The 576,716-nt window shown below is 46.0% G+C and overlaps 1 protein-coding gene across 2 annotated transcripts; it reads left to right on the top strand.

Annotated features, from left to right (window-relative positions):
* Positions 1-165,075: 165,075 nt before the first annotated feature.
* On the top strand, positions 165,076-432,005 carry MAP2K7 (mitogen-activated protein kinase kinase 7). Of its 2 annotated transcripts, XM_078681283.1 has the most exons (12): positions 165,076-165,232; positions 241,030-241,077; positions 272,496-272,640; positions 273,900-273,966; positions 299,150-299,263; positions 300,083-300,202; positions 301,975-302,082; positions 304,908-305,087; positions 325,723-325,803; positions 397,343-397,485; positions 427,196-427,241; positions 427,802-432,005. In XM_078681283.1, the coding sequence occupies exons 1-12, from the start codon at positions 165,076-165,078 to the stop codon at positions 427,937-427,939; spliced, it is 1,347 nt and encodes a 448-aa protein (XP_078537409.1). In that variant the 3' UTR covers positions 427,940-432,005. The 2 variants fall into 2 exon arrangements, with proteins under 2 accessions (XP_078537409.1, XP_078537418.1); XM_078681292.1 differs by lacking the exon at positions 241,030-241,077 and having other exon boundaries at positions 165,082-165,232.
* The last annotated feature ends 144,711 nt before the right edge of the window (positions 432,006-576,716 follow it).

Here is a 576,716-nt window from a genome sequence, read left to right as displayed (position 1 = left end):
TCACGACTAAGGGAGTGTGATGGGTTTCCATATTACTGAGGAGGAGTGGGTGCTTCTTTTTGAAGGCATGTTTCAGTGTCCCCCTGATTTAAACTGCCCCACTGGTTGCGAGGCAGGTACCTCTGAATTAGTTTTTAATATAGAAGAGGTTAGGGATGACATTGTCTGGTTGCCAAATAATAAAGCCCAGGCCCTGATGGCATTCCGTTGGATCTTTATAAATCAGACCTGACTTTTTGGGCACCGATCCTTCCAGCAGTTATGAATGCGGCAACAAAATCTGGATGTCCTGAGTCATGGGCTACTTCCACCATAGTACCTGTTTTTAAAAAGGGCAATCAAGACAGCAGTCACTGCTATAGACCGATGTCACTGCTGGACTCTGGTTAAGGTGATAGGTTGAGCGCTATTAGAAAGGTTGACTAGCCGGGCAGAGGAACACGCTATCTAACGGACATCCAGTACAGGTTTCGTCCCGGGCAGTCCAACTTAACCTACCTATGATTCTTAATAAATACACAGTTGCCCTCCCCAGCACTATCTACCTGGCCTTCATGGATCTGTCAACAGCGTTTGACCACTTAAATAGGGCTAAACTGTGGCAGATCATGTTGGCTATCGGGGTAGATGGCAATATTGTTAACTTTCTGGAAGACCACCTAGCAACTAAGGTGCAGGTCAGATTCTCTCAAGACTTAAGGGTTTCCCCTAATTTCGAAATATAAAGAGGAGTACACCAAGGGTGTATTTTAGCCCCCTTCTTGTTTAATTTAAATATTAATAATTTGTACAAAGTTTTACCGAAGACAAGGGTAGATTATCCGCAGGTAGGTCGAAGTGGTCTGCCCGTTCTATTATACGCAGATGACGCGGTCCTTATATCCAGGACCGCCAGGGGGTTACAAACATCGGTAACTCTTTCTCCTCCTTTATGGTGGATCTGGACTTGTCAATAAATGATTCCAAATCTTATGTGATGCGCACTGCCGTCTTCTTGTATTTGGGAGACCTAATGGATGAGCAAGTGAAATGGGGCCCACAAAAACAGAGAAAGAGGGGAGACCTAGTGCCCGCAAATACGCAGTTTTAAATTAGGCATGAGGCCAATTGTGGCACTTTTAAAGATATTTAAATAGTGCTTCCAATAACTCGTGGTTGCATCCCCCTATGGGCACTCTCCATATGACCTCCAATGGGGTTATTTAAGTAAATTATCACAGCAAATTAGGTTGTTTTTCTGCTTCATTTGTTTTATTGATTTTTTTTCATTTTAATTCATTTCAATTTTCCCTTTTCTGCATTATAAATCATTTCACATATTCATGATACTCCAATGCATTTCGAGCCAGATCGCTCTTCATCAGGGAGCAGTTCTATAATAGATTCATTACACACTGTTTGTATACACAATCATATTTGTCAATAAAGTTATTCACATATTGATTAATGCTATGAGCCTGCATTAATTCGTGCTGTTTATATTTGTACACTCTATGAGTATAAAGAACCCTTGTGATTAACCCTATATTTCGGCCAGGTGATGTGCTTTGTGTGACTATGTTTAACACGACGTGGGTTGGTTTGTGTGTAAACGGGTTAAACCTTTGACATTTTACTCATAAGTCTGACGGCCTCTACTCTTTTAAAAAAAAAATTATTTAATATTTTATTGAAACAAAAGCAAAGTCATCATCCAGGTGGCAATCCATACATTATAGAATATGCATAATGGGCATTACGTAAAGAACAGTACATCAAGAATCATGACAACGTAGAGGTCCGGCCCTTGCCAGGGCCATATCAGCTGTGGGGGAGCTACAGAGTTCACCCCATATACATTCCAATGTCCCCATTTCTTGTCCCATTTCTTAGGACACCCCCTGACCTTATATACAGTTTTCTCAGCCAACATGCATTCGTCCATTGCAGCCACCCAACCCACCAAAAGAGGTCTCCGTGGGGCGCCCCATTGCATTGCTATTGCGCGTTTCACCAGCAGAAAGCAGAGGGCCACCCACTGAAGTTCCATCTCCATGAGGTCCGTGGCGTCCCAGATGTTAAGGAGCCCTCCCTTAGGTGACAGAGGGACAGGTTTTCCCAGTGCATCCGTCATTTTTCGGGCCGCCCTCTCCCACAGGTGTTGGATTACGGGGCAGTCCCACAGGATATGATAAAAGGAGCCCGTGAGGCCGCAACCTCGGAGACATATATCATCCGTGCGCCTACCTATCCTAGCCAGGAAGGGAGCGGACATATAGGTTCTATGTAAGACTTTCAGCTGGATCAGTCTGAAACGGTGGTTGATCGCCGTTTCCCTGGGGGACATCAGTGCCGACCGCCACTCGTCGTCCTCTAGGTGTCCCACGTCACCATTTGTCTCTCAAGGTCTGGAAGGACTCAGGCATATTATTGCATAGTTTGCAATAGGTGCATGATATCGCCTTTGTCTGGAGGGGCTCTGAGAGCAGACTATCCTCAAGAGGTGAGGTCTGCCGAAGGGAGGAGACATCGGGTACATTAGTAAGGATGGCATGCTTAATTTGAAGGTAGCAGAAGGCCTCGCCCTGGGTAAGAGCGTACTTCTATTGGAGGTCAGTGAAAGTCAGTAATTTACCTTTATGGATCATGTTCCCCAGAGTGGAGATGCCGATCATGTCCCACTTATCAAAACCCTGATGATGACAAAGGGAGCCGAGTTTTTGTGAAGCCCAAAACGGTGTGGCCTTTGTGAAGATGTCGGACCATCCTAAACTTTTATTGGAGCCGTGCCAAATCGCTATCGTTTGTGTCATGGGCCCCACATACCGACTGGGGGGAAGCTTACTATATAGGGCTCCTAGGTAACCCTCCCGTCCCGTTTGATACCGCGCTAGGAGAAAAGCTGGGTTAGTAGGTGGGCCATGGAGCCAAGAATTAGTGGCCACCAATTGTGAGGCCCAGTAGTAGAGGCGTATATTCAGCAAGGCAATGCCTCCATCGTACCACCCTTGCGTAAGTTTATGAAGAGCAAAGCGGGGAGCCTTACCGTCCCACAAGAGGAGACGTAGGTCTCGCTCTAGCGTGCGAAGGTAAGAATCGGCAATAGGAAACAGGCAATTCTGTAGGACATATAAAAATCGTGGGAGTGCCAGCATTTTAAAGAGAGCCGACCTGCCCGGGAGGGACAGAGGCAACGAACGCCAGTAAGATATATCATTATGGAGTCTTTGCAATGGGCCCTTTAGGTTTCGATCATAGAATAACTTGGGATCCGGAGTTACCAAGATGCCGATGTATTTAAACCCGTCATGGGCCACTGCGATCGAATACCCTCTTCGGGAGGGCAGGTGGTGGGCCACGCAGCCCATAAAGCACCGATTTGGACCAGTTTATAGAAAAAACAGAATATTTACCAAAGTTGGTGATGACGTGTAGTAGACTGTTGATGGAGGATCTAGGGGAGGAAAAGTAAATAAGTATATCGTCAGCATATAATGAAATTTTGTCAACCGTGTCATCATTCCACCGGAGACCCCTAATGGAGGCATAGGCTCTGAAGCCTCGACTCTTTCAAACGCTGACAAAATACTGAAAATATAACCAGGAAAGGCTAATATTTAACAGCCGCAATTCGATTTGCGTTGGTTAAGAAAGCATGTTCTTAAATTCTATCACCCGCCCTTGTGAGCACTTGGAAACACTTACTTAAGTTTTAATCTTCAGTGCTTAAGGGTGAGTTTGGTCAGGCAGCGTCACGGTGTGGCTTTGATTATCACGGTGTGTGTCTATGGCACGTATACGGCTTAATACATAACTGTTGCTTCGAGTGGTGTTACTAGAAGAGGGACTACGACTGTGTAGTACACGGCGGCCATATTGTGTGTGGATAATCGCTTCGATTTAATACCGGCATATAATCAACCTAATGTACTATTACTCATTGTGCAGTTTGAGAATGTAAGTGGATAGAAACTTGCAAACAACATATATGACAAATGTAAAACCATAACAATATAATGATATGATATTACAATATGATACTTTTCTGCAACTATACAGTTCCTTGGAACAGAACAGTCCCATTGTTGCTCATAGGTAACATGCATATTCCAAGCATTCATTAAGACCACTGAGTCTGCATGTCTGCATTCTCATCATCCAGTAGTTTTCTCTTCTTAGAAGATATTTGTTATTGTCTCTTCCTTCAATCTTTTTGATTACCTCTAGTATTTGAAATCTTAGCTGGGATATGTTGTGTTTTGCCTCCACGAAGTGGGTTGCAACAGTGGCCTTTGCATTCTTGGTTCTGATATTGGATTTGTGTTTGTTGATTCTTATTTTAAATTTTCTTTCAGTTTTTCACACATATACTTTGGCGCAGGGGCACTTTAATAGATAAATTACATTTTCTGTGTCACATGTGGCTGTCACATAAAGCTTAATGTTGTTTCCTTTCATTGGATGATTTATTTTGGTCCCTTCCATAATACCATTGCAATTATTACAGTTCATGCACGGTATTGTGCCTTTAGGATTTTTTGTTTCTCTAGGTTTCTGTTTGAGTATTTCACCTATGTTTTTGTTTCTGGTATATGCGAAAATCGGTGGCTGTACAAATGAGTTCTTGAAATCAGGTTCCATGGTTAACATGGGCCAATGTTTAATAATGATCTTTTTGACGGTTTTACTAGCTGTTAAATATCTTGAAATTATCCCATTCTGGTGTTTTCCGTTTTTTCTCCGCTTATCAAAAGTTCATCCCGAGTCATTGATTCGCATCTCTTATTGGCATTCTCTAAGATTGTCGGAGGGTACCCTCTTTGTTTGAAATTTTCTTCCATTTCAATAATTCTCTGTGTGGATTTCATCGGGTTTGATACAATCCTTTTTTACTCTCATCATCTGAGATGGCGGTAAATGAGTTTTCAATTATGTTTGGTGATGGCTACTGTAATGCAGTGTGTTATTTCCATCTGTTTTTTTGCTGTAGATATCCGTTTCTAATCTGTTGTCAGGTCTAGTGCCTAATACATTCAGAAAGGTTATGTGGGTCTCAGATATTTTGCGTGTAAATTGTATTAGTCCATCTATCATATTCAATTTAGATAAAGCCGTTTCTGCCTCTTCATGAGTGCCTTTCCACACCATGAATATGTCATCAATGTATCAAAAGTAAGCTTTTATGTGGGTTTTCCATTGAGGGTTCGATAAAATGTGTTCTTCAAATCTCTGCATTACTAGATTAGCGCACGCCGGCGCTGTACAATTGCCCATGGATGTACCCGTGAGCTGAAGGTACCATTAATCTTGCAACTGAAAGTAACTTTGATATAAGGTGAAGTGTATTAACTCCATAAGGAAGACTTACATAGGTGTTTCTAGCTCAGTTCATGTCAATGCATGTTCCATCGCTTCTAATCCCATAGAATGTGGGATCGACGTATATAGTGATTTTACATCTGCTGTGCATAGTAATACTTCCTCATGTTTGTTTAATGTTATATTTTGTAGCTTGAGTACAAAATCTGTGGTGTCCTTTATATAGGAACTCATTTTTTTAACACTGGGTTGAGGATATTTGTCAAAGAATTGACCTACTGGCTCATGTATACTACCGCAGGTAGATAGTATTGGTCTAAATGTTGGATCTTTTTCGTCCTTATGGATTTTTGGGACCATGTATAATACGGGACTCTTCGGGTGTTGTTTAATCAAAAAGTTCCTTGTCTTTTCTTTTATCACTCCTGACTCGTGTGCTTTGGTTACTAGTTCTTTCAATAGATGCGCGAATTCTCTTGTCGGATTCCTCTCCAATTTCATATATGTGGTATTATCGGAACTGTGTTCTTTCACACATGTCTCATAATGCGTCCTATTGATGATTACTAAAGCACCCACTTTATCAGCTTTCTGACAAACAATTTTAGAGTTGTTGGCTAGTTTCTTCAACATGTCTAAATCTTTTTGTGTAATGTTTTTCGTTGTTTTTTTGTTACAGTTTATTTGTGATAACTCCTGTTTTATGAGATTTTTAAAAAGATCCAATGTTTTGTGGCTAGTGGGGGCCATAAAAGTGCTTTTGGTTTTTAAGCCACGTAATTCGTCCGATTCTTTAAATCAATAAAACAAATGAAGCAGAAAAACAACCAAATTTGATGTGATCATTTACTTAACCCCTCCCATGCTCATGACGAGCTGAGCTCGTCATGAGAAATGAAATGAAATGAAATGAAATGATTCGTACTTGTAAAGCACACTTATACTCATGAGTGTCTTGGCTCTATACGCATACCACTGTGGAACCCTTCCTGGCTTTTCCCTGTGAAATGCCCACTCCTGGGCACCCCCAAGGTGAAGCCAGGCATCCCAGCGTTGTTGGGGCCGTTGTGGAGATTAAGCAAGCTATTGCCCAGAGTCGCAGCGTGGGACCCATGGTTAGAATAGGCACCGAGGCGAGAATTATCAGGTCCGAGGAAATTGAGCCCGAGACCCGCCGAGGCGGGAATTGAACCCTGGTCCCGGGCCAGACCTCTGCATCAGGGTCTCCCACTCTAACCATTGAGCCACACTTCTCCACAGAGCCACAGTGGCCGTGTGCTCATGACGAGCTGAACTTGTCATAACGGTCAGAACGCTCACACGTGGGGCTAATTCCCCTGCTGTGCTGAACGTTCTCAAGAAACGGGTGTGGACGTGACTCGCACAGCTCGTCATGAGCACACGGCCACCGTGGCTCATGACGAGCAGAGCTCGTCATGAGCACCGGGGCGCTGTGCGCGCCCCTCAGCACAGCGGGGGAATTAGCCCTGCAGGCAAGGGCTTAAATTAACCCATTAGAGGTCATATGGAGAGTGCCCATAGGGGGATGCAACAAAGAGTTATTGGAAGCACTATTTAAATAGTTACATTAGACGTGTCCATCACCACTGGAGCACCCTGAAAAGTTATAATACATTACTCAAAAAGGATCTAAAATAAATAAGGTTGTGCACAAGCTATAATTGAGACTTTTAAAGATATATCAGGCTAAGTGTATTGTTAAAGCCTCTTACTGTAGCGAAATATGGGGTCACGTTACAATGGACGAGTTACAAGTGGCTAAGAATACATTCTTGAAGCTTTTGTTAGGTGTGCCCCGAAAAACGTCTAATATGGTGGTACATGAAGAACTGGCGGTGCCCTATCTTTGTGACTTACTGGCTCTTCGCTCCTTAACATTTTGGCTGATAATCAGGCTGAATGAAGGGTCGACTCTGAGTTGATTGATCCTGAAGGAGTGTATGACCCTTGACTATGCCCATCACATTCCCTGGCTTAGATATATTAAGAGCAGTTTCGAAAGATTGGGACGAGTTTAACTATTTACAAACCCAGAATCAGTGGCAGAAAAGGACCTGTGGTGGGACAGGGAGTCTTTTTGCAGTTTAAAAAAACTAGAGAGGGAAGAGCTGGAACTGAGGAAACCCAGTGTTTGTAATTTTTTTATTCTGAAAACAACATAAATGACTTAGCCATATCTCCTGGGTCCATGTAGCACCTATGAACGCTTTTTACTGCCCAGGTTCTGTTTGGATCTGTTTCACCTCCTGTTGACTTCGCCATGGAGAAGAAGTAGAGGTCAGATTCTAGAATCCTGTGGCTCTGAGTCTCCACAGGACATGCTTCATTTTTTTAATAGTTTGTAAGCGTTATGCGACCCCTCGGAAAGCCTTTATTACCCCTATTTTAATGAGGTTGGCATTTAAGCAGGTGCGTCCAGACCTCATCTATTTACAACTGTTGCACAGAGATTCTATTTTATTTGTTCTTAACCCCTTCGCTGCCAGGCCTTTTCCTCCTCCTGTGCTACGCCTTTTTTTTTGGCTATTTGGGGTAGTGTGCACTGAGGCCCCTGTAACTTTTTGACCACATAAGGTATCCACGCCAAATTTACATCCTTTTCTTCCAACATCGTGGGGATTCTAAAGGTACTCAGGGTTTGTGAATTCCCCTATAGGGGTCACAGAAATGAGCCAAAATACAGCAACATTTTGTTTTTTGGTGAAAAATGGGAAAAATGGGTTACAAATGAAACCGTCTGGGTTTTTCCCTGCAAATGTTATCAAAAAAGGGTTTGTGGGGCTTAAATCACCATTTCACCAGCTTTTAGGAAATGACAGTCTTTTGTCAGAAAACCAACATTTTTTACACAGTTTTGGCATTTTTGGGACATAGCCTATTTTTGCTATTTTTAGTGCTTTTAACCTCCTTCCAGTTAATGGTAAAAATGAGTATGAAAGCAATAATGGATCCTGGAAAGCTATACATTTTAGAAAAGTAGACAACATTCTAATTTCAGAAAGGGGTAATTCTTGTAGATCCATTAAGGTTTCGTTATAGAAACTAACAGTTAAATATTGGAAACATTGAAAATTAGTTGAAAAAAAACAGCCTTTTGTGTCAACGTTTTCACCTGTAGCAATATACCGTTACATCCGCTGGACCTTCCTAGTTGTGAGGATATATAGGACTTGTAGGTTCACCAAGAACCAGACGAACCCAGAGTCAAAAACTGAGTAGCAATTTGCAATGGCTTTTTATTATGTCCTGGGTATATAGCAATTATTGTGTGAAAATATATACATGGAAAAATCGGAATGAAAGACACCTATGTATTTCTGAAATGGGTGCAAATTATAGAGTTTAGAAACAGTAAATATTTGCTCATTTTCAAAATTGGGAATACTCATACTAGCAAGAGAATTATTGGTCATTTTTCAAAATGACTTCTTTTTTACACAATGTCTATCATTTGGAAGGCAGAAATGCATCAAAACTCAATAGGTAATAACAGTTGTTTTACAAATCAATCTGAATTACCCTAAGTCTCCCAATAAAAATGGTACCTCACTTGTGTGGGTAGGCATAGTGTCCCCGACCGGAAAGGACTCAAAACCCAACGTGAACACACCACATTTTCACAATGAAAATTTACCCTTTTTTTGCGAAGTGCGTAGCTGTAGTTTTTTAACCCTATCTCTGCCCGCACCAAGGAAAACCTAGTAAACGTATACATTTAGACACCCAGGGAAATCCAGGTTGGGGTGACTTGACTGCCTGCCAACAGGTTCTGTTACCCAGAATCCCTTCCAAACCAAATAAATTGTCAAAAAAGCCACATTTTCCCCATATTTCTGTGGTGGAAAGTGTTGGACTCTGCATGGGTCCACAGATTTCTACCCTCCCTGCGTTCCCCAAAGTCTTACAAGAAAAACAGTACCTCACTTGTGTGGGTCGGCCAAGTGCCCGCGACAGGAAACGGCGCAAAACGCATTGTGGTCTCACCCCAATTTCGCAGTGAAAAATGACCCTTTTTTTGCAAAGTGCCTAGCTGTAGTTTTTGAACCCTAGCTCTACCGGCACCTAGGTAACCCTAGCAAACCTATACATTTTTTAAAACTAGACACCCAGGGGAATCCAGGATGTGGTAACTTGACTGCCTCCCACCAGGTTCTGTTACCTAGAAACCCTTGCAAACCTAAAGAATTGTCCAAATAAACACATTTCCCCCACATTTCTGTGGTGGAAAGTTCTGGAATCTGCATGTATCCCCAAATTTCCTTCCACCCCGCGTTCCCCAAAGTCTTCCATGAAAAATGGTACCTCACTTGTGTGGGTCGGCCTAGTGCCTGCGACAGGAAACAGCGCAAAACGCAACGTTGGTCACACCTCAATTTCGCAGTGAAAAATGACCTTTTTTTTGCAAAGTGCCTAGCTGTAGCTTTTTAACCCTAGCTCTGCCGGCACCTAGGGAAACCTAGCAAACTATACATTTTTGAAAAATAGACAACCAGGAAAATCTAGTATGGGGTAACTTGACTGCCTCCCACCAGTTTCTGTTACCCAGAAACCCATGCAAACCTAAACAATTGTCCCCAAAAAAACATTTTCCCCACATTTCTGTGGTAGAAAGTTCTGGAATCTGCGAGGATCCACGAATTTCCACCCACCCTGCGTTTTCCAAAGTCTTCCAAGAAAAATGGTACCTCACTTGTGTGGGTCGGCCTAGTGCCTGTGACATGAAACGGCGCAAAACACAACGTGGTCACACCTCAATTTCGCAGTGAAAAATGACCCTTTTTTTGCAAAGTGCCTAGCTGTAGTTTTTAAACCCTAGCTCTGCCGGCACCTAGGGAAACCTAGCAAACCATACATTTTTGAAAACTAGACACCCAGGGAAATCCAGGATGGGGTGACTTGACTCCCTCCCACCAGGTTCTGTTACCCAGAAACCCTTGCAAACCTAAAACATTGTAAAAAAAACACATTTCCCCCACATTTCTGTGGTGGAAAGTTCTGGAATTTGCGTGCATCCACAAATTTCCTTCCACCCCGCGTTCCCCAAAATCTTCTGAGAAAAATAGTACCTCACATGTGTGGGTCGGCCTAGTGCCTGCAACAGGAAACGGCACAAAACGCAACGTGATCACACCTGCATTTCGCAGTGAAAAAGAGCCTTTTTTTGCAAAGTGCCTAGCTGTAGTTTTTTAAACCTAGCTCTGCCGGCACCTAAGGAAACCTACCAAAACCACACATTTCTGGAAAGTAGACATCCCGGTGTTTCCTTTTCTTTCTTTCTTTCTTTTTTTTTTATATTTGCAGAATATACAGTGTTTAACATCGTTGTGTCCCACTCCCTCCCCCCACCCCTTCTTATGCACAAAACAAATTTACAAAATTAGTCAGGGACATCAAGTTTACACAGAGGAACACCTATGAGAGAAAAGGGAGAGAGAAAAAACAAATTAGAAGAAAGAGAAAAAACAGAAACAAAGAGAGAAAAAAAGAAAGAGAGAGAGAGAGGAGTTAGAGAGAAGAGAAGAGTTAATCAGACTGTTCTAGCCAAGTGGTGAGAGGTCCCCAAATGTCCAAACCCTTTTTCCTCCCTTTGCGGCCTTTTTTGGCATATAAATCTTTTTCGAGATGATACGTTGCCATTAGCCTGGCTAACCACTGGGAGAATGGTGGTGGGTCAGCCCCTATCCATACTGAGGCTATGCAGATCCTCCATACTGTCATAGCTACAAATACCAGTGCCCCTCCTCTGGTCCTGCTAAGTGTTTCACAGGTCCCTAGCATGATTGTTGAGGGGGTTAGTACATAATCCTGAGACATGACTTTTCCCAGGAATTCCTGTATTCTAGAAAGAATAGGGGATAGTTTTTGACAGGTGGCAAACATGTGGATAGAGTCGGCACCAAACCGTGGACAGGTAGTCCCCTTGCCTGTTCCCCACTTGGAGATTCTACTAGGAGTTATGTATGGGAAGAAGATGGTCTTGAAGTGTTGCACCTGTAATTTAGCTAATAGCAAGTCGCTCTGAGAGAGTTCAAGTGATTTAAAAAACAAACTGTGTGTCGCTTCTAGTTTCGACTGCCACTTGTCAGCTATTCTAGGGAGATCGTCTGGGGTGTTGGTGTTTAAAGCTGCTTATATAGATCCTATTCGTGGCGCTACTGGGGTTTGTAGCATGTTGATAAATTTAACCTCCGAAAACCCAGCAAGTCCCCCAACCTTCCGTGAGAGAAAGTTATAAATCGCTAGGTGTTTAAAGGCATCTTGCTGTTTTAAGCCATATTTATTTTGTAAATCGGCAAAGGTGTTTACTCTCTCGTTCGAGATTAAGTCCCCTAGTTTTGAAATACCAGCTTTGTACCAATCTGCTAAGTAGCTTCCTTAAAGGAATTCACCAGTGTCTTAAACCGGACCCGCTTGTAATATCCGTAGATACCTGTCTAAAGAGACAGCCGCAAGCCTCTTCCCCCAGCAGTAGCCAAAATGGTGAGGGCAAACCGGTTGCAGGAGTATGAGGGTGTTCCGTAATTAGATCAGTACTGTACTGCAAAACTGATGCCCAGTAATAGAGTACTATATTTGGCAGTGCCCATCCCCCCCGCTCTTTAGGGAGCGACAATTGTCTTAAAGCCCGTCTAGGCTGCGCATAAGCCCAAATGAACTGTGCAAAAATTTGCTGAAATTTTTGTAACTGTGTCCTGCTAAATTCTAGTGGAATGGAGCGAAAGTAATAAAGCAGTTTTGGAAAATACGTCATCTTAATCACATTACATCTTCCCACAAGTGTCAAGTGTAAGCTGTCAATTATCTTAAGGGATTTTTCAGTTTCAGAGGCCAATGAGACTAAGTTCTCTGTTACAATATTATCCAAGTTTGCAGTTATTGTCACCTCCAGGTATTTAGCCCTTGCAACTACCCGGCTGTTATTCCAATGAACTTCCCTGTTAATTACTATCTGTGTTTTGTAGCTATTTAGTGTGTAGCCCGAAATTGTTCCAAACGCCTGTGCTTCTAACTCTAATGCTAGTATAGCGTTTTCAGGATCGGGGGTAGTAATGGCCAGGTCATCTGCGTATGCCAAGATCTTGGTGTTTAGTCCCTGTGTTCTTATAGCAAGAATTGTCGTTTTTTTTTTCAATTTTCTTAATTAAGGGATCTATATAGAGAGCAAAAAGTATAGGAGAGCAAGGGCATCCTTGCCTTGTACCCCGTGATATGCTAAAGTTCTCGAGAGCCTCCCGTTTATTACTACACAGGCCGTCGGGCGGTGATACAGAGCTTGAACTGCCTGCGTGAATCTTAGACCAAAGCCCATCCTCTTCACGACACTCCACAGGAACCGCCAGGAAACCCAATCAAATGCCTTTTCGGCGTCTAAGAAAATCAAGGACATCGGATCTCCTGTGCAGCAGCAAATAGAGTGATAGCCCTCCGTCTATGCTCGGTAGTACCCTTTTTTGGAATAAATCCGTGTTGCCATTCTGATACCAGGGATTCTATTACGTAGATATTCTAATTGCCAGCATTTTGGAATAAACCTTGGAAACACAGTTTATTAGTGTGATAGGCCTATATGAGCCCATTTCTAAGGGCGATTTATCTTTTTGGGAAATATGAAAATGTTTGCGTTGGACCAAGACGCGGGGGTGAACCTCCATTGAATATAGCGGTAACTATGTCAAGAAAGATAGGTTTTATTTGGGGTGCAAAAGTCTTGTAGAATTCCACAGGGATACCGTCTATACCTGCGGCTTTGCCGTCAGGCAGGCTGGCTAGGGCCACTAAAATATCTTCCCAAGTTGAAGGAATCTCCAACTGTTTACAGTTACCTGGATTGAGCTGCCTGAGTTCTATGTCTTGCATGTAACTAGTGATTTCGAGTTCGTCCAGGTCAGCTGACCGATTATTTCCTTCCGAATATAGTGTTGCGTAAAAGTCTTGAAAGCCCTCTTGGATCTTACTGGGATCACTGGTTTCTATCCCTGTGGGTAATCGGATTGTACATATTTCACTGTTCACTACGGTACTTGGGCCTCCCACACGAGTGAGGCACCACTTTTTATTGGGAGACCTGGGGGAACGCTGGGTGGTAGGAAATTTGTGTGAACCCAGTGATGCCACAACTTTCCCACACCAAAATGTGTGAAAAAAGTTATTTTTTCAGCTAAGTTTGAGGTTTGCAGGGGATTCTGGGTAAGAAAACGTTGGGGGGTCCACGCAAGCATACCTCCCTGGATCCCCCGGGTGTCTAGTTTTCAGAAATGTGTGAGTCTGGTAGGTTTCCCTAGATGGCCACTGAGCACAGGGCCAAAAACCCAGGTGACCCCCCTTGCAAAACCAGGTGGTTTTGAGATAAGCAATTTTGATGTTGCCTCACTAAGTTAGGGGCCTTTGCCTATCGCAGGTACTTGGGCCTCCCACATAAGTGAGGCACCATTTTTATCGGGAGACCTGGGGAAACCCTGGGTGGTGGAAATTTGTGTGAGCCCGGTGATGCCACAACTTACCCACACTAAAATGTGTGAAAAAAGTGATTTTTTTTAATGCTAAAATTGAGGTTTGCAGGGGATTTTGGGTAAGGAAACGTTGGGGGATCCACGCAAGCCATACTTACCCAGAAGCCCCCGGATGTCTAGTTTTCATAAATGTGTGGGTTTGGTAAGGTTCCCTAGATGGCCGCTGAGCACGGGGCCAAAAATCCAGGTGACCCCCCTTGCAAAACCAGGTGGTTTTGAGATAGGCAATTTTGATGTCGCCTCACTACGTTTTGGGCCCATGCCTGTCGCAGCTACTTGGGCCTCCCACACGGGTGAGGCACCATTTTTATCGGGAGACCTGGGGAAACGCTGGGTGGTGGGAAATTCGCGTGAGCCCAGTGATGCCACAACTTTCCCACACCAAAAAGTGTGAAAAAAGTGATTTTTTCAGCTACATTTGAGGTTTGCAGGGGATCCTGGATAAGGAAACGTTGGGGGTTCCACACAAGCCATACCTCCCTGGAAGCCCCCGGGTGTCTAGTTTTCAGAAATGTGTGGGTTTGGTAGGTTTCCCTAGATGGCCGCTGAGCACGGGGCCAAAAACCCAGGTGACCCCCCTTGCAAAACCAGGTGGTTTTGTGATAGGCAATTTTGATGTCGCCTCACTACGTTTTGGGCCCTTGTATGTCGCGACTACTTAGGCATCGCACACAGGTGAGGCACTATTTTTATCAGGAGACCTGGGGAAATGCTGGGTGGTGGGAAATTTGTGTGAGCCCGGTGATGCCACAACTTACCCACACCAAAATGTGTGAAAAAAGTGATTTTTTATGCTAAATTTGAGGTTTGCAGGGGATTCTGGGTAAGGAAACGTTGGGGGGTCCACGCAAGCCAAACCTCCCTGGAAGCCCCCGGGTGTCTAGTTTTCAGAAATGTGTGAGTTTGGTAGGTTTCCCTAGATGGCCGCTGAGCACGGGGCCAAAAACCCAGGGGACCCCCCTTGCAAAACCAGGTAGTTTTGAGATAAGCAATTTTGATGTTGCCTCACTAAGTTTTGGGCCCTTGCCTGTCGCGGGTACTTGGGCCTCCCACACAAGTGAGGCACCATTTTTATCGGGAGACATGGGGGAACGCTGGGTGGTGGAAAATTTGTGTGAGCCGGACTTACCCACACCAAAATGTGTGAAAAAAGTGTTTTTTTATGCTAAAATTGAGGTTTGCAGGCGATTCTGGGTAAGGAAACGTTTGGGGATCCACGCAAGCCATACCTCCCTGGAAGCCCCCGGGTATCTAGTTTTCATAAATGTGTGGGTTTGGTAGGTTTCCCTAGATGCCAGCTGAGCACGAGGCCAAAAACCCAGGTGACCCCCCTTGCAAAACCAGGTGGTTTTGTGATAGGCAATTTTGATGTCGCCTCACTACGTTTTGGGCCCTTGTGTGTCGCGGCTACTTAGGCCTCCCACACGGGTGAGGCACTATTTTTATCGGGAGACCTAGGGAAACGCTGGGTGGTGGAAATTTGTGTGAGCCCGGTGATGCCACAACTTACCCACACTAAAATGTGTGAAAAAAGTGATTTTTGTAATGCTAAAATTGAGGTTTGCAGGGGATTCTGGGTAAGGAAACGTTTGGGGGTCCACGCAAGCATACCTCCCTGGAAGCCCCCGGGTGTCTAGTTTTCAGAAATGTGTGAGTCTGGTAGGTTTCCCTAGATGGCCACTGAGCACAGGGCCAAAACCCCAGGTGACCCCCCTTGCAAAACCAGGTGGTTTTGAGATAGGCAATTTTGATGTCGCCTCACTACGTTTTGGGCCCATGCCTGTCGCAGCTACTTGGGCCTCCCACACGGGTGAGGCACCATTTTTATCGGGAGACCTGGGGAAACGCTGGGTGGTGGGAAATTCGCGTGAGCCCAGTGATGCCACAACTTTCCCACACCAAAAAGTGTGAAAAAAGTGATTTTTTCAGCTACATTTGAGGTTTGCAGGGGATCCTGGATAAGGAAACGTTGGGGGTTCCACACAAGCCATACCTCCCTGGAAGCCCCCGGGTGTCTAGTTTTCAGAAATGTGTGGGTTTGGTAGGTTTCCCTAGATGGCCGCTGAGCACGGGACCAAAAACCCAGGTGACCCCCCTTGCAAAACCAGGTGGTTTTGTGATAGGCAATTTTGATGTCGCCTCACTACGTTTTGGGCCCTTGTATGTCGCGACTACTTAGGCATCGCACACAGGTGAGGCACTATTTTTATCAGGAGACCTGGGGAAATGCTGGGTGGTGGGAAATTTGTGTGAGCCCGGTGATGCCACAACTTACCCACACCAAAATGTGTGAAAAAAGTGATTTTTTATGCTAAATTTGAGGTTTGCAGGGGATTCTGGGTAAGGAAACGTTGGGGGGTCCACGCAAGCCAAACCTCCCTGGAAGCCCCCGGGTGTCTAGTTTTCAGAAATGTGTGAGTTTGGTAGGTTTCCCTAGATGGCCGCTGAGCACGGGGCCAAAAACCCAGGGGACCCCCCTTGCAAAACCAGGTAGTTTTGAGATAAGCAATTTTGATGTTGCCTCACTAAGTTTTGGGCCCTTGCCTGTCGCGGGTACTTGGGCCTCCCACACAAGTGAGGCACCATTTTTATCGGGAGACATGGGGGAACGCTGGGTGGTGGAAAATTTGTGTGAGCCGGACTTACCCACACCAAAATGTGTGAAAAAAGTGTTTTTTTATGCTAAAATTGAGGTTTGCAGGCGATTCTGGGTAAGGAAACGTTTGGGGATCCACGCAAGCCATACCTCCCTGGAAGCCCCCGGGTATCTAGTTTTCATAAATGTGTGGGTTTGGTAGGTTTCCCTAGATGCCAGCTGAGCACGAGGCCAAAAACCCAGGTGACCCCCCTTGCAAAACCAGGTGGTTTTGTGATAGGCAATTTTGATGTCGCCTCACTACGTTTTGGGCCCTTGTGTGTCGCGGCTACTTAGGCCTCCCACACGGGTGAGGCACTATTTTTATCGGGAGACCTAGGGAAACGCTGGGTGGTGGAAATTTGTGTGAGCCCGGTGATGCCACAACTTACCCACACTAAAATGTGTGAAAAAAGTGATTTTTGTAATGCTAAAATTGAGGTTTGCAGGGGATTCTGGGTAAGGAAACGTTTGGGGGTCCACGCAAGCATACCTCCCTGGAAGCCCCCGGGTGTCTAGTTTTCAGAAATGTGTGAGTCTGGTAGGTTTCCCTAGATGGCCACTGAGCACAGGGCCAAAACCCCAGGTGACCCCCCTTGCAAAACCAGGTGGTTTTGAGATAAGCAATTTTGATGTTGCCTTACTAAGTTAGGGGCCCTTGCCTATCGCAGGTACTTGGGCCTCCCACATAAGTGAGGCACCATTTTTATCGGGAGACCTGGGGAAACACTGGGTGGTGGAAATTTGTGTGAGCCCGGTGATGCCACAACTTACCCACACTAAAATGTGTGAAAAAAGTGATTTTTGTAATGCTAAAATTGAGGTTTGCAGGGGATTCTGGGTAAGGAAACGTTGGGGGATCCACGCAAGCCATACTTACCCAGAAGCCCCCGGATGTCTAGTTTTCATAAATGTGTGGGTTTAGTAAGGTTCCCTAGATGGCCGCTGAGCACGGGGCCAAAAATCCAGGTGACCCCCCTTGCAAAACCAGGTGCTTTTGAGATAGGCAATTTTGATGTCGCCTCACTACGTTTTGGGCCCATGCCTGTCGCAGCTACTTGGGCCTCCCACACGGGTGAGGCACCATTTTTATCGGGAGACCTGGGGAAACGCTGGGTGGTGGGAAATTAGCGTGAGCCCAGTGATGCCACAACTTTCCCACACCAAAAAGTGTGAAAAAAGTGATTTTTTCAGCTACATTTGAGGTTTGCAGGGGATCCTGGATAAGGAAACGTTGGGGGTTCCACACAAGCCATACCTCCCTGGAAGCCCCCGGGTGTCTAGTTTTCAGAAATGTGTGGGTTTGGTAGGTTTCCCTAGATGGCCGCTGAGCACGGGGCCAAAAACCCAGGTGACCCCCCTTGCAAACCCAGGTGGTTTTGTGATAGGCAATTTTGATGTCGCCTCACTACGTTTTGGGCCCTTGTATGTCACGACTACTTAGGCCTCGCACACGGGTGAGGCACTATTTTTATCAGGAGACCTGGGGAAATGCTGGGTGGTGGGAAATTTGTGTGAGCCCAGTGATGCCACAACTTACCCACACCAAAATGTGTGAAAAAAGTGATTTTTTATGCTAAATTTGAGGTTTGCAGGGGATTCTGGGTAAGGAAACGTTGGGGGGTCTACACAAGCCAAACCTCTTTGGAAGCCCCCGGGTGTCTAGTTTTCAGAAATGTGTGAGTTTGGTAGGTTTCCCTAGATGGCCGCTGAGCACGGGGCCAAAAACCCAGGTGACCCCCCTTGCAAAACCAGGTAGTTTTGAGATAAGAAATTTTGATGTTGCCTCACTATGTTTTGGGCCCTTGCCTGTCGCGGGTACTTGGGCCTTCCACACAAGTGAGGCACCATTTTTATCGAGAGACATGGGGGAACGCTGGGTGGTGGGAAATTTGTGTGAGCCCGGTGATGCCACAACTTACCCACACCAAAATGTGTGAAAAAAGTGTTTTTTTATGCTAAAATTGAGGTTTGCAGGCAATTCTGGGTAAGGAAACGTTTGGGGATCCATGCAAGCCATACCTCCCTGGAAGCCCCCGGATGTCTAGTTTTCATAAATGTGTGGGTTTGGTAGGGTTCCCTAGATGGCCGCTGAGCACGGGGCCAAAAACCCAGGTGACCCCCCTTGCAAAACCAGGTGGTTTTGAGATAGGCAATTTTGATGTCGCCTCATAACGTTTTAGCTCCTTGCCTGTCGCAGCTACTTGGGCCTCCCACACGGGTGAGGCACCATTTTTATCGGGGTCCTGGGGAAACGCTGGGTGGTGGAAATTTGTGTGAGCCCGTTGATGCCACAACTTACCCACACTAAAATGTGTGAAAAAAGTGATTTTTGTAATGCTAAAATTGAGGTTTGCAGGGGATTCTGGGTAAGGAAACGTTTGGGGGTCCACGCAAGCATACCTCCCTGGAAGCCCCCGGGTGTCTAGTTTTCAGAAATGTGTGAGTCTGGTAGGTTTCCCTAGATGGCCACTGAGCACAGGGCCAAAACCCCAGGTGACCCCCCTTGCAAAACCAGGTGGTTTTGAGATAAGCAATTTTGATGTTGCCTTACTAAGTTAGGGGCCCTTGCCTATCGCAGGTACTTGGGCCTCCCACATAAGTGAGGCACCATTTTTATCGGGAGACCTGGGGAAACACTGGGTGGTGGAAATTTGTGTGAGCCCGGTGATGCCACAACTTACCCACACTAAAATGTGTGAAAAAAGTGATTTTTGTAATGCTAAAATTGAGGTTTGCAGGGGATTCTGGGTAAGGAAACGTTGGGGGATCCACGCAAGCCATACTTACCCAGAAGCCCCCGGATGTCTAGTTTTCATAAATGTGTGGGTTTAGTAAGGTTCCCTAGATGGCCGCTGAGCACGGGGCCAAAAATCCAGGTGACCCCGCTTGCAAAACCAGGTGGTTTTGAGATAGGCAATTTTGATGTCGCCTCACTACGTTTTGGGCCCATGCCTGTCGCAGCTACTTGGGCCTCCCACACGGGTGAGGCACCATTTTTATCGGGAGACCTGGGGAAACGCTGGGTGGTGGGAAATTAGCGTGAGCCCAGTGATGCCACAACTTTCCCACACCAAAAAGTGTGAAAAAAGTGATTTTTTCAGCTACATTTGAGGTTTGCAGGGGATCCTGGATAAGGAAACGTTGGGGGTTCCACACAAGCCATACCTCCCTGGAAGCCCCCGGGTGTCTAGTTTTCAGAAATGTGTGGGTTTGGTAGGTTTCCCTAGATGGCCGCTGAGCACGGGGCCAAAAACCCAGGTGACCCCCCTTGCAAACCCAGGTGGTTTTGTGATAGGCAATTTTGATGTCGCCTCACTACGTTTTGGGCCCTTGTATGTCACGACTACTTAGGCCTCGCACACGGGTGAGGCACTATTTTTATCAGGAGACCTGGGGAAATGCTGGGTGGTGGGAAATTTGTGTGAGCACAGTGATGCCACAACTTACCCACACCAAAATGTGTGAAAAAAGTGATTTTTTATGCTAAATTTGAGGTTTGCAGGGGATTCTGGGTAAGGAAACGTTGGGGGGTCTACACAAGCCAAACCTCCTTGGAAGCCCCCGGGTGTCTAGTTTTCAGAAATGTGTGAGTTTGGTAGGTTTCCCTAGATGGCCGTTGAGCACGGGGCCAAAAACCCAGGTGACCCCCCTTGCAAAACCAGGTAGTTTTGAGATAAGCAATTTTGATGTTGCCTCACTATGTTTTGGGCCCTTGCCTGTCGCGGGTACTTGGGCCTTCCACACAAGTGAGGCACCATTTTTATCGAGAGACATGGGGGAACGCTGGGTGGTGGGAAATTTGTGTGAGCCCGGTGATGCCACAACTTACCCACACCAAAATGTGTGAAAAAAGTGTTTTTTTATTCTAAAATTGAGGTTTGCAGGCAATTCTGGGTAAGGAAACGTTTGGGGATCCATGCAAGCCATACCTCCCTGGAAGCCCCCGGATGTCTAGTTTTCATAAATGTGTGGGTTTGGTAGGGTTCCCTAGATGGCCGCTGAGCACGGGGCCAAAAACCCAGGTGACCCCCCTTGCAAAACCAGGTGGTTTTGAGATAGGCAATTTTGATGTCGCCTCATAACGTTTTAGCTCCTTGCCTGTCGCAGCTACTTGGGCTTCCCACACGGGTGAGGCACCATTTTTATCGGGGTCCTGGGGAAACGCTGGGTGGTGGGAAATTTGTGTGAGCCCGGTGATGCCTCAACTTTCCCACACCAACATGTAAGAAAAAAGTGATTTTTTTTCCAGCTAAATCTGAGGTTTGCAGGGGGTTCTGGGTAAGGAAACATTGGGGGATCCACGCAAGCCATACCTCCTTGGAAGCCTCCAGGTGTCTAGCTTTTAGAAATGTATGGGTTTCGTAGGGTTTCCTAGATGCCCGCAGAGCACAGGACCAAAAAACCAGGTGTCCCCCCTTGCAAAACCAAATTGTTTTGACATAATTAGTTGTTTATTTCTGCAGCGTGAGAATTTTGGCACAATATTACAAGGAAAATGAGACAGACATTTTTAAGTTTGCAGGACATTGTGGATAAGATAACTTGCTGGAATTCACAAGAAATACATCACCATGTACTCTCATGGGTTAACAACAATATCTGCAGTTGGTAGGTTATTCTCAGATGGAATGTACACCTTGGCAGAGAGACTAAAATGACAAAGATTCCTGCACAGCCATCTATTCCTCAAATACACACACATACTGGTTGGATTTGGCACCAGGGCGAGTGATGGTTCAGTATATACAATTGTATTAGCAAGTGATTTCACAAAAATGAAATGCACTGTTAATAATTAAATGGACAAAAAACTGAACCAGTGACTCGCAGCTCGTGAGCTGTAAAGCCACGGCAAGGCACCAACCGGTTTACAGGCCATTCACACACCTTTCATACGTGATACACACAAGACCGTTGACACCACCAGGCACAAAATCATCACATCACAATATTCACAAAAAGGGACAAGGTACACTCTGCTTCAGAAAGACAAAAAAGACAAATATTACTGCACAGCCATATAATCCTAAAGCACACACATACTGTTTGGATTTGGCACGAGGGTGAGTAATGGTTCAGTATATATAACTGTATTAGCAAGTGATTTCACAAAAATTAAATGCACTGCTAATAATTGAAAGGACGAGAATCTGAACCATTGACTCACAGCTCGTGAGCTGTAAAGCCACGACAATACACCAACCTCTTTACAGGCCATTCATACACCTTTCATACTTGTGACACATACAAAACATTCACGCCGCCAGCTGCGGGCCCATCACAGTACAACACTCACACCAGCAGACAGCGCCATTCAAGGACCCATCACTTCCACACGTCCACATTCCTGACCCAGCAACTACACAAACTGATGGATTGCGTGGAGTGGCGCTCAGCTAGCACTGTGTGTAGTGACCAGCAGCAAGTCACTACTCACACACCGCCAGCCGACCGCTAGTCCACGCACACTGCCAGCCAAGCACCAGTCCACGCACACTGCCAGCCAAGCGCCCGTCCACACACACTGCCAGCCAAGCACCAGTCCACACACACTGCCAGCCAAGCGCCAGTCCACGCACACTGCCAGCTAAGCACCAGTCCACGCACACTGCCAGCCAAGTGCCTTTCCACGCACACCTCTAGCCAAGCGCCAGTCCACGCACACTGCCAGCTAAGCGCCAGTCCACGCACACCGCCAACCAAGCGCCACTCCACACACACCTCCAGCCAAGCGCCAGTCCACGCACACCTCCAGCCAAGCGCCAGTCCATGCACATCTCCAGCAAAGCGCCAGTCCACGCACACTGCCAGCTAAGCACCAGTCCACGCACACTGCCAGCCAAGTGCCTTTCCACGCACACCTCTAGCCAAGCGCCAGTCCACGCACACTGCCAGCTAAGCGCCAGTCCACGCACACCGCCAACCAAGCGCCACTCCACACACACCTCCAGCCAAGCGCCAGTCCACGCACACCTCCAGCCAAGCGCCAGTCCATGCACATCTCCAGCAAAGCGCCAGTCCACGCACACCTCCAGCCAAGCACCAGTCCACGCACACTGCCAGCCAAGCACCAGTCCACGCACACTGCCAGCTAAGCACCAGTCCACGCACACTGCCAGCCAAGTGCCTTTCCACGCACACCTCTAGCCAAGCGCCAGTCCACGCACACTGCCAGCTAAGCGCCAGTCCACGCACACCGCCAACCAAGCGCCACTCCACACACACCTCCAGCCAAGCGCCAGTCCACGCACACCTCCAGCCAAGCGCCAGTCCATGCACATCTCCAGCAAAGCGCCAGTCCACGCACACCTCCAGCCAAGCACCAGTCCACGCACACTGCCAGCCAAGCACCAGTCCACGCACACCGCCAACCAAGCGCCACTCCACGCACACCTCCAGCCAAGCGCCACTCCACGCACACCGCCAGCCAAGCGCCAGTCATCGCACACCGCCAGCCAAGCACCAGTCCACGCACACCGCCAGCCAAGCGCCAGTCTACACACACCGCCATCACATTTACGATTTTATATAGAAAACAAATTGCAAATAGATACAAATCTACTAAAACAAAATCTGATACTAAATACATTGCACTAATGCCAACCTTGAAACAGAATAATTTTTTTAAACAATACAGACTAGGCAGTTCACTTTACCACTCATGGATGCTCCCAAAATTTCTTTTGCGTGTGGTACACTCTAAAACAAGCAGGTACACACAGCCCAGGGTTAGAAGGACACCCGGGGGAGAAAAGGTGAGACTCCTTCCACACACCTCTTTGCCAACAGACTCTACATCTCCTAGTGGGAAAGTCTTTTGAAGATGTGGGAGGAATGTAATCAGGAAAGTGGCGATCTTTCAATCGAGCCACATCCTCCACCACTCCAAATCTAAGAACACTTGCCTGTTCCACAAGAACAAGGCTAGCTATCACAGAGTGCTGAAACTGAAGAAATGTCAACTTTGACGCAGGAGAACACTCCTTGAACACAATAAAAGCATTGAAACTTGCTAATTCAAAGACATGGATAGCCAACTTCTTATACCAAACAAAAGCCTTCCGAATTGCAGTGTAAGGTTCCAACCTTTGATCTACTCTGTCAACACCACCCATGTGCTTATTGTAGTCTAGAATGCACACAGGTTTGTGCACTTCAGAAACCTGACCCCAAACAGCCACAGGTGAAGTGCTCTCATCATGGATGGTAGTCAGCATGTACACATCCCTCCTGTCTACAAATTTCACAGCTAGTAGTTCATCACTACGCAAAGAACTGCACTGTCCCCTCTGAATTTTTTTGCAAACAAGCTCTTTCAGATAACCTTTACGGTTAGAGCGGATTGTGCCACATGCAAAAGTGTTCATTTCAAACAATTCCTTAAATAATTGCACAGCAGTGTAGAAGTTATCAAGGTACACATGGTGGCGTCTGTTAAACAGTCTTCTAGCAAGATCCCACACAAGTTTCTTTGAAACTCCAAAAGTGGACGGACAACCTGGGGGGTCAATAGTAGAATCTCTACCAGTGTACACAAGAACATTAAAAACATATCCTGACCTACTCTCAGACAACATATAAAGCTTAATTCCATAGCGTGCCCTCTTGCTAGGGATGTACTGCCTAAAAAATAAACGGCCCTTGAACAAGACTAAAGACTCATCAATAGATATTTCTTTCCCAGGAGTATAGATCTTAGAAAATCGATCTATAAAGTGATCAAGAACTGGCCGAATCTTAAAAAGACAGTCACAGTCAGGGTGATCTCACGGCAACGCCATAGAATTATCAACAAAATGCAGCATATGTAAAAAGTAAATACAGATTACGAGTCATAACTGCAGGAAATATGGCTGTTGCAAACAAGGGGCTAGTAGACCAATATGAAGCCAGGTTCGGCTTCCTTACCACACCCATCAATAAAGTAAAACCCAAAAACTTCTTAATCTCTTCCAGATTTGTGGGAGTCCACAGGGTAGCTCTAGACTGGGGCCTAAGTTTGTCACTGTTGTCCCTCAAAAACTGTTCAGCATACAAATTAGTCTGGTCAACAATCTCACCCAAAAATACATCATCCATAAACAACTGAAAAAACTGAAGAGGCAAAAAATGTTCACAATCCACTCTACACCCTGCATCACCACTAAAGTCAGGCAACACTGGCTGCACCATGTTTAGATCAACCCAGAGGCCAGCACTTCCGGTATGAAGCCTAGCAGCCTCAGGCTGCAATCCAGATGCCTCTTGCACCATCGGCACAGCAGTTTCCTCCTCTAAAACAGGCACTTCATCTGCACTGAGAAAACCTTCATCATCCGATGATTCCATGTGGAGAGAAAACTCACTGCCAGAATCTTCCCCTGCCTCCTCTCCCTCAGACGCACTGTCAGTCTCATAATCATGCTCAGAGGAAGATTCAAGAAGCATACCAACCACCTGCTGAGCAGTCATTCCACGGCTAGCCATAATGCTTACAAATAAAGGTAACTTGTCAAAGAAGACAACAACAACAAACACTTTGAAAAATAAGTAATAAACAAAAAGCACCTTTATCAAAAACATATATATACTCAAAAATGATACCACTCACTTGCCAGAGGCACCTAAACTCACTGCCACCTATTCTGCACAGATACAGTATGGAACAACAATATCCCCCAAAAAAAGAAAGAGAAAAGAAATACACATAAGTCCATGCACAACACATCGCAAAGAATTTCTTGCTCAAACACTAACTAAATATGCTGCCATTATGACACCACTTACAAAAAAATTCATTCATACATTACAATATTACTCATTTGGAGTAAATACAACAAAAATGTTTTTCTTACCAAAAGAATGCAACCACGCAAAACTGCAGAACAACCACTGTCGAAACCGCAAACAGGAAGCAAAAGCTTTACACTAGAATAAAAAGGAGAAAAAAACATTACAATCACATATGCATATAATGCACCAGTTCACACACAATCCAGTAGCCAAGCTATGAGGTAGGTGGGCCTAAGGGTATAAATTAAATATTCACCCCGTGAAAGGGGAGCAACCCTTGCCCTTGAGGCCACTCCCCAACACAAACATTTAAAAAAACCTTGGTGTCTACTGGAGTTTGCTCCCCTTGGGGCAGATGGGCCTAAACACATACTGCTATTCTGCCAAACAAAGAGAGCAGAAATGGCCACAATCATACTCCCACAAAGGGGAGCGACCCATGCCCAAGGAGCCGCTCCCAAACATTAAAAAAACCTGGTGGCCTAGTGGCACTACAAATTAATTAATGCTCCCCAAAGGGGAGAGACCCTTGCCCAAGGGTCCACACCCCGCAAACAAATCCCTGGTGGTCTAGTGGGCCTAATTTTCTTTTTTTAAACATGGCGATCTGGCCCCCTGGGGGCCAGAGACAGCCATAAATCGTGAGCCCAAAGGACAACGACCCTTGCCCAAGGGGTCACTCTCCACACTGGAGGCCTAGTGGGCCCTAGATTAAAAAATTGCGAAATCTGCCCCCCCCCATGAGGGCAGACAGTAAAAAAAATAGTCCACAAAGGATAGTGACCCCTGCCCAAGGGGCCACTCCCCAACAAACACTCCCTGGTGGTCCAGTGGGCATTTTTTTATAAAATATATAAGAAATCTGCCCCCCCCCAGGGGGGCAGACAAATCCCCAAAAATTATTCCCATAAGGGGGTTGACCCTTGCCCAAGGGGCCGCTCCCCCAAACACAATAAACACCCCCAAAAAAATCCCTGGTGCTAGTGGGGCATTCCTGCTGCACAATCGCATAGCAGGAATGCACAAAAGAGGCATCGGGGGAAAAGGAAAAACCTTTCCTTTTCCTCGATGCCTCTTTTAGTGAAACCCCCCCCCCAGCCCCAAACTTACCTTTTTCTTCTCCGACGCGCAGGAAGCAAATGGCGTCGGAGAAGAAAGGGAAACCTCCAATGACGTCAGCGTGGCTTGCGCGCTGACGTTATTGCTGATGCGGAGGTGGGGGCGGGAGGAGGTCTTCCCCTGCCTTCCCCAGTAAAAATACCCGGATCGACCACCTACGGGGGGAGCGCCAGCGCTTCCTCCGTGGGTGGGTGTCATGACGAGCTGGACTCGTCATGGTCACACGGTCACTGTGCTCCATGACGAGTCCAGCTCGTCATAGGCACAGAAGGGGTTACTTTCCTAAACTCTGCAGTGAAGCTTGGAGTTTGCCTTGATTAAATGACAGTAGCTATAAGGGCATGTTTTTACTCTAGTTACTTGATGACGCATATAGTTTAGATGAGGTCCTTGGACTCATCCTTCTAAATGCTTCTTACTTTTTATGATCTAGGGTATATGCACTTTATAACATATTTTATGTTTTGTAAAGTATGAGATTTTTTGGTTTGTTTTGTCTTACATGTGACGTTTGTATAAATATTTTATCAATTTTTTTTAATACCATGTGTGTTTTTTTTTTTTTAGAGTATTATGGTTTTACACATGAAAACCAATAAAGTTTGTTTGATTTATTGATCTAGGAGGATGAAAAATTGAAGTAATATCTCTATGTGCACCACACGATGGAGCTGAACTGTCCATAGCAAGGGCACGGAACGTGTAATGAAAAACAGAGCATCAACATGTGAAAATGAAATGAAGTAAACATTTTTGTTTTTCAGCATGACTGATTAACAAGTAAACTGTTGCAAGTCTGTTGAACCTCACCTTCTTCGAGTGCTGTTGCATACGCCACTTCACCTGTTCTCTTCACACCTGATGTTGCAGGATTGAAATGCAAGTGTATAGAGGGCACGATCAGTGCGTGTGAAAAATGGGCAGGCCAAACTGTGTACACCAATTCAGTGAAACGACTCACCCCATACAGTACTGCAAACTAGTCCTTGCTATGTGCCAATAAATGTCTCTGTTAAATCTCTGTTACAGGATATGTCCAGTACAACAGTGGTCCAGAGTGAACTGTAACTCGTAAGGAGAACCAAGGATACTTGAACCACTCTTTCACAACGTCTGCAAAGTGGTGTCTTCTCAACATCTGGGATGCCAGAGATATGAATTGTATGGAACAAACCTGGGTGACCCTAGGAATAATAATCGCTAAACAAAATATAGCCTATCAATGGGGGGGCAAAAACTGCACAGTCCCTCAAAAACTGGAAGAGAGACATGGACTGGTGCATGATTGCAGAGAGGGTGGTGTATGAAAGTAGCGGCTGCACTAAAAAGTGGGAAAACATTTTGGGGAAAATAGAATGTTTATAGGGGTAGTCCGGGTGCTGCCCTCTTGGGACTGTCCTACAGGTATGGAAATATTGTTAATATGACGTCTGACCTCCACCAGACTAGGAGTGTGTTTTAGTACAAGCAGAGCACCACTTCTCAATTGCAGAGTACTGTTTACACTTGTTGTATCTATACATGCCTATTATGGTATACAATCCAGTTTTGCTTTCTTGAGTGCCAAATAAAAAGATATTAAAAAAAAAGAATACTTGGATCATAAGATTATAGGAAGCTATAACATTCCATGCCATGTTGTAAACCTATACCACAAGTCCTGGCAAGTCTCAAGCTTGGCCAAAAGCCAAAACGTCTGGGAGCTGGATATGACAGAGGCCTGCTGGCCTGTGTGTGAGATACATGTGGTAATGTACCACCACTGTGTACATCATAAGGATATTGCAAGTCACTGAGGAGTTCCATGACCTTATAGAGGAGCGAATCCAAAGGCCAAGTTCCTTAATGAGATAATGGAACTCCGAGGTGATTTGCAATATCCTTGTCGGTACGGCAGTGGATACATTATTCCTAATAATACATGGTCACATCATCACCCTTTTCCACAAACCGCTTATATCCTTGGCTCATAGCTCTTTCATATGAAACTAGAGAGCATGTTTGCAAATATGAAGAATAAGAAAAGAATCTCTAGTGCAAAATTAAACACACCAAAAATCTGTTAAATAATTGTTGCAGAAAGATAATAGATTCAGTTTAATACAAGTCGTTTTTTTGTAAAAAGAAAAAAGAAGCAGTAGCTCAAAGGTGTAGAAATACGCAGAAAGAATCTACCTTTTCTATGAATTACTTACAGAGTACATAAAATAAACATGGCACCATAAATATATCCTTGCCGCTTGTCATTGTAAGCTAGAAAAACAAAGCAAAAGAAAGAAAATCAACTTTTGTTTTCTTTCAACAGCTGCTTTTCTTATGCTCCATGATCTTACCTGCCTACCCCACCTCCACCCCTTTCCTAGTCTCCCCCCCCCCCAGCTTCTGGCCCTGGTAGCAGGCATTGTGATGTCAGAACTCAATTGTAATAGCTATTACACTTGAGTTCTGGCATCATATCATTATATCAATGAATGGGTGCATCACAAGTCGCCAATTAAGAACAAATTAAAAAGAAAGGCTTTTATACATGGATTGCAGAATTCCATTTATTATATGATTATTATCATCCCCATGACAGATTTTTGGCAAAAGAAGACAGAGTCTATGTTGCAGAGTCTACCTCCATGTACATATTCACTCCTTGGCTGGCTGGGGCAGGGGCAGTGGCGGCTCCTCTGCTATGGTGGAGGCGTGTTGTCCCACTGCTTTCAAGCAGTGCAAGCAGAGGACACATAAAATGATAATAACTTCCAATTATTATCATTTTATGTTTCCTTTGCGGGTGGGTAGAGCTGCTCTGCCTCCGGAGCAGGACAGGGGAGTAGTGGTTTGCCCACTCCTAAGTGCGCAATAATTGTTTCGTTGGCCCTCTCTGGCCACCCAAAACAGTCATACACAATTTCCCCATTCTCCATGCAGGCTGCATTACAGCCTGGATGGAGAGCATGCCCAGGCCCCCATTACCTGGTTGAGCGTCAAACCAGAATGCTCAAAACCAATCAAAACGCTGCATTGCAGCATTGTGATTGGTCAGGGGAGTCTGGGTGCTTGTGAATCCAAACGATGCATTGCAGCTTTGTGATTAGTCAGTGGGACCTGGCTGTGCTTCCTGATTCTTGAGGAAAGCAGGAGCAGAGACGCGTGATCTGGGTGGAATGTTAAAATAGTTTTAAAATAATTGTTATGTTTTGTGCATCCTCACGCGACCATCCCCCCCCCCCCCCCCCACCCCGCCCAGCCTGCCCCTGCCCTGCCACCCGCGAGCCATGCCTGCCACCACTGGGCAGGGGCCAAAGATTTCTGGGATCTAACATATCTGGTGGCTTACCATGGAATGAATGGACGGGGCAAACACATCCACAACTCTCCCACACCGCATGCCCACAGACACAACCACAATCAGCAGGCCATAACTTGATGTTATTTTTTTAGCTTAAGTTGTCTAGGAGGTTGAAGTCACCCAGGAGGATGTTTTGATGTGTAAGATGGATGAAGTGAAAGGAGGTCCGAGAATTCAGTAGTTAATTCCATGTTATATCTGGTACGCATATAGAATAGGTGGAAGGTGGCAAACTGAGTTGTGGAGAGTAGTAAGTAGCATGTGAGGAGGTTTGTGGAGCTGCGTGTTGTTTTTCTTGAGTACGCGAAATGAAGGACTTTGAGATGACAGTGAGGCCTCGTCCTTTCTTAATTTTACAATTCATATTCCGGATACTGTAGCCTGTGGGAACAAGGGCATCAAGGATGTGTGACGAAATGAGGGTAAGCCATGTTGCTGAGATGAAGACTGCATCAAGTCTGCACTAGGTAATGAAGTCTGCAGTGTCTAGAGTAAGGAGTACTGCAGAGCGTACATTAATGAGCTTGAGTTAGAATGTGTGTTTGATAGTCGGAAGGTGTGTGGTGGTTAATGATTTATGTATGACATTTGTCCTGTGTTTTGTGAACACGTGGTCTGAGTGTGTATCATCTAGGCAAGGTCTAATTGTGGGGATGCCTCATGTTGATTGCTGAAGTAGGCACTTGATTACATTTTACCATTTAGGTGTTTGTTCTAAGGTTCTACCTGGCCTTAACAGGCCAAAACAAGAAACGCTTTTATCTGAGTGCACCCTTCTCATTGCTGCTTGCTGATCTGCATAGGTTCTACATTTTTACTTCTACTTTGCTTCTCCACCATTACTTTTTCCTTCCTTTTTTCCCTGCCCACCTATCAACAACACTGAAAATATGTTTACTTTGCCCTATACATGTTGTCCTAGATTCACCTCATACCCTATCTTCACTGCTGAACTGCACAATAATGCTATTTGTTTCCTGAATCTTCTTTTTGTTTTCATTTAATTATATTAATTTTCATTAGCACTAGCCCTAATTTGAATTGAGTTGCCTTTTTTTAAGTTTACTAAAACATGGTGTCTTACACTATCCCCAAATTAAATGTATTTGATATTATAATAAATAATATTAGCTGTAGCCCTCTTTTATAATCTATTCAATTAAATGTAAACAATTAATACTCTTGGTGTAACCTAAGTCTTGTTCTAATTATTTAATTTCAAATCATGTGTTCTAATTTACATGCATTGTACAATACTAAAACAGTCACCTGCATATTAAACATCATGGAAATTAGCATAGAACCTTATTATAGCTCAAATGCTAGCCATAAACTTAAATAATTATTTGTTAATAAGTTATTTTGCATTACATTTTATTAATGTATGTTAATACTAATTCGAGCTATATTTGTTATTTTAAATGTAATATAATTAACTAATATGTAATGGTATTCTTACACTAATCAATTTTAATTCAATTTTGTTTCAATTAAATACTTTAATTCCATGTTATATCTGGTACGCATATAGAATAGGTGGAAGGTGGCAGACTGAGTTGTGGAGAGTAGTAAGTAGAATGTGAGGAGGTTTGTGGAGCTGAGTGTTGTTATTTATTTAACCTAAGTTCAAGAAACGTATGTTATCATAAATGATTTACCAATAAGTTTGTAATTTGTTTAACCCTGCCATTAAATTATATACTTACCATAGAAATAGTTTTCCTGAAGCTCTGGGCAAAATGATAGTGTAACTTGGGAAATGCAGACAAGGTAATGCTGCAGTCAAATTAATTTCAAGAAAAGTAATGGAAGATATAGTAAAAGGAGTGAAATAAAGGTCTGAAACTATCAGCCGTGGGCACAATAGCCTTGCTGGCCTTTTTTGACTATTTCCATGGAGGGGATTTATCTTATCTGAAGAGCCTGAAAATGCTGACAAACAATACACTGAAAAGAATTCGGAGTACAGAATAAACTTGGAGAGAAAGAACCCTCCTTAGGAGTCACACATATATCAGTGGTAGTAAGAAAGAATCCTGGGCAAAGCTGGATCCAGCTTAGGGCCTTACGCTCATCTTCTACTGTTCCAAGTTTTCAGTTTGGGCACCACGTCTTGTGATTTACTGGCTTGGTCATGCCAGATCGCTAAAAGGCAGATACAACAGAGAATGATTCCTTTTGAGTATCTGCATGGAATTTACTCTTTTTACATGATTGCACTCAAAGTTTTAGACTGATGCTGCTGGGTTTCAACTCTGAAAGTGCACTGAGGCCTGCCAATCAGACCTCAGTGCCAGTGCTCTGACCCTTGAAAGTGTAATGTTTTATTGGTTTATACCCAATCGGCCTACCTTAAGGTACTTATAAATCCCTAGTATCTGGTACGAGGGGTACCCAGGGCCTATAAGTTAAGTTTTACCTCAAAGCTGCAGCACTTATTGTGCCATCCTGAGTTTGGCAAAGTGAAACATGACTCTGAGCCTGCCACTGCAGAGTGGTAGAGTGGTTTTAAACCACTAACTCAACTTTGCAATTCACACTAATGTCAAAGCCCGACCTCACTCTTTAATCAATACATCACCTCCACAGCAGGCCTATAGAGCAGGGTGACAAATTGTCCGTAAATTTCACGGACTGTCCGTGAATTTACCATAATGTCCGTTGTCCATGAAGGAAGTTTCCACGGATGGCATGTGTCCGTAATTTTAGCCTTGGTGCTAAAGGACAAGTATTTTCAGACGTTGAGATGGCCCAGCAGAAGGGAGGGGGCCTCCTGTGAAGTGATTCAGCAGGAGGGGAAGCCAGGGGTCCCGGGGCTGCTTTAAAGAAATGCAAATGCGGGCAAGTAGTTAATCTGCACATGTAATGGTTGCTTGAATGCGAAATGGGTGTTAATCGCTGAGTTCATGTTACGCTGCCTGAAGTGATAGATTTCTTATTTCTGTTGTAACTGCACATGGGGAGGCTTTTCTTGAAATGTTTGCTATATTATATTGGCTCACTGCCCGTGCCCCCCCTTCATTGACCTCTCTGACTTGGTTCTTGTGGATATCTTGAGTTTATCGGTTTGGATGTCCTAATTTAAATGAGACAAGGAAGTGATTGTAAAGTTCCTATTTCTCCCAGGAATAACCACTCGGGATACAGTGTTGATGGGCTAAAGTGTTTATTAATAAAACACACTCTTACGAGAGCGCCGGGCTTACGATGTGCTCCGGTCGCTTCTCTCTCGTTAATCGCACTCTTTGCGCATGCGCAGTGCGCCCAATATGGCCGACGCGCGCTACGTTACTACGTAGAGCGCGCACACTAGAGCGCGACTCTACTATCTCCCCTTTTTTACGTAACAAAGGAAACATACAGTCTTAGTCCATCCGAAAGTTATTTAGTCTCTCCTAGCTCAAAGTTTCTGAAACGGACAGGCCTGACCTCCATCCGACCTGCTCTTGTGCGTCTTACCGGAGTAGATGGCACTTCCCTGGAACTGTTCTCTGCTCGGCTCACCATCTTATCGCCTTGGGTACCGGGTCTTTCTCTCCCTGGGGTCACTCTCTCTTCTCCTGGCTGTTCCTCTGCCACCGGGTTATCGTGGTCTCCCCACTCCTCGTTGCTTTCACTAGCTCCAGGGTTCTCTTCTCCCCCAGGTGTACTTTCCTCATTTTCCCGCTGCCTCCGGTCTTCTGGTGTCTTCCCATTATCCTCCGGGGACCATTGTTGGATCTTATTGCATTTGGCCATGCGGTCTTGAGACCATACATTTCCATCACTGAGTAGTGCTGCCCTGTCGTATACTTCTTTTACTTGTAGGGGTTGACTGTATTTGCTGTCCCCTTTTCTCCTTAGTACTGCAAGTTTGACTCTCACCCATTCCCCTCTCTGCAGGGCTGTTCCTTTCACGCTCTTTCTTCGGTTATAATGTTCGGTATATATCCTTTGGGCTTTCTCTAGATTGTGCTGTACCACAGCCGGAGAGCACTTGCTTGTTACAGTCTTTTCCCTCCAGGCTACGTTGTCTTTGGTGAAGGGGTGTCGTCCTCTCAGGATCTGGAAGGGGCTGTACCCCGTGCTCGTGGGGGTGATGCAGTAGGCCCATATCATGCTCTGGACCTCCTTTTCCCAATCTTTGCCCATCGTGAGGGCAGTTTTTATGGATCCCATTAGGACCCTATTGAACCGCTCCACCTGACCATTGCCTGCTGGATGGTATATCGAAGTGTGTTTACTTTTGATGCCATTTCTTTCTGCATACTTGTTCCACTTCTCCAACGTGAACTGCGGTCCGTTGTCGCTCAAGATGAATCTGGGAATACCTTCTCTAAGTAAGACTGATGTGAGGAATCGGAGTACTGTTTCTGTGTTCATCTCTTCCTGTATATGTACTTCAGGCCACTTCGAGTATCTGTCAATGAGGACACACAGATATTTAAGAGTGCCTTGGGTATCCAATACAGGTTCTAGGATGTCCACCGACACCTCCTCCCATGGATTACTCGGATTGGCAAACTTCCCCAGGAGGGGCCTCAGGGGTGTCAGAGTTTTGTCTGCCCTTTGACACTGGTCGCACTCCCTTACGTGTCTCTCCACTTGGATGTCCATTCCTGGCCACTAGTACATTTGCTTTGTCCTCATCTTGGTCTTTACAATTCCCAGATGGCCCTCGTGTAACACTGCCATCAGGCGGGGTATCAATGTTGTCGGTGGGACTACTTTGTCCCCTCTGTACAAGTATATGCCCTTATCTCCTACGGACAGTTCCTCCCGGACTTCATAGAATTTCCTGAGTTCTGCTCTTAAATGTTTTTTTTTCTGGCCATCCTTGTACTATGCACTTCTTGACATCACAGATGTCCTGGTCCGTTGCATATGCCTCTGTCCACTCCTGGTTGCTTATCACCCGCTCTGGGTCTTCCATCAAGGCTACCATCTCTTCATTCTCTCCTGCCAGACTGGGGGCTTTTTCCATAGCTGATGCTCTACTGAGGTAGTCCGCTATCTTGTTCCTTGTACCCGGTATGTATTCCACGTCATACCTGGACTCCAGTAGTTTCAAGGTCATCTTGGCTATGCGTGGCGTTGTGCTTGCATGTCCACTCGAGGTGAGTACCTTGACTAAGAGCTTGTGGTCCGTTTTTTTTACTATGTTTTATTCATTACCCTTTTTTCAACCCTCTACATCATGTCTGCCACATTTCGGGTTACCTAGCCTTTTCCAAGATGGCCCCCGCACACTTTCCGCATCTAGCCCGTCTTCCATTTCCCTGTCTCACACTTCCGCGTCTTATACACCTCCTCACGGGATTCACCAATCAACCCCATTTTCTCGGATGACCATATCTGACTAGGACACGGCTTTCCGGCACGAAGTAAGTACCGTCCACACAAGCTCATTTACGCGAGTTAACCGCACTTATTAAAACCTCCGGCACTCCGCTTCACCTAACCGACCCAGCACACCCACCACCATAGTGCACGATCACTCTGGCAGTATTTATTTCACCCACCCACCTTCCCTGATTCTCCACGTCATATTACCTTTCCCACTAATAATCACGGGCGTTTCTGTCACTTCTAACCGCTTGTATCACTGGGAAACGATCGCAGCACTTTAGTAATACACACCCCAGAAACTACACCCTTAATCTCATCTGTCACCCCCAATTTCCACGCACGTTTTCATTTATCCCTTTTTTCCCCCATTCCGTCCTCTGACATGGGCTCATCTCTTCTTTTCTAGTTCTCCTTGACAAAGGGCGTGCAGCCCGAAATGCATTGGAGTACGTGTATAAGCTGAACTGTGAACCAATTAATGATATGATTATAATATCATTGGAACATTTCACTCTATGAACTATTATGGATGAATAAATCGACTTTGCATCATTTACCTTTGTAATCATTTCGATGAACATTTAAGGAGTGCCTCACACAGGGGATGTATTTGCAAACATTTGCATACACTCATCTGTTTCATATTTTCTGACGCCTAGCGGGACCGTCTCCCTGGAGTGCACCCATCCGTGCTTTAAACCAATACCCTAATCATTTAACAACTTTGTTGTGCACCGCCCATCTATTCTCTTCCCGTTTTGAGTTGGAACCTCGTGCCCTGTAGGAATTGTCAGAACTTCCCCATGGCCCACATTACCGCAAGAATCTCCTTCTCTATAACACTGAATTTCTGTTCCGTGGGCGACAGGGACCTGGGCGCGAAGCTGAGGGTTTCTGTTGTTCCATCTGTCCTTTCCTGCATAAGAACTGCTCCCAGCCCTTTTTCGCTTGCATCCGTCGTCAGCACTGACTTCCCTTGGTGGTCGTATCCCAGCTTGGCTAATGTCCTTTTTCAGGGTGTCAAATTCTTTTTGTGTCTCTTCTGTCCATGAGAACACTGATTTGTCCCTTATGAGTTGCCTCAAGTGATGTGTCTTGGTGGCGAAGTGTTACACGAATTTGCTATAGTACTCGGCCATCCCTAGGAATGATCTCACCTCTTCTTTAATGGTAGGGGCCGGGGCATCGCAGATTGTCTTCACATTGGCCCGTTTGGGCGTGATGCCGTGTTCTCCTATTTCGTGCCCTAAGTACGTGACCGACGTCATCCAGAGGCGGCACTTCTCCCATTCCGCTGTTAGCCCTTTATTCTCTAGGACTCAAAGCACCATGTCCAGTTTCCTATCGTGGTCCTTCCGGTCCTTTCCCTTTACCAGTATATCATCCTGGAAGTACTGTACCCCTTCGATGTCTTTAAATAGGCGGTGCATCAGTTTCTGGAATACGGCCGCCGCTGACGCAAGACCAAAAGGCATGCGGCGGAATTGGTAATATCCGAAGGGTGTTATGAATGAGGTGAGTTTCCGGCTTGCTGGGTGCAGGGCTATTTGATGATAGGCGGAAGTGAGGTCTATTGTGGAGAACCACCTTACCCCTTTCGTCTTGGCTAGCATTTCTTCGATGCCTGTTAGCGGCAATTTTTCCACTATTATGCATTTATTTAGTTCTCGAAGGTCTACGCAGAGGCGTACCTTGCCATTAGGTTTCATTGCCACCACCAGGGGCGCCAGCCACTCTGAACTATTTATTGGCTCGATTATTCCGTTCTCCTCTAGTCTGTGCAATTCCTGCTGTACCGCTTCTCTCACTGCTATGGGTACATTCCTTACTTTGTGGGCTATGGGCCTGGCGTTCCCCTTAAGGTCTATCCTATGTGTGAACTTTTCCAATTTGCCGACCTTCCCGCCAAATACCTTGGGAAACTCGCTCTTCATCTTCTCCAGTTCCAGCCAGTGCTCTGGAGCAGTCAGTAGCACTTGTGTGTCTCCTCCTGGATCCAATTGTATCCCTAGGTCACCTTGGTCCATCAGCCTAGGACCGACGGTCCTTTCTACGTACAATTTGCACTCAGCACTGAGCCCCTTGAACTCAAATGTTAGGGCTCTGTAACCTACCATCGGGATGGGCTCACCGGTGTACGTGACCGGTCTTATGTCGGGAGGTTCTAGTCACGGGCCCAGGCTGGGTCTGAAATCTTCCTCCCACACTGTCCTTTGGACGATGGTGTACGGGGATCCCGATTCCACTACGATTTTAATCTTCACTCCTCCTATCACCATGTCGCATTGTAGTTTGCGGGAACGCATGCCGTCGATGCCCACTACCTGCTCTTCTACGCACAGCACACAGTCTTCTTCGTCTTGTTCTTCCTCTTGCTGTTCCTGCGCCACATACTTCACCGTGGGTCTCTTTACCTTGCGGCGGCACACCTTTTCATAGTGACCCACTATGCCACAGAACATGCATTTTACTCTGAACGCTGGACATCGCTTGTCAATGGCCACGTGTGGCTGGCTCCAACACCGGTAGCACGTGGAGGTGCTTTCTTTGTTCAGCTTCCTCTGCTGTCCGGGTCTTCCCGTCCACCTGTTTGGCCCTTTACCATCCGTTGTTGTGAGTTTGCTCCTTCCTGGTAGGTCTGCGTCGTCTACCTTGTTCACCATAGGCCTCGGGACAGGTTCTCTCTTGGCTGCATCCGTGCATCGTTTTGAGAGTTCTGCCTTTTTCACCATGGCAATCACCTCCTTAAGCGGGGCGTCTCCATTTACCCACAACTTGTCTTGTACAGTTTTGTTGGTGGAATGCATGCCTATCTGGTCCTTTATGAATTCGTCATGCAGGGCACCGAATTTGCATGTTATCGCCAGCTTCCTCAGCGCAGCAACGTAGTCGTCTATGGTTTTGCCCGCTTCTTGTTTCCTCTGCTGGAAATTATATCGGTCAATGGAAGTGCACACCGCTGGACGATAATGGTCGTTCAGATCTTCTATAGCGTGTCTGAAGACGTCGTCATCTGCATTTGGCTGGGCGTTGGCAACAGATTCTGGAATACTCTTATCCCTTCCGGGCCTAGGTTGTGCATGAGTATCCTTCTCTTTCTTTTACTGGGGAAGGCTTCTCCATTCTCGTCTTCTAGTGCTTCAATGTAGGTCATAAAGTATTCTCTACAGTCCTCACACTTCATTAGAGGCTCTCCAGGCTTGGGTAGAAACGGGATCGGCGTCGTGAGTGAAGACGCCTGCGCACTCATTTCGGCGCGTCTTTCTGGTTCTGCCTCTGGACCTTTCGGGCTACCCGGCGTGCTTGTACTTTCACCGTGTTCCTGGTGCCGTTGGGGTCCCTCTGCGCCCCCTTCTCTGCTCCTCACTGACTCCGCCAGGGCCTCAACCAGGTGCGGGTGGTATCCTGTATACTCCTCCCTTGGGGTCCTTCTCCTGCTTCTGTATGCTCCCCCACTTGGTGCACCTTGCAGGGCGTCCTGCTTTTTCGCCTACGCTGGTTGTATTGTGCCCCTGTGCCTGGTACCATAATTTCCTAGTGCTGCTCCTCGTCCTGGTTTTTCTCTTGCCTCTGCCACGCTCCTGTAGTGTTGCTTACTCTGGGTACCTCCTGGCTCCTCCTGTTGCTCCTCGTGGTGGTCCACCTGCCTGTGTCCCTGCCACGCCTTCCTGGGTCGGGTATTTTTTTTCCCTCAGTATGTATATTCCCTCTTAACAGGGCAATCCCTCTCTCGTCGCCACTGTAAAGTTCATATTTCTCCCAGGAATAACCACTCGGGATACAGTGATGAGGGGCTAAAGTGTTTATTAATAAAACACACTGTTAGGAGAGCGCCGGGCTTACGATGTGCTCCGGTCGCTTCTCTCTCGTTAATCGCGCTCTTCGCGCATGCGCAGTGCGCTAAATATGGCCGACGCGCGCTACGTCACTACGTAGCGTGCGCACACTAGAGCGCCACTCTACAGTGATATGTTGTGAACATGAATGTAAGAAGGCATGATATCTCACAGATGTTTTATACTAAGGTAAGCAACAAAAAAGCTCTATTGTTGTGAAAGCATGTCACAAGCTTAACAGATTAGGACACACACAATTTTAAAACACCTGAGATGCGATAGGTTTACAGAAGTGCTGCTTTCTTTACATATTTAGTTTTGCATCTAAAAGGTAATGCGAAAAAAGTTTCACTGTCAAGTGCCATTTCTCTACCTGTGGATCCAATATATTTATCTGCCCCATGAGCTGCATATCCATTTTATAGTTTGCCTACCATTTCACAATTGCATGTAAAACTACTGCCAACATTCGCTTCTTGCATTAATCTTTGCCAAGTTGTCCTATCACTGAAAGTTTCAGCAAATCCCATTGGCCAAAATAGCTTCAAGATCAAGGTAGTACAGCAGCGTGATTATCTCCACAATTAGGATGAAAGAGAGCAAACAAAAGGTCTTGATTTACTGGAGTATTGTAAGTGGAATTCCTTGGGGAAATGGTGCAAGGTTGGTTGTAAGAAGAAGTTTGTAAAAGTTTAATTGCAAAATATTAAGGAGGAGGCTTTTATCAATTGTTTTATTTTAATAACCACCATTGCCTAAATATGTGCTAGCTTTGCCATTACCTAGAGCTTCAACATTCTTAAATCCTATGAAATACAACAAAGAGACCTGCACCGTTGCTCAAAGGTGCGCGCACACTGAACAAGCATTGGCAGAGCCAATAGGTCTCGCTTTTGGGACCTTATAAGTAATTAGTTATGCAGCAGAATATCCTTGGTGCAACAACACCAACTGTTGCATGGTGAAACACTAATAAACACTCCTCCTTGACAGTGACGCTCAGCAGGAGGGCCCCGCCCTAACGGCTCGAATACAATGACAAGGAAGAAAGGAGGGATGAAAAATAATTTGTAAGTGTGAGATGCAGAGGCAGAAGTGTAAGGTGGCGGTATAATGAGGTATGAGCGTATTTGCCACCATTGAAGTAAAGGAAAGTGGAGATTTAGAAAAGCAAATCTGGGGGAACGCATTTTCCCCATTGACTTTTATTGAAGCAGAGGCAATTTTAGGCAGGAGACCGCTAAAATGAAATCACATTTTGCTTTAAGAATCAGGAGTCTACCGCCTGAAGCGGGTCGATTGGCATGTATGTAGGAGGTAAAATCAAGACCAGGCAGCTTTGGTATCCTTCACTCCAGCATTCAAAAAACTTTGGGCCTCTGATTTCATTGTTTCAATTTCAGCACTAGGCCAGGGGCATGGGTAGAGTTCGTGATTTGGGCTCTACTTAATGTGAAAGGGTGGGTGGTTGGTTGAGTGAGTGAAATGACTGAAGTGTAGGTGTGTGAGTGAAAGGGGGATTAGAAGGATGATGGATACAATTGTGGATGGACGGATAAGTGAAAGAATGGATGAATGAAAGGGAAGGTAAGTGGATGAAAGGGTGAATGTGTGGATGAATGGATGGATCAACGGGTGGATGGGTAAGTAAACAAATGGATGCAAGGATGGATGAGTGAAAGGGAGAGTGGGTGGGAATGGATGAGTGATAGGGAGGGCGGGTGGGAATGGATGAGTGAAAGGGAGGGTAGATGGGTGGGAATAGATGAGTGAAAGGGTGGATGGCTGAGTGAAAGGATGGATGGTCGAGTAAAAGAGGGTTGATGGATTGATGGGATGAGTGAAAGGGTGGATGAATGAGCAAAAGGATGTATGAATTAAAGGGTAAATAAATGAGTGAAAGAGAGGGTGAATGGAAGAATTAAAGGGTGGATGGATGATTAAAAGAATGGATGGATGAGTGGAAGGGAGGGTGGATGAGTGACAGCACGGATGAGTGAGTGGACGAGTGAATTAAAGGGTACATGGATGGATGAGTGGTTGGGTGGAAGGATGAGAGAAAGGATGGATGATTGGATTGCTGAGTGAAAGGGTAGGTGGATGAGTGAAAGGAAAGATGGCTAGAGTGCAAGGATGAATGTAGTGAAAGGGTATACGTATGAAATGATGGATGAGTGAAAGGAGTGATGGATGGATGGGCTTGGAGATGGATGCATAGGTTTGGATATAGATGGGTGGATGGACAGAATGGTGAAAGACTGAATGATGGATGAAAAATTAAATACACGACAGAATATAATGGTGACATTGTGGAAATCAGCAGGTGGAGGGAAGGATGAATGGGTAGATGCATGGATGGAATAGACAAGAGAGCTCTTCTGAGGATTGTCGTAATGACTTGTTTAGTTTGCATGGTGCCATAAGATTTTTGGTTCGAAGTCGGGGGATTTTAATATTTTGGCTACTCACTTGACTAGGCCCCCCAAGTAATTTCCTGAACAGGACGACCAAGATGGCAGGTCACTGGGCTGGGCAGCTCTTTGTCCCACACCGCAGACTTGTCTGCAGAGCTGGGCTCCTTGTCCACGCTTAAGCGCTTCCATACAAGCCTTCATTATAGCGCCTGGCGCCAGAGGAGGGGAGGTGCTTTGGAGCGGGTCCAGCAAGCTGCCTCATTCAACGCAGGGCAGAAGAGGAGGCCTGCGGGGGTGGGGGCAGGAGGGCCGGCAGCAACGCCACTGTGGCACGCAGGCTCCCAATTACAAAGATATTTGGCACATGCTGGCAATTAATGCCAACCTGGAGGAGGATTAATGGAAACAGCACAGCGACCCGCAGGGATGAGGTGGCGTCTCGGGGGAGTGGGGTGAGGGGAGAGAAAGTGGGTGAGAGAGGACGGCTGATGGTGGGGAAGAGTGTGGGAGCGTGAAGAGAGCGGGAGAGAAAAGACTGGAACAAGTGAGGCCCACAAAGGAGGAAAGGGAACATAAAACATAGACAGGAGATAAAACTCATGATACTAAACTGTTTTCATAGCTGAGAATCTGTAGAGCTTTCACTACACTGGTTGGAGCCATGTCAACTAGGGAAACGGAGAGAGGAGGGAGAAAACGGAGCAGGAGAAAGAAGAAAGGTGGGAGGAGGGTAAGATAATAAGATATGGCGTAAGAGGTAGAATGATAGTGAGGAAAGATAGGGAGGGAGGGAGAAAAAGGGAGGCAAATAAGGGGAGGGGTTGCAAAGCTAGGGAGAGACAAGATAAGGAGACTAAGAGCTTTCACTCTGTAAACAATTAACAAATCTCGGGCCACACAAATCATGCTTCTAATTTACCTCTTGAAAAGGGCACAGCGGAGCAGAGCATCAGGGAAACAAGCCCAAGCGTTAAAAGAAAAAAAAAAGCACCAGAAGTGGTGCGCGCGTGATGGCAAAAGTATAAGCAGCTGGCGAGTGGTGTGCGACGTGCACGCACCATGACGAGAGAGGAAAGCCAGATGGCGCCTCTGCTCGTCATTGTGCGCGTAACTGCATGCTCTATGCCAGCCAAAAAACGGTGGTAGGACTTTTAAAAGCCCACTTACTAAATGTCTCGCAGAGCAGCGCATGCGCTGGCTCAGGCGAGACCTAAAAACGTGAAGTGCACAGTATCTCAACCTAATATAAACTTCTTTTGACTTGTACTTATGTTGGTTGCCTACTTACTTACTTGTATACTATTGCGCCACCTCCTCTGTGTCTATAAAACGTACCTTTTGTTGCCAAATTTAGTCCTGAATTTTGACCTTCTGTCCTGAATTTGCACCCATGCCACTTGGTCACCCTACTATAGAGTCCTAAGGCAGGGTGCTGTATATTAAAAAGCAAGACATGTACTTTTATATTTCTTAGCAATAAAACCCCCAAATTGTTGTTTTTGCTGTGGAAAGGCTGGTAGCCCTATGGGCGAGTACAGGGTTACATGCTAACAGCTCAACTGCACTAACTCCTGAATGGGACTACTAAAGTTAGTATTTCAAGGTGTCAAAATATTCCTTAAATTAAACCCGACTTGAGCCCACGTCCAATTTAATGTAGCTTTTAAGTATACGGCACATTTTGAAAGGTTAAATAGTGATTCAAGGCGGAGTGTCTTGAATAAACCAGGCGCACTGCTGTGAACAATTTTTTCTCTGTACTAAACTTTTACATAAAATGTATCAGCTTCCATACAATATGACACAACCACAAATTGATTATCTCACAATAATCTTTTAGCTAGTGTTCATTTACTTCTCATCTTGTACAGTTTTACATGTTATTAAATCTGTCTGAATTCATTTGTCATTACTTCATGAATCAATTTTTTATGACATCATAACTGTCAATGTAATATGAATTAAACATGGTCACAGTGTCAACATTGAAACAAAATCAGTGGCGATTGATGTACTTCGGCCCGATGCATTCAGGAAACTCCTGTTCCTTCCTCAGGGGCCACTGTGAATGAAAATAGAATCATTTGGCATGAAGAAATCCCTAATATACAGGGCAATGTACAACAGTATAATTTCAATATACACACAATATGTTAAGCCATCACTACCCAATGATACCCTCAGGAGCTATGAATTGACATGAAGCTGTGACAGTGTGTACTGTGGATACCAGTGCAGAGATTCATTAAAACTCGACGCGTGTGCGGATAGACGAACGTGATAATGTGCATATCGTAACGCAGAAATAGTGAAACAGCAACCTTTCCCAAGCATTCTTAAAACATGCATGTGTGAAAACTCAAGGAAAATATTCGTGCAAAAATGTGCGGGTGCGATGCACAAGTGCCAAGACGTCTGCAACGAACCACAAAGTATCCTGAAGACGGCGAGCCTGGTTCTAATAGAAGAGTGCATAAAGAAACTAACATTACTATGGCAAAGAGCGAAAATTTAGAGTGTGTACAAGCGAGCGAGGAGGTGTAATACCTGTCAAAGCGTAAATGAACTGTTCTGTAGGAAAGGAAATCAGTCACCTGTAATGTAAGAGTGACGATGATCTAAAATGTGGCTCATAGTTCAGGTTGTGAAAGTGAAAAACCGTATGTACACCACTAACCTGAGTTAGCGCTGCTAATTCCGAACGAACTGACATGAAGGCTACTGCGACTGTGAAGAACTAAAGCGAGATCGTGAAACAGACGCGTCAAGATAAAGATAACAAGCATTTACAATGCAATGGTCTCGGCTTTGTTAAAGTTAGAGCTATTGGCATTGCAAAAGGCATTTTTTCATTTTTTGTTTTTTTTTTAAACATAAATGGTATTGTCATTTACAATAGCAATAGGTGATCATTAGAGAGTAGTAGAGAGTATTAGTGGACACAGAGCCACACACACACACACACAGAGAGCCACACACACACACACAGAGCAACACACACACACACAGAGAGCCACACACGCACACTCACACCAAGAGCCACACACACACACACACACAGAGCCACACACACACACACAGAGCCACATACACACACACAGCCACACACACACACGGAGCCACACACAGAGAGCCACACATACACACACACACACACAGGGCCACACATACACACACACAGAGAAACACACATACACACACACACAGGGAGCCACACACACACACACAGAGCCACACCACACACACAAAGAGCCACACACACACAGAGTCACACACAGAGCCACACACACAGAGAGAGCCACACACACACAGAGAGCACACAAATGTTTATATCTACCCTTTTGTTAAAAACACAACGAAAAAGGAAAATGAAACAATTCTCCATTCATAATTATTCACCATTTGCTGTTGTATATAAGCAGTTCGGGCTGCACTGTTCCCATGAGGCACAGGGTCAGACTGATTTGCATATGGCCATGTCTGAACTGGGGTGGCAGAGTGGGCTAAAGAACGTGATGGATTAAACCCAGATCTGTTGACTGGGTGTGAGTGTTTGATTAGTTCAGATGCTCCGTCCATCACCACCCCCTTTCCTACCACTGTGTTCACCATAAGTTGGCAGGGTATGCTCAGACGTGAGTCCCTTGCTCACTTTGCCACTGGATTCAAGCAAGCCTGGCTGAAGACGGCTGTAATGCCAGAAACCGGTCCTGGGAACCTTGAGTCCGGTCCAGGGAAGGCATGGCTCGGCAGTTCGGGCTGGACTGTTCCCATGAGGCACAGGGCCAAATTGATTTGCATATGGCCATGTCTGAACTGGGGTGGCAGAGTGGGCTAAAGAACGGTGATGGATTAAACCCAGATCTGTTGACTGGGTGTGAATGTTTGATTGGTTCAGAGTGGGCTAAAGAACGGTGATGGATTAAACCCAGATCTGTTGACTGGGTGTGAATGTTTGATTGGTTCAGATGCTCCGTCCATCACCACCCCCTTTTGTACCACTTTGTTCGCCATAAGTTGGCAGGGTATGCTCAGACGTGCGTCCCTTGCTCACTTTGCCACTGGATTCAAGTAAGCCTGGCTGAAGACGGCTGAAATGCCAGAAACCGGTCTTAGGAAGCTTGATTCCGTTCCAGGGAAGGCATGGCTTGGCAGTTCGGGCTGGACTGTTCCCATGAGGCACAGGGTCAGACCGATTTGCATATGGCCACGTCTGAACTGGGGTGGTAGAGTGGGCTAAAGAACGGTGATGGATTAAACCCAGATCTTTTGACTGGGTGTGAATGTTTGATTGGTTCAGATGCTCTGTCCATTACCACCCCCTTTTGTCTCACAGAATACAGCTCGATTTTTCCAGGAGGCCTCTGATGTGATGCAAGATGTAACTGCTATTTAAACGCTCAGGGTGCAGCATAACCTGGCGGGACAGAATAAGAAAATCTGAATGAATGATGGACGAATGTTCTCCATTTTTTTCAAAACCTTATTTAGCTGCTCAAAGGAACACATTTCAGGAACGAGAACCCAGCGTGACCACCCGGTGTGACTGGACTAATGTGCCCCGGTCCCCCTCCCACGAGCCTCCAACAAATGAGCAGATAATGTTTACGTGCCGGCGGGGCATGGACAAGTGTACCCCTTTGCCCCAACATGTGAAGGCCAGGGCAGGTGAATGTTGCGGGTGTGGGTGGGCCACAACTCTGAAATGAAAACTAAAACCCGCCTCCTACCTCATAGTCTTGTTCAACACAAGTCTGAGTGCGACTCCAGCTCGTAAGTGGAAAAAAGACACAGCTCTGCTACACACGGGCACGCTAGATAAAGCAAACCTGCCGCCGGCCTCCTGAATGGCCTGCCTTGCAGCCTAGGAGGACAATTACCCTGTATGCTGTGCTCACAGGGAAGCATGCCTTTACAGAAACAACAACGGTGATGAGTTCCAAAAGACATCGTGGACGTGGTCTTGTTTATTGATTAACGTGTCATATTAGGATAAGTTAGTGGAAACTATTTCCCGGCAATGACGCTGCACATATATTTTCGGTTTGAAAAATACAGTAAAACAGATTGTACGAGACATCCGCTGCACAAGGAAGAAAGGACGTGCGAGTCACTGCTTTCCTGATTTAAACACCCACAACACATGCTAGAGACGTCCAGCAAGACACTCGGCCCCTCTCTGATAAAAGACTGAAGCACAGAGTGTCCTTCAATTATTTTGCTCGGGCACTGACAGCCAGTCCTCAAATAATTTTCCCGCCCGTGCTCCTCACCTCGTCCACCGTGCGACGGGGAAGATGCAGCATGCCTAGGAGCAGCTTCAGTTTGACAGCCGAGAACAGTGCGTGGAAGCAGAGACGGATGTTGTCGATGACGGAGGCGGTAAGGAGGGAGGCGATACTCGGCGGCGCCCATAGCTCATCCACGGATCCCAATTTGTTGTGCAGCCACAACCCGGTGTCGCTCTCCCTCATCGACGCCATCTTGGAAAAAGGCAGCCATTCACGGCGGGCATTTTATGACGCTACCTAAAACAACAACACGGCGGCTAGGATGTGAGCCAGGATCCCTGGGTAGTGTGATTCTCCGTATGCCAACCTGGCGGCACCCAGTAGGGGACCATTCTCTTCCGTACAATCGATGCCACATACATTGTGAAAGTTTTCGTCACATGGCTTGCGCATCTGCACGTCACCGTCGCGAGTATCAGTCATATTAAAATCAGGCAACTTTCACAAACGTACGTTTGTGTTTTGTGTTCCTAACAATTACACAATTGGGGCAGTCAACTGGCCTTTCTTTTTGTTTGTCCCGCATTAGAGTTGGCTGTCCAGATGCTCGCACTCAGCTTGAGGGTTTTTGCGGGAGGTCCCAAAGTACTACTAATCCATGCATAACCTTCCCACCGACTGCCCAAAGCATTGTTATTGTTGTTATTAGTAGTAGTAGTAGTATGTTTTTCTGATAACAAAGCACTGGTGGAATCTTAAACAAGCGAGCTCCGCCATGACACCACCATGTTTCTCCGAGGCGAAGCAGGAATGCCTCGGAGAAACGCAGCGTCATTTTGGGATTCGGGGGCGTGTTTTTCTTTCTCTCCTCTTCCCATTGGCTGGAAGGTAAAATTCCAGCCAATGGGAAGATGAGAGAAAGAAAAGATAAAGAAAGTAAAAAACACCCCCCCGAATCCCAAAAAGACGGGGCTTAAACGGAGTGACGCCCCTCTCCTCCAATGGCTGGCCTCCGTTTAGAAAGCCAGCCAATGGAGAAGAGGAGCAAGTCCAAGCCCCCATACTAAAAAACATAAAATCTCGCCAGCGAGACTGCGCAAGCGCAGCCTTCGCTAGCCCGAGACCTAAAGAAAGGACCAGGTCATGTGACAGCTGCGAGGTGGGCGCAGTTGAAAACTAAACATGGCGGCCATCTTAGGGGTATACATAAAATAAGGAATCCAACTCTAGGCGAGTGCAAAGAAAACACTCTGACAGCAGATGCAGTGAAAGTGCTCAGACGGTGTGAATGGTGAATATAAAGGGAAGCTCAAAAACATAGACGTATGACGCAAATGGCAGGAGTGTTACAACTAGTGTATTAATAAAGAAATAACATAATAAACAATTCGTCATCGTGAATACACCGTTACTTCATAACATACATAATAAGCATCTTAGTCATAGTGAACACACCGTTACTTCATAACATACAGTTCTCATAGCCCAATGATAGGTAACATGAGGTTTCTCCGCGACTATGCTATGACGGTTCTAAAGGTCTATTTTATTATACAGTACTTAGTGAATGACCTAGTTTAATTGTAACATGAATGTGACTAGTGTTGAAAATGTGTGGAGGATATGTGCCTCTCGTGAAATGTGCAAAACCTCTGCAGGTAGAAGATGCTCCGGGGGCAGTTGGAAAACTGGTATTATTCAGGGGGTGAAAACATGAAAAATAATAGATAAATAAATGCTAACCAGAATGTCTGTGGCTGCTTTAGAGAAAGCAACTAAGGTCCAATTTGTCGTTCAGTCCCAACGGTTTCATCGTTTGATATTTCTTGATCCATATGACTTCTCGTTGGGATAAAGTCTGGCTCATGTTCCTACCTTCCTTGGTTTGGATTTTTTCAAGCACCAGAAATCGCACTTGAGAAATGTTGTTGTAACCAGTGTACTACGAGATTGGAATTGGTGTTCTTATTACGTATCATGCTTTTATGTTCCTCTATTCTAATTTTAATCTTCCTTTCAGTTTTGCCGATATACATGAGTCCACATGGACGTTTAATAATGTACACAACGTAACTGGAGTTACTATCTGCAGTGAAGCGTAATAGTGTTTTTTCACCGGTTCTGGGGTGAGTAACAACATTCTGCTGCATCACATTATTACAATGTGTGCAATTGTTGCACTTTCTCATACCTAGATTCCGCGTAGTTTCTTTGGATAACAGCAGTTCCTTCAAGTTGAGACTACGTGTGTACGCGAATATGGGTTGATCTTTGACAATATTGTTGAAATCTCCCTCTTTTTGTAATAGTTCCCATCTTTTCATGATGATTTTCTTGATGTTTACTGATCTTGTGGAGGATTTAGAGACAAATACACTACGGTTTGTAGAGGGTTTTATTGGTTTATTGATAAGTAAATCCTTGCGTTGAATAAGTACTAGTCTCGCTTCTGCTTTAGTGATACATTCTTTGGGGTATCCTCGATTCAACAATCTGATTTTAATGTGATCAATGCTGTGGTTAAAAGCTTTTACGAACATCTTAGTGTGAATTGTTTGGTTGTCTTTAGACACTAGTACATCGAGAAACAACAGTTCTTCAGTGCTGATGTGTGTGAATTTTATCCTGGTGTTTTAGTATTCAATATTCTGATGTTCTCTTCCAATGATTCAGTCGTGTGTGACCAAATTAAAAAAATATCATCAATGAACCGCTGGTACATGACAAGATGTTTTTTCCATCTAGTATTTGGGAGAATATACCCTTCTTCAAAAGCAGCCATGAAGATGCTTGCGTAGGTGGGGGCCCCCCAAATCCCATGCTGGTTCCGCTTATCTGTAAATAAAACTAATCTTCCCATCGAAAGTAGCTGTGTTGCAGACAAAACAACAGTAATTCCAGCAAAAAAACGTTATGTGCTTCAATGTTCTGCAGCTTCAAAAGGGCCCATTCCACTGCTTCAATTCCTTCCTTGAGCGGGATTGACGTGTACAACGAGGTAACGTCGATAGTGCACAGTGTCCAATTAGAACTGCTGGTAATGTCTACATTTTGTAACTGATTGAGAAAGTCAGTGGTGTCTTGTATGTTGGTTTTCCAGGTGTTAACAAAGTTCTGCAATAATTGATCTATATATTTGCCAAGTGGTTTAAATATCGATCCTACATCTGAGACTATTGGTCTAAAGAGAGGATCAGTTTGCTGCTTGTGAATTTTTGGCAACATATATAAATGTGGACGTTTGGGAAATTGTTTGGTTAGAAAACATTTTGTTTTAGGGGAAATCCCTAAATAAGATAAGTTGATTCATCAGTTAAGTGTTCTCTTACTTTGTGTTGGTAGTAGGTGGTATCCATGATTATGAGTGCACCACCTTTGTCAGCCCGTTGAAATGTTAGTTCCTTTTTGTTGGATAATTGTTGTAAAATTCTCCTCTCAGATTTGGTCAGATTAGACCTTTTGGGTGCTTAGAATTCGAGTTCACGTAGATCTTGTATGACTAATGCTTCAAACAGATCAATTGTTTTATGAGATACTGGTGCAGTGTAGGTGCTTTTGGGTTTGACTGTCCTGGATCACATTATGAAAAGAAAATGGTAATTTGATGGTATACATGAATCTATAAAATGCTATTTCAGTTTCAGACAGGTTGGTGTTATACGAAGTTCCTTTATTGAGAACTTGCAATTGTTTCTGGGTTAAGCTTTCAGATGAGATGTTTATCACAATGTCTTTTGACTCCATAGATTTGGACGTCCCTTTTCCTTGGTTTTGTCTCTTTCCTCTCCTAGTTTTCCGCTTTCGTTGCGTTTGTTGGATGATTGATCCGGAGGTTGTGTTGGTTGCTGGCTTTTGGACAAAAAAAGATTCCGCTGGGCTTGCGGGAAGTTGATTAGAAGTATCACCACTGTCACGTCTGATTGTTGATGGTGCGTCTGTGATTTCTGTATTCTGGGGTGGCCTAATTGGTAGCAGATCACGATCCGATACCACACTTTCTTCAGAGGAGGTGTGTTGTTTTTTGGTGGCTCTACGCTGTGACTCACCAAAAACATACAGACTGCAATTCCAGACTGTGTGTCTTAATAAAGAACAAAGTGAAAACATGACATGGCAGACATCACATGTGTCAAGTGAAGAGGATCACACACTGCCCATCTTCCAAGATTAATCTTAACGTACTCAACTTGTAGCGTGCAGCAGGGTTTCACTCTTTGATCCTTGAGTGTGAGAAACCAATATTTTAAGTAGCGTTTCCCAATTGGGGTTCATCCCCCTTTGCACTGCCCGATATCCCAATAACAAGGGATTATATGAGATTCATAAATGCTATTCACAATTCGTGAATCAAGTTTCAATCGATTAATTTATTGGTTGCACTTTCAATGATTGTATTGGGTACTCTTCATTCTTCCCAACATTAAATCATAAATCTTTCATGACACAATCTTCAAAAATTAAAGCATTTGCGTATACACAAAATGAAAACCACCCCATCCCGATGCATTTCATCCTGAAGTAGCCCTTTGTCAGGGGATAACAAATCTGCATAGAAATGAATACATAAGGGTCGCAACAAATGCCAGCCCACCGGCTGAACATTAATCATGTTTGCGTATCCAACACTGGTGTCCAGCAATTTAACACTTCAGCCCCAGAAGTGACAACGATGTATACAACCTCATCCCTGGAGATGCAAATCATGCAAAGAATATACATGTTACCAATAGGTGAACCAGTTGGATCTAGGTGAAACAAAAACAGGAAACCAAAATGCAATCATCTGTGATGTATAGGTAATAATGAAACTCTAGCTCCATGCAGCTGAACTATGTACGTGATGTCACTCATGTACCAACTAAAACCGGCTATCATACTCGTATGTTAGTGCTGGTGCATCAAACTCTGGATAATCGTCATTCTATGAGGTTTCTTGTTAAAATACTACAAAAGGAAAAAGCTAGCTGTTTGTAATCCTGGTAAACGAGCAGTTAGTATGCTAGTTAGGTAAAAGTGCCATTTTGGAATGTTAAAAAAACTGAGTGGTTCTGTGAATGTGCAACAAGTCTAGGTCAGACGTGTGTAATGCAGCTGGTAAAGGTTAGATTAGATGCAAATGGTTGAATCATGGTCAATTACCGTGCATGTTCGTATTAACGATGCCCATCGTGAATCAGATAGAACCTTATGAAAATGCACCTAGTGTTTTGGTAAAATAATCCCACATATGCCGGTAAATTTACGGAACTCTCTGGTTGGTGACGATGCGTGAAAATGCTTCACTACATCAAGGTAGACCAAACAATTACCCAAAAGTCTTTAAACTTGCAAGGTTGAAATGGACAAACATGGATAACAGGTGCGGTGTAATGCATGCTAGGTGAAAATAAACCTATGTTGTTAAAGATGAGTTTTTTAAAGAAAAGCATAAGATGACTTCTGTGTGCCATGCCTACAGAAACTGCATGTAGTATAGGTAAGTTAGTTCTACGGAAGGCCTTATAGCCCCAAGGCAGGGTGCAAGATACTACATGTTTGGACATCCCTGTATGAGCAGAAATGCCCCTGTGCCGGTCAGTTCAATTGTTGCCAGCACAAGTGACCCGGGAAGTCATTACGTCTCGGCTAGAAGCGCGCGAAGAATGCTTTAGTAACAAGGTAACTGTCCTACAACTTACTGGCCCCTGACCTGCTCCCTGCTGGAGTTGCTCAAGAAAGCGGGCAGTAGTACCTAAACACAGTTCTTCAAACATTTTATAAAGAGACAGCAAAGCAGAAGGGCACTACAGGAAACCTCACTGAGGTATGGATACAAAAGATAGACATCATGTCTGGAAGGAACTTAAAAGAGTGGATAAGAGTAAATTACTTGCAAAAGATATAACTAGCTTCCTTACCAATCTTCCCACAACCCACAAGATTTAACTAAGCCTACTGTCTATTCCACCTCAAAGACATTAAAGCAGAGAAAATGTCACTCTCAAAAAAGCCCTCGAACAAACTTAATAACCTAAGCAAGCCATCTGCCTGAAGAGAATATAGAAGGTTTTGTATGTTTGTGTCTTTGTTGTTTAACAGACCTTGCTAGTTTCTTCAAATCTTGCTACGACTTTGATTTCTGTTCAAAGATTGCCTTTTGACACATGTGGACATCCCTCAACTCAGGAATACAGCAAGCAATATTTCAGACAACGTCATGATATGCCAAGCAGAGTAAAAAGGCTGCATGTTTCTCTTTCTGAGTGGGTAGGTGTGTCTTTTGTGGGCGTGAAGGAGTTTGCTGGCATTGTAGGGTTTATCTTGTCATGAAAGGTACTAGTATGAAAAAACTGTTTGATACAGCAGAGAATAGCTGGTCAGAACGGAAGGGACCGATTTAGGGCTTTGCTGGGTTCAAAGACATAAAATTATGGTAATCACGTTGTTTCCGGGCAGGAGAAGCACAACATCCACCAACTAGCCGGTACCCAATAAATTCAATAGGTAGAATATATTTATAAAGTTCAGGAAAAAAATCTCATAAGAGAATGTGGATTCTACAGTTTTCAGTCTCAGTTTTCATGTTTGCTCTTTTACTGTTCCAAATTAATAGAAACCTTTCAACAGAAATGTTACACACTGCTCTACATCCGTGAGACCAGGATTAGACATCCAAAGCGTTCCCTGCTCTTTTTTGCCCAATGAATGTTTTTATGGCATAATAGGTGGTGTTTTTATTATCTTTTGGTTGTAAATATGTTGATATTGTCAAACAATGAGGAAGAATACCTGGAACATATTGAAGACGTACTGACAAAGTTTAAAAAAAACTCTTATTGCTAATGGAGAGTAATGAGAATTCTGAGCACAGATGGTGGATTTCCTTGGTTACATCGTAGTGTCAGCAGCCAATGCAATGGATAAATCGCTGGTGTAGAATGGGACATTTTCTCAGACTTTGAAGGAAATAACATGTTTGGGAGAGCTAGCATGATTCCAGATTTTAGAAAATGTGTTATTTCAAGAATGAAATTGACTAATTTCCAATTCCTAAACTTTTCTCAAAAAAGGAGAAAAGTTGTCTTCTTTCCATAGGCAACATGTTTCACATTCATTTACAGTTTCGCTTAGTGAAAGTGTACAATAATACAAAATAGGGACAACGACAAAAAAAAATAGGCTACGTTTGACACTGTCCTAAAAGCCAAACCACTCGATTTTACAGCAAAAACCTCTCTTTCGAATCAGGGAGATCAGTACTAGATATAGATGGTCTGGTCACTAACAAATAGCTACCTCATATTAACTTATTACTAGGAATATATATTCTAAAATGTGTAACCTATGTCCAATAGCTATTGACAGACCTTTAATGTTTCTAAATGAAATGATCCGGTATATCTTTCAGACATGTTCAGTCTTTCATGCATGTATGAATAATTATTTACATTTTATTCAAAAATGTATTCTATTACAAACTAGACTAGCGACATATTTCATACCTGAGCTGCAATTTCCCAATCATTTCTATTTATGACATTTGTAAATGCAAATCATCATCTTAGTAATATAGTGAATATTACTCAAGTTAAATTAGAATGCTTCCTTCCAACTTACTGTTTGACATACATTGTATGTTAAGGTAGAAGTTATGTCTGTGATGGTTCTTAAGGTTTGTATGTGAGATGGCCTATGCCACAGCCCTAAAAAGTGTAAATATAGGAATTTTTGTAATTAGTCAAAAGATAAGGGAGTGAAATATGGTTTGGGGTGACTACTGACTAGTCTTATTGAAACAAACATTTAAGTTGGGTGACCACCGCAGCAGGAATTGCCATTATTGACATTGTCAGGTGTTTATTTTTGTTATATTCTATGATAATAACTAACTGTACATAATTAGAAATTGCACCTGGAGATTGATTCATAAAATGTAGCTATTGGGACTGTACATAAAATAATTTTCTCTATTGAAGGGTTTTTTAGTGACTCAGGAAGTATGGTGCTCTGCCCTGTAAATGTGAGTGTTATTGAGATCTATTGTGTACGGTGCAACCAGGTAAGGGGAGAATCCCTTTAACCCCTAAAATTTGGGTAGGGTACCCTACACTGTTATATATGCATCCAAGTCCTGGGCACATGTAAAATAATTATATAGGAAAAAGCAGTATCGGTACAGTTCAAGTAGATTTGTAAGAAAAAGTCAATGTTCTCATAGGTAGATTGTGTCTTTGTCTTTATTCCATCATTAATTGAGCAAAAGAAACCAGCCAAAACGTGTTTCGGCGCCAATGGAAATAATTCTGCGACTTCCTCAGGGCTGTGAAGGATACAACTATTATTATGAACACAAAGTGGTGTTTGTCAACGCAAATTGGGAACAAAAGAACTTTCATGCGCTGCACTGGTGACTTGAAACCTTACAAGTGGAAACCTTAATATACCATACCTGACAGTAGAGAACAAGTGAAAGTGAGCACAGTGCACAGTTTTCAACATACTCGGCTCGTAACTTTATTGTTACCTACAATTGACAGTGGAAGAGAGTTGTAACGTTAAAGGGACCCAATTTTTACATTAGTCCTTGCATCTTAGAAAATGTAATGATCAAATCCCCAGAAGAAAAACAAGGGGCAATACGATTTTGAATGGCAATCATGTATTATCACAACTTCGTAGGCAAGATAATTACATATTGATGCTCACGGTGCCCTTGTCGATGCTAGGTGGTCTATGCCCTAAAAGCTTAACGGATCTAGAGTACGTCAATTTACCTTGAATTTTCTCTTAAAAAAACAAGTAATGCTCAACAACATAGAGTTGTTATTAATAGTCTCGTACAAGAGATGCCATGTAGTAATTGTGTGATACAATATATTGAACATTGCAAAAAATAATTTTTAACAAATGTATGAAAGCAACATAAATGAGATGGCATTTAAAGTATTAGACTGTCCTGATGACAATCCTAGTCTCCCAGAAAATATTACATTTCGTGGTCACAGTTTAAACCGTGTTCAACAGTGTGGAGGCGCATGATCCAAGTGGTCTCAGTGTCTTAGTTTAAGCTCTCTGTTGCCGCCTCGCACACATTGTTGTGTTACGTTGATTCCAAAGAAGGAGAAGCATTTTTGTATTCCTTGTGATGGACAGTTCGCTGCATGAAGTGCCACTGGGTATCTGGCATCTTGTTGATGTAATGCTCTAACATGCTCGCTGATTCAGTCTTTCATAGGTCTTATAGTGCTTCCAACATATAGTTTTTTGCATGTACATTTAATGATGTACACTACAAACTTAGTATTACAGTTGATGTTGTGTTTGATGTCATATCTTCTTTTGTCAAAGTTGGTGAAATTCAAGGTCCCATGTTTCGCCCATCTGCATACCCCACAACATCCACATTTATAAAAGCCTATAGTGTATTTAGTGAGCCAAGTCGGATCTTTGCTGGTGTGCGAGACAGTAGGGCTAAGTCTGTTCCTGAGAGTCCTACCTCTCCTGAATGTAATTTGTGGGTGACTGGTAATGTGATCATTGAGCGATCTATCTGCCTGTAGGATCCCCCAATGTTTGGTGAAGCTTCTCCTAATAATGTGGTTCAAACAGTTGCAATCAGTAACAAGTCTCACTGGTTGATGATGTTGTTGCGTAGGATTCTTGACACGTAATGTGTCAGCTCTTTGTATACGGCCAATTCTATTCTCAGCTTGTCTAATAGTTTGTGGACTGTAACCTCTCTTGATGAATCTGTGCCTCATGTCTGCGAAACATTTTTGAAAATCTGTCTCTTCACTGCAGTTTCTTTTTGCTCTCATGAATTCCCCATAGGGTATTGCCCGAATATGGTGTGCAGGATGAGAACTGTCTGTATGTAGAATTGCATTGCACGAAGTCTCTTTACAAAAGAGTCTGCTGTGCAGTTTGTCATCCTTAATGTAAAGTTCCACATCCAGAAATGTAATTTTAGATGTACTGGATTCTATGGTAAACCTCATGTCAAGAGTATATGAAAAGATGGTGAGTCCCGACTTCTCAGCTACGTCCGCCAGAGGGCGAACTTAGATATTGAAGAGTCATGGGCCCAAAATAGATCCCTGAGGAACTCCAGAGGTTAACGCTAAGGTCTTAGATCTTGTATTTGTCAAGAAGACCTGAAAGGTACGATCTTTTAGGAAGGAGATCAACCACCGCAAGGCCAAACCCTCAATGCCTGATGCCTCAAGTCGGTCTGTCAAGATGGATTGCGACACTTTATCGAAGGCCGTACTTAAGTCAAGCAAGATGAGGTCGGTCATACTACCGAGTGGAGCTGAAGCCTAAGACATTCCGTGACCCTGAGTAGGCCAGATTTGGTGCTATGGCCAGGCCTAAAGTCGGACTGTGAAGGGTGAAGCAAATTGTGGGTTGCAACAAAATAGGTGAGTTGGAAATTAACGTGCCGTTCCAGTATCTTAGAAAAAAACAGAAAGAATGGAGATTGGGCAAAAATTTGATCAACAGAGAGGATCATGATCACCCTTCTTTAGCAAAGGAAGGACAATAACGTGTCTCCAACTCTGTGGTATATGCCCTGTACTTGAAGATGTGTTGAGGAGGTTGAGAATCATGGTAAGGGCGGCATTGTCCAAAAGTCTGAGATTAGAGGGAGGAAGGGGCTCAAGCCATAATGGATTCCAGTAACGATTACAGTGTACCAGGTCCAAAGAGACCATACCCTAATTTGCAGATGTTCTTCGGACTGAATATCCAGGGGGAAGCCGTCTTGGTGCCTATTTGCTTGAGTTGCAGGGCGTTTTAGGCTCCCTAGTTGGGAGGCATCCATGTCAAGCTGACAGTGTATGGACTCGATTTTATTTTGGAAAAACGTTGCTAACTCATCGCACTGATGTTGAAAGAGAGAAAGGGGTGGCAGAAAAGTGCTAGCTGTCAAAAGTTCGTTCACGACTTTAAACAAAGTTTTCTGACAGTGTTGGGAGTTGGTGCTCTTCTCCGGGAAGTAAGTTGCACGAGCAGATTTACAAAGGGCATGGTATTTCTTTAATGCTGCCAAATATTCAGACTTAGCCTCAGGCACATAATGTTTCCTCCAATGTCTTTCTAAGGTTTTGCAGCGTTTTTATAATGTCTGAGGGAGTCAGTAAACCAGGGGGCGGGAGGATGCATTGTGCATTATGGTTTAGATGAAAGTGGCAGGGTTGAATAGGTAGTCTCCGTAAGCCATTGGTGCATGGAAATTTGGTCTGGGTCGGGTTGGGATATAAGGAATGGGGTTTTCTTAAGAAGCAATTTACTAAGCACTATCATATCAAGTTAAGACCAATTCCTGGTTTTGGGAAGCAGGGCAGGCTGGATAAGGGAAGAGGAAAGGAGCTTAATAGTAAAAGGTACTGCAAAGTGATCCGTCCAGCAGAGTTGAATGGGTGGTGCGATGGATAAGGTTGAGAGATTAGAAAAGATGGGGTCCAAAAGGTGCCCCCCAATGTGAGTAGGTAAGGAGTTGAGAAGCAGGAGATTAAGAGTGTTTAAGCTGGATTATTGTTGGGTGTCCTCAAGATGGAGGCTGAGGTCACCAAGCACAGAGAAATTGTCTACCCGCAGAATATGGGGGGGGGCCAAAGAATCATAAAGAGCTGAGCACCAGTTGCTGGAAGGCCTAGGGGAACGGTAAATAAGAGCACCCGAGAAGGTACATTTAGGAGCTAGAGGGATAGAAAAAAGCAGGGCTTCACAGTAAGGGATCTGGAGGTCCTCAATTTTACACTTATGAATCTTTTTAAAAATAATGGGGATACCTCCGCCTGTTCTATTTATTCCCAACAGAGCAAAATCATCAGGAAGTGCTGAGATAACATCCGGTAAGAACCCGTCATGAAGCCAAGTTTCTGTTAAAAAAACACTTCTGGGTCACCATCAACGAGACATTTAAATAGATGGAGCTGGTGTTTAGAAAGAGATCTCAGTTTAAACTAAAACATCGAAATTCTTAGGTCAGAAAAGAGTCAGCCAGAGCACTGGAGAGTGGCTTAGGTGCATCCACCCTGACCTGAAGGTCATAAGCGATCTTAAACTGGGGGTTAGGGGTGCATTCAAACTGGCAGCGAGGGCAGAGAGAAGGAAGGGTGTCAGGACTAAGAGCCTGGTAATGCACGTTAGGTGTCGACCTTAGCTTGTAAAGAACCGAGAAGATATAGAATCTGAGAGCTAGTTGAATAGGACCAGGGCTTCTGGCCAATGGCCCCAGCCGGACACGGACGGGCGCAGACGAGCTTGCCATTGGCGCACCCGCTGCGCGCGTCCGCAGTGCGCCCGTTTAGGCATATGATTAAATAGGTGGTAGCGAGAAAAGACAAGCATTTGCAATGCAATAGGTCTCGCATTAGGAAAGTTTGAGCTATTGGTATTGTAAATGACAAATTTTTTATTTATGTTTCGGTTTTGAAAATAGCGAAATTAATAGCTTTGTCATTTACAATGCCAATAGTTTTAACTTTCGCAAACGTGACACCTATAGCATTTGTAATGCAATATGTGTTGTATTTACATGACTTAGATGTATTAATATTACAAATAACAAAGGCTTTTATTTTTTTTAATAATTAATACTTAAATAAAAGTTATTGTAATTTATAATGGCAATAGCTTAAACTTTTGTAAATAACTTTTGGGAAGATTATGTTCAGTGTATTTTATTGTGATGAAAATCTAAGAACAGAAGTGAAATATGAACATCTTTTTGTGAAATTTGTAATAAAGCTTGAAACATTGAGAGAACATATTAGAACCAGTTGTTGTTGAATGGTTGCACAGAGTGATGCTGTCGCGTTCAGTGGTGCTGAGTGCTGCTGTGGCCTTCAGTGGTGCTGAGTGATGCTGTGGCCTTCAGTGGTGCTGAGTGATGCTGTGGCCTTCAGTGGTGCTGAGTGATGCTGTGGCCTTCAGTGGTGCTGAGTGATGCTGTGGCCTTCAGTGGTGCTGAGTGATGCTGTAGCGTTCAGTGGTGCTGTGGCGTCGAGTGGTGCTGAGTGATGCTGTGGCATTGAGTGATGCTGTGGCGTTGAGCAATGCTGTGGCGTTAAGTAATGCTGTGGCATTGAGGGATGCTGAGTGGTGCTGTGGCGTTGAGGTGTGCGGTGGCATTCAATGGTGCTGAGTGATGCTGTGGCGTTGAGTGGTGCTGTGGCGTTAAGTGGTGCTGTGGCGTTGAGTGGTGCTGTGGTGTTGAGTGGTGCTGTGGTTTTGAGTGGTGCTGTGGCGTTGAGAGGTGCTGTGGCGTTGAGTGGTGTTGTGGCATTGAGTGGTGCTGTGGCGTTGAGGGGTGCTGTGGCATTCAGTGGCGCTGAGTAATTCTGTGGCGCTGAGTGATGCTGTGGCGTTGAGTGATGCTGTGGCGTTAAGTGGCGCTGTGGTGTTGAGTGGTGCTGTGGTGTTGAGTGGTTCTGTGGCGTTGAGTGGTGCTGTGGCGTTGAGTGGTGCTGAGTGATGCTGTGGCGTTGAGTGATGCTGTGGCATTGAGTGATGCTGTGGCGTTGAGTAGTGCTGTGGCATTCAGTGGTGCTGCGTGATTCTGTGGCGCTGAGTGATGCTGTGGCGTGGTAATCTATAAGAGTAAGAGTTGTCCGAACAAATGGACTAAAATATAGGGGAAATGGAACGCGTATCGAGGAGAGTTATGTGCACCTATGGCTGATACTGACAGTGATGCTCAGGGCCAAAGACATCTGGACTTTGTTACTAATTTGTGAATGGTTGGGCAGGGGGATGGGTGAGGGGGGCTTCAGGGATCAGATGGAAATTTGCCAATGTATGCTTGTGTTTTAACATTGCAAAGCAAGCTGCTGTCTCAAAGTTTTTCTTTGTTTTCTGTGCAATAAAAAGATCTTTTAACACATAAAACGGAGTACATTAGTATTTAAATCATTTAATAAATGTTGCCCAACAAAACAAGTAACTGCAGTCTGTTTCCATCCACATTACCTGCAGCATTGCATGCCTATTCACAAGAAGTTGCTATATACGCCATGCAATCTTAACTGAAGTGCAAGTAAAAACATAGGTTTTTATTAAGGTCAATTACCAGCTACAAGTACTAGCTTCTGCCAAGGGGTCTTATTTTGTGTGAGACACAATAATCCAGCCTCAACTTTACAGTCAACAAAATGCAGAATGTTGGCATTTGAAGTTCTATTTTCACGTTATAAACTGTGGACCTACATATCCTAGCATACAAAATGCCACTGTAAAACAAGCCGGCAGAGGAAAGGCAGCGCTGGGAGGGGGCTGGGCAACCATGCCAGCATCCCGATTCACGAGCAGATGGTCCTGTTTATGACCTGCGGAGCACGTGAAGTGGATGGTGGCAAATGGACTCAAAGCGGCCGGTCGCTTTGATGTTCTTGGCTTGCTTTGTGGCGCAATGGTAAGAGCTGCCGACCTTAGGTCTGGGAGTCGGGTCTCAACAGTCACTGCAGCTGAGATTGTAGCATGTCTTGTATTTGTTAACATTCATCTGGATGGGGCGGCTCCGAGGAGAGGGAATGCCTGGAGAGAGCCTGCTACGGCGTCTCAGCAGGGTTAACCCAGGCCTGAAGGGACAGAGAGTTTTGTGTGGGTGGGCGCGAGACACAGACGTGAGAAACACACACACCTAATGTGTGGGAACGAGCCTGCTGGTGTGGGTGATGAAAATGACACTAAAGGAAACTGTGAGGAGAAAGAAATGCTGTCTGTGGGATAGGAAAGGAGAGAATGAGTTATGTCTGTCTGTTCTGGTAAGGGAGGAAAAGGATGGGGTGAAAGTAAGACGTGGGGCTTGTGAGAGTGAGGCAGGGGAGGACACGTGTGCACTGGAGAAAGGTGATGTGTTTGCAACAGCACAGGAACGAAAGACATGGAGGAAAAGGCAGAGCTGATGTCTATGAGAAAATACACAATAGGTGGAGATTGGAGTGAAAAAGGGAGCTGGTGTCTGTGATGTCAAACTAGAGACCAGATGTGGCACAATGGTAAGAGCTGCCGACCTTAGGACTGGGAGTCGGGTCTCAACAGTCACTGCAGCTGACATCGTAGCGTGTCTTGTATTTGTTAACATTCATCTGGATGGGGCAGCTTCGAGGAGAGGGAATGCCTGGAGAGAGCCTGCTACAGCGTCTCAGCAGGGTTAACGCAGGCCTGAAGTGACAGAGAGTGTTGTGTGGGCGGGCGCGAGACACAGAGGTGAGAAACACACTTACCTAATGTGTGGGAACGAGCCTGCTGGTGTGGGTGATGAAAATGACAATAAAGGAAACTGTGAGCAGAAAGAAATGCTGTCTGTGGGATAGGAAAGGAGAGAATGAGTTATAATTTCTGTTCTGGTAAGGGAGGAAAAGGATGGGGTGAAAGCAAGACATGGGGTTTGTGAGAGTGAGGCAGGGGAGGACACGTGTGCACTGGAGAAAGGTGATGGGTCTGCAACAGCACAGGAACGAAAGACACGGAGGGAAAGGCAGAGCCGATGTCTATGTGAAAATACACAATAGGTGGAGATTGGAGTGAAACCCAATGTTTTTGTATGTACATGGTTCCGAGCACACAACCATTGTGTGAAGCTATTCTTCTTCTGTTCATTTTACAGCCAAAAAAACAAGTCGGATGGGGGCGGGCGCTTTGATAAGGGGCTTGACTGCAATGAATGGGGCCTGATGCGATGATGCGAGGCACAGGCTGGGGGGAGCGAGCGAGTGGGAGGGAAGGAGCATGGTGGTGTGCGAGGCGGATGGGGGTGAGGGAGCATGGGAGTGAGCGAGTGGGAGGGAACGTGCATATGAGGTGTGAGTGAGGCCAAGCGCGCACTGCCGAAGCGTCGCGCTTCAAGAGCATGGTGGTGTGCGAGGCTTACTTTCAAGTCGGATGGGGGCGGGGGAGCAGGGGAGCGAGCGAGAGGGAGGGAATGAGCATATGGGGTGTGAGTGAGGCCAAGCGCGCGCTGGCGAAGTGTCACGCTTCAATACTTCACATGCATTGGGAGGAATCCGCGCTTGTTCAAGAGTTTGTTTCACCTACTATATCCTCGAGCTATTAATCCCTGCGGGATATAATAGCTCGACCTAACTAGACCGCACACCACCCAGAAATGAGCCAGGGGCCCGAAGTGGCCGTAGATGGCGGTGCAAGGTCTCCCAACTCCCTCCGTACAAACGGCACTGCAGCCACGGCGGAACAGGGTAGGCGACACGAAAGAGTAAAAGGAATAGCCAGAAAAAAGAGACCAGAGCAAGAAGTATAAAAGTAAAACTGGTAAATGTTAAAAGTTTAAGAAAGATAATTAAAACCAGCAGCGTTTAAAACTGAGCCAGACAGTGGGGAGATTGAATAAGGCAGGAGCAGCAACCTTACCGCTGTCTGCTGTGCGTCCATTTGGGCATATGATTAAATAGGTGGTGGCGGGAAGAAACGAGACCGCACACCACTGGGAAGTAAGCCAAGGGACGGAAGTGGCCGTAGATGGTGTTGCAAGGTCTCCGACCGCCTCCACACAAACGGCACTGCAGCCGCGGCGGAACAGGGCAGGAGACACGAGAGTAAAAGGAAGAGCCAGTAAGTAGACTAGGGCAAGACGTTTAGAAGTAAAACTGGTCATTGTTAAAAGTTTAAGAAGGATAATTAAAACTAGCAGCGAAGAGAGAACGGCTGAATACAATTAAGCTTTAGCTGGATATAAATGAAGGCATTTTTTCATTGATTATTAACATTTGTCCGTTTTAACTTGCCTGTGTATAGTTTCTATCAGAACTTGTGTGCATAACAAGCAAATATTTATAATATTGTGCTACCCCCCCAAAGGGAGAGGATACGGCTCAGCGGTCAGAGCTATGGACTCTGGGGATCAGTGTTCGGGCCTTGGCATCGACTTCACATCAAATCACTTAATCTATCTACTAATGTAAATAACACTTTTAAAAACAGCATGGTCAAGTGGGGTTGGGGGTGAGGGAAGAGAAATTAAAAGAAAAAATAAACAGACCTCGGAGAGGTGGTTGGGGCAGTGAGCAGTAAGGAGTGCAGGGGTGGAGCTGTAGCCAAGGAGCGAGAGAGCAGCTGTTGTTGCAGGAAAGCATGTCAAGCCTGCTGTAGGAGAAACTCATTGAAGAAAATAGTGCTTACAGACAAAATAAGACCATGAAAAAACAGAAGTAAAAGGGCCAGTCCTCATGGAAGGTTACAAATGAAGACAAGGCGGTACTACGGAGGGACTAACAAGCCTATTAACCAATCAGAAGCCAGCGTTTATGAAGGACAATGGCACAAGCCAATGAAAAATATGGGCAGGGTGGGTGGGGCTTTAAGTTCATACTTGAATACAACATGCCTTGCAGAGCAGCGCATGCGCTGCCCAGGCTCAAACTAAAAATAAAGAGAGGGAACAAAAAATCTTTGCATACATGAAGTACAATATTCTACAGACCTCTACTGCTTATTTTGACACGGGCACAATATCAATACAGTTTCTTTTTTTGTTACTGAGAAACTGCTGTCGGGACAAATGTCAGTATTCGTAGACAGATATGGAAACAATCATTTAAATGAAAAAAGGAAAACTTGTCGAGGTGCTTTTGTCCTGCACAGCTTTAGAAATACAGAACGCTGTTGTGGATTCCCTGCCTTCATTTCACTGCTTCTGTTATTATCATTGAAAAAGGGGTGGCATGTTTGGACATCATTTATTGGCTAGCACAAACAAAAGGCTGAATGTTGACGGCAAAGCTGTAATCATTTACTTTAAGACTGCTGTTGCTTCAAATGTCTCAGTGCCTAGCTCCTAAAACAAACCTGGGTGGCCACAAAGATGTGAAGCCTGGAGAAATGGTGCTCCATCTGGGGCCCGCCGCGGACCATCCGCATTGCCTACCCAGGGATTATGTAGCTGGTTAGACAATTAAATAATAACAGCAAATTAATAAAGTACATATACATAAAAAAGCAACATGTAAAATGAACATTTAAAAATGGTTTGTAAGTGTGAACAAATTTGAAACTGGAGGCTAAAATATTGGTATTGTTAGCTTGGTGCCCGGGAACTGCGTAGGAACAGCAAACAAAATATAGTAAGGATGATTGGTATCCTCAATTAAAACAATGGTATGTGGCTACAAAGAGGAGAGTATGCATTAGGAGAAAAAAAGACAAAATGGGCTATCCTCAAAAGTAAATTACGCTTTGTTAGTAAATTTACATCTGCAGCTTAGTCTTGCCCTTTTGAGTATCTCCACCAGGGCCCTGGCAAAGAGCTTGGCCGACCCCCCTGGGAGCAGCCGAGCTGTTTCCCAGGGCTGGTTTCGGACGATTTTCTTACACGGGCCGATTTCGCGCCTATACTGCAAAAACGGCCCTGTAATCAAAAACGGCCCCCACCCTAGTGGCCCACTGGGGAAACGCCCGGTGCCCGCTGCGGCCAGTCCGGCCCTGATCTCCACTACTTTTGGCTACTCACAAAATCAGTGTAAAGTTACTCAAAAGTGTAGGCTTACATGTCTCCACCCCCTCAGTTTAGGGCGGTGGAGTCAGAATAATTGTAGTTTATGACCATACAGTTTTTATATGCAACTTACAACTGTATTTTATGTCTGGCGGAATTTGGCAGTGAATAGGAGATCTCTGCACATGGGGCAGAATTTCCGCTCACGGGGCAGAGACCTCTGCATGTCAGCTAATATTCAAATGTTAGAATAAGAAAGAAATCATACAAACCTGTCACACATTCCCTAACAACCGCATAAATACTGCCCACATGATACACTCTTTTTCTACTGCCCACATGATACACTCTTTTTCTTTCCTATTCAAGTTTGGGATTGTGCAGTTACCACTGCATCTCTGAGAAGCCACAATGTTGCCTGTGTTGAAGAGGAAGAGAAATGCCACTGACAATGAGACAGCCCTTGTTGTTATACTGGAGGTTACAAACTACAAGCAACTACTTGGACTGCCTTCCTACAAGATAGCCTTATGGCAGATGCTGACTAACTCAGTCAATGCATTGGAGGAGGTGCTCTGGACAATGATGGGGGACATTAAGGAAAAATGGAAAGATTGAGAGGAGGCAGGTGAAGGAGTTCTCCAGACTGAGCTGGCTAAAGTTCACCCTGGAGCACCAACTGGAGCTCTTCTCCATGTCACCCCATCAAGAAGGACATCCTCTCCACCACGTACCGCCCCTGCAACATTATTTATGACTGATAAGATAACTGTATGTCTTTTCTCACACATTCCTGTTGGCACAATGCTCAATATGTCAGCATATTTGTTTCAAATGTTAAAGTCATCCAAATAGGTCATTAGTTTTCCAATTTTGGGGTAGGCCTTGTTTATTAACTATAATATCATCAATTTATGTACCTCTCAAAATGAATAATGAAACATGTACCTAGCAGCAGCTTGTTTGATTTACAATGAATTACTCCCCCAATATATGTCTCTAGTTCTTCTGTGAGCTTATGTCATACAGCACCCTCTGGTGTCAACTTTCAAAATATCATCAACTTAGACACAAGGGAATATCCTGACAGAATCAACCAGGCCCTCTACCATCCGTTCATAGAGTAAGTCTGAGAAGCTATGATCTTAACTTCTATATCTCACCATTTTCACTTTCACTAACTTTTATTTTCTCTTTCTTTTTAGTTAGCATATTAAATGTTAACTGATTGAATTCATTTTGGTGGTTAACGTCACCTATGTTTCTCTAATGCATCTGCATTTTTGGTCATAATAACATCTATAGATTGACAATATCAACTGACTCTACATCTTATCTCTAAAGCTGGACTTTGAGAACACCGTCTACCAGCACCCAGGTTTAGCAGCTGACTTCATGGGGGATCTCCAAATCAGTCATTTCTGTGGCTGGAGCCGGAGAGTTTACATTGTTGATGTATACTACGCTTATTCGTGGATCACCCCTTACTAGCATGTGTTGTCTTAGGCTCACATGATACTAGGTTTATTCTTCATTTGCAGAACAATATTTATTTATGTAGTGTGTTGTAAATTTGTAAAAACAAACTTAGATGTGATGTACTTCATCTGTTGAAATCTTCTTCTTTCAGGCATTGGGGACATTGTAAATGGTTCAGCATCACTGTCCGGTTCAAAGTGGAGGAAAGCGGGCAATCCAAGGAGAGAATCTCATCCTCCTCCAAACAACTGTATCTGTGGCCAGGCCTGCGCATCAAGAAAGGAGGAACGGGAGCAGAAGCCAGCTCAGAAGGAGGAGGACCAAGAGGTAGAGGAGGGCATTGCTGCCCCACACATAAAACCTCAAAAAAGGAAGTAGTGTTCTTCCTATATCCCTTTTAAAGATTGCCATTTCCCAGGCATTAGCAAGCAGCCATGGGAGCTAAATCTGCCTATGCACCACTCACCTCCACATAGCCCTCACATCGCAGGTCTCCAGCTACAACATCCTGTGAACTCCTTCCATGAAAGTTCATTTCCAGTCTTTGCTCAATCATCTGGGGAAAGCACATCCCACAATTGTCATGGTGCTACCTCTCTCCATGCTGGTCCACCAGTAGGCCACTTGAGATGCCCACATATGAGGGGGGTTGGCATGGGTTAATTCCTGCCACTAGAATGATTAGTTTTACCACCAAAAAAGTGATGTGCAGCAGGATATTTGTGCAATGGGGGCTACTCTGCATGAGATTGCAGGCTCAAAGGACTCCCTCAGGTGATCGACAGGAAGACCCATGCATTGGATAGTGTTGCAAATGTTACCAAATCATGGTGAAGATGCACCCAGACCATCTGAAAACTTTTAAAGAAGAGTTTGAGAGATGTCATGGCTTGGTCATGCAGATCATAGAGACAATCGCCAAAAAATGCCAATGTCAATCTCATGACCAACACATGCAGGAGATTATACAAAGACACCTGCACCACTAGTGTCAAGGTCTGCACTCCGCAGGATCGTTGTGATGTGATAAAGCTCCACCTCCGGACCTCCCAAACACCCTGAATAGTAATTCACAGGGTGTTCGAGTGATACGGTGAGGGAAAAAACCCCTAAAAGGGGAAAAACCCGGGAAAGGAAAGGAAGGGAGCAGCTGGGAAAGGGAAGCTGTGAAAAGAAAAGTACACAGGTTAATACAAGTAACAAATCCCTACTCTCTTTCAATTCTCACTGAAACAATAGTCTAAAGCCACCTGCCTGTTGCTGCCCTTAGAACGTCCAGCCAACCTCTACTCCTTCTTCTCTCCTTCCCCCAGGGGGAATAACCACCCGCTCCAATCAATATCCTAGGTCACAGCAGACCTGAGAAGTGGATTCCATCATCCACAGAACCTGGTCAGTTCCTGATATCAATGGCTGTACCCCAAACACGGCAAGGCGTAGTTACTGCACCACCACCCTCCGCTTTGGTACCTATAAGCCTTTAACACAAAATAGTCAGTCACCCCAAACACGGCAAGGCGTAGTTCCTGCACCACCACCCTCCGCTTTGGTACCTGTATTCCACAACAATTAGTACAAACCATATGTCAATGTTTTCATGTCGGCAATGTGAAGGAAAAGCCTCCCTCTACATTCCGCCACTAGACGAGATCAAAGCACACACAGTAAACAAAAGATATGTGAGTAGCCACTCACTGTCTCCACAGTTTCTGCATCCAAACAAACGCCCCAGATAAACGCTAAGTCTGACTCCTGTGAGCAGGGCTCACACGCTACAAATGCCACGAGCGCCACAGGGAAATGGCGCGGTACTGTACCAGAACGTTGGTATCGCCGTCAGTGATTCTTCCCGAATCTTGGCAGGACAAGCAAGAGAACCGCCAGAGCTTCCGCGGGAAAGGCAGAAAGAATCAAGTACACCCGCGCCCTGTCCAAGGCGCGCTATAACGCTGCGCCGCAAGGAATCATGGGAAATTTAGTTTTGGGACTAAGCATCATGGGGGATGTAGTGTGAGCAGCTCAAAGTCAGGTAGGCGCAAAGTCAGGTCCTGACAACTAGCACCACTTGCACCACAAACACCATCTACTCCGCCACCTATACACCACACGAGCACAATCTCAATTACCCTCACCTACAGCATTGCATAGGTGGAGTAGAAGCAGAAAGACCCCATAATATGAGTGTTTACTTATTATCTCACCATTTTTGAATAATAAACTATGTGCACTTTCTACACCACAAACCTGTGTTAACCTTTCATTTGTGTTGACTGTTTTCTGTAGCATTTACTACCTAGGATACTGGTATGTTTGTTATTATCTTTGTTCATTTTCAAAGTGTAAGGCATTTACAATTGCACCTAGATATTGAAAGCATCTTGTAAATGTATTTATTTATTTATTTGAAAGGTTTTATATAGCGCGAACATGACCCATCAGTGTATCAGAGTGTTGTACATGAAAGCAAGCAATTTAACCTGGAGAAGCATGAAGAATAGCCCAGGTCATGGGAGGTACATAGTAGTATAAAATGCATTGTAGGACTTTGCAAAACAGTGCAGGAAACAGGAAGTACAGATTGTTTTTGTGATTTCAGGACCAATATTGCAAGTAGCTATTCAGGAAAAAACCCTTTGACTTCTTTTTTTAATGTGGCGATCAAGGAGTTAGTTCTGATTTCGGGAGGCAGAGCGTTCCATATTCTTGGAGCAAGACCAGAGAAGGATCAGTTATAAGTTTTTTTTTTGTTGAATGTTTTAGGCTTCAGCAGTAGATTATTCGAGCTTCTTAGGGCTTGGTTCAAACCCAGATAGATCAAGTTTTTTGCCAGGTAGACTGTAGTCTTGTAGTGTAGCGCTTTGTGTGTCAGTCAGGCTATCTTGAATCCTTGCTTGGAGAGGGAGCCACTTAAGATGAATTACATCCGGCTTGATGTGATCGTGTTTTCTAAAACCTGTGATGAATCTGGCAGCAGAGTTCAGGGTAGCCCTTAAAGGAGACAGACTAGCTTTGGGAAGCCCAGCTAGGGTTGCAATTCCATAATCCAAGCGGGAGATAACAAGGGACTGGACTGCTAACTGCAAATCATCGGGAGGCAAGAACAGTTTGATTTTCCTTAAAGTATTGAGTTGATGAGTGGCTCCTCTAGTTGTGGCGCTGAGATGGTCTTTCATGCCCAGGTGTTTGGCCAGCATTATGCCTAAAGATCTGGTGGAATCCACAACATGTGGAGTGCAATTGAAGGCCATTAGCTGTTTGCCCCCCACAATCAACCTACCCCCATGACTGGCTCAATCAGTAGGAATTCCGTCTTGAGGCTATTTAGCATAAGGTGATTGTGAGTTAGCCAATGTTGTGTTTTCACAAGGTCAGAGTTAAGAGTTTTGATATCGCCAGGTGAAGAGATTTTTAGGTATATTTTAGTGTTGTCTGCGTACATGTGATAATATGTGTATGAGCGGTTCAGAATTTTCGTAAGTGGTTTCATGTGCAGGTTGAAGAGCGTGGGTGATAGCGCAGATCCTTGAGGGACCCCAATTGCGACTGGTGTGTTGTTAGAAAGGGAATGGTTGACTTTGATTCTATGTAATCTATTGTGTAGGACTGAGGCAAACCAATTTAAAATGGTGCCTGATAAGCCCATCCTTTGTTTGAGAAGATCAATCAGGTGATCATGTTTGACCGTGTCGAATGCTGAAGAGAGATCCAGGAGAATAAGTAGGCATCTTTCATTTCGGGCATGAAATCTCAGAGCGTCATCATTAATGTGTGTCAGGGCAGATTCGGTACTGTGACCCGCTCAGAAACCTGATTGGAATTGATCAAGGAGTTGAAATTGATTGATGTGATTACACAGTTGCGTGCAAACGCATTTCTCAAGTAGTTTGGCTAGGGTCATGATATTGGAAATGGACCTAAAGTTGTTAGGATCATTTAAGTCTGCATTTGGCTTTTTAGGTATGGGGTGACTTGGCCAGTCTTGAGGCAATCAGAAATTGTGCCTTGAAAGAGAGATTCATAGACCATCTTGGACCAGAGTGGAAGTATGGAAGGTAGAGGTCTTCGAAAATCTTGGTGGACAGAGGATCCTTGAAATGATTTGAAGGTTTTAATGAGTTTATAGATTTGAGTAACTCAGCATCGCCTGGTAGAATAAAGGAATTCCATAATGCCTGATTTTTTGGCGAGTTAACCATGTTCCCAGAGGGAGGAGAACTCAACAATGGGAATGGCAGGGCAAGGGATTGGGTCAGGCCCAGTGTGTTTGGTGAGTTGCGCTGTAAATCTTGTTCGATCTTTCTTATCTTTTTGATGAAGTGTGCAGAAAAATCTTCACTGCTAGGGGTTAAGTCATTGAGTGTAGAGTGTTGATTTGTTGAGTGGTTAGCTTGTTGTTTGATAATTTCAAACTGTTTTTTCAGCCTGTTTTTTGGCGTGGTGTAGCTGAGACCTGAAGTGAGCAGTTTTGGCACTACGGATATGTTTGTTATCGGTGCATCTTATCATCCTCAGCTGCTTAAGGTTTGTAATAGAGGGAGAGTTTCTCCATGACCTTTCAGCCAGCCTCAGTTTACATCTTTCCTCATTAAGGAAGCAGCTAAACCAGGGCTTGGAGGGTCGTGTAGGTATTCTTTTGAGTTGCTTTGGAGCAACTGAGTCAAGTATATCTTTCATGGAGTGAATGTAATGTTCAGTAAGGACATCTAGATATGTCAGGTTAGAGAACGGTCGAAGTAGGTTATTATTAATGTTTGTTAGCTCAATTATATTGATGTTTTTTAAGTCATGTGACCATTGTTTGGTCTTGCGAGGATGACCTTGTCTGGTCAACAACCTTTCCAGGATGAGAAATGAGATTAAGTAATGATCCGACCAGTCTCAGGGAGTTATGGCATCCATTTCAATAACTTTGTCTTTGGCAATGATTAAGTCAAGAGTGGATCGCTTGATTTGAGTAGGTTCATTGCAGGGCTGTGTGTGGTTTAGGTCAGAGAGGAAAGTTTTAAAGGTGCAGAGTAAGGGATCATTAGCGTTGTTCCAATGAAGGTTGAAATCACCAAGGAAGATATGATTTTGTTGTGGGTTAGAGTTGGAGGCTATGTTCTCCATTACTTATTCTTTGAAGAGAAGATTCTCTCCTGGGGGAAAATAAGCAAACATTTCCCTTGGCTGACATACAATGCTGCATACAGTATGATCTGTAAATGCAAGAAAGAGATTTTTGTTAGATTTCAAAAGATAAATAAATAATAATTTTGGGGGGACAAATACATATACTGTGAGTGGAGAAAACTTTTGTGGGGAAGGAGTCAAAACGAACGAAAATGTAGTCTTAAGTGAAAGGGGACATGGTAGTTTGAAAGAGTTTGGGCAAATAATTAAAATACCTCAAGAAGCATCAACGGAACCACTCTACATAACAAGCATTTACAATGCAACGGTTTTGCCTTTGGAAAAGTTAGAGCTATTGGCATTGTAAATGACAATTTTTTTATTTATGTTTTCTTTTTGAAAACCGATAAATAAATGGCATTGTCATTTACAATGCCAATAGCTTAATCTCTCGCAAATGCCACACACACCCACAGAGAGCCCCCCCACACAGAGCCCCTCCACACAGAGCCCCCCCCACACACACAGGGCCCCCCCACACACACACCCACAGAGCCCCCCACACACACACCCACACAGAGCCCCCCCACACACACTCACACAGAGCCCTCACACACACTGCGAGCCCCCCCACACACCCAGACAGAGCCCTCCACACACCCACACAGAGCCCCCCACACACCCACACAGAGCCCCCCCACACACCCACACAGAGCCCTCCACACACCCACACAGAGCCCTCCACACACCCACACAGAGCCCCTCCACACACCCACACAGAGCCCCCCCCACACACCCACACAGAGCCCCCCCACACACCCACACAGAGCCCCCCACACACCCACACAGAGCCCTCCACACACCCACACAGAGCCCCACACACACCCACACAGAGCCCCCCACACACCCACACAGAGCCCCCCACACACCCACACAGAGCCCTCCACACACTGCGAGCCCCCCTGTGCAAGTTATACACTGTTGTTAGAGATGAACCGACCGCATAAGTAACCAACAGGTGTAAAAAGGACTTCAAAGGTGACAGACTGGGGAGAGAGATGATGATGTAGGAGTGAGAGAGAGAGGGATTGTGCAGATAAAAGAGGAGTGTGAAAAGGGTTGCACACAGCAAGAAGTCTGAGAGGGAGTGTGTAGATAATGGGTAGGTTTGGGTGGGAGAAGCTCTTTGTGTAACATCAGGTGTACAAGGGTTGTACAGGCAACAAACAAGTGTGAAAGGGGCTGCAATGAAGAGTGGGGTACATGTGCCATGGGGCCCCGCAGCGCCCAGGGCCAGCTCTTGACTGCCGGAGACAGCAGCACCCTTCAAAGAGTGGGCTACATGTGTGCTGGGCTTTCCCTAAGCGCCGTGCCGGGGCTGGGCTGTCTCACTCGCCAGTACCCCTCAGAGGAGTGGGGTACTTGTGTACTGGAGATCCCCTAAGCACTAGGCCATCTCTCTGCTGTCTCAGACGGCAGCCCCCTGGAGTATATAAGTACTGGAGACCTCTAAGCACTAGACCAGCTCGGGCTCCCTCAAACGGCAGCACGCCTGCGGAAGAGTGGGGCACGCGTGTTCTGGGGGCCCCCTGAGCACCGAGCCAGGCCTAGGGTGTCTCCGGCCACTTCACGCCTCGGGAGAGCGGAGAAGATGTGTTCTGGCGGCGCCTGAAACTCGCCTGTAACCCAGATACACTGCCCCTGACTTGACCTTAACTTGGCCGTCCACTGAGCCCCGGAGACAGCTCAGGGGGTTAACGCTCACGCAGCAGCGATCTACGTGTAACCACTGTGCTACGGATAGGAATCCTGCGTGATGGGCTCGGTCGTTCATTGCCCTCGGAGGGTTGTACTGTGACCATGTCTGCTGCCGCTATCAGTCTTGGTGTGTGTACATTTAGTGAAGCGCCTAGACATTCCTGGATGGATACTGCACGCTATATAAACACATCAATTAGTAGAGCGAGACTGCGTTGGGTATCCCAAGAGGAAACATGGGGAAATGACAACCCTGAATGAATGAAATGAAGTCTGAAAGGGAGGCTGGGAGGAAGGGGTAGGAGGGTGGGGTATCGGGTATGTGTAAAACTGGAGGCTGGGCTGTGTTGAGAGTAAGCGGCCGGCGGGTCAATGACACGGGACCTGTGTTTTCTTGTCTGCTGTCACATTCTAGGGGTCTCCGTCCCCAGTTCTTTCCCATCTCCTGCTATGAGGTAATGGGCTCCGGGCTGCGGCGGAAATCAAAGTGTGACTCTGAATGTGTGTTACCATCGCCCCCCTCTCTCCGGGTACCTCTTGCATCTCGCACTGCCATACTCCCGGTCAGTCCCACGGCCTCCCTTGTCTTAGTCCCGGAACTGGAGACTTAGTGGCTGCGCACACTGTAAACAAGCATTTACAAGTGGAGCGGGAACGGGCACACGGAGAGCGGGAGGGGGGCAGGGGCGGGAACGGGCACACGGAGAGCGGGGGGGGGGGTCGGGAACGGGATAAAAACAAAAGTATTAATAAAAAATGCTGCTTACCTGATCAGCGGCCTCGGTGCACAGCCCACCCCTGCGAAAGACACGGTGTAAATGAAGAAAACATGGCGAGACCAAAAGAAAAAATTGCACACGCCCACCGCCGCATGACGATTTCGAAAGGGGCAGGATGAGTAAAAATGGCCGGAACGCCCCCGAATCTGCTCTCAGGATGACGAGCAGATGTCTGTTCCAATGGCTAGCCTCCATTTATGGAGCTAGCCAATGGAAACAGAGGCGGGACCAAAGCCACTCTACTCTTCTCATAATGTTTTCCCTGCAGCTGCGCAGTGCGCAGCTCGCTAGTCAAAACCTAAAAAGGGGGGTAAAAAATAAATAGTCCTTAGAGAGGCAAAAAAACAAGAGTCCACTGTCAAAAAATAAAATGATGTTACACCCCCAAGCCAAAGGACGTGTTCATCTCAGGTTCCTGGCTTGAGGGCAAAAGTCACTGGCCATACTCTGTTTTCACACGATGGTACTGAGATGCTCCTCCGACACAGATGTAAATAAGCGGGCCATGGCAGGACCAGACACCAGAAAGAAAAAAGAAAGAAAGGGTAGCAGGGTAAATAGCAAGGAAAGATGATCTGGTTGACGGAAATAAAGGGAGTCTGTCGGGCTATGAAGGCAGACAAGACATAATCCCTGCAATGAAGGAGCTCATGGAGCCAGTTAAATTTGGTAGCAGGACAGTGACCCATCTGGCCCTCTCCACTGAGGTCCTCGGTGTCCCTTGAGCCTCTACTAAAGGTTTCATGACCTCCATGGATGCAACCATTGACACAGAATCAAGGGGAATGGATTGTGCAGCACAAGAGAAGTGTGATGTGTGGCGGGGCAAACGTTACCCTCAATTCCAGTTCTTCCAGGCGGACACTCGGAGAAGGAGGTGTTGCAGGGGATTAGACACTGATAGAATTGGGGCCTCAGGAGGTAATGAGGGGTTGGGGGCAGTCCCAGATGGTTTTGGGGCCTGCTCTTGAAACACCGGTATTTGTTTTTCTCAAGACCAGAAAGAGAACCAACATCCTCCTTCCACTGGCTGGTGTTTCACCCATCCATTACCCCCTTGTGAGTTTTCTGCCTCTGCCAAGTCTCTTGGAGGAAGATCTAGTAACTCTCTGGGTGGGTGCGCCCTCCCTAGTGGTGATAGATTCCTTTACCTCATTGGTCATGTCAAGAGGTCGTACCTGCCTCTGAGACAAGGATGTCTTTTCTTGCCCCTGCTCTGCTAGGTACCTTGTGGCCATACTGGTCCACGGAAAAGGAATATCAAGGAAAAATAGAGACTTTGTTAAATCATTGGGTCAATAATACCTATTTGTTTAAGTTTAGCTGGCTATGTTAAGACTATTCATTGCCAATTTAGCAAAATAATTGTGAAAAAATGGGGGGGGGGGGCCGATGATTTTTATTTTTTTTACAGGGGGAGGGGGGCGGTAGTAAGAAGTTTGAAGAGCACTGATGTAGACCTATGTGCAAAATACTAACATATGTATACTTGCCATCTCTTGGCTTTTTAAACTCTTCCGGGTGAGCAAGAATGGTCGACTGGCAGCGTTCAAGATCCTCTTGTACAGTGTTATCTTAAAGGGGTGTTGTCTATATGACTGGGAGAACAAGCCCATAATGTTCTAGGCCTTAAAACATTCCCAGCGATAATGGTATTCCAGAACTTGCAGCACAGCTTCCTCTGTCAGATGTGGACACCCACTGTACTGCAGCACATGCTGATGTTCTGACAGATTTAGGCCTGCGCTGCATTGTTCAGCTGTGTAACAGGTCCCCCATAAAGCAGAGGGTACTTTGCTACAACTCCCTCCATAATGATATTCAATTCTGTTTCAGAAAAAGGTGGGGCCTTCTCTTAAAAGCCATCAGCCACGTTTTTTTTCTTTTTCTTTTTTAAATTCCTGCTTGCCCCACCCACCTCCCATTCCGTCGTGTTCCCTCCAACGAAGACATTTCCCTTAGCATTTCCCTATTTCTGACCCTCCTCCCCCTGCATATACAAACCAACCTTTACCAAACAATAACAGTTGTGAAGTACACAAGTGGGCGGGATCTGCCAGGACTCTACCCCTCTTTAACGTGTGTCGAGGGGGTGGGCCACTTAGAAACATGTAACAGCACTAAAAGTGGGAACCACATAATTTCCCCCAAATTCGAATGTAATATAACTAAGCATATTCATAATATTGTGATTAATGAATTTTCACAATTACTACCACATTCCAACAGTCAATCAGTGTTTACACTCCAGTATTAACTTATCTGAGCATCTGGATCGCTTCTCTGTCCGCTTTGCTCCATCCCGGTCCCTCCGCCTCACGGGTCAATATTATTGCCCCCCAGTGCCCTTGTTTCCGCCAGACCTTTTGATAGTGGTTTACCCCCCGCCACCCTTTCAAATATTAATGGAAGCATCCATGTGCAGCCAACAGTCTTCATTCTACATCTGACATAGAGTCCCGCTCTTGAAGTCTATCCCGCGGCGATCTTCTGTGCTCCCCTTTCGGCTTCCTCAGTTGTAGGTATTTCATAATGTTTTTAGGGTCATTGAAGATTTTTGTTGCGCCGTCGTCCGTTATCTTTAGCCGTGCAGGGTAGAGCATCGCGTATGGTATTTGTAGTTCACGTAGTTTTTGTTTCGCCATGCTATACTTCTTCCTCGCTTCCTGGACTAATTGGGTGAAATCAGGATATAGGGCTATGTCCATACCTTCATGTCGTAATGTTCCCAATTCTCTCGCTTTCCTCAATGCTGCGTCTCTATCACGGTAGTTTAATATTTTAGCAATAATGGGTCGTGGTCTAGTGCCCAAAGGAGGTTTGGGAGCCAGGGATCTGTGGGCCCTCTCAATGAGAAAAACATCCGAAAAGGTGTCTCTCCCCAACAGTGCGATCAGGAGTTGTTCCACGTATTTTTCCATTGGGCCTGTGTTTGTAGTTTCCGCAATTCCCATGAGGCGGAGGTTACTCCTACGAGACCTAGCTTCCAAATCCTCCGTTTCTGCAACTAATGCAGCTAATTGTTTGTCCATTCCAGCTTGTTTTGTAGACATTTGGGTATTTGCGTCTTCAACATCTGAGATTCTACATTCTGCCATATCAATTCGCTCTGTGTGGCAGTCCAACCGTTCAGACATGCGGTCCACTCTATGGGTGAGAGAGTCTATCTTACCGTTGATGTTTGTCAGCGCTGTTTGTATCGTGAGGAACATTGATTGAATGTTGTCCGCTGGGATCCCGCTCGTGTGTGACACCGCCGGTGGGAGCGCCTGTTGCTCCATTCCCGTTTGTTCTGGGACTTTCTTTGTGGAGTCAAAGTTTATTTTGGGTTGGTTTTTATTTGGCTTGCCCATGACTTACTTTGTGCGCTATCCGTCTATCTTTCTCCACAACTAGTCAGGCCGCCTTCCGCCCCTATTTTTGTAGATAGCACAGTGGTCCAATGCTCTCTCACTATGTCTAGCCGCTTGCAAACTTCGGGTTACCTCCACATGTAATGTCGCTGGAGGACGCCTGTAGTCTTACTTGCGTCTACTTTGCTCCCTATGCTTCAGGTCATGCCTCAGACCGACTGCCTCACGCTTTGTACAGGAGTCAGTGAGGTTATTCGCGCTCTCAATGTCTGCAGCGCCAGAGAGCCAAGCGTCTCCTTCGCTCTTGTGGTCCTCTCCCTTTTAGCGCTTTTGGGCTTTTGTCGTGAGTCCAGCCTGTGAGCGTTCCACCGTCTACAGCTCCCCACTTATGCCGACTCTGTACTTTCGTAGGGTGCTGCCTGCATCTGTGGGGCCTATGACTGACCTCAAGATGTACTGTAGCCTTTCCTTATCTTCCAACCTCCATCTTAGCTGCAACCTGGCACACTACTTGTTTCCTTGTGCGTCCTGAATGTGCCTGTCGAAGTACAATTGGGCCTGTGTAGTAATGTATTGCCCGCCTTAGCACATTTGCAGTCTCCAGGTCCGCCCGCGTCGCGCTCTTACACTGGGCTTCTATTGCAGTTGGCACTTAGTGGGTCCGCCGTCTCCTGTGTCTATATGTTTCCACTTTCGCGCTATTGCCCCACTGTGACAGCCGGCGCTCAGTTCTCTCATCTCGACCTCCCACCAAGCTCCCCAGCTTTCCCGATTCCCCTTCACCTGGCGCAGGATGTATTCAGCCAGCTCCCCGCTGCTACCACATCGCAAGTGGCGGGGGGCGCAGAGGTCACCGGCCAATGCCAAGTTTCCGGGGCTTCTCTGCCAATGTGCGGCTGTTGGGCCTCCCACGATCCGACGTGCGTGCCCTACGTCTCGGATCGCGCTATCACCACAGGCCGGTGCGTCTCGCTTCGCGACCCCCGGTAGGCCTCTGCAGGTTGTTGCGGCATAACTTTGTTGTTAGACTTTTTTTTTTTTTTTTTTTTTTTTTTAAACTTTATTTTCAAGAAGGCAAAGAAGTTATTAACATTATCATTATCGATCAGTAGGTGCACAGTATTACAAACATTTATCAAAGAGACGGATACATCCCATTACATTCTGACGTCTGAGTCTATCCTCTTATTATGGATAGGAAAGAAATAATCGCAATCGTGTCGTATATAGTCTCACGTATCAACATACCATACCCTGATCCAGGTCCTAAGTTGCCCATTTATGATATAGCAATCGGTTCTCAGCAATTTCAACAAAAAAAAAAAAAAGAAACTTACTTCTACAAAAACCCAACTAATGTCATCATTACAATAGAAAGTTGTACCCTTTCACAGACAGTTTGTCATTTACTGCACATAATCCGGACGTAGTCCAAAGGTAATATCGTGTTCTCGCTCCATCCCACCACAAATTAGAGTTACATTCACTAGTCCGCCCCCATTAATCATCCTCTTCCTCTGACTCTGAGTCTTCGTCCTCCGGTAAGGGTGCACACGGTTCTCCCCTGTATTTATTCCACGGTAACCATACCTTGTTCCATTTACGGGGACAGGCCCGCAATACGTACACCGCCCTCTCTTTCACCATGAGGAGGTCCATATTTCTAATCCAGCCAGTCACTGTAGGCAATTCTGGAGCACCCCATTTTTGTGCAATGTCTCTTTTGGCCACTGTCACAGCCAACGTGACCCACAATTGTCCATATCTGTTTAGGTCAGTAGGGTCCCAAATGTTCAATAGGCACCTACGGGGTTCAGGCAGGAGCGACACCTCAAGGGCTTGGGAGATTGTGCGCATAATTTGCCTCCAGACTTCTTGGATCAATGGGCAATCCCATAGCGTGTGGAGCAGAGTTCCCTCCTCCCCGCAGCCTCTCAGACAGAAGGGGTGTGGTGCCCTCTGTATCTTGTGTAGAAGTGTTCTGGTGTAGTAGGTGCGGTGCAGGATCTTGAGCTGGACCAACCTGAATCTAGCCGAGATGCCCACTTCTCTTGGTGACGCAAGCGCCTCATTCCATTCTTCGTCATCCATGTCTCCTAGTTCCCCAACCCACCTCTCTCTAAGTTTCTGCGAGGGGTCTGTCAGGTTGTTAACCAGTTTTTTGTACGTAAGAGAGGTTGCCTTCTGCTCCATAAACTCCGTCAGTAACCTGTCCTCTAGTGGTGACGAGTCTGGGAGGATGGTGTCAGGCGGAATTGCGTGTAGTAGGGCGTGTCGGATTTGCACATACCAGAATGTTTCATTGGGGCCCATACCATATTGCTGCTGTAGCTGTGAGAATGCCACCACCGAGCCCTTATCCCAAAGGTCTCCTACCACCGAAATCCCAATTTGATCCCAGCGTGTGAAGCCCCCACTGGACCTTAAGTTTCCTAACGATTTCGCGTCCCATAACGGCGTCATTCTAGTGATTTTCCCCTTCCACCCCAGTCGAGATTGTGCTGTATGCCATAGGGTTGCCGTATGTAACGTCGGGCCAATTAAGTTCCGAACCTGGGAGTGATTGTACAATACTGAGAGCATGCCATCCGTCCCCAGCTGCGACCAGTCCGCCCTGTATGCGGGGTCATCCCGCGGGACGTGGATCCAGTGATTAATTACCTTGAGTTGGGATGCCCAATAGTATAATTGAAGATTAGGTAGTGCAATCCCGCCTTCATACCAGCTTTTAACTAATTTGTCATGTGCTATACGGGACGGACCATTGCCCCACAACAGAGCAGATACCAGTGCAGCAACTTGTTGAAAGTAGCGCGGAGCCACCACATGAGGGGTATTTTCTAACACATAGAGAAATCTAGGGAGAGCCATCATTTTATATAACGCTGCCCGCCCAAGGAGGGTTAGCGGCAGGGTAGCCCAGTATTTAACGTCTGCACGGAGACGTGTCAGAGGCGGCACCAAGTTCGCGGTGTAGAAGTCCGCTGCATTAGTGGTGACGAAAATGCCCAGATATTTAAATGAGCCGGTCGCTAACTGCAGGGGGCAGTCATCCCGCAATAACGGCTCCTGGCCCCCAAGTACGAATAGGATAGATTTGGACCAATTCAGGGTGTAGCCTGATGCTTTCCCGTGCTCATCGCACAGAGCCAACAGGGCCGGAACACCCTCATTGGGATTGGTCATGTAAATCAGCATATCGTCGGCATACAGGGATACTTTATCTTCCCACCCGCCCTCCCATGCGATGCCCCGAAACAGTGGTGTCGCTCTGAGCAGAATAGCTAGTGGCTCCAATACCAGCGCAAAGAGTAGGGGGGATAGGGGGCACCCCTGTCTGGTTCCGCGTCCTAGGGGGAAGGTCTGTGAGACGTGACCATTCGCCACCACTTGTGCCATAGGCGACTTGTACAGTAGCCGTATCCACGATATATACTTCGGGCCGAAGCCCATACGGGCAAGGACCGCAAATAGATACTCCCATTCCACCAGATCAAAAGCCATTTTGGCGTCCAGGGATAAGATGACTGCCTGTTCCGAGAGGAGATGCGCTCGCGCCAAGACTCCATGCACCCTCCGCAGATTCAGTGCTGTGCTTCTGTGCGGCATGAAACCTGATTGGTCGGGGTGGATTAGGGTGTGAAGATGCGTGATCAGGCGACTAGCCAGGAGTTTCGCTAGGATTTTTGCTTCTACGTTGAGCAAGGAGATAGGACGGTACGAGGTGCATAGCGTCTGTGGCTTGTCAGGCTTAGGAACGGCGACTATCGTGGCTGTGCGCTGGTCTAGAGGGAGTTCAGCCTTGTCTACACTCTCTTCATACATGTTTAGCAGGGGTTTGCTCAACAGGGGAGCCGACGCTTTGTACCATTCCACGGGTATCCCGTTAGGTCCTAGCGCCTTGCCGGATCGCAACGACTGTATTGCCAATTGAATTTCACTTTCCGTCAAGTCAGTGTCTAGTTCCTGTTGCGCTTCTTGTGAAAGCGTGGGGATAGTAATGTGGTCGAGTGACGCTAACGCCTCCCGTTCTGTGACAGCCCGAACCGGTGTGTATATATCCTGATAATGGCGTGCTAGGGTGTGGACTATTCTGTCAGGGTGTGTCAGCAGCTGGCCATCCTGTGTGTATAGTCTCTGAATACCTCTGTTGCACCCACCCCTCTTGTCTAACCAGGCCAACATCTTCCCGGCTTTATCGCCCACGTCGTATACTCTGTGTGCGGTGTTCGCCAAGTGTCCCTTGGTAACCGTTGTAAGATGGGCCAAGTGTTGTTGTTGTCTGAGGTGTAGCGCATGTGCAGTAGCAGGGGTGGGGTCGGACATGTGGGCGGCGTTCGCAGCGTGCAGTGCCAATTCTAATTGAGCGAGTTCACTCCTGGAGTCTCGTTTGTGCCCTGTGATAGCCGCTATTGCTGCGCCGCGCAGGACTGTTTTGTATGCCTCCCAGAGTACCGAGGGCGAGGAAACTGTGCCTACATTTTCTGTAAAGTAGTGTGATGTGGCCAATTTAAGTTTCTTTCTAATACCAGGGATTTGTAAGTAACTGGGGTATATTGGATAGAGCCTGGCGCGTTTCCTTTCTTTAGTCGTAATGTGGAGGGACACTGGGGAGTGATCAGATACTCCTCTGGGTAGGATCTCCAATTTGTCCACCGACCCCAGTCCCACCCCCATAAAGAAAAGGTAGTCAATACGTGAGAGACTATTGTGTGTAGCGGAGTAGTGCGTGTATTGAGTCGCTGTGGGGTTCAATTGACGCCAAACATCAGTGAGGCCTAGCGCGGTCAGAAAACCAGGAAGCGTGGCAGTACCCCTCTGGCATTCCCTTACGGGAAAGGTGTCCAACTGCGGGTCTGTTATGGCATTGAAGTCTCCCCCAATGATCATGTCACCCTCTGGGAGGTCAATTAGAAATTGACCCAATGCCGGCAGTGCCGTGCCGGGGGGATGTACACGGACACCACGTTGAGGGGCCGCCCTTCCCACTGTCCATACAGCGCTGCAAACCGACCCTGATCGTCTATCTTGCGGCTTTCAACCATAAATGAGGAGTTCTTCTTAAGGAGTATCCCAGTGCCCCTGGACCCCGTAGTGAACTCTGCATGTACCGCCATGGCATACCCACGTCTATCAAGTGCTTTGCAGGTAGACCCAGCCAGGTGTGTTTCCTGCAACATCACCAAGACAGGCCCGTGACGTTTAACGGTTTGGATGACCAAACCCCGTTTAATCTTGTCCCCTAGGCCTCTAACATTCCATGTGAGTAATTTTAAGGGGGACACCACTGTCATCGGCGGGCCGCCGTCAGCGGGCGTGTCTCGAGCTTGTTGGGCCATGCGGGTGCATGATTAGTGTTATTGGCGCGTGGAATCGGAGTGTAACACATATGCAATGACTTGTGTTAGGGTACCAGAAGTGTACGGCCTGCAGTGGGGCCATGTCCCATACTGAAGAGGTGATGACTAAGAACAATAACCATAACATTATAACTACCCCCCCCCCACCCCCTCCCTGCTCCCCTGCACCACGGACGAAAACCCGCCCGCTTCCCCAACTTGGCAGAGTGCTTAATCCCATCCCCGTCCACCTTACTTGCTCGTGGGGTTGGTGAGACCCCTACAGGCACCGGCCGATGCCCGCCCTACTCAGCTCCATTAGCATCAAGGTCCCAAGGGCTACAACATGTTGTCCCTCATGCAGCCCAGTCAAATCAGCCCCTAACAGGTTGTCCAGAGTCAAGTGGGTCTCTTTCAAGATCTGAATCCAGTGCCGCTGCGCCTTCCTCGTTCGCGGGGCTTCTTGACGGGTGGTCCTCCGTTCCTCCGCTGCGTTGGCGCTGTCGGTCCCTGTGTGGGCGTTGAGGTTTGCCCACCTGTCTCTATCCATCAAGCCATTCTCTAGCCACCTCCGGCGAGTCAAAGAACCACGATTTTCCCTCGGCCACAATGCGCAATTTGGCGGGGAAAAGCATAGAGGACGCCAGGCCTCTGTCTCGCAGCGCTTTTTTCACATCCGTGAAAGATTTCCTGCGCCTAGCCACCTCCGCTGTGTAATCCGGAAAGAATGCCAAAGTCGAGTTCTGAATTTTTACAGGTGGGGAGACTCTCGCCGCTTGTAGAATTGCGTCCCTGTCTCTAAAATTGAATAACCTGGCCAGTACAGGCCTTGGAGTGGCGCCTGGCTTGGCCGCTCCACCAGGAACTCGGTGCGCTCTTTCAACAGAAAAGAAGTGAGACAGACCTTTAGGTTTCAGCTGGGTTTTGATTAGGTCCTCGACGTATAAGTCCATTGCAGCTTTACCCTCTGATTACGGCAGGCCTAGGATGCGGACGTTGTTTCTTCGGGAGCGCCCTTCCTGATCGTCGAGCTTTTCCTGTAACTGTTTCGTGACCCTTTCCATGCGCTCCATGGCTACTTGCAGGTCTGAGGTGTCATCAATGAGCGATTTTGTTACTACCTCCACTTGTGACACCCTCTCCGCCATTTTCTTGAAGTCCGCCCGAAGCAGAGTGACCTCGGAAGAGATGGAGCCCACTGTCGTTTTGACCTCAGTGAGGGTTTTCATAACGTCTTCCAAGGTCACCTTGGGAGCACCACCCGCTTCTGGAGTTGCTCCAACAGAGTGGCGGCCGCCATTCTGGGATTGTCCATGTTGGTTGTACGCAAATTTGTCGAGCTTCGCCTGCGTCGACGTACTCCTCGTGCCCTTGCCGGCCATGTTCCGGTGGCGATGATGGAGGTATGCGTATCCGGCTGCTGGGTTAGTTCCTGGCCTACGAGCCGCGCAGTTCCCCCGGGCCCCGGGCGGTCCAATCGTGCGTTTCACCGGTTTCAAGGGGGCGCTGTGTATCCCCCACAGGGCCCAGACGCGCCGCAGCCGGCGGTCGTGACGACCAGCACTCCGCCAACTGAGGATTTTTAGCGCGGTCCACTGCTCGGCTGTCCCTGCTCTCTGTGTGCACTGTAGCGCCACCAAACTCGGTGCTTCGGCGTTGCTTCAGTGGGTTCCCGTTGGGGGGCCCCCTGCGGAGCGCGCCTGACTCCCTCCGCGCTCCACTACAGCCCCGCCAACGTGGGACTTTCCACTCAAACAAAGCGCCACTCGATGTCTCCTCTATGGCAGGAGAATGGGGCTCCGACGTGGCCCTCCGCCAATGCGCGGCGAGTCTCGGATCTGCAGCAGCGCTGGAAGACGGCAGGGCCCCCCAATGCAGGTTGTCCCACCCTGTTGCGAAAACGGCGCGCCTGGCCGCCCGTTATGTCCAATATGGCGCCGTCCGGGACCCAGGGAGGCACCCGCCCCCGTTGATAGTTGCGCTTCTCCTATATGGTGTATGACAAAAAACAACCTAGGCAACTCACATCTGAACATTGTATTGTATTAATGGACAAAACGGCTACAGTTACTTAGGGAAATATATGTCTTTTTATTTTAAATCATGTAAAAACACAACATACAAATAGTTTAAAACAAGGAGAACATGGAACATCAGTAAAATCTTGTCTTATCTATTGGATGTAAGACAAACATACATTTGTGACAATAAATGACAACACATATGAAACCAATTAAAAAACTGGAAGTGGCAATTAGTGTCTCTACGCGCGTTTCGGCGAACCAGCGCCTTCTTCTGGAGTAGCCACACAAGCTCTAAAAAGAGATATATTTAAAAAGGTATATTAGTTAAACATCCTTAAGAAATCTGTAAACAAAGACATATATCATTCTATTTCCTAAGGTTGTAGCCATTATATCTGAACTTTGATTTATGTTATAGATATATCTTTTCACTTCCTTGTCCCATTCAGACCCTCATATCACTGCTTGAAATTTTTCAAAAAATGATTATGGCTCAATTAAGAAGAATAAAAAAGTTCTATATATTCCTACTTTGCGAAGTTATTTCTTCGGACAGTCTCACTCTATATTGTTAGTGTATAACTTTGTCATTTTCTGTTGTATATATCCTATCTTCTAATTTTCATATATGTTGTTTCAACAATTTGGTTGAGTATGTCTTGGATGGATAATACTCACAGCTAATATTCAAGATTATGACATCAATAGTTGATTGGATGCTTAGTTGATGTCCAAATCTGTTCTGGTTAGGTGATGTTATCCTGATTTTTCGCAAAATGAAAAGAGGAGAAAATTTCTTTTCAGTTCTTATATCCAGATTTGCTGGGCTAGATAGATCTAATATAATTAAACTATTTAAGAAGCTACCTTTTATTCTATAAAAATGGGTTAATAAATCCCGCCTGCCGGATAGCTCATGTAGATCAGTATTGGATAGATCTTCAACTTTCTTCGTTATTCCTAGATTTATCGATGTATTTAAAAGATCTCTCTGCCTATTTTGTTAAAGCAGTGGGAAGAAATGGAAATAATTAAAAAGAGATGGTATTGGATTCACGTGATTACATTTAATTCACTACTCATTGGCGTGATTTAAGTAATGTTGGCACTTCTTACCCAAAATTGTTTAGCAGAGCTCTTAGTGGTGAAATATTGATAAGGAAAACTCCCTGTCGGAAAAAATGACTCATATAAGTACTTTTGTTACATTAAAACATTTTCACTGTTTTTCGAGTCGTGTTTTACTTAATTTTCAATTGTACCCGGTTTTGAGCTTACCTTAGATTTTAAGGGGATGTTCAGATAAAGATAGTTGGTTTTTTGAGTACTCCAAAGATGATTGGTAGTATGGTTAAAAGATCTCCCTGCCTAATTCAATGAAAAAAATATATATGTTCCAGAGTGAGTTATCACGGATTTGTGCATGATTTTCTAATTTGTAGGAACGTTTGTTTTCTTAAAGCAGGATGTCTTACCCGAAAGGTTCGGCAAGGCTCGTTGTAGATAGTAGAGTAAGCGTCCCTGTCGGTGAAACGTTAAAAGATCTCCCTGCCTAATTAATTAAACAGAAATAATTCAAGGTAAGATATCACGTGTTTGAAGTTTAATTCTCTATTTATTTAGGGGCAGTTTTTATTTTCACATAACAGCAGATCTTACCCGAATAATACAGCAGGGCGCGTTGTAAATGATGAAATGAGATGGGCGTCCCTGTCTGTAAGACACAATTGTATATAAAGAGGGTAACTAAGGATAAATTATAACTCTTAAGAGAGTCAAAGATCATTTCCTTAAGGGATAGGCGCGGGGTTCCTGATTAGTTATCGAGCGTTTGCGCATATTTTTACCTGGATGTAGACAGGGGACTCAGGACGTCCGGTGGCGGGATGGCGGCTCAGCGGCAGCGAGTGGCGTCTAGTTTGTAGGATAGCTTGCTAACACTGACTCGTTTCTGCTCGGTTTATATAGCGCGTACCAATTGGGGTAAAATTGGCTTCACCTGTATGTCTAGTTTTTGCATAAAGATCGAGGTAGGACTATTCCTAAACTGACAATAGACATAGAAGACTGGTTTTTCTTTGTCTATGTGTTTACAATCGAGCTGCATTGTTCAGCGAGCCGCTCTTTTTATGACTAAGCCCAATTGAAATGTCTTAATAATTCGATAATATAAATCTCCGACCTCACAAATGAGGTATTATGTTTAAGGAAATTAATTAAAACCTATTGGTATAATTTTAGCATGTAAAACATGATGGAACTATTTCCGGATCGGCAATACATATAAAGGGCTGGTTTTACCGTCTATGTCTTTTTCTTCAGACCTGTATGAATTAGGAAGAGGCTCTTACATTAATAGTTCCTAATCCTAATATTCAAACGGCTTAAAAAAAGATAAAATAAGTATCAGATATGTATCAAATATGATACTTAAATTATTTGTATATGGAGGATATAGGTGAAACTCATGAATCTATTATATATTTTTTGGGGTTTTTTTTTTGGAATTATTAACAGTAGGGTTACCACAATTTAGTATGTGGATTATTTATATGGATTTTTTTGGGGGAATAAAGCCTAGAATTGGTGTAATAAGATCACTGATTATTTTGGTCTCATTGAAGGGGAAAGAAACAATTTAAACAGAGGGGGCAATTGTAGCTATTTCAGGTGTCCCATGTTTTTACAGAATTGCATGTTCCCAGGGAATCTCACTATTCAGACCTTGACTGAATGTATTAAAAACAAAAATCCAAAAGACTTCTCTCTTCTTGCGTATCGCTGCTCCTCCTTTGGATTCAGAGGTATGAATCTTTTCTAAGATTCTCCACTTGAACTCATCTTGGGTATGACCTTTTTCTATGAAATGCTTTACCATTGGACAAGCTAACTTTTTGGTCCGTATTGCTGAGCGGTGTTCACTGAGGCGTGTCTGTATCATACGAGATGTTTCACCTACATAGCCCAGTGAACATGGGCACTGTATGAAATAGATCACATTGGATGATCGACAGTTCCACATTTCCTTAGCTGTTGTTTTGTGCCCATTGTGGATAAATTCTTCTCCCCTTATTATGTTATTGCAAGAGGAGCAAGAGGAACAGGGATATGTACCCTTTATTGGATTGTTTGTAAGGATAGATCTTTGGGACATTTGTTCTGAATTAGTGTTATTGCTGAATCTAGAATGGACAATATATTCTTTGATATTTTTGTTCCGTTTGTGTGCAAACAGAGGTTTCGAAAGTTTCTGTTCTACGGAACTATTGCTGTTTAGGATGTGCCAATTAGAGTTGATTATTTGTTTAACTTTAGTATTCACAGTGGAATGTTTGGTGATGCAAACTAATTGGTCATTCGTATTGGGAGATTTTGTTCTTAGTAGACTGTCACGGTCATAGTATCTTGCTCTTTTGTAGGAGGTCCTAATTAGTCTATGTGGATAGCCCCTCTCAATGAATTTGGTCCTCATTGCTAAGGCCTGTCTGTCAAAATCCGCTAAATCTGTGCAATTTCTTCTAATTCTTAGGAATTGAGAGAATGGAATGCTATCCTTTTGTGTGGTTGGATGGAAGCTCTGGTAATGCAAAAGGGTATTCCTTGATGTAGGTTTTATGTGGAGATCCACTTTTAAAATACCTGTATTATTTATTATTTCAATGTCAAGGAATTCAACTCTTTCATTACTAATTTTCGAAGTGAAATGTAGATTAGTATTTGCTTCATTGATCCACCGGATAAATTCATCCAAGGATTGTCTCCCATCAGTCCAGATAAAGAAGATGTCATCGATATATCTGGACCAATGGGAGACAGATTCAAAAAAGGGGGCAATTCCATTGTGGATGAACTCCTCTTCAAAGGCAGCCATGAAGATATTAGCTATGGATGGGGCTACTGACGCAACCATACTTACGCCTTTGACTTGGCGGTATAGATGGTTACCGAATTCAAAAATATTTTCGGTTAGGACAATATCAAGGCATTCCAGTAGAAATGTCTTGGGGCAAGGAATCTCATGTAGATCAATGAACCATTCTGTTGTTCGCATCGCATCTGACAGGGGGATATTGCTGTATAGGGACTCTACGTCCATTGTTACCAAAAGGTCTGTGTTGCAATTAAAGGTCAATCCTTCTGTTTTTCCTATCATGTCGCCGGTATCCCGTATGTAGGATCTTATTTTTGGAACATAAGGGCGCAGATAGTTATCCACGAATTTGGATAGTGGCTCTGTAACAGTGCCAATTGTAGAGACAATAGGTCGATACGGAGGGTTGTTAAGGTTCTTATGTATCTTGGGGAGCCCATATATACACGCAGTTTTTCCTTCATTGTGGTTCAGAAAATCATATTCTTTATTGTTAATGGAACCATTTTCTAGGGCAGTGATAGTAAGTGAGGAAATTCTTTTCGATAAGTTTAAAGTAGAGTAGGATTTGACAGGTTTGTAGAAAGTTGAATCATCTAACATGCTAAGCATGTTTTTTTCATATTCAAGGGTGTCAATGATTACTATGCCTCCTCCCTTATCACATCCCTTGAATGTGAGTTCTTTGTTACGAGAGAGAGACTGTAATGCTTTGTGCTCTTCTTTGTCCAAATTGTATATCGGTTTAGGGATAAATTTAAGCGCCTGATGTAGTTTCTTCAGGACGACAAATTCAAATGTTGCTACCTCCGGTCCTACCTGTTCTAAAGATGGGCTAAAAGTTGATGGTAAGCAAAGAGGTTTAACTAGTGGTTGCTCTTCATCTGGTATTATGTTGGAAAAGAATTTTTTAAGGCGAATTTTGCGAAAGAAAGAAATGATATCGCAGTAAAGTTCAAATAGATTGGCAGTGGAATGGGGGACATATGAAAGCCCTTTGGAGAGTAATTGGATACTGTGATCATCTAAATTTATTTTAGTCAGATTGAAAATTGGAATCACATTCCGGGTTTCCAATATTGTCTGCTCCGCGTTTCGCGGATGAATTGTGGTTCTTCCTGATGTTGATGGTGTTGAGGCTGATAATTGCCTCTCGATTGGCCCTGGAAATGTACTCTCGGGCGTCCCCGATTCCCCCCTCGATTCCCTAAAAAAGGGGGCTGTCTTCGATTACCTCTGGTTTGAGGTTGGTTATAGTTAGGATCTGGATCGTAGTAGCCATCAACGCTTTCATTCTCTGAGTCAGATGTCTCTGAGAATGTGTTAACACGTTGTTGTTGCTGCTGTTGGTCTCTTGTATCTGTATTGTAATGATTTTGTTGGTAGAAATCAGGTTTAAGGTAGGGGTAAGTATTTTCGATCGTGGCAAATCTTTTATCTTTGAGTAATTTGTCATTTTTCCTTTTATCTAGATAGTTTTTAAATGACTCCAGTTCTTTATTACATTCTTCGATCTTATTAATAGCTTCCTCTACGTTTCCCATCTTTTTAATTTTGTCTTCTAGACTATCGATTTCAGTTCTTACATCTGCAGCTAAGTTCTTTGTCATACAGTTTATTTCCCTGGCCTAGGAACTATTGTATCCGAATTTTCAGGGGGTCCTTGTTGAATACACGCGCTTCTCCTATATGGTGCCTTCGGCCAGTTCTAGTCCAGATAGCTCCCTCGGGCCACACAGGGGGTATGCGCTGGATAGATGGTGCGTTCGCGCACCCCCCGCGACAGAGTGCAGCAGCGGCCGGCCGGTGTCACGGCGCCCGGGCCGAGGAGGATGGACTTCCGCCCGGGTCCGCCAGCCACTTTAGGTCGGTGCGGCTAGGCAGGTGCAGGCCCCAGTTTGCCGCCTGAGATTGGAGCAGTTCCCGGTGTCCGTTCACCACCGGGGTCGGAGCAATTGGCGCCGCTCGGGTCCCTGAGCCGCTGTCGCTCCTTCGAGCGGGCGAAAAGACGGATTAAAGTTCGGATAGTTGATGCGGGCCGGTTTGCCTGGAGGAGCTCCCGCTTCAAGCTGCCACCATGTTCGGCAGTTGGCCACGCCCCCCGTTGTTAGGCGTTTTTCTTATTTATGTTGCAGTTGCAGCTGCTTTCTGGGGTGTAGTCCCCCAATTCAGTGCAGGATGAGGATGTTTAAGGTGGCCATATTGAGGAGCTCGCTCAAAGCGCGGCCATTACGAGTCCTGGCTTGCTCCGCCCCCAAGCCATCAGCCACATTGGGGGCAAGTCCATTGCAAGGAGCAGGAGGATGCTTCATGGAGGAAAGGATGGCTCAGAATGAAAACAAAATGGCCGACTTCCTGTTCCTATAGGTCATTTCCTGTATATTTGTGGAAGGCGAATATCCCCGCCTCAATTGCAAACTTTTCAACAAGAGTACAGATATTCCGACTAGCGTGCAGAGAACTTCCACGCATGGGCAGAGACACCATACATGTAGTTTCTGGGAAAGAGTAATTAAATCTAAGAAAGGACCTAGCATTGTGTGCTTATTTATGACTTTATCATTTTTGTCCTAAACCATGAATGTTAAGCATGAGATATTTTGTTGGTTGGTCTGGATAAGTCATAAAATTTTTAGAGAACATATAAAGACAACTTCTTTTACTTGAGCATGTTAGTTAGAAAGATGATGCAAAGTAAACAGACTAGTCCGGGATGGTATGTGCAGACAGTGTGTTCAATGTCCACCAATCATCACTGACAAAAGACTTTCCCAACACATACATGCAGTAGCCAAACTAGCAATTAAAGAGAAAAAAAGAGCTGCCCAGCCAATCCTCCACCTACATACCCTGACCTCTGATCTAGGGCGCGTCCCCGACCTCAAATGTGGCCATTGGTTAGAGTCAATATCTATATGTAAGCCCCATCGTATGGCGATGTTGTGGAACACATAGCAGGACCCAACAATCATGTACACAACTTGTGTAGAGTACACCCACACCTCCTGGTACAGTCAAGATATCTGAATAGCAACTTGAGGATTTCAAAAATGTGATCAATATTGGCTCATGTAAGTATGTTTGTCCTATTGTAACTCAGCAGAGATACTGTGGTTGGACGTTTTTATGGTGTATGCAATGGGGAAAGAGAGCATACAAATATCACCTACAAAAATGAAATGTGATTTTTAGGTCACACCTGAGACAGCATATGCGTGGTTACTTGGAAGAAACTTTGCTAGCCTGCATTGGGCGTAGATCCTATCCATTGCTTAACAAAAGATGGCTTCCATGTCACGCTCATTTGCTTGCTTCTGATTTGTTAACCTGGTGCTTGCTTCAAGTCCTCTTCTTGTGTTTGATTTTCCCCTGGAGCAAGGCCAAAGTACATGTATTCTTCCACTGCTTACATTGTGGAATCTACAATTTTCTCTTGGCTGAAGACCTCCGTGTTGTTGCATGTGTTTGTGTACATCTGCATGCTCTCAGGACCTCCTACCCACCCTCCCTCTCTCAGTGTTGCCTCCTGCCCCCTATCCTCTCTATCCTCCAAGCCAGCATTGACCATGTCAGAATGCTTTTTTCTTCAATGTTGTGCCCCCACCACATGCACATGAGACCTCCTAGTTGCCTCCTGCCCCTCATTTCCTGCCTGAAATTAAAATAAACGCCATGATGAGGTCAGCACGTACGGCGCCATTGTGATTTTTTGTTTAGTTTTGTCTGTGTGGTCACCCACACGCCTTTCCTCCATCTCGCATCATGCTCCGTACTCCCTCTCTGCGGTAAATAAGAAAAAAGCACTATAATACATGCAGCATTGGCTATATTATAGTGCTTTATTTTACTTTCAGCTGCGAAAAACATTGACAAAGCTAGTATCACGTGTGAGATCTATTGGCTTTGCCAATGCTTATCTTTTCTAATTGTACTATATCATGCCTACCTACATGCAGTGTGTGCCAGAGTAATGTGTGTGTATTGTGTTGTAGTGATTAATGATTATGGGCCAGATGTAAAGAGCCATTTAACATTTCTTAACGGGCCGAATCGCTATTTCGGCCCATTAACAAAATGCTAACTGGCCTTTTCAGATGTACAAAGGCCCGTTCGCGTCGCAATTTGCAATTTCTACCCAGTAGAAATCACAAGTTGTGATCACGATTTAGGAATCATGAATAGGGATTCCCTATTTGCGATTCCTAAAGCACATGTACATACCATTTCCTAAATGAGAATTGATAAATAAGGAAATGGTATGACCATCAAATTAAAGTTGATGATAAACGTGCAAAATGAAAAAATGCATTTGAAAATGCATTTTTAAGTTGACATGAAGCACATATATGCCCATAGCATATGAGCACTTACATGTACACAACACATTTCGTTCGGGGTGCCTCCAGGAGGGCCTTAAGGCCAGAGGCACCCTTGGGTTTGGTATTCCTAAATTGCAATTTCCTATTAGGAAATCACAATTTAAGAAATGTAAACCATTTCCAATTTTACCCATAGGTGGGAATGAAATGGCATTTTCTATTTGCGATTCCCTTATAGCGATTCCTATTTTGTAGGAATCTCTATTAGGAAATCACAAAATGCCATCTTCGTACATCTGGCCCTATGTTTCATATGCTACCTCCAGATTCAAATGTAGGCTCAATGTAAGATGTAGTTACTTACCTATAAAGTACCAGCAGCCGAACAACATGGCAGAAGTGACTGTTGGAAACTGAAACAGTTGCGTGTGCTTCCAGGAAAGACAGTATATACATTAGCGAAGCAGGCCCTGGCGTCACAGACAACCTGCATGTTTATGGAGTACCAGCGTTGTCTGTTGCGGAAAAGTGTGCTCTGTGGAAAGGTGGCTGAAATGCTACATGGGTGCAGCAAATAGCACCCAGCACACGAGGAAGTGGGAAAAGGCATACAACTACCTTGCCGCCCTTTGCTTTCCTACCAGTGAGTGTGGTATGGCATTAAACTGGTGCACTCTCTGTTTATGCATATCAGTACTTGATGCAAGTATCAGACTGTTTGCCTGTGAGATGCCAAAGTTGTCAGAAGAGCCCCTCTGAAAAGATTCAGTGCGCAGTCAGTATTTTGACATAGGCTGGGATAGCCTGGTAGCATGCTTTAAGTAAATCCAACTGCTGCTCCCAATCAGCAACCATGTTTAGGATCACATCAAGCGGGAAGCTCGTCTGGCAATGACAGCTTCACTGGACATGCCAAAAATGTTGATCTTTTCTATGTATATCCTCTCTCTCTCCTCCTCCTCAAATAGTGACTCCTCAAGAGCAGGGGCAAAGCTACAAAGACTTCAACAACATAGTGAATAAAGGCATGAAAGGAGGTTTGGTGTGTCGGTTCTTATGTGGTCAACCTGGCTGATTGGCTGTTGTTGGAATTAGTTTAATCTGCAGATGGATGTTGGAGTTTAGGCAATTACTCATTTCATTTCCAGGTGTGCTGCAAGTGTTGTAAACCTTGAAATATACATGTCAAGCATTTGGTTGTAAGGAACAATAGTTAAGCTGCAGAAAAACACATTTCCCCAGGTTCAAACATATAATAACCTTTTAGTTCTCCTTTTAAAATGAATATATAAAAAATGTTATAACATTATTTTTAAATTATTTTACAAGTCTCAAAAACGTTTTTGCTTGCCCCTATACTTTACCATGTCGAGATCTCTGCCCAATTGCTGAGTCTCCCTACGGTAAAGAATAGGAATAAGTAAATAGGTTTATTACGTTTGTAAAACGTTGGCACAAATATGATCAAAAAAGATTCTTATATAATTATTTTATATTTACAACTACTGTAGAAAAACTGCTAATTACTATTTAAATTACATTTATAAATGAATATTTCATTAATGTAACAATATTAAATTATAAATCATTTTCTCAAGTTAAAAAGAAAAACAATCAGACCTAAAGAATTTAAATGTGCTTGCTATACATTAATTATTATTAAAAGTGATGTATACAATCATTAAAAATGTATTTAAGTTAATTTAATAACACTTGTTACATTATTTTAAAATGGAAAAATGGTTATTCAAATATGTGATAATTAACCCCTTCGCTGCTAGGCCTTTTCCCCTCCTGTGCTAAGCCATTTTTTGGCGATTTGGGTCAGTGTGCGCTTAGGCCCCTGTAACTTTTTGACCACATAAGGTATCCACGCCAAATTTGCGTCCTTTTCTTCCAACATCATGGTGATTCTAAAGATACCGAGGGTTTGTGGATTCCCTTGGAGGGGTCCCAGAAATTAAGCAAAATACAGTACAAAAAAAAATCAGAAAAATGGGGAAAACGGGTTGCAAATGAAAGCCTCTGGGTTTTTCCCTGCAAATGTTATCAAAAAAGGATTTCTGGGGCTGAAATCAGCATTTTCTCAGCTTTTAGAAAATTACAGTCTTTTGCCAGAGAACCAACATTTTTCACACAGTTTTGGCATTTTTCTGGGACATAGCCTATTTTTGCTATTTTTAGTGCTTCCAACCTCCTTCTAGTTAATGGAAAAAATGATTTCGAAAGCAATAATGGATCCTGGAAAGCTATACATTTTAGAAACGTAGACAAAATTCTGAATTCAGAAAGGGGTCATTTGTCTAAATCCATGAACGTTTCTTTATAGAAATTAACAGTTAAATATTGGAAAAATTGAAAATTAGTTGAAAAAAACAGCCTTTTGTCTCAACGTTTTCACCTGTAACTTCTTGTAATTTTGTCAGCTCTTTGCAAGCAATATACCGTTACATCCGTTAGACCTTCCTGGTTGTGGGGATATACAGGACTTGTCGTTTCGCCAAGAACCGGACGAACCCAGAGCCAAAAACTGAGCAGCAACTTGCAATGGTTTTTAGGTTTCGCCTGGCGTCCACTGCGCAGCAGTGTTCGCGCAGGCAAAATCTTTTGAGTTTCAGTATGGGGCTTTATTCCGCCTCTCTGTTCCATTGGTTAGCTCCATAAATGGAGGCTAGCCATTGGAACAGAGATGCGTCAGTCATTGTCCGAGCAGATTCTGGCGATTTTTTTGCTCTCTGCCCCTATAACAACGTCATTGCGGCGGTGGGCGGATGTTTTTTTTTTTTCCCCCGTCATGTTTTGGTCTTTTCCGAAGTGTCTTTTGCCGGAGTGGGCTGCGAGATTTAAGTTGCCAGGAAGTACTTTGTATTTGCGATCAGGTAAGCAGCATTTTCTTATAATTTTCTTATCACTTTGTACGTCTACCCCGTCTCATGCCGTCTCCCTGTTTGTTTTACGTCTTTGCGTGTCTCATTGCTGTCGTCTCTGGTTTTTTTTCTAGGTCTGGTGTCTCCATGTATTGTTGTCCGTGGCTCGTGGCTGTCGTCTTTGTTTTCTGTCTGTTTTCCGTTTCCTGCTGTCTGTGTGCCCGTTCCCGCCCCCCTCCCGCTGTCCGTGTGCCCGTTCCCGCAGTCTTCCCTTTTTGGAGCCCCAAGCTCGCATCCAGCTCGCTCTCCGGGATCATGGTTCCATTGCAGGCTGGGAGAAGCCCCTCCGGATTTTGGGGGGCCCGTGGGCTATGAAGGAGCTGCCTTAACCGAGTTGCTTCGTTCCTTTTTTTTTTGCTTTCTGCCTTTTGATTGTGCCCGTTCCCGCCCCCTCCTGCTGTCCGTGTGCCCGTTCCCGCCCCCCTCCCGCTGTCCGTGTGCCCGTTAACCCGCCCCCCCCTCCCGCTGTCCGTGTGCCCGTTCCCATAGGACTTTAAAAAAAAATTATTTGTGTTGTAATTTGGTTCCCTAAGGCTGCTTCCTTAAGTCGCCTCGTGAAAGCTCCAACGTTCCAGCCCCCCTCCCGCTGTCCGTTCCCATAGGACTTTAAAAAAAAATTATTTGTGTTGTAATTTGGTTCCCTAAGGCTGCTTGCCTTAAGTCGCCTCGTGAAAGCTCCAACGTTCCCGCTCCCCCTCCTGCTCTCCGTGTGCCCGTTAACCTGCCCACCCTCCCGCTGTCCGTGTGCCCGTTCCCATAGGGCTTTTTAAAAAAATTATTTGTGTTGTAATTTGGTTCCCTAAGGCTGCTTCCTTAAGTCGCCTCGTGAAAGCTCCAAACCTGGTGGCTTAGGAAAGGCATTAAAGCAGTGGGTGGCCAGGATACCTCCATTGCCTGGCTCCCGCTTCTTTTAGGTAATCTTGATAGATTTACCTGAAATCAGGTCGGAAATCTTTCAGACTGACCGCAGCACATGGACAATGAGCGAGCAGACCAGGGTGTCAGGCCGGTGGGAGAGCTCACCTGGCAGAGAAAGTAGAGATGCATTAGACAAGGTGAATGGGTTGATGAATCCCTGCCCCTGGCGTCCTTCGGGTGGAACGGTATGTAATTAGTCGGTGTCGGCTCTGAACATGAGGTGGTGTGTATAGGCTGTGAGGTTGAAATAGGCGCCGCTCTTGTTTCTGCTGGTTTGTCCATTCAAGCCGGAAATTAAGTCTTAGTTAGATACACGGTTCACTTTCAGATCTCTTTCGGAATTCTGTTTTTTTAAAACAACGATAACTTTGTTGAAATCTGAAAGATAGGGGTAACACTATCTCACTTAAACTCACCTTTATTAACTAGAACAGTAATTGCGTGCAATTGTAGGTTAGTTAGCACTTTCTTTTGAATAGTTTTTCACTTTTTAAATGTAGCGCCTGGATACCCTCACGGGTGACGATAAGCGCTCTACAAACATACGGATTGATTGATTGTGCTTTATGTGGCTGCGGGCACCAGTGTATTACCCAGTCTCTTATACTTGTGAAATGAATGTGTATATTTGCGGGGAATAATAGTGGGAGAAGGTGGGAGAGGACCCTGTTGGTTAAAAGCAGCCCTTCTATCACGTGAGCTCTGGTTGTATATGACCCATTCGAAGGGTGGCCTCGCCTGATCTCACTTGCTGGTCGCATTGCTCAACCAGGAAGGGTGAAGTGCAGAGCAGGTGAAACATTAACTCTGTACCTTCCACCCAGGGAGGCGGAGACGGGTGTGACGTCTCTTGCAATTACACAATGTGATAAACATCTGGTGATCTGATTGCGGTCATGGCGTCAGTGCTATGGAGGTTTGAAATGGGGCAATAGAGTTTTGCACAACACACGTCATGAGTGTATTTTTCGCACCGAAGGTCAGTGTGAATATCATTCTCATACTCGCTGGCCGCTACTAATGTCTGTGCACAATTACCCAGCACCGGAACCATTTACCAGATTTGACCCCTGCTAAGAATACTGTGAAGGACGAGCAAATTCCACCTGTGCAATATGAGTTATAAAGTATTCAGGTAAGATAATTTAGTAAATATGAGCGCAGGTAAAGGTGCTTTACCGCGTTGCTCTCTGCCCTCGCAGGTGCCCTCAGCTCTAAATTCTCTGCCATCTGATCTCACCCCGGGCCCTCACTCACTTCTTACCCCTGTACTCTCAGCTCTTACCTGTGCCCTCAGCTCTTACCCCTGTGCCCTCAGCTCTTACCTCTGTGCCCTCAGCTCTTACCCCTGTGCCCTCAGCTCTTACCCCTGTGCCCTCAGCTCTTACCTGTGCCCTCAGCTCTTACCCCTCTGCCCTCGGCTCTTACACTGCCCTGTGCCCTAAGCTCTTCCTAGGCCCTCGCTTCTGACTCCTGTGCCCTCAGCTCTTACCTGTGCCCTCAGCTCCTACCCCTCTGCCCTTACCCTGCCCTGTGCCCTCAGCTCTTCCTAGGCCCTCGCTTCTGACTCCTGTACTCTCAGCTCTTACCTGTGCCCTCAGCTCTTACCCCTGTGCCTTCAGCTCTCACCCCTCTGCCCTCAGCTCTTACCCCTGTGCCCTCAGCCCTCACCCATGCCCTGACACCTGGGCCCTGTGACCCTCGCCGGTGACCATGTCCAGCATGGCGGGGGAGATCGTGGCCTTCCTGCTGGCCCTGTCGGGCTGGGTGCTGGTCTGCTCCACGCTGCCCACCGACTACTAGAAGGTGTCGAGCATCGACGGCACGGTCATCACCACGGCCACCTTCTGGTCCAACTTGTGGAAGACCTGCATCACCGACTCCACCGGCATCTCAAACTGCAAGGACTTCCTATCCATGCTGGCCCTGGAGGGTGCGTCTCAACGGGGGGGGCTGTGTGTGTGTCTGTGTATGTGGCTCTGTGTATGTGTGTGTGTGGCTCTGTGTGTGTGTGTGTGGCTCTATGTGTGGCTCTGTAGGTATGTATGTGTGTGGGACTCTGTGTGGGTTTGTGTGTGGCATTTGCGAGAGATTAAGCTATTGGCGTTGCAAATGACAGTGCCATTTATTTATCTGTTTTAAAAACCAACACATACATAAAAATGTTGTCATTTACAATACCAATAGCTCTAACTTTTTCAAAGGCGAAACCGTTGCATTGTAAATGCTTGTTTATTATGTACCAGGTATAGAGCAATTATTCTGGGAAAATGTATACATGGAAAAATCGGTATGAAATACACCTATGTATTTCTGATTTAGGTACAAATTATAGAGTTTAGAAACAGTATATATTTCCACATTTTCAAAATTGGGAATACTCATACTAGCATGAGAATTATTGGTCATTTTCAATTTTTTTTTTTTACACAATGTCTTTCATTTTGAAGGGAGAAATGCATGAAAACTCAATAGGTAATAACAGTTGATTTACAAATCTGAATTACCCTAAGTCTCCCGATAAAAACGGTACCTCACTTGTATCGGTCGGCCTTGTGCCTGCGACAGGAAACGGGGCAAAATGCAACGTGGTCATACCTCAATTTCGCAGTTAAAAATTGACCCTTTTTGGCAAAGTGCCTACCTGTAGTTTTTGCACCCTAGCTCTGCCGGCACCTAGGGAAACCTAGTAAACCTATACATTTTTTAAAAGTAGACACACTGGGGAATCCATTATGGGGTGACTTGACTGCTTCCCATCAGGTTCTGTTACCCAGAATTCCTTGCAAACCTAAAAAAGTGTACAAAAAAACACATTTTCCCCACATTTCTGTGGTAGAAAGTTCTGGAATCTGCGTGGATCAGCAAATTTCCACTCACCCCGCGTTCCCCAAAGTCTTATGAGAAAATTGTACCTCACTTGCCTGGGTCTGCCTAGTGTCTGCGACAGGAACCGGCGCAAAACGCAACGTGGTCGCACCTCAATTTCGCAGTGAAAACTGGCCCTTTTTTGGCAAAGTCCCTACCTGTAGTTTTTGAACCCTAGCTCTGCAGGCACCTAAGGAAACCTAGTAAACCTATACATTTTTTAAAACTAGACATCCAGGGGAATTGAGGATGGGGTGACTCCACTGCCTCCCACCAGGTTCTGTTACCCAGAATCCCTTGCAAACCTAAAAAATTGGAAAAAAACCTGCATTTTCCTCACATTTCTGTGGTGGAAAGTTCTGGAATCTGCGTGGATCAACAAATTTCCACCCACCCCGCGTTCCCCAAAGTCTTATGAGAAAAATGGTACCTCACTTGCCTGGGTCTGCCTAGTGCCTGCAACAGAAAATGGCACAAAACGCAATGTGGTCGCACCTCAATTTCGCAGTGAAAACTGGCCCTTTTTTGGCAAAGTGCCTACCTGTAGTTTTTTAACCCTAGCTCTGCCGGCACCGAGGGAAACCTAGCAAACCTATACATTTTTGAAAACTAGACACCCAGGGGAATTCAGGATGGGGTGACTCCACTGCCTCCCACCAGGTTCTGTTACCCAGAATCCCTTGCAAACCCAAAAAATTGAAGAAAAAAAATGCATTTTCCTCACATTTCTGTGGTGTAAAGTTCTGCAATCTGTGTAGATCAATAAATTTCCACCCAACCTGCGTTCCCCAAAGTCTTATGAGAAAAATGGTACCTCACTTGCCTGGGTCTGCCTAGTGCCTGCGACAGGAAACGGCGCAAAACGCAACGTGGTCGCACCTCAATTTCGCAGTGAAAACTGGCCCTTTTTTGGCAAAGTGCCTACCTGTAGTTTCTGAACCCTAGCTCTGCAGGCACCTTGGGAAACCTAGCAAACCTATACATTTTTGAAAACTAGACACCCAGGGGAATTCAGGATGGGGTGACTCCACTGCCTCCCACCAGGTTCGGTTACCCAGAATCCCTTGCGAACCTAAAATATTGGGGAAAAAAACACATTTTCCTCACGTTTCTGTGGTGGAAAGTTTTGGAATCTGCGTGGATCAATACATTTCCACCCACCCCGCGTTCCCCAAAGTCTTATGAGAAAAATGGTACCTCACTTGCCTGGGTCTGCCTAGTGTCTGCGACAGGAACCGGCGCAAAACGCAATGTGGTCACACCTCAATTTCGCAGTGAAAACTGGCCCTTTTATGGCAAAGTCCCAACCTGTAGTTTTTTAACCCTAGCTCTGCTGGCACCTAAGGAAATCTAGCAAACCTATACATTTTTTAAAACTAGACATCCAGGGGAATTCAGGATGGGGTGACTCCACTGCCTCCCACCAGGTTCTGTTACCCAGAATCCCTTGCAAACCTAAAAAATTGGAAAAAAACTGCATTTTCCTCACATTTCTGTGGTGGAAAGTCCTGGAATCTGCGTGGATAAACAAATTTCCAGCCACCCCGCGTTCCCCAAAGTCTTATGAGAAAAATGGTACCTCACTTGCCTGGGTCTGCCTAGTGCCTGTGACAGAAAATGGCGCAAAACGCAATGTGGTCGCACCTCAATTTCGCAGTGAAAACTGGCCCTTTTTTGGCAAAGTGCCTACCTGTAGTTTTTGAACCCTAGCTCTGCCGGCACCTAGGGAAACCTAGCAAACCTATACATTTTTGAAAACTGGACACCCAGGGGAATTCAGGATGGGGTGTCTCCAATGCCTCCCACCAGGTTCTGTTACCCAGAATCCCTTGCAAACCCAAAAAATTGAAGAAAAAAAACGCATTTTCCTCACATTTCTGTGGTGGAAAGTTCTGCAATCTGCGTGGATCAACAAATTTCCACCCACCCTGCGTTCCCCAAAGTCTTATGAGAAAAATGGTACCTCACTTGCCTGGGTCTGCCTAGTGCCTGCGACAGGAAACGGCGCAAAACGCAACGTTGTCGCACCTCAATTTCGCAGTGAAAACTGGCCCTTTTTTGGCAAAGTGCCTACCTGTAGTTTTTGAACCCTAGCTCTGCAGGCACCTTGGGAAACCTAGCAAACCTATACATTTTTGAAAACTAGACACCCAGGGGAATTCAGGATGGGGTGACTCCACTGCCTCCCACCAGGTTCTGTTACCCAGAATCCCTTGCGAACCTAAAATATTGGGGAAAAAACACATTTTTCTCACGTTTCAGTGGTGGAAAGTTCTGGAATCTGCGTGGATCAACAAATTTCCACCCACCCCGCGTTCCCCAAAGTCTTATGAGAAAAATGGTACCTCACTTGCCTGGGTCTGCCTAGTGCCTGCGACAGGAAACGGCGCAAAACCCAACATGGTCGCACCTCAATTTTGCAGTGAAAATTGGCCCTTTTTTGGCAAAGTGCCTACCTGTAGTTTTGGAACCCTAGCTCTGCAGGCATCTTGGGAAACCTAGCAAACCTATACATTATTGAAAACTAGACACCCAGGGGAATTCAGGAAGGGGTGACTCCACTGCCTCCCACCAGGTTCTGTTACCCAGAATCCCTTGCAAACCTAAACAATTGGGGGGAAAAACGCATTTTCCTCACATTTCTGTGGTGGAAAGTTCTGGAATCTGCGTGGATCAACAAATTTCCACCCACCCGCGTTTCCCAAGGTCTTATGAGAAAAATGGTACCTCACTTGCCTGGGTCTGCCTAGTGCCTGCGACAGGAATCGGCGCAAAACGCAACGTGGTCGCACCTCAATTTCGCAGTGAAAACTGGCCCTTTTTTGGCAAAGTGCCTACCTGTAGTTTTTGAACCCTAGCTCTGCCGGCACCTTGGGAAACCTAGCAAACCTATGCATTTTTGAAAACTAGACACCCAGGGGAATTCAGGATGGGGTGACTCCACTGCCTCCCACCAGGTTCTGTTACTCAGAATCCCTTGTGAACCTAAAATATTGGGGGGAAAAATGCATTTACCTCACATTTCTGTGGTGGAAAGTTCTGAAATCTGTGTGGATCAACAAATTTCCACCCACCCCGCGTTCCCCAAAGTCTTATGAGAAAAATGGTTCCTCACTTGCCTGGGTCTGCCTAGTGCCTGCGACAGGAAACGGCGCAAAACACAACGTGGTCACACCTCAATTTCGCAGTGAAAACTGGCCCTTTTTTGGCAAAGTGCCTACCTGTAGTTTTTGAACCCTAGCTCTGCCGGCACCTAGGGAAACCTAGCAAACCTATACATTTTTGAAAACTAGACACCCAGGGGAATTCAGGATGGGGTGTCTCCAATGCCTCCCACCAGGATCTGTTACCCAGAATCCCTTGCAAACCCAAAAAATTGAAGAAAAAAAACGCATTTTCCTCACATTTCTGTGGTGGAAAGTTCTGCAATCTGCGTGGATCAACAAATTTCCACCCACCCTGCGTTCCCCAAAGTCTTATGAGAAAAATGGTACCTCACTTGCCTGGGTCTGCCTAGTGCCTGCGACAGGAAACGGCGCAAAACGCAACGTTGTCGCACCTAAATTTCGCAGTGAAAACTGGCCCTTTTTTGGCAAAGTGCCTACCTGTAGTTTTTGAACCCTAGCTCTGCAGGCACCTTGGGAAACCTAGCAAACCTATACATTTTTGTAAACTAGACACCCAGGGGAATTCAGGATGGGATGACTCCACTGCCTCCCACCAGGTTCTGTTACCCAGAATCCCTTGCGAACCTAAAATATTGGGGAAAAAACAAATTTTTCTCACGTTTCAGTGGTGGAAAGTTCTGGAATCTGCGTGGATCAACAAATTTCCACCCACCCCGCGTTCCCCAAAGTCTTATGAGAAAAATGGTACCTCACTTGCCTGGGTCTGCCTAGTGCCTGCGACAGGAAACGGCGCAAAACCCAACATGGTCGCACCTCAATTTCGCAGTGAAAATTGGCCCTTTTTTGGCAAAGTGCCTACCTGTAGTTTTGGAACCCTAGCTCTGCAGGCATCTTGGGAAACCTAGCAAACCTATACATTTTTGAAAACTAGACACCCAGGGGAATTCAGGAAGGGGTGACTCCACTGCCTCCCACCAGGTTCTGTTACCCAGAATCTTTTCTGTGGTGGAAAGTTCTGGAATCTGCGTGGATCCTCAAATTTCCTCCCACCTAGCGTTCCCCCAGGTCTCCCTGGTACCTCACTTGTGTGGGTAGGCATAGTGGCTGCAACGGGAAAAGGCCCAAATTGTACGGTGGAGACTTAACTATTACCTATAGCAAAACTACCTTATTTGGGGGGGGGGAGCACCTGAGTATTTTGCCCCGTGCTCCGCGTATTTTGCCCCGTGCTCCGCGGCCACCAAAATAAGGTAGTTTTGCTATAGGTAATAGTTAAGTATCCACCGTACGATTTGGGCCTTTTCCTGTTGCAGCCACTATGCCTACCCACGCAAGTGAGGTACCATTTTTATCGGGAGACCTGGGGGAACGCTGGGTGGGAGGAAATTTGTGTGAGACCAGTGATGCCACGCTTTCCCACACAGAAATGTATGGGCAAATACATCCCTTTAGGCTAAATAGTGTGCTTAGATGTTTTGTTAATCATGGTGATCCCAGTGATCATATCCTTTCAACTCTCCCCTCCTTAGTCACAAAAATATGATGAAACCATCTTCTTTTGTAAGTGAACCTGCAATGGGGGCCTGCCCTTGGTCTTGGCGCGTATTTACTGTATTCTGCCAGTTTCACAATCTTCACATAATGGCTGATAAGGAGACAAACGCGTAGGGCAAATACGATTTGACCAAGTACTTGAAACAGAATATACGAATCATGAATATTTGAACAGTCTTTTAAGGTGAAGAGGAAAATTCCCATTTCCTCATGTAATAAAGTATCCAAAAGCGTGCAACCAAAAATATAACTCTATACTTTGAGATAATACAGAATCGGTAATTCGAAGTAACTATTTTTGTTATCAAAATACAATTTAAATTCTGACATTGCTACGGTATACTCGGCTTCCACACAGATTATTTTTTTTTTGTCCTCATACATGCCACCAGAAGATAATTACTCTAGATGGGACACACAAACAGAATTGATTTCCTTGTCCAACTCCCATTTACCTCGATGGACCCACACATGTAGCAGGGAGGACCAGACCACAAACCTCTGGCATAATCATTGGACCGTAGTTATTCCCTCGACCAGGCCTCTAGTGCTGACCAGATTTTATTAGCACTTGCTCCGCCACAGGCCATATCTGACTGGCTGACCAACATAATGTTTTTTAAACAATCAGCGAATCTAGGTGGGGCTACCGTTTTCCATTCTCTACAGATTTCCCTTCTGGCGATAACTGTCACATAGAACAAGAATTGAGAGTCCGCATCGTTCATAAGATAACCCGGTGGCAGGCCAAAGAAGACCAGTCTAGAGCAACAGGTGATCGGTGATAATAAAACCTCCTCCAAGAAGCCACAAACTGTCGCCCAGTATCTGGCAATCTCCGGGCAAAAAAAAAAAATGTAGGTGAAGGTATATGAACACGCTGAGGTGTTGAGGTGCTGAGGTGCTGGTTTTCAAAATAATAATGGTAGTGGTTGGAGAGAAATATATATAAATAATTGAATTATACCTATAGCAGATAGGAGGAGTCTTGGAGTTTTGTCGCCCTCCTCTTTTCTCTCTTTTGTAATATTGACCTGTAATAACGATCAATTTAATTTGCTGTGTCGCCTCTGTGGGGGCTCCTAAACGGCGTACAAGCGCTTGGTATGAAGGGTGGGTTCCTCAGGGGAGGGTTAGGGTGGGGTCACGGTGGCGGGGGGGGGGGTAACATTGAAAAACTGTCCTCATATGTTGCAAAAATTTTCTTTTTTTTCATAACTCTAGATGCAGGGAAGCCTTGGGTTAGCTCAGGGTCATGAATACGCCAGTCAGTATAAAATTCCTCTCCTGGAATGTTAATGGCTTGCGGGCGGGTAGAAACAATCTAGGGTCCGCGAATATCTAAAAAATTCAGAGGCCAATGTGTATTTACTGCAGGAAACCCACCTAGAGGCCAAAACGTGCGAACAAGTCTTTGGTAAATTGGGTTGGGTACAGGATGTATTATGTTCTAGGCAGAAGGGATGCACAAGGGGCGTCGCAATTATCGTCAGGGCTAATAAGGGGATTAAGGTCCAGAAATGGGATACCAATCAGTCTGGTAGATGGCTAGTGTCAGCCCTCTCTATAAGCGACGCTCCTTTTACTTGCGCAGTGTATTATGACCCGAACGAGGATAATTCTGGTCCTCTGTTGAATTTGGGGGCAAACATATTTCAGTATTCTGCTCCTGTGATACTAGGGGGAGATTTCAATCTGGTTTTCGCAATTGGACCGGATCTCAAGGGTCAAATACTGAGTTCCTACTAGTACAGCATTGGTACTTAAGAATATTATGAAAGATTTTAACCTGCTGGATTTGTGGCAAGCCAAATACGGGGCTAAGAGAGAATATTCTTTTTATAGCAAAAAATATAAGCAGTATTCTAGAATAGATTACTTTTTGGCTGATCAGACACTGCTTTCGGACATTGTATCGGTTTCCCATATCCCAGTGGGCAACTCGGATCACTCGGTGGTGGAATCGGTACTCAGTCTTAGGTCTAAGTCTATAGAGTGTAGGTGAACACTTGATAGAACACTCCTGCTAGATGAAGGTGTAAAGTTGGAGCTAAAAGAGAGAATATCTGACTTTTTCGATTTCAATATAGGATCCTCCACCGAGCAAGTAGTTTGGGAGTCTTTTAAGGCCTACTTACGGGGGTTATTGACCTCTCAAACAATACATAGGAGGAAAAGTGTTAAAAAAAAGATGCTGATGACCTTAAGGTCATAAGGGAGAAAGAACTAGAGCTGCAGCAGGTTGTTCTGACAGCTAGGGAGAGTATCCCAAAATTGGAGAGAGAGCTGTTGGAATTACAATCAGTGTTTAAAGCCAGGAGTGACAAGATCACAAAGGAGAAATGGGAGGTCAGTAAATTAAAGAATTTTGAATACGGTGAAAAATGCGGTGCCCTCCTGGCTTGGAAATCAAGGACCGAGAGGGTTAGAAATAATATTAAGACCTTGATGCAGAGAGAATCCGGATTATTGATATCAGAGGATGACCTGATTAGGGAGGAGGCTAGGGGGTTTATGCAGGGATTATACGAAGGGGATTCTAGTCTTGGAGCAGAGGAGATCAATGCCTGGTTAGCTCTGAGAGATTTGCCCCAATTATCGGAATTAGAGAAGACCTGGCCAGTGAAATTACGGAAGGTGAGATACGGCAGCAGTTCAAGAGAATGAGTCGAGGCAAAGCCGCAGGCCCAGATGGTCTGCCAGTTGAGCTATATTCAGATAATCTTGAGATAGTGATCCCGGTGCTGAAGACACTTTTTAACAGGATTTTCTTACTAGGGGACAGTATCCCCCCTACCTGGTTTGAAGCCACCATAACGCTTATAGCCAAGCAAAATAAGGACCCACAAAAAATTGAGTCTTATAGACCAATTTCATTATTAAATTCCGACCTGAAGATTTTTTCCGGGATACTGGCTACTAGATTAGCCAGAATGATCAAAACCATTATACACCCAGACCAGAGAGGGTTTATACCAGGGAGGCAGCTCAATGAGCCTCAGGTGATAGGGGCAATTGATTTTGACGAGGAGAGAGGGTTGCCACTTACCATCATAGCAATTGACGCAGCTACAGCGTTTGACCAGGTTAATTGGGCGTACCTTTGGGCTACCATGACTAGATTCGTGGTTCTCTTCGATTTTTATCGGAGTTAAAACATTATATAAGAATTCCCAAACAAAAGTTCTAGTGAATGGCGGCCTATCAGAATGGTTTAACATCTCCAGAGGTACCAGGCAGGGATGTCCCCTGTCCCCCCTGTTGTTTGATGTTTATATTGAACCCTTTGTTTGTTCCCTTAGAGCTGATAGTCTTATTTCCCCTTTTAGACTCAGAGAGTTGGAACTTAAAACAGTGCTGTATGCGGACGACCTCCTCATATATACTTCAAATCATGTTGATGCAATTCCCCGGTTATTCGAACTGGCCAAGCAATTTGGAAAGGTATCTGGCTACAAAATCAATAAGGAGAAAACAGATATAATGGATTGGAACAACTTAATTCCCATACAGGGGGCTAAACAAAAAATTAGGTATTTGGGAATATATCTCACCAAAAAACTGAAGGATATCTCTAAAACCAGCTGGCAGATAGTAGCGAAGGAAGTGTATAAGCTATTGTTAAGATGGGGAAGTATGCCTTTGAACATATATGGGAGAGTTAATCTGGTCAAAATGACTATTCTCCCCAAAATAACCTTTCTTTTTAATTCCATCCCGCTTTGATTTAATTCTAAGGATATTGCTTGCCACCAAGGGAAGATCGGTTCGTTCATATGGGCCGCAAATTCACCCAGGATTGCCTGGAAGAAACTGAGGAGAGAGTTGAGGGTGGTCGGTCTGGCCTTACCTGACTTGTTTTTATATTGTCACGCCTTTCACTTTAAGAATTTCAGGATATTGGCTAATAAATTAGATTCCTCTTCACATGGCCGTCTCTTTCAGGCATTGTTACATGACCAACCACAGGGTGTAGAATATTTCCTTTTCAAATTCGGGGACCAAAAGTTTTATAAAAAGTCCGCCTTAAGTTCCACACAGATTTTTGAAAGGAAAACAATCTCCAAGGTGTTTACAAAAATTGGTAGCAAAGCCCAGAGTACAGCAGCAAAGCATATTGAATACCTAACAACAACACGGTTACCCTCAAGGAATCTTATACTGGATAACTTTGAAATGCCCACCGCCATTTACAGAAACCGTGAGGGTTTAGCAGATTAATAGGAATTGTAGTTTTCATTCCAGCACTGATGTGTACTGAATCCTACACAGGCATGAAGACTTTCGCCAGGTGGTGCTGATGTTTTTTAAAGCACTGCTAGCCTTTCCATAGAATTTAGTGTTAATGTGTTTGAATTTTGCACTCCCTGAGCACAGTAACGTGAACATATATTGCTGTAACCAAGTGTTAAAAAACACGAGGTTCAATAAAAGCACTCATTAGGAAACAAAAGCTAAATGGCTACGCTTTTTTTAAAATATATAATAAGAGACATGGGGTACATATCTCAGTTGGCTATCACCTAGGTGTATTCAGCTGCTGGTGAGTCACCTGATACACTTTTCGCTCTTAGTGAGTTATCTGGTGAAGGTTTTATGGATGGCATTTCACCATTGGAAGGGCTACCTGATCATTACCATGTTGGCCTTTACTTAGTGTGTGTTCACTCTCATTGGTTAGCACAGGGAGAGGGACCCCTTAAGGCCACAGTCCAAAGCCTACACCAGGTGTGTGTTGACCAGTGTTGTTCCATAAAGAAATAATGATCAAAATGAGCTCTCTTGGACCAAATCGGACGATATATACATCACTCTCACTCACAATTGTTCAGATATCAACTACACAATCATATATATACTACACACAGTGCTTGACATGAACCCAAGAAACATTTGTATGGACATATATCTTTTTTATTATTGTAAACAATTTATCATTAAAAAAACGTCTTTCTTGATCAAATTTAGAAACACTTGTATCGAATTTTATACAACAAATACATATACATAAACGCAAGAATTTGGAGAGACAATTGGCATGTGAAACATTAAAAACATCATCATTTGGTTATTCCAACTAGAATCAATCACAAAGGTCCACTGTGCATTCATTAAGTTGGACCAAACGAGTTCCTTGGATATCACCTCAGTAAATATGGCGTTGACACGTTTCAGTGGTAACAAACTGATTATACAAACACCTTCATCAGGACACGATTAATAAGTTGTCTCTCTCAACACCTTAAGGTGGTATGACTCAAACAGTTGTGTTGATAATAATACAGCAAGATTTGGGATTGACATGTTTTTTATTATTCCTTTTTAATATTAAATGGTTTAAAAGACTGCGTTATCATCTAGTCTTTTTTCACTCTTCGAAATTGGTGTAGGGCATCCACGGTAGAATTACTAAATTCCTCAAGGCAATAATTAAAATCCTTCAAGAGAACCTCGAACTAAACATAAAGGGACTTTATCTCCGAGATCCTTTTAATAGTAATCTTCAGGTTTTAAAATGACACACAAGGGCACGTTAACTCTTTATAACGGTCGTCAATAGAATTTGCCTTTCTTCAATTTGCAAAATGACGCCTGATCCAAAGCGTAGTCTTCCGTGTTGTCTTATCCCAGGTGCGCGTACACCAATTTCGAAGAGTGAAAAAAGACTAGATGATAACGCAGTCTTTTAAACAGTGTATAATTAAAAAGGGATGATAAAAAAAATGTCAAACCCAAATATAACATTCTGAGTTCAGGCATACTAAACTTTATTTTTCTACCTTGTCCCCAGGGCCAGTTATGTTTATAAGAAGTTATAAACAAACTCCCCATTCTGTCCTATGGGAACAGGTAGCCTTGCAAAAGTGAAAAACGAAATTGGCAGTGTTTCACTCTCAGGACATGCCACACACATCAGGGCATATCCTATCTTTCACTCTTTCACATACAATGCACCCTGCCCACAGGGGTACCTTGGGCATACTTTAGGGGTGACTAATATGTAGAAAAGGGAAGGTTTTGGGACTGGCAGATGTGTCTACTTGCCAGGTCGACATGGCATTCCCAGACTGCACACAGGCTCTGCAATGGCAATGGCAGGCCAGAGTTACATTTTACATGCTGCTTCTGTGGGTGTCACAATCAGTACTGCAGCCCACTAGCAGCATTTGATTTACAGGCCCTGGGCACACACAGTGCACTATACTAGGGTCTGACAAGTAAATCAATTATGCCAATCACGGAACCACTAATCCATAACAACAATTTACAAAGGGAGCACTTGCACTTTGGCACTGTTCAGCAGAGGCAAAGTGCCCAAAGAATCTAGACCAGCAAAACGGAGTCCAACACACAGCAAAAACACATGAGGCAAAGGAAAAACATGCAGGGGAGACCCACGCCAATGGTGCCAGGTCTAACACTTCCCCTGCACCCAAAAGAATTGGGCAAATAAAACTACTCTATAGGTTGTACCTGAGGGGGCTTAAGCCAGTTCTTTCCTCCTGCTCTGACGGCTACACTTTCTTGAGTTGTCCTCCCTTGGATACCTGAATTTCTATACATCTTTGCCCATGTCAGAATTTGCCCACGCACAACTGTTTACAAGTCATGACAGAGTTGTTTGTTGCTGTCTATGCTCAAAATGCCCCCATGCCAGACATTCACAGTAAAGTGACAGATACCCCCGAACTGGACCCATATTTGGCAATATTCTTCAAGCGCTCCACCAAAGACCCCAAGAAAGAGATCAATAGGTCCTGGAAAGTCTGTCAGGACAAATGCCTAGATCTAGCAGGTCCCCTCTGCAAAAATCTGGAGATGGCGGTCCAAGCGAAGGAGGCAGGCAAGGCTATCGATCCCAAAATTTTGGCAGGTTGGGTGCAAGGTGCTCTCTGCCTTCTTGGCAATGCGAATTGCGCCCTATCAGTAGATTGGTGCCCCATCCATGCTCATCAAAATCAAGCCTAAGCTAACATAATTGTTGACACCTTAGGCAGGCCCTAAGGCAAATGGGCTATTATTTGCCAACACGTTAGTGAAGGATGTGGGCAAATTCACACACATCTTCACAGCCTTAGCCAAGGCCCAAATTTCACTCCAAGAAAGTGTTCCATCCTCACCTTTTTAGCCAAAACAGCAGATACAAAGAGCGATTGCCCGGCTGATAATCTTACAAGGCCCTTCCAAAGATTTCCGAACAAGATGTCATGGATAGCTGCACTCAATGCAAGGACCATTATCCCCTCCAGAAGTCAAGGAAGTCAAGGCAGATATGGGAGAGGAAATTTCCTCATTCAAGGAAACTTCGCCTCCAGATCAAGTTCAACAGGCAGGAATCATTTTAGCCTTAGCAGTAATTGATTGGGCAGGACAAAGTATTTTGGCTCCAATTGGGAACCCGTGATAAACGACACTTGGAATTCTGTGGGGTTCCCAGATAAACCAGGTTTCCTCACCCACTTATTTTTTCCAGTCTAGATCAGAACTTTCTACACTCAGAAATCCTTCAACTTCTGCAGAAGGATATGATATGTACAATGGTCCTTCACCCTTTAGGTTTTTGCAGTAAAATTATTGTAGCGACCAGAAAGGCAGGGGGCTCCTGCACCATAATCAACCTGAGAGTATTCAATGGATAGACTCTGTGCCACTATTTCAAAATGCAGGGGATCCAATTCCCCAGAGATGTTCTCTGAGACAATGACTGAATGGTACGTCTCGATCTAAAGGACGCATATCTCACTATTCTGATTTTTTTCTCCCCATAGGAAATATCTACAGTGCCTCTGGGACAGACACTGGTACTAATTCAAAGCCCTCCACTTCGGCCAGTCATCCGCTCAAGTCCAGAGGGGTTTGACTTTTATCTGGACAACATTTTGCTGATGTTATCCCCTCTTCATTTTTATGATCCAACTTCTCCAAGATCTAGGGTTCCTAATATAGAAGAAAATATCATTACTGAATTCAACACAATTCATCGAATTTCTGCGCCTTTAGATTAATTCAGTGATGGTCCAGTGCTCTCTTCCACATCAGATGAAAACGGTTCAGAAGGAAATAAGGTTAACCCTGAACAAGGACAAAGTCTTGTTAGGCGTCCTAGTCAGGATCATAGGATTCCTTGCGCCTTCCATTCAAACCATTGTCACACCCCTTTTACCCTAAAGAGCTCTTCAAAGACTAAAAATCCAATACCTTTAGAGAGGTTTATCATACTAAGACTAATTCTTCAGACCCCGGAGACCAAAGCAGAGCGGCAATGATGTTTAAATCACATGCCTCCTTTTGAGTCTAAACCCCATGGTATCGAACAGGGAGTTCCGCAGGGATCAGCATTGAGCCCCACGCTTTTCAATCTTTACGTGCAGCCGCTGGCTGCTGTCGCCAAGCGTTGGGACCTTACAATGGTGTCTTACACTGACGACACGCAGCTTGCGGTTGCAACTTAGTGGGACTCCGATACTGTGGCGGCTACGTTTTGTGAGGGTCTCAGTGCGGTGGCTGGATGGATGACGGCTAACTGCCTGCAGCTCAATGCCAAAAAGACCGAAGTATTGATTGTGGGCAAACAGAGCAGCCTCTGGGGCGATAAGTGGTGGCCAGCTGATCTTGGCCCCACTCCGATCCCGGTTGATGAGGTGAAAAATCTAGGCGTTTGGCTAGATTCTAGGCTCAGTTTCTCTTGTCATACCAAGAAAATAGCTGCGACCTGCTTTGGTTATCTACGGGGGCTCAGACCGGTGCTGAAATTTTTTGATGCCCCGACTCGCCAATTGATTATTCAGGCAGTCATATTGTCTAGGCTCGACTATGCGAGCTCGCAGCTACTTGGGGCCAATCAGGCTGAAATTATGAGATTGCAGCGCGTTCAGAACGCGGCAGCTAGGGCTTTAGTCGGTCTCCCTAGATTCTGCTCTGCTAGAAGCACTATTACCAAGCTTCACTGGCTGCCTGTGCCTCAGAGGATAGAATTCAAGACTCTATGTCTTGTTTTTAAGATATTAAAACTTGCCTCTCCCCAGATATTGGAACATCTCATTCTTCCTTATACCCCCCCCCCCCGTCTGCTGAGATCCTGTGGACAAAATTTAGCTGTTGTCCCTTGTTTTCTAAGGAGTAGATCTGGCGGTCGCTCTTTCAGAGTGCTTGCCCCTAAACTCTGGAACTCTCTCCCTGCCCATTTGCGTGCCCTTGATGACCTTTTGACATTCAGGAAAGCCGTAAAAACTTATATCTTCCCAAATAGCTGTTAATCCTTCTTATTCTGGATTTTTCCTTTTGCTCGGTGTGTGTTGTGTTTCTTTCGAGGCGCAGCGCCGTGACGCCTCTTAGCTGGGGCAGCTGTGCGCTTAAAAATGGAGGTAACATAACATAACATAACATGTCCTGGAATGGCAGAGCAATCTTCGTCACCCAACTAGATGTCAACACAGAATCAGACGCCAGTCTGAGGGGTTGGAGAGCCAGATTCAGGACTATCTCAGCAGGAGATTATTAAGCTACAGACAAATTAGGCCTCCACATAATTGTATAGAACTGTTAACAGGCTCCTTTGCAATCAAGATCATATCTCTTTGCCAATCGAACTGCTGTATTCTGCTTTGAATGGACAACCTTTCAGTAGTCCAATACATAAGCAGGTTGGGAGGGACCAGAACCAGAGTCCTAATAGAGATAGCGGAGGAATTCTGGCAATATTGCCTTCAACAATACATTTCTGTGACAGCAGACTATCTCCTGGGTCACAATAATGTGGTGGTCAACTGGAACTCGAGGTACCTTCTGATTCTAGCAATTGGAAATTGAACCCAACAATTTTCCAGTTCTTCCAGGATCAATGGGGCCTATGCAATACCGATCTTTTTGCCTCTGGCCTGAACACTCAATTGAAGAGATATTTCTCTTGGAGACTGGAACCAATGAACTAATCAAAACTGGGGAGCTAACTGTTCCAAAGCAAGGGGCAGAAAAGTCACCTGCAGGTAGAGCTAGTACAAGAAAAGAGGGAAGGGGGCCTAGGTGTGAAACTACTATATAGAGGCAAGCACTAGTCTTGTCTCATGATGACCTCACACCCCGAAGGATGTCATGCTTCATCATCAGACATTTGCTCCTCGTCAGGCCGGCGCTGCAATGTCCTATGGGTCCCCCGGAGGGTCACTTTGGCCGAGATCTTTTGTGAAGACTGCCGTGTGAAGAGTGAGGATGTGTGATAACGAGGATCCTATGTGAGTAGTAGGTGAGTGTGTGATGGGCAAAACTGACTGAAGGATACCAAATGTCAGTAAAGTTTAATGTGAAGGTTCCCTCGCCAGAATAAAAGACCCCGAAGGTCGTGGCTTACTAGAAATGGTGTAAGGTGCCCTAGTAACTATAGGTCATAGGTCAACATGTTTCGCGCCTGCTCGGTCAGCAAGATCCATGGCGCTTCATCAGAACCGGGTGTAGTAAAATAAAAACGTTATTTATAGTGGGGTCAAAAACCCTAATCAATCAGGGCGGGCAACACCTGTGTCTAACCACGGTGTAGCTCAAACAAAATAGTTTAGTCGCTCCTGTCGCAACCTAAGAATCAAGAGAGGGAGAGAGAGAGAGAGACATGGGAGGAATCAATGTAAACCTCCACAAATAACATATATGCGATGAGCATGTAATCAATTGTAGTAAAAAGCCATGAATATGGCTAACGATTTGACAAGGAGACTGACGTAAAATGTAATTGTCATGAGATCTGAGGGTACTAGCCCCGCGTTGGTAGGTGATGCCGCGGGCATGGGGCACCAGCTATACGTCATGCCATAGGAATGGCAAGGACGTATGCGGTACTCGCCAAATCCAACAGCGGAGCACCACCGTTGCAGAGGTAGGTAAAAACACACTCTTCATAATGGTCATAAGCTGGGAGGTACAAAGAAGAAAGTGGATCAAAAGCCAGGCTAAAACATAAAATGTGTGCAATCTGTAAATTTGTGTCTCCAAACAAAGCAGCAGAAAGCGGGATACTCCATAGGCTAGAGCGTGCGGGCACCCACTCTGATACGTGCTCTGGTAGAGTGCAGAGGGAGATAAACAGAGCACAAAGATCAAAAGCGTATTTACAAGAATGTACTAATCTCTGAGGATAGTTTGTGTGGGTGGCCGTCGGGTCCCGAAAGACATATACTCACAGTTATCAGGAGAGCAACGTCGTGCAACACCTACCCACCGGCACATCTGCCTACATATTGGTGTCCCACTTCATGAATGCACTCTAAGTAGTATCGGGCACTCGAGCGGGGAGGATCCAGCTTCTGGGTTGCTGGTGGGCGTAGGGGGCAGAGGCAGTGCCTATCAGGTGTGTGTAGTTGTGGCATCTTGAGTCACGTAAAGCTTGTACGTGAGGACAAACGCTGCCCATGCGTGACGACCATATTGTAGTGGCTAATCGGACACTGTTAGAGAAGGCGTAATAATAACATGGTACAAGAATGTTGCCCATACGTGGAGGCCAGCTCCTAGGGGCATCTAACACTAAGATGGAAATGAGATAGTTAAAAGATGGTCAGTCCAGCGCCAACTTGAAGCTGAGACCATGGTGCATGAGAAGGCCCAAAGAGGCCCAGTGGATAGGAGTAAAAGCAAAGTGTCTAGCCTGTTGAGTCACTGGAAATGAGGGTGACCGCTGGGCAGGTCAGGAGAGGTGACCATGAGGCTGGGGTATGCCAGGGTCTACAAAAATGTGACCATAAGGTCTGCAGAGGGTATCCTAATTGCAGTAAATGCTAAAGGATGCTAACTCTGTAGCGCAAGGGTAGAGGAGAGACAATGTAGAATTCTGCTATGTTGCAGAGATAATGTGATAGCCATTATTGCAGAGGTGCAACAGGGTGCATTGTCAAATCAGGATCATCAATAAGATCAATGTCGGGCATGGTAGTAGTAGGGTTATAATTCTGTCCATGGTATTTCATTGTTAAGGCCTCGTATGTTAGCTTAGAGGCGGTGGACCCAGCGTTGTTCGCGTTGCAGGGGTGAGGCGTTGTTCCATGTTGGATTGGTTTCAAGAATGGTTCACTGAATAGCATCACATGGGTTCCCTTTGTCAATAAAGTGATTGCACATTTTAGTGGCATTGCGGCCACAACTAATGGTGCTCTTGTGCTCGCTGATCCTGATCTTAATGAGTCTGGTGGTCATACTTGTGTAGATGAGATCACAGGGACATGTGATTAGAAATTTGCAGTTTTTAGTGTTGCAATTCGTGTGGCAACGTTTCTCCCAGGTGAAGTACCCTAGTTGTATTTTCTTGGTATGTTTTGACAGGGCACATGCATTACACTGGCCACAGGGATAGTGCCCTGTCACAGGGGGTAGATTCCAAAGTGTGTCCTCTGGAGGTTTTTTGCTGGGGCGTGGTCATGTATGGACTAGGTGGTCCCTCGGGTAGGTGGTCCTTTTGAAGGCTAACCTTGGCTGTTCTAGATTGAGTGAACACGAGTTCAGGATTTTCCTGTTAAGTTTGATAATGTTTTTGACTTGGCTGGACAAAGGGGAGAAGGTCGTGACACAGGTCATGACGTCATCAGCTTGACGTACCCTGGTTTCCAGTAGGCTCTGGCGGTTATTGATTCTCGCCCTTTTTCCTGGCTTTTTGGATGACGTCTGCAGGGTAGTGTCTCTCCCTAAGGTTGCAGATAAGAGTGGTGGCTTGTCGGTCGAACTCAGTGGTGGAGCTGCAGTTACGCCTGTTCCTCTTATTCACGTGAAGAATTTATCCTTTGCTTCTTTCATTGCTTATTCTTCAATTCAATACCTAAGGGTTTAAATTAAAACCGCCATATGAGGCTTCACTAAAATTCTAATCCTATTTCTAAAAAAGAAATTGGTCCGGTTCATATTCGCAATATCAATACTTTCCTTTAATCCTTATTAAAAATATACATTTATTTGTGGATATCCAAAAGATAAAACATCTATTCAATTACTCGTCAATAACTGCTTTCCACAGTATTAAATGCTTCATCATTACACGAAAGAAAGCATCATCACAGTACCTAAAGACTTTCCTTACTTACCATCAACATTATGGCTCTTGGGTCAGGTAGAGGATCTTCTTCTTGCAAGATCTTTGGGACGGCTAATCCTCATCTCTGTGTCCTTAATAGAATTAAACTTTCCTTTTCAATAGTTAGGAAATTCTACATTCATGTCAGGACCGGAGTTGAGGATTTTGCATGTTTGAAGCTTACTTACCACCAATGCTGCTGCCTTGGAAATATGCTTAAAAATGAACTTTTTAAAGGTTGATGTTGATGACTCAACAGAAGGGGCAACAGCATCTGTGGTGATTGGGTTATGAGTTAGATTGGATCAGCCTTCCACTTACCTCATAACCCAATCACCACAGATGCTATTGCCCCTCTTGTTGATTGGGCCCCCAACTCCTTGACATCTATCCCTGCTTCTGCCATTATGCATTTTACCCACCTGGTGATAGAAGGAGAGGATACCGCCTTGAAAGTTTTCCACACCGAAATGAGATGTTGTCTTTCTCCTGCAGATCTTTCCTCTGCTGTTATGTGTTTGTAAGTCTTGATACATTTAATCACACATAATTTAAAGATTTTCATTGGAAGCCAGGTAACAATACCAACCTGGTAAGTATTTTTGTCCTACTCAACATCGTGAAAGTCATACCCACTAGTGTGAAGACACATCCAGATATATCCAACGCCCTGACATTGGAAACTCTCTTATCAACATAACACACAGTAACATTGCCAATCTGTCAGAAAATTCCTTTTGGTTGACTTTGGAAGTATTGCCAGCTCATAAGACATTGTAGAACCAGATTACCTCCCCAGATTCTGAAATACCTGAGCTCCAGGGGGTTTCTCAATTGTACTCCCACTGCAGAGAAAAAACAAACTAACTAATCACCCCAAACCTCATCTAATCACCACTCGGGCTCATCCTCTTCCAAAATGTCCCCTACCTGCATTCTCTGACTCATCCCAAACCTCTTTAACTACCACAAACTCCCAAACAACTCTTTCCAAACTCTTCCCTCCTCTTTCCATCCTTGATTGTATTCATCCAACTAGCAAGCTCTCTGACTCATTCTACACCTCTTTTACTGCCTTGAACTCCCAAATAATTGTTTCTAAACTCTTCCCTCCTCTATCCTATCCACCCAACAGACTCACATGTCTATGTCTTCCACCTCTCCGATTAACAATTTATATTTCCTCCTATTAATCCACCACTAATCCACCTTTGGATTTCAGAGTACCGTGCTACTTGCTGAAAAGCGCTTCAACGCCTTGTCAGGGATAGTAAGTGCTATATAAATACAATCACAATTAGTTTACCTACCCAAGGATGCTTCCCACTGAAATGTCATTAATGGAACAATGACCGCAGATCTTGCAGTATTCACCATTCGATAGACCAATCAAGACTGAACTATTTCTGCCAGAAAATTCAAAACATGTGAAACTTTGATCCCCATGGGATCCAAACGTCTCTCCATACACCAACAAGTGTCATCATCTCCATGCCAAGCGATATCTCTTGATGGTTCCAGAGGCTCATGCTTGTCTAATGAAGTTTTCAGTGATCTCTGATAGTCGGTTATTTTCTCAACATCCCCTGAAATCCTCCAGGCCATAAGTTTGAGATGCTCCCGCAGAATAAGAGGATGTGGGAGGTCCTGACAATCCTATTTGGCGATGATGGTAGTCTTATTGGTAGATCCCATGATAACGCCATTAGTGCCTGGAACCAGGCTTGTGATCTCCATATTGGTGTCACCAGAACTAGAAATGCCTTCTGAAGTCTGACTTGAGCAAACACTCTTGTTATCATCACAAAAGGGGACAGGCATATTTCTGCCAGTTTGACCAATCTTGTAGGAAAGCTTCCAGCGCTGTCACTCTTGGATCTGGCCACCAGCTGATTAAGACTGGCAATTGAGTGTTCAGTCTGCAGACAAAAAGATTGATGTTGCATGTTCCCCACTGGGCCATCAGGGTTGTGAACGCATTGCGATCCAATCTATAATCTCTGCTGTCTGTGCTGAATCTGGAGTTCCAGTCTGCTATCCTGTTCTGAGGCCCGCAAGATACTCTGCTGTTACAGATATCTGTCTCTACGGGCAAAAGTGCCTGAAGTCCTTCGCCAGATCAGACACTTTCTTTGATCTCGTGCCGCCAAATACATTTATGTATCTTACCACTGACACATTGTCCGTCTTTAGGAGTATGAAACAAGAGGCTTTATCTCCGGTGAAGGGCCTGATGGTGAAAGAGTCTGTCAGAAGTTCCAGGTAATTGATATCGAGTGCCAAATCTTCTTCCAGCGGGGGGCGGAGCTAGCCTGCGACGAAGATGGCCGCCTAAGCAATCGGCTCCTCCACCACTATAACGAGCCTTACACTTATCCTGAGGGTAGCGGTACTATTTTGACCCCGCAGAGCCAGCCATAAGCTCCTCAGCCGAGGGGGAACACTCGACGCGAGTCTCAGGCACCGCCGACACCGAGAAGTGCCTCTGTCCCCCCTGGCCCGCGGAGAGTCGACCCGAGAGACAGTGCGTCTTGTGCTGGGCCAGAGCTGGCGCGCGACCAGCGCACGGCGCACCCTCGTCTGGAGAGAGTGCGGGACGACTGGAGGGGGTGCCCTGACTATGGCGGCAGTGAGGTGGGCTGCTGCCCCGGAGCCCTGGCGGAGACTGGAGGGTGCGTGCTCTGCCGGAAGGAACTGCCCGGTGCTGGTGACCTGAAGCGGAGGAGGAGATTCACGTGAGCCCCAGGCTCCTGCTGGGCCTTCAGGCCTGTTGCCGTGACCACACCTGCAGATCCCCGGAGACACCCGCTACACTGCCTGCTGCTTCCCAAAGCAGAGGGGCCCCTGTCACCACGTTGGGTGGAGGTGTTGAGGACAGGCTGTGGCATCAGCGGCTGGCTAGTGGTGGGCAGCCGGGACGGTGTGCGATGCGGACGACCATGTGGCTGCGGTGAGTCCGGTTGATGGTGAAGACGTCACGGTGGTGGTCTCCCTATCCTGCCCTGGGCGCCTCCTTGTTCTTGAAGCTCCCTACTGGGGAACCCCCACTTCCAGGCCGATTCAGATCTCTGTCTGGCAGCTTTGCACGCGTCCTGTGGAGTCCGGTTTGTGGCCTGCCCCACTTATTGCGTCCCGATAGGAGCGCGCCGGGGCCTACTGCCCTTGACTATTGCTTAGCTGATTTACGCTCCGGCGTTCTGGGGTGACGGGGACACGTTTCGGAACCTGCACGAATCCTGCCTGCCACCATTCTTCTCAGCGCACGGTCTGGGAAGACCAGTTTGACCGCTGCTTGGGCTGGATTTACATTGTGGGACTATTGGGAGTGCCGGTGCGCTCTACACTTTGTGGCGACGTCCTACTAAGACACCATGGGTCGCCCTGATCGCTCGCAGCCCAAACTCAACTTTGAGCAGAGCAGGAAGACTAAGGCCCCGGATCTTGCGACACGAACGATGGTGCGGAAGGTTCGGGGGATGGCGGTTCGTCGGAGCCAGATATTCGCAGCATCCTCTCGGCGATGGAAAAGAACTTGCAGAGCGCCCTCACCTCCCTAGGCGCCAAAATGGACGCTCTCACATACCGCATGGACCGGATGGCGGAGTGGTTGGATAAGCATGGGGAACGCTTGGATATGGCGGAACGCAGGATAGTGGAGGTTGAGGAGTCACAGACGACACTAGACACGGACCACAATCAGTTGGGCAAAGTGATTCAGCTGCTGCAAGACAAGGCTGAAGATTTGGAGGCGCGGTCGCGCAGATGCAACATACGCATCACGGGCCTTCCAGAGACTACCCAAACGGGCAATATGGAGCTCTTTGTCGAGTCGCTACTGAAAAAGCTGTTGGGTGACACTGCCTTCTGCAATTTGTTCGTGATAGAACGTGCCCATCGCACCCTTGGTCCGAGACCCAAACCTGGGGCCCCGCTGGGGCCTATAGTGGCCAAACTTCTCAATTATAGGGACCGTGACAACGCTTTGAGACTGGCCAGAGAGAAGCAGCCACTGCATTACGAGGGCAGCACCATGTCCCTGTTCCCTGATTTTACGGCCCGGGTGCAGGAGGCTAGGCGCCAGTTTGTACCCATGAAGCATCAACTACGCGAACTTGGCATAGACTATGCACTGCTTTACCCCGCCAAATTAAGGGTCAACAGACAAGGCCGCTCTACCATTTTTACGGATCCGAAGGCGCTGCAGAAGGCCACGTTGGGTGGAGGTGTTGAGGACAGGCTGTGGCATCAGCGGCTGGCTAGTGGTGGGCAGCCGGGACGGTGTGCGATGCGGACGACCATGTGGCTGCGGTGAGTCCGGTTGATGGTGAAGACGTCACGGTGGTGGTCTCCCTATCCTGCCCTGGGTGCCTCCTTGTTCTTGAAGCTCCCTACTGGGGAACCCCCACTTCCAGGCCGATTCAGATCTCTGTCTGGCAGCTTTGCACGCGTCCTGTGGAGTCCGGTTTGTGGCCTGCCCCACTTATTGCGCCCCGATAGGAGCGCGCCGGGGCCTACTGCCCTTGACTATTGCTTAGCTGATTTACGCTCCGGCGTTCTGGGGTGACGGGGACACGTTTCGGAACCTGCACGAATCCTGCCTGCCACCATTCTTCTCAGCGCACGGTCTGGGAAGACCAGTTTGACCGCTGCTTGGGCTGGATTTACGTTGTGGGACTATTGGGAGTGCCGGTGCGCTCTACACTTTGTGGCGACGTCCTACTAAGACACCATGGGTCGCCCTGATCGCTCGCAGCCCAAACACAACTTTGAGCAGAGCAGGAAGACTAAGGCCCCGATCTTGCGACACGAACGATGGTGCGGAAGGTTCGGGGGATGGCGGTTCGTCGGAGCCAGATATTCGCAGCATCCTCTTGGCGATGGAAAAGAACTTGCAGGGCGGCCTCACCTCCCTAGGCGCCAAAATGGACGCTCTCACATACCGCATGGACCGGATGGCGGAGTGGTTGGATAAGCATGCGGAACGCTTGGATATGGCGGAACGCAGGATAGTGGAGGTTGAGGAGTCACAGACGACACTAGACACGGACCACAAGCAGTTGGGCAAAGTGATTCAGCTGCTGCAAGACAAGGCTGAAGATTTGGAGGCGCGGTCGCGCAGATGCAACATACGCATCACGGGCCTTCCAGAGACTACCCAAACGGGCAATATGGAGCTCTTTGTCGAGTCGCTACTGAAAAAGCTGTTGGGTGACACTGCCTTCTGCAATTTGTTCGTGATAGAACGTGCCCATCGCACCCTGAAATGAAATGATAGGAGTCTTATAGTGCGCAAACTTAGCCCAGTGGGCATCAAGGCGCCTAATTAAAAAAAAACAGCTCATGACACAGACCAAGCAGTTCAACCTGAGTAGGCTCTTGAAAAGCACCATGTTTTCAAGGCCTTTTTAAACAGGTCTAGAGAAGGTAGAGTTTTAATCTCCATAGGCACGGTGTTCCAGAGCTGTGGAGCAGCAACGGAAAAGGCCCTAGCTCCCCATCTGGTCAGTCTGAAACGGGGGACAGCAAGCTGGAGTAATCCCGCAGAGCGAAGGCACCTTGTGGGATGGTAGCGGGTAAGTAGGGAGCAGAGAGCACCTCTAGATCCCTCCTCGAGAGCTCTGTACGTCAAGCACAGGATTTTAAAATAAATTCTGTGCTGGACAGGCAGCCAATGGAGGTCTCTCCTCGCGATGGTGGCAGATGATGACTTCGGAAGGTCTAAGACAAAACGTGCAGCAGCATTCTGCATGATTTGCAGCCGATGTATAAGGCCCTTGTTGGACTCCATGTAAAGAGAATTGCAATAATCCAGCCTGGAGCCAACAAGGGCGACTGCAATCTGCTTACGTGCATGCAGAGACAAATAGCTGCGGATTCTGTTGAGTATCCTGACAACACCCCAGCAGGTTGCCACAGTCCGATTCACCGAAAGAGACATAGAGAGTGAAGAATCAAACACCACACCGAGATTTCTGGCCGATTGAGAGGGAGTGGGACAGGTGCCGAGAGAGGAAGGCCACCACTCACTCGACCAGGCATCTTGGTCCTTCCCAAAGACCAATACCTCTGTCTTTTCACCATTCAGCTTCAGGGAGTTGATAACCATCCAGTCTGCAACAAGTTGCATACATGACCTGAAGCTGATGGCAGATGTAGTGACAGAGGAATGAGTGAATGACACCATGATCTGGGTGTCATCGGCGTATGAAACCACCTCCATCCCCTGCGATCTTACCAGCCTAGCAAGGGGGGCCACGTAGATGTTGAACAGGGTCGGACTTAACGCCGACCCCTGTGGCACCCCACATTGCAAAGACTTGGCTGGGGAGAGGTGGTTTCCGAGCATCACTCTCTGTTCCCTATCAAGGAGAAAGGAACTGAGGAGGCTCAGGGCCGACCCAGTCACACCTGCCTCCCTAAGCCGAGATGTTAAAATGGCGGGAGACAGGGTATCGAATGCGGCCGTGAGGTCCAATAGCACAAGAATAGTAGTTTGACCCGCGTCAACTTTGCGTCGGATGTTATTGACTACAAAAGTGAGGGCAGATTCTGTGCTATGCTGTTTTCGGAATCCATGTTGGGTGCCGTCAAGATACTCAGAAGCATCGAGAAAAGAAGATAGATGGAAATTCAAATGTGCTTCTAATATTTTTGCAGGTGCAGGGAGAAGGGAGATGGGCCTAAAAATTTTAAGGAGGCCGAGGTCAAGTGAAGGTTTCTTTAGGAGGGGCTTCACTATTGCCTTCTTCCATACCGATGGAAAGGAACCTTGAGCGATCGCCTTATTCATCACCTCCAACATGGAGGGAAGAAGACTGCATCTACACTCTTTCAGCTTTTTAAGAGGTAGTGGGTCCAATGGGGAGGAGGATTTCGTCCTGTCAAGTAGAAGATTTAATCCTTCCAGAGACAGGGGAGGAAATTCCGTAAAGGAGCTAGAAGAGGCTGTATCCAAGGATTCAAAAGCGCTTATACCAGGAGGAATGTTCTCATCCTGAGAATGACGTTGTGCTTCTAATGATGTATGGATATCAAGGATTTTGTTGTGAAAGAAGTCTGCAATGTCATTACATAGATCTTGAGAGCTGACTACAGGGTCAGGAAGTTGAAGGGAGCATAACGAGTCAGCAATTTTAAAGAGCTCCCTAGAGGAAGTGACTGAGCTAGTAAGATTGGAGAAGTATTTCTGCTTCTCTATAATCACTTTCTGCTTGTACTGACGCAGAGCAGACTTATGGGCCTCCCGGTCCTTAGGGTCCCAGGATTTCCTCCATCTCCTCTCACTGCTTCTGCAGCCCTGTCTCAGAGATCTGAGCTGGTCAGAGAACCATGGGCTGATGGCTTACGTCGGGCTACATATCGCAGGAGTGCAGGAGCGAGTTTTTCCACAGCATTCGTGATGGAGTCCTTCAGATCTTGAGCTGCCTCCTCAACGTCTTTAGGGGAAAGGACCTCAGGTGAAGAAACTAAAGAGGCAAGAGCTTCATCCGTGAGGTTTCTGAGATTTCTTCTAAGAACAAAAGAAGAAGTCGCCTTCTTGATGGAATTGGGAATAGGAAGGGCAAGATATAAAGGTACTGCAAGATGGTCAGTCCAGACCAACGGCAAAGGTAAGCCGCAGGAAAGTCTCGAATCATTGGAGAATACCCCGTCGAGAATGTGACCTGCCTTATGGGTGGAATTGGTAACAAGCTGAACAAGGTCACAGGCTCCAAGAGACTCCACCAGTGAAAGAGTGTCCTTAGAATCGGCCTCATCGAGGTGGAAATTAAGGTCGCCCAGGATGGTGAGACGAGGCTTACCAAAATAGGGTTCCAGGATTCTAAGCATATCAGAGGCAAAGTTGGCTCTATAGCCGGGCGGCCTGTATATGAGTATCCCCGTAAGAGAGACCGAAGGGGCACATGTAATACAGAAGTATAAAGCTTCAAAATGATCTTGGAGCGAGGATAACCCAGGTTTGGTCCGAGACCCAAACCTGGGGCCCCGCTGGGGCCTATAGTGGCCAAACTTCTCAATTATAGGGACCGTGACACCGCTTTGAGACTGGCCAGAGAGAAGCAGCCACTGCATTACGAGGGCAGCACCATGTCCCTGTTCCCTGATTTTACGGCCCGGGTGCAGGAGGCTAGGCGCCAGTTTGTACCCATGAAGCATCAACTACGCGAACTTGGCATAGACTATGCACTGCTTTACCCCGCCAAATTAAGGGTCAACAGACAAGGCCGCTCTACCATTTTTACGGATCCGAAGGCGCTGCAGAAGGCCACGTTGGGTGGAGGTGTTGAGGACAGGCTGTGGCATCAGCGGCTGGCTAGTGGTGGGCAGCCGGGACGGTGTGCGATGCGGACGACCATGTGGCTGCGGTGAGTCCGGTTGATGGTAAAGACGTCACGGTGGTGGTCTCCCTATCCTGCCCTGGGCGCCTCCTTGTTCTTGAAGCTCCCTACTGGGGAACCCCCACTTCCAGGCCGATTCAGATCTCTGTCTGGCAGCTTTGCACGCGTCCTGTGGAGTCCGGTTTGTGGCCCGCCCCACTTATTGCGTCCCGATAGGAGCCGCCGGGGCCTACTGCCCTTGACTATTGCTTAGCTGATTTACGCTCCGGCGTTCTGGGGTGACAGGGACACGTTTCGGAACCTGCATGAATCCTGCCTGCCACCATTCTTCTCAGCGCACGGTCTGGGAAGACCAGTTTGACCGCTGCTTGGGCTGGATTTACGTTGTGGGACTATTGGGAGTGCCGGTGCGCTCTAAACTTTGTGGCGACGTCCTACTAAAACACCATGGGTCGCCCTGATCGCTCGCAGCCCAAACACAACTTTGAGCAGAGCAGGAAGACTAAGGCCCCGGATCTTGCGACACGAACGATGGTGCGGAAGGTTCGGGGGATGGCGGTTCGTCGGAGCCAGATATTCGCAGCATCCTCTTGGCGATGGAAAAGAACTTGCAGGGCGGCCTCACCTCCCTAGGCGCCAAAATGGACGCTCTCACATACCGCATGGACCGGATGGCGGAGTGGTTGGATAAGCATGCGGAACGCTTGGATATGGCGGAACGCAGTATAGTGGAGGTTGAGGAGTCGCAGACGACACTAGACACGGACCACAAGCAGTTGGGCAAAGTGATTCAGCTGCTGCAAGACAAGGCTGAAGATTTGGAGGTGCGGTCGCGCAGATGCAACATACGCCTCACGGGCCTTCCAGAGACTACCCAAACGGGCAATATGGAGCTCTTTGTCGAGTCGCTACTGAAAAAGCTGTTGGGTGACACTGCCTTCTGCAATTTGTTCGTGATAGAACGTGCCCATCGCACCCTTGGTCCGAGACCCAAACCTGGGGCCCCGCTGCGGCCTATAGTGGCCAAACTTCTCAATTATAGGGACCGTGACACCGCTTTGAGACTGGCCAGAGAGAAGCAGCCACTGCATTACGAGGGCAGCACCATGTCCCTGTTCCCTGATTTTACGGCCCGGGTGCAGGAGGCTAGGCGCCAGTTTGTACCCATGAAGCATCAACTACGCGAACTTGGCATAGACTATGCATTGCTTTACCCCGCCAAATTAAGGGTCAACTGACAAGGCCGCTCTACCATTTTTACGGATCCGAAGGCGCTGCAGAAGGCCATGAAAGACTGGCATAGGGCTACTCAACGACCACTACGAGATCACGAAGTGGAGGAGGCGGCCGAAGGGCCCTTGGAGGAGCTGGAATGAGTCCTCTGCCGACTAACTGGTGAGATGCCTGATCTTTGGTGACTGCTCCGCTGCAGGATTGTTTGGATTTGCCACTGGTGGGTGTGGGTTGAGGGATGCCCCTACTGTCACTTGGACTTGCTCGCTCACGCTGTTCCTGGTCCTGATGGGGCGCAGCTGTACTCTGCATGGCGACACTACGGCGGGGTGCTTCCTGCCAGTTCTTCGTATGATCTGGCGGTTCCCCGCTTTTATTAGACCTGAGTATTTGCAGAATGTTGCCCTATTGGATCACGCGCAGTATTGATGCTTCTGTTATTATTTTTTGAGTTTTATACGGACAGATACACTGCCTTAACTTGTGTAAAAACAGCTCAGGTGGGGGATGTCCTGGGGGGCTGGTAAGTCACGTTGGGACTATCTGTTGTTCAGAGACTGCTACGGGCTCTGCTTGGGTCCACGGCCCAGTATGGATAGTGGAATTGATATTATGCTACCTTCTTCCATGTGGTGGCGTAGGGGCAGGGCACCGTGGCGACAGCATTGTTGGATACTGTTCTATATTTGCTATGTGCATGCTACCTTTGCCTCGGTGTGTGACCCACATTTCTCTGCCCTATTCTCCCTACTGGGGGGCTTGTTTTTGTTATGTATTGTTTTACTTTCTTCATATAGTTCTGGGAGCTGGAGATGGGGGCGGGGGAGAGGGGGGTTGGCTGAGGATCACTGGAAGGGGAGGGAGGAAGGTAGGGGGGATGGAGAGGGGCGCGGCCTAATTGGGGCAGGGCAAGCGTGGGTGGGGGTTGTGGTGCTGTATGATGTTTTCTCCTGCTTAATGTTTATGTGGGAGGGAATTTGGTTGTTGATTTATTTGCTGTTGTTTCAGTGTATGGCAGAATGCATAATAATCAATGCTAAGTTAGTTACTTCTGATGACATGAGTTTTGGCAGATGTGCGCGTTATTTATCGTCAACTGAGGATACTCTAGCTGGTGCCATGGTATGGTACCTCTGCAATGACTCTACATTCACGTAGCGGTGACGCATCCCCTACACACTCTACTTCTTCTCCCCTGACACAACAATCACGAGACGGTGACACTATAACACTTATGACCTTAGAATGTCAGAGGTTTAAATGACCATAGAAAGGTTAGACGCATACTCCAATACCTCTCACGCCATGCGGTAGACATAGCGTTATTGCAAGAAACTCATCTTCGGCCGGACAGCTCGACACTACGTTACAGAGGTCTTCATGGTCGTGTACACGCGGCCGGCTTTACTTCCAACGCCAGAGGGGTGCTAACATGGGTGAACCCGCGCTCCTCTTTGACATTCACGCCGATTGACACTGACACTGAGGGACGATATGTCATTACTCGATGCATCGGGAAGGGGATGACATTTCATGTGATCAATGCATATGGCCCTAACTTTGACTGCCCCTTGTTCTATGTAACACTTGCCAATAGGATCAGGGAACTGGGGGAGGGACATGTTCTGTGGGGAGGTGACTTCAATCTGACTTTACAGCCATCAGTAGATTGTTCAGACGGACCTTGCAGACGCCCCACGGCTGCATCTTGTGTTCTTGACGCGGAGATGATCCGTTTGGGCATGCAGGATGTTTGGAGGACTACACACCCGAGTCAAGTGGGGTACACACACTACTCCTCGCAATATGACATACACACTCGCATTGACTATTGTCCTCGCATCTCCTCTCCAATGTGCAGGTATGCGCGACTCTTCCGCGCACTTACTCTGACCGTTCCCCGGTACTGGTTACTTTGGGCGCCCTGGCGCGTCGACCCCCCCTTTCTCTTGGCGATTGCCCCCTTACGCGTTGCTAGATGACGTTTTTCGCGAAGAACTACCTACTATTATAGAAGACTTTTTTATTAGAAATGAGGGCACGTGGACTCCTTCTTTACGGTATGGGAGTCCTTTATTTATATTATTTGTAGAGCGCAACACTCATCCCAAGGGATATCAAGGCGCTGATGCTAGAACTGATAAATCTGCCAACCTGGCGCTAGTATGCTGATACTTAAGGTTTGGTGAGTAGATGTGTTTTTCATTTTTTCCGGAACTGAAGATAGTTAGAGGTATGTCTTAAGTCTTGAGGAAGCTCATTCCACATCTTTGCTGCTAGGTAAGAGAATGAGCGACCTCCTGTCCTTGCTTTATTAATGCGTCTTGTTCTGGCGAGAGATGATTGAAGCGATCGCAAGTTTCTAGTGGGAACATAAAATTCGATCTTTTCCTGAAGTATTCTAAGGCCTGTTTTGTAGAGAGCTCTATGAGTATGGCTGAGTAGTTTGAAAACTGCTCTCTGGCGCATCGGCAGCCAATGCAATTTCTTTAAGCAGTCTGAGGCGGAATCAAACTTTCCCTTATTGCAGACAAGTTTTGCTGCTGCATTCTGCAGTACTTGTAGGCGTGTGAATAGATGCTCATTCATGCCTACAAATAAGGCATTGCCATAGTCCATAAGACTGACCAGCAAAGCTTGTGTTACCGAGCGTCTGCAGTCCAGTGGTATCCATGAGAACAGTCTGGCTAAAAGCTTGAGGATAGCAAAGCCTTTGCCACAGAGGGATCGCACATGATCCTTCTTGGTCAGGGCGTCGTCTATAATGATACCCAGGTTTTTTGCGTGTTGTTTTGGGGTGGGGGCATTGCCTAAGGTGGGTGGCCACCAGGTGGCGTCCCACACTCGTTTAGCGCCGCCGAACAATAGGATTTCGGATTTGCCAGCGTTAAGTTTCAGGCAATGTGTGTGCATCCACTGGGCCATTTCAGAAAGACAGTTATGCAGTTTTGATTTGGTGATATCTGGTTTTTCGTCCAGGGCCACCATCAGTTGTGTGTCATCCGCATAGGAGCAGATGCCAATGCCCCACTTCCTGCCAATTTTAGCTAGTGATGACATATAGACATTGAAGAGGGTGGGGCTTAATGAGGCACCTTGAGGGACCCCGCAACCGATGGGACTGGGTTTGGAATGAAATTGGCCCATATGCACTGCTTGTGTACGGTTACTCAGAAATGAATGTAACCAGCTTAGGGCGGTAGAGTGAACTCCCTTTTCATAAAGGATGTTCAACAGGGTGTTGTGGGAGACCGTGTTGAACGCTGCTGACAGGTCCAACAGTATCAGAGCCACCGCCCCTCCTTGGTCGGTGCATGATCTGACACTGTCCGACACAGCCAGCAGCCAGTGCTGTTGTTGGGTCTGAATCCTGTCTGGGAGGGATCAAGGAGATGGTTTGTTTCCAGATATTTAGTCAGCTGACCATTGACCAATTTCTCTAAAACCTTAGAAAGGTAAGGGAGCTGAGAGATGGGGCGGTTATTTTCGGGATTAAGGACGTCCGTCCCAGGTTTTTTCAAGAGGGGAATCACCGAGGCATGTTTCCATAAGTCCGGGAAGATGGCAGTTCTTAGGGATTTATTAAAAAGCTGGGTGATCAGGGGGCAGAGCTTAGAGGCAATCTTTGAGAAGACGAAATGGGGGCAGGGGTCCAACGGGGATCCTGGTTTTACTGTACTCATAGCTTTCAGAACCTCATCAACTGTGAGGGGCTCAAAGCTGCCCAGGGTTGGTGTAACTTCCGGATAGGGAGTGGGCGGGGCTGTATTGGTTACATTGGTTGTACTATGGGAACTCTGGGGACTGAAGGTGGTGTAGATCTTTCTAATTTTTTCGGTGAAGAAAGCACTAATTCTTTCACAGGCCTCTACCAAAGGGGTAAGGGTGTGAGTTGTGCTAGACGGCTTATTGAGTTCCTTAACAATTCTAAAAAGTTCTTTGGCTGAATTGCAGCTCTCATTGATGCGCTGGGAATAGTAATTTGTTTTTGTAATCTTTATGGTGAGATTATAGGATCTCAACTTGAGCATATAACTTAGTTTGTTTGCTTCGTTTTTGAGCCGTCTCCATAGATGTTCAAGTTTCTGGCACTCCCTCTTGAGGCTTTTTATTTGTGGGGTATACCATTTTTCCGTATGGGGCAGTTTCCGGGATTTCCGAATATGGGCCAGTTTGTCTAGCGTTTGATGAATCTCAGTTTCAAGAGTGGCTGTGTCTGCACATACTGTGGTGTCATTTGAGAACTCTATATAAGTATTTGAAAAATGTGCTTCAAAGGTGCATTCGTTAACTAGCCTCCAGGCTCGGTTAGAAATCTGATGGGTTACCGTGGATTTCATTCGTTTAATGGATAAACCCAGTGTGAAGACTATGAGGAGTGATCTGTCCAAAGTAATGGCAAGATCTCATGAATGTCTGTGGCTTCGATGTTAGAGAAGAGTAGATCGAGCATATGCCCAGCTGTATGGGTCGATCCCTCTATCCACTGTTTAAGATTAAGGATCCTCATATCACTCTCCAGTTGGGAGACTGCTAGAGTGTCTTTTTTCTCATAGTGCATATTAAAATCTCTGATTACTAAGTAGTTATTGTATTTTAGGCAAGTTGGTAGAAGTTGGGTGAGTAATTTAGCGCTAAAATTGACTTGTTAAAGCGTATATGCGTGGGGTTATTATTTCTAAGCATGCTGGAGTCCTCAGATCTATTCCGGACCGCTTGAAGCTCCTAGAGAATAGATTGAAAAGTATTGAGGCGGGCCTCATACGGATTCGGAGCGCGGATCTGACGCAGGAACTGGCGCAGAAACTCAGGGAATACCACAAAGAGGCGGACGCTGAGGTTAAACATCTCGGGAAGTACGCCATTGCCCGATCATATGGAGAGGGGGAGCGCCCAGGCTCGGTGTTGGCTAGAATGGATAAGCAACGCCGGCAATCCATGTCTATTCCCGCTATGTGCTCGCCACTCACGGGCGTTGAGTTAACTGACGATCAAGTTGCGGACCGTTTTGTGGACTATTACGCCACTCTCTACACTTCTAGAGGGCCGTATCATGGATTACCTTAGGTATATCCAACTCCCTTGGCTAACGAACACGCATCGGGAGTTCCTTGTGAGGCCGTTCGAAAGAGAAGAGATTGTCTTGGCGTTGTCATCCATGAAGGCAGGTAGCGCCCCAGGCAGTGACGGGTTTCCAGCCTCTTTTTATAAAGCGTTTTCAGAGTTACTACTCCCTAAGTTATTGATGCTTGTTGAACAGATGGCTGACAGTGGAGGAATGCCTCCCACGATGCGGGAAGCTATTATTGTGACCTTATTGAAGCCAGGGAAGCCTCCCGAGGACTGTGCTTCTTACCGCCCGCTGTCGCTACTTAACGTTGATGCGAAGATCTTCGCAAAGATTATCGCTAATCGTATCAGCCCCTTAATTCCAACACTTGTTGCCCCAGAACAGGCGTGGTTCGACCCTAATCGTACGTTGACCTACAATCTGCGCATGGTTTTCGCAGCCTTTCAACACACCAGACAGGAAGTTCCGGCAGTGGCGGTCCTCCTGGATATGGAAAAGGCGTTCGATTCAGTCGAATGGCCGTTCCTCCGTGCGGTCTTGAGACGTATGGGAGTTGGAGAACTCTTTATTCAGTTACTAAATACGCTTTATGCATCTCCCACAGCTAGGGTTCGCCTAGGGGCACTGACAACTGAACCCTTCTCCATAGGACGCGGCACCAGACAGGGCTGCCCCCTCTCTCCCCTGCTGTATGCCCTAGTTGCAGAGCCCCTTGCCTGTGCGTTGCGGGAGTATCATGGGCATCGCGGTATCTGTTTTCCCGGTTATAACTTAATAGTGTCCACGTATGCGGACGATACCTTGCTTTACGTGCGTGATCCGGAGGCTAATCTTTCGAGAGTACTGAGAGAAGTTGTCCTGTTCAGCTCTCTCTAAAAAAAAAGAATAAAAAAAAAAATCTTCTTCCAGCCATCTCTCTCAAAATCGAGATGTTTTTACATTTGGCTCCCCAGCTCCATCAGTTAACATCTAAGTCTATAATAAAATCAGGTGACGCTCCTAAGATCACCCACCCATTCGAGGCATCTATATGGTACAACCACAATTGAATCTCTGTCTTGGCTACCTATGACAACAGGATCAGTTCAGAGTAAGTCATACCTTGTCTCCCATCAGATACCTCGGGATCGGTTCAATGCCCAATTGGGTCCACCAATTGATCATCTCAATTCAGCTTGCTACATAAGTACAGTTTTGATATGATCAAGTAAGGGAAGGAAAGGAAGAGGACAGCAGGGCAGGAGACCTAAGAAAAAATAACATATATTAAAATAATAGTTATTTATAACACCCATATATGCACCTTTTTCCCTATGAAAATACCTGTAACTAAACAAAATAGCTATCATCTGTGGCTTCTTAGGATGTATGGAACATGAGCATCTATACCAGAAAATGTATTCTCTGTGAAAGAGGAGAGTCACACAAGAAAGTCATTCATCACCACACTTCTCACTTTCAGTTCCCCTCCCCATTTAGTTTTATAGAATCTATGTTTTGCAACTTCATTTGAGAAAATACCCACCACAAAAATGCACTTGCCAGGCCTCACAGGAGTAGAGACTGAAACCTCTCTCTTAGATGCATCCCCTGTTAAATTGCAACATGAAACATTAATGAACAGCTCTCTATAAATCCTTGTAATAGTGCAATCAATCAATTCTTTGGATTCTTCGTATTTAATAGTGATCAAGCTCTTTACTCCTCAGAGCTGACATGTAAATACTTTGTGCGTTTCTTCACTGAAATGTTTTTAACCATATGGATACAGGAAACTGACCCTGTGGGCAAACCCTCAACCCGCGAGTGAATTTTCAAGTGTAATTTCCAGAGCCTACTGTTAACATCACACTGCAGAAACATTCAGCTCCTTGAGTGATACAACAGAAACAAAAATAAACTCCCAAGTTTTCGTCCAGAGAGAGCACTCCAATATATGCCAATGTGGATAAACTGCAAAATGTCAGAGATTCACTCCGAATCCCCCGATCCGACTCAGACAAGACGCCATGCTGCCATACAGCAATGCGTCTGTAAAATCCAGAACTAACAAAGGTAACAATAAGGAGCACTACGAGGAAGCAGCCCACGTAATCCTCTTCAACGCAAGATGCAAGTAGTAAAACATCCAAGTGATGCAGTGGCACCCTTACCACACTGTGATCAGGTCCCTGAATAGCGCTGCTTAAGCTTTGGATGAAACGAGGAATAATCTCCAACGATATGCGGGGGGAAGTACTTTTTAAAGTTCTGCATATTCCATTTGCCGATAGGGGCCTGGCAATCCTGTAAACGCTCTTGCAAAGACTTATGATCATTAGAATTCCTCACCATTGTATGGGTGACTGCAGCCTTTCTGATTATGAGACCTTCCTGAACACCACTCCCATAGCTTACATGAAGTGGTAACATGTTTCTGTTTGAAGGCATCAATTTGTTCTTGTATTTTAACTGAGTTCATGGTAGCGTTCAAAGAAATAATAGTGCTGGGTGTAACATACCTCTCTGGAGGTGGACTGCTTTGAGTCTCTGCAACCCCCGGTGGTGGACAGGGCCCTAAAAAATTACCTATATTGATGATGATCAAAGCTCCACTATCCTGGTCAATTGTTGGAGAAATATATTGTCTCTTCTCACAACCTTTCTCCGTTCCTTTTATATTTTTGCTATCTTTGTCTCCGGAAGACTCAGAGTGGCCCGAGTTGAATCTGTTGCAAAACCTAGAAATGACATTGCTTGTTTTGGAATCAGGTCAAATTTTTTCTCTTAGATTATAAATCCTTGGTCTATAGAAGCACAATCGTCATGTTCAATGTAACAAAATGCAACATTGATTCATCAGGTGAATGTCATCCAGGTATATTATTAGTGTGATGCCTCTCGTTCTCAGCACATCTACCCCCGGGCATAGTACTTAGGTGAAACTCTACGGGGTTGAGGATAAATCAAATGGGAGTGCCTGAAACTCATAGATCTAGTCCCTCGCTCCAGGGAAACTGGATGAAACTCCTGTGTGGGGCATACATGGGAGGAATAGTTAGGTATGTGCTCTTTAGATCTAACCTTACTATCCAGTCCCTGGCCAAGAGGACGTCTCACAGGAGGTGAATCCCCTCAATTTTGAAGTGGAGATATTCCAACCACTCGTTAAATTCTTTTAAGTTTATGATTGGTCTGAAGCCTATGTATTTTTTCTCCATCAAGAAAACATTGCTCAGAAAGCATTTTGGATGGAGTACGGAAACTGTAAACCACTCCCTCTGACAGGATCTCACTGGCTTCCTTATATATCAGACTCATTTCCTGTACTGAAAACTTCAGGGGTCTTAGTTGGGTGATCTGCACCGGAGAGCCATAAACTTTTTGTGGAAACCTTGCACTGTTTCTAGTACCCATGTAAGATATGACATTTTCCTCCATATGTCTATAAACAATCTTATCTCCCACCTAATTCTCAAGGTTAACAATGGGTAGTCCTTACAAAAGAACACCTCTGGGACATTTTCTCCACCTCTGTTGCCTCTTCCACCTCTGCCTCTACTGAATCTAATAGAGGGTAAGATGTCTGGCATCTATTGCGCAAGCTGTTGTTCCTCCTGCTCTGACCCCTTTAGGAGCCTTGTTGGTAAGGCAGTTTGAAGGAGCGGCCCCTGCCTCTTCCGGACCCTGGAAAAAACCTTCCCTGGATAAATCTTTTTGACTGAAGTCTGAGAAGGTGGAAACATATTTGCTCAATTCCTTCACAAATTAGTGCCTGAAGAGTTTTCCCTGGGCTATAGCTCCCACTTTTGATGTTGCCAGATCGATTCCCCCAGTTTGGGATCTATTTTATTAGTAGAGATCTGCATCACTCTGCTGATAATGTACAATTTACATTGTCTAAGATGCATATTGCACTTTTCGCCAAGCCAAGGTCTTGCCTTGTTTATCCAATTTAATGATGTTGGTTAGAGGGCTCATCAAGGCAGAAGAATAATAAGAAAAAAATTTATATAGCGCTTTAAATCTTAGGTATCAAGGCGCTGAATCCAGAAACTCCAAAATCCATCAGGGAAAGCCCACCAGGAAGTATTAAAACAAGAAGAGGTAAACAACTAAGGAAGGTAGAGGTGAGCCTTAAGCAAAAAGGCCAGGACCACAGGAACAGACCTACAAGTTAAAGAGCCAAGTCTTCAATATTTTTGCTAAAGGCCAGGTTCGTAATGGCAGAGCTCATCAGCTTGAGCATCTACACCTGCTTCCAGGTGGTCAACAATAAAGCGCTGATCTGAAGAAAAGTTTATATAATATGAACATGAGAGCAGAGTTTTTTCTGTTGTTTGAGACATTTTCCATGCACTTGTGACATTGTACATTCTTTTATTTTTTTCTCTCTGTGTCCTTGGAAAAGTACAGAGTGGCTGTTAGAATAATTACACTTTGTTAATCATTTGTATTTCTCTGAGATGGAAAGTCACGCTGGTGTTTTTCCATTCAATTTGCAATTATGCAATGGCTTGTGATCCCTTATCTTGAAAATGTAGTGTGGTTAGCTATTTTTTTTGTATGTATAGCTGGAAGTAATTTTCCAATGGATTAGAGGGAGGGAAGTGAAGGGGTGTAGGCAAATTTGTTTAAAGTATAGTATAAATATGAAAGGAGAATTCTGTGGTCATTCATTACCTACACTGAATAACTTTTTCCTTGTGGGTCTTGCATCTGTTCAAGCTTGAATAAACAAAATGTTTTACCTCCGACTCTCTGTACTCCTTTTGATGTAAAGTGGACAATAGGTGTGTTTTCTCAAATGGCGCCTGAACGTGGTGCCTCTACATGAGAAATCCAACAGCATTTATGTCTGTGGTTGAAGTGACATGACCCGAGGCAGGAGGATTGTTGGGGCCCCTGCTAATGAGACTAGTTTCTCGCAGCTGCCATTTGAAGTCCCGAACGGCTGTCCCTCGCAACAGGATCTCCCCAGCAGAGGTTCCAAACTGATCAAGCGAAAAGTGGCTGAATTACAAGTACCGAGAGCTGGACGTTTTGAGCAACTACCTGGTGAGATTGTTCCAGAGATATTTTGGAACAGGCGTTTTGAATTATTGGTTAGTTATTGGTATTGAGAATTTATTGCATTATATTGGTTGGGTTTCAGGTTGGACCTGATAAATAGGCCAGTAATGACTGTATTGGTAGGTTTTCTCATTTAGATGATCTTTGACTTTAAGGCACAATGAGCAAACTAATGAAATATATTTCACAGTGTTGTTGCTGTTTCAGGAGTCCACGCCTGGAGGAGTCCCAACCAGTCCCAGTTGAGGGTAGTCCTGCATGGAAGATGATGACAAAATATGGGACAGGTGTGAAATTGTGGAACAGACTATGGCATCAATATACTAAAGGATTTGAGGATTTGAGATGGCAGCTGAAAGGTTCATGTGATCTAGATAAAATTGTTTAAGAAAAAGGTCAGACAAGAAATGTGGGACAGTTTTAATAAATGGGAAAAACATGCTACAGTGTTAGTAATTAAAGAACAAAAAGAGAAGGAACGAGAACAGAAAATGGGGAGTGTTGTAGAAAGCCAAACATATGATCATTTAAAACAAACTGAATGTATGGACAGAGAGTTTAGAATGACCACTAACAAGCCATATGTGACACAAGCGAAAGAACATGTGGACAAGGATGCGGTATAGAGTGGCTGTTAGAATAATTACACTTTGTTAATCATTTGTATTTCTCTGAGATGGAAAGTCACGCTGGTGTTTTTCCATTCAATTTGCAATTATGCAATGGCTTGTGATCCCTTATCTTGAAAATGTAGTGTGGTTAGCTATTTTTTTTGTATGTATAGCTGGAAGTAATTTTCCAATGGATTAGAGGGAGGGAAGTGAAGGGGTGTAGGCAAATTTGTTTAAAGTATAGTATAAATATGAAAGGAGAATTCTATGGTCATTCATTACCTACACTGAATAACTTTTTCCTTGTGGGTCTTGCATCTGTTCAAGCTTGAATAAACAAAATGTTTTACCTCCGACTCTCTGTACTCCTTTTGATGTAAAGTGGACAATAGGTGTGTTTTCTCAAATGGCGCCTGAACGTTGGGCCTCTACATGAGAAATCCAACAGCATTTATGTCTGTGGTTGAAGTGACACGACCCGAGGCAGGAGGATTGTTGGGGCCCCTGCTAATGAGACTAGTTTCTCGCAGCTGCCATTTGAAGTCCCGAACGGCTGTCCCTCGCAACAGGATCTCCCCAGCAGAGGTTCCAAACTGATCAAGCGAAAAGTGGCTGAATTACAAGTACCGAGAGCTGGACGTTTTGAGCAACTACCTGGTGAGATTGTTCCAGAGATATTTTGGAACAGGCGTTTTGAATTATTGGTTAGTTATTGGTATTGAGAATTTATTGCATTATATTGGTTGGGTTTCAGGTTGGACCTGATAAATAGGCCTGTAATGACTGTATTGGTAAGTTTTCTCATTTAGATGATCTTTGACTTTAAGGCACAATGAGCAAACTAATGAAATATATTTCACAGTGTTGTTGCTGTTTCAGGAGTCCACGCCTGGAGGAGTCCCAACCAGTCCCAGTTGAGGGTAGTCCTGCATGGAAGATGATGACAAAATATGGGACAGGTGTGAAATTGTGGAACAGACTATGGCATCAATATACTAAAGGATTTGAGGATTTGAGATGGCAGCTGAAAGGTTCATGTGATCTAGATAAAATTGTTTAAGAAAAAGGTCAGACAAGAAATGTGGGACAGTTTTAATAAATGGGAAAAACATGCTACAGTGTTAGTAATTAAAGAACAAAAAGAGAAGGAACGAGAACAGAAAATGGGGAGTGTTGTAGAAAGCCAAACATATGATCATTTAAAACAAACTGAATGTATGGACAGAGAGTTTAGAATGACCACTAACAAGCCATATGTGACACAAGCGAAAGAACATGTGGACAAGGATGCGGTATTAGAGGGACTATTGGAGAATTCTCCACCATATTTCCCACAGGTTCCCATACCCGCTGCACAGGCACAAAATGTACCACTACCGATGGGTCAGCAGGGACATGGACCTATAGTACCCATTTTAAATGTACCAATCCTTCCTGCTCCATTACCAGGTCAGCAACTACCTGTCCCACCCAGACCAATACTTAATCCGTTTGCTGTTCAACAGCAGTCACAAGTAGGGCAAGCGACACCTGCACCAAATGTATCGACTACCCCTCAGGTACATTTTTTAACAAGGCTAGTGACTGGACAAACCCCTTATGTATCCCAATCTGCTGGAAATACGTCTTCAGGTACCCCACCTTTGGTTCACAAGCATAGTTGTAATTTGAGAGATAGGAGTGGGAATTGGAGGGACAGACCCAATACTACATATGGATCACAGAGAGCTGATCCAGAAGGGTTAAAAAGGATAGCCCATAGATGGATGGATGACATAAATAAGGCCACCATGAATACTGTTATGCCAACTGTAAATAGGTTTGATGTTTTTCAGCAAAACTTATCCATTCAATATATGACTGAAAGGATAGAGGAATGGTGGTAATAAAAAATACCCCACAAGAGGTGTTACAATTGTGGCATGATGCGCAAGGTCACATGATCCCTTCCCCAGATGTCCCACGGGCTGTTGAAAATTCTTTGCATTGGGGTATTAAAGTTAAAAGACAATATCAAAAAATGAATGGGGAATATCCCATGAGGGAAATATATCCCCGTCCTGCACCCTCTGCTGCTGTTGTGTTCCTGTTCAGAACCCCATTCCAGAATTTGTTCATACTCCGTGGAGTAGGTATGAATTAATGGCGATAAAGAAATATTTGCCAGACTTTAGGAAAAACCCAAAGGGGTTTTATGAAGCCTTAGAATCAGTCACTAAATTATGTGTAATGACACTCAAGGACTTGGATCTATTTTTTGATGCCTTACTCCCCAGAGAAATATGGAATGGAATACATAGACATGATGATGTAGTGCACTTTGGACATGCTTGGGTACATTTTGAAAAACTTGATACACAGAGAAGACCAGGAGACAGACCAGATCAACTTATCCTTGATTTACCTGATCTTATCATTGCTAAATTGCTACGAATAATACCAAGGGAAGATGTAAATTGGGATAAAATAGCAGCTTGTAAACAAAAACCTACAGAATAAGTTTCATACTATTTTACTAGGATGGAGGAAATATTCAGGGCTCATAGTGGTCAGGATTTGGCAACTGTGACGGGGAAAAGAATGTTTACTGACACATTTGTGAATAATTTGATGAAAGAATTAGGAGAGTTGATTAAAGTATCAGAGAGCACCTGGCCAACTAAAGAACCTGCAGATCTTCTGATAATGGCTACATATTATAAAAATTACCAGAAAATAAATAAAGAAAAGATTGATAAGAAACTGAAAGAATTAAAAACAAAGGTTTTGCTGCAGCAAGCATTTCCAAACAGGGGAAGACAAAGGGGTATGGGAAATGTGAGGGGAGGTCGATGTGGAAGAGGGGCTGGCAGAGCGCCATCAGCTCTTGCGCAGCAACACTGAGCAGGATTAGGCCAAAATCAGCGTGCCTATTGTTTTCAAGAGGGTCATTAGAAGGATGAATGCCCCACCCTACAACGCCGAGCAACTGTGTCAAGAAGAAGAGGTAGTACAGTGCCAAGGGGTACAGGGAGAGGTGGCACAAATAGGCAAGATTTCACCCAGCGTCAGAATGACAACAGACGTCAGAATTATTTAGATAGTTAACTAGTTGACAGAAGTTTTTATACTGAAGATTTTACTGACATTGATTACAATACCTTTGAGTATTCACAATAGGACAGCAATGGAAAGGGTGGAAATAGGGTTATGATTCCAGTTAATCAAGCAGGTCCATATGTCACCAAGGATATAGTAGGGGAAGTACGCAACTTCCTTGTTGATACAGGTGCCACTCGCACCTCTGTGGCTCATAACCAATTTCCAGGGGCTCCCCTCTCCGGAAGCATGAATACAACAGTGGCATTCTCAGGTATCCCCACCCAGAGCCCCATCTCCAAACCCCTAGATTTTACTAAAGGTCCCTTCACCACCTCTGTCCCATTTGTACTCACTAAAAATTGTGCTGAGAACTTATTAGGTCTAGACCTATTCAAAAGACTGAATGCTAACATTTATTGTTCGCCTGATGGTGTCTTTATATCAATCGCTTCTGATAATTTAAGCAAATGTTTTACAATGATAGATGTCACTCACCTACCACCTGAATTACAGGCAATTGATAAAACGGTCTGGGCATCAGGAGATAATAATGCTGGTAAAATGGACATAGATCTCATAGTAATCACTGTTAAAAAGGTGTTCCCTTACCCCGCATTCCTCAGTACAAAATGTCCAGGGAGGGAGAGCAAGGTCTCAAAGAGGTAATCTCTGATTTAATACATAAGGGGATAATAAAAGAAACAGAAGGCAGCCCATGTAATAGTCCTATACTTTCTGTTCTTAAAAAACCCACAGAGCGAATCCCTCATAAATATAGATTAGTGATTGACCTTTGAGCTATAAATAAAATTGTAGTACCCTAATATCCTGTTGTTCCTGACATAAATTCTATTTTTACCATGATTCCGTCTTCAGCCAAACATTTTACTGTGCTTGATTTAAAACATGCATTTTTTAGTGTGCCCATTGCAGAAGGAAGTCAATACCTCTTTTCATTTTTATTCCACGATTGTTCCCTAAAATGTACACGTTCTCCTCAAGGGTATACAGAAAGCCCTAGTATATATAGTCAAGCTTTGAAAAAAACAATTAGATTTTTTTACCCCTTCAAAAGGCTCTGCATCACTCCAATACATTGATGATCTATTAATTGCCTCAGATACAGAGGAAGGTTGTAAGGAAACAGCAGTTAATGTGTTACATCATTTAGCACTCCTAAGACAAAGTGTTCTTATCTAAAATGCAATATTATCAAGAGGAGGTTGCCTACTTAGGTCACCTCCTGTCAAAAGGGGGTAGAAGACTGCACCCACAAAGAATTGATTTGGTACAGAAAATGAAACGTCTCCAGACTCAAGCTGATGTTCGCGCCTTTATAAGTATGACTTCCTTTTGCAGGCAGTGAATACCTAATTTCTCTTTAATTGCAAAACCTTTGATTGCACTAACATCTAAGAATATTAGTAACCCACTCCCTTGGACAGATGAGTGTGAGTATGCTTTTCAACAACTAAAAAACGCTTTATGCAATGCACCTGCTTTGGGTAACCCTGACTATTGTAAAGATTTTGTTTGTTTGTTTATGAGAAAGATGGTTGTGGTCTATTGGTTTTAACACAATCCCATAGGGGGAGGAATAAACCTTTTGCTTATTATTCCTCCACATTGGATCCAGTAGCTATGGCTTTGCCAAATTGTTTGCGCTCTGTAGCAGCTGCTGCTGTTGCAGTCAATCAGAAATATGCGTTCTAGGTCACAATTTGACAGTTATGGTACTGCATGCTGTGGATGTGCTACTAAACAAAACTCAGACCCATCACCGGACCAGTGCACGTTTAACAGGGTATGAGTTAACACTTTTTGCTCCAAATATCATTCTGAAACATTGCAATGTTTTGAACCCAGCCACGATGCTACCCCTCCCCAGAGATTCAGGGGAAGAACACCATGATTGTGTGTTCACCACTGAAGAAGAGACCAAGGGACGAGTAGACCTAACAGATACTCCCATATCTGACCCATAGGGAGAGTTGTTTGTGGATGGTTCATGTTTCAAATTACCAGATGGTACAAACACTGCTGCATATGCCATCACCACTTTGAAAACAGTGGTAGAGTCATGTAAAATACCGCAAATGTCATCACAAGCAGCAGAAGTAATTGCCCTTACAAGGGGAAGGGGAATTGAGTAAAGGTCTGATTGAAAATATTTATACTGACAGTCATTATGCCTTTGGCGCTGACCACTAATTTGGGTGATTATGGAAAGAAAGAGGCTTTTTGACCACACATGGTAGTAAGATAAAATATGGTGGAGAGTTAATAGTAAGATTATTAGGTGCTCTGATGTTACTAAAATGAGTTGCCATTGTTAAATGCAGTGCACATAAAAAAGGTATTGATGAGGTAGGTCAGGGAAATGCTTTTGCAGATGAAACAGCAAAGCAAACAGCCAGATCTGAATATAGGGTCATTCCTCTAATCCGCGATGAAGTTTTAATCTACCTTACCTTAAAATAGTGTATATATAAATATATACTAACTCCTGTAGGGATAAAGGAGGGTTAGTCAATAGACATTCTTTACAAAGATAAAATAATATTAATAAAATACTAGTTATAAACTTTAAATAATAATATATACAAGACTTTTCAGGAGCTAAGTAAGAAGTTGACTTATCTTGCTTGGAGCCGCATTTAAAAGAGGCTGATTGCCTAGTGATTCATGCTATTGTTGGTTCATATGTATTCTAAGCTGGAACTTTTGCTTTGTGACATATGCGGCTATGCTTGGACTGCATTAAAAGTTGTATGCATAATGTTAGCCTCCGTGTCTTTAATGAAATCCAGATTCTCTGGTCATGTTAATAGGAGAATCACAATTGTTGTTGCCCTGCACAAAGTACAGGAAAACAAAAAACCAGTACAGGCAAACAAAAAAAATTGTAATAAACATTTTTGAGACTACAAACGTTGTAATAATCTATATGTTCAAACAGCAAATAACACATAGTTACTATCAATTATGTAACGTATACACTTAATCAAAATCTTATCTGTATTTAGTTGGTTTTGTGCGCATGTCCACTAGACATCCACATTTGAGGTTTGTAATTTCTTCACCTCCTCATCCAACGGTGTACTGGAACTTTTCTGATATAACTAAGTACATTTTTGGGTTTCCCCTTCTTACTATTGTTTTGAGTCTGCTTGTTTCCTCATTGTTTTGCTTTTTGTAACTATATATGACGTAAGGGTTTTAAGAAGAATGATTGCATCTTGTTTCTAATTATTGCAGCCTTGAAAAAGTCACCTAGTGAAGATACACGTGTTGTCTGTCATTTGTTGTACGCAAAGATAAAATCAAGTTCCATGTGAAAAATTAGAAACACTTCATGGAATAAAACTACTGGAAACTATTAATTGAATCTCTTGGGCTATACTTCAGATGTGCTTCGGTATCATCTACCACTCAGTTAAAGTGAAGCAAGAAATAATTTTCCTCGCCTCCAGTCTTGACAAAGAATAGAAACTTTTCAAGCTGTTGCGTCAAGAATTTTCAATGTTATTAAGGACATGGAGGCGAGGATTATGCTTCTCATTCTATGCCACTTTATTACAGCAGCCAGTAAAAAAAATACTCAACATGCATCATGATCACAGAACCCAGAACACAACCAACCAATAAGGGCCCCTCCGCCCTTATAAATGAAAGCGCTGAAAACACTTGTGTTCTTTCTTTGCAGCTCCCAGCACATCAGTAATGTCCTCAAACTTTGTAAGTTAAACACAAACATGAAGGGTGAAAGTCCGAGTCAACATAAGAAACATCTCCAACTCCATCACTGGAAGAAAAAGTGCAGCTTGTGGTACTTAACCGCCAGCCAGTGTGGCACCTGAAACTCCATACCTATTTGTTTTCTGCACCTGCAAGAGAGGAAATATTGTAACTACTGCGAAAACACAGAATTGTCAACATGGGTGGGACAAAATATACATAACTTATATAGGTCAATGCCATGTATTGCGCAAACTCAAACAGGGTGGGGTATTGCTTGCCTCTGTATCCTTAATAGAAATGAAAATTCTTGATGTGACAGATTGACATTTTAATATTCTATAGCAGGACTGGAGGCTTTGGAATATGCATGTTCAAAGCTGTGCCACCACCCTGGAGGTGGAGGTGTGATGCAGAGGCTAAAGTGGCTGACTCTAAATAAAAAAATGTAGTGCTTAAATAGCGCACGTATCACCCCCGAAGGGGTCTCAAGGCGCTGTACACATACCGCTGTGGAACCCTTCCTGGCCTTTCCCTGTGAAGTGCCCACTCCAGGCCACCCCCAAGGTGAGGCCAGGCATCCTAGCGCTGTTGGGGCTGTTGTGGAGATTAAGCAAGCTATTGCCCAGGCCACCCCCAAGGTGAGGCCAGGCCTCCTAGCGCTGTTGGGGCTGTTGCGGAGATTAAGCAAGCTATTGCCCAGAGTTGCAGAGTGGGACCCATGATTAGATCTCTGCATCAGGGTCTGCCGCTCTAACCATTCATAGCTGCAAAGGTTTCAAATCGCTGTGTGTGACATTTTCAAAATTTCAGTGTCATTATGAGTGACATTTCAACCACTATGAGTGACACTTTGTCACAAGCAAAATTAAGCAACGAACACCAAGGAAACACATAAATATTAAACATTACACCCATTTGAGCAACCACAAACACTAAGAAGATCTTAGAACTACAGCAAAGCACCAGAAATGGAAAGGCACGAGAGGCTTACTCGCAGCCTAGGGGTCACAGCCCAGCTGCTGGCTGTAGTTTCTTTTTTTTTTTTAAAAGACACACACTGACTCCCTGGCACCGTGCAAATGTCAAATGAGAAGGGCTTCACAGCCCGCCAATTAACGATTATTGTTATAAAAGGCTCTATTGTCGGCCTTCGGTGCGCCTACTTCTGTAAGTCTAAGAAACACTTGTTACACTCCCTTTCGTTTCTCCACTCCCGCTCGCTCGCCCTTAGTTAGCACTAATCTTTTTCTAATTAAAAGTGTGCCTTAATTGCCCTCGGCCTGCACAGGCTCAGGCTGGTACGTACCTTGGGCCCTTCCGCAGACGATTCGAGTGAGTGTCCCTGCCCTGGAGGAATAGGACTGTGGTGTTGCAGGCGGGTGGTGCCCCTAGGCACCGCGGGGACTCTCTCTGGCCTGCAGGGCTGGCTGCGCCACTGCAGACCGGCTGGGTCCAGGCGAGGCGGCCGCTATTTAGAACGTTTTCTGCCCTGCCTGCGGCCTCCTCACAGTGATCGGGCTGCGGCTCTCCTGACTCCTCGTGAGTTAAACGGGGGTCGGGCGGCGAGTAATATTGTCCTGGCGGCCGATCAGCGCTGCAATCCCGCCGGGTCTGGGTCACCTGTTTTTAAAGTCAAAGTGAACAAGCTGTGAGCTGGTATGGCGGGGACGGACCCGGTCCGGTGCAAAGTGCCTGCAGCGGAGAGGTGCGGGTGGCAGCGCCATCATCGAAATTGCCGCGCTGCAAGCAAACTATCCAGCTCGCCCCCTGTTGTGTCATGAGCCGCGCTGGCGCCGCAGCGGCACCATAATTTGCCGCATTCTGTTTCCAGGGCAACAGGCCGCTCCCGGGCAGAGTGCAGTCGATACTTTTGTAGCGCTCTCAGCGCTGAGAGCTGGGCAAGTCTGCCTCTGGTTAACTGTTTAGGAACACGACGGAAGCAGGCGCACCTCTCTTGGAGCAGAGGAGAGAGCCCGGGCACAGTGACAGGCGCCGCTGGTGGCTCGCCTGGCAGCAGGTGGCAAAATGCGTGACAATGCATTTCAGTGCGGTGATGCGGATCACCGCACTGAAATGCGTGAGTGTCACACCTGTTGCCTGACGCTTGGCAGGCCTGACCATTGAGCCACACTTCTCCACTCTGGAGCACGAGGCTCATGGATCGAACCCCGGCTCCAGAAGCAGCTCAGCTCATTACCCTGTATCTCTGGGCCATAGCTCACTTAATCTTCTCAACAGCCTCCTGCACCTTGAGACTCCTAGGGGGGATTAGTTTGCGCTTTACAAATACCGGATACAGACATACATACATACATCAATAGGTTTATTGTAAAGCAATTTAAATGTGGAGTCTGACAACCAGTCAGCTGCAGCCACAATGTTCTCCAGCCTAGAGCCCGCAGCAAAAGCCTTGGGAGCCATCACTCCCCTAACTGAATGAGCTCCAAAGATGTAAACATTGATGCCTGCCTTGGACATGAGCCATCTAACCCCCTAGCCAAGGTAGCCGAGAAAATATGCTCGAATGGCTTCTGAAAAGCAATCAACAGTTGACCCCACCTGATCTTGTTGAAATTCATGTGTACAATCTTCATAGATTTTTAAACATCTTACAATGCACAGTTTATGATTATCAGAAAAAGTAGGGTAAATTATAAGGTGAGCATTAGTCTTAGTACGATTGCTAATTAAAAAGTCACTTCTGAAAGAGAGAAACATCTTCCTGTTAAGTCCAGTGCTTTTAAATCTGAAACATGCCTACAGGACACTAAACACAGAAGAGTCCTCTTTTAGCTGAAAGCTGCTTACAAGAAAGATCCTCATGTGCTGGCCAAGCTCACAAGAACCGAAGCACCAAGACCAAGTCACATAGATCGGAGTATTTAGGCCTCAGGGGATGGGTAAATCGCACCCATCTGAGCAGGCTACAAATCAGCAGATAATACCCCACTGGTTTACCCTCAATTGGGGAATGTCCGGCAGAAACAGCTGACAGGAAATTGTTGACCAATCTGTAAGTGAAACCTTGAGAAGATAACTGAGCCAAGAGATTAACAATCATTGGAAGGTCTGCCCCCCCCCTCCCCCCCAGGATTGTGCGAGGAAGAAAGATGCTTTTTCTGAAATGCCTGGCAGCTCCCATTGTTTCTTGAAACTCTTCAGGCCAGCAGACAGCTGCCCGAAAAATATCAGAGGACGAGGCTGCCCTGTTAGATGTCAGGAGTTTCTCACAATTGAAAATGCAAATCAGTCTGTCGCATGCCATTTCCAGGAGTACCAGAAACCAGGCCTGGGACATCCAGAGGGGAGTAATCATAATTAATTGTGTTTTTTTTTTGTTTTTTTTTTACTGGCTGCTGTAATGCAGTGGCATAGAAAAAGAAGCATAATGCGAAGTCTCCCGTCTGTTGGGTACATACAGACGGCCACCAGCACTGCTTCCCCTGCTCTTCCCGTTTTATACTTTCAGTTTGCATTATCGTATATACTCACATATCATGTTATGCTATGTTCATAATCTTTGTCCTCACTTCCTGCCCATATTGGCAGATTATATCTACACTGTAGGCGAAGGAGTCGGTAGATTGTAGTAAAAAGGTTTAATTAATAAAAAACATGAAATGACCCACTGGTGCATAGGAAAAACACGTCCAGCTTCAACAAACTACAACCACTTCTCCCCTTCTGTTCCAACCCCTGACATAAATACATTCTACATGACATAAATACATTCTAAATGACACAGGAGATTCATAAAAAATTCTAAACAACAGAGAAGAAACATGGTAACAAAATGCCTGCATACAACTTTATTGGGACGCAATAGTGGGAACACACCACAGTTAGCTTACACTTTTTGTGTTTAGACTGATGTATAAGTTTAGTGTCGTACATGTAATTCACATACCATTTTTAGGTCTCGCCTTGCGTTGCAGCGCAAAGCGCTGCACGCTGGGCGAAAGATTTTGTAGGAGAGTAGATTTGAGAATGGGGCTTGAATCCCAGCCCCTTATTTTCATTCGCTGGCGTCACCGTTTATTCTAAACGGTAGCCTGCCATGGGAAATGAGGGTTTTTTGATGACGCCCTTTCGCCTTTGCTGCTGTCTTTATGGGGCCATGTGTTTCTAATTAGCGTGGAGGAGCGCACTGCCCTAATTAGAAACACATGGCCCCATAAAGCTAAGGGATGGATGCTCGTTTCAAAACGCTATCGTGTTGGAGTTTGGAGCTGTGTTGAATGCGAACTTCTAGTGTACGATTGTGTGCTGCAAGCCAGACTCAAAGAAAAACATGTCGTTTACCAAAACTCAAAAGTGCGCTTTACTCAAGCACACTGAAATTTATGGTGATGCCGAGTGCTATGCGATGTAGATCTTGTGTGTTGTGACTTATGATGTATCTAAGTTCACAGTGTGAGCTGCACGTGTAACTGATATGAGTTTGTGGTTCCCCTAAGATCTGCAGTATACCAGCATTCGGTCTATGCGTTATTCCAAAGTATAGCGCTGCATAGCCTGCATCTCTAAGCACTGTACTGTTCACGCTCTATGGGACTTGGCACAAACAGAAACGTGTCCGACCCACGCACCCTTCTTTGCACTAAACACAGAGTGGGGTAGTTTGGGGAGATGCCTTTGGGGTCTGTCGCCCCGGATTTAGCAACAAGAAGTGGATACTGAGGAACTCTTAGCAGGTTATCTTCTGATGCTTCACAGAACCCAGTGCTTCCACGTGCCAGAAGTGGGGCGATGGAGCACGCGCAGGCAGCCGTGGCAACGAGGGACACCGAGCAATGTGAGGTTGTACAAGTTACGAAATCATGTTATGTTGGGCGAATTTAGACAATTTTGCCCGCATTCTTAGATATGTAAATGAGTTCCTCTTCCTTAGCATTTGTCTTACTTCCACGATTCATTTTAATGATGTTTTCTGCAGTTTCACTGGGTTATCTTTGATAAGGTAGCTGTACGTGCATCAATTTGAAGGTCAGTGTGGATCATACATAAATATAGTATAGATGCAGGTGCGGAATGCTTGGTGAGGTCCCCTCCACTTAAGGGGGTTGTCTCTCCATGCAGCTCGGATCAACACTCGGGGGGAACAAAAAAGGGCCTTACGGAGAAGCCAAAAAAATTTGCAATTAAAAGCGAACGACCCGAGCTGCTTGAATACGTTTCTTGTCCGCAGAAAACTTTATAAAAAAGGGATCTGGGTGGGAGCTGAAAAAGAAGGCAAACGACGACTTTTGGATTAATTTACTGGCCAGCTCTAAGTTACAGGACTCGAATAAATTTTGGACCACAATAAACCAGCTGACAAGGCCACGAAATGTTCTGTCCTCAAATATTCAAGAAACCGTATGGTCAACTTTCCTGTCGACAAAATTTGAAGAAAATCGATGGAAAGCTCCAGAACAGACATTGGGACCTGCGGAACCACATTTAAACAGCTGTGAAGAACACCACCACACTAACCGCACGACAACGGCACAAAGGACATATACGTGTACTGAAGCCACAGATGGCTGGTACACGGTTGACGAGATCATTACCATCATCATAAAGGGAAAAAGAAACGGAGCGCCAGGCCCGAACGGCATCCCACAAATTGCCTTTAAGGATGCACCAGACTTTTGGGCACAACATCTCAAAGAGCTTTTTACAGACGTTCAAAGTTATAACTGCATCCCAGAAAGCTGGAAAGGCTCTATCATCACCCCAATACACAAAGGAGGAGACAGCGCAAACCCTTTAAATTACCGCCTAATAACACTCCAGGACATCGAAGCTAAATACTTTGCCTCTCTCCTTTTAAAAGACCTTGTCAACTGGGCAGATGATAAAGCTATAATTCCAATAAATCAAACCGGCTTTAGAGCCGGCATCGGAACTACGTCTAACATACTAACAATAACAATGATAGCGGAAAAATGCCAGCGTTCGAAGCAGGACCTGAACCTCTGTTTTATCGACCTGAAGGCGGCCTTCGATAGCGTTGATCGCAAACTATTATGGGCGAAACTGAAAGCCTGGGCCATTCCAGAGAAAATACTGAGGGGGCTACTCCTATTCTACACAGATACTTGGACACAAATCAAGTTAGGGGATGGATCACATCTATCAAGAAAAGTATACACATCGATCGGTTTAAAACAGGGCTGCGTTTTAGCACCACAGCTTTTTAATCTATTTATATCAGACCTCTCGGGAAATTTAAACATCTGTAATGCGCACCTCCCGAAACTTGGTAATTTTCATCTTACAATCAATCAATCATGCCATTTGTATAGCGCACTACTCACCCGGGAGGGTCTCAAGGCGCTTGGGGGGAGGGGTATGCTACTGTTCAAACAGCCAGGTCTTGAGTTGTTTCCTGAAGGCGAGATGTTCCTGGGTCAGCCGAAGGTGGATGGGGAGGGAGTTCCAAGTCTTGGCAGCCAGGTAAGAGAAGGATCTTCCTCCGGCGGTGGCTCTTCGGATGCGTGGTACGGCTGCGAGGGCGAGGCTGGTGGATCGTAGCTGGCGGGTGGGCGTGTAGAAGGTCAGGCGGTCGTTGAGGTACTTGGGGCCTAGGTCGTGGAGAGACTTGTGTGCGTGGGTGAGGAGCCGGAACGTGATCCTCTTGTCGACGGGGAGCCAGTGCAGGTTCCTCAGGTGGCTGGAGATGTGGCTGCGTCGGGGGACATCCAGGATGAGTCGGGCGGAGGCGTTCTGGATGCGCCATTTGGCATACGCTGATGACATTGTTCTTATGAGCCTAACTAAAGTGGGCCTGTCCAGACTACTGTCAGTAACATCACAATTTTTGACGGCAAATAACCTCACTTTGAATTTAGCTAAGACAAAAACAAATACCTAGGTTACTACCTCGATGACAGGCTCACTCTGAACGCCCCAAAAAAAAATATGAAGCAGAGAGCCGGAGCTCTAATTTTCCCACTTTTTTTGAAAATATGTTTTTATTGCGAAAATATAGAGTATGCACATCTTACAATGACACCCGAGCATATACGCGGGAGAAATAACAACATGCCATCTCCAAAAATAATACACAGCCAAATACGGCCCACATCCCGGAGGCTGGGCGGCGCAGGAACAAGGCATGCAATGAGGATAAAGGAGGTGCATTTGTGCGCTAAGAATACCAAACCATCAATACATTCGCTGATTTTTACGCTCCAACTACTGAGTACATATAGCATGACAACAATAACCAAGAACCCCCTAAAAACAAACAAAGGCATCAGTAGTACAAATTCTAAGGAGGCAAGTCACTAGTGTGGGGACAAGCTAAGGCATGGATCTTACGAAGCAGCTGGACCTATGGGGATCCCTGCTGTGTACAAGCAGACATTGTAAGGAAACTTGGCGTGGGTACAATGGGCTCCTACACCCGATCGAGACCCCCTAACTCTGAACCCTCCCCAGCACTGTCGGACTCCAGATCAGCGGGAGTAAACAGTTCAGCGCTGGGGGCATCTGATTCCTCCTCTGTTAGCCCCTCCATGCACAGCACCCTCCAGGCAAGCAGGTCCTCTTGCAATTTCTCATCTCTGCGAGTACGCTGCATGTGCGTCTCTTCAGCTAGAGCCCATTCTTTCGCATCTCTCAACCAAACGGAAAGGTCGGGTGCCCTCTGGCCCATCCACGTGATGGCCACTCGTCTCCTCGCTAGGACCAATAGAAGTTGCAGGAACTTATAGGACAACTTTTTCTTCCTGGGTCTGGGTATCAGTGCCAGGAGACAATGGAGCGGGTCTAAAAGGAGCTCGATATGCGTGGCCCGGGAAATGTGGGGCACCACTTTCTTCCAAAAGTCCTGCACTGGAGGGCAGACCCATGCTAAGTGCAGAAAGCCCGCTCTCTGTGCTCCACATCGTGGGCATGTGTGACGTTTATCAGCCGAGATACAGTGCAAAGAAACAGGGGTCATATAGGTCCGGTGGAGGAAGTTAAAGTGTATAAGTTTAAAACGCGCGTTGCAGGAGACCTTGCGGGTTAAGAGCCCTATTCGCTTCCGCTGGTCCGGTTCCAGCAACACCCCTAAGTCCGCCTCCCAGGCCGCCCAAGCCGGCGCCGTCGGGGGGGTTGAATCCCGGCGCATGGCCGAGTAGAGAAGGGAGATCAACCGTCTGCCTCGCCCACAGGACAAGAGGACGTCAAGGGTACGCGTAACTGGAGGGGCCTCCGGGTACTGGGGCCATGTTGTCTTGGCCACATCTTGGAGGCTCCGATAGTGAAGGTATTGCCCTCTTCCCAGCTCAAAGGACTCCCTGGCTCGTTCAAGGGATAGGAAAGAGTCGTCCGTGTAGAGATCCGCTAGAGTCTCACATCCACCAGAGCGCCACCTTCGGTAGGACATAGTCTCTTCCAACCGGAGTACCGGGGCTAAAATCCATATCGGGAGCTCCCTGTGAAAAGGCGCTTGCCGCAACACCTTCTCAACAAACCGCTGCCAGATTTCGGCCGTGTGTCGCACCACATACGGTAGGGTGTCATCGGCGCCTCGGCCCTGCATCAACGCCTCTCTCAGGACCCTTTCATTGGCCGTACCTGCCAGTAGAGCCAGTTCCCAGTTCTGTTCTTCCGCAAACCACCTCGCCGCCGGGAGGAGCTGCGCCGCAAAGTAATATAGTTCGAATCTCGGGGCCTCGAGGCCTCCCTCCTCCCATGAGCGCACCACCGTGCGCAAAGCCACTCTGCTGCGCCCACCCGCCCAAAGCAGGGAAGTGAGGAGCGAGTTCAAGGTGCGAAACACTCGGGAAGGCAACGGACATAGGGTATTCTGCAAGACATATAGGATTCTAGGGAGCATCACCATTTTGGCCACCGCCAGCCGTCCCATGAGAGAGAGAGGAAGCGTATTCCAAAAGGTGACAGACTTACGGAGGGCTATAAGCACCCTGTCAACATTGCGAGTCAGCAGGGCATCATCAGACGCGGCCACCTGAATGCCAAGGTAGCGAAACGCCTCCCAGTCCCAACGGAGGCTCTGGCAGGGTCTATCCACTCCTGGGTCCGGGGCGCAGCCCGTCAGCGGGAAAACTAGGGACTTGTTAAGATTGATACGCAACCCAGAGGCCGCACCAAAGCGGTCCAGGACCCGCATCAAGGCGGGAAGGGCCTCAGAGGGGGAGGCAAGATAAAAGAGTGCATCATCTGCGTATAGGGATATCACATTAGCAGTGTCACCCACGGCTATTGCCCAGCGCTGTAGTGTAGCGCGGGCGGATACGGCAAGGGGCTCAATCGCGAGTGCGAAAAGGAGGGGGGACAGCCCTGTCGGGTGCCCCTCCCCAACAACCACTCCTCCGAACGGGCCGATCCCAGCCGCACCCTGGCCCGGGGCGCTCCGTAGAGCACCCGGATCCAGGTGCGAAATTCAGGCCCGAATCCCGTCTTCTGGAGCACCTGCATCAGATATCCCCAGTGCACCGTGTCAAAGGCCTTAGCCAGATCGATTGATACCAAGACATGAGGGCCCTCTCGACCCCTCACCTCATGCAGGATATGGTTTAGGCGGCGCAAATTCATCGCCGTATTACGACCCGGGACAAATCCGCACTGGTCGGGATGTATCAGCCGAGTCATAAATGGGGCGAGTCGAGTGGCCAGCAGCTTGGTGAGAATTTTCGCGTCCGTATTAATCAAGGTGATAGGACGGTATGCCGCGGGGTCAGCCCTATCTCCGCCCGGTTTTAAAATCATGCACACTTCTCCTTGGTTCATAGTGGGCGGAAGGGCGCCCTTTTGCAAAGCCTCATTATAGACTTGCAACAGAAGGGGGGCCAGGATGGGACCGAAGGAGTGATAGAACTCTGCCGGATAGCCGTCTCCACCAGGGGCCTTGGCCCGAGGGAGGCCGGCCATTGCCGCAGTTATCTCACTCAGTGTCAGTATTGCATCTAGTTCCTTTGCCGCCGCTTCCGGCAAGGCTTGGAGGTCCAGTTCCTCAAGATACGATTGATAGGTATCTTCCGTAACCGTCGGATCCGCCTCATATACTGACTGCAGGTGGTTTCGAAGGACCTCGAGGATATCGGATTCAGAATGGACCATAACCCCATGCGGGTCGCGCAAAGCAACTATCCTTTCAGGTGCGAACTCACGGCGAAGTATCCAGGCCAACAGGCGGCCAGATTTATCGCCCTCACGGTGGAGTCGCTGCCTGTACTGGCTCAGAGTAAATTTGTCAAGCCGGGAAAGGATGTCGTGGATCGAGACCAGAGCGTCCTCTTCAGCCTGTAGATCTAGGGCATCCGGGTCTGGGCGGGACTGGGCGTGCCGAAGCGCAGCCTCAGCATCCTGCAACTCAGATAGCAGTTGTTTTCTGACCCCATACGTGAGGCCCATACACGCCCCCCGCACTACTGCTTTCAATACATCCCACTTAGCAGAATAGGGCAGCTCGTCACCTCCCCAATTGAGGTCCACATAATCCAACAGTGAAGCTGCTACATGATCCTTACCCACTGGATCTTGAAGGAGGTCAGCGGGCATTCTCCATGTGCGGGGCCGTGTAACCCGATCAGGCCACTGCGCCACACACGTCACAGGGGCATGGTCCGACAAATACCGGGCCTGATGGGTAACCGTCAAGGTAAGAGACGGGGTAAGGTTAGCCGCCAGTACGCGGTCCAATCTGGTATGGGTACCGTGCGTCGGGGTGTAACAGGTATAGAGCTTCTGCGCAGGATGACAGGCCCTCCACACGTCCAACGCTCCAAGGTTGTGCATCACGTCCCGCAACCGTGCCGTCATACGGGGCTTAGTGCCCGACCGGGGCGGATGGCGGTCCAACTCAGGGTGCAATATACAATTAAAGTCTCCAAACCAAAGGAGGGGTGCATCTAAACTAGGGGCCACCAGGTCCTGGATCCGAGAGAAGAAAGTCGGGTCATCGGTGTTTGGGGCATAGGTGTTAAGCAGCAAGAGTTCCTTATCATCTAATCTAAGTCTCACCAATAAGTATCTACCCTCCACATCCGCATCAACATATTGGACAGCGCAGGGGATCCCCGGAGCCACCCAAATGAGGACCCCCCTAGCATATGTAGAGTAGGAGGAATGGAAAATCTGGCCCCTCCATTTCTTGGACAGGTGCTGCGCACCTTCGTCATCTAAGTGGGTCTCCTGCAGGCAAGCCACTGAAACCCCATGTCGCTTCAGAAAGGTGAGCACTCTGTGTCTCTTGGTGCAAGTACCCAACCCACGCACATTCCACGTTAAAAATTTAAATCCCATGTCCAGCCATTACGCCCGATCGGGGCACAGTAGAAAGACAACATACCCCGCTCCCATTCGGTCCCCACAATAGGTAGATGGAAAGGAGGAGCTCCACGTGTGAACCCTCCACAACTTGGACTCAATATACACATGATGCCGGTAACAATGTCTGCGTAAAACACAACCCACCCCTCAGCAATCCCAACATCCGAAACATTCGCACATGATGTCAGCAAAACCCTTTCCAAGAACCCCATCCCACCCTCCAAAAACTCCCCAAAACATGGAACTTGTGCAAAACCAGCTTCCCCACCCACGAGCAAAAGGATAGCAACAAAGGAAAACGCCACCCTGCCCTTCCCCTGCCAGTGCCAAGACGTACACAGCCACCCCATACAACACACTCAACCACCACTCACTCACAAGTCCACCCCCCCACCCTCCCTCCCTCCCAGCTCCCCAAGAGACCCAATAATTCCAACACATTACCTGGGCATGTCTTCACACTTCCGTTAGCAGAGTGGCCACAAAGGGGCTCCAATCAATAGTCGCCCCCCTCCCCTCCCCCCACAACTCAGGCCACAGGTTCACAAGCCCTCCGGCACGGTCCAATATCCAGAAGCCCCACCGACGAGGAGAAAGCATGGTTGCCCACCGAGGTGGCAGGGCGAGGACGCCCAATCGGAGGAGATCGGCCCAGAGAAGTATATTCCACAGATATCAAAAAGTCATTCCAACCCTGTTTCAGAGAGGGCCGTCTCCGGGACTTCCGGGGCCGTGGTGTTTGTATCCGGTAGCGTTTCCTGGAAGGTGTCCGGCACCAAAGTTTCACCAGGGGCAGGATCCCCAGTTGCGCTTGAACCCGCTCTCATCGGTGAGGCCTCCATGCAAATAGCTCCATCCGCCCCCACCACAGGCCGCGTCTCAGGAGATCCTCGGGAGCTAGACTGGCGACCTCTTCTCCCTCGTCTTCTCTTCTGTGGTCTAGTCCCCCAAGTCTCACGTGAGCCACCTCGCTCACCCGGGGGCAGGTCATCTCCTCTGATCTCAAGCCATTCCCAGACCTCTGCTGGCATCTCAAAGAAGTGTGCACGGCCCTGGGAGAGTACCTTGAGTTTTGCAGGATACAAAAGCATATATTGGAGCTTCATTTCCCGGAGCTTTTGCTTAACACCCAAGTAGGATTTTCTCTGTTCCTGTACTTGTTGAGTGTAGTCAGGGTAGATTGACACGCGACTGTTCTCGATCATAAGGGATTCCGCCTCCCTCGCAGCCCTCAGGATACAGTCACGATCCTTATAGTTCAGAATCTTTGCAATGAGGGCCCTAGGAGCCTCGCCAGGGCGTGGAGGAGGCACAAGGGCTCTATGCGCCCGTTCCACAATGAAGACGCTGGATAAACCAGTCGGGCACAGATGCGTGCGGATCCAAGTTTCCAGGAAACGTTCAGGATTCCTCTCCTCCAATCGTTCCGGCACTCCCAGGACCCGTTGCTCCTACGGGCCCTCCCCTCCGCATCTTCTGCACGTCTCTCCAAAGCGCGGGTGGTAGAGGTAAGCTGGGCGACTGATTTCTGCAAGGAAGCGACTTCCCCCTGTAATTGTGTGATATTGCCCTCTGCGTCCGAGACCTTATCTGCCACCTTGCGGAGGTCGGTCCGCAATAAGTTAACATCAATGGAGACCGTCTCTATCTGACGCTCCAGGGCAGAGTGGGAGCCCTGAATGGCCTTAAGGATTTCCGCCCTAGAAGGTTCCGCAGGACTCTCCCCCCGTCGTCAGGTCCCGTCTGCCGTGTAATCCTCTGCGGCTGTAGGCGTGGAGTAGTATACTGCACAATTGTGTTGGGCTGGGAGGCCTTCGAGGAACGGTCTTTACGTGTCGCCATGATTATATGTGCCGCTCCTATCCAGCACGTTCTACAGCAGCCACACCAGTCCTTACCGGTCAGACAGGAGTTAGTCCGTCAGGCCCAGGCCAGGGTCAGCAGGCGCAGCGAGGCCACAGCAAGGTCCACGGTCAATCCAGTGTAGGTAGCGTTCAGGGCAGACCGGGCGATCCAGTAGCCACAGCCAAATGTAGGCCTCGTGTAGTTGTCAGCCCCTCAAAGCCCAGAGCGCAGAGAAGGGCAATGTCCAGGGCCAAGTAGTAGGGCAGCCGGATCAAATTTTCGCACTTAGCTCACTAGCAAAAAAGTTGCAAGGCCCTTCGCTGAAACCTCTACTAACAGTGATGGCAACCAAAGTACTTCCAACATTATCCTATGCAAGCATAGCCATGCAGGGAAAGGATGACATTACCTTAAACAGCCTTACTGCAAAAATCTACAAGAAGGTCTTGCAACTTCCACGCTCAACTTCTCCTGCCCAGACGCGTTTAGAATTTGGCCTGATGAACGAGACACTGGGAAGACTCTATACAAGCATTAGAGCATGGTATAGAATTAAATCGAATTCTACAAATAACACCTTGGATAGCTTGTTATGGCAGGAATTAGAAAATCAACAAAATTCTGCCGCAAACAAATATCTGACAGGCGCTCTGGAGCAAACATGCACGGTAACCTTGTGGGAAAAAAACCTATCATTCACGTCCTTTAAACAGGTTCTAAAAAAAGCGGCCAAATTTCACTCACTAATTATGGACAAAGCCAACTTCGCCGCCCGCTCCCACGCATGGACCGTGATTAACAGCTATAACAATCTCATCCCGGCTACCTACCTTGCATCAACATACTCCGTGTTTATAAAAAAAAGGCTGATGGCAGTAAGATTCGGCAAACTACCAACTCTGGCGGGCGAACCTGCCTGGAAACGCCCAGAAGCACCTGCCGACTATGCGGCATTACAAAAGAAGATATAATCCACATTATATGCCACTGCAAAACACTGACCCAGGAGCGAACACTCTTTCTAAAGAACATTTTTAAGGCCAAACGCCTACCCACCTGTAGATCTGCCATTATTGGTGCCTTAGACTCAACAGACCCAATAATTAATTGCAAATTTATAAAATTCTTGATAGCCTTTGAAAAGCGGCTGAAAGCTCTTGATATCTTACAATAAGATGTTCAGTATTATTAACTATTTTAACAACGAACACTCGGATAAAGCTCCTACCAGTATCATCCCAAATTTTGCATTTTAAACTGTACTATGTAGAAATGTTATTGATTTTATTGAAATGTTAAATTCTCTTCCATCTTCGTTTTGTTATGGTTTTAATTAACTGAACAATAAAGTTTATATATACACTCGGGGGGGCCCACCACTTCAGGGTTTCGTATTTTCATGCAGCTGAGATCAGCACTCTAGGGACCCCTCCACTTCAGGGGGTCACCTCTTCATGCGGCTGGGATCAGCACTCGGAGGACACCTCCACTTCAGGGGGTCATCTCTTCATGCGGCTGGGATCAGCACTCGGGGGACCCGCCACTTCAGGGGGTCTTCTCTTCATGCAGCTGGGATCAGCACTCGCAGGGACCCCTCCACTTCAGGGGTGTCATCTCCATGCGGCTGGGATCAGCACTCGGGGGGACCCATTCACTTCAGGGGGGATCGTCTCTTCATACTACAGCTGGGATCAGCACTCAGGGGGTCATCTCTTCATGCGGCTGGGATCAGCACCTGGGGGACTTCTCCACTTTAAGTAGGTCGGCCTGTTTGACTGTTTCTGTTCAAATGATGTTTTTTATAGGGGATCTTGGGGTCACTGTCGCTGTGTAGGGTTGTTGCGCAGAGAAGCCTCGTCTTCTCAGCCCTTTATTACCCCCTGGTTCTCCGCGGTTCCTGTCCCATTGAGGCCTTTGGTTACGGGGGCTTGAAAGGACTATGGGCCATAAGTATCAAGCAAAATTGCGATCGCAAACGCCAAAATTCGCAGAATTTCGGCGTTTGCAATCGCAATTTTGCTTAGTGGTATGTATTATGGACTGTGTGCAAAATAAGGAATCACAAAATTTGCGATTCCTTATTTTGCGATTGCATTTAAGGAATCGCAATTTTTGCGATTCCTTAAACGCAATGTAAGAAGCATAAAAAAATGTAATTTGGCCTTAAGGTATCGCCAATTACCACCAACTTCAAGCTGGTAGTAATTTGCGATTTCTTTGAAAAATGCACTTTTTTTTGCATTTTTCAAAGTGCAATGTGAAGCACATACATGCCCTTAGGGCGTGTATGTGCGCCACATGTGCGCCCATGCTTATTTCAGGGGTGCAACAGGGTGTCCTTTTGACACCCTTGCATCCTTGAAATCGCATTCTCAATTTGCGATTCTCTAATTGCTAATTGCAAATTGAGAATGTCTTCGCATTCATTCCTATGGGTCTCTAGGCCCATAGGAATAAATAGGGGGGTATTCCTTAATTGTGAATCACAATTTGAGATTCGCAATTAAGGAATATGTAGGATTCGCAAAATGTATTGCAAATCCTACATACATAGCATTTTTACGATTCTCAAACAGTGATTCGCAAAAAATCGCTATTTGAGAATCGCAAAAGAAGATTTTGATACATATGGCCCTTGATTCGCTGGATCTGAAGCCATCTCTTCGGAAGTGGTACCCATGCTATCCTTTGCAGAGCGGGGACTGTAGAAGCTGTTGCAGACCGAGGGGCACTCACAGAGGCAGTCTTTATTAATACAGCGTTTTCACTTTTTGGTAAATTGTCACAAACTTACTACAAAAATACTGCACAATGACTTTATCAAACTGTCACCACACGGAGATCCACCTGAGAGAGGGCGGTTTAGGGGCTCTTTGCCACACGGATGCGACCCACCTTAGCTACTGTGGCACGTTTGGTTGGGTAAACATGGTACGTGGTGCATGTACCGAAAGTAGTCCCTGGTACGCAGTACATGGCAGGAGTGGGTAAGGATGTTCCCGGCACAGGAGTGCGCATGGCTGAGGCAACCCGTGGCGCAGGGCACTCACTGCGCGCTCCACAGGCTTCACGTGCAAGTGGGAGCCATGAGGGGGTGCGTGTGATGGTTGTGTGCTCCAGAACAGGCCGCGTGTGGCACTATGGCTCTGGGTGCACGTAGCACGGTGAGGCAGTAAGCATGGTCCTGGAAAACATGTTTATATAAGGATTGTACTTGGCACAGGTCTTCATATGGGAGCTAGGTGCAGAGGGACGAAGCTGCCCCTGGTAGAGTTTGCCCCTGGGATAGAGCTGCATGTTACAGGGGGAGTAGCTTGAACAGACCTGCATGTGACGGAGAGAGGGGGTACCTGGAACAGAGCTACATGTGACACATTAGTCCCTGGGAGAGAACTGCATGCCATGGGGGGGGGGGGGCTGGGACAGAGCTGCACGTGGACAGTTAGTCCCTGGGACAGAGCTCCATGTGACAGGGGGAGCTGCTGGGACAGAGCTGCATGTGACAGATTAGGCTCTGGGTCAGAGGTGCATGTGGACGGTTAGTCCCTGAGACAAAACTGCGTGTGACAGGTAAGTCTCTGGGACATAGCTGCATGTGGACGGTTAGTCCCTGGGACAGAGCTGCATGTGACAGGTTAGTCTCTGGGACAGAGCTGCATGTGACAGGGGGAGCTGCTTGGACAGAGCTGTGTGTGACAGGTTAGTCTCTGGGACACAGCTGCATGTGGACGGTTAGTCCCTGAGACAGAGCTGCATGTGGCATGTTAGTCTCTGGGACAGCTCTCCGTGGGACAGAGCTGCATGTGACAGGGGGAGCCGCTGAGACAGAGCTGTGTATGACAGTTTAGTCTCTGGGACACAGGTGCATGTGTACAGTTATTCCCTGGGATAGAGCTGCATGTGATATGTTAGTCTATAGGACAGACCTGCATGTGGACGGTTAGTCCCTGGGACAGAGCTGCATGTAACAGGGGGAGTCGCTGGGACAGAGCTGCTTGTGACAGGTTCGTCTCTGGGACACAGATGCATGTGGACGGTTAGTCTCAGCGACACAGCTCTATGTGGACGGTTAGTCCCTGCTGCAGAGCTGTATGTGACAGGGTGATTTGCTAGGAATGAGATGTATTTGACAATGGGGAGTCTCTGGGACAAAGCTGCATGTGACAGGGGAGTCCCTGGGACAGAGCTGCAAGTGACAGGTGGAGTCCCTTGGAAAGTGCTGCATGTGCCAGGAGGAGTCCCTGAGACAGAAGCTGAGCATAGCAAGGATAGTCTCTGTCACGTGGCTGCATCTGACCACTTTTGCTATTCGCTGACACCATGGCAGTGACACGAGCTGTAAACTCTGATCTTCAGTTATAAAACTCTACGACCAACCCTGGTGAACAGCCTCACAATCCGGCCTTTGTGCCTATTTCGTCCTCTGGGGCGACACCGCCGGTGTGTGAGTAGTGTGCGACCCCATCCCCATTTGTAACTTTAAAGCTCCCGTGAGCAGTGGGCTGACGAGCCTGGGATCCCGCACCTACGCGCCTGAGTGGTACTATACCTGGCAGATATTGGCAGCCATCGGCAACCCCAGTACACGGCCTATCCCTGCTGATGAGGGGTGATACCCCGAAACACGTGTCCAGGGGTGGCGAAGACAGCGAAGATAGCAGAAGATCGAAAGATGATGCATCGCGAACACTTTACTACATTGACCAGAGTCCTTAGGGGCGACACTGCCGGTGTGTGAGTAGTGTGCGACCCCACCCCCATTTGTAACTTTAAAGCTCCCGTGAGCAGTGGGCTGACGAGCCTGGGATCCCGCACCTACGCACCTGAGTGGTACTATACCTGGCAGATATTGGCAGCCATCGGCAACCCCAGTACACGGCCTATCCCTGCTGATGAGGGGTGATACCCCGAAACACGTGTCCAGGGATGGCGAAGACAGCGAAGATAGCAGAAGATCGAAAGATGATGCATCGCGAACACTTTACTACATTGACCAGAGTCCTTAGGGGCGACACCGCCGGTGTGTGAGTAGTGTGCGACCCCACCCCCATTTGTAACTTTAAAGCTCCCGTGAGCAGTGGGTTGACGAGCCTGGGATCCCGCACCTACGCGCCTGAGTGGTACTATACCTGGCAGATATTGGCAGCCATCGGCAACCCCAGTACACGGCCTATCCCTGCTGATGAGGGGTGATACCCCGAAACACGTGTCCAGGGATGGCGAAGACAGCGAAGATAGCAGAAGATCGAAAGATGATGCATCACGAACACTTTACTACATTGACCAAAGTCCTTAGGGGCGACACCGCCGGTGTGTGAGTAGTGTGCGACCCCACCCCCATTTGTAACTTTAAAGCTCCCGTGAGCAGTGGGCTGACGAGCCTGGGATCCCGCACCTACGCGCCTGAGTGGTACTATACCTGGCAGATATTGGCAGCCATCGGCAGCCCCAGTACACGGCCTATCCCTGCTGATGAGGGGTGATACACCGAAACACGTGTCCAGGGATGGCGAAGACAGCGAAGATAGCAGAAGATCGAAAGATGATGCATCGCAAACACTTTACTACATTGACCAGAGTCCTTAGGGGCGACACCGCCGGTGTGTGAGTAGTGTGCGACCCCACCCCCATTTGTAACTTTAAAGCTCCCGTGAGCAGTGGGCTGACGAGCCTGGGATCCCGCACCTACGCGCCTGAGTGGTACTATACCTGGCAGATATTGGCAGCCATCGGCAACCCCAGTACACGGCCTATCCCTGCTGATGAGGGGTGATACCCCGAAACACGTGTCCAGGGATGGCGAAGACAGCGAAGATAGCAGAAGATCGAAAGATGATGCATCGCGAACACTTTACTACATTGACCAGAGTCCTTAGGGGCGACACCGCCGGTGTGTGAGTAGTGTGCGACCCCACCCCCATTTGTAACTTTAAAGCTCCCGTGAGCAGTGGGCTGACGAGCCTGGGATCCCGCACCTACGCGTCTAAGTGGTACTATACCTGGCAGATATTGGCAGCCATCGGCAACCCCAGTACACGGCCTATCCCTGCTGATGAGGGGTGATACCCCGAAACACGTGTCCAGGGATGGCGAAGGCAGCGAAGATAGCAGAAGATCGAAAGATGATGCATTGCGAACACTTTACTACATTGACCAGAGTCCTTAGGGGCGACACCGCCGGTGTGTGAGTAGTGTGCGACCCCACCCCCATTTGTAACTTTAAAGCTCCCGTGAGCAGTGGGCTGACGAGCCTGGGATCCCGCACCTACGCGTCTAAGTGGTACTATACCTGGCAGATATTGGCAGCCATCGGCAACCCCAGTACACGGCCTATCCCTGCTGATGAGGGGTGATACCCCGAAACACGTGTCCAGGGATGGCGAAGGCAGCGAAGATAGCAGAAGATCGAAAGATGATGCATTGCGAACACTTTACTACATTGACCAGAGTCCTTAGGGGCGACACCGCCGGTGTGTGAGTAGTGTGCGACCCCACCCCCATTTGTAACTTTACATTAGCACCAGTTGCTTTGCAGACGGACAAATTAATTACGTCAAGCATTCGAGACTTCTTGTATATACTTATATGTGTATGTACTTTGTGGGCTCTGGAGATTAGCCCTAGGACGTATATACTTCTGCTTGGGGACTTTTTTTCCTGTTCAACAGCCTCTATTTAACTATCTTGATAGAAAAGGACCAACAGAGGTCAGTAAAATACCAGAATCACTTTAGCATTCTCTAGATTCCAGTCCATAGAAATTGTCTTCGACACGCACCTGTAGACAATAATATTTTTTTCAAATCTTGTATTTTCAGTGATATGACCACCGAAGACCCTGATTTTATATTAAAAACAGAGCTTTGGACTATAACATTTTCCGCTGAAAGGCAATATTTCTCTCCATGTGTTCACACACCTGGCGTGTCACGCAGTTTGGAGCTTACTTTCCCTCCATGTTGAAGAGCAGTAGATGTTTCACTTCAGCTCCCAGGCTAATGTGCAGCATAGCTAAATACATATAAGGTCCCAAAGGGCTGGGTAATGTACGCGCGATATAAAAACGTATAAATAGAATAAAAGGAACTAAAATAAATCCAAAAGAATCTTACTGCCATTTTCGTCTTCCTTGACTGTACAAAGAGGCGTCAGGAAAGAACTTTTGTTTTGAGAACGCTCACGTTGCTCCCAGGCCACACTATTACTATGCCAGGCAAAGGTCAACAGCCACCATTGTCCTAATTAAACAGAACGTAGAGCGACACATACATTTACTGGACTCAGAGAGGCGCACACTGCACGACCTAGGACAGACTCGTCCGCGCAGGCGCAGTCGCTTGCTACCGGAATGGCAAGTTTCGCATGCGTAGGAGGCTTGTCCGGCCGGAGCTGGAGCGTTCGCGCATGCGCAATGCGCTGTTTGTTTATTATTAGTGCGCGGCGGAAGATGGCGGCCTCCTCTTTGGAACAGAAACTCTCCCGATTGGAGGCCAAGCTGAAGCAGGAGAACCGGGAGGCTCGGCGAGGACGGATAGAGCTGGAGATCAGTCCACAGCGATCACGTCCCAGTGAGGAGACGAGAGGGGAGGGACATTAGGGGGTGACGGGGGAGGGCCTTTACAGTGACGGCAGAGGGAGGGTCTAAAGGGATTCTGGGGCTCTGTATGCTATAAAAAGAGGGGTCTAAGAAAATGTACATGGGGCACGCTTTACGGGCAAAAAGGGGATAGTTGTAGGGGGTGAAGGAGGAGCTTCAAGGAGGTTGTGATGGGCGGGGCCGAAGTAGGAGCTAAATGGGAGGGGCATGAGGTGTAGCATGAGGTGGGCTCTAAACCGGAGGCCTGTATAGGGCATAGTTGTCAAGGTTTTAGATTTCTCTATGTGACATGTTCATAATTTCCGTGCAAATATGAGTGACATTCAACATCTATTAGTAACACTTTCTCTCGAGCAATGAGGGACAACTAAATATCAGAAATTGCATTCATTTGAGCAACGAGTAACTCTTGGAAGATCTTTAAACTGTGCAAAGCACCCGAAATGGAGGGTCACTCTGGGACCCGACTGTACCAAATAGGATGTGAGCATAGCTGCAGAGTTTACAGATTGTTTATGTGTGACATTTCCATGGTTTCAGTGCACCTGTCGGTGACATTCTGCTTGCAAATGTGTGACACTCAGAATGACATTTCTTGCAAATAAAACCAAGCAATTAAGTCCATAGACCGAGATAAATATTAGAAATGTTGCCCTTTTTAACAATGAGAAGAGATCAGAAGACCTTAAACCTGGTGCAAAACCCCTGGTTACTAACCCGCTGTCACTTCAAGATATGACAAATACTTTTTGCTGTTTTATATGGTGTCAACATGACCCGAAGTATTTGATTGCTTCACATGAGCCCCAGTTTCATTAGACGAGGTAACATTCATTTTTTAGGTACTGGGAGATTAGATGATTTGCCCAGAATCACAGAATGTCGAACCGACTTTGGGACTCAAAGCTGGTTCTCCAGTTCAAAAGCACTGTCTGTAACGTCACATCGTAAATGAGAGCAGTCATTAAATGTAAACTGTTATGGTTCGAATTGGGATTTTTATTAGAGGAGAAGTTGTGCCTTCTTATTTTCATGCTGCTTTTCTAAAAAAAGTTTGTCCTTTTGACATTCATGAAAACAGAAACTGTTTCGAAAAAACAAACAGCTGGGTTATATTTGGCTGTGATGCCCTGATGATTTTGGGCCTGTGAATATATATAGGCTTAGGTTCACAGGTATCATGGATCCATAATATACAATTGACAGAAAGTTTTAGGGAATAATGTTTTCCCAGATGTCAATAAAAAGATGAAAAGCAGATTATATTTTTCTAAACAGTCTGTGCTGGACTCACCTGGCTGTGCCCAGAAGTGCGTTCCATTTGTCTGCCCGGCTGTTCATGCTGAGCATGTTCTTCAGCAGCGGCTGGGCATGGAGGTCAATGGGCTGCAACATGACAGTGCTAATTGTACCTGCTAGTGATGATTACAAGGGTACCGAAAGCAGCTTCCTTGGACATCCAGTAGCTGTTGGTCATACACTACAGTGCTTAGGGCTGGCCAGGACTGCTTGTGTAGTTTCCATCGCAAAAGAGGGTGATGTCCTGAGCTGACCCACAGCCAGGAGAGTTGCCCCCCCCCACCCACAAACATGCCATATCCAAATGAAATAATTATGTCCAGGGCCTGGAGGATTCAGAGAGAGCCATAGTATTGCTCCGTTTCCCCTGCGTCCCTCACGCTGCCCACACATGCACACCACTGAGGGGGTGCGGGCACTGCACCACGTGCATGGGCTGCAGGGTTAGGTTAAAGACTTAATTCTATTCTAGAGACTGGAGCTGCCACCAGGACTAAAGACCACAATTGGCCAAACAACAACAGAAGGCTCCTTAAGATTGATGAGACTGCCTGGCGGCGCTTTTTATTACCTTTTAACACTTTCTGTCACTGTGAGTGACTGACGCTGCTGCCGGAGCCACGTGCCATGTCCCAGAGAGGCTGGGACTTCCAAAGCAGTTTTTACGTCCAGCCTGAGCCAGTGCGCATGCGCTGCTCTGGCGATCTGGGAGTAGGGTATAGAAGCTCCGTCCACTCTCCGCCCATATTTGCCATTGGCTTGTGTCATTGTCCGCCTTAAATGCTGGTTTCTGATTAGTAAATAGACTTCTTTGTCCTCCTTAGTACCGCCTCTTCTTCATTTGTCACCTCCCATGGCATGTGGCTCCTTTACTTTGGTTGTTACACTGTACGTGTTATTTAGACTGTGAGCACTATATTCTTTATCCAGTTTTTAGGTCTCGCCTGAGCCAGCACATGCGCTGCGAGACATTTAGTAAGCAGGTTTTTAGCATTCCAAAGTCTTTTGCCCGCCACCAGTGTGCGGTTGCCTACGCGCGCATACAGCCATCTGGCATTCCTCTCGCTCTCCCATGCTTCAGCGTACGTGCCTCCCCCACCACAGAGCCAATCTCGTGCATGCTTTTCACCCCTCTCACTCGTGCAGCCGCCATCTGGCATTCCTGTCGCTCTCCCATGCCTCAACGCACGCCCCTCTTCCACCACAGAGCGCGTCTCGCGAGCGCTTTTCAAATGGAGACAGCCTCGCTACCGTGCTTGTCCCAACCATTCAGACCGGCGGCTGGTGTTCTACGACGTAACACAGACATGGGGACAGCACCATAACCCGACCAGTTCTGCCTGTGAAAACCTGGCTGTCACTACCAGATTTGCGTGTCGCACTTAGGATTGGCTGAGGTGTTTTGAACGCTCCAATCATAGGTCATGTTTTATACCAGTACCTCCCAGTCGGCTCTCGGAATATGCGCGACTGTATTATTGGTTATTATGCAACCCAGAAGTGCCCAAATTTCGAGCACATGATGTCCGTTAAAAGATCAAAATCGATTCGGACGACAGATGCTAAATTCATGGACGGTCCGTAAAAGTAGCTGTTCAATTTGTTTGTTAGTGGTGGTAATCATCCTAATGCTGTGCTGTCCGCTGTAGGGTTGTTTGGGTGATGTCTCTCCTGCGGGTGGGGTGCCTCCCGTTCCCAGGGCTCCTGTGGGAATCCCACCGAATGTTTAAGGATCTAATCTTACGTACAGCATAGATCTACACCGCTCGACTGTTTTGCTCCGCCATCGCATACTAAATAGATATGTCAAATCAATTGTTTCATCAGCATGGCCTTTTAAACTACATTTTAAATTGTAATTATTTTAATTAATAGTACTTTTTTTTAGATTTGACTGTCAATGTTTAATAATCGCCTGTGCTGATATTCTACTTAACCCCTTCCATGCTGGGCCGATTCCGCCGCTGTGCGGTAAACAAAAGAACAGGGCGGGGCCGTGACGAACCCCAGCCATCATCAGCACACGAGCACCTTGGAGCGTGACGGCTGGGGTTCGTCATCAGCATGGAAGGGGTTAAAGCCAGATTGGTGTTCATTTATTCATGCATTCTTAGTCCAAGGTTTGTAAGACAATACTCAGATGTCAAAGCTGAGGCAGAGTGGACAAGCGAGTCAGCTGAACATCTGCTTTTGGTGCTCTCTTGCTATTTGTTCCTGTTGCAGGGATATCAGACTGATGTCCTTGGACTTGAACTATGGAACTCCCTGGTATTTCATATCTGCTATTTGCATTCCTGGCCTTTGGTTAGGCTTCAGATAAAAACAGAATGTTCGGTAAAATTTGACAAACGTTCCCTAGTATATTCGTTCATGTGTGTTTTTTGTATTATAAATGTTTCCGTTTGCACCCAGCTGCGACAAAAACACCATGTGTGTGGGACATTTATATACTTGGATAATAAGTACAAACAGTAGGGTACAGTTTTTGTAACAGTAGAAACCTGGGCTTCAAGCATTAGACGTCTATTCAAAATACTTACTAGATTCCTGAACAGGTTTGGATAGAGAGCATTTTGTGTTACGGCTAATGACATGATAGAGGATATTAATCGGTGCCAGCTATTAATAAGTTGGCATAGCCAATAGGTCTCACCTTTGGGACCTTTTAAGTATTTAGTTATGCAGCACAATATCCTTACTGCAACAACATTAACTGTTGCATGGCTAAACACTTATACGGTCCCAAAAGCGAGACCTATTGGTTATGCCAATGCTTGTTCTTACTGCTGGCACAAAGTGCTTTGGAGCCTTCTTTACAACTCTGCCCCCCCTCCAGTTGTCCTTGTGCCTTCTTTACTCGCTCTCCCTCCCGTTGTTGTGCCTTCTTTACCCCGCCCTCTCCCCCGTTGTCAGGCCCCCCCCCTCCCATTGTCCGTGATGCCTACCATTTGAAATGGGTCTCGAATTTTACGAGTTTGGGCTCTTGGCATTGTAAATGACAATGCCTTTTATTTATGCTTTGGTTTTTAAAACATTAACAAAACGCATTGTCATTTACAATTCCAGTAGCTTAAACTCGCATAAATGCGAGACCTATTGCATTGCAAATGCTTATCTTCCTTTCTCCCGTCTTTGCTGCACTTTTCACTTCCTCTCCTATGGCTATGGATCGCCAGTTGCTCCACTTTCTTTCCTGGGTAAGGAATACACTAAAGAAATGTGGTCTTTTAACCCTTACTAGACTGCGGTGTAATGATAGAGCACCCTTCTCTTTTTCTTACACCGCGCTGTAGGAATTTGCACGCATTTTAGTGGCCGTGCACAAAACGTTCTACAGTGCGTGAAAGGATTTCCCAAATCCGCGTGAGCTGCAATTCAGATAAGTTTAACTCTGGCTTCAGCCGGGAGCCCAGTTGTCGTTTTATGGGTCTGTGGCACCCACGTGCAGTGAGTGCACTTACCCGAGGGCACCATCCTCTGTGCGTTCCCATTACTGGGCAGCCAGACCTTCTCGGGAGTAGCGCGGTCACAGGCACTTAACTCTACCCTATTCAAAGGGATAGCGCCCCCCCTCCTATCGGAAGGAGGGCATCCTAAAACAAACCTGGGTTAAAAGTGTGCACAGTAAAGGCCCAATGCCCGTACACATGTACTAATATTTTCCTGGCACTTCGTGTATCTTGTCACCATGGTACCCAGACATGTAGTATATAACACAGCTCACACCGGTGTAGATGGGGAACATCACAGAGAGACAGCACAGTAATAGGAGTCAGACCTTGGCTGGCTGATCTCTAATGCACCACAGATCCCCTCACGCTTCTTCCTCACACTGCACGCCATAATGACTGGGCATGTCTGTAGCACATTATACAGCCAAGGAGTGTACCTCAGCCAGCGATACAGCATAATCCGGTTAGATATAGAGCCAACATGCAGCACCTCTACCGTTTCTGAGGGCTGTAAAAGTTTTTTTGTACTTAGATTTGGCAGCATCAGAAGGATGAATCTGACTTGTAGAGGGGTAGGATTCAAACTCTTGACTCCATAGGCAGCACGTTTATGAGCGGTGAGTCTTCACGTTGAGCCATCCTGACAGCTCGATACGTTGTTTACCCCACCACCTTCCCCAGGTACTTTTAAGAAAGACCCCCCAGCTGTTTGCAATTTACTTCCACCCACTATTTGCAGTATGTTGACAAGTTGCAAGTGACTTATTCTGGTTCTAGTTGCCTGGATGTGTTTTTTTTGTTTTTGTCGTTGAAGAAATTGAAAGACAAGCAGTCTGGTGAAAGACCTAGAACCAAAAACAATATTTTTTTACCTGTTGTTCACAGTATAAATATGTGAAATGTAAATAGAAAGCTATCCGCCCAGGTAGTTTTATAGCCACATTTCTTTCATTTTCACCCAGATTTCCTTAAACCATTCTTAACTGGTCAACACACTACTCTATTTGTAGGACCTTCTAGTTCAGACCAGAATATGTTATATTATGAGATCTGTGTCCTTGTTTGAACTGGTTATTGGTTACAGTTGGTGTTTTTATGTGAGTAACACATGTCTTCTGTTCTTTCTCATATATAGTCAATTCCTTGTAACTGGTAATGTGAAATGTACAGCAAAGTGATAAACTTTTACATTTCCTTTACTGAGCCTAAGCTTTTAATTTTATTTACTAAGCCTATTTTTTTTCTTTGCATCATGGCAGAGCGCATCTGACGGGCATATTGAGGAAGATACAAGTAAAAAATGAATTGTTCTTGTGTAATATAAATGGTACTCGTGTAAAGTGAGAGGTTGTGGCCAGAGCTGCCGACTTTGGAGCTGTGGAACCAGGTTGGAGCCTCGGCGTCGGCTCAGCTTCCTGAGATTTGGGGCAATTCACTTAATCTCCCAGTGCCTACCAAAAAATTAATGTGTCCTTGTGTAACGTAAGTGGCGCTCATGTAAAGTGAGCCAATACCTTACGATCGAGTTCGCTATATAAATCTTCAGAAAAAGAGTACTCCAATCCCTTCGGGTCGAGTTAGCACTATATAAAACTGCTTCAAACTAGAAGGGCTGGGAGGAGCATGCAAACCAACGTTGCTATCTTGTTAATGGTGACGACACCAAGCTGTATCCCGAGAATGTTGTGCTTCAGTTCCCCTTTCATCAGATACAAGAGAGTCCCTCCCTGCCGTCTCCACTTGCCCCGGAATTGCAAATGGCTTCTGTGGTAGGGCGCCATTCATTGCTACTTAGACGTGTCATCTAGAGACCAAACCGGGCTCTGTTTGCTGGCAGGCGGCGGCATTTCTAAAGTGTTTTCGCACAGTCACACGCATGTCCTCTTCACCGTTAAGTCAGTGCACTTTTACTGCTTTCTGCCCACGTGCCTTTGTAAGTACTAAAAATCCAGACCAAATCCAGTGGATATTTGTGGCACAGCAAATAAACTTTGGAAAGTGTATGGGCGGGGGAACCCCTAAAAATGTACACCCCAAAATATGATTCCAACTGTACACCCATAGGTTGATGAATCAGTTATAGAATTAACCCTCAATTTTATGAGGAAATGTATCCCCAAGAAAAGGCACCCCACAACATAACAAAATGCAGTCACTCAAGTAAGGACAGACTCAATAATTGATTTCTAGGGCAAGAATAACCAGCATTTGCAATGCAATTGGTCTTGCATTTGCGAGAGTTTAAGCTATTGGCATTGTGACAGTGCCTTTTATTTATCTGTTTTAAAAAACAACCTGTAAATAAAAGGCAGTGTCATTTACAATGCCAATAGCTCAAACGCGAGACCTATTGCATTGCAAATAGTCTTATAAGTCTCTCATCGCTGCGGAAACAATTTGTCCATCACACTTCAGACTAATGCTCATTTTATCATTGTGAATGAGCCCAGGCCGGCAGCCTTTAATAAGAAGACCTAAGTAAATATCATGGGGCACACAGCGACAAAGCAAGCAGCCAAAACATTCTCCGGCTGCTTTTTTTGTTAATTCCTGCAGTGAATCATTGCACATGAAGTAGGAGGAGGCTATAATGTGTGGCTAATGCATTGTAGTATGTTATATAGTTGGGAAATTTGTTTGAATGCTGGGCGAGATGGTAATGTTTGAGGGGGAGGTAGACTAGGGTGGAAATTGATATGTGGGAGTTAGCTGTGGCTTGGGTGTTACCAAAGGATCAGATTGCGAAGCGTGAGCAGGTCATTGAAATGGGTTGGCATAGGAGAAAGAAAGGGGGTCCTGATGTTGTTTTGCCACTTTATTTTGGATCATTGGAAAACCATATGTTCGGTATTTAACTTTTCAGATACAATTTTTTTTCACATATCCACTCACCATTCTCTGTAATGCTCATGTATTTATTGCCATGGTTCAAAGAAAGATAGCGGTCAAACATCTACATTCTAGTACTGAAAAATATGGTGGTTATCCCGAGAGGATAGTAGGGCCCGTCAGATGCAGAAACGAACAGGTGGAACCTTTAACTTTAGAGAGAGGGAGAAAATGGGCCCAAGGAACAAAAATAAATAGTTTAACAGGAGGAACATGTTTGTTGGGGAAGGAGGGAGAGGGACATTAGGAGTAAAACCTTTGACTTAAAGAGCACACACCAAATGGGGACGTGAGGCAGGGAGAGGGTAGTAACGTTGGATGAAAGCTAGTGCGGGATGTAAGGATGTGATGAGATTGAGAGGACAGAAGAGGAGATCTGTTGATATTTTACAAATAATGGTTACCACGCTCTCATTTGAGACGTAAATAAAGGCATTGTATGAAAAGTGGTCTGGAAGGCAAATAGTTAAGAGGTGGGGGAGAATTCATGGTTTCTCTGGGATCCCAAGATCATTTAATATTGTAGTATAAAGAACAATTCATTTTTGTAGCATGGCTTGTGCTACAAAACGGATATTAATGAAGATATTGCAGGTATGATAGTGTAATGTGAGGGATAGTATGTGTGCAATATCAGGAAATGTACTGACAGGTATAAATATAGCAGTTTTGCACAGCATTCCTTTGAAAACTGCTTTTATGCAAGTTTTGTAGTTCATGCTTAAAGGTCATCTTTTCTCAAATGTCTGGTCTACTGGGTCAGGGATTTTCTGGGGTATGCTTAGACTAGATCTGTGTCAACACTGTTTTGGGGTGGTGTGATTTCTTCTCTGTAGTCTTTTTCGGGACTGGTAACATCTTTGGGTTGCAGATAGCAAGCTCTTTGTAGGGGGACGTCTAGAAAGCCTTTGGCAGTGTCTGGGTGGGGATGCATGAAGAGAAGCACATAAACAAGCAATGAAGATAGGAAACATTGCTGTGGTTTATGATGAAGGGTTAGGATTGTTGATAGGGGAAGAAGCTGATGGTGATGACTGGCAAATTACCTCTATGGTGTATTTTCTTTTTGTGACAGTTGTTGGTCCTGTGTGTTCAGTTTTCGTTCCGTAATACATTGATGGGCCCGACTCTGCTAATAGAAGGTTGTATATGTGCTTGTTCTGCTCCCACAACACAGTGTTATGCTTGCGCTGGTATCTTGTGTGAAGCATATTGTAATGTAGATCATCAATGTTCTCATATGACAGCCCACGTAATAGTGATTAAATGCCGCCCCTCCTTTTTAGGTTTCGCCTGGGGCACGGAGCTTTAGCTCCGCCCCCAGAGAAATCTTTAGTTTTTAGTAAGGGACACTTGAATCCGCCCTCTGTTCCATTGGCTAGCTCCATAAATGGAGGCTAGCCATTGGAACAGAGATCTGTCCGTCATGGCCGGACCAGATTCGTGGGCGTTCCCGTGATTTTTTCTCTCTCCGCCTCTGCGATGACGTCATCGCGGCCGTGCGCGGGGTTTATTTTTTTTTGTTGACCAGGTTTTTAGGGCCATTCCGCGGCCGACCGCCAACGGAGGAAGCCTTCCCGACCCCCCCTCCCGCTGTCCGTTCCCGCCCCCCCTGTCCGTTCCCGCCCCCCCCCACCTCCTGTCCATTCCCGCCCCCCCCTGTCCGTGTGCTTCATGTTTTTCCGAGCGCACATTACCGCGGCCGTGGGCGGGGTTGCCGAAATGCCCGCTCCGTGCTGGGCCTCCGTTGTTCCCCAGGTGAGTGCTTGTTACACTATGCATACGCAATAGGGGTTAATGTGGAGAAAGAAGCGTTTGCATCGCGACTTTTAAATAAAGTTGCGGTGGTGTTGAAGTGGAGCTTTAAATGAGCACGGCATGGCAGGACCGGATGTTGACACTGGAAAGACTTGGGAGGCCAGAGGGCAGCGAACGCGGGCTGAGCGAGGTAGGCTTGATGGCGTTTTTAAGTAACAGGAGGAGTTAAAATGTGTTAATCGCGGAAGCCTGATGGCAATGAGTGACATCGTTCATTTATTGTAGAGACATCTTTGGGGTTAAAGTGTAACCAGCGCAGGGCACGGCTATTTTCATTACGGAGGCGAGCGGGACAGAGATTGGGTAAGCGAAGGTTGATCTGTACCAAAGCGCACATACGGACATAATGTCATGAATGTTAGTCTGAGAGAGTTACCTCTGCTTTTCATAGAGTCTGGCATTCAAGTTAACCCGGCGCAGAGAACAGCTGTCTGGTTACGATAGAAAGCGGAAAAGAGACAGGGTAAGCGAAGGTTACTCTGCACTGTTCACACGGAAATTATTCAGAGAGCAAGTATGAGAGGGTTGCGTTTGTTTCTCATAGACCTGTGAATGGCAGAGAGGGGGATCCACGAAGAGGAGTGGATTTTGTGATTACAGGAAGGAGCTGGTAAGTCAGTTTCGGAAAGAGTGTTTTTGAGCAAGAGTAACTGAAATCTCCTGACTAGTATAATGGGTGAAATTTAGCTAAATGGTACCGTTTTTTGTTACAGTAAAGACGTGTTTCTGAATAATACTCCGAGGGCAAGAGGAGACAGTGAGACTCTTTTCAAGCGAGGGTGTTTTGATTTTGTACAGGTAGGGGCTTGAATGGAACCATGAGTTTGCACTACCAGTATGCACACGCTTGGGGTGAGAAAACATCACTAAATGGTTACATTTTAAAGTGTTTACCTTGGATTGTCGGTCGGGCTCGTGCAGTATGATGAATTCTATTCCACATTATTTTCCTTTCCATGAGTTTCTTTGCCTCTATCTATTAGTTTTTTCCCTGTGTGCTAATCCTATTTGAGATTGATGTATATCCAAAATGGGTTATGCCTAACATAAATACATTTACTTTGTAGTGCCCGAGTACGGAACTGGCAAGAAAATTACCAGAAGAACCAGGAAAATTATAAAATTATATTATCATTTAGTACCCTTGACGAATGGTTCCAATGAACCCGAAATGCATTGGGTTTTTTCTTTCGTTAAGTTCTTTTTAAAAAACTAAAAGACTCTATGGATAATTGATAGTTTTTGAATGTTAGTATATGTTTTGATATTTTCATGCAACCTGTTTGATGATAGTATAAACAGATTTATGTCAAAGGTGCACTAAAACTTTCATGAATGAAACATTTGACTATTTTGTTTACTCAAGGGATTGACAATGTGTTACAAAAAGGATATACTTTATTAGAAACCTTAGGGACTTCATAGGTGGAGCACCCTGCAGACTTAGTTGCGTCTAGGTCTATACAGGGCAGTTTATCACATTGGGTTGTGGGCACAACCCTCATCAGGGTAGCTCCTTGAAGGGATTACTATAAAAAATGTAAGATTAACTAAACATTGCAAGTGTGCAGGTCTAACACTTACAGAGCTAAATTGAAACTTACCCAGAATGCATTGGTGCGCTTAATCTACCATCTAAAGAGGAGGGACCATGTATCCAATGCCGGGAGAGAATTGCACTGGCCAGATGATCAGCAGTGAGTTCAGTTATTAGGTCTGTCAGTCACAGTGCCTACTATAAACCAAGGGCCTTAGTACTCAAACCCTTTGTTTTAACGGTCCCTTCTGGAGCTCTGTGATCCAACTTAGTCTTCTTGCTAATGCCAGAATAGGGAAAGGCTATGGCAGCAGATCACCAAGATCACTCCAGCCTGGGTGCTGAAAAAGTACAGCAAAAAATACAATCCATCGTTCTTTTTTCGGAATCTGTGTTTCCGAGGTTATTAGCCTTTCCTGTACTCTTCCCCCGCCCTTGTGCTCCGCCCGGCGGCTGGGTTTTGCTCCGCCGTCCGGCCGGGCACAGCCAGCCACTCTTCCCCCGCCCTTGTGCTCCGCCCGGCGGCCGGGCTTTGCTCCGTCGTCCGGCTGGACACAGCCTGGTGTTTTTACCTCCTTGATTCACGGACCGGAGCTGTCTCCCGTTTGGTGAATCCTTTCCCATTGGCAGTGGTACAGATCCAGAGGTGATCTTGCGTGGACCAGAGGTGGTGTGTTTTCAGGACGCTACTACATAGAATCACGGTAACAGCGTGTTACGCTGCCTTAACTTACCTTATGTTGGGGAGATTATTGGGACGTATGACTAATATTACCAATTATATGTAGATGACCAGAGCAGACAGCAAGATAGAGACTCTCACTTCTCTGCCCTCTGTCTCTACAATTGCAATCTGCCCGCTTTTCCTTTCTCACCCTCTTTGGTTATTTTACTTCGTCCTTGCCTTCTCTTTATTGCCTTTTTCTCTCCCACTCCTTCTTTTTCCTCTTTGTTTGCCTGCAGTCATTCTGTTCTCTTCTCTCTCCTGCCTCCCCTCTCGTGCTTTTCTTTGCCTCCTACTTTATTCCTCTCTTTCTCCCTCTCTCACTGCCACACGGGCCTGTGCCTCCTTGAAGGGCCCTACTTGACAAACGGCTCTGACGGTTGCAACACACAAAACCTCCCCCTTTCAGTGGAAAAGACTAAGGTTTTGTTCCTGAAGCAGAAGGGGGGTCTCAAATCTATGATTTCGCTTTTATTTTTTGCAAGCTTAAGATAGTCAGCGGGGTGGGGTGACGCCGGCCTCCTAAAAACGGGCCCTGAAATGATAGCTCTGTTCTGTGGTCGAGGCCTCCTGATTTGCATGAAAACGCCTTGTGGGTTTTAATGAGTGTCTGGGCTCGCGGGCCTCAGCCCTGGAAACCCCACAGTGCACATACATCTTGTAAGGAGAGATTAAGCTAATGGCAATGTAAATGACAATGCCATTTATTTATCTGTTTTCAAAACCAACACATAAATACAAATTTTGCCATTTACAATGCCAATAGCTCAAACTTTTCCAAAGGCGAAACAAATGCTTGTTTGGTATCCATTTAAACTCCAAAATGTATCCGATCTAAAATAATCCCATCTAAATTCTTGCTTCACAAATTATTTCATACCGCTAGCCGGTTATTTTTATTGTTATAAATTGATTATAGTAATAATGTGAAAGCTCTTTTTCACTTTGTTGTAAAGAGAAAAGTGCTCAATTAAATAGTCACAAAGTGTGCACCATGACAAGCTCTGGTGATGCCATTATTCAAATACACCACAGGTGATTGCCTTTGCTTCTCAACATGTAACTGGGAGGGATGTGTGAAAATTGAGTAATTTGGTTTTGCGTTCTAACCAACATTTCTCATAAATGTGAAATGCAGAAACTGCATTTGGTGCTATATTTTAGCGCAGAATGCATCCATGCTTCCGTTTTGGGCACAAAGATGCATTTTGTGATCGCAAATAGCAACAAAAAAAACACAAACACTGCGAACAAGTAGCCACTCGCGTTCATTTCCTTTATGTTGTTCCCGTCCCGTCCACTTAATAGTGTAATTTGTAGAATTTCACATAACAGAAAATTCTGAGAGATTACAACTGCGTGATGTAATTTGCCTGTGTACAGTAACTGATCTAACACCGATCTCTGCCTGCTGAGAAGTGGCACCAGAATTTAGAAACGCTAAAGAGGGTCGCCGGTTAAGAGCATCTAACTTGCAGTGTATTAGCTGTGCCATTAAAACTATGCACAAGGCAGAGGTGGCTTCAGGGCCACCTTTAGCTTAGCTACCATATCCAGAGAAGCCCCCTCAAGGCACTCAAAACCAAGCTGTGCCAGTGAGTTGGACCCCACACCAAAAGCTGTTGCAAGTCACTTTGGTTGACCTTGGATAAAAGGGTCGGAGGGTTGCAGGAGTTGCCCAAAGAAGGTCTATCCCCTTGTTTTATGCCAACATTGTGAAGTGTGTATTCAAGACAAAAAAATGGTGTGTATTTTCAGAAATCATAAGCTTTTGTTTGGAGAAAAATGGATGGAAATCCCAAATATAGTCCCAAGTTCATACGTGAGTGATAAATCATACAGTGTTGGGGAGAATTATTACTATTACTACTACCTTGGTGTCGGTGGCATTGCAGCTATGGTTGTTATGCATTAGCCAAGTAGAGTCATTCCACTTTGACAAAGCCTTTTGTACAATACTGCTGGCAACCACACGGAGACTGAGGTGATCAACTGCTCATGATCTTGCATATGGCAACAACACTGATGTAATCTTGTCTTATATGGTCATTGTTATACCACTAATATCAGTAGCTCAGGATGATTTTTTATTAACCATACGTAGCCTTATTACAGAAAAAATTGAAAACCGCTGCTCCAGAATGACACACCTGTCTCTGAGCGAAGCCCTAAATTACATTTTCTAAATGTTCTAAAAGGCCTGAGGTACACCCGTTGCTACAAGCCAGTTGATTGGATCTCCTGTTTTAAATTCCATTGCCTACTTATGTGATACCTAGGTGTACACAGTGTTAAGTTATGTTAATAACATTTATATAGCACGCAAGTACCATTGGCCTCTTGACTCTTACCTTAGGGCTGGAATAACATGTTACTGCTAAGCTTGTTTAAGGAGAAGAGTTTTCAGACTTTTTTTGAAAGGGAAGTAGGGTGGTCTCTTTCCTCAGCCTTTCCGGCAATCCATTCCAAATCCGAGGTATCAAGACTGAAAAAGTCCGGCTGCCCAAGGTTGCTTTACTACAGCATGGACAGGTCTACAAATCCCCTAGTAGGAACATAGGCAGGGCCCAGGCGCATAATGCCTCAGTCTTTCCTTAATGTAAACTGGCACAGTACCATACAGTGTCTCGTGCGCAATACACAAGCCCTTGAGCATGGCCCTCTGTTTGACTGGCAACCAGTGACGTTGTTGCAACAGTGGTGTGGCATGCGTCCATCTCTGTAGTTTAAGCAGCAATCTTGCTGCATCATTCATTGTCACCTGGAGCTTGCCCAACAGCTTATTGAGAAGGCCAATATACAAGGCATTCCCATAACCAAGCCATGACAATATCCTTGCCGCCAGCCCGGTCTGCATAGTTGAAAATGAAAGAATAGGAACCATTTTCTGGAGTTGTCTCAAGAGACCTGTGCCACTCCCATGTACTGTGGCCACTTGCTTAGACATTGACAGACTACTGTCTAGTTTAATGTAAAGACTGGTAGGGTACACTGGGGGAAGGAGGGGAGGGATTTGGGATGGGTGGACTTGACTCTAGTGGCCAAAACCTGTCCAATACAGAGGCTCACTTTCATGGTGATTGCCAGCGCTTCAGTCTTGCCTGGATTGATCTTCAGAGAGTTGGCTGGCATTCAGTTCACAGTAAACTAACTGCAAGATATTTTGAATGTTCATCTGTGACTGCATAGAACTCTCAATCCTCAAAATGAGCCGAAAATCATCGGCATAGTTAAACCGTCGACAGTCCAGCTGTGCCATTGCTGTAATCAAGCACTCTATATAGATGTTGAACAGCAATGGAGAGATAAAGCGGATCCCTGAAGGACCCTGCAGGTTAACGCACTTGCCATAGAGACATCACTGCCAATTTGCACCCTCTGTGAGTGGTCATTCAAGAACCTTTGAAACCTACAGAAGGGTAGACTCTTTAATCCTGTAAGCCAGAAACTGGTGCAATAGGAATTGATGATAACTGCATTAAACACGGCTGTATGTTCTAACAAACTCGGCGCAGAAGACCTATTCTTATCTGCGGCCACCCTAAGTTCGTCCAGTACAAAGAGCATCACCAACTCTGGATTATGATGGGCCCGAAAGCCTGATTGGCGAGGGTGAAGCAGTTGCTGATCATCCCAAAATTTTGTGAGAATCTTAGATACATGCCACTCCAGAATCCTACTCGCAAATGGCAGCAGGAATACAGGGCGATAGTTCTTTAAGATTTTTGGGTCCATCCCCACGTTCTTCATAAGAAGGATTACCATATCCCTCTTAAACATTGATGGAACTTTACCAATCACCAAAGAAGCGTTTAGAAGAGACAGAAGCTCACTCCCCCATAACTGGGAAGTCTGCTTTAAACAAACTTTACCGATCACCAGAGAAGCATTTAGAAGAGACAGAAGCCCACCCTCATAACTGGGAAGTCTGCTTTAAACAGCTCCAGCGGGCAAGGGTACTCTGGCGAGCCAGATTTGACAGCCACCAGAAAAGAGGCCAGTGTCTCCATATCCAAAAGTCTAACCCTTCTGGACTGCCATCACTTATCTGCTGACCAGTGTCTTAGATGACTGCCACCCACCACTTGCAGAGCTGGTGCTGAGTACCAGGTGTCCAACACTAAGGCCTCGCCGTAGAGTTCCTGCATTCCAGCCATTCAACATTTTACAAATTCAGACACAAGTAAATAATGTGGTTTGTAGCGCACTATACTATTTGTTCTAACACTTGCTACCCCAGGTAGTTTGACAAATGTTTTCTTTGCTTTCAGCCTATGTGAATAGTGTTTCCACATTATGCATGATGACCAAAGAGTTGCGATTATCGTGTTATCTGTGATGCTTAGTGATGGGTGAGGTGTGTGAGAGAGACTCCTTTTTAGGTCTCGCGCCTGCGATTGCTGAGGCGAAGCCCCTGCTGTCGCAAAGCGAGTCTGTTGCAATCGTTTCAGTCCTTTCAGCTTTCAAGGACTACCCACGCGCTCCGATTTCTGCAGGCTGTTCACAACACATGCACACGCAGGCAGGCACACACGCAGGCCCACACAACACACACACAGACAGATAGACGCACGCGCACGCACACACACATCCCCCCCACCTCCCCCACCTCCCCCACTCACCGGGCTCTTTCAGCATGTTCCGTGTCCCTGTCTCTCTCGTCAGTCTCGAGGTCCCTCCGCAGCGCTGGTCTTAACCCGGGCCCCCTCCTGGGACCCGGGACTTCAGATGCCGCACAAAGCTTTGGCGCCGGGGCTCGGAGCTCGCATGCATCTCACTCTAAGCCCGGGCTGCTTTCGGTTTCGCTGGTTTGTAGAAGTGTTTCAATAGCATGTTCCAAACCCTGGACCTCCCGGATGGGATTTCAAACAGGATTACTACCTTCAAGACCCTTTACACAAGAAATAAGCTAACCAATTATTGGGGCACCGGTCTTGAGCTCGACTACGTGGTTCAAGAGGGAGACCTCTGTCCTTGATCATATTACACTGTCGCAAACAAGGATATTCTTCAGGCAGCCAAGGAAATATTGCGCTGGACACCAGTTCAAGTGACTAATGGCTTGTTTTCACATTGGATGGTAAAGAAAAAGGAGAAAAAAATCGTAGAGGCAGGGCAACCCCTAGTCCGCTTAGATCGATTTATGAATCCGGCACTCTGCACGTGGTACGGCAGCCGCCCTTACACATTGAATTCGATAAATCGAAAGAGAGTGAATTTATAGTTGTAAATAAAGGAGAGATCGAAGGCTTCAGTGGTTGAAAAACACAGATGTTTAAGTGAAGTTGGGATACAAACCCGACAACTACCTTAATTAGTGTTCAGAACTCAAATGCATTCACAGATGTATGCCATATGGTAAATAACAAGCTGTAAAAAGCATTAAAGAACATATGGTTCCAACCGGTGGTACTCCTTTGGAGACTGAAATATATTCAATACGTTTTTGGTCAGTGCAAAAAATGAAGATTTTTTTCTGATGAATAAAAACTGAAATTGCGAAAAGGTAAGACGGCCCTCTTCCTTGGGAGACGTGAGCAGTGTTAGAGTTTTAGCATATACGAACGGATCGGCATTTTAGGCACATCATTTACAATCAATCGGCTTCTGAACATATAAATGTGAGATTAAACAAATTATACTTTTAGGTGCGTCCGTTGACCGTTGAGTATATGAACTCAGGAAAAAAAGATTTGCTCACTTTTGCTTCTTTTTCCATGTCCTTCGTAGTGCTATCTAAATACATGAATAAAATAAATATTCCTTTTTTTATTGACATCATTTGTTTTCCTGTTTGCTCTGTTTTGCAACACAACGGGTTTAAGTCTGGAACGCCCCCAGTGTGCGCCTCACAAAATGTTATTCTCTTTGGCTTACAGTAGTGATTCGGGAAGGGGATGGGGGGACAACATAAGTCAAAAGGTTAAGAACCGAGGGACTACTGTATTGCTCGGGTTGTGCATCAAGTAGCGCCCACAGTCTGAACTTACTCTTCAGCACATACCAACAAAGCTTACCAGAGGCGCTGCGCCCGTCTCGTCCCCCAGCCCGAGGCAGTGGGCTCTACTTCGGTGACCCTTCCGACCCAAGCCAGGTGTGCACCAGTCGCAAGTGACGCAATTCCAACGTTCTCGGTTACATTGTGCTATGAATGACATCCCTCTCTCTGTCCATTTTCTTACCTCCCTGTCCCCCTCCGCCTCCCTACCATAGCGCCATATTTAATCTATGCCTCTCGCTTCCTCCCTCACCCTCACACACCCTCACCCTCCCACACCCCCTCTCACCCTCACATCCCCTTACCCACCCTCACACACCCTCACACACCCTCACTCACCCTCACACCTCCTCACCCTCACACCTCCTCACCCTCGCACCTCCTCACCCTCACACCCCCTCACCCCCTCACACCCCCTCACCCTCACACCCCCTCACCCTCACACACCCTCACACACCCTCACCCACCCTCACTCACCCTCACAGACCCTCTCGCCCTCACAACCCCTCACACCCTCACCCACCCCCTCACACACCCTCTCACCCTCACACCCTCACACACCCTCTCACCCTCACTCACACCCCCCCTCACAACCCCTCACCCTCACACCCCCCTCACACACTCTCACCCCACACACCCCTCACACACTCTCACCCCCACACACCCTCAACCCTGTCACCCGCACCCAGTCACCCTCACCCTCACAACCCCACACCACCCCACACCCTCACAACCCCACACCCTCCCCTCACACCCCTCACCCTCACACACCCCCTCACCCTCACACACCCTCGCACCCCTCACACACCCCCTCACACCCCCTCACCCTCCCTCACCTTCACATCCCCTCACCCTTACACACACCCTCACCCTCACACCCCCTCACCCTCACACCCCCTCACCCTCACACCCCCTCAACCTCACACCCCCTCACCAGCATAGCATAACAAAACATAGCATAGCATAACAAAACACAACATAGCATAACAAAACCTAGGATAGCAAAACATAGCAAAACAAAACATAGCATAGCAAAACACAACAAAGCATAGCATAGCATAATAAAACGCAACAAAACATAGCATAACAAAACACAGCATAGCATAACACAAAGCATAGCAAAACATAGCATAGTTTAACAAAACCTAGCATAGCATAACAAAACACAACAAAGCATAACATAACAAAACAGCATAACATAACATAAAACATAGCATAACATAACAAAACATAGCATAACATAACATAGCATAGCTAAACAAAACAAAACATAGCATAACAAAACACAACAAAACATAGCATAACAAAATAAAGCATAGCAAAACTAAACATAGCATAGCATAACAAAACAAAGCATAGCAAAACAAAACATAGCATAGCATAACAAAACATAGCATAGCATTACAAAGCTTAGCATAGCATTACAAAGCTTAGCATAGCATAACAAAACATAGCATAACAAAGCATAGCATAACAAAACATAGCATAGCATAACAAAGCATAGCATAACAAAGCATAGCATAGCAAAACAAAACATAGCATAGCATAACAAAACACAACAAAGCATAGCATATCAAAATAAAGCATAGGAGAGCAAAACACGACAACACATAGCATAACAAAACATAGCAAACACATCAAAACATAGCATAGCTTAAAACACAACAAAACAGCATAGCAAAACAAAACCTATAATAGCATAGCAAAACATAGCATACCAAACACAACAAAACAGAGCATAGCATAACAAAACATAGCATAGCAAAACCAAGCATCGCATAATAAAACTCAAAACAAAGCATAGCATAACAAAAAAATCATAGCATAATCAAGCATAGCATAGCAAAACATATCATAGCATAACTAAACATATCATAGCATAACAAAACACAGCATAGCATAGCATAACAAATCCAAGCATAGGATAGCAAAACATAGCATAGCATACCAAAACAAAACATAGGATAGCAAAACATAGCATAGCATACAGCATCACTCCACACCACAACAGCATCACTCAGGGGCACCACAGCATCACTATGCGCTACCACAGCATCACTGAACGTTACAGCATCACTTGTTTTACCTGTCGCCTGCCCAAGATCAGGAAGCATGCATACCGAACCGGCACCTCCTCACCACTTCTTGTCAGCCAATAGCAACCCCCATGCCCAGCATACACAGAGAACTACACTGCTATGGCACAGCACTACCAACTGCCTGCCTTCCTACCCCTACACTGTTACCCGGCGGTGCAGCCACAGGACAGTGGCTACATTGCCCGTGTCTGCCCCGCAACACGTTGTTCCTGCCATGGAGGTTTCCCACAGCCGGATGCAGTTAATAAGTACAGGGACCCAAAGATATGTGGCATCGCAGAATAAGAACGGACGTGGTACAGGTAGGCTTTTTTAATTTATTTATTAGTTTTCACTTTTATGTACCGCAAACTTTACCCGCAGGTATCAGAGAGCATTTTAAATCAGCATGCTTATAACAAGCAAGACTAGTACTCTATATTACTGGCAACTTTGCTTAGCATAAGCAACAGCTAACCATTCACAAACAATGTTTATATACCAATTGCAAATTAAAAAAAAAATTCATGCAAAGCATTGTCATTTACAATGCCAGTAACTCAAACTTTAATGCTGGGAGACCTATTGCATTGTAAATGCTTGTTAACATTTGTGTTATGCTCTGATTAGCACGGCATCCCCCATTGTGTTGGTTGTGTCTTTTACCATCTCAATTTGATTTTGTATTCTCTCAGTCTCAGGTCGTTGTCTACTCTGTGCAGTTATTGATCTGTAGGAGTTAATGGACATCATTAAAGAGCAAGGAAGTATCAAAGAGTTGTCTGATATACTGTGTTATAGTCATCCTTTATGTGATTGCCATTCTGAGATGTTAGTTGAAGAGATTTGCAAAGATTGACTTGGTGTTTCATCGTTTCTGTCAATATTATTTGTTGGCACTCAGATTATGTGACTGATTGGGACCTGCAAGATGGACTGTTTGAGGCCTCCATTGACTAGTAATTTTAGAAGATATCTCAGTATGCTCGTCTGGTTAATACTGAGCAGAAAGTAAACATACAGGCATATCCTTTATCTGTGCCAGCCAGTTGACACTAATATTCCACAGGGCCTTTCATACATTTAAGGCCTTTCATACATTCAATGCCTGTCCTATTAAAGAGGAGGGATCAGGTTATTAATTGACATTCTATCATATGATGACATGGGTAATGCCAAACTGATACTGGATGGACAGCCCTAAAGACTAGATAAAATGTTCTTCATCTTGTGGATAGATTTACACACTAGGGTAGATATAGAGCACTGTGACTTTGTTAAAGCTGAGGGATCTGGAGGTTTATTTATTTTATTTGGAAAGTTTTATATAGCGCGAACAAGATCTTTGCAGATATCAGAGCGCTTTACAAGGACACGGGGGTGATAGAGTAATACAAAGTAATATTTGAGGTAGTTAGGTACAAGGTGCTTAGTTACATAGGTAGGTCAAAAACATGAGGTAGGTTACAGGTGAGGTGGTGTCGGTACACGGTGCATAGACAAACAGTTGCGTCAATAATATAAAGTACAAAAATAAGGAGCATATACTTGCTTAAGCGTGTTTAAAATTTTTGGAGATAGCATAAAGGTGGGCATAGTTGAGGTGGGTGAGTGCAGGATGTATAGTCCCACAGGTGCGTCAGTAGTAGAAAAGTAGGGATCGTTGAGGTGGTGTGGGTAAAGTGTGCAAAGTCAAACAGGTGTGTCAACAATATAACAATATACAAAGTCAAACAGGTGCGTCAACAATATAACAATATACAAAGAGTGAACGTATACAATCAAGTAAGTCGATAATACAAGTAATACAATAGACCAGGGGGGTCAGGCAGGTCTTACAGAGCAGATTCATGAGGAATACGGAATAGTAGATCATGTGTATTTAGCCATGAGGATCGCTTTTACTTCTTTCTTAAAAAGTTTGTTGGAGGAGATGAGCCTGGTTTCAGGTGGGAGTGAGTTCCAGATCCTGGGTGCCATTCCTGAAAAGGAGCGTTTATATGTTTTTTCCTTCCAAAATCTTCGAGGCTTCAGCAGAAGATTGTTTGTGCTTCTAGTAGTTCTAGAGCCACCCGAAATTGTCAGCTTTTGAGTGAGGTAGGCGGGTGAGTTCATGTGTACAGCCTTGTGTGTCATGCAGGCGATTTTCAGATGTATTCTGGCTTCAAAAGGTAGCCAGTTCAGGGATTTAAAGTCAGGGGAAATATGCGAGTGTTTTTTTGAGCCAGTGATGAGTCTCGCTGCGGCGTTAAGGGACGCTCTTAGGGGTGCCGTTGTAGTTAGGGGGAGCCCGCAGAGGGCGGTGCTACCGTATTCTATGTGCGGGATGACTATAGATTGTACTGCAGTTTCTAAGTCTTTGGCAGGAAGGAAGGGTTTAAGTTTTCTCAAGGTATTGATTTGGAAGTTCGCTCCTTTGGTTGCCTTGCTGATGTGCTGCTGCATGTTGAGATTGGCGTCAAGTGTTATGCCTAAAGATTTTGCTGAGTCTACGACGATAGGTTGTACATTTAGAGCCGTTAAGTGCTTAAGCCATGTTTGAGCCGTGGAGATTTTAGCGGGAGGTGAGATCAGGAGGAACTCAGTCTTCAGCGCATTGAGTTTGAGGTGATTCTCAGCAAGCCAGGATTGGGTGTTTCTGATCGTGGTGTTCAGAAGCATGATGTCCTTGGGAGATTGTATTTTGAGATAAAGTTGGGTGTCGTCGGCATACATGTGAAAGTGAACATTAGATGTCTGTAGCAAAGTAGTGAGAGGTTCCATAACTAGGTTGAACAGTGTTGGGGAGAGGGAGGATCCTTGAGGGACGCCTAGCGATACAGGTACCGGAGAGGACAGCAGGTTGTTACTTTTGAATCTTTGTGATCGGTTGTGTAGAAAGGAGGTGAACCACTTGAGAACAGTCCCAGATATGCCCATTCTTGTGTTTAACAGTTCGAGTAAGTTCTCATGTTTAACTGTATCAAATGCTGAGGAGAGATCCAGAAGGATGAGGAGGCAGGTATCGTTTTGGTCTAGGATTTGGAGGGCGTCGTCCACTATGTGAGTCATGGCAGTTTCGGTACTGTGCCCTGCTCGGAAGCCTGACTGATGAGCGTTGAGGAGATCAAACTTATCTATGTGTTTAGTCAGTTGTAGCTGTACGCATTTTTCCAACTGTTTAGCGAGAGTGGGAATATTTGTAATAGGGCGGTAATTGTTTAGATCTGTGGGGTCTGCTGTTGTTTTTTTTAGTAGCGGTGTGACTTGCCCGACTTTGAGGGCGTTGGGGATGGATCCTTGTTGAAGAGAGCTATTGATAATCTTAGTCCAGAGTGGGAGAAGCAAAGGGGAAAAGTCTTTTACAGCGTTAGCAGGAAGGGGGTCAGAGGGGTGATTGGATGGTTTCAAGGTGCTGAGCAATCTGCCAATTTCTTCTTCGGAGTAGGTGCCAAAGGATGACCAAGTAGCATTGTTCTTTGGTTCAGGCACTGCTGTGTGTCGGGGGTTGGAGTACAGGATAGCGTCATTGAGGAGATCGCTTCTTATTTTCTCAGTTTTTTGGATAAAGAAGACAGAGAAGTCTTCGCAGGAAGGTGTAACGCCCATGGTGCTGAGTGTCTGGGGTTGCTCTTTGGATTGTGTTCTGATTAACTCAAACAATTGTCTTGGGCGGTTTTTTGCTTGGGCGAGCTGGAGGCTGAAGAAATCTCTTTTTGAGCGTTTTATTTTCCTGAAGTAGGCGTTTCTCTGTTTCTTTAGACTTTTTAGGTTCACTGCAGAAGGGGCTGACCTCCAAGTGCGCTCTGCCATTCGCATGGCCCGTCTATCCTCATTGAGGCTCCTGTCATACCATGGGTTGGAAATCTTCTTGGACGAAACTCTTTTCAGTTGCATGGGCGCCGCCTCATTGATTATTGTGGACATAGTATTGAGATAGTGGTCAGTCAGAAGTTGAACGTCCGTAGCGCCGGCAGGGGGAAGTAGGAGATTGCAGCTGTTAGGCGGTAAGGAGTTTGGGTTGAGTTTCTTCAAGTCTCTTTTCCACGCTTTGTGCTTAGAGGGTTGAACTGGGTTAAATTAAATTTTTTCATTGAGGAGGAAGGAGACAATATGATGATCTGACCAGTCACAAGGTTGGATTGACTCAAGTTGAATAGCGTCCTCTTTGGAGATGATAAGGTCAAGGATAGAACCTCTCTCATGGGTCGGGCTATTGCATATTTGGTTGAGATCAAGTGCGTTGAGGAAGCTTTTGAGGCTGTTTACCACTGTGTCACTGCTGTCATTCCAGTGGAGATTGTAGTCGCCAAGGAAAATTTGGGTGTGCTGCCGTCCTGAGTTGGCTGATATTGTATCCATGAGTTGTTGGACGAAGGAGAGCTTGTCCCCAGGTGGGTGGTATATAATGTGTAGTGAGCATACCGGTTTGCTTTCGCTGATGACATCAAGGCAGAGGTATTCACAGGAAGTAAGTGAGGGGGCGGACACTTTAGAGACTGAGAGGTTGCTTCTGTAGATACAGGCAATTCCACCGCCTGTCTTTTTGGCCCTGTCAAGTCTAATGATACAGTAGTTGGGGGGACTAGGATATCCAAGATAGGTGTAGAGGAGTCAGACAGCCATGTTTCAGTCAGAATGGCTAGATCCGGTTCCAGGGACATGATGAGGTCGGCGACCTCCGTGGAATGTCTTTGGGCCGATCTGCAGTTGAGAAGTATGCATTTAAGGCTAGGGGTGCAAAGGGTGGAGGACGATTCTATAGTGAGGGGTACATTAGTGAGGTTGTTGGGGACGGCGCCTCTGTTGTTATCCTTTTGGTGCCTGAGGGGGTTAGAGATAATCGTTGGGATGGACATGTGGTTGGTGGCTAGTGGATTTTGGGGAGCCGGGACGTAAGAGTGGAGAAGGGTGTGTATGTCATGGTCTGATATCGTGTTGGTAGTGCGTCTGGGGCGATTGGTGGTATTGCAAGAGGGGGTAGAGGTCCAGTGTGGGGAGAGATGTGTGATGAGGCGAGTAGAAGGTGAGGAGGAAGTGTTGTTAGGTGTAGAGGGAGTATTACGCTTGGTGGTAATGTGATTGCAATTGTTATTGCGATTGTTGGTATTGCGAGGGGGGATAGAGGTCCGGTGTGTGGAGTGTTGTGTGGTAGGGCGAGTAGGAGGTGAGGGGGAAGTGTTATTAGGTGTAAGGGTGGTGGTGGGAGTGGGGTGTCTGGGGTATGTGATGAGCAACTCTTTGATGGAGTGTAGTTCTTCTTTCATTTGGAGGAGGGTGGACATAATAGTGTCCAACGTGGTGATGGGCGCGGGGTTGGGGGGAAGTACTGGCGGTGAACAGGCGAATAGGTTGCTGGAGACGGGGGGGAATCGGGGTGGAGAGGTGGAGCTGGTGAAGGGGTTGGGAGTGTTAGCGAGAGGATAGGTGTTATTGGGAAGGGCATCAGTGCTAGGGGGGGAAGGGTAAATGGGGGTGATGTGGAGGCTGGCTGTTGTGGGGGAGGAGGTGGGATAGTGAGGAGTGAGCGAGGGGGGTGAGAGGTTGAAGGAGGGGTGCAGGCTAGGCGAGACGGGAGGGCTAAGTGTGGGGGGGATAGTCCGAGAGAGAGTCATGTTGTGTGGGGTGCCGTTGGGGGAGGAGGGGTGTTCTGAGAAGATTGGTGCGGGGGACGAGACGGGAGTGCAAAGTGTGAGGGGGATATGGGAAGATGAGCGGAGGTACGAAAGTTAGTAGGGGGGATGGGGAAGCGAGTGGTGTATGAGGGGGCGAGGTCTATGTCTGTGATTGAGGGGCGGGGAGGGGTAGCTGCAACAGGTGGGTAATTGACTGTGGAGCTGGGTGTGAAGGTGAGGTGAGTGTCGTTCTGTTGCTGAGCTGGGTTAGGAGAGTTAAGGGTGGGTGCTGTGACGTCAGGGGAGGTAGGACAGGAGGTGATATGCGTGTAAGTCCGAGGGTTGGAAAGGTGCTCTTTGAGAGAGGGGAACAGGTTGTCAAGTAGTTCCAGGTTCCTGTCTGTCGCTTGAATTAGGACAATCCCGTTATTGTAAATAGTGATGGTGGTTCTGCCTGGGAAGAGTTGGGATGGTGTGATGGAGAGTGTTAGGCCATGGGCGGATTTCCTGGTGGTGGAGACGGTGAGTAGGGTGAGGAACGCTTTTTTCCATTGAGCTCTGCGTGTGGTGTGGAAAATGATGTCGGTGTTCAAGGGTCCATTGACCGATGAGAAGTAGGTGTCGGCAAAGGGTGTTTCTGGGTGGGACCTAAGGAAGTCGTGTTTAAAGCGTTTAGCAGCTTTTTTGGTGAGCACGGATGGGTAGTTGATTTTATATGTGTGCTTGCCGATGAGCTCCATGTTGGTATGGTAGCAAGGTAGCGCGGGAGGGTGAACAATAATGAAATGCAGGAGCAAGATGCAAATGCAAACACAACAGGTTATATGGATCAGAAATGGCTCTAGCGGGCAAAAATGACACTAGTGAGACGACCAGCATATAAGAGGTAGCAGTCGGTGCATTACAGGAGAGAAAAGTAAAGTGAGTACAGGTTGCATAAATGTGCTGAATGCAAGATACAGATGCCAACACCAGGTTACGCGGATCAAAAATGACCCTAGGGAGCAAAAGTATCACTAGTGAGCGACCGCAATATATATATGAGGTAGCAGTCGGTAAATTACAGGAGAGAAAAACTGAAAAATGGGTGCAGGCTGCAGAATTGTGCAGAGTAGTGCAGAGTACAATTGGAGGAATAGTTCTGATAGAATATAGACCTAAAATATATGCGGTAGCAGTCGGTAAATTACAGGAGAGAAAAAATGAAAAATGGGTGCAGGTTGCAGAATTGTGCAGAGTAGTGCAGAGTACAATTGGAGGAATAGTTCTGTTAAAATATAAACCTATAAATAATATATAAAGAATATAAAACTTATAAAGCAGAATACAAATGCAAGCAGTCGGTTACATGACACAGATAGGTGTGAATCAAAGTACAGTAGTTGGGCTTAGTCTAAAGTGGTGAGTTCTTAGTGTCAGTTCAGATAGTGAAATAATTAATAGCCCAGCAACTTTGACTAGTCCAAGATGGCGACCCGAGAGAGAGCCTGAACAAAAATGGCCGCCACATAGGGGGGAAAGAGACATTAGTCCTCTGTTTATTGTGCTTGCTTTGTGAGCAGGGAGAGCAGTTTCACTTTCATGCTGTGAGGAAGTCTTATCTTGAAGGAGCCTCGTGGGCACAGTAGGTGATTTATAGCCTTAGTTTTTAGACCCCCGCCATTTTGTACAATGGAGTTTTAAAAATGAGAACCGGGAAATGCAAATAAATACCTTCTTTTGTGGTTAAAAACTGTGCTTAGCTCTCGCGGGTCCGCTGCGAGATAATGTGACTCCCCTGTGTCTGCATCTGACTAGCAAGCCAGCGTCCCCAGCCCCTCTCAGCCCTCCAGTCCGCTAGGATTCCTCTGCTGCGGAGCGGGCGGGAGGGGGGTTCCGATGTCGTGGCCTCGTCCCGGTGCTGCGACCGGCGTCTTCTGCTACCGACGGGAGGGGGTCGCTGCTTCAACTCGTGCGGGGTCCGGTGCTCGTCCTGGTGCCGGCTGTCCGCTAGGGTTCCGCTACTGCGAGGGTGGTCCGTTGTTGTTGCCTCGACCCCCTTCGGTCCCCGAGTAGCGGCCAGCATCTGTCTTTATTTGGGAGTGGGGGGAGTGGTCCGGTGCTCGTTCCGCTTAGGTCCCGGCGCTGCGAGGGTGGTCCGTTGTTGTTGCCTCGACCCCCTTCGGTCCCCGAGTAGCGGCCAGCATCTGCCTTTGTTCGGGAGTGGGGGGAGTGGTCCGGTGCTCGTTCCGCTTAGGTCCCGGCGCTGCGAGGGTGGTCCGTTGTTGTTGCCGCGACCCCCTTCGGTCCCCGAGTAGCGGCCAGCATCTGCCTTTGTTCGGGAGTGGGGGGAGGGGTCCGGTGCTCGTTCCGCTTTGGTCCCGGTGCTGCGAGGGTGGTCCGTTGTTGTTGCCTCGGCCCCCTTCGGTCCCCGAGTAGCGGCCAGCATCTGCCTTTGTTCGGGAGTGGGGGAGGGGTCCGGTGCTCGTTCTGCTTTGGTCCCGGTGCCGGCTGTTGAGGTTTTCGGTGTGGCAACTCCCACGTCCCGAGCCTCTCTCAGCCCTCCGATGCCGCTTGAGCTCCTCTTCTGTGGTGCGGGCCGGTCACAGCGATGATCCGCGTCCCAAGATTTTCTCGGCTCTTCGTCGCTGCAGGGACTCCTCTACTAAGGTGCTGGCCAGTCACAACGGTGATCGACGGGGTAGGGGTTAGCTCATCCAGTTACTCTCAGGTGTTGCTCTTGTTACTCTTATACCAGAGACGATCGCTGGCTGCCGCTAACAGGGATATACCCGGTTAAGGGATCCCAAGCACGGGGAGCTCCTTCAGGCAGCTCCTACCAGGCGGCCATCTTGGACCATAAATAAAGGTTAGAGTCCCATATGTAAATTGCCAGGTCGCAGGTCTTCACATGCAGAGTGACAGTAGGTACTCTATAGTGATCATTGAAGAGGTGCAGTTATATATTCGGTAGGTATTTCGAGGTTGCGTGGTTTGATCTTGGGGCATCTACGTATTCACGTCTTAAAATCTTCCTGGATATAAATCTGGTCTCCCAATGAGTTCCAGTGCTTGGTGGCTTCTACTGCGCCAGTGGATGCTCCTCTAGATTTGTTATGGTATGGTAGTATGATGACCTGTGATGCTAGCTTGGAGCACCATGCCTTTTTGTTTGTTTTGTTTAAACGTAATTGCCGTCCTAGTAGTTCTTCTCCTTTGGGGGTTCTGTGGAAGATGCAGAGTGCTTTCAACATTGAATGCCTAGTAATAGGTAGTCAGTGAAGTGTTTACTGGACTGACATCATGTGTTTTTTCAGGGGTTTAGGAAGAGGAGGAGTCTTGCGCCGAATTTTGGATTATTTGCGTATTATGAAGTGGGGTTTCCAAAGTACAGACTATTGTCATAGGCAGGTTTAAGATCAGGAGATTGGGGATTGCTTTTAAATTTTTTTTATTCAAATCCTCTGCACTTGTTCAAAAGTAAATACATAAAGTTACATAACATATCACAATGATGCTTGTCTTTATATTTTCAGATGTCTTTAATTCCAGATCTTTAAGCCTTCTTAGCCAACACGTGTTTCGTCACTGTTACGTGGGGATTACCCCGCGACTTCTTCAGAGCTAAGGGAATATATAAACAGGTACTTGTTCGTGTATGCAATGGTAGTAAGAACACTTTGCTTTTCCAATTATTGACAAGATGACTTGTGTAAATTTTAAAAAAGTGAATAGAATTGTGTGGAAATCCATGTGAAACTGGTGTTGTACATGCTTCTCGTTCAACTTCTCTGTGCATCCATATATCAATGAGGGAAAGCAAGAACAAGAAAAGCCCCCAATCGTTTGTATCGCTATAAAACATACTGGTACAGTTGGTGTTTGAGACTCCCTTATAGGAGTAATCCTGTGGTTGGCAAGGTGCGGGCATGCAATTAACCTGTTTAGTTTTATTTAATCTATTTTATTATATTCGTAGCGAAGTAGTGCTCCCTCATACTGTCACTAAATAGTAAATACATGCTGACTATATTGTGTACTCGAACATGTATAAAATAACTTATTTTATCATTATACGATACCTCAGGTCCGTTTTAAATCCTCTCTAAGTATCAGAAAAGGGCACGTCAGCTAAAGAGTAGCAGTTGGTACATTCTAATGAGGTATACTAGGTACCATGAAGGCTCCCCCAACTTAATTCCGGTGATAATTCCAACCTGCAAGGGGTTCCTATAAGTTATGCTCCTGGAGAGGTAGACCAATTAGTCTTGTGTCCGAAAAGCTAAATATGCTTCCAAATGTAAGGGAGATTCTTTTGGAAGAACTGCCCAGTCCTAACGTAAAATTAACATTGTATTAGCATTTTTATCCCTTACTCCTCTGTCCCGTATTGAGACTCTAGTAAGTCTGTTTTATCATTCCTTACCCGCAGCATTAGATGGAACCCTTCGGATCTCCAGGCCGTGGCGTGTTCGCCGTGCAAATCGGCAGTCTGCAACCGGCCACCCCTGAGTTTTCTTAAAGAATGAAGCATGAGGGCGGACTAAACCAGTACTGAGCCCATTTTGGACGCCATCTTGGAGTGGTGTATCTGTCCCCGGGGTAACCCTGGGCGTAGTGGGCGTAGTGGGGCTCCGCGGAGCTACGCGAAGTGGGCGCACAACTACGCCCACCCGCGCACTCCGCGTAGCCCCACTCCGCGCCGCCCGCCTCCCTCCCGCCCTCCCTAAATACATAAATAAAAGTAAAAAAAGCTTTTAAAAACACTTACCTTGTCTGCCGCGTCCCCGGGGCTCCCTCTCGCCGTCCCGCGATTCGCGCCGCCACCGAATCGGATCCTAATGCGCATGCGCGGGCGGCCGCGCATGCGCATTCCTCATGAGAAATGCGCATGCGCGGCCGCCCGCGCATGCGCATTAGGATCCGAAATGGCGGCGCGGGACGGCGAGAGGGAGCCCCGGGGACGCAGGCAGACAAGGTAAGTGTTTTTAAAAGCTTTTTTTACTTTTATTTATGTATTTGGGGAGGGCGGGAGGGAGGCGGGTGGCGGCCGGCTCCGCACCGTCTGCGGAGCGCGCGGAGTGCCGCCTGGCTACGCCCGCTACGCAAAATGCGTAGGAGACGGCACTCCGTGCACTCCGTGCACGGAGCGTAGCTGGCCGCCCACCCTTACCCCGGGGGCACTGGAATCCATGAACCCATTTTGGGCGCCATCTTGGAGTGGTGTATCGGGAGCTCCTGGGGACTGGAATCCATATTATTGAGAACTAGCGGAATGTAGGTGGCAACAGGCTGGTGGAAAGCCCATAAGATTAAACGCTATCTGCTAGTAATCTGTATCAGCAGGTGCACATGACAGCATTGCGGTGCACTACCAAACAAGTGTGACATTTGTGGCAACATGAATGCCTTTGTTTACACATAAGTACATCCTTGTAAGAAATTTCTGTTGATATCCAAGAGCTATGTCGTTCTGACCCAAACTAATCAACATGATAGTGTGGTTTGCGACCAGTGACGTGTGACGTGTGACAATGTGATAGTGAATTTCGTGACATAACTGGGTGAACCTCATATTTAACTATACATTCTTAGACTTGTTACAGACAGTGGTAGTCAGTCTCAATTCTCGCTAGTATCAGATTTAAAGCATTTTAGGAAGCGTAATGCAATGTGAAAGTGAATTCTGTGACATAGCTAGGTGAGGAAAGTAGCATTTAGCATTTAGTCTCAATTCCTTATTATACTTAGTCTACACCATGTTAAGTATCAAGTGCAAGTAAATCCCTTCATTAATAAGGAAACAGGCATATATTCCAGCAGTATGTAGTCTGTCAAAATAAATAGGGATGATGTTGGGAGTATCTATAAACTGTGATGGTGTGCATAGTCTACATGTAAAGTCTTGAAGTCTCAATTCCTCACTGTATATAGTCTATAGCAAATTAAGTATCTAGTGCCAGTAAATCACTTCATTAATACAGAAACAGTCCTGTATTGCAACAGTACATAGTTTACCAAGAAATGTAGGGATGATAATGGGCGTACTCTATAAGCTGTGATGATGGCATGGCGTAAGCCAGCCAGTGTTTCAGTTCATTTGGACGTGGGTACGGGCTAATCCAGAAGGAAGTATTGAAGCTCATGGTCCGTGTTCAAGCCCTGTTCAACACTTTTAAGTCTCATAATCCACAGCGCCTCTTTCCTCCTGAGTGTTAATTCTCTATTACCTTCCCTTGGTTCTTTGGGTGTGACATCAAAACCATAAAAGGAGAACGTTCCATGTGTGCTCGTAAAGTTACATTCAGCTAAGAGTGTGGCTATCGAATATCTGCTTCCCCCTTGCTTTACAACCCTCATGTGTTCCCCAATGCGCCCTTTGAGGCTCCTGATGGTACTTCTCATATATCTTGGACCACACTTGCACTCAATAGCATATACTACATATTTTGTGTAACAGGTGATGTTGTCAATTTTGTACACCCTATTGTTGGGTCCCCTAATTTCTTTCTGTCAGTGGCCCATCTGAACATGGAGCAGTGGCCGCATTTGAAAAAGCCCAGAGTGTGTTGGTTAAGCCAGTTTGGTGTTTGTTCCACTTTTGGGTAGCTAGGGCTGAGAATATTACTTAGGCATACACCCCTGCGAAAAGTAATCTCAGGGCATAATGTTGTAAATCTCTGCAATGTCTTGTCTGCCGTAAGTGCTAATGTCTACGCATACTGCGTGTTAGTGTGTTTGCGTGCTTGTTAAAATCCGTAATTAAACGTACTGTTTTGTTCTCTCTTTTTTCTGGTTTGATTTTAAGGGTGTCTTGTTGACTGAGCTTAGAGATTCTCTCTTTGGCCCTATGTATAGTTCTCTTAGCATACCCTCTGGGTGAGAATCTAGTGGCCATGCTCTCTTTACAATCCTTAAAATCCAATTCTATACTACAATTGCTGCCTGCTACGTGTGAATTCGCCGTATGGAATAGCAATAATCTGGTGACCTGGATGTGCACTTGAGGCATGAAAGGTTGCATTACAAGCTGTTGGTTTCCTAAATAGTCTGCTTTGGATATTATTATCTAGAATGAAGAGTTCAACATCTAAGAATGCGAGGTTCCACTGACTGTACTGGAACGTAAAGCTGATGGTTTTTGTCATTGCTGTTAAGGTGTGTGAAGAATTCAAGTTTTTCGGTGGAGCCTGTCCAAATCACAAGACTGTCGTCTATGAATCTGCCCCAGAATAATATTGAGTCATTCCAGTTGCTACCCCATTTGCTCCAAATCCATTGTTCTTCCAGTCTACCCATTAATAGATTAGCATACGAGGGAGAAAACTTTGAGCCCATAGCCACCCCTTGTTTTTGTTTATACCACCCTTCCTTGAAAAGGAAGACATTGTTGTCCAGGATAACTTCTGTCATCTCTAAAAGCATTTCAGTGCGCTCCCAAAGTCTGGACGATCTACGGCCTAGAATGTGGCGTAAGGCCTGTAGTCCAAGGTTATGTCCGATACTTGTATAAAGTGCTATGATGTCTAGTGTTATGAGTGTCATACCATCCTCCCATGTAATGTCTGTGAGTGTGCTCAGAATATGCTTGGTGTCCCTGATGTGTGATGGTAGGTTGCGGACAAAGGGCTGTGGGAACGTATCCACATACTCAGAAATCCTTTCAGTCGGCCCACTATACCAGGTATTATTGGCTTGCCAGGGGGAAAAGGGAGATTTTTGTGGCGTTTGTGGGTATCTTGGACGGTCTAGCATAAGGTGGGTGTATTTATTTCTGTCTAGGAGGCATTGGTCATGCCATCCCTTGAGTTTGGTGTTGATGAGTTATACATGGGACCAGATAGGATTACAAGGTAGAGTAGCACGTTATATCATTGAGCTGGGATAATCTATCCTGCTCATAGTCTGCACTATTCATTAGGACCACATTGCCCCCCTTGTCCGCTTCTTGTATCGTGATCCCCTTATCTGACTGTAGTGCAAACAGTACCTCTCTCTCTCCCTTTAGCGTAGCGAGGCACACAGGGAAATACATTTAATTTTCATGCAAACTCACTCCCTGCCTCATGTATCTCTGGCTCTATGGCTCTGGCTCTATTACCGGACTGGTGGTCTGAGCTCCTCTTAATATTTTTGGGTGCCATGTATCTGTTTGGGTGATAGGGGTCTAGTTTCAAACCCACGAGGGCAGCATTGTAAGGAACAGGAGAGACAAAGAGTGCCTTAGGTGTTTTGCTTGTAAAAATTGTGATGTAGCGCTCATATGCTGCCTGTCTGTTTCAAAGCGCTTTGAGACACTGTAAGCATGCAGGCACCATAAGGCCGGACTGTGCGGTATTGTTGTCGCCTAGAACACCCACCCCCCTCGGTGGGTTCAAAGCGTCCCAACCAGCAGGATATATTCTGGTTGTCGATCTGTCTGCCCCAGCTGTCAAAGTGTATTAAAACCAGACTCAAAATGTCTCTGGCGACGAGCAGTGTCTCTGCAGTGGGGTTGCATATAATCTCGATTCACACGGGTCTACCGGCACAGGAGTTGTTTGCGGTTACAATGATCGGGCCACCTTCACAAGTTTCACAACCAGTCGCTGTTCACTGGGAAGGCCGTAAAAGTTAAAAAATATTTTTTTTTTAAAACAAGAAAATCTAAAGTTATCTAACCACGTCAAAGGTAATGGTGTTTCACTTCCTGGTAGTGGCGAAGCCTCGGAGGAGTGTTGGAACCGCGCCAGACAACCGCAAACACAAGATTCGCAATCAGTGTTCAGTAAACCTCTCTCTACCTTATTTCTTTGCTTAGATTTGTCTTCAAACAATATTTTGTGTTCTTTATTTCTTTATTTCGGGGAAGAGTTTTGTGACGTCTTATCAGTGTGGCAACAGGATAATACATAGAAAGAACATTCATTTAGTCAGGTATCTATTTAAAATTTAACACGACATAAAATGCACGGACCTCCTGGTTTTATTTACCCACTCTTGATATGATTTCGCGTTTGCAAAATATTGCGGGTGTTTCTTATTACCACGTCGCGCCAAACAAAGATGGCGCGGCCTGTCCACAAGGGCCATCCTAAAAGTGGACAAGGCGGTAACCCAAAAGCCCAGTGTTTAATCACGTGCCAGCGTTTAACATAAACGCTGACGCAAGCCAATTGAAAACAAGAGCGTGGCTTAAAGTTAGCCTTCCAACCTGTATCGATTCCAAAAGGCCCTCGAATGCTAATGCCAGGCGAGACCTAAAAAAGAATGTATCATTCTGGATTCGCCCGTACCCACGTCCAAATGAACTGAAACACTGGCTGCCTTACGCCATGCCATCATCACAGCTTATAAAGTACGCCCATTATCATCCCTACTGTTCTTGGTAGACTATGTACTATTGCAATACATGACTGTTTCTGTATTAATGAAGTGATTTTCTCGCACTGGATACTTAATTTGCAATAGACTATATACTGTGAGGAATTGAGACCTCGAGACTTAACATGTTGTAGACTATACAGCATCACAGTTTATAGAGTGCTCCCATCATCCATATTTATTTTGGTAGTCTACATACTGTGGAATATATGCCTGTTTCTGTATTAATGAAGGGATTTACTTGCACTCGATACATACCATGTTGTAACCTATGTACAGTGAGGAATTGAGACCTCCAGACTTAACATGTTGTAGACTAAGCATATTAAGGAACTGAGACTAAATGCTTCTGTCCCCACCTAGCTATGTCGTAGAATTCACTTGCACATTGCATTATGCTTCCTAAAATGCTTTGGATCTGATACTAGCGAGAATTGAGACGGACAGCCACTGTCCGTAACAAGTCTAAGAATTTATAGTTAAATATGAGTTTCACCCAGTTATGTCAAGAAATTCACGATCACATTGTCACATGTCACAAAACACACTATCATGTTGATTATTTCGGGTCCGAACGACAAAGCTCATGGATATCAAGAGAAATTTCTTACAAGGATGTACTTATGTACAAACACTGCATGCACGTTGCCATAAATGTCACACTTGTTTGGTAGTGTGCCGCAATGCTGTCATGTGCCCCTGCAGATACAGATTACTAGCCGCTAGCGTTTAATCTTATGGGCTTTCCACCAGCCTGTTGCCACTGACATTCCGCTAGTTCACAATAATATTGATTCCTGTGCCCCGGGAGTCCCGATACACCACTCGAAGATGGAGCCCAAAATGGGCTCAGTACCATTGGCCCTCATACTTCATTATTTAAGACAACGCCTGGGTGGCCGGCTGCAGACTGCTGATTTGCACGGCGAACACGCCACGGCCTTGAGATCCAAAGGGTTCTACCTAATACTGCCTGTAAGGAATGATAAAACTGACCTACTAGAGTCTCCATATGGGACAGAGAAGTAAGTGATAAAAATGCTAATACAATGTTAATTTTACCTTGGGATGGGCCAGCTCTTCTAAAAGAAACTCTCTTACATTTGGAAGCATATTTAGCTTTCCAGACACAAGACTAATTGGTCTACCTCTCCAGGAGCAGAACTTATAGGAACCCCTTCCGGTTTGGAATTATCACCTGATTTAAGGTAGGGGATCCATTCAAGGTACCTAGTACACCTCATTAGAATGTACCGACTGCTACTCTTTAACATAACAGGTGTATTTGTAAAGCGCACGTTCACCCCAGCAACGGGGCAACTTGGCGCTGAAATAACAGATGTATATTGTTACCCAACTCAATGGTACTCATTTTATCGACCTCAAACGGATGAAAGGCTAAGTGGACCCGCCGAGATTTGAACCTGTGACCATGAGGTCGAACAAAGGCCCCTGCAGTGGATGCATTAGTCCACTGAGCCACCAGATGTGCCCTTTTCTGTTACTTAGAGACTACTTGAAACTGACCTCGGGTATCGTATTATTACAAAATATGTTCTTTTATATAGGTTCAAGTAAACAATATAGTCAGTATGTATTTATTATTTAGTGACAGCATGAGGGAGTCTACCTCTCCAGAAGCAGAACTTATAGGAACCCCTTCTGGGTTGGAATTTTCACCGGATTTAAGGTAGGGGATTCTTCATGGTACCTAGTACACCTCATTAGAATGTACCGACTGCTACTCTTCAACATAACATAACAGGTGTATTTGTAAAGCGCACATTCACCCCAGCAACAGGACATCTTGGTGCTGAAATAACAGAATGTATATTGTTACCCAACTTAATGGTACTAATTTTATTGACCTCAAATGGATGAAAGGCTGAGTAAACCTACCGACAGTATGAGGGAGCACTACTTCGCCACGAATATAACAAAATAGATTATAAAACTAAACAGGTTGATTGCATGCCCGCACCTTGCCAACCACAGGATTACTCCAATAAGGGAGTCTCAAACACCAACAGTACCAGTATGTTTTATAGCGATAACAAAAACGATTGGGGGCTTTGCTTGTTCTTTCTTTCCCCATTGATATATGGATGCATAGAGCAGTTGTACGAGAAGCATGTATAACACCAGTTGCACATGGATTTCCACACAGTAATATTCTCTTATTTGAAATTCACACAAGTCACCAAAGTCACCTTGTCAATAATTTGAAAAGTAAAGTGTTCTTACTACCCTTGCATACACGAACAAGTACCTGTTTATATTTTACCTTAGCCCTGAAGAAATCGCGGGGTAATCCCCTCTAACAGCGACAAAACACGTTATGGCTAAGAAGGCTTAAAGATTTTGCATTAAAGACATCCGAAAATATAAAGACCAGCATCATTGTGATATTTTATGTAACTTTATGTATTTACTTTTGAACGTGTGCAGAGGATTATTTTATATAGCATAAGTGGTCTGCTGGCCACACACAAGGGGATCTGGTAGTTTTTCCCTACCTTATGCACCGTGCCAGATTACCTGCCTTAACTGATTTGTACTTGTGATAGACCTTAGAGCGCCATTTTGCCGATTGCTGACCACAGCTTGTATAACTAAGCTTTTAGTTTTTGTTGGTATCTCAGTTATAGGAAGATATTTCACTGCATTGTTATTCTGTAAAAGGAGCCATTTGTGATCTTGTTGGCATTTGATATTGGGACAGATCTGAGCCCAGGGTTTCTCCCTTCCCTTGACATAACTAGTGATGCATCTAGTTCCTCGGGCTACATGTAAGTGGGCTGCTTTTAATGCCATTGTCCACAGGTCATGATCTCAATCTTTGTAGTGTTGAGCTTTAGGTGTTTCATCATCATCCATGCTTCCTAGGCACAAATGAAATCGCCAGGTCTTGACTTGTCGAGGTCATCTCAGTTGTCCATTTTTAGTATGATTTGTGCGTCATATGCATGATTCTAGCATGTATGGGTAAATGATCTAATCGGGTCGAGTAAGGGGGATAGCTAAATGTTAAATAGGAGAAGAGAGATGATTGACCGCTGACCAGCACTACAGTGTTTGATACAAGGGGTGGATACGAAAGATGATATGAAAGACAAGCTTTGTCTGTCTTTGAGTTATGAGGCAAACGATTTAGGGTGTGTGCGATTTATTTTTTATTTTTTTCTCAAAGATAATGGAGTTGAACAGTAATGTATCGCTGTGAACGCTATCAAATACTGTTAAAAGGTCTTGAGTCGTCCGCATGCGAGGGCTGACTCTGTGCCTCTACCTGTCTGACTCCAGGGTATTATTCAAAATAGTTATTTTCTGCAGTAAAATTGTGGAGATGAGTTAAGTGTTCTTTCAAATAATTTACCTCGGAACAGACTGCTGGCGATTGTCCTGTCGCTTTCTGTCTGGGATTGGTTGAGACTCCTCTTCTTGTGGAGTGGTCTGATAAATGAGGCTTTTAACTGGGGTTGGATCGGGCCTAGTTCCAGGGGGACTTATTTCTTAGTTTCTAGCCGATTCCCCTTGCACAGGTTGTGGAAAGAATAGCATTGAAACATTTTTGAGGGGAATATTTATCCTAAGTCTAAAAGTGATGCTGGTGACCTGCTTGTGTTAATACTATCATATAATTGTTTAGCAGTTTTGTCCTTAAGGCACTTTTCTGTCTTTTACATTTTTTACTTCAGTTTTGTTGAGATTTTTTCATAGACTGCTTGCAATTTTGGGGTCTCTGCATTTTGGCAATCTTGTGGGAGTCTGCTAATATCTTGTAGCGTTCCTTTGACGTATGAGCCTGTCATTTTTGTCCCTTATTTTCCTCCTCTTGCATTGTAGAATATTGATTTAATATTTTTTCCTGATCTTGTCATCAAGCGATGTGGCCATCTTCTTTCTGTTAATGTTAGTGGTATCTGGTTGTCTAGTACAGCAGAAATCCTATTGTAGAAGATGGCCCTTTGACGAGGTTCCATATTGATTGGTGTGTTTTTTAAGGTGGAAGTTAAGTTCTTAATTGGTGGAAGGCCCAATGTTTTCCTAGTGTTAGTCGTTGGATTTGTTGTTTATGGTAGTTGCTGTCTTTAAGGCATTGTTATAGATTAGTATGTTAATCGTGAAGGTAATGGTGCGGTGGTTGCTCCAGGTGATTGGGGTGTTGTCAGTCACTGTTGTCCCAAGGAGGTGAATGTGATGGACCGTGTGTAATTAAAGAGCTAGGTCAGATGTGTGTTGTTTTTTAGGTTGAAAGTCTTAAAATTTGATATGTTAGGAGCAGTTGTTAAATATTTTATTGGCAAACTAAGTTTTGAAGTCTCATGGGCTGTATGGCTCCAATATTTAAATGTTGCGTTGCTGGGAGGTAGTCTATTGTTCAACTGGAACTAGTTATGGTTGGACTGAGATGACATCTTACAAGGATTCACAGTGGCTAATGCTCAATTCTTCAAAGTGAGATATTTGTTAAGGTTTCTTGTGAAGTACTGGTGGTGGAGGAATGGACACGATTATGGATGTCAGTCATGAGACGTTGCTGTGATAGGTTGCATACTGGGCTGAATGGGGCGGGAAGGAATGGCAGTGGAACATTCTACCTGAAAAACTAGTGTTCAAGCGGTTGCACTTTGTACTAATTATTAATAAATGCCTATTTGTTACAAATAGTAAAATGGAGGCACTCCTCAATTTCTGGTATTTTTTTATTAACCTTGACACTCATACTTTCACTCATAAATCCTGCTCTCTAGTGAGCATATAGATGTGCCTCTCAATCCTGGTCTCCAGTGGACTGTCTTATATTCTACATTACTTGGATGTGAAACTTCTAAAGCTGAAGAGAAATCAATTGAAATGAAAGATAAAATTAAAATCTAAAGGTTCTTTTATTTTTAAATGGTATAACAACAAACCCTGTAACCAGAGTAAAGCAAAACCTGTGGCTTTAGAAGATAAAAAAAAAAGATGACCATGTATGACAAATGGCCATGAAATGAGGCAATATATTTTCCCTGTAAATCAAATGATGCTGGGGTATGTTTATGCACTACAAATACCATAATGATTTGCACCTGGGTGGAAATGGAAAAGGGACACTATAGTGAAAACATTTAGGCTTTTCTGTAAAAGTGATCAAGACTGCTAAGTCGAAACGCGTCTTTTGCTGTTTGGTGTATTATGCTAAAGAAAAGCATTAAAGATATTAACCTTCTCTGGGAAAAACTGTGTGTGTGTATGTATGTGTGTGTGTATATATATATGTGTGTATATATATATGTGTGGGTGTGTGTGTATATATGTGTGTATATGTATGTGTGTGTGTAAAATATATATATATATATATATATATATATTTCCCCCAAATTGCCCCAGCATTGAAAGGGCACTCAACAGCACCCCTTGCCTTCAGGCACGTTCCAGCCTCGCTGCAGCCTGCCTCTTCTATGTCATGTAGTGTCCTCATGCCGACGCGTTTCGAGGCTTCAACGCCTCTTCTTCATGGGCTTGAATAAAACAGGCATTCAAATTCACTTCCTTCACAGTGCATTTTTATTGCAAAACCGCCCATAGTGGGCTTGGCTTAGTGCAGTCTTTGTTTGCAAGGCATTGTGGGATATTCAGCAGTGATCTTCCAAAAGAAAGACGGTGAGTAGCACAACTGGGGGTGAAAACGGAAAACTTTATTCCGGTTGCAATGTACAGCCTGATATATTCCAATGCATTTCGGTCTGTCAGCAGACCTTTCTCAAGGGGGCTGGTCGCATCTGCAGGGTGGAGAGGTATTCAGCATGCGTGGCTCATTGTAAGCTTGTTAAGTCCCACGGTGTGCGTCACGTAATGACTGGATGGGATAATTGCCCCCTGGTGGGCTCCGCAGTCAGTAGGAACAATGAAGCATGCTGGTTTGTGTAGTCCGTCCTCCTTCCTCGTTTTTGCCCCGTAGGGGAGCGATGCGTAGAAAGTCAGTTTCATGTTGCAACAATCACTCTCACCTCAATTTACCTATTTTCGAGTAAATGAGGGCCAATTCCAAGGTCCGGTCTCTGGCGGCTTCCCCTGCCCGGGATTTGCTAACGCAGCGAAGGTTTTGGTCCAGTGATGGGCAGAGGTGGGAAGCTCCTTTCGTGGCGGTGCGTTCTCTGCGGCTGGACCTGCCGCTTAATATTCAGCAGTGATCTTCCAAAAGAAAGACGGTGAGTCGCACAACTGGGGGTGAAAACGGAAAACTTTTATTCCGGTTGCAATGTACAGCCTGATATATCCCAATGCATTTCGGTCTGTCAGCAGACCTTTCTCAAGGGGGCTGGTCGCATCTGCAGGGTGGAGAGGTATTCAGCATGCATGGCTCATTGTAAGCTTGTTAAGTCCCACGGTGTGCGTCACGTAATGACTGGATGGGATAATTGCCCCCTGGTGGGCTCCGCAGTCGGTAGGAACAATGAAGCATGCTGGTTTGTGTAGTCCGTCCTCGTTTTTGCCCCGTAGGGGAGCGATGCGTAGAAAGTCAGTTTCATGTTGCAACAATCACTCTCACCTCAATTTACCTATTTTCGAGGAAATGAGGGCCAATTCCAAGGTCTGGTCCCTGGCGGCTTCCCCTGCCCGGGATTTGCTAACGCAGCGAAGGTTTTGGTCCAGTGGTGGGCAGAGGTGGGAAGCTCCTTTCGTGGCGGTGCGTTCTCTGCGGCAGGACCCGTCGCTTAATATTCCCTGTAAATCAAAATGATGCTGGGGTATGTTTATGCACTACAAATACCATAATGATTTGCACCTGGGTGGAAATGGAAAAGGGACACTATAGTGAAAACATTTAGGCTTTTCTGTAAAAGTGATCAAGACTGCTAAGTCGAAACGCGTCTTTTGCTGTTTGGTGTATTATGCTAAAGAAAAGCATTAAATATATTAACCTTCTCTGGGAAAAACTGTGTGTGTGTATGTATGTGTGTGTGTATATATATATGTGTGTATATATATATGTGTGGGTGTGTGTGTATATATGTGTGTATATGTATGTGTGTGTGAAAAAAAAAAAAAAAAATATATATATATATATATTTCCCCCAAATTGCCCCAGCATTGAAAGGGCACTCAACAGCACCCCTTGCCTTCAGGCACGTTCCAGCCTCGCTGCAGCCTGCCTCTTCTATGTCATGTAGTGTCCTCATGCCGACGCGTTTCGAGGCTTCAACGCCTCTTCTTCATGGGCTTGAATAAAACAGGCATTCAAATTCACTTCCTTCACAGTGCATTTTTATTGCAAAACCGCCCATAGTGGGCTTGGCTTAGTGCAGTCTTTGTTTGCAAGGCATTGTGGGATTTGGTGTCCCTGAAGGTGCATATCATTATTTCCTTCGTAGGTTGAATGTCCTATTTTGTTTAATTAAAAGCATTTTTATGACCTATAGTAGGTAGACAAAGTCAAAGCAGGCTTCTAATTGCAGAAGGGGCGCTGTGCTTCACAAGGAGAACGTGTTTCTCTGCGCAGCCTTTCACTCGTCCTGAAATGGTGCTCCTTTCCACGGTGGGCCGCCGTGTACATAATCTTTTTCACCAAATTGCCCCAGCATTGAAAGGGCACTCAACAGCACCCCTGCCTTCAGGCACGTTCCAGCCTCGCTGCAGCCTGCCGTGGGAAGCTGCACCATCTCCAACACTGCGAGTGAGAGGCTGTGAGTTGGAACTTTGCCTAAACTCACTTTACAGCACTTCAAAAGAGGAGAAATAATACTTGCTCAGCATTGTGACCTACGAAGGAAACAATATATTTTAATACAATGCACCCAGCAGAGCCCACGAAGGGTGAAACTGAACTCGGATCTTGACTCCAAGTCCCAGCCTGCATTGAGAGACTCACGTAACCAATGAGGCCCACTGGGGGTATTTAAATGAGCAGGCTGTCAGAGCGATCTGCGCAGTGCATGTTAATAATCCATGATTAAGAGGCAGGAGCCTCGAAACGCTTCGGATAAGAAATCTACATGTATGCTGAAGCTTGTTTTCCTTGGAAATAAACCGGATGGTTTCTTTTGAAAGTCGTGTGCGCTTCCGTTGCTTTGGGGCATTTTGAATGATATATATATATAATCACCTCATCTAAGCTTTCCTGGAAGGAATTTCGTCGACAACAGCCCCTGTGCCTGCTGAGGTAAACGGCTCACAGCCGGAGATTCTGTGGCGTGTTTGACATAACGGAGGCGCGGCCGCGCCGAACGCCGGACTACTCAGATTCTTGTGGTGAGCACTCTGTGATTAAGCGGCACGGTGGGGAGGAGCATTTGGCACTTGCACGTTACCCTGGGAGCAGTATTTTCGGGCTCGGGTGAACAAGTGCAGGCAATAATTTTTGGAGTGAATTGAACCTAACGCCATGTCAGAGGAGACTCTTCGTGGAATGGAGGCGGCGGCGGCCGCCTTGTACTCTAACTTGCCTAAAGTAACATCAGATGCAGGAGGAGTGAGCAGTAAAACGGATCAAACCGACAGTTCTAACACTGTGGAAAATCAGATACGAATAGCACTTAAGAAATTGGAGAAATGTATGTACTTAGAAATGTCTAAGTGGTGGGAGCACAAATCTTTAACTATGTACTTGGAAGCAAATCGTGTTCCGAGAGGGCTGCGCATTTTGTTGGCGCCAAGTTATGACAGACCCAACCCTAGCATGTTGAAAGAATGGGGTCAGACTAATCTTGAGTCTTCTGCGAAGTTGATACAAATTCTGGTAAAATATGCAGTTAATGACCGTGAGCTGCTGATGAAAGAGATTGCTGAGATTAATGAGGAGTTATTGAAATTTGAACCACATGACCTCATTTCGAAGACTCGCAAGGAAATCGATGAACGCTTATTAAAACAAGAAGAAAAAATAAAAGCACATAAGGTATACAAATTTGCGCGTGATAAAGAAGATTATGCCCAGGGTAGAATATTTACCTTTGCGCGCAAGTTTGACAGTGCCAAGCGTTCTAAATTTGCGCAACAAGCTCAGCAGGCAAAGCAAGGCAAATCGGACAATCAAGTATCAACCTCGGACTCGGTTCACATGTCCACAATAGGCAACACCAATTATGGAATCAGTGATAATGAGTCACTTACAAGTGGACCACCTCGGATGATGATGTTAGCAGTGCTTGTGAAACCAACTCGGTGATTCTCGATCTCGGCGAGGAGGTCGATTTTTTATCCCTAGAGAGGTTACAAACATTAAGGCCTCGGAACAAGCAACAGACAAAGGCGCAGCAAAACGCACCAGAAACAACAAAAGGCGGGGCGAGCGCCGGAAAAAGCACTAAGTCGCCCAAAAAACCAAAGCGGCAATACTGGCGCAAAAACAAGTAGGTGACAATACGATAATCAATCTATCCACCATTGATTTAACCTTGGCTGAAAAACAACTATTAAGTCTTGGACTTTCATACTGTCCAACAACTGACTTTAACTATGCCAAGACACGTGTGGATGTATACATGTATATTAGAAAACTCAAACTCAAAAAATTCTTCGACATTAAGGAGGGTCTGAGCAATAAAACATCACAAGGAGTTGGAATTGCCACAAGCACTCTCCCAAATGTGCCCACACTTCTGGCGAGAGAAACGAAAACGTTACTAACACTCCATAATCTTCTATTGGTTGATGCACCAATCAGCGACTGCATCTACACAGGATGAGTTAAGAGCAGCATCCATTTCCCAGATAGGAGCTAAGATCAGCCCCTTTAAACCTGCGTCAAAATTTAATCCTACCATGCCCAGAGACTCTATTGATGTCTTCCAGGATGTGGTAGTGGAAGACTTGAAGCATCTGCATCATCAGATCAAACATAAAAAGCGGTACAAAAGCAAACAGGAAACTAATTATCACTCGTTGGTTAAAAGACTGGGAAATGACCACAAAATTATTGTAACCACTGCTGACAAGGGGGGCAATGTGGTTATATGGCCCCAGGATGCCTATATCGAGGAAGCTAAAAGACAGCTAAGTGACGATGCATGCTACTCCATTACCAGTATGAGACACTTTGATGCCTCTAAGGATGTCCTAAAAAAACTGTTATTCAAGTATAAAAGGGAGGGCATGATTTCATTGCAGGAATTTGAATTCCTCCATGTTGAATTTCCTGTTTTGCCTAAACTTCATCTACTCCCAAAGATCCACAAGTTGATAAGACCGGTACCTGGTCGACCAATTATTTCGGCAATTGCAGGTGTGGCAGAACATGTCACAGAATACATAGACTACTTCCTGCAAGTCTTAGTCCAGGACCTACCTACATATGTGAGAGACACAGGGGATTTTCTTGCTAAGATACAAAACACCCCATGGAATAACGGAATGCTCATGATTACTTTGGATATTGAATCGCTCTATACGAGCATAGAGCACAGTTCTGGGTTGAAGGCATTGGACTTCTTTCTCGGCAAAAGGTCCATGAACTGTTACCAACACAACAAAGTACTGATTGAACTAACATCTTGGTGTCTTAATAATAATTTCTTTTTATTTGGGAGTGATTTGTATTTGCAGAAGCGTGGAGTTGCCATGGGGGCCTGTTTCTCTCCCAGCTACGCGTGTTTTCACGTGGGCTGGTGGGAGGAGCAGGTCCTCAGGCGGCAACACGCCAAAGTTTTTTCTGATCATGTTTTGCTTTTGCTCCGTTATATTGATGACGTTTTTGTGTTATGGCAGGGAGATCATGACAGTGCAGAAATGTTTATTAATTCCATCAATATCAACAACGAAAATCTTAAATTCACGAGTTCAATCAGTGACGGTGAAGCTGACTTTTTGGATGTGAAAGTTTTCATCCATAATGGACAGCTAGCCACAAAACTACACCGGAAAAGCACTGCTTGCAACCGTATTCTTCATGCCAGCAGTGCGCATCCACGACATGTGGTTGATAATATCCCTTTGGGCGCGCTCCTAAGAATTAAGAGAATTTGTAGCACAGAATCTGATCTTAAAATCTGTACTGATGAAGCACTGAACAGGTTTCGAGAAAGAGGTTATCGTGAATCAGTGTTAAAAGCAGCAGTGAAAAAAACCGAATGCAGATCCCGTGCTTCTTTAATGGAGACAAAAAACACTGGGGAGCCTTCGGAAACTATGGATGAAAATACCACGACTCCCAGGTTCATAACCTCATACAGCAGGCAGGCCAGACAAATAAGATCTATTGTAACCAAGAGATGGCCAGTTCTTAAAACTGATCCAGTACTCAAACCTCAACTCTCAGAAGTGCCTGGTGTGACCTTCAGGAAGGGCCCCTCACTTAAGTCCCATATCTGCCATGACTTCCCAGAACTCAGGAAGAAACAGGAATGGATGAAATCCAGATCAGGTTTTAAACGCTGCACCTCCTGCAGGGCCTGCAAATTTGGTAAAAGTACACGGCAGTATTATACGCCGTTTAGTCCTGACCCAATTCAGATCATGGGTCAATACAATTGCAAAACGGAATTTGCTATCTATGTTCTAACTTGCACATGCGCGTTGAGATATGTCGGGAGTACACGACAGCCGGTGCATGTTAGAATTCTTCAGCACTTACGAGCCATCGTAAATAATGACTCAGCTTACCCGGTGGCCAGGCACTTCAGGGCTGTTCATAACAATAATTTGGAGTGCCTGTTTTATTATGTTATCTCTGCAATAGAAAAACCAAGAAGGGGCGGAGATAGGGATAAGATGCTAAGAAGAATGGAATCTCATTATATTCTTGAGCTGGATAGCAGATCCCCTAATGGACTTAATAATACAGAGGATCTATATGTGTTTCTGTAATTAAGTCTTGTACTGGCCCGTTCATAAAATTGCTTTAACAATAGAGTCTTGGTGGGCTGCTGCCCATCCCCACATATGATTAATTTCAAAATCTCCTTGTTTGGTTTATGCACTTAAATCTTTTTCCTGATATTGATAGTGATTCATGGTGGTTTGCAATCATATCATTTTAGATTATTATTCTTTTTGGGCAACACTAGTTTTTTGAGGACATAGACAATAGGCATTTGATGTTTTCCCTAAAATATATTCCGGATTTGCGACATTAGTAATTTGTGGCTTTCTATATTATGGAGTCCTTGCCCTATTAATATGCTGCTATGAGTCATATGTTTACAAACAGCGTGGATTTGCACATATTAGGAATAGATGCAATACGAGATGTTTACAATATTGCGTATTTTGCACAAACAATTGCTATTTGATTGCATCTATATAGACAGTGATTTTAAACTATGCACTATGCACTATATGGCGTATTTTTGCACTGTGATATTGATCTATATGCTGGGGCATTGAGTGTTAATATTTGATATAATGGAATACAAGCATTTCACGCATTGATTTCTTTTCCATTATGTTTATGAACTATATATATATATTTTTTCATTGTCGCATTATGTTTGGATTTTAACCATGAACTGTACCTTATTTCCGGTTTACAAATTTGCAAATGGTCGGAAAACAGACTACAAGATGCAGTATTGGTAGTTTGTCCTCTCTTTCAGTAATCACGTGGTACTGAGCAAAAAAACGGAAAAAAATGCACTTTCACTGTGATGCACAGGGTATTTAAATGTGGCCATTTCCAACACTGACTGTCTGTGAGCAAGGGCGGATGCCCGAAACGCGTCAGATTGTTTGGTTCAGCTCGTAAATAAATTTGTGCCTGTAAAAAAAGCTGTATTGGATCTGCGTGATTTCCTGGGTCGCTACGGTTGGAGCCTGGGAGGTTGCACTAGATATATATATATATATATATATATATATATATATATATATATATATATATATATATATATATATATATATATATATATATATATATATATATATATATATATATATTCATTCATTCATTCATTCATTCATTCATTCCAAGGTCCCCCTCTCATTCCAGAAAGAGAGTTAAAGCACTCCAGGTTTAGGCAAAGTGTCTTTATTCAGCACACAACACAGATGACAGACGCGTTTCGAACCTTTAGTCCTTCTTCAGTGTCCATATATATATAGTCCAAAAGTGCCCTGAAGCTTTAGAAGGTCACGCAATAGAGCCTAGCCATTCGGCTCCTTGATGCAGTCTGCTTCCCTGCTCATTCAATCATTAAAATGCCAACGCGTTTCGGGGAACAACCCCTTCTTCTCGGGCTGCCAGAATGAAAGCAAATTGAGCCTCGCACTCCTTTCACTGTGCAACTTTATTCAGCTGGGAAACTGCCCTCAATGGGCGTGTGCTCAATACAAAAGTCTTTGGTGTGTGCTGGGACATTGAGTCCTGAGTGCGAACGTTAGTGTTCTATTGCTGTCAATTCAATTGTTTTCAAACATCATCCAGGCATATTTAAGTCCTATAGTAGGTTACGAGCGTTTTGGCAGACAATTGCGCATGTAGACTCTATACTGATACTGTCTTGATTAGTGCAAAACACAGCCTCACCCTGCCGGTATTCGAAAATATTCCTCCAGCTTTCCCGGTGATGGTGCTCCTCCTCACGGCCAGGCTGCCGTTTTAATATTTGTAGTCCAAAAGTGCCCTGAAGCTTTAGAAGGTCACGCAATAGAGCCTAGCCATTCGGCTCCTTGATACAGTCTGCTTCCCTGCTCATTCAATCATTAAAATGCCAACGCGTTTCGGGGAACAACCCCTTCTTCACGGGCTGCCAGAATGAAAGCAAATTGAGCCTCGCACTCCTTTCACTGTGCAACTTTATTCAGCTGGGAAACTGCCCTCAATGGGCGTGTGCTCAATACAAAAGTCTTTGGTGTGTGCTGGGACATTGAGTCCTGAGTGCGAACGTTAGTGTTCTATTGCTGTCAATTCAATTGTTTTCAAACATCATCCAGGCATATTTAAGTCCTATAGTAGGTTACGAGCGTTTTGGCAGACAATTGCGCATGTAGACTCTATACTGATACTGTCTTGATTAGTGCAAAACACAGCCTCACCCTGCCGGTATTCGAAAATATTCCTCCAGCTTTCCCGGTGATGGTGCTCCTCCTCACGGCCAGGCTGCCGTTTTAATATTTGTAGTCCAAAAGTGCCCTGAAGCTTTAGAAGGTCACGCAATAGAGCCTAGCCATTCGGCTCCTTGATGCAGTCTGCTTCCCTGCTCATTCAATCATTAAAATGCCAACGCGTTTCGGGGAACAACCCCTTCTTCTCGGGCTGCCAGAATGAAAGCAAATTGAGCCTCGCACTCCTTTCACTGTGCAACTTTATTCAGCTGGGAAACTGCCCTCAATGGGCGTGTGATCAATACAAAAGTCTTTGGTGTGTGCTGGGACATTGAGTCCTGAGTGCGAACGTTAGTGTTCTATTGCTGTCAATTCAATTGTTTTCAAACATCATCCAGGCATATTTAAGTCCTATAGTAGGTTACGAGCGTTTTGGCAGACAATTGCGCATGTAGACTCTATACTGATACTGTCTTGATTAGTGCAAAACACAGCCTCACCCTGCCGGTATTCGAAAATATTCCTCCAGCTTTCCCGGTGATGGTGCTCCTCCTCACGGCCAGGCTGCCGTTTTAATATTTGTAGTCCAAAAGTGCCCTGAAGCTTTAGAAGGTCACGCAATAGAGCCTAGCCATTCGGCTCCTTGATGCAGTCTGCTTCCCTGCTCATTCAATCATTAAAATGCCAACGCGTTTCGGGGAACAACCCCTTCTTCTCGGGCTGCCAGAATGAAAGCAAATTGAGCCTCGCACTCCTTTCACTGTGCAACTTTATTCAGCTGGGAAACTGCCCTCAATGGGCGTGTGCTCAATACAAAAGTCTTTGGTGTGTGCTGGGACATTGAGTCCTGAGTGCGAACGTTAGTGTTCTATTGCTGTCAATTCAATTGTTTTCAAACATCATCCAGGCAAATATGCGGTACGACTGATTTTGGGAGAGTCAACCTGAACAGAACCCCCGGGCCCACTGTGGGTGAATTGACAAAAAGAAAAATGCTGGTTTAATAATGGAAAGTATGCGCGGTACCTACTAAGGTTAAAACACTGTTTCCAAATAGGACTACAAATCCTAGCATGCAAACCCACTGCGGAAATAAAAGCATGCCAAATTGGAGCCACCTGCGAACCTTTCCTAATGCAGAGAGACCTCGGAAGAAGAGGCTGTTGCTTCGAAACGCGTCAGGTCGTATGTAAAATGACTGTGGGATTCTGCTGCAGGTTCCCGTTTTCTTAATAAACCGTGCTGGTTTAAATCTGCTGTGTGTGCATTCCCGAAGCCTTGGACCTTTGTAGTACATAAATCAAACGGCTGTCCTGCCGTGCGGAGTAGCACCATCCAAACGTGAAGGAAACCGCGCTGGAACCAATTCCAAATGCAAATATGCGGTACGACGGATTTTGGGAGAGTCAACCTGAACAGAACCCCCGGGCCCACTGTGGGTGAATTGACAAAAAGAAAAATGCTGGTTTAATAATGGAAAGTATGCGCGGTACCTACTAAGGTTAAAACACTGTTTCCAAATAGGACTACAAATCCTAGCATGCAAACCCACTGCGGAAATAAAAGCATGCCAAATTGGAGCCACCTGCGAACCTTTCCTAATGCAGAGAGACCTCGGAAGAAGAGGCTGTTGCTTCGAAACGCGTCAGGTCGTATGTAAAATGACTGTGGGATTCTGCTGCAGGTTCCCGTTTTCTTAATAAACCGTGCTGGTTTAAATCTGCTGTGTGTGCATTCCCGAAGCCTTGGACCTTTGTAGTACATATATATATATATATATATATATATATATATATATATATATATATATATATATATATATATATATATATATCAGTGATCTTCCAAAAGAAAGACGGTGAGTAGCACAACTGGGGGTGAAAACGGAAAACATTTTATTCCGGATTCATTCAGCAGTGATCTTCCAAAAGAAAGACGGTGAGTAGCACAACTGGGGGTGAAAACGGAAAACATTTTATTCCGGATTCATTCAGCAGTGATCTTCCAAAAGAAAGACGGTGAGTAGCACAACTGGGGGTGAAAACGGAAAACATTTTATTCCGGATTCATTCAGCAGTGATCTTCCAAAAGAAAGACGGTGAGTAGCACAACTGGGGGTGAAAACGGAAAACATTTTATTCCGGTTGCAATGTACAGCCTGATATATCCCAATGCATTTCGGTCTGTCAGCAGACCTTTCTCAAGGGGGCTGGTCGCATCTGCAGGGTGGAGAGGTATTCAGCATGCATGGCTCATTGTAAGCTTGTTAAGTCCCACGGTGTGCGTCACGTAATGACTGGATGGGATAATTGCCCCCTGGTGGGCTCCGCAGTCGGTAGGAACAATGAAGCATGCTGGTTTGTGTAGTCCGTCCTCGTTTTTGCCCCGTAGGGGAGCGATGCGTAGAAAGTCAGTTTCATGTTGCAACAATCACTCTCACCTCAATTTACCTATCTTCGAGGAAATGAGGGCCAATTCCAAGGTCCGGTCCCTGGCGGCTTCCCCTGCCCGGGATTTGCTAACGCAGCGAAGGTTTTGGTCCAGTGGTGGGCAGAGGTGGGAAGCTCCTTTCGTGGCGGTGCGTTCTCTGCGGCAGGACCCGTCGCTTAATATTCCCTGTAAATCAAAATGATGCTGGGGTATGTTTATGCACTACAAATACCATAATGATTTGCACCTGGGTGGAAATGGAAAAGGGACACTATAGTGAAAACATTTAGGCTTTTCTGTAAAAGTGATCAAGACTGCTAAGTCGAAACGCGTCCTTTGCTGTTTGGTGTATTATGCTAAAGAAAAGCATTAAAGATATTAACCTTCTCTAGGAAAAACTGTGTGTATGTATGTATGTGTGTGTGTATATATATATATGTGTGTATATATATATGTGTGGGTGTGTGTGTATATATGTGTGTATATGTATGTGTGTGTGAAAAAAAAAAAAACAAAATATATATATATATATATATATATATATATATATATCCAAAACAAACAGGAAGCCCAAGTGAAGCAGATCCACACGAAGTTGAATAGGCACGTTTTCTTTATTTGGATCCATTTCACAGCTCGATCCCCAAAATGCTCCGAGCACAACCTTCTATCATAAGAGCCTCACGCGTTTCAGGAATTGTCCTTTCATCAGAGGCAAGGTTCGAAAGTTCTGAGAAACAGTCTCTGGTCGTACACCTCTTCGAATACAAATCACCTGCCAAGTGGGCGTGGCCTATCTTGCACTGCATTCTGTGCCTTGTAGTGTACTAACCCTCTTCCCACAGTGGGGCTGCTTCTCTGACTTCTCAATAACCACTATTGTTCCCCCAGTGGGGTGAAGGGCAGCGCTGGGAGCCTTTGGAGAGCGCTTTGTAGCTGCAAAATCGTGCCAAAGCAGCGCCCCCTGCAAGGCGCCAGTCTTTGCTTCGTTCCGTGGCAAACTCCTGGAGTGAAGCCTGCCTTGGACCCTGGTCACAGGTGGGGTCCGCCTCTCGACCGAGCAGCAGCCGAAAATTATCCAAAACAAACAGGAAGCCCAAGTGAAGCAGATCCACACGAAGTTAAATAGGCACGTTTTCTTTATTTGGATCCATTTCACAGCTCGATCCCCAAAATGCTCCGAGCACAACCTTCTATCATAAGAGATATATATATATCCCACTTCCTCCGTACATCCAAGTACGCGATGCACTCCAAACACGAAATCACGCAATTCCAGAAGCTTGAAAGATTTTATTTATGCATCAAGCCAAGACAAAACCCAACGCGTTTCGGCGGATACCGCCTTGGTCACGGGTGTGTAAGTTAACGGCAATCTGACATTTAAACTTTACGTGAACAATTTGAAAACAAAAAATGTGAAAACAGAAAATGGACTACTCGCATCCTTTCTGTTGGCCATCTTAAGCTAGTAAATGCAAAAATGACATACACCAGAACTACATCCGTAGTTCCTATTTACTTAAATGACGGTACCGTGCTGCTGTTCAAGTTCATACACAATGTCATTATTTGACTTATGAAAACACATTTATAGGCTTCAATAATGAAATATCTAATTTGCAACCACGTACCCACATAAATACAGTGAAAAAAATCAATGTGGCATTTTCGTCCCTTTGATCAATGAAACATATTGTTTCTTCACATTCAACGGTGGATTATATTAATTTTACAGGCAATGCTGAGTCTAATGTATATTTTTGCATCAGCCAAAATAATAACGCTGCCTCTCCTAAGACCATTCTGCGTTCGCTACCCTTGGTCACAACCTATTTCTTAAACAAATACATTATTCAAGGTTGCGATATTTCATAGCATACTTCACTGCCCAAGTGGGTTTGTACCTCTGGTCTAATTGACCAACTTTAGTTCAAAATACATCCTATATCCCAAGTGGGCATACCACAATTTATCAACCTTTTAAAGAAAATAGTTATTGGTACCGTTCCAAATCATATTTCTCTATTACGGTTACACATCTCTAACAATTGCAGCATACACTGATTTATATTTCAACGCCATATTTTACTCCAATTGGATTTTGTAAAATATCGACAGCAAAAAAAGTCTCTTCTATAAATTCTCAATGTCCCAAATGGGCATGGGACTAGAGGGTACAGAGAGAGCGTCCCGGCTAACCCTCTGATACAATTTGCTCTTTTCTCAGCCAAAGGTTCCATTTAAGAAGCAAATGTTCACATTACATTGGTTACAAAACATAGAGGCACAGGACTTGTAAATAAGCCCCAGAATTCGGAAGCAATTTCTGCGCAGAACCTCCACACCTATGCACGTACGTTTGGCCTTGCGAGAATGCACCTTCCACACCGTTTGCACTAATTATCTGCAGTGGCTCATCTCAGAGGGAAGCTGGGCAGCTCGTTGTCACCGGCCTCAGAGTTTCACAGGCCTACACGAAGTAGAAAAAAAGTTTTGTGAGTAGTTGCAGTGTTGCGGACCCCTTCCCTCCGAGGTGAGGCAGCTCCTCCCTGGGGCAGGGCTGGCACCGGTGTCAGGGCACCACTCCTGCACAGTCACCCAAAGGAGGGCGGCAGGCCGTCCGCAGCCTGCCCTAGATGCTTATCAAGCAGGGAGGGGCGTGGAAGTCAGTGCCGGGGGGGTCTTCTCCGCCCGCAGGATAAGTGGGGTGGCCCAGCTCGTGCTGCTTGCACACCCGCTCACACCGTGGAGCCGCTGGCGCTGCTACTGCTCCAGAATGGTAAGTGCCCCCCTGTATGTATGTATGTGTATATATATTGCATATTCGTTATCCTCCAGACGACGCCCGTAGTCCAGAGCCATCACACCAAAGGAAAAACGGAAGACCCAGATGCAGTGAGTTACTTTATTCCTTAGCACGCCACGGCAGTATAACGTTTCAGCCTACACAGAGGCCTTGGTCACATGGCGCACTGACAGAGTTGCGTGAAATTTAAAGTGCACATGCATTCTAAAAACAACAATTTGATTGGTTAACTGTTTTCAAACCAGGGGAGTGTCCTTAAAGCCATACACAGCGTAATGCATTATCTATTGGACTACAAATTTATCCTTTTATAACCGCTATTGCATTAATAATTGTTTTAAATACAATATATACATATTCGACACACCAAAACATTATTTACATATAAAAATATACTATCATAATAGAAAAATATATATATATATGTCTATCCAAAGTATTTCATATATTTACAACTATTTACATAGTGCACAATTAATGATTACTTTTTAAAAAAAATAAGTTAATGTGTACATTTCATTATCTCCATTGTTCGGATATGTGTGCAAAATACGCTGTTTGCTGTATTAACGGCTTGTGCTAAACCTGACAAACTAGGGACCCATTGGTAAAACCTAAGGAAAGCCATTTCAACATCAATGGTTAGCACAAAACAAAACCCCTGTTACGTTCTAACATTAGAATGCATTACTAAACAAGTGATTAAAAACAAATGTTTTAGCTCAGTTAGTTTTTTGCTTTGTATAGTCAACCAGCTATACCTCCAGGTATGGAACAAAGTTTTTTAACAGATGTGGATCAAACAACTAGGTTCTTTCTTTCATGTATGTTTGTCCTGGCCAACTACAATTAAACTTATAAGGAACAGGATTACTGAAGCCAATGTCCAGATTGGCGAGATGGAAGAGGATAGTCTGAGAACTAGAGGCATGTATAAAAATCCTCAGTGGAATTGAGGCCATTAGGGGCCTTACTATCCATCTCAAGGATATATCTAGTCTCCAGTGCTCTTAAAATACCCTCTCTATTGCCACCTCTCCTGAGAGGTCCAACACAGTCTATGGCAAAGTATCTCAGGAGTCCACTTTCATTATTGTGGAATTCCTTAAAATGCCTGGCCACTGGATATGTGGTATCGTTGGTGTTAATGGCCCTTATGTGCTGGAGTACCCGCTTGTGCACCTGCAATTTGGTACTACCAATGTATTGCAGACCACATGGGCACTCCAGCACATAAACCACATATTCTGTCTTACATGTCAACTGTTTATTGATTTTTCTTGGCACTGGGGAGAATGCTGTTCGGTACTCAGTTTTACTCAGCCCCTGCGAGCAGGCCTTACAGCTGGAGCACTTTTTAAAGCCTCGACTAGCTGCTAACCAATTTTTAGGTGGGATTACCTCCGGACTCGATTTGACTAATGCATCATTTAAAGAATATGCTTTGCGGTAGGTAATAATTGGCTTGTTAGGCATGCGTTCTCCTATCACCGGATCTAGTTTAACCAGATCCCAGTGGTGATTGATTATTTTACGTAGTGCCATATGTTGTCTATTGTAAGTCCAGATAAGTCTGACAGGTTGGTTGGCCTCATTTATTCCAGCCTTGTCTTTTTTCTTTTTGTGGATCAGTGCATTACTGCGGGACAGGCCATTTGCTTTCCTTATAGCTGTATCAATAAGGTTTTCTGCATAGCCCCTGGCCAGAAACCTTCGTTTGCTGGCTGCCTGTGCTGTTTTGCAGTGAATATCTGTGCTACACACCCGCCGAATTCTAAGCATCTCCCCATAGGGGATGCTCCGAATTAGATGTGGCGGATGGTGACTTCCTGCATGCAGGATGGTATTTCCTGCAGTCGGCTTTCTAAAGAGCTTTGTTTCAAGCCTGTCCTGACTGACCTCCAAAGTTATATCCAAAAAGTGGGCTTCCTTTTGACTGATATGTGATGTAAAGGACAGATTGAAATCATTAGTGTTCAAGGCAACAATGAAATTTTCAGCTTCTTCCTGTGTTCCCCGCCAGATCATCAAAATATCATCGATGTATCTGTACCATCGTATGATATTGCGAGAGCACATTTCATGGTGAATACCATTGAGGACCTGTCTCTCCCAGTACCCCATGTGAAGACAGGCATAACTGGGAGAGAAACAGGCCCCCATGGCAACCCCCCTGACCTGCTGATAATATTGGTATATATATATATATATTTTCACCACACCAAACTTCACCATCCAAGAAGGCGCTGACTCCGTGTATCTTAGTTCAAGGGTGTTTATTTCACATCAACTTCTGCTCAGACGCGTTTCGGCGGCTACCCCGCCTTGCTCACTAACATCTGACCAGGCATACTGACGCTTTTTATACATGTTCAATACATCACATGAGTCATAATTGTCATCCTTAATTGGCATTGGTTTGTTGCCATGGTGACTATGAGTTACACCCACACACTTACGTGACTCCTTACACTGCTCATGACATTATTTGGCGGTTTTTTGGTACATTACATGGGTCACGTTAATTGGCGTATATAGATCAAAACATTACATCATGTTCATCTACATATTCATTACAGTTTTAGACCTTGTATTCTACATACTATTATAGTTTGGTAGTCAAATCATTGGGAGAAAACAACCCGTAATACGTGAAACCCTCCATGTTAACCTGTGTCATAGAGGATTAGGCGTATCAGAAAGGAGGTGTGTTAAACCCGTGTCTGTGATTGGTTTCACAGACCACTGTGCAAACAAATAGGCTCCGTTACATCGGAGATCGGTTTGCTGGCCTGTTGGCAGAGGCAGAACATGTTACAGTGTTAGTACTCATCCTCGTGCAGCCGGTAAGTTAGATCACTGTTTGTCAGAGTGAGCCACTACGGCAAAATTCCATTATCGACAGTATTACATCTAATGGACAAATTACTCCCGCGCAAGTGCGCACTTACTCCCCCTACATGGGAAGGATTCTGCTCCCGTATGGAATACAAAGTTAGCCAATAGATACAGCGAGGTTGTTGACAAACACACAGGGTGCTATATGACCGTATGATGGAATTGTGTGATTAATTGTAATTTATCGCGTAAACTGGTATGCGATGTTACAGGGTACTTGGGAAAGAAGAGGTCAGCTGCTCTAGATATGCACACTTAGGGCTTCATCAGCATTTAGCCCTACGGGAATTTTGGAATTTAACAGAATAATGTATCTGGATTCCAGGCGGCGCAATGCGAGTTTGCGGTTGCCGCCCCTAACATTTTTTGGGACATTGTCTAAGACACAGTATGTTAAACCTTTCGCATCACCACCATGTACCTGGTGGATATGCCTGGCTACCGGGTAAGCTGGGTCCTTGTTTGCAATCGCCCTCAGGTGTTGTAGCACCCTCACATGTACCGGGTGAATGGTCGACCCTACATATATTTTACCACATACACATGTCAGCATATATACAGCATGGTCTGTTTTACATGTGTAGTGATCCCTCAGATGGTAAGGTTGTTTGCGAAAGGGTACTGTAATGCTTGTGGTGTTTTTGCCATGACTGCAGGCCTTACATTTTGTGCATTTCCTAAAGCCTTTTTGTGACTGGAACCAGACTTTCTGCTTGGGTATGGCTGGGGCATTACAGACTAATTGCTGCCGCATGGATTTCGCTTTTCTGAAAGACACTAGTGGTCTTTCACCCACTAATTTTCCTATGGTTGCGTCATTTCGGACCAGTGGCCAATGCCTTCTGAGTATTTTACGAAGGTTGGCTTGGTGGCGATTGAAACCTGTGATTAACCTGGGTGGTTGTCTTTCTGTTGCGGGGGCCCCCGGCTCTGAGTCTTTTGGAAACAGTAATTCATGGCGGGATTTGTAACTACACTTTACTTCTGCAGCCTTGCATGTTTTTTCGGAGTATCCTCCTAGTTTTAATCTCGTAAAGAGATTGTTTTTGGCCTGCACTAACCCCTCGCTAGTGCTACAATTGCGGGTCATCCTGAGACATTCCGCATACGGAATGGATTGTTTCAATGGTGTAGGATGAAAACTGTTTGCGTGGAGGATTGCATTGCCCGCAGTGGGCTTACGGTACGTGCGTGTTTGGATTTTATCATCTTCTACAAACAGCTCCACATCCAGAAATTGAATGCTCTCCCTGCTGGCATTACACGTAAATTTTAAATTTAGTGAATTTTCATTTAACTGGTCTGTGAAGCTGTTTGCACTCTCCACACTGCCCTCCCACAAAATGAAGATATCGTCAATAAAACGTTTATAAACAATAACATTTCCTTCCATTGTCTCTTGGTGTTGGGTCATCAGCACCCGCTCCTCCCACCAGCCCATATGCAGATTCGCATAGCTGGGGGAGAAGCAAGTGCCCATAGCTGAGCCTTGGATTTGTTTGTAAAACAGTTTATCAAAGATAAAGGTGTTATTGGTGAGGCACCACTCAGTCATCTCCAGAAGCATTTTGGTGTGTTCATACTGTTCGATTGGTCTTTTACCCAAAAAATGTTTTACGGCTTTCAGACCATCCTTATGTCTGATGCTGGTGTACAGACTGAGCAAAAAAAGTCTCTTCTATAAATTCTCAATATCCCAAATGGGCATGGGACTAGAGGGTACAGAGAGAGCGTCCCGGCTAACCCTCTGATACAATTTGCTCTTTTCTCAGCCAAAGGTTCTATTTAAGAAGCAAATGTTCACATTACATTGGTTACAAAACATAGAGGCACAGGACTTGTAAATAAGCCCCAGAATTCGGAAGCAATTTCTGCGCAGAACCTCCACACCTATGCACGTACGTTTGGCCTTGCGAGAATGCACCTTCCACACCGTTTGCACTAATTATCTGCAGTGGCTCATCTCAGAGGGAAGCTGGGCAGCTCGTTGTCACCGGCCTCAGAGTTTCACAGGCCTACACGAAGTAGAAAAAAAGTTTTGTGAGTAGTTGCAGTGTTGCGGACCCCTTCCCTCCGAGGTGAGGCAGCTCCTCCCTGGGGCAGGGCTGGCACCGGTGTCAGGGCACCACTCCTGCACAGTCACCCAAAGGAGGGCGGCAGGCCGTCCGCAGCCTGCCCTAGATGCTTATCAAGCAGGGAGGGGCGTGGAAGTCAGTGCCGGGGGGGTCTTCTCCGCCCGCAGGATAAGTGGGGTGGCCCAGCTCGTGCTGCTTGCACACCCGCTCACACCGTGGAGCCGCTGGCGCTGCTACTGCTCCAGAATGGTAAGTGCCCCCCTGTATGTATGTATGTGTATATATATATATATATATATATATATATTCACTCACTCACTCACTCACTCTTCTGTGCCGGAGGTACCTGGCTCCGTTGAGGCGCTTCAACCATACAGCGGCGATCGCACCGTTGTGAGGGTCAACCCGCAGGACGAGAGAGTATCTCGGGTAGGAGGAAGTGTCGCTCTGAGAGAGAGGGATTCGTATCAATTGTGCAGCTGGTGCAGTTGCACCGGGATCCCAGTGTCCGAAGTGCGCAATGGATCTCAAATATGACCAAATAAGAGGATGTGGGGGCCCATTCCCTGGGTTGCACTAGGATCTACAGCATATTTGCTTCGTCAATTTGGCGAGGGTCTCACTGGCGGGAATAAGTAGCGCCTGGTGAGGGTGTGGCCCTCTGTGACTTGTATCCTCCTCTGATAAATGAGGGCACAGGGTAAAGTGGGCAACACTCCTATAGGGGAGCATCTTGTTTAGGTAAGCTGTACCCCCTAGGCAGAGGAGCATGCCGGGGAGCTAGGGCTCCAACAGTTTGTTTTCACTGGTGCTATTTTATGAATAATTTTCGAATTCCGCTGAAAGCCAGAAGGAACTCTCCGGTGGTAGCAGTAGCAGTTATCGCACCTTTTGACACGTCGAGGCTGAGACCAGTCTTTGGCACATCCTTAACCCTTTCCTCACCTGGGAGTCTGAGGGCGTCTGGACACCGCTTTCGTGGACAGGCCATGGCCCGTTGAACAGAGTGGGGCCCCGCCTAAGAAGGCCTGCAACAAGACTTTGCACAGCTGCCAACAGGTTTGCACCTGGAATCCCGAAGCAGCAATACCAGCAGATTTTAATTGAACCCTACTGAAAGGGCTGGGGCGGTACGGAGGCCGGTGAGGGACAGCAGACCCCTCAGTCCAAATACAAGGCCTGTGATACACGAGGCTCTAATGCGGAGTTAGTGCCCTACTCTGACTCTCTGATGAGAGGCTGGACTTGGGGCGGGATGAGAAGGCCAACAAGCATTGGAAATGCAATAGGTCTCGCATTAGAAAAGTTGGAGCTATTGGTCTTGTAAATGACAAATATTTTATTTATTTGTTGGTTTTTAAAATAGCTAAATTGATAGCTTTGTCATTTACAATGCCAATAGTTATAACTTTCGCGAATGTGACACCTATAGCATTTGGAATGCAACATGTTTTGTATTTACGTGACTTAGATGGCAGCTCTGGTCGTTAGGCCACATCTCTAGAGAGCAGGAGAGTGCAGCAGGGGAGAGAAGCACAGCAATGCAATAGGTCTCGCATTAGGAAAGTTTGAGCTATTGGTATTGTAAAGGACACATTTTTTATTTATGTGCTTGTTTTGAAAATAGCGAAATTAATAGCTTTGTTATTTACAATGCCAATAGTTTTATCTTTCGCAAATGTGACACCTATTGTAACACAATATGTGTTGTAGCACTGAGGGGTGTGAGGGTGAGGGGTGTGAGGGTGAGGGGTGTGAGGGTGAGGGAGGGTGAGGGTGAGTGGGTGTGTGAGGGTGAGTGAGGGTGAGTGAGGGGGTGTGAGGGGGTGTGAGGGTGAGGGTGTGTGAGGGAGGGTGAGTGAGGGTGTGTGAGGGAGTGAGGGTGAGGGTGTGAGGGTTAGGGGGTGTGAGGGTGAGGGTGTGAGGGTGACTGAGGGTGTGTGAGGGTGAGGGGATGAGGGTAAGGGTGTGTGAGGGTGAGGGGGGGTGAGGGTGTGTGAGGGTGAGGCTGAGTGAGGCTGTGTGAGGGTGAGTGAGGGTGTGTGAGGATGAGGGGGTGAGGATGAGTGAGGGTGTGAGGGTGAGGGTGGGTGAGTGTGTCAGGGTGGGTGGGTGAGGGTGTATGAGGGTGAGTGGGTGTGTGAGGGTGTGTGAGGGTGTGTGAGGGTGAGTGAGGGGGTATGAGGGTGAGTGAGGGTGAGTGAGGGTGTGTGAGGGTGTGTGAGGGTGAGTGAGGGTGTGTGAGGGGGTGTGAGGGGGTGTGAGGGGGTGTGAGGGTGAGTGAGGGGGTGTGAGGGTGAGGAGGTGTGAGGGTGAGGGGGTGTGAGGGTGAGGGGTTGAGGGTGAGGGGTTGAGGGTGAGGGGTTGGGGGTGAGGGTGTGTGAGGGTGAGAGGATGTGAGGGTGTGTGAGGGTGTGTGAGGGTGAGGGTGAGGGGGTGTGAGGGTGAGGGTGTGTGAGGGTGAGGGGGTGTGAGGGTGAGGGGTTGAGGGTGAGGGGGTGAGGGTGAGGGGTCTGACTTGTTTAATGCCTCAGATGCAACAATTATTAGCAGGGACTCCATATACATTCTCAGTAGGACTGCTGCATTTTTAAAAGCCCAGGAGCAGCTCATAGCACAGGAACGGATGTACAAGTAAGAGCACAATACCAGCTACACAGAATAGTGCTCAGCTTTCCTTTTAACAGCCGAATGCATTCTGGGAGTTGTCGTCCTGTTTCATTTCAACTATAACAGATGTACTAATGCACCCTAAAAGGTAAAGGCAAGCCCAGGGCAAAGCTCTGGAATCGCTGATGATATGGTGTCATCTGGAGAGCATAGTATGGAAGACAACACTTCTTGCAGGAGAACTGATATACATTTAAATGTACAGCAGCAGATACACGTGGAAGAAGGAACTGTAATTGATCTCAATACGACTGCAACTTTCTGTTGAAGGAGCGAAATAACTCAGAAACACATGTCCAGGAATGCATCAAGCATTGGCTGTGCAAACACATATGTTAAAACACATCTAACAGGAACTGCATCTGCCATAATGATTTGCGGTATGTAATGCTGACCTGCAGTGTGCCCCCGCACCCCCTACCCTTTTGAAAATTGGACCAATTTGCCCGAAAACAATTACGTGCAAAAGAAAGGCCTGAACTGGGACCCGGAATAGCTGCTGACGTAATGCCATCTAAGAAGGAAAGCAGCTCCCAGGGTTGCCAGGTTCACAGATGGGTGCCATTTTTCCCATTTGTGCGAGGAAAAAAAACAAGGGGGCAGGGAGAGAACAGACGAGTGGAGGGAGGGAAGGGGTGTGCAGAGGGAAGGGACAGAGAGAAGTAGAGAACGGAAAAAATATATAAAGGGGAGAAAGAAAGGAGTGAGACATATAGTGAAGAGAGTGAGGCGGGGGAAAGGAGGAAACACGGGGAATCAAGAGGGAAAGAAGAGATGGCGAAGCAGAGGGAAGGGGAGAGAAAAAGGGGAAGTAAGAGGGATAGGGAGAGACAAAAGGAAGACAGACTGCAACAAACAAGACGGAGGGCATTAATGTGGGGAGGGGGGAGGAGAATGATAACAGTAGAACCTGTGATTGATAGAACTTAGAAACGGCAAAACTATGATAAGAATTGTTATAAAGCCTGTGATTGATAGAACTTAGAAACGGCAAAACTATGATAAGAAGTGCTATAAAGCAAAGCAAGCAGATATTGTTATTATCAACATGCAGCGGATTAAAAAAAAAAAAGAAAAAGAAAAGGAGACACGGCCGGCCAGCCGTGAAACTGAAAGCACGGCCGGCCGGCCGTGAAAAAGCCTTTGATGCAGCAGGGGGTAATTAGGGGAGGAGAATGGCTGGGCTGAGGCAGAGCGCCAAGCCTTTGATGCAGCAGGGGGCGGAGCGGGAAGAGCTGCTGGCGGCACTAAGCTGGCGATTTGATGCTGTGCACGCGCATTTTAACTAATTGCGCTTGCGCATTGAGTTAAAAGTGCACATGCACTTCATCAAATCGCCAGTGAATCGCCAGTGTAGGTAAGCTCTGTTTAAGCCCCCATAGTCTCGCTCTGCTCAATGCGCATGCGCATTGACAGGCGAGACCTAAAAAGGGAGACACTGACACACCTCGCACCTTCAACCGTGGGGCCGTGAGGCGCTCTGAGTGTAACCAAGGCACTCAGTTATTGGGTCTTTCTCGATATTGCTCCTGCCTGCCCCCATCCGTTCTATCTTTTCTTTCTCACTTTGTCAGTCTCTCTCTCTCCCCTTCTTTCCCGCTCTCTCCAGTGTCCACCTCATGAGTCTCTCACTCGCCCTCCCCCCTCTTCAGCCCAGCGTCCACCCTCGGTCTCCTCCTCTCATGTTCACCCCTCCTCACCCCCATCTCTACTCCGTCTGTCTGCTTCTCGTTCGTTGACTCTCTTCCTTTAATGCTCTCTCACTCTCATCCTCCACTATCTCCCGGTCTCTCCACTTCCCTCCCCTACTCTCCTCACCGGACTCCCCCCACCCATTCCCGCCAGCTCTTATTTCCTTCACGAGCAGTAAAAATGTGCCAGAGAAAAATACCAGAATAGAAACCAGCATTGGCATAGCCAATAGGTCTCGCCTTTGGGACCTTATAAGTGTTCTTTTTTGTTGGGCACAGGGAGATGAAGTGATTTACCCAGAATCCAAGGGTGTCCAAGGGAAAGTTATTTGTGGGTTGGTAATACATTTTTATTACAGAGTGCTACCAGGCCCAGACAATGAATGCAGACTGTGTAACATCGGCAGTGCGGACACATTCCACCAGACAGTTACCAGTAAATTGCACTCTGTACAAAGACCCAAGCTCCCCACCCCCTCCCCTCCATGGTGGAATCTATTAGGTTTTTCCTAAGTATGGGCGAAATTTGCGAATTCGCGGTCCGCTAATTCGCGCGAAATGGCAAATAAATCAGCGAGTTCGTGAATTTTGCCGCAAACTCGCGGATTTTTTTGCCATTTGTACAAATATGTGACCACGTGTGCCTGTAACTTTGCAAGTGCGCCAAAAGGGGCCGAGGTCCCTTGAGAGAGCTGGCCATCATAGTGGGGACGGGCGGGAAGACGCTTCATACCGCTAGTGTGTGGTGGACGGGGCCAAACGGGCGGGGCTTCTATGCGAGTTCACATGCATCTTGTTTATAAAGGGCCAGAGACCGAGCAGAGCAGCAGATGAGGAGAAAGCAGCCTCCTGGTCACAGGAGCTACACGGGGATGGCGCTCGGGAAACTCATAGATGCAGAGACCTCCCTCAAGGATTACAGCTAATTTTCGACGACCGATATGGGAATAAAGGACACTTTCCCAGCCTCGACCTTGCTCACTACTTTTTTAGGGCTGATTGATACGTTACTGAATTTGAGCTTCAACTAGGGAACCTGATTTTATCTGTAATTGCTTCCTGTTGAGGTTTACTTTTTGTGACGAGAGCATCGTGCCACAATGAATCCTGCTGCGGCGTGCACAATGGGAGCCTGGCGTCTAAATTGTTATCCCTGTACAGTTGACATATTAATCTTTTCATTCTGACACTTTTCTTCCGATGCGAACTAGAGAATCTCCAATTCCTCAAACAGTCACAATTCTTCAGACTCGGATCTTAACGCTGAAACCTCTTTTCATTGGCATTATTATTGGTGCCTGGTGTGAGACTCATCTGTGAAACAATGGAATAAAACACTGCCAAACCGCACGCTAGAAGCCTTATTTGTAGTTTCGGGCACCTAAAAAACATATAGAGTATACAGGAGCGTGTGATAATATATATGTGTGTAATAAATAGAGCCTTTGCTCAGGGAAGACCGTGATCTCTAGTAAAATGAATGTGGTAGAAACAGAAAGGTCACATTTCATAACAATATTTTACACTGACAAACTTATGCGGTGGTTTATCTTCCTGCATGTGCATAGGTTTCAAGAGTGGTTTCAGAGGGAATAAAATACAACAGTGTGGACATTTTTTCTGAAACCGAGGCAGCCACTGTGGGCAGACTTAGCTGCTTCTAGCTTTTGTGCTGGCACCTTCAGTTTCACCTGCCGCCCTTCGTTGACTCTTATTAGCTTTTAGGCTTTTCTGTCACTGATGCTGCCGGATCATTTTGTAGGCGTAGTGACAGGGACTCGGGGGCACTGTGTAATCATCGCGCCGGTTTCAGAGCGCCATCTTGGATTGGGGAGAAGGATTTCCTCACGGAGCGCCATCTTGGGTGAGGGAGAGCCACTCGCCCTGCCAGGACCCACGTGATCTCTTAGCCTTGGCTTTTTAAGATGGCTGCTAGACAGGCGCGCAGCGACGGCGCGCAGCGGGTGCGCCGCAGGGGCGCCGGAGGTGCGCCAGAGGTAAGCCCGTTTGCGCCCGTTCGCGCAACGGACGCGCCGGGGGCCGGTCCCGTCCCCCTGGATTACCATCTCAGGGGACTATCACCTATACTCGAGATGAACTCCTATGTATTAACACCAGTTCCTCGCTAAGAGGACTAGCAGTGGCAGCGGGGAAGCAGACAGACTCGTTTAGCTGCGGCCTTCTAAACGTGAGGTCGCTGTGTTCACATCACGGAGATATTGCCTTCATAATTGACTGCCATGAGTTAGATATTTTACTCATGACAGAGACATGGACAAGCACGGACTGTGCAGTGGAGCTGGGCTTGGCCTGCCCCTCTGGATATAAAATCAGGCACATCCCTCGGATTGGTGCTAGAGGGGGAGGACTGGGCTTAATTTTCAGAGAATCAATAGATCTATCCCTGATTGACATCAAGACCATTCCTGGTTGTGAACTACTAGCCTTCTCTCTGAATGGGCAGGGGGGCGCTCTATTTACCGGTCTGCTCTGCTATAGACCTCCATCTAGCCCTTTTTTGGCCGTGACAGGGCTGATTGAGCTAATCCTTGATTTATCCACCTCGCACTCAAGGTTAATGGTACTGGGAGATTTCAATCTCTGGTTAGGCGGTTCTGGAGAGACTGCGCTCACAGACCTGACCCAGACCTGCCTGAGTATTCAGCTGCAGCAGCTGGTCCGCACCCATACCCACTTAAAGGGCCATATACTGGACCTAGTTTTCGCAGATCCAGAGTACGTAACTGTACGGAACATCCTGCCCCAGTGTTGGACGGACCATGCGCTGGTGCATTTCTCTCTTACGCCCAAGGTGGGGCAGGGGAGAAATAGGAATTCAGGTGGGGTTAAAAGTACCAGACAATGGTCAAAACTCTTGAGTCAGTCTCCTCTACCTTCACTACTCTCAGAGGGTTTCACCTTAGAGGAAAACGTAGACTTAAGGCTTAACCAACGGATCGTGTCCTCCCTAGACTCGTTGGCCCCTTTACGGAAAATCAGAAACAGACCTACTCCGGCTATGCCATGGTTTTCCGAGGAGTTGCTTCAATTTAAACTCCAATGTAAGCGGGCCGAGCGTACCTGGAGAAAGAACTACCTGGACTCCGATCGGGCTCTCTACAAACAGGCCCTGTCCATCTATAAAGCACAGATCAAATGTGCGAAGGCCAGGTTTTTGGAAGAGTCTTTGCGGGTGGCAGTAAACAAATCACAGACCTTGTTTAAGATTGTGAAGGACCTGTCATGCCCTGCTACCGCGGCCAATGCTATCTCCGCATCTCAGTCTCTGTGCGACTCACTGGCACAGGCCTTTGAGGACAAAATCGCAGCCATTTTGAACAATCTTGGCGTTACATCCAGCGGTATTCCTCAAGGATGTAACGAAACGCATCCCGGGCCTACTACAGAAATAACCCCCAGCTTTGCCAGGTTGGACTGTTTTCCTTCTCCAACTTTTGAGGAATTCTGTTCCTTGGCTCACAGCGTGTCGTCGGGATCACCTTTGGACCCGCTTCCACATAAACACTGGAAGCTGTTCCGGGAAGAACTTTTCCCCCCGCTGTTTGCCATCTGTGATCAGTCCCTGGTTTCAGCACGGGTACCAGATTGCTGGAAATTAGCCGTGGTATCCCCTCTTCTTAAAAAGGACACCTTGGACCCGGCTTGCCCAGCAAATTATCGACCTATCTCCCTGCTCCCGTTTCCAATAAAGATTCTGGAAAAGTGGGTTACAAAACATCCGTCTAAGTACCTGGAGACCGGGTCCTGCTTGGATGAGGTTCAATTCGGGTTTAGACCGGCCCACGGGACGGAATCAGCGTTGGTGACTGTGCTAGACGATCTCAGGACGCGAGCCGACTATGGAAGAGCAGCCTTTTTAGTGCTGCTCGATATGTCGGCCGCGTTCGACACAGTCAGTCATGCAATTCTGTTTAAAAGATTAGAGGAAGTAGGGGTGACAGGCCATGCCCTGAAGTGGCTGACATCATACCTTGGAAATCGTCATCAGGTAGTGTCATTGCCACCTTTCAAATCTAACATCAGAAGAGTGGAGCAAGGTGTTCCACAAGGGTCGGCCATCAGCCCTATCCTCTTCAACCTGTACCTGCGGCCCCTGGTTGCGTTGATTAGATCCTTCGGCATAGCGGTGACGAATTACGCGGATGACACTCAACTTGTCTTCTCGCTTGAGGGCAAGGAAGCAGTGGCGTTAGACACCTTCCACCGTTGTATGCTCGCAACTGCGGACTGGCTGAATCAGAATTCGCTGCAGTTTAACAGCTCTAAGACAGAAGTCTTACACTGCACTACTGATCGCGTCCCTAGACCTCTCCCGCCGGACTTTTGGCCGCCTTCCTTCCAGAGCACGACTGTGTCTGCCACCTCGGTCCGTAATCTGGGAGTGATGTTTGGGTCTAACCTCCAACTGGATGCAGCCGTTAATAAAACAGTGAGCACTTGTATGGGACTGCTTCGTATGCTGAGAAAGGTCCTTCGGATGCTTCCCATGGACAGCAGGCCAGAGGTGGTGAGGAGCATTATTGTAAGTCGCTTGGACTACTGTAATGCTCTATTTCTTGGAGCACCATCTACTTTGATAGGAAAACTGCAACGGGTGCAGAATCTCGCAGCCAAATTAGCGCTTGCTCGTCGCTGCCTTGATTCTTCATCTCAGGCACTAAGGGACCTTCACTGGTTACCGGTCCTTCAGCGGATCGATTTTAAATCTTTATGTATCGTATTCAGGGCCCTTCATTGACAAGGCCCAGTGCCACTACAAAATATGTTCCATTGGTACACTCCGTCCAGATCCCTTCGTTCGGCTTCTGCTTACCTTGCTGTGGTGCCTAAAGTTTTGAGATCGCGGCTGGGCGGCCGATCTTTCAGCTTTACGGCAGCCAGGCTATCGAACGCTCTTCCGCTAGGACTGAGAAGCATGAACGATCTCAATTCCTTTAAGAAAAATTTAAAAACACATCTCTTTCCTAAGGTTGGGTCACGTTAGTTCTTATAAGTCAGCATGGTGCGAAGCAGGTTCCTTCTAGTCAAAGCGTCAGGATACCCGTTGGGTGACAGACATGCGCTATAAAAGAGTACCCATACATACATACATACATACATACTTAAGCAAATGAATTCAAGCGTTACTGTTTGTATGCACTGGAGCAAAGGTTCAGATGCAAATGAGACGTAATTTGGGCTGCTGGTGACTGGTGCTTGTGGTTCTCATTATTCTGTCTGGATCCAAATTTATTTTGAGTTCTGTTTGAAATGATTTTGTGGCTAGTTTAATTGGACAATTACTCCATCAATACATTTGGATGCTTATGAGCTTTTCGCGCTAGAAGAAGTCATATATAATGCACCAAGACTCGCATTTGAAAACTTTGGCATAATAGCAAAAAATATATGCCCATCTGCACTTATTTAAATAAATGTAGCCTTTGTTATGCCTCATTCTTTCGATTTGAGCAGACACTGGGTTAACCGCGGTGACTGTAAGTGCTTCCTGTTGAGGTTTACTTTTTGTGACAGGAGCATCGTGCCAGAATGAATCCTGCCCTGCATATTTGTCCACGAAGATGTCACTGATGAGTTATAAAAATCCGCTTGCAGGCGGATTTTGGCAATTTAGCGAGATTCGCGAATCGCGAAATTGCGAAAATCCGCGAGCGGAACGGATTTTGCTCCCATGCTTAGTTTTTCCTCTCTTCGTCACTGTACAAGGGGCCTGGCGGCACTGCACTTCTCCCAGCTGCTCCGCGCCCTACTGCTGGCTCATCTGCCAGGGAACACCCGATAGCGCCTTGCACCGAGTGAACCCTCCGGCTTCTGAGAGCTAGCGCACTCCAGTGCATTCTAGGTGGGCTCACATAAAGCGAGTGGCGCCGGACTGCAGGAACAGGCCTGAATCTTTCACACCAAGGGCTTGGATTAATTTATCTCTTCCTCATAGTTCCTGGGAGGATGGGCCGGGCGCCTGATTCACTGGAGACTGCTCCTTTCGCAGGTAAACGGCACATTTCCTGTCTTTTTTTGTAAAGTTTGTATTCGTTGCTATAGTCATGCATACACCGGATGCGAACGGTGTAGTTGAAGAGGTGCCCTAAAAGACGTTCTATGTCACCATCTCCTTTGATTCGGTGTTTTGACCCTCTGGCTGTGCCGTATGCTGTGTTGTATGCCGGTGACGCAACAGACCGCACGAGCTAGCCAGCCAAAGGATGGATGGCACATAACTGTCCAAAACTAAATGTGCTTAGAGACAGTTCCTAGTCCAAGGAAAAGAGTCTGCGTGCTGGGACAACAAGGTCTGGCCGACCGTCCTAGGTTATTTTCTGTTTCTGGTGGCTAAAGAAAAACAAGCATTTGCAATAGGTCTCGCATTCACGCGAGTTTGAGCTATTGACATTGCAAATAACAATGCCTTTTATTTTTGTTTTCGTTTTAAAAACATAAATAGAAGGCATAGTCATTTACAATGCCAATAGCTCAAACCCGCGTAAATGCGAGACCTATTGTATTGCAAATGCTTGTTTTTCTTAATGAAGTGCGGCCCCAATGCACTGTAACTCCTAAAATTCATATTTTTAAAGACTAATCTAAAGCAACCACTGAAATCTAATAAAAACACTTTAAACCATGGATTTCTGCACCGCTGAAAGCATCTCTAGAGATCTGGACATGCTGTGTTGGGTGGCCTTCAGCAACGGCACGATCGGCAGACAGTACATTCTGTTCACCTTGGATATCTGTTTTCCATCTTTGTAACTAATATCTCGCCGTAGACTAAACCGAGATCGTGTGTACTCACCCCGCGATCTAGCCTGCTGCATTGACGTACAATCTTTCGCACCTGTTTTTTTTTCCTTCAGAGCGTCTATTGTCGACTGCTGTCTCTTTTCATTGAACTTCCCAACAGCTGGACACGCATAAATGTGCAGTCTTATACAGTGGAAAGTCAAAAATTCTGCTGTTTTACCCATGGGATTACGTTTCATGAAACCAAGTTGAGCAAGGTCACTGATTTTATTAAGCCCTGTATAGTCTGATCTTGGCTTAACTGTAAATCGCCCTCCTCAATGCCAGGTAATTTGTTTTGCCACAATAGCATGCACATGCCAACGTTTTGGATGACGTGAGCTGTTCTGTCCCCATAGGCCACCCATTCATTTCACAATATTTGAACAACCATTTCCTGGCAGTCACTTTTTTCAGATGAATCAAACCATGGCTTCTGTGAAGTTTCTGACCCGGAGGGCAGAGGCGTGAGATGTGTAGATTTAAATGCTTTTGGCTTCAGGGTACTTGCTTGATATTTACAAATGGGGCTGCTTAAATGAATCGATTTATGTACGGCCGGGTGAGTGATGTATGAAGTCTGCATTTTGCATCTGATGGCTAACACTTGTGTGGTATGTTTATATATATATATATGATCCATAGTGAATTGCTGCAAGATCCTTTCATTTAGAGCGAATCCCTCAGGTTTTCAGCAGCTATTCAGATCCTTTCATAATGCTAGAAAGTCCTTAGCGTGTATAACGGTAAATGATTGTTAAAGGAGGGTTCTTATTATGGATATATACAGTTAGATATTGGTTACACCATCCGCTTACAGATTCCAAACTGCTGTTGTTTGAAGGAGGCACTCTAGGGATAACATTAAATCATTTATTTGTCGAGACTACCACTAGAGTTTTTGCCAAGGCCTTCATTGTGTGAAATGGATACTACCTCTTGTTCATATATATATATATATATATATATATATATATATATATATATATATATATATATATATATATATTTATATTTATAAAGATCACTGAAAAAACGTTACAAGGATGTTATAGTTGCGCTCCGGTTTCAAAACCAGTGAAATTTGGCAGTTATATTTATCTGAACTAACTATAACTTACACCCCGCAATTCACTGCTTCTTACCTCTCATATTGCATCACTCATGACGTGGTCTGTGACATCACTGATTGCTTGGCGGGAGTAGTAAAGCTCCCACCAAGCCATAGCAAACAGCCATGTCCTGGGGGTGGGCACCCCTGGACATAGCAAGGGTGGTGGTCCCTAGGGTCATCTATGGCTCCCCTCCATTGCGGGTCACAGCTAAGCAAGGTGGTGGTCCCCGAGGCTGCGAGGAAAAACGCAGCCCCTCACTTTCATTGTTACCATTTGCCCCGTGGAGGATGCCGGTCCCGGGGGGTGGGGGGGGGGGGGCATGGCCCTCTCTGAATTTGTCATATTTAACCTGGGGAAAACGCGTGCAGTTGGGAGGGGGTGGGTCCTGCATTAATACAAAATTTGCCCTGGGGTGGCAGTCCCTGCCATTTTAGGGCTCCTAGGAGGGGAGGCCCCATGCTCCCCCTCCTACATATTTTGGACATGACCACGGGACCTGGCCCACCTGGGTCTAATTAAAAATGAAGAGTGGAAGGCCGACCTTCCTTTTTAAAAAAAAATGTTGGCAAGATTTGCGGATCCAACACAACTACCACTGACTTAAAACAAAAACAAAATTATAATTTTTTGACCCCGAGGACTCCCCGTGGGACCCCCTTGCAAGAGGCCTATGGGGTCAGGGTGTTTCTACCCATGCACCCCTTTTTTAAAAATGTGTTATTTAATGTTCTTTCTGGGACCCGGTTCAAGCTGAGTTCCAAGATTTATTCCAACACTTCTGGTTTGAAGTGTTGGCAGCCAATCAGATCTCAGCACGAGATTGGAAGGGGTCGCGGATTATTCACGTCTCTAGATATAAAACTGGAAATTTCTTTAAATTTCTCTGCAACTACTAAACAGATTTACACCATTTAACAAAAAGGTGCTTTCTGGCCCAACAGCTATCTTTCTGCCATATTTGGTGTACTTCCTTTCAGCAGTTTGGGTTGTAGCTGTTTGAAGTTTCTATGAAAATTAACATGGGGAAAATGCGTTTTGGGACCCGTCCCCCTTTATTTTTTTCGCCCCTTGCTTGACGGATCACCATGAAATTTTCAAGACAGCAGCTGAAGTTAGTGTCAAATTAGTTTTGAAAATTGCGAAGATTCGTCAAACATGCCAAAGTTCTTGGCAAGTGAAAAAACGCTCTTCCTATGGAAAGCTACATCCTAACTATAACTACCTACTGGCGACGGCCAGTAGGTGATGTCTCACACACATACACACACTGAAATCGAAGTTATGTTTTGTTTTGTTAAAACTTTTGTTTAACCACTCCCGAAATAATTGCAGGGATGATTATGATACAAAACGTAGATAATGTTGAAATTCACCAATAAAAGTGAGCCTCCTTGCTCCCACCACTTTCCATACTCCTCTTATGCCCTTACACTGAATGCTAACTGTTACTGAGGCTAGAGCTAACTTTTATGGTAGTCAACATACTGTTACTGCCTTTACTAGGCCTTGATTTAAACATGCCTCTCCCAAGTGGCAACTAGGCACTGCCTTTGGCCTTGCCCAGCATAATGTGGGGACAAGGTCTGACCTTCAGCCAGATCATGCACTTCAGTGGAATATTCCAGATTCCCTATGTGCTACCTTGATGTAATTGATGTCCTTTTTGATGCAGTCACATAATGTGAATTGTCATTAGCAGTATAGGGTAATGAGGGCGCGGATAATTATGAGCATTGCTTATTAGAACTTGTCAACTTCAGGGAATTTATAGCTTTAGTTGTGCAACATCAATTCAACAAAATGTAGCATTTTTAGGTCTCGCCTGGCGAAAGCAGCACATGCTCTGCTCTCCCCATGGAGAGCACATTTTGCGATCAATTCTGGCAAGGGCTTTCGTGCACGTGTCTGCATGGACAAACATGGCTGCTCTTGCCATTTGTCCATAGCAGACAGCATGAGCGTGTCCGTAGGGACTGTGGACAGCCCGACGCCATTTTGCATCTTGCATTTTGGTGTCCTAGCGTGTCCTAGCAACGGAAATGCTACGCACTAAAATTTTAAAACTGCCACCAATTTTAGTGACGCGAACGCTTCCGTCACCCCTCGCGCGCAGTTCACTAAAGCTCACCCGAACTCACAAAGCTCTAACACGATCTCCCTATGCAGTCCACCCCTTATCACCTAAACCCTAAAAATCCGCCGCTCACCGGGGCACTGTCAGTCTCTCTCCGAGCCCTGTGAGTGCCCCCAGGGCACCGCGAGTGCCCTACTGGGCCCACGAGCTTTGGCGTTTGCTTGTTCACCTTCTTCGAAACTTTCCGACCCCCTGTGCTGCACACACCCCTCTCTCATTGGCTGCTCTTTACAGTTGTCGCCTTCAATGCTGCCTGCGCGTCACACACTCGCCTGTAAAAGAAGAGTCTCTTCCTGGCACCCACGCCTGTGCCTCAAATCAGCCCCCCGCCTCTACCTGTCACAGGCTTGCATGGTTGCACCCCGGCCCCTGCCACTTCCCCCACACACCACTTTCCAGCAGTTTCTCGAGTGAGTGGAGGGGGGCTCGCCCTAAAACCTTCTGGCTCACTGTGAGCTAAACTCCGCTGCTCCTCTCTCTCCCTCCCTCGTGTGCCCGCCTCCTCCTCCTTACACTAAACTTCCCCTTAAGAGGCGGCGGTAGCATGTGACCCTCCCACCCTGACGCAACCAACCAACCACAGACACAGCAAGGCTGGTGTGGGATCAGCCCGCAAGCCGCTCCCTGCAAGCGCACGCCACTGACAACATACACTCAGGTCTCTACAAGCACACACCACCAACATTCACTCCACTCCCTGCTTGCGCAAATACACCAACATTGACGCTACTCCCTGCAAGCGCACACCACCAGCATTCACGCTACTCCCTGCAAGCACACACCACCAACATTCACCCCACTCCCTGCAAGCACACACCACCAACATTCACCCCACTCCCTGCAAGTGCACACCACTGACCACATTCACTCTCCCCCTGCAAGCATAAACCAACAGTCACCGCACTCCCTGCAAGCACACACACCACCAACATTCACTCCGCTCCCTGCAAGCACACACCACTAACATTCACGCAGATCCCTGCAAGCATACACCCCCAACAGTCACTCCACTCCCTGCAAGCACATACAGCTGACAAACATGCAAGGCACACTACTCCCTGTGCACTCTAACACGCACGGCACACTGGGATACTCTTTACAAATACATACCTACTCACAGCTGAGGCGTCCTTAGCCACCCACTTTAGCAGCTGGGGGGAGGCAGTGCCAGGTCGGGTGGTTGGGGTGCCAGAAGGTAGTTCTGTGTAACAGAACTATTTAACTTTTAAATTGGTGTATAAGGCCGCGTTGACTTTGATCAGAAGCTCATAAACTCCAACTCTTGCAATGGAAGGAAGGGAGGGAGAGATGGTGGGGGAGAGGGAGGAATAGAGAGAAGGATGGGGCCGAAGGAGCGCTATAGAGGAGGATAAAGAGGTTGATGGGTGGATGCCGAGATGAATGGCTAGAGAGGAGAATGGATGGGTGGAGGGATGCATCGAGAAAAGCAGGTATTGGGGAAAGGATGGATGGAAAGAAGAGTGAATGACTAGAGCCAAAATAATGGGAAGAAAGAAAGAAGGATTCAAGATAGATGAAGGAGGCAAAGATGCACACATAGATAGAAGAAGGAAGGGTGTATGTATGCAAAGTAAAAAGGAAATGTGGATGGCTAAAAAAGGAAGGAAATACAACATTGTAGTGTAACAACATCAACTGTTGCATTGCTAAAGACTTATAAGGTCCGAAAGGCGAGACCTATTGGCTATGCCAGTGCTTGTTTTAACAAATGTTTTGCTGTCCTGAGTGACGAACCATGGCTTCTTTTTTCAGCATTTTTAAATTAAATTTTTAGCATTTCTAAAGGTGTACTTTTGCTTCCTGTGATTACACCTCCAGACCCTACTGTGCAAGGCCTTAGATAGTGCGTAGTAACTCTAGTTGCTGGTCATACACTTCGGCAATTCAGTGTGCCTACTCATCTTGTCCACAATACTCATCGCGCTCAACCGTTGTTGGTGTTTGCAGCACCATTGGATATTGCCTAGTCCTTTGTGTCTCATCCCACACACACACTGTTTCCCAGAGGGGGCAAATCCTGCTCTCCCTCTCTTTGGATACATAGTCTGCTCTGCACGATCTTAACCTGTGCAGAGCGACCTTGGCTGTGTCGCATGCACCTCCTTTGTACACCACTGCCATTGCTTGTTAAAGGAAAGGTATGAATGGAAAGTTAAGCGGTGAAAATGTGTGGCATCCTAGAGTTGGCATAAAAGTAGATATTGTAAACTTACATTACGGACCCAGTTTCGAGTGGAGAAAATATTGCTGTCCAAGGGTGTGACCTCCTCGCAACTCCATCACTGCCAGTGGGCCTCATTCTCATCGCTTGCAAGCCCTGTGTCTGCATAGAAGTTTAATTCTTTTCCTTTTTGGTTTGTTTTTGAAGAAGCAGATTTCTTTCTGTTGTGATTTATCCTGTCTTTTTGTTTCTGTTCCCCCAATCCAGTTATTGTGGTCACTCTAAGCCCAGCCCCCGCTCCATCCCTGCGAGCAGGTACCAGAACTTTTTATCATTGCTGCTTGATGTCTCCTGCTTTACTGAAGGCTGCTATCTCACATCTCCATGTGTTCCTCCTGCACCCAATCCCACCCGTGTCCTCTCTCCCGCTCTGCTTCATTCTCTTAAAAATGTTGTCCAGTTCCAGGTAACATGTAGATCGTGTATCCCAGGAAGTGGAGGGGAATATTCTTTCATCCATCTTGGCCCCCTTAAACAAGTAGCTTTTAATTTTTCATAGAAAAAAATCCTCTATCCTCAGGATCTCCTGTTTTTGGTTTACTTCTTGTACTGCAGCATGTCCTGATTGACCTCTCTTTTACTACCTTCTGCTATACATCACCTTCCTCACTATCTCATGGTTTACTTGGCCTTACTCGGCATCTCCTACTTTACTTTTCTTTGCTCATTAACCCCAGATTTCTAAATCCTCCTTCAGTGTCATCTGCTTTATCTTGCATTTTCCACAAGACCTTTTTTTACATCATTCCTTCCTTATCCTTTTTCTTTTACTCTCATTCCTTAGCATCTCATCTTTCTTTGCCTTTCCCTCTTTAGTTTATCTTGTCTTTCTACGCTGTCCCCAGCATCACTTAATCTACCTCTTCTGCTTCACTGGCTCCAGCTTTACCCTTCCTTCTTTAGCATTATCTTCTTTGCCTTCACATTTCTACTAACCTTCCACTCCCTAGCTTTACTACTCCTTTTTTATTTCTCTCACTCTAATTCTCTTTCACTAATTACTGCTCTTTTTTTACATTATTTCTATACCTCTAGTCCCGAGGTTCCCCTGCCTTACCTGTTATTTCTCACTAGCTGCTTTTTTACCTTGCCTTCCTCCGCATCTCCTCCTTCAGTATTGCAAATTCTTCTGTCTCAGCGTTTCTTGCCTTACCACTCCTTCCTCAAGATCACCTGCTTTGCCTCTACGTCTGCCTCCTCTTTTGCCTTTCTCATATATTTCAGTGTTTTCTTTCTTCTTTCATCTTCTGCTCTTTCTCTGTGTTATGAGCTGAGCATCTTCCAATTTACCTCTCTTTTCTCATCTCACTTAAACTTTCTTTCTAATCTCTAACCTTCTTTTTTCTCCCTAGCTTCTGTTTTATCTTTCCTTTCTTACTAGACCATGCTTTGTCTTCTTCCTGTGAATCGCTTATTTTTCCTTTCCTCCACAGACACGTCTGCATTAGTTTTGCTTCATATCTTCATTCAAATCACACTATTTACCTCTGTTTCCATCCTCAGCATCTCCTGCTCCCCATCTCTGCTTTGTCTCTTTTCTCAGCATCTTCGGCTTTCCTAATTGGACAACTACTTTTCCTTTCTCCAACAGCTTTTTTTTTTAGCTCTCTTTCTACTTTGTAATTTTAGTACCTTCTGATCTTTCCTATGTATGTTGCTTTCTCTTTATGTTTCACCGCACTGGTCTTAATTCCTGCTGCTTCGCTTTCACGTTTCCCCTTCCTGCTGTTCCTCAATTCTTTTGCACTCCCTACTTTCGCCATCTTCTCGCTAAGCAATTTCTGCTCAGAGTGCTTTTCCCTGATCGGCTGCTCACACATTCTTTCTCTTCTTCCCTGTCTGACCAACTCGTCAGCAGTTTCTGCTGTCTTTGATTTCTTATGTTCTGTATCTTTCACCTGTTCTCTACATGCTGTCTTTACCCAAGTCATACATGCCCCTTCCTCGGTCCTTTGCACTCCTGGTGTTCCCACCGCTGGCTTTTTTGCCTTCATATCTTATACAGTCACTGCTCCTGTTTTTAATCAACATCTGCCTTAATTCCCGTCAGAAGTTTGTACAGCTTCACAGTAGTTCCTGTTGCTTTCTGGCCCCACATCAAAGTATATTGTACTGCCATCTCCTGTTTACAGTTACAAAGTACATCTACATGCCCGCTAGGCTAGGGAAATTAACATCTTTCTTGCTACCACATATGCCATGATTGTGGAATCAGTAAAAGGCTTCTTCAGATAAAGGAGACTGGCACCTGGCATAGTCAAAATATTTCTGATTGCCAAGGAAACACATTTGTGAATCCCGAGTCCCACTGACCTCCATGTTGGGCCTGTGTGAGAATATCTGTGGCACGAGAAGGAGTTCTGTGGGCGTGAGATGCTCTCGCAACCTCACAGCCTTGTTTTAAGCTCTCTGATGTTTAGAAGTCCCTTGCTGTCATAATGCTGTGTTCCCACCTAATATGGCAGTACCTGTCAACTAATTGAAAAAGGTTGTTTACACTATTAACAACTGTAATTGAGGAAGACGTGCAACAGTTTGAAATTTGAAACACCCTACAAAATGACCGACTTTTAACCAAGCCTCTCGCCATATTGATGGATACCAGAAATGTCTCCCGTAAAAGATATATTGCCTGCCTTTATCAAGGAAGGCTTGGAAGGTTCTCATCGGCTGAGTTTGAACTTCAGTTGCCCTATTTACTTTGAATTTAACTTCCCTGCTAGTACCGTGACAGTGCCTTTACTCTGTCTTCATTTACTCAGCTGCATCATCATTTTCTCCAGAGCAGCAGGAAAATTACTGTTAAGTTAGCTGTAGTTTAGTGTTACTAAATTACTTGTAAATAATTTGTATCCATCTACTTCATTTTAATGTAGGGCTATGGTTAATATCACTGTAATTTGTTGAAAAATAAAGAACGGGTTTGGTTAGAATAACTTTAAATATTTGTTTTGTTACATTTAATTTGAAATAAATTGGGGACCTCTATGGTAATGTTAAAATGAACAGTTAATAAAATTAGATTGAAATAAAGTTTACACCTGAAACAAAGGGTTAGAATAAGGTTTATAATTTTAATTTAGTTAAGAATGAATGTAATAAAATGTACTTTGTGTTCATTTGATTCGATGGAGTTAATTTTTCTACTGGGGTAAGTTTTAAGTTTAAGTAAGGGTAGTTGGACTCTTTAGGATTACAGTAAGGGTTTGCTTTAATTGAAGTGCATAAAGTATTAATTGGTTTACCATTAGTATTAGTGTATTATATTAAAGCTAATCTAAGAGTTCGATAAGTTTTACAAAAATGGATTGTTATTTTTATTAATAAAACAAAGTTTAATTCAGTTTCCTTGTGGCATAAGCAGTACTATTAAAATCTAATATATTTGAAAACCAGGTTAAGCCATTTATTAGTATTATGGGACAGTTAGGGGACCACATGAAGGTAGGAAAACCCTGGCAGATTTGGACAGAATATTGTTCTGGTTGAGATTCCTCTAGCAGTGTTTTTTTGTATCTTTGTAGAATAAGGCCTGCTCAGACCCCTTCAATAATGAGCGCCTCTCTTAGCCACTGATGTTCTTCAGTATCCTGTACCTCTCCGTATTCTTCTCTTGAGTGCCCCTTCTCGCTCCCATCCTCGTGTATGTGTGTGCCTCACTCTTTCATTACCTTAGTTTTTTTCTGTCTTTCAATTTTTCACTTCCTAGTTCTAGCAGTCTTTTCTTTTCACTATTCCCCTCACCTGTATGCAATCTTGCTCTATCCTTGTCATCCTCTGTTTATTCCTTCCATTTTCTATTCCTTACTCTTTTGGCTACTTCTTCTTTTTCCATTCTATTTGTCATTTTCCCTTCCTCCTAGCCCTGTTTGAGAGCATTTCCCTTCTCTGTCACTCTTCCGTTACCTCTTCTGCAACCCTCCCTTCCTTCCACTTTTTTTATTTTCGGAACTTGTGTGGAACCCGTTCGTCCCCTTGTCTCCTCATTTCGCACTCCCTATGTTTGTCCATCTATATTGGCCTCAGGTTGTTTTCGCTCCCTGTTTGTCCTTTGTGATAACATCTCACTTACGGTGTACTTATTTTCTGCTCTGCTTGCATACTCATCATAAGCGCTAATCATGTGAGACCCTGGAGCCCCTTAAAAAACCTCCCCTTGCAGCATGTTTTTCTTCGATGGGAGATCTGGCAAGGCGACCAGCTAGTGGATGCATGGACGTTTTCTAGTTTAGCATGCAGCTTTGGCATGGAGGCGAAGGTGCATGACCTTTTATTCCAGGAACTGGAACCTGAACAGCCAGTGAAGAAAAGAAGCATCCTGGCCTGGGAGAGTGGCACCTAAACTGGGCTCTGCAGTGTCCAGGAGTAGTGCCTCTGCAATCTTTCATTGAAATGCAGCATAAATGTCCCCTGCCATAACACCATTGACTAGCTATTATTATTATTTTAAATTTATTAAATCTATTGCTTGACTTCATATGTGGCCTGCTGTACCTATCACCCCTCCTTATTTCCCAGAACTTTGTTGTTCATCTTCTCCATGGTTCATTTACTCAGCTGTGGAAAAACTGTGAACTGTATGTTTTTCATCAAATAATTTCCATCTCCTCTGTGCTGATGGACGTGGATCACTATTCCTTACTCTGATTATGTTGTTGCTTCTTAAGCATCTCTTGAAAATGAGGTCAGCAGCTGGTGGTAGACACTGGGTTGGGGAGGGGGCATGGGACGGGTTGACTAGGGGCTGCAGACTATTGGATCCGAGGCATCACAACATTTAAGGTGTTTGCTTAATAATTAAAGGTAACAGTTGAACATGCATGGATATAAAATACCCTCACTTCCTGCATTACATAGGCAACAGTAGAATATTCCTGTTTAGGAGGATGTGGTTTGACAAATATTTTAATGGAATAGTTGACTACAAGAAAAATACTACCTAGTACACTCTACTCCTCACATATTGTCACATTTGAGCATGCTGGTTTACAAGTTCCCTGCTTATTTCTCCTTCAAATCTGAACTCTTTTATGAATTACAACAGTAGAACTTTGCAAGCTGTGTTTTACCAACCTTTCATTTTGTAATTGAGATAATACATATATGCAATGGTTAACCATTAAATTGGTTAGATTTATTAACAGAATATAAACTAATGGCTCCTTTGTACCCCAGGCATTTACACGTTTGTCTCATTTTTAGGTCTCGCAAACCTAGCGTTGCAGCGCGCATGCGCTACTCGCCCTGCGAGGCTTATAGTAATTGAGGAGATTTCAGAAGTGGAGCTGTAACCCCGCACATCATTTTGATTGGCTGGCGTCACTGTTTATGCTAAACGCTGGCTCGTGATTCAGAATGAGGCTTCTTAGTTACCACCCTGTCTCCTTCTCTGACGGCCCATCCGGACTGGATCTTTTACTTGTGGCGTTATACAGTCTCCTTTAACTAATGGATAAGCACTTTTTTTATTATTTGGGTAATGGCGACAGCTTGTTTCAGTCGCCTTTGACAAGGGCGGTTGCGTGTTTATTTTTGCATCGCGCTTCCACTTAAAGTGAAAGCGTGAAGCAAATATGAACATGCAGCTGCCTTTGCGCAATGGCGAGAGCTTGTTTGTATAGCAGCGCGTTTTCACTTTGACATGGTGCCTGCCGCCCCACTCAGTACTTGCGGGACGCCAGAACTTGCTCTCAGTAAGTGCTCGGGTTTTTCCAAACTTGATCTTTTCTTTGTCAGATTTTTTTTGGTTTTGTTAAAGCTAAACTTGAGCCTCCATTTTCTCTATTCTTTCATCACTGTTTTGGTTTCTGTGATGCATTTGGGAGTAATATCCTCCTTTAAGAGACCGATGATTACACCCATCGGGTGTCATTCCACTCTCTTTGTGTTGTATGTAAATGACGTGCTAAAATCCCGACCTTAAAAGGGCATCCTAGTATATTTACGTTGGTTCCGTGGGTTTCCATTCATTTAAGGGGCTTTGGATTGTTTTCTATTTGGCAGGTCTTCAATTTAAAAATATGATGTGGATAATTGAAAAATCTAAAACATATGCATTTCTCTCGTGTTGTAGATCTTTCCCTTTTTTTTATTTTCAGCGCTGTCCTCTTCGGCCGCGCTTGTTTATTTATTTATTTATTTTCTCGCAACGGGCCTCTGTGAGTGGGGCGTGATTACAGGGCTTTGTTTTCCTCATCCGAGTCAGGTGATCCGCTCAACTGTTGTGCTGTGGTGTCGACATTGCCTCTGGTTTCCTCCGCTACTCGGAGTTGCTATCTCTTTGAGTGTGTGGATGTCGGGATCACAATTACTACCTCTGAGAGCCTGTGCCCTGGGCCGGGGCACCAGATTCAATGAGCTCTGCCTTGCTCAGCTAATACGTTGCTTCAGGCGCTTCTGCAGGGAGTTCTCCTGCTGCGGCTGTCACGAGAGCCTCGGGTGTCCTCCTCCTCCGCTAGCGTGGGGATCTAGGCCCATACTGGCGCCCGGATCCGGCGTCACCTCATTCAGGGCACTGCCCTATTGCCCAAGGATTTGCATGCACCTACGGAGCAGTTTGTGGCGTTCCTGGCTCCCCTCTGGTCACTCTGGCTATTTGGGGTGCTTTCCCCCCATATGGCAACAATCCCACCCCTGGTCACTAGCACTCCCAACAACCCTGCTCTTCTCGCTTCTAACCACGTGCGGTCCTGGGCCCGAATCGACACTTGTGCCCCAGCCCTTTGTCTTCGCTGTGGGTAACAGGAGCGATCGGGGTCTCACACTTCTCCCTATGCGGCTGTCTCTGCGATTTGCTCAGTCTCCCCTGCAGTGAAGGGCCTTGATTCTCTCGGCGACACTCAGCAGCTACCTCCACACCGATCCTGCTCCCCTGGCCTCCAGTTGAACTGCCAGACCCTCCGGGCCGCCTCCTCACACTGATGTCTTATGTTATCACTGCACCCACTCTATACCTGGAGGCGGGTCGGAACATCTGCCACTTAATTCTGCCGTCCCAGGTGTGGGGGATTTTGGCGTACTTGCATATGCCCAGCTGGTGCACCTCTCCGTGGTGCTCGTTACCTCCGGATATCGATTGGGCCGTGCAGGTCTCCACCTGTTTTGGTCTCTCTTCTGGGTTTTACCAGGTCCGATCTTACTGTGCCTGTGTTTTCTTTCCTCTGACAGCATATGGTGCCTCTGTTAATTCGGTACGTTTAGCACAACGCAGCTTCAGGGCTCAGCAGGTATGCCACAAGTGGGGCCTTTCACTTTCCCCTGCTGTCGCACATCGTTCTTCAGCTTGCAATACGACAGCCTCATAAAGTGCAGTATTTTCACCAACATTGCCTAAGCCTACTAAGTTTAGGTACAGCCGGCCACGAAACACAGGGTGCATTAGATATCTTCAATCCTGCAAAGTGTATGTTGTTTTTAATATACTGAATTGAGGATGCAACAATGGTACTGCTATAAGCTTGAAAGCAGATTTTTGGTATTTGAGCAGGTTTGCTTTTATTGCCTTGTCTTTGTGAGCAGAGTGGAGAATATTGGTGTGCCTATATAGAAGCACTGCGCTCTGGAATGCACAGTGAATATTTTAATGTGCCCATTGTAAAGGCACTGCTGTTAACGTAGAGTATATTGGTGATATTTCTTGTGTTTTGTAAGGATATAAGGAATGGACTTGAAACAGGTGCTTCCAGCCCTGAAGTTATATTCTTAACTTTTCAGGCAAAAACACTCCTGCTTACATTTCACATGCTTTACATAATCCTCCATTCCCCATGAGCGTTTCCTATTTCCAGGATGTTGTTACTTTTTTTCAGAGTCCGCATATTACTCTTGTCTCTCCTCCCTCATAACCTATTTCCCATTTTGTGGTTCTCCAGAGCTGCGAGGTCATACAAATGGCAATAGCATCACTCCACTGCACAGAAAAAACTAAAGTAAAAAAAATTGTCATTTTCAACACCAAGAGCTCTAGCTTCCACAAATGCGAGACCTGTTGCATTGCAAATGGCTGTTATTTTCAGGCATGCTCCATGTTACTTTGAACATAAAACTTATCATGTGAAGCCAATCAGTCTTTTTTGTTTCGGTGTTCTGCAGAGCACTCAAAGTGAAATTGATTTGGACTCCTGATATTTTAGACTCCAACATAACTATATACCTGAAAGGATCTTTGGGGGAAGATTTTTTTATTTTTGTCCCCAAAAAATTGCAATCATGTCAGACTGTCGACCACTAAAGACATATTTGCAGTGTGTTTAGAATTTCTTGCAGTCATTGGAATATCATCTTTTGCCCAAACAAGCATTTGGTTTTTCCCGTGTCCTAGAGAACAGTATACAAATAAGTGCACACATGCAGAGCATTTGCTACATTAAACCACATTATAGGGCAGTGTAATATACCAATAGCATGTGGTGTTACTTGCTGGCATCGCTGTGATCAAATGATACGAAAAGTATTTTGCTTCTTTTCTGAAAAGTCTTCATGTACCTATTAAAAATTCTTATTATCGGGGCGGAGCCAGACCGGCGGCCAAGATGGTCGCCCGGCTCCGTCGACCTTCTTCCCCCGCCGCCTGATCCTGTCGACTACCCTGCGCCGCGATGGTGCTCACAGACGTCGGAAAGGGTGCTGTGTTGCTGTGTCCGACTCCGGTGATTTTTCGAGTCCTGAAGACGGAGATATGAACCCTCGTATTTTCTGGCCTGCACGTGACCCGAAGCCGGGACCCCGCGTGATGCTGCGGCCGGCCGCGAGTGCAACAACAACGGCCATGCAGACCCGGAAGTGCCGGTCAACCGCTATGGAGGTCAGCCCACCCCCGAGAGTGTGCATCCAGCGCCCGGTCCGTGGAGCCTGGTGAACGTGAACTACGTCACCCCCCTGTGCCATTCATGCCTCCCCCCCCCCCCCCCCCCCCCGATTGCTGATTGCTGGCGATGGAAGACCTAGACGCCGCCCTTTGTTTCCTTTACGGAACCCCGTTTTGCCAGCGTGCAGCTGTTTCCATCCCGCACTCCAGGTGATCGTGGCCGGTTGAGGCACAACGTTGTGGCGGCACTTTTTGGCTAGGGGGGGCTCATCAGTGGGGACGTGGAAATGGCACCCATGCTGTGTGTAACGTGGAGGACGCGGTGGTACCATGCTCCTCTCTGTCTCGAGGGCTGGTGGCTCTGGTGTTCGTTTGAGTGGCGCTCATGCTGGGAGTCCCTTTTGGAAGTAGCGCCTCAATATGACATACCTGACCAGGGCGGTGGCAGTGCGCACTGAAGATCGACGGGGAGAGATCGGATACCCCCTGTGTATTGGAAGGACAAAATCTGGAATAGATCGATGTGAGGATGACCCCGGTATAAGTGGAATGGAAAGAGAGCCCGATGCCGGTATTGTCTTTGGGAGACTTTGTTTGTCTGGCCCCTTCTACAGTTTTCCGTGAAGACTCTGCTGTAGGGTGCGAGGATGTCTCTATCGATGGCTGAGAGCCGATGGTGTGTACTTGGGGGACTCCCTGCTCGTTCCAAGCGGATCGCCACAGGGGCACCTGATTCCATGGGTACATGGTTTCTTTGGAGGAAACAACAGATGTGTATTTATCGCTTTCTCTCGCACGCTCCTTCTCCGGTGGCGGATTTCGTCATGAGACCCAGAAACTACGTAATGACTCCTTTTTTGCGCTGAACTTTGTTCTCAGGATCGTGAACGACCATGGGGCGGTGGTTGGCTTTCGAGTGTGTCGTATCCTGGTGCATTGCGCTGTTCCCGACTTCTCTCCGGGCTGGCCTGTTTGTTCACTCTGGTACTATGATTGCCCGACCCTACACCACATGGACTGGGCTATATTTGTGATTATGGCTGGGTGGGTCTACGTGGATTAGTGGTACTCTGATTTCTTCTGGTGTTACACGGGGGTCTTTCATCTTAATTGTGTGACTTGAGGAGCTGAGCGCCAACTGTTATCCTGTTTCTGTTGGCAGCTTTGAGACTTTGCTAATAACTCTGTTGTAATTGAAATGCCACGCGGCGGTGGGGGTGGGGGGGCCGGGGGCCCGTACTGGGGACCCTCCCAAGTTTTCTTCTTTCCCCTATCGTGGGGGATTTTCGTTAACTTTTCTCCTTTCCTTTTCTTTCTGTTTTTGTGTAGATTATTGTCTCTTTCTTCTTCCATCTTCTTCCTTCTAGATTTCGGGTTTTTGATATTGGGCGATAGGCACGCTGCTAGGGGGGTAGACCGTAGCCGTATGCAGGGGTGCAGGGGGGGGGGGGATGGGGGAGGGGCATTATTGTTTTTGTTCCTTTTTTGTTCCTATGGCCTTTTTATTTGTGTCATACTTGCTTTTCTTTAACTTTTTTCTTCTTCTTCTTTTCTTCCCGGGATCTGAGTTGAGGTAACTCTCCGTGTGTTTTGCTAGTTCAGATAATAAGGGTAGATGTCTTTCCAATGCTTTACGTTACAGCGGGCATACACTGATTCGGTGGGCTAAATATACTGTTTATTGTTTATCCTGATTATGTACACCAGCACTAATATCTTATCTACAGTAGTCCTGACTGTGAATATCCTGTCTTATGAATGTCCCTTGACCTGTTCTGGTTTCATTGTACGGCATCAGATCCTGTTCTTTCTTTAATTATAAAAGAAACCTTCTTTAATCCTGTTACCAAGATGGTACGAATATTCTTCTAAGTTACGTCAGAGCATTTGGGAGGCGAACTTCTGCATTTTTATGGCTTAATTGATTTGATTTGACCGCCTCTGTTCTGTTGGCCGACCGTGATGGTTTGTAGGCCCGTGACTGTAAATGACTTAAGTAACAATAAAGGTTTACAAAAAAAAAAAAATGCTTATTATCCTGCTAAAAAATGTCAGTGGCCCTCTTGAAAGATCCGTGGAACACTCCAGGCAAATACTGAAAATGATCCTAGATATGGTGGGGGATTGGCAATTATTACCCGGAACAACTTCTCAGTTAGACTTTTGCCAATATCCTCTAAAATATGCGAAGCCCTACATTTTGCAATTTAGTTAACTCCTTCATACAATCTTAAAGGAGTACTTTATTTATAGACCTCCAGGAGCACGGGCTGAATTTCTGTCTTCTTTGCTTTCCTTGATGGAACCTTTGGCAATTGAAGATACCTTTATGGTACTTGGGGACCTAAATTTCCATTTGGAAAAACTTAACGATTCTGAAACTTCATCGCTTGTGGCTGATTTTGCCACCTTGGGTTTAACCCAGTTGGTGACAGCACCTACACATGAGGCCGGTCACACTTTGGGCGGCATTTTTACTAATATAAATGAGATAACAATAAAGGAAATATTACCCCTCACTTGGACCGACCATTTTGCTATCATGAGTAGTATTAGTATTAGTCAGGCCATTAAATTTAATCAGAATTCCCCATCACAAGAACCATTTATAGTTTGGAAAGATATTGACACAATGATTCTAAGAACATCTTTAATTGATACCTGGCCAACCATTTCTGAAGAATCTAATGTAGCCGTGCAGCAATTCTCAGATTGGTTAAGTTCGGCGATAGAGATATCTGTTCCACTAAAAACTATCTCTAAAAACAGGAGGACGCCCTCAGCACTTTGGTTTTCGGAATCACTGAGAAAGCAAAAACAGATCTTAGGAATGTTGAGAGAAGATGGCATAAAACCTATGATAGTGAAACCAAAATAATATATAAACAGACACTGGCCAAATACAAAACAAGCATTGAAAATGCAATAGGTCTCGCAATAGAAGAGTTTAACTTTTTTCGTTTTGCAAATGGATGAGTGGCGTTGCGTGGATGAGTGGCGTTGCGTGGATGAGTGGCGTTGCGTGGATGAGTGGCGTGTGAGAGTGGCGTTGCGTGTGAGAGTGGCGTTGCGTGTGAGAGTGGCGTTGCGTGTGTGAGTGACGTTGCGTGGGTGAGTGGGGTTGGAATGCAATAGGTTTCGCATTAGAAAAGTTGTAGTTATTGGTCTTGTAAATGACAATTTATTTATTTTTTCGTTGTTAAAATTGCTAAATTGATGGCTTTGTCATTTACAATGCCAATAGTTATAACTTTTGCGAATGTGACACCTATAGCATTTGGAATGCAACATGTTTTGTATTTATGTGACTTATATGGCAGCTCTGGTCGTTAAAAATTGCTAAATTGATGGCTTTGTCATTTACAATGCCAATAGTTATAACTTTTGCGAATGTGACACCTATAGCATTTGGAATGCAACATGTTTTGTATTTATGTGACTTATATGGCAGCTCTGGTCGTTATGCTACATCTCTAGATAGTTTTATCTTTCGCAAATGTGACACCTATTGTAACACAATATGTGTTGTGAGTGAGGGTGAGGGGTTGAGGGTGAGTGAGGGTGAGGGGTTGAGGGTGAGTGAGGGTGAGGGGTTGAGGGTGAGTGAGGGTGAGGGGTTGAGGGTGAGGGTGGGTGAGGGTGGGTGAGGGTGAGTGAGGGTGAGTGAGGGTGAGGGGTTGAGGGTGAGTGAGGGTGAGGGGTTGAGGGTGAGGGGTTGAGGGTGAGTGAGGGTGAGTGAGGGTGAGTGAGGGTGAGGGTGAGTGTGGGTGAGGGTTTGAGGGTGAGTGAGGGTGAGTGTTATTAATTGTACATATGGGAACTATTTGGGGGAAAGTGCAGACGCCAACCTGCAGCAACCCAGCTCGGGTCACAAAGAAATATGCCAGGCTAAGAGAACATATTACAGTAAGCAAGCGGATACTTGCGCCCAATATGGAATGGCAGCTGTCAGTGAACGTGTAGTGTTGTTAGTGCCCATTATTAGTGTGTTATCACTGCGGTAGACACAGCTGTGCGGTTACAGTAGCACGCCACTCCTAGTTAGTGCTGTGATGGTACTGTTCACTGTTTATGTATTAATGGCAGCTGTTAGAGTGTTGGCAGTGTCCACTGTTGACCCCTGAGATAGAACGTAGAGCAGATAGGTAGGAGGCAGCAGGGCCAAGTGAGGTAGGTAAAAGTAGCTGCTGGCAGCATTACTTCCCTGGCTGTCCTGCTCTATGAATCGATCTACACTGGATCCCAGACTTGAAGCGCAAACTGGAGAGCTGCGGGGGGGCAGGCACCTCCTGGATTAGCAGTTGGAGCAGGACATTATATTTGGAAACGGGTGTGGAGCGACAGAAAGTGGGGGGGATGGGAGAGAAAACAGCCAGAGGAAAAAAATTGAAAAAGGCCTATGGAAACGCAGTGAAATGAAAGGGGGAAGCCACCTAGGAAGAGCCTGGGTAAGCGGAGTAGGAAAGCCCGTATTTTGCTTTGCGGTTTATTTTCGTATTATGTTTCGCTCTGGATTGTATATCTGTTGACAGCTTAATGTCCTTTTGGGCGTGTAATCAGTGTAATCAGTTATTTCCTGCAGCGCAGCATTTTGTTCTTTATGTAAGGGAGTGAGTTTTTTTTTCACAAAATGGGTGTAGTGGCACAATTACGAACAATCTTACTCTTAAATAACAAGCCGTGAGGGGCGGTAGGTGTTTGGGGAAGATATACGGGAGAGTAACTTAACTGCAAGCAGCGCCGTGTGCCAGTGAGTCGCTGTAAAGCCTTGAATACATAAACACCAAGACTAACCTTCCAAACACTTTTAGTTTGCTAAAACTGAATTTATGTTCACATAAAAAAGGAATTTTTGTTCTAAATAGGAACATAAAGCAGGTAATAATTTGCTAAAGCTATATTTTGCATATTTACAATACCATCACACATTTACATGGACGCACGGGAACACACACTTAGGGTGCCTGTTGATTTTAGAAACTATAGCAACTTTTGTTTTGCAGGAATGTGGGATATGCACCTGGGGGAGGGGAAAGGAGCCGAGAAAAGCTAACACTGCTCACTGCATTTGTATTAATGCAGCGCATTATTTCCGGATCGTGGCGCTGAAGCAGATTAACGACGGAATTACTAGGATTTGCCCAAATGCATCCATGTGACACTGCCTTCTAGTCTCAGCAACGCACAAACATTGTGGGACATGTAGTTTCAGGTTTTACATTAATCAGGACCTACAAGTCAGGCCGGTCTAGAATATAAATTACAGTTTGAAACAAAATATAGTTAAGGCGGGCTGAGGCGGTTATATACGACGCGGGTCATCTGTCTGTGACTGGATGAACTACGATGCTTAAATCCGCCCAGCTTTCTCTCGTTATTCAGTTACCCCCAATAGTGAAGTCTGCTCAATAACTACTACTAAGTGGAGCCCTGCAACGTGCTATTGTTATTTTGTACTTTTAACTGTGCAATGGCACCATCACCATGCTTTAAGAACAGGAGATTGCCTAGCGAGATGTATATGGCCTTATTTGTAATGGTAAAACCTGAAACTACTAGTCCCAGACTGCAAAGCGTCCTCTCCTAAAACATTAGAATCATTTTAAAGGTGGAAAACAAAACTGCATGGTCCAGTATGCACATTAGTTCCCCGGACTCATCACAGCTTTCCCCACCATGCATACAAGAAGCTAGGGCAAGATCTTTAATCCCAAAATCTTTTTTATTAAAACAAGCTCAAGTTGAATACATACTTTTCATTGTTAATCATGCATGCAATACAGTTGTTAATTTGTGTAACATTTGTTGGATGTCAAGTACATTCATCGACCCCCAAGAGCGACCCTAGGGTCGGCTACAAGAGTTTATGGCCAGAGCGGCAACTTTAGATGTATATGAAACAGGCAAGATCGATTATACATCCATACATTTAATACACACTTTTAGGCACCTCAACTCCCTCTGTATTTGCGCCACTGAGACCAGACCTTCTCCCACTTCTACTTGACGATTTCTGACTATTTAGGACAGTAAAGATTATGGGTGTGGTGCTGTTAAACAATCAAACAGAAAAAGGACTGGATCAGCTAAATCAATAATTGCTCAAGTTTACCATATTGAGGGCCAATATGTTCTGACTCATCCAAGTGAATGTTGATGAGGAATCATAATACGCCCACAATGCAAAAGTAAATGACAAGCTGCGAACAAAGCATCCGAAAGCAGCCTAAAGGGGAGAAAGGAGGGGTGAGTGTAAGCCGAGGTCACACGGCGGGCAGGGGAGGGGGCGGAGCGGGGAGAGCGAGAGCGGCATGTGGGTGTAAAGAAGCCGGGCCGGGCAGGGGAGGGGGCGGAGCGGGGAGAGCGAGAGCGGCATGTGGGTGTGAAGAAGCCGGCCGGGCAGGGGAGGGGGCGGAGCGGAGCGGGGAGAGCGAGAGCGGCATGTGGGTGTGAAGAAGCCGGGCCTTTGAAGTGAAGCTAAGCTTCACTTCAAAGGTGTCGGAGGAATGCGGGCGGCTGTGCACGCGCTTTTAAGCTCAATGCACATGCGCATTGAGCTTAAAAGTCACGGGCACTGCAAGGAATCGCCACGATTCCTTGCTTCGTAGTTAAACGTTGTTTGAGCCGCAATAGGCTCGCAAGCTCGATGCGCATGCGCATCGACAGGCGAGACCTAAAAAGGATTTTTGAGGCCCAAAAAAACTTTTATGAGGAACAAATCGAAAGCGCTAAAAATTCTAGCAGACAATTGTATGAGGTGGTGAAGTCATTAACGGGAAAACTGCCCGATTTGGCCCCGCCACCTTCGCAGACTCTTTGCGATGCCTTGGCAAACTTTTTCTACGCTAAAGTGAATGACATTTATGCCGAGTTTTCCATGATTAATACACTAATCAAGCTGGCACCTATATTATCTAATAAACAAACTACGTGCTCATTCACTCAATTTAAAGAGGCAAAAGAGGATCAAATTATAGACCTCATTAAGACAATTAAATCAGGCTCTGCTCTGGATTCCTGCCCCGCAAGATCTTTCCTCCTGTAATGGACTTAATAAGTGCATTTGTAATACAAATCTGTAATGCTATGTTCACATCAGGTGTTTTTCCGGATAAGCTAAAAAACACACTATTAAAACCACTCCTGAAGAAACCAGGCTTGGATAAAGAGTTACTAAAAAATTACAGGCCTATTGCTAGTCTGCCTTTTTTAGCGAAAGTGGTGGAGAAGGTCATGAATAGCCAGCTTTCTGAGTATATTGAACAAAATGACCTGCTTGATGAGTCACAGTTTGGTTTTCGGAAACTGCATGGAACTGAAACTGCGCTCATCAAGGCCGCGGATGACATCAGGGCCATTAAAGACCAGGGTGGCACGGCGGTTTTGATTATGCTGGATCTATCTGCGGCCTTCGACACGGTCAATCACTCCATCTTGATTGACCGGGTCGAAGAGCTGGGTATCCAGTCCACGGCCAGAGCTTTGCTTGCCTCCTTTTTGTCGGGAAGAACTCAGGCAGTAACTCTGGGGCCTTTTAGATCGGCGGACCTGGCTCTTCCATGTGGAGTGCCGCAAGGCTCATCCCTAAGTCCGACCCTTTTTAACATTTATGTGTCGGACTTAGCTAGGGTTATCAAAAGCTACCGGATGAGCCTTACCACCTATGCTGATGATACACAGTTGGTGCTAGCCGTCAATAATGATGGAGAAGAGGTGGCAGCCAGGTTTCAGGAAGGCATGCTGGCAATTAAGGAGTGGATGGCCTGCAACTGTTTAAGGTTGAATTCCGAGAAAATGGAGGTGATCATTTTCGGTAAACTTTCTCCTATCTGGTCATCAATTTGGTGGCCGCCGTTGCTAGGAGTATTGCAGTCTCCGGTGCAGAAGGTCAGAAATCTAGGAGTTATCTTCGATGAGAGACTCAACTTCGTCATCCATGCTAATCAAGTAGCCTCCACAGCTTTTTTTAAGCTCAAACTTCTCAGAAAAATAATTCCATTCCTCTCAGACAATGGAGGAAAAACGGTGGTGAGCTCACTAGTACTGTCCGCCTTGGACTACTGCAATGTTTTTTTTGAATGCCCAAGCTAGGGTGGTTGCCAAGTTACAACTGGTCCAGAATGCGGCAGCAAGGCTGCTGTCTGGTACCCCCAAATATAAACCAATTAAACATGCAATCAGGAGTTATCACTGGTTGACGGTGAAAAATAGGATTACATTTAAAACATTGTGTATTACCTTCAAAGCCATCCATCAGTTAGGGCCGAAGTTTCTGAAGCAGAAGCTCAGGTTACATTGCCCCATTCGACATTTAAGGTCAAGAAATGCCCTCCGTCTTATTGTGCCAAGAACAAAGACAGTTACTTGGGGAGACAGATCCTTCACCAGTGCTGCGGCCAGACTTTGGAATACCCTTCCACTGGAAATTAGATCCACTCCCACATTGCTACAATTTAGAAAATTGTTGAAGACGTGGCTTTTTGACCAATAAGTTCTTCCCCACTTGTATCTTGGCATGACTAAAACTGTAAATTGAGTTCTTGAGACTATCAGTGAGTCTTAGCGCCAAGACGCCCAAGGGCATATGTTGCGCTTTATAAATTTTAAAAATAAATATTGTGAATGCTTTCCTAGGGCTTGATGAAAAGTACTCAGGGTCTAAGCCTAGAGATAAGGTTTGTAAATTATGATATGTAATCCCTTCCATTAAAAGTTGGAAGTAATACGATTTTTAGGTCTCGCCTGTCGATGCGCATGCGCATCGAGCTTGCGAGACTATTGGGGCTTAAACAGTCTTTAACTAACTTGCAAGGAATCGTGGCGATTCCTTGCAGTGCCCGTGAAATTCAAGCTCAATGCGCATGCGCATTGAGCTTAAAAGCGCGTGCACATGCCCCCAGCCGCCTGCCACATCAAAGGTAGCCCAGCCCCCCTCCCACAAGCTTATCAGCGTGCTCATTCCCTAATTATTCACGGCCGGCCGTGACATGCCCCCAGCCGCCTGCCACATCAAAGGTAGCCCAGCCCCCCTCCCACAAGCTTTTCAGCGTGCTCATTCCCTAATTATTCACGGCCGGCCGGCCGTGTCTCCTTCATTGTTCACTTTCCTTTCTACACTAACCTGTAACATTTTGATGTATGAGCTTGTAGCACTGCTCAACATCATTTCTTGTCTTTATTTTTTAGACATCCAGTAATCTGACTCCTTTTTATTGCGACCCGGAGAGTCACAGTTTTTACCTTGATTAATCATTCCCTGCTCCGTGAAAAGTAGAAGTCTGTTTCACGTGCGCTTTAAGGTAAACGAGGTTTCATCTTTTGTACGCCTATGAAAGTGAAGCCTGTAACACTGCCCAACACTACCTCTCACATTTTTCCTAGTTCCTAGATTACAGGCAATTTAACTCTTCTCTATCCAGTACGGAGAGCTTTGAACTTCCAACCCATTTCTGCTCCGCTAAATAGAAACAGCTGTTCAATACGCACCTGCAGGTAAAACAATTTATCGCTTTGCTAGTTCATGCCAGCGAGGATACGCAGACAGGGGTGCAAGACAACAAACACAGTGTGATCTCTGTACCGACAACGAACTACTCCGTGTGAAAGCTCTACTCTGGATCACAACTACAAGGACACGGTTTACGCGCAGTCACTGGTTTATTATGACAGAGAAGATCATGAGTGAATGTTGTACCTTGAACACCGCGTTTTCCGTGCGTCTCCTCCCCCCTCCCCTTCTCTGCCTTCCCTCCGTCTTGTCTCTTTTGGCCCCCCTCCTCCTCCTACTCTCCTCCCCCCCCCCCTCCTCCTCCTACTCTCCTCCCCACTCTCTCTCTCACAGCCTCCCCCAGCTCCGCCCCCTCACTTCTTGGTTGCACGGCCGCTAGGCCGTGCCTCCCCTACTCTCCTCCCCCCTCCTCCTACTCTCCTCCCCCCTCCTCCTCCTACTCGCATAGGAGCGTTTACAAAAGCAGAAAAAAACGAGCTCTTTACGAGACACCCACACGGGTTTACAAACTGAAATTAATGTATTTACCCTGCCTTCTACATTGTACATTTATGGGGTTGAAGCACTGCTCTGCCAATATTTGCCGTGACTCGGGCTATTGTGTTATACAAGGCTAATAATAAAGCAGCATTAATGCGCTTATTTTGAGGTCTTGTCATGAGCTGCAGCGGGTGGATTCTGCTTTTCATTAGCGGATATTTGTTTAAAGATCTGTCGAGGCGACTCTGAACACACAAAGTAACCACAAACTAAGCAGCCGGTACGCAATCTGCGGGTTTTTGCTTTTCCTTATGAGTACCAAACCAACCAACAACAGGCAGACAGGGGTGCAAGACAACAAACACAGTGTGATCTCTGTACCGACAACGAACTACTCCGTGTGAAAGCTCCACTCTGGATCACAACTACAAGGACACGGTTTACGCGCAGTCACTGGTTTATTATGACAGAGAAGATCATGAGTGAATGTTGTACCTTGAACACCGCGTTTTCCGTGCGTCTCGTTACTAACTAGTCTCTACCCATCAGGTAAAGGAGAAACTCTAGTACGTGTGCATTCAGCCAAAGTGGCACTGTCACAGGGACATCATCAGCGTCTTGGATCAAGCAAGTGCATGCTTTGGTTTTTCATCGCGTGCATCAGCACACAGCTCCCATGAGCATTTAGCCAGGCACTTCAATGGGTCAAGCAAAGTGCACGCACTGCTCTATGCAACCTAAATTAATGCATGTGAGGGAACATCCGGTCTTAGGTTAAGCCCTATTAGGATGCTTCGAATTCTAGCAAATAAAAATGGTAACAAATATAAAAGACAGTAAGTCCAAGACTCCCCTAGATGCAACTAAAAGCCTCGTAAAGAGTTTACCACTAGCTACTGGGGAGTTTATTTAAAACCCAGTCGCTGCCCGAGTCTCCTCCACCACCCCCACCCCCTCGCAGCTGTTCTGCCTTTCGCTTTACTCTCGGACTTTAAATGCAGGAGATTCTTGTCTGGCACCATACGCATCTCTTGGGGTCTCTTATTTGCGAAGGTAGTCACAGTCATGCAAGGCAGACGTGCATTAGGCTTTTTAAACAGTAACGATTATAACTTCTGATGAATTTGAATGACTACACATTTCAGGTGGGGAGTTTTTAAAGCTTCCACCCCCAAACACTGCAAACAGTGCCACCTCGTGGTAACTGTGCAGCACTCCAATATAAGGTATGTCAGGAGCTAAGACTCGCACTTCCCTTCCCAACCACTCTGGGTGAGGACGCATGCTGCTATATCCACGTTTCTGGTTATAAAAGCCTTTTTAGGTCTCGCCCCCTCCCTTCTCCAACACCTCCCCACTCTCTCTCCCAGCACAGCACCATAAAAAAAAACCAGCCGACAGTGCAATAGGTCTCGCAGCATTTGAGTTAGAGCTTTTAGAAATGTTTATGGCTTTTTTTATTTGTAATTCTTTAGCATTGGCTACAGGAAACAAAAATGCTAAAGATTTTCAAAAAAAACCCATAAACAATTCTAAAAGCACTAACTCTAATGATGCGAGACCTATTGCATTTCCAATGCTTGTTATTTTAATGATTCACTTTAATTCATGTTAGGGTTCTTTGTAAGTGGACAAGGCCTACCAAAAAGTCCCTGGGGCTTGCTAAAAAGTATCTGTGGTCCCACCCAAAGTCAAATCATTGACATTGGTACAGAAGATAAACCATACTAGCAATACATACAATAACAGCATAAGAATCAATAAAACTCATATATATATATATGCATTCATGCAGTCATATTGTTTTCCTGGCCCTTTGAGTTTAAAATATGGGTGTGCACTTAGTAGAAGCATTGATGAGTATTTCATCTATGTCTATGCACCATGTGATTCACTATGGAGGTGGAGCATCACATTGTAAAACAAGCATTGGAAATGCAATAGGTCTCGCACCATTAGAGTTAGTGCTTTTAGAATTGTTTATGGGGTTTTTTTGTAAATGTTTAGCATTTTTGTTTTCTGTAGCCAATGCTAAAGAATTACAAATAAAAAAAGCCATAAACATTTCTTAAAGCTCTAACTGAAATGGTCTGAGTCCTATTGCACTGTGTGAGGGTGAGGGGTTGAGGGTGAGTGAGGGTGAGGGTGGGTGAGGGTGAGTGAGGGTGAGGGGTTGAGGGTGAGTGAGGGTGAGGGTGAGTGAGGGTGAGGGGTTGAGGTTGAGGGTGAGGTGTTGAGGGTGAGTGAGGGTGAGGGTGAGTGTGGTGTTGAGGGTGAGTGAGGGTGAGGGTGAGTTAGGGTGAAGGGTTGAGGGTGAGTGAGAGTAGTTGAGGCTGAGTGAGGGTGAGTGAGAGTGAGGGTGAGTGAGGGGTTGAGGGTGAAGGTTTGAGGGTGAGGGTGAGGGGTTGAGGGTGAGTGAGGGTGAGGGGTTGAGGGAGGGTGAGGGTGAGTGTGGGTGAGGGTGAGTGAGGGTGAGGGTGAGGGTGAGTGAGGGTGAGTGAGGGTGAGGGTGAGTGAGGGTGAGTGAGGGTGAGGAGTTGAGGGTGAGGAGTTGAGGGTGAGTGAGGGTGAGGGTGAGTGAGTGTGAGGGGTTGAGGGTGAGTGAGGGTGAGTGAGGGTGAGGCTGAGGTGTTGAGGGTGAGTGAGGGTGAGTGAGAGGTTGAGGGTGAAGGGTTGCCAATAGGTCTCGCAGTAGGAAAGTTGGAGCTATTACAATTGCAAATAGCAATGCCTTTTATTTTTGTTTTAATTTTAAAAACATAAAGGGCTTTGTCATGTACAAAACCAATAGCTCCAACTTTCCTACTGCGAGACCTATTGGCAACACCAGTGCTTGTTTTTTTTTAGTCAAAGCAACACACGCTCTTGCGTACATGCAGGCACACCACCCAAGAGCATCTGACATCTCTGAGAAAATATGTAAGTACATTCATATTCTGTTCACAGTATGTTATGGTCAGGCATGTCTGAGGACATCTTAGGGCCAGGCATATGAAAGAACATGCATACGTTAAGGTCATGCATACATCTGAGAGGGTTCAGAATAAAAGACAACCTGTCTTCACGATCTTGGGACATCTACTGGGCACGTGACCTTCCTCATCGCCTCAACCCTCTGCATAGGGGCTAAATACAAACATCTAAGAATTAAGCAAGTGCAGGTCATGTTCATATGGTGCATAAAAGGGATGTCACATGGAGTGTGGCCTTAAGGCTGTGAAGTAACTGCTCTCATAGAACCAACATGTGTGCACATATAATAATGGGCGTTTTCAGGGTGTGGCAGAGGGGTCCCTCGAGGGCATTGTTCTAGGACCTCATACTTTCCACTATTTAATTAAAAAATGTACGATCTCGAATTCACACGCACACAAATTAACACATTCCACTTGCAGGGTGTTGAATTTGTGATAACTTAGGGATTGTGAGCGCATCCTGAGATGTATGACTTTTGCTTGAAATAAGATTACACACTGTCCTATTTTCACACAATGGTAGGCACTGGCTTTGGTTTGCTTCACTTTGATGAATGCCGATCTGAACGCAGTGATACAGAGCGAGTTGCCCAGGATCACACAACTGAGGCAGTTCCTCAGAAGACTGCCTCTGCAGCAAACCCCCTGACCGACACAGCGTAGATCTTGTTGCAGTGACAGAGCTCTACAGACACGTCCCTGTATATCTGGCGCAGCGCAGTGCTGTGAATTAGATTACACAAAACGGAGGGGTGTACGCGTGATTGGGACAGTAAAAAATACAAGTGCTTTTAAATGACATATTTACATGAAACATAAAATGAGTATCACTGCGGCGGGTAACAGTAAACCTCGGTTATTCAGCGCCAAGAAGCTCCAGAGGTGAACGTGCAATTAGCAAACATGCATGTTACATTCACGTTTACATGCACGAGCAAATGAGGCGATCTGCCAAAAATGTAAAGATTTTTGTTGAACCTCGGTAGTCAGGAGTAAAACCAGCATCATCTCCCAGTCCCGCCACGTTCCTGCCCCCAAGCAAACCTCTTGCTGTAGCAGTAGCGCCACTCCAAGAGACCTAAGAGCAATGCAGGCAGAATGAGAGAAGACTGCCACATATCGGAAATGTAAGATTATAAAGGGACCGCGGAGCCGAATGGGAGATTTGACATGGCGTGGAAGCCATCTATTTCACTAGACGGCAGTGTAAGCGCCTCTGTCATCTGCAAACACCCCGCCCCCCAACAATCCCCTTTACAATCAAAGAAACCTAACAGTCTCTGTGAAGTCTGAGAGTGAGTCAGGGACGCATCACAGCATCACGGGCCATGAGAGACGGAACGCAGGGGTAAAATCTGCACGGAGCAGAGGCAGGGGAGAGGGGTGACAGGGCAGCATGTGACGGATGAGGGGCCGCTAGCAGGGTAAGGCAGATGGAAAAGGAAGGAGAGAGGGGTGGAATAAAAAGGAAAAGAAACAAGGCGGGCAGGGGAGGGGGCGGAGCGGGGAGAGCGGCATGTGGGTGTTAAGAAGCCGGGCCTTTGAAGTGAAGCTAAGCTTCACTTCAAAAGGTGTCGGAGGAATGCGGCTGACGGCGATTGCGGCTGTGCACGCGCTTTTAAGCTCAATGCACATGCGCATTGAGCTTAAAAGTCACGGGCACTGCAAGGAATCGCCACGATTCCTTGCTTCTTAGTTAAAAGTTGTTTAAGCCGCAATAGGCTCGCAAGCTCGATGCGCATGCGCATCGACAGGCGAGACCTAAAAATGTATATAAATGTTTGCTGACCAGGTGTATGGTGTGTGATCAAGAGCACTAGTTGCTCGAAACGCGTCGCCTGAGAGGTTGAAATAAATCTCCCTTACTGCAGCCTTGGGTCCGTGTCTTCATTGCAGGAGTTTGCTGATTTGAAGATTGTGTGTATATATATATATATATATATATATATATATATATATATATATATATATATATATATATATATATATACACACACACACACACACGGCGGATTCCTGTGTCATCGGGTTTTGGAGGGTTCCCTAGCAGCACAGCTCTATTCCACCCCGGGCAGTATCCACCAGGCAAGACTGAAAGCATTGCATCCTGGTACTGGTAGTTGCCGTGCATTAAGCAACTAGCCAAGGACAGCTGTCATTGGTATTTACCTGTAGGGGCGGAGCAGAGCTTAAACCTATTAGATGGGGCGTGATATTACATCTGTGAGAAGTGCCGCCATCTAACCTGCACACACCCGTGGCGCTGAGGAAGGCTTGAGAGAAGCTGAAATGCATTCACCAAAGAACGGATGATGTGGACTTTCCTTACCTGCTACATAGGAATAAATGCTGTTTTCTCCTACTCCCCTGGTGTGGCCTCTTCACTCTCGTCGTTGGAGGAGGTGGTTTGTACACATATCTCTATATCTCTCTATATATATATGTAACGCCCACCAGAGGGAAAAAAATAAAAGGAAATAGTAATCACCTGGTACCCAGAGGCGAAACCGGACGCTGTTTGAAGAACTTTTCCCCCGAAGAAGGCCGAGTGAATGGCCGAAATGCATTGGGACAATGAATTTTAACCCTGAATAAATAATGAAAATGTCTGTGATGTTGTGCGACTCGCTCTTTCCCAGCTGGGTAAGGTGTAAAGATGTTATTCACGGCATTGTCCTGCCGCGGAGTTACGCACCTCCTGAAGAGCGCCATGCCTGCCCGAAAAAGGACGACTGTGACAGAATAGCGGAAAGCTTCAGGGCAGCGGCTGCCACCAGAAACTGGATTCTGGTTCGAGTACCTATCACGCATGAAAGTGGCGTGCGGGGAAATCACGGCATTGATTTTAGGGACAGACATCGTCTACTTGATTTGGTATGCAGCCTACGGATACCAGAAAGCCTTGCAATTTGTCAAATTTGTAACGCCCACCAGAGGGAAAGAAATAAAAAAGGAAATAGTAATCACCTGGTACCCAGAGGCGAAACCAGACGCTGTCTGAAGAACTTTTCCCCCGAAGAAGGCCGAGTGAATGGCCGAAATGCATTGGGACAATGAATTTTAACCCTGAATAAATAATGAAAATGTCCGTGATGTTGTGCGACTCGCTCTTTCCCAGCTGGGTAAGGTGTAAATATATATATATCATTTCATTAGGGCTGTATTTTATCATACACTTCCTTCCAGACTAACAATACGTCACATATTAGATTCATCCTGAAACTAGAGAGTCTAGTCTGTGTTTGCTAGGAAGAGTTGAAATGTACATGCTTGTAAATATTTGTATATAGATTCGTAGGTTTGTTCATTAATATGTATTAATTTTCTGGTATAGGGGTCATTTTTGTATAATAGGCTTATTTTGAGTTTGTTGGCTTTTGATAAGAAACTGTATTTGTGTATATATATGAAATATGGAATTATTTTTACATATTTTCGTTTTTAAACAACTTTGACATCCACTTTTACCATTAATAACTTTTTAGAGAACCTGTTAGTAAACACAGCTTAGATCTGTGAATCTATGAAATTGAAATAGTTAATCAATAAGTAGCATTAGGTATCTCTAGTTGTATGGTAACGCGGCTTCTCCTTGCACTTAGTGCCTCCTATATATATTTCCAATTTGATGCACTTTTTTATACACTTATTTGCACTTTAGACTTTCGCTGCTACAATGCATTATTTTGCACAAAATAAGTATATCATAAAATAATTGTGGTTGCCTGATAACCTTTCTTTTTGTGATTTTTTGAAGAGTATTGGATTTAACCAGGAATTGCATTGACTCTATGTACTATGTGTGCCTAAAAGCAAAGAAAGACTAGCGGCGGCAGTATGTTTTCACTATTTGTTGCTCACCGGTGATCACCACTAGGGGGCGGTGATACTGTCACTATAAGCATATAAAAAAGCACTATTACCTTTAACATGTTGCAGCGTGATCAAGGGCTTTGCAGCTCGAAACGCGTCGCTGGTTCTGTTTCTGGAATAAATACCATCTGTTGCTGACTTTGCTGGTCCGTTTCCTCATTTCATGCTGGCGTGGAGGCGGTGTCTGCGAGCGCAGAGCGTGCTGAGGAGGAGCTGTTAATTACATATATATATATATATATATATATATATATATATATATTCAATACCGAAAATGTTCAACTGGGAACAATTTTATAATTAATACCAGACACGATCTACAGAAGCTCGTTTGGACTTCCATATTTTAAGTCCCCAAAAATATTGGATTACCCCAAGCTTATACGAACAAGTCATTCCTTGTTTTGACTGACACAATCGGAAGACCCCCCAAGGCATGACCATTTGAGTAAAATGATAATAAAATACAACAAGCATTTGCAATGCAATAGGTCTCGCATTAGGAAAGTTTGAGCTATTGGTCTTGTAAATGACAATTTTTTTATGAATGTGTTGGTTTTTGAAAATAGCGACATTAATAGCTTTGTCATTGACAATGCCAATAGTTTTTAACTTTCGCAAATGTGACACCTACAGCATTTGTACTGCAATATGTGTAGTATTTACGTGACTTAAATGTATTGATATTACAAATAACAATGGCTTTTAATTTTTTTAAATAATTAATACTTAAATGAAAGTTATTGTAATTTATAATGGCAATTGCTTAAACTTTTGTAAATGACTTTTGTGAAGATTATGTTCAGTGTATTTTATTGTGACGAAAATCCAAGAACAGAAGTGAAATATTAACATCTTTTTGTGACATTTGTAATAAAGCTTGAAACATTGAGAGAGCATTTTCGAACCAATTGTTGTTATGGAGAGGGAGGGGGGTGGGCTGCCTACTAATGCGTGTGGCAACAGAGAGAGACTGGGGTGCGCGCTGGAGAGGGAGGGGGTGGGCTGCCTGGTTAGGCCGAGACCTAAAAAGATGGATTTATGCCCAGATCTCTGTACTGGGGTGAATGTATGACATTGTCCTGCATTCTGTCCATCAACTGTTCTTTTCGCGATAGATATTCTACGACATCGCTCACCTTACACAAACTGAATGTATCACCAGGGAGAGTAATTGGATGCTGCCTGCCAAGAGTTCTGGAAAACATTAAATGCGAAATGAATTCACAAGGGTGAGAGAGGGTGGAGCGTTCAAGGTTCCATGTTACAATTCTACTCAAGGTTACAAGCAGGCAGTTAGGATGAAAGTTTCTCTCCAGAAGATGCAAATAAACGTAGCTAGTATTTTCAGAGTTTCAAATGCGGGGGTGGGGTGGAGGGATGGAGAGGAGGGGGGGGGTGGAGGGATGGAGAGGAGGGGGGGGATTAACACCAAAGCAGGCGAACGCGGCAACACGTTTTATGTTTGTAGACACGCTCCGTCATACTTCCAATGGGCTGAATGAGCCGGTTTCCACCTTCAATATGATGAAGCCTTGTCGTATTTGTTTGGGTAAATGCTACGGGAGAGCGGCGATTACTGTACGGGATATTCCCAAAAAGAAGTTTGGGCGGCAGGCAATTTAAATGCAGCTAGCTGTAAGGAGGCTGAATCACCTGAAACATTAAGGTCTGCATTCTCGTGGGGTCGTTAGTATATTACGGGCACATGCATCAACCTATTTAGGAAGTGCAAACGGTGCGAATCGGTAAATTCGGCCGTTTGCACTTCCTAAATACGTTTTTGGGATGCATCAAACAGAGTGACAAAATTCGCTATTTTTTGCATTTCTTAAAAATGCAAATGCAATTAAGGAATCGCATTTGTGCAATTCCTTAAATGCAATGGCCCACATGCATCAAGCATTTTTGTAGTCGCAAACGGTGCGATTCCTTAAAATCGGCCGTTTGCAAATGCAAAAGTGCTGTTTGGGATGCATCATGCCATTTTAGAAGTCACATCTTATTTACGATTTCTAAAATTGCGTTAGCATATAAGAAATCGCAATTGTGCGATTTCTTAAATGCTATGCATCATTACAGAAAAATGTGCAATTTTTAAAATTGGAAGTGCAAATTACCACGAAGTTCAACTTCGTGGTAATTTGCGAAATTGTTTAAAAATGCATTTTTTAAACTGTTAAGCTACAGACACACATGTCCTTAGGACATGTGTGTATGTAACTTATGCTGAAAAGTACATTTCATGGGTGCAGGGGGGGGTCATTTTGACCCCCCTCTCCACCCTTGAAATGCATTGATGAATTGCAATTGCACATTGTGAATTCGCAATTCCCATTCATTCCTATGGGCATTTTGGCCCATAGGAATGAATGGGAATTGTGAATTCGCAATTGAAAATTTGCATTTTTTTTGCAAATCGGTAAAAATAGCGATTTTTACCGAATTGCAAAAAAAAAGCAAAAATATTCATGCATAAGCTTTTGCGATTTCTAAATTGCGAATCGTTATTTTTCGCAATTTAGAACTCGCAAAAGCCGATATTGATGCATGTGGGCCAATGCATCATTTTTTTTAAAAATTGCCAATTTTGAAATTGGAAGTGCAAATTAACACGAGGTTGACCCTCGTGTTAATTTGCGAAATTTAAAAAAAAAAGCAAAAAAATGCATTTTTTAAACTTTCATGTTACAGACACACATGTCCTTAGGACATGTGTGTGTGAAACATGCACTTGAAAATACATTTCAAGGGTGCAGGGGGGGGTCCTTTGGGCCCCCCTCTGCACCCTTGCAATGCATCAACAAATTGCGAGTGCAAAAAAAAAAAATGCAAAACGGCTTTGATTCCCATGGGCCTCTAGGCCCATAGGAATCAATGTAATGCCATTCCTTAATTGCGATTCGCAATTAAGGAATCGCAATTTCCGAAAATTAAGAAATCCTAAAAACTTTTAGGATTTCTTGATGCATAGGATTTTGCATTTCCTAAATAGCGATTCCTTAATTTTCGCTATTTAAGAAATGCAAAATCCTAGATTGATGCATGTGGGGGTATGTCACTAAAATTGCTGCCACTTCGAATTAAAACAATTTTTTTCCTAACTACAGAATTAAGATTGTTTATTTACATAAAAAAAGATAATCTGAGACCACAGTCTTTCTAATGCAAACATATTTTTCTTCTGGGCTTCTTGAAAAGGAGCAAGCTGAAGTCAGATTAATTGCTGCATGCTGTAAGAGGGGAGTATGAATAACCAGGAAACGCAGCCGCCGGCCCTTTAAAACAGTATCCACGCTGTATGCACAAGAACACATCTTCAGATAGCAAAGATTGCATCTTTATATAATATTGCTTGGCGTTCTCGCAATGTGGCGCCTAAACTGCAGCCCTCCGCGCTGCTGAACTAGCTACAGTAAGAAATGCCAACTGAGAAAGTCACTGGCCAAACTCCCATCTGACGCTGTAACCTGGTCATATATAAAGCCTGTACCCACAGCGATCGCTGTAATAGAACTGCCTCCGAGTTCTCTGCGTGACACATATACGGCCCTTTGGCACGCATTCGAAAATAACTGCTTTAATGAATAATTCAAAGAGGAACAATATTTTTAGCAGCCTGGTCACCTCACCCTTTGGCAGGGGATCCCAGGCAGTGCACAAACACTCTGGAAAAATAGCAACTAAATATTTTGTAAGTTAGGACATGTGTGTATGTAACTTATGCTGAAAAGTACATTTCATGGGTGCAGGGGGGGGTCATTTTGACCCCCCTCTCCACCCTTGAAATGCATTGATGAATTGCAATTGCACATTGTGAATTCGCAATTCCCATTCATTCCTATGGGCATTTTGGCCCATAGGAATGAATGGGAATTGTGAATTCGCAATTGAAAATTTGCATTTTTTTTGCAAATCGGTAAAAATAGCGATTTTTACCGAATTGCAAAAAAAAAGCAAAAATATTCATGCATAGGCTTTTGCGATTTCTAAATTGCGAATCGTTATTTTTCGCAATTTAGAACTCGCAAAAGCCGATATTGATGCATGTGGGCCAATGCATCATTTTTTAAAAAATTGCCAATTTTGAAATTGGAAGTGCAAATTAACACGAGGTTGACCCTCGTGTTAATTTGCGAAATTTTAAAAAAAAGCAAAAAAATGCATTTTTTAAACTTTCATGTTACAGACACACATGTCCTTAGGACATGTGTGTGTGAAACATGCACTTGAAAATACATTTCAGGGGTGCAGGGGGGGGTCCTTTGGACCCCCCTCTGCACCCTTGCAATGCATCAACAAATTGCGAGTGCAAAAAAAAAAAATGCAAAACGGCTTTGATTCCCATGGGCCTCTAGGCCCATAGGAATCAATGTAATGCCATTCCTTAATTGCGATTCGCAATTAAGGAATCGCAATTTCCGAAAATTAAGAAATCCTAAAAACTTTTAGGATTTCTTGATGCATAGGATTTTGCATTTCCTAAATAGCGATTCCTTAATTTTCGCTATTTAAGAAATGCAAAATCCTAGATTGATGCATGTGGGGGTATGTCACTAAAATTGCTGCCACTTCGAATTAAAACAATTTTTTTCCTAACTACAGAATTAAGATTGTTTATTTACATAAAAAAAGATAATCTGAGACCACAGTCTTTCTAATGCAAACATATTTTTCTTCTGGGCTTCTTGAAAAGGAGCAAGCTGAAGTCAGATTAATTGCTGCATGCTGTAAGAGGGGAGTATGAATAACCAGGAAACGCAGCCGCCGGCCCTTTAAAACAGTATCCACGCTGTATGCACAAGAACACATCTTCAGATAGCAAAGATTGCATCTTTATATAATATTGCTTGGCGTTCTCGCAATGTGGCGCCTAAACTGCAGCCCTCCGCGCTGCTGAACTAGCTACAGTAAGAAATGCCAACTGAGAAAGTCACTGGCCAAACTCCCATCAGATGCTGTAACCTGGTCATATATAAAGCCTGTACCCACAGCGATCGCTGTAATAGAACTGCCTCCGAGTTCTCTGCGTGACACATATACGGCCCTTTGGCACGCATTCGAAAATAACTGCTTTAATGAATAATTCAAAGAGGAACAATATTTTTAGCAGCCTGGTCACCTCACCCTTTGGCAGGGGATCCCAGGCAGTGCACAAACACTCTGGAAAAATAGCAACTAAATATTTTGTAAGTTATTAGTACACTTTACAGATGTTAATAAACCACAAGGCCCCTTTCAAAAATGCCAAAGGAAATAGTAGAGCAAGTGAGATCGGCTAAGGCATATTTCTTCAATGGCCAAGTCATTAAATACAAAAATTGAAAAATCTTACAGGGAGGAAATTAAATTAAATACCTAATCAACCTTTGACATCCCTATATTCATTCACTCTTGTTCTTTTAGTGCTAACCTACAACAATCACACACGACTGGGATTCGTAAGTAATAAAAAATCACTAGTCTGCTTCACTGAAACTATTACTTTATTATGTAGCACATAAGGAATTGAGCATCTTGTGTGGAATTGAGCAGTAAGGAGTAAAAAAAAAAATCAAGCGGCAGTCGCTATTCCTTTCGATTTTAAAATGCATTAGGCAGGCGATTTCCTAAGTGGGTGACTGCTGGAGTGCACTCATGACTACTCGTTAATAAGAGTCTAAATTCAGTCTATTGAGGTACATAATCCGTTGGATTGATTGGCAGTGCTGGCTTGAACATCTCGTTTTGGGCACTGACCCATTGGCTTCTCACAATGGAGACTTTGTGGGGGTAGTACTGACTCCATAATGTCATTTTTTGTAATTGTGCACAACTGTGTGCGCCTTAAGATACGCTACAGCTCATACTCTATGATTTACAAAATTCTTTAAATCATTACTAGCGGGCAATTTAAGGTGAATGAGATGAAAATTATCTGCATAGATTTCCACTTGTTCGCTTTGTGATTTCTAACTAAAAGTTCTGAGATTTTGACATTCTTTGTCTCCCTCACTTTCTCATTATCTTTTTTTGTTTGTCTTTGCCACAGCATTACAGCTTACTCTAGCAAATGATAACAGTAGCCGCTCACCCTCCTCTGAGAACTCCCCTCCTCACCACACCCACCCCCCTCGACCACGCCACATTTTGACTCTCCCGCAGCCCCACCACCAGATGCAGAGGAGCTTGGAGAGGTAGGGCGAGCCACTGTTTACTCTCGGATATTGCACGTTTATTGTACTTTGCCTGATGTGAAAATAGGTCCTCTCTGACGCCCAGGTTGTGACCTGTCTTTCCCCCGAAGAAGTTCAGGAATTCACCTGTTGCTGTACACCAACACCTGTCCAAGCAGTGAACTCACATAAATAGTCTTTGTCTTCTCTTCTAGAAGCAGAGCAAAATACACCGAGTGCAGCACCAGTCATTCAGCTGTGCCTTGTCTTACACGTGTTTTACTTGTATATACTATATGTTTAGTAGTGAAACTCCCACTTACTGGCAAGAACAAATTCATCTTGACTCAGTCACAGCACTTTAGTTTTCCTTCCTCTTTATATGTGGTTGACACAGACTATACGCTCTGTGGCACTGTCCCAGCTCCTGTGTTCCCTTGAATCTTTTCTCATCGCAGGGTTTACAAAGATTAATGTATTTTTGCAGTGGACGGTGGTATTGAACAGTATGTAATGCTGTCACTTCTGTACAGAGAGATTATTGATACTTTCAACTGTAAAGACATTGAATCATAGGAATAGAATCTCAGACAGTTCAAATTTGGTTTCTGAAGAAGTTGGAGCCATGAGGGGATTCAGGCACAGGAGGCTAAAATGGACTTTAACTTGAGAAATGGTGGGCACCGAAACTATGAGAGTCCCTGGTAAAAAGGTTTTTATTAGGTAATCATTGCACCCAACAATGTATCTCTCCATAGAATTGTCTTTGTGGACAATGATCCTCATCTGCTGTGGGTGGAAAGCACCCTTTGCCAACAAACTAGTATTGTGTGTGAGCAACAATAGTCATTAAATTGTCACCTCTTGTGGGGCAAGAGTTGTAATTTCTATATGAGACTATTGAGCAGAAAAAAATCAGGTGGGAATACAGTGGAGCCATAGTGGGACTATGCCAACAGGAGCTTTATGCCAAATATGCCTGGTTTGCCTATGTCTTAGAAAAAGAGCAGGACCAAGAACGTCATGCTTCAGCAACCAGCGTTCAAAAGATTTGATGGCTTTCAAAGTGCGTTACCATAATCTATAAATATCATAAATGTAGATATATGTACAAACGGGAAGAATAAGAATATATCATGAACATTATTAAAAATGATGTGTAAACTGGCTTTCTTTTCTGCTTATATTGTAAACTATTATTTTATTCTTGGCCAGGCCTAATATTTTTTATAATGGAGAAAGTTGATCTTCCTTTTGGTGTCCCTTGTCTTTCCTTTCAGTATGGAGATTGACCAGAAACTTGCAGAAATCATGAAACAGACTGGGTACCTGACCATTGGAGGCCAGGTGAGAAAGTATTTTCTCAGCTCCTTCCTGCCTGTTGAGCACCTACGCAGCTTACTGATGTCTCTTTGTTTCCATTGCTTTGTTTTTACACTTCTATACACCTCCAACTGTTACTAAATACTCTTTACAGGCTCTGTTACTTAAGAGTATTAACACCATAAAGACCACCCCCTGTCCTCTTTAAAGTGTTTAACATAAGTCCAGGAATGCAGGATACATGCCCGCCAGCCAGTGCCCTCTTAAACTTAATGTGCGTTCAGTTAACACAAATTTAATTTACGTAGTCAGGTAGGATCCTGTAAGTAATGAAAATATTATTCTCCCCTGGACACCCTTGATTTAAGCATATCCCAGTGAATTGCACAATTTCCTCAATCAGTAGATCTTCATTAATACTCCGAATCATTAGAATATGACCTTTCTTTTCCATTGCTTTGTTTTCTTGGCTGATATGATGCAGATGAGTGTTTAGGAACTCAAACTGACTGATATTCACAGGGGATGTACCAAAGCATTCGTTAGTAGTAGGCTTAGGACATTGTCAAGTCCAAAGATTTGCACACCAAGCCAGTGTTGAGGGAAAAGTCTTATTGGTACTCCCTTATTTTTGAACCAGTCAGGAATCTGATCTCCAGTAATGTGTTGTAGGCAGTTATAATCTTTGTCGCCAAACCATCAGACAGAAACCTCTTATGAATGTGACACACGCCCGCCTTTCTCCTGAAAATGAGAAAAATTCTTGTGAATTAGGTGATTTGTACATATACATCTTTCTTCCATAATCTGTCCTCATTTACTGAGTTCTTGTTGCACACACTAGATATTACAGCCTAAAAATGTTTACTGTAAAAGGAGTTTCTTTGTTCACAGCTATTCTCTTTGAACACATGTTTTGAGTTTAAACAATGAAATAAGATTTTGTGTAATCACTGAAAGATTGGTGATCCTGATGGAAATGTATTGTATTTCATACTAACAACTTGATCGATAAATAAAGATATGTTTTAAGTAAAGAAAGCTAATTGTCACACACAAGATTAAGGTAATTATTTCAGAGCTGATATGCGATGGATGAAGGTAAATATTGCATCAACATAGCCATGCCCATTTTGTTAATGCTTATTATGTGGTATCCGAGGTCAAATGATGCAGCTTTGTAGCACACAATAAATGATACAAGTTGTTGGATCAATCGATCGGATTAAAAAACTGTGTGCAGCAGCTTGGGGCTTAATTATTGAATGCACTCTAGGTGTTACGAGGATATGTTGACCTTTCCCAGAGGGTATTTAAAGATTAGAAAAAACGCACCAAGATGTTTTTTTTGTGTATGACTTCTTGTTCCCTTTTTTGGTCAAAGCCTACCAGTTTGCTAAAGACATCTTTGAGACATTCTGAAAGCTTACCTTAGAATGCTTTCCGACAGTTTCTTACCATTAGTTTTGTGGTTTGTAACTCACGTTTTCTGGCTGTCTGTTTGCTGACTATGCTTTTGGCTGTCCAACTTGAGTTCGTGCCTCCAGTTGCCCAAAACCTGGTTTACTGTTGTCTCCCACGAACTCGCTTTCTGTAAACCAGCCTTTAAATCTTGTGCATTCAAAGACAGAGGTCAAATGTGAACCTATCTTTCTGAGGGAGCTTGGTGTTTTCTTTCTCTGACTTCAAAGTGAGAGAATGTATGCAACCGTCCTACTGAGTATCTATGTAAGAGTAGAGCATGTACAATTTTTTTTCTAGCACACAAAAAAAGAATTGTGCTGATGTTTCAGGATATATATCCGAATTAGTACAAATGCAGCACACATTTTTCGTAATTCTGAATTGTGTGCTGGAATCAAATACTTGAATACGATCAAAACACATCAATACAGTAGGTGGTGACATTTGCACACATTGTGTTTTGGTGCAAACTTAATTGTCATGTCAGTTGAAAATGTGTTGTCTGTAATGGCAGTGCACTATCACACTACGAGTACTCCACACTACCCACTCCATGCACTTCCACTCTGCCATGCCACTCCATTCTAAAACACTCCACTTTGCGACATGCCACTCCACTCCCCTCCAATCTAAGACACTCTACAACACTCAACTCCACTGCAATTTACTCCACTGACTATGATACTAGGTAGCTCTATGCCCCTCCACTCTACATTCCCCACTCCAATCTACCCCACTCTACTCCAATGTACCCCACTGCCCTACAATCTACCCCACTTTGCTACAATCTACCCCATTCTACTCCACTCTATCCCATCCCAGACTACCCCACTCCAATCTTTACTCCAACCTACCCTACCTCAAATTACCCACCCCAACTTACCTCACTTCACTCTGCCCCACTCTAAGCTAATCTACCCAACTCCAATCTGCTCCATTCCAATCTACCCCAGTCCGCTCAATCTAACCCAGTCAACCCCACCACACTCCAGTCTACCCCACTCCGCCCTAATCTACCTCGCTCTACTCCAATCTACCCCACTCTGTTCGAATCTGCCCATCTACCCCACTCCAATCTACCTGAGTCTACACCAGTCTAACCCACTCGCCTCTAATCTGCCCCAGTCCAGTTTACCCCACTCCATTCCAATTTACCTACTCCACTGCAATCTATCCAACTCCTCCACAATCTACACCACTCCACTCCTCCCTACCCAAATCTACCCCCTCCAATCTACCGCAGTCCACTTCACTACTATCCAATCTACCACACCCACTTCAGTCTACCCCACTACACTCAATCTAACCCAGTCACCCACACCACTGCAATCTACTCCACTCAAATCTAAACCACTCCAATCTACCCCATCCATTCCACTTAAACTGCTCCACTCTAATCTGCCCCACTCTACCCCACTGCAATCTACCTCAACCCAGTCCAATTTGCCCCACTCGACTCTACCCACTCTATTCCAATCTACCCTACACTAATCCACCCATTGCACCCCTCTATTCTCTAACATACCTCCCTACACTCCACTCTACCCACTCCACCCCAATCTATCTAACTTCACCCCAATCTAGCCCACTCCATTCTACCCCACTTCATCCCAATTTACCCTACTGTAACCCACCAAATCAGTCCCACTCCAATCTATCCCCAGTCCTCTCTACCCCACCCCACTCCATCTCACTTCACCCTATTCTACTGCACTCCAATCATCTCTACTACTACCACTGTACTCCAACCTACCCCAGTCCACTACACTACACTTTTCCCCTCTCCATTCAAGTCTACCCCACTCCACCCCTATTTACCCACTCCTCAGTCTCCCCAACTCTACTACACTTCTCCCCAATCTACCCAACTCCACCCCACCCCTCCCCTCCCCAATTTGCCCCACTCCATCCCAATCTACCCCACTCCAAACTACCCGAATCTACCCCCACTCATTCCATTCTACCCTACTATAATCCACCAAATCTCCAATCCAGTCTACCTGACTCCAACCTATACTTCCCCAATTTCCCTCACCCTCCTTCGCTTTTTCCCGCCCCTCCCCAATCTACCCCAGTATATGCCACTCTAGCGTGGTATATTGGGGTAGGATAGATCTGGTTAGTCTCCCCTACTCCAATCTACCCACTCGATCCCAATCGACCACATTCCACTGTGCCCCACTCTATCCCAGTCTACCCCATTCCACTCTACCCCAGTCTACTCCATTCCACTCTATCCCAGTCTACCCCATTCCACTCTATCCCAGTCTACCCCATTCCACTCTATCCCAGTCTACCCCATTCCACTCTATCCCAGTCTACCCCATTCCACTCTATCCCAGTCTACCCCATTCCACTCTATCCCAGTCTACCCCATTCCACTCTATCCCAGTCTACCCCATTCCACTCTATCCCAGTTTACCCCATTCCACTCTATCCCAGTTTACCCTATTCCACTCTATCACAGTTTACCCTATTCCACTCTATGCCAATCTACCCCATTCCACTCTATGCCAATCTACCCCATTCCACTCTATCCCAATCTACCCCATTCCACTCTATCCCAATCTACCCCATTCCACTCTATCCCAATCTACCCCATTTTACTCTATCCCAATCTACCCCATTCTACTCTATACCAATCAACTACATTCCACTCAGTGCCGCTCTATCTCTATCTATCCCCATTCCACGATATCTCGATCAGCCACAGTCCACTTTATCCCAATCTACCCCACTCCATGCCACTAACTTTTAGCCATTTTGAACAGCAACCACACTGGTGTACATAATGGCTAAAACACATTGCCAAAGCCAATAGCGCTCTCATAGGCTAGACCGATCGGCTTTCCCGATGCTTGTTTTTTATTGGTTAGTCAAACCTCTGAATAGTTTGTGGCCAGGTGAATGGTTTCATTTAGCACAGCATACCATATGAAGGCTAGCAGACTTCTAAAGAACGACATAAAGCACAGTCTACTATATGTAAATTGTTGGTTGCTGCTCTTTTCAGAATTGCCTCTGTAAATGAATTGTGCAGGACTGTCGCATTGAGATTGGGCCAAACCTTTTCAGAAACTACTCTATGGTTATGGCATTAGCTTTACCACTTTACTCTTGTGGTTCCCAAATATTATTGAAGATTCTACAAAGGAGAAGGAAATGTTACTTATCTGTAAACTTAGCTATTCGTTCTGTGACTTTTCATGAAATTGATGAGCCACTCATCTGCACCGCTCATGAATCTTGAGAATGTGCGTGAAGTAAATGGTTGAGCTCTGACCAAGAGCTTACTGTTAAGCCGCACATTCTGTGGCTCTAAAGCAGCATAGTTGCTTTGTGAAGCTTTAGTCCCTTACTTTTTTTTTATGTCAGGCTACCTGTCCTTTTTTGTGTTTGTTTAAACTTGGATTAAAAGCAACTTATCCCATCTGAGGTCCTCTGCACATGCTGCATCACTCAAAAGTATTGCTCCTTTGTTATCCTCCTCTTAACTATAGTCCAGTGATAGAGATTAGAAGAATCATGTTCCCCTTACACTGTTTGGCCTTTTGCAAATGTCGGGTCATTTAAAGAAGAAAGCTGCCTGTAGTAGGTCTGTGCTTTTTAAAGTTTGACTGGAGTGTTTCCAATTGCATTTGCTTGTTCTAATAACTACACATACCACCTATTAACATATATACATTACCACTTGAAAATGGAGGAAGTTATTCAGTTTCCTTAGAACACACTCAGTCAGTCAAAATACTTTATTCGGTTCATATAAAAAACCATAAAAGTATACTAAACATTTTATGTCAAGACAAAATCATTAACAAAAGCCATAAAAACACAGCAAGAATATACAGGCTAAAAATACATACAGTACCTATCCTTGTTTCATTTAAAAATTTCCTTTAAAACCGAGCGAACATTAAAAAACATCCTCAGCATCAATTAATTTAGACTAATTCATCACATTTACTAATCCCATCTAATTTTCTTCTTTAATCTTAGAGCCACAGTGGGGAAATTAGCTATATTAAACATCTCCCACGCGTTCGAGAGTAGCTGCAGATAATGGAGAGCTGGTTTACCTTGCATAAAACCTTTATCTTTTAAAATAGGGATAATAAAACGTTTACGAATATGAAGAAAGTGCTCACAACAAAAGATAAAGCGCATTGTGTCTTTAGTGGAAAAGCCATCACAAGAGCAAATCCCCAAATCTTCCTCCCTTTTCCACCCCGGAGATCCAGCAAGGAGGAAATGAAATTGATTCAACCTGTATCTAAGTAATAAAAATGGTGATTTGCGTTATTGACAATTTTCAGGTATGGCTCAATAGCACATGATGTTTTTATCAATTGGTGAGCCCTTACATTCGGTTTGACCAGCTCTCTATCTTCTCTGGCCATGCAGGCCATTGACTTATAGGATTCCTTCACCCACCTGATGTCCCCTTTCACCAATTTCTCAGGCGAGTTAAACCGTTCTGATCGTCCCAGTTTGACAGATAACTTGTAAACATAACTCAGCCAGGGGATATGGCACCCAAAATCAAGTGCTAAACAGTCTCTGAGAATTTCCTGATTCAATTCTAGTTCAGGGTTTAGCCAAATTTAAATCCATTTTAGGAGTGGGGCAATAGCTATTTGATCCTCCACAAAACCAACTCCACACTCCTGATGGACAATGTAGCCAGATGTGGATTGAGGGACAGATAAAATATTTTTCAAAAACGTATCCTCCACCACTTGAATAACCTTCACATTCTTAAAACCCCAATGGTCTGCCCCGTAGATTGCAAGGCAAATACACTTTGCATCATATATCTTTAACAACGCTTGAATTGGTTTAACTCCCAATTTACGGGCAAAACCCAAAACAGCTAAGGTGGATCTTGCTAATACATTTCTTTTTGCTAATATTTGGGGTGACCATGTGCCTTTATCGTCAAAGATAACGCCTAGGGGGGGAGGAGCTTGGCGCGTAACCGAGATGGTCGCGTGAGCACAGGGCTCCCGGACCTTCGCCACCTCCGGCATTTATCCTGACTATAATCCTGGATATGACTACGGACCATCGCAGATGACACCCAGCTGATATGATAGCTGCTTTCAAAATTTGATTTGGTCCAGGAGGACCGATTTTATGGTGATCTGAACTTTCCTGGCCTGCTCCACGGATCTGCCCCGGGCTCGAGTTGCTGAACTGCCTGGATGGTAATTGAACAACAGCGGCCTCCCTGATCCCACTTTCGATCCTGGACTTGGCTTTCGGTTTCGCTTTTGGCCCGGACCCTTCTGCACACCGGATTTTGCCCCGCCGCCCACGGATTGCTTCACTTCACGGTCCCACTCTAGGGCCATGACTGTATATCACCGCTCGGTGTGTGAATTGGAACACGCTGTCCTTTGGTTGAGCATCTGTGGGTGATTTTGACGTAACCTTTTTCACCAGATCTCGGGGTCCCCTCGGGGGCGCAGCTTCCAAAATGGCCGGCAAGCCCAAGGTTGAAAAGCGGAAGACCAAGGCTGTTCACCGTGGGGGCTCCATACAATCTAATGTCATGAACCGATACTCATCCCAAGGGATCCCCCGGTGGAACAGGCAAGGCCCCAGTGGACAAGGGAGATGACCCTACGGCGGACGAAGACCCAATTCTGCACGATATCCTGGGCGCCATTGCGAGTATGCAGGCCTCAATCGGTGTGCAGTATGAAACCCTGGCGCAAAAACTGGATACATTGGCGATCGATGTCACCTTGATCAGGGCGGATTTGGCTAAAACGAACGAAAAGGTTAAATCCCTGGACTTGAAGACTTCTAGCCTCACGACGGATGTCTCCGATCTACAAACGGAGGTCCGCGATCTACGGTCCTCTAATGACTCCTTCTCCCGTCGTTTGGAAGATTTTGAAAGTCGTTCCAGGCGGAACAACGTCCGTATTGTGGGTGTCCCTGAGAATTCAGACAACTTAAATGTTGACCTCATCGTGGAGGACCTCATCGTCAACCATCTTGCACCTAAAGGCCTGAGTAAATTCTTTGCGGTGGAGCGGGCTCACAGAGTGCCGGGTGGTAAACCTAAGCTGGCCGCGGCCCATCATCGCCAGGATATTTCATTTCCGTGATCGGGATGCTATCCTGCAGGCATCGCGTTTGGGTGGCCCCACGAAATTCGAGAACACGACAGTGAGTTTTTATCCCGACTTCACTCAGTTGGTGCAGAAGCAACGAATGGGGTTTCAGGGAGTGAAGAGACGATTGAGAGACAGGGACATGAAATACGCAATGCTATTTCCAGCCCGACTACGTGTGGAACATGGAGAACGGACGTTCTTCTTCGATCGCCCTGAGGCTGCAAGTGACTGGCTCAACACACTGCCCGGGCAGCGGGAATACCCTGAACACTCTGGTGGAGCTGAGGGTGGACTGATGGACCAGGAATAGTACTGTGACTTGGTTCGCTGGACTGCGCATAGATCTTTCGGCATGGTTTGCAGATCCTTAACTTATTTTAATTGAGGTGGTCCTCCAGGGGTAGCGGGGGGAGTGAGTCTCTTCCTCCTCTGGGGTTTATTTTCGTAGATTAGTTATTTGCTAGGGCGACAGGCACACTGCAAGTTGGGGGGGCCTTTGAGTCTAACACAGGGGTGCAGGGTGGGGGGTTTTGTTTCCTGGGTAGGTTTGGGGGGGGGGGGGGGAAGTTGTTATTGTTTGGTTCCCTTCAAGGCACAATATTGATGGACATTTGGACTTGGCTGTCGCGACTAATGTGGGGTGGATGCTGCGATTACGTTTGGGATGGGGGCTAAAATTGCTGTGTTGGAATGTTAACGGGTTGGGGGACAGGATAAAACGTGGCGTAGTGTTACAACTCTTGAGACGTCTTTCCCCTGATGTTGTGCTGTTGCAAGAAACACATCTGATGGGCAATACATGCCATGCTATGAACCGTAGGGGCTACCGTCTCCTGGCACACTCCGGCTTCACCACTGGTTCTAGGGGGGTAGGTATCTTGGTCAGAGTCTCCCTCCCCCTTGAGATCGATACTGTCATCCTTGACGATAGGGGGGCGATATGCTGCCATTACTGGACGGTGGGGAGGGGAAGGTCGTCACTCTGCTCTCCGTTTATGTCCCGCCTGGCCTTCAGACTACGACCTTTGATGACCTGGGGAGGGTGGTACTGGGGCTCCCAGAGGGCATCCTTGTGGTGGGTGGCGATTTTAACTCTGTCGATCGCTACCCACCCAGGGACCTTGGGAGGTCCCAGTCCTGGCTGGGTGGCTTCCTTGACACTCTGGGACTAATAGATTGCTGGAGGCTGCTACACCCTGGACAATTACAATATACCTTCCACTCTGGTGCACACGGTAGTCTCTCGAGACTTGACTATATCCTGATGCCCGCAACACAGGCCACACTTGTTAAGGAGCTCAGACATTTGGCTAGGGGTATTTCAGATCACTCCCCCTTATGGCTCGTCATGGAAGCAGGACCGGGAACTGAGGGCCGGGTAGCCCCGATCAACCCTTGGTATCTCCGTAACCCTAAGATCCGTACGGAACTGATCAAATCACTTGACCATTATTTTGAGGAGAATGTGGGGTCTGTGTCATCGTCTGTCTCGCTATGGGAAGCCTATAAGGCGGTCATCCGCGACCACGCCTTATCGTTAATTAACAACGCTAAGAAACGTAAGTGCAAGGCAGTGGTCCGACTTGAAACTGAAATATCAGACATAGAAAGAGAGCTGGAATCTGATGTTACCCAGGACAGGTTGCACCTTCTTAGCCTCAAACAAACTGACTATAGAGCGTTGGTCACTGATGCCGCCAAGGTGATGAGTAGAGAGCAGCAGGGCCGTTTGTATGATGTGGGTGATAAGGCCGGAAAGTTGATAGCCTGGTTGGACAAGAAGGAGAGGGCTAGTCGTGTGGTTCCTTTGATTGAAAGGGCGGATGGAGTGAGAGTGACTGACCCGGTCGAGATTGTGGAGTGTTTTTCTGAGTATTTTCAAACCGTATATTCCCCTGTATCGGACAGACCGGAACAGGATTCGCATCTGCTTCTGAGAGACATTGCTTTGCCCTGCTTGTCGGATCTGGATAGGGAACTGATGGACGCGACACTCTCGGTTGAGGAGGTCGCGACCGCGATCCGCTCTGTGAGGTCGGGAAAGGCCACGGGTCCGAATGGACTTCCCATCGAACTCTATAAGCTGCGCCCAGACAAAATAGCACCACATCTTCGCTCGATTTTTTTAGAATCGCTAGACGCGGGTACCCTTCCATCCGATCAAAGGCTTGCGTCTATCGTCGTGATTCACAAGGAAGGGAAGCCGCGGGAATGCTGCGCGTCTTACAGGCCCATCTCGCTCTTAAACGCTGAGCCTAAGATCCTTGCAAAAGTGCTTGCGAACCGTTTAATCTCTGTTGTCTGCGACCTGATCCATCTGGATCAGTCCGGGTTTATTCCGCACCGGAACACGGCGCTGAACCTCCGGCGTCTACATGGCGCCCTTGCGAGAGCGTCCTCGCCGAGTGAATCGGACATTTTGGCTTCTTTGGACGCCACAATGGCATTTGATACGCTGCAATGGCCATATCTCTGGGCTGTCCTCGCCAAGTTTGGTTTTGGCCCTGTTTTCATCAGTTGGGTGAAACTACTATATCAAGACCCCTTGGCCCAGGTGGTTGTCAACGGTCTTGTTTCTGGCTCATTTTCTCTCGGGAGGGGTACTCGCCTGGGGTGCCCATTGTCTCCGCTCCTTTTTGCTCTTGCTTTGGAACCTTTGGCGTCTTGGCTGCGCTGGGAGCCGTCAATGAAGGGTATACGCTGGACCCCTGATTTAGAGGACCGTATATCGCTTTACGCTGACGACATCCTGTTATACCTCACGTCGCCTCGGAAGTCACTAGTGGTACTGTTCGATGTCTTGACTTCCTTCGGTAAAAATTCTGGCCTTGTGATCAATTGGTCCAAGTCCTGCGTGTACGTTCTCTCGGGAGACTCTCCTCTCTTGCCGCGTGGGTGCCCAATACAGGTGGCACACGCGGGTTTCAAATACTTGGGGGTGTTTATCACCTTAGATCCTTTGGTTCGCTATGAACGTAACCTGCTGCCCCCGCTTCAGCGCTTACGATCCGATGTCGTGGCATGGCGTAGACTTCCGTTGTCCCCGCTCGGACGTGCGGCTCTATTTAAGATGATGTCACTGCCCCGATTTTTATATGCCCTACATAATACTTGCGATACCATCCCGGCCAGCTATTTCCGGGAGATTGAAAGCTTGCAGCGACAACTGATATGGGGTGGACGGTCCCACATAGCACTTGCCAAGTTGACACTTCCTTGGTATGACGGTGAAATTGCTCTCCCAGATATTAAGCGCTACTACTGGGCTTCCCAACTGGGGGCGATTAATCACGGCACGTATGATTCTGCGTCGAACCCCGCGTTCGAAATGGATAGATGGTTGCTGCCTGGTGGTGACTACAACAGGGCGCTCTATACGAAATCCGCAGGGAGGCTGCTCACTGGCCCCACCAAGATAGCGGTGCAAGTATGGCATCGTGCGACTGATGCCATGGGATGGAAGAATAGACTTAGACGCGCCACTCCGCTTTATGCTTCCGAGAGGCTGGGCTCCCTATGGAAGACGAAAGGCTTTGATAGATGGGACGTGATTGGTATATGCAGGGTGAATGATGTGTGGACTAAGGGTAGAGTCAAAACCTTCGACGAGTTGAGATTGGAGTATGACCTGAGTGACAGGGAGTTTTTTAGATACGCTCAGATCCGACACGCGCTGATGGCGGTTTTCCCTCCGGGTACTGTGGTTCCGGAGGCGTCACCGCTTGAAGATCGGGTGCTGGATGGGCACATTCCAGACAGTACGATTTCGCTTATCTACAAAAAGCTGATAAACGATAGGACCGACCTTTTGCAGCGACTTCGGGAAGCCTGGACGGGCGATGGTTTGGAGTTAGATGACGAGGACTGGCAGCTAGCCATATCCTCGCCGAAAGAGGTTGCAATTCCGGCCCGCCTTAGGTTTGTGCAGCTTAAGATTCTCCACAGGATCTATGTTACCGGTCCGCGCTTGGTCCGTATGGGTTATGCCTCGGATGGGCTGTGTACTGCGTGGTTGTGGCCTTCCGGGCACTTTTCTTCACATACTCTGGGAATGCCCGGTGGTTGTTGGTTCGCTTCTGGAATCGGGTGCATGCAGTAATGGAAGAGGTCACGGGTGTTGCGTTGTTGCCTGAAGCTGGACGATGCTTGTTGAATGTTTGGGAACCGAATGACTATGATTTGTCACAGACTCAGTGGGTGACCCTTGGCAATATGACCGCTAAGAGGGATATCGCCCAGTTGTGGGGCTCCCAGAGACCACCCACAGTTCTGGCATGGAAGGAGAATATGGATTGGTGTATGTTCAGGGAGAAGACGGTGTATGTGGCCCGTGGCAGGCCCTGCAAGTGGGGTAAGATTTGGGGTCAGTGGAACTCCTACCGGGGAGATATATGTACGCCTCCCTTCGCGCAATTGGTGGCGGATCCTCCCTCCCCCTGACCCGACATTCCTGCTATCATGTTGCTCTGATTGTCTCCGGACTCGCTGTCTCCCTCAATCCTCCCTTCCTGCAATGTCACTGATTGTAATATGTTCTTATGCTTTCCTCCCCGCAGGCCGCTTCGCCATTTGATTGATTGCACTGCCTTGATTAATTTTTGTTGTTCATGTTGTTGAAATTTTCAATAAAAAGAAATATAAAAAAAAAAAAAGATAACGCCTAGGTATGGGAAAGTGGATACCGTAGACAACATATTCCATCGCAATGCAGGGTTTTAACCCCTTTTACTTTAGTGCCAACCATCATGACGTGTGATTTCGAAAATTTGACACTGAGGTCTATAGATTTCATAAAAGCAGAAAAAGAATTTAAAAGGCTTTGCAGCCCTACCGCTGAACGTGCTAAAAGGGTGGCATCATCCGCATACAGCAATGCCGGGATTAGTTGTTTGCCTACCCTCGGTATATCCTTGCACGCCTCTGTTAAAACTGGGCCTAAATCATTCATGTAGAGGGTGAAAAGCAGGGGGGCCAAAATGCACCCCTGCCTGACTCCATTGGCAATACGAATCTTCCCTGTACAATTACCCCTACGGTCGTATCTCACGGTGGCTGATAAGTCCCTGTGCAGGTCAGCAAGGAAGTACACTATTTTTATCCATGCCCAAATGAAGAAGCATCACCCATTATTTGGACCTATTCACTCGATCAAAGGCCGAGGAAAGGTCCATAAAAGCTCAATATAGAGTGCCCTTCTTGGCGATTGTGTACTTTCCAATTAAAAATTGTAGGTTGAGGCTTTGATCAATTGTGATTATTTTATAACAACAAAAGAGTGCCTAATACTGTGAGTCCGCAAGTGACAGTGTCCCTACCTGGAGGAAAACACAGTAGGAAAGAATTTTTTGGACTAACTCGACCGGTCAAAGGACTGACAAAAAGGAAAGAAAAAACTATTTTCTAAAAGAACCCTCACTCACCCTAGTGGTGACATGCTTCATCATGGGGTTCCCACGGGAGGGACCGAATGTCCCCCCGTGTGCTACGACGCCTGCGATTGCAGCGGAGCAGGTTTTTTGTTAAGAGGATGTGTAGTGATGTGAGTGAACAGTGAGACAAGTGATTGTTAAAAGATCACAACTGGACCCAAAAACTTTATTGGTGGACCAGCTGTTCACATTAAAAACAGTGAGGCCACATGGTGGTTTATATTAGAAGCCCTGTGTCCTGGTGTAAATGGTCAACATGTTTCTGCTGTATAATGCGTGTTTATGCTCAGCTTTCTTCAGGACCAGTAAAATAAGAGAAAATCCTCCGGGGGTCCACGCTCGCTAAGGCGTGTCCTCTCCGTGGGGACAATAGTGTACAAAATAAGGATGCAAAACTTTCCTTATGTAACTCACGGTTTTTTGCCCGTAATCAGTGCTCCTAGAATGTGCCCGGAGACAATCTGTGAATACAAAAAGCCACATGAATTTCATATATATGAGAAAGGCAGTCTCATCGACCTAAGATATCTGCACCATTACAAATCTAACGTATCCCAAAAAGTTTCTGGGTCTTCTTCTTACTTAGTGCTTTGTTTGTAACTGACTGTATTGCCGCCATTGTTTACAAACGGACCTCATTACATTTATAGGTCTGATGGGATTATATACGTAGCTCCTGGATTCATGGTAACATCTTACCCTCATGCTTCCCAAGGAGTCGTAACCCACGTTTAAAAACCATGCATAACCCATTTAAAAACCGTTCATGACCCTGGTTAGAGGGTTAAATGTTCAGTAAACCCAGACAAAACATAGAGAATTATATAAGTCATACATGCGATCACTTACATGGCTCGTAAAGTGCGAGTGCCACATGGACTATCGGGGTGGCAGTATTCTTCACGTTATGTTCGTTCTAAAAGGCAAAACAAGTGGCTGGTGTCAGCGGAAAAAAAGGCTCCTAAACGGCTTCGTAGTCTAACCCTTTTCACATACCCATGAAACGAGCACGCACTTGTGACACAACGACTCGCCGCCCGGAACCTAGATTCAGGTCCACTGTAGTCCGGATCTTGTTTGTGATGCAGACGCCATTGTAATTTATCAGGCGACCCGTGCACGTGACCAACCCAGATATCACGTGGTAGGGGTCACTGTACAGTTAACGTAAGCTCGAGCATAAGTATAAGTAGCCCGCAACTATTTGTTAATGTTGGAGTTTTTTATCCAACGTCAAATTTGTTGTTCAAGGTAAAAATCAGATCCCCCTTTGTCAACCTCACTGCGCACTCGGAAAAACAACCGGCCTATCGGAAGGAGTACACTTTCGGTGGTCGTGCACTTCCGGTCGAGGATCCCAGAACGCTAGACCGTCAGATTCTCTTCCCTGGTATTCACGATCGTAAGACTTTATTGTTCAACGAACATGGAGTGACAATTAATTTTACAATGATGGTGTGGAAATACCCACAGCCAGTTCTAGTTGATCCTGTGTTCTATTGAAACATGCAGCTCGTCGGTGGGAATCCTATACAAACAAAATTGTTTTACAAAATGTTGTAAAGAATCACCATTAAGCCGAACTAAGTCTGAATGCCCATTGGGTATTCAAATGTCGCATCAGTTGCTTTCAGTTGTCACTGATACAAAGGAAAAAAATGAAATAAAAAAGGGGGGAGAGAGGGAGGGGGGCGGACACACGAAGTAAGTGATTTTAGGACCAATTGACTTACGTGTTTCAAAATATCGCAGGGGTCAACTCTACAAAATTAAGAGTTACGTGTAGGGTCATCATGGTAATTATATGAGGATCTTCGTACCCAGAGCAACATTTCAGGCTAATCAGTGTTTCAGAACACTACCCCAAGGTATGTCATCATTCAGACCCTGATGGTGAGAAGCCAGGCGATGCACCCACCTCTGTTCTTGTTCAAAAAGTCTGTTCTCAGTACCTTGTTGCAAATGCTCGATCACAGTCCAGTGGATCTCATTGGGGGAATGCCTAAGCTCTAAGTAGTGTGTGGTCATTTTAGTGTTGTTCTTACCACATCTTATACTACTCCTATGCTCACATATGCGGAATTTGACCATCCTTTTAGTCATTCCCACGTATGTTAGCCCGCAGGGACAGGTAATCAAATACACGACGTTGCTAGTATTGCAATTCGTGTGACTTCTTTGCTCCCAAGTTTTGCCGGGTTCCAACTCCAATGTTTTTGAACTTGAGGTAAAAGGGCACACACTACAACTACCGCAAGGATAGTGGCCCGTTACAGGTGATAAACCCCAGGCATTCAGAACACTTCTGGGGGTTTCCTGAGATTTTCGTGGGCGTGTGTGAACTAGAGCGTCCTTGAGACTCCGAGCTCTCTTGTAGGAGAACAACGGTTTCTCCCAATTACAATTGTTGGATGTAAGAATCCTCCAGTGCTTTTTAATGCTACGACTCACCAAATTGGATACTGTGTTATACGTAGTAACACAAGTCAATGGAATTTCATTGTTGTTGATCCTAGGAATCTCTTCCAAAAGGGAATCGCGATTTTGATTACGAGCCCTTTTGTAACTCTGTGTGAGAAGATGTTTGGGATAACCTCGATTGTGCAGTTTATTTGTCAGGCTACTAGATTGATCCTTGTAATCTCTGACATCACTGCAGTTCCTCCTAATACGGAGGTACTGCCCAAAAGGTAGGTTTTCCCTAAGTGGTTGGGGATGGAAGCTCGTGTAGTGTAAAAGATTGTTCTTAGAGGTAGGTTTGTAGTAGGTCTTAGTTTTCAGTTGCCTACCTGCACGTGTAATAGTCACGTCCAAAAACACTACTGATGACTCATTGTGTTCATGGGTGAACTTGAGATGTGGATCCCGCTCATTCAACCAGACAAAGAAAGAACATAGTGTCTCCTCATTCCCCTTCCAAATCAACAGAACATCATCTATGTATCTTTGCCATAGAATAATATTGGCAAAGTACAGGTTATCAGATGGTAAAATGTGAATAGATTCAAAATTGAACACATATAAACCCGCCACACTTGGGGCAAATGTGCTGCCCATAGATGTACTGGTTGCCTGAAGGTACAGTTGATTCTCATACTGGAAAAAGTTATGTTTTAGGGCTAGGGTGGCACAATCCACCACAAAGGATTTAGAAGTATTATAATCCCAGGGATTGGACTCCAAAGTGTGGGCGATCACATCAATTGTAGCATCTTGAGGAATACACGTATAGAGGCTCTCAATGTCTAATGTAGCCAGGAGACAAGGTTCCTCTGGTAACTCGACAGTTTCCAACATGGCGAGTAAGCTTTTCGTATCCTTTATGTAGGTGCTTGTTGCTTCAACTATGGGTCTTAGAAAGAAGTCACAATACTTGGACATGGGTTCGAGTAATGAACCTAACCCAGAAACGATGGGTCTCCCAGGTGGAGGCAGGATTCCCTTGTGCGTTTTGGGGAGAGTATAAAAATATGGAATTTTTCCATCTGAACCTGTCAAGAAATCAGCCTCTTGTTTTGTGACGAACCCTTCTTGTTCCGCTGTCATTACTATGTCGATGATTTCTGATTTGAGACTCTCCGAAGAATCTGCCCTCAGTGCCACATAGTTGGTATTGTTACTCAAGAGGCGCCTGCATTCTTGGTCATAGGCTGTCTTGTATTGGATGACTATGCCACCCCCTTTGTCCGCACTCTTAATAACGATATCCGAGTTGTTCTGTATCGCTTTGAATTTACCCGCTGTCAAGTTCTTGTAAGGGATATGAGTCTCGATAGACTCAATTTCTTTAACCACGGCCTGCTCGAAAGCCAGTATTTCCGGTGGAATGCTGTGCGGAGGGGGGGTGAAGGAAGACTTCAGTCTAAAGGTAGTGTCACCCAAAGGTCGCTGTGTGGGTTCCGTCACTTGCTTCTCGAAGAAACTTTTTAGTCTTAACTTCCGGAAGAATTCCGTCAGTTCGCATCGAAGTTTGAATTTGTCAAGACCAGGGGTAGGTACGAATCCCAGGCCCTTTTCCAAAACCCCAGTTTCGTCCTTGGTTAAAGTGACCCTGGTCAAGTTGGTAATCAAACCCTCTGGTTGCTCGGACCCGCTCTCTGTTCCGCGGTCTTGCTCCTCGTGTTGTTGCCGACTGAGTCGTTCTGCTCCCAATAGACTTGGTTGGACCCTTTTCTTCTGCCCCCTCGGTCCCCGGCCCCTCTCTAAAAAAGGGGGTTGGAACATAGGGGGTTGGTAGAATTGTGGTTGTAACGGACCAAAAGGTTGATTCCAGCCCATCATGGGTGGAAATGACGGTTGCGTTTGATAAACATTTTGAAAACGCGGTCCGTTCTGGGAGTAAGGCTGCCAATTGGTCAATTGATCAATTGTGCCCTGACCTTTCCTAAAACCAAATTGTAGGCCTGAGAGGGTATTCGTTTCTGCCAGCCACCCAGTGAGCTTACTTAAAACCACCTGACCAAGCACCTTAACAGCGGAATCGATAAGGGAGATGGGTCGGTAACAACTAGGATCCCTTCTATTTCCCTTTTTAAAAATAGGTACTATTACAGATTCAAACCAGGTACCCGGCAATCCTGATTTGCAAACCTTATTAAAAACATTGCACAAAACCTTAGACCATGTCTTGACATCGGATTTAAAAAGGGCAGCTGGGACACCCTTCTGGTCCGGGAGCCTTATTACATTGTTGTAGACTAATCTAGGACTCTAGTTAAATATTCCCGATTCATGCCCTTATGTGGTTATATCGAATCTTATCCTTATAGAGGCATAAGAATCATACCCATATTAAGACATAGCCAATGCAGTCCAAATACGGCAAGGCTACTCCCATAGACTCCTAGAAAGCACAACGTGTTCTTAAACAAACCAAGCCTCCAGCAGCCCGGGAATCCCCCCTGCTTCTGTATTGATTTGTCCTAGAACTCCCGGAGTCCTGAAAGAACTGTGAGTTCTTAGTGACGTCTTATGTCCAACCTTACGTCAAACTCGGCACCTTCCAGGTATAAATATACCAGCATCTGCCCTAGCAAAACACACGGTGGTTTGGAGCAGATCGACTATCTACTTGCCCGACGCCCTGCTGTAGCAAGTGCCGAAGGAAGTTGACCCTGCCGATGACGCACTGAGAGAGACGCTGTCTTTTCTCCTGCCGAGAAATCCAGCTCCAGTGTTTCCCTGTCACCCTTGCGGGTTGCTGGGAGATAGAGTCCTGAGAGAGAGATACAAGACCTCCTTCATTCTAAAACCAAGGTAAGGAGCTGATTAGACCGTTCGAGAATTCTTGATTAAAATTCTTGGCAGAAACTATCTTAACTCAAACTACATCTCACTTCCTCCTTCCCTATACTAGGCTTAGGTTAGGTACAACGGGGTAGGCGTATCTTAGAAGCACCAGTTGAGTACGTTTAGTCATTATTTTATCATTGTATGTATTTTATCCATTTTAAACACCGTATGGCTTAGAAACCATACTATGCTTTTACAGTATTATTTTATAATACTCCTTTTACTGTACGCACTTTACTTTATGACAAGTATTGCGATTGTAGCAATTCACTTCTCTCGCATGAGAAAGAAGATTGTTCAATAAATAACCTCTTTTATTGAAAACGCCGTCTCTCTGTTTCTCTGCACTTCTGGTGAAACTAAGCATGCACGATTGACTGAGTAAAATAGCTATCTATTGTTTCCGCGACTCTGAAGATATACTCCTTGTTCTAGGGGAGCAAAGTTGTCATGTTTATGCGGTTGTCAGAAACTAATCCCTTCTTGTGAATTCGAGAAAGTTTCTAGTGACCTCTGAGCTAGCTGGCATTCATAATTAAGTCTACCATATTCAATAGAGACCTAGTCGACCGAAGTCCTACGTCTAAACTATTGTTTGTTATTCCAATGCGCAGAGCCTATTGGGAATATAGGAACTACACTAAATGGCGCCCAACGTTTGGTAAGGCGATAATTTAACGCTAGATACTAGAGTAACTCAGTCGTGCTTTTCACACAGACCCCTTTTTTCCAGTAAAAACTCCAATAGACGTCTGGAGTGGATGAAAGGATAATATCTGCCAAAACTTAGTAGGAGGAGAATCCTATGAATTAGTTTTTGGTTTAGTCAACGTTGAAGGATACAGTGTTAAAATATTGTGCACCTAATCTTTGTTTCCTTGAAACTCGCTCTGCAAACTTTCTGTCAGCAAAAATGCCGGAAAGTGACGACGAAAGGGAAAGAGCTAGAATGGCAGCTCAAGCAGTCTTAGATGACACAGCTCTTCAACAAAATGACCCGGATGCAATAATCATCCCGGTAAATGTAAGAAAGAGTGTAACTATAAAACTTATAGAAAATGGAGTATCATCAAGAGGTGGTACAGTCATATTAGTGGTAGTGGCCTATGAAGATCGGCAGAGAGAGGTATTCTATTAATGGATAACTTTTCCATCAGCAAATGCTGTGACACACGAGTTCCACTACTACAAAGCAGAGGAACCTCCAACGGAATACGTTCCTTTCGAGGACGTTGAAATTCCACTAACTTAACAAGATCATCAGCTCTGGTTTAATGGCGCCCTAAAACTTCAAAATCACATTACCAGGCTCGGTCCACTAGGTAGACCAGGAGCCACATGGCCGGTCCTAGCCAGCTATACACCACATCCTGACATTGAAAGAATGTCAGACTGAGAACTTTTAGTTCAGCTAAAACAATTAATTAAAATACATAGACAATTGGTCCAATATGTCATGCGGACTTTAACAGTCCAACCAGCAATAAAAATTCCACAGCACATCCCTCACCAGGGGAACACAAATAAAATAACACCACAGACTATACAATCAGTCATTCGCAAATTACCCGCAAAACGGGAACAAATTCCCTTCTGGTTAGCTCAAAAAATTACTCAAATAGAGGCAGTATTTCCTGATACTACACCTCATGAAAAACACAGAATTCTGACAATCTGTCTACCAATGGGGATCGCACCACATGTGGAGGACTGTGACACTTATCTGTCTATCAATGGGGATCGCACCACATGTGGAGGACTGTGACACTTTGGGAACAGTCTTTGCTTCAATATACATAAAAACACATGGTGTTCCGTCTATGGCGGTTATACCAGACGTACTAAGTCAGATTCAAAATGAATACGGTCCAGAGACTGCTTTAAATCTAGGTATGAAATTACTGAAAGACTTTAAGCAAGTCTCGGCTATACTACTAGCCAACATAAAAGGAGAAGCAACATCCGTGGCGATCCGCCAAAAATGAAAAGAAACAGAAATAACAGACCAACCTTTTGAACTTGCCAGAATAATTGGAAAGTGCTATGAAGAATTAGGTAGAGATAGTTTGGGTGGGAAACCACTAAAACCACAACTAACTGAAAATCCTGAAAAAACCTTTACTAAGAATAATCTCATCACTCCAAAAAAGAAGTGGGAGGGTAATAAACAAATTTCTCCCAGAGAAAAACAGTTTCAGTCCAGAGGAAGGTCTCCCCAACGGAGAAATAGATCTCCAGGACGAGGGGACAGGTCTCCACAACAGGAGCCCTCTGAAAAAAGATACAACCTTAGAAATAGGGACAATTTAAGAAAACCTGACAGATATCAAGATAATGATACACGTCCCTCTCGATCTTTTCAGACTTCCTCACAGAAATCGGAAAGAAGAGGGCGGTCAGAACATAAAGAAGAGCGCGTCAAGTCCAAAGACAAGGAACCTGCTCATCAAAGTAAAAAATTACAATTTCCCAAAAAGAAGGTAGCTAGTATTAAAATAAAACATGCCGAGGATTCTGAGGACACAACTCAAGAACGGAGAATGGGCCCAGACAATGCTAGAAAGCGCAGCAGAAGTGACCATAGCTCACAAGATCCTGATGAATCTTCTGGAGACAGTGGACACGAATGAATACATTCAGGTGGAAACTGCAGGCACCAGAGTTAGTGTGCCCCATAAATTATATGAAATAACATTACGTATGGAAGGGGACAAAACTAGGAAAATAAGGTCTCTTTTGGGAGAATATATCTAAAGGCTATGATATCCTTCTAGCAGAGAAAGACTGGCCACCAGAGTTTGTCAGGGAGTGCCCACATGGCGAAGAAATGATTATGCCTGCCTTCTCAAATCACATTCCAATTCATAAAAAATACACATATGCTAGAAAATGGGCAGTGGCCCAAGCCCCTGCATTATATAAAAATCATGTAGAATGGGATGAGGATTCTCCTCACCATAAAATTCAGTTAAAAAATCAACCTACTGCACAGAGGCAGTATCCTGTTAAGCAAGAAGCTAAAAAATAAGTCAGGGAGATCCGAGATCAACTTGAATACCAGGGGGTGATTGAAACATTCACCTCACAAATGAACAACCCTTTGTTTCCTGTCTCCAAACCAGACGATTCATATCGTCTAGTTTTGGATTACAGACACCTAAACTCTTGTTGCAAACCATTTGCAGTACAAAACTCACAGAGTGCAGCACTAATGAATAACATCGTGCGCAACATATATAAAACGACATTAGATATTTCAAATGGTTTTGTCTGTCAAAACATTGCACCAGAAAGCAGGTATTTGACCGCTTTCTCCATTATGGGGGCCCAGTGGCAATTTTGTCGTCTCCCCCAGGGATTCAAGAACAGCCCAGGATTATTTTCAGCCAGGGTAACAGAATTACTACAAATGTATGATGATGAGGCATTATCTTATGTCGATGACATCTATCTTACAGACGATGACCTGGAGACACACTTGAAAAGAGTGAACACAATTATACTTGGGTTCGCATCTGAAGGGTACAAATTCAACTTTAAAAAATCACGAATTGCCCACCTCACTGTCCTATTTTTAGGATATGAGTTATCAAGTGAAGGCAAAAGCCTAGCAGACAACTTCTTCGAGAAGTGTGCAGTACTCCAAGCTCCAAAAACGCTAAAAAACTTACAATCAATTCTAGGTTTCCTGAATTTCGGAATAACTTACATTCTAAACTACGCAGAGAGGGTTAAACCCCTCTACGAATTAATAAAACCTGATTTCAAATCAATAAATTGGACACAGGATCACACAAAAATGTTACGATCAATACAAACAGTCATGTTAACTAAAACAAAACTGCAAACACGCGCAAACGAACGCAACCTTGTAATCCGAGTCATCCCAGGAAGATGCGGATTTACGTACCTGACCTCTAATGAGGGAGAAACGGTACCAATAGCTTATAAATCACACGTGTACACACAAGCTGAAATGAAATTCAGTTCTACTGAAAAAAGTCTGACTGCGGTCCAAACTGCTGTAGCAAAAGAAAGAGCCCTAGCCCAAGGGAAGAGCATATCTGTTTTAACAGCAGTATCAGCCCTTGAGGCAGTAACAAGACCGAGCATTCCAAATGCTATGACATTAGATCCAAAATGGATACAATGGGTTAATTCTCTTGCTGCATCAGACGTAGTATACGAATTTGATCCTAACTTAAAAACGCAAGAGTTTCTCCAATATGAATATGAATGTCGTCTGCCGACTGAGATCATGCCTCTAGAACATTACGGCTGTATAATATATACAGACGGTTCAGCACAACCCGCAGTTGGGGGTAAACAAGCATATAGTGCTGCGTGCGCGATTGTCAAAGGTTGTTGGCGCGAAGGAAAATTTAGACCCCTGGTCACTAAAACTCAATCACTCGGAGATCGTACAGCTCAGCGAGCTGGACTACAGGCTTTTAAGATGGCGCTTGAAAATACCGATCGCAAATTCCCCACACTAATAATAGTGTGCGATTCGTATTATTGCGTCAAGTCTTACAATGAATACTTGCAGAACTGGGTTCAAATCGGTTTCAAAGATGCAAAAAGTGGCACAATCAAGCATAAAATGCTGTGGGAACAAGTAGTTCTTTTACAGAAAGAACTACAAAAGACTCACGTGATTCATACACTGAGTCATCAACGTGATGGCGTTCACGTTGCAGGGAATTCATTGGCTGATGAGGCCGCGAAGGCAGCTGTGAAAACTGCTTCCGTAGCTGTCATTACCCGGTCAAAAAACAAAAATAGACAGGGAGATAATGCAAGCTGTCGGTGCTTCAGTTAAAAACAGTGGTAAGACACTCCCGAAAGGCTTTCTAGTAAAGTACCCATACAAAACTGATACAAATAATGTTCCTTTTGCTGTAATCCCTGGAGTGGGGGATAGGGCAATTCCAAACATGGAACATAGGTTAGGACTAATTTTAGCAGCACATGAAGGGCGCGCTTCTGCACATGCTGGTGTTTCCGCCACAGTATCGTTATTAAAACAGAGATATTGGTGGCCACGCATGAGAAAACAGACTAGAAACTATGTTCTAGAATGTGAAATATGCCAAAGAATGAAAGTATCAACAGTGAAACGACCAGCACAGACGCCCCTTCTGATCTCAGATAAACCATTAGCTTGTGTTTACCTGGACCACTGTGGTCCCTTACAAAAGGACGGCAACTATAAATATATCATGGTCGCAGTGGATTCCTGCACAAGATTCATTTGGATGTGGCCCAAGTGCTCAGCTGACAGCAGAACTGTTATAAAAGATTTGCGAGTCTTTATCGGCACATACGCAATTGGCATGCTACATTCTGACAAAGGTCCTGCGTTTAGCTCTCGAGCTTACAAGGAGGCCATGGCCAGCTGGGGCATTGCATTGCGGTACTCTAGTCCATTCCATCCTGAGGGAAATGCGGTAGTGGAGAGAAAAAAAGTGACATAAAGCAATCTATAACAGCGAGGGTATTAGGTTCGGGTGATGGGTGGGTCAAACATCTAATAAGTGTCCAACGTAGTCTTAATAATCTGCCAAGGCATTCTCTGGGTGGAATCACCCCGTATGAACTTTTGTTTGGTACAAGAATGATAATCGAAGACCTCGATAGTCAGACTTCAGTGGTGGAACAAAAAACCTTTATCAAAGATCGTTTGGCTGTTTTACAGGACTTAAATGAGACAAGAAGAAGTCTAAGTAACACAAAGCTAAAGCCAACGGCCACTGAAGAAAAAACCCCTGTCCCAGCAAGACCTGTCTGGATTCCAAAGATTGAAACTTCAATGAACAAATATAATTATTGTAGTGTCTTGAGTGAAAAATGTATTTTAGAAACACAAAATAAGAGCATAGGTCGGCAATTTGTTCCTCTTGAGCTGCTACTAACTTATGCCCCACAGCCCAAAATGCTGCAAAAACATGTTTGAGGTCCTCATTGGTTTGTTGCTGTTAAACGAGATTCAATGTGAACAAATCCCAGCTATGAGGAGCATATTGTGAATTGGAACTGCAGACATTTCTTTGAGAGTTTACACTTTCCAGTCCCAAAAACGCACCCACCTAAAATATAAATACTCTTTATTCATAACCTCCCCAAAAGAAATTGAGGCAAAATATGTCCATGCCAGTATATTTATTTGGGTACACGTCCAGTTAGATTGTGTGAAGTTATTACTAATGCACTTAAGTTCTCCTTTCACAGGTTGTTGATTTAAAGTCCGGGTGCACTATCTATTCCAGATATATGAAAGTATAATTCCCATATCCACCTTGGTTTATGATGCAGCATCTCTCCCGTGTGCTTCAGACACTTCAAATTATGGTGTTTCTTTGCTGTCTCCATTGGAAGACAGAAGGACTTCCATCTTCTCTTATCATGCGTCTCTGTGCACTGAAAGATCGCCTATGAGTCGCTTTCAGGGATGCGTACAGTTTGAGGGTTTACGTTTAGTGTTCCCAGGACATCTGTAAAGTGACTGGTTATCAAGGCCCTCTTGTTCAACGTTGCCAGCAAGGTTTGGTGGTTTGTTCCCTGTACATGTAAATTCAGATATTCTATTGCATGGTTCCTGTGCCTCCCTTACATACTGTTCCTAAAGTAAGACCACAATGAGCCTGCTTCACAGAGCTTTTTCTGAGTAGTTGTGCTTTACTTAACTTTGGTTAGGGCTAGGAGCAGTTTTACCATTTCTCATAATTGAAACCCAATAAAACTAGGAGATGAAAATAAGACTTGGGTTTGCAGTTGGACACACTAAAGTTATCTAATCTTTTACAGACCTAGGCCAAAGTCTAAAATCTATTTTGGCTGTTAATAAGAAGTTATGCAAAGTTTACTTTATACTGATCATGCACATTTTCTCTGCAGCGGTACCAGGCAGAGATCAATGACCTGGAAAATCTTGGTGAGATTGGTAGTGGGACTTGCGGGCAGGTCTGGAACATGCGCTTCAAAAAAACTGGTCACATCATTGCAGTAAAGGTAAGTGACTAGTATGCACGATCTTTTAGACACAAGTCCTGATTTGAGAAGCAGTACATTTTGCTGGAGAGATGAGAACGTTGCCTGAAAAAGCAGAATTAGCTTGAGCTGCTGCAGACTGAAAAAAATAAGTAATGTAGGCAGATGGCAGAAGAGATCAGGAAAAATAAAAGCTGAGGAGCGAGAGAGACCTTGATACAATGTTTCAAATCTGCTTGCTTGTTACTAGGGTGCTCATGTTAGACATCTGCCAAGAGCTCCATTGTCAAATTGATGGTCGCCGGAGTTCCTGGTCGTGGAGACTTCTGCTCTGGTTAGGAATGCTGCATTTTCTCAGTAGATAAGTTGTAGATTCTTTATTGAAGGGACATTGTTCAAGAGTACCCACAATCACAATAATGCACAAGAAAACATTATTATAAAGAGATAGAACAGCCAAACTAAGGTTACAGGCATAGTAGAATCGCAGTATGGCTGATTCACATATTTGGCAATACCCTAAGACTCGTGTTCATATCTGTCTTTGTAATCTTTCCACTTGTTCAGAATTTTATGATCAGCATGTTTATACGTTGGGCTACTGGGAATTAATTGTACGTTTATCTTGGGACTCTTGATACTGTTAGCACCGTTACTGATATTGGGCACTAAATAGTAGTGTTTCCGCTCTTGACTGCCTTGGGCTCTTTAAGAGCACGGAATTTCCTAGGAATAATGAGTAACTTCTTTTCCTTTCCTATTTCGGACTACATGTGTGCCACCTCTTGCTGTTTGTTTCCTCTTCGTTTAAAGCAAATGTTTGTTTTTGGATTTATGCAGCAAATGCGTCGCTCAGGAAATCGAGAGGAAAATAAGAGGATCTTGATGGACTTGGACGTGGTGCTCAAGAGCCATGACTGTCCATACATCGTCCAGTGCTACGGAACGTTCATTACCAACGTAAGGCGCGCCCCATAACCTTGTCTGTGGGACAGGTGACTTGGAGAGGTGTGGAAAATCATCCCCATCATAAGGCCGTGTCTGTGGCATTGTGTGTGGGACTAGTGACTGGAAAGTTGATCACTTTGAATTCTTAATGTAAATAAAGCCTTCAAACATTTCTTGCTGGGCTAGAGACTGTGATCTGAAGGAAGTGAGTGTCAATTGTCTTTCTTTACCAATGCAAGAGTTGGTTCCAAGGGTCCCTGGTTCCAAGAGTAGCGTAGCATTGACTGTGGGAGTGGTGACTGGGTGTCATGGGAACAATCATTAGTGTGAACTGGCTGCTGAAGCATTGTCATTTTGTAGGCGTAGAAGGGGCTAGGTATTGTGAGTAGTAGGAGGACAGTGTCATGGTGCCCTGCATTATCTCGAAGACTAGTGACTGGGAGTCATAAGGACCTCCATCAGTGACCCAGGGAGAGCACCGAAGCATTATCTGGATAGGTAATAACAAATAAAATAGGAAGGGGCCCAAACCATCCTCTGTGTGCTAGTAACTGGGAATTGCTGGGAAATACATGGACTTTCATCACAATCATAAGAAGACTGTTGAAGCATTTTTAGCATGATACTAACTGGGAGTTGAAAGACACTTCTCACTAATGCAAGGAAACCCAAAGTTTGAAAGGCTACTTACTTCGAAAAGTAGGTCCACTGTTTATTGTCCTTTTATCATATTAGGTGATCCCTGTGGCATAAACGTTAGGCCTTTTGCCTGGAAGACATAGAGCCCTTAATAACGTAAGAAAGATACCAAAGCATTGTCTGGGGGGTGGAGTATAGTGACTTGGAGATATGAGGACAGTTTGCACTAACTTAAGCAGAGCCTACAGCTATGCCTGTGGGTTAATGGGTACGAGACTTAAAGATTTCAACTTTATAAAAAAGACTGCCAAAATTCAAGGGTTATTTACTGGTAGTTGTGGAGACCTTCCTTACTTAAAAACAGGAGCGTACATCAGAATCGAGCCGACTAATGACTGTGAGAAGTAGTAGAGCCTATTCAGATTGTCAGGGCATTGAGGGGAGAACAAAAGTACCTCTACCTTGTTTAATTTGGGGGGTGAAGGAAAACTGAAAATGGATTGAGCAGAACCTGAGCATCTGTAGATCTTTGGAAAGGGTAGGAGAAAATCTTATCACATGGTGAAAGAGAGGAGAAAATTAAATGGTAAGACAAGTCATATCGTTTAGAGTGAAGCAGTGCTTTTGTTTTTCTGTAAAGGAAATTTGTCAAGATTACCGATTGGAAGATTTTAAATACAGTAGTCACCTGAGAGTAGCAACTTGGCATGTATAGAAATAAGGTACTTCCCAGGCTGTAATAGAATGCCAACTGAGCAGGAGTCTAGTCAAGGCCAGAGGCATGCAGAATATTGTAAGTAAGAGTAAAAGGCTAGCAGAATATTGTAAACAAACGTAAAAAAAGATGCAAGCTGTGATATAGATTAGTTATCAGAGAAAATTTGAATGGTCTCCGCTTTAATCTGATCCTTTTATGAAACCTCTTAACTGCCAAGTAGGGAAAAGAGGTTTGCTGTGACTGAGTTCAACTTGCTATCCTGAGAACTGGATGCCATTTAATGTGCTAGTTCTTTGTGGAGTTCTCTCCGCATCATCTTGGGGTGGGGGTGAATGGGAGAGGCAGCATTCACATTGTCTTTCTTCAGTACTGCACTGCTTTGCGTCAGGAGTGTTTCTAACCATATCTTATTTTTTCCTGACTCTAGACGGATGTTTTCATCGCCATGGAACTAATGGGTACTTGTGCAGAGAAACTTAAAAAGCGAATTATGGGACCCATTCCTGAGAGGATTCTGGGAAAGATGACAGTTGCGGTGAGTTTACAGATCCCAGTAACAGTGTACAGGATGCATGCTATGTGCTTTGTCTTCACGTAGGGTTTGTACCAAGCGCAGTTTGGAGTTTTTAATCCACCGTTAAAGGCTTTTACCAAATAGAGGCTTTCCTTCAATGTTATACTCTAATGGCCCTGTGTTGTGCTTTGGACTTGTGGTGCTTTAGTTCCATAATGTTTCTGCAGAGTGTAGGAAGTCTTGTTCCCTAACACAATGGTGACCTCACAAGGAGTAGGTGTGGAGTCAGTTGACTCCAAAAAGGAAGGATTTTTAAAAACGTTTTATTAAACAAAACGGCAAAAGACACAGCTAAACAGTTATTATCTTGACATTGGTGGGTTACAACATTGGCATTCAATAAGTTTACTTTTACAATTTGAGACATTTCCAATAGTGTGTGCCTACCCCTTTTAATTTGGTAAGTCTACCAACCTTGCTTCCCTCCTGTCTTGCTCCGCCGCTGGGGACAAGCAGATATCGCCTCTGTAGGCATTCCATGCCGCCATTTCCAATCACATTTTTTGGGGCATCCCGTTTTCGAAGACGTCTTTCTCCGCTATCATAGCCCTGTCCATTTCTGCCACCCAGCCTTTTTGTAGTGGTGGTTCCCTTATTCCCCATTTTTGAGCTATATTCCGTTTTGCAAGAGTCCATCCCAAAGAGGCCCATGATTTTTCAGTTTGTGTTGGGTCGGTGTCTTCCCATATGTTTAACAAACAGTTACGTGGTGGCGATGAGTTTTTTCTCCCGCACTTCCCATTTTTTATGTGACCGCTACGCAGTAAGTTTGAATGACTGGGCATTCCCATATCATGTGAAAGAAGGTTCCCTCATGGGAGTAATTTCGTAATCAATGTGTGTCATCTATCCGCTTCATCTTAGCCAGGACTATCGCTGATAGGTAGACTCTGTGCAGGGTTTTGAACTGAATTAGTCCACGTCTCATGGGAATAGCGATTTCCCGGGGTCAGGCGAATGCATCTCCCCAATCATCATCCTCTAGGTCACCCAAATCTATCTCCCATTGTTGCCTTAAACTTATCAGTGGGCCTGGCCGATTGTTAAGCAGTTTTTTGTATGTTGGTGAGCTAGCTTTCTTAGGCATAGGGTCCAACAGTAATCTTGTCTTCAAGGGGGATACTTGGGGTAGAGGGCCACCCTCCGGTATCACTGTTTTTAGGACATGGCTAATTTGTAAGTATCTAAAGTTTCAGCTTGCGCAAGCCGATAGTCTTTCTGCAGTGCTGCGACGGTTACCACTTCATCTTTAGTCCATATGTCTCTCACTTTCGTAATACCTATCAAATCCCATTTGTCGAATCCGGGGCAAATGCTCAAACGGCTAAGCCGCTCAGCCTCCTAGAGCAGGGTCACTTGTGTAATCTTCCCGTGCCACCCATGTTTTCTTGTGACTGAGTGCCAAAATTCTATTGTGCGGGTCATTGGACCGGTGAGTCGCAAGCGTTTAGGGTTGGTATAGAGTACCCTACAGTATTCTCCCTGTCCCATTAGCCTTCTATCGGTACGAAGGAACGGGTCTGTTTGCGGGCCATAGACCCAGCAATTGATGATCGTCATTTGGGATGCCCAATAATAGAGCTTGAGGTCAGGTAGGGCGTTCCTGCTGTCATACCATCCAGCTGTTAAGTTATGTATTGCGATGGCATGTCACCCTCGTAGCCCAGAGCAGAGTGCGCATTGCGCTCTCAATGCTCACAAAATATTAGTCCAGGACCTTGACGTGATGTGTCAGTGGTGATATACATTCCCAGGTAGCGGAACCCTTCTGTTGCTCTGGGAATGCCGTATTTTTGTGCCAATCTAGGCTTTTCCCCATGTAATATGAATAGGAGGGATTTAGACCAGTTTATTGTGTAGCTTGAGTGGCTGGCAAAACTTCTAAATATGTGGAGTTTGCGATGTATAGATGACGAGGGCAACGCCTTATACAGCAGTATGTCGTCTGCATAGAGGGAAATTTTGTCCTTGTGGTCCTCTGTCCATTTGAGTCCCCGTATCCAGGGGTCGCCCCTTACCCATATCGCTATAGGTTCCAGCACTAGTGCGAAAATTAACATCGACAGGGTGTGCACCCTTGTCTGGTTCCTCTCCCCAAATGAATTTTCCGCGATGTGTGTCATTTTTCCACAACCTGCGCTTGTGTCTCGGTATATATCCACTTAATGAAATTGGGACCAGAACCCATTCTTTCCAATACCGCGAATATAAAAGACCACTCAATGGTATTAAAAGTCATCTTGGCATCTAGCGACAGCAGGGCTTCATCCTCCTGGATGGAAGGATTTCTTTTATTTTTTTTATTCAATTGACATTTCTTGAAATATTTAAGTTACAACTACATAGTAAATGTCTCATTCGTTACTATTTACCACTTTGGCTCATTTAGCAAGCACGTTACATCATCAGTATACAACTTGTACATGCTTCACTTTTGACATCCCTGTTGCTTTCCCCGCCCTCTGGAATCGGGGCATACTACAAACACATTCCTCGTTGCTCATATATATATATATGGGTTATGTACATTTATGTGCCAACTGTGCTGCTCTTCGCTCCTAACTTGGTTGGGTGGTGTGTTAGTCTTGTTGCTGCCATAGGTAGTCTCTGAATGGTTGCCATATGTCTCTCGGGCGAGATGTCGGGGCTGAAATTCTGCGAACAACTCACTTGTGTCGCAGTGTATCATACTCTTAATCCAGCTTTTGAAAGAGAGGAAGGATTTTAATGATGGTTGGATGCTTGTGGACTTTGACAGACCAGAATTGTCCTGATTTTTGTTGCAGATCGTGAAAGCCCTATTTTACCTTAAAGAAAAGCATGGGGTTATTCACCGCGATGTCAAGCCTTCCAACATCTTGCTGGATGAGAGGGGCCAGATCAAGCTGTGTGACTTTGGAATCAGTGGCCGACTAGTGGACTCAAAAGCCAAGACCCGAAGTGCAGGATGTGCAGCATACATGGCGGTAAGCATCCGAGGGAAACCAATGGTTCTGTGATGCTTGTTTCATAGTAAGTCAGCACCATGCTGTTCTTTAGGTAGCTAGGGAGCGAGATGAAAGAATCGAGAAGAGGTGGGAAGGAAGTGAGAAAGAAAAGTAGGGAAGGAAGCAGGATAGGGGAAAAAAGCAAGAGAAAAAGGTAGAACTCTTCAGCTATTGATTTTGGGGAGCATGTCTTATAACTCCTTGCTGATAATATTGAAAAGTTCTTCCATTTTTGGGGAAATCCTTAAATCTCTGTTCCTAAATTATTTAGCAGTATTTGACTTCAACCATAAAAATGGAGCCAGTAGGTAAGTGAAGCACCAAACCTATCCTTTATTTCAATTCTGAGAGCAGAGGTTTGTAGGAGTTTCATTATTGTCAGTGGGAGTGCACAGTAGGACTTAAGGAGACATTACATGGAAATACAGGCGTTTTTAGGAATGCTTTGTGGACCCAAATTAGGAAGCAAACTTTTAAATGCATTACAATCTGTACAAGCCCTTAATTTCCTGGTCTAGATTTTCACTTTTCTTGACATAAAACATCAAAAAAGTGCTTCACTGAAGCACCGACTCGGTTGGCATGCATGTTTTTTCAGCCCCATTTATGTAAACATCTATAAGCCAACATTCCTATTTGGGCTTTTTTTGGCCAGCTTACAAGACCTTTCCTAGGTAGTTGAGATTTTACCTTTGTGGAACAGGTTAGTTTTACATGAGTAACGTTTTCCATTCATTTTCATGTGGATCACCACTATATTGTTACATAGAATCTAGAAATAAGATTTTAAAAAGTATGAAATTGGTGACCTTCTGTCCCTTTAACTATTGATCTAGAGAATCTGTCTTGAGAGCACAGTAGCAGGATATCTAGGAGACTTTTAGTTATTCACAGTGGGGGGATATTTAAGAAACTTTTAGTTTATCTTTTTACTCAGGAGTTTGAAGGTCTCCCATCATTCAGCATCATTCTATGCATATTTCAAATTTAAAATGCAATTGTGGAAATTTGTGTTAGAGTTTCAAGTTGAAACCATGCAGAAGAACCTTTCTGCACTTGAAACATGTTGTTATGACCTACTTTCCTCAGATGTGTGAAATTGCCCTGTAAGCTGCCAGAGCTTCTGATAAGTTGGTGGGCGTCTGCATTTAATTTGATTGTATCGAAGGGTTAAATTAGAACACTGAAAATTGAAAAATAGCCTGTGTGGTTCTTGTTTTTGAAATTGAGCCAATGAACTAGATGTCTCAGAGAATAGATAGTATTACGTAGTAGGAAGGTAGGATCCTTCTAGCATGGTTACCCCCACTTTTTGCCTAGTGTCAGTGTGGTTTGGACTAGTCCCGGGGTCTCCAACCGGTCGATCGCGAGCTACCGGTAGCTCGCGGAGACCCCTGGAGTAGCTCGTGTAGCCCTTCATGGGCTATTAGCTTTTCCGGCTCCATTTGCCCGCCCTTACCCAAACCAGCCGCTCGGATTGGAGCTAAGCTGGGAGTAGGGGCGGGCGAAGAGGATGAAGCTCCTCTCTTGGAGCTGCAGACTCTTCTCGTTAGTGTCTAACTCCTGTGATGTCATTGTTACCTGAAAACGCGCTGGTATTGCACTGTCTGCCATTGTGCGACGGGTGCCAGCGTGGAGCAGTACGGAGCAGAGACGTGACTTCGACCGCAGGTAAGCTCAATGGACGAGCAGATAAATAGTTTAGTGACGTTGGATTCTGTTTTTTTGTTATGAATGTGATGATGAATAATGTTGAATAATTCCCGGGTCTACACTGACACGCCAGGCACAAAAAACGCGTAGAACCGAGGGCTGAGGGCACAAAAAACGAGTGAAATAGAGGGCAGAAGGGCACAAAAAACAGGTGGAAAACGAGTGAAACAGAGGGCAGAAGGGCACAAAAAACGAGGGGGAAAACGAGTGAAACAGAGGGCAGAAAGGCACAAAAAACCAGTGGCACAGAGGGCAGAAGGGCACAAAAAACAAGGGGAAAACGAGTGAAACCGAGGGCGGAAAGGTACAACAAGCATTGGCATAGCCAATAGGTCTCGCTTGTGGGACCTTATAAGTATTTAGTTTTGCAGCACAATATCCTTGTTGCAACAAGGATATTGTGCTGCAAAACTAAATACTTATAAGGTCCCACAAGCGAGACCTATTGGCAATGCCAATGCTTGTTTGTGTCCCTTTCATTAGGCCCTGATTGACACTCTTTATCGGGAGCATTTGAATCATTGCATGACTAAAGTAACTAATATTGGTGGCTGGGACTGGATAAAGATGTGGAACTAATGCGTCAAAAAATGCTACCTGTGTTAGCCAGTGCTAAAACTCAACATATACTGTTCGTATAAACTACTAAACACTGATACTGTTTGTATAAACTGCTACATACTGATACTGTTCATATAAACTGCTAAACCTTGTGCCAAGCATGCTGCAACTGTAATTGGAACTATGGATGTATTGGGAGAGAGAAATTGATTTGCCTTTGTGATGGTGAATTGCCATTCTGAATATATAGAAATGGAATTTACGGGGGTGTAACTACTTACTCTAATTCTTAGAAAAAGTCTTCACAAAATAATGCTATCTAGATCATGTTACATAATGGTGTACAGGTTTATTCTGAAAATATGTGTAATATAGGATAAACTTCTACAATCCCATAGCAATTGGGCTAGTTGTGAGGACAAACCGAGTAATCAAAGACTGCATACAGCTAGCTAATGCCAGTAATCACTAGACAATTGTTCTTGTAGTTAGAATACAAAAAACCTAAAATAGTGAAGAAACGCACATTTTGTTTTCCAGACCAATGAGGGGTAATCAAAAACATTAAGGTAGATGGGCCATAGTGGATAAAAACAAAGCAATAAAACACAAATTAAAAGGAGAAGATAGTATTGCAAAACCATGCCAATGCTTGTTTTTAATGCAGGCTGCATAGTGACATATTGATGCGGAGTTGCCGAAGCAGTTCTGACTCATGGCTGCCACAAACTCGGTCAGAGGCGCTCGAGCGTTGCAAAGCCGGGATGACTCACACAGATCGTTCAGAGATGCATTACATGCGATGATTCAAAAGAAGGGAAAGCTTTGACAAGTCTCTGTAGTTTATAAATAAATAAAAATAATCAGCACCTTAAAAAGGAACGAACCTTGGTGTGGTTTACCTCGTCAGTGAAAACGTCAACCGGTTTCCAATTATTACCTATTGTTGCCGTTTTGTATGGTTTCTGTTGTTAGTAATGCAGTTCAAGTAGGCAAGAGGTGAAAATGGGGAAAGCGTAATAAAGATATAACTAGGAATCGAAAACAATTTCGTTATGAAGAAAAGCGTCAAAAATATAGAACCAGATTAGTTTAAAAGTAGAAGGAGGAGGGGGTGCGAGGGATGAGTGAGGATGGGGTAGCAGGGGAGGGAACACGGCCTGGGGGAAGCTGGCTGGGAGGGGGAGGAGAAATCCAAGGAAGGTTGTGTGCCGGCCGGCCATCCAAGAATTAGGGGAGGAGAAGCCGAAAAGCCGCAGAGCGCACGCTGGGCGAAGCCCTTTGATGTGCTGTGCGGCTGATGCAATTAGGAGGGAGGGAGGCTGATGCGCGTTCACGTTTTTCACGTGAACTTCATGAAAACGCCAGCAAAAAGCTGGTGGTTTCACGAGCAGTTTGCCTACTTGAATTCTCGCTCCGCTCGATGCGCTTGCGCGCATCGATAGGTCGCGAGACCTAAACAACTAGGGGAAAACGGGTGAAACAGAGGGCAGAAAGGCACAAAAAACGAGGGGAAAACGAGTGAAACAGAGGGCAGAATGGCACAAAAACCGAGGGGAAAACGAGTGAAACAGAACGCAGAAAGGCACAAAAAAAGAGTGGAACAGAGGGCAGAAAGGCACAAAAAACGATGGGAAAATGAGTGAAACAGAGGGCAGAAAGTGTGAGAAGTTGGCCTGATATATGATGCTCACTAGTTCTAGTGATCACCTTGTATCAGTGCAAACAACCCTTATGGTGATTGGTTGTAAGTCAACCTTATAGACCAGCTATCCTAATGGTAGCATGGACAAAGCAGTCTTGGCTAAACTCTTTTGGCATGTGAAGCCAGCTGTTTTACCACAATATAACCCCTTGAATACCAGATGAAAGGACACCACACAGGTTGTTATGAAAATAAACGATATATTTATTAATAACAAACACCTCTGAACTCTTTATGAGGTCAGAGGGCTATGCACATGACAATCTCTTAGGAAAAATACGTTAAGTTGCACAAACTTACAATGGTGCCCTAGGGGCACGACAAACCATATACTAAGTAAGTGGAATGTGAAAGTCGATAGAAGGAATGGAGCTGTCCAGAGGCTGTAAGATCTATGGGACCACGCTACACTAACTCTAGGTAGGTAATAGGAGGCCCACGGAACGCGTGTGCAGAGTGTGAACTCACACGCGAGATGCGTAACAACGTCTATGGACAGTACAGTTCAAGTTAAAGGTGAGTACGGACAATCCTGACTAGGTAGGACTAAAACGACTGTGGAACTGGACACTAGGACAGTTAAACTACCCTTGAGCACCGAAATGCTCTCGTTACCTCACCCACGGGCCGCGGGTGCATAGGTGCCAAAGTGTGTCGGGTTCTCGCGTTGAAGTCAATGGAGCCTGAAAGAAAAGATGCTGCAGGCGACCAGGAGGAAGATGTCCGGTGCAATCCAAGGGTAGATTGGTGAAGAAGAGGACCTGAAAGCAGAGGGGACAATGTTCAGTCACTAGCCAGTGACTGGAGTGGAACCAGGAAGGAACCAGATGTCGTCTTCGCGATCAGGTGAAGAGTGGACGCTTGACTCTGCAGCCACGTGGACCAGGAGGTGTCTTCGACGACCAGGATGGAGGCACGAGATGTCCCACGCAGGCTCTCGCTGTCGGCGGTGTTGGATCCGGAATCGGCGTCAACAGGCCTTGGCAAAGGCAACCCACGCGGTGAGTGGAGAAAGTGTCTGGTGCGGACTAGGAAAGTCCGGGGTGCCCCTCTTTTGGAAGGGAGCAAGGGCCAGTCTGGAGCAACCAGACCAGCAGCAAAGATTCAAAGGTTCGTCGTCTAGGAGGCCACTAGCCAGCCGGCAAGTGACCAGACAACGCATCGAGCAGCAAACGAGCAGAAGGGCCCCACGCAGATCTCGTGGATGCTGGAGGGCTGATCTTCGGTGCAGGGGCTGCTCGGGGTTGGGCTTCTCAGTCCCCAAAGCACTTGGTCGAGTTTACCTCGGGAGTCGTGCTGGAAGCGAAGTGCAGTTTCTTCCAAGATGGCCGGTCCCACGTGTCTCGTCGCACCCACGGGTCTCAGCTTTGCTCCAGATGTGAGTTGAGGTCGGAGAGGTCTGGGAATCCGGGTCTCGTCCGGCTCTGAAGTCTGGATCCTCGAGGGAAGACGACAAAGTGAAGCCGCTGGACGCTTGATGGTGCCTGCATGTGCAGGGTGGACACTCCTTGCCCACAAGGGAGATTTCTTCAGTCTTCTGTGGAGCAGAACGTCGAAGTCCAGAGTTTCTTCTTGTAGAGTAGTTCAGGATTAATCTAACTTGGAATGGGACCAGCTCCTACCTTTTATCCTGCTAAAGGGGGCTGCACTACTAACTAGGTCCCTCCCCTGGGTGGGACCAGGAAGGGGGTTGGTTACACCCCCAATCCTTTGTCCGGCTTCCCGCCAGAGCTGGGGCAGGGATGCGCCAGCAACTGGTTGGAACCGGTGTATGCACAGGACAACTTGTGTGCCCCGGGCATGTCTCATTCCTTTCAGACCTATCCTACCCAATACACAAAATCCTGTCTGGGGTGGTGCTAGCACCTCCCAAGGCAGGAAACCCTTTGTCCAAGCCGCCCTCGCTGGAAGGACTCCCAGCAGGAGGTCAGACTTGTGTCTGTGGTGGCAGCATCCATTTTATGATGCCAAGGCTCGAGTTAACTTTAACCGGGGTTCTCAGTTACATACATGTCGTGTCCCTCTAGAAGGGTGGAATGCTACCCCCGTCGCCAGAATTGGCGAGGGGGTAGTATTCCAATTCGTATGACACCTTACTCGACATGTTTTGATAACGTTATACCAGAGTTAGCATTTAACCGCGAGGATTATAATGCACTTAAGAGTATATGGTATAGCGTTATCATGGAACAGCTAGTAGGACTTGGTTCCGCATCTGCAAACGGGCTCAGGTCATGCCAGAGCACCATCTCACATAATTCCAAGCACTCTGCCTTCAGGATTGATAAGGCCTTCCATAGGAGTGACTGATAGGAATATATGTGTCAATTTTAGGTTTAGATATAGATAACTATATCTAAAGCAAAGGGTGATTACACCACCTTGCCCCAGCTGTCGTGCAGCCAGTTGTGTCTGTTTAGATGGCCAGCCAGCGGTGGCATAATACATTCTTCAGCCCCTGGTAGGCCCTGGGTGCACCTATGCCCTGGGTACCTATAGTACACTGTACAGGGACTGATAAGGTGGCCCAGTACCAATTGGTAAATGCACCTAAGGTACATGGTTGTCAATTTAGAGAGAGGACAGCTAGGCTGTGGGTCTGATTAGCAGGCCCACAGCCAGGGAAAGTCGTAAACCAGTGAAGCAAAAAGCAAAAATCTGAGGTGACCATAGGATTGCAGACCCCACTCTCCTACATAACCCCCCCCAAACTTAGGGACATTAAACTAACCTTGACCAGGTGAGTCTTCCTGTTCTAAGTGGATATACCTGGAGAGACCATCTGCATTGCCATGGTCAGTCCCTGGTCTGTGCTCCACTGTAAAGTCCATCCCCTGTAGGGAAATGGACCATCTAAGAAGTTTGGGGTTTTCACCCTTCATCTGATTTAGCCATAAGAGGGGCTTATGGTCGGTCTGAATCTTGAAGTGAGTTCCAAACAAGTAGGGCCTCAACTTCTTCAGGGCCCAAACCACAGCAAAGGCCTCCCTCTCTATAGCTGACCAACGTTTCTCTCTAGGGGTCAGCCTTCTGCTTATAAAAGCAATGGGCTGGTCATGACCATCAATATTCAGTTGAGATAGAACAGCTCCCACACCCAACTCAGATGCATCTGTTTGGACAATGAAGGTTTTGGAGTAGTCCGGACTCTTGAGAATAGGTGCAGTACACATGGCCTGCTTTAGGTCATCAAATGCCTTTTGAAAGCTAACTGTCCACTGAACTTTCTTTGGCATTTTCTTGCTTGTCAGGTCATTAAGTGGTGTCACAATGGACCCATAATTCTTGACAAACTTCCTATAGTAACCAGACAGGCCCAAGACAGCTCTGACCTGTGTCTGGGTGGTTGGAGGAGCCCAGTCCTTTATGGCCTGTATCTTGCTCTCCAATGGTTGAACCTGGTCTCCACCCACAAGGTGGCCCAGGTACACAACCTGACTCTGCCCTATCTGGCACTTAGTAGCCTTGATAGTGAGGCCTGCCTTTTGCAGGGCCTCCAAAACTTTCCTCAGGTGGATCAGGTGATCCTCCCAGGTGGAGCTAAAGACAGCAATATCATCTAGATATGCTGCACAAAAGTCATCCAACCCAGTGAGAACTTGGTTCACCAACCTTTGAAAAGTGACAGGTGCATTTTTCAAACCAAAGGGCATCACCACAAATTGGTAATGGCCTCCTGGGGTAGAAAATGCTGTCTTGGCCTTGGCATCCTCAGCTAACCTGATCTGCCAATAACCAGCTTTTAGGTCAAATGTACTTAAGAAAGTTGCAGAAGCCAACTTGTCTATCAGTTCATCTGCCCTAGGTATTGGATGGGCATCTGTCTTAGTGACAGCATTGAGACCCCTGTAGTCTACACAAAACATCATCTCTCTCTCTTACCATCCTGGGTGTGAGGCTTTGGTACTAGAACTACAGGACTAGCCCAAGGGCTCTCTGAGGGTTCAATGACTCCCAATTCCAACATCTTTTGTACTTCTTTCTTTATGCAGTCCCTGACGTGGTCAGGTTGCCTGTAGATTTTATTCTTTATAGGCAGACTGTCTCCAGTGTCCACCTCATGGGTGCACCAGTTTGTCTGACTGGGGGTCAGAGAAAACATTTGTCTAAAGGATTGAAGGACCTGCTTACAATCTCTTTGTTGATGCTCAGAGAGGCTGTCAGAAAAGACTACACCATCTACTTACCCATCATCAGGGTTCTGAGTGAGCAGGTCTGGAAGAGGGTCACTCTCTTCCTCCTGCCCCTCATCTGTGGCCATGAGCAAGCCCATGTCCTCCCTGTAAACAAATGCTTTGAGCCTATTCACATGAAGTACTCTGTGAGGGCTCCTGGGAGTTCCAAGGTCCACCAGGTAGATGACCTCTCCCTTTTGCTCAATGATGGTATGGGGTCCAGACCATTTGTCTTGGAGAGCTGCTGGGGCCACTGGCTCCAACACCCACACCTTCTGTCCTGAATGCTAAACAGTTAGGACAGCCTTTTGGTCATGCCAAGCTTTTTGAAGTTCTTGGCTGGCCTCAAGGTTTTTGGATGCCTTCTCCATGTACTCTGCCATCCTGGAGCGGAGACCAAGTACATAGTCCACTATGTCAAGTTTAGGCTTTTTGAGAGGTAACTCCCATCCTTCCTTCACAAGACGTAGGGGTCCTCTTACAGGATGCCCAAACAGAAGCTCAAAAGGGCTGTAACCAACCCCCTTCTGTGGGACCTCTCTGTAAGAAAACAGAAGGCGGGGTAAAAGGATGTCCCATCTTCGCCTAAGCTTTTCAGGTAACCCTTTTATCATCCCTTTGAGGGTCTTGTTGAATCTCTCAACAACCCCATTGCACTGTGGGTGATAGGGTGTGGTAAATTTGTAATTTACACCACACTCCTTCCACATTGCAGTCAAGTATCCTGACATGAAGTTTGCACCTCTGTCAGAGACAACCTCCTTAGGAAACCCCACTCTGGAGAAAACTCCAAGCAGGGCCCTGGCCACAACAGGAGCTGTAGTGGTCCTAAGGGGAATAGCTTCTGGATACCTGGTGGCATGATCCACTACCACCAGTATAAATCTGTGCCCAGATGCTGTTGGGGGGTTTATTGGTCCAACAATGTCAATCCCCACTCTTTCAAAGGGAACCCCCACCACAGGTAGTGGTATAAGGGGGGCCTTTGTGGTGCCACCTGATTTGCCACTGGCTTGGCAGGTGACACATGAGCGACAAAACTCTTTAGTGTCCTCAGACATATGAGGCCAGTGAAAGTGTGGGGCAAGCCTGTCCCAAGTCTTGTTCTGGCCTAAGTGACCTGCAAGGGGAATCTCATGGGCTAAGGTGAGAAGGAAACCTCTAAGAGACAAGGGGATGACCAGCCTCCTGGTAGCACCAGGTTTGGGGTCTCTTGCCTCGGAGTATAGGAGTCCATCATCCCAATATACCTTATGGGCACCTGTAGCATTCCCTGCAGCCTCGGCAGCAGCCTGCTGTCTGAGGGGTTCAAGGGAGGAACAGTCTAACTGGGCCTGCCTCAAGTCTGCCCTGGAAGGTCCCCCTGTCCCAAGAAACTCTACCTGTTCAGGTTCAAGCTCTTATAGGACAGTTCCTTCTGGGGTCTTGGGGTCAGCCTCCTGAGAGGGCTGATCCTCAGCCTGAGGCAGGGGGGAAGGCTCAGCCTTACCCCTACTGCTCTTTCTCTTGGCTAGTGTCTGGTCCATTCTTCCAGGATTCAGCACTTGTTCAGCTGGGCATTTCTTGGCCTGTGACCTGGTCACAGCAAGGACATGTGAGGAGAGACCTAGCATTTCTACATGAGTCCTGTACTCCACATCTGACCACAGTGAGGATTCCAAATCATTGCCCAAAAGACAATCTACTGGGAGGTGTGAACTAACTACATCCCTTTTGAGGCCAGTTACCCCTCCCCAGGAGAAATTAACAACTGCCATACTGTGATTGGTAGTGACATTGCTAGCATTGGTCACTAGGTAGTCTGAACCTAGCATGATCTGGTCAGGGTCCACAAATGTTGGTGTCACCATAGTGACACTGGCACATGTGTCCCTGTAGGCCTGAGCCATTTTTCCATTTATCAAAGGCGTTTGTCTGTATTTGCCCAGAGTACTAGGACTTACAGTAGGGGTCATATCCATGTCCCCAGTACAAACAAGAACTGCCTGAGTAGGGATTCTAACTAAGTCAGAACCCACCTCAGTTCCCAGGGTTAACCCAACTATAGCCTTGGGAGGTACACTACCACTACTAACTGTACTAGGGGGTGCAGGTGTCTTAGGGACAGTAGTGGTAGGAGTTTGGCCTTTCTTGGTGCACTCACTAAACCAGTGAGTCTTACTTTTACAGTATTGGCACCATGGTTTCTTAGGACCATCATTCTTCTTCTTTTGGGAATTTTGGGACCCACCCTCCTTAGGTTGTTGGGGCCCTGTTGAAGACTTCTGGTCATTTTGCTTATTCTCATTACCCTTCTGGTCTGCTTTCTTCTGGCCACCACCCTGGTTCTGGTTCTGCTGCTTGACCCTTGTCCTGACCCATCTGTCTGCCTTGTTTCCCAATTCTTGGGGAGAGGTCAGATCCGAGTCAATCAAGTGCTGATGCTACAACTGGTTCTGACAATTATTTAAGATTTTCTCTCTCATAATTAGATTATACAATCCTGTGTAATCAGTAACTTTACTTCCCAGTAACCAGCTCTCCAGAGCCTTAGTGGCACAATCAACAAAGTCAGTCCAATCTTGAGCCTGAGTTTTCTGGGTGTCCCTGAACATCAACCTGTACTGTTCAGTTGTTAAGCCAAACCCATCAATCAGTGCAGTTTTCAAGACTTGGTAATCATTAGCATCCTCATCTCTAACAGTGAGGAGCTTGTCTCTACCTTTACCTTCAAAGGAGAGCCACAATATAGCTGCCCACTGACTCTGGGGTACCTGCTGCACTTTGCAGGCTCTCTCCAAAGCAGTTATCCACTTGTGGATATCATCTCCTGTCTTATAGGAGGGCACTATTTTACTGAGGTGTCTATTACCAAAACTCCTGTCTTTATCCTTAGGGATATTGCTGCCACCAGTGGGTGCTAACCCACTCAACTGTTGCTCTCTAGCAAAGGCAAGTTTCTCTTTGGCAAGGGCAAGTTCTTCCCTTTTGATCCTCAGATTAACTTCCTTCATCTTTGCTTCATGCTCTCTCCTCTGAGGGGAAGTCATTCTACTCTGAGCAGATGCATGAGAGTGCACAGATCTATTGGAGTCCCTAGAATGAGATCTATCTCTCCTAGCTCCAAAGTTAGGCCTGCTTAGGGTCAGTACTGGGGGTCCCCCAGATCCTTCCCTATGTAGGTCTAAGTTGGCCCTTGTAAGTCTGCTGACTAAAGGTTGCCTATTGTCTGCCTCATCCCCAGAGATTTCCTCCTCCTCCTCCTCTACATTCTCCGTTTCAGGGAGGTCTGGATCACCAGGAGTACCTTCTAAGGGGGGGCATGCTCCTATCTGGATTAGAGAGGTCTGTGTTAGCAGCCCTTCTTGCATCATATGTCTCTAAGAGACCCAACAGAAAAGGAGTGGTAGGGTTAGAACCCTGTTTCAATTTATTTCCTGGAGGTACACAATTGTCTCATCTCCTGGAAACTGAGAGCTGCATATCTGGAAAGGACCTGTGGAGGGTCACTAACCACTAGGGGAGTCTCTGAAGACTCTCCATGGGTAGACATGCTTCTAGTGAGGTGTAAGTGATGCACCTACCTACACTATGGGTTTTCCTACTGATCCCTTGCTAAGAGTTGTAGTCAGGGTGTGCTAGGCCCTTTCTACTACAACAGCTGGTTCAGTAGAACTCAGAGTATTTCTAAGCTTGTTATATGTACCTATAGTACCTTATGTGATCTTTCAAATGATATTTCAAGATTATACATGATAAAAACAACAGCAAGCTCAAATCCCAACCGCTGCACACCAATGTGAGAAGTTGGCCTGATATATGATGCTCACTAGTTCTAGTGATCACCTTGTATCAGTCCAAACAACCCTTATGGTGATTGGTTGTAAGTCAACCTTATAGACCAGATATCCTAATGGTAGCATGGACAAAGCAGTCTTAGGCTAAACTCTTTTGGCATGTGAAGCCAGCTGTTTTACCACAATATAACCCCTTGAATACCAGATGAAAGGACACCACACAGGTTGTTATGAAAATAAACGATATATATATATATATATATTTTTTTTAAAAGACCTTTATTGTACAGTCGCAGTATAACACAATGTGGGCCTACAACCTCCTGGGGCAGCCGCGAGAACAATACGGTGCACTTGTCGTTTTCAGGGTAACACAGCCGTGTACCCGACAACCCAGGGGCCCGGCGGCAAATGAGAGCATGTCGTACCGTAATGCAGACTATACTAATATACGAGATGACTTAGGTCTATGATTTTTGTTATAACCAAGTAACAAAACAGTGCATCAATATCTAAACACGTGAATAACGTTCAGGTCTCCAATAAACAATATATTTATTAATAACAAACACCTCTGAACTCTTTGAGGTCAGAGGGCTAAGCACATGACAATCTCTTAGGAAAAATACGTTAAGTTGCACAAACTTACAATGGTGCCCTAGGGGCACGACAAACCATATACTAAGTAAGTGGAATGTGAAAGTCGATAGAAATAGAAGGAATGGAGCTGTCCAGAGGCTGTAGGATCGATGGGACCACGCTACACTAACTCTAGGTAGGTAATAGGAGGCCCACGGAACGCGTGTGCAGAGTGTGAACTCACACGCGAGATGCGTAACAACGTCTATGGACAGTACAGTTCAAGTTAAAGGTGAGTACGGACAATCCTGACTAGGTAGGACTAAAACGACTGTGGAACTGGACACTAGGACAGTTAAACTACCCTTGAGCACCGAAATGCTCTAGTTACCTCACCCACGGGCCGCGGGTGCATAGGTGCCAAAGTGTGTCGGGTTCTCGCGTTGAAGTCAATGGAGCCTGAAAGAAAAGATGTTGCAGGCGACCAGGAGGAGGATGTCCGGTGCAATCCAAGGGTGGATTGGTGAAGAAGAGGACCTGAAAGCAGAGGGGACAATGTTCACAGTCACTAGCCAGTGACTGGAGTGGAACCAGGAAGGAACCAGATGTCGTCGTCGCGATCAGGTGAAGAGTGGACGCTTGACTCTACAGCCACGTGGACCAGGAGGTGTCTTCGACGACCAGGATGGAGGCACGAGCTGTCCCACGCAGGCTCTCGCTGTCGGCGGTGTTGGATCCGGAATCGGCGTCAACAGGCCTTGGCAAAGGCAACCCACGCGGTGAGTGGAGAAAGCGTCTGGTGCGGACTAGGAGAGTCCGGGGTGCCCCTCTTTTGGAAGGGAGCAAGGGCAAGTCTGGAGCAACCAGACCAGCAGCAAAGATTCAAAGGTTCGTCGTCTAGGAGGCCACTAGCCAGCCGGCAAGTGACCAGACAACGCGTCGAGCAGCAAACGAGCAGAAGGGCCCCACGCAGATCTCGTGGATGCTGGAGGGCTGATCTTCGGTACAGGGGCTGCTCGGGGCTGGGGCTTCTCAGTCCCCAAAGCACTTGGTCGAGTTTACCTCGGGAGTCGTGCTGGAAGCGAAGTGCAGTTTCTTCCAAGATGGCCGGTCCCACGTGTCTCGTCGCACCCACGGGTCTCAGCTTTGCTGCAGATGTGAGTTGAGGTCGGAGAGGTCTGGGAATCCGGGTCTCGTCGGGCTCTGAAGTTTGGATCCTCGGGGGAAGACGACAAAGTGAAGCCGCTGGACGCTTGATGGTGCCTGCTTGTGCAGGGTGGACACTCCTTGCCCACAAGGGAGATTTCTTCAGTTTTCTGTGGAGCAGAACGTCGATGTCCAGAGTTTCTTCTTGTAGAGTAGTTCAGGATTAATCTAACTTGGAATGGGACCAGCTCCTACCTTTATCCTGCTAAAGGGGGCTGCACTACTGACTAGGTCCCTCCCCTGGGTGGGACCAGGAAGGGGGGTGGTTACACCGCCAATCCTTTGTCCGGCTTCCCGCCAGAGCTGGGGCAGGGATGCCCCAGCAACTGGTTGGAACCGGTGTATGCACAGGACACCTTGTGTGCCCCGGGCATGTCTCATTCCTTTCAGGCCTATCCTACCCAATACACAAAATCCTGTCTGGGGTGGTGCTAGCACCTCCCAAGGCAGGAAACCCTTTGTCCAAGCCGCCCTCGCTGGAAGGACTCCCAGCAGCAGGAGGTCAGACTTGTGTCTGTGGTGGCAGCATCCATTTTGTGATGCCAAGGCTCGAGTTAACTTTAACCGGGGTTCTCAGTTACATACATGTCGTGTCCCTCTAGAAGGGTGGAATGCTACCCCCGTCGCCAGAATTGGCGAGGGGGTAGTATTCCAATTCGTATGACACCTTACTCGACATGTTTTGATAACGTTATACCAGAGTTAGCATTTACCCGCGAGGATTATAATGCACTTAAGAGTATATGGTATAGCGTTATCATGGAACAACTAGTAGGACTTGGTTCCGCAAGCTGCAAACGGGCTCAGCTCATGCCAGAGCACCATCTCACATAATTCCAAGCACTCTGCCTTCAGGATTGATAAGGCCTTCCATAGGAGTGACTGATAGGAATATATGTGTCTATTTTAGGTTTAGATATAGGTACCTATATCTAAAGCAAAGGGTGATTACACCACCTTGCCCCAGCTGTCGTGCAGCCAGTTGTGTCTGTTTAGATGGCCAGCCAGGGGTGGCATAATACATGCTTCAGCCCCTGGTAGGCCCTGGGTACACCTATGCCCTGGGTACCTATAGTACACTGTACAGGGACTGATAAGGTGGCCCAGTACCAATTGGTAAATGCACCTAAGGTGCATGGTTGTCAATTTAGAGAGAGAACAGCTAGGCTGTGGGTCTGATTAGCAGGCCCACAGCCAGGGAAAGTCGTAAACCAGTGAAGCAAAAAGCAAAAATCTGGGGTGACCATAGGATTGCAGACCCCACTCTCCTACAGAAGGGTACAAAAAACGAGTGGAAAACGAGTGAAACAGGGCAGAAAGGCACACAAAACGAGGGGAAAACGAGTGAAACAGAGGGCAGAAAGGCACAAAAAACGAGTGGCACAGAGGGCAGAAGGGCACAAAAAACGAAGCAAAAACAAGTGGAACAGTGCAGAAAGGCACAAAAAATAAGGGGAAAACAAGTGAAACAGGGCAGAAAGGCACAAAAAACGATGGGAAAATGAGTGAAACAGAGGGCAGAAAGGCACAAAAAACGAGTGGAACAAAGTGTCACGTTGCGGCGATTGCCGTCTCGAGCAGCCGCCAAACACATGTCAACATCGGGATCCTCACTTCTGGGCGGAAGTGGAGGCCCGGTCTAGTCTTTTGCGGCATGAAGCACTTCCGGGGGAAACGCTTAAACACTGCGTTTCCCGCCGGCTCAGTGCTTCGGATTCCTTTCCGGAACCCGTTTGGAGTCCCGAGAAGCTGAGGGCTCCTTGCCTACCTCCGCCCCCGCCTAGCAGAAGCGCTTGCCGTGGCTCCTTGAACTCACTGCAAACCGCGCAGGAGCGCAACTTCTTGACACCTTTCCGTGGAAGCAAGCGCTTGTCTGCACTTTCCTTTTTCTTCCTCGAACCGCGCAGGAGCGCTGTGTTTCTTCCCTTTGTTGCTTCTGGTTACCATGCAGGAGCGTTGTACAAGACTTTTCCTGGCAGCCGAGGTGAGCTTGCCCGGTGACCTCTTACCTGGCCATACTGCGCAGGAGCGCTTCAATTGTTTTGGGGTTTTTGTTCTACATAGCGCACAGGAGCGCTACATTTGTTTTGGGGTTACAAGTAGCAAACGCGCAGAAGCGCTGTTTGATATTTTGTTTGTCTTGGTCCCCGCGCAGAAGCGCTGTGTGTTTGGATGTTCAGCACCGCGCCGGAGCGCTTCATTCTTGGTGGTTACCCTTTGGTTCATTAACACAGCGCAGGAGCGCTTTCCCTTGGTTGGTTCTTTAGCGCTTGAACGCTTGCCGTGGATTATCACGTCCTTTCATTTGTTCCGGAGCCCACATGAGTTCTGGTGAGTACAGTAAATAATAAGTTCATCGTTACATGTGTTTGGTGGTCTGCCCTAAGGCTGGAAGGGTGGTCCGTCCTAATTGGGTCTTTCTTGTTCCCCCAGTTTCTCCACGACCCTACTCTACTCCACTACCACCAAGACCCTTCACTTATTCTTGGCTCCCATCCCTGGGTCCATCTCATCCCTGCTGGTGTCACTCTCCACGAGGGTCAGGTGGGTACCGGGGCGGTGGCTCTTGTCGTCTCTGCGGAATCGCTTCACAAGCAAAGGTGAGTCTTGTGGGGCACCCGACACAGAGGGCAGAAAGGCACAAAAAAACGAGTGGAACAGAGGGCAGAAAGGCACAAAAACGAGGGGAAAATGAGTGAAACAGAGGGCAGAATGGCACAAAAAACGATGGGAAAACAAGTGAAACAGAGGGCAGAAAGGCACAAAAAACGAGTGGCACAGAGGGCAGAAGGGCACAAAAAACGAAGCAAAAATGAGTGGAACAGAGGGCAGAAAGGCACAAAAAACGAGGGGAAAACGAGTGAAATAGAGGGCAGAAGGGCACAAAAAACAAAGGGGAAAACGAGTGAAACAGAGGGCAGAAAGGCACAAAAAACGAGGGGGAAACGAGTGAAACAGAGGGCAGAAAGGCACAGTATGGGCTCTGATGAAATTAGACTTAAAGTCAATGAAACTGGGCGTGGGGGGGCTCTCGGAAGAATGCGCGAGTTGCTTCGGGTTCAGTAGCTCGCAACGATTTTCATTGGCCAGAAGTAGCTCTGACTACACAAAAGGTTGGAGACCCCTGGACTAGTCTGACTGTGATCCTGCTAATCGGGATCTCAGTCACTGTGCTTTCTCCCTAAAATTGATTGTGGTAAGTACTTTGGTACCTTCCTAATGGACTACTGGTGTACCCTTCTAAGTCCCTATTATATGGTACTAAGGTACCCAGGGCATAGGTACACCAGGGTCTCCAGCTTGAATTATGCCACCCATAAGAGACCACTCAAACTGTGACTACAGTCCTGCCAATGCAGCCTGTGTGAGTTGGTGCTTGCTCCTCTCACAACAGATATGTTTCCTTATATCTGCGCTTAAAACTTATAAGTCATCCCTAAGGTAGGCCTTTCAATTCTGAAGACCGGGTGCTAGGTTATAAGTGTGAGGGTGCCCTGCATGAGCAGGACACCCCCTTCAAACCCCGCAGTCGATTCTCCAGGCTTTGTAAGTGTGGTCAGCCATTTAATACATTTAGTCAATTACTAGATGTCAAACTATATATTGGCAACACTGAAACCAGTCATGTTTGGTATCAAATATGGTGTAATCCTACCTCAACTCTAATTCCAGTGTTGGGTGTAGAATCCCATGTACTGGGGGAGCTCCCCTAGGGAGCGCCCCTGTATTCCTGGTACCAGCCTTTCTGTGTTTTAACAGTAAGGTAGTGCTTCTGCCGACCACTGACATGATTCTGTCCTCCTCCTGCTGCTGATCTGACCTCGAGCAAGCGAGGGTAGAACAATAGGTTTCCTGTAACAGGGAGGTGTGACCACCTCCCAGACAGTACTTAGTGTATTCGGCTGGGGTGGGGGCGCTTGCCTGTGCTACCAGACTGCTTTGAAGGGCATATTTGGTGTCCTCCTTTCATACTCCAGTTGGAACCAGTTCAGGGAGCCGTTGGCTCCTGCTCTGGCGTAAAACTCCCCGTTTTCCAGGCCCTCCTCTGGGAGGGATCCCAGAACCGTCCCAACCCTTACACTAGGGTACTTAAGGGCTTAGCTGTGGATGGCTCTTCAGATTCTCGTGGGGGAAGATACAGTCCGAAACCACTTCAGCTTCAACCGTCTGGGCATCTTGGACTTCGTTGGACTTCTCCTGGAACCAAGACTGCATCAAGGAAGACTCCAGCTATGCATCAAGGAAGACTCCAGCTATCCTGCTCTCGTCATCCTGCCAGTCTTCTGCATCACCTGTGCTTCATCCAGATTCTTCTCCTGGTCTATGGGCATCAAAGATACCCTAAGTAATCGCCCTTGGAGTGAAGGAGTAACTCTCCTGCATCTGCAAGCACCGCAACAAAGCTGGTCAGTCTTCTGCTTCTGAGGTGAAAGGCTCGGTAACACATGTATTGTTTCTGCAACTCCCTTGAGGCCAGCACTGTTTTCTCAGCAAGTTTGAGGCCAGTATCACTCGTTGGAACCGCTGGAACACAACCCCTCTGCACAGCATCGATCTGCTGTTGCCAAGGCTTGTTGACTCTGTCCTCCAGAGATTTTCAGGCTACAAGAAGCTCCAGCTTCCAGCATCTCTTCCTACCAAGGTGTTCGTCCTCACCACATCCTCTGCACCCTGGGCCTTAGCTTTGGTGAGCAGCTCGAGGTCCTCTTGCGATTCCTGTGCCTTCGGCCTGTGGGTCCTCTTGAGGGTCTTCTTATGCTTTAATGGACTCCCCTGCTTGCTCGGGGCGTGCTCTGACTCTCCTGCACTTGTTGAGTCCCTTGGACCTTGCTTGTCCCGACACTGCACCTTCTTTGTTTACCACATTTTTTACTGCTGCCAAGGCTTATTGGTGTTCCTGCCCTACAGCGACTAGCGCCCCCACCAGATCTCAACTTCGATGTGGGCTAGCTCATGAACAGCTTCTGCTCTTCCTCAGTGTCACCTCGTCCTTACAACTGCAGCACAAGGTCACTGTCCACTCTCCTGCATCTTCCATCATCGGTGGTGAACATCGGTACTCCTCTTCAAGAATCCATCCTTGGATTCCACCAAACTTTCACCTTCTTTACCAGCGCCATATTTACTGAAGCTCTCCATTGTGGTCTATTGCGGTTTGCGACGTCACTTCCCACCTATGCACCCAGCTTCCCTGGTGTAGGTATCCTGGTTCCTGGGGTATCCACGAATGGGGTGACTCTCCAACCCTCCATCTTCCACAGGGTTCCTTTAGGGTCCTCTGCGAAGGGTCCTTCTTGGAAATGGCAACCGCGGTTTCCCTATTGACTTGTGTTGAGTACACAACTGTGTTTCCTCTCTGCACACAGCCTCCGTGGGGTTCCTGGGTACTTACCTCGGGTGGTTCCTTGGTTCCCCAGCTCTTCCGAGTCTTCTCGTCCAAAACTCGACTTCGGTCGCAGTTCACATTCTACTTTCTTAGTATATGATGTGGTCTCCCCCCTGTATACCACTGTGTATTTGTGCTACTTACCTGTTCTACTTTTGAAATATGGTGTTGATATCTCTAGTTAGGAGATATACCAATGTGTTAGTAAGTGTGTATAATAAATATTACTATTTTTAGAACTACACTGTGTGGTTCTTTTTTGTTTAACCTGCACTATATGATTAGTTCTGGTAAAAGAAGCGGCTTAACACTCTTTCTGGACTAAGCTTGAAGGATGCTCTCCACAACTACCTATTAGAGAGCTTTCTATGTTTGTCTAAGACCACCAAATTCACCACAAGGGCTGTCTGGATTAGTGAAAGTTGCTTTACTTAAATTAGTGTGTACCAAATACTAGGCCAGCCTCCTACACTAGTGGAAAAGTATTGCTTGGAATTCCTGCCTCCAAAATGTAGACTGCAGTGGATATACAATCTTGCTATGCAGACAAAGTGAGACGCAGCTGGGGGGAACAGAAGTAATGACACATGGTGGAAATGTGTTTTGTGTGGCATCATTTGATCCTCTAGGAACATCAGCAAATAAAAATAAAACACTGAGTACATTCAGCATCTATGGCGGTCCAGTGGAGTTGTATGATGTTTTGAAAAATGTGGCAAGTAGCATATGTTTTTCTAAACAAGTCTGTGCTCGCATGATAATCAAGCTGTGATGGAAGTGATACAAAAGGGGGTGGTAATGGACGGAGCATCTGAATCAATCAAACACTCACACCCAGTCAAAAGATCTGGGTTTAATCCATCACCGTTCTTTAGCCCACTCTGCCACCCCAGTTCAGACATGGCTATATGCAAATCAGTCTGACCCTGTGCCTCATGGGAACAGTCCAGCCCGAACTGCCAAGCCATGTCTTCCCTGGACCAGAAACAAGCTTCTGAGGACCGGTTTCTGGCATTCCAGCCGTCTTCATCCCGGCTTGCTTGAATCCAGTGGCAAAGTGAGCAAGGGACTCACGTCTGAGCATACCCTGCCACACTTATGGCGGCCAAAAGCGAATTCAAGCAAGCAGGCCTGAAGACGGCTGGAATGCCAGAAACCGGTCCTCGAAAGCTTGTTTCCGGTCCAGGGAAGGCATGGCTTGGCAGTTCGGGCTAGACTGTTCCCATGAGGCAAAGGGTCAGACTGATTTGCATATAGCCATGTCTGAACTGGGGTGGCAGAGTTGGCTAAAGAACGGTGATGGATCAAACCCAGATCTTTTGACTGGATGTGAGTGTTTGATTGGTTCAGATGCTCCGTCCATCACCACCCCCTTTTGTACCGGTGATGGAAGTGAGGCACACTTACATTTAAAATGACATTTTGCAACATTGTCTCTTCCCACAGACTGACACTCTCTTTTTCTTTACTTTGAACGTTAATTGTGTATGCTGACTTGTTGTTCCTATTTCAGCCAGAGAGGATAGACCCACCTGATCCTACAAAGCCAGACTATGATATTCGAGCAGATGTGTGGAGTTTGGGCATCTCTCTGGTAAGAATGCCTCTCTAGCTGTCTTTCTCAGTTGTACTTGTTAGATTTTCTTTCTCTTTTGTGGTGTCTGACAATCCTTCCACCTACACAGGGAGTCTCTTGCACTTAAGTGCAGATCCTTTATTAGCTGTGTCATCTCTGCACACAGGCCCTTGCAGAAAGAAAGTAAAAGAAGCTAACGCAAGCACAATGGGTATGGTGGTGCCTATGTCCACCAGGAAGGGGAAAGGAAGAATCAATATCCTGAATATGCAGGTCAGTTGAGGTAGTCTGCGGATCTTGGGGTGACCTGAGGAGCTATGGCGCTGGAGGTGGAAGAGGCATCAGAAGCACAGGTATTGAAACCGGATTCTACAGGCGGCCTTTCTCAGAGGGCGGCAAATGAGTTGACATGATGAAACGTGGCCACCTTCACCGTACGTGCCTGTTCCGCGGCCACTTCTTCTTGATCCAAGCATGTGCGCGGTGTCTTGCGGCGCTGGCGCCTAGATTTAGGCATCACCCAGGTCTCCTCTTGTTCTGTCAGTGGTGCAGGCTAGACCTTTCGCATGGAGCCAGGTTCAGATATCTTCAGGACTAGAAAATACGTGAGCGGAGGCTTCGTTAATGACCTAGAGTTTCGTTTGAAACAAGAGCTAAAATCGGAGTTGCAGTTTCCGTAAGTTTTGGTTAACTTTCATGTAGGAGCCATGCTTGCGTTGGACCTCAAGGGAAAAGTCGGGATGGCCCACAATGGATGTGTTCTCGAAGCCCCAGGCACCCTATGTGTGGAAAAGTTGGAGGATGAGGTCATGGAAGTTAAGAAAACGTGCAATGAGGGAGTGAGGTGGTGCTCCAGCCTGGGTTGGGCAGGACATGGTGCTCCCTCTCTGCAGAGAACAGTGTGGGGACCCTATCCCTCAACACAGTGTCCATAAGCCACTCCTCAAGAAAGAGGTAGGCTGTTCCGAGCTATCCGGCAACCCAATAAAGTGAATATTATTGTGCCAGGAGCGCCCCTCTGCTCGTGGGTGTAGGTGTGCCACTTCCTCCTGCATTGCATCAAGCCTGACCAGTAGTTCACACACCTTTGGGGACGGTTTATTCATCTCAGATTCGGTGATCCTATCAACCAATTTGTGGTGGTCTGCCCTTAGTAGACCCTTGTTGAGGGACACCGATTTATGCTTCCACAAGGCCTTTGTGTCAAGGTTGGCATGTAGGCCTTTCCCAAATTGCCCTGAATATTTAAGTATGGATTCGAGGTGCTGCAGAGCACCTATGGCCGGCGCCGTCCGAGATGAAGGAACCTTTGTGACGGGCTTAATGGGTAGCACCCTGCTGGACCTGTTTTTCCCCATTAAGTTGTGGGACAGAGGAGAGGCATCGTCCGTGTCCTCTACCGTGACAACAACAGAATTCAAAAGGCAGCTGGGGGATAGAGCGTTGCAGGCCCCACTCCTCAGGAAGAGGCAGACGAGGGAGGAGGAGGGTGTCCACGTCTGGTGGCCAGGTCCATGGGGGTCGCGATCAGATGTGAGCAAGTCCAGGGTGTCCGGTTTCCCCCAAGCACCTGCTGCTCCATGTCACATTGATAATCCCGCAGACAAGCTATTGGCGGAATCCAGGATCCCACAGTTAAGTAAGGTTCTCCACTGGTTATCTGCAGGCCCCGGGGCACCCACGATTCACTGCCACTGGGAGGGTGTTCAGGGCAGGCAGGAGGGCCACCGTGACAGGCCACACTCAGCAATGTGCAGCCACGATCTAGAGGGACCCCCCTCAGCAATGACTGTTGGACCCCAAGGCAGTCAACAGCCAGCAGGCCCGGCCATTCCCATCACCACCCCTGCAACAGGGATGTAGAAGAGCTGTAATAGTGCTACACCGGGCCGCATCGCTTTTTGGATGGGAGATCGCAACGCATTGTGGCCAAGGCCTGCACTAGTCTCCTACGTCACTGGGCCCCAGAGGGTCAGCAACCATGGTGGGTCCACTAAACCAGTCTGGTTGGGCCAGACCGCAGCTGGCGCCTCCGCTGACAGGGCCCAGCAAGGTGCAGAGTGCCGCACCCAGTCTCTTTTGGCAGTCAGTAGTGAAAAGTTGGGTCCCCAGCAGGCAGCGATTCAAGCAGCCGGGATCGCACCGCCTACCAGGACGGCAGGTTGTTCCTCAGCCACCTGCAGCCCCACCTTCGCCAGCCCTCGAATCTGCTCCAGCGCTGTCCAGCATGCCTGGAGGGCGAGTGCAATGCAGGCAGTCACTAGCTGGACTCCCCAGCACTCATCGTCACATGCTGTCCCCAATCCTGGGAATTGTGCGCTGGGCGTTTTGCAACCAGGTAGTGAGCACTACGGTAAGCTAATACCGCATAAGGAGCAGGATGGTGAACAGGCCTGGCACGGAGCTTCTCCTCAAGCTTTTGATGTAGCTGCCATCTTGCCCACGCCTCCCCTTTGATACCAAACATGACATATTTAGGCGGTACCATAATGTAGCTTCCATCCTCGGTTTTGCCCAGGTGTCAGCCCATGTTATCCAATGGACCGTCTATCACTTCAAGTGTCCTTTAATGGTAAAAGGCACCATAAGGTCATATAAGCTTGCACTTGCATGTCCACACGTTTGATATAATGCACCCTGATTCCTGAGTTTTAGGAGCTTGTCTTTAGGGGTGACTGGCATATATCAAAGATAGTGCATTGACTTTGCCACACATGGTGAGGGTTAAGTAGAGTTCGAGCAGTTTGCACCGCTCCTGCAGTCTGCAATGGCAGGCTTGCTGTCAGTTTATTTGGGGCACTTTGTGTGATGCAAACAGTGGGAACCCTTTTAACATCCATGCCCTGGGTACCACTGGTACCAAATTGTATATAACTTTTATTCGATATATACTATATCATAAAAGTTTATAAAAGCATTAAAAAGACATATTAAAAACATTGCACAATATATACGAAACTATAATATGTTACAAAGTCCATCCATGATATGCAATACACACGTTTATGATACAAATTGATTGATCATGTGTTAATATAGGCAGGTAAAAATATATATATATCATAAAATGACAAAATGTACATCATTTCGGGGTAACAATCTACAGTTCCACAGCCAGTGGTTGAGTCTTCCCGGAAAGTTTCATCCTCCGCAGCCAGGCACAGCCCAGGTATTTGGCCAACCCACATATTAAACTGGGGATCGAGGTCTCCGATGCTAGAATAACGCAACGCAGCGCTGCCCTGTGATCTCTACAGCCCAGATTGAAACAGACAGGTTTCAGCCATTTCCTCCTGGCCTGGCCATACTCTGGGCAGGCGAAGAGGAAATGGGCGACCGATTCCGTAGGGGAAGCACAACCTGGACATCCCAAGTCGCTCCCCCTCATATGCCTCCAGCCTGCTTTAAAGTCGTTCACTGAAAGGGTGCCAAACCGGAACTTCAGATTCAAGGCCCTATCTTTCGGGGACTCAATGAGGTCCAGAAGAGATTCTAGTTTAGGCACAGGCTTGGCGCTCAAAAAAGATTCTGTCAGGGTGCCACAATTCTCACTGCTAGATGCGGCTACCGCCACCCAATCCCGATATGCCTTATTTACAACTATTTTGGGCGGCGGATCCTGACTCGCCCAAGCTTCTCCTAAACCAATGTCCCCCACTAACTGTTTCAAATTATTTAGCCAAGCTATCTTGTGGCCAGTGTCAGGTTCTATCAATTCGGTCAGTGCAGTACCGTAGTGGCATTGCTCGGGGGACCTTCTGAGGCGCGTCCAGAACAGTAAAGGGCGGAGTCTTGCCACCTCATTTATTGGATGTCTCCCCACATCATAGCGCAGCGGAACTAGTGGCGTCTATAGAGGAAGCGAGACCAGGTCTCTAAAAAACTTGTTCTCTGACCTAACTAGGTCTGTGACCTTCTCAAAACCCCACAGATCCGCTCCATATAGAGATGAAGGCAGGGCCTTTCCCTTATAGATCTTAATGGCAGGACCCACTGGTCGACTATAGGATAGGCGCTGGTGTTTAGCGATGGCACCCGCTACTCGTTTATGGTTGAGGAGCATCTTGGCCAAGTGCGAGGACCAGTTCATCCGACTATTAATCCTCACTCCTAAATAGTCGAAGGCTTCAACGAGTTCCAGGGGGGAATCATTCAGTCTGATGTTATTTTTTAAATTTTTCGATGGTGCCAGGGCCATTAATTTTGTTTTGGATGTGTTTATAATTAAACCTCTGGCATCACAAAACTGGGTGAAGCGGTCAAGTAATTTTTGTAGCCCAATAGGGCTTTTTGAAATCAAGAGAGTGTCATCTGCAAAAAGCAGCATGGGGATTTTTCCCGTGCCAGGGTTGGTGCATCGGCCCCGTCCTCCCTCAAATGGTCCACCACCCCATTAACAAATAGGTAGAACAGGGTCGGGGCCATAACACAACCCTGGCGACCCCTCTATTGACCGCTATCCTCTCAGTCAATTGACTCTGGTTACCCCACCTCACTCTCGCATAATTCCCCTCATGGAGTCGTTTGATGAGGTCCAAGATTGGGGCGGGAGTACCAAGGTCAAGCATGGTCTGCCATAGCTTGGCACGAGGGACCAGGTCGAAGGCCGTTCTTAGATCAATAAAAGCCAAATAGAGGCTGCCTTTCTTGATCATAACCGACTTCCAGTAAAGAACAAGAAATCTGAAGACCTGGTCCATCGTGCCAACCCCCTGTCTGAACCCCGCCTGGAATTGTGACAAGATGCCCTCCAAATCGATCCATGACCTCAATCTGATCAGTAGGACCCTGCCAACCACTTTCTGGGCTACATCGATCAAGCTGATCGGTCTGTAGTTGGCAGGGTCCTCCCGGTCCCCCTTCTTGTAGATGGTTACCACCTCAGCCCCCTTCCATGAATCGGGCACTGGGTGGCCACTCACGACGATGTTAAGGATCGAAGTATGAAATGTGGCCAAAGAATTTTTATCATACAACACAAGGTCACCAGGAATACCATCGGGGCTGGCGGCTTTGCCCGGGGCAATTGTTGCGATTGCCGATAGCACCTCACTTAACCCAAACGGTTCTACTTGGGTATGTGGCTCGGGGAGGGTAGGCCCTATCGCTTGCTCCATAGGTACATTCCCAACCTCACTAGAATATAGGGCATAGAAATGCTCGAACCATTGGCGCCCGGCTATGTGGTTTACCATTGGATCTGCCCCTTTTCTGACGCTAGTGCTAATTAGGTCCCAGAATCTAGTGGAATCGTTCAACTCGGCAGCAGATTTTAATTCTTGCCAGTGCTTTTCCTCCCACAGACGTTTGGCAGTATCAACCGTCCGATAATAGATTTTTCTTCCTATGACTATGCTTGGTTGGTCTTTTGCTCTTAGAGCCTTTGTCAGTTCCTGCCTCTTTGTCCTGCAAGCCCCGGAGTACCACAGGTTTGTAGCCTTTGGACGAGGGGCCTTGCAACCGTCTTTTCCTTTAACCAGGAAGAACTCGCCTATCTTCCCCATGGCCTACTTATAGACTTTCGTAAGCTGTGACTCCTGAGGGGCCACTGGGAAGAGACTCATTATTTCATATAATTCCAAGATGCTAAGATTTATGGCATCCTTAATGCTTTCCAAGGTTGATTCCTGCTTTACAACCTTGTTCCATCTCAGGTGACGACTGCAATTAGAAGGGGTTATCTCCCTAGTCAGCTGCCTCAAAGGGCCAGACGGTTCAAAAGAAGTAGTATCCTGTACATGCCTCAGCTGCATACATAGCGGGTTGTGGTCGCTATTACACCTGGGGACCACCTCCATATCAATGAGGTCGGCCCATTACCCCACATCAAGCCTTATATAATCAATGCGTGATGGGGACCTAAGACTATTATAGGTAAAAGCTCCCGATGGGTCAGATCTGGTTCTGCCATTTGCTGCTCGCAGATTATGCTCCAATGTTAAGGTGTTAATTTGGACAGCTCTCTGGGTCCATCTCTTAATAGGGGCCAGAGTGAGTTTGGGGATAGCCCACTTGGAATCCACGTCCCTGATACCCAAAATGTCTTCATTGCACAGGGGCTCAAAGGTGCTATTGAAATCACCAGCAACGATGATCCCTGTGTTGATATTAATAGCCGACAATTCCATATCAAGGGTTGATGTGATGGAGCTGGCCTGGGCACCCGGGGACCCTCTGGCATAGATATTAAAGATTTACAAATGTGTATTAGACTCGTTCCCTTCAACTGAAATATGGAGAATGTCCTGAGATGGAGTGTCATGTTGGGATACTTGCAAATTCAGATCGATATTCAGCCAAATAGTGAGCCCCCCTGATGGGCGCCCCCTGCCTGATGTAGATGCAGGGATATGGTATGTAGTGAACCCTGGCTTGTAAAGGGGGACCAGGCTCCATGTCTCCTGGAACAAAATCATATCATAGTTATCTATGAAACCATTCCAATCCTGGTCGGCTAGGTTTTTTTGTAAGCCTGCTATATTCCAGGATATAAACTGGATTACCCCCGGGGTTTTCTTACTGGGGTTGTCATTACTAACTGGCCCTCTTCCCACTCTGTCAGCCTTGTCCACCACCAGCTCCCTGCTAATCGGGGAGGCTGCAGCAGCTCGATCCTGGGAGGCCAGACTCTAATCGTTCTCACCTAGTGTATGGAAATCGAAGCCCAAGGGAAGAGTATGTGTGCTTACTAGTCAATCATTTTGGCATAATCCGGAGTCCTCTGGTGCACAAGCCTGTGTCCAGAGGGGGAACCGGCGGATCTGAATGGAAGAGTGTTCAGGAGGTGATGTTCTATAGTCCACAGTTAATGAATTCTCTGCTATAATTGGGTCTAAAAATTCCATCTCCACACAATCCGTTGTTGAATCGGCCCTAGATATCCGCCTTACTCTCATCATATCGTCTCTAATGATAGATCTGCACCCTCTGGTATGCCCCAGCCAATGAATTGTGTTATTGTGTATTGACTCGTTACTTTCATAGCCCCCTACCATGGCCAGTTTGGGGACATGGTTCATGTACACAATTGGCCTAGCCGCGGGGTGGAATGGTAAGGATCCTCGTGCACCTAAGGGTAGTGGAAACCTATTTGCTTCTAGAGTGGAGCGATCCACTGGTTGCTTGCGCCTTATAGATGAAACTTGTCCCTGAGAGGGCCCTGTTGACAAACTTCTGCTCACGGAGTCAGCATAAGACCTAGAAATGCCTGTTGGGCCATTTTCCCTCCCACCACCCTTTGGCTCGATGATCACAGGGGAAGGTACTTTTGGTGAAGCTGCTCTCTGTTGGTCAGTGTTTATCACATTGGCAATTTCCGGTTTCCCCCGTAAAAGAGGAGCAGGGGGGTATGGACATCTAATCATCCTCCCTTGTACCAGACCCTCCACCTTCAGTTAGGGTTGCCACCAGCCTTTCCAGGATCTGGATCCTCTCCAAAAGCTCTGACTCGGTGCTCATACATAGGTTGCCACAAGGTTGCCCCCCTCCATTGGCTCTATCGCAATTGCCCCTCATTGTCGCTCCAGTGCTTTCCACTATAGCTACACAGTCTGAATCCAAAGGAGCAAACCTATTGGAGCATGGAACCAGTGGAAGCATGACCAGATCCCGATCCAGCCCTTCGCCGGACTCAGACTCTGATGTTTTCTGGGTTGTAAGATTGGGGTCCGGACCTGCTTCAGGCAAAACGCCAGGAATCTGCCCTCCAGGATTCCGGCTTGCAAACATGGAGGGAATACGCTTTTTTGTGACTTAGATACAGCAGATGGGGATTTATGCGCAGCGGTGACTGGGTCCATATTACTATTACTAGCTAGGGCTAATTCACAATCTGCGACTATGTCTTTGATTCTGGTCAAGACACAGTTCATATCAGCTTGGGTCGTTTTTTTTGCCTTTTTCCCCTTTTTACTAACAGGCACACCCCCACCCTCCATATCCTTCCGTTTTCCTATACCTAACAATTAATAATGTTTAACCAGCAATAATAAATGAGCAAACAGAACAGTAGCAAAATCCGGGGGGCAGGAAGCGGTCCCTTGGAAAACAGATGGAGTGTCAGAATAGTCAAGCAGTGGAATAAACCATCCCCTTCTTGGGCGCTGAGGTTTAGAGAAAATGGTACCTTTAGTGGCCTGTAGCAGGGATCAGTAGATGGAATGGGGGTGGCCCAGCCCGGCCTCCTCAGGCCCAGGACGGCCCGCCCTTTGCCCTGGCTTCGCCCGCGCGCGTTCCGCGACGCGGGAGGAGCCTCTTACTTTTCAAGCGCCTCCGGGCGCGATGGCAGGCAGAAGTGGGCGTGTTGCCGCCAAGCAGCCTGTGAGCTGTAGTCTCTCCACAGCGTGTGGTCCCCAGGAGTGGCAAGCCGACGGTGGTAGTGACAAGCCCCAATGTCCAGGTATGTCCCCCGCTCCCCCGAAGGAGCCTCTTTCTTTTCAAGCGCCTCCGGGCGCGATGGCAGGCGGAAGTGGGCGGTGTCGCCGCCAAGCAGCCTGGGAGCGGTAGTCTCCCCCCCACGGCAGCCGCTCGGTGTTACTGGGTGCGTCGGCAGGGGAGACTCACAGCATGTGGTCCCCAGGAGTGGCAAGCCGACGGTGGTAGTGACAAGCCCCAAGGTCCAGGTATGTCCCCCGCTCCCCCGAAGGAGCCTCTTCCTTTTCAAGCGCCTCCGGGCGCGATGGCAGGCGGAAGTGGGCGGTGTCGCCGCCAAGCAACCTGGGAGTTGTAGTCTCCCCCCATGGCAGCCGCTCTGTGTTTCTGGGTGCGGCAGCAGGGGAGACTCACAGCGTGTGGTCCCCAGGAGTGGCAAGCCGACGGTGGTAGTGACAAGCCCCAAGGTCCAGGTACCATATACTAGGGAATTATAGGGGGCGGGGGTAAAGTCCTTATCAGTTGGGATTGCCAATTTACACATGACTGTGGAAGAGAGCTCTTTGCTACAATCCCCACCCATATAGATTTCAATTCAACCATCAGTCTCGCTGGTATACTGATCCAAGTTATTAGTCTATGAAAAGAACCTGCAACAAGATGTACGCTTGTTCCACTTTTTGCCCATCTCTTGCTGCCCACTCCTGCCATTTTTCCTTTCACTGTTGTGGCTTGCAGTTTTTCTTGCTTACCCCACTTTGCCAACTTATGTGCTTTTTCCTAACATACTTTGTGGTTTGCTTGTTCTTTCAGTTAACGTGCATGTCCTATTTTGTTACATGCCAAATTTGCTTGCTCCGCTTATTAGACTGTTCTTGATTTCTTGTGTGGTTTCTTTCAGTACCCCAGTGCCTTCTACTTGTTTGGATTGCCATGCCTCACTTTCTAGGCACTAGCCTTGTCTGTCCCACCTTATGGGGATTGGCTTTGCCTGTTCTGCCCCTCCTTCTTGGCACTGCATTGACCTGGAATGCCCTTCACCTTTTTCAGGGCCCTGGTATGGCTTGGTCTGCCCCTCCTTCAGGATCCTAGGCTGACCTGACCTGCATTTCTGTACATTCTCAGCTGGACCCTTCTAGTTGCACACACTTTCTGTCTAAGTGTTACCTGTTTTCTTTAATGTTTTTTGTGTTGCCAGGAGTATTTTTACCTTAACCGTCTTGCTCTTTGTCATTGGCTTGGATTGCCTAGTCACCCTTTCTTGGTTTTGACATGCCTTACTATTCAACTATTTTTGTTCTGATCTTCTTGTCCCACTTCTATGCTACTGCAAAACTGCCCTTCCTCTCTAATAACTGTGTCCCCATGTACCCACAAAACCAATTTTGTTGATAACTGAACCCTATCTCCCCATTTCTGATTTACTTAACTGTGATCCATTATCCTGTTTGTCCCCACACTTCCCTGCTCTGGCATACTTGCTCCTGTTTCTAAAATTAATTATACATCCCATCTTTCAAGCATTTTACTAGATCAGTATTTTATTCTGCTCCTTAATCTTTTTGAGGTTCTTATCAAGCACTGGCACACACCATAGTATGAGCCAAATGAAGACCAGCAGAGGAGTGCAGAGGACCTATTGCCTAAATCACGGCACTTTCCCTTTCTTCAGTAGATTTTCTTTAACCGTGGTGTTACTTAGTCTGTAAAGGTAGATGGACCAGAGATCACAACTATCTGTCTGTCATTTATAGATCAGCAGCTTGTTTCAAGTAGACCAGTCTCCTTGTTGAAGGGAAGGAGAGATTCAAGCATGGCTATAGATGGTATTCTCAGGTGTCTTCCAGAAGGTCCAATAGTAACACCTTACAGCAAAAGAGAATAAGGACGGTATTACTTTACTTGGGTCTGGTGTTAGCTGAGGCAGCCCATTAATAATTTATGGCACATATATCTACAGTTGATGATGCAGGCTTTGGAAATATGAATGAAATCTCTTTCAGAATCCACACATTAAAGGGGAAAAGAGGCCTCTTTCAAAGAGAGAGTTAGTGAAAATGTTATGTCATGCCAGTGCCTAGTCAGTTGTGGTGGTGCTGGCTACCTAAACCTGCTTGGACGAAGACACTAAACTCTCGGAGATGCCTATGAAAAACATCTGGTCACACACAGGGAAAGGCTGATAACATGTCAAACACAGTGCCTCATTTGTTGCCAGAGTTGGAACACTGTGCCATATTACTTCAGATTTCCAATAGAACAATATTCTGATGCTTAATATGGGCAAGAAGGCAGCAGACACAACCCCCCAATGTCCACCACCCTCGTCAAGACTGCCTCTAAGACGTGCAGACATGCACAGCCTATAGTGTTTCAACTCCAGCAGGATGCTCAGGATAAGGTCGCTGACTTGCTCTTTGATTGCAAAATGAGTTTTTGATACTGTGGAAATGCAGATTAGACATAGGCCCAATGACTGCCATATTATCAAATTAATTCATGTCCATAACGGTCGTATGATAATTTTTTCACAAAAGAAATGGTGGAGATCATCCTCCCCCTTTCCTCCATTAAACTCCAAACTGAATGGGTTCTTGCTCAGTGACACTCTTGCCACCACTTGGACCCTTGCAAAAGTCACCTCCTCTTTCATGAAGCGTCCTTTAGACCTCCCACCTTGTCGCCTCTTGGATCCTTGCCACTTCCCATTCCAGGAAGGTCCCTGGATGGAGGCAGCGGTACTCCCTTCAATTTTAGTCAGTCTCAATCCCCCCCACCCACTGGGGGGTTAGAAGAGGAGTGACAGCCCTAAGCCTTGCTGTATATTGCAGTGTGTGTACTTCAAGACCATAGTATGCAGCTATTGTTAAACACCTATGAAAGAATTACGTTGTCTCTGAACATTGTTTGCGTAATCAAAGTAGGTATTAATGCTAGCGCCATTGTAGGGTCAAGGGCCTAGGAAGTTGGAGGGTAAGTCTCTATCCCCGTAGTTTTTTAGGTCGAGCAGACCTAAAAAGCATGCGAAGCATGCTTTTGTCTGCGAAAGATCTTTTGCTGGCGTGTCTGGGGGAATGTGAGACGGTGTACAAGCACGAGCCTCTGCCGTCTCCGATTTGCCCTCGAGGGCGCGCACGTCGCCGTGCACATCCCCTGCCTGTGATTCTCACCTAAACACGCAGTCAGGCACACACGCAGGCAGGCACACACACAGACGCAGGCACATACAAGCGCACGCACACACAGCCACAAACGCACCCCCCCCCCCCACACACACAGCCACGCACGCACCCCCACCACTCACGGGCGAGCACACACACACACACACACACACACACACACACACACTCACACACACACACACACACAGATACAACCCCCCCTCCCACTCACCGTGCTCTTTCTGCCTCGTCCGAGTCCCTCTCTCCCTCGGCAGCCATTGGGTGTGTCTCGGCGTGGGAGCTCCACAGCGCTGGTGGTCACTCGGGACGGGACCCGGGACTTCAGCTGCCTTAGCGCCGGGGCTCCCTCTCCAGCAAAAAGCGCGCATGCGCGGGCAGCCCCCGCCCTCAGTCGCAGCCCAGTCCTGAGAGCTGCTTTCGGTTTTGCTGTAACTCTGTCTGATAATATTACATTAAATCCACGTACACTGTACGGTTTACGTACGTGGTATTTTTGTACATAGTTTTTCCGTTTGTTCTGTTGACAGACACCCGTAGACCCGTTAAGAACTTTTGGTTTCCATTTTCAGGACTGATAAAAATATGTTGGGTGTCCGAACTTTTTCTATATTTCTTTTCAAAGGAATGAGCAGATATCCGTGCATCTCCCAACCTCTGATGAGTCTGGCATTACCCAAGAACTTTGTTTTTCTTTTTTTTGCAGTTTTATATAGCACGAATTGCTTATTGGAGCACTTTAAAAGAGCACCAGTTACACTACCCAAGAGGCAAATCCATTTGGTTTCATTTTTTTAGGCACGGTGAGATTAAGTGACTTGCCCAGAATCACAGCATGTTGAACCAGGTGGGCGGGGTCATGCCGGTGCTCAGCAGCATTTGCAATGCAATAGGTCTCGCATTATTAAAGTTTGTGCTATTGGCATTGCTAAATAATGCAACACCAATAGCTTAAACTTTAATAATGCGAGACCTATTGCATTGCAAATGCTTGTTAATCTTACCACCATTTGTCTTAGCGTGTCCTCTGATGGAGCAGGGCGCCCCAGGACTTAATGTTCCCTTTCGCCTAAGAAGAATTTGGGAATACTACCAGCTAGCGCTGTTTCAGCAAGCCATTCCTTGAGGAACAGTTCCATGTTTGAACCTAACCAGTGTTCCGGCAGCCCAATGATAAGAATGTTCTTTCACCTGCTGTTCCCTGCGGATTCTTCAGCATACAGTTGGAGATCTTTCACTTATGCAATATTGGGGTATCTTTCATAGATTCACATGCTTGATTCATTCCCCGTCGTTGAGAGCTGAGTCCCATGGTAAAATCAACAGTAATTAACAAATATAATAGGATATCATGGCCCTGGGCCTTGTTATGGATAGCCTATCTATGTCCTTTAAAAAAAAAAAATATTTTTTTTAATTACCAAACATTGCTGTATTCAATCAGCTGTCAGCAAATGCAGATTCATTCAGTTCTCTTCCAGGGGTTCCTCATCAATAGTCATAAGCATTAGAATATTCCCACCCATGCGCGGGACCCCGGAAACACTATATTATATGTGCTCCACATATATATATATATATATATATATATATATATATATATATATATATATATATATATATATATATATATATATATATATATATATATATATATATATATATTTTCCATTGCTGGTTCCTTTTGCCACTCTGACAGCGCTCAAAACGGGTGCGATGCCCTGCAGCTGAACCACGCTGCTAATCCATTTATCACAGCTCCCTCACGAAGGAAACAATTGGGTCGCACTCCACGGGTTATATTTTGCAATTTTTTTTATTTTTTCATTACATTCCACAGGCAGTTGTTACGATCTACGCGTTTCGGTATTTCAAATACCTTGCTCACGATCAACCGTTCACTTGACTCCCCCTCCATGATATACTCGCATTGCATTGTATACATTACATCACTTCCTGTTAGGGGTTTGCCAGTGCCTCTAAGCTTTATGGGACATGTAGTTTTTTACTGAAATGTTAACTTTACTCCATTTTTGCCCAATATTCTGCATAATTCACGTCACATTAATTATGATTTGAGATATTATGACACAGTAGTGATGAGAGGATCCCTTTGGTGAGACTGGTTAGATAGATTTTTACATTTCATTTCATCATAACAATTTTACCTCCGTTAGTACATAGGCAGTTACACTATTAACTACTAATATTTTCCCTCCAGTGGGATGACATTACGTGTTTCATTTGATAATCTTGATTCAAACACATTGATTAAATAATCCTGAATTGCTAAGATTTGAGCTCTTCTTACTCCTTTATAGGAATACATTCTTATCACAATTGTATCACTATATTAATTTTTTCTAATTCATAACGTAGCATTGAAGTCCCGCCTATGAAATTCAGACATTAATGACATTTCCATTCACATCATCATACATAATGTGTGTCATCCCCAGTCCTGATACTGTGAATATATAGTGGGCAACCAAACAATTTATCGAAGCGAAACTCTTACAAATGTATATATAACTCTTCAGACTGGTTCAACCCATAGGGCGTTAAGGTTCGTAGGTTTAGGATATGGCGGGATTCCTTTTGTCTCAGGAGCCTCTCTCTGTCTCCCCCTCTTTCTTTCTTAGGGATACTTTCCAGACCAAAGAATTTTAGTTGGCTCCAGTCACTTTGGTGATACAGTTCCATGTGTTTAGCTATTGCGTTAGCCTTATCCTTATGAATAGTCGCCCGAACGTGCTCAAGAATGCGTTTTTTTAGTTCGCACACTGTACTGCCCACATACCTCATGGGGCATGGACATTCGACGACATAGACAACATGTGTTGTTTTGCAAGTGATCAGTTCCTTTATCTCCCAGTTTTTTTTGTTTGACATCTGTACTTGTTTAGTCGGTTTCGCAATCTGACACACCTTGCAAGCGTAACATTTCACAAACCCCGTTGTTTTTAGCCACTCATCCTTTTTTGTTTTCTTAAAATGGCTATGAATAAGGTGATCTTTGAGGTTCTTAGCTCTTCTATAGGTGATAGTTGGATGTGTTCCCACAATGTCTTTCACTGTTTCATCCAATTGAAGAATTTTCCAATTGCGTTTCAGAATGTTTGCGATTCTTTTGCTTTCATTTGAATAGTTCATTATCATGCGTATTGGTTCAGATTCCTCTGTTGGTTTTTGGGATTTTCTTTCAAGACATTCCTCTCTGCTTTTCTGGTCTGTTCTTTCCCAGCATTTTTTCACTATGCCATTGTTATATTTGCGTTTTTTGAATCTCTCCGATGTTGCAGTGCTGTGTTTTTCCCACTCATCCTTTTCGCTGCAAATCCTTCGGATCCTCAAAAATTCCCCGTACGGGATGCTACTGATCAGGGATTGCTGGTGGAAGCTGGTTGCTTCCAATGTCGAGTTTGTGGCAGTACATTTGCGATGCAGTGTCGTATGTATTTGATGTTCTCGTATATAGATCTCCGTGTCCAGAAATACAATCCTCTCATTGCTTATTTCAAAACTGAACTTGAGGTTTGGTATGCTATTGTTCATGATGTCAAAGTATTTCTGGAATTCCTCTTTGCTGCCATCCCAAATGATAAGTAAATCATCAATATATCGAGTCCAGCTTATTACTTTGTTCAATGATGTTTTGTTGCTGTTACTCCAAGCAATTTCCTTCTCCCACCATCCCATCGCTAAACAGGCATAGCTGGGACTGAAGGAAAATCCCATCGCCGTCCCGCTGTTTTGGGAGTATAATTCATCCCCAAACATAAAGATGTTTCTCGTCAAGCAGATCTGGATCATGTCCAAGATCATCTGATTGTGGTTTGCAAATTCCATTTTCCTTTCCCTTAGGAAGTGGTTGCAGGCTGTCAGACCCATGTCATTCCCTATGTTGGTATACAGGGAAATGACGTCCATGGATACCAGGTAGTATGTGTCTTGCCATGGAGTGTTCTCAAGTTTCCTGAGTAGATCACTTGTGTCTTGTATATATGAATCCAGGCATAATACAAACGGATTTAAGAAATGGTCGATGTAGTTGGCAATAGGTTCCAGGAGTGAGCCTTTAGCAGATAGGATCGGGCGTCCCGGGGGCATTTTTGGATGTTTATGCAATTTCGGGAGGAAATATATAGTTGCTGTTACTGGGTGCGCAACTGTTAGATATTTTCTTTCCTCTTCATCAATTAAGCCCTTTTCTGTCCATTCTGACAATCTCGCATCCACCATTTCTTTTATTTCCATGGTGTTTTTTTTTTTCAATTTGTCATAGTAGTTTGTATTTCTCAATTGACGGTGCGCTTCTGTGATATATGCCGTTTTCTCCAGTATCACAACGTTTCCGCCTTTATCGGCCATTTTTATTTCAATTTGATTGTTTGTAGATAGCTCCACGAGTGCCTTCCTCTCCAATTCAGTTAGATTGTCTTTGTATTTTGTATTTTTCAGTTTGTATAAGTCTTGAGTTACTGCCTCCTGGAAAAGATCAATTTTGTTTCCAGGGGTTGATTGAGGGTAAAACTTTGATTTCGGTTTCATCCCATATCTATATCTATCTATATCTATCTATATATATATATATATATATATATATATATATGTATATATTATGTGTATAAATTAACTTTGAAAAATATATATTGGGCTACATTGGGCTATATATATGTTAGAGCCCAAATGTAGCCCAATGTAGCCCAAAGATGGCCACGAGAGACAAAAAAAACCAAATGTAGCCCAAATATCAGCCAGATGTAGCCCAACTATAGCCCAGTGACAGAATGTCCCAGAGTGTTCTAAAGAACAACTAGAGCGCTAACAGTCTTACTTATGACAAAAGTATGGCACAGCTGAAGTCATCTTGATTGGAATAAAGTGGTAACACTTAATACATTTAATTTGAAAAGGAACAAAATGAGGGGTTTCATTTTGCCATAGAAATGTTATATATATATATATATATATATATATATATATATATATATATATATATATATATATATATATATATATATATATATATATTACCTACTGGCAGTCGCCAGTAGGTATATATAGTTAGGATTTTTTTGAATAGGGATTTCTGAAAATTCTATGTTGAATAACTTTGGCGTTGATGGACGGAATTGGCTGAAATTTTCAGGAAAATGGCACATTTTGTTTCTGAGCGTCCCCTGAAAGTTTGGGGGGGTTTAGTCAAGCGGGGGCCGAGAAAAAAGGGGGCTCCCAAAACGTGTTTTTAACATTGAGTTTTCCATAGGGCGGTTGGACTCACTTTTAGCTCGAACGGCTGAATGGATTTCCACAAAACTTGGCAAAATTGTAGGGACTGGTAGCCCGATGTGCCTTTGCTATGTCTCAAGATATATGCTCCAGTGGTTTTTACGAAAATTAACTTTGAAAAATATATATTGGGCTACATTGGGCTATATATATGTTAGAGCCCAAATGTAGCCCAATGTAGCCCAATGTAGCCCAAAGATGGCCACCAGAGACAAAAAAAACCAAATGTAGCCCAAATATCAGCCAGATGTAGCCCAACTATAGCCCAGTGTCAGAATGTCCCAGAGTGTTCTAAAGAACAACTAGAGCGCTAACAGTCTTACTTATGACAAAAGTATGGCACACCTGAAGTCCTCTTGATTGGAATAAAGTGTTAACACTTAAAACATTTAATTTGCAAAGGAACAAAATGAGGGGGTTCATTTTGCCATAGAAATTATGATTAGTGCTGAAGAAAGAAAAATGAGGGCACATTTTGAGTGACTTCTCAAATCCTCTTATATTTCATTAAAAAAATTCTGATATGCAGTCTCCCAAGATGGCCACCAGAGACAAAAGAGCCCAAATGTAGCCCAAATATCAGCCAGATGTAGCCCAACTATAGCCCAATGACAGAATGTCCCAGAGTGTTCTAAAGAACAACTAGAACGCTAACAGTCTTACTTATGACAAAAGTATGGCACACCTGAAGTCATCTTGATTGGAATAAAGTGGTAACACTTAATACATTTAATTTGAAAAGGAACAAAATGAGGGGTTTCATTTTGCCATAGAAATGTTATATATATATATATATGTCCAAGCTATCTCCCCATGCGGAGAAAAAATGAGTCGCACACGGAGCTTCGTTTTCAATGTTAAGCCGTTTATTTAATTTGGACAGCAGGATTAGGACTTTTTCGACGCGTTTCGTTTCTTCCTGGAAACTTTTTCAAGATGTGTCCTGCACCTAAAAAAACATAACATGCCGTACGTTCCCCAGTCCGATGTTTTAGCATTGTTTCACTTCCTCCACTGGTATCTTTTTTAACCATTTCCTTTTTGCGCTGTATTATGGGACTTCTTTTTGCGCTGCATTGTGGGACACGAGGTTCAGACGGTTGTTGCTTGTTTGTGACCCTCCGGTGGGCGGTGATTAAAATCCTGTTGAACATTGTCCATACAATTCAATATTTTCGGCAAAAGTTCCCCCATGTCAGCTTACTTTTGAAACTGGCTCGGGGCCAATACCGGGGTCCAGTCCTCGGCGGCACCTTTCTCCCCATCCGTCTTATCAACTCCAACACTGTGGTTCGGAGAGCATGGGCGCTCTTCTGGTGGTGCGTTAACTCTTCGGCAGAACCAAGCCGATATACATGTCCAAGCTATCTCCCCATGCGGAGAGAAAATGAGTCGCACACGGAGCTTCGTTTTCAATGTTAAGCCGTTTATTTAATTTGGACAGCAGGATTAGGACTTTTTCGACGCGTTTCGTTTCTTCCTGGAAACTTTATCAAGATGTGTCCTGCACCTAAAAAAACATAACATGCCGTACGTTCCCCAGTCCGATGTTTTAGCATTGTTTCACTTCCTCCACTGGTATCTTTTTTAACCATTTCCTTTTTGCGCTGTATTATGGGACTTCTTTTTGCGCTGCATTGTGGGACACGAGGTTCAGACGGTTGTTGCTTGTTTGTGACCCTCCGGTGGGCGGTGATTAAAATCCTGTTGAACATTGTCCATACAATTCAATATTTTCGGCAAAAGTTCCCCCATGTCAGCTTACTTTTGAATCTGGCTCGGGGCCAATACCGGGGTCCAGTCCTCGGCGGCACCTTTCTCCCCATCCGTCTTATCAACTCCAACACTGTGGTTCGGGTTTGGAGACCATGGGCGCTCTTCTGGTGGTGCGTTAACTCTTCGGCAGAACCAAGCCGATATACATGTCCAAGCTATCTCCCCATGCGGAGAGAAAATGAGTCGCACACGGAGCTTCCTTTTCAATGTTAAGCCGTTTATTTAATTTGGACAGCAGGATGAAGGATTTAGTAGGTGCGTGACTGACTGTATGAGTGAGTGATTAAATGTGTCTCACTGAGTGCATGGGTTAGTGACTAAACTGTCTTAATTTGTGCATCATTATGTCTGTTGTTCTGTAAACTGTTGCATGTGTTGATCAGTAGCTATATGAGTAACTATATGGGTTATTGATTGGTTGCCCAAGTATTTGTATGGGAGACTGAGTGTGTGTGTGGGTGGCTGGGAGGTGTATGACTCTGTGCATAGACGTGTGAGCAGTTGATTCACTAGATGTATGGGTTCAAAAGTGCATGTGGAAACAGCTGTATGGGCGGTTGACTGTGTGCATGAGTGTATTGGTGAGTGAATGGATATCTCAGTGCTACATGTCAAAGTAAGTACATATGTAAAACACAGTACATGTGAGAGTTGACATATATAAATAACTGTGCATAAGAGCAGCGGGCGTCGTCGAATCAAGATTCGGGATCCTCCACCGTCGTCAACTGTGGCGACGATCGGCATCGACGGACAAGACTCCTCCGCCGTAGTTAACCCGGCAATGATCGGCGTCGAGGACCAGAGACCCTCTGCCGTCGTCAACCCGGCGACGATCGGCATTGAGGAGCAGTGACCCTCTGCCGTCGTCGGCTAAATGCCTACTGCACACACCGGGAGGATAGAGTCAATGATTATGACCTCAAAACGTCCAAGTAACAGCTGTCAGAGAGAACAACAATGTCGATCGGCGTCAAGGAGTGTCACCCCTCCGTCGTCGTCGACCTGGTGACGATCGGCGTCGAGGAACAAAACCCCTCCACCGTTGTCAGCTCGGCGACGATCGGCGTCTAAGAGCGAAGACACTCCGCCGGCGTCGGCAGGACGTTCGCCGTCGAGGGAGGCTCACTTCTGTCATCGCAGTCCCATCAGCGATCGACGTCGAGAGCAAGGACCCCTCCGCCGTCGTCAACTCGGCGACGATCGGCGTCGAGAAGGAGGTCTCCGTCGTCGTCTCGACCGCGTTCGGCATCGAGGGAGAGAAAAACCCCTCCGCCGTCGTCTCGCAGGCCTTCGACGTAGAGATTGGACGCAGCACCGCCGTCGTCTAGACGACGCTTGGCGTCGAGAGACAGAGACCCTCCGTCGTCGGCTTCTCATCGCCGTTCGATGTCGAGACAGCACTCACCTGCTTCTCAGTGGCACTGGTCGCCGTCGAGCAGACGGCAGGAACCTAGATCGACGTCTGGAGTGCGTGCAGGTTCGACGTCGAGAGCACACTCGACGTTGAGACAGGCCTCGGTGAGGTCTGGGGATGGATCGGTGGTCCTGGTGACGGAGTCGGCCTCGCACCGTTCGTCCTCTCATTCTTCCAGGAGGGCTTCTTTAAGATCGGCCACTCCGGAAGCTGCTGCCCATGTCCGCAAGTCTCATTCAAGGGTAAAGGAGGCCGCTGCTGCAGTTCAGTTGTCCCCAAGATGGCGGCTGCCCTTAAGTCACTGGCAGGACACTGGGGCAACAAGGCGCATGCAGGAGTATGCCAGTTCGGTTCATAGATCTCCTCTTCAGAGACTGGTGGACGAAGTGGACCGAGTGAGCTCTCCCAGGCACAGGCACGAGAGGTCTCCTGAGAGAAGACACTATAGATCGCGTTCTCCGAGGCGTGAAGAACGCGCAGTCAGATCACGGAAAGGAGGCGCAGTGCACATCGGCGAAGTAGGAGAACACCATCTACTTCCTCGACTTCCTCTACCCTGTCCTCCAGGAGGGATTACTCCCCCACACTATCGGACAGCCCAATTTCCAGGGTCTCTCCCATAGGTGACATTAACACATAACAAGAGGTTCTGCAGAGAGGTGCTCAGAAGCTCAATATTGAGATGTCTGTCCCACAAGTTACGACAACAGTGATTTTCGAGACTCTCCATCAGAAGACTGCATCTCGGCCATTGCTTCCATTGGTTCCTGGGATCCTTGACCCTGTCATGGACACATTTTTAACTCCAGCAACCATCAAAGTGGTGCCGGCTCGCCTCTTAAAGAAATATAAGCCGGCTACCTCGGATCCGGTCTTCGTCAGGACGGATCCTCCTGCAGACTCGGTCATCGTGGCGGCAGCGAAGAAGACACATGCTGTATCAGCCACTTCTTCTGTTCCACCAGACAAAGAAAGCAGGTCCCTGGACTCATGGGGTCGCAGGGCCTGCACTTCTGCTGCTGCATCCCTTAAGGTCTCCAGCGTGGCTGCGTTGCTTGGCCGTTATGACAGAGCTCTCTGGGACTCTTTGGGGCGTTTCAAATCCAAGCTCCCAAAGGAAGACCAAAAGGATTTCGACTAAATAGTCACGGAGGGTTCTTTGGTGGCTAATCAAATGATAAGCACAGCGGCAGATGGTGCGGTACTATCAGCGCACTCTTACGCGCATGGAATATGCGCCAGGAGGTCGTCCTGGTTACGAATGACAGGACTAAAGCCAGATGCACAGCAGAGAATCTTGAACCTCCCATTTTCTGCCTCTTCTCTCTTCGGCACGCACGCAGATGAAGAGATGAGTAGGATGAAAACCGAGTTGGACACCGTCAAGGCGGTCGGGTTGGAGAAAAAGAAGGAATTTAAGCGCCGCTACAAATCTAACCAGTGCAAGGGGCCTCAACAGAGGGTTCAAACCCCTCAGTGGTCCCAGAACAAGAACCAAGGGAAAACCCAGTTTCGAGGAGAAAAGTCCAACAGAGGTAGAGGTGGTCACCAACAGCAGTCCTCTACCACGGCGAGAGCGGGAGGAAAGTCTTGAGCAGTGGCTTCCTCTGCCGCCGTTGCCCACCCCAGTGGGAGGATGTGCTTCACAACATCTGGCAGAGTGGGTCAGCATCACAAGAGATCTCTGGGTGCTGAATATACTAAGCAATGGATACGCGCTACGTTTCCGTGCGCTTCCAAAGGACATACCACCGAAAAAGTCTCGCCCTCATCAGTTTAAGCTGCTTCGAAAAGAGGTGAGAGCTCTTCTTCACAAGCAGGCGATAGAAGAGGTTCCGCCCTCTCAAAGAGGAAGAGGAGTTTACTCCAGGTATTTTCTTGTCCCCAAAAAAGATCAGGAGGACAAGTTTCGACCGATCCTGGACCTTCGACTTCTGAACAAGGTCATAATCAAGGAGAAGTTTTGCATGTTGGCCCTTCACCAAATATGTCCACATCTACAAGTAGGGGATTGGATGTGTTCGGTGGACCTCCAAGATGCGTACTTCCACATTTCCATTGCAAGACATCATCGCAAGTACCTACGGTTTGTGGTCGGCCACAAACCTTATCAATACAAGGTCCTGCCCTTTGGTCTCAAGTCGGCTCCGCGAGTCTTCACCAAATGCATGGCAGTGGTGGCAGCTTTTCTTCACAAAAAAGGTCTCTTCGTCTATCCATACCTAGACGACTGGCTGCTGAAAGGCCCATCCCCGCTGCAAGTGAGTCACGACTTCCAGACCTGTCTGCAACAGCTGCACGACTTTGGCCTTCATGTCAACATGGAGAAGTCAGTGCAGCATCCCACCCAGACCATCCACTACCTCAGCTCCGTTCTGGACACAAGCGTGGGAAGAGCGTATCCTGCGGAGGAGAGACGGTCTCGAATGCGACAGAGGTGCAGGCTTCTGCTCCAGGTGCAGAATCCGACAGTCCGGCAGGTGGCATCCCTGCTAGGATCCATGGCGTCCTGCATCTTTCTCATTCCCAACGCCAGGATGAGGATGCGTCCTTTGCAGCAGACTCTGGAGGACCAGTGGGATCAGTCAACAGGTCGCTGGGAAGATCAGATCTCTCTCCCAGGCGGCGAGATCCTCCCTCTCATGGTGGACTCAGCAGCGGAATCTGATGGTGGGAGTCACTTTTCACCAGCCACTTCCAGTACAATCGGTGGTGACAGACGCGTCTCTGCAAGGCTGGGGGGCACACATGGGGTGCCTACCACATCAATATGCTGGAGCTACGAGCGGTCCATCTGGCTCTGAAAGCTTTCCAGCCTGCATTAGAGTCCGATTCAGTCCTGGTCCAGACCGACAACACGACGACCATGATCTACCTGAACAAACGGGGTGGAACTCGGTCGCGTCCTCTCTCCCTGGAGTCACAGGCAATCTGGCACTGGCTTCTCACCCGGAAGCTCTCGGTGGTGGCAGTGCACCTTCCAGGAGAGCTAAATGTCGAAGCAGACGCACTCAGCAGGCACTTCGAAGATCTGCCAGACTGGGTGCTACACGACGAGGTGGTGGCGGACATTTTCCATTGTTGGGGTCGTCCGGAAATAGACCTATTTGCAGACAACGAAAACACAAAATGCCACGCCTTCGCGTCCAGATTCCATCGTCCAGGGACAAGAGGGAATGCGCTTTTGATGGACTGGTCAGGGACATTTGCCTGCGCCTTTCCTCCTCTGCCCCTGATCCTGAAGGTGGTGTCCAAGCTACTCAGATCCAGCATGACCATGATCCTGATAGCTCCAGACTGGCCACGGCAGTGGTGGTACCCGGACCTTCTTCATCTGTCGGTACTTCCACACAGGAGGCTACCTTGCAGGCCGGACCTGCTGACCAAGATGGGCGGGAGGATTCTTCATCCCAACCTTCCCTCCCTGAACTTGACAGCATGGCTCCTGAGGTCCTGCAATACGGACATTTGAAACTGCCTCCTGATTGCATGCATATTTTGAAAGAAGCAAAAAGGCCTTCCACAAGAGCGTCATACGCGTTTAAGTTGAAGAGGTTTTTTCTTTGGTGTAGAGAACATCACCTTGTTCCTACGAAGGGGCAAGAGGATGTCATTCTCCCTTACCTTCTGTACTTAGCAAGATCTGGTCTAAAGTATACTTCTATCAGAGTGCATTTATCGGCCATTACGGCGTACAGGAAGTCGCCTAGTCGGCCCTCCTTTTTCCAAATGCAGGTGGTCAAGGACTTCTTACAGGGGTTGAAGAAAGTGTATCCCCCTGTTCGAAACCCTTCTCTTCCGTGGGAGTTGAACCTGGTGTTATCTAAATTGATGGGCCCACCTTTTGAGCCAATCCGTAGAGCTTCCTTGCAGCATTTGTCTTGGAAAGCCGCTTTTCTGGTAGCCATTACATCAGCGCGCAGAGTAAGCGAGATCCAAGCGCTGTGTACCAATGAGCCTTACACTGTTTTCCACCATAACAGAGTAGTCTTAAGGGCGCATCCTTCTTTTCTCCCTAAGGTGCTGTCTGATTTTCATATCAATCAGTCTATTTCCCTGCCATCTTTTTTCCCTAATCCAGCGTCCCCGGCGGAGCGGTTTCTTCATTCCTTAGACCTCAAGAGGGTGCTTAAGTTCTACTTAGAAAGTACCAAAGGCATAAGGAAGACAGATCAGTTATTTGTCAATTATGGCGCCATGAGAACAGGCTTCCCAGCTGCCAAGAGATCCATTTCGAGATGGATTGTTTCCTGTATCACCTTAGCTTACCAGCTGGCGAAAAGGCCCTTACATTTGCCTCCTAAGGCACATTCCACTAGGGGGAAAGCGGCCACAGTTGCTTTCTTACATGACGTCCCAATGTCAGAGATTTTCAAGGCTGCAACCTGGAAATCAGTTCATACCTTTACGAGGCACTACTGCCTAGAATCTGATTCCAGGACTGATGCTCAAGTAGGCCAAGCCTCCTTGAGGAATCTGTTTGGATAGTTTTTTTGCACTATCCTAGCTTGGTTTTTTCTAAGCTTACTTATCACGTTTTCTGTGTTCTCCTTTGCCCGCAGGGAGATGAGGTGAGGCTCGCTATTCTAATGCTTATGACTATTGATGAGGATCCCCTGGAAGAGAAGGATTAGTTACTTATCTGTAATCCTAGTTCTCTTCCAGGGGTATCCTCATTAAATTCATAAGCAACCCTCCCGCCTCCCCGGGCAAAGGACTATTATAATTTGGAGATATTGTTAACCTCTTTGTTCCATGGTTTTTTCAGTCTCCGCAAAGAACAACTGACCTAACTTTCACCCCTGAGGCATGATGGGTAGCTGGGGGTCAGGAGTGCCTTAAAGGCACGGTGTCAGTTTATTGCTATGCAGCTACAGGTTAGCTTTTCAGTCTTTTTAGACTGTGTGTTTGCAATGCAGCCTGGGAGCTTCCTATGCTTTCAGTGATATCTGAGAATTTCTACTGTTTTCTGAGCATTACAACAGTTTCTAAAATTTTGTTGTTGTTTCTCCTGTTTCTAATGCATGTTTTTCATGTATGGTGGAAATTCCTTACAGCATGATTCAGCTCTGGTGTTTATTAGGCTGCAATTGCTTATTGTTATATATATATATATATATATATATATATATATATATATATATATATATATATATATATAAGAATTCACAGTCCTGAGGTGCCAGAAACAACGTACGGACACAAACCAGGTACAGACCACAGAACGAGGAGTTAAAGGTGAATGATGTGCTTTATTCCATTGATGGGGACGGCAACATGACGCGTTTCGTCCGGGAAACCCGGACTTGATCACATGGCAAAACCCAGAGATTTACGTGGTTAAATACTGGTTATGACGAGACTCCTCCCATAAATCAAATAACATAGAAGAAATATCCTTCAACATCAACTATGGTCAACCAATATACATTTAAAATACAAAATTATGCATAAAATGCAAAATATTAAACATTCAATTAAAAATTGAAATAAATTGTTTGGTAAATGAAGGGCAAGTGCCCAAAGGTCAACCACAGTATAAACTATGCATCATAACTAAGCAATGTAAACTGATATCATGGGGTCATGGTGATAAACCAGTAAATAGTAGTAGGAACCACATGAAAAAATTAGTGCAAGAATTATAGTGCAAAATACATTATCCCAAAATTTGGGAGAGAGCTATGTATATCCAGGTGAAAACCATGGAGCAAGATGTAAACAATTGTGATAAAGTGCATAGTGCAAAAAAAGTGCAAAGTACGGCAGTACATTTATCTGTACGAGGGGGATAAAGTGATCAGTGACTGGCAGCAAGAAATCGGGCATACCTTAAAAATCATAGCAACACAGCTAGACTATAAAATAGTGTGTAAATAAATCCATTATAACCAAATTACAGAGTTTTAACAATACATTCAATCTTAAACCATCCTCAACATGAATAAAATAGATTAAAACCATAAAAATAGGTATAAAATCTATTTGAAAAGATCATGCATATGATAGGATAAAATATTTACAGAAAGTTGTTAAGATCTTCCCCCATGTTGAGGCCATTAGGAATCTTGCTATTTAACCTCAAAATGTATTGGCTTTCCAACTGTCTTAGTCTTTTCTCTCTATCTCCACCTCTTTTGTGTGGAGGGACTGCATCAATAACAAAATACTGTAAGTCATTAAGGTTGTTATTGTGCACCAACTTGAAATGGCGTGCCACAGGGTAATTGGGGTCTGAATTTACTATGGCACGAAGATGCTGTAAAATGCGGTTGTATACTTGCAACTTTGTGCTGCCAACGTATTGCAACTCGCACGTACATTTTAAAACATAGATCGCATGGTCAGTTTTACAAGTGTACAAATTATTGATTTGGATCACAGCATCCGTCAAGCCCTCAACAAATTCGGTGGTATTCACACCGAATTTGCACGCCCGTCACGAACTACACTTTCGAAAACCTGTTTTATTTGAGAACCAATTAGGTTTTGTAATGGTCTCAGGACTAGTTCTAACTAGAGCATCCCTCATCGAGGGTGCTCGACGGAAAGTGATGCTGGGCATATCTTCCAACAATGGGCCTAAGATAATATCAGTTTTCAAGATGGGCCAATTAGACTTAATGATTTGCTTCATCTTTTTTAGTTTTTTTGTGTTTTTGTGTTTTTGTGTTTTTTTGTTGATTATTGAAAGTAGTGATGAGACGAATGGTAGGTTTCTCAGATGTAACAGCAATCTCCTCTGATGTTACTATAGTGGATTGCTCTGCCGTTACCACTGTCTGATTAGACAAAGCCCTTTTAAGAGAGTTGGTGAGGGTATTAACATCATAGCCTCTGCGTAAGAATCTCTGATAAGATCCATTAAGACAATTCATGAGGTCAATCTCGTTGTTGCATATGCGTCTAATTCTTAAAAACTCCCCATAAGGGATGCTTTTGATAAGATGATGCGGATGGTTACTCTGAGCATGTAAAATAGAATTTCCAGCTGTGGACTTTCTGTACATTCTAGTCATGATCTTATTTTCTCTAATGTAAACCTCCACATCTAGAAAGTTAACACTTACATTGTTGATGTTGGCAGAAAATTCTAGATTTAAAGAATTGTTATTGATGTTACTAACAAATTCTTCGGCTGATGTTTTACAGCCTTGCCAGATTATGAAAACATCGTCAATGAAGCGCCACATTTTCACAATGCCTGTTTCATCTTCATCCAAACAGTCGCGGATCCCACCCAGGACGCGCTTCTCCCACCAGCCCACGTGTAAACACGCGTAGCTGGGGGAGAAGCACGCACCCATGGCGACACCGCGCAGCTGCTGGAAGATCTCATTATTAAAAAGGAAAAAGTTATTTTTAAGGCACAAATCAATCATACTGATAAGCATTTTGCTATGTTCAAAATACCTGATGTCTCTTGTAGACAAAAAGTATTCAATCGCATTTAAACCATCAACATGATTAATAGAGGTATACAGGGATGTAATGTCCATGACTAGAAATACATAGTTAGGTTTCCACACAACTTCTTTCAATTTCATCAGAAAGTCACCAGTGTCTTTTAGGTAACTAGATAAGGCCTCCATATAATCGTGTAAAAAGAAATCAACATATTTTGAGAGGGGTTCCAACAGTCCATTTTGAGCGGAAATAATTGGTCGCCATGGTATAGGTGTTGTACTTTATGGATCTTGGGTAACAGATATAGAGTCGTAGTGATAGGGAAATCCTTTTTAAGGAAATCAAATTCTTTCTTATTGATCAATCCTTCCCTCTTCCAAGATGCCAAGTTAGAATGTACAAGTAATTTTACTTTGTTGAGTTCATTAAATGAGGCCTTCCTGTAACAGGCAGGGTCACTTAATTGTCTTTCAGCTTCCTTTAGATACAAAGTACGTGGCCACAAAACGATATTTCCACCTTTGTCAGCTTTATTGACTATAATATCGCCTTTGGATTTGATTTGTCGCATCAGTAGAGAATATTGTTTGTCTCTACATTTTTTATTTTTTGCCACAGTTTTGTTCAATTCCTTTAGGTCTTCCACGACCCTATCGCTAAAAATGTCAATGGCATCCCGGGGCATCACCGGGACAAAAGTGGATTTGGGGCAAAACGGACTATTACCAGCACTGCCACTGCTGATTCCCATAGAACTTAATACATCCTGCGTATTGATAGGGGCATTGTCATCATTAGCAAGAGAATGAGCAATCTTTAAAGCCATAGTATCAGCAATAGAAAAGTTTCTATGACTCTGAGACTCATTCAAGATGATTTTGGCTTTTTCACTTTTCTTGTTAGTATGAAATTTGAGAAGCTTTAGTTTCCTTATAAACTTAAGTGTCAATTCTCGCTTGCACATACTTGAATCCATTGTTAGGGCAAAAGGAAAGACCCAATGAAAGAAGCTGAGTTTCTGCTGCATTAAGGTCAAGTTCAGTTAAATTGATCACAGTATTTTCTTCATCGGAGTTACATGGATGGTAAGTAGCACTCATAGAAGTTTTATCTTTTTCTTGTGTGTTTTTTTCTTCTTTTGTATATTTTTCTTTATCTTTTTCTTTTGTGTTTTTTTCATTTGTTTCGAATTTTCCATTGTTATCATGTTTACCATCGTTGGTCTCAAATTCAGTGGACGAAGTTGTGTCATCACATGATAATGTGGTGGGTAGCTTCATAATTCTGCTTATGATTTCGTTTGGGCATTCCCCCTTCCTCTTCTCTTTTTCCCGTAATTGTTGGCGTTTCCTCCTCTCTTTACGGGATTTGTTTAGCCTTTTCCTCTTGTTGGCTGTGTCCCTCTCGACCTTAAGGTGTTTCGCCGATCTTCCACCATAAAAACCAATTCCTCAGATGGAGTAAAACTACTAACCCCAAGTTGCTGTCCGTTTGTTTCTTCATCGGAACCCCCACTGCTATAGATAGAACTCATATCAGTGTCTGATCCTTCAGGGGCTCCCACCTGTTGGTTTTGGGGAGTTTGAGATGTTGTTGCTGACACCGGCACAGATGAAGTTAATGCTTGTGGGGCACATATAATAGTGTTTCCGGGGTCCCGCGCATGGGCGGGAATATTCTAATGCTTATGACTTTGATGAGGATACCCCTGGAAGAGAACTAGGATTACAGGTAAGTAACTAATCCACTTTCACTGCACGTCTTGTGGAAGGGAGTCTCATGAGCGCTACTCAGTTTCTTTTCTGCACCCAGCAACCTCTGGAATTTTTACTGTCTGGACATCATGTCTGACAAAAGAGGCCTTTACCGCCCATGTAAGACCTGTGCCAGGGAAAGGGTCCATGTGGATGATCCACATAACGAGTGTAAATATTGCCTCCATCTAAGCTTGAAGTGGGAAAGCAAGATCTGCTGGACCTTTTTCCTCAAAAAACCCCAGGGATAGAGAGGGAAGGTTGTTACTGTGGCTCCAAACTACTAAACACCAAACGTCAGTTCAAATGGTCAGGTGAAGAGAGTGAGAGATTCTCCACATCTCACAAGAGGGCCAGGTCGAGGGACAGTACCTATAGAGAAGGTAGGAAACGCCATAAACCTTCTCATAGCACCAAGGGCTCTAAGAAGGAGAGGAGTGAAGCACTCCACAGAGCCTTCCATGTATGTGCTTTCCAGGCCTCCCCCTCAGACCCTGTTAGGCTGATATCTAGCAAAAAACCATTGTCAACAACGTTACCACATGACGATGATAAGTGTGACCTTGTCGGCACAGTCAACTACGGCAACTGTGACGACAATGGCAATATTGGCCCCTATATCATTGACGTTGAGATCTCTTTCTTCATCGAATACTGTCGATGTACTCCCAGCGACAAAGATATTGACGAGGATAACACCAACGAAGATTCAGTTTACAACCGATTCGTCGGCGAGTGCCCGTCAATGACCACCACGTCAATGACACTACCCTCCACGGCGATTACACCATTGACAATGACGCGGTCGACGATGAAACCAATGACTTTAATCTGCCCTTCTGGCTATGTCTGCTTCGTCAACGCCACCGTTGACAAGGGTTATGTTACATTATGTTATAGGAACTTATAAAGCGCAGCGGTTTCCTGGAGGTGTCCTGGCGCTCGTTATTATCCCCAGAGTAAAGAACAATAAACCGCAATTACAGGTTTAAAAGCCAGGTCTTTAGTCCCTTCCTAAATCTCAGGATATCTGTGGTGTTTCTGAGGAAAAAAGGAAGGTAATTCCAGACTTTAGTAGCGCGCACAATAAAACTTCTTCCACCCCATGAAGGATTTTATAAAATGTAAATCCAGTACTTGTATAACGCACAAATCACTCCCGAAGGGGTATCTCGGCGCTGGGGGCCGTCGGGAAGATTAAGCGAGCTATTGCCCAGAGTGGCATGGTGCTGGGCAGACGCCTGCCGTCAGAGCCAGGGATCGTACCGTGATCCCCAGTGTCCAGCGTCAGTTGCCCTGGCCGCAGCGCCACACCTCTTCCCCTACACCCTTGTAAGTGGTACTATCACCAACTTGGCTTCCATGGAACGCAAGATTTTTTTAAGCCTGTACCATTGTATATGCTGTTTCAGATAATCTAGATCTGTGCCTTGAAGAGCATTGAAAACTGTGCAAAGGGCTTTAAAGCGCACCCGTTTCCTGACAGGTAGCCAATGAAGTATTTTTTATTTCCTTGGATACGAACACAAATTTTGGTGTGCCGGAAAGCCGCCTTGCTGCCGCGTTTTGCAGCAGTGTGAGTTTGTTCATGAAGCGTTCCTATAGGCTCAGATAGAGGCTGTTACAATAATCAAGCCTAGACAGGATAAGCGACGTGACCACTGTCCACTGACTGTCATCCGCTAGAAAGGGGAGAATTTTCTTGATCATTCTAAGCACATAGAAGGTGGCTGATGACACTGCATTAATCTGATCCTCAAAATTAAGCTCGTCATCAACCATAATACCTACGTTTTTTACTTTCCTTGAAGGCTGTGGCCATTAATATTGGCCACAGGTTGGGGGTCCAAAAGTTAGCATCATTCCAAAAAGGATGACTTCTGTCTTGCCTGAATTTAATTTTAGGCAGTTTTGTGACATTTACCTCCCCACTGCTTCCATACAGTTGTTAAATGTATTATCTAATTCAGTTCCCTGACCAGGCCGCAGCGCCACAACAATATGTGTGTCATCAGCGTAGGGGTTCAGGTTAAAACCGAAGGAGCTGATTAGTGAGGCTAGGGATGAGACGTACACATCAAAGAGTAAGGGACTGAGCGAAGACCCCTGAGGCACTCCACAAGGCAGGGTGAAAGGTTTAGAGTGAAATTCATCCAGTGCCACTATTTGTGATCGCCCAGATAACAAGCACTGGCGTTGCCAATAGGTCTCGCAGTAGGAAAGTTGGAGCTATTGGTTTTGTAAATGAAATTTTATATTTATGTTTTGTGATTTACAATGCCAATACTTTTAACTTCAGCAAATCTGACACTTATAGCATTTGTAATGCCACATGTTTTGTATTTACGTGACTTAGATGTATATATCTTACTAATATAAATGTCTTTTTTTTGTTAATTAATATTGAAATAAAAGTTATTTATAATGTATAATGGCAATATTGTAAGCTTTCCTAAATACCTTGGTGAGAGGGGAGGAGAGAGTCAGGCCTGGAGAGAGTGAGGAGAGGGGTGAGTGAGGAGAGAGAGAGGGATTGGAGAGGGAGTCCTCAGAAGGATGAAAGGCTGAGTGGACCCACCAATATTTGAACCTGTGACCATGAGGTGAACACCGGCCGCTACAGTGGTTGCATTCGTCCACTGAACCACAAGACTCTGCATAGCAGGGTCGAAAACCAGGTTATGGAGTAGCAGGGCAAAGCATGTGAAAAGGGAGCGAACCGGTGAGAAACGTGAGACAGGGGATGGCATGTGAGAAAGTACAAGGAGATCAGCGAGAAAGACGGGAGCTGAGATAAAGGAGGAGAAGAGGGTTAAAGAATACCGCAAGATATGACAGATACACCAGCACAAGACCAAATGTTATGCAGGCAAGGGGGGCCTGGGGAGAGCGCAACGGGGGTGGGCAGGAGAAGCAGATGCGAGTCACGGCCTGCGGCCGTGATGGAGAGGGAGGGGGTGGTGATTAGGGGGGAGGAGAAGGAAGGCCGGCCGAGCGCACGCTGGGGAAGCCTGTGGGTGGGATGGTTTGATGAACATCGATAAAATTCCTGCAAGCAGCCACGAGGAAGCAGCACAAGTTTTAAGAGGCACCCATGATTTAATAATAACTGTGTGTGTGTGTGTGTGTAGGGAGGGGAGGGGGGGTGGGAGGGGGGTTAGTGGCAGATGCAAAGATCAGTGCTGTGTTAGGAGTGAAGTGCAGGACCTGGGGCCTGTGGATTAATCCCTCCACTGCAGTAATCTGTGCTCGCCCTCGTGATCGCAGGTTCAAGTCATGGTGGTGCCACTCAGCCTTTCATCGTTCCGAGGTCGATGAAATGAGTGCCATTGACAACAATAAACATCTGTAATTCAGCTCCAACCTATATGTGCTCTATATCGATGCACGTTGTGCACAATAGCAGCACGTTGTGTGTACTGAGTGCCGATGTGAGTGTGGTGCGTCAGCGCAGCTTTGCCTAATGTTCCTCAGGATTAAAGTACATCGGAGACATTTATGTGAGCGTTGGTCCTGGGTGTCTGCTGCGCCTTCTGACTCTTGCATGGCAGCGTGGGTGGGGTACAGCATCGGTCCCGTGTTTCTTGTGTGTGTCTCAGGAAGGAGGTTCCTCGTCATGCTGAGCAAAATCCGGGCCTTCAAGAGGTATATATTTACTAAGGATTGCGTGGGTGCTGGCGGGTGCTTTAGTAAATATACCCCTAGGTGCAAACTGCGAGGCACCGTCTGTAGTGTCTAGCTGGAGAGACGAAAACATGAACACAGCGTGGTGTTGAGTACAACAGAGTGGGCAGTTGATCTGTTACTAGCAAATAGGACTGAGAGGGAAGAAAGGGGGAAAGACAGAAATAAAGCTTGATAGGAAGAAGTGAAGTGTGAACGGCTGAGAAGAGGAAAAGAAGGCAGAAGGCTAATGGGAGGAAAGGAGAGAGAAGGACCGAGGAAGAAAACTGACGGAGACAGAGGGAAGGAAAAAAGGGCCAAGGGAAGGATAACTAGACGAGAATGACCGGAATACGAAAAATTATGCGGAAGGGGGGAGGAAAAAAGAGGGACACCGATTAAAGGCGTGAAAGGGATTGAGAAAGACTAAATGAATAAAATGAAGGGTGAGAGGAGAAGCGTCAGAAGAGCTAAGGGTAGGTGAAGGAGAGGTTTGGGAGGTACAATCGGGGAAGAATAGGGGAGAGTAAGGATGAAGAGACGCACGGGGAGCAGCAGCCTTTGATGTGCCGGCCGGCCGTGGGCAGTGAATAATTAGGGGAGGAGAAATGCCAGCCTGAGGCAGAGCGCACGCTGGGGGAAGCTTCAGATGCATTTTAAGCCCCATTCGTGAAACATTGCACTAATGCACATGTGTGTAAGGCGCGTGTGAGGTAGCAGAGATACACAAAGTGAAAAAAACGTCTAAATGCTGTATGGGTAAGTCATGCAAAATTAGTAGAACTTTACTGGTAGGTGACATCAGGTGAGTTCGTGCCATGGGTATGATTGCATGTACATATTATACAAGTGCCCAGTAAAAGTTCAAAGGGAAATGTCATAAGAGTGAAACTGAGCTCACACACAGTTATAACTTCGTGGCTTTTATGCATTTCTCACACTTATTAGTGCCTACAAGACTTTGAAATATCCACTGTAAGAAGACATCGACTTCCATATCATTGACAAATTAAACAGAAGAGGAGCAGGAATATCAGCACTCTCCTGTGACGTATGCCTTGTCATTAAAAGAAACATAGGAAAGGGGGCGGGGGTAATAATATTGACACAAGTTTAAAAAGTGAATCATGAGGAATACATGCAAAATCTCGATGGCGGGCACAGTGTAAGAAAAGGGTTTAAAGTGCATTAGTGATTACATAGAGTATGCAAGTAAGAAAGGTGATCAAATTACCGAATGAAAACAAGAAAAGAATGACCCTAACTAAAACAAGTTGTGAATGAAAGAAGGGACAGAGAGGAGGAAAGGTGGGAGGGAACACGGCCTGGGCGAAGCTGGCTGGGGAGGGGGAGGAGAAATCCAAGTAAGGCTGTGTGCGGGGAGAGAGAGGGGAGGTGCTAGAGCTGGGGAACAGATGGCCATGAAAGTTTATGGCCCAAAAGCGCGTGCCTGTGGCCACGTGAACTCGAAGAAAACCGCATCAAAACACCCTTGGTTTGACGAGTATTTTGACCACTAGAATTCTCTTCATTTTCCATTCCTGCGGAATGGAAAAGGCGAGACCTAAAAAGCATACGATAGCAAAACATAGCATAACTAAACAAAGCCTTGGATAGAAAAACAAAATGTAGCATAACAAAACATAGCATAGCAAAAAACAACAAAACATAGCATAACATAGCTTAGCAAAACATAGCATAGCAAAGCATAGCATAATAAAACAACAAAACAGCATAGCATAACAAAACATAGCATAACAAAGCATAGCATAGCAAAACACAACAAAACATAGCATAGCATAACAAAACACACCAAAACAGCATAGCATAACAAAACAAAGCATAGCATAGCATAACTAAACATAGCATAACTAAACATAGCATAACTAAACATAACATAGCATAACTAAACATAACATAGCATAACAAAACAAAGCATAGGATATGATAGCAAAACATAGCATAGCACAACAAAATATAGCATAGCATAACAAAACCTAGCATAGCAAAACAAAACATAGCATAATAAAATGCAGCATAGCATAGCATAATCAATCAAAGCATAGGATAGCAAATCATAGCATAGCATAACAAAACAAAACATAGCATATAGCATCACTCAGCACCACCACAGCATCACTCAGGGGCACCACAACATCACTATGCGCTACCACAGCATCACTGAACGCCACAGCATCACTCGTTCGCCACCACAACATCACTCAGCGCCAACATAGCATCAATCTGTGCAACCATTAAACAACAACTGGTTCAAATATGTTCTCTCAATGTTTCAAGCTTTATTACAAATGTAACAAAAATATGTTAATATTTCACTTCTGTTCTTGGATTTTCGTCACAATAAATTACACTGAACATAATCTTCACAAAAGGTATTTACAAAAGTTTAAGCTATCGCCATTATAATTTACAATAATTTTTATTTAACTATTAATTATTAAAAAAATTAAAAGCCACTGTTATTTGTAATAACAATACATGTAAGTCACATAAATACAACACATATTGCATTACAAATGTTATAGGTGTCACATTTGCCAAAGTTATAACTATTGGCATTGTAAATGACAAAGCTAATAATATTTCAATATCAAAACATAAATAAAAAATGTGTCTTTTACAATACCAGTAGCTCAAACTTTCCTAATGCAAGACCTATTGCATTGCAAATGCTTGTTGCTTTTTAGGGGTCATGGAGCTAACATTTCGGTACATGCGTCTGGGCTTATACTCTGATAACAAATGTAACCAAGACTATTTTACGCCCAACCTTACCTGAATAAAGTAAGGTGTCACCGTTAATCTCATCACATCTTTTGGACATACAGGACTCTGATGATGATGTTTATGGTTTAGCTCATTGTCTCATCAGATCTGCATGTGAAATGTCAAGTCTATGAGGATTACCAGGATGAAAATGAATACTATCAGCAAAGCTATATGGCTCCACCTCATCACTACCATCCATATGTTTTTTATCCAGATCTACATCCTAAAGACATGACCCATCTACCGTAGTCCCTCACCCAAGATCTGCAGGCGATGTTGGCAGATTACAGGCAGCGGTTTCCACCGCAAGTGGATCACCCTGAAAGACCATTACCTCAGGCAGATCCACAGGATGCAACCGTTTTGCAGCCTCCAGTAACACCTAAAATAACCCCTCGACCCTTACCAACAGACCCAGTCGCAGGGGATACGTCTGCTTTGGACAAAGAGGAAGAAGAGGGTGAGTTATCGTATCCTTTCTCTGCACCAGATCCTTGCGAGGACTATATTATACCAAGCCCCTCCCCTCCGCCACACCTACCATCAGATCCTACCCCAGAGGACATTGGAGGATGTCATAATTTGATGGAAAGAGCAGCCACCAGGTATCATTTGCCAATGATGGTCAAGCAGACCGATTGTTTCCTGTTTGATTTCAAGGAGGACACAAGGAAGTTAGTGCGCTCCACAATATTATTGATTTACGTATAGCAAGAAGGCATCAAAATTATGAGGACACCAGCGATCATACCACCGGTACTCCCTCGAATTGAGAAAAAGTATAGGGCGCCAGCGGATTCTCCATCTTGCCTCATAGGACCCCCCAAGCCAGATCCGGTCACCTCCCAAGTGTCACAAAGAAGATCCAAGAACCCTGCCACCCCAAGCACTACTCCGCCTGATAAGGAGAGGTGCAGGATGGACATTCTTGAAAAGCGCTTCTCCACTATGGCTGCAGTCATGATCAAGGTGGTGAATGCACTAGCAGTCATCGGCCGCTATGACAGCCAGATGTGGTCGGATATGGGAGCTTTGGTGGATCTGATACCAGAGGACAGAAGGCATGAAGCAAGGAAGATCCTGTTAGAGGGAGAGCGCGCAGCATCGGAAACCATCCATCTACTGTGCTCTCGACGTTGCCAACACAGGCTATCGACAATTGGGGGTGCCACCATGCTCAGAAGACTGGGGTGGTTGGAGGCGTCCACCTTTAGGCCAAAGGTATAGATGAAGATCTTGCATATAGCTTTTGACTGAGATTCCCTATTTGGAAAGCATATCGATGAGGCACTTATAGCAATCAACACTGATACAGACCGTGCAAAATTGCTAGGCACGTTAAAATATGGAAAAGTGCCATTCACAGGGGCTAGAGGGCAAGGTTTTATCTCATATAAAGGAGGTTAGTAGAGAGCCCAACAGCATCAGCCTCAATACCGGCAAAGTTACCTTAAGCCTTCTACGGCTGGTTTCTCTCGACAAGAGGGCTGCAAAAGAACGCCTTTACAAGGTTGTGACTCTTAACAGGAAACAATGATTAGGTCCGGGTACCAGCTTCCCTCCCCAGACAACCTGTGGGTGCAAAGATGTCCAACCCTGTGCATCAGTGGTGCAATATAACAGATCAGTGGGTGTTAGATCTCGTCACCTTTGGACACACCCTAAAATTCCCTCAGCGACCACAGAATACTCCACCCAGAGGAGAAGCCACCCCCCGCGTCTTTCCTTGCTTCACAAGGAACCTCAGGTCGTGCGTGCCAAAAGAACAATAGAAGAGGTCCCTTTTATCTCGTTGGGTAAAAAGTTTCTAATCCTGTTTTTTCTTGATTAAAAAAATTAAGTCAGGGGAATGGAGACCAATACTGGACCCCAGGAATATCAACAAGTTTCTCAGAAAACAGGCGTTCAGGATGATAACACTCTGCGAGATTCTACATCGTCTCAACAAAGGAGACTTTATTACAATAGGGATGTGAAAATATGCATCTTTAATGTCAAGCAAGGTCATGAAGTGGGTTTCTGTTGCAGTAACCCCCCACTCTTTGCCTAATAACTGATGCACATTTCCTTCGTGTGCCCAGGGTCCCTGCCAATCAGGTACCCAGGGCCTGTGTTCCTTCCCTAAAAACTGTACTAACGCATAAACCCAATTGGCATCTCTGGCCACATGTCAGCCCCTGGTAAATGGTACTCAGGGCATTGTGACCAGAGAAGGCCCCTAAGGGCCTGCAGCACTTATTGTTGCCACCCTTAGGGGCCCTGTACCCTAACACACAAACTTCCTTTGCAGGCTGTGTGTTTTGGTGCAGAACTAAACAGAGAGTCGACATGGCACAGATCCCTGTAGAGAGCACCCCTATAATCTCAAGGTCTCTGTGTATTCCCATACCTGGACGACTGGCTGCTCAAAGCACCGACAACACGAAAGGCCGGCCTTCAGTTGTTTCAGGCTCTGGGCCTCACTGTAAACAAGGAAAAACCTTAATTCCTTCCCAGTGAAGTCGTATTGTTCCTGGGAGCTACGATAGATACCACCCACTACAAAGCTTTCATATCACAAGAGAGTCCGATACGATTGCAACGACTGGCAAAGAATAAGTAAAAAAAGGGCCCGTTTCAGTACGAACATACAAATCGTTTCTGGGAATGTGTTCATCAGAGGTAGATCTAGTACAGCTAGCCAGACTAAGGCCTTAGTCTTCAAGAAGAAATACAGAGGCAATGGCTGCAAGCCTCTGTATCCTTTGAGGATATAATACAGATCACAATACGCATGAATGAAGCCCTACAATGGGGGTTTCCCAAACCAAATCTCTCAAAAGGCCTTACTTTCCTTCAAACCATCCTAGTCTTTATCTTAATGACAGACGCCTCTATGGCCGGCTGGGAAAGATATCTCCCGGAGTTACCCATACAGGGCAAATGCTCCAGTGCGCAAAGGCAACAGCACATCAACAGGCTAGAGCTCCAAGCCATTTTTAATCTCTTTAGGCTATCTTGCCAAGGATCGCAGGTTCCTACGTGCTGGTACGTAAGGACAATACGACTAGCATGTACTATGTCAACAAGCAAGGGGGAACCAAATCATTGTGCTATCACAGGAAGCGCAAGAGCTGTGGGACTGGACAACGCAACACAGAATCTCAGTCAGAGCTGAGCATATCCGAGGACTACACAACACACTGACTGATACGTTCAGCAGACTGCAGTCCAGTTGCCACGAATGGGAATTGGAACAGTACCAACTCAAGAAGGTGTTTCAGATATGGGTAAAGCCAGCTTTAGACCACTTTGCCATTCCTATGCAAGCAGGTTTATGCCCTTTTAATGCAATGGGCGGAGATATATGCTTAGGCAACCCCCTTCCCCTATAAATCCCTAGGGTGCTGAATAAGATGAACATGGAAGACTTTTGTATTAGCCTAATAGCACCACAATGGCCTAGGCAGCACTGGTTCCCGAAACTTCTTTGGATGTCTAAATCAAAGACCATATGCCTACAACCATCTCCATCTCTCCTGACCAGAGACTAGGGCCAAGTATGTCAGCGAGACCTGGAGTCTCTTCATTTGCATGCATGGCTCCTGAGGTCTTGGAGTTCAGGGACATGCATATCTCACATGAGTTTAGGGACGTACTGCATAAAATCCAGAGACGAAAACACTAATGAGATGTACCGCTGCCAAAAGAATGACTTACAACTGTTGCAAGCGTCCCTGGAACAAATGTTGCCATATCTCCTCTCTGTAGCAAAATCCGGTCTCACATTCTCTTCAGTGAAGGTACACTTCTCGATTTCCTGATACAGAAGATCTCCTCAAGTTCCATCTCTCTGTGCCTTGAGTCTAGTGATGCAGTTCATTTAGAGGCTCTCCGGGTCCTTCCCTCCGTTGCGACCACCCCCTCTGGAATGTAAGGTTCGAGGCATGTGGGCTGCTGAATTCATATCTGTGCATAGATCGCCGCCTAGTGTTGGGTCCGGATGATTGCACATTGTTGTCCTGGAAGAGTCTTCGAAGTATCACGAGATAGGTGGCTCTTCACCTGGACTACAGTGCGCATGGGCATCCTCTCTATCCTTAGATTGTTTTTTTCCGCCATTGGGTTCGGATGTGATTTTCAACTCGGAGTTCGGAATCGATATAAAACTTTTCTAAAAGGCCTTCGGGGTCGTCGGTATTGTTATTCGATCGGTGACGACAACTTTCTTTCTGTTATTTTCTACTCACAGCGTCGAATCGGGCCACGCGGCCTTTCTTCGACACCAGAGGCCTTTCGTCGAAGGAACGAAGTCCGTTCAAAAGATGCCCCAATTGTAACTCAAAATTCCCACACATAAACACTTGTTACACACAGGGTGTTTATTTATCACCTGAACACAATGAAGCCGACTGCTTAGCTTGTGCGCAGTTTTGTTCAAACAAAACACTTCGGATTCGAAGAGCAGCGAGGCAGACGATGCAGAAGCCAGCGCCTGACCCGGAGAACATCTTTGAAGACGACGAAGAGGTCGTCGAAGCTGAGGACTCAGACCAGCAGTCGGAGCAGGGGTCGGAACATGACTCCGACTACTACGTCGACGAGGAAGACGACATTGTCAAGGTAGGGAACGACGATCAAGGCATCGTAGCCGGCGAGGACATGGGGCCAACCGTGAGTACGGAGCCCAGTACATATAATGAAACGCTTCCAACGGCTCAGGTCGAGCCATCGCCGGAAGGCCTTAGCCAAGATCAAAACATCGATTCTATAGCCCCGCAAGTCTGCCCGGCTAAGAATGTAAGGCAAGAGCCATCGGTGCAACATTACCATTCCCTGGTAATATCGAAACCGAAAGTTCCAGAGGCAGATCAGAAACCGAACCTGATAGAGTTCCCACTCTTCGGACCAAAAGACGCAAATCCATCGGCGCCGACCAAACACAAAATGGCCGCCGAGAGAGATGCGTCGCATATCGGGGCTGTCGAGCCGAGAGCCAGTACGCCCAGGGACATGCCTAAGCTGAAGGCCGTCGAGCTGACAAGTTCGATGCCGATGCCAAGCAACACAAACAAAGGACTCCAGCAGAAGATGGTTGTCGAACCGAAACAAAAAGTCTACAAGCCGAAGACGTTGCAAACAAGAACACTCGAGCCGAAGACAAGGGTCGAGGCCAAGGGGTCGATCGAGCCGAGGCAAAATATCGCTCCGAAGCAACAAGCTCCGAAAACGACACCAAGCAAAAAAGTGGTTATCGACCAAACAAAAACAGTCGGGTCGATACCAATCACGGCATCAAGAAAAGTCATACAGCCGAAAAAGACTGTCGAAGCACTAAAGCCCCTCGGACCGATAAAATTCGGACTTCCGGTGCACATGCGGCAAAGATCGGTCGAGCCAACAACGGAGATCGAACCGACACAAACAAAAAAGGCTATACAAAGGAAAAGAGCTCAAGCACATGAAGAGCAAGAGCCCTCAACGGAAGAACAGTCCAAACTGTATGTGGACCCAGATACTGGCACAATTACCCTATTAAAAAGGAAAATCAGACCAGACACTTCTGCTGAACACTACAAAATACCACTCAAAAAGAAAAGAGACTCTTCTACACCTCCAACTCTCTTTGAGCCTATCAGAACACAGGTACAAGAAACCTATACATATTCTCCCTTACACACAGATGAGGATGTGGAATATGACAATAGTGAACTGTATAATTATCCAGTGGACAATGAGGATAACCAAAATCAACCATGGACTGATGCTGTAGATCCTGCACATTCTCAGCCCACGCAAGACAATAATGCATACCCTGTAAAAACTTCGCCTACAGAGGACACAGCAGCCTTCAATGCATTAATTGAAAGAGCGGCATACAACTACCACGTGGCAATGCATGCGGACCCCATTGAAGAAGACTTCCTTTTTGACACTTTCAACACTTCTGAAAGATCGGTGAAAACATTGCCAATGTTGAAAGGAGTGCTTAAACACGCTGGGGACATATTTAAAGAAACTACTAGGGCAAGAGTCATTAACCCCAGGATAGAAAAGAAATACAGGCCAGCACCAGGGGACCCTACATATATTAAGGGACAGCTGCCCTTGGACTCCTTGGTAGTATCCAATGCACGCAAACGTACTAATTCTCAAACCACTGGCGAAGCTCCACCTCCAGACAAAGAGTCTACAATTTTGGAAGCTTCTGGCAAAAGAGTAGCTGCTCAAGCAGCTAACATATAGAAAATTTCAAACACTCAAGCCCTGTTAGCTAGGTATGACAGGGCACACTACGACACACTTGAGCACCTTCTCCAGCATCTACCTGACCTTTATAAAGAACATTAAAGAGAAGGGGTCCCAGTGAAGTAAACGTTTAAGCAAAATTAAATAAAACAATTGAAAAGTAAATGCATCTATAATGTTTAATTCACATTATAGGAAAAAGGTAAACAATTACACAAATTACAGTTGTATTGGTGCCCCTGTTGGGTAAGGGGGGAACGTGCAAGTGTGGGGATAGTGTGGAAGGGATGGTGATATTAAAAAACCACGTATTATTCAAACATTTGTATCAATTCAATGTCGAACAGACATTAGTAGAACCACAAATCAACAAAAGAGTTCACAATACACATGCCCCAATGTCCATACTGAGCATAAATTATGGGTTGGAGGAGGCTGTGTTTCAGAGTGAGGAAGTCGACGTTTCGACCCAGGAGGCGCAGGATAGATTAAAGTCCTTGCTAGTGGGTCTTCATCAGGACGAGAACAGGGGTGGGGCAGACAACCTGATTAGGTCAGTGCTCGTCATTAGATATTGTGAAGAATTTAATAGTGGATAGTCAATCTTGGGAAATAAAGCCCAATATCCCAATGGGGTATGGCGAAGTGATCCAGTCGCTGGCACACGGGAGGACCCACTCAGCGTATCGACTAGCGTGAGGTGTGTCCTCTGTCCCCGGCGCGTATCAGGTAAAGGGAGCCGTCCGATTAAATCAGGTTCCGGTATAATGGCTCAGCGGCAAAGAACAGGCAGAATTCCTAATACAAGTGGGAAAGTTGATATCTAACGCCTCCATCAAATGCGCGCTAGACGCTGCAGACACAGCAGCCAGGGCTATCAATACCAGTGTCATGCTCAGACGACATGCGTGGCTCCGCATCTCTGGCTTTAAAAATGAGGTTCAGAGCACTTTACTGAATCAGCCAGTGAACCCTGATTATTTGTTTGGGCCTAATGTGGACACAATATTAGACAAGATGAAAAAGAATACCGAGACAGCCAAGTCTATGGGAGCCTTGCAGTCACAACAATACAGAGGCGGCTCCTTTCGTCGCTCCGGCAACAGAGGAGCTGCAAGAGGAGACTCAGCGCAGCAAACCTCATACAACAAAGGGAACACGCAAAACAACTACAACAAAAACAGTAGAGGTGGATACCGTGGCAATAACAGCAAACGTAGAGGACGAGGGAATAACACCACCAGATCCTCTACCAATACCAAACAGTGACTTCTTGTCACTACCCCCAGACCATGTAACACCGGTCGGGGGAAGATTACAGCAGTTCCTACACGTCTGGAAAAACATCACTACAGACAGGTGGGTGAGGCAAATTATCCAGCATGGCTATTGCCTAGAATTAATCTCCACACCTCCCAACATACCCCCAAAACACTGTCCTATGTCCGCCGAACACCTACACTTATTGCAGCAGGAAGTCATCAGCATGCTACAAAAGGGGGCCATAGAACCAGTACCCTTAGAACACCAGGGTACAGGAGTGTACTCACTATACTTCCTAATCCCCAAAAAGGGCGGGTCTCTCAGGCCAATCTTGGACCTCAGGCCCTTAAACCAATACATTTTATCGGAGCATTTCCACATGCTCACTCTACAGCAGGTGTTACCACTGTTGCGTCAAGGAGACTTCCTCGCAACACTAGACCTGAAAGACGCATATTTCCATACACCGGTACACCCAGCACACAGGAAATATCTCAGGTTTACAATACAAAATCAGCACTATCAATTCAAAGTCCTTCCTTTCGGGGTGACCACAGCCCCGAGAGTATTTACCAAGTGCCTAGCGACAGTAGCAGCACATCTCAGAAGACAGCATATTCATGTCTATCCATATCTGGACAACTGGCTAATACAAGCACAGTCAGCCCAGCAATGTGCCAGCCACATGTCACACACTATTCACCTCCTGCACAGTTTAGGTTTCTCGCTGAACTACCCAAAGTCCCATCTCCAGCCTGCCCACGTACAACAATACCTGGGAGCGACGATAGACACCCTGGCAGGGAAAGCACAGCCGAATTCTGTCAGAATAAACAGCATTCAGACGCTAATCCAAAGGTTCACGCCCCAACACTCGCTCCCAGCTCGAGTGTTTATGCAACTGATAGGTATGATGGCCTCATGCATTTTCATAGTCCCCCACGCAAGACTACACATGCGTCCGCTGCAGGAGTGCCTAGCACGTCAGTGGAACCAGGCTCAAGGATAATTAAACGACCTAGTGTTGGTGACCAGTCGTGCATACAACTCTCTGCATTGGTGGAATACACAAAACCTTTGCAAAGGACGACTGTTCCAAGAGCCTGTACCACAAATAGTCCTGACAACGGACGCAGCCCTGATAGGGTGGGGAGCCCATGTCCTCCACCACACAGTACAGGGCTTATGGGCCACGCAGCAGAAAAAAATGCACATCAACCTACTGGAGCTGATGGCAATTTTTATGGCAATGAAAGCCTTCAAAGTACATCTGTGCAACAAGACTGTGTTGATCCGGACGGACAACATGACTGCGATGTACTATATACAGAAGCAGGGAGGAACACACTCTCCACAGCTGTCACATCTGGCTCAAAGCATGTGGAAGTGGGCCATTCAAAGAAACATTTTTCTCATAGCCGAACACCTCCCAGGCAAGGACATTCAGATAGCGGATCTGCTCAGCAGACACAGCCAACAGATGCACGAGTGGGAGATTCATCCCACAGTACTTCAACCATACTTCCAACAGTGGGGACAACCAGAGATAGACCTGTTCGCCACAAAACAAAACGCAAAATGCCGGTACTTCGCCGCAAGGTTCCCACACCCGCAGTCTCAGGGCAATGCGATATGGATGAACTGGTCAGGCAAATTTGCCTACGCTTTTCCACCAGCACCGTTGATACCGCTAGTGGCACGCAAACTGCGCCAGCACTCCATGACGCTCATCCTAGTTGCTCCAACATGGGCGAGGCAACCGTGGTACACCACGTTCCTAGAACTTTCCGTGGTGCCTCATCAAAGACTAAAGCTAACGCCCAGTCTCTTAAAGCAGAGCCATGGAGACATTGAGCACCCAGATCCACAGCAGCTGAACCTTGCAATCTGGCTCCTGAAGTCATAAAGTTTGGCTACCTAAACTTACCTCCTGACTGCATGAACATTATCAAGGAGGCAAGAAGACCTACCACAAGAGCATGCTATGCTGCAAAGTGGAAACGTTTTGTCATTTACTGTAACAACAATGACATAAACCCACTAGACGCATCAACTCAAAATATCATATGCTATCTTTTGCACCTACGCCGCTGCAATCTAGCCTATACATCTATAAGAATACACGTAGCTGCAATAGCAGCTTACCTTCAAAACAGGCAACACCTTTCCCTATTCAGAGTGCCTGCAATTAAAGCATTCATGGAGGGACTCAAACGAGTAATCCCCCCAAGACACCCACCTTCACCTGTCTGGAACCTAAACATAGTATTAACCAGACTAATGGGACCACCTTTTGAACCTCTACACTCGTGTGAAATTCAATTTTTAACATGGAAGGTGGCATTTCTCGTGGCTATTACTTCGCTTACACGAGTTAGCGAACTTCAAGCCCTAACTATTCAATAGCCATTCTTCCAAATCCACGCTAATAGGGTCGTGCTTAGAACAAACCCTAAATTTATGCCCAAAGTGGTGTCTCACTTCCACATCAATCAGACAATAGAACTGCCAGTGTTCTTCCCAAACCCACAGTCAGTACCAGAAAGGGCCCTCCACACACTAGATGTTAAAAGGGCTCTCCTATATTACATTGACAGGACAAAAGATTTTAGGAAGACAAAACAGTTGTTTGTTGCCTTTTCACCACAACACAAAGGCAACCCTATTTCTAAATCGGGCTTATCCAGGTGGATTGTTAAGTGCATTCAGATATGTTATCTTAAGGCTAAGCGCACTTTAACAGTTCCCCCAAGGGCGCATTCAACGCGCAAAATGGGGGCATCCATGGCTTTCCTAGGAAACATCCCTCTAGAAGAAATTTGTAAAGCAGCCACATGGTCTACCATACATACATTCACAAAACACTATTGTGTGGATGTACATTCCAAACTGCAAGCTGCTGTAGGATAGGCTGTTCTAAAAACTCTTTTTCAGACTGCTGCAGCTGGCACAGGTAGCTACCGCTAAGGGAGAGACTGCTATACATTCTATGCACAGATATGAATTCAGCAGCCCACATGCCTCGAACAGAATATGCTACTTACCAGTATGCATCTGTTCTTGGCATGTAGGGCTGCTGACATTCATATCCAGACGTTTACCGTCAAAGAACCATTTCTTTATTTCACAGAAAACTATGTGGCTCTGCAGACTAACAACTTTTATTCCAAAGGCCAGTCTGACACAGGTCCACCTTAACAAACCAGTCATACTTCAGTCTTTCTTCCCAAATCTATCCACTTCAGCAGAGCAAGCATTGCACAAGTTAAATGTAAAAAGATGTCTCAAATTCTACCTGCACGTGACTAAAGACTTAAGAAAGACTGACCAGCTACTGGTGGCTTACGGACAGGGCTGGGAAGGAACAGCGGTTACTAAGGCCACTCTCGTCAGATGGGTCTCTACAGCAATCCAGTTCTGCCATGACAAGGCTAACAAGCACTTAACAAGAAAGACTAAGGCACATTCCACCAGGACAGTGTCTACGCCGGCAGCTCTATTCGCTAAAGTGACGCTGGCGAATATTTGCCCTGCTGTAACATGGAAAAGTATCCACACTTTCACGCTACACTACTGTCTGCAATCTGCGCAGATTGAAGATGCAGTGGTTGGACAAGTGGTGCTGCGTCATATCTTCAATTAAGGTGGGCTTTTTTCTAGTAAAGAATTTTCACCTTTCTTGAAATTGTATAGCTTTGCCTAATATTATTTGCTAAAGTTTTTTCTAACAAGTTTGAGATGGAATGGAGGTAACTTAATTTTCACTTACTATTGCTAAACATTCCATTGAATGCCTTCTATACATAGTATGATATAGGTGTTTCATGCCTTATTGTATACATAGGGCTAACCTTCTTGGATTGGAAGGGTGTTTGCATACTTAAAATTGTCTGTTTTGAAGCACTGATTTTATGTATTTATTATAGGCATGTCTCCCTCCATCCACTACAGACAGTAGGATTTTTAGGGTACCGCTTACTATTCTGATTCAAGCATGTGAATCCATGAAAGAACCCCAATACTGGATAAGAAAATGAGTTACTTATCTGTAACTGCGGTTATCCAGTATTGGTATCTTTAATAGATTCACATGCAACCCACCCTCTTCCCCGTAGAGGTTTTTCTCTTTGGTTTTCTGGGATTCTTACTTCCCACTTGTGCTTAGAAATTCTGAGGGAATCTGCCTCTGCTGGGAGTGTTCTAGAGGTTGCTGATTGGCTGTGTCCAACATTTGGCCCTTTTTTTTTAAAGGACATAAGCTATAATGGCCCTAGGCCTTGTTATTTATAGCCTATTCTATTTGAAAATTATTGCTTAATTATTTTACCGTAGGACTCCCATCTCGGCGACTGGGAATGATTCGAACATGAGAATCTATGAAAGATACCAATATTGGATAGTTACAGGTAAGTAACTATTTTTTTTCAGGTTGCGCAACTTCACCTCTATTAAGGTGGGGCCCATGTTCCTTAGCATGGACTAGTTTGTCGCCACTTACATCCTATGGTCTGCCTGTCGATCGAGACTGCATCAGCCTTAGTTTCCAGGGCACTTTTTGTATCAGGTATGGCCTGGAGTTTTTTTATATTTTCCCTGAACTTTTCCAGCAGGTATTCCATGTGCTGCATTGCATAGGTAGTTCTCGGGGTCATCGTCAACATCTCCATGATTCCCTTGGAGGGGTGGGGCGCAACCTGTTGGTCTTGGGTTTAACCATCACTCAGGTTGCAAAGTGCCTGGTCATTCTCATCTCTGAAGTATAAGGGGAAACTACATTCCTCTGCTCGGCTTATACTATAAGTCTGCGGATCAGTAGATAAGCAACAACGTACAATTCATGGCTGGGTGGCACTCTATTGTGATCATTGTCACTGGAATCCATGGAAGTCACAGGGGCCAAGCACATTGTCCGACTGCTGGCCATTGGGGAAGGGTATCAAAATGTGCAGGAAATCCAGCTCCAGGAAATTAACCTCATCGCACAAATTGTTACATCATCTGGGTGCTGCAATTCAGTGACTCAGCACTCCTATTCCACTAATGAAGCAACAAGCCCCTTTAATCAACACTCATTTCTGTGTGGCACTTCACCACATTGCCCTTTTGTGGAGATTTTGTCAGTGCTACCCAGCATGGTTTAAGCACAGCAGTGTGTCTCCTTCAGACAAATAAGAGGAGGAGGGTGGCGGAATGAGTGCCCCACAAAAGTGGAAAAATAAGGTCAATCACTGCATATGTGATGTGTCAAAAGTTGGGAGGCCCCTGGTGGACCTTAGTCTAAGGGTCTTGCATTCCTGGTCACATCCTGGGCCTTGTGGTCAGTCAACAAGCCAATGCAGCACCTGGAGCCTATAGCCACATCCATGGCATGTTGCGGGCCTTCTCAATATGGTGGCACAGAGACTCACAGCTGCTCATGGGAAAACCATTATAGTCTCAGCCAGCTGTCAGTCTGGATCCTCCCAACACCCCTCCCACCCGGTGCCTCTGCGCCAGAGTTCTGTCCAGCCAGCAAGTGCCCTGTTTACCTGTGTCAGGCACTCACAGCACAGCATAAGAGGCTAAAAGCAGATCTACTTTGTAGGGTTGGCAAGAGGATTCTTCTCTGGACGCCATCTTAGTCATGCCCTCATTCGTGGATGTTCTTAATACCAGATACTGGCTGTTGCCCCAGTATTGGAACCTTCATAGATTCCCATGCTTTTGTATCATTCCCTGTCGTCGGAATGGGAGTCTTGGTAACAGAAATAACATAGCAGTAGGTACAAAAGAGAAAGAAAAAGGCCTAGGCCTCATTCCCTTTTGTAGCATATCCACCTCTTTGTGTAAAAGAGACCAAACTAGGCATCAGCCAATCAGAAGAGCCTCACCCCTTAGAACCCTCCTGAAGGAACCTCAGAGCCTCAGATTTTCTACCACACATTGTGCTAGGGAGTCTCCTTTGAGCTCTGCTCAACATCTACTCTTCAGAAGTTTTTCTTTAGATTTTTTCTTCAGCTTCTTCTTCAGATTGTTAGCTGATCCTTCCAGGATTTCTGACAAGGAAAAGAAGAAGGCCCTTTTCAAGCCATGTTCTACCTGTGGCAAGAAAAGACTATTCATTGAGGATAAGCATAAAGACGGAGAGGGGTTGGCATAACGGCTAAGGCGCTCGACCTCGGACCTGGGGATCTGGGTTTGAGTCTCGGTAATGACGCCCAAAAAAAATCCTCCTGTGATTCTGGGCAAATCACTTAATCTCCCCGTGCCTAAAAATAAAAACAAAATGAAAAAAATGAAAGTGTGTCCTCATGTAACGTAACTGGTGCTATGTAAAGCGCTCTGATACCTGATTCGGTTCGGGTCTAGTTCGCGCTATATAAAACTCAGCAAAAAAAAAAAAAGACTGCATCTATTGTCTCTATCCTGATCACAAGGCTGCGGACTGTAAGATCTTCTGCACTTTTTCAACCAAGACCCTCCGGGACCGTGAGGGTAGGCTTCTGACATGGCTCCGGAAGTTGAAGTCCAGGAAGGATACTGTCTCCAGTGACAGTGAGGACTCTGCATCTGCGTCTTCAACAAGGTCAGTCAAAAGGGGTAGGGGTTCCCCTTCTCCTTCTGTGGAGCATCCTTCTAAGGCCTCAAAAAAGACCCCCAGAGAGTCTGAGAGCCAGGGTCCAGGCGAATATCCTCACCATGGTGAAAAGGAAAGGGTAGGACCATCTACGCCTTCTTAGGGTTTGAAGACTGATCCAGCCTTCAAGAAACCCTCTTCCCAATCTTCTGGAAAGTCTGACAGAATTTCCAAGTCGTGGACGATGAAGGCGTCGTCGACGGAGGCTCCGTCGACGAAGAAAAAGAAGCCTAAACTGAAACTGGTTCCGTCGACGGGCTCGTGGACGGGACAATCGACGACGACTGGATCGTCGACGACCGCTACAACAGCGTCGACGAGGGAGTCGCCGACGACGGCATCGTCGACGAGGATGTCGACGACGACATCAGCGGCGACGACGAGGTCGATGGCGACGACGAAGAGTTCGTCGACGAGGGCCTCGACGACCACCACATTGACAACGACGACGGCTGGGATATCGACAGTCTCGTTGTCGACGGCATCAACGACGCCTATCTTTTCGTCGAGTGTTCTTGTGTCGACGATGCATATGCCGTCGACGAAGCAGACGACGGCTGCATTTTCAGTACCATCGTCGACAGGACCGTCGACGATTTTGGCATCGGAGAAGAGAATCACTATTTCAATGACCAGAATTACAAATCTAAAGCTGCAGAGCCTGCTCCGGCTCCAGTTGCTCAAGCCATGCCTGTCCTGGCGCCTGCCTCAACGGCTGTTCCTGAAATACCAGCTCAGGTGTCCCCTCAGCCACAGGCATCAATTCCACAAGAGCCTTCCAGACCAGCAGACACCCATGATTATTCCTCGGATGAGGATCATAATTCGGATGATGGAGCTGATCAAGCTTCTGAATGGGATGAATACATCATTCCGGACCCTCCATTTCCATGTCCGGATCCAGTGGATTCCCCGCCAGCGGATATAGGAGGATTTCATCAGCTGATGGAAAGAGTGACTGGCAGATTCAAGTTGGCAATGCCTGCGGTGGCCTCTGAATGTTTCTTGTATGATTTCAAGGAACCTTATAGGAAGACGACAAGGTCCATACCAATAGTGCAGCATCTGTGGGATGAAGGCCTTAAGGCAATGAAAAATCCAGCGACGGTGGTCCCTGTACTACCGCATCTAGATAAAAAGTACAAAGCGCCTGGGGATGGTCCGGCTGCCTTGACGGGCCACCCAAGACCGGATTCGATAATTTCTCAAGCGGCGCAGAGAAAATCCTGTAACCCCTCTGCTCCTTTAACAACTCCTCCAGACAAGGAAGGAAGGAGATTGGACAATGCCGGGAAGAGATTCTCTTCAATGGCGAGTCTTCTGGTGCGGGCAGCTAATACCCTACCAATATTGGGCAGATACGACCGCCAACTAAAGTGTGATGTCGCACCGTTCCTGGATCAGCTTCCTCCAGAATCAAAAGTAGAAGCAAAAAAGGACTTACAAGAAGGGGAGGCGACATCAATGGAGGTCATTGACTGTGCCATGGGCATTGCCACCACGACGTTTCGTTCTTTGGCTGGAGCTCTGCGGTCCTTCGTCGCCTGGGGTGGCTGAAGGCGACCTGGTTTCGACCCGAGATCCAAAATAAGATCCTGGATCTTCCTTTTGATGGAGAAGCACTATTCGGGAAATTGATTGACGACACTCTCCAAGCCATCAAAAAGGGCACTGAGACCGCCAGATCTTTGGGTACGCTTCAGTACCGCAAAACTCCTTTTAAAGGGTCCAGAGGCTTTTCAGCAATTAAAGGAAGCCTACGCTATCACAGAGAGAGACAGGCTAGGATATTTGCAGGTTCGTCACTGGGCCCTCCATCCTGACGTTAAACCCGGAGCTCATCGCTACCTCACCCCATATGAGAAATAGCTGATAACCCGCACCTCCGAGAAGAAACTGATTTCTGACCTATATCAACACCTCCTTCTCACGCACAACCACACATACAATGCAGGACGATGTCGGTGGGAGAGGGAGATAGGTAGGGCCCTCACGCACAAGGAATGGACCGGAATTTATCATAGAGCAAGACGCAAAATTGCAAAAAACACAGTTGATGGACAGAATGTAGAACAATGTCATACATTCATCCCAGTACAAGGATCTGGGCCTAAATCCATCGTTTTTTTTGCACTCCACACCACACCACCCTGGGTTAGACACTGGCTATATGCAAATCAGCTCTGACCCTGTGCCTCATGGGAACAGTCCAGTCCGAACTACCAAGCCATGTCTTTCCCAGACCGGAATCAAGCATCCAAGGACCGGTTTCTGGCTATCAGCCTGGATAGCTTGACTCCAGTGGTGTGGAGAGCCTGGGACTCACGTCTGAGCATACCCAGCCCACTCGGGGTGAAAATTGCAAAAAACACAGTTGATGGACAGAATGTAGAACAATGTCATACATTCATCCCAGTACAAGGATCTGGGCCTAAATCCATCGTTTTTTTGCACTCCACACCACCCTGGGTTAGACACTGGCTATATGCAAATCAGCTCTGACCCTGTGCCTCATGGGAACAGTCCAGTCCGAACTATCATCGTTTTTTTGCACTCCACACCACACCACCCTGGGTTAGACACTGGCTATATGCAAATCAGCTCTGACCCTGTGCCTCATGGGAACAGTCCAGTCCGAACAACCAAGCCATGTCTTTCCCAGACCGGAATCAAGCATCCAAGGACCGGTTTCTGGCTATCAGCCTGGATAGCTTGACTCCAGTGGTGTGGAGAGCCTGGGACTCACGTCTGAGCATACCCAGCCCACTCGGGGTGAAAATTGCAAAAAACACAGTTGATGGACAGAATGTAGAACAATGTCATACATTCATCCCAGTACAAGGATCTGGGCCTAAATCCATCGTTTTGTTGCACTCCACACCACCCTGGGTTAGACACTGGCTATATGCAAATCAGCTCTGACCCTGTGCCTCATGGGAACAGTCCAGTCCGAACTACCAAGCCATGTCTTTCCCTGACCGGAATCAAGCATCCAAGGACCGGTTTCTGGCTATCAGCCTTCATCAGCCTGGATAGCTTGACTCCAGTGGTGTGGAGAGCCTGGGACTCACGTCTGAGCATACCCAGCCCACTTGGGGTGAAAATTGCAAAAAATACAGTTGATGGACAGAATGTAGAACAATGTCATACATTCATCCCAGTACAAGGATCTGGGCCTAAATCCATCGTTTTTTTGCACTCCACACCACTCTGGTTAGACACTGGCTATATGCAAATCAGCTCTGACCCTGTGCCTCATGGGAACAGTCCAGTCTGAACTACCAAGCCATGTCTTTCCCAGACTGGAATCAAGCATCCAACGACCGGTTTCTGGCTATCAGCCTGGATAGCTTGACTCCAGTGGTGTGGAGAGCCTGGGACTCACGTCTGAGCATACCCAGCCCACTCGGGCTGAAGACGGCTGCAATGCCAGAAACCGGTCCTCGGAAGCTTGTTTCCGGTCCAGGGAAGGCATGGCTTGGCAGTTCGGGCTGGACTGTTCCCATGAGGCACAGGGTCAGACTGATTTGCATATAGCCATGTCTGAACTGGGGTGGCAGAGTGGGCTAAAGAACGGTGATGGATTAAACCCAGATCTTTTGACTGGGTGTGAGTGTTTGATTGGTGCGGATGCTCCGTCCATTACCACCCCCTTTTGTACCGCTTTTGGCCGCCATAAGTGTGGCAGGGTATGCTCAGACGTGAGTCCCTTGCTCACTTTGCCACTGGATTCAAGCAAGCCGGGCTGAAGACGGCTGCAATGTCAGAAACCGGTCCTCGGAAGCTTGTTTCCGGTCCAGGGAAGGCATGGCTTGGCAGTTCGGGCTGGACTGTTCCCATGAGGCACAGGGTCAGACTGATTTGCAGATAGCCATGTCTGAACTGGGGTGGCAGAGTGGGCTAAAGAACGGAGATGGATTAAACCCAGATCTTTTGACTGGGTGTGAGTGTTTGATTGGTTCGGATGCTCCGTCCATTACCACCCCCTTTTGTACCGCTTTTGGCTGCCATAAGTGTGGCAGGGTATGCTCAGACGTGAGTCCCTTGCTCACTTTGCCACTGGATTCAAGCAAGCCGGGCTGAAGACGGCTGCAATGCCAGAAACCGGTCCTCGGAAGCTTGTTTCCGGTCCAGGGAAGGCATGGCTTGGCAGTTCGGGCTGGACTGTTCCCATGAGGCACAGGGTCAGACTGATTTGCATATAGCCACCTCTGAACTGGGGTGGCAGAGTGGGCTAAAGAACGGTGATGGATTAAACTGAGATCTTTTGACTGGGTGTGAGTGTTTGATTGGTTCGGATGCTCCGTCCATTACCACCCCCTTTTGTACCGCTTTTGGCCACCATAAGTGTGGCAGGGTATGCTCAGACGTGAGTCCCTTGCTCACTTTGCCACTGGATTCAAGCAAGCCGGGCTGAAGACGGCTGCAATGCCAGAAACCAGTCCTCGGAAGCTTGTTTCCGGTCCAGGGAAGGCATGGCTTGGCAGTTCGGGCTGGACTGTTCCCATGAGGCACAGGGTCAGACTGATTTGCATATAGCCATGTCTGAACTGGGGTGGCAGAGTGGGCTAAAGAACGGTGATGGATTAAACCCAGATCTTTTGACTGGGTGTGAGTGTTTGATTGGTTCGGATGATCCGTCCATTACCACCCCCTTTTGTACCGCTTTTGGCCGCCATAAGTGTGGCAGGGTATGCTCAGACGTGGGTCCCTTGCTCACTTTGCCACTGGATTCAAGCAAGCCGGGCTGAAGACGGCTGCAATGCCAGAAACCAGTCCTCGGAAGCTTGTTTCCGGTCCAGGGAAGGCATGGCTTGGCAGTTCGGGCTGGACTGTTCCCATGAGGCACAGGGTCAGACTGATTTGCATATAGCCATGTCTGAACTGGGGTGGCAGAGTGGGGTAAAGAATGGTGATGGATTAAACCCAGATCTTTTGACTGGGTGTGAGTGTTTGATTGGTTCGGATGCTCCATCCATTACCACCCCCTTTTGTACCGCTTATCATAGAGCAAGACATTCAGCATACCACTCTGGTCTCACTGAAACCCTCACCAAAGTAGCTACATACTGGTACTACACACCTGAGCGTCTACACCAGGCGAACCCTTTAGTCAGCGACCGCTGTTGGAGGGGTTGTGGGGAACTAGGCACATTGGAACATCTACTCTGGAGTTGCAGACACATACGGGAATACTGGGATACGATCATAGACGAGGTAGATTCTCATCTCGATACTCAGCTGCCCTGCTTCCCCGCATACATCTTGTTGGGGTTGCCCAACACCCTGATGTACCCACTAAAATCCCGCAGGGGCCGTCTCATCGCCATTGCCCTAGGGGCAGCTACCCAAAACTTAGTGGCACACTGGAGATCACCACACAGCCCCCCACACACGAGCTGGCTATACAGGTTGTGGATGGTGCTTGGGATGGAAAAGCTATCGCTGGTTCAGGCCGGGAGGGGGGAGGAATTCCCGGAGCTATGGCGACCATTCTTGACACTGCTCACAGGTGAATTTCGTGAGCTGAGCTGCCCCAGATACCTACGTCTCCTAAAATTAGCAGATACGCCAATACCAGATCCAAAACCAGTGAAGAAGGTGCGAATACAAAGGCCCAAATGATTGAGTTTATTGCCTCCTCCAGCGGATTGTTCTGATCATGATTTTTTTCTTTGGTGGACAGAGGGGGGTGGGCGGGGGGAGGGAAATGTTCTTCATTTTTAAGGCACTTCAGTTGCTTTCTGTCCATACACAGCCCTTCTGGGCAATCTGTTTGCTTTCTAATGACACATGGTCACTGAGCATTTCCTGAATGCCTGACATCGCAATGCCTTCTTGCTTTCTTTCTTGTGAAAATTCAATAAATTTAAACCATAAAGGGTCCAGAGGCAAAAGTACAAACTACAGAGGATCTTACCAACAACAGAGATACTCACCCTAGGGCTCAGGTTCGCAACAATACCGCCAGCCTTATCAACAAAGGCAGGGCCAATCCTCCAATTACTCCAGGCCTAACAACAGAGGAAAGCAGACTCGCCAGGGACGTGATACGTCCAAGCGACAATAGCAGCCTCCTGGATCTTCCTACTGTACCCTCCTCCAAGAAGTCATCGGTGGGAGGCAGGGTATCCCAATACCTTCAGAATTGCTCCAAGATAACATCGGACCGTTGGGTGCTCAACATCGTTCGAAAGGGCCATACCTTAGAATTCACTCAAATCCCACCACCCAAGCCCCCTGCAGCCATTCCATCAAAACACCTGCGTCTTCTGCGGCTCGAAGTTCAAATGCTCCTGAAGGGGGCTATAGAGCCGGTTCCCTCCGACCAACAAGGACAGGGATTCTATGCCAGGTTCTTCCTGGTAAGGAAAACGCTAGAGAAATGGCGCCCCATTTTAGATCTCAGGGAGCTCAACACCTATCTCATCTCCCTGTCTTTCCGGATGGTCTCTCTTCAAGACATCCTGCGCTGCTCAATCCGGTAGATTTCATAGCCACGCTCGATCTCCAGGATGCGTACTTTTATGTACCGATTCACCCAGCACACAGAAGGTTTCTACGATTTACAGTAGCCAAGAGCCACTTTCAATTCAATGTTTTACCCTTTGGTCTTCGCTCAGCCCCGAGGATCTTCACGAAGGTGCTGGCGCCAGTAGCGGCATTCCTGCGAAGGAATCATTTTCAAGTCTTCCCTTACCTGGACGACTGGTTGCTGAAGGCCCCGTCGAGAGGAGCAGCGCGGGACGCTGTTCAGGCTTGTACAAACCTGTTTCAAAATCTAGGACTCACTTTAAACAAAGACAAATCATCTCTGGTCCCATCCAGGAAGGCACGTTTCCTGGGAGCCATCCTGAACTCAAAACTCTCAAAAGCTTTTCCAACCCTAGAAACCACCATCCAGGGACTTATTTTGTTTGTATAATTTGCAAATGTGCAATAATATGCAAATGTGTGAATGCGTAATATAAGAAAAGTAAAAATCTTTAATCTATAATATCTGAAAGAAACACGTTCGTGATAGATTCCTTACCTTAGAATAACCCCCAGTCGTCAGACTAGATCCGGAAAGCTTTCGTCAGCAGTACCCCTGTGCATCGGTAGGTGTCGCCGTACGGCTCCACATACGTTGTTGGCGTCGTAGTCTGAGATGGAGCTACTTGGATGCGCCCACACTCGCTAACGTCAGTTATTTCTTTTTCTGCGCCAGCAAGCGCAGATCCGGAGAGAGCGGTACCCACAGTCACTTTTTGACTGACTTTTTGGGGACTTTTGTCTCTGTTTTTTGAGTCTTTGACTCCTGTTGTGTAGGGATTCCCGGTTTTAAATCTTGCACGGCTTGTCCCCGCACGTTGTCGTGGCGGACCCGCACCGTGAGTGTCTCTACTGTCTGGGGCAGGAACACGACTCCAAGTCGTGCCCCGAATGCTGGGCCCTGGCTCTAAAAACTTTGCGGGAGCGGTCACAAAAGTTGCTGGAGGCCCGGGAGTCGACTCCGCGCAGTCAAGGTCCTGGTCCCGTATGAGGTCGAGTGACCGGTCGCAGAGATCACCATCGTTCAACGAAGTCTTTGCATTCTGAGTCAGGTAAGGCGAAGCACAAAAAGTCTAAGAAGCGACATCGCTCTTCGCCTACCCCTCTCCGGAGCCTACGCAGTTGCCGATGGCCTACCCGCCCTTTCCAGGTCCACGGGCGACTCCGGCCCAGCTGCAGGAGTTCCTATCAGCCATGGCACGTGTATTTGGCTTGTCGGCACGCCTTCGGCCCGCGGGTCCTACTGGGGGTCCTCGCTGTGCTACGTCGTTGGCTCCGGGCCCGACGTCATCGACGACTCCGGTCTTGACGCCGAGAGACCTCCATGGATCCATGCTTGGATCCCAGCCGATTCAGGTTGGCCTAGTATGACCTCCACCAACTTCAACGGCGTCGGACGGCTCCCTGACCGACGCCACCTCCGGCTTCCACCCCGACGTGGAAACGGTGCCGGAACAGTGTTGATCGATGCAGATTCCGACGCGGATGGGGAATTTCTAGCCCTTTCTCCATCCACCTCCTTATTTTCTGTCTGCTCGGCAGGTTGGGGAGGACTGGGAGGGATCTGAGGACCCTCTTGCAGCCCAGTACGAGTTTGACCCGGACTGGGAAGAGGACATGGAGGATGCAGGTGACCTGGAGTTTACTCCGAACCTGGCACATTATCTCCTCCTACCGTGGCTATGGAGGAGGGTGGTACATATTCTGTGGTGTTACGTAGGGCGGCCAAGGCTCTCCACCTCGAGCTACCTACGGTGGCCGTCAGGACTAACCTCCTGACAGAAGTGCTTCGGCCGGCGTCTTCCTCCATGGGGCTACTGCTTCCCTTCAATGATGCACTTTCGGACATTCTTTTGGGCACCTGGTCCAGGCCCAACACAGGGGCTCCTGTGGATAAGAACGTGGCCCAACGCCACCGCCCGGCCCCGGGCGACCCCATTTTCCTCTCCCAACACCCTACCCCTGAGAGCTTGGTTGTCCAAGCATCTGAGTCCCCAAGCGCTTTCCCTTCCACACTTCCGGACAGGGAATCCAAGAAACTGGAACAATTTGGGGAAAAAATGTTAATTTCCGCCAGTTTAGGCCTGCTGTCTGTGAACACTGCTTGCCTCTTGGGCCGTTGTTCCCAATCTGTATGGGATACAGTTGTGCAAATGCTGCCTCAGTGTCCAGAGGAGGCCGGGACGGTGCTCTCCCAAACTATTGCTGAGGGGACAGACGCAGTTGTTGTTGTGGCCTTGACACCGCCGACTCGATGGGCAGAGCGCTTTCCACGACTGTGGCGCTACGCCGCCATGCCTGGCTGAGGACAACTGGCTTTTCCGCGGATGTCCAGAACACAAGGCAGATGGTGCGTTGGAGCCTTTTAAGGACTCACTGGCTACTGGCCAAGTCCTTAGGCCTTTCGGCCAAGCGCACCTCTTCTGCTTCTGCTTTTTGCAACTTTCGGGGCCAAGGAAGGGGCGCCCAAGCACTTTCCTTTCAGAGCCACAGGCCTGAGCAGCAACAGTCTCAGTGCAGCCGCGGACGTGGGACCCGCAGAGGTGGTTCACGGAGCCAGTCCACCACCTCCCCTGCAGCCACTGCCTCCAAACCTTCCTAGTCCGGTATTTCAGGCCCACCACACGCCAGTGGGTGGCAGGATTTGCCATCCCCTCCCCCACTCGCGCTCTATCACTTCGGACAGGTGAGTTCTGCAGATAGTCCGGTGGGGCTATTCCCTCCCCTTCGAGACTACCCCTCCAGCCATGCCACCTCAGTACCACTGCATGTCGGGGGATCACTTGGCACTTCTCCAGCAGGAAGTTGCAGCCCTCTTGGCCAAGGGGGACATCAAGCGTGTTCCGATGCCAGAAGTAGGTCGTGGTTGCTACTCCCACTACTTCTTGGTTCCGAAAAAGGACAAGGGCCTGCGTCCTATTTTAGACCTTCGGAACGTCAATCGCGTCCTCTGGAAGGAGAAATTCAAGATACTCAAACTTGCTCAGGTCTTGTCCGCTGTAGACCCGCAAGACTGGATGGTAGCGTTTGACTTGCAGGACGCTTACTTTCATATTCCCGTCCTGCCGGCCCTAGGGTTCACGGTAGGCCACGAGCACTTTCAGTTCACCGTGCCCCCTTTTGGCCTTACCAGCACCCCTCGGGTGTTAACGAAAGTGATGGCGGTGGTCGCAGTTCATCTGCGCAGATTAAGGGTTTCAGTCTTCCCCCTATCTCGGCGACTGGCTGTTGAAGGCGGGCTCGCCCCAGGCAGTTGTCTCCCACCTCCAGACTACAGCTGATATCCTGCATTTGCTGGGGTTCTCCATCAACGTGCCAAAGTCGCAACTGATTCTCTCTCAGATGCTCCTTTTCATCGGAGCGGTTCTGGACATGGCGCAGTTTCGGGTTTATACTCCCGAACAGCGAGTAAAGATCATTCGGGCTATGATTCCCAACTTTTGGCCCTTGCCCTGGGTTTCGGTTAGGATGACCCTGAGGCTGCTGGGCCTCATGGCCTCCTACATCCTGCTGACCAATCATGCCAGATGGCATTTGCGGGCTCTGCAGTGGGACCTGAAGGTCCAGTGGGCGCAGCATCAAGGGGACCTGTCCGAGTATGTCCAGATCTCGGAGGGCACTGCACAACAGTTGCAGTGGTGGCTGACAAACCAGCATTAGGTCAGCGGCAGATCCCTCTCCCTTCCCCAACCGGAGCACACAGTGGTGACGGATGCGTCCCTCCTGGGACGGGGTGGCCACATGGGAGAGGTGGAGATCAGAGGCCTCTGGTCTCCGGCGAAGTCCAGGCTCCTTATCAACATTCTGGAGCTTCGGGCGATCCTACTTGCATTGAAAGCCTTCCTTCCCTCTGTCAAGGGGAAAGTCGTGCAGTTGTTCACAGATGTAGGAGAATAGGGTCTGCTTCCTATGGTCACCCCCACTTTTTGCTGTGATTTTCTGGTTTTTCGACTTTAGTGTGGCTGTGGGCCTCCTAATCAGACCCACAGCCCAGCTGTTCTTTCCCTAAATTGATACCATGTACTTTAGGTACATACCTGATTGGGTATTGGATCACCTTTGTGAGCCCCTGTATAGTGTACCATAGATACCCAGGGCATAGGTGCATCCAAGGCCTACCAGGGGCTGCAGCATGTATTATGCCACCCCTGGCTGGCCATCCAAACTGACACCACAGGCTGAACACTGGGCAAGGTGGTGTAATCACCCCCTGGCTTAGATATAGTATACCTATATCTACCCTTATATAAAGACACATATGTACCTATAAGACACTCCTATGGCAAGCCTTAACAATCCTGGAGGCAGAGTGCTTGGTTTTATGTGAGAGGGTGCCCTAGCATGAGCTGAGCCCCTCTGCAGCTTTCGGAACCATGTCCTTATAGCTGTTCTTTGATATAGCCATACCATATACTCTTAAGTGCATTATAAACCTCGCGGTTAATGCTAACTTTGGTTTGGATTTATCAAAACATGTTGTGTAAGGTGTCAAACACCTCCCCAGACAGGCTTTTAGTGTATTGGGGCAGGGAGGGCGGCAAAATGAGACACTGCCTGGGGCACACAAGGTGCTCCATGCATAGCCCGGTTCAAACCAGTTGCTGGGGCACTCCAGCCCCAGCTCTGGCGCGAAACTAGACAAAGAGAAAGGGGTGTAACCACCCCCTTCTCAGGGTCCACCCATAGGAGGGACCTAGCAGGTAACCCAGCCCCTTATTCTGATAGATACATCTGCCGTGTGGATTCCTCACCTTGTGAATACCCCTTGCGTCAGCAACATTCGGAAATTCTTTTTTCGTAGCCTCGCGCCGACGTGGACTCCTGACGTCATAGAGACACGACCTCGCTCGCGACTCCGCTGACGTCGCCGACGCCTATAATAGGCCCACGCCGGCGTGATGACATCAGTTCCCTTTTTTCCGCGTCGTCGACGCTAACAGTTATCGGGAATCTCTGTAGCCAACGGATACTTTGTTGCCTATATTGTTACCTTTTCCTGTTTCTCTGTATCCTATTCTTCGAAGATGTCTTCTAAAAAGACCGGCTTCAAACCTTGCAGAGAATGTGGAAAAATGATGTCCATCACCGACCCTCACAGCGACTGCATATGGTGCTTGAGCTCGGACCATGATGTGGATGACTGCTCTTCGTGTAAGAAGATGAACCCGAAGGCCCTGAGAGAGAGAGAGGCGAAACTCTTGGTAGCTAAGATGAAAGCTGGAAAGGAGAAATCGTCGAGGTCTCGTTCTCGAAGGGCGAGGTCGAAGTCAAGATCGAGGTCGAGATCTGGATCTCGGGGGAGGTCATCCTCGAAGTCGACTTCTGGACATGTTTCGAAGAAGAGGAAACCTAAGAAGAGGAGACATGAGTCCCGACGTCGTTCTGGTAAGGAGTCGAGATCGAGGTCGGGGTCACCGAAGAAGGTACGCTCGAAGGTGGTGACTCTTGATGTTTCGGATCCAGAACCTGTAGGTGAGGCCTCCCCTTCTGAGTCGCGGGCGCCGTCTCCGGCTCCGACTCCGGCTCCGAATCCGTCTCCGAATCCATCTCTGGCGCCGTCTCCGGTCCGAGATGAGGAGGAGCCTCTTGAGAATGAGGGTTCCGCGCCCTTAGGTGAGCCGAATCCGAACGCTCCTCAAGACAGGCCTGAGGGTTTCCAACCACCCTTTCCTACCCAAGGTCAAGACCCATCTGCGTTTCTCAATGCAATGTACGGAGTATTTTCGAGGGCGTGGTACCCCTCTGGTGCACCTTCGGGTCCCATGGGTCCCTTAGCTTTTAATTTAGGAGTCCCTCACTCCTACCCTCTGGCTCCGTTTATGCCTTGCATGCCGGCTCCGACGCCGCTGTGGCATTTTCCGGCTCCACCGAAGCCGTCGACGCCGGTTCCGGCTTCGCCTGCTCCGAGTCGTCCTCGAACACATCCCTTTGAGCCATCGAGTTCGATTCCGACGTCGATTCCGAATCCGTCGGAGCCGATGGTGGATCCGGTGGCAAAGCGTGTCAAGATGAGATCCAGAAGAGAGGCTCAACGCCTTATGGATGAAAGGAGGTTTTTGGATTCGCAATCTGACATTGAAGAGGGTGAGTTGGATGAAGATGCTTTTGAGGAGTTGGCAGATGCAGGAAGCCTGGATTTTTCTCCAGAGTGGGAGTTACCCTCAGGCTCTAGTACTCCTTCTAGAGACGTTCAACCCTATCATTTAATTATGAAGAAGGCTGCCAGTCTCCTTAAGTTGACTTTACCTACAGCAGAATTCAAGTCTAATATCCTGACTGAAGTATTACATTCTCCGAGTTCAGTGGTGGAACCTCTTCTTCCTTTTAATGATGCTCTGACAGAGCCCATTCTAGAAGTGTGGAAGAAACCTTTGTCGGCTCCGGCTGTATCTAAGAGTGTAGCCAGAAGATACAGGGTTGCCCCTGAGGATCCTGCCTTTTTAACCTCTCACCCTTCACCTGAGAGTTTGGTCATTCAGGCGGCATGCTCCAAAAAGAACGTTAGCGCTTCCCTCAGGTTCCTTTCGAGAAGGAAGCGAAGAAGCAGGATCAGGTGGCAAAGAAGTCCTTCTCCTCTGCCAGTATGGCGTTAAAATCATCAAATGCCACTTGCTTGATGGGGAGGTATTTGCACGCACTTATGGACTCTTTGCGTGTTCTCGTTCCAAAAGTTCCTGATGACAGCAGGAAGGATTTTGAGGAAGTCATCTCTGACGCTCAGGCGGCGGCTCGCCAGGTCATTCAGAGCGGCCTGGATACTGTAGACTCTGTGGCGCGCATTATGGGCACTGCTGTCGCTACCAGGAGATCCGCCTGGTTGAAATCTTCTGACTTTTCGGCTGATGTTCAGGCGACATTGTTAGATCTTCCTTTCGATGGTTCAGGCCTCTTTGGGGGAAAAAGGCTGATGCGGCCCTTGAGAGGTTTAAGGATAGCAGAGCGACTGCTAAATCTTTGGGTCTTCAGATGAGAGGCTCTTCAACTGGCAGAAGATTCAGGGGTTTTGGTCGCTCTTCCTTTCGGAATTTTCGGCAAGGCCAACAGCAGCAGCAGCAGCAGCAAAACTCCTTGTATAGGACATATAGGGGAAAGCAGAGAGCACGTCCCCGTGGACGTCAGGCCTCTTCCTCCTCCACTTCCTCCAACCCCCCTGCCCCTGAGAAGCAGCCCTAGATCCGACATTCAGGATCATGTGGGTCCGGTTGGGGGCCGGCTTACCCATTTTCTACAGGATTGGGAATCGGTTACATCAGATCTTTGGGTTCTCAATCTTGTAGAAAATGGGTATGCCCTTCCCTTTCGGGAATTCCCTCCCAATTTCCCTCCTTGCCAAGGGTATTGCTCCGAGGAACATCTGTCTCTTCTGCAGGAGGAAGTGTTGACTCTGATAAGAAAGGGTGCGATAGAGGTGGTCCCAGAGCAGGAAAGGGGTCAGGGATGCTACTCCCGGTATTTCCTGATTCCGAAGAAGGATGGCAGACTTCGTCCAATCCTGGATCTCAGGATCTTGAATCTCTATCTGAAGCAGGAGAAATTCAAGATGCTCACCCTTGCTCAGGTTCTTCAGGCGCTGCAAGAAGAAGACTGGATGGTGTCGCTCGACTTGCAGGATGCTTACTTTCATATTCCAATCCTGAAGTCGCACAGGAGGTATCTCCGTTTTACGGTGGGATCGCAGCACTACCAGTTTGCGGTCCTTCCATTTGGACTTACTACTGCGCCTCGAGTCTTCACCAAGGTGATGGCAGTGGTGGCGGCGCATCTCAGGAGATCAGGGATTCCAGTATTCCCTTATTTGGACGACTGGCTGATCAAGGCGGAGTCGTCAGAGAGAGTGCTCCATCATCTGCGAGAGACAACCCAGTTGTTGTACAGGTTGGGTTTTTCGATAAATGTGCCCAAGTCTCACCTGGTGCCCTCCCAGCGCAACCTGTTCATAGGTGCCGTACTGGACACAACCGTATGTCGTGCATTCCCTCCCCCTCAAAGGATTCACGACATACGGGAGATGATTCCTTTATTTTACAATGGAGCGGTTGTTCCAGTCCTGAAGGTCCTTCGCCTGCTCGGTCTGATGGCTTTAGGCATTCTGTTGGTCAACCATGCACGCTGGCACATGAGGGCGCTCCAGTGGTGCCTCCGCAGGCAGTGGTATCAGCACAATGGAGATCTCAGGGAGTCAGTGAGGATCTCCAGAGAGGCTGCAGCGGATCTGTCTTGGTGGGGCGTGGAAGGCAATCTGTCACAAGGAAAGCCTTTTCAATTGCCTCAATCGGTGGCCATAGGGATAACGGATGCATCCACTCTAGGGTGGGGTGCTCATCTGGGGGATCTGGAGGTCAAGGGTCTTTGGTCTCCAGAGGAAAGGTTGCTTCACATCAACCTTCTAGAATTGCGGGCGATACGTTTGGCGCTCAAGGCCTTCCTCCCTTCCCTTCGCGGTCGGTCGGTTCAAGTCCTGACGGACAACACGACCGCGATGTGGTACATCAACAAGCAGGGAGGGGTAGGGTCGCAGTGTCTCTGCAGAGAGGCTCTGCGTCTCTGGTCCTGGGTTCAGGACCATCGGATTTGTCTGATGGCGAATCATCTGGCCGGAGTGTTGAACGTTCGTGCAGACAGTCTCAGTCGGCAGTTCTCTGCCGACCACGAGTGGAGGCTTCACCCGGAGGTCGTTCACGACATCTTTCAGATGTGGGGGACTCCTCGGGTGGACCTGTTCGCCACTCAAGAGAATGCGCACTGTCTGTCATTCTGCAGTCTCCAGTATCCGATGCAAGGAGCCTTGGGGGGATGCGTTTCAGTTGAGTTGGAGAGGTCAACTCCTTTACGCGTTTCCCCCCATACCTTTGATTCCTCGGGTTCTGAGGAAGATTCGACAAGACCGGGCCCAAGTCATATTGGTCGCCCCGGATTGGCCAAGAAGGGTGTGGTATACAGATCTACTCCACCTCTCCTCTCACCCGCCGCTCCGTCTCCCTCTCAGGGCAGACCTCCTCTCTCAGATGGAGGGGCAGGTTCTACACCCCCACCTCCAGACATTGCACCTTCATGCCTGGAGATTGAACGGGGCAACCTGATTTCCTTTTCCCCTCCCGCCTGACGTTGTGGATGTCATCCTGTCAGCCAGGCGTGATTCCACTAAGTCCATCTATTCTTATAGATGGGCGAAATTTGTCTCGTGGTGTGGGGAAAAGTCTATTGATCCATTGAAGGCCCGTTTGTCTAATGTTCTGTAGTTTGCCCTTTCTCTGGCGCAGCAGGGGCTTGCGGTTGCCACGGTGAAGGGTTACCTTTCGGCTTTGTCGGCATTTCTCTGTTTGCCTGACCAGCCTTCTCTTTTTAAGTCTCCTGTGGTCTTAAGGTTTTTGAAGGGTCTTACTAATAAGTTCCCTCCTTCACCTTTTATTGTGCCTCAGTGGGATTTGAATCTTGTATTGACTTTTTTGATGGGTGCTCCCTTTGAGCCTCTCCATAAATGTCCCATGAGGCTTCTTACCTTTAAGACAGTCTTCCTGGTTGCAATAACCTCGGCAAGGAGGGTTAGTGAGCTTCAAGCTCTTAGTTCCAAGCCCCCTTTCCTGACCATTCATGCTGATCGAATGGTTCTTAGGACCAGGGCTGCTTTTCTGCCTAAGGTGGTAACTCCCTTCCATCTAGGACAGTCCATTACCCTTCCTACCTTCTATCCTCCCCCTTACCCTTCTAAGGAGGAAGAGAGACTGCACCGTCTGGACCCTAAGAGGGCGGTGTCCTTTTACTTGGACAGATCCAAGGACTTTCACTTGGAAGACCAGCTCTTCGTTGGATTTGCTGGCTGCAAGAAAGGAAGGGCGGTCCATAAGAGAACTTTATCGAGATGGATTGTCCTCTGCATTAAGATCTGCTACTCTTTGGCCGGTAAGGAACCACCTGAGGGTATAAGGGCTCATTCAACTAGAGCTAAGTCTTCGACCTCAGCATTGGCTAGAGGTGTGCCTGTTGAGGATATTTGTAGAGCGGCAACTTGGTCTTCCCTCCACACTTTCGCGAAGCATTACTGCTTGGATTCCGAAGTGAGGAGGGAGGGTCACTTTGCGCGCTCTGTCCTTCAGGATTTCCTGGTTTAGAAGAGTGGACACCCTCCTCCGGGAGTGGGGACTGCTGTGGGACTCTATTCACAAGGTGAGGAATCCACACGGCAGATGTATCTATCAGAAGAACAAGTTACTTACCTTCGGTAACGCTTTTTCTGGTAGATACTATATCTGCCTGTGGATTCCTCACTGACCCACCCGCCTCCCCGTTGTCCACTCTTCTATGCCAGAGTTACTGTTTTGTAATGTATTTATATTTTGTGGTCAAGGAATTGTTTAAATTACTTTCCTGCCTTTGCTTAACACTGTGTGTTTTGCCTTGAGTATTGTGTACTATGTATACTTGTATATTTCTACTGTCATTGGTCCGTCCGTGTGCCTCGATGGCACGGAAAAAAGGGCGGAACTGATGTCATCACGCCGGCGTCGGCCTATTATAGGCGTCGGTGACGTCAGCGGAGTCGCGAGCGAGGTCGTGTCTCTATGACGTCAGGAGTCCACGTCGGTGCGAGGCTACGAAAAAAGAATTTCCGAATGTTGCTGACGCAAGGGGTATTCACAAGGTGAGGAATCCACAGGCAGATATAGTATCTACCAGAAAAAGCGTTACCGAAGGTAAGTAACTTGTTCGTTTGGTATAAAGTTAGGAGCTGTGTCTAGAGACATCAGATTACCCTGGAAAGAAACTACGAAACAGAACTCTTGGACTTCGACATTCTATGCTGACTAGAAGACTGAAGAAGATATCCCTTGTGGTCAAGGAGTGACCACCCTGTTCAAACAGGCACCACCAATAACTTGCCAGTTTGCTTTGTCGACGCTCCCGACGGAACCCGACGACTCAGCTACTCAGGACTGGACTTCCAGACTTCTTGGACTCCGACCCACAGCTACAGCAAAGCTGAGACCCGTGGCGGACACGAGAGACGTGGGTCCAGACTCCCTGGACATCCTGCAAATTGCTAACTGCATCGACTCCTGAGGTAACTTGCAGTTGTGCATTGGGGCACTAGAAGCCCTAGACCCGAGCAACATCTGCACAAGAGCTCCGCCCTCCACACTCCAACGTGGGGCCCGTTCCTGCATTTCAGCGCGACGCGTCTTCCCCGTTGCTAGCCCGTTGGCTAGTGAGCCCCGTGACGACGAACCTTTGAATTTCCAACACTTGCCTGGTTGCTCTGGGCTTGCTCCAGCTTCCTTCCAAAAGAGAAGCGCCTCAGACCTTGCTGGTCTGACCTGAAGCGAATCTTCATTTCCTGCGTGGGTTGCGGTTACCAAGGCTTGTTGGGTCCAATCCGGATACCGACACCGCAGTCAACTAGAGCCTTTGTGGGACAGCTCGACTCCAGCTGCTGGTCGTCGTCGACGGCTCCTGGTCCTCGTGGCTGCAGAGACAAGCTTCACCTGTTTGCATCGCGACATCACCTGGTTCCTCCCTGGTCACTGACTAGTGACCCAGACTTTGTCCCTTCTGCTTTCAGGTTCTTCAGCTCCTTGATCCACCCTTGGATCCACCCGGACACTCTTCCTTCGGCCTCCTGCAGCACTTCTTTTGCAGGTCTCCATTGAAAGCATTGACGAAACCCGACACGAAAAGACACCTATGCACCCGGCTTCCCTGGGTGAGGTAACTCGAGTACTCCGGTGCTCCCGTGGGTATTGACTATCCAAGTGTCCTAGTTTAAAGGGGTTTCACCGTAGTCCACCCGGAAGTGTCCTTAATCTGTAACTTTGTGACTTCTTCGTTCTCCATTGTAAGTCAATGGTAACTTGCGTCTGTGTTCCCACACTGCACGCGTCTCCAGTGGGTCTCCTACTTCCAAACCCTTGGTTCTGTAGTGTAGCCCCAGTGATGCCCTAGGTCTATTCACTTTTCCTGAAGTGGCTCTTATACCATTAGTACATGGTTCGTGAGGCCCCTAGGGCAGAATTGTATTTGTGCAACTTATAGTATGCTTAATGAGTAACTTGTAACATATCTCGAACTCTGACCTCATAAAGAGTGCAGAGGGGTTGTGTTAGTAATAAATACATTTATATTTGATATATACCTTGTGTGGTGTCCTTTCATTTGTTATTCAAGGGATTATATATGGTAAAACCGCTAGCTTCACATGCTCTCTGAAGTTTTAGCCTAAGACTGCTTGTCCATGCTACCACTAGGATAGCTGGTCTATAAGGTTGACCTCTACAACCATCACCATAAGGGTCGTTTAGACTGGTGCAAGGTGCCCATTAGAATAGTGGACAACATGTGCCAGGCTAACTTCACACAATAGACAACACCACCGCCATGTGGTATTGCAACAAACAAGGCGGGTGAGGTCGTGGACCCTATGTCAGGATGCTCTGCGCCTCTGGACATGGCTGGAACGTCAAGGCATTTCCTCGACGGTTCAACCCCAGGCAAGTTCTTTGAACGCCAGGGCAGACTAACTCAGCCGCAGGTGCATGATGGATCACGAATGGCGTCTTCACTCTTTCAAATGTGGGAAGAGCCTTGGTTAGACCTATTCGCCACTGAAGAGAACGCGCAATGTCATCACTTCTGCGCGTTTTTATTTCCAAGGCGGCACTTGCTCGGCGACGCTTTTCGTCACGGTTGGAGCTGCTTTCTATTGTACGCTTTTCCGCCTATACCACCTCTACCCAGAGTGCTGAAGAAGATCAGGTGCGACCAGGCCCCAGTCATTCTTGTGATACCAAAGGGGAAGATGGACGGAGTGATTGAGCAAATCAAACAGTCACCCCCAGTCAACTGATCTGGGTTTAATCCATCATCATTCTTTAGCCCACTCCACCACCCCAGTTCAGACATGGCCATATGCAAATCAGTCTTGACCCTGTGCCTCATTGGAACAGTCCAGCCCGAGCTGCCAAGCCATGTCTTCCCTGGACCAGAAACCAGCATCCTGGGACCTGTTTCGGATTCATAATCCTCATCAGCCAGGCTATCTTGAATCCAGTGGTAGAGTTAGCAAGGGACCCATGTCTGGGCTTACTCTACCCAACTCAGGGTGAACAAAGCAATACCAAAGGTCTGAACTGGGGTGGTGGAGTGAGCTAAAGAGTGGTGATGGATTAAACCCAGATCAGTTGACTGGGGGTGAGTGTTTGATTTGCTCAAACGCTCCGTCCATTGTCCCCTTTGGTATCACTTTGTTCTATTTTCCTCCCAATTTCTCCTGGCAATAGCCAATACTCTCCTATGGACATCCCTGGCCATCCTTACTGAATCTGCGTTTCCCTGTTTTATTTTTTCACGTAAGTATGTCTTTGATCTTCTACATTCTGCTGTGTACCATGGGTTTACCTTTGATCCTAATTTAGAGTTGGGTTTCAATTTCTTCCCAATGTTTTTAGTGAGAGGGGGTTCTAGCTTTGCAACAAGGTAGATATGCATAGATGTTGTAGGCAAATTACTTGTCTCTAGGTGTGCACCCACTACTTCGGCAAAGTTATTATAGAAAATTGTCATGAGCTCTTTGCTACCTGTGATCTTAGGCCACGTGATGGATCTTCGTTTGTTCCCTACTAAGGGATGCACATTTTGCATGCAAGTGTCTATTGGTCATCCCTTGTTAATTGGCCTATTACTTCTAAGCATAGTGGTCAATGATCTCTATCATCCCTTGTCTCTATTCTGAAGCTCACTATTCTACTCCAGCTGTGGATGCTGTGCAATATATAATCAATTCTCGAGTGTGAACTGCCACTCTTGAAAGTATTAAGAGAGGCTTTTTCGTCCCCTTTACTAAATAACCTTCCATTGCATGCCCTTAACAGTGTTCTATACGGAACTGTACTATATGCCATGCGGCACTAGTGCAAGGTTTAGGTGGCCCTGCCACTAATTAAGGCAACCCAATGGCCGTGTCCTCGTCTTCTGTAACCTTTTCCAATCCAATTAGTGGCTCATATGTAAATGTACATGTACATGTAAATGTAAATGTACAGGAATTTATATAGCGCAAATCACCGAGCGGTTTCTAAGCGCTTGCTTAGGGAACCCGTCCTGGTATTCCCTTGTGAGATAACCCCAGCAGGGTATCCGCAAGGTGAAAGCCAGGCATCCCGCCGCGAGGGGCCGTTGTGGAGATTAAGCAAGCTATTGCCCAAAGTCACAGAGTGTGAACCCGTGAATCGAGTAGGCACCAGAGCGAGAATTGTCGAGTCCATGGACATTTTAGGACTCAAGACCCCACCGAGCCGGGAATTGAACCCTGGTCCCGGGCTGACCTCTGCTTCCAGGTCTGCCTCCTCTAACCAGTGAGCCACACTTCTCCACTTCGTCAAACTGTGCTCATAGGCACAGTTAAAATCCCAAACACAACCACAGTATCACTAGGATCTACAAGATCCAGGGGACTACCTAATGTGTTGATGGTTTCAGAATTTAAAGCCTGCCTGATTGACCTCTCCTCTTCCTAGCCTTGGCAGCTTTGATTGGCTTCTCTACCAAACTGTACTGTGTACATCATATAATCTAGAAGAAGCTTCTGCTACCACATACGTTTCCTGGAAAGTACTGTTCTTCTTAGAACTGGGTCAGTGCTCTTAAATAGCCCTTTAATTGGAAACAAATACATGGATGCTTTCTGGCAGCTAGCGCCGTCACATTTTAGAGGTCTCCTCTCTCTTGAAATCTCAGTGTGTTTTGAGGAGAAGGTTGGGTGGTGCAGCTGCCGATACTTCTCCACATACTTTCTGTGGACATTACACACCATAGGCAGCTTGTGCAAATTTTTCTATTAACCAATGGGGTCCTTTGAGTGACTGATGTATGTTTACATGCTTGAACGACATATTCTGTTTTCTTCCTCACTCTTTTCTTAGGAATCCTCTCCAACAAAGTTTGCAAACAGGACAGAACCGTCCACATACTTGAGTGGGTGTGCATATATTTTCAACCTAGCTCTATAATAGGATTACGCTGCAGTTTGACGAAGTTCCCTGCCAGTTGGCAAGAGACATTGCAACAGTTGAAAATGTCCCTCCTTTCTGAGTCACACCTGGAGACGCCCTCTATTTTCAGTCCCAACTCATTTGCTCACCAGTGCTTTCTGTTTTCTCATGCAAGAATTTGTGTTATAAAACTCATGTGTTCTGTGGCCCTGTCTATTTTCAGGTAATTATTCACTTTTTCAGGATGCATACTGGTGTCTATTCTGAATCTTTGCATTTCCTTTCAGGTGGAGTTGGCAACAGGTCAGTTCCCCTACATAAACTGCAAGACTGACTTTGAGGTGCTCACAAAAGTGCTTCAGGAGGAACCCCCTTTGCTCCCCTGTAACATGGGCTTCTCCCTTCACTTTCAGTCCTTTGTGAAAGACTGGTGAGTATCAAAAGCAGCCTGTGTAGAACCTTTTGTTTACTAGTCCTGTTGTCGTCATTAAGGATCACTCTTTTGCCTTATTATGTTTACATCTTCAGTGCACCATCTTTTTCTCACCACTGTTGTCATTTTATTACCCTTAGATTTCACTCACTCTATTGGAATTTAATTTGGTCACTAGCCACTGACTTAACAGTTCATTAGATATGCTTATTGGAAGGTTGCATGTGAAACCGATCTTCGTTGCTGCTGATATCGATTTGTTTGTGTTGCGCCATAGTCTGCCTCTACTTTTGTCAAAGGACTTGGTTTACAGCACAAAAAATATTTTGTTGCCAATAGGTTTAACTCTGTATGGAAACAGACTAAGACTTTTCCATGAAGCAGATATGCTCAGAGGGCTACCATAGGCACCCGGACAGTGTTTATATAGTTGCTGGTGACCAAAGTTTTTTTCAGCAAAATTCTACTTATGTATAAAGCCAGATTGTACTAGATCTTAACAGCCAGCGATCTGTCATGTAAGTGGTTTTTTTATTTCCTCATTTACAGTCCATCTCGCTTTGAGTGTACATTCAGACCGTCCGTACCCACACTCAGCGAACTGAGGGGCATAGGCGGCTAAGAATTTAAACTCGCCCACCTACCGGCACTAAGACTTGCTCATGTGTACACCCAGGCGCCCACTGAGATTACTCTATTTTACAAGCTTCTGGAAGCTAGATGGCCTTGTCCTAGAGGCTCCCCGCTTATACTGGGAGTGGTCCCGACCTGGCCTTAAAGTGTTCAGGCAGCATAATCATAGGACCCAAGAAGGAGAGAGAGAGAAAAAAAAACCTCACTTCTCCGGGTTTCATCATGATTTCAAAATATTCCAGAAAGTTCTCTTCTTTTGGCTGCCAGTTCGCGATAGATCCAAAGATCTAGATGGAAGATTGCCATTCCAAAAAGGATGGAGGGATAGGTTCTGTCCATTTTATGCATATTTGTCTCCTGGCCAGGAGCACAGCGTAAAAAAGTAGCAATCTTGTATGGCCTCTAACATTCTCCTGAAGGCCAAAAAAGACCAAGGATATGGATTTTCGGGATTCCAATTAGGTCTGACATAAATTTGCCAAAACTGTCCCAAAAAGAGGCCAGAGCTGGACAATCTTTAAACATATGCGTGTCAGAAGCCAAGGCCAGGCCACATGTCTTGCAACATACGGGCAGCTCTTTGTTAATTTTAGAAAAGCTTCAGTTGGGTAAAGTAAACCCTGTGGATGGTGTACAGATGATTCCTTTATAGCCATGCCGGCTTTACTATATCATACAGGAGTTCACACGAAGTCTGCCACAGAGTGTTGCAATCTTGGCCTGGTAAAACACTCGCCCATAGATCTTAAGCGAGTTTGAACTCTCCGTCCACTACCGCCAACACTGACTGGTACCAGAAGGAGACTTCTTTCTTTCCTCGAGGTCTGGCCACAAGATTGAACTCTAAGTCGTTGCCTTCCCCTAATAAGCCACCCTTGGTAGTTTGTATCTGAGCCTGATCCCAGCTAGCCGGCTGGAGGTATTTGAACCTAGATAGACCTGGCCCAACCCTCTCCCTAAGTTGTTCCCATGTTAACAGTGTACCATCTGGGATCAGGTCCCCCTAGACTGCTAAGCCCGATTTTCTTAGCGGGACTGCCAAACTATACCTCGGGCGTTCTGGATCCCCGGTTGAATCCCACAACGGGGCCATACTAGAGAAATAACCCAAAGTGACCGACATCCTCAAGTCTGCCCATGTTTTTGCCAGGTCCTGCAGCACCTTAAGCCTAACTTTCTTGAAGAACTTAACATCTCCAAACTTAAACAAAAAGCCCTCCACCAGTAAATGTGCACTCTGAAGCATTGCTAAAAACATCCCTCCTATTCCAGTATTAACCGGCATTTTTAAGAGCATACAGGTGTGAGAGAGTTGGAAGGCGCTAGCATAGAGCTGACTATCAGGCAGAGCCAGACCCCCCCTTCTCTCTTTGGCTTCTCCGCTTTTTCCAGGCTAATCTTGCATATTTATACCCTCAAACAAAAGAGTTGATCTCCCTCTGGATTTTATCAATTTGTGTTTTATCAAAGTACAATGGGAAGCAGTTAAAAAGAAAAGTGATTTTAGGAAGTATCGACATTTTAGCCAAGTTGGCTCTACCGATGATCGAGAGAATCAACGAAGCCCAGATATTCATCAGCTTCACACACTCTCTCGCCACTGCAGTCAGATTAGCCTCCGCAATCTTGGCTATATCTTGAACTATGTTGACCCCTAAATACCTCATTCTGGGGCTTATCTGATGCTGATACTGGCTTGCCACCTGGTTCCAAACCATTACCTCAGTTTTAGTCGCGTTCATTTCATACCCCGAGACTAAACTGAAATCCTGGGCTTGGCTGATGACAGCTGGGAAGGCCCTGTCAAGGTCAGCCGTAAAGATTAAAATATCGTCGGCATACAGGGCTACCTTCCTCTCCCACTCTCCATATCTAAAAGGCTGAACGTTGATATCCTCCCTTAGCCGTTGAGCGAATGGCCCGATGTATAGATCGAAAAGGAGAGGGGAGAGTGGGCAGCCCTGTCTAGTGCCCCTAGATATGTTAAAGGGTGCCGTAACCCCGCCGTTTACCAACAACCTAGCTGAGGGGCTCCTGTAAATAGATTGTACAGTTCAACAGAACTTCTCGCCAAGATTGAATTTTTTCAAGGCCGCCGACAGGTATGACCAATTCACTCTGTTGAAGGCCTTGGTGGCGTCTAGAGTCATTGCTGCCAGAGGTATGGCATATGTACACGCCAGGTCTATTGCCCCGATAAGATCGTAAGTTAGGTGTGATAATTGGCGGTCCTTCACAAAGCCCTTCTGATCTGGATGCAGGATATCCCCAACCACTGTACTCAGACGTGCTGCCATTTTAGATGTAAAAATGTTATAATCGGCATTCAATAAAGATAGGGGTCTATAAGACCCGCAATTTGATGCCGATTTCCCTGGTTTTAGTATCAAGACTATGGTAGCCTTGTTCCAGGAGTCTGGTGGGATCAGGCCTTCTTGCAAAATCTGATTGAATAGTTTGGTCATAGTAGGGATAACCTGATCCCCTATTACCTTATAGATCTCGGAAGGTAAGCCGTCTGGCCCTGCGGCCTTGCCGCTCTTAGTGTTAAAGATTGCCTCGCTTACTTTGGAGCAAGAGAAGTCCCCTGTCCAGATATCGTTGTTGCTCCAGACTAAGACAAGGAAGCAAAATGTTTTCAAGCCACCTCTGAGCACACTGGCTGTCTACATTGCCATCCTCATAATAGATGTTCTGGAAGAAGGACTGAAAAGCATCCCGAATTTCCTCATCCGTAGCAGCAGAAGTGCCCCTTTCATCTCTAATCTCTCTAATGTAGCTCCTTGCTTGGTCTGATTTACTCTTCCAAGCAAGGAGCTTGCCCGCTCCTTCGCCACATTCAAAGTTTGAGATCTTACTGGCTTCCCACCTTCGGATAAGCCTGGTGTTCAGAATGCTTCCAAGCTGGGCTTTCAAATCCCTGATCTTATCTCGCCTCTCCTGTAGGATTTCGGGGGGCACTGGAGCAGATAGATCTACCTCTGCATCCTTCAACCTACGCTCGATATCTCTGATTTCCTTGTATATTCTGTTCCTATTACAGGAGCTGTTGGTAATTTGGCCACGTAGGAAGGCTTTCAAGGAATCCCAGACTGAGGTGATTAAGGCTGTGCCCACATTTTTCTTCCTTCTCCAAAAGTATAGCATGGTTAAAAGACCAAGTCCTGATTGGACTGGGCGCTTGGTGTTTAAGAGTCAGAAGGACCCTAGAATGGTCCAAAAGGTGGGGTGGCAAATATACAATACTTTAACCAGGCTCCTTAGTGAGTAGCTAACCAGCACAAGTCGATACGTGACTGATGTCTATATTTAAAATTCCGACACGACACCCCTTGCTGCTGCCCAGATCTCTCTCTCTCCAAATGTCCGATAGGGTAAACTGCCTCATAGCCCCCAGCAAATGTTCTCAAGATTTCGACAGGGCCACGGCCCTGTTAGATGGAGATTTGTCCAATACAGGTTTAAAACAATGTTGAAATCACCTGCAAGGACCATTGGCTCTGGAAAATCCAATAAATGCGAAAAGATGGTCTTTAAACTGGTAGGATCGTCCTGGTTAGGGCCTTAGTATCCAGTTAAGGTTAACAGGGTATCCATAATTAAAGCTTTAACAATCACCCATCTTCCATTTGGGTCTTTTATATAAGAGCAGACATGGGCCCTAGCTGACTTCTTAAAAATAATTGATACCCCTCGGATATTAGCAGATTGATTTGTGCTGACATGGGACCCCACCCAAGTTTGGGGCTTTGACAGGGAAATCATTTCATTTTCCAATAAATGTGTTTCCTGGAGGACAATGACCTGCGCCGTGGAGTCCTTCAGATATTGTAAGATCTTATCTCTCCTTGGCCTAGTGTGCAGGCCATTGACGTTCCAGGAAAGAATCTGAAAAGAAGTCATGGTGGCTCCCCCTTCTCTACCATATCAAAATACGTAGTGCCGGCTATTAAAGCCTTCAGCACCTTGCCTGCGCCCTTTACCTCAATTCCGAGACTGGACATATCCAAAATAGCGAAAATTAGGATTAAATAAAATTCTCCCACCCCTACCCATCCACCGCTGCCCCCACCCATGTAGAACCCAACTGCCAATCATCCGGACAGATGAAGTCGAGATAATTGCACCCTGAAATTTCCACCCAAAACCCCCTCCACAAAGAGAAAAAAATAAAACTCACCCAAGAGTGCCAAAGCAGAAAAAAAGAAGAAAGCCCCTACCAAGAAAAGGAAAACCGGCCTGCCCACACCTATCCATAAGGTAGCCTCTTAATACAAATGTAAGCCTGCCATCCTGTCAGATGGGGGGAAATGGAAAAGAAGAAGAGAAAGAGGAAGACCCGATCAGTGGCTGTCTTTAACTCTTTTATCTCATCTCCCTCCTCACTCTTCCCCTATCTTTTAAAAGAACCTTACCAATCCTCCCCCCAAAACCTTCCTACATAGAAGGGTGCTTATATTGTATGTAAGGGCAAATCTGGGAGCTGATCTGGAAGCTAACGTCACATAAGGCTTGAGTGTATTTAGCCCGACTGTAAGTTTACAAGTAGATCTTCAGCCTCCTGTACTGATCTTACATTGTACATCTTATTTTTGATCATAATCCTCAAGGAAGCAGGAAATTTAAGTTTGGCCACTGCTCCCATTTTTTTTTAATTCATCCAGCGTCCTCCCCAATTCCCATTGTCAATCTAACGTGGCTCTAGCCAAGTCTGATCGGATCTGAAAAGGAAAATCCTTACCTCTCAGCGATTTAAGTTGTTATTAAAGATGCCTGGAACAAGTAGTTACAAGATTGCAGCATTTGTTATGGCATTTATTATTTTTTAATATTTTTATTGAAATAATGTAATAACAAAGGGGGGAAGAAGAGAGAAAACTGAGTGACACAGATCTTTAAAATCAAATTGCATATTTGTATTCCCATTGTCAAACATTACATGCATTTGGATTAATACAGTGAAGCGTATATCTAACTCTCATGAAAAGAAAAATATAACATCCCTTAGCCATTCACAAAGTATTGGCATGTAAGTTGTTGTTAAAGATGCCTGGAACACCTAGTTACACGATTGCAGCATTTGTTATGGCATTTATTTATTAAAATATTTTTATTGAAATTATGTAATAACAGAGGGGGAGAAAACAGGTTGACACAGATCTTTGAAACAAATTGCATATTTGTATTCCCATTGTCAAACCTTCCATGCATGAAAAGAAAAATATAACATCCTTTAGCCATTCACAAAATATTGGGACAAAGCCCTCTACCATGCTTTTGCTAGTAGGCGTTAGGCCAGAACTTCCAGCAACTCTGCTGATTACCTAGTCTGATGTGGAACGCCTGCAACATAACCAAATAGTAATGGTATCATCGTTCAAGTCATTTGAGTGGCAGCAATTTCATTGACCACACATATAATCTCAGACCAGAAGTCTGGTATTGGTGGAGAGGTTGGGGGTGCCAAGCCAGCTGCATAAAGTTGGTCTGTGGACCATATAGTTCAGCTAGAGGAATATGCCTGCGCAAAAATGGGTCCGTAAAGCATATAGTGGTGCTAGAGGCTCGTGTTAGGTCTATCTAACTGCATTTGCGGTAAATCAAATGCTGTTTGGTGTCCATTTATCTTATGTTTGGTACTGCTACTTGTTTAACTTCAAATACTTTGTTTCTGTCTGAGGTCTGCTCTGATTGACTTGTAATTACACAGCGAGACACAGACTCCACCTCTGATGTTTTTTTTCCACCATCAGATTTGTAGCTGTTTTTCTCTGCTCAATGAAGAAGATTAATTACTTATCCAGTATTGGGGTATCTTTCATAGATTCACATGCCTGAATCATTCCCCGTCACCGAGGCGAGAGTCCCACGTTAATTATATATACAAAAGCAGTGCCTTAGAATAATCTGTAGTAGGCTGACAAGACTATAGGCCCAAAACTTAGCAGCCTATCTACCTCATCAAATGAAAAGAACTGACAGTAGTTCCAACCAATCAGCTGTCAGCACCCTCTAGAACCTTCCCAGCAGAGGCAGTTCTCCTCAGATTTTCACCGCACGTCGTGTGGAAGGGAGTCTCCCTGAGTGCCTACTCAGTTTTCAATTTTTTTCTACACCATGTCTGAGAAGAAAGCCCTTTTCAAGGTCTGCAGGACCTGTGATAAAAAAAAGAGGGTCCATATAGATGATCAGCATAAGGACTGCATCTACTGCCTGCATCCCAATCACATTGTGAAGGATTGCAGGATTTGCCGCACCTTCCCTGCCAAGACCATCAGGGACAGGGAGGCAAGGGTTCTTCTTTGGCTCAAATCATCTTCCACTGATGATGAGGACAGAGCTTCTACATCCAGCAAAAGAGCCAGATCCAGAGATAGCTCTTCTCCTGAGAGAAAAAAAACAACACAAATCCTCTCATAGAGCTTCAGAACCCTCAAGGAGGTTATCCTCTCCTCCTCTTGAATCTCCAGCTTCTCCGCCTTCAGGATCTTAATCTAAAACTGTGAGTAACGCACAGACAAAAACTGTTTCTCTGGTGTCTTCTCACACAGTCTCTGTCACTTCTACCACCTCAAGCTCTTCGGCTACGGTGTCTACCTCTGCTATTGCTTCACCTATTGTGTCAGCCAAGGTTTCCTCAAAGAAATCTTCAGGGGCTAACGATATTTCTTTAATCTCTTCAAAATCATCATCGACGACCATTCCATCGACAGTTCCATCGTCGACAAAAGCCCCGACGTCAAAATCATCGTCGACGAAGAGCCCGTAGACGACGAAGATCTCGTCGACGAAGAGCCCGTCGACGACTGGATCATCTAAGAAGAGCCCGTCGACGGCAGCCTCGTCGACGGCAGCTTTGTCGATGGCAGCCTCGCCGACGACAGCCTCGCCGACGACAGCCTCGTCGATGAAGATCCCGTCGACGACGGACCCGTCTACGACAAGTCCATCTACAGTACCACCGTCAACGACAATCCCATCGACGACGAGTCCGTCGACGGCCATTCCAGCAAAGAGTCCAGTCGTCACTAAGACTCCGCCTACAAGACCCTGGCCTTCTCTACCTCAGGTGTCTCATGCCTCACCTATAGCATATACTCATTTTCAGATAAAAACCTGTCATAGGCAAGACTACTCCAATATTTCTCCACTGCTACCATCGCAGATTTTAGAAACATATGTGGAAGAAGAGGAATCTGATGAGGATGATGGAGATGAAGGTCCCTTTGGGATTGCACACCATCCATCCGAATTACAAATAAAATGTCAGGATGAGGAGGAAGAAGAGGATATACAGGAGCATTACTACCAAGAGGATTTTTCTACACCTTTCTATAGACCACCATACAGAGCTCCACGTTCGGAGGAGTCAAGTCATCTTCCTCCTTCATTGATACAGGACTTACAGGCCATGTTGGCAGACTATCGCCAAAGGTTCCCACCTACACCGTCCACGCCAATTGTACCTCCGGTACCAGCGGACGTACCTAAGCCTCCACCACCGCAGGCTCCAGTGTCGCCAAGACACACTGCAGAACCCACACCAAAAGAGGTTCCGGATACTTCCTCTTCGGATGAGGATGGAAGAGAAGAAGGCGAGTTGCCTCATGACAACACACCTGCGGATCCGTAGGATGACTATGTAATACCCATGCCTTCCCCTCCTTTGCCGCAACCCTCTGATTCTCCGCCGGAGGACAATGGCGGCTTTCACAACATCATGCAAAGGGCGGCTACAAGATTTGAACTACCAGTTACTATTGAGCAGGCGGAGTGTTTTTTGAACAACTTTAAAGAGGGGTATAGGAAGATCACCAGGGCCATACCAATTATAGAATTTATTTGGAAGGAAGGTCTTAAGATTATGAAGACACCCGCTTTTATCCCGGCAGTCCTTCCTCGTATTGAGAAGAAGTATAGAGCACCGCCAGACACTCCATCTTGTTTGGTGGGCCACCCACGTCCGGACTCTGTGATATCCCAAGCTGCTCAACAGAGGTCCAAAAATCCATCCACTCCAATCTCAACACCACCGGACAAAGAGGTCAGTAGATTGGATCTAATAGGCAAGAATTTCTCCATCAATGCTGCATCTTCCATCAAGGCAGCGAATGCTCTTGCGATTCTTGCCCGCTATGACCGACAGATGTGGTCGGAACTATCTGAATTCATAGAATTGATACCGGAAGATCGTCAGCAAGAAGTACGTAAAATAGTGCTTGAAGGAGAGAGGGCGTGGTGTGGAGTGGAAAAACGATGGATTTGGGCCCAGATCTTTTGACTGGGGTGAATGTGTGACATTGATCCACATTCTGTCCATCACTGTTGTGTTTGCAATTACCGCTCTAAGTGTACTGGGGATGCTCAGACGTGAGTCCCAGGCACTCCACACCACTGGAGTCAAGCTAGCCGTCAGCAAGAAGTACGTAAAATAGTGCTTGAAGGAGATAGGGCGGCTTCAGAAATAATAGATTGAGCCCTAGACATCGCAAACACTAACTTTCATCAGTTAGCGGGTGATGCGGTGCTCAGACGACAGGGCTGGCTCAGAGCAACCTCCTTCAGACCTGAGGTGCAAACAAAAATCCTCTATATGGCTTACTACGGAGACTCACTCTTCGGTAAGCACATTGATGACGCCTTACTAACCATCAAGACTGATACAGACACCGCAAAATCGCTTGGTACCCTGCAATATAAAAGAGGTTCTTTTAGAGCAGCAAGAGGTCGTGGATTTTCTTCCAGAGGAAATTACCACAATCAACAGAACAGGCAATACCAGTCGCAGTATAAGCAACCGTATTACCAATCTTCATACAGGCAATCTTCCTCCAGCAATTTCTCTTGTCAGGGAGGAAGACTAAGATCAAATAATCAAGGACGAGATTCAAACAAACGTCAATGAGCTATGCCGGACGCCAGTCCACAATCCTTCCCTCCCTGTGGGCGAGAAGATCTCCGCCTTTTACCAATAATGGCGGAACATCACGTCGGATCAGTGGGTCCTCGACCTAGTGGAAAGAGGACACACTCTGGAGTTCGTAAAAAAAAACACTTACGACCCCGCCCAAGGGTCCCCCTCCCCCTCGTCTTCACTTACTGTTTAAAGGGGCCTTAAACATGTTTCGGAAGAATGCGATAGAGAAGGCTCCAATCTCGCAGAAAGGAAGATGATTCTACTCTCGCTTCTTCCTTATAACGAAAAAGTCGGGAGAGTGGCGCCCGATTCTGGATTTGCGCAAACTCAACAAATTCTTGAAGAAACAGAGTTTTTGCATGGTGACATTGGCAGATGTGCTCTATTGTCTCAACGAAGGAGATTTTATGGCTTTTCTGGACTTGGAATCCGCTTACTACCATATTCCTATACACCCCAAACATCGCAAATACCTAAGGTTCAGAGTGGCTGGCGTCCACTTTCAATTCAAGGTGCTCCCATTCGGGCTCAAATCGGCACCAAGAATATTCACATAATCTTTGGCCCCAGTCTCTGCAATGTTGAGGTCCCAGGGGATGCAGAAATCGCAATTGCAACCCCTACAGGTGTTAACCTTTCTGGGAGCTTCACTGGACACCCAACAGTGCAAAGCGTTCTTGTCTCAGGAACGGCAGAACAAACTTCAAAAACTGGCAAAGCAAATCTCAACAAGAAAGTCACTTTCTGTCCGAACATATGCGTCTCTTCTAGGAGTGTGCTCTTCAGCGATCAGTCTAGTCTCCTTCGCAAGACTCAGGATGAGGCCACTGCAAGAGGATTTGCACCGACAATGGCAACAAATAGGAGGGTCTTTCGACGATCGCTAAAAAGTGACACCCAGAATGAAGCATGCTCTCCAATGGTGGTCAAAAGAAAGCAATCTGTCTCCGGGTCTAACGTTTCTTCAAACCCTTCCGGAGTTCATTCTGACCACGGATGCATCCATGGAAGGATGGGGAGGTCATCTCCAGGACCTCCAGATTCAAGGCCGATGGTCTCATCAATATCGGCAGAAACACATCAACAGTCTCGAATTAAGAGCCATTTTCCTTTGTCTGCAAGCGTTCCTTCCGAGAATTGCAAATTCTTCAGTGCTGGTGCGTACGGACAATACCACCAGCATGTTTTACATCAACAAGCAAGGGGGAACGAGATCTCTATCTCTGTCGCAGGAAGCTCAAGAGATGTGGGAGTGGGTTATACAACACAGCATAACCCTCAGAGCGGAGCATGTAAAGGGGGTTCAAAACTCTCTAGCCGACAACCTCAGCAGATGCCTCGTAGGTTGCCACGAATGGGAGCTGGAACAAGAACAGGTGAACAAGATCTTTCAGAGATGGGGCACACCAAGTCTAGATCTGTTTGCGACGCAACAGAACAGCAAATGCCTGTATTACGCCAGCAGATTTCCTCAACTGGGGTCAAGAGGGAATGCCCTGTCCATGAGAGGGCCAGGAATTTATGCATAGGCTTTTCCCCCGATACCATTAATACCAAGGATTCTGCAAAAGATGAAGATGGAAGATTGCACTCTTCTCCTCATTTCTCCTCTCTGGCCGAGACCGCACTGGTTCCAGGAACTGCTCCTGCTATCTCAACAGCCTCCAATTCGTCTCAAGCCTACACTTGCCATGTTGTCAAGGGAAAGAGGTCCGATTCTGCACCCGGATCCACAATCGCTGCACTTGCACGCCTGCTCCTGACTTCCTAGAGTTTAAAGATCTCAAGATTTCTGCAGACTGTAGAGTGATTCTGTCTCAAGCCCGTGCTCAGAGTACTATCAGAACGTACCGTTTCAAATGGAAACGCTTCTGTTGTTGGTGCGAAGCAAATAATATCCATCCTCCTCAAGCTCCACCTGAAGATATCCTACCGTTCGAGGCATGTGGGCTGCTAAATTCATATCTTAGCATTAGATCGCCGCCTAGTGTTGGGCTCGGATGATCGCACATTGTTGTCCTGGAAGAGTCTTCGAAGTATCCTGAGATAGGTGGCTCCTCCCCTGGACTACAGTGCGCATGGGCATCGGCTCCATCCCCAGATTGTTTTTTTCCGCCATTGGGTTCGGATGTGGTCTCGACGTCTTACTGTCTGAACCAAGTAAAACTAACTTTTAGCGGCCAAAAGGCCTCGATTTTCTTGCGTTGGTATTGTCTGCACACGGTCTCGAGTCTTCCGCCTCTTGGAGCCGGAATAAGCGGAGTTTTCTTTGCTCTCAGAACTTTGAGGCCTTCTCATCGCGACACGACTGCAAAACTTTTCGAACATGGAGCGGAGCCCGTTCAAGTACTGCCCGCTCTGTGGGTCCAAGTACCCACACATCGATCTACACCCCGTGTGTAACAAATGCCTTTCGCCTGACCACGACGACGGAAAGTGCAAGTTGTGTGCACAGTTCCGCTCAAAGAAGACTCTCAAGCTTCGGCGCGCGGTGCGCATGGAAGCTAAACAAGCGGCCCCGGATCCGGAGAACATCTTCGGCGACCAGGACGAAGAGGACCAGGGTCATCATCTCCAAATCTCCCCACCCGAGACGGAGGTAGAGGCGGATCCGGGAGACGACGACGGAGTCGCGGGTCAAGGCCTTGAATACGTCGACGAGGTAGGAGACGACGATGAGATTTATGGGGCCGCGGCAGACAGCTCGGGGGACGAGCTCTGCCCCGAAGGTTACGAGGATACCGACCGGGACACGGGATCGCCTGTCGGCCTTACCCAAGACCCGTTGCCGCAAGCCACAGCCCCGCCTTCGGGCCCGGCCACGGACTTACTTGCTGGGCAGACTGTTTCGAAACCGAAACCATCGGGATCGACAACACATAAAATGGCCGACCCGAAAACGAAACCGAAACTTAAGGACTCGAGTGTCCCTAAGATGGCTGCCGTGCCGGTGAAAACGACGGTGCCCGCTACCCCATCGACTCCGTCGACCTCCGGTCCGCAAAAGTCGAAGAAGTCCGTCGATTCCGATACTGCAAAATCGAAACCGACGACAGAGGAGGGGTCCTCCCAAAAAGATGGTCGGCACGGGTCAGCGGCTACGACGCCGTCCAAGCCCGCAAAAGTCGGCTCCAAGGAGGCTACGCAGGCACACGGAAAGAAGTCTGCGCCCCGAACACAGGAAACGGAGGCGGTAAAGACAGGATTCGCGCCCAAAGCGCACAAGGCCCACAAGGACGTCGGATCCGAGGGAAAAATCAGACCATCCTCGTCGGCGCCGAAGCCAATTGTGAGTGAGGCGACCCCCATAGCCGATTCACAGCAAAGAATCAGGGAGAAGGCCTTTGCCCCGTCGGCTCCGATACCATCGCCGCAGCCGCAAAAGGACACTCCAGCAAAGCCTTCTGGGAAACTTCTCTTTATTTTGCCGCCGAAGGAGGCGCCGAAAGCATTTTCAACCAATTCGGCACCGAAACAGGTGATTTCTTCACCGACTGGCCCGCTTCCACGTCGAATACTCGAATCTGAGGACGATTCGGAGCATTTCATCGACGCTGACACAGGCAAACTGACCCTCTATAAGAGGAAAATCACTTCGGAGCCAGTGGACTCCTATGTCATTCCACTGAAGAAGAAGAGGGTGCCCCTTGACGCCTCAGGCCTCACGGAACCAATCCAGCCTCCTCCGAGACGGAGCCCTACTCCCTCCCCAGAACACTCTGCGGGTGAGGGGTATGATGAAGACGAGCAGTACAATTTCCCTATCAATGAACCTGATGCACAACCGGATTCATATGATGACACTGGTGACCAGAACACCCAGGGTGTGGGGCAGGACCCGCAGCTTTTTAATGCACGTGCATCCCCGACTGAAGATTCAGCAGGTTTTCATGCACTACTCGAAAGGGCGGCAGCCAATCATGATGTAGACATGCATGCCGACCCGGTTGAGGAAGACTTCCTTTTCGACACTTTTTCTGTCTCCGAAAGGACAGTTAAGACACTGCCTATGCTTAAAGGAGTCCTCAAGCATGCTGGGGACATATTTAAGGAGCCTACAAGAGCGAGAGTGGTCAACCCTCGCATTGAAAAAAAGTACAGACCTGCACCTGCGGACCCCGCATACATCCGGGGACAATTGCCACTGGACTCTCTTGTGGTCGCCAATGCCAGGAAACGTGCCAACTCCCAGACAACGGGTGAAGCTCCTCCCCCGGATAAGGAGTCCAAAGTGCTAGAGGCAGGGGGCAAAAGAGTAGCTGCACAGGCATCAAACTTTTGGCGCATCGCCAATACACAGGCACTCTTGGCGCGTTACGATAGGGCGCACTACGACACCCTAGAACAGATTGTACAACACCTGCCTCCACAGTTCCAAGAAGCCACACAACTGCTCATTGAGGAAGGAAAGCTAATCTCAAACGCAGCCATCAAGTGCGCACTTGACGCTGCGGACACAGCTGCTAGAGCTATCAACACTAGCGTTATGCTGAGACGACAAGCGTGGCTCCGCATCTCAGGGTTTAAACCGGATATTCAGACGACAATCCTTAATCAGCCAGTCAATCCTGATAGTCTGTTTGGTCCAGATGTTGACACCACCCTAGAGAAAATAAAGAAGGACACAGAAACTGCTAAGTCCATGGGGGCCCTGCAGTCACAACAGTTTCGTGGCAACAATTTTCGTCGCTCAGGTGCACGTGGAGTCACCAGAGGACAGATGGGTCAGCAATCCCAGTTCTCTAAAGGTGGGGCACAATCCTCGTTCACAAAACAGAACAAGGGAGGTTACAGAAATAACAGCAACAGAGGTCGCGGCAGAGGAAACAGCTCCCGCTCCTCTACCCCAAGCAAACAGTGACTCTCTGTCACTGCCCCCCGACCACTTAACACCTGTCGGGGGGAGACTGCAGCAGTTCCTGCCCGTCTGGAGAAACATCACCACAGACAGGTGGGTGCGACAACTAGTCCAGTATGGTTATTGCCTAGAGTTGAAATCCACTCCACCCAACATCCCGCCAAGGCAAAGGCCTATGTCCGCAGAGCACTTGCACTTATTGCAGCAGGAAGTAGTGGTAATGCTGCAAAAAGGCGCAATCGAGCTCGTGCCGGTGGGAGAGGAAGGCACAGGGGTATATTCCCTATACTTCCTTATTCCAAAGAAGGACGGATCTCTCAGACCCATTCTAGATCTACGTCCCCTCAACCTGTACATACTATCAGAGCATTTCCACATGCTTACACTGCAACAGATTCTTCCATTGCTAAACCAGGGAGACTTCTTAGCAACCTTAGATCTCAAGGATGCTTATTTCCACATTCCACTACACCCGTCACACAGGAAATACCTCAGGTTCACTATTCAAGGCAGGCACTACCAGTTCAAGGTCCTACCCTTCGGAGTCACCACAGCCCCGAGGGTGTTCACCAAGTGTCTGGCGACAGTAGCGGCGCACCTCAGGAGGCAGAACATCCATGTCTACCCCTACCTAGACGACTGGCTCGTGCAAGCCAAGTCAGAGCAACAGTGCGCCGCAGACATGTCGACTACAATTCACCTTCTTCATCTGGGTTTCTCCCTGAACTACCCAAAATCGCATCTTCAGCCGGCACATGTCCGGCAGTTCCTAGGCGCGACGATCAACACCCTGACGGCCATGGCTCAGCCAAACCAAGTCAGGATAGACAGCATGCAGGCTCTGATCCAAAGGTTCAGGCCACAACACTCGCTTCCAGCGAGAGTGTTCATGCAGTTGATAGGCATGATGGCCTCCTGCATCTTCATAGTCCCTCACGCACGGCTACATATGCGCCCGCTCCAGGAGTGCTTAGCGAATCAGTGGACACAGGCTCGTGGGCAATTGACAGACCTAGTGTTGGTTACCAGTCGGGCATACGACTCTCTGCATTGGTGGACTCCACACAACCTTTGCAAGGGCCGACTGTTCCAAGAGCCTGTGCCACAAATTGTCCTGACAACGGACGCATCTCTCCAGGGATGGGGAGCTCATGTGCTCACTTACACAGTGCAGGGACTATGGACGACGCAGCAACAGAAGATGCACATCAACTATCTGGAACTGATGGCGATCTTCATGGCGCTCAAGTCCTTCATTGTACATCTGTCCAACAAAGTCGTGCTAGTCCGGACGGACAACATGACCGCGATGTACTACATTCAAAAGCAGGGAGGCACCCACTCGCCACAGCTGTCTCATCTGGCTCAGAGCATGTGGAAGTGGGCCATTCAGAGGAACATTTTCCTCATGGCAGAACACCTCCCAGGAAAGGACAATCAGATGGCGGATCTGCTCAGCAGGTACAGCCATCAAATGCACGAGTGGGAGTTACACCCATCTGTCCTCCACCCGTACTTCCAGCAGTGGGGTCATCCGGAGATAGACCTGTTTGCCACAAAAGAGAACGCAAAATGCCAACACTTTGCCGCCAGGTTCCCTCACCCACAGTCGCAGGGGAATGCGATATGGATGAACTGGTCAGGCAAATTTGCGTACGCTTTTCCGCCAGCCCCTCTAATACCGCTGGTCGCAAGAAAGCTAAGGCAGCACAAGATGACTCTCATCCTAGTTGCTCCAACGTGGACGCGCCAGGCTTGGTACACCACGTTCCTCGAACTCTCAGTGGTGCCGCATCAAAGACTGCGCCTCACGCCCAGTCTTTTGACGCAGAACCATGGAGAAATTCAGCATCCAGATCCGCAACAGCTCAACCTGGCGATCTGGCTCCTGAAGTCCTAGAGTTTGGATACCTTAACCTACCTCCGGAATGCATGAACATCATCAAGGAGGCGAGGAAGCCAACTACTAGAGCATGCTATGCTGCAAAGTGGAAGCGTTTTGTCATTTACTGTACAGCCAATGACATCAACCCGCTAGATGCATCTATCCCCAACATCATCTGCTATCTGTTGCATCTTTACAAGTGCAATCTAGCGTACACTTCCATTCGGATACATCTATCCGCCATAGCGGCTTATCTCCAGAACAGGCAGCACCTCTCTGTCTTCAGAGTGCCCGCCATTAAAGCCTTCCTTGAAGGTCTGAAACGAGTCATTCCCCCAAGAACACCGCCAGCTCCGGTGTGGAACCTCAATGTCGTTCGAACCAGACTGATGGGACCACCATTTGAGCCACTGCACTCGTGTGAACTCCAGTTCCTTACGTGGAAAGTAGCTTTCCTTGTAGCTATCACGTCTCTGAGACGTGTCAGTGAGCTGCAGGCGCTCACAATCCAAGAGCCATTCATTCAAATTCATCCAAATAGGGTAGTGCTACGCACTAACCCCAAATTCCTTCCAAAGGTGGTGTCACAGTTTCATCTAAACCAAACTATTGACTTAAAAGCATTCTTTCAAAACCCGCAAACGGTGGCGGAAAGAATGCTCCATACCTTAGATGTACGGAGGGCGTTGATGTACTACATAGACAGAACACAACCCTTTAGAAAAACAAAACAACTCTTTGTTGCCTTCGCACCACAACACAAAGGCAACCCGATTTCCAAAGCAGGGATAGCCAGATGGATTGTTAAGTGCATCCAGATATGTTATCAAAAAGCCAAGCGCACTTTAACAATACCCCCCAGAGCGCACTCCACACGCAAACTGGGGGCATCCATGGCTTTCCTAGGGAACATTCCTTTAGAGGATATTTGCAGAGCAGCCACGTGGGTTACACCACATACCTTTACAAAACACTACTGTGTTGATGTGCATTCCAAGCAGCAAGCTGCTGTAGGACAGGCTGTTCTGAAGACACTTTTTCAGGTTTCTGCAGCTGGCACGGGCAACCGCCGCTGATGGAGGGACTGCTATGTATTCTATGCTAAGATATGAATTTAGCAGCCCACATGCCTCGAACTGAATATGCTACTTACCAGTATGCATCTGTTCTTGGCATGTAGGGCTGCTAACATTCATATCGCCCGCCCTCCTCCCCGGTGCCTGTCGCAGCTGCAGATATACTATTGTATTTATTCATTAGCATGGACATCCTTTACACTTTTCACTCCATCTTCTGCCACAATGGCGAAAAACAATCTGGGGATGGAGCCGATGCCCATGCGCACTGTAGTCCAGGGGAGGAGCCACCTATCTCAGGATACTTCGAAGACTCTTCCAGGACAACAATGTGCGATCATCCGAGCCCAACACTAGGCGGCGATCTAATGCTAAGATATGAATGTTAGCAGCCCTACATGCCAAGAACAGATGCATACTGGTAAGTAGCATATTCATTACTTGCTTTCACTAGCCAAGGCGGGTCTAGTGTTCTCTTCTTATAAAGTACATCTTGCCGCCATATCCCGATTGAGAAGAAGCTCGAACAAGCCTTCACTATGTTCTTCCTCACTGATAAAGCAATTTCTGAAAGGGTTGTTTCGCGCCTTTCCTCCAATTCGACTTCCACCTCCTGAATGGGATCTCAATATTGTCTTGCCCCAGTTAATGAGGAGGCCTTTCGAACCTATTCATAGAGCTGAATTAAAAAATTTAACCTGGAAAGTGGCTATTTTACTAGCTCTCACTTCAGCCCGGAGGGTGAGTGAGTTTCAGGCTTTCACCATTTCGGAACCTTTCCTTCATTTCTCTAAGGATTATGTCACCTTGAGAACAAATCCAAAATTAATTCCTAAAGTACCATCTCAATTTCATTTAAACCAGCCGGTTAAGTTAAAGACTTTTTTCCCAGATCCTGTCACACCGGCAGAAAAGGCCCTACACTCTCTGGATGTGAAACGTTGTCTAAAGTTCTATCTTCAGAAAACTAAAGACATAAGGAAATCTAACCAGTTATTTATTGCTTATGGTCAAGTTGCGCTGGGACAAGCTGTGACGAAAGCAACGATAGCCAGGTGGTTATCTTCAGAAATACAATTCTGTCACGAAAAAGCTAACAAGCCTTTAGCCAGAAAGGTAAAAGCACATTCCACCAGAATGATGTCGGCGTCAACAGCATTATTTGCCGGAGTCACACTGGCGGACATTTGCCGAGCTGCGACATGGAAGAGTGTCCATACCTTTACAAAGCATTACTGCTTGCAATCGGCATCACAAGATGATACAGCAGTGGGGCAAGCGGTGCTGCAGCATCTTCTTCATTAAGGTTAGACTTTTAAAGGTCTCTCATATTCTATTCATGACATAAGGGTATGCAGAATACACTATAATATTTTGCTTGTCAAATGCTGTTTAAATATGAAAAATGTTATCTGAATATAATTCTTTCTTTTTAGAAGGTTTTCTGCATTTATGTATATTTACATTTCTAGTGCTCTATAACCTTCCGGATGAGTGGGGATATATAGAATTACGCTTTGTCTCCCACCTTCCGCAAACGACAGATATGGGTTTACTGCTTGCTATTCTGATTCAGGCGTGTGAATCTATGAAAGATACCCCAATACTGGATAAGAAAACAAGTTACTTACCTGTAACTACGGTTATCCAGTATTGGTATCTTTCATAGCTTCACATGCACCCCTCCTCCCCGGCAGAACAGTTCTTTATTAGGGATACATACTTCTCAATTGTGCTGGGAAAATCTGAGGAGAACTGCCTCTGCTGGGATAGAGGGTGCTCACAGCTGATTGGTTGGAACTACTTTCAGTTCTTTTCATATAATGAGGTAGATAGGCTGCTAAGTTTTGGGGCCTATAGTCTTGTAAGCCTACCACAGATTATTCTAAGGCACGACTTTTGTATATATAATTACCGTGGGACTCCCCTCTCGGCGACGGGGAATGATTCAGGCATGTGAATCTATGAAAGATACCAATACTGGATAACCGTAGTTACAGGTAAGTAACTTGTTTTCTTCTCAAGAACCTTTTATCCAGAGATTTCCAGAAAACACAACTTAAGCAGTGTATTGAATTCCTAGTGCAATTTCAAGAGAATCTTCAGTGCTGCATTAGGTATCCACCTTCCAAGGGTTTTGAAGGTGATGGGGTATAGAAGATAAGCCTTTTCCTTTTTGCCCCTCTTGTCATATAATGTAGGTACATTCGGTTCAATGTGGGATCTGCATTTTTGCTCTGTTTGACATTAAGAAACCCAGGTTTAAGAAGACCTCTTAGCAGTGAAATGATAGACTGTTGGCTTACTACTCCACCATGGAAAAAAGGTGTCCAGCGAGGTGCCCATGTGACTTAATAAACATTTGACAGCAATACCAGTATAATCCTTCTAGGAATTTTTAACCGAGAGAAGGGGGATCAATGCCAACCCGCCTTAGTTTGACTTATCCGATTACAGAGACTTTTCCCAAAATAAAGCACTTTAAAGACCTACATCTGAGAGGCAGAAAGTCAGATCTGCAAAACAAACACAGGGCACCTCCCAGAGAAATAAATGTACGCAGAAGGGCGACCTGAAAAGAGGATTCACTTCCATAAGAGAGGTGACTTCCTTGGCTCCAAATGTCATCGAATACGGGATTGGCTTTGAGAGCAAAAATTACCATGTAAATAGTCCTCGACACCCGAAGAAGAGTAGTTTTGGGGGTGGCCATGAACTGATGCCTTGCGAACTCCATGGCATTTTTAAGTTGGTATATCAGATATTGAGGAGGATAAGGAAGATTTACTACAAAACGTACCAGGAGTGTACAGGAAAATTAAACCGAAAATTGTTACAAAAGGTTAAACAATTTCATATGAGGGCATATGGTGTGTTTTAAATTCAGACAATTTACAACCTCATTCGTTTGCATTGACATGGTTGATAAATGTCATTCAGGATTACAGCTTAAGTGGAATAACACTTACTCAACATGTCAACTGATCATGAGCATTTGTCCGGGTTACAGGTGGACAAAATGCAGGAAAAAATAAGGATACTGAAACTATTGCATGAAAAGTGTTGTCTGTTTGCCTTTTAATCATCTGTAACATTGAGGACTTGGGTTTTTCCTTACTGGAGTCCCATCTTTTCAGCTCCGAAGGCTTTCCATTCTGGGGAATCATTAGCTTTGGCTTTTGTCTTTCAGTACTGTACTGGTTTACACAATGTATTTGAAAGTTGTGTCCTGTATATAATAATTCTGGAAATGTTTCCCATGTGCCATCTCAGTACCCACAAGGATAGCTGATCCCTCCTCATTCATTCGATAAGCTGTGTTCTGCCAATCTCTGTCCTTTTGCCTGTTCCGTGATATAGTGTGCCCTGCTTTGTTTTTCTCACATCTTTAGTATTTGGTTTAAAATGGCCTCCGGACTTACATGTCTCGGATTTCTAACCCTTCCGGAGACAGAAATGCAAACCTAGTGATCATCCATCTGTGCAAAAGTTTACCCTGCACTTTGGACACATTTCAAATGGACTATTTTGCATGACCCTTACTCACAAGGTAACCGTACCTATGAAAGTGCATCCTCCAACCCTCCTAAATTCAAAGATATGCCAGAAAAACCTGGTCGATGGCATGTGTGGCTGTGGATACGCATGCTCTGCATACGTCTTTTGAGTCACGAGATCGAGCGGCTCCTACCCTTGGTGATATGAAACATGAGCATCGAATCTTGTTAGGTTATTTTCTCTCTACCGTCTTGTTTGGACATGTGTGCATCTGCTCTGTGTTTTGACTATTTTCCGTATGATTCTGCCATTTCTTTACTGTCTTCCACAGTATTGTTTTCAATCCTGCTTTTCCACTTCTGCACTGCACTTGAAATTAGTTGTTTTGGATTTCGACCGACCGACCGCCCTTTTGGTTGCCGACCGCCCATGGAGCCTATACCTTCCTGCATGTCACCGCCTCCATCAAATATGCATTTCTATGGAATGTACACCATATAGATTTTGCCTGCGTTGTCACACAAAATACCTGCACTCCGATCAACACCCCTTGTGCAACCTCTGCCTTTTCCCCGACCATAAAGATGTGATGCATGCAAGTCATTTCGGTCTAAAAAAACCTTCGGGATCAAAGGGCTCATCAGTTGGAAATGTCTTGAAGGAGTGGGGATGAAACTCCTGCTGACCTTTTCGGCGAAGAACACGCCCAGGAAGAGCCAAGCGCTGAAGAAGAGGAGGCTTTGTCTATTGATGAAAGCTCCAGCTCCTACATAGAGGTGGGTATGGAGATGCACAAACTTCCATCCGGCCACCATGTGAGTACTGTGACACCAGCCCCTGCTTCTCCACCCAAGCCGGCTAGGGCGGCGGCTTTCATAGTGTTGAGCTGCATAAAGAACCCCTAGAGCAGGATTTTCTATTTGATACCCTTTCTTCAACTTACCTTGTATTTGCCGATGTTTCCTGGCATAAGACATGCTGAGGACATTTTCAAAGAGCCAGTCTGTGCCCGGGTCATCACCCGTAGGGTGGACAAAAAAATACAAAGTAGCCCCTTCTGACGCCCTCTTTATTCAGTCAACTTCCACCGGACTCCATTGTTGCAACTACTGCTCTTAAAAGGACAAACAGTCAGGCTACTGAGGACACTCCACCTTCTGAAAAGGAGAGTAAGTGCATAGATGCGGTTGGGAAGAGGCTCGCAGCACAGTCAGCCAATCATTGGTTTATTGCCAATTCACAAGTCCTCCTAGCCCGCTATGATAGAGTCCATTTTGATGAAATGGAAGAACTCTTGCAGTACCTCCACGAGGAATACCGCAGAAGAGGCCAACAGATTATCACAGAAGGGAAAACCATTGCTAACAATTACATCCGCTGTGCCCTCGACGCAACAGATACAGCGGCTAGAGATATTAATACCAGCATGCTTCTTAGAAGACACACATGGACTAGATGTTTTGGATTCAAGCCAGAGGTCCATCAGCCAGTCTTAAATATGCCTTTTGATAATGAGCACCTTTTTGGACCTCAGGTAGATACTACCCTTGACAAAATGAAAAAGGATACCGACACAGCTAAGGCCATGGGAGCATTGCAAACTGCTACTTTTGGAGGCTTTTATCGTCGCTCACGCTAAAGAGGTGCATATAAATCGAACACTACAGACCCATGCGCTTTCCAATAAAAACAAACCCAGTACACCTGCAGTAAAGGGTATTTTAGGAGTTCCTTTAGAAGATTAAACAAAAAGGGAAGAGGCAGGGGTGCCACCGCATGCGGAGCAACATCCACTGCAACCCATTGACTTACCAATCCCCATACCCACACACAACACCTGTCTGTTTCTAGCCATCCTCCAACATGGCTGCTGTCTGGAGCTCATTCTACACATCCCAACATTCCACCTCGTACTCCCGGGTAACCACAGGAACATCTTACACTTCTCAAACAAGAGGTCCAATCCTCCCTTTTTAAAGGGGCCATTGAACCTGTCCTTCTTCAACAACAAGGCTCAGGGGTATATTCTCTATACTTTCTGATCCCCAGAAAGGAGGAATTGCTAAAACCATCCTTAGATCTCAGACCTTTAAACCACTACATCCTATCAGAGCACTTCCATATGGTCATTCTACACTATGCTATTCCACTTCTTCAACAGAGCAACTTTTTGACAACACTAGGCTTAAATGATGCCTACGTTCACATACCAATACACCCTGTTCATCGCAAATACCTTGAATAACAACTGTCTCCAGCTGAACGCGAAAAAAACTGAGGTGATGATCGTTGGGAAGGGAGCGGACCGCTGGGGAGGCATTTGGTGGCCTCCGGAGTTAGGGCCGGCTCCTACTCCAGTGATGGAACTTAGGAACCTGGGAGTGTGGCTAGATCACACCCTTTGCTTCACTACCCATACCAAGAGAGTGGCGGCATGCTGTTTTGGTGTCTTGCGTGGGTTAAGGCCGGTGCTCAAATTTTTTGATGCCCCGACGAGACAGCTGATTATTCAAGCGACGATTATCTCCCGGCTGGACTATGCCAGCTCGCTCCTGCTGGGAGTTAACCAATCTGAGATCGTCCGCCTGCAGCGAGTACAGAATGCTGCTGCAAGAGCAGTGGTGGGTTTGCCGAGGTCCTGCCCCACTTCCAATACCCTGCGGTCCCTACACTGGTTACCGATTAAAAGTCGAATCCACTTTAAGGCCCTTAGCCTTGCCTTTAAAATCTTAAAAGGATCGGCACCTGAGATCCTCAATAATCTTTTATCCGCCTATGTCCCGACTCGCTCTCTGAGAATTCTTGGGCAATCTCTGGCGGTTATCCCGCGTTTCAGGCTTAGCCGGATGGGCGGCCGTTCGTTTCGTGTGAGAGCTGTGGCTCTCTGGAACTCCCTCCCTTTGGAAATTCGCTTGCTAGAGGATCTATTGGCATTTCGTAGGGCCGTGAAAACGTACCTGTTTTAATTTCTTTACCCGGAGCTGTACTTCTTTTGCGTTGTGTTGTATTTGCCTTTTCCTTGCGCCAGGACGCTCCTTAGCTGGAGCATCTGTGCGCAATATATAAATGATAATAACATAACATAACATCAAAGTACTTCCATTCGGGATGACTAACGCACCTTGGGGTTTGCAGAAAATGCTTGACAGTGGTCACAGCACCTCTGTGAATACAAAATATTAATGTAGTTCCATACCTGGACGATTGGCTCATCAAGGCTAGCGTTTACAAACAATGCCAACTGCACACTCAATTGACAGTGGATCTACTTCACAGACTAGAGTTTACTATCAGTGTTCCCAAATCTCGCCTTCAGCTTCTACAAGTTCAACCTTACTTGGGAGCAATCCTACACACACAGGATTAGCCTACCTCACTCCCGCTCGAATTCATAACTTTCAGGTAGCTCTAACCCAGTTCCAGCCAAACAAACTCTCACAATAAGGACTGTCATGCATCTGCTAGGAATGATGGCTTCTTGTATTGCCATAGTTCCCACACAAGGTTACACATGTGCCTTCTACAGCATTGTCTAGCTGACTAGTGGTCTCAATCACAGGGTGACCTGGAAGATCTAATGTTGATAGACTGCCACACTCACCGTTCTCTGCAATGATGGAGCACCAACAACGTGTTAAAGGGGGCATGTTCCTCACATCACTCTCACCCAGGGCTTTGAGTGGGCTGGGTCTCACCGGTGCTGAACACCGGCAGTTTTTTAAAGGAGGCCTCGAAACGGGTCTCAATTGGCCCTTGTTTTGTGCCCTGGCACATGCAGTCTGGTTTTTCACCGGACTCCAGTGACAGCATGCACATCATGTGCCCCTGCTCACACTGCTCACTTCTCACTAGTGGAGAAGTTACGGCATGACGTCATGCCAGGTGAGCGTTGTAGGGAAAGGAAAATCCTTTAAAGAGTCTTTTTCTCTCTAGATTTCCCTACTCTTTTTGAAACTCAGGAGCAGCAACATTGTTGTGGTGTCACCAGGGCTTTAAGTGGAAGCTTTTCAATAGTATATACAATCCATAGTTGCTGCTTATTTATCTTGCGCAACTAACCACAATTGACAAAGCCAATAGTCCTGACTTGTTGTAGGTATGATGGTAATTGTATCATACATCTGGATCCAATGACAGAAACAGCAGAATACAAGTCAGGCAGCACAGTCCTCTTGGAAACCCGCCAAACTCAAGGAACTCGAGGCACCTCTCCTCCTCCTATCAGCGAAGCATTCAAGCCGTCAGGTAGTTGTTTGACGTTTAGCTCCGAGTACACTGTTCTCACCTGTGAGAAGAGCACGGATGAATCACGACCACGGGAGAAAGTCAATATTCCGCTCAGCTCTACCTCAGGGGGGTAAAGACGTGCTGAGTCCCTCCAGCACCCGACGAGGAGAGCACACCATTGCAGGCCAAGATTGGAACCTCTCCAGTCCGGACGCTCACAGGTGAGGGCGGGCGGCGGGTAGAGCACGCCGCCGCGGGCCGCTGCCCGCGATAGTCCTGCATTAATTGCATAAGTTATGCCAGGTTATCGCATAGTACCACTTCCAAAATAAATCCAGTCAGGTCTGCTTTTTCCCTGCTATGTGTCTGGAGGAAAATGCACCCACTCTCGGCGAGAAAAAGCTGGAGTAATTATGCCGGGCAGGTCAGCATCAGGTAAGGTTACTCGCACTACCACTCACTCGACCGCTGGTGTGGCCGCCATCTTGCCTCTAAAGCCTACAAAAGCTACTTTGCCAATCGGAACAGTATTTGGGGCTTAGAAAGTGCACATACCGAAATGCAGCAATAGAGGCCTGCCTTACCTTGCACACAATCCCTGCTGTGGCAGACGTGTGGCCTGCGCTCACAGTGCCTTCTACCTCGCACACAATAATCAGGCAGGAGTTTATGCGACATCCTGCAAATGTGTATCTAACGCACTACTGCTTGGTACATCAGTTGCATTAAGGACCGGTGCAAATCACCGACTGGTTGCGACGTGCCCCTTCCACAATGCTTTGCAATACACGGGTGCTCACACGCATCTAGCACAATGCGCCATTTATTTAGTTATTTATTTTATGCGTTTTTATATAGCGCGGACTTTACCCGAAGGTGTCAGAGCGCTTCACAATAGGAACAGTAATGATACATGAGGAGAAAATTACAAGTGAACAAATTACAAAAGCAAACGTTAAGTTACATGAGGCAAATGTGACAATTGTGAGCAAACAAAATACAAGATGTAGCAAACTGTACATTACAGGAGGAAAAAGTAACGTGTGCAAGTTACAAAAGCGTACAAAGTACAAGTAGAGGTATAATACTTCAATAAATGGCAGACACTCAAACACAAGAACAAACGTTACGTAGGCAATGGTGGCACTTGTGCAAGTATCTAAAGCAAACAAAATGTAAGAGGTAGCAAACAGTGTGTTACAAGAGAAAAGTGACGTGTGCATGTTACAAAAGAGTACCAAACACAGGTAGAAGAATAATACTGCAATAAATGGCAGACACTCAAACCATAAGAGCACACTGGGAAGGCACTTCCATAGAGTTTTCTATAATGTAAGGTCTTCCTTCAGATAATAGAGAGGGTTTGAATTACATTTGGAAATGTCTTCGAAGGAGAAACTTTGAGGTCCGTTTTGAAGGCATGGGGGAGGTGGTGGTCCGGAGCTGAGGCGGAAGTGAGTTCCAGATTCTCACCACGTTGCCTGAAAAGGATTGGGCCATAGATCTTTCCTTCTTGAAAGTGGGAGGTTCAAGCAGTACATTTTCCGCATTACGTGATGGTCTAGAGCCTCCAGAGAGTGTTTATTCGCCAGGTAGCGAGGAGTGCAAGGCTTTGTGGGTTAAACAGGCAGTCTTGTAGATAGATCTTGCCTCGATGGGAAGCTGGAAGATCTTGTCACACTTGGTCGTATCATTTTACTTTGAGAAGTTACGATTACACTGTGAGGATAGTTGTATAAATAGTAGTTTTACCCTGTTCAGTGTAAATGCAGCGTTAAAAACTTAAAGTTGTTAAAAAGAAAGCTTTAACTGGAACTGAAGAACCGCTTTCTGTATTTTATTGCTTTTATTGTATTATAGTTAATAAATTCTAATAAACAATTTCAACACAAAAAAAAAGAACCGCTTTCGTCCTGTTCACATTACTCAAGGGAGCCTCGATAAGTGCCGAGCGGATCCCCTACCCCTCAGAGGAGGCAGAAGTGAACTTAGACTGATACTAATCTAAGGAAAGCAAACACCCAGGAAGTAATCGAGGTAGTCCGTTTGAACCCGGTCTGAAATAAAACTGGGCTCTCCAATGATGGGGCTGTTTTTCACCAGTGGCGGCAGTCTCAAATTATGCCCGCTAGTGAGAAGTGATCCTAGTTGTGGCATGAGTCTAACAGGGCATAGAGGCCCGTGGGCTGGGCAGAGACACATTTCATGATACCAGTCAAGGAGGAGGACTAATGCACCCTTTCTTCTCTTGTCTAGCAAAGACTTTCACCACACTGAGACGATGCCTCATTCCTGTAAAGTTTATATTAAACACTAGAGAAGAGAATATGTACATCTCCTAATTGTGCTATAAAATCTGATCTATGGTAGCCTCTGGAGAAGTAAGAGAGCTCAGCACTTTCACGTCATTGATTGGGCTTTGAATTGTTTCAAAATAGGTCAATGTGCTACTAAACAAAGTTGTTGAGACTTATGGCCATTATAGCACAGTTCATTTCTATTTAAAGTTGCCAGGGATTCCCAGGCTGACAACTGGCAATAAATCAAGCTTATGAATATATGAACGATTACAACACGGGATAGGTGAAGCCTGGTAAATAACTAATTTCTTCCTGCTCCCTAACCTGTTAAATGGGAGTTGGCAGTCGACCACAACGCTGGAGCCAATAAGTCTTTCCTGGGAAAATGACAGCATTTCTGTGCAATACTTCTACCAAGTTTATGTTCAGATTGCATATAAAACAGATTTCGCTCTGGACAATTTCAGATAGTTCTGGCTTTTATAGATTCCACCCACATTGGTCAAGCCACTAACTTTGTCTTTTATTGTGAGCAGGAAGGTTGGATGGTCATGGGTTTCACAGGTTCCCTCCCCAACACTCTAGGGGGCCCCAATCCTTCAATGGAGGCCCAATTCAGCCTTCGACCCATAAATATCTGTGAAATATGGGAGACACAGGGTCCCTCATCACATTCTGCAGGGGTGGAAGGGGACATAATTTTGCGTTACACAGCTGGGGATAGGCCTCATTGCTTCCTTTCGGGATGTACATGGTGTGCCCTGCCAGAACACAGAGGTCAATTCCGTGTTACATGCATAATTGTTCCATGCCCTGAGGCCAAAATTAACCCAAGGTTTTATTTTGGGGCACTCTGGCCAGAAATGCATGCTCCCCGGAGTCGTCCAGGAGGCATGTTTATTTCCAGCAGTCCCTTGTCCTGAGGGGTAATCAGAGTAAATATTATTGTTAAGGAAATTGTGTGTGTTGGGATTCAGGATACTGCTCCAGGTTGTAGGGCTGGCTATTGAGGATGGGAGGAAAGATCCTCCATAGCATTTAGAAGGTACGAGGAAAGGGGAATGGTGATACGGAACACAGCAAGGACCTGTTGAGTGCAAAGATCGGTATGTAACCAATGTAGAGCGTTTTTATTTTGCTGCTTTTTATCTTTAGCCCCAGATGGACCTAGATTGGGAACATATTGTTTATTTTTTTTAATTTTTTAAAAAACGCTTTTTTTTAAACAAGTTTGCTCTGATTTACGTGGCGTGGGTAATATATGTGATAAAGATACTTCATAAGCAGAGTACTGGGTACAAAACCTATTCACACTACTTGTTGCTGAGATCCAGTCATGTGAAAGTTCATGGGAACTCACTGTTTCTGCGCATTCTTCCGCATTCTAGTGAGGAAGATCTTGCTAGTTAATTCTAAAGATACATTAGTCATCTTCTCTCTAGCACTAGTTGTTCGCCCACTTATAGATGCATGTTTTCATCATTATGTATGCATGCATGCTTGTATGTAATATCATAAATCCATGGAAAATTAAAAACATACTTTAGGGTGCAAAAAGTGCATTTTTTTTTATTTTCTATTTTTAGAATGGAAAAACAAAAGGAAGCTGATCCCAGCCTCAAATAGGAAAAACAACTGTATTCTCATTTTAATACAGTTTTCCAAGAGTCCGGCACAGTGGTTGTCGGTCGTCAATTCTTTTTCCCAGCTCTGAGTAGGATCCCTGAAACAGTTTTTCATTTTTGCACAACTTGACATATTCTGCCTTTACGTTCATTTCAACATATTTTTCTTCTTGAAGACGTTGGAAAAGAAGTCTGTTTTCCCTCTTACTTTACTCTCTGCTGCTAAGTCCCTCTCTCTAACAGGAATTCGGTCAGAGTGCAGATTAGTATAAAACCTGGATAATTTCTCAGATTCTTGTTTCCATTAAAAAAAAAAGCGCTTTATTCTGATGGAAGAAATAAGAGATGTTGATTAACCATTTGTTGCCTTATGGGCACCACAGGCCCAAGAATCCTTTTGGGGGTTACTCCGGTCCTTCTCTGGTCTACAGCCAACAAAGGAAGCAAAGGGCTATAGTGGGCTTTTCCCCTATCGTAATTATTTCTGGTCCATTTCTGGTTTACTTGACTACCATTTCCTTGACTTTAGGAGGTCATTATGCCCAAGGGGCTTGATTGTAAAGCACATTGCCTCAGTGAAAGATTGATATGTGGGAACATTTGTTGCAGGTAAGCAATTTTATTCTTAACATTTACCTTGGAAAGCACCTTCCTGTGCGTTTATGGATATTTTTTCTTTTACTTGTAGCCTTACTAAAGATCACAGGAAGAGACCAAAGTACAACAAACTACTTGTAAGTATGCAGAAAGAGGTGACTGGGCAGTGGTGGCTTTTGGGCAGAGAGCACATCTTAAGGCTAGAAATTGAGCTTGTTGCGGGGTCCAATATTATTGTGCTTTCTGATCACTGTCCGACATTGCTGAGGGTGTTCTCATACTGCTCAAATAATGTGTTGCAAAGGGTGACATTTGTAATCCCTTGTTGCCAGAGAGAGTCAGTTGTGTTGGTTTGTTGTAGGAGCCCTGTTCATATCCAATTTAGCCATTGACATGGCTCAATAGAGGTTGTGTTAGAGCAGAAGAGAGGTATATGAAGCCTCCTTCTTCCTCCTCATGATCGTCTAAATTTTGTTCTGTAGTTGAATACAATAAATTAGACAAAGATCACTACTACTTCCTGGTTGGTGGGGAGGAATATTGGTTTGCCCTCGGGAGATATAACCATCTTCGACCCGGCCACACATTACTAAAGGCTGCTATCCAAACTTCTGCTTTCTTTGTTAATGTTGTATTGGCTAACCATCCTACTCGTTGAGAGGAGCTCATACCAAACTCCTTTTGTTTTCCTCTGCAGGAACACACCTTCCTTAAGCATTATGAAACACTGGAAGTGGACGTTGCCTCTTGGTTTAAGGATGTTATGGCAAAGACTGAATCCCCACGCACCAGTGGCATCCTCAGCCAGCAGCATCTGCCATTCTTCACCAGGTAGCCTGCCAGGACCAGCAGCTTGGATCAATGGAGGGGAGGATCAGGCTAGTGAAGAAAGTAGCATTGGAAAGAACCAGATGCCATCTCCTCGTCTTCTCCGCAAAACTGCCACATCTAGAAAACCGTATGATGGAGGCCAAAGAGCATTTCACATCACATGTTGTGTGCTCTGTCCTCCTCTCAGTATTTTCACTTTAGCTGTGCTCTGGTGTGTGAATTTTCGCTTCCGTTATGGCCAAGGTAGAATGCCTCGGGCATTGACAAGTCGAGGTGAAAATTTAGAGGAAGAACTGGCAAGATCTTTGCTATATTTCAGACAAGCTCTACTCCCTGGCAATACAGAGTGATGGAGGTAGCTCTGTAATCTCTCAGATTTTTCTCTGGTCTTTGCTGCTTCATCATCGCTCTGATAAGCAGTGCAGGAAACCTGCTCACTCCTCACAAACACACATCGGAGTTGAAAGACAAAACCGAGAAGCTAACAAGTGCAAATGAACACACGTCTTCATTTATTTATTATTGTTTGGACGTCTTGGTGGCATAGGTTCACCTACATACCAGCATTGGGAGACTTTTGATTTCAGTGTCTTGGTGCCTAGCTGGATTGTGCAGACCCTCATGATATAGATTATGTCCGAGGGTGGGGTAAGTGCACCTGCATACTAATGTGTGGGTCGGGTCTTCTAACTTCTTCGGCAATAGAAGTGCACCTAATTGCTGTGCTAGTCAGGTTCTGGCTTAACATCTATTAGGAAGGTCATTGGCCTAAACAGGGGCCTTTGAATTTTGTTTCGATCCACCAGTTCTTAGTAAGCCGGAGAGTTCAAAAGAAGACTTTTTTATCACAGTTGGGACATGCTTTCACTGCTAGAGGTAGTTCTATGTTTACTTATATTCTTAGTCACAGACCAGTGCACCTCTGAGTAGGAGTTTCCTTCAAACCTATGAAAGGGCAAGAAATGTCAGTTTTGCTATGTACTGAGTATTTGCTCGTTAAACCTCAGGTGTTCTTTTTCGATTGGGTTTTGGAGTGGGACTGGATGGTCATGGAGGAGTGTTGCCAGGGTCGAAGCCCAGCCCTTGCCTCTGTTTTACCAAAGCAAACCCTGGTCTGCTGACCCGAGAGGAGCAATTGTATTCTCCTTTTTGGAGAGTGACTGTTTCCATTGTCAAGGAACTTCATCATTGGTTTCACCGCAATTTCCCTCTAAACAAAGTACTCAGTTTTGTACCAGATTGAGTGTGCATGCTGAGTGTGAGCCTGGCAATTCCAAGTTTCTGAAGGTCCATGGCCATCTTGCAGTTCGGGTTTGATATTGTAGTTATTGGTGAGAAAGTTGTGCCTCGATCACACCATCTAATTTAAGGAAAATGTACATTATTAATGGCACTCAGCTCATTTCTCCGTATTTAAAAGTATTGTTTGTCTTGAGCAGTATCTTCGGCTGAAGATGAGGTTCGAGTGGAAATGTACATTAGTTTTAACTTCTTTACCAGATCCATTTTTTTTCCATTGAGCCTCATAATGGCTTGCTTCAAAGTCTTTTTGTGGCGTCTTCATGCATTCCATTCCTAGTGTTGAGAAGTGAAATATTTGGAGATATTTTCAACTTTTGGAGATCTAAGTTCAAAACGTAAGCGAAAATCATGTGGTAGGAACAAAAGCATGGTTGATGATCACAAGTGGGATTTCAGTAATTTCCAGCAAAAACCTGTAAACGTCTCCTTGCCACTAGTAAAAGGGTGACAGGCCAATGTATTTACCCATCCAGTTAATTACAGTTATAAGGCACACAGAAGCATATTTTATAACCGTTTTGGAAATTGAAGTGAATGATTAATAACCATTTTCAATACTTTAATATTGAGCTGAAGTTTGTGAAATCAAACGCGAAAGTATCAGTGACTGGTGTTGGATTGTCAGATGGACAGTTTGTGTGGTGAGCGATTAAAGATGACAATACTTTAATCAAAACTCTATTATGTGATAACAAAGGTGAAAGTAGCAGATGCTAGTGATGTAAAGATTACCACATGGGCAATTTGTGTGGCGAGCAATTGCAGGTGTCCAATTACCTTTTAGTGTTCAGTGATAATTAAGAATCTCCGCTTTGAGATCTGGATCTGTGGGTGAAAATGCATTTTGAGAGATGAAGGCACATTTAGATGAGCAAGAACTCCAGATAATGGAGGTATGAGTGAGATTTAAAGTTGAGAACGGCCCTGCATTGTGTGAAACTGCTCAAGGGTCAAAGTAACATGAACCTTCATGGAAATGTGGAATAATGGGATTAGGTTCTAAAGGGGATAGATATAAAATAATGGGGTGAAGAAAGCATATGTCCAGGGCACAGAAAGACAAAGGCAGCGCAAGTGGGACCTGAAATTAGGTTATGCTTTAAGGAGAAGAAAATGCAGAAACTCCAGTTAAATAAGAAATGTTTACGTTCCACAAGGACAGATACTGGAATCAAAGTTACGTTAGTCAAGGGAGGCGATCTTGAGATCCATTTCCTGTCATGCTGTAGGAACAGAAGTGGCATTGTTGGTAGAGAAAGTTATTGGAGGTATGAGTAAGTTTAGACTGTGATAGAACAAGCACTAGATTCAATATGCTTTGTGTTAAAAGTGAGAAAGGATTTCTGTACATTTAAACAGGAAGAGGAGCTAGGAAATTGGAGGTGGAGGCTCAAAAGGCAGGAACCAGGCATTAGAGCATTGGGTAGGAAGCTTTATACCAGTGAGTGTGAAGGGCATCTTCGCAAATCTGGGTTGATATCTAAAAGGCAGGATTCAGGATTAGAAAGCCAGAGATGGTGAACTGGTATATTGGCCATAACGGTGTGATGAGAAATGTGTGTGATGACAGTAAGGAGTGAAGCCGCAGGATTGTTGTTCAGAGTGAGGTTATGATGAATATGGAGAGCAAATGGAGAACCAAACAAACTGAAAAGGCAGAGTGGATATGGTGTTCAAGTCTAGAAATGTGAAATAATGCAACATGCAAGAGGCTTCACCCAGGAGGATCCTGGAAACGTTACCATTTTGTGTACGGCACTAGGCTGCTGTAGTAGGTATTGGCTTTTGCCTAATTTAAGACCTCAATATGCAGATAGAGGGTGCATAAGAAGGTTGAGAGACTTAACTAGTACTATTGACCAATTCCCAGGTGTTAAATACTTTCGTACTTAAGGCTGCCAGTGCCATCTTTTCGCACTCTGCCACGTACAATAAGTTTCCCTTCACTTCATTACCAGGGCTTTCGATAAACTATATGCCCTGAGAGATTCCAGATTAGCCTGATATGATAATTATGGGCTATGTTTGGAAGCATCCGCTTGAAGTCCAGTACTTAAAAAAAAAAAAAAAATCACTACAAGCGGCAAAAATGTTTTTCAAAAAACAATATCACTATGAACCACCTAAAAGTATTTGTTTCAGCTATTTCAGCAAGCACTAAGCAATTCTTCTTTACCTCTTTTCTGAAAACTTGCCCACAATCCTAAAATTAAGCATTGTTATTAATTATGCAAGTATGATAGCGTGTGAAACATGTAGAGGTTTTGTTCATCTTTGAATCTGTCTGTCTCTTCAGGAAGCTCTTGCGACCTTGTAGTAGTTCAGCTCTGCTCCTAGAAATCAGACTTCATCATGAAATCTCCTTTGATATCCTAAGTACTCCATATCTCCACCTACATGCAGCATCCTGGAGCACTTTCTCTCATCTAGTTATCTTCTGGAGAGCTCATGGCATTTTATATACTGCCGAAAGACGTATCTGGTTGTCCAATGGAAAAACATGCCCACTTCTAGTTTGTGGGCTTTTTGGACACTTTCATTGTGTTAAAAAAGTCGAAGTCTTCCTTTAATGTGGGCATTCACATTTTCTGGGAATTATGTTAAAGTTTTCAGCAACAAAGAGCTAATACAAAAATGGAGAGCCTGAGTCTCTGCAATATGGCACGGGTTGGCATGTAAAAGCGAGCTTCAGAGGCCAGGAGTAAGCATAAAGAATTTGTGGTATATGGACACATGTAGATGAGAGAACCTAGGGTGAGAAAAAGAAATATGAAAGTGAGAAGAAAATTAATGGGTGTCAATATCAAGGACTAGAAATCCATCCTTGTGGAATGTGACAATTGTGGAGTGAATTTTTTAAGCGGACAGTTTTAAGGGGTAGCTGGTAGTGGTTCGAAATGAGGACTTGAGACTGTGGGCATTTCAAGGAGTGGGTTAGACATTAATAGCAAATAATTGAGGTCTGGAGCCAGAAACCTTACGCTCTTTGTTATTGAAATAAGAGACGCTCATCATACTGGAGAGAGGAGTGTTGATATAGGGCCATATGTATGAACACATTTTCCCATAGACACAGAATGGGCAAAACCCTTTGATACATCTGGCCAACGGTTAGGAAGAATGATCAGAATTTTGAGAGGTATTCGAGAAAAATAAAAATGTGAAAGTGAGTCCCTGAAAGCATTGATGAGAATGAGAGATTGGCCTGGGTGGAGAAAGTGAAAGTTGATATTGCTGAAGGAGGAGTGGCTTGACCACCTGGGAATGGGGTTTTGATGTTTGTGGACTAATAGATTCTAGACCGCAGGGGGAAGTTGTAAAGTGAGAGATGAAAGTAGGTTAAGATTTCATTTTGGTACTTGTTGGAAATGATGATACAACCATCAGATCTTGCTTAAATAAGTGGTAGAGTGTGTTAGAGTTGAAAATAGCTATGCTATTGAGAATTAATTGGACACTTAGCATTTTCCATGTCATGTTGATGGAAAAGTTGATGCAGGATTGTCATTTCGTGAGAGAGTTAAAAAAAGACATGGGTAAGTCATTGCTATGTAGAAGTTGCTGGAACCGGTTGTAAGGACGGCAAAATATACTAATCTTGAGCAGCCTTGCAAGTCCGGAAGAATGCTGGTTGCTAAATGTTTTGCAAATAGAGTTGAAGATAATGGAACCCGGCTGATTGGGTGACCGAGTGTGCAAGCACTCTGGAAGTCCTTCAGTTAAGAAGTACCAAGTTTGTGATAGTGTTTCAAATTGAATGGACTTGTTGAGATCCATGAAGAGGAAATAAGGAAGAAGTTTGTAGCAGAGCTGTTCTTGAACTCCTAAGTGAGCTTATGCAGCATTAACAGTGACTGCTCGGCCTTGTGAGATCTTATTGAGACAGGCCTAGGTTGTATAAAGCCCAATGTCTTAATGGGATTACTTTGAAGGAACGGATACACTCTTATGTGGCCCTAGTGGCTACTGCATCAATAATTAGTTGGAGTAAAATACAGAACTAAAGTGGTAATACAAGTAGATAGTGGGCAATGCAACTGCAAGTGACACATTTAGCTTTAATTACTTGTGATCACAAGTTCTAACACTTCAGTGTCCCAGGGAACTATTCTTGAAAGTTGCTTCCATCATAGGTTAAACTTTGGTGAAAAAGGAGGGGAAAGGATGTGATGATGGTGAGAGAAAGTACGAAGACATGGTTGAAGCTTCAGATGTTGCTTGAAAAGGTGAAAGACATGAATGCTTTTAATGAGAAAAAACGTGAGAATGATTAAATGTGAAAAACGTAGTTTTATTGGGTAACGCAAAAAGTGAGAAATGTGAGAAACAAAAGTGAAACACAAACCGATGCTACATTGCTTCACTGCAAATGCTAAATGTAATCCAAAAGTGAGACTCTTTACCCACTCCTAATTTGTAAACAGTTATTTACTCTAAACTTACTTTATGGGCTTTCTCTGACTCCAGCCCTTTCTCATGACATTTGTGTGCATGTTACCTAAAACCTTCCCCTAATCCCTTTCCCTAACCTTAAACCTTCTATTACCTTTTTCGTGACCCTGACTGCTGTCTGTCTTTCTATCCCTAATCATTTCCAGGACTTTTCAACGTTTTTCCTCATTAAATGTGTCATCACTTTTTGTTTCTTCTATTGTTTCCTCTCCCACTTTTTTTCTCTCTTGCTAGTGGCCTGGGTTTTTGCTGGAAACTGCTGTCTGGAAGGTACCTTTCATCTTCCTCTTTTGAAGAATGAATTGCTATTCTCCCCTGTGGTCCCCATGTGTACCTTGTGGGGAAATGTAAGATGTTAATCCCTCTCGCCCCAAAATGTCCTTTGTCCTTTTTAGTTTGAAGTCCAAAGACATTTTAGTTGAGCTGCATCTTCTGCTGCATTCCACAGTTGTCCAAGTTTACCCAGTAGGGGTACTGCTGAGGCGCTGCCCTTCTCATCATTGATTCTTTTTAACTTGTGGGCGTCAGTTAGGTTGTTAATGCTAACAGCTTAAATGGTTGTATTTTCTGTCTGTATTTGCCTTTTTCATAATTTGCCCCCCATCACACTTCTAGACAAATATTTTCTTATGACACTTAAGTGTCCTACTGTGAAGGAAAATATTTCATTTTCCATCTCATAACATGTTCCAAAATACTGATTGTCTTTGACTTTCGATGATTATGTTCCAAAGTGACACAGAAGCAGTAGTGCTAAAAAAAGAAAATGAAATAAATGAAAACATATGCAGCTTGCCCCCAGAATTCTAGAGTGGAGTTACGTCTGAGATTGTAACAGTGATGCGTCTTTGAACACATGTAGAGAACACAAGGGCTCCTCGGAATAGGTTTTGTTTGACAGGGCCGATAATGCAGTTAAATATTCCCCTACTTCCTTCCTGGCTTATAAAATATTTGTCCATTTTCACACTTTGTGTTTGAAACAGAGATGCAACTTGGGCATATTTTTTTAACTTTAAAAAAACATTCCACAAACGTGTATTCAGAGTAGACAAATTGTTTTTTATTTATTTATTTATTTATGTATGTGCACAAAGAAAGATTTTGTGACGTTGGTCAGACATTTATTCTACAGAGACAGAGCTGAGTCTAGATTTGATACACAATCTTGGTCTGTGCTGCCCCCCATTTTATTTAGATTGCAGTGGCCGCAGCAGAAGAGTAATAAAGCCTTCATGAAGGGGCATCTTTAGTGGTGATGCACAGTTCCCGAAGAAGGTTGGGCTCAGGGGTCTTTATATTAAGAAAGAACCATCCTTTTCTTATGTATTTTAAGTGGGTTTCTTTTAAACCTCTTATGTAAACCAAAGTTCAGAAATGTTGGGCTTGCGTCTGGTTGATTGACTTAATACATTATTTGCAAATTTTCATTATTTGTTATTGCCTCCTTAGGTAGAATTCACTCATACCCCTTCTGCTACCACACCACGCATAGAAAGCTTGATTTTATTTCAGCTGTTCTCTGGATGTTTTTTTCTAATGCAGTGGTCGTAAAACGATTTAATGCCACACCCCTCCTCTTCAAATAATTTAATTGCAGACTCCTCCAAAACAACAAGCAAGTTGAAGAATTTCAGGGTGGTCAGATCTTCTAACACAGATGCACAAAACTGATTTGCAGTATTCTTTTTGGCTTAACACAATAAATATCTTCAGTGCAAAACAAAGTAAGCAGGCCTAACATTTTATGTGGGAATGCTGAATAACTGGGAATTTTAAAACCCAGAAGCAATATACTGTTTCACTTTTTTGCTTGCCGTAAGTTCCGTATGTGAAATTACAAATATATTGTAACAAGAGAAGCCAGAATGTATGAGGGATAGTAGTAGTTTAGGTTGCATCTTGCCTTTGTTTTCTTCACGTTGTCATACCCACCATGCCATTTTCCACATGTCACTTATGAGACCTTCAACCTGTCCTGGCTGTTAGACAAGATGTTTATGCCCTCACTTACATTGTAAAACACAAAACTACAAGTTATGAAATGGAATGTGCTGTTAGAAATCCTAGTGCTGGTTGATGTTGTTGCATGGGCTAGGTGGCATCTATGAACATAATTAACATTTTGAACATTGCAGTTGTGGTTGGGTATCCCTTTTAAATGACACTTATGTTACATGCAGTTGGCAGACAGCTCATCAAAAAATACGCGATGTGCGATCTTTATCATCATTGAGGGGTGAGGTGTTTTGGGAGCTCTTTTTTTAACTCATTCCCAACAACGTTATGTATGACAAATGTCTAAGTCTACCACAGAAAAGTTTTTCAGCATGATGTTTGTCTGCATTCTTAAGGGACAGGCTAAGTGCTCATCTTTGACAAAGCTTTGTACCCATTTGGCATATTTCCATGGAGTTTCACTAGTGTATTCCATCTCGCAGTTTAAAGACCACTGCATTCTAATATCTGGATTCCCAGCTACATCCACAGTGCCCAAGTGAATTATTTCAATGCATCCAAGCAGTGACAGGAGCAGACTACTCCCGAATCAAGGCATGGTTGGTCTGTAGCTCAAATAGAAGTAATACTCTTTTCCAGCTTTTAGCACTTTTTTGTTATTCGTGATGCTGTTCACGGAGTGTTGTGGGTCTATAGTAGCTTGCATTCAGTCAGATGAACCTTGCTTAAGATCACAAAATTATGCAGTCCATTAAATCGGCTGCCTTCCAGGATCCGAATTTGTTCACTAATACTCTTTTGTGGACATGGATGATGCAGCCTGTGAGCACTCTTCTTTTACGACTTGTCCTGATTTTACACTGTTTGTTTTTGCTTGGATGTGAGTCAGTGTTTCTCCCCCTCCCCACTGCTCTTCTTTATCACAAGTATGGCCCTTCCACACAAGTTGGTGTAGAAAGGGCCTCCTCAGGAGTGAGGCTGTCTGTTTTCCTTATGAGAGCAAAATGTATTTATATACATGCTCTTGTTACACATAGGCACTGTGTGTCCTATAAATTATGCCCGAGTTGCTTCCTAATGGCTCGACTATGCTCATTTCTCAGACTTGCAAATTAAGTACAGTTTTAATTATATTCATTAGATCTGTATTTTCTCTGATTCAGTGTAGGTGACACTGGAGTCAGTAGTAAACTGGTGCTTCCCTGAAAAGTGCAGAATGGGGCAAGGCTTAATTGAACTGCCATCATTCAGATATTCTAGATGCTTGACGAGTAGCATATCTGCCTCTGCATTCTTATCGGCTGAGAGGTCCTAGCCTTAGGCTGTCCTTTAAAATTGTCCCATATTCTATGGATGTTTCGGAACTGTTTTGATCAAATATTTTTTGCCACGTTTTTATTAAGATTAGTTTTTACCTCCGAGGGATGCACAGAAGTATCTTTTTTCTTGCAACATTTGAGGCTATACTACATAGTCATGGCTTTTCACCCGGATTTCAATAGATAATAATATGTACAGATCTATCATGAACAAATACATTTGCAGTTTAATTTAAAGTATGGCTGGAACCCTTAGTTCTCGGACTTAAATAAAGGAGCTAATCTAGTGACTAAATATGCACTTCTAACTTTAAACTGGCCGCTCATTTATTCTGAATGTCTTCTTCATCCAAATACAGAAGCTCACAGGGAGGCCCACTCATTTCCTTTGTGAGTGTGTGCCAAAGACACCTGTGCTTCGGAAGTCCCAAAAGAAAAGCAATTAACTGAATGCTTGAATTGATATATTTTCTGCTGGATTTCCAGTGAGGAGATTGAAGAAGGTGACCTTGGCAGTATTTGCTAGACTGTTACTGACTTTGAGTCTTTGGATAGATTCCCTTATCGTGATGTGGTCAAGCTGCTCGCTGCTCTAGTTAGTCCCCTGTATTCATTGTTGATCCATCCTTACCGCTCAACAAATGTGTATTGAGTGGGAAGGCCTACCCTAATGATTGTCTGCAATTATTCTGGTAAGGACTGATTGGATAGGTTTCAGCTGAATCTCAGGGCAGACTTTTGGGATGAGTAACACGCTTTTCTGGCAGCGTCTTTCAATTTAGTGATTCAGTTGGCTGTTGCATCCAATTTGTGTTTCCACCAATAGAATCTTTGTAGCCAAAAAACAAAGGCTCCTTCTTTGTTTTTTGTTAGGATTGGGTCTTATGCTTAGCATACACAATGTCCTTGCACCTAGACCTTAGGCTTTCCACTGTCTTATATCAAAGACCAGTCCCAGAACATTCTTGAGCAATACCAACTGTTTATGTGAACCAAGATAGGGCATGGTGTTGAAAAAGGCTGGGCTGAAGGTACCAATTCTCCCTTGAGCATTTGCCCAAGTTAGTAATTCATTTTTTGAGTTTTAATTCAGGAGGTAGATAGGCCAGATAACACTCAAGAGTACCTTAAATCGGGTGCTGATAAAGATAATCTAATACTAGTTCAGGGTGTTTGCTTTATTTAAGTCTATGCAATGCTGATCCATATCCTTCCCTTGACAAAGGTATTGGTCAGAGAAAGAATATCATCCATGATGAGGAAGGCTGTGTAATGGCTTGTCATGGGCACTGCTGAGACCTTGCCTAGTCCAAGAATGGCCATCTGTACCCTGTGATGTAATGAGCATGGATCGCCTATTTGACACTGGTTATGTGTATAAAAATAACAAATGTGAAGTAGGGTGGTTTGTGCGGAGGGGATCCTATATTGGAGTCTTTCTTTTTTACCGGGTTATCAGTTGTAGTTTTTACAGCATGAACCTATCCTAGGTTCACAAGCTGTGCATTATTCCACCATCGAATGGTAGGGTCCAGAAATCTTCCTTGTTAAAAAATAAGTTTACCTTTTGGTAATTCGACTCTTGAGGATGTTGCACATATGCTCAGAGCTTCCCATAATGTGCTCACCATCTTCAGATTTACTTTAATGCCTTTGGGTTCAAAAGCAAGGCGACAAGTGGGCAGTGAAGAATACTTTGTTTATTCTTTTGGAAGAAGAGCTGGTCCTTGGCACCTACTTTTCTGCCTGTAACTGTTCTCACTCAATAGTCTGTCTTTACCCGGTGGAGCAGGCCCGTGCGTAAATTCTGTTGGGTGGCCTTTAGGGGCCCTATCCATAACTGATTGAAATGAACACATTGGCCATATATTAAATACCTCCAAATACATCTAGAATTAAAGCCTGGACAATTGAACTTGTGGCCAAACAGGCCAAGCAAAGCTTCACTTCTGGTGTTGGTGCGTAATTTTCATGTTTTTTAAACATTGTTCATTGTTTTCTTATTCTTAACTGGAGGTTGGCCATTGACTCCTAAGTGAACATGCTAAGATCAGTTTTTGATGCCCATCAGAGCCACTGAAACATAACCGCGTGCTTCGGAGGGAATTTTGTGGTCATCATCCTTGCTCACCCATGCAAGCGAGAACCTGTGTGCCTTTAATTGAAATCAAACCCCTAACCAGCGAAATCATGTGTTAAAATGGTACTTAAAGCTGTATGAAAAACCTTTCCCTGGAAAAGCCCAGCCTTCTGAATCTGAATGTACTGTGTGGTTACACTGTATGTGACCATGCTCTAACAGGTTGGTGGCACCATTGCTAGTACAATAGCCATGTGTCCTTTGTGGATGGATGTATTCTTCCCTGTTGTAGAATTGACGTGCAGCATGTTGGAATTTAGTGACACACGTGTTACTATTTGAGAACTTCGAGCGGGAAGGTGAGAATATGCATAGATTGAACCAAAAAACTGTGTAAGACGTAACTGTTCAGGATCTGACTGCCCTTTCAGATACTCTATTTGGCTAGGGCATGTTAGGCATTTCCAATTTAGGATTAGTCGTTTACACATGCTCAGTGGGTGGGGGTGGGAGTAAAGCCAGTCAAATGAGTGGAAGAAGAAGATTACATCACTTTTGACTTCTAGACTTTTTTGGGGGGAGGGGATGGGTTGATGAAGATTAGGGTTAAATATCTTTTTGCTGCTTTATTGCAATTCGTGTGCTTGTAATTTTCATTATTTCTGCTGCTGGGATAGTGTTAATGGGGCTTTACTTAAATGCCTCCACCACGAGGTCCTGTTGCTCTCCGCAGGCGTATGAGCAGACTAGAACAAAAGGGGAGAATTGTTTATTTTTATTAACAAGAGCCAACTCTCGGTTCATATTTATGGGGACGTTGTGTCAAAAATGAGGCTTGAGATTTTGTAAATCTTGGCTGATGCAGTTTCGTGGCTAAGCTTCCCCAAGAATTGCGCAGGGAAAAAGTTTTATTTATTCATTGGAGAAAGCCAGCCTCCACCTCAATGGCACTGGATGAACAAATGGGCCGGAACGTTCCGGACGGATTTCCTGTTAACTTATATACATGTTTTCACAGTAGCAAATTTTAGGGGGGCGGGCGGGGAGTGGGTAACAAATGCAGTTTTATTGCATTTCTTTTAAAAGAAGATTATGTTTTAATTTAGAAAACACAATTTGTTTATATTATTTGTAACTTGTGCGGTTAAATGTTTTAATCGCCAAAATGTACGCTGTTTTTTGTGATGCATGCTTTGAACTGGGGAGGGGGTAAAGGGATTACGTCTGAAAAGCCAAAGCTAAAGAAAATTGTTAAAGGGGTAGAATTCTATATCAAGGGGTTAATATTTCACTGTATGCTATATATTATATTATGTAATACTCTTAATTGTTCCCATCATTCGGCATGTTAAGTGATAGAAGCAGTTTTGGTTTGTACTGAGCAGCAGTTTGGCTTGCTTCTTGGTTCCAGATAAAGATGTACTGTATTCTCCCAGAGTTACAAGTCTTCTTTGGTGTGATTGGCTAAATGTGTTGTGGGGGTTGAACAGGGGTTTGCGCATACTCATCAGTTATACCCAACTATCAAATTACTGAACTGTTACGCATAAGAAAAAGAGTGACATGTCTTCTGTATTGTGCCAATGGTTTAAAATATGTCCTTAAAATTGTACATAACTGCTTACTTTTAAATTCATGCTATACATATCTTTAAAACAAAGCCTAGGAATGGCCCAGTTGATATTTTAAGCATCCAGTAATTTTCCAGCAAATGTTTTTTTAATCTGAATTCATAAACAATAGAAGATTTTCTTGCAGGTTGTATTTTGTTGCAGGTTGTCAGAACACAATTTAAAATATTTATTACCTTATTTGAACATAATTTGGCTTGAGAAAACAAGCATTAAGAATCCAGTATCGTAGTCTTTTCTTTTTAAAATGTGGCAAACTACATTTCATTAATAGGATCCTAAAACAGCATTGCAACACTGAAGCAAGCATTGGCATAGCCAATAGGTCTCGTATTTGGGACCTTATAAGTTTTTAGCCGTGCAACCGTTGATGTTGTTGCACCAAGGATATTGTACTGCATAACTAAATACTTATGAGGTTCCAAAGGCGAGACCTATTGGCTATGCCAATGGTTGTTCTTCATTATCACCTCAAAATAGATGACTTCAGGATGTGTGCTGTACAAAACCTTCTGCTGTGTTTGATTTCGTAAACCATAGTGTGGCTCATGTACAAGGGCAACCCAGGCCCCCCAAAGCCATACATGGCAACATGTTAAATGTAGTAAGAGGGCGATTTTGAAAAACAAATCCAGGGGGAGTGAGAGGCTGATTTTCCCCAATGACATACATTGAAGAGTAGGAGATTTTAGCAGAAGACCCCCAAAGTAAAGCCATTTTGGGTTTAAAATATTGCGATTCTCCTACCTGAATCTGGTCTGCTGGAATTTATGCAAAGGGTGCACATAACAACAGACGTCTCACTATTGGCATTGTTGGGGGGGGGGGCAAGAATGTTTCTAAATGCATGTTTGAAAACTATCACTCACTAAAAATACTTAATGCACTGACATCATCTTATGTACTAAGGTGAGACGGTTCTGTATGTAAATGAAATTTAAAAAATATATATTTTGAAGAGAATTTGCCGTATTTTTACACATTGTATTTTTACAGGTTTGCTGCAAGATGTCTTTAAAAGTTTAGGTCGCTCCTAAAATTAAGCAGACAGGACGCCCTAATGACTTCCTTTCTATACGTTTTAAAAAACTGTGTGCCTGGTTATTTAACATTTTGTGCTTCATACATGTTTATAGCCCCTTGTACGCTTCTTTTCGCTAATGTTACAAGTACAAACTTGACCATAAGGTATTGGGACGCTTTATATTAGCACCAGTCACATTAATGAAGGACACAATAATTTAGCTTTTTTAAGTGCGGGGAGATTAAGTGGTATGCCCAGAATCACAGAATGTTGAGCTGACACCGAGTCTGGAACCTAGCTTCCCTCTTCTAAAGTCAGCAGCTCGGGCCTTTACGACACATCCTCTGACTGAGGACGTGTGAGTTTACATATTGTGCATTTAGTGCTTGCGTGAGTGAGTGCCTGCGCTAAGGACCTGGTGCCGTGGTCGCTGACCAGGCACTGTGTCCTGGGATTTCTCTTTCTGCCTTAAATATGATGGTTATTGTTATCCTCCTATGTAGCAGCGTGAAAGAACCTCCCAAATGAAGGCTGCTTCACAATGTTTCCCTTCAGCCGGGAGGGGAAATGGAGAGAGTCCAGCCTGGCTTCCTGCGATCAGATGGCGTCGAAGTGCATGAAAGAGAGTGACGGGGGCGAACGGCTTCTTTCTCCTTCTTGCATCACCTCGGCGCAGCGTAACCCACTTAGTTCTGTCTGGGTGGAGGGAGGAGGAAAGGGGCTGGAAACAGCCAGACGGACCCGGCCAGAGAGACGGGAGGAGAAAAAAAAACGCGCCGTGAAAGTATATATTTATTATTGATCATATTATGAGTCTCCGCGAAGTGTGCACTGTAAAAGTGCAATGCCATTTATGCTGAAGCACCCTAAATACAGGCCCAGGGTTTTAGCATTTATGCTTTAATGTTTGGAAACTGTAAAACTATTTCATTAACTCACAAAATCACTCTCTTTTTTTGTTTGCACTAAATTCCGAACTAGAATTAGGCAGTTCCGTGCTTCACTTGTATGCATGAATTTCACATCGGACTTGATTGATGCGGTATATTTTTGTGCACTTTTATGTCCTTTGAAAATGTTTTTTTAACTTGGATGCATTTATCAGCCGAACTCTGAGCACCCGGAAACTGATCAGCTGCCAGCACAGAAGTAGGGGTCAACAAAGATAAATTAAAAGATAGACCGAGAGAAAGCAACTGAGGTGGAGGAGTCGGCGAACACAGACAGTGAGAGAGCCGCACGGCTGCGAAAGTGAAAGTGATCGGCGCGTGCACACGACGGCAAAAGTGAAAGCAGGCTGGCGAGTGGTGTGCGATGTGCGCAGCAAAAGTAAAAGCAGGCTAGCGAGTGGTGTGCAATGTGGGCGCACCATGACGAGAGAGGAAAGCCAGATGGCGCCTCTGCTCGTCATTGTGCGTGTAACCGCACGCTCTATGCCAGCCAAAAAGCTGTGGTCTGCTTTTTAAACACCACACTCTAAATGTCTCGCCAGAGCAGCTCATGCGCTGGCTCAGGCGAGACCTAAAAAAGGACAAATAATACTGAGACCCTAAGCCTATGGCTAGAGGGTTAGTGCCACTTTGATGCCAGATTCTGTTCTGTCCCACCATACCCATCAACCTTTTGGAATGTGATGAGTGTGACGGGCGGTGTGAATTTTAAAGTGACCAGTTTTAATGGTAGTTGGTGGTGTTTTAAAATGGTTATCTGTGATTGTTGGGCATTACTTGGAGTGGATAAGTAGTGAGTTACAAGTTCCAGGGGTCCAGAAACCTTACACTCCTAGTTATCGAATATTTTCTAAAACTGTTGTGACAGAAGAAACTTTCTTCACAGTGGAGAGAGCAGTGGTGGCTCATTAAACACAGGCGCAAGGGCTGCCCTCCCGCCCCATTAATAGACAGAGCAGCAGAGAGCAAATAAAAACACATCCTGCTACAACTGAAGCGAAGCAAAGTTCATAACGTTACTCTTTTCTTACTTGTGTTACGCTCTGCTTAAGCGTGTTTCCACCAATAAACCTTTTTATCCTGCATGTTTCTGGGCACACTCTTCACCTTTCATAAATCATAGTTGCTAAAGCTTGAAAAATTTTTCCAGGGATACTTTGAAGCACAGCTATCTCTCACTTACTTGAAAATGTACCTCACCCACTGCCCCAAAGCTCCACCCAACCCACACAATTAGCATAATTTAGCTCTGCCTACCTAAAATACTGTCACAGATTGTCACTTGCACTATAAAATAAGCAATGTACTTTTAAAGTTCATACATACACTCAAGGCCAATCACAACACCGTCTCAGGCTAGGAAATGTTAAATAAATCAATGAGGATTGCAAGGTATAGGAGTCACATGTCACAGACACTAGGAGGCCGCATATTTTAAGAGTGTTTGGATTGGACTATGCTCTGGGCTTTACTCCAGAAAAGGGGCGTGACTTGCAAAAAACAAGAAACTGCCCTACAAATAACGTGTTTTGATGTAATCGAAGTCCGTCGTGTTATGGAGCATATCCGCTTTGTATGGACTGCCCAGTGTGAAACTGACAATGGGGTGACATGTCGGAGGGGATCCCTGCATGGGAGCCTGCAGGAGTTTAACTTACACACTGCATCCTCCTAGTGATCTACATTCCGCATCTGGACAGCTACTGCCTCCTTCACCTTGCCGGCCATGAGCCGCTGTGTTCTCCGGCATGCAGATGGGACTTGCCGAGGGTTTAAATTAGACCTGGGTGGCAAATTCCGTTCCGCTCGCGGAATTTGGGTAATTTCACGTTCCGCGGAGAAAGCGAAATTGCCACAAATTCTGCGTTCCGGGACTTCGCAAAATTTTTTGCTTGTTTGCATTCTCAAAATGCGTGTTCGCGAGATATTTCCCCCCGAGCACGCAAATAGCAATTGCAAACAGGAAAAAAGCATCGCGAACAAGCAGTTCCGCATGTTCGCGGGATTTCTGCGTGTTCGCGGGGATTTTGACCTTTTCACGGAGATTTGCGTAACGCGATTACGCAAATTCCGCCCACCCCTAGTTTAAATCTGGTGGCCTTACCTGCCGGCATTCTGACCTGGTGTGGGACGTCCCCAGCGGCCGCTCTACCCTGCTGGCCACTCTCACTTAAGGGTCTCTCTCTCCCGGCGCGTTATGCCTCTCAGCAGGTGCGTCCACTTCCCTTTCTGTCTAACTCCATCCATGTGGCCTTGCACATTGAGCCGGTGCCAGGCCTCCTACTGCCGCTCTCTTCCTCTGTCTTGAAGGCATTGTGCAGCAGCTTGATCCAACAGACTAGAAGATGGCAACGGTAGTAGCGTAGACCGCCTGTGTTAGGACGCCTGTCATCGCCGAACCCCCTGGCTCTCGTCAGGTGTAGATCCACCCAAGCCCAGCCTGCAAAAGTGGTTTCTGCCGCGATAATAAATGGCCGTGCGGAAGACGTATCCATTCAGAACTTTGGATTTCTGCGCGTCGCACCAGGATTGGCTGAGGTCTCTTCAAAGGACCGATCATGGACCATTTTACATTGCCGGGTCTGTCCGAGGATAGGGAATTACCTGGGACAGTCTCCAAATTGCTGGTACTGTCCCAGCAAAAAACGGGACAGTTTGCAACTATGTCTAATTCACCTAATTGGACGTGTTAAAAGCGCAATGGGAAAATAGAAAAGGAAGCGGCCTAATGGCTAGAGCGGTAGACCTCGAAGCTGAGGAACCCAGACCGAGTCTCGGGAGGGATGCTGAACATCCTGTGATTTTGGGCAAATCACTTAATCTCCTCGTGCCTAACAAAATAAATGTGCCCATCTGTAACGCATCTGGCGCTCATGTAAAGCGCTCTAATACCTTCGGGTCGAATTAGTGCTGTCTAAAACCCGCCCCCCCCTCTCAAATAAAGTAGCCCACCCTAACTGAAACTCCGTAAGCGATTGGCGTAACAGCTCAGCGTTATATGGATTGCTTCCGACATATCACATCAGTCAGTAGAAAAAAGAAACCTCCCTACTCTTCCTGATGCCCTTACGGAACCTGGGCTGAGTGAATATTTGTTTTTGTTGATGTGGCGCAATTCAGGGCTGCATCTTTGAGGCAAGTATTCCGGTAATGAGTTGGGGTCCAGGCAGACAGGCATTCTTAGTAAAGGGACACTTTCTCTGCATTGAAGAAATAAACCGCTGTTACTGCTCTGCATAATTAAATGCAAAAACAGTTGATGGACAGAATGCAGAACAATGTCATACATTCACCCCTGTACAGAGATCTGGGCCTAAATCCATAGTTTTTTTGTACTCCACACCACCCCAGTTCAGACATATCCATATGCAAATCAGCCTTGCCCCTGTGCCTCATGGGAACAGTCCAGCCCGAATTGCCAAGCCATGTCTTTCCTGGACCGGAATCAAGCATCCTAGGACCGGTTTCTGGCTATCAGCCGTCTTCAGCCAGGATAGCTTGACTCCAGTGGTGTGGAGAGCATGGGACTCACGTCGGAGCATACCCATCCCACTCGGTGTGACAAATGCAAAAATAACAGTTGATGGACAGAATGCAGAACAATGTCATACATTCACCCCAGTACAGAGATCTGGGCCTAAATCCATCGTTTTTTTGCACTCCACACCACCCCAGTTCAGACATGGCCATATGCAAATCAGCCTTGACCCTGTGCCTCATGGGAACAGTCCAGCCCGAACTGCCAAGCTTAATTAAATCACATCAGAAACATAAAGTGCACGACCGAGAGAGCACGCTCCCATGGTCATAAACTAAGCTTTGTCCTTAATCATTCATTAAAGCTACCTGTTGGATCAGATCTTTTTCTTGGTCGAAATGTTTTTGCTCTTGGCAACGGTACCGGAGCCTTTCAGAGAAAAAACACATTTAGTTCAAATCTGAATTTGACTCCGCTTGCAACAGAACTTTGCCCTCTGCCACTTATCGCACTATAGCTGCCATGTAACTTTAAGGGTAGAGGCAGACTGTGCATGGCTTCTGCTTCCAACCCACGCTCACTTAGTGTCCCAAAATTTAGATGGAGCATTAACCTATTCTGCAAAATGAAAGGGAGAAAGAGATCACAATCTAGAGGCTGAATTGCACCAGTGTAAAACTGTAGTAAGTAGAGTGATGCCGAGGAATTCAGGAAATCGATTTATTTAACTTAAATATTAATAAAGTCCATAAGGGAAACGCATTAAAAAAATGAAAGCTCCTCTGGTGCAGATTTCTTATGTCGCCAACATTCTAACACACCAATTAATACCCCAACTACATTCTACCTATCTTACTATGACCTAGTAACATTCCAATACAAATCAAAGGCTAATACAGCACCTCTCCCTTTAAAAACACATATATATATATATATATATATATATATATATATCACAGAGTAAGTGTTTGAAGTTTATTTTATTCCACTAGGTTACATGGCAGCCATAACACGTATCAGCCCGGAGGACCTTGATCACATGACCATGAACATTAATAAAGAATATAATCTTTGATTGTAACAGGTACAACTGCCTTTCTCCTTGTACAAAGATTAGTTTATACTGCATTATCTTGTAATTCAAGTTCACAATCTACATTTTCATTCTCAGAACAATTAGTATTACTATGCTCTTGTGTTTCTTGAATATTAACCTCTAGACCCTGTGTACATCAAAAAAATCATGTGATGAACTATTTTCTTCTGAATTCTTGAAAACATTTTCTTGTCCTTGTTTCGGTAACACCAATGCACTATTGTTCCACCATCCTTTATCACCTTAGTAATACAACGCTCTCAGATACCTTCAAAATGTGTTTAAGTGAACAAAATTTTGATTCCCCTTTTGACTTTTATGGTTTTTTTTGTTACCAAACCCCAGTCCCCTACAGACAATTAAAGAGAATAACCTGTTACTGTATGCGGGGTATTGTTAAAGCGTGCAATTTTCTTCCTCACAAATTATTTTACAGGCAAACTTGAAGACCACGCCATATTTATACCTTCTTTCAGAAATCTATTGACTGTCTCCACTTAACCATTAGATGAGGGATTATATAGAGGTGTTTTTTCTTGTTTGATGCAATATTTATGTAGGAAGTCCAACATTTTTTTCGATGTTAACCGAGTCCTGTTATCTGACTCTTAAGATTTTGGGAATTCCCTCTTTTGCAAAAATGTTTTCTAAGAACTCAATGACCATATCTGTAGTTAATGTAGAGCTAAAATCATAATGCACCCACTTTGAATAATAGTCTGTTAACACTTATTACAAAACGCACATCTTCAGTCAAAGAATTAAACGGCCCTGCAAAGTCGATTCCTAATTTCAACCATGGTCCTTCCGTAATGGTTAGCAAGTGCATTTGTTCCTTAGATGTTTTTAGGTCGAGTAATTTATTACTCGAAACCTATTACATCTGACCAAAACTCTCTTGAACAAGCCGGATTTGCTACAATGCATGTTAACTTTTCAAGCGTGATGCTTGGCCAGGCGCGCACTTGGCCTCACTCACACCCCATACTGGTTCCCTCCACTCACTCGCTCGCCTGCTCCCCCGCCCCACCCCCAACCCATCCGCCTCGCGCACCACATCAAAGGCTGCTGTTTCGCCGCCCACCCCCCCACCACCCCCACACCTACTCATGTTGCTGTTTGCCTTGTGTTCTTCTCGTTTTCCCCATGTTGTCTCCCTTGTTAGATACGCTGGAAACGCGAGTTCGTTCTACAACTCTTTTTGCTTTTTTAATGTAGTTATTTATTTATTTGGTATTCTTGGTATTGCGAACAATTGTCACATTTCAAAGTCGCATTCATCCCACAATAATTACATCAGCAATTTGCAGAATTATCAGATCCAGTTCTGACCACTTATTTTTCAATCAATGATCTGCTGTCTCGGTCTATTGGTTCATTAAAAGGAACCAGGACCACAACTTCTAGAATGCACAGAACTCTTAAAAGAAAGTCCTGGCCCACAGCATTGCGCTCTTGCTGACCAGGCGTAATCTATGGACTTAAACAAAGGTAGGAAAATGCACGTGCACCACTTGGGTCGTATATCCTCGAACTTGCTGCAAACTTGTGACTGAAGAGCTCCTTCCACCTCAAAAAACGTTTCTAATTTCATCTGCGTCACCTTTTTTTTCTTCTTCAATTTAACACTGACAAACGTGTAGTGTTGCAAGATGACTCCATGTCACAGCGTCCCCACTTGTCTAGTCTCGGAATGCCATTTTATTGTCATCGAATGCCTTAGTCCGTAAAGACTATTTCAACCGCACCAAAACTACATTTCCCAGAAAGCAGTGGTATCCCAAACAGAAGAACCCCCAGGAAGAGAAATTCCGAGTCTTTGTGACATGGAGAAGTTTGGTATCACCTAGAGCCCCAGGGGATTTCAGGTGCTTGCTTGCCCAAGGGATACAGTGGCACTTAAATACCTACAATCGCATAATGCAAACCAAACTCTCTGCCCCCAAACAGTCAGGGAGATGAGAGCTTTGCTCCTCCCAGCTTCTGCGCAAGGAGGAGGGGAGGGGGCAAAGGCCTGGCTGCTACCTGCTGACCTGACAGGCCCTCTCTGATGTAAATGTAATTCTAAAATTCAGCCCGCTCCCATTGGACACACTTTCACCCTCTGCACCTCCCTAACCCCCCTCCCCCGGGTGCTGCCACCTCGGGTGTGCAGGCCCTGACCTGCACTTTATCTGACTGCGATTGAGCTGCTAATTGGCGAGCCCGGGAGATCAGAAGATTTGGGGGCCATCTGACGGAATTTCATTATTCCAAAACTGTTTGCTTTTTCCCCTTTCTGCCCCACTTGCTCCCTGCCCTCTCAGTCCCCGCCCCCCCAGTCTTTATTCACCAGGCCCCCCCATCGCTGGACCTCTGTCTCTTTGGCTTTGCATGCGAATGGCCTGCTGATGGCAGCAGCTCTCCAGGGGCCTCCGTGATGCCTTATAGTTTCTGATCTGCAGAGGCTTACAGGGATCCGAGAGGCTCGCTGGCTGAGCCGGGATCGGATGCCAGGGTGCTCGTGTCACTCTGTTGTTTGACGCTTTCCCCTCCCACTTCCCATGGGTGAATTTCAATACAGAGTCCAGGTATTTATATGGACGCTGATACTCCTGGCCCTATAGCATGTGTGTCACCTACAGCCTTGAGACCCTAGTGGGTATGTAGTGCGCTTTACAAACTCCAACCTCCAACTCCACCCTCCAACCTCCAACTCCACCCTCTAACTCAAACTCCACCCTCCAACTCAAACTCCAACTCCACCCTCCAACTCCAACACCACCCTCCAACTCCGTCCTCGAACTCTACCCTCCAACTCTACCCTCCAACTCCACCCTCTGACTCCACCCTCTATCCCAACTCCACCCTCTGACTCCACCATCTGACTCCACCCTCTGACCACCTCCACCCTCTGACTCCACCTCCACCCTCTGACTCCACCTCCACCCTCTGACTCCACCTCCACCCTCTGACTCCACCTCCACCCTCTGACTCCACCCTCTGACTCCACCCTCCGACTTGTGCAGGTCACCATTTGAAATGAATGAAATGAAAATTAGATTTGTAGAGCGCTGCAGTTGCCCTGAGGCGTCCAGGCGCCGCTAGCACTTTCACTCCCCCCTCTCCTACCTCCCCTCCCACCTCCCGCCGTGACTGAAATAACTCTCAAGCCCCACTCAACCGCACAGCACCACTCTACGCCGCAGCACCACTCTACGCCGCAGCATCACTACGCCGCAGCATCACTCAGCACCACTGAATGTTACAGCACCCCTCAACGCCACAGCACCCCTCAACGCCACAGCACCCCTCAATGCCACAGCACCCCTCAATGCCACAGCACCACTCAATGCCACAGCATCACTCAGCACCACTAAACGCCTCCGCACCACTGAAGGCCACAGCATCACTCAGCACCACTGAATGCCACAGCACCCCTCAACGCCACAGCACCACTCAGTGCACAGCATCCCTCAACGCCACAGCACCACTCAGCGCACAGCATCCCTCAACGCCACAGCACCACTCAGCGCACAGCATCCCTCATTGCCACAGCACCACTCAACGTCACAGCACCACTCAACGTCACAGCACCCCTCAACGTCACAGCCCCCCTCAACGTCACAGCACCCCTCAACGTCACAGCACCCCTCAACGTCACAGCACCCCTCAACGTCACAGCACCCCTCAACGTCACAGCACCCCTCAACGTCACAGCACCCCTCAACGTCACAGCATCCCTCAACGTCACAGCATCCCTCAACGTCACAGCATCCCTCAACGTCACAGCATCCCTCAACGCCACAGCATCCCTCAACGCCACAGCATCCCTCAACGCCACAGCATCCCTCAACGCCACAGCATCCCTCAACGCCACAGCATCCCTCAACGCCACAGCATCCCTCAACGCCACAGCATCACTCAACCCCACAGCATCACTCAGCACCACTGAAGGCCACAGCATCACTCAACGCCACAGCATCACTCAACGCCACAGCATCACTCAAGGCCACAGCATCACTCAAGGCCACAGCATCACTCAACGCCACAGCATCACTCAGCACCACTGAAGGCCACAGCATCACTCAAGGCCACAGCATCACTCAGCACCACTGAAGGCCTCAGCACCACTGAAGGCCACAGCATCACTCAAGGCCACAGCATCACTCAGCACCACTGAAGGCCACAGGATCACTCAGCACCACTGAAGGCCACAGCATCACTCAGCACCACTGAAGGCCACAGCATCACTGAAGGCCACAGCATCACTCAGCACCACTGAAGGCCACAGCATCACTCAGCACCACTGAAGGCCACAGCATCACTCTGTGCAACCATTCAACAACTGGTTCTAATATGTTCTCTCAATGTTTCCAGCTTTATTACAAATGTCACAAAAAGATGTTAATATTTCACTGCTGTTCTTGGATTTTCAACACAATAAAATACAATGAACATAATCTTCCCAAAAGTTATTTACAAAAATTTAAGCTATTGCCATTATAAATTACAATAACTTTCATGTAAGTATTAATTATTTAAAAAAATAAAAGCCATTGTTATTTCTAATATTAATACATCTAAGTCATGTAAATATAACACAAATTGCATTACAAATGCTATAGGTGTCACGTTTGCGAAAGTTAAAACTATTTTCATTGTAAATGACAAAGCTATTAATTTCGCTATTTTAAAAACCAACACATAAATAAAATATTTGTCATTTACAATACCAATAGATGAAACTTTCTTAATGCGAGACCTATTGCATTGCAAATGCTTGTTCAATGCTTATCTGACCTTACACTTCTAAACATTCATCAATGTTGTCATCTAATCCTTATCCTTGCCTGGCCACCAATAATGTCTTCTTAACAATCTCTTGGCGGCTGTAGCTCCTGGGTGTCCATCCTTTGCTAATTTAATCAACTCTCGAAGTGTATGGTGTAACAAAAACATTGTGTCTTAAAAGTAATTGATCCTCTATGGTCCATTCTCCCGCATCTTGCCTGTAGCTTTTCAATGTGTTCTGCATCTTTCTATTTGAAGGCCATCCTTTTATGGTATATTCTTTTACTTTTTTTTAAACAATTTTCATTGAATTGAAAATTAGGGCAAACCTTGCATTTAGAAGATAATCATGATTGGCTGCGATTAAAGCTGTGAATCAAACAACGCTGCTCATTCCCACATCAACAATATATCATGAACAGTACATTTGGCCCGCACCCGACTCACGGACAGTACAACCATATTATGTGGACACATCATCTGTTACCAGTTCAGGTGGATCACAAATATATCTTCGATACTTGTTCCATGCTCCCCATACTTTCTCTCATTTACGGGGACAACCACGATGGATGAAGACCGCCTTCTCGGCCACCATTGCCTCGTCCATGTCCTTACACCATTTCCGGAGTGTATTTCACCTGACACCCATAACATAGCAATGTTGCGCTTAGCAAGTGCCATCCCCAACATCGCCCAATCCTGCGCTTGGTGAGTGAGGTTGTTGGGCTCCCATACATTTAACAGACAGCGTCTTGGTTCTGGTAATACCGAAATTTCCACAGTCTGAGATATTGTGCGCATCACCTTGGCCCAGTACGTTGCGATATGGGGACAGTCCCAAAAGGTGTGAAAAAAAGTACCCTCCTCCTCACAGTTCCTTAAACAGTATTGGTGTTTGGCTTTTCCTATGGCGTAGAGTGTTGTTCTAGTGTAATATGTGCAGTCCAGTACTTTAAGTTGGACCAGTCTGAGCCGCGCGGGTATGGCCGTCACGTGGCGACAACAGTGCCTCCTGCCACACTGATTCATCGAAGTCACCCACATCTCGGGACAATTTTTGCTGCAGCTTGGTCATCGGATCTGGCAGGTTGTTGAGTAATTTACGGTATGTAAAGGATGTCGCCTTCTTAGTCATGTGTTCTGTAAGGAGTCTATCCTCCAATGGATTTGCCTCTGGTATGGTCGTGCCAGATGTCAGGACTGTCTGAAGCGCATGCCGGATTTGTAGATACCTAAACTTCTCTGCGCCGTGCCATATTGTGTCTCTAAGTGGGAAAACTCGACCACCGCTCCCTTCTTCCAGAGATCACCAACTGTGGATATACCAATATTGTCCCAGTGTACGAAACCTCTACTGTTCCGGAGTCGCCCAAGTCTCTGTGAGTCCCAGAGGGGCGTCATTTGTGTGATATCTCCTAAGCACTTTAAGCGAGCCTTTTTACCTTTTTTTAAAACAATGTCCTAATCCATAGCTTCTATTTATTCTCTCTTTGAAAGGGATCCTTCTGACCGACTTGTAGCATCAATTACTGATGCTACACATTCCTGATCACTCGCATTACTGTATTCCTCCACTCCATCAATGGGTGATCTGGACAACCAATCTGCTCATATTCAAACCACCAGAAACACGTCTGACCACAAAATTATCTTCCCGCAATCTAGACATTAGTCTTATCAACCTTGGTGAAGCAGTTGCCTTACCTTTCAATCCATTAGACATGTACAAAAGTGGCTTGTGATCAGTGACCATTTCGAAATCTTTACCCCATAGATACATTCTCAATTTCTCGACTGCCCAAAGGCTCGCTGAAACCTCTTTCAATAGTACTGTATTTTTTTCTGCTTCACTTAAACCTCTCACTGAAGGCTACTGTATAGTGTTTGTCATCAGCAACCCGTGTGTCCTAAATACTCCACACTAGTATTTAGAAATTTACATTTTCATTTGCTTACAGTGATTCCTCTATTCTCCAATATTTCCAAAACTTTGTTCAGGATGACATTATGTTCACTTACTGTTTTAGCATGAACCATGATGTCATCCTGAAAAGCCTGTACACCAGCTAAACCATCAAACAAATGATATATCAACTTTTGGAATACACTGGCAGCCGACGCCAAACCAAAATGCAGTCGGACTTACTAGTATACTCCAAAAGGTGTTACAAAAAAAGTCTTCCGAACTGTCCCAAAAATGTAACCTGATGGTATGGCGATTTTAAATCTATTATAGAAAAATATTGTGATCCACTAACCGAATTTAACATTTCTTGTATTTTTGGTAGTTGATGAAAATGCACTATGATGTTTTTATTTAGAGATCTCACATCTAATGTTCCCATAAAAAAATTTAAAAAGTAATAACGGCCGCAGGAACCCTTTCAGATGAGTCATTTGGTCCTGTATACCACATTAAGAAAACTCCCTTGCGACCTAAATTACTTTTTTTGCGATTCAATAATGAATTTAACATGGGCTGTACATACAATTAAACAATCATAAAATACAGACATACATATTTGTGATTTTGAATTCAATGTATAATTTATTTTTTCTTTTATCAAAATTGTTTTTCTGTTTTCCTTTATTGTATAAACATCTTTTCTTTTTTATCAATATTTTTCTGTTATTTTTTGTCATATAAACATCTCAAATACATATTGTAAACATGTGTAATCGCTTTTCAATATGTTAGCAATTTCACAGCTAAGCATCATATAACCCCAGGTGAGGAAACAACAACCACATCATTTCAACATACTCTCATGCATTCATACTTATCAAATACATTCATACCTCATTCACAACTACATATCTCTGGAAAGTAGGAGACATAGAGCTGGTTTCAATCTTCTTGACCACTTTTAGCAACTGCATATAGCAACATCTATATAGCATTGGTCAACGCGTTTCGGTGGTTTGAAGAACAAATAAACACCACCTTCATCAGGACCCGCCAGATAACAAACCAGAGTTTCTACACCCAGGGGATACTCTGACTATTTCTTCAACATTGGATATACAGTTGTGTATACTAGAACAGGACGCAAATTCAAACAGGAATTTCCTTGAGCAAAGTACTGAGTAAATCTTTAGTTTTCTTTCAAACGTAGTTAGAATTGCGCGATTTAGGTGTACGCTATAATATGCACCACGCCCAATGAGTATTTAATTGTAAAACGTCCCCATTCCATCTGACCAGTGTACACACTCGCTTCCTGACAACCGGGTTTCACGCCAAACCCGGAATTTGCGTCCTGTTCTAGCTACGTCCTCCATTCTCTGGTGTTCTTGATGCTATATTTATATAGGACACGTGTATAAATAAGTTAATTTCTCTACGTATTTTACTTCTTGAGGTCCCATTATTGTGACTGCTGTTAATTCAAGACATTTCTGCCCTGAGGAAGCCCGCTTCGGGCGAAACGCGTTGGCTGTTTCTTGGCTGTTTTCATTGGTTATCCTATATTGAGAATATTGGCTGTTCACTTGAATCATCGTGTCAAGAAGATTTATTAAAACAGGACTTTTTATACATCAACGAAGGACATCAGTTGTGTTTTGTTGCATTGATACATTTTGTCACTATTGTGTTTGTTGCCTCTCCATGTGCTTGTTTTATATCTATTTGTTTTAAGTCCTTTGGCAGTGGACTTAGGAGGTGGGCAGCGTGTGTACAGCAATTGATTTAACCCATGTGTATATAGGTGGTGCAACAGTTAATCCCTTACTGCCTTCCCCTTGCTGTGTCTTTTATATAGAAAGTAAGCATGTGTTAGAGGCATATGAGCTGCAGATTCCACACTATGCATAGATTACCACCTAGTGTTGGGCCCGGATATTTGCAGTTTGTTTTGTTGTAGAAAAGTCTTTGGAAGTCACGGGATAGGTGACTCCTCCTTTGGATGATACTGCGCATGGGCATCGGCTCCATCCCCAGGTTGTTTTTTTCCGCCACCGGGCTCGGATGTGTTTCCAGCGCTCCGTGTTGAAACCGATTTCCTTCGGCGCCCAATCCTCACCAACTTACAGGAAATAAGTTTCGAACGCTTTTCCACTCGACGCTATTCTTCAACATTGAATACTTCGATTCTGGTCGTCGTCGACGGCCTTCGGACCTAGCTAGGCCTCCACTCCAGCTCATGGAAAGGACGCCATTTAAAAAGTGGGTCGAAGTTTCCCCACACCGACCTTCATGAAGTGTGTAACCTCTGCCTCTCCCTGGAGCACGAGGCCAAAGACTGTTCCGCTTGTGCCTCTTTCCGCTCCAAAAAAAAGACTATCCGGGACCGAAGAGCGAGAAGAACAATGGCTCGATCTTCAACTTCCTTTCCGGATGACCTCTTTGAGGAAGGCGTCAATGTCCCAGAACAACACGACGTCGAGAGCGGTTCCAAAGAAGAAGTAGATTCGTAAGTAAGACCGTCGACCCCAACCCTTCCTCGACACACCCAAAGAAGGCCCCGGTCACACCCTCACCCTCGGGTGCATCCCGACACTCCCCTTCTACTGCCCCACCTTCGGGCCCAGCTTAGAAGCTAATTAAGCCTTCAGGCGACTCAGGCTCGAGTCAGCCTTCGCATGGTGCAGGCACCATCTTACCGGCACCGAAAAAGACAACGACACCGGCTACGCGACATCCAAAGCATCGACGCCGAAACCCACTACTCCTTCGGCACCGAAACCCAGGTCGGAACCAAGCAAAGCCGCTTCGGATTCCAAAAAACCACCGGAACTGAAACAAGCATTAGAAATGCAATCGGGCTCGGATTTATTTGAGTTTGAGCTAATGGCATTGTAAATGCCAATGTATTGTTGCTATGTGTTATGGAGTGTGTTCATGTGGTGTGTACTGCCAGTGATCTCCTTGTGAGTGTGAGAATATTGCACCGTTACTGCCTGTGATGTCCTTCTTGTGAGTGTGAGAAGCTTGCACCTCTGCTGCCTGTGGTCTCCTTGTGAGTGTAAGAAGCTTGCACTGCTGCTGCCTGTGATGTCGTTCTTGTGAGTGGGAGAAGATTGCACCTCAGCTGCCTGTGGTCTCCTTGTGAGTGTAAGAAGCTTGCACAGCTGCTGCCTGTGATGTCCTACTCACTACTCTACTCACTACTCTACTCACTACTCTGCACTCACTACTCTACTCACTACTCTACTCTACTCACTACTCTACTCACTACTCTACTCACTACTCACTACTCTACTCACTACTCTGCACTCACTACTCACTACTCTACTCACTACTCTACTCACTACTCTGCACTCACTACTCACTACTCTACTCACTACTCTACTCACTACTCACTACTCACTTCTCTACTCACTACTCTGCACTCACTACTTTACTCACTACTCTACTCACCTCACTACTCTACTCACTACTCTACTCACTACTCTACTCACTACTCACTACTCTGCACTCACTACTCTACTCACTACTCTACTCACTACTCGCCACTCACTACTCACTACTCTACTCCTCACTACTCACTACTCTACTCACTACTCTCTACTCACTACTCACTACTCGCCACTCACTACTCACTACTCTACTCCTCACTACTCACTACTCACTTCCCTACTCACTACTCTGCACTCACTACTCTACTCACTACTCGCCACTCACTACTCTACTCCTCACTACTCACTACTCACTACTCTCTACTCACTACTCTGCACTCACTACTCACTACTCTACTCACTACTCTCCACTCACTACTCTACTCACTACTCTACTCACTACTCTACTTACTACTTTCTACTCACTACTCTACTCTCACTACTTTACTCACTACTCTACTCACTACTCTACTCACTACTCTGCACTCACTACTCTACTCACTACTCTACTCACTACTCGCCACTCACTACTCTACTCACTACTCGCCACTCACTACTCACTACTCTACTCCTCACTACTCACTACTCACTACTCTCTACTCACTACTCACTACTCACTACTCTCTACTCACTACTCACTACTCACTACTCTGCACTCACTACTCACTACTCTACTCACTACTCTCCACTCACTACTCTACTCACTACTCTACTCACTACTTTCTACTCACTACTCTACTCACTACTCTGCACTCACTACTTTACTCACTACTTTACTCACTACTCTACTCACTACTCTACTCACTACTCTGCACTCACTACTTTACTCACTACTCTACTCACAACTCACTACTCTACTCACTACTCTACTCACTACTCACTACTCTGCACTCACTACTCACTACTCTACTCACTACTCTCCACTCACTACTCTACTCACTACTCTACACTAACTACTCTACTCACTACTCTACTCACTACTCACTACTCTGCACTCACTACTCACTACTCTGCACTCACTACTCACTACTCTGCACTCACTACTCACTACTCTACTCACTACTCTACTCACTACTCTACTCACTACTCACTACTCTACTCACTACTCACTACTCTACTCACTACTCACTACTCTGCACTCACTACTCACTACTCTACTCACTACTCACTACTCTACTCACTACTCTACTACTCACTACTCACTACTCACTACTCTGCACTCACTACTCACTACTCTGCACTCACTACTCACTACTCTACTCACTACTCTGCCCTCACTACTCTGCCCTCACTACTCTGCACTCTGCCCTCACTACTCTGCACTCCCTACTCTGCACTCCCTACTCTGCACTCCCTACTCTGCACTCCCTACTCTGCACTCCCTACTCTGCACTCCCTAGTATGCACTCCCTACTCTGCCCTCCCTACTCTGCCCTCCCTACTCTGCCCTCACTACTCTGCCCTCACTACTCTGCCCTCACTACTCTGCCCTCACTACTCTGCCCTCACTACTCTGCCCTCACTACTCTGCACTCACACGGACAAACAGTTGTACGGCAACACTCTCCGTAGAAACCTTCTTTTAAACATAAATATATTTTATTTCATGTTAAGAAGTATATATAAATAAAACAAATATTGTTATTACAAAATATGTGAATAACTTTTAGTCAATGTAAGTATTTCTTTAAAAAACATTACATTATTTTAAATAAATTCTATACGTAAACTTTAAGATGCATGCAGAGGGGTGGGGGCAAACCTGAATTTGTCAATATTTGTGAAGCACAGCTTCGGCGTTTCCTCTGCACTGGGAGGGGTCAGAATTAAGGGTATGGAAAAAGTTTTGGTTTTTTTTTTTACACAGGCTACTTTTGCCAAGTGTCTGGATTCCGACATTCAAGTTGGAGAAGTTCCTCAGTTTAATTGCATCTTTGCCCGTGTAAATATGAGCCACAGGTCAAGATCATTTCCAACCTGATCGAAACAGCCAAGATGGAAATTGTACACAGAGCTTTTCTTTGCAGTTGTTTTTTAATGCACAAAAGCACATTAAGCAACTGCCTCTCCAAGTTTAGCTTCTGAGACACATTGTCCCATATTTATAAGGGAAAAGCATAAAAAATTCACAACATCGTAAAACTGCCAAGGTTTCCAAAGACGTTGGCTTCATGCAATGCCTGTTTCTGCAGCGAGTTCTGGATGTCTGCTACCAACGTGTAGCATTTCCAGTGTTCTCTCCACTCTCAATGTCCTTAAATTCTATTTTTTACTGAATGTCTTCGGTGAATGAAGTACCAAGTCGCCATTTTGAGAATGAAAGCTTCGACACTCCTTAACACTATTCCATTGCCAGGAAGCCCATTAAGGAATTTCCATATGGTTCATGGCATCATCTCTCGTTGCTGACATACCATCGAAGCCCAGCATGCAGGGGCTGAAACATTTTGCACTAACAGTGTTAAGGCACTAGGATTGCGAAGGGTGCCGCGGGCAGAGAGCCGGAGCGTTAATGCACCACACTGCGCTGCAGAGTCGATAGGAACCCACTCTACATTCTGACCATTTCTCTACAGAGAACATGCCCATCCTCAAAGAAAACACGTGCACTTGTCAGTGGCCAGACGAGAACAAGACATGACCATCCAACTTGAGCACTGACATTCCAACAAGGTGCCGTGCCCCCCTGAGTGAGGATGGCTGCAGAGCTAACTTTGCCTATCGTGTTTCGACGCAATCACAAACTTTTTAATTCCATGGTGACCAATAACTGGAACTATACATGCCTGGCTATTGTAGGCTCACAAAGCTGAGACGGGTCGCCACTTATATAACTTGCCTTGAAATTCCAAGGGTCAGGGTGCCAGAACAGGAACAGTGATGGGCAAGTTCCTGGCATAGGAATTCTAGCAGACTAATTAGCTGACATTGTAACTTTGATGCTTAGATTTACTTACATACAAATTGTGACTATTATAGTCCCCGGCACAAGAATGTCGAGCACAATATGTAGTTGTCAACAGCGCTGTTGCGATGCAAAGCTCGAGTGATGACCACCCAGACAGGTAGGTTCAGAGGATCTCGGATGTTCCCTCCTTAGTTAGTGGCTATTCCATGATCGCTCCTGTGTTAGGAAGTATTTCTACTGAGCTTCGTCAATGGGACAGGTATTCTGAGGAGCTGATTGGTTGGCATCTGAATTCTATAGGACCATCAATGGAACAGGTATTCAGACGGCATATTGAAAAAGCGCCGGGATTGTGATGGGCGGGGGTAGAAGTACAGAAGCTCTCAAGATGTCCTGACAAAGCAGTTCAGATGGGAATGTTCTAATAGCACGGAAACCCACCAGAAGGGAATGTTTACCGGCTCAAATTTTGCCTGCGTGGCTTTTAATGGACTCATTCAGCACTATTGAGCTGTGTTCAGCCTCTTCCCTACTGAATTAATTAAAACATTTCACCGGCTTATCAGACCGCAAAAGTGGTCGATGTTCCCCAATCATTACGAGTGACCCTGCCTCGCGTGTGATTTTGCTTTTGAAAACCAAGGACAACGACTGTTGCAGGTTTATTTCCAAAGGTCAGAGCCATGACGAACAGGCGAGCTAATTATCTGAAATTCACCTCTTGGGAATTTAAGAATCACTGTATTGATTACCTCTTATATTGTTATCAATACAGTATTTGCACCCGTGACGAGAAGCCAGCTGGGGTGAGACCAAGTAGGATGCACTATTAACAGCGTTTAAACAAGACAAAAATAGTGCAGTGCAGCCAGCGTGCGAGGAAAAGAAGGAAATGGCGCCCTTTGGAAATGAGACTCTTCAGGAAACACAAGAACTACAGTGTGGACGAGCATGTATGAGTCATCTTCTGTGAGCCTCGCCTGCTGCCTCTCGTCATTTAACATTGAACGCGCTCACCGCTGTGAACGCGTTCGCATCATCTGGCTTGCATTACACGGGCACTCTGACAGCTCGTAATTAAGATTAATCACTCTGCCGTGCTCGTTCTCGCACACAAAATGCCACATCGGGCACGCGTAAATTACTTACAGCCTATCACTTCAAGGCTACTACATACACAGCACAGGGAAGACGAATCACTGACCAGATGACAGAAAACGCTAAGGAATGTGTGGAATTCCTCTCACCAAGGCCCTAGGAGATACTTCTTTTTTTTCTCCTTTAACATTAGTTCTCGAAACTCCTCCCAGTTTCACTGGGGAGGAGTCCGAGCCCTAAAAACCACCGAAAACCAAAGAAACGGTCGGATCAAAAACAATACCGGAACCGAAAAAACCATCGGAACCGAGAAAACCTTCGGAGCCGAAAAAAGCTTCGGAGCCAAAAAAAGACTCCTGCTTCCCCGACAAAGGACATTGTCAAAAAACCAAAACAACCCGCTTAGGTGCCGAAACCTTCACCCGCACCAAAAGATCGTACTCCACCAGAAGACTCCTCTTACCCATACCCTGCTCAAAAGACTCTGGCTACAGACCCAATCACTGGACAGTTGATTTTGGCCTCAAAGAAGCGACCACTGAACAAACCAGCTCCAGCTCCGCATGCAAAGAAGGACATGGCTACCTCGGCTTTAAGGCTGCCTTCCCCTTCTACTCCACCTATGCCATCACCACATGCTCCCATACCACAGCATTCCCCAGCATCCTCTATACTACAAGATGATGACAACAGGGATGATAGCTCTGATGATATGGGGGTGTAACATACCTGATCCAGCCACGCCTACAGGATCACCTGACCCATGGGATGATTATACCACCCCGGATGTCCCAAATGTCCCTCAGGATGCCTTGTACCCCTCAAGGCCTTCCCCACCAGAAGACACTATAGGGTTTAACGAATTAATACACAGGGCTGCACAATATCTTGGTGTAGACATACATACAGACCCTGTAGAGGAAGACTTCCTAATGGATGCCTTTGATAATGCACAAAGGTCCACATCTATTTTACCAATGCTTAAGGGAGTGATTAAGCAGGCTTCTGAAGTCTTCAAAGACCCAGTCAGAACTCGGGTCATTAACCCTCGTATAGAGAAAAAATATAAAGCTGCCCCTTCAGACCCGGCATACATTAAAGGGCCGGTACCACTAGACTCACTTGTAGTTTCCAGCGCACGCAAGAGAGCAAACTCGCAAACATCGGGTGATGCCGCACCACCAGATAAAGAATCTAAGTTACTTGACGCATCAGGGAAAAGAAATGCGTCTCAAGCAGCAAACATGTGGCGTATTACCAATACACAGGCATTGTTAGCCAGATATGATAGGGCACATTATGACGAGTTAGAGTCACTAATGAGACACCTCCCTGACAGGTACAAGGATAGAGCTAACGAACTCATCCAAGAGGGTAAAAACTTTACAAACACCTCCATTAGGTGTGCCCTGGATGCAGCAGATACTGCGTCTAGGGCTGTTAACACCAGCGTTTTACTACGCAGACACGCCTGGCTACGTATATCAGGTTTCAAACCTGAGGTACAAAGTGCCATTCTTAATCAACCGTTTGATGAGCAACACCTATTCGGACCCAATGTCGATGTATCTCTTGAAAAAATGAACAAAGATACAGACACCGCCAAATCTATGGGAGCCCTGCAGTCGCAGACTCCCAGATTTTCATTTTGCCGCTCATCCTATAGAGGTGCCACTAGAGGATATTCCTCAGACACAGCTTCTACCTCATACAAAGTGCCCACACAGTCCACTTACGGCAAGGGCTACCAAAGGGGTGGTTAGAGGGGTAACAATAACAAGGGCAGAGGTAAAAATAACAACTCCCGCTCTACCTCTACCCCTGCCCAATGACTCCCTTCCCCCGTCCCATTCCACTGCTGTCAGGGGAAGACTCCAATAATACCTGCCAGCATGGGAAAACATCACATCAGACAGGTGGGTGTTACAAATAATTCAGTCAGGTTACTGTCTGGAACTAAAGTCTACCCCCCCCAAACATACCACCCAGGCAGCGTCCAATGTCACAGGAACATTTAACATTGCTCAGACAAGAGGTAACATCCCTCCTGCAGAAAAATGCAATAGAAATAGTTCCAGAGCATCAGAAAAATAAAGGAGTATACTCGCTATATTTCCTAATACCAAAAAAGGACGGATCTCGAAGACCCATCCTAGACCTCAGACCTCTAAACATTTACATACAGTCGGACCATTTCCATATGGTCACACTCCAACAGGTCCTTCCACTACTGGTACTAAACGACTTCCTTGTCACTCCAGATCTCAAGGGCGCCTACTTTCATATTTTTTTTTTTCACGCAGCGCACAGAAAATATCCCAGATTTGTGCTAGACGGCAGCACTACTAGTTCAAAGTGCTCCCATTCGGAGTCACAACAGCGCCAAGGGTGTTTACCAAATGCCTAGCAGTAGTTGCAGCACACTTAAGAAGACAACATATTCATGTCTTCCAGTATCTCGACGACTGGCTCATAAAAGCCACCTCATACAGCCAGTGTGTACAACACACGCACGCTACCATTCAACTGCTTCACGACCTAGGATTCACAGTAAATCGCACCAAGTCGCATCTACAACCCTCACACATACAACAGTATCTCGGCGCTACAATAAACACCCAACTAACATTAGCTTATCCCTCTCCAGCCAGGATAACAAGTGTACAAACTCTCATAACAAAATTCAAACCGCAACACTCGCTGCCAGCTCGAGTGTTCATGCAGCTCATAGGAATGATGGCATCTTGCATATTTATAGTACCTCATGCAAGATTGCAAATGCGTCCACTGCAAGAGTGCCTAGCACGATAATGGAACCAGGCTCAAGGTCAACTGACAGACCTAGTGTTGGTAGACAGTCGGACTCATCGTTCTCTGCAATGGTGGAACACCAAAAACTTTTCCAAAGGGCGACCGTTTCTAGAGCTAGTTCCTCAAATAGTCATGACAGCAGACTCATCGCTCTCCGGCTGGGGAGCTCACCTACTGCATCACACCATGCAAGGCAGGTGGACACCGCAACAAAAGCTACTCCACATCAACCACTTAGAGTTGCTAGCTGTGTTTCTAGCCCTAAAAGCTTTTCAAACTCAAGTGTCAGGCAAAGCTGTCTTAGTCCGCACAGACAATATGACAGCTATGTACTACATAAACAGGCAAGAAGGGACACTCTCTGCAGCTCTCTCAGTTAGCACAGCAGATATGGAGATGGACTATACCACTAAAGATCTTCCTATTAGCCCAACACGTCCCAGGAGTACAAAACACTATGGCAGATCTGCTAAGTCGACAAACACAGCGAATCCACAAGTGGGAACTTCATCCACAAGTTCTTCATCCGTTCTTTCAAATGTGGGGACAACCTCAAATAGACCTCTTTGCCACCCACGAAAACGCAAAATGCCCAAACTTTGCCGCCAGATACCCACACCCATTGTCCAAAGGCAATGCGATATGGATGAACTGGTCAAAACTATTTGCATAAGCTTTTCCTCCTCTCCCACTATTTCCATTAGTGGTACGCAAGCTACAGCAACATTCCCTAACGCTCATCCTAATCGCTCCAACTTGGGCCAGACAACCGTGGGACCCCATGCTGTTACAAATGTCTGTAGTACCACACCAAAAACTAAACCTATCTCCACGCCTATTAACGCAGAACCATGGAGAGATCAGGCACCCGGACCCAGCTCCGCTCAACCTAGCGATCTGGCTCCTGAGGTCATAGAGTTTGGTTACCTCAACCTTCCCCCAGAATGTATGAACGTTATCAAGGAAGCTAGACTTCCCACTACTAGAGCATGTTATGCTGCTAAGTGGAAAAGATGTCATATACTGCCAAAACAACCAAATGAATCCTTTAGACGTGTCTATTCAACATATCATCGGATATTTATTACACCTTCAAAAGTGTAATTTAGCCTACACGTCTATTAGGTTACACCTTGCAGCCATTGCGGCATACTTGCAAAATAGGCAACATCTATCTCTCTTTAGAGTACCAGCTATTAAAGCGTTCATGGAAAGACTCAAACGAATAATTCCTCCCAGAACACCACCTGCACCAGTGTGGAATTTAAATGTGGTTCTCACAAGGTTAATGGGACCTCCCTTTGAACCATTGCATAAATGTGAATTGCAATGTTTAACCTGGAAAGTAGCTTTCCTAGTAGCCATTACTTCCCTCAGGAGGGTTAATGAACTACAAGCATTTACCATTCAAGAACCCTTTCTACAAATGCATCATAACAAAGTGGTTCTTCGTACTAATCCAAAATTCCTTCCAAAAGTCATTTCACCATTTCATCTAAATCAATCTGTTGAGCTGCCCGTATTTTTCTCGCAGCCTCAAACAGTCGCAGAAAGATATCTACACACTTTAGATGTCAAGAGAGCATTACTGTACTACATTGAAAGGACACAAGCTTTTCGTAAGACAAAACAACTTGTTGTGTCTTTCTCACCGCCACATAAAGGCAATCCCATATCAAAATCCGGGATCGCTAGGTGGATTGTTAAATGTATACAAATATGTTATCAAGAAGCCAACATTCACAAAGCACTACTGTGTAGATGTGCAAACTAAACAACAAGCCACTGTGGGCCAGGTTGTACTAAAAACTCTGTTTCAAACAACTGCAACAGATACTGGTGGTCGCCGCTAGGTGTGGGAACTGCTATGTAATCTATGCATAGTGTGCAATCTGCAGCTCATATGCCTCGAACGGAAAATGCTACTTACCAGTATGCATCTGTTCTTGGCATGTAGAGCTGCAGAGTTGCACACGCCCACCCGGCTACCTTTATCTGTTCCAGTATTATCTTACTTAGATACATATCACATGGACATCACTATCTCTTATACAGCTCCATCACTTCCCTAATGGCGAAAAACAATCTGGGGATGGAGCTGATGCCCAATGCGCAGTATCATCCAAAGGAGGAGTCACCTATCCTGTGACTACCAAAGACCTTTCTACAACAAAACAAACTGCAAACATCCGGGCCCAACACTAGGTGGCAATCTATGCACAGTGTGCAACTCTGTAGCTCTACATGCCAAAAACAGATGCATACTGGTAAGTAGCATTTTCCTTTCAGCTGTCTTCAGAAGTGTGCATGCTCCTGGGTGCTTTTAACGCTGGCTGGCAGTGAGTTCCAGCAATTTGAGGCTCGCATGGAGGAAGCAGTGCCTCCTAAGAATTTCTTATGGTAAGGTGGTATGATTAGTGGTGCAAGTATGGAATTCCTGATCTGCATAATTACAAATGGTTGAAGGAAGAAAAATGTCCTTCAGACAATCTGGCATTTTTGTGAGGGTGGGAAGGTTTTTTTTTCAGATATCCCTGAGTGAACGTTCTTGATATATCTTAAATTTAAATTCTTTATGCCCAACACAAGCACATTTTTTAAGAACAATTCTTCAAAACTACTTTACCGATTTACACCACGTGGAGTCAGGTCAATTCTGAGTTCTGTATTGAAAAGCAAAGGACCCTTTGGGAGTTAAAATGGAAAAATGCTCTCTGAGGACCCCCCCCCCCCCCTTTTTTAGGTCTTGCCTACGCAGTCCTCAAGCGCTGCTTTGGAGTGACCTTTTGGAATCACTCCATACTTTCTTGGAAACTCGTGCATGTACTGCACTGTTTCCAATGAGTACTCATGCATTTAGAGCATTTACCTTGCGGGAGCGAGCAGCAGTGCCATCTGTTTGCAATTATCGCGCTTTCAAAACAGATGGCGCCGCTGCTCTCTCCCGCAAGGTAAACGCTGTGCGAGTGTCACCCCCCCTCTGAAACCTTGTTTTACTCTAGTTCTTAATACGCTTCAGCACTCATTGTCCTTGAGGGCATCTCGGAGCAGAGGATGCCTCATCCGCTCATAGGATGGATTGGTGGGTTGGTGCCTCAGCTGCGGAGATGCGTGTTCATCCGACAGAGTCGGAGGTCCAATCCTTCCGAGAATGTCAACATTCCGTTAATGGATGGGAATAAGGGGTGTTAATTACAGCATTAAAACAACCTTAGACAGCCAGAGCACGCGCTACAAAATCTAACCTCTCTGTTCCCTCCGTATTCTGTTGATGGCGGTATCCTTCTTCTGCGATCCCATCTTTCAAGTCGACTGTTGTGTCTCTGGTCAACGGCACACTCTTCTTTCTGCCTGTCTGACCTCAAGTGCACCGACTTTTTCATATCTACGTCTCTCTGCCTTCTGTCTTTCCCACCTACCAATGTCTATAGGTCGTATATCCTGCCTTCCCGCCTTTCAACCTACTGATGTCTTGGAGTCATTTGCCCTGCCTTCGCTCCTTTCAACCTATAGATGTCTTGGGGTCGTATGCCCTGCCTTCCCTTCTTTCAACCTACCGATGTCTTGGAGTCGTGCCCGTTCACATCCGTGCTGGCTATTGTTCCTTTCTCCACTCTTCCAGACTCGGACCTCTCTCTGAACTCAGCACATTTTTTGCCCATTGCCATGTCGGCACCTCTCCTCCCTTCCCATGACTCTCACCCTAGAAGGGCCTATACAATATGGCGTTCCTGCGGGGCGTTCTTAAGGTGTTTTTGTCTTTTCCGTGACGTTTGCGGGTAACCTGTCGGGCCTGGTTGCTCAGCGTACAGCAAAGAATAGAAAGCAGTTCCAGGGAGTGTCCGAGCCATTCTTGTCTCTTGTGGCAGTGTATTGCTGACGTGTTGCCTAACCTATTTATCTAATATGGCGCAGAACAACGTGTCGGACCACCGCGGCCGATTACACAGGAAATTAAATAAAATAAACTACATAAAGAGCAGCTCCATCGTCACTGAGGCTGCTCGGACTGAGGAAACTGGCACTTAGCTAAATGATCGATCATCGCAGCGGCACACTCTCTTGTACAAGCCCCACTGGAAGAGGGAAAGTTAGTTCACTGTTTGATAAGACAGTTACTCAATGTGCCTGAATGTGCCCCGAGCTGGGCTGTGGTGGACCGAGAGGAAAGCAGTATTCTGGTTACGGGCGGCCGTGACTTTAGAATTTGCATATTTGGGCGCTTCCTTACGTCAAATTTTGAGTAACTTGCTCCTAACTTAGAAACCTGCTCCCCTGACGCCTCTACAGCTTCTCAGTCGTCTTCCATTCTGAACCTACAAGTCGCAGGTTGCCTAGACCTATTGGCTTTTAACCCAGGATAATATGCTGCATGGCTAAACACTTAGAAGGACAAAAGGTGAGACCTATTGGCTATGCCAATGCTTGTTTTCCTGCACAAAACTTGCCATGAATGTCCCAAATGGATGAACTTTTTTTTTTTTATTAAAGTTTTGTGCAGATTCTTTCACAGGATCTAAATGTATTAAGAAAACAAAGCTTTCAATGTGGAAACTCTGACTCCTGGTAAAAAAACAAAAGCCATTTCAGTGTAGATAAACTCTTCTCGTCAGCCCTTCTTTAGTGACAAAGACCTTCTGCTCTAGCTCATCAGCTGTTCCTGTCGACACCTTCTAATAAATAGTTCCTGTCCGCAAGTCATTATTGAGTAATACCTTCTATTCTCACCATTCTGCAGTCATTGTCTGCACGGCTTCAGTTCATGTTGTCGTCAGCAGTACTAGGTCATCAATGACTTCTGTTAGGTCTATTTTGTTGAGGAGACTCTAGTTGTATCTTTATTACATCTGTTTCAGCCATAACACTGTCTCTTCAAAATTGGCCTTCACTTGCTGTACCATTCATACTTCTGTCTAAGGTCGCACCATTAAAGCTTACTTTGATACCAGATCACCATATTTTACACAAGTTTTGTCCTCATCCGTTACGAAGCAATGAGGAAGGGGTAGGAGGATGATGAGCAGAATGTTTAATTGGAGGGACAATGTTTCTGTGCCCAAACGTGCAAAGGGCCACATGATCTGAAAGTTCATTTTATTCTGGCTGAAGAATTGGACCCAGACAAACAACCGAGGGGCAGTTACTTCAGCTATGCAAACCAATGTATGTACAATTTGAGGCACATGCTTTATCCTCAGCCACACGATGCAAGTCTCTGCGAACTTCCTGGACTCTTAGAGAATATTCTAATGACATTGTAACCAGGCTCTTGTTATATACAGCAACTGTCCCAAAACCTGATCCCGGTTGGTCAGTGGTGCTACATCAAGTGCCTTAGGCTCCTCTTCCTGGAGTATTATCTCACCCCCACTGCACTTTCCGAAGGGGCGCACCACTGCTACAGCACTTATCCCTTCAAGAAGGGGTAGTTAAGATGACTATTTGGGAGATGACAATGATGGAACATATTGGGATCAAGATGATGTTGAAGGGGGTTTCCAAGATGCTCCTCACTCAAATTGGGTTGAGTGTTGCACCTGTTGATGGCATGTCTAATCCAATTCCTAAGGACTTGCTTCTAGACAACATTGGCAAGTGGTACAGCTCAGCTGATTGGGCTTTTACAAAATGAAATTTGCCACTTCTTTTAATAGAAAAATCCGGCTTCATTTTTACTTCAGGTACAAAAGCTGAAAATTCAATTTAGAAAATCATACTCAGGAAGAATGGTATCTTTTGACGAAGAATCCGGCCAACATTTCATCCAACATGGCTTGGATAGAGAAAACACATAAGCAACCCTAGCAGGTTCACAAGTCAGTGGTCTAAATCAAATAAAACATTAATCTCTTTTCAGCAGCTGACCACTCTGATCATGCAGCAAAGCATTTGCAAGAAATGTGTTTCTTGATGGAGAGTGTGGAAAAGTTAGGTGCCTTGAGCAAGAGAGTTGCCTTCTTTGCAGCAGCATCTTAAAATCACCAATGTGGTAGTTAGCCTGTGACAATAAAATCGCCACCTGTCAAACAACATATCTCCACTATTGGATATTTTAACAAAGTGAAGTGAAAACCCAGGAGAAGGCAGGCTTTCCTCTACAGTCATTATTGATGCAGCAATGTTTGCTGCCAACACGAAGCTCCTCCAAGTGGTGCCACCCTTCATAGATGTCTATCTGTAAAACAAATCTTTCCATCTGGAGGAACACTCAGGATTCTTAAGTATGTCCTTCCATGACCAAGGGTTGATAAGAATGCATGTGGATGAAGCATTTCAAGACATAAAGGTTGATACTGAAACATTAAGGTCTTTAAGCTCTTTGAAAAGTGCAGTCCGGTCCCATATTTAAGCCTAGGTTTATTAAACCTGCTGCAATGCATGAAAAGGACAGCACAGAAATGCATCATATTTACTAAGATATGATTCACTTCTGCTCTCCTTGCGCTGACGCACTTGTAGGAGTCTTGCCCCAAAACAAGAACTCTTGTATCATGCTGCAAGGGTGGATGCAGTGTGGTCAGGATAGTTGTGCAGGAAGGAATGCTTTCCTGCATAAAAGCTATCCTTAGATGTGTGCGCCTCTTTTTATGTGTTCTGCAGAATGCACTCTGGGAGTCCTGGTTTTGGAGAACTAGGAGGCCAGAAGTCAAGAAGTACCAGGTATGTTAAAATGTTTCATATTAGCTGGACTTGTTGAGAACTGCGATCAAGAAATAAGGAGCAAGTGTGTTACAGAGCTGTTCTGGGACACTGCAAAACTTATATGAACTTTTGCAGCATTAACAGGTACTGGCTAAGCCGTAAGAGATCCTGCTAAGCCCAGCTTGTATGATTCCTAATTTCGAAGTTGGATCACTTGAAGGAAGCGGATACACCCTTGCACGACCCTTATGGCTTCTGTTCCAACGATTTAATAATTTGTTAGAATTAAATACAGAAAGTGAATGGGAATTACAAGTAGTCTGAGGTCAAAGCTAGTGCAAGTGACTCATGTAGCTGTGCCTGCTTAGGTTATTTTGGATCACAGGTTGTAACACTTCAACGTCCCAGGGATATGTTTTTGTAATTTCTTCCTTCATAAGCTGTGAAACTTTGGGGAAAGTAAGAAGGGAAAGGATGTGATGGTGAGAGAAAGAGGTGCTAGATGCTTTGAATGTCGGTAAAAGGTTTGAATGAAGTAAGAACGCCTTTAGTTAGATAGGAAGTCAGAAAGATGCACAGGAATGCCCATGCTGCACCCATGGAATACCCCCCCAGCAGAGGCTAGCGCAAGGCGCTGTATTGCATTACTTTGCTGGTGAAAATTGACACAAAGCTATGCTATTTCTAGCCGCAGATTCCTAACCTTAGAATTATCCCCAGGCATCAGACTGATTCTGGAATTTCTTGAGCATTACCCCTGCACACCAGTAGATGGTGCCACTGGGCTTGGCTTTGTCTGAGCTGGTTGTGACACGTACAGTGCCTATATAGGCACCACCACAGTGTGCTGATATCAATTATTTCCTTTCCACGCCAGTCAGCGCAGATCTGGAGGAGCTACCACCGAGTCACTTTTTAACTTTTTTTTTCCTTTGTCAAATAACTTTTTGAGAATCTTTTCTCCTGGTGTGTGAGGAATGTCACCCCGCCCTCAAAAAAAGACAGCGGGTTTTGAACCCTGTGGTGCTTGTCACAGGCAGAAGTCTGTGACAGGCCCACACTTGGTAGGTTTGTGGTGTTTGGAGGGGGACCACAAGCCACAGGCCTGTGAGGACTTCTGCACCATGAACCTGAATGTGCTTGGCTAACATTCCCTGAAGCTCTTCGCCGCCAAATACAAGATGATCCCACGATTCTCTCATCCCAGTTCATGTAAGGTGCTGGGACTGCTTGTGGAGCTGATCCTGACAATCATCGTCTGAGTCAAATTGTCTGGTAAGTCCCACGAGTGCAAAAAGTTATAGAAATCGAAGCATACTTCTACACACTGGTCCTAGTCACCGGATGAGGTGCGGGAAAGACAACACTGCTCGAGGCTTCACTCCTCTGGGGACCCTGTTCCTAGGTCTCCTCCACCCTTCCCTGAGTTTCCTGGAGCAAAGTGACCCCACCCAAGTCAAGGAGTTATATAAGGCCATTCACCTCCATCATTTTTAACTCCGATACGGAGCCATACCAACAATGACTGGTACCATCCCTCCTAGTTGGAGGCTATGCCTTTTTCTTTTGATGGGCCTGGAAAGTGAAATGATTGGGAAGAGTTTGAGGACCCCTATTTGTTCCACCACCCCTAGTGTACCAGAAGACAACTGCTATGAGGAACTGGCAGATGCCAGTGGGTTAGACACCTCACAGGACACTGACTTGGTCTCTCCCCCTACCAAGCAGGGAATCCCATTTGAAATGATGGTGCTCAGCTCCTGGACCTTCAGTTAACCTGTGTGGCAGTCAAAACGAACGTGTTGGCGGAGGTGCCTCCGCTGGGAGTTACCTCTTTCGAACCCCTCCTCCCATTCATCGAAGGCCTCTCTGATATCCTACCTTTGGCCTTGTCCAAGCCCTCCACATAGGACAATTGCCCATTGCCATCGCCCTGCTCCTGTGGATGTCAGTTTCCTCACCCAGCACCTCATCCTTGAAAGCTTGGTGGTTCAAGCCACCACCTCCAGAATCAACCCCGGTGCACTCCCTACCACTCCACCAAATAGGAAATCCAAAAAGCTGGATAGCTGCGGCAAGGGTATGTTCTCTTCAGCCTGTCTAGTACTATGGTCAGTGAATACCCCATGCCTTTTAGGCCGATACACAGTGTTCGATTCAGTTGAGCAAGTGCTGCCTATGTTCTCGGAGTAGATCAGAGCCATGCTCACTGCATGCTTTTTGGGCTGATATACACTGTGGGATTCGGTTGAGGACGTTCTGCCTATGGCCTCCGAGGAGGTCTGAGCAATGTCATCCAAGCCCCATCAGATGGCGAGATGCAACAAAGTTCACCATTAAATGTGGACTGGGCACAACCGATTAGCTGGGCAGAGCGATTGCTTCATTGTTGGCATTTTGATGCCACACCTGATTGAGCACCAATGGCTTTCCAGTGGATGTTCAAGCTTCCCTCATGTACATGTCCTTTGATGGCTCTTGTCTTTTTGGCCAAAACGCAGACTCTGTGCTGGAGCGCTTTTGAGACAGCAGACCTATGTCCAGGTCTTAGGGCCTCTCCATGACCTCCGCAAACCCGAGCCTGCCTTCACCCCCTCTGTGGCTACAAGAGGTGCGATCAACTGAGTACTTTCTCCCCCAGCCAATAAAACCAGCAGGCTTCCAAGCCTTTTCGGCCTAGTTCACCACCCACTTGGCAGCAGCAGCCTCTAAAACCCCTTTAGTTTTCCCTTATACCAGCACTTGCACTGGTACCCAGTGGGGAGAAGGAGCTGCAGTTACCTGCTCCACTGGTAGTCCATAACATCGAACAGGTGGGCTTTACACATCGTCCAGAGGGCTACTTTATCACCTTTGTGGAACCCCCAATCCCTCATCCCTGCCCCCCCATGTCTCCCACTTACAACCGGCTGCGAGAGAACCATCTCACTATTCCGTTTGGAAGCATTCACCCTTTTGGCAAAGGGGCCATTGAGAGGATGCCGGTATTGGAAATAGGTCATGGGTGCTATTCCTTCTACTTTCTGGTGCCCAAAAACGAAGGAGGCCTCTGTGACCTATTCTAGACCTGCACCTTCTTAACTTCTTCCTGAAGAAGTTCAGTATGAGAACCTTAGTGCAGGTCCTGTCTGCCCTGGATCCTGAATACGCCATGGTAGTGTTGGACATTCAGGATGCATATTTTCCCGTCCATCATCCCCTTTTGTATCGCTTTGTTCGCCCTAAGTGTGGCAGGGTATGCTCAGACGTGAGTCCCTTGTTCACTTGGCCACTGGATTCAAGATAGCCTGGCTGATGAGGATTATGAATCCGAAACCGGTCCCAGGATGCTTGTTTCCGGTCCAGGGAAGACATGGCTTGGCAGTTCGGGCTGGACTGTTCCCATGAGGCACAGGGTCAGACTGATTTGCATATAGCCATGTCTGAACTGGTGTGGCTGAGTGAACTAAAGAATGGTGATGGATTAAACCCAGATCAGTTGACTGGGGGTGAGTGTTTGATTTGTTCAAACGCTCTGTCCATCATCCCCTTTTGTATCGCTTTGTTCGCCCTAAGTGTGGCAGGGTATGCTCAGACGTGAGTCCCTTGTTTACTTGGCCACTGGATTCAAGATAGCCTGGCTGATGAGGATTATGAATCCGAACCGGTCCCAGGATGCTTGTTTCCGGTCCAGGGAAGACCTGGCTTGGCAGTTCGGGCTGGACTGTTCCCATGAGGCACAGAGTCAGACTGATTTGCATATAGCCATGTCTGAACTGGGGTGGATGAGTGAACTAAAGAATGGTGATGGATTAAACCCAGATCAGCTGACTGGGGGTGAGTGTTTGATTTGTTCAAACGCTCCGTCCATCATCCCCTTTTGTATCGCTTTGTTCGCCCTAAGTGTGGCAGGGTATGCTCAGACGTGAGTCCCTTGTTCACTTGGCCACTGGATTCAAGATAGCCTAGCTGATGAGGATTATGAATCCGAAACCGGTCCCAGGATGCTTGTTTCCGGTCCAGGGAAGACATGGCTTGGCAGTTCGGGCTGGACTGTTCCCATGAGGCACAGGGTCAGACTGATTTGCATATAGCCATGTCTGAACTGGGGCGGCTGAGTGAACTAAAGAATGGTGATTGATTAAACCCAGATCAGTTGACTGGGGGTGAGTGTTTGATTTGTTCAAACGCTCCGTCCATCATCCCCTTTTGTATCGCTTTGCATATTTTCCCATCCTCGTCCTGCCTGCCCACAGACGTTATCTACAGTTCACTGTGGGCCAACAGCACATTCAGTTTGCTGTGCTTTGCTTTGGCCTTACCCGCACCCCTTGGGTGTTCACTAAAGTGATGGCAGTGGTTGCAGGACATCTGCGGAGAGCAGTCTTTCCCTACCTCGGCAATTAACTGTTAAAAGTTGTCTTGTCCCAGACGGTCACTTCCAACCTACAGACTATGGCGAACCTCTGCATTCGCTAGGGTTCGCTATAGATGTGCCAAAAACACACCTGACTCCCATTCACTCTATTTCGTTGAAGTTATTGAGGATTCACTGCAGTTTCAGTGTATCCTCCCAAACAGTGAGTCCAGGATATTCCGTCTATGATTCAGCCTCTATCCTGGATATTGGTGAGACTGTCTATGAGGCTGTTGGGCCTCATAGCCTCCTGCATTCTGCTAGTGGCATATGCCCAATGGCATATGTGGGCTCTGTGGTGGGACCTGAAGTTCCACTGGGCACAGCATCAACAGTCTCTTTTAAGATTGGGGAAAGCCTTGGTTAGATCTGTTTGACACAGCCAAGAATATGCTATGTCAGCGGTTCTGCTCGCTGGAGTTTCCAAGGCGGCTCTTGCTCGGAGATGCTTTCCATCTAGAGTGGAGCCAAGGCACCCTGTACGTCTTTCACCCAATACCACTCCTGTCCAGAGTTCTCAAGAAGACCAGAAACAATTGGGCCAAGCCATTGTTTTGACTTCAAATTAGGCACAGAGAGTATGGTATCTTAAGCTCCTGAGCATGAGCATTGGTCCTCCAATGTGGCTGCCCCAATGGGAGGATATTTTGTCACAGCAACTGGACAGGGTCCTGCTCCTGAACCTGCATACCCTTGTCCTTTATGCGTGAAGATTGAGTGGCAACAGTTGACAGCTTTCGACCTTCCACGCAAAGTCTGTGATGTTATCCCAGCGGCCAGGCATTCCTCCACCAAAACAGTATACGCCTGCCTCTGGGATAAGTTTGTGACATGGTGTGCATCCAAGAACATTGACCCTCTTTCTGTACCCCTCTCCCAAGTTTTTTTTTGTTATTTCTCTGGCTAGTGTTCTGGGCACCGTTAAAGGTGGTCAGCCATCTTGGCTTTGTTATGGTTGCTGAACCAACTTTCTTTGTTTAGGTCACCTGTTATGACTAGGTTTCTCAAGGGACTTCAACACCTGTTCCCTCCAAGACCATTCATCATGCCCCAATTAGATCTCAACCTGGTCTTACCATTTTTCTTGTGTGCACCCTTTCGAGCCCCTGCACAACTGCTCAATTCACCTACTCGCTATCAAAGCAGCTTTTCTGGTGGTCATAGCATCCGCTTTGAGTGTCGACGTACTGGAATCAGTCTCTTTGCACCCTCCTTACACAACTATCTAGACAAGCTGGGTCTTAGGACCTGTTCTTCCTTCTTTCTGAACGTTGTAACACCTTTCACATTGGCCATAATATCACCATGCCTACCTTCTTTGCTCTGCCTCACCATTTTAACGAAGAGAAGAGGCTCCACCACTTCGACCCAAAAAGACTGTTGTTCTACCTTCATCATACCAAAGGGTTCGGGTGGATGATCAACTGTTTGTTGGGTATATCGGGGCGAATAAGGGAAAGGTTATGCAGAAATTGATCATCTCATGATGGATAACAGTCTGCATTAAAATCTACGCACTGGCCATAAAGCAAATCCCTGAGGGCTTGCTTGCTCATTCCACCAGAGCCAATGCTGTGAATACTGCATCTGAAAGAAACAAGTTTGTTATAGATTCCTTAACTTAGAATTACCTCCAGGCGTCACTCTGACGAAAAATCTTTTCGGGTCAAGTCTATCTCTGCACGTCGGAAGGTGGCGTCTGTCGGTGTCGTCAGTTCTTTCTTTTTCCGCGCTAACGAGCGCAGATCCGGGAAGAGCGGTATCTGTCATTTCTGATGTATACATCTGCCAGTGGATTCCTCACCTTGTGAATTTCCCCCTGCGTCAGCAACATTCGGAAAATCTTTCAGAGCTCTTCATGCCGACGTTGACGACATCACAGAAGCACGGCATAGCGCGCGGCTCCGCTGACGTCACCCACTCCATAATAGGCCTACGTCGGCGTGATGAAATCAGTTCCCTTTTTTCCGCGTCGTCAACGCTAACGGTTTTTCTAGGGATCTTCAGTAGCTACTGGGTAACTCTGTTACTGTTTGTTACTTTTAGAGCTTTCTTGTTTCTTTGTCTCCTGTCATGATGTCCGTGACGAAGACCTGATACAAGCTGTGCGGAGAATGCGGAAAGATGATGTCTATCACGGATCCGCATGAGGACTGCGTATGGTGCCTTTCTTCAGACCATGATGTCCAAGGGTGTCAATGCTGCAAAAAAATAAACCCCAAGGCCCTTCGAGAAAGAGAAGCAAAGCTTCTGGATGCAAAGATGAAAGGTAAAGAAGACAGGAAGAGCTCCCACTCGAGGTCCCGCTCGAGGTCTTCTTCGGGTCATGCTTCTAGATCAAGGAAGAAGCATATGAAGAGGAAGCATGGTTCTCGACGTCATTCCGAGAAGGATTCGGACACGAAGTCGAAGTCTCCAGGTAGGAGGTGTCGGAAGGATGATATATCTCCTTCACCTGTTGTTCCGGATACGGAAGGTGAAGCTTCGCCTGTGGAGTCTCCGGAGCATTCTCCGGCTCCGGATTCGAATCCGTCTCCGGCGCCGTCTCGAACTCCAACTCGAGAAGACGAAGAGGCTCCTTTGCCGGAAGGGTCTGCGCCTCCGGAGAATCAGCAAGAGGATTTGGCTGATGCAGTTCCTGTACCTCAGCAGAAGCAGCCTGGGGGTCAATACCCTCCATTTCCAGGTCCAGGTCAAGACCCTACACATTACCTAATTGCCATGTATGGAGTCTTCCCAAGAGCCATGTAGCCCTCTGGAGCACCGGCTGGTCCCATGGGTCCGATAGCCTTTAACCTCAGTGTGCCTCAGGCATATGCTCCGGCACCATTTATGCCTTTTATGCCGATTCCGGCTTGACATTTTCCGGCCCGAGGTAGTCTACGCCGGATCCTTCTTTGCCGGCTCCAGTCCGACCTCATGCACTCCATATTGCACCACCGGCTCGGAGTTCGACGCCAGCTCCGTCGGAGTCGGTTGTGGCTCCGTCGACGCCAACCCCGAAGATGAGTTCTAGGTGGGAGGCTCAGAGGCTTTTAGAGGAGCATAGGTATAGAGCGCAGGACATTGAAGAAGGTGAGCTGCAGGATTCTGACGATCTCTTTGAAGAACTTAAAGAGGCCAGTGGTCTGGAATTATCTCCAGAGTGGGAAATTTCCTCAGCTCCTGACGTCCCTTCGAGGGATGTAGTGTCATATCACACAGTAATCAGAAAGGCAGCTGAGCTTTTGGATCTAAATCTGCCCACTGCTGAGTTCAAGTCGAACATCTTGACAGAGGTATTGCATTCTCCCTCTTCAGTGGTGGAACCTATGTTGTCTTTTGAGGAGGCTATTACAGAGCCTGTTTTAGAGGTGTGGAAGAAGCCCTTTTCATCGCCTGCTGTTTCGCGAGCTGTTGCTAGAAGATATAGGGTGGCTCCTGGAGATCCTGACTTTCTCTCGACTCATCCATCTCCAGAGAGTTTGGTTGTTCAAGCAGCCTGTTCCAATTCTACAACTGGAGCTTTTCCGCAGGTACCTGCTGCCAAGGAGTCTAAAAAGCTGGACTAATCAGCTAAAAAGGTATTTTCATCAGCTAGCATGGCTCTCCAGTCCATAAATGCAACGTGCGTTTTAGGACGATCTATACATGCTTTGATGGACTCTGCTAAGCAGTTGGCACCAGAAATACCGGAAGAGGATAGACAGAATTTCAATGAAGTTCTTGCGGATACTCTGGCTGCTGCTCGCCAGGTAATTCAGAGTGGCTTGGATACAGCTGACTCTGTGTCAAGGGTCATGGGGTCATCTGTTGCTACTAGAAGAGCTGCGTGGTTAAAGTCCTCTGAATTTTCTCCCGATGTACAGGCTACGTTAATAGACCTCCCATTTGTTGGCTCGGGCCTGTTTGGGAAGAAGGCGGATGCTGCCTTGGAAAGGTTCAAGGACAGTAGGGCAACAGCTAGATCTTTGGGCCTTCAGACCAGAGGTACATCGGGCAAAAGATACAGAGGATTTGGGAGATCTTCATTTCGTGCCTACAAGCAACCACAACAGCAGCAACAGCTGCAGAATCCTCTGTACAAGTCGTACAGGGGTAGAAACAGAGGCCGCCCAAGAGGTCGTTAAGCTTCCTCCTCCTCCTCCTCCTCCTCCTCCTCCTCCTCCTCCTCTTCTTCTTCCTCTTCCCACCCCCCACCAACCACAGCAAAGCAGTCCTATATCCGCCATTCCGGGTCATGCTGGTCCTGTAGGGGGTCAGCTTACTCATTTTCTACGGGATTGGGAATCTGTCACATCTGAACTTTGGGTTCTCAATCTTGTGGAGAATGGGTATGCTCTTCCCTTTGGGGAATTTCCCCCAAATTATCCTCCTTGCCAAGGGTTCTGCTCAGAGAATCACCAGGTACTTTTGCAGGAGGAAGTCCTGGCGTTACTAAGAAAAGCTGCGATAGAGGTGGTTCCGTAGCAGGAAAGAGGGCTCAGGGATGGTACTCCCGGTATTTCCTGATCCCCAAGAAGGATGGCAGGCTTCGTACAATCCTGGACCTCAGGGTCTTGAACCTCTATCTGAAACAGGAGAAGTTCAAGATGCTCACCCTTGCGCAGGTTCTTCAAGTGCTGCTGGAAGAAGACTGGATGGTGTCGAACGACTTGCAGGATGCATATTTCCACATCCCCATCCTGAAGTCGCACAGGAAGTATCTCCGTTTCACGGTGGGTTCGCAACATTACCAGTTTGCGGTCCTTCCGTTTGGTCTTACTACTGCACCTCGAGTCTTCACCAAGGTGATGGCTGTGGTGGCAGCACATCTCAGTAGGTCAGGGATACCAGTATTCCCTTATCTGGACGATTGGCTCATCAAAGCAGAATCTCCAGAGAAGGTGCTCCATCATCTGCAAGTCACATCTCAGTTGTTGTACAGATTGGACTTTTCGATAAATGAGCCCAAATCTCACCTGGTGCCCTCCCAGCACAACCTGCTCATAGGTGCTGTACTGGATACTACTGTGTGTCGGGCATTCTCTCCACCTCAGAGGATTCGCGACATACAGGAAATGATTACTTTATTTTACAATGGAGCGGTTGTTCCAGTCCTGAAGGTTCTTCGTCTGCTCGGTCTGATGGCTTCCTGTTGGTCAACCATGCACGCTGGCACATGAGGGAACTCCAGTGGTGCCTCCGCAGGCAGTGGTATCAGCACAACAGAGATCTCAGGGAGTCTGTGAGGATCTCCAGAGAAGCTGCAGCAGATCTGTCTTGGTGGAGTGTGGAGGGCAATCTGTCTCAAGGAAAGCCCTTCTATCTGCCTCCATCGGTGGCCACGGTGATAACGGATGCATCCACTCTAGGGTGGGGTGCTCATCTGGGGGACCTGGAGATCAAGGGTCTTTGGTCTCAAGAGGAAAGGTTGCTTCACATCAACCTTCTAGAGTTCCGGCGATACGTTTGGCGCTCAAGGCATTCCTCCCTTCCCTTCGCGCTCGGTCGGTTCAAGTTCTGACGGACAACACGACTGCGATGTGGTATGTCAACAAGCAGGGAGGAGTGGGATCGCATTGCCTTTGCAGAGAGGCTTTGCGTCTCTGGTCCTGGGTTCAGGACCAACAGATTTGTCTGATGGCAAATTATCTGGCCGGAGTTCTGAACGTACGTGCAGACAGTCTCAGTCGGCAGTTCTCGGCCGACCACGAGTGGAGGCTTCATCCAGAGGTAGTTTGTCTCTTCTTTCGGACGTGGGGAACTCCTCGGGTGGACCTGTTTGCCACTCACGAGAATGCTCACTGCCCGTCATCCTGCAGTCTCCGGTATCCGATGCAGGGAGCTTTGGGGGACGCGTTTCAGTTGAGTTGGGACTCAAAACTCCTTTACGTGTTTCCTCCCATACCCTTGATTCCTCGGGTTCTGAGGAAGATTCGCCAAGACCGGGCCCCAGTTATATTGATCACCCCGGATTGGCCAAGAAGAGTGTGGTACACAGATCTTCTCTACCTCTCCTCGTACCCGCCGCTCCGTCTCCCTCTCAGGGCAGACCTCCTCTCTCAGATGGAGGGGCAGGTTCTACACCCCCACCTCCAGATCTTACACCTTCATGCCTGGAGATTGAACGGGGCAACCTGAATTCTTTTTCTCTCCCGCATGACGTGGTGGATGTCATTTTATCAGCCAGGCGTCATTCCACCAAGTCTATCTACTCTTATAGGTGGTCTAAATTTGTCTCATGGTGTGGGGAGAAGTCCATTGACCCTTTGAAGGCTCGATTGTCTGACATTCTTCAGTTTGCTCTTTCCTTGGCTCAGCAAGGGTTTGCTGTAGCTACGGTCAAAGGTTATCTATCGGCCTTGTCGGCATTCCTCTGTTTGCCGGATCAGCCGTCATTGTTTAAGTCTCCTATTGTTTTAAGGTTTTTAAAGGGCCTTACTAATACATTTCCTCCTACACCATTTATTGTGCTACAATGGGACTTGAATCGTGCGCTTACTTTCTTAATGGGTTCTCCATTTGAGCCTTTGCACAAGTGTCCATTGAGGCTTTTATCTTTCTGATTGCGATTACCTCGGCAAGGAGGGTAAGTGAGCTTCAAGCTCTCTGTTCAAAACCCCCATTCTTGACCATTCATGCTGAAAGAATGGTACTTTGGACCCGGGCTGCTTTTCTGCCTAAGGTGGTGACTCCCTTCCATCTTGGGCAATCCATTGCCCTCCCTTCCTTCCTCCCCCTCAGCCTTCCAAGGAGAAGGAGAGACTTCACCGCTTGGACCCTAAGAGGGCGGTGAGCTTCTACCTGGACAGAACTAGTGAGTTCAGGATTGATGACCAGATCTTCGTGGGTTTTATTAGCGCCAGAAGAGGAAAGGCTGTGCACAAGCGCACGTTGTTAAGATGGATTGTATTGTGTATCAAGATATGCTACTCTCTGGCGGGTAAGGAACCTCCTGAAGGTTTGAGAGCTCATTCTACTAGAGCAAGGTCTGCTACATCTGCTTTGTCTAGAGGTGTGCCTGTAGAGGACATTTGTAGAGCGGCGACTTGGGCCTCCCTCCACACTTTCGCAAAGCATTACTGCTTAGATTCCGAGGTGAGGAGGGATGGTCATTTTGCGCGTTCTGTCCTCCAAGATTTTCTGGTATGGAACAGTGGACACCCTCCTCCAAGAGTGGGACTGCTGTGGGAATCTATTCACAAGGTGAGGAATCCACTGGCAGAGGTATCAATCAGAAGAACAAGTTACTTACCTTCGGTAACGCTTTTTCTGGTGGATACAGTATCTGCCTGTAGATTCCTCACTGACCCACCCACCTCCCCGTTGTCCACTCTTCTATACCGGCATTAGTGACATTGTTTTAATGTATATATTTTATTGTCAAAGGAAATGTGTTGTTATAATTGCTTTCCAGCATTGACTGCACACTGTGTGTGTTACCTTGATTATTTGGTACTTATATCTACGGTTGTTGGTCCGTCCGTGTGCCTTGAAGGCACGGAAAAAAGGGCGGAACTGATGTCATCACGCCGACGTAGGCCTATTATGGAGTCGGTGACGTCAGCGGAGCCGCGCGCGATGCCGTGCTTCTGTGACATAATCCACGTCAGCGTGAAGAGCTATGTAAGATTTTCCGAATGTTGCTGACGCAGTGGGATATTCACAAGGTGAGGAATCCACAGGCAGATACTGTGTCCACCAGAAAAAGCGTTACCAAAGGTAAGTAACTTGTTCTTTTTGACTAACTTTTTCTCGACTTTTGTCGACGTCTTTTCTTCGACTCTGTAAGGTGAACGAGGGATGCCCGGTTTCAAGGCCAACGGTTCCTGCCATCGCATGATGTTAGTGAGGGATCCGCACCGCATGTGTCTTTTTTGGCTGGAGCGTGACCACGACCCCAAGTCGTGCTCCGACTGCCAGTTGTTGATGCCGAAGGCTTTGCAGGAGTGGTCCTGAAAGCTGCTTGAACACCAGCAGTTGGGTTCGCGCCGTTCGAGGTTCCGGTCGAGAGGGAGGTCGAGGGACCGGTCGCGGAGCTATCGCTATTCCGGCTCGAAGTCATGGAAGTCTTCGCTCTCCGGGTCGAGTAAGTCGAAGTATAAGAATAAGTTGAAGAAGCATAGTCGTTCTTTGACTTCTCGTCGGTCGGCTGATCTGACGAGGCGCGTGCGGAGCCCGAAGGGTTGACTCCGAGCTTCCCTCCCTTTCCGGGACCCGGAGCGACCCCTGCCCAGCTTTGTACGTTCTACGAGGCAATGCATGCCATCTTTGGGCGGACCGACCCTGCCGGCGTGCCTTCGGGCCCCACGGACTCGGTTGGGGGGCCTAAGTCTTCGCTGCCGGCCGCTCCGACCCTGGCGATGCAGGCCCCCCCTTGGATCCAGTTCAGTGACAGTTGATCTTATTACACCTCCCCGGCGCCGCTTCCGATGGCACCACTACCGTGCTCGACGCCGGTCACCCTCCCAGCCGGCGTTGACCCCAGCCTACTTACCTACGTGTCGGATCCTGTGCCGAGTGGGGTTTTCATGCCCCTGTTCACTCCTGGGGTCCCTTTCCAACCACAGTGGCACCCAGAGGAAGATGAGAAGGACTGGGAGGGGTCAGGTGACCCTTTAACTGACCAGCTAGAGACTGAGCAGGACTGAGAGAGAAACTGGGGGATGCCCTCCTTACATGGCCACAGAGGAGGGAGCGCCATACGCTGTGGTGTTGTGTAAGGCGGCCGAGGCACTCAACTTCGAGTTTCCTATAGTGGCGGTCAGGACTAGCCTCCTGACTGAGGTGCTTCAATCAGCTGCAAGCTCTTCGGAGCCCCTGCTTCCGTTTAATGAGGCCCTCACCGATGTCCTTTTGGACACCTGGCCCAGGCCCAACACAGGGGCTCCCGTGGACAGGATGATCACCTGATGCCACTGCCCGGCTCTGGGTGACCCCACTTTCCTCTCCCAACACCCTACACCAGAAAGCTTGGTGGTCCAAGCCTCCACCTCTAAAAGCGCCTTCCCTTCTGCTCCACCAGAAAGGAAATCCAAGAAGATGCACCATCTTGGTATAGAAAATATGCTCTTTCGCCAGCTTATGACTGCGGTCCGTAAACAACTTGGGCCGTTATTCGGACTCCGTGTGATATACGGGGGCGCTAGTGCTGCCTCAGTATCCAAAGGAGACCCAGACAGTGCTCAGCCAAGTTTACGATCCGTTGTGAGCTGGACATTGCCGACTCTCTGGGCTGGACCCTTTCAACGTCGGCAGCGCTTCAACGCTATGCCTGGATGAGGTCCACTTGTTTTTCAGGGGATGTCCAGAACACCTTGATGGACATGCCCTTTGATGGCTGTCGCCTTTTTGGTGACAAAGACAACGCCCTAGAGCGCTTCAAGGACTCGTGGGCTACGGCCAAGTCCTTGGGCCTCTCTTCCAAGCCGGCGCAGTCTGCTTTTTGCCCCTTTTGGGGGCACGGAAGGGGTGACCTCCTACATCCCACCCAGGGCCACAGGCCACAGCAAGTTACCCAACCTTCACGCAGCCGGGTACGTGGGAACCAACGTCGTGGTTCTGGGGGCCAGTGGGTGGGCTAGATCTCCAACCCCCCCGCCCCCCCCCCCCCGCAGCAGCCTCCAAACCCTCCTAGTCTGACCTTTCAGGCCCATCAAGTACCAGTGGGTAGCAGGATTCGCCATCACCTCCCCCACTGGCTCAACATCACTTCGGACATGTGGGTTTTTCAAATAGTCTGAAGGGGCTACTCCCTCCCCTTCGAGACTACCCCTCCAGCCATGCCATCGCGATACCATTGCATGTCGGAGGATCATCTGGCTCTTCTCCAACAGGAAGTTACGACTCTCTTGGCCAAGGGAGCCATCGAGCTCATTCCTGTCCCAGAAGTAGGTCGTCGTTGCTACTCCCACTACTTTCTGGTTCCCAAGAAGGGCAAGGGCCTGCGTCCTATCTTGGACCTCAGGTATGTAAATCACTTCCTCCGGAAGGAGAAGTTCAAGATGTTGACACTTGCTCAGGTCTTGTCTACTCTCGAGACTGGATGGGAGCGTTGGACTTACAGGATGCTTATTTTCACATCCCTGTCCTGCTGTCCCACCGGCGTTACCTACAGTTCATGGTAGGCCACAAGCATTTTCCGTTCATTGTGCTCCCCTTTGGGCTTACCTGCGCCCCTCGGGTGTTCACAAAAGTGATGGCGGTGGTAGCAGCTCATCTACGCAGATCAGGGGTTTCAGTCTTCCCCTATCTTGACGACTGGTTGTTGAAGGCGGGATCGACCCAGGCAGTCATCTTCCACCTCCAGACAACGGCCAACCTCCTGCATATGCTGGGGTTCTCCATCAATGTGCCGAAGTCGCACTTGATTCCTTCTCAGAAGCTCCTCTTCATCGGAGCAGTTCTGGACACAACGCAGTTTCGGGTCTATCCTCCCGAACAGCGAATCTGGGGTATTCAGGCTATGATTCAGATCTTTCAGCCTCTGTCCCGGGTTTCAGTCAGAATGACCCTGAGGCTGCTGGGCCTCATGCCCTCCTGCATACTGCTGATCGATCATGCCAGGTGGCATATGCGGGCTCTGCAGTAGGACCTGAAGTTCCAGTGGGCGCAGCATCAGGGTAATCTGTTTGATTGCGTCCAGATCTGGGAGGGCACTGCTCGACAACTGCAGTGGTGGCTCACGAACCAGGATTGGGTCAATGGCAGATCCCTCTCCCTTCCCCAACCAGACCAAACTGTGGTGATGGATGCCTCCCTTCTGGGATGGGGCGGCCATACGGGAGAGGCAGAGAACGGAGGACTCTGGTCTCCGGCGGAGGTGGTGCAAGGTCTCTTTCGACAGTGGGCAGATCCTTAGTTAGATCTATTCGCCACCGAAGAGAACGCTCAATGTCAGCAATTCTGCACGTTGGAGTTTCCAAGGCAGCACCCGATCGGTGACGCTTTTCGTCGTGAGTGGAGTTGCGGTCTGTTGTACACCTTTCCACCTTTACCACTTCTGCCCAGAGTGCTGAAGATTAGGCTCAACCGGTTCCAAGTGATTCTTGTGGCTCCGGATTGGGCACGAAGAGTCTGGAATCCCAAGCTGCTCAACATGGCCTTCGATCCTCCGATCCGACTGACTCTTTGGGAGAATCTTCTGTTGCAGCAGCAGGCGATGGTCCTCCATCCGAACCTGTCCAGTCTCCACCTCCTTGCTTGGAGATTGAGCGGCAGCAGTTGACGTCTTTCAACCTGCCTCCTGAAGTTTGTGACAGAATCTTGGCAGCCAGACATCCCTCCACAAAGACAGTATACGCCTGCAGGTGGAACAAATTTGTGGCATGGTGCACAGCAAAGGCTGTAGATCCCCTTTCTGCCCCTCTTTCTGAAGTATTTTTGTTCCTTCTCGCTTTAGCCCAGCAGGGCTCTGCTCTGGGCACTATCAAATGCTACCTTTCTGCCATCTCTGCTTTCCTTCGGCTAGATCAGCCTTCTCTTTTCAAGTCCCCCGTAGTTAACCGTTTCTTGAAAGGCTTACCGCATCTTTTTCCTCCAATTCCATTCGTTATGCCTCAGTGGGACTTGAATCTTGTACTAACTTATTTGATGTGCGCTCCCTTTGAGCCGCTTCATAACTGTCCTTTACTTCTCTTAAGTCTTAAGACTGCTTTCCTGGTAGGCATCACTTCCACTAGAAGGGTGGGTGAGCTCCAGGCTCTTTCTTCCAAACCTCCTGTCTTGTTTGTTCATCTGGACAAGGTGGTTCTCAGGACCCGTCCATCCTTTCTTCCTAAGGTGGTCACTGCCTTCCACATTGGGCAGACCATTACTTTGCCCACCTTCTTTCCGCCTCCGTATCCTTCAAAGGAAGAAGAGAGGCTCCACCGTCTGAACCCAAACTGTGCGCTCTCATTCTATCTGGATCACAGAAAACAGTTCTGGATGGATGATCAATTTTTTGTTGGCTACGTGGGTGCAAAGAAGGGTTGGGCCGTACACAAATGCACCATTTCTCGATGGGCCATGTTGTATATTAAGGCTTGTTAGTATCTGGCTAAAAAGGAGCCTCTAGTCGGGCTACGCGCTCACTCCACCAGGGCGATGGCAGCCACTACTGCCTTGAGAAGAGGAGTGCCTCTGAATTACATCTGTCAGGCGGCCACCTGGGCACCCTTGCACACGTTCACCAAACACTACTGCCTGGAAAGCCAAGTATGGAGAACCGGCTTCTTTGGACATTCTCTTCTCCAGGACTTTCTGGTGTGATCTTAGTTCGCAGACCCACCACCAGGGTTGGTATTGCTGGGGTGCCTATTCTAAAGTAAGGAATCTATAACGTATTTTTTTCAAATGCACAAGTTACTTACCTTCTGTAACGATATGTCTCATTATAGTTAGTAGTGCGTTTCTGGCGCGGAAAGTCATGTACAGAACTGACGTCAGTGCGTGAGGGCAGCATCTAAGTAGCTGCCGCAACGTCATCCCGGCAACCCTGATGACAAACGCGGAGCCGACCGACGCCACCTTCTGATGTGCAGAGGTACTGGTGACAAATAATCTTTCCGGATCCAGTCTGACGGCCGGGGGTAATTCTAAGGTAAGGAATCTATAACTATCTAATGTTTCTTACAGATATATCGTTACCGAAGGTCAGTAACTTGTGCTTTAGCTCGCAAGGTTCCCTGTCCTGGACATCTGTCAAGCAACAATGTGGGCATCACAGCACATGTTCACGAAGCATTACTGTCTGGACTGTCAGTTCCCTCATCATGATGTGCATTTTGGCTGTTCAGTTCTACCTGACTTTTTGGTTTAATCTGCTTGCAGACCCACTTCCATGGAGGTACTTTTTGGGTATCTATTCAAAGGTGTGAGCGATCGGCAGCTAGAAGTCTGTCAGATGAACAAGTTACTTTCCTTCTGTACTGCCTTATCTGGTAGAGACTCTATCAAGCCACATATTCCTTACAGCCCCTACCATCCTCCTGACTCAGTGAATTAATTTCTGAATAGGATTACCCTTCTGAGGCCCATAGTACTGCACACCAGTGCATCATCATTCTATGTGGCTCTGCACTTTTGGCATGGAAAGTCACAAAAAGAAATTGATGACTGCTCACTCGGATTGTACCTATATAGGTGCCACATGCGCCACATCTGGTGCACACAACATAGCCGATGCGGAGCCAAATGACACCACCTACTTGCACAGCTCAAGATTTTTTGTGTCCAGTCTGAAGCCTGGGGATAATTCTAAGGTAAGGAATCTGCGGCTAGGTGGAGTCTCTACCAGATAAGATGTTACCAAAGGTAAGTGTTATTGTTTGAGTTGCGTGGCTTTGTAAATGTCACTTAAGCACTTGTGTTGCCTTGCATGATACAAGGACAACACAAGTGCTTAGTAAATCTGGCCCCAAATTTAACCAGGTTTCTTGCTTTTGTGGTTATTTTTGATAATACAGAGGATATGAAGGTTGCAGATCCCCTCAAATGCACCAGATATGTCACTGGCAAAGATCATATTGAATTGTAAAACATTTGATCGGCCTAGAAGAAGTATGGTGTCTCTATTTCCACTGGTGTAGATCAGCCTAGGTAGACATGACTGCATAATCATCAATGGGAAGGATTGCCCAGCACTACTTGAGATCATGGCAGAAAATTACTGCAAACATTTGGTTTTTGGAATGAATACAGTGTGGCTACCTGGAAAATAACAAAAACAGCATGTGGCTCAGCTGCTACTGGAGATTTTAAAGATGGCTCCATAAAGTGATTCAATGAGGAAACAAAGTGCAAGGTAAAATGTTTTATTTGCAATTGTTTTACAGAAGAAAATGGGGATGTGGTGGACCTCAGGAATATAAACCAATTTTAAAACAGAATTTCAGAATGTTCCTAATCCAAGACATACTTGAGGCATTGAACTTCAGAGACTTTGTGAACCTTGTTGATGGTAGACCGTTAGCCATTCTAATTTATGGTGTTACACTTTAGCCTCAAGTCAGCAACACTACACATTTTTACTAAGTGTCAGGCTCCAGCAGCAATGCCGTTTTGTTGCTGGGGAATTGATATGAATCTTTACTCAGTGTAGATATTTGAGATTTGGGGGTCTCCTGCTAAATGAGGCCAATTTGAACCCAATACAAGAGTCTAGGTGTGCAGTTTGAACATTTAGAGCTTTGGTTACCTCCTACCACAGGTGCTGTAAAATCTACTGGCCCACTCGCAATTGCGCGTAGAATTTGATCATGTCGAGCTATTTTTAGCACCTATTAGTCCCAGTGAATTTAGGCTAGAAAGGAGCAGCTGTTCTGTTCATTCAGAAAGTGAATGAGCAATAAAGATGCCATTAAATCTTGTTTTTATCTTGACACATTTGCTGTCTGTTCAAAGAAAGAGGTCAAATGTTAGTTTGTCTTTTTACTAACTTCTGTTCGGAAAATGGAGTTTATGTTTCTCTCTCTTATTAGAGTTGGATGTTTTTGTCAAGTGGGCAGTCTGAAGATGTCACTGGGATAACAAAATCCCGATTAAACGGGGCGTAAGGAAACCATTATTTAATGACAAAACTCACATTCTGTCGCAGTGCACCGAGTTAAACCTGATTGTTCCACAATTGTTTCTAACAACGATTGTCTTGTTGAAAGACACAGATATAGTACATATAACCATCGTCTTATTTTTATTCAGGGAATATCATGAATATAAACCATAGGATCTAGTGATTAATTCGATCTCCTCAATTGCCTCAGTGGGGTTCGGTGTTAATACCGCCACGTCATCGGCATAGGCAAGTATTTTGGTGTTATAAGTGCCGACACTAACCGGTTCAATTAGTGGAGAGGTAAGAAGTTTGATAATAAGTGGGTTAATGTATAGAGCGAAAAGAATTGGGGAGCACGGGCATCCTTGCCGCGTGCCCCTTTGAATGTTAATAGGTTCTGACTCTTTACCGTTCACAGTAGTTTTAGCCTTAGGATCAACATAGAGTGCTTTGATAGATTTAATAAAAGCCGGGCCAAAATTATTTAATTCTAGCACTTCCCATAAGAACCGCCAAGAGACCCGGTCAAAGGCCTTCTCCGCGTCTAATAGGATCATCGACATCTGGCCCCCCTCTACCTCTGTGATGTCAAATAGGGAGATGGCTCTGCGAGTGTGGTCTGCTGTGCTCTTACCGGGGATGAAGCCGTGCTGCCAGGGGGAGACCAGATGTTCGATGATCCCACCAAGCCAGTTGGCCAAGACCTTGGCATAGATCTTCGAGTCCGAGTTGATAAGTGAAATTGGGCGGTATGATGAGGTTGATTCGGGTGGTTTACCTTTTTTGGGAAAGATAGCAATATTCGTGTGCTTCCATGATTCCGGCGGTTTCCCGTGCCATTGTACGCCGAGAAAGAGATCTAATAGATATGGTACAATCAGATTACTAAGCAGTTTATAAAGATCCAGAGGGATTCTATCTGGCCCTGCAGCTTTTCCAGAGGCTAGTTCTAATATTGCTAACTCTACTTCAGTAAGTGAGATATCTCTTTCAAGGTCGTCCCTAGTTGTGTTATCGATAGTTTTACTAGGGTCTGTTTCGGGAAGCCAATTAGTCAGAAAGTCTTTAATGCTGGGCATAGGCACTCGATCTTCATTTTGATACAACTTCTGATAATAATCTTGAAAAGCTGTTACGATGCCCTCAGAAGAGGTATATTTATGTCCTTCATAGTCTATAAGTTTTATTGTATTTTGTGATTGTTTCTGGCGAACTTTAAGAGCCAGATGCTTCCCCACCTTTTCTCCATTTTCATATGTTTTATTCTGGTTTACCTGGAGGATTTCCGCTGCTTTTCGAGTCAAGTCACTATTAATCTCGGCTTTAAGAACTAAGATCTTACAGAGGGTATCTTCTGCTTGCTGCCCAAGGTGTATCTGGGTGGCGTGCAGCAGCTCTAAGTTTGCTAGTTCAGTATTGAGCTGTTTAGTTAGGCTATCAAGTTCTTTTTTACGTTTGGCGACAAAGGAGATAGTTTCCCCCCTTAGAGCCGCTTTGTAACAGTCCCAGACAACTAGCCTAGGTGCACTGTATTGATTGTAGTCAAAGAATTCTTTTGTCCAGATTTTAATGTATTCCATATATTCTTGATTTGCAAGGAGTTTGCGGTCAAATGACCATTGAAAATGTGGCTTTTTATAACTGGGAACATCGAGAACAGCAAACAGAGCATTATGATCTGATATTGTCTTGGGGGCTTTAGTTATCACAGCATCCAGGGCAATATTGGCTGTTGACATTATATAGTCAATACGTACATATTTATTGTGCGGATAGGAGAAATACGTATAGCCAGGGTCTTTGTTGTTTTTTAGACTCCAGATATCGTTTAAATTGTGGCTGATCATAAATTGCCGTATTGCCCTGAATACTCTGGGTTTACGCCCGGTATACATCTGTTGTATTTGTCTACCGTGAACGTGACCCATAGAAATATTAAAGTCGCCACAGACAACCAGAGGCCCTGTCCAAGATGCGAGCTCGAGTTCTAGGTCATAAAATAGGGCCGGATCATCCAAATTTGAACCATAAATCGAGCAGATAGTAATGCCGAGGTTAAGTTGTACTATAACCCACCTACCATGGGGGTCAGCTAATTTCCGCAAAGGTTTGCCCAAAAAAGTTCTTGCCAGAATAACAACACCTCGGGTCTTAGAGGTCTGTGTTGTTGTATCTAGAATGTTGAAACCTGGTATTTTTAGTATCTCAATTTCACCGATCGGAATGTGGGTCTCCTGTAGGCAAAGGATGTCACATGGAGCTTGATGTATTAATTGATATAGCTGTGCCCTCTTCCCCTTATCATTAAGACCCGCCACGTTCCAACAGCAGAGTTTTAATTTACCCATAATTCATTTTGGTTATTCCAACCATATAGAGTACTGAACCATGTTGCTAGCTTTCTTGATTCTGTAAACGTGCTAGGTTTTCCTTGTTCTCCGTAATGTCCATATTGTCCATATTGTTTTATCACATATTGTGCCTTCGCTATTTCCTTGACTGTAGATATCTTTATTATGTTTGTTGTACATTTTGATTTGCTCTTTTTATTTCCTGAATAAAAATAGGACGATGGTTATATGTACTGAAAACACATCTTTTGTAAGTCCTTATAGAGTCAACCATGCGGTTTACTTAGGAGTGACCATCTCTCATAAGGTAAATGAAATAAATCATCTTAATTATGACCCTCTCATTAAAAAAGTTAAAAAAGATCTCGCTAGAGTTAACAATTTACATCTAATAATAATTGGTAGAACAAATTACCTCAAAATGAGCATATTTCCCAAAATCTTATATCTATTTCGGGCAATTCCGCTCCTGGCTGACGCTGGAATAATTAAAGCCCTCGACTCTTCCATGGTAAGATTTATCTGGAACTATGGCAAAATCAGAAGGGCTCTTCCCAAGCTAACTCTACCCCAACAAAGAGGGGGGTGGCAGTACCAAATTTAACATTCTATTCATGGGCAACACTATTACAACAAATGATTACCCTCTTTGATGCTAAACCACCAACGAACAATGGCCTAAGCTGTTCCATACCATCAATATATGAACTATTGTTAGGAGGAAAAGCCAGAGGTCTTCTCTTAAAACAAATTGAACCATCTTACTTCAAAAAAAATTAAATTTAAGACTATCACGGATGCATGGAGAGTTTGGAAGAATACCACGAAGTACTTGATAATACCTAAATACACCAAATATACTCCACTCTGGCATAGTTCAATAATCCAGACCCAAGTTAATGATAATATCTCGAGGAGATGGGAGAACTTAGGTATAGTGACACTAGGAGATCTTTTTCATCAGGATTCTATACTGTCTTTTGAAGAATTATGCCAAAAATATCAAGCACCCCGTACTGACTACTTGAAATTCATACAAGTATATACATCCCTTAGACAGATTGTACCTAGAATAGAACTGACGGCTATCCCAATCCTAGAACTAATCCAGAAAAGGGCAACTAGGATAGGTAATATCTATGAAGTGCTCATAAACAATCAACCTGACGATCTAGAACAAACGGAAAAACGATGGGCCTCTATGCTACATAATCCAAATATCGATATTGATAAGTCCCTGATGTTATCATCGAAATTACTGTTAGCATCGAACTTAAAGGCACACATTTTTAAGACAATTTATGATCTTTACTTCACCCCCGCGAAATTATTCAGTTGGGGAAAAAGAATTAATGATCAATGCCCGAGATGCTCTCTCAGCCCAGCTAATCTGATACATATGCTCGCTGACTGCCCTAAATTAGACTCAATCAAAAAAGAGATGTTCAAATATTGGGCCGGAATTTTTAGACACGAGCTTAAAACATCATCAACACTATTAATCCTGGGCCACGACGATTCTCTAGGGTATAGTAACGATGAAGCATTGATCGTATTTGTTGGGACAGCAGTATATAGAATACTTTTGACAACACGGTGAAAAGATACAGATGCTCCTACTTTTCAAGGATGGCTGAACAGACTAATAGGAATTTATAAACAGGAGACTGCAATTTATAAAACCAAAGGGAAAAGACTACGAACCCTTGGGGCTCAGTTATGGCCCCCAGTCGCTACCTGGTTTGACAACCAAAGAAACTCATAGGCTTTAAGGATGCGATTCCTTCTTTTTTTTTTCTTTCTTTCTATATTCATTCATATATCGGCCAATGTCATATATCTGCCAAATTTTGATTCTCTTGGAACTGATCACCTACTTATTATATGTACTGTATGAGTTGTATATTTATGTATTTGCTCAAATAAATAAAAAAAAAAAAGAAATACACAGATATATACACACAAAAGTTGATCAGTAATCACTGGTTCCAGGAAAAATTAAGTTTCACATAATTATATTGGAGCTCAGGCCTCGAGGCTTTCTTGCCGTGGATAAAAGAAAAAGAAGTCAGAATCCAAATAGACAATGTGGCCTGCTCATTTTGCATCCGAAAGTATTGAATGACCAAGTACTTGCTTGTGTTTCAACAGCTGTGGAATTGGTCAAAGAACACACACAGTCACTCATGTTGGATGGAATATTTATTTATTTTTTATTTAAGAAGTTTTCTATAGTGCTGGCCAGACCCGGAGGTATCGGAGCGCTTTACAGCACGAGGGAGAGAAATCAAATACAGGGTATAGAATAAATAAACGTATTCATAAGTGTTCAAAAGTTACAATTGTGTTGGGCGTCCGAGGTGCGCCATTGAGGTAGAGAAGAGAGGGGTCCGAGTTGCCCCATTAAGGTAGAGAGGTCTAGAGGTAATCTCGATGCATGGACAAAGTTTTAGGCTGAGACTTTCTCCGAGCGGCGGTGACCCAAGGCGATGGGTTGGGGAGAGGGGATGAGGTAGGCAGTGGATGCGCATTGCCAGATGACTGTCGTGTGGAGGCTTGACAGTCACGGATTTCAGTTCAGGAAGGCACGGTTGAGGTAGAGGACTTTTAGGAGGCTTTTGAATTTTGCAAAGGAGGGGGTAGTTCTGATGTCAACAGGGATGGAGTTCCAGATTTTGTGTGCGTTTCCTGCAAAGGAGTGGGCTGTGATTTTTTGTTTGCATGTTTTCAGGGGGATGAGCAAGAAGGAGTTGGAACTCCTGAGGCTTCTAGACTGGCCGGCTTTCTTACGTTTAGAAGCTAGGTATTCTGGTTTCCCTGTGTGCAAGGCTTTGTGCGTGAGGCAGGCAGTTCTGAAGCTGGCACACATTTCCACTGGGAGCCATTTTAGTTCTCTGAGTGCGGGAGATATGTGGTGGTATTTTATGACTCCGGTGACCATTCTGGCAGCTCCATTGAGGGTTGTTTTGAGTGGCGCTAGGTGGGAGAGAGCTGTACCGGAGAGGACTGCATTCCCATAGTCCAGTCTGGACAACACAAGTGATTGGGTGGCTTGTTTTAGGTCCATGGGTGGAATGTGGGGTTTGATTTTATTGAGAAGCTTCAGATTGAGGAAGGCACTTTTTGCGGAGTTCTTGATGTGGTTGGTCATGGTTAGCTTCTAATCAAGTGTCATTCCAAGTGATTTTACAGAGTTTGCCAGGGTGAGGTTACCGTTGAGAGCATCGATTGCTTTCTGCAATTCAACGATTTGCGGGTTTTCTTCCTTGTTGGAGATGAGGAGGAATTAGGTTTTTCCCAGATTGAGTTTAAGGAGGTTTGCTGATAGCCATTCTTGAACTTCTCTTAGAGCATTGTTGAGTCTTATAATGTCATTAAAGGAGGAGGTTTCCAAGTAGATCTGGGTATCATCTGCATATAGATGGAAGGGGAGGTTGGCTTTTTTCAGAATGGTGGTGAGGGGTTCCATATATATGTTGAACAATTGAGGGAAGAGAACGGATCCTTGGGGGACACCTCTGTTAACGGGTAGAAGGTCGGACGAAGAGGCTTTGATTTTTACCCTTTGGGAGCGATTTGGAAAGAAGGAGGAGAACCATTGAAGGACCACCTCGTCTGCACCTACACGTCTTTGAGAACCTTGATGAGAAGACTGTGATCTACTGTGTCAAAGGCTGCTGACAGGTCTAGGAGGATGAGTAGGCAGCAATGGTCCGAGTCAAGGGAGTTGGGGATGTCATCCACGATGTTGAGGATTGCAGTTTCAGTGCTACAGTCTTTTCTAAAGCCTGATTGGTGTTGGTCTAGCAGATTAATATTGTCAATATGTTGGTTTAGGTGTTGGAGAACGCATTTTTCGAGGATTTTGGCTAGGAAGGGAAGATTGGAGACAGGTCTGAAGTTGTTCAGGTCGTTAGTGTCTAGGCCTGGCTTCTTCAGAAGTGGTGTGACTTGGCCGACTTTGAGGCAGTCTGGTATGATGCCGGTTTTTAGAGAGCTGTTTATGATTTTGCACCAAAGTGGTGCAAGGGAGAGTTTCAGTTTTTTAGCCATTTGAGAGGGTATAGGGTCGAGAATGTGGGATGAGGGTTTGGAGGAGGAGATTAAATTGAGAATCTCAGCTTCAGGGATGGGGTCGAAAGATCTCCAGGTTTTTTTGGGTCGTCCGTAGAGGTAGTTTCGATTGCTGGGGTACAGTTTTTGCCGGCAGGATGGAGGTTGATGTCTAGTGATAGTTCAATCTTGGTGATTTTTTCGTTAAAGAAGTTGGCGAAGCTGTTACATAAGTCTTTGGCGGCCTGGACGTGGGTAGTGGACGGCTTGGACGTTTGTTTTTTGATGATGTTAAAGAGCTCTTTTGGTCTGTTTTTAGCCTTGTCCAGCGCATTGCAGAAAAAGTTTTGAGTTCTTCGCAAAGGCTGGAGGAGGGATTCTTTCTCCAGAGACGTTCTGTGGCTCTAAGTTGCCTCCTTTCTTCGTTGATGTCCTTGTTGAACTAGGATCTGGAGCGGATGTTCCTGTTTTTTTTTTAAGTTTCATTGGAGCTAGTTGGTCTAAGATAGAGGACATGGTTATGTTGTAGTGGGATGTGAGTTCTGTAGTTGAGAGGTCGTCCGGGGAGATGGGTAGGAGGGTGTTTATTTTTTCTTCTAAGTCAGCTCTGTGGATCTGCGTTAGGTTTCTAGTCCATGTAGGGGGGTCTTTGATGGAAGGTTGGCAAATGATCGGTTGCGAGATGTGGAATAGGATTAGGTGGTGATCTGACCAGTCGACCGGAAGGATGTGGTCTATGGTAATTGCGTCGTGTTGGGCATCCAGGATTGCCCCTTTGTTATGCGTTTCTTTTGAGCAGTGCTGGATAAGGTTGTTAGAATGTAATAGCTCGTTCAGGTTTTGTACTGGAGTGCTCTTTTTATCATTCCAGTGGAGGTTGAGGTCGGCCAGAATTAGGTTGTTGCTATCTCGGAGAGAGCAGTGGGTGATCAGGTCTGACAGGTGTTCCGTGAACGTGACGGTGTTGCCTGGGGGATGATACAAGAGGTGACAATATTGTAGATTGTTGTTAGAGGTTTTGATGTTGGCAGTTAGGCATTCGAAGGAGTTGTAGTTGAAGGTATCAATTTCGGACACTGACAGGTTGTTGTTGTGAATGATTGGTCTTTTCTATCTTTGTTGATGATAGAGAAGCCCGGGGGTATGAGCATATCCAAGATAGGAGGAGAGGAGTCGTTGAGCCAGGACTCTGTGATTAAGGCTATATCTATGTCATGGTTAAGGATGGATTCTGCTAGCTCTGTGGCATGTTTCGTGGCAGATCTGCAGTTTATGAGCATGCAGTTAGTAAGGGGAGTCTCTTTTATTGGTTCAGATGTTAGAGAAGCAGTAGGGATGTTGATGAGGGAAGCTGGGGGTCTAGGGGGTTTCGGGAAGGAGTGCTCACTTCTGAATCCGGTGATTACCTGAATTGTGGATTAATGGATGTGAGTGGAGGGGGAGGTGTATGAGGAGGCCAGCTCGATCGCTTCCTCAGAGGATATGGCTTCCATAGTTCTATTCGGTCTTGGGGCAAGGATCGAGAAAGGGCAAGAGGACTGGCTAGGGAGCGGGGCCTTGAGAAGGCTAGGGTGTGTGGGGATGGGGGAGATGGGAGTAGAGTGTGTGTTTAAGGGGGGATTATGGAGTGTCGCGAGGTTGGTTAGGATGAGATTCAGGCCCTGTATTATAATGGCTTTCAATACTGGAGCAACGGCAACCCGTCTCCTCTTGGGGGGAGGTGGGTTGCGTCTCCTCGGCGAGGAGAAGAACTGAAAGTGTTGTATTGTCTTCTGTTGGTTGTTGTGTTGTCCGTTTGGGTTATGGGATAAGGCGTAGGATGAGGGGGGTCGTGTTGTGGTAGTTTTTTTTATTGCAGGTGAGTATAGGCTGGTGATTGGGAGACTTGGGTGTGTATTAAGGTCGCCCGGTAGTGTTTTGGGGGGGTTCTGCACAGGGGGTTGTTCCAGAGGGTGGACTAGTGGAGGAAGAGGCGCCGTGTATTTGGTGGTGGAGGAATTGGAGAGGGTTAGAGGTGGAGCATACGTGATTGTGATAACAGGAGGCGGAATGGGGAGGGTGTTCTGTTGGGGGGACTGGTTGCCCGGGTGGACTGGGAGCGTTGGGAGGGGGGCTGTGTGTGGGTGCGGTTAGTCCATAAAGAAGATAAGAGGAGATCAAACGCCTCAAGGTTGGCATTGTTGGCTTGGATCAGGACTGTGCCATTGAAGTAGAAGGTCACAGAGGTGTTCCCATAGTGTGGTATGCAGGCATAAAACAGAATACCACAGATGGATGATGTATTCCAGGCAGCTGAATCCAGTTCGTCACTGCTATGGGCACTCTTGATGAGACGTATATGAAACCCCGCTCAAAATAAAAGTGGCAGTTTTTCCCCAGTGGGTGGTGGCTTCGACAGAACCAAGGGAGCAATTCTCCATTAGGAAGATTACGCAAGAGCCTTGCACCCTTATACTGCTAGCACCAGGTCGGGCCAGTTGGCACAGGTTCTTGGACTTTTTATGCCTGTTCACCCAAGCTCAAATTGCCTTCAAGCCAATCTAACAGCTTCACAACAGGCAAAACAGGCAGATATTGCACCACCAATTATGGTGACTGCAGCTGACAGCCTAGCTGCAGAGGAGTTATCATTTGGGACTTCAGACAGTTGCATTCAAATCTCACTGGCCCCTAGAGCAGACTCCATCTCGAAATCTTACGTATTTAAATATATACTGTAGTCTGGTCTCTGCAGGATTTCCCACCAATGTCATAACCGTTCCATATTTTCTGCCATACTTGCTTCATTTGGCCCTTTGAGGATTTATTTACTTCTCATCTCGGTCTACCTTGTAGTAATATCCAAACACTAGAAGGCAACACACAACTCGCATAGACTGGTCAATTTGAAGGACCGTCTCACAATATAACGTCTTGTCTGAAGACCAGCTCCAATTTGGGACCTCAGTTCTGTCCTTGGTACGTTGAGGAAATAGCTATTTGGACGAAAACAATAAACAATTGCATGTCATTGAACTTTGCATTAAAAGTGGCAATTACCTACCCAAGAATTGTTGAATTCCAAGTGTAGTCCAAACAAGCATTGGCAGAGCCACCGGGTCTCCTCTTTGGGCATTCATCTTTGCCAATACCTTTTGGCGGTGCTATACAACAATGGTAAGAACCTATGCACAATGGTCAAAAGGGAAAGGAAAATAAGACGCAATGACAGCTGCCTCAGTCTATTGGCATGTGTCATTATGCGTGTGCAGCTCCATGCATCATTATCCATGTACGCCTTCAAAATAATGTGGGCCTTTTTATTTATTTTTTAATTGCCAATCTAAGATGGATCGACAAATTTAAAAAAGTAGTATGAAAGTCCAAGTCCTTTTGGTAAGGCGGAGGCTGGCAGCAGGTCCTCAACCAAATAAAACAAATAAAGGGACTGTAGGCTTGGGGAAGAGGCAAAGGAGAAGCGGGTAGGGTTGAACAGAGCGAGGGGAGGGGAAAGAAGCACACGAGGAAGACCAACACAGGGTGCCAGAGGAGAAACATGAGTTAGAAAGCTAAATGGAGCATGGGGGAGGAATGGAGATTGGCAGTGGATAGAAGCACAAACAGAAAGCTTGCAACCAGAGACCACAAGACAGAGCACGGGTGATGGGGGGGAGGTTATATGTTGGGGGGGGGGTGGTGAAGCACATGAGGGAGAGAGCAGAGAAACAGATGCCCTCTCATGGAGTGCTTAAGCAAAAAGAAACTAGCACTGGCAAAGCCAATAGGTCTTGGCTTTGTAACCTATTGAATTTCTCAATGGTCGGATAACCGAAAACAAAATGTGCAAAAGCGTTTTTTTTGTAATAAAATGTTTTTTTATTTTGAAGTGGCTGGGGGGAGCGAAAGCAACAGTGGTGTCAGAACCAATGGGGTAGAAACATAATGGGGGTAGGAATCAACAGTAGAAGGACAGGGGTCATGGAGGTAACATGGGGATCAGCACACAGAAGCAGCAAGGGGATAGTGAGAGATGCAGAAGCAACGGAGGGACGAATGCAAGACAGAAGCATAGGTGAGTGCATCAGAGAGTATGGAATGGCGAAGCATACCAGGGAAAGGCAGCAGCTGGAGAGGTGAGAGAATTACAAGAGGGAGGCTGCTCGAAACCAGATACCAATTTAATTAAAGACAAGGGGACCCTATAAGTTGCTGCAACTACAATTTATAAACTTTTTCACAACTTATAAAAATATATATTGTGGGTAGCCACAGTATCTAGTAGGCCCAGGGTTAGTCATGGGTGCACGATACAACTGTTTCAGTGAGTTTTGTTGAACTTAAATATCATTTATGGCATGGAATTGAATAGCTCACTGTTATTATATCTATGTGGATGTTTTTTGTAATTTTGGGGTGCGTGTTAAAGCCACATTAGCCAGTAGGCCCAGGGGTAGTCAGTGGTGCATGGGCCATGTCTTTCTGTGGGGTCTCCTGAATTTAAACATCATTTAGTGCATGGATGCCATTGAATTGGGGTGATTTTTTGTGTGTATTTCGATTGTTTGGTTGTTGTTGGGGCCTGATCCAGGGCCTGGCCATGTGGGGGGGGGCATTTTGAGGCCTGGTCAAGGGCCTGGCCATGTGGGTGGGGGTCTAGGGGCCATTTTGAAGCCAGGCAGTGTGCTTTGTGCCATAGGCCTGCACCCACTCTGCCTTGCTTTCATCCTTTATGCCCAGGGGCAGTCAGTGATGCATGGGCCAAATCTTTCTGTGGGCTCTCTTGAATTTAAACATTATTTAGTGCATGGGTGGCATTGGATTGGAGGTGATTTTTGTGTGTATTTTGATTTTTTGGGTGGTGTTGGGGCCTGGTCCAGGGCCTGGCCATGTGGGTGGGGGCCATTTTGAGGCCTGGTCCAGGGCCTGGCCATGTGGGTGGGGGTCTAGGAGCCATTTTGAAGCTAGGCAGTGTGCTTTGTGCCATAGGCCTGCACCCAGTCTGCCTTGCTTTCATCCATTATGCCCAGGGGTACTCAGTGGTGCATGAAACAACTCTCTCTCTGTGGTCTCTCTTCTATTAATTTAAACATCCATTTTGGATTAGAATTGCAATTTTTATTTTGGGTCTTCCCGTTTTTGGGTGCGTTGTGTTAATAATAATACATGCCTAGTTGCAAATATTAATTGAAGCACGACATATGCAACATTTATTTAACTGATGTTCCTCTGGCTTCCTTTGCTTTAGGTGCACAAAGACTGACAACCAGGAATCATCCTCATCATCATCACTTGTTGTAGTGCCAGGAAGAAGTCCTGCTGAGGTGTGTGCACAACGTCAGGTGACGTCACGTGTGGTGGCCACAGACAACTCTGCAACTCGTGCAACTGAAAGAAAGGAGGCCGTAGCTCCTCTACCAAGAAAGTTGCCAGTGCCACTGCCAGTAAGAAGGAGCAGAAGAAGCAAGTGGTGCCACTTACCAAGGAGACTGGTGTGCCGACAGACACTTTTTTTGGGGAAAAAAAACTACGCCTGCAGCAGCGGTGTCCGCCGGGGACCAAGCGGGGAGCAGCACCTCCACTTCATTGGTCTCAGTGCCACCACCCCAAGTTAGGCCCAAGTCCATGAGTGCCGCAGAGGCAGCCTCTTTAATTGCTCTTTCACCATCAACCAGTGATGTTGGCGTGGACTCATCGCAAAGTAGCATCCAATCAACGCAGGGTGCGTCACTCCAGCCCCAGCAGGCATGCAGCAGACAGACATTTTTACCCTATCCAAAAATGCTGCTTTGCAGGATGTGTGTGGCGTGGCACCACTGGTGGTACCACCACCAACACAGGTAACTACTACACCAACACGACCTACAGCTTCCTTATTTTCTCGTCAGAAGGGCCAGCAGGGACCTCCATCCAGCTCGACCTCCATTACCTCAAGTAGTGGTGCTGGAAGTGCACAACAGAGTCAAATTCAGCCACGCCCATCCTCCACTTCATCTGGCATTGAAAGTAGCAGAGGGAGGAGCAGCGCCAGCGACCAAGATGGCCGCTTGAGCGTCGGCTCCGCCGACCGCCACATCCTGACTTGCCATCCGGCACATTATCCTGAGCCCCGTCCCTGCCACCGGGCGGGGGACTAGTGCCTGAGCCACCAGGTGAAATTTCGAGCGAATTTGGCGCCCCGGTGTCCTCAAATTGTCGTCAGAACTTTTCGGGCCTACTGGTGGGGCCACTGGGACCTTTCGTGTGAGGACCACCCGCTCTGGAGTTCGACAACAACGGCGTGTGCGACCGGAAGTGCCCGGGGACACTGATTGCACGGAAGTTGGGTTGTGCCAGCGGGACTTCCGGGCATAGCTCCCGGACTGGTTTGCATCGCGCTTTCCAGTTGGGACGAACCTGCCCGCGCCGAAGGGACTCGATCGGCTCTGTGACGCAGCGGTTCGATCTAGCTAAACGACGGAGGGGACACCCAGCCCGGTGCAACTATGGTGGCGAAAGGCGATACTGATAAACCGCCGCCGAAAACAACGAGGAACTCCAGAGTGGTTCAGTCCAACAGACTGGAGAGATACAGCTTTTCCAAGGGCTCCCCAGTGGAGGAGAGGCGCATTCAATCGGGTAGCCATGAGGGTGTCCCCTCTGGTGAGGACCCGACGATGAAAGATCTAATGGCGGCAATCACTGGGGTTCAATCCTCCCTTGGCAGTATGGAATCGAAACTGGACATGGTGTCTATCGAGGTGGGCCTCATCCGTGCCGACCTGACTAAAACGTTGGAGAAGGTCAAGTCGCTTGAAATCAAGACAACGAGCCTCACGGATGATGTGTCGGAACTTCAACGGGAGGTGAAAGCCCTGACGGCATCTCGGCTTCAATTCGATAGAAAGTTGGATGAATATGAAGGACGTGCAAGGCGCAACAACATACGTATCCTTGGGGTACCTGAGAACTCAGAGGAACGGGCCCCGGACCTTTTTGTGGAGGATCTTATCCTGAAACATCTGAAACCTGATGGCCTCAGTAACCTATTTACTGTGGAGTGGGCCCATAGAGTTCCTGGTGGACGACCTAAAACCGGGGTTGCCCCTCGTCCTCTGATTGCACGAATACTGAACTTTCGAGATCGAGACGCCATTTTGCAGAGGGCCAGATCGGCTGGTCCGCTGGCCTTTGAAAATGCTTCGCTCCTTTTTTTCCCCTGACTTTACCCAAACTGTACAGAGGCAGCGACAGAGTTTCATGGCAGTCAAGAGGAGACTAAGAGCCTCGGAAATTAAATACTCTATGCTGTTCCCTGCCCGACTGCGGGTCGAGCGTGCTGGGAAAACATGGTTCTTCGACCACCCTGAGGCTGCGGCGGACTGGCTGGACCATGAGCAGGGGCTGGCCATGGAGGGAGACACCAGAACAGACCATGAATAACAGTGACTTCCTTCTGCCAGTACTTCTTGAACTTGGTGATGAGGGTGCTGGTCTTATCGGGGCGTGAATCTTACCAGCGACATACTGCGTATCATTTTAGTTATCCTTCCTTTTTCCTCGCTCTTATCGATCGTATTGTTGGGGGGTTGGTAGTGTAGAGGTTGGTGGCCTGCTGTAGGTCCTCCTCCGTTTTCTACTTTTAGAGTACCTAGTTAGTTTCGGGGAGACGGGCACACTGCTAGTTGGGGATGTGCATATGTTGCATGCAGGGGTGCAGGGTGGAGGGCTGGGTTTTTCGTTATTGTAGTATTGTTTATTTGTGTTTTGTTTATGACCATTGCCTTCCATGGGTGTTACGAACTGCATTTAGATTATCCGGGGATGAGTATGGCTTCTGCTTGGCAGGGTTTGGGTGTGTCCATCCTCAGCTGGAACGTGAACGGTCTGGGAGATAAGATCAAGCGTGCTATGGTGGGGCAATTAATTAGGCGACGGTCACCAGATGTGGTTTTGCTCCAAGAGACCCACCTTCTGGGTAAGTGATGTATGGCTTTGCACCGGTGAGGTTACAAACTGGTTGTTCATGCCGGTTTTACCTCGGGTTCCAGGGGGGTTGGGATTTTAGTAAAAAATTATTTTCTGTTCACCATACAGGAGACCTGGTCTGATAATCGAGGCAGATACGTGGGCATATCAGGGCTTTGGGAGGGGAGGGTGGTTATGTTCCTCACCGTATATGTTCCCCCTGCTTTGCAATACGACACCTTTCGTGATTTGGGCAGGGTGTTTTTATCGTTGCCCGTTGGTATCCTCATACTGGGGGGAGATTTCAATTCAGTATCTGACGGTGGGCTTGACAGAAACCCCTCTTGTGTGTTGTTGCCCTCCCGTAGCTGGCTATCAGACTTTCTTTCCACTACTGGCATGGTTGATGTGTGGAGACTGCAGCACCCTGGTGCGATGGAGTACACCCATGTGTCCGCGGCGCATCGATCTTCCTCTAGAATAGACTACGTTTTGGTTCCCGCGTCACAGGCGATGTTTGTTCGGGAGGTGCGTCACCTCGCTAGAGGAATATCTGATCATTCACCGATTTGGCTTCAACTTACACTTGGGCAGGGTAATGTGGCTAAGATACCTCCAATTAGTGCCTGGAGACTGAGAGACCCTACCATTAAAAAGGAGTTGGTTCGTGCAACGGATAGATACTTTACTGAGAATTTGGGGACGGTCGGTTCTAGTTGCTCTCTCTGGGAGGCCTATAAGACAGTTATTAGAGGGGAGGCGCTCTCTCTTATCTCTGGGCAGAAGAAGAGGAACAGGGCGGATGTCGATAGGATCGAGGCGGAGCTTGTGGCATTGGAGAGGGAGGCGGCGGCACACGGAGAACAGGGGGCGGTTCACCGCCTGGCTCTTCTTCGAGATGAGTACAAGAGTTTGGCGTGTGATAAGGCGAAGGAACAACACGCCGCCACGCAAACTATCCTACGCTGATGACACCCAGCTCCTCTTTACCTGCACAAAGGGCTCTGACTTTGACGGTATGCGGATCAGAGGCAGTCTGGGGGCGGTCTTTGACTGGTTTAAACAGCACAGTCTGAAATGTAATTCCGATAAATCGGAACTGCTTTTCTTTGGCTGCTCTCCTGATCCCAGATGGAAGGCCTGGTGGCCTCCTGACATGTACCCTCCGGCAGATGCCTCTTCCAAGGCAAAGAACCTCGGGTTTCAGATTGACGGTGGCCTCTCCTTTGGGCCTCAGATTTGCGAGCTTACAGGGAAATGCTTCGGCATTTTGAAAATGTTAAGAAAATTCCTCCCGATTCTGTCCCTGGAGCATAGAAAGACTACTGTGCAGGCCTTGATAGGCTCACGCTTGGATTATGCGAATGTGCTCTACCTGGGACTGCCAAAGTTTCTTCTTGCGCGCCTTCAGCTGGTGCAGAACTCCGCCGCAAGGGCCATTTATGGCCTTCAGCGAAGGGTGAGTGCATCGGAGTTGCTTAAAAAGCTTCACTGGCTTCCTGTCTCAAGACAGATTACTTTTTATGGCACTGACTCTTGCCTTCAAGGCGCTCCACCATGTAGGGGCCAGATATGTTAGGAGGCGCCTGGCCTTCTATGTGCCTTCTAGAACTTTGAGATCGGCTTCTTTGGCTATGGCTTCTGTTCCTTCCATCAGGCGGGCTAGAATTGGAGGTCGCTCTTTTCGATGCTTGGCACCTCGATGTTGGAACTCTCTGCCCGTCTCTCTAAGGAAAATCAGTAATCTACTGGTTTTTAGGAAGGAGCTGAAGACATGGCTTTTCACCCAGTAATTTACTTGTTTGCCCTACATCTGCCCCAGACTTTTTCTTTCTCGGGTTTTTGTCAAAGCGCCGGGACACTCCTAGGAGTAGCCGTGCGCTATAAAAGATCTGTTTTAACATAACGTTTTAACAAAGTAGAATTTATGAACATGGTGATAAAGCGGGGAAATTGATTGCGTGGCTGGAAAAGGGAGACTGGGGGTCGCGACTGGTGCCGGAGCTGCAAACAGCAGGCTCGGGCGTCACGTCTGACCCGCAGACCATTGTGGATGAATTCGCTCGTTACTATGAAGGGGTTTACGCTTCGGCAGGCCTTTATACAGTGGAGGAGAACGCAGAGGTTATCAGAGATATTCCGATGCCCGCGCTGTCTGTTGAACATAGAGAGTTTTTAGATTCCGCGATCACTAACGACGAGGTCGCGATGGCTATCCAGGGAGTTCACTCCGGGAAAGCCTTCGGGCCCAAATGGTATTCCAGTAGAATTGTATAAACTGCATGCGGACCGTCTTGCTCCGTTCCTAAAAGACATGTATATTGAGAGTAGAGAGACTGGCGTACTACCCTATGACCAACGTATAGCCAATATTATAGTGATTTATAAAGATGGCAAGCCCAGATTGGAGTGCTCCTCCTACCGACCGATCTCTCTCCTTAATGCGGAACCCAAGGTATTGGCCAAGTTGCTCGCTAACCGCTTGGTGAAGGTAGTCTCTGGATTGGTACACCCAGATCAATCTGGGTTTATGCCGTGCCGTAATACTGCCCTCAATCTTCGTAGACTCCATGGGGTGGTGGCCTCCGCTTCCCATATTCATGAACCGGCGGTGCTTTTGTCTTTAGACGCCACTATGGTGTTCGACAGGGTGGAATGGTTTTACTTGTTTGCAGTGTTGAAGAAGCTTGGGTTTGGTCCGGAGTTCATACGCTGGGTCCGTCTGATATACACAGCACCGTTGGCCCGTGTGGTGGTGAATAATCATAAGTCACACGATTTTCACCTGGGGAGGGGCACCCATCAGGGTTGCCCCCTTTCACCTCTTTTGTTTGCCCTGGCCCTTGAGCCGCTCGCGGCTTGGGTACGCTGGGACCGTTCGATTAAGGGTCTGCGCTGGACCCCGGAGTGGGAAGATAAAATTTCGCTCTATGCGGATGACATACTTCTGTACCTGACTTCCCGCCGGCAGTCCCTCATAGTTTTTATGGATATTTTGGCAATCTACGGTCGGTACTCTGGTTTTGCTATCAACTGGGTGAAGTCGGTTCTCTTTGTGTTGAGCGGAGATGCTCCCAGAGTCCCTGCTAATTGTCCGGTGAAAATTGAACTGGATAGCTTTCGGTACCTTGGTATACATGTCTCGAAGGATCCCAAGGTGCGGTTTGATGCCAATTTGTGTCCCCCCTTGGCTAGACTCCGTCATGATATTACTAAATGGAGGGAGTTGCCGCTCTCCTTGCTTGGTCGGGCGGTTTTAATCAAGATGATGGCTCTTCCACGGTTTTTGTACGCCCTGCAGAACTCCTCCGATCCCGTCCCTCAGTCCTACTATAATGAAATAGAGTCATTGCAGTGCCGGCTTCTCTGGACTGGGAGGCCGCGGATCGCACTATCCAAATGGATGTTACCCTGGTATGATGGTGGGAGCGGACTTCCTAATGTCAGGAAATATTATTGGGCCTCCCAGTTGACCCCTATCAACCATGTGGTCTACGGCTCGCCGGCTGCCCCGGTTTTGCCATGTACCGCGGACAACTGCCAGGTGGGGACTTCCTTAGAGTTTTGTATGCTAGACGTGGCAGGTATCCACTGCTGGGTCCAACGTCGGTTTCGGCGCGGGTGTGGCACAAGGCTAACCGTGCTCTTAAATGGCAAGGTGGGATAACGATGTCCATGCCATTGTGGAGCTCTGAAGCATTGGGTAGTTTGTGGAAGTCGAAGGGCTTTGATCGCTGGGACTTGATCGGCATATCGCAGGTCCGAGATATGTGGGGTAAAGAGGGGGTTTTGACCTTTGAGGAATTGCAAACCAGGCACCAACTGAATGACAGTAAGAGGTTTCGATATCTTCAGATTAAACACGCGCTGGCGGCGGCTGTCCCCGGTGGTGAAAAGCCGCCGCCGGCCTCCCCACTAGAGGATCGACTTTTGGATGGGTTCCTTCCCACTAAGGCGATTTCTCTGGTCTATAAGAAACTGGTTAACCATACCGAGGAGCCCCTAGTCAGGGTCCGGGAACAATGGGTTGCGGATGGTTTAGTTCTGGAAGATGAGGACTGGGTGGAGGCGGTCTCCTCCCCTCGGGAGGTAGAGATCTCTATGAGACTTCGCTTGATACAGCTTAGGATCCTCCACCGGTCATATACATCTGTGCCCTATGGGGCTCGCCTCAAGCGCGGACTGCCATAGGGGATGTGGTTCGCCTGGAACATTTTTACATATTTTGTGGGAATGCCCAGTGGTTCAGAATTACTGGAGTAAGATACATGAAAAAATTAGCGAGGTGTTGGAAGTATCGATTGCGCTTGAGGCGAGGCGCTGCCTGCTCAATATCTGGGAGCCTACTGACCTCACAACTCATGGCAAGACCTGGGTTACCCTCGCATGTATGCTTGCCAAGAGAAACATAGCTCAGTTGTGGGGGGCTGGTCGAGCTCCTCAGCTGCGGAAATGGATGGAGGACCTTGATTGGTGCATGTTCCGGGAGAATTCAGTATATGTCGCTAGGGGGAGGCCCCGTAAGTGGGGGAAAATTTGGGATGCATGGAACTCCTATCGTGGTAATATTTGTACTCCACCTGACATTGATCCAATCCGGGAGGAACTGGATGTGACCTGAGCCCTTATTATGTACTCCTGCATAATTCTGAACTGTTGGAATCTGTGCACTCCGATACTGTTATGCTGATACCCAGGATTGATGGTCATGTTTTGTTGTTTGATGTTTATATTCAATAAAAAGAATTTGAAAAAAAAGAAAGTAGCACCTCCACCACCACCGGAAATCTCAACTCCCCAGTTTGGGACTTCTTTAGTATTAGCAGAAAAGGCGGAAAACCAAGTAATTTGTTCGATTTGTAAACAAGTAGTTAGTCGGGGTAAGCTTGGTACCAACTATGGTACCGGAGGCCAGAGAGGTCATCTAAAAAAACACCACATTATCCAGTGGGATGCGCACCCAAGTAACATCCGGAAAGCCAAAAGTACAAAACCAAATGTAGACATTGATATTGCATCTGATGACGAGGAGGAGCTGATCGTGCAGAGGGGAGGTGAACAACCAAGAGACATTTTTTCTGGTACACACAGTACCCCTGTCAGCAACACTGCAGTGGTAGCGCCCACACCCTCCTCTACCCCAGCAACATCAAGGAGGCACAGTAGTCTGGTAGAGACACCAATGCGAAAAAGTACATCGATGAGCCTAACTGGGTTGAAGAGGTCTGGATCCTCATCACATATGAAAACGGTCCAGACCACCATTAAAAGCATGTTTTGGTCGAAGGCGCCATTGGAACGCAACCACCCAACGGCACGTCTTTATAATGCAATGCTGGCTAAAATGTTAGCGCTGGACCTTCTCCCTTTTTCTTTCGTGGAAGGGGTGGGTTTTCTAGAATTTGTCGCAACAGTCTGCCCTAAATGGAAGGTTCCTAGCCGGTCCTATTTTGCCAGAGTTGCGGTACCAGCACTACATCAAGATGTGCTGGAGGTGATTGGGGCAGCTTTGCAGAAGAGTGCTGTTCACACTATCCACCTGACAACAGACAGGTGGACCAGTTGCCAAGCCGTTGATTACATGTGCATCACTGCACACTGGGTCTTTTTTGCGGGGGTTAGAGACAAGATAGCTGCAGGTGGTCACAGTGCCACAATTTTTCAAGCTACTCGGAAACATGCAACAGTAGCCATGTTTGCCATCGAGAAATCTCATACTGCAGTAAACATTTTGGAGGAGTTTAACAGTAAGGTCTTTGAATGGCTGCATCCAAGAAAGCGCATGATTAGATATGTTTCCACGGATAATGGCAGTAATATAGGTAGTGCCATGTCTGATGGTGGCTATTTCAGAGTGCCGTGTTTGGCGCACAGTATTAACATTGTTATTCAAGATTTCTTGAAAAAAGAAAACACAGTCAGCAAGTTACTGACCACCTGCCGAAGAATCTGCACACATTTCAGCCATTCTTTTAAGGCCCGGAAGCAGCTGAGGATCATTCAACGTGTCCGTAGAGTGTCAGTCAGAGGACTCATCCAAGAGGTGGCAACACGTTGGAACTCAACCTTCTACATGCTTGAGCGTCTGTTTGAGCAGTACTTGGTAATCAAAGAGTATGTCTTTAACGCATGGGGTGCTTCTATGAAAGACATGAGGCTAGAGGTGGAGGAATAAGACCTAGTTAAAAGCCTGACAGACATGCTTCGTCCTTTTGAGGTCTTCACGCGTGAAGTCAGCAGGGGGGACTGTACTTTGGGCAAAGCTATCCCATTGTTGCGCATGCTAGAGCACCAACTGAAGGCGGTGTCTTCAACGTTCCAACATGATGCTGATAAGCAAGACGCATATCAGTTGGCGGAGAGCTTATTAACCCGCCTACTTGACAATGCAAGGCTTAAAGGAATACATTGTGAACGACATTACATTTGTGCCACTATTCTGGATCCACGGTACAAAAAGGCACTAGCCAGTAATACATTCATTCCTTTTAATGATGCAGATGTTTCAAAGTACAAACATTGGCTAGCTCTGTCAGCCACTCGGTTCAAAAAAGAGCGTCAGGAAATTGAAGGAACCGCCACAAGTACTACTGAATCAGCAGGCCATCCGGCGTCAAGGTCCACTTCTGTGGCCGAAGGCAGTCCCTTTCCCTCAGAGCCGTTACCGACACCAGCAACCGTATCATCATCACCTGCACCAGACCCAGCCATAATATTGTCGGAAGCGGATTGGATAACTCATCAAGGGTTTGCTCGTTCCAGTGTTGATGCAAAGGCCACAGATGGTACACAAAGTTGAGCACCCCTGGATGACCTTGAGTGGATAGTGCAGGCCTATCTGGATGACCCAACAGAGGTATTCTTTGATCAGAACCCATTGCTGTATTGGTATCGGAAAAGGGGTGAATGGCCACTGATCACCAAGCTGGCTCTAAATTATTTGTCTTGCCCACTCGCAAGCGTGTCTTCTGAACGTGTTTTCAGTGCTGCTGGTGCCATTGTAACTTCAAAAAGGACCTGCCTCTCGCCCAAAAATGTGGAGAGGTTAACAATGATCAAGATGAATCAGCACTTCATACCACCAGATAACAAAATACGTGAATCCACGCAGGAAGAAGAGGACACCGACTTAGGTGACAGAAGTTCTTCTCTGTTAGCTGACCTACTCCCGTTTCAATTCACAGAGTTTGAGGACGAGCTCTACTTACCTGACACCTAGGCCTGAAATACTGACATTTTTTTTTCGTCCTTATTCACTTTTATTCCTGTGTGTCTTTCTTTCTTTTGCAACTTTTAGCACAACAAAACTCTAATCACAACAAATCCATCAGCAGCACTGTCTTCGTCTTATTTCCTTATTGAAGGTGCCGCTGTCTGCATTCCTGAAGTTCACAAGTTCACAACTCAGTCATGCTCCTCTATCCTCCTCCTCCAGACTCACCCTATCCATTTCCCTCAAGGCAGATGGCTGGATTATGCAGAATCAAGAAACTGTTGCTTCGTAGACGAGGCCCCTCAAAAGAAGTGGGACTGGAATTACTGACTATATGCTGACTGTTACTTCTAAAATTGACACGAGAGGCTGCCCTGTGGGCCTTCACTTGAAAAATAAGATGCGGACAAAAAGTGGAACAGGTAATGAATAATGAGATGGCATGCAGTGGACAACACTGGCTGTCTGGCTCTCATAAAAGCAATTGATGTTTGTTTGTTGTGCATGAAATGAATCATATGTGTTCTGTTATTATTTAATCTTTTACACACTAAATGTAACTCAAGTCTACTCTGTTTTTACCTTGTTTAATTCAAATTGTACTTCTACTGCAGGGGCCACTACGTTGCATTTTTTAATATGGAAAATGTCCTTGGACTCACTGTGTGTAGACTGTGACTGCATGAACAACATTGAGTTTGCCAATACCATGATGATGATGAGTCTTGATGATCAAAGTTAATATCTTTACAGTCACTCACTGGGATGGATGGATCATCATCGTCGGTTTACGGAAGAACTATGGCCATTTCGTGAGTGGCAAACAGGTAAACAAGTCAACAACATCCACAGCAGAACTACATGTCTGTCTAGTCGTGGTATGGAGTGGTCAAGCCAGTGTAGTGGTGTTATGCCAGAGTCCAGACAGCAGTTCAAGGCCTGCCTTGACCATCTGCATGGCCCTGGCCTGCTGTGTGCTAATTACTATCCTTGAAAAGGAGACTCAGAGTACGCACTTTATAAATGATGCTAGTATGTAATACTGTCGCCTCTGAAAGTGAAAGTGTTATTTTTGCACTACACACCGTACCTTATATTTTTTCTCTGTGGTGTTTTAATATCCCTTCCGGTTTTTCCATCGACAATTACAGGCTGGCTTTCCTTTTACCCTGTGCGATGGGAAAAACATTGACTCAGGCTTACCATAGCAATCCGCAATTCCGTATCCGCCAGGCAGGCAGTGGACAGTGTGTCTGGTCACCAAGATTGATCGACAGAGCGCCAGATGAAATGGAGGAGTACCGCGAACAAGAGGAATGGCTGGATGCATGCAGCTTCCCAAATTGAACAGTACAACTACAACATGCAGTTACAGTATCCTCTTCGCTTCTCCTTATCTTTTAAATAATGTTATTGTTGTGAACTTCTATGAGTGTGACTCTGTGTGTTTGCTCTCTGCTTCAAATTCATCCCTCCAGCTATTTGATAAGTTTCTTTGCTATTTTTAAAACTGTTTTTTTAATGTACTAATACGTGTTTATTGTCTCTGAGGGCAGATAGCCAAGTGAAATTGCGTAATTACTGCAGCCCTGTACTGTGAAATTGTTTATTCATAGTTAGTACGTTGTAGTAACTATTACTTTTCAGTAACCTAACTATCCATTTAGCAAACAACTTCATGCATGCAGTGCACTTCCTTTATGTCCCTTAAAAGATTTATGGATATCTTCGTATCCAAAGATTTGTTTTTCTTCATTTGTTGTTTGTCCATGCTGTGTTTTTTTTCCTCTCTTCACAAAACTTTCCCAAAAACCCCCATTCCCATCCAATTTTCTAACCCTACCCCTCTTCCCCCGTGCTGTCTGGTTTTCATTGAGGTGTGACAGACTAAATGACAACAATAATTCCACACACTTGCTGGGGAGGATAAGGTCAAAGCAACAGAAAATCAATTTCAAGGCTGGTGAAGGAATCAGAGGATATATTCTTATTCCTATTCTGCCTGACACACACCGATGAGTATTTGCAAATCAAATCAGAATTTCATGTGCGCCATCGAGTGGATTCATCATCAACAACATCCTCCTCCTACACGTGACGAATGCTTATGCTACTGTGTCCTTCACCTTCAGTACTATTTCTTGTAGTAGCCATACTCCACGCAACTAGTAGTTATATTTTGAATACTTTAGCATTGCTTATGCTATAATTTATGGCACTGTTCTTGTCTACTGTACTATCTATCGTACTGTTCTAATGCTCTGCTCAGGCCACTCAATGTTTCATTTCCTTTCATTTTCATATGCTGCTACTGCCAGTGTGTACTACTACTACCACCACAACAATGACATTTCATCCGTCCAGGCTTCCATAGCCAACCTTTATCACTATTTGCCATGCAGCCAGCCCTGTGCCTAGCCCTATTCTCAAACACGAATCACACGTAAGATAAGCATTTTGGGGGAGGAAGAATAATGGAGTAAGAGGAGAGGAGAGACTTACGGTAGTACTAGTAATGAGGTGGGACAATTGAATTCACTAACTCTGTCAGTGGCACTTTTGTACAAATTTGGGCGATTAGACAATTTGAATCAACCAGCCAGTTAAGTTTCAGGAAAACAAACATACAGTTAACCGTCCCTGCCTCCCCCACAAAACAGTAAAAAAAGCGTATGCTATGTTTAAGTTGAAATAAATAATTATTTGAGCCCTAACAAAAATAAACTATCCCACAAGAAGACCCGACCCACCCCTCTCCCTAAGACCAACCAATGTCCATGAAATCAGTCCCCAAAAGTCCAAAAAACCCAACGCCCAATGCCCACCCCCCCAAAAGCCTTTAAAAAAGGGGCATGAGACAGTCTCTCTACTTCTGCCGGTGGTGTCCTTTGGCCAGGTGGTCACGCTGCTCTCTCAGGAGGTCCTTAAGCAGGGCTTTCAGTCTTGCCACCTCTTGCTCAAGGTTGGACACTCGCAGGGTCAATCGGTGCACACGAGCCTTGCACTTGCAGGTACTGTGGGGGGCAGCTGTTGTTTTTGCTGGTCGGCGGTGGCGGGTGGCTGCCGGACCACGGCTCCGTACCGCTGGAGTTTTGCGCTGGCTGTATGACCCAGGGGCAGCGGAGGAGGATGCAGCTGTTGTGGATGTTGTTGACTGCGTGTCATCCCCCTCCTCCTGAGCCACCAGCTGCCGATATTCTGCAACAATTGCCTCCAGCTTCCGTCGCCGGGCCCGGATAGCCAACTCCTTCCTTGTTAGTTTAGAAGGAGTATCTATATGAAGAAAGAAAACCATACTGTAACCAATGCTCTTTAAGAATAACACAAAAAAAATCAGCAGAAAGTTGTCACAGTAGCACTAGCAACTTGCAAGAATCAATCAATCAATCAATCAATGCATTTATATAGCGCGCTACTCACCCGGAGGGTCTCAAGGTGCTTGGGGAGGGGGTGGTCCACTACTGCTCGAACAGCCAGTTCTTGAGCTGCTTCCTGAAGGCGAGGTGGTCCTGAGTCCGGTGGAGGTGGGTCGGGAGGGAGTTCCACGTCTTGGCGGCCAGGTAGGAGAAGGACCTTCCTCCTGTGGTGGCCTTTGGATGCGGGGGACGGCGGCGAGGGCGTGGTTGGTCGAACGGAGCTGGCGTGTGGGAGTGTAGAAGCTGAGGCGGCTGTTGAGGTATCTTGGTCCTTGGTTGTGTAGGGCTTTGTGTGCGTGGGTGAGGAGTCGGAACGTGATTCTCTTGTTGACCGGGAGCCAGTGCAGGTCTCTCAGGTGTTCGGAGATGTGGCTGCGTCGGGGGATGTCGAGGATGAGTCTTGCTGAGGCGTTCTGGATCCGCTGGAGTCTCTTCTGGAGTTTGGCAGTGGGTCCGGCGTAGAGGGAGTTGCCGTAGACCAGTCGGCTGGTGACGAGGGCCTGGGTGACCGTCTTCCTGGTCTCGGTGGGGATCCACCGGAAGATCTTACGTAGCATGCGCAGGATGTTGAAGCACGATGAGTAGACGGCGTTGACTTGTCTGGTAATGGAGAGGGAGGAGTCCAGGATGAAGCCCAGGTTGCGTGCGTGGTCTGTCGGTCTGGGTGCGCTACCCAGGGCGGGGGGCCACCAGGAGTCGTTCCAGGCGGAGGGTGACGAGCCCAGGATCAGGACTTCCGTCTTGTCTGAGTTCAGTTTCAGGCGGCTGTTCTTCATCCACTCGGCGACGTCTTTCATCCCTTTGTGTAGGTTGGTGGTGGCGGGGTCGTTGGTGAGGGAGAGGATCAGCTGGGTGTCGTCGGCGTAAGAGATGATCTTGAGGTTGTGTTGGCGTGCGATGGCCGCGAGGGGTCTCATGTAGACATTGAAGAGGGTGGGGCTGAGCGAGGAGCCTTGAGGAACGCCGCAGATGACTTCGGTGGCTTCTGATCTGAACGGGGGGAGGCGGACTCTCTGTGTCCTTCCGGCGAGGAAGGAGATGATCCAATCGAGGGCCTTTTCTTGGATTCCGATGTTGCTGAGGCGCTGCACTAGGGTGCGGTTGCAGACAGTGTCGAATGCCGCGGAGAGGTCCAGGAGGATGAGGGCCGCAGTCTCCCCGTTGTCGAGCAGGGCTCAGATGTCGTCGGTGGCTGCGATGAGCGCGGTCTCGGTGCTGTGGTTGGCCCTGAAGCCAGACTGCGAGAGGTCGAGGGACCCGTTCGTCTCGAGGAAGGCGGCCAGCTGCGTGTTGACGGTCTTCTCGATGACTTTTGCCGGAAACGGGAGGAGCGAGATGGGGCGGTAGTTTTTGAGGTCGGTGGGGTCTGCTGATGGTTTTTTCAGTATAGCGCTGAGTTCGGCGTGCTTCCAGCTCTCCGGGAAGGTGGCGGTGTCGAAGGAGGTGTTGATGATGTCCCGCAGGTGGGGTGCGATGACGGCGTCGACTTTGTTGAAGACGTGGTGGGGGCAGGGGTCGGTAGGAGATCCGGAGTGGATGGAGTTCATTGTACGTTGGGTTTCTTCGGTGTTGATCGGGGTCCAGGCGCGGAGGGTGGTGGTGGGGGGTGCCGGTGCGGTCGTGGGGTGCGTCGTCTGTGTGCTGAAGCTGTTGTGTATGTCTGCGATCTTGTTGTGGAAGTAGGAGGCGAGGGAGTTGCAGAGGTCTTGCGATGGGGTGATGTCGTTGTTTCCGGCGTTGGGGTTGGAGAGCTCTTTGACGATGTTGAAGAGTTCCTTGCTGTTGTGTGCGTTGTTGTCCAGTCGTTCCTTGAAAGAGGTTTTCTTGGTGGCGCGGATCAGTTGGTGGTGTTTTCGGGTGGCGAGCTTGAGGGTGGTCATGTTGTCTGATGTTGGGTTTCCGCGCCAGGTTCTCTCGAGGGCTCGGCAGTTCTTCTTGGAGCTCTTGAGTTCGTCGGTGAACCATGGTGCTTTCTTACTGCCGGGTCTGCTGGGCGGGGTCCTCAGTGGGGCTAGGTCGTCTGCGCACTTGGTGATCCACATCGTGAGGTTGTTGGCGGCCTGGCTGGGGTTCGCTGAGCTGGCGGGGGGTCCTGGCTCAGGGATGCGACAAGCTGGTCGGCTGTGATCTTGTTCCAGTTTCTGCGTGCAACCTGAGGCTGGTGGTGGTGGATCGTGTTCTTCCTGAAGCTGAAGTGGACACAGCTGTGGTCCGTCCAGTGGAGTCCGGTGGCGTGGCTGATGGTGATGTCCTTGCTGGAGGAGAAGATGGGGTCGAGTGTGTGTCCGGCGTAGTGGGTGGGGGTGGTAACCAGCTGCTTGAGGCCGAGGTTGGCGAGGTTGTCCAGCAGGGTGGTGGTGTTGCGGTCGTCGTCGTTCTCCAGGTGGAAGTTGAGGTCCCCGAGGAGGATGTAGTCAGCGGAGGCGAGGGCGTGCGGGCTGATGAAGTCGGCGATGTCTTCGCTGAATTGTGTGCGTGGTCCCGGGGGTCTGTAGATGAGGGTGCCTCTGAGGGTGGTCTTGGGGTCGGTGTGGATCTGGAAGTGCAGGTGTTCGGTGGCTTTGAGGGTGTCGTCAGTGTTGGTCGTGATGCGGACGGTGTTCTTGTGGACGATGGCGATGCCTCCTCCGGTCTGATTGCCGCGGTCCCTCCGGGTGATCTTGTATCCGTCCGGGATGGCGATGGCGATGTCGGGTGCTGAGGAGGCGTTCGTCCAGGTTTCCGTGAGGAAGGCGACGTCTGGAGATGTTGTGTCGATCAGGTTCCAGAGTTGGACTGCATGTCTGTGGACGGAGCGGGTGTTGAGCAGGATACACTTCAGGTGGTTGCTGTTGGTGCTCTGCTTTGCGGGTGCCGTGCACGTCCGGGTGCAGGTGAACTTGCAGGAGTGGCAGCTGAAGGGTCCGTGGGTGCGTCTCGGGGTGGCTCGGTAGCATCCAGGGATCCGGCCTGTGTTGAGTGCGTTGAGTTCGGTGACATCGTAGGTCCGGCAGGTGGGCTGGTGTTTGCGGGAGCCAGGGGTCCGGGCGCTGGGCGCGGGCCAGGCCGGACGGGTGTAGACGGGCTTGCCTTTGGCGCGCCTTCGGCGCGCTTAGGGCGTGCTCGCTGCACGTCAACGCTGCGCGTTTGCCACTCTGCCATATGTGGAGAGTGGGGGGGTGCAGCGAGGGAGGGTCAGCTGGGCGGTGGGAGCGGGGCGGCAAATGGGGAGGGCGCTCGAGGTGAGGGGGCGGGGCCGCAGGGGGCAGCGGCGGGGAGCGGGGAGGTGGCGGGAAGCGCGGCAGGGGCTGGGTGCGACAAGGGGAGAGCAGAGACAATACAACAACGCAAAAGGAAAACAACACGGGGCAAAGGGAGATACAGACCACTAAACAAAGGAGCACAGGGTAAAAACAACAGTCGCAGCGAAAGCGGGGCAAGATCAGCACTAGCGCTGTCCCAGGATCACGGCGGCAAGATCAGCAGCAGAGGAGAACCGGGATCACAGCTGCGGGCAGTGGCGGCAACGAGGGGCAGCCTGGGCTCACTCACGAGGAGTGTGCGCGGTACGTGGTGTGACCGGCCCAAAGGGACAATGGTCACTGCTCACCACCGCGTGCACTCCGTCCTTTATGGTCCAGTGGGAGGGAGGGTCAGCTGGGCGGCGGGAGCGGGGCGGCGAATGGGGATGGCGCTCGAGGTGAGGGGGCGGGGCCGCAGGGGGCAGCGGCGGGGAGCGGGGAGGTGGCGGGAAGCGTGGCAGGGGCTGGGTGCGACATGGGGAGAGCAGGGACAATACAACAACGCAAAAATAAAACAACACGGGGCAAAGGGAGATACAGACCACTAAACAAAGGAGCACAGGGTAGAAACAACAGTCGCAGCGCAAGCGGGGCAAGATCAGCACCAGCGGTGTCCCAGGATCATGGCAGCAAGATCAGCAGCAGAGGAGAACCTGGATCACAGCTGCGGGCAGTGGCGGCAACGAGGGGCAGCCTGGGCTTACTCACGAGGAGTGTGCGTGGTGCGTGGTGTGACCGGCCCAAAGGGACAGTACATAACATTTGTGGCATGTATCTATCTAACCTCCCACTTCGTCGGCCTCTGCTCTAACATTAGTGGGAGTTTCAGGAATTCTACTAGCACTGTATGGACTCACTACATTAGACCCAGACAGTACACCAGTCTTCTTCTTCTCTCTTTTTTAGCGAAATTGGTACGTAAACTTGTGGAAGCCGGTATAATGCCAGCGCAGTCAACTTGCACCCGAGAAAAACAGACGCAAGCCATGATGACACAGACTTGCGTTACTGTTACCAGTCCAGTACATGCAGGTGGTGAAGCTCTTACATTTCTATTATGGGTGGCACTGGCCATACTCTGTTACAAGGGCTAATGCTTAATTAATTTAACTTTCACCCTGCCCTGCCCCTGACTACTACAAAAGGGAAATGAAGAAGATAAATAATATGATCATCTATCCCTTCACAGGATATTTGCTTACATATGGGATGACTTTAGGTGCTTTGTTTTTGATTGAGTGAACACCGATAGGCCACACATGAATGACAGAGTTGTAAAAAAATGATTAACAGAGGTAGTGAGTGGTGCCACGTAATCGCCGGATATATGCTGTGCTTGCAAACTACTGTTACTAGTCACGGTAGTATTCTGAAAAATTACAACTTCTTTCCTCGGCTTTGCTACTCTGGCACGGACGAGTGGTGTTACATGCTTTTCAAAGTAACACTCTTCACCAAGTGACCGTCTACTCTGTCTACATACACCTATGCTATCTATGAGGAAGATACCATCCAGGCATCCATCCATTCAAAGTAAATGTCAATCATTCTTCTTAATGTCTCAACTGGCAAACCTTACTTTTTCTCACCGAAAAACAACCTTTTTATTTCATTTTGTAAACCGCCAGCCATGCATCCGTGCTTGACTTGCATTTGAATTTGAACCAAAGGATATATTGCGCACACATACAGTTTCTGTTTCACCCAGCCAGGCAGTCCTCTTTTCTTTCTCGTTCCACCCATCCTTGCTTCAGCCTTCAACCGGCCATGCATCAGATTCCCAGCCACCTCGGGCAGCATTCAAAAACACGTATCATTCTTTGCCAGTCATTAATTTTAACTTGCTCGTCCTTCCTTACACCCTTCTTTCCCTTTTTGTTCATTCCATCCATCAAGTTCATCTCTGATCTGACTTGGCTTCTCGATTAAACTTTCACAGCTGAGTTGAAGTCAAATTTAGAGGAGGCCATTGGTTACTCGTCAACTCCCGCCACTAATGTTATTGCTAATGCGAAGTCAAGGGTGACTGTCTTCTACCTGGTTGACAAAAACGTAGTTCTAAATTTGTAAGTCTTCTTAACAGTAAAGTGTACTTGTACTGTACAACATATACACCCCTGCAGAGAGCCCACTCTGCAATCTCAATAAGTAAGGAATATAATAGCTTACCACTGCCCGCCACTACGGTGGCATCCCCCACAGCAGTTCCTGCTGGCTGTGGCACCGCATCTGCCCCTGGAGTGACCACCTCTGCGCTGGCCCCGGCACTGGTGGTGGGCTGTGCCGATGGTGTTACGCCTAGAAAATACATTTAATATTTTTAGATGCCATATACACCACTCCCTATTTTGTCTAGGAATGAAAAATATGTTAATAAGTACTACATAAACAAATTTAATAATTTGTGACTCTCTAATCTAAACTTTCCCTTTCTTCAGGGAAGGGTGTTTTTTATTTATGCTTAGCCGTAACATGTGATGCTACACTTTTTGGCACAACTGATGAATGCTTGCTTTTTAACACGCACCATTTTTCTCATAACAGACAGAAGCTTCCCTTCTACGAACAAGAGCAAGATCATATGAATGTTAGTCGGAGTTATCATCATCACCACCAAGACTTTAAGTTCCAACCAGGTGAGGGGTCTCCCACAATTACTGTGTAAACCAGCCAATGTTTGATTAAATTGCACTATCCGGCTGGATAGAACATATATAATTGATTTTGTTCTATATTTATTGTCTATGTTAAAAAAAATCCTACAGCAATGACCACTGTTTTCCTTAAAAACAAAACCAGATTCCAGGCAAAAACGCACCTGGTAAAGAGGCAATCGTCTATGGAAGGGACAAACACAAGATTGACAAGCTGGGACACACACATGATTCAGACATGTGAGAGTGACAAGGAAAGCCAGCCAAAGGTAGGGAAAGGGCAGGCTTCAAGCGCCTCTGTATTCATGGTAAGCCATAATATGCCTCAGATCTTGTAGGTTCAACCAAAAAAGTAGTTTCCTAAAAGTGAGCAGTGGAAGGATAGAAGCCAGCCAATCAGATAGATGAAGGCTGTGCTCTGGGGAGGAACACACAAGATATACAAGCTGCGAAATAAGAAGCAAGCCAATCAAAGTGACAATCAATGGTAAGCCCCTGTAAGTGCTTAGTAAGCCCACAAAAGGCCATTTGCAACCAGACAACTTGCACGTCCTGATAGGCTCAATCTAAAAAAGTTCAGACCATGAATGAGCCCCTAATCTGTAGGCGTGTTGTGGGCCCTGGATCGATAGAAAATAAAAGATTTTATAGAGGCCAGATGTGTAACATCAGTGACTTGTCCAGGATTGGTCATATGACTGCACAAATATATCTGCAACATTATAACCTAAGGTTGAGAGACCTACACAGATGACCTTAGATTCCTACGATTTTTCTGAAGTTCTGTTACCCTACTAGATCAAGTCATCTCTAGACCTAAGGGTAAGGTTAGCTACTCTTAATGCGGTTGGTGCTGTCATCTTTTCATTTTAAACAGCAAATACATTTGCTCAATCTTTGCATAAATCCTTAGAAAGAGAGAGTGCTACATTGTCTAGATATAAAAAAAATGCCTAAAATCCTACTTGAATAAGACAAAGGATGTCTGAAAAGATGATTGGCTGTTCGTTTTATACACACATCAAGCACACAAAAGGTCATTGGAAGAATTCTTGCAATAGGTCTAACCATTGGCAATCGCTCAGAGTAGCATTCTTTTCCCCACCATGCCACCTCAGTTTGGACCCAAATATGCAAATTAGGGTTTACTCTGCCCCAATAGGAACCGTTAAGTTTGAATTGCTATGCCACATCCTCCTTCAACTGGAACACAAGCAACCTAAGACCAGTTTGCCCCTACCTGGATCCCTTGCTCAGTGTGCCAATGGAACTAAGCTACACCTAACAGACCAGTCCTTAGCAGGGTAAATGCACACTTCTACCAGGGCGCCCTTCCCCTTGGGCCTTCTCACTGGCTCATTAGTGGCATATCCGTCCAATCGGGCTCCAGAGGCCAAGTCGGTCCCAACTATGCTGGTGCCAACGGAGACTCCAATGGATTCTGTCCCAATGCTGGCTTCCGATCTGGAGTGGACATCAGCCCCTCACTAAGCCAATGTTACATTATGAAAAAGCCGAAATGCTTCCTCCAACCATAAATGCGCTCCAGCCTCTTGTTCGGTGCTAGTACTTTAAGAAGATGGAGGGCCTGTTCTTCTTGGATTTAGACCAAATACAAGGATTTCAAAACGTCCCAAGTTATGCTGAGGAAGCAGACACCATACTCCTCTTTACAATAATGATACTGGATTGTTCCTGGATTTGCATATTGTGGTCTAGACACTTCTCCTGAGACTGAATTAGAATCTGCACCAGGACCACCCATGGAGTGTAATGTGCCTTGTTTGTGGTGTTTGTCCACTGAGCAGCAGAAGTGATTCATTTACAACTCACAAATTTAATTTATATATATATTTATAAATAAATATATATATTTTATTATATATATATATATATATATATATATATATAAATAAAAAATAAAAATCAGTTAAGACATCTAATTGACATAAATCGTGCAGCCTGCGCATGCTACGTCGAAATCTTTTGCTACTATTTAATTAAGGCCTAACAGACCTCTTAATGGCATCGTGCGTGGAGCTGAGTGTAGTACCTCTAGTTAGTCTCCCAGTAAATAGGCAGCACATGGCCTGCCCCAAGAGGCCCAATATTTATTATTCAGCTTCCGACCCCTGGGAAATCACTGGTCCAAGCAAGTACGATCAACCCAAAATGCGTTCACATCAGCATCATGAAATTTAAAGTCAAAACACATTACCATATTTGGTAAAAGTGGATTTTCTCATGCCAATTTGGCTGTTCTGCCATATATACTATCTGTCTCCTGGGCCAATATACCCCTTCCCTTTAAAACATGGCCAGTGGGCTCTTGACTGCTGTCCTTGAGAAATTCAGGAATGCTCTTGTCCAAACAATTCAGGGTGGACAAGATGCAGCAAAATATGTTTTGAGAGGTGATCTTGACATGAATAAGTTGAAGATAATGCAATTTTATACCCCACTGACTGGCTGCGGAAGCTGGATTTGCAACAGTCCGTGTCAGAGAACCTCTTGATGATGGCCACCCCTCTTTTGTCCCTGGTGGTTTCTATTGGTAAACCGAAATCCAATATGACGCCTGAGCAGAGTTCCCTTCATTGGGGGCCATCCTGGACCCCAGCCGTGAGTCTGTGACTTTCAGAATAAGATCCTCTGTTTTGCTGTCAATCCGGGGTATTGGTCAGAATGGTGATGAGGCTTCTAAGACTCTCAGCCTGATTCATCCACCTGGTGCCTTGTGTCCACTGGAACATGTGGACCTTGCTGTGTAGCCTCGAAATCAAATGGGCACAGCACTGGGCTTGCCTGTTGAATAACATCTACATTTTGAAATAGACCTCCAAGGACCTTCAGTGGTGGCAGGTGGGAATCAACTTGTCATGCGGCAGGCTGGTATCCTTACTCCAGCCAGAACGCACACTAGTTACAGATTCATCTTCTCGGTTTTGAGATGGTCAACTGGACTGGTCCCCAGTGAAACGAAGGCTCATACCAATCTTTTGAAGCTGTTTGCCATCCATCTGGCTCTGAAAGCACTTCTCGCATCAGTCAAGAGGAATCTGGTAAAAGTGCTTCTCAACAACACGACCACCATGTGGTACTGCCACAGGCAGAGCGGTCTGGGGTCTTGTGCCAGCAGGCACTGTCCTTTTGGATATGGCTGGACTGTCATGGGATCCCCTAGTGGTCAATCGTCTGGCATGGTAATGCAGCGCTAGGATGGTCAAGCTCAGCAGACATCAATTGGCAGACCATGATTTACATGTTTGCCACCGCTGAGAATGCACAGTTTAATGATTACTGCATGCTGGAGTTCCTGCCAAGAGAATCCTTGAGGGCGCATTCCTTCTGCAATAGAGTGCATGGCTTCTGCACATCTTTCCTCTACTACATCTCCTGCCTCAGGTTCTGAGGAAGATCAAGTCATTTTGATAACACTGGATTGGGGCAGGATAGTGTGGTGCCTAAACCTACGGAGCCCTGAGGTATGACTTCTAAGCTTTCTGCCTCTTCGAGGGGACCTATTATCTCTGCAGCATGGCAGGGTACCACAGTTGAATCTCCACAACTTACACCTCTGTGCATGGAGCTTGTGAGCCGACAACTGAACATTTTTTATTATGTTCTATAGGAGTGGATGGGATTCTTGCAGCTGCATGTCCTTCAGCTAAATCAATGTATTTGAAGCACATGCTACAAAAAGTTATTTGGCATGATTTGTCTGGTTTGCAGATTACGATGAGGAGAAAGACCCAAGAGCTAAACTTCAACGCGAGATCCATGGACAAAACTGTTAAAACATATTTGATCTCCTGTCAGAAGAAGCACCACACAACTTTCATCACAGAATCATAGCTCAACAGGAATTCCGCATCCACGTGACATGAAGCCATATCATCTAAATCCTCAATAAAAATATTGCTAAAAGTGGAGATGGCATAGTAGTCATCCACAAAACAATCTTTACAAATATCTAACATTAAAGACTTTGTCATGAGTGACTATGAATACTTGTTTATAAGATGTCACTCCACTCTGACCTTCACTTGTTCCTTCCACTTGATTTATAGACCATACCAAGCACTGCAAAGATTAAAGACGCTTTACAGGACACCGTGACTAAGACTCTATTGAATGAATACATCACAGGAGACTTCGAAACTTGGTTTGACAAAATGGATTTAACAACTGCCGCCATCACGTCCAGTTTTAAGACCTTCGGCACCCAAAAAAAACATATTTGACCCAATCCACTATGCTTGGCACAAATTTTATGTCATATTCACCCACCTTTGAAAAGCCTTAGTGAATGGCAATTCCCTAGTCATCTGGAGTGACTACCAAGTAATTACCTTCAGGATCGACATATCAATACGTAACTACACCTCCAAGTGAGTAACAAACACCAACTCCACCAAAACACACTGGGGAAAAAATGGACGTCCCAATACTTAAATCTTACCTTGAAAGGACACCAATTAATATGCAACCAAAGGATATACTCTCCTTCAACAGTTGTATCGCCACTGCACCGAATGACTAGATGCTGCAAGACCACTACCAACGTAAACACCAAGAAGAAGACCACATGGGTTAATGGCGTGGTCAGAAAAAGGAAGGTTTGAAAATGGCACGCTCATTAGCCATCCGAGCCGCAACATGAATTACTCCGTATGTATAACAGAAGATGACTCGCCATCAAAGGAATCCACAAGATTCTAGCAAAAGTTCAGTTTGGAGTGCTAGCTACAGAAATCCCACAATTGCAAGGCTTCTGCAACAAAATCTCCATTGAACTTATCTAAAAATTGAAGAGAAAGAAAACTACCTCACAGACAAAGAAGCTAACACTCCTCTTACGCATGACCGCACCATCATATTGATTGACAACACAAATCTTTCGTCACTCTGCAACTTCAACACTCTCTCAGAAACAAAAGCCCTACAACATTATCAAAGCAAGCTAACAGCAACATGTTCAGATGCAGCCCCATCCCTGGGAGAGGAGTTGGCCTAACGACTAGGGCAGTTGTCCTCGAATCTGGGGAATGAGTTCGAGTCTCGGCAACGACGCTGAACATCCTGTGATTCTGGGCGAATCACTTAATCTCCCCGTGCCTAACAAAAAAAGAAAAAAAAGAATGTGTCCTCATGTAACACAACTGGTGCTATGTAAAGCGCTCTGATACCCGATTAGGGTCAAGTTTGCGCTATATAAAACTCCGTAAAAAAAAAAACATTATCCCAGCCAACACATTTTTTAAAGCTATCCTTCATGCAATCTGTGCGGAAGAAGTAGCTAGAAACACACTAAGCAAGTCCTTTGAACTAGGATTGTTCCCACCCAAGCTAAAAACTTCTTGCAAATCATTCTGAAACAGATGGCCCAGGAGACCTCTACAAGTCAAGAACTGGCATTGTCTCTGTATCTTAGATGTATGGATGATGCTATAGCCACCTAAACCTCAACACTGCAAAGACAGATGGCACAAACACCAGCCTACGTACACGTTGCCCAGGGAACCCGATTTGATACCACCCCTATCAAACCCTGGGAGAAACCATGGGCTTGGAAGGATCTATCCATTTTACTGCTTGTCAATTAAGTCACATGGAGTGCCTTCTACATAATGAAAACACTGTGCTCCATCTTCCCATGAATTGGATAACAACAAAAACTTCAAGCTATCCTTATTTCTAAGCTCCTACCTCAACTCTGCAAATAGCCTTGTCACCACCCTGCTTCATCATACTCAGAATCGAACAAATTCAAAATACCACAGCAAGACTCCCCCTTCACCTTCACCCAAGAGAATACATGGCACCAGTCCTGCAAAAACTTCACTAGATACATGTAGTTGGACAGTCAGCATTGAAAGCATTATGCAATATCCACAAGAACTCCAATGCAAAAGGAACACTATATCTATAAATTATAACAATACAATAGAACACTGTGATCCAGGTTAGCATAAAGATCATTATACCATCTTACAATACAAAATCCATAGGAGGCTCCATTTTCCTTGTACAAGAAGTCGAACACGGTGCCAATCAAGATTAAGAACATCTAGGAACATTTAACGTTTAGAAGAGGGGTGAAAACATGGTGGTTCCCAAGACCATTACATCAACCGCTGACCCTGGGTGAGAACCCATAGCGATATGCTTTTGCCAATATAAGCATACTCCAGAGTCCCAATCCGCACTTTATGCAAAGTGGACAGGCACTTGACCCGAATTGGGGATCTTCACCCAACATAGCCTCACAATAACCTCGACATATGAATAGAATGTAATAACTAGGCCATCTCAACCATTGGATATGCCTCCCCACTCAATACTAGAAGTAACAACTAACACTATGCACCTGAACACCCTACAAGCTGCCTAATTAAATATGGGACACTAACATTAGCTGCCCCCTCACTTCAAAGGCATGGTAAAGTATGAGTAACTACCCTCTACAACTGACCATAAGATGTACAATAGTTTTTCTAGACTTTATAGTGGTGCTTCCTGTATCAATTTGACATAATGCATGTCACCATATGATATCATATTCCAATTCATTACTTGATCCCATCGTCAGCGGGTCAGGCATTTAATGTATGAAAGGACTTCTGGCCCTTGCAGGCAGCTGTATGGCACAGATACGGGCTGTACAAGTCGGCTTTAATAGTCACTCAAGTACTAACAAGACAGGCCTGCCAACACCAAAGAGATCTACCACAAATTGCAGGTTATCGAAGGACTCTTAAAATAGTCCATCTTGCTGGTCCAAATAAACACATACTCTGAGCGGTCTCATCCTATAATTACAAACACAATGACGATAACACATTCCATCTTGGAAATTTGACAACACAATAATGGTACCTGCAGAGTTAATCGAACCTACCAGCATAACACAAATTATAAACATGTGCATCTATCTCTCACACTTCAACTTCATCACACTGATAAGCTCTACATCCCCTAACACGATGTCTGCACCTCTGCAGTCATCACACAGGACATGGAAACACGTCCCACATAAGCTCGAAACAAAGATAAAAGTCTTCCAGCCTCACACACACACAGGTAGTAACCTAACCCTGTGGACAAGCCCTTTAGGACCCGACATGGTGATGGTAAGCACTACACAAATAGTATAATACAAGTTATGTGCTCTTTGGGTCGAGCCTGTGATAGCATGCGCTAGCGCAGGCGTGTTGCTTGTGAGACACTGTTGCTAACAGAAAGGTCTTAGACCCTGCCCGTTGCTTACCCATTCTTTTGACTACTGTGGCACTCTTCTTTACATATAAATATCAAATGAGAGAAAAAGGACCAGTTCACTTCCCCTGGTGAGAACAAAGGTATCAAGAAGAACTAGCTCACACTCTAGAAGCTAGATGTTCATGTTTGGAAAAAACATTTGTTTTTTATGAAAACCCTCAACCACCAACCTAGTTGGTGGCATGCTTCATCATCGGGTCCCACCCAAGGTGCAGAGTGCACCTCGGGTGTGCTTCGATGCCTGATCTACAGCGGAGCGCTTTTGAGTGTGGTGGGTGTGCAGTGATGCTACTAAAGTAAGTTAAAAACTGTCCAAAGGGTCCCTTTGAATAAAGGTCAGTAATTAATGGTGGGCCCTCTGGCAGTGCCTAAAAGCATGGGTGGATATTCGTACAGGCTAAATTATGTCTCTAATATCCAATCAGGTCAGGTCTACATGTTTCAGCCAGACTGCGACGTATGCTGGCTTTCGTCAGAACCTATGTGTTGGTGTGTAAGTGCAGGGCGTTGGGGTCAGAGGTAATTGTGGTGACCAGAAGTGTCGCACTCACTAAGGTGCATTGAAACGGAGGAGATTTCCTCATGTCGTTGCTTAAAATCTGTAAAGGAAGCAGACAAACAGTACGTACAGACACATGAACATATAATAAAGAAGCTTATCATCTGTGCACATGGTGATTGTGACTTGTTTAGCGTATTAATCCGGTCGTTATGCGGAAGAGAAATAGCGTGAAACAAGATGTGGCGCTTGTGCATGACTGTTTCATAGTACTGAGCATTATGCGTTATTGTGAGTATGCTCGGTACTACGGCAGTTACCATAACAAAATGAAGGTTAATGCTTATGATGAGATTTCCATCAAGAACAACATGAATCGCGCGGGGCAGGACCTATATTCACACTCTGTGGGTGTGATGGGGAGAGGTAAAAGAAACAAGCATTTACAATGCAATGGTTTCGCCTTTGGAAAAGTTGGAGCTATTGGCATTGTAAATGACAAAATTGTTATTTATGTGTTGGTTTTGAAAACAGATAAATAAATGGCATTGTCATTTACATTGCCATTAGCTTAATCTCTGCAGTCACTCTGCAGTCCCTAGCACTCCATAGCACTCCATAGCACTCCCTAGTCACTCTGCACTCCCTAGCACTCCCTAGTCACTCTGCACTCCCTAGCACTCCCTAGTCACTCTGCACTCCCTAGCACTCCCTAGCCCTCCCTAGTCACTCTGAAAAGTTTCCTTCCCTTTCTTCTTCTAGTCAGAACCTCATGTCTAACAAAACAGACAGAAGAAACAGAGGGTATGTAGAATTGCTTGAACCCCGCCCAGATCACAGAATCGGGCTCGATTAATGCTGAGTGACAAAGGGAGTCTGTGTGGATCAAACATACTAGGAACCTGCCATTTGGGACCATTTATCAGTCGCCTAGTGACACTCAGCATTGTAAAGTTGCTTTTTAGCCACATGATGCCTATGGTACAAATAAATACATATGCATAATTATATAAATACGGTGTGGAAAACAATTAAGAACAAGGCCCACTGAAACTAAAAAGTCTAACAAGTGTAATAGGAAATTGCATGATTTTCCCAGCTCTATAACCTTTCTATAAAACATGTAAACATATTTATTAACTGTTAATTGTAAAAAAAAAATTAAAAAAGTTAGTCTTCACAAGTCAGTGCAATCTAGCACATAAGAGTAGAAGGATATAGACAAAAAATCATACTTGTCAATAAACTTATAAAGCCTGCACTCTTTCATCATGATTGGACTACATGCTAACCTTAACATGCATGGCTACCTTTCAACCCACCCTGTATGTGCTATATAATGCGTCTCAAACAATGAGGCACTTACTTTTAGATATGTTCCTCAGCACTCTGCAACACTTTCAGTAGCATGAATTCCTTTCCTTTTTATTACACCACGAAATAATATGGACATGCCAAATCAGAATGTAGAACCCATTATTAATCAAGGTTACACAATTATGAACTCGTGCATATGTTCTTCAAGCAACTGAATATCTTGACTACCTATAAAAAAAAATCCCCCCAATTGACTGAAATTACTAGGTCCTCATCTATATTAAAACACGATTTTTGATGACCGCGTTTAGCTCTCATTCGACAAACTTGCAACCTAGTTAAACTTTGCAGATGTAAAGCAGAAAAGCCACCGTGCCCCCCCTCCCCCCGTTTTGAAACATTAATAATAAAACATTTTTAAAAAACAGGGGAAGGGACAGCAGTATAGTTCTATTTAGGTACAGTGCTGAAAAGCAAGCGGAGCCCACATTTTAGGCAAAAACAGCAAGATGTATGTGGTTGTAAGCACTGCACTCTTACAGGGCCAAATCTGTGCCAGCCAAAATAATGTATCAAGGTCGGCACAGTTCGTCCCTCTTAAGACGTGCTTGAAACCACTTACACATGCTATGCGCACATCAAATGTTTCCTTTACATGATCCATTACATCATGGCGCACTGTTTGCTCACGATGACGAGCATTAATTAATATTGTCTGTCCGCACCACGCGCTGCTATTGGCAGAGCTTCTGAAGCTATTATGAGGCTGGTCTGAACTGGAAAGTCATGTCAGCTGTGGCTAAATGAACTTGCGCCGGTGTTGTGCCCAAGCGACCACACTTCCCCTGCAGAGGCTGCATCCGGAAATGACGTCACCTCGCCTTAGTCGACCAGCCAGAGATGGAGCCACACCCTTACAGTTTACAAACACCGCGGGGCAGATTTATGATAACTGGCGCATCCCCAGGGATGCGCAAGTTATCTTGCGCCGCTGTTCCGCCACCCATGGTGCGCCGCATTTACAATGCGGCGCACCATGGGGCAAAAACGGCACAGATGCGTGACGCATCTGTGCCGTTAAGGTGGCGCATTGCTGGAGTTGCGTCGCAAGCGCGACGCAGCTCCAGCAAGGCTTGGGGGTGCCCCATCTTTGCAATGCTGCGTCAAGACCTACGCCTGCTTCAAGCAGGCGCATGGTTTTGACGCAGCATTGGCCTGACAGTGACTGAGTGAAATCTTATAGATTTCACTCAGCCACTTTTGCGAGGCGCACCTGCCCCGTAACGCCCACCCTGCGCCGGAACGCCCACAAGCGGCGCAGGGCTTTACAACGTGACGCATCTGCCTAGATGCCAAAAGGGGGTGGTGATGGACAGAGTATCTGAGTTAATCAGAACACTCCTACCCAGTCAACAGATCAGGGCTTGATCCATCACCGTTTTTTAGCTCACTGCACCATCCCAGTTCAGAACCTGGCTATATGCAAATTAGTCTGTCCCTGGCCCAGTGCATCATGGGAACAGGGCAGACCAAACTACCAAGCCAATTCTTCACTGGAAAGGAAACAAGCTTCCGGAGACCGGTTTCTGGCATTACAGCCGTCTTCGGCCCGGCTTGCTTGAATCCTGATGGTGCAGTGAGCAAGGGACTCACGTCTGAGCATACCCTTCCACACTCATGGTGGCCAAAATAATTCCAAAAGGGGGTGGTGATGGACAGAGTATCTGAGTTAATCAGAACACTCCTACCCAGTCAACAGATCAGGGCTTGATCCATCACCGTTTTTTAGCTCACTGCACCATCCCAGTTCAGAACCTGGCTATATGCAAATTAGTCTGTCCCTGGCCGAGTGCATCATGGGAACAGGGCAGACCAAACTACCAAGCCAATTCTTCACTGGAAAGGAAACAAGCTTCCGGAGACCGGTTTCTGGCATTACAGCCGTCTTCGGCCCGGCTTGCTTGAATCCTGATGGTGCAGTGAGCAAGGGACTCACGTCTGAGCAGACCATCTGCCTAGATGCGTCACGTTGTAAATCGGTCGTAGGGATGCGCCACGTTTACGCCGCCTTGCGTGATGCAACAGCGGCGTAAACGTCGCGCAAGGGCCTCATAAATCTGCCCCCGCATTTCTACTAAGACATCAGATACATTTTATAACAAAATGGATCATCAAGACGGTTAGAAGGCGGGAACAGTCAAGGGGTAACGGTGCCATGCGTATCAACAATAGTACTACTACTTCAAATGTATATACATAAACGGAAGGCAGTGGCACAGAGGAACAAGCATCTACGGGCACACGGACAGCGGGAGGGGGGGCAGGAACGGGCACACGAACAGCGGGAGGGGGGCAGGAACGGGCACATGGACAGCGGGAGGGGGGGCGGGAACGGAGAGCGGGACATCGCGCAACCCACCCCTGAAAACGACACTTTAAAAATGGCGAAAACAAAGCTTGAAGGTCTCACCTATGCAAGAGCTATTGGCTTGGTCGGTCTTTTAGCCATGTTCTACAGCAGATGTGCAATATGGGGAAAGTTAGACCGGGACAAAGCACTTTTTCGTGAAAAGATGGGGACAGGACAAGCAAAGCAATGCAGGAGTATGGGAGGGATGAGAGAAACACCACTACACAGGAGGAAGTGGGAGAAAAATCACAATGCAGGAGGGGTGGGAAGGATGGGAGTAGGCACAACGTGGAAGGGATTTGTGAGGGACAGGGCAACAGCAACAATGTGGCAAGCAACAGCCATGCAAGCAATGACCAAGCAAATTCAAGAAAAATAATAAGTACCTCCAAATGTGCAAGCAGTGAAAAGAGACACACTGGAACAATGAAGCGGTAGTACTTGCACTAAGCCCTAGGTTACGAACAAACACGTTTTGGGGAAACTAAGCCGGCACGCGCTGACCAAATAAAAATAAAGAAATGAGTGACAATGAAAGCAACCATTGGTGAGTAACGGGCGGACTCTAAGCCCCCTGTAAGCTGGCAAAATGTCTTGCAAGTGGCAGTGTATGCTCGGTCTCACACAAAAGCTAAAAAGCATTGATAAAACTGATTATTCCCTGGTTTGCTCTCACTGATGCGTCTAATACACATTAAGTGTGTTGTCTACTTTACAGCTGCCCAAGGCCATCTACTTTTTTCATAACTAAAAATGTGAGATGCCTCCAAACAAGAAAGTATATCTTTAAACCTCCTTTTCTATGACCCATCAATTAGCAGTACCAAGGAGTAAGGTTAACAAGCACACGACAGAACAAGATCAGTCAACTCACCCATACCATTAAGCAAGTTGCTGACTACGCTTTAAAAATGTCACTGGAATCCTCATCAGCACTGGTAAGATGGGTGTAGAAGTTGCACTTGCGAATGTACTGACTGGATTAGAAAGTATGCAACCATAGCAGTTTGGTGCCACTCACAAGGAGCTATGTTGGTATTAAGAGATATGTAAATGTAAATTGATACTTGTATAGCGCACTACTCACCCGCAAGGGTCTCAAGGCGCTTGTACGAATACCGCTGTGGAACCCATCCTGGCTTTCCCTGTGAGGTGTCCACTCCTGGGCACCCCCAAGGTGGAGGCCAGGCATCCTTAGCGTTGTGGGGGCCGTTGTGGAGATTAAGCAAGCTATTGCCCAGAGTTGCAGAGTGGGACTCCATGATTGGAATAGGCACCGAGGCGAGAATTATCAGGTCTGTGGAATTTTTTAGCCCAAGACCCGCCGAGGCGGGGAATTGAACCCTGGTCCCGGGCTAGACCTCTGCATCAGGGTCTGCCGCTCTAACCATTGAGCCACACTTCTCCGAGATAAGAATCCATGTTCAGATTATGAGGTAGTCTGTGCTACAGAGAACCTTCCAAGAGGCTTGCTATTGCCTAGAATGAGTGCTGGCACACTGATCATGAGAGAACACAACAAGGACCATGCAGGAGGTGTCGGACACAAAATGGAGGAGTCAAAAGACAGTTCTTGGCTGGCAAACTGCTGGCGCTGCAGAAAATCCAGCAGCAGAAAACTGCAGGATGAGAAAGGCTGCAAGAAGAGTAGAAAGTACAGACTTCATGGGTGAGCTCTGGTGAGTTAGGTGATAAACCCTGTATGGACAATTCGCTCCATAGTCCATGCATTTCCTGCGGTTCTTCATCAACAACTGACACCTTTCTAAACAGCACTTATATAAGTGTCAAAATGATCCACAACCGCACACATCTGTATTAGTTTTGTAGCTGCATTTATATAGCGCTGACTATCCGTGACGAGGCACTGAAGTGCTTTCCGCTGGGTAGCATGCTGCTCTGGAACCAAAAGTTCGCGGTTACTCCATTGGTTATTATTGATTATTCAGATTATTCTTGTGCTCTCGAGGAAACCACGTCAAACACTTGCGCCAGTTCCTTTGAGACAGAATAAATTGGCAGGGGTTAGAGGGGCTCATTAGTGGCGGCTATGAGAGTTCATGCAAATGACTGGTGAGACTAACAGAGGAGATCAGGTGTTAGACTGCAGGGAGAGGTTAGGAGCTATGGAAAGAGTTCTGGGCATTTTGGAGAACTACAATAATAAAGTTTAAGGCAAACTTGCATGCAACCTAGAGAAGACTGCGCCCAGAGAGGTGGGGCTGGCAGAGGAGGAGTAAGAAGAGGGTCAATTGGAGAGGCAACTGTCGCACGTTGTAAATTAAGATTACTTCTTTGTGGAGGATTTGAGGTATATACAGGAGGGTTATTTGAGATAGCATGCAATAAAAGAATGTAAAACTGTAGCAAGAAACGTGACTGGCACGTGAGGCAGTGCAGTGTTAGGTACTTTTGGTAGGCACAAGAAACTAGCAACCCCAGAGCACTGCTCACAGAAACGCAGCTGAGCAGCTCAGGCGCTGGAAGCGTCAAGTCCTGGCTGGAGGCGGATACAGGGGAATCTCAAGAACCTCTGGCTGCGCTGGGAGGAAACCGCCCTCTTGTGGTAAAAGCAATTTAAAAATGCTATGTGGTGAACCGTCCAAACACAGGTGGGCTTTATAAATGTTGCGGCACTTCGCCAAGTACTGAATGCTTCCATTCTCCCAATGCAAGAAGACTAGTTTTACATGTGGCGTGACTATTTCTGTAAGCATAGGCACTAGTGGGTATCTGCCAGTGAATGGAACATGAACACATTCAGAAAAAGTAACTTGTCCAGGATCACACACGTAGTCACGAATAAATTCCAAAACCAGCGGTAATATGTTGTGATTCCATTGGCACTAGAACCCATCTCGTGCGGACGGGGGACGTCAGCCTTCGTCTCTTTAAACCCGGCTGTGCTCGGGACCCCATATGGCCGATCCCACCTCACATGCCTGTCTGCCACGAGCGGTCCGGAGAAGAGTCATAACCGCGAGCCACTGAGGAGATTCCCACGAGAACTAAGTTACAAAACCCGGGATTCAATCAATTTACTTAAAAAAAAAAAAACACACACACACCTTCGTTACGCCTGTTCTGGTTTTAGACTAACGGGAGCGGCATCACAGACACGACACAATCAAAGTCAATGGAAACAGAAGACCTGCACACAAACAGGGGGCTGTGTGTGAACCCTCCCCTGCGGCTGGCCGTGTGAAGATAACATGTACTCACCGCCACATCCCGAAGCAAGGCTCCCGGCAGCCGACGGTACTAAACAAACAGCTCTTGTCCGTCAAACCTTCTTGGAAGGCTCACGCATCGCTAATCCAGAAAGCACACGGACAGCGGGAGGGGGGGCGGGCGGGCACACGGACAGCGGGAGGGGGGGCGGGCGGGCACACGGACAGCGGGAGGGGGGGCGGGCGGGCACACGGACAGCGGGAGGGGGGCGGGCAGGCACACGGACAGCGGGAGGGTGGTCAGGAAACAGCCAGCGGGACAGGGAACAAGACGAACAATGAACACAAACCCGGTGTGTAAAAAAAAAAAAAGTACAGGCCCACAGTGGCCACGTCTTCATGACGTTGTGGAGAGGGAAAGAATCGGCGGAACGCCCACCAATCGCCTCAGGAAATGACAGACAGTTCTCTCTTCCAATGGCTAGCCTCCATTTATGGAGCTAGCCAATGGAAGAGAGAGGCTGAACTAAAGCACACAGTGTAAGACATAAGATTTCGCCTGCGCCGAAAAGCTGCGCGGCACAGCTTTCGACGAGGCGAAACCTAAAAAAGATTCAAGCGAAACGTTCCGTGTTACAGAAGGGGTGCTCGATACCTGTGGTGTCCATCGGGATCGAGTCAGGGCTCCGTACTCCGGCATTCACTTACTTCGTCAAAGTCGTCTGCCCGCTTCCTGTATCTACTGCGGCCACTGCTTGGGATTCCGAAGTGTGGCTGTGATCAGGAAGCCGGCATTTATGTGTGTTGTTTCCCGCCCGGTGTCAGCCGTAATTGCTAGGACGCGCGTCACGGTGCCTAGCCTTGTGGGGCATGGAGTTAGACAACAGAGTAAAGAGACTCACTCGAGGTAGTCTGTTGTAGTCACATGAGTGGACTTGAGTTAGGACGTAATGTGAGGGGACTTCTGTGTGTCCCTGTAGGATGTAAGAGCGTTGTGACATGGTACAGGGGAGTAGTTAACTCTGTTGTAGTGCACGGAGTTAAGCAACAGTGTAAAAAGACTTACTCGTGGTAGCCTGTTTTGGTCACTTGTGTGGTATGGGCTTTAATTAGGACGTAATGTTGGGGGACTTCTGTGTGTCCCTGTAGGATGTGATATGCCACTGGAGCATAATTGGGACGACTCTGGGCAGTGCACATGTACTCAGAGGTCTGAGTCCCATCAGTCTGGGGAAACAAAGTCTAGCTCCCATTGGGGGCTATGGGAAAGAGTCAGCAAGTGTACCAGTGCAAAGCGGTACCCTGAACTGGATACCGACAGGGGGCAAGGGTCCAGTAGTCAGTACCTGCCCTGCTGCACATGGAATCATTATTGAGTCGTGAGGTGCGCAGCGCTACAGACCATTTAGGGTCTATCAGTAGTTCAGTGCATTCCAGGGGATATTATCGTTCAATCCAGTTTTTTGGGTTGACAGGTGGTAAACCCACCGTTGCTCTTTTTGTGGCAGGATGCCCTCATTACTAGCACCGGTGGTTGCAATTTGTTCAATTACTACCCATTTGAGATCATTGGGGGGTGTTCCTTCTGGATGAAATGGCCCGTAAGTCTAGCGGTGTTCTTTTTACAGCGTATATTGCTGCAATGTTCTCCGATCCTGGTCTTTATCTTTATGCTGGTCATGCCTATATAGCGAAGGCCGCAAGGACATTCAATAAGGTAGATGACGTGTGTGGAGTTACAGTTGGTATGTCTCTTAAGGTACCAAGTTTTCCCTTCTTCCAGTGCCAGCAACTTGGTGGACATGGTGAGGTGGCAGACACAGCAGTTCCCACAGGGGTAGTGGCCTGTTATGTTGGGCAGGCCCCATGCGTTGAGGACGGTGGTGTCCTGTGCGGTGGGTGGTGGTTTTGGGCTTGTAGAGACCAGTCTGTCTTTCAGACTGCCTGCTCTCTTGTAGGAAAAGAGAGGTTGTTCCAATTTAAGCTTGCCTGTATTGAGGATTCGCCAGTTTTTGTAGATGATGTTCGTTTCTCTGTTGGAAGCCGTGCTAAATGTGGTAACGCACGTGGGGGGGATGGTGTTGTCCACTCTGGGTACATTATCCAGTAGGGCCTCCCTGTTCTGGTTTCTCGCTCTCTTTTGAGAGCCTTGTAGTTTGTCACTGCAGGCCTAACATAAGTTCTGTTTCCCTCTGTGGAGCAGGGACCAAGCACTGATTGAGTCAACTTAATCAGTGCCTGTCCGCTACTCCCGATGTGACTGAGGAACTATTTTATTGTTTTTTAGATTTTGTGCTCTGCAAACAGAAAGCATGTGACTGGCAAAAACGTGCGCATCTGGCCAAACAAAATTTGAAAGATTTATTTTTTATAGTTAACGTTCTTTTATTTTGCCTGCTCTTCTCTTTTCACTTTGCACTCATGTTTTCTTTTGTTTTTGTGTTTGGGCGCTGTTTTCAAAAGATGAGGATTATTTTATTTCAAAGCGACATTGTTTCTCTCTTATATGTAATTTCTGAAATTATGTATAATCGTACATTACACCCCACTCCAATTGATGCCAATCCACTTTCCTCACCCCTCCCCAGACCAATCCACCCCACTCAATCCAATCCACCCCAAACCAATCCAATCCATATTACTCACCCCAAACCACTTCAATCCACCACACTCCAAACCTCCCAGCCCACCCTAAACCAATCTGCCCTACTCCAATCCTAAACAATCTGCACCACTCCAACCTGCCTCTCTCCAGTCCAAAACTATCTGCCCCGCTCAGTCAAAAACAATCTGCCCCACTCCAACCTAAAACAATCTGCCTCACTCCATTACAAAACAATCTGCCACATTCCAATCCAAAATATTCTGCCCCACTCCAATCCAACACAATCTACCCTACTCAATATAAAACAATCTACCCTACTCAATCGAAAAACAATCTGTCCCACTCCGCCCCACAGTAATCTGCCCGCTCTAGTCTGCCCCACTCTCTAGTCTACCCCACTCTCTAGTCTGCCCCACTCTCTAGTCTGCCCCACTCTCCAGTCTGCCACACTTGAATCTGCCCCACTCCAATCCAAAAATATCTGCCCACACCAATCCACCCCATTCTAAACCACCCCACTCCAACCTGCCATACTCCTACGTGAAACATACTGCCCCACTTCAATCTATCCCACTCCATTCCAAAACAATCTGCCCCACTCCAATCTGCCCAACTCCAGTCCAAAACAATCTGCCCCACTCCAATCCATCCCACTCCAATCCGCCCCACTCCAATTCGCCCCACTCTAATTTGCCCCACTCCAACCCACTCACTCCATCCCAATGCACCCCTCTCCAATTCACCACACTCCAGTCCACCACATCAATCCAATCTAGCCCGATCCATCCTACCCCACTCCAATCCAATCCACCTCACCCCAATAAAATCCACCCTACTCCCTCCCCATCCACCCTCTGCAATGCAATCCATCCCACCCCAGTGCAAAACATTCTGCATTACTCCAATCCAAAACATTCTGCCCCACTCAAATCCAAAACATTCTTCCCCACTCCATTTCAAAAGAATCTGCTGCACTCCAATCCAAAATAATCAACCCACTACCACCCAAAATCATTCCGCCCCCCTCCAATCTGCTTCACTCCAATCCACAACCATCTGCCCTACTCCAGTCCGCCCTGCTCCAGTCCAAAACAATCCACCTCACTCCAATCCACCCCACTCAATCCAACACAACCCAATCCAATCCACCTCACCACAAGTCAATCCATCCCACCCCACCAAAACCCAATCCACCACACTAAATCCAATCCAGCCAAATACAATCTACCCCACTCCTATCCACCCCGATCCAATTCACCTTAGTCCAATCCACCCCAGTCCAGTTCACTCCACCCCAATCCAATCTACTAAATCCAATCCTTATCACTCCAATCCAAACCACCCCACTGCAATCCAATCTACTCTACTCCAATACACCCCACTCCAATCAAATCTACTCCACGCCAGTCTGTTCCACCCCACCTCACTCTATTTCACCCCACTTCAGTCCACCTCACCCCACTCCACCCCAAACCGCCCCTCTCCAATCTAATCCACCTCATCTGGGCCACCCCTTTTCAATCCACTCCATTACAGTCAAATCCACCCCACTTTACCCCTATCCAATCTACCCATTCCACTCAATGCAATCCATCCAGCCCACTCCACTTTATTCCACCCTACTCCAGTCTCATCCACCCAGTCCAATCCACCCCCACCACTCCAGTTCCCCCCACACCAAACCACCTTACTTTAATCCAGTCTACCCCACCCCAATCCAATCCACCCCACTCGGTCCAATCCACCCCAATCTACTTTAATCCGCTCCAACCCAATACCTCAATCCACTCCACGCTATCTCACTCCACTCTACGCCACTCCACTCTGATACTGCACTCTACGACACTCTCTGCCACTGAATTATATTCCCCTCTAATCAAATCTACTCCAACAAAGCTAGTCTGTGACACTCTACACCCCCCTGTCCCCGTCCATTCTAGGACACGCCACGCGGAACAGCAGCCACACTGATGTACAACATGGCAAAAGCACATTGCCAAATCCAATAGCTCTTATATAGGCGAGACTTTTTGGCTTTGCCAATGCTTGTTAAAAAGGGGGGCCTCGGTGGCCCCTCGGGGTTATCGTCTCTCCAAAAACTCCTGAAAGGACAGGGCCCTCCGTAATCAAACTCTCTCCCACCTGACCTTACAATTAAAAGGAACTTTGTAACTTTCTCTAAAGCTGAAGTGTGTTCTCTTTCCCGTGGCCTCGAACGCATCTCTTCTCTCGTTGCTTGACCAGCATCTGCACCCAGAAAAAAAGAACACCAGTTTCCACCACCTCCACAGTGTGAAAAGCGCCTTGAGGCTGCCAAGAAAGGGGACGCATTGCTGCATGAAAACTTTGGCATAGCAAGTGCTCTTGCTCGGTGCTCATCAGTAGGCAACAAGAAGTCCATAAAAGCTTTGTTTTCTGCCATCGACACGGGTATGTCATTGTCCTGGTGCATTGTGGGGCTGGGGAGCCATTCCAGGAACACCCGAGACCAAAACACAGGCCTTGGATTTACAACACTGCGAGCTGCAAGCTATTGCTACATGTAAAGTGCGTTTCTTTTAACTTCTCCCCTCGTCATACCAGAATGGAAGGTTCAACTAATCTTAATCATGCATCGTATCCGAGGCCCTTCCAGTTTCACCAGCACTGAATCAAACATCACCTTTTCCCTAACGCACCACTTTTAGATTTCAGAAGAACGCGAGAAGAAATGATTATGAGACTCCAGGTACAAGACATGAAAGTCAACTGCCCGGTTCAAGATGGCAACTTTTGCACAAGTTTGTGGTCTGCATCTGTTTGTGTCCTCTGTTATTGTGCCCGCTACATAAACGGTGCAAACTACACAGTGTTAACATGATTTATTTTCAGTCTCAGCAGCAGAGTGTGTCTTGTTCAAGAAATAAAGACACAGAAAACAGCTTCAGTGTCTTTTATTGGTGTTTGTTGTTTCCGAGCAGAGTGTGTGACGTGGAAACCTCAGTCACGCGCTGTGTCACCATCACATGGTCAGGAATAAACAATCTTTCACATTCAGTGTTGATTTGATCTTCTCTGTTTTTCCTCTCATTTTTTTGCTCTCCTTGTCAGGATTGAAACAATCCCTACTCTAGGTCCACTGACGAGGTTTGGTTCTTCCCACCATTCAGGCCTCATCCAGACCTGGGACAGAGCCCTGGAGCAGAGAGCATCGCATTGGAACTCTAAGCGGGGTGAATTGTCAGACTTGTTTAGAGACGTGTGAGTATCTATTTTTTTCTTTTAGATTTATGTGTGTGGTGAAGGTTGCTTTATTGGGTGATCCCTTGGCAAGGATCTTGGCATAACCAGTGACACTCTTTGTTAGCATTATCTTTGTGGTTGGCTCTAGGAAAGAATTTTTCAGAACAGATTAACTGTTTTCTAAGAATCAAGATGTTAAGAAAGATATTTCCTTTCATTCCACACGACCTGCAAAAGATGGTTGCTCTGATCCTTTCGAGGATGGGTTATTGTAATGCCTTTTATTTAGGGGTAAACAAGGGATTGCAAAACAAGCCGCTATCATTACAAAATGCTGCCGCTTGGCTCCTATACAGGATACCTAAGGTTTGCTTGGTCAGAAAGAAGTTACTGGAAGTTCGCAGGCTGCCAGTACCTGAAGGGGTCGAGTTCAAGGCACTGTGTACAATGCATAAAGAAAGCCCTGCATGGATCACGGCCTCTCTACTTCCAAAATATTTGGAAGTGGTGAAGTCCTCTCGTACTAATCTAGTAACCATCCCAAAAATAATTAAGGCTGGTTGGGGTGGTAGAAGATTCACATTCCTAACTAGCAAACTGTGGAAATCCATGCCGTTGCTTTTAAGAGCGGAACCCTGCCTTATCAGTTTTAGGAAATCTTTAAAGACATGGGTGTACTGTCGCTGTTATAAGTAGCCTGGGTTGTTCTTTGAGCTGTTTAGGGCTGCTAGCGCCAACACACCTCGGTATTTGGGCACTCTAGAAAAACTGATACTTAGGGTGCATCTGCTCTCCAGTCTGTCCCTTCTTGGGGCCTCAAGTGTTACTAAAAAGTCGATTAGTTTTGCACGAAAATCAGTTTGGGGGCCACTGATGTCCTGCATAATCTTCCCCCATTCTCTCTGTTCTTGTGCCTTCACCATAGATCTTTTTAGGCCTCACTCAAACCACAAAAATGTCGTGATGACCTGTTGTTGAGCACTGGGAAACAATATTCCCAATGTTTGTTATGTACTCCTACCTTGCTTCTGCTAACACCTCTATTTATCAAATCTGGCATTTCCAAGTTTAATAAAACTTGAGGTTTAGTCCGCCATGGTAGTACTATCTCACCAGGGTGGGATGAGGTGGCCTATGATAAAGCATGTCACATTACGTGAGTGACCCACCTCATACAATTCTTAGAATTGACAGATTTTGTGGTTTGAGTGTATACCAGAGGCAGGTGTGTGGGGCCTTTCCCTGCTTCTTTTTCTACTTTAGGTCTTGCCTGGCGTTAGCAGCGCGCAGGTGCTACTCTCGTCATGCGAGGGCCTGTTGGAATCAATACGGATTCCAAGCTAGATGTGCACACGGACGGACCCCTCTCATATGTGAGGTCCTCTTTGGATCCGAAATAAACTGTTTTTATGAATGTTGCATGAAACACAAACCCAACATTTCTCTGCAAAATATCTGTAATAGATTCTGACACATCACCCACAATAAAAAAAAAAAGAATGAAAGGAAAACAGCATTTAAAATAACTGTTAAACAATTATTCAAGTTAATCGGGTTAAGATTGTCTGTAGAAGAGAGTTGGCTGTGTCGTGGGGCTGAAAGGCTGGGCCCGGGCCGGAGCCCACTTTGCCTTAAAACGCATCGACCCTGCAATCAGTGTGTGCGTGGGGAGAGCGGGGGATGCAGCGGGACTACCTGTCCCAGGAGGCAGAGAGCGGACCGGCAGCCCCACCCCCTGGACTAGGGGACACTTTAAATACTTCTCGCGCCTCCCGCTTTGCGGGAGACGCATCGACCCTGCAATCAGTGTGTGCGTGGGGAGAGCGGGGGACGCAGCGGGACTACCTGTCCCAGGAAATACTAAAAGAACAAGGGTTAACCCAATGAGTCGCTGGGACCTGGGTGGTTGAATAATACAGACAAAGTGGTCCCAGATACTAAAATCAATGAAACATAACTAAGACATTTTAGAAAATTTACACAACATTGTTTTTATTCACAACGTGTACATTAAAAAATTAATCATAATATACATTCATAACTAATCACAATTAATGCCCCAACGGAAAGGGCAGGGAAGGGTAGTGTGGAATAGTGAGGGTACTGAAGTTATTATAAAAAGTGGTCACTATGACCTCAATGAAGCAGAAATAATAGATCAACAAACTTGAAAAATCAAAGTTCCTAAATACATTCAAAAGTTAACATGCCTAGTACAATCACAAACGATACATAAAAAAGGCTGAAAATACAAGGAGAGTGTCGACGTTTCGACCCAGAACTGTGCAGGTATAGACTGAAACCTTGCTAGAGGGTCTTCTTCAGGACAAGGGCACGGAGCGGGGCAATAAATCTTCTTGTGGCGAAGTGTAATCAGAGATGGGGAGCAATCCGAAACGTAAGTCGGGATCCTGAAAAACTCGGTAGAGTTGTTGAACCGAGTAAGTTCTTAATAGTGGGTCTGTCCACTACAGCATTCAGTCTTGTTCTAAAATTGTGCACGACGATGCAGTATAATGCAGGTCCGGGTAAATACTCAATTGTGGTTATAAGGGAGTCCGGGTAAATACTCAAATATGGTTGTTGGTATCCGGCTTCTTGGAAAGTTCAAAGTCTATATCACGGATACCTCGTGTGAACAATAGTGGAGGTCATAGGCATTGGGGAGGGATCTTCAATGCGAGACACAAATGCTAAAGCCAGGATTCTGTCACTCCACCTCAGTCGGTGGTGGAGTGACAGAATCCTGGCTTTAGCATTTGTTTCTCGCTTATAACCACAATTGAGTATTTACCCGGACCTGCATTATACTGCATCGTCGTGCACAATTTTAGAACAAGACTGAATGCTGTAGTGGACAGACCCACTATTAAGAACTTACTCGGTTCAACAACTCTACCGAGTTTTTCAGGATCCCGACTTACGTTTCGGATTGCTCCCCATCTCTGATTACACTTCGCCACAAGAAGATTTATTGCCCCGCTCCGTGCCCTTGTCCTGATGAAGACCCTCTAGCAAGGTTTCAGTCTATACCTGCACAGTTGTGGGTCGAAACGTCGACACTCTCCTTGTATTTTCAGCCTTTTTTATGTATCATTTGTGATTGTACTAGGCATGTTAACTTTTGAATGTATTTAGGAACTTTGATTTTTCAAGTTTGTTGATCTATTATTTCTGCTTCATTGAGGTCATAGTGACCACTTTTTATAATAACTTCAGTACCCTCACTATTCCACACTACCCTTCCCTGTCCTTTCCGTTGGGGCATTAATTGTGATTAGTTATGAATGTATATTATGATTAATTTTTTAATGTACACGTTGTGAATAAAAACAATGTTGTGTAAATTTTCTTACATTTCTTAGTTATGTTTCATTGATTTTAGTATCTGGGACCACTTTGTCTGTATTATACCTGTCCCAGGAGGCAGAGAGCGGACCCGCAGCCCCACCCCCTGGACACTGGGGAGGATATAATCAACACCTCATTTCCGGCCCGCGGGACGCGCGCTGGCGAAGCCCGGGCAAAGGGCGGGCCCTCCAAGGCCTGAGGAGTACGGGACGGGCCACCTCCCTTGAAATCTTGATAAGAGAAGGTACTGTGATCTACTCTACACTACTCCGTGACTTTCCATGGATACTCTATCTGCCAGTTAAAGATTTTATGTTTGATCAAATTATATCATTCTTGTCACGCAAAGGGGGCTTACAACAAATTTATCCCACAGTGGGGCCCGGGGATGGAAAAGTTAATCCCGAGTAGGATGAGACTGCCCACTCTAACTGAAGTTGTCACTGACGAATCTCGCCAACCCCCGGATACTACTCAACCCCTCTAATCCCTCCCATTAAACCTGGATAGCCCGCAAATCTTGTCTTACTGGGAGGAACTCAATGCTTTGTGTGGCACGAAATTCATTCCAGTAGTATCCCCTTCCCCTGCAAAATCCTCCAGCATCGACACCCCCGTTGACAGACTGCCTGAACCATCGCTATCATCTAAGGGGGTTAACATCCAAGCTACTGTATCGCCCCGGATACCAAGTGTGGAAAAGAAGCATGGCGGGGTTAATGACTTTGGAAATCAACCTAATGTACAAAATCTATGTGTTGGTCCCTTATCGCCCGAAACTAACTCTGTCTTATTTAAGGGGGGCGCTGAAAGATTGGATGACCAAGCATCATCGCCCCAGTTGCCACTACTGCTTCAGTTTGAGCGAATGATAAGAATTACAATAGCTCCCTTGGTAGAAAAAATGAATATCCTGGGGGATAGGCTGACAAGCATAGAGAGAATCCTTAAAGTTAATTCTTCACCCGTTATAAAAACGGTAACATCCAATTGTTCTAACTTACTCACTGCACCCGAAGTCCCTATGTTAATTAATACCAGGAAAACTGTTCCAGCTGTAAGTCAAACCTCAAACTTAAAACTACTAACTGTTATCAAAATTGCCACCAAATCTATTTCAGCTGTAACCCAAACCTCAAACTTAAAACCACCAACTGTTATCAAAATTGCCCCCAAATCTGTGTCAACTAATTACCCTGCTGCCAGAGCGGAGCGAAATAGCGTAGCATGTATTCATTTACCTCCGGAAACAGCCCCCTTCATGCTTGTTCTCTCAGGAATACCTGCACCTACTTATGGGAAACCCGAAAGACATCAGGACCTATTAAATAAGGTCATATTTTGGCTAAATAAAAACAGACCCTTGTTACCCAATCAAGATGGTGGAATCCTGAGCGTTACAAGGGTGGGCTGGTTAGGGTCACTACCTAAAGATATCCCGGGGGACTTAATTTTAGTTAAATTTAGAAAATCGGAACATTGTCCCCCATCTACGTTCCTCCCAGTCCCAAGAAGGAGATGGCCCTATTTCCGTATGGGACTTGCACGATTTTTATCCAAGTACCTCACATATCCCCCTACCAAGATCAAAGGCAGTATACAAATATCTGAGGGGAAGGGGACCTCGTGCTTTCACTGGTAGAAGCTCTCTTGCCCCCAATAGATTTGATTTATAGTATAAAAATTGTAATTTCTGAAGACCCCAGTAAAGAGGGAACAGCCCACGTACTAACTCAGATGATAAATGTTATTTTTATGTACTGTGCGTTATAATTAAGGAAATGTTTAAATAGGCTGGGCTCATGTCCTTTTTTAAACCTGTAGATATATTACTGTATATATGTTTCTCTGTTCTTATTCTAAAAATTGTCCTTTTTATTTGTATGCTTTTATGACTTTTTAATTCAAAAATCGAATAAAGCTAAGTGACTGGCCTTAAAACGCCTGACATCATTTGCCAGGGCAGCTTTGGGGTCCCAGTCCGGCCCTGACTCGTGGTGGTATTAGATCTCACAGAAGAGGGCATTGGGGCGGCATTGCCGGAGGTAAAAAGGTGTACAATTTTTGGCAGGCTAAAAAATATTGCAAAAAATATATTGAAAGTTGGGTTTAGAGCGAATGTAAGCGCTCTCGGAGCCTCAAGTCACCTACATGGTGTTTGTTGATATGTGACCCGACACTTACCTGTGCGTCTGGTTTACAGCCAGAGAAAAGCGTGTTCCCGAATCATTAGTAAACAGCCCATGTAATATGATGCTGGCCTATCGTGGAGCCGGCGGATAATCCCTGGCTCAGCCCACGAGGTCCCAGCGCGTTGAATATTATATCCCAGTGCTCGCTGCCACCGTCGTGGCCAGCACAGAGGGGCACGGAGGCTTCGGCGCCGTATACTGGGGCGACCTAGCGCCTGCTCGAGGTTTCAGGGCGCACAGAGCCGCTTCAACATGCAACGGGGAGCAGAGCGCACGAAGCACAGAGCCTCATAGCAGAGCACTGGTGAGATCAGGGCCGGCATCCGCGCATCACAGCAGGAGGTACAGAGCCTCCTCGCAACGCACTGCTGAGATCAGGGCGGGCATCCGCGCATCACAGCAGGAGGTACAGAGCCTCCTCGCAACGCACTGCTGAGATCAGGGCGGGCACACACCAGGAGGTACAGAGCCTCCTCGCAACGCACTGCTGAGATCAGGGCGGGCATCCGCGCATCACAGCAGGAGGTACAGAGCCTCCTCGCAACGCACTGCTGAGATCAGGGCGGGCATCCACGCATCACAGCAGGAGGTACAGAGAGCCTCCTCGCAACGCACTGGTGAGATCAGGGCGGGTATCCGCGCAACGCCCCAGGAAGCACAGTCTCTCCTGGCAGCGCACAGGGGGACTCTGGGCATTTGTGCAACACACAGGGCCCTCTCGCAGCGCACCTGTAAGATCAGGATATATTTGTGCATCACACCTGGAAGACAGAGCACGCTCGCACCGCGCCAATCGGGGCAAGGGAGCTGTGGGAAGGGGGCCCATCGGGTCATTTGTGCAACAAGCCAATAACACAAACGGCACCCTGCAGCACACTAGAGAAATCACGGCATATGTACAAACACACCAGGGACAAGCCAAACCTTCTCGCAGCGCACCAGTGAAATCAGGGCACTTAGGCAACACACCGGGAACTCGCCGAGCCCTCTCGCGTTGCACCACGGACGGAGCCCCTGGCATGTGTACATCACACCAGGAATCATAGAACCTCCTCGTAGGGCATCGCGGTGGGGATCGGGGCATTTGTGTTACACACACAGGGGAGTAACATCTCTACATATGCCCACCTGCAGAGTGCGGAGATCCGGCAGCATTCAGCCTCTGTATGAGACAGAGGCGAGCAGAGCAACTGGCAGGGCACAGCACCCACGACGGCGGCATGCACATGGCTTTAAGTGTGCCGGGTCCTGCAGGTGCTGAGCACCGACAGTTCTAAAAAGCAGGTGTTGAGACGGTCACGGGTCCCTATCGGGCTGTCCAGGTTTGCCCTCACCCTCTATAAATAAATGAATCTCAGTTCTGCAACAGTGCCGCCCTTTCCTGTAATTTCAAAAATACTCGTCGTTCTTTCTGTCTCATTTCAGAACTGACAACCACTGACAAAGCCAATAGGCTTATTGTAGGTGTAATGTTACTTGTATAATATATCTTGAAACAGTAACAGAAGCAGCAAAATACCAATGGGGGGGGGGGGGGCAGGGGCACACTATGCCAAGCACAGATTTTCAGTTCACGTGTTTTTAAGCCACGCCCGTTTGAGCACCCCGCAGCCTCAGTCAACACAGCCTAGGTGCAAGTCACCGGAGCGCCGGGGCAGCATCCCCGGAGCACAGTCACCTTAGAGAGCACGCAGGGGTCAAGCAGTCATATTGGGGCGCACTGCGGGGTAGAGGTCCGAGCAGCACACAGGAGAGGAGTGAACTTTGGAACACATAGAACATTTATTCCCCCAGAACGGCAAGAACCGAAGGCAGTGGGCACTGCACCAGGAAACACTTAAACTGTGCATAGCTTTCGAAGAAGCACGGACACCCGGCGCAGCACACTGAGGCGCAGGGGAGCACGGAGCCCCGGGTAGCGCACTGAAGGGAACGCGTCCTCCGCGCAGCGCACTCGGGCGCGCGGTGTCACCGAGCATTGCCAGAGGGAGCACCGGGTCTCTGCCCAGCTCACTCTGGGAGCACAGAGACTCAAGCACACCAAGATCACACGGTTACAAGCGGGAGTACAGAGCGTCTCCGGCTCAGCAAGAGGTGAGAGCATTTACTGAAGCCCGGGGAGCACCCCGCCTCAGTGCACACGCAAGGTAAACTGGAGCATAAACCATGACCCCCGTGGAGGGAGAAGGGAAGAAAGAGAGAGAGACGCTGGTGTGAGATAAACAGACAAGGAAAGAGATGGGGGATGCAAGGGCGCCTCAGAGCTGTAAAGTAAAGCATTGTAGGGCATATGTACATTTGAATACCATGTTAGGGCTAAAATACCACAATAATTCGGCGAGTAGGATCATATGAGAAGACATGAGCTGGGAGGTGCAGTAGAAACATTCACCTTCCTTGCCCATTTGATCACAATATTCGGTGTACCAAAAATAGCAAACATCCAGGTACGCTAGGAATACTACCTAGGATCCTCGAACTCGCCTACATTCCTTGAGCGGATATGCACGTTAAAAACAAGAATGCATGTTTCTTTCTAGTAATGACGGCAGAACACCTTTAGAATCACATTTACGAATAATGCAATGTTTTCCACCTGTCTTTTTGAACTTCTCTGCGAGCCTTGTTCTCGCGTAGGCTCGCCTGCATTTTGTAAATTGCCTTTTGAAACGAGAATTTACGTCAGAGATGAACAGGAAGTGCTGTATGCAGAGCATAACACAGCAAAAGTGCAAATTGAAGGCATAATTTCTTTAGTTAGTTGGTAAATAGTACAAAAATGGCCAGCGGGTGTGAGAACACTCTACATAGCAGCCTTTGGTTTCATGTCAACAGCGATGAATAGAGGTAGATCTGAATGCGACAGTGAATAATATGGGTAGATAATACGCACAGTGTCCTATTTAAAATTGCAAGTGTGCAAAACGAATTTGTATGTATTTAGCGACAGCATCATAGCATTTTGGTCAGAAATGTTGTACCCAAAACCTAAACTGGTCAAGAAAGTTTGGGATGTTTTGCATGATAAAATAGGTGATTATCAGAGTGCGATTGGCATGGGTGATATGAAGTACGCATCTAGGCACTGGGTTGTATGTTATCTACAGATGTTCACTACAGCAGGTTTGCATCTCGTTGTAATCGAAGTTCCTTCAGTGTAGTTTGAAAGTCCATGAGTGAGTCGGAGACCCAGTGATGAATGGGAAGATTGTTTTTGTCTCAGTTTTTATTGGCATTTATACAACAAACAGAACAATATTGGCATACTGCAAGAACACTTCAGAATCGCCTTGTAAAATTACTACAGCCTAGCCCCTCCTCCCCTTCCCACAGCCTCAATCAGTTTCCCTAATGCTGGATTTAAAACCACATAATGAACCATGTGCGGTGTCGAAGGCATAACGATGGTACATTCTCCTCATTAAAGATAATACTGTGGAACCCTCCTTGTCTCTTTCCCCAGTTAAACAGCATGCCCTCTCTAACTCCATCCAGGGCCGGACTGGCTGTAGCGGCCACCGGGCATTTCCTCGGAGGGCTACGATCATGCTCAAGAGGGGAGGGTATGCTGGGGTCCAGTATCTCTGTGAGCATTGCCGCCCAGGCTTGTAAGTCATCCGCAGGTTTATTATTCCTGCGCGCTTTACGCATGTGGCACTCCTCCGCATTTACCCATTCAGCCATATCTCATCCATTCTGCGATCGTTGGCGCTACTCCGGCCATCCAGCGAATGGCAATCCTGCGTTTGACCAGTTCGAGGCCCAGCAGGAGGAACTTCCTCCTCAATTTATTTTCTTTTCTTTATTGGAATATGTCCTAACAGACATTGCCCTATATCTCTGGGACTGGACCAACCAGTGGTTACATTCTGGGACTTCAATACCGCCTCCCAATATTCATCTATTATAGGCATCCCCAGATCTTGTGCATAAAATCCACACCCACCCCAGTGCAGCGGGGGCAGGAGGAGGGTTGCGGGAACTAAATTATATGCAAAGCACTAGGGGTTAGAAATGATTTAAACCTCGAATTAAAAGAGGTGGTCATCACCCCTTGTGAATTCCCTCCCATGCCTTGGTCGTAAATGGCGCCTCCAACACATCATGCCTTTTGACTTGTAGTGGTCGTTCTGCCAGAGGCAAGTTCCTTCTCAGTGCCCTATAAATGCGTGAACTCAATATTCGACCCACTGCCAAATTTAACAGTTACCAATCTCTGCGACTCCAGGGGTTGGGGGAGGGGGGTGGGACAGCGGGTGCTGTGGGACGGAGGATAGAGGGCCACATTCCATGGGCTGTTGCTGCTATTATCTCAAATTGTATGAATTGACCTGTCCCTAATCGGAATGATTCTATGGCATCTGTCAGAGTGATAAGGCAACTATTGGGGTATATGTCCAGCAAGGTCTCACAGCCACCCACTCACCACCTATCCATCTGCGTGATAAGCGAGAATGTGTGTAGTGACCAAATATTCATGTCCGGTGCAAATGGGGGCCTACGCAATACCAGTCAGACCGCTCTCTCCCATGTCCTGCAAACCTGTCTGACCATGTAGTGTATTGAAGCAGGAATCCTCACACCCCTCCATAATAGTTCCGTCAACGGAATATCGTTACAAGTACCCCTCAGCAATCTGGATTCACAATTCTCAAGGTTGTCCATCCCATGCACCACGTGTTGCAGTTCAGCTGCAAGATAGTAGAGCTCCAGGGTTGGTCATTTGAGACCCCCCTCACTTGACACGCGCTTAAGAGTAGACATACTAACCCATTTCCTTCCTGAGCCCCACAGACGTTCGACTATTCATTTATCCAGTTCCTCAAAGTATTTTCTAGGAATCTCAAAGAGGGTCCCATGGAAAATAAAATATACAGGCATTAGGGCAAGATTATCATTTTAACTAATGCCAGTTTCCCCATCAAAGATTAGCGGAGGGTGTTCCAGAATTTTACTGATGGTTTTAGCACTTCCAGTACCCTACCTATATTTCCAGCCTCAAACTCCGGTGCATAATGTGTGAGTCTGATCCCAAAATACCGGACTCTTTTCGTTTCCCAGGGAAGGTCTAGTTGAGGAAGGACCTTTTCCAGCCAGCCAATTCCCCCACCGGGAGCAGTTTGGATTTGGAGCAGTTAACATGCAATCCGGGCACCTCGCCAAATTTAGGGAGGACAGCTAGCGTAATGGGAACTGAGGGGCATATTATCAAGGACAGACGATACATCATCGCCGCTTTTATCGGCAGGAAACTGCCGATAAAGCGGCGATAATGGCCTTGATAATATGCTCTATGAATTCCAATCGAAACCCTTGTTAGATGTGAACACCACTTGTGTAGTCTCCCCAATCTCTATTCCCTAGCCTTACAGCACATCCCGGAGGAGGCAAACCACTGGCACGGCCCCTTTACTAGCGCAAATAGCCGGGGTGATTGAGGTCAGCCTTGTCTGATTCCTTAGTGTAGGGAGAACAGTTGTGACACCATCCCACCCACTCTCATTGTCGAGTCGTAGTACAACAATTGCACCCAATTTTAGTTAATGCTCACCAATGCCTACCTTCCGCAAAACCCTCCACCAATACTTCTACAACATCGAATTGATCGCCTGTTCGAGGTCAAGGAGCACTGGTGCAGATTAGCCGTCTCCGAGAATGGGGATGCGTAAGACCAAAGAAAGCCTTCTTAAATTGCATAGGGTATTCCTGCTTGGCATAAATCCGCATTGGCCCACATGGATCAATGAATGCAAAGATATTCCAATAGAGTGTACCAAGGAGAGTAAAAGTCTGATAATTAACTAAGCACAAGGTGGCTTAGGAGTAGTTAGAAGGTTATGATTGGCAGATCGAAGGTTACCCAGTAGCGAGTAGTGTGATAGTATGTCTGTATGTGTGCATCATAGCCGTGGCCTGATTGTTTATTAATTTGTATACCACTTTTAGTAAATTATATACAGTACTGTTTTTAGGTTTCACCTATGACAGCACGTGCACTGCATGCGCTCTTGTTGGTAAGAGATATTGTATCCAACAAGAGGGTTGGAGTCCACCCATTTCTTAACATTCATTGGATTAATTGTCACTCTTATGTGCTGCCTTCTAATTAGTCAGTGTGTGCTGGCTTCATTACCTTTTCTTTCAGCTGGAGCATGGACCAAGTAATGATTGCTTCAGCTTGGTCACTGTCCTTTTGCTGATTGCGCTGTAATGTATGCACTACTTTTATTTTCTATTCTTCCCTGTTGTCCTTCTTGAACCTCTTGCCATTTTGCCAGTTTTACCTTGCCACACAGTTCAAAGAAGCCGTTTTGTCCTTTGAAATTGATTTTTTTGTGACAATGGATGCTTCCAAATGTATTTTCACTAGGACATGGGCACAATTGCTTTCTGTATGTGATAGGATTTTTTGCCAAATGCCATATGTTTTTTCTTTTTCATGCATAGAGAGAGAGTAACCAATTTGTTCTGAATCACAGGGGTGTTGTGCCGAGATTTAACTATCATTGGGACAGCCAATAGTTCGTGCCTTTGAGGTTTTTCGTTCTGTCATTGCTTTTTTGCAGGCTGTACAGAATGGGCATTGCGGACTTTGGCACTGATTTGTAGGTATGCTGAATAGCATTGTAGCTGCTGTGCTGTATGATTAAAAATAACAATAAACAAGCATTGGCAATGACAGTAGGCAACACTAATGAATGCACTTTCAAGCCAGACCTAAAAATCCATTTAGGTAAATGACAACCCTCCTCCCATCTGTGCTGCTGCCAGAGAAAAATACCCACCATACGTTATTTAATGACCTAAGACACATTAATAGCATTACACTGACATTTGAGTGCCTTAAAAGTTCAACCTCAGGCTGCTGGATAAATTAACAAAATGATCACAGCTGTGTGGAGAGCAAACACTTTTTTTTGGTGGAATCACACAACCTCGGCCCAATCAAAACAGGTACTCCTGGCTCCCAACATGTGGGTGCAGCCCAAGCCCCTCGCTAGTGATGCTCACATAATTGTCTGGCGACACTTGCGCTGTCAACCCAGGCCATAAAAAGGACTGTGATGCATCTAGCGTTAATGCACCTGAAAAAAAACTGCTTTAGCCCTGGCGGCATTGCAGCGCTTTTTTTAACTTAGTTTTAGCCACACTGCAATGCATCAGCGCGGCTGCCTAAGCCAATAGACAAGACCTATTGGCTTTCCCAATGCTTTTTGTCTTCGGTCATCATTGGCGAAGGTAGGTGGAAGTGGGTCAGTGCTTGAGGAGAATAAATAATGTTCAGTTTTCAAAGTTCATAACCTACGGAGGTGTAGGAGTCCATGAGGGAGTCTGAGACTCTGTGAGAGATGGGAAGATAATCCAACAGAGATAGAGGGAATCAGGCCAATTGACTTGATTGTTTAGTAGGATGCAAATGTGGAGTTGTGTTACGTCTCTTTGGAGGGAGTCTTTAAGTAATAATTTATGACTGTATATATTGTTGATCTCTGACGAGATCGAAATCCATATAGCTGATTTGTTTGTTGTTGACCAATTGGCTATTTCAGTAATCTGTTGATTTGGTGAGTGGTTTGACAGTGTCGAGCTGCATAAAGGAGTATATCTTACATATTTGTAGTAGTTGGAATCTTGCTGCTGTGGCGCTATCGATGATGAACATTAAAATGAACAAGGACGACCAAATACACTTATTGCAAATCGGGTAATAGGGTCATGGGGAAAAAGCGATTCAGAAAGTGCTAATTTCAATCTTTTTAACATTAATACAGCTCAGTTATTTGTAATTACAGCATTTCATGCTACAGGTGTTTGCAGAGGCTGAATAAAACAGCTGACTTGAATTGTGCTCAGTGTTCGTGCTGATCAAACAATGAACCAACAAAACAAGTATGTGTATGTACAGATTATGTAATTGACTTTTGGATGTGATCGTATAGTGTGGTCCACTCTTTGAATACACAGTATAATGCATGACGTTGAACCTTTTCAGAAGGGCGAGGGGTTACTGGGATCCCAATGTGACAATTTGAGCCTTTTACTACTGGTGTCTTGTGGTTTAACCTCACTTTCTTGCCCAAAACAGAGCACCTTATCCTTAGGGTAGCAAAGCCGAGCGGTCCAGGGCTTACCCAGGGAGGTGGGGTACGACTGAGGACTCAATACATCATCTAACAGAAATGAATAGCGCCATGTTCAGCCGAATACCACACACACACTCCTGCAGGCTGCAGTGGCTCCTGCATTTTAAAGAAAGCGGCTGCGAGAAGGAAAGGAAGGACCGCAAAAAAAACAAGCGGCAGTGAGTGGTGTGTGCGCGTGCGCCACTGCGAGATATATGTTTTCAATTATCGCACCTGTGTCTGGTCACGATAATAATGAAACCATATGGCAGAAATGCGCGTAATAGACACCAATAGGCCAGGGAGGAGCTATGCGCCTGTTTGCTATCTTTAAAACTAACACGCAGAGAAAGGCCAATAGCAGGCCGCAAAAGTAAAAACACATGCACAAGCGTGTTAATTTCCAGGATCCATTTCTGAACCCCGAGCAAAAGGACTCTCGCCCGTGCGGGCACTGCTGCGCAGTGCAATGCAGGTCACGAGACCTAAAAATGGTGCACACTGTATGCCTCCCCAGTCCATGGGCCTGTCTCTTGATTGTAATCCATGTCACAAAGAAAGCCCCGAGCACACACATGATTGTCATGTGTGCTGATGCTGAGGTAGAGCATTCTTTTAGGTGTTATGGCTATGTTACATTTGCGTCATTTATATTGCAAGACCCTCGTCTTGGTATTTAGAGCTCAGGTGTCACTGAGTTCATGGCCGTCAGCCTATGCAATTTGGGGTAAAGGTACTCAGTGGATCAGGGACACAACTAGACCCGAACTTCAGAGGGGCTAATACTCTCAGCCAGGGCAGGCCCTAGCACTGGTCGCACACGATGCAAACAGTATTTTTGGCACCCCCTCCCCCATTTCCTCCTTCTCCATGAATTCCCCCACTACCACTCGCTAACAACGCACCTCATCTCTATAGCACCTTTCTGACAAGCATTTCATTTATTTATAGTGCTGCTCATAGTTTACTCACACTCAGTCCGGTGATCTGCATGGTACACTTTCTTTGTAGCAGGAACATTAACTCTCTGCGCTGTGTGAGTGGCAGGATTGCCCAAATGAGTGCACGGTGAGCGATGCAACAGTGTGAGAGTAGGGTAAGAGGACTGACTGTAGGGTGAGTGATGTGATCATATGAATTTGGGTGCGATGTAAGTGCAGAATGGGACAAAGAAATGCATGGTTAGTGATGGGCTTGTTTGAGTGAGATTGCAGATTGAGCAGTGAGGGGTATAGGTGAGTGCAATGTCACTGTAGTGCAGAGTAGTGTGTTCGTGTGACTGCAGGGTGAGGTACAGGGTGAACAGTGCAAGTGTATTGTGAGTGTAGAGTAATCACTGTGAGTGCAGGGTGAGCGGGTGAATGATGTGAGTGCATGGTGATCAGTGTGAGTGCATTGTGATCGCTGTGAGTGCAGGGTGAGCGTGAAAGTGAAGGGCGCGAATGAGGAGTAAGTTGGCTGAATGCAGGGTGCATTCCCAGACACTTGAAGTATCTCAACATGTTACTGACGGTGGCGTAGGGTTTCTGATATAAGTTAAACTATTGCTATTATGGCATTAATCAAGGAACGAGGATGGCGGAAATAAATAATGTGCCGATCCTGCAACAAACTTCAAGTCTTGTAATTAGAGTTGCCAGCTCAGTGTTTGATGTCCCAGATGATACAAAAATAAACAGTCACCTAAAGCCATATTTTCTGCACATATATGTGCAAATATAAATATAAAGCTCTTTTAATTGTGTTCTAGGGCTTCCTGAATGATCCTTGACTGATAATTAAAGGGAACAAAGACAGAAAAGTCACATTACAAATGAATACATACTTTTTTATTTATATCCCTATTTATTGTCAAGAGGAGGTCTTTGCAGGTTCTTTAACCCCTTCGCTGCTGCCGTCGGCCGTTGGACGTCACGCGAGCTACCTCCCTGGTGCTGCGCACGTCCAATGGCCGACGCGGCCGCACCCGTTTCTTCGAACGTTCAGCACTCGCGCTGAACATTCGAAGCAGCAAACGGGTTAAAGAACACATGGCTGGCATTTTTCTTTTGGCAACCCTACTTTATATTTCTTTTCATGTAATGCATTCTCACACTATGGCAGTAAATGTAAAATACATTGTAAGGAATTGCCAGAGTGGGGGCCTAGGGGGTTCTGGAATGAGAAAAAAAAACTAAGCCTCAGTAACCAGTTTACAAAGGCATGTAAATATGCAAATGATCTTTAAAGACCTGTGAAAAACTCTGGCGTGTCGGAGATAAGACTCCAGATACTGTCCAGCCGAGCTCACCGCAGCTCGAGCTGCAGCAGCTGAGGCTGAGACACACACAGGGGCGGGAGGAGAGGAGCGGTGGCAGTTGAAGCTTGTTTGACCCTAAGGATGTGCGCGCCTGCGAGGTGAAATTTTATCACAAAATCAGTACATGTAAAGCACAGCACTGTCACCCCTAGGGTATCTGGGCACTGAGAAGGCTGTGTCTCTGTCGAACAGCCAAGTCTTGAGTCTCTTTCTGAAATCTGCCAGGGAAGGTGCTGTTCAGAGGTGGAGGGCAGGTCGTGCCAGGTCTTGGCGGTGATGGAGGAGAAGGAGCGGCCCCCACTGACGCTGTGACAGATGTTATGTTATGTTATATATGGGTCTTGTATAGCGCAACAGCTACTCCAAAGGAGTGTCCCGGCGCTTTTATGCTCCAGACCCAGAAAAGGAAGCTAAAAAACATAACAACAGACAGGAAGCACAGAGGAAGGAGACAGAAGAAATCTAGTTCGAGAATAACCAGGTCTTAAGATCCTTTCTAAAGGCCAACAGATTGGACGTGGACCGCAACGACAAGGGAAGGGAGTTCCACAACTGAGGGGCCAGGTATCTAAAAGATCGCCCTCCCAGGCGTGCCCTCTTTATACGCGGGATCGCGGCCAGGGCCAAAGACTCCGATCTTAAAGATCGCGTCGGCCGGTAAAAAGCCAACCTTTTCTGTAGGTATTTAGCACCCGTGGCATGCATTGCCTTGTGAGCTAATGTCAGAGCCTTAAACTTTATCCTCTTCCGTATGGGAAGCCAATGGAGGGATTGCAGCAGGTTTGAGGCACTGGCGCGACGATGCAATCCAAAAATTGCTCGTGCTGCCGCGTTCTGGGTCACCTGCAGGCGCTGTAAAAGGTATTCTGGGAGGCCCAAGTACAGAATGTTGGCGTAATCCAATCTGGATCCGATGAGGGCCTGTACAATTATTCTCCGGTGTTCCTGGGACAAAAGAGGAAAAAACTTTCGAAGCATCCGAAGGATGCCGAAACAGGTTCCAGTAAGGGTAGCCACCTGGGAATTAAGCGTTAGCCCATTATCAATTTTAATTCCCAGGTTCTTAGCCCAGATGGACGCCTGAGCCGGAGGGAACATGTCAACAGGCCACCAATCATGCCAGTTCGGTTCCAGAGGACATCCAAAGAAAAGTATCTCAGATTTATCCGAGTTACACTTGAGGCTGTTCAGATGGAACCAGTTAAAAACAGCCCCAAGGCACTCACGGATACTTTCCCCATCGAATTCTTCGCTCTTACGGCAGGTGAAAAGAAGCTGGGTGTCGTCAGCATATGAGACGATCTGGGCCCCGAAGGACTCCACCAAAGTCGCCAGAGGGGTCATGAGGATGTTAAATAGAGTTGGGCTCAGCACTGAGCCCTGGGGAACTCCGACTCCCAATGGCGGCATTTCGGCAGATCCAGGAGGGACCCAGACCGTTTGCCGGCGGTTGGCTAAGAAGGAACAAAACCAGTTCAGCACCGTCCCCCCAATACCGATGTCATGAAGTCTTATGAGGAGATCCTCATGGGGGACGGTGTCGAAAGCCGCCGACAAGTCTAACATGACTAACATCACCCTGCCTCCGTCATCCAGCACCTCCTTTATAATCTCTGACACTTCCAGAAGCGCCGTCTCAGTGCTTAGGTTGGATCGAAAGCCCGATTGAGACGCATGAAGAAGCTCATAAGATTCCAGGAAGTTGGAAAGCACGCTATGAACGTGCTTCTCCAGGATTTTAGTCAGTGCTGGAAGGAGCGAAATAGGCCGATAGTTGGATGGAACCTCTGGGGCAAGATTGGGCTTTTTAAGAAGGGGAATCACCATAGCCTGTTTCCAGGAAGGTGGCAGAAATCCCTGACTCAAAGAAAGATTCAGAATAGGATTGGCTAATGGATTAACAACATCAGCCATTCTGGCTAAAAATTTTGCCGGGCAAGGATCACAAGGTGAGCCGGATTTCAGGTTCCTCATCAGAGCTAGAGATGAAGCCATTGTGAGGGGCGGAAAGTCCAGAAGGGCCGGGCCAGAGATAGGCTGGTGTGCTATCTCATTAGACAGAGTCAAATGTTCCCCTGCCAGTCTCGGAGAGAAGGACTCCTGAATCTGTCTAATTTTAGTTGTAAAAAAATTAGCAATGGTATTCGCCCAGCTCTCATCTGGAGCCTCCTGGTCCGAGATCGAGCGGGAAGTAGTGAATTCGCGTACGATCTGAAAGATTTCCTTGCAGGAGTTGGCTGCTTCCTCAATTTTCCTAGCAAAGTAACACTTCTTAGCCTGTAAGATTAAAGCATGATATGATTTCATCATGGCCTTATAGGTCTCTTTAGCCTCCCCGTCATAAAAGGCCCTCCATGCACGTTCAGCGACTTTACACTGTCTGCGGGATTGAGCGACCTCTGCCGTGAACCACGGGGCCGAAGATCGTTTGGTGTCTGATCTAGGGGGCTGTGCAGGCGCTAGTTCATTCACTCTAGCTAAGAGCCAGGACTGCAGGGTCTCTAGATCGAGCTCCAGATCCCCCGTGACGGAGAAAGGACGATTCACCAGGGCCTGAGATAACATGTCAGGGGAGACCTGATGATACGCCCTGTAGTTCCTTCCCAGTTGCCTGGGGGCTCTGATAGATGGTTTCTCAGTGCCAGATATTTGGAAATGAGCGAGATGATGATCAGACCACAATACAGGCACGAGTGCAGTGACCGTAATTGGTGAGGTAGAAAAGACCTGGTCTAATGTGTGGCCTTTGTCATGGGTCGGGCCGGAAAGATAGGGGAGCAGCCCCAGGGCAGATGTGATATCTAATAGCTTCACAACATCCTTAGCCTGCCGATCTTCCATATGGAAGTTAAAATCTCCCGCCAAGAGACAATGTTCTGATCTAAGAACAAGTGTGGCTAGGACCTGCTGGAGGTCCTCAAAAAAGGACCCCACAGGGCCCGGAGGCCGATATACTAGAAGGCCCTTCACAGCTTGCTGAGGTGATAGGGAGAGGGTAAAAGCGAGAGATTCGGAACCCGTGATAATCTGCGTGGGCACAACAGCACACGTAGAGGATTTCTTTACAACAAGGGCAACGCCTCCCCCTCTTCCCTTAGCTCTATCTTGTCGATATATGATGTATTCAGGTGGAATAGCAGCCGCAATATCCGGTTGCGATGATTCATATAACCAAGTCTCAGTGAGCATAAGGCAGGTAGGGTTGTTAGTTGAGAGGACATCATAAATCTCCTGAGTATGTCTGGGCAGCGACCTGGTATTAAGGAGTAAGCAAGGGTGAATAATGCTACAATCCTTCGTGAGGGGGGTAGTAGGGAGAACCCTAGTAGGATGCCACTTACAGCCTGGACATTTATATTTACCCCTGTAGCGCCCCGGGAAGACTGAGAAGCAAGAGGCTTCCACAGATGTGGGTATGTGAGAGAGTGAAGAGGAGCGCAGGTGTCTGGAGGGTTGATTAAAGTTCCGTCAATGGTTTTAAGTGGGATGGTCCTTGATCATGCAGTACTTTGTATGGGTGCATGAAGATCTTGAACTTGCATCTCTTCTGGACAGGGAGCCAGTGGAGGTTCCTGAGGTGGGGGGTGATGTGAGACCGTTCGGGAAGGTCCAAGATGATTCTGGCTGCAGAATTCTGTATAGTCTGGAGTCTTCTGAGGAGCTGGATGGTGATGCCAGCGTAGAGAGCTTTGCCGAAGTCAAGACAGCTGGTGATGAGGACCTGGGTGATGGTCTTGCTGGTGTTGATTGGGATCCATCTGTAGATTCTGAGGAGCAAGCAAAGTGTGTGGATGCAGGAGGAGGCAACTGCGTTTACTTGTCTCTTCATGGGCAGTTGGCTGTCAAGGAGGATTCTTAGGTTGTGCGCATGGTCTGTTGGTGCTGGAGTAACACTGAGATCAGATGGCCACCAGCTGTGGTCCCAGGCCGATGTGTTTTTCATGAAGATCTAATTTGTGCCACCTATGTAATTTTGAAAAAATATGAAATGTTTTTAATATTTAAATGTATTTTTGATTGTGATAATATTTTTTATTAAAGAATTTTTATATATACTTTCTAAAGATTTTTTTGAACTCATTTATTTGTTTGACAGTCTTGATTATGTGCATATTTGTGTAAAGTTACTTGGGAAAGATACTTTCTATTGTTCCTGAAGATCAGTACTTCAGCCTTGTCAGAGTTGAGTCTGGGGCAGTTGTCTCGCATCCACTTGCCTACGTTAGTCATGGCGTTGGAGAAGTTTGTTGTGGCATTGGTGGCTTATTCAGTGAGAGAGAGAATACATTGAGTGTCAGCTGCGTAGGAGATTATGTTGAGGTCGTGGGATCAGATGACGTCTGCGAGGGTGGGTCATGTAGGTGATGAATAAGGTGGGGCTGGGGGATGATCCTTGGAGTATGCCGCATGTGATGTGCTTGGGTGCGGAGGTGAAGGCAGGCAGCCAGATACTCTGTGTGCGTCCTGTGAGGAAGGAGGCGATCCACTTGAGGGCATTTTGCTGTATACCGATGTTGCAGTGCCTGTTGATCCAGGTGCCGTGGGTGACAAAGTTGAATGCCGCAGAGAGTACGAGGAGGATCATGGCCACTGTTTCTCTGCGGTCGAGGAGCATTCTGATGTTGTCTGTGGTAGCAATCATCACAGTCTCAGTGCTGTTGTGGGCTCGGAATCCTGATTGTGTGGTGTCCAAAAGCTGGGTTTGTTCCTGGAACCCGGAGAGTTGTTTGTTGATAGCTTTCTCAAGTACCTTTGCCAGGTAGGGGAGCAGGTAGGTCAGTCAATAATTTTGGAGTTCGCTGGGGTCAGCGGAGGGTTTCTTTAGGAGGGGTCTAACATCTGCGTGTTTCCAACTGTCTAGGAAGGTTGCTTTGGTGATGGAGGTGTTGAGGATGCTGGTGAGTTCTGTGCTGATTAGGTTTGATCCAAGGTTGAAGAGGGGGTGGGGCCAGGGGTCGGTGGGCGCTCCGGAGTGGATGGAAGACATGGCTGCTGTAGTCTGGGTGGTGAGCTGAGCCCAGAAGGTGATTGATTGACTGGTGTTCGCTGGTTTGTTGAGGTTGTTGAGGTTGAGCGTGGTGGGTTAGGGGTCGAAATAGTTGTAGAAGTAGTCTGAGAGGGTGACGCAGAGTTCTTGGGAGGAGTGGATGGTGTTCTCTGTTGCTGTTGGGTTGGAGAATTTCTTGACTATTTTGAAGATTTCCCCAGTGTGGTTGGCCGTTGTGTTGATCCGGGCAGTGATGACTGCTTTCTTGGCTTCCTTGATGTGTAGATGATAGTTGCTGAGGGCTGTTTTGTGGGTGGCTCTGTCGGCGAGGTGCTTCATGATGTGCCATCACTTTTCCAGTTGGTAGCAGTTTTGCTTGTTGGTCCTGAGCTGTGGGATGCACATGCTGGCTTGTTTTGAGGTTTTGTTGCCTTTTGTTGGTTCCATCGGGGCAACTCTGTCGTCACTGTTGGTGATACAGGTAGAGAAGTTCTGGACGGCTTGGTCGAGGTTTGCTGAGGCTTTGGGTTGGGTGGTGGTGAGAGCTTGTGTCCACTGCGTTTCAGTAACTTTGCTCCAGCTGCGGTGTGAAGAGATGTGTTGCTTATTGGCAGTGTGTTGAGCGTCGGAGATGGTGAAGTGTACGATGGCGTGATCAGTCCATTTGAGTTCCGTGGTGTGGCTGAATTGAATTCTGTTGTTGGAGGTGATAATGGGGCTGAGTGTGTGTCTGGCCTTGTACATGGGTTTGGTGACCAGTTGGATGAGGCCGATGTTTTTCAGGTTCTCCAGCAGGTTGATGGAGTTGGGGTCATTGGGGTGATCAGTGTGGAAATTGAAGTCGCCAAGTAGAATGTAGTGGTGGGAATTGATGGCCAGGGGGGCAATGACCTTGGGGATGGCATCACAGAAAGTTGGTTGGGGTCCCAGGGGTCTGTAAGTGAGGGTGTCTTTTATAATGGTCTTCGCATTAGTCGGTAGTTGGAAGTTGCTGTGTTCCATGAGGGACGTGGGTTAGTTGTTGGTGATGGTGCATCTGATGGTTTCCTTGAAGATGATGGCGATGTCTCTCCCTTGTTTGTTGGTGCGGTCTCGGTGTACTGTCTTGTAACTGTCAGGAGTGGCAATGGTGATGTCAGGGTTCAAGGAGGAGTTGAGTCACATTTCGTGATGAAGTCAATGTCTGTGGAGAGGGTGGTGATGGTGTCCCAAATTTCTGTGGGGTGTTTGCAGAGGGAGCAGGCATTGAGCAGGATGCATTGGAGTGGTTCTGGGGTTTTTGTGGTCTTCTGGGATGGCATTGTGTGAGATCCTTTCTAAGTTGTGTTGCAGGAGAAGTGGCAGTGTTGGCATGTGAAGGGTCCTTTGGTTGATCATGAAGAGACGGTGAAGTAGCTGCCGTTTCGGTGTTCAGGGTCATGGAGTTGCTTGGTGGTGTATTGGCAGGTAGTGGGAGGGCCAGAGGTTCTATCTCTAGGCACAGCCCAGGCGCAGACACACAGACGGGCTTGCCTTTGGCACGGCCTCACAGTGGCCACCATTTGTAGTCCCGGGAGGTATGAGGGGCTAGCAGGGGGGGCAGGAGGGCGGGGTTCGGGAAAGGGCTGGATCGGAAAAATAGGGGTGGGAGGGGGGGGGGGTGCAATTGAAATAAAATAAGGGGCACAAGTGTAAAAAAGAATATGGCACAAATAAATGAAAAGGGTCATATGTGGAAGCAGTTAGGCCATGGACGTCAGGGATGTCAGGCAGGCCGTGGTCCCTGGGGCTGAGCCAGCATCCTCAGGCTGAGGTCGATAGGCAAGCTGAAAGGCTGACAGTAGGCGTGGCTGTAGAGCGGCGCACTGGACCAGGAGGTCTGGGGCTGCCCCATATCGCCAAGCATAAGAAGAATCTGTCTCAGGACCATTCCAAGTCAGGCTCTGCATCCATGGTTCGATATTGATCCTGTTCCTCAAGTTGACGGTGCTGCTCTAGTGGTTGGACTTTATTGTGATCAAGGTCCTCAGCTAAGCATAAGAAACACAGAAAATCAAAGTGGGATTTGGCTCGCTCGCACAACTTACAATCGCCCAAGCAATTGTGGGGGCAACTCTACCCTTCTCGATGTCGCTCACAAAGTTGGATGACTTCCTGGGCCTTAAGCCACGCAGCATCATATCAAAGAGTTATGCACAGCCATGCTTCAATGCTTTTGATCTCTATCGACTCCCCCTGGCACATTTTGGACTCCAAGGCCATCCACCTGGGATACCGCTGGTGTGTTCACCATCAGCACCAGCTAGTACCTCCAAGCCTATTTTACCCCCGGCTCTTGTTTTGATTCGACGTCCAGTGCCCAGACCCATGCTGGCCCTGGGCATGTTGAAACTGATGCGGACTTCCCTGCCTGTCCCCTAATCTGCCCAAGGCGCCTCTTCCCCCACTTGAATTACCACAAGCTGGACAACACTCTCTGCATTCCCTCTTTTTGGGACTGATTTGGATTATGACTGTGACCTGGGTGATGAGTTCACTCTGTCTTACAAGGATGACGCCACTCACAAGCCCTTTGGGATTCAGTGGCACAGTTTCTCTCTGTTGTGCTCAAAGACCTTCACCCTGTGCCATCCCAGGCAATTCAAGATGGTCATGATGCAGCGAAGTTCACTAATTGTTATGCCCTGGATATCACTGATTCCATCGGACAGGCTATAGACACCAGCATTGCCATTCCCTACCATGCATGGCTGCGATCGACTTTGTTCTCTGGCGATGTACAGTCCTTCCTCATGGACATGCCCTTTGAGGGGACTCACCTGTTCGGGGATAAAGCTGATTCTGCTCTTGAGCGTTTTAATGAGAGCAGGGTTACTGCTGGCTCGTTGGGCCTTTCACCAACCCCAACAGTCCCAACACTCCTTTTGCAGCTTTGGCCAAAGTGTCCTTTACTGCTAAACTATCCAGCCCTATAGGCAACCCAGCTGTTTCGCTGTAGACATCGAGGCAGCCCATAGGGTCGGGTGCATTGTATTTAAAATGTTGGACATGTACTTTAAGTTATACATGTCCTGGAAGTAAAAAACTCCCAAATTCATTTTTCATTACTGTGAGACCTACCTCTCCCTTATATTAACATTGGGTTACCTTATTACATTTTGTAAGTGCTAACTTTTGTTTGGGAGCGAGAAGACTTTCATGTTTGGTGACAGATACATTGTAATTTAAAAACCTCTTTAATGGTAAAGTCAGATTTTAAGTTCCAATTTTGAAAATGCCACTCTTAGAAAGTTCGCATTATCCCACCTATTTGGTGCCTGCAGCCTGTCTTGTGGCACATGGCTAGGTGTAGTTGGGGGTTGGCCTTTGTGTATTCCACTCAGACAGGGAGAGACTCGATGTTGCCAGGATTGGCAATCTCAGGCAGGATGGGGGGCAAACAGAGCCCCACTTGCACTTCAAAAGACCGTGCCTCACCTCTCACAAAAGAACTTCACACTGCCTATCGTGCCTGCAGACAGACTGGGTCCTGGGCAGGGAGGCATTAAATTCCAGACACTTCTGTGGTCGGAAGCCTTGAAAAGATTTCCCATTTCAAAGATCGGAAACAGTTATAAAAATAGGACCCTCAGACCCATTCTTCGGGTTCACTTCTAGACCTGCGGAACCTGGACCTGCAGAAGGACTCTCAAAGGACTGCCTGCTGCTGTGGCCTTCTGTCTACTTCAGCGGACTGCCTTGCTACACCAAAATGATGGTCCTTCTGCCTGGAGCCTGTTCTGTGCCCTCAGATGACTGCCCTGCTGCTTGACATCTGCTTTACTGCTTGAACCCAGGACTTCTAGAGTGACTCCAAGGGCTAATTGGCTGACCGCCTGATCAGAGCCTCAGGGACCGAAAATTATTCCTCTTTCTTGAACCCGCAACTGGACCCAGCCTGAATGAGCCCTGACCCTCTAAGTCGTGTCTTCCTGATCTCGGACCCTCAGAAGTGGTGCTAAATATGCCTATATAGACAAAATCCAAAACGTGAGACTTAGGGGCATATTAGCAACGATTTGCGATAATTATCACAAAGCGCGCTTAGCGCAGTTTTTTTATCGCCGGCTATCGCTGGATTTCCTTGCTTTGATAGCGTGGTATTATCAATGCGTATCGCAAAGGCAATAGCGTGAGAATTCCAGCGATAAATTAACTGCGCTAATGAAAAGCTTGCTAATAGGCAAGTGTGTACTTAACCTAACAATCCACCTCCCATTGACAAGATGGTTAAGTCAAGTTTTTTCAGGTGTTAAATTCCAGCGATAAGTGCGGTTAGCGTGACTTTTCTTATCGCTTTGCGGGCATTAGTAATAGAGGGAAGTTGTGTTTGCGACTGTTTCAATAGAGTTTAAGTGAGGAACGCCTACTTTGCATGTCATTGGCGATATATATCACTTACATCCAAAGCGAAAAGGAAAATGGCTAATATCGTCGGGAAACAAGCGCTAAAGCTTGTTAGCGAGTCCTTGTGAATAGTGCGATATAAAAATTGCCGTTTTATCGCTGGGAATTGCCGCTAAACTAGTAAAAACTTACTTGATAATATGCCCCTTACTCTTTAACCACAAACGTTCTGAAAAGAGACCTGGAGCAACCTGCTCGCCTATCTGACTTTGTGGCAGCTCCCGCTATGTTCTTCTCTGCGGCAACACATCCTATTTAGCGGTCCATCTCAGAAGGGGTAAACGGTCTTGTGGAGATCTTGTCAACTACAGTCTTCAGCCTCGTCCTGCCGGAGATTGTGGGCTTCCAAAAAAGGGACTAAATCTGAAAGTGGAAATCCTTACTATGATTTCGTCCAGCAGCTCTCTGACAATGACTCCTCTTCCTCAGACAGCGCCTGCAGCCTTGCCCCACTGATACAAATTTTTCACAAAATGTCTTATATGTCTGAAGGTAAACGCAGGTTGGGCCCAATCTCTTTTTCGCATCCAACCAGCACTTTATCATTGTTGCCACATTTTTTGCCTTTAACCCTGTCTCGCGTGACTAAATGTCCGCAGTTGGTGCTTTGATCTTTTGGGTGCTAGTTTTTACCTTAAACTTTAAAAATGTATAACTCTGGTTCTAACGAGTGAATTTTTGTTATTTTGGTGTCAAATAATTTATTAAAATTAGCTATATTTTTCTAAATTGCTGTGGGCTTTTTATTGTGTTATGTTTTCGCTTTATTACTGTTTGTGTGCTGTATAAATACTTTACACATTGCCTCTGAGTATAGCCTGACTGCTTGTGCTAAGCTACCAGCGGCTTAAGCACAACTTAATTTAGTAACTTTAGTGGTTCTCTCTGATAGGGATTGTGGTTGTTGGTTGCCTGAGCAGGGTTAACACCCCACTCATCCAACCACCCAATTTCTCACAGAATACCACTTTAATTGGGACTTATAAGTAAATTAAATCTGCCAATCAGGTGTAAGCCAATTTTACCACGTTTTAGGTAGTGAGCACAATCCCTCTAACACTGGTTAGCAGTGATAGTGTGCACAGGGTCCTAAGGCCAGCAATACCAAATTCAGAAAAATAGGAGGGGAGTAGGCAAAAAGTTTGGGAGAAGACCACCCTAAGGCTGAAAGGTCTAACACTGCTCACTGACCATAAAGCAGAACCCGAGAAGGAATGTGTGCAAATTCCAGCAGGATAAAGCTGCTACAGCAACTTTGGATTGCGGAGTCCCTGCTCTAGACAGTTGCCAGGCAGCTGTATGTGCTTACCACCATATGTATGCAAAGCACTACTGCCTGGACAATCAGGTTAGAAGAAATGGGCATTTCACCCGCTTAGTCTTGCAGAACTTCCAGATTGGAGTTCATTCACAGGCCTACCTTCGAACAGGAATTGCGTTGGTATCCATTGAAAACATGAGCAGTCTGCAGCTAGAAGTCTCCATCAAGTTACTTACCTTTGGTAATGCCCTTTCTGGTAGAGACTCTATGTAGCTACAGATTCCTCACTGACACTTCCCTTGTCTCCGTTCTGTGATTGGACTCTAACCAGTGATAGGATTCCATGTCTAGGAATCTGTACACTGTCTACCAATTTGCTTTTGGGACTTTGCCTCTGGAGCACAGACAGTCTTGAAAGAAACTGAATCAGGGCACAAGCGTTGTGCGTATATAGGCCCAGCACAATCTTTCAAGAGAGGAACAGTATCAGTGTGGAGCTGCACAACGCCACCTTTTGGTGCACAGAAGTACTGCTGAAACGTTTCTACATCCAGTCTAATGCCTGGGGAATATTCAAAATGTGAGGAATCTGTGGCTTGATAGTCTGTATCAGAAAGAGCATTACCAAAAATGTGAAAATTGTTCGCCAAAAATGAAATTTGTAGTTGTTTTCTAGCCAGAGATATTGTTTATTAAACATAATATTGCATCCCAGTGCTTTCCTATGGAACAGCCACCCCTTCCTCCTAGCTTTTAGGGCCTTTTCACTGTAAGGACGTTAAACCTTTATAGGTCCTACTTTAAAACACCATGCATCTTGCCTTATGGGCAATAAGGCCTACTTAGAAGTAACTTATTAATATTTGAAAGAAACGTCTAGGCCTGTCAAAGGGGCATTTTGACAAACCAGATTTGTAGTTTTAAAACTTACTAGCCAAGATGCAATGGTAGGCCTGGAGATAGGATTTCCAATGCTAATGAAGTGGGACTCACAGTGAGTGTTGTAGCCCACTTGTAGCATTTAATTTATAGGTCCTGGGTACACTTGGTACCCTATGCTAAGGACTTATGAATACATTCAATGTGACAATCAGGAGTATGCCAATCTTATCAAGTTTAAGGGGCACACATATACTTAACTACTGGTTAGAAGGAGTAAAGTGTGTAGAGTTCTATGACCAACAGAAATTGGGTTCAGCAAAAAGGCAAAAAGAAATCTGTGTGACCCTGCAGAAAGGGCAAATTTCCAACAGGTATGGATGAGCGATGAGAGCATTTGTTATTACTGAATTAGACTTCTTGTTAGACATCAAGTATCCCTAAATAGTGTATAACTTTCAGTATTTGGACAAAGAGAAGCTAATTGTATGTTTGCACACAGATGTTAGAGGGTACCCAGAATACATTCATGTTTATTTCACATTTAGGAGGCTATTCACAAAGATACATATACATGTGATCATATCTGCATGTTTGAGTTTACTTTAACACCTTCAGGCCTCGAAAAACCTACTCGCCCACTCGCTACAGCGAGTCAGATTTCATCAGGTCGAGCTATTATTAGGACCCACTGGTCCGCTCTGGTGAGTGAACCTGATCTGGAAAGGAACAGATGTTCTGATCATTTAGAAAGTGAATGAGGAATAAAGATGCCTTTAAATCTTATTTTTCTCATGACACATTTGCGATCTGCTCAAGGACAGAGGTCAAATGTCAGTTTGTATTTTTATTAATTGCTACTTATCTTATCCTGGAAAATGTTGTTTACCTTTCTTTCTATTACTAGAGTTAGAGGATTTTGTAAAGTGAGCCGTCACAATCATTGTAAAACAAAAGGCTGTATGTTATCAGTTTTGTTCTTACACACAACATTTAAATAGCCTGTAAATAATAGTATAAATATTTCAAAATGTATAAGGAATTACGAAAGCACATTTTGTTGGTAATTCAGACGAGTGATTTAAACAAAGAATTAAAGAGGAGCAAAACAAATCAGAACACTTTAATCGGTTATGTGCAAATGACAAATATTTGCAAAATCTCGATTTACAAACATTATCTTATGTACATTATATAGTTTTATCAGTAAAAGAAAGTTTAGTCTTTTAAATCAAACAAAAGAGTTTTTTGTACAGCAGACATGCTGAACTTACATATTCAAAGGTGCTCTTATATGTGATAATGACAAAAAAGACAGCTCAGTGAATTAAAAATATTTGTCCAAAATCACATAATTTGAAACCAATTTATGGGTCGAGAGCATTACAATTAGGTCGAGTAGATTCTTTATGTCACAAAACCGGAAGGTATTGTAATATTTTAAAGATTTTTTAGAGGCTTGCACTTTGTTGTAATTTTACTTCTTTGTGCTAATCACCTTTTAGAAATGTAAATTTACCACATTTAGAAGTGTAAAATTACTACTTTTCACATGTAGACCAAGATCGTCCTATGATAAAGTATTGGGAAATATATATATATATATATATATATATATATATATATATATATATATATATATATATATATATATATATTTTGAAGTACAAGAAGGGCGGCACAACCGGATACTTATTGAAAGTTATTTATTACACCAACACTCCACCGACGCGTTTCAGCCTCACGGCTTTTCTCACGGTCAGCAAGTCCCTTTTTGCTTTCTCTTTTTATACTGGCCCACATGAGCCTCAAAGTGGCATTGTGGGATATGTAGTTTTTAAAGCAAACATAATTAAAAACAGAATAATAATAGAAAAAGGACTAGTGTGTTCTGTTTACAAAAGTATAGTACTTAACGTCCACAATTATTTCCACTTGAGGGCGTCTTGAGCTTCTTAATTTTTAAAGTATTGACAATTATTAAGTTTATTCAAAAGTTCACAGTCTTTTGAGGTGTCGGGTATAGTACCCTGTCGCATGTTTAGGTTTCACTGCAGTTCATATTCACTCTAAGTGTATGTGGAGATCCTCCCCAAAGTTCATTCCTCGTGGCTGTTTCGTACGGAATCGAATAATCAAACGAGATTCCATTTGTCGAAGGAGGCGCACTGTGTCTCCCCCTCTCTCAGATTTGTTCAGCATTATTCGATTCCGTACGAAACATTGCAAAAGGAATCTTCTTAAAATAAACCACAATGAACTAACTACCCTATGCAATAATACCATGATCCCACAGAGCAAAATGGAGGATGTCAATGAGCTCACAGACCACCACAACACTTCCATATTGGAAGTCATAGACTCAATTGCGCCCCTTCAACAGAAAAATATATCCAATAAAAAATCAAAGCCATGGTTCAACGACAACCTGAACACAGAAAGACGCAATCTTAGAGCAGCAAGAGCTTGGAGATCTTCCCCATACCTTGAATTGCTAAAATGCCTAACAACAACGAGGAATACATACAATAAAAGAATGAGACATGAGAAAGCTAATTTTTTAGAATACAGGTTGTCCAAGCCAGAAATCGGCCTAAAAAACTATCGGAAATAGTCAAGCAGCAATCACGTAACACATCCAACTCGTCCGTTTGCGGATCCAGCACCCATCCAAATTGCAAAGAAATGGCCACTTTCTTCAAGGAAAAAAACCTCAAAGATAGAGAACAAACTTCAACTAGAAAAGGAACTACTACCGGCTACCCCATTCAATTTCTTGTACACCTCCCAGCTCATGGAAGGGGACGAAACATCTAGGCCCCATCCAAAAACAATGCCTCTTGGAACACCTTCTCCCCAATCAGCAAATTTGACGTACAATATTCTTTCTTCCTTAAACCCATCTAACCACTTCACGGACCCTCTACCTCCTTGCATACTCAAGGAGATCATATCCTGTGTTCTATCTCTATGGACCAAGATTGTAAAGGTCTCACTACATCAAGGCACTATCCCTGACTGCCTAAAAGTAGGATAAATAAATCCCATGTAAAAATAACTATGGGAGAAGGCTCTGATCCTAACAACTACCGACCCATCTCCAACATCTCCACTCTGGCAAAGCTCTTAGAAAAATGTGTCCAGAGTCAATTCTGCAATCACATAGACAAATATCAACTCCTCTACCAACACCAATCAGGCTTCGGTCAAGATCACAGTACTGAATCTGCACTTACTCATATAGTGGATGACATAGTAAAAATGCTGGATGAAAATGAATCATGCCTTCTGATACTGCTTGATTTATCAGCTGCCTTTGACACCGTCAAACATGATAATCTATTGAACTTACTGGAACAAAGGATGGGCTTTTCAGGTGTCTTATTACAATGGTTCTCTTCATTCCTCCAAAACAGATCCCTAATAGTCAAAATGAATCAATCTCTGTCTACGTCCTATGCAATCACGACCTGCTCTTTCACCCATTCTATTTAACCTATTCCTTGAACCACTGGCTTACCTTAAAAAATCGTCTAATATCCAATACCATATGTACGCTGATGACATTCAGCTGTATCTCAAAATCGCCTCTCCAGAGGACATTATATCCCTCAACTCCCTCTTACAAAACACACGCCTCTGGCTCCCGATCAACCATCTCAAACTCAACGCTGCCAAAACCGGATTTCTTCTCATCTCTCCACCAAACTACACCCAAGATTGATCTTTGGTTGAAACCTCTTACAGCTCTCAAATGCTCTCCCCACATCATGGACTCGGCTAGCTCCTTGGGTATAACATTAGACAAACACCTAAATAGATCACAGGATCAAATCAGCGCAGCCACCAAAGGAGCGAACTATCAACTGAGCATTCTGTGGAAACTTAAACCCTATCTACCACATGAAGTCCTAAAACAAGCGGTCCAAACCCTAGTACTACCCAGACTGGATTATGGTAGTGCCACACTATGTGGCTTACCTCGATATAAATTGGCCCCTCAAAGAGCCTCCCTCAACGCGGCAGCCAGACTGGTCCTTGGAACAATAAGAAACACACACATCTCACCAGATCAAAAATCATTAAACTGACCACCGTACGAGGCAAGAATCCACCTAAAAATTGCCTGCATGACGCATTAGGCGATACATCTCAAAAACCCCAGTTACCTGGCTCAGAAGCTAGAAAAATCAGGGGGCAACAAATCCTCATGAAATGCACTCAACTTGCTTCTGAAACACCAACAAACTCACAAAAATAAAACGGGTGCCAGAGCATTCCCGGTCATTGCACCCAAGATATGGAACTCTCTACTCTCTTTTTAAATCATCTTTTTCCTGCACTACTAAACTGCGATCAAGGCCAGGAGATTGCTTTGAGGCACTCTATTTTTGTATATTGTGCGCTCCATCTGTCTCTTTTACTGGGATACTCATATACAGGCCACCTGGCCCTAGGGCAAATTTTTCTTTAGATTTACTCGGAATCCTAGAACCTTATCTTGGAAAATCCTATTTTTCCATCTTGGGTGACTCTAATTTCCATCTCGATGATATCAGCTCAAAGGATACCTTGACATTAATTGAATCACTCGGAGCCTTTGACCTTGTTCAGTTGGTGAGTAGCCCAACCCACAAGGCTGGTCATATCCTTGATGGGATATTTTCTAGTGACTCCAGGCTATCTATCGGCTCGCCTTTGCCTTTGGTCTGGACAGATCATTTTGCTGTACCGTTTAAACTTGTTCTTTCTGCCCCCCCTTCAGCCAATCCTGTCACTACCTCATTTACTCTTAGGAGAAACTTCAGAAATATCACCGATGATACTATTGCCTCTCATATTCGGACTTTGGAACCTTTTTCTTTGAAGGATGCGGATGAGGCAGCTCAAGAACTTACGGACTCCATTACTAATGTTGTGGAAAAGCTTGCCCCCGCCTCCCTTCGATATGTAGCTCGGCAGAAGCCTACTGCACCCTGGTTCTCTGAACACCTGAGACTTTTAAGGCAGGGTTGTAGGAGCAGTGAGAGAAGCTGGAGGAAATCTTGGGACCCGAAAGATCGAGAGGCCCATAAGTCCGCTTAACGGGACTATAAACAGAGAGTTATAGTGGAGAAGCAGGAGTATTTTACCAATCTTACAGGTTCCCTAACTTCAGCAAGGGAACTTTTCAAAATTGCTGATTCACTATGCTCTCTCCAACTCCCTGATCCCGTAGTCAGTTCTCAGGATCTTTGCAATAACATCTCTGACTTCTTTCACAGTAAAATCTCGGACATCCACATCGCTTTAGAAGCTCAAAGTCACTCCTTGGATAGGGATATTCCTTCTGCTATAGCTAGCTTGGACACCTTGGGTGAACGCCCTTCCAAACTATTTAGGCAATTTCCTTTATTGTCTTTGGAAGGACTGAATCTCCTACTTGATAGGACGAAATCTTCCTCCCCTACGGATCCTCTACCGTTAAAAAAACTGAAGGAGTGCAGAAATAGCATTCTCCCTCCCATGTTGGAAGTCATGAATAGGGCTATTATTCAGGGCTCCTTTCCACCTGTATGGAAGAAGGCTATTGTGAAGCCTCTCCTAAAGAAACCATCTTTGGATCCTGGCCTTCTCAAAAACTTTAGGCCAATCTCTCTGCTCCCGGCCCCTGCAAAAATACTGGAGGCACACCTCAACCATCATCTCTCCACTTTTCTTGAGACCAGTGAGTATTTGGATAACACACAGCACGGATTCAGAAAGTATCACAGTACCGAATCCGCACTCACTGTCGTAGTAGATAACATCCGACGCAAAGTGGATAGTGGCCAAACCACGATACTTGTCCTATTAGATCTCACAGCCGCGTTCGATACCCTGTCTCCCGCCATTTTAACATCTCGGCTCAGGGAGGCAGGGGTTACTGGGCCGGCCTTGAATCTTCTCAACTCCTTTCTCCTTGGTAGAGAACAGAGAGTAAAGCTTGGAAATTTCCTCTCCCCTGCTAAGTCATTGCAATGTGGGGTGCCACAGGGGTCGGCCCTTAGTCTGACCTTGTTTAACATCTATGTGGCCCCCCTTGCTAGACTAGTAAGATCGCAGGGGATGGAGGTGGTGTCCTACGCCGATGACACCCAGATCATGGTGTCTCTGGCTCACTCCTCTGTTCATACATCTGCCATTAGCTTTAGGTCATGCATGCAGCATGTAGCAGACTGGATGATCATCAACTCCCTAAAGCTAAATGGTGATAAGACAGAGGTCTTGGTCTTTGGGAAGGACCAAGATGCTTGGTCTAGCGAGTGGTGGCCCCTATCTCTTGGCATCTGCCCCACTCCCTCCCAATCAGCCAGAAATCTCGGCGTGATCTTCGACACCTCACTCTCCATGAAGCTCCAAGTAAATAGGACTGTGGCCACGTGTTGGGGTGTTATTAGGATCCTAAATAGGATCCGTAACTATCTTTCTCTCCAGGCCCGTAAGCAGATTGCAGTCGCCCTTGTTGGCTCAAGGCTTGATTATTGCAATTCCTTGTATGCGGAGTCCAACAAGGGTCTTATCCATCGACTACAAATAGTGCAGAACGCGGCAGCGCGTTTTGTGCTGGCCCTTCCCTTGGCATCTTTAGCCACGACTCCTAGGAGAGATCTTCATTGGCTCCCTGTCCAGCACAGAGTCTCTTTTAAGATTTTATGTCTTACATACAGAGCTCTCGTGGCTGGTACGGATGATGCACTCGGGTCTCTGCTCTCTCGCTATCTCCCAACCAGATCTCTTCGATCTGCTGGGCTATTTCAACTGGTAGTGCCCCGTACACGGTTAGCCAGATGGGGAGCAAGAGCCTTTTCTGTTGTTGCTCCTAAGCTCTGGAACTCCCTTCCAATTGAGGTTAAATCTTTACCCTCAATTGATCTGTTTAAAAAAGCCCTGAAGACATGGTATTTTATTAAAGCCTATCAATGATGGACTGCTGAATTGATCTGCGAGCTGTATTATTTGTTTTAGGCGCCTTGACGCCCATTGGGCAAAGTTTGCGCATGACAAAACTCACATCATTCATTCATTCATTCATTCTACCACTGGATGTTCGCCTAATCTCCTCTGCCTCCTCCTTCAAAAAAGAAGCCAAATCTTTTCTACTGACAAAGTTTTTACCTTAAGACAATATATCGGCCACATTGAAAATGTATAACCAGCAAACTCTTCTGGGGACTGACCCTCCTACTACTGTCTATATTCAAAACCAGTCCGTGTTATCCTATTTTACTTTGATTTGTTTGGTTTCTCACATCATGTGTTTCCTGTTTTCCAGGCCAAAGGTTACACTACTTCCCGGCATGTAAAGCGCTCTGATACCCATTAGGGTCACGTGTGCGCTATACAAAACTTTATAAATAAATGGGAGGGCGTTGTCGTACCAGTGGCTGAGCATATGTGGTGCAGGACTTACCCAAGCTCTAAGATTGAGTACATTTACTACTGTTTAGGTCCTTATTGAATGTATTAAATATAGAATAGCAATTTGTGAGTAGGAATTGGCTTACTGTTTTGTGGATGGCTGCATGTTCCGCCATTAACCCCTCTTTACTCCTTCCTTAGCCATGCCAATGTTGTAGTAAGTATTCCCCATTTTATAGGCACTCTTCCCTGTCCATCCTACATGTACTACTAAAATATGTGTACAGAGATCTTCGCAGTAGGGTAGCAGTTTTCTGCACATAAAAATAGGAGAGACGGAGGCACAGACCTGCGCATGTCGGTCTGTGAATAGCATTTTGTAATATATTGGTAGTACTATTGTAGAACTACTAAATGTACTACAAAATGCAGTTTGTGAATAGGCCGCAGTGTCTCTCCCACACTCAGACCTGTTGTAAGTCCCCCTGGTAGATAAAGTATTGCTACTAACACTTCTGCAAATCACAATCATTTGCACAAATTGGAATTTGTGCCAGGCTTAGATCATAGGAGAGGATGAGAAGCTACTCAAATGTTTGTCCCAGCAGTTAAGGCACAACAATAATGGGAGCTGCCAGCATGTTTGTTGTCCTATGCTTACCCTAATAAAAGACCACCTTAATGGTTCAGAATGTAAAAATAAATCTTTGAGCGCACATTTTTGTCAGCT

This window comes from Lissotriton helveticus, chromosome 1_1 (genome assembly GCF_964261635.1).
Source record: "Lissotriton helveticus chromosome 1_1, aLisHel1.1, whole genome shotgun sequence".
Classification (NCBI taxonomy): Eukaryota; Metazoa; Chordata; class Amphibia; order Caudata; family Salamandridae; genus Lissotriton; species Lissotriton helveticus.
This window is presented reverse-complemented; position numbering and strand designations above follow the sequence as displayed.

What these genes read in the sequence shown, in the direction of transcription:
- MAP2K7 (XM_078681283.1), top strand. Translation starts at nt 165,076, where the DNA reads ATGCGCTGTTTGTTTATTATTAGTGCGCGGCGGAAGATGGCGGCCTCC. An exon ending in CAGTCCTTTGTGAAAGACTG is followed by an intron (nt 397,486 to 427,195) that starts GTGAGTATCAAA and finishes TTTTACTTGTAG; the next exon opens with CCTTACTAAAGATCACAGGA. An exon ending in CAAAGTACAACAAACTACTT is followed by an intron (nt 427,242 to 427,801) that starts GTAAGTATGCAG and finishes TTTCCTCTGCAG; the next exon opens with GAACACACCTTCCTTAAGCA.